At 34.3% G+C, this 576,716-nt stretch overlaps 40 protein-coding genes and 2 long non-coding RNA genes across 65 annotated transcripts; 22 read left to right on the top strand and 20 right to left on the bottom strand.

Annotated features, from left to right (window-relative positions):
• Positions 1–19,843: 19,843 nt before the first annotated feature.
• gsb (gooseberry) lies at positions 19,844–38,793 on the bottom strand. 4 transcript variants are annotated; one of them, XM_053754949.2, is made up of 6 exons: positions 38,538–38,793; positions 28,794–28,966; positions 28,110–28,368; positions 26,353–26,552; positions 25,235–25,845; positions 19,844–21,106 (listed from the first exon to the last, which is right to left on the bottom strand). In XM_053754949.2, the coding sequence occupies exons 1-6, from the start codon at positions 38,590–38,592 to the stop codon at positions 20,986–20,988; spliced, it is 1,419 nt and encodes a 472-aa protein (XP_053610924.1). In that variant the 5' UTR covers positions 38,593–38,793; the 3' UTR covers positions 19,844–20,985. The 4 variants fall into 4 exon arrangements, with proteins under 4 accessions (XP_053610924.1, XP_053610928.1, XP_053610927.1 ...); XM_053754953.2 differs by having other exon boundaries at positions 28,266–28,368; positions 38,538–38,790; XM_053754952.1 differs by lacking the exon at positions 38,538–38,793 and adding an exon at positions 31,781–31,978.
• A 21,954-nt stretch (positions 38,794–60,747) lies between these two features.
• On the top strand, positions 60,748–74,749 carry gsb-n (gooseberry-neuro). 5 transcript variants are annotated; one of them, XM_053754358.1, is made up of 6 exons: positions 60,748–61,241; positions 62,190–62,362; positions 65,455–65,595; positions 66,651–66,759; positions 72,949–73,145; positions 73,496–74,749. In XM_053754358.1, exons 2-6 carry the CDS (start codon positions 62,273–62,275, stop codon positions 74,222–74,224), a joined length of 1,266 nt encoding a protein of 421 aa, XP_053610333.1. In that variant the 5' UTR covers positions 60,748–61,241; positions 62,190–62,272; the 3' UTR covers positions 74,225–74,749. The 5 variants fall into 5 exon arrangements, with proteins under 5 accessions (XP_053610333.1, XP_053610334.1, XP_053610332.1 ...); XM_053754359.1 differs by having other exon boundaries at positions 62,172–62,362; XM_053754357.1 differs by having other exon boundaries at positions 60,748–61,245.
• LOC128675155 (uncharacterized) lies at positions 74,741–77,940 on the bottom strand. Its single transcript, XM_053754354.1, has 2 exons — positions 77,800–77,940; positions 74,741–77,348 (listed from the first exon to the last, which is right to left on the bottom strand). Exons 1-2 carry the CDS (start codon positions 77,824–77,826, stop codon positions 74,901–74,903), a joined length of 2,475 nt encoding a protein of 824 aa, XP_053610329.1. The 5' UTR covers positions 77,827–77,940; the 3' UTR covers positions 74,741–74,900.
• A 1,732-nt stretch (positions 77,941–79,672) lies between these two features.
• Positions 79,673–80,583, top strand: LOC128675158 (uncharacterized). Its single transcript, XM_053754361.1, has 2 exons — positions 79,673–79,829; positions 80,018–80,583. The coding sequence occupies exons 1-2, from the start codon at positions 79,794–79,796 to the stop codon at positions 80,444–80,446; spliced, it is 465 nt and encodes a 154-aa protein (XP_053610336.1). The 5' UTR covers positions 79,673–79,793; the 3' UTR covers positions 80,447–80,583.
• A 2,990-nt stretch (positions 80,584–83,573) lies between these two features.
• LOC128675161 (uncharacterized) lies at positions 83,574–84,713 on the top strand. The gene is made up of 2 exons (XM_053754365.1): positions 83,574–83,729; positions 84,103–84,713. Exons 1-2 carry the CDS (start codon positions 83,694–83,696, stop codon positions 84,355–84,357), a joined length of 291 nt encoding a protein of 96 aa, XP_053610340.1. The 5' UTR covers positions 83,574–83,693; the 3' UTR covers positions 84,358–84,713.
• Positions 84,714–93,020: 8,307 nt separating this feature from the next.
• On the top strand, positions 93,021–98,002 carry LOC128675160 (uncharacterized). Of its 2 annotated transcripts, none has more exons than XM_053754364.1 (3): positions 93,021–93,071; positions 95,365–95,466; positions 97,673–98,002. In XM_053754364.1, exons 1-3 carry the CDS (start codon positions 93,036–93,038, stop codon positions 97,817–97,819), a joined length of 285 nt encoding a protein of 94 aa, XP_053610339.1. In that variant the 5' UTR covers positions 93,021–93,035; the 3' UTR covers positions 97,820–98,002. The 2 variants fall into 2 exon arrangements, with proteins under 2 accessions (XP_053610339.1, XP_053610338.1); XM_053754363.2 differs by lacking the exon at positions 93,021–93,071 and adding an exon at positions 94,624–94,742.
• Positions 98,003–100,078: 2,076 nt separating this feature from the next.
• On the top strand, positions 100,079–101,470 carry LOC128675287 (uncharacterized). Its single transcript, XM_053754592.1, has 3 exons — positions 100,079–100,195; positions 100,559–100,978; positions 101,168–101,470. The coding sequence occupies exons 1-3, from the start codon at positions 100,145–100,147 to the stop codon at positions 101,309–101,311; spliced, it is 615 nt and encodes a 204-aa protein (XP_053610567.1). The 5' UTR covers positions 100,079–100,144; the 3' UTR covers positions 101,312–101,470.
• A 2,413-nt stretch (positions 101,471–103,883) lies between these two features.
• Positions 103,884–111,786, bottom strand: Nplp1 (Neuropeptide-like precursor 1). The gene is made up of 6 exons (XM_053754994.1): positions 111,690–111,786; positions 108,258–108,354; positions 107,391–108,174; positions 107,151–107,301; positions 106,171–106,203; positions 103,884–105,157 (listed from the first exon to the last, which is right to left on the bottom strand). Exons 2-6 carry the CDS (start codon positions 108,351–108,353, stop codon positions 104,785–104,787), a joined length of 1,437 nt encoding a protein of 478 aa, XP_053610969.1. The 5' UTR covers position 108,354; positions 111,690–111,786; the 3' UTR covers positions 103,884–104,784.
• A 2,537-nt stretch (positions 111,787–114,323) lies between these two features.
• LOC128675389 (uncharacterized) lies at positions 114,324–115,432 on the bottom strand. The gene is made up of 3 exons (XM_053754775.1): positions 115,358–115,432; positions 114,981–115,130; positions 114,324–114,568 (listed from the first exon to the last, which is right to left on the bottom strand). Exons 1-3 carry the CDS (start codon positions 115,394–115,396, stop codon positions 114,344–114,346), a joined length of 414 nt encoding a protein of 137 aa, XP_053610750.1. The 5' UTR covers positions 115,397–115,432; the 3' UTR covers positions 114,324–114,343.
• Positions 115,433–116,564: 1,132 nt separating this feature from the next.
• On the bottom strand, positions 116,565–123,280 carry Spt (Spitting Image). Its single transcript, XM_053754978.2, has 9 exons — positions 123,061–123,280; positions 122,584–122,781; positions 121,899–122,138; positions 121,089–121,208; positions 120,330–120,702; positions 119,745–119,926; positions 119,167–119,359; positions 118,056–118,712; positions 116,565–117,353 (listed from the first exon to the last, which is right to left on the bottom strand). Exons 1-9 carry the CDS (start codon positions 123,130–123,132, stop codon positions 117,028–117,030), a joined length of 2,361 nt encoding a protein of 786 aa, XP_053610953.1. The 5' UTR covers positions 123,133–123,280; the 3' UTR covers positions 116,565–117,027.
• A 971-nt stretch (positions 123,281–124,251) lies between these two features.
• LOC128675414 (myotrophin-like) lies at positions 124,252–125,765 on the top strand. The gene is made up of 4 exons (XM_053754816.2): positions 124,252–124,438; positions 124,671–124,781; positions 125,078–125,161; positions 125,279–125,765. The coding sequence occupies exons 1-4, from the start codon at positions 124,370–124,372 to the stop codon at positions 125,363–125,365; spliced, it is 351 nt and encodes a 116-aa protein (XP_053610791.1). The 5' UTR covers positions 124,252–124,369; the 3' UTR covers positions 125,366–125,765.
• Positions 125,753–127,408, bottom strand: GXIVsPLA2. Its single transcript, XM_053754814.1, has 3 exons — positions 126,962–127,408; positions 126,482–126,727; positions 125,753–126,242 (listed from the first exon to the last, which is right to left on the bottom strand). The coding sequence occupies exons 1-3, from the start codon at positions 127,191–127,193 to the stop codon at positions 126,097–126,099; spliced, it is 624 nt and encodes a 207-aa protein (XP_053610789.1). The 5' UTR covers positions 127,194–127,408; the 3' UTR covers positions 125,753–126,096.
• Positions 127,409–128,333: 925 nt separating this feature from the next.
• On the top strand, positions 128,334–131,371 carry RpL13A (Ribosomal protein L13A). Its single transcript, XM_053754815.2, has 6 exons — positions 128,334–128,445; positions 128,792–128,922; positions 129,312–129,421; positions 129,932–130,077; positions 130,670–130,792; positions 131,248–131,371. Exons 1-6 carry the CDS (start codon positions 128,425–128,427, stop codon positions 131,329–131,331), a joined length of 615 nt encoding a protein of 204 aa, XP_053610790.1. The 5' UTR covers positions 128,334–128,424; the 3' UTR covers positions 131,332–131,371.
• A 2,161-nt stretch (positions 131,372–133,532) lies between these two features.
• Positions 133,533–136,438, top strand: LOC128675480 (uncharacterized protein PF3D7_1120000-like). The gene is made up of 2 exons (XM_053754916.1): positions 133,533–135,679; positions 136,269–136,438. Exons 1-2 carry the CDS (start codon positions 133,614–133,616, stop codon positions 136,309–136,311), a joined length of 2,109 nt encoding a protein of 702 aa, XP_053610891.1. The 5' UTR covers positions 133,533–133,613; the 3' UTR covers positions 136,312–136,438.
• A 615-nt stretch (positions 136,439–137,053) lies between these two features.
• On the bottom strand, positions 137,054–139,697 carry LOC128675481 (uncharacterized protein). Its single transcript, XM_053754917.2, has 5 exons — positions 139,491–139,697; positions 139,160–139,379; positions 138,636–138,842; positions 137,730–137,895; positions 137,054–137,399 (listed from the first exon to the last, which is right to left on the bottom strand). The coding sequence occupies exons 1-5, from the start codon at positions 139,512–139,514 to the stop codon at positions 137,306–137,308; spliced, it is 711 nt and encodes a 236-aa protein (XP_053610892.1). The 5' UTR covers positions 139,515–139,697; the 3' UTR covers positions 137,054–137,305.
• An 840-nt stretch (positions 139,698–140,537) lies between these two features.
• Ing3 (Inhibitor of growth family, member 3) lies at positions 140,538–145,809 on the bottom strand. The gene is made up of 11 exons (XM_053754936.2): positions 145,629–145,809; positions 145,418–145,489; positions 145,099–145,296; positions 144,431–144,572; positions 144,000–144,096; positions 143,631–143,720; positions 143,045–143,126; positions 142,595–142,700; positions 141,870–141,956; positions 141,442–141,574; positions 140,538–141,157 (listed from the first exon to the last, which is right to left on the bottom strand). Exons 1-11 carry the CDS (start codon positions 145,654–145,656, stop codon positions 141,041–141,043), a joined length of 1,152 nt encoding a protein of 383 aa, XP_053610911.1. The 5' UTR covers positions 145,657–145,809; the 3' UTR covers positions 140,538–141,040.
• Positions 145,810–147,706: 1,897 nt separating this feature from the next.
• On the bottom strand, positions 147,707–160,182 carry LOC128675313 (uncharacterized). Its single transcript, XM_053754632.2, has 28 exons — positions 160,166–160,182; positions 159,594–159,764; positions 159,237–159,366; positions 158,888–159,009; positions 158,482–158,587; positions 157,884–158,038; positions 157,546–157,657; positions 157,010–157,102; positions 156,791–156,930; positions 156,317–156,447; positions 155,974–156,033; positions 155,542–155,743; positions 154,920–155,093; positions 154,621–154,717; positions 153,059–153,249; positions 152,560–152,745; positions 152,253–152,382; positions 151,852–151,973; positions 151,602–151,707; positions 151,325–151,479; positions 151,099–151,210; positions 150,877–150,969; positions 150,647–150,786; positions 149,583–149,713; positions 149,440–149,499; positions 149,006–149,210; positions 148,457–148,630; positions 147,707–147,984 (listed from the first exon to the last, which is right to left on the bottom strand). Exons 1-28 carry the CDS (start codon positions 160,180–160,182, stop codon positions 147,867–147,869), a joined length of 3,633 nt encoding a protein of 1,210 aa, XP_053610607.2. The 3' UTR covers positions 147,707–147,866.
• A 458-nt stretch (positions 160,183–160,640) lies between these two features.
• LOC128675396 (pickpocket protein 28-like) lies at positions 160,641–167,616 on the top strand. The gene is made up of 14 exons (XM_053754788.1): positions 160,641–160,822; positions 161,506–161,694; positions 161,844–161,973; positions 162,861–162,982; positions 163,539–163,644; positions 163,935–164,089; positions 164,574–164,682; positions 164,962–165,054; positions 165,226–165,365; positions 166,085–166,215; positions 166,354–166,413; positions 166,607–166,817; positions 167,074–167,247; positions 167,504–167,616. Exons 1-14 carry the CDS (start codon positions 160,797–160,799, stop codon positions 167,607–167,609), a joined length of 1,752 nt encoding a protein of 583 aa, XP_053610763.1. The 5' UTR covers positions 160,641–160,796; the 3' UTR covers positions 167,610–167,616.
• On the bottom strand, positions 167,467–183,580 carry LOC128675397 (uncharacterized). Its single transcript, XM_053754789.2, has 27 exons — positions 183,418–183,580; positions 182,971–183,096; positions 182,672–182,801; positions 182,030–182,151; positions 181,656–181,761; positions 180,946–181,100; positions 180,232–180,343; positions 180,060–180,152; positions 179,802–179,941; positions 179,400–179,530; positions 178,905–178,964; positions 178,308–178,479; positions 177,521–177,694; positions 175,494–175,571; positions 174,925–175,050; positions 174,434–174,563; positions 173,554–173,675; positions 172,990–173,095; positions 172,273–172,430; positions 171,540–171,651; positions 170,770–170,865; positions 170,348–170,487; positions 170,056–170,186; positions 169,683–169,742; positions 169,367–169,538; positions 169,034–169,207; positions 167,467–168,048 (listed from the first exon to the last, which is right to left on the bottom strand). The coding sequence occupies exons 1-27, from the start codon at positions 183,435–183,437 to the stop codon at positions 167,967–167,969; spliced, it is 3,228 nt and encodes a 1,075-aa protein (XP_053610764.2). The 5' UTR covers positions 183,438–183,580; the 3' UTR covers positions 167,467–167,966.
• Positions 183,581–186,435: 2,855 nt separating this feature from the next.
• Positions 186,436–199,587, top strand: Swip-1 (Swiprosin-1). The gene is made up of 3 exons (XM_053754866.2): positions 186,436–186,779; positions 198,014–198,178; positions 198,643–199,587. The coding sequence occupies exons 1-3, from the start codon at positions 186,610–186,612 to the stop codon at positions 198,893–198,895; spliced, it is 588 nt and encodes a 195-aa protein (XP_053610841.1). The 5' UTR covers positions 186,436–186,609; the 3' UTR covers positions 198,896–199,587.
• On the bottom strand, positions 199,583–201,663 carry LOC128675442 (uncharacterized). The gene is made up of 3 exons (XM_053754867.2): positions 201,388–201,663; positions 200,274–200,343; positions 199,583–199,913 (listed from the first exon to the last, which is right to left on the bottom strand). The coding sequence occupies exons 1-3, from the start codon at positions 201,474–201,476 to the stop codon at positions 199,752–199,754; spliced, it is 321 nt and encodes a 106-aa protein (XP_053610842.1). The 5' UTR covers positions 201,477–201,663; the 3' UTR covers positions 199,583–199,751.
• Positions 201,664–201,971: 308 nt separating this feature from the next.
• LOC128675185 (uncharacterized protein) lies at positions 201,972–203,956 on the top strand. Its single transcript, XM_053754425.2, has 5 exons — positions 201,972–202,241; positions 202,347–202,539; positions 202,862–202,991; positions 203,317–203,464; positions 203,713–203,956. Exons 1-5 carry the CDS (start codon positions 202,019–202,021, stop codon positions 203,760–203,762), a joined length of 744 nt encoding a protein of 247 aa, XP_053610400.1. The 5' UTR covers positions 201,972–202,018; the 3' UTR covers positions 203,763–203,956.
• Hacl (2-hydroxyacyl-CoA lyase) lies at positions 203,847–215,742 on the bottom strand. 6 transcript variants are annotated; one of them, XM_053754413.1, is made up of 12 exons: positions 215,600–215,742; positions 211,579–211,695; positions 211,217–211,358; positions 210,049–210,206; positions 208,998–209,144; positions 208,459–208,681; positions 208,050–208,210; positions 207,165–207,353; positions 206,340–206,525; positions 205,785–205,966; positions 205,163–205,295; positions 203,847–204,736 (listed from the first exon to the last, which is right to left on the bottom strand). In XM_053754413.1, exons 2-12 carry the CDS (start codon positions 211,693–211,695, stop codon positions 204,488–204,490), a joined length of 1,887 nt encoding a protein of 628 aa, XP_053610388.1. In that variant the 5' UTR covers positions 215,600–215,742; the 3' UTR covers positions 203,847–204,487. The 6 variants fall into 6 exon arrangements, with proteins under 6 accessions (XP_053610388.1, XP_053610387.1, XP_053610384.1 ...); XM_053754412.1 differs by lacking the exon at positions 215,600–215,742 and adding an exon at positions 211,927–212,063; XM_053754409.1 differs by lacking the exon at positions 215,600–215,742 and adding an exon at positions 211,886–212,043.
• Positions 214,322–232,335, top strand: LOC128675181 (sialin-like). 2 transcript variants are annotated; one of them, XM_053754416.2, is made up of 7 exons: positions 214,322–214,779; positions 225,393–225,522; positions 227,180–227,270; positions 228,750–228,992; positions 229,291–229,596; positions 230,036–230,557; positions 230,820–232,335. In XM_053754416.2, exons 1-7 carry the CDS (start codon positions 214,752–214,754, stop codon positions 231,060–231,062), a joined length of 1,563 nt encoding a protein of 520 aa, XP_053610391.1. In that variant the 5' UTR covers positions 214,322–214,751; the 3' UTR covers positions 231,063–232,335. The 2 variants fall into 2 exon arrangements, with proteins under 2 accessions (XP_053610391.1, XP_053610390.1); XM_053754415.1 differs by lacking the exon at positions 214,322–214,779 and adding an exon at positions 224,885–225,041.
• A 151-nt stretch (positions 232,336–232,486) lies between these two features.
• On the top strand, positions 232,487–240,519 carry LOC128675184 (sialin-like). The gene is made up of 13 exons (XM_053754424.2): positions 232,487–232,993; positions 233,079–233,231; positions 234,378–234,487; positions 235,165–235,294; positions 235,708–235,792; positions 236,198–236,415; positions 236,956–237,111; positions 237,505–237,640; positions 237,824–237,951; positions 238,469–238,579; positions 238,978–239,102; positions 239,313–239,486; positions 240,331–240,519. Exons 1-12 carry the CDS (start codon positions 232,967–232,969, stop codon positions 239,389–239,391), a joined length of 1,458 nt encoding a protein of 485 aa, XP_053610399.1. The 5' UTR covers positions 232,487–232,966; the 3' UTR covers positions 239,392–239,486; positions 240,331–240,519.
• Positions 240,331–247,433, top strand: Ate1 (Arginyltransferase 1). Of its 4 annotated transcripts, none has more exons than XM_053754420.1 (9): positions 240,331–240,421; positions 241,072–241,229; positions 241,823–241,949; positions 242,345–242,604; positions 242,990–243,055; positions 243,376–243,557; positions 244,007–244,168; positions 244,594–244,775; positions 245,188–247,433. In XM_053754420.1, the coding sequence occupies exons 2-9, from the start codon at positions 241,142–241,144 to the stop codon at positions 245,588–245,590; spliced, it is 1,470 nt and encodes a 489-aa protein (XP_053610395.1). In that variant the 5' UTR covers positions 240,331–240,421; positions 241,072–241,141; the 3' UTR covers positions 245,591–247,433. The 4 variants fall into 4 exon arrangements, with proteins under 4 accessions (XP_053610395.1, XP_053610397.1, XP_053610396.1 ...); XM_053754421.1 differs by lacking the exon at positions 240,331–240,421 and adding an exon at positions 240,815–240,829; XM_053754419.1 differs by lacking the exon at positions 240,331–240,421 and adding an exon at positions 240,820–240,961.
• Positions 247,434–248,134: 701 nt separating this feature from the next.
• Positions 248,135–271,808, top strand: LOC128675182 (uncharacterized transporter slc-17.2-like). The gene is made up of 9 exons (XM_053754417.1): positions 248,135–248,295; positions 261,891–262,017; positions 265,539–265,626; positions 266,432–266,674; positions 267,070–267,241; positions 268,414–268,559; positions 269,471–269,691; positions 269,866–270,166; positions 270,455–271,808. The coding sequence occupies exons 1-9, from the start codon at positions 248,271–248,273 to the stop codon at positions 270,647–270,649; spliced, it is 1,518 nt and encodes a 505-aa protein (XP_053610392.1). The 5' UTR covers positions 248,135–248,270; the 3' UTR covers positions 270,650–271,808.
• Positions 259,767–264,923, bottom strand: LOC128675186 (uncharacterized). Of its 2 annotated transcripts, none has more exons than XR_008405239.1 (3): positions 264,699–264,923; positions 263,248–263,349; positions 259,767–262,447 (listed from the first exon to the last, which is right to left on the bottom strand). It is a non-coding gene; the product is annotated as an uncharacterized LOC128675186 (long non-coding RNA). The 2 variants fall into 2 exon arrangements; XR_008405238.1 differs by lacking the exon at positions 259,767–262,447 and adding an exon at positions 262,510–263,171.
• A 208-nt stretch (positions 271,809–272,016) lies between the features above and the next one.
• On the bottom strand, positions 272,017–383,093 carry LOC128675179 (uncharacterized). Its single transcript, XM_053754407.2, has 11 exons — positions 382,337–383,093; positions 345,045–345,363; positions 342,846–344,110; positions 277,772–277,936; positions 276,640–276,998; positions 276,442–276,538; positions 276,111–276,338; positions 275,616–275,737; positions 275,167–275,371; positions 274,774–274,924; positions 272,017–274,652 (listed from the first exon to the last, which is right to left on the bottom strand). Exons 1-11 carry the CDS (start codon positions 382,613–382,615, stop codon positions 272,545–272,547), a joined length of 5,298 nt encoding a protein of 1,765 aa, XP_053610382.1. The 5' UTR covers positions 382,616–383,093; the 3' UTR covers positions 272,017–272,544.
• A 2,259-nt stretch (positions 383,094–385,352) lies between these two features.
• Positions 385,353–392,843, top strand: LOC128675274 (uncharacterized). The gene is made up of 8 exons (XM_053754577.1): positions 385,353–385,483; positions 387,795–387,878; positions 389,280–389,468; positions 389,915–390,031; positions 390,878–391,025; positions 391,892–392,033; positions 392,297–392,375; positions 392,563–392,843. Exons 1-8 carry the CDS (start codon positions 385,479–385,481, stop codon positions 392,801–392,803), a joined length of 1,005 nt encoding a protein of 334 aa, XP_053610552.1. The 5' UTR covers positions 385,353–385,478; the 3' UTR covers positions 392,804–392,843.
• A 325-nt stretch (positions 392,844–393,168) lies between these two features.
• Positions 393,169–395,654, top strand: LOC128675312 (enoyl-[acyl-carrier-protein] reductase, mitochondrial-like). Its single transcript, XM_053754630.2, has 3 exons — positions 393,169–393,527; positions 393,715–394,542; positions 394,806–395,654. The coding sequence occupies exons 1-3, from the start codon at positions 393,284–393,286 to the stop codon at positions 395,651–395,653; spliced, it is 1,920 nt and encodes a 639-aa protein (XP_053610605.1). The 5' UTR covers positions 393,169–393,283; the 3' UTR covers position 395,654.
• A 206-nt stretch (positions 395,655–395,860) lies between these two features.
• Positions 395,861–402,633, top strand: LOC128675308 (uncharacterized). The gene is made up of 15 exons (XM_053754625.1): positions 395,861–395,995; positions 396,244–396,387; positions 396,662–396,741; positions 396,916–397,008; positions 397,153–397,276; positions 397,755–397,815; positions 398,038–398,183; positions 398,262–398,480; positions 399,028–399,177; positions 400,195–400,367; positions 400,635–400,773; positions 401,000–401,104; positions 401,385–401,485; positions 402,001–402,111; positions 402,387–402,633. The coding sequence occupies exons 1-15, from the start codon at positions 395,893–395,895 to the stop codon at positions 402,612–402,614; spliced, it is 1,977 nt and encodes a 658-aa protein (XP_053610600.1). The 5' UTR covers positions 395,861–395,892; the 3' UTR covers positions 402,615–402,633.
• On the bottom strand, positions 402,630–404,678 carry LOC128675309 (homologous recombination OB-fold protein-like). Of its 2 annotated transcripts, XM_053754627.1 has the most exons (5): positions 404,408–404,677; positions 403,888–404,280; positions 403,545–403,782; positions 403,105–403,383; positions 402,630–402,951 (listed from the first exon to the last, which is right to left on the bottom strand). In XM_053754627.1, exons 1-5 carry the CDS (start codon positions 404,432–404,434, stop codon positions 402,860–402,862), a joined length of 1,029 nt encoding a protein of 342 aa, XP_053610602.1. In that variant the 5' UTR covers positions 404,435–404,677; the 3' UTR covers positions 402,630–402,859. The 2 variants fall into 2 exon arrangements, with proteins under 2 accessions (XP_053610602.1, XP_053610603.1); XM_053754628.2 differs by lacking the exon at positions 403,105–403,383 and having other exon boundaries at positions 402,649–402,951; positions 404,408–404,678.
• A 183-nt stretch (positions 404,679–404,861) lies between these two features.
• Positions 404,862–407,018, top strand: LOC128675311 (uncharacterized). The gene is made up of 4 exons (XM_053754629.2): positions 404,862–405,154; positions 405,697–405,865; positions 406,238–406,435; positions 406,709–407,018. Exons 1-4 carry the CDS (start codon positions 404,973–404,975, stop codon positions 406,847–406,849), a joined length of 690 nt encoding a protein of 229 aa, XP_053610604.1. The 5' UTR covers positions 404,862–404,972; the 3' UTR covers positions 406,850–407,018.
• Positions 407,019–407,753: 735 nt separating this feature from the next.
• Positions 407,754–414,092, top strand: Faf2 (Fas-associated factor 2). Its single transcript, XM_053754281.2, has 7 exons — positions 407,754–408,090; positions 408,170–408,419; positions 408,678–408,861; positions 409,028–409,297; positions 410,472–410,646; positions 411,176–411,313; positions 411,532–414,092. The coding sequence occupies exons 1-7, from the start codon at positions 407,956–407,958 to the stop codon at positions 411,688–411,690; spliced, it is 1,311 nt and encodes a 436-aa protein (XP_053610256.1). The 5' UTR covers positions 407,754–407,955; the 3' UTR covers positions 411,691–414,092.
• A 480-nt stretch (positions 414,093–414,572) lies between these two features.
• Positions 414,573–470,953, bottom strand: LOC128675121 (uncharacterized protein). 3 transcript variants are annotated; one of them, XM_053754277.1, is made up of 10 exons: positions 470,651–470,953; positions 462,549–462,900; positions 421,854–422,000; positions 420,954–421,022; positions 420,240–420,868; positions 419,686–419,899; positions 418,252–418,439; positions 417,822–417,922; positions 417,012–417,101; positions 414,573–416,653 (listed from the first exon to the last, which is right to left on the bottom strand). In XM_053754277.1, the coding sequence occupies exons 2-10, from the start codon at positions 462,892–462,894 to the stop codon at positions 416,413–416,415; spliced, it is 2,025 nt and encodes a 674-aa protein (XP_053610252.1). In that variant the 5' UTR covers positions 462,895–462,900; positions 470,651–470,953; the 3' UTR covers positions 414,573–416,412. The 3 variants fall into 3 exon arrangements, with proteins under 3 accessions (XP_053610252.1, XP_053610253.1, XP_053610254.1); XM_053754278.2 differs by lacking the exons at positions 462,549–462,900; positions 470,651–470,953 and adding an exon at positions 457,901–458,230; XM_053754279.1 differs by lacking the exons at positions 462,549–462,900; positions 470,651–470,953 and adding an exon at positions 455,037–455,151.
• LOC128675122 (fatty-acid amide hydrolase 2-A-like) lies at positions 463,762–469,595 on the top strand. The gene is made up of 7 exons (XM_053754280.2): positions 463,762–463,891; positions 464,618–465,124; positions 465,962–466,181; positions 466,690–466,822; positions 467,620–467,744; positions 468,325–468,459; positions 468,725–469,595. Exons 2-7 carry the CDS (start codon positions 464,918–464,920, stop codon positions 469,498–469,500), a joined length of 1,596 nt encoding a protein of 531 aa, XP_053610255.1. The 5' UTR covers positions 463,762–463,891; positions 464,618–464,917; the 3' UTR covers positions 469,501–469,595.
• Positions 469,782–470,329, bottom strand: Den1 (Deneddylase 1). Its single transcript, XM_053755143.1, has 2 exons — positions 470,092–470,329; positions 469,782–469,990 (listed from the first exon to the last, which is right to left on the bottom strand). The coding sequence occupies exons 1-2, from the start codon at positions 470,327–470,329 to the stop codon at positions 469,782–469,784; spliced, it is 447 nt and encodes a 148-aa protein (XP_053611118.1).
• A 5,549-nt stretch (positions 470,954–476,502) lies between the features above and the next one.
• Positions 476,503–479,972, bottom strand: LOC128675509 (cytochrome c). Its single transcript, XM_053754961.1, has 4 exons — positions 479,829–479,972; positions 479,290–479,365; positions 478,243–478,351; positions 476,503–477,029 (listed from the first exon to the last, which is right to left on the bottom strand). Exons 2-4 carry the CDS (start codon positions 479,359–479,361, stop codon positions 476,884–476,886), a joined length of 327 nt encoding a protein of 108 aa, XP_053610936.1. The 5' UTR covers positions 479,362–479,365; positions 479,829–479,972; the 3' UTR covers positions 476,503–476,883.
• Positions 479,973–487,631: 7,659 nt separating this feature from the next.
• LOC128675563 (uncharacterized) lies at positions 487,632–489,367 on the bottom strand. The gene is made up of 3 exons (XM_053755045.1): positions 489,207–489,367; positions 488,235–488,966; positions 487,632–488,082 (listed from the first exon to the last, which is right to left on the bottom strand). Exons 1-3 carry the CDS (start codon positions 489,256–489,258, stop codon positions 487,886–487,888), a joined length of 981 nt encoding a protein of 326 aa, XP_053611020.1. The 5' UTR covers positions 489,259–489,367; the 3' UTR covers positions 487,632–487,885.
• A 34,842-nt stretch (positions 489,368–524,209) lies between these two features.
• LOC128675443 (monocarboxylate transporter 4-like) lies at positions 524,210–567,105 on the top strand. 3 transcript variants are annotated; one of them, XM_053754868.1, is made up of 12 exons: positions 524,210–524,441; positions 551,536–551,868; positions 554,138–554,307; positions 556,361–556,511; positions 558,677–558,795; positions 562,035–562,202; positions 563,926–564,085; positions 564,334–564,475; positions 564,886–565,017; positions 565,315–565,492; positions 565,569–565,721; positions 565,806–567,104. In XM_053754868.1, the coding sequence occupies exons 3-12, from the start codon at positions 554,184–554,186 to the stop codon at positions 566,336–566,338; spliced, it is 1,860 nt and encodes a 619-aa protein (XP_053610843.1). In that variant the 5' UTR covers positions 524,210–524,441; positions 551,536–551,868; positions 554,138–554,183; the 3' UTR covers positions 566,339–567,104. The 3 variants fall into 3 exon arrangements, with proteins under 3 accessions (XP_053610843.1, XP_053610844.1, XP_064292433.1); XM_053754869.2 differs by having other exon boundaries at positions 565,318–565,492; positions 565,806–567,103; XM_064436363.1 differs by lacking the exons at positions 524,210–524,441; positions 551,536–551,868 and having other exon boundaries at positions 554,169–554,307; positions 565,318–565,492; positions 565,806–567,105.
• On the bottom strand, positions 535,367–536,738 carry LOC128675444 (uncharacterized). Its single transcript, XR_008405281.2, has 2 exons — positions 535,779–536,738; positions 535,367–535,535 (listed from the first exon to the last, which is right to left on the bottom strand). It is a non-coding gene; the product is annotated as an uncharacterized LOC128675444 (long non-coding RNA).
• Positions 567,106–576,716: the final 9,611 nt, after the last annotated feature.

Genomic DNA, 576,716 nt, shown 5'->3' with positions numbered 1-576,716 from the left:
GATGTGAACAGGACTCGATGATTCATTGTGTCAATAGCATTTATATAATTTGCGACCTATGCTATGTTATCACCTTATTTATCACTACATGCATGCACAACGTCTAATTGCGTCATACAGCGCTGTGTCGCTCACTTAGGACGCCAAATAATGAATGATGTGATACCGTGGTCGGATATTGGCGAAATTTTATAAAATTTTATTTCTACCTTCCGTTATTAAAAAAAGTTTTTTGTAAGACATATAAAATTATCAGTAAAGCCATAGCCATTGTCCAGATTTATCAAAACACATCAAATTATCTGAATACAATATCTACTATATATCCATCGATACAAAATCAACCAAGTTGAATATCTGAGGCTTTTGCCAGATAAATTACTCGTACGGTAAAAAATTATGCAAGGCTCATTGCCTCTCAAAGGGTTTCCAGCCATTTGCATATTTTAACCGCTATAATTTTTAGGTATTGATTTTAGAACATTAAACAGTATCAGAATTGTTTTAGTCTTCGTAAATGAAAAAGAATTATTGCTTAGTAATTCGTTTTAATAATTAGTAGGTAAATTAAAGTACGAAACTGTGAATGTGTACTTTTTACTATTTAATGAAATGATGGCGGCCCAGTTGGCTTGACGTGAAAAGATAATGAATTCATAAGTAAGCCAGTTGCAAAGTCGGTTATTCAGTTCACTTACTGTTGCCGATAGATGGCAGTAGGTAGTATAATTGTTCAATCTTCAACTTCGTTTCGTATTCGAAAAATCTAACACTTTTTCTTATTTCTAACTTACCTACATATTCGAAAAAATATAATAGGTATATATTAATACTTACGTACGTACTTAGCAGGTATGTTAAGAACATATATTTCTTTTATGTATGTTAAGAACCTAAGAACCTTTTTATTGAAACTTTGTTAATGGTTTAATCCCGGCTACATACTATCGTCGTATTCAGATGCCGACACGAATGTACGAACGTTGTGTAGTTCGTATGAGAACTTTTATTTAACGCAAGGCAAAACCAGCAATGTACATCGAAACCACGAAGTTTGGCGAACTGTATGTCGATAGTATGGAGCCGGCATTAAGTTATCGCTATTATTAGCAAATGACGTGGAAAGACTGGAAAAGCGCAAATCATGCAGATATTATGCTCGCCGCATCATTCGTTGATTTTAAACCTACCTACGCATTGTGACTATGTGAATATTTACGCGATTAATTGTAATCTGTTCAAATTAATAAAATCTACATAATTATGTGTATGTTAGTTTTAATTTTACCGTGTAGAAGATAATTGTAAAATTACATATAATTTCTTTGATTTTAAGTTCTAAAAAGGGACGAGCCAATGTTGAAAGTAATAAAATCAATATATACAATACAATTTATATTTTGTTAGTCTATTTTTAGTATTTTAATTTACTAATTAGTAACTACTGGCATTGAGAGATTTTATGGAAGTACAGTTAGAAAATGTGGCTTCAAAAAAATTTAGAAGCACACATGTAAAAAGACCAGCAACTTTACACGGTCAGAAAGCTGACATAACAAACAACGAATTTGCTGTGCAAGAAGACAAATCGTCCAACTTTTGTATTCTGATATCAACTACATCATGTACTAGTCACTGCAGGTTACACTACTAGACGTATCCGTCCCATTCATCACACGAGGAAGCTGCGTGACACAGAATAACAAGAGTAAAAGCAGTCAACAAGTCTGGGACGGACCTCCGTCGTCGTTGCGTCTCCGTTCCCGGAATATTCCCGCAATTAATACCGGCTCAAACTATTTCCTCCCAACCGCGACCAATCATAATTACTACTTCGGGTTTGCTCATACGCACCCCCTTTGATGTTTTTATCCGAGGGCCCCGTTACGACAACTTAAAACAAATAGAACGTCTCTAGCGATTATACGTTTGCGTTAAAACGATTGGCCACGGTGATAGCTTTGAAATTTCGCCCGACTTTGCCCCTGTGTGGTCTTTGCGTTTTAGGAAATTATTGTTTTTGTCTCTGCGTCAATAATGTGACATCTGGTTAATCAGACGGAACCATAGCTATTACTTTAGAAACTGTAGTTGAAAAGCTTCTCTTTATGAAATTGACATTTTAAGATTCATTGATTGAAGTTATTAGTGCGTGGCTTTTATTTAATTAATCGATAAAAGATTCGAAAGTGGGGAACAAAGTGAAAATTAAACAACAGTTAGTGTTAACGGTTAAACAAGTAATTTTTCTATCAAATAACGTTTGTTAACTACTAATTCTTTAACAAAGTCTTTTTTGTAAAGTAATTTAACTTTGGCAACTATAAAATAGATCAGATTTTTCATACAATGCAGCTCGCATCACCGATCGTGTATTTTGGATGCAGACAGGCGGCAGCGGTACAGTCGCGCGCAGATGCGACATCCGTCCGACTCTCACGTGGAAATCGATTTTCCACGCTACGCCAGCTGGCGCGAGCGACAACTATAAATTGCGATGACTGTACCATGATTCCTACAAAGTTGACGCTTTGTAACCTGGAATTAAGGGCGACAATTGATTGTTGACGTATTATTAGGGATGTCATTTACAATTTGTATAGTAGTTTGAAAGTCAAAAGTTCCTTTGTTGATATTTTTAATGTTTCGCACATTGTTCGCTCTGATATGGACCTACCGCGTTTGATCCGATTGCAGTATTATTTATGATCATTAGAATAGCGTGCCGATGGCGAATAATTAATTTTTACGTTCACTTTTATTATGACGACGTATGGTTGCTTAATGTTACATGGTATATGTATTAATATAAAACACATTTTTCACCACGTTATTGGATATAAAAAATATAGCAAACAATTGATCTATATTTGTTACTTACGAGTATAGTTTTCAGTACTGTGTAATTGATAAATGTTGCAAATTATACTTTCATAATTAGATTTTTGATTGATTTGTTTTTTAAAACATGTATATTTACGCATATATTTACTAATAAATGAATTCATAGCAGTCAATTTATCTATTATTAAAACAAACAGCTTAATAACTCTACCGAGTCTTAATTAAATTTTCTGGAACTACGTTCATAAACAGTTTATTAGTGTTACTTATGACATCAACCGCTTTAATAACCTAACTATTTTACGATTCGGCCTCAAACCCGACGGAATTAAACTGTAAAGAATTTTAATTAAATCCCGATAATGTAAGAATAAAAAAGGTATTGACGTCAGTCCGGTCCGCTCACTTGATTGACGACTTCAATACAAAACGTCCGATGCACAAGACTGATTGCAAACACTTTAACATCTCAGAAACGTCAACGTTTGATTGGTGATTCCCATGTGTAATACTAGTAGTCGGTTAACAAAGAGAATCCGTAAAAGTCTCTTTTAAAACAGCAATGGCATGGCGTTATCCATCATTGTCCAGACAAGGTTACCCAACGAAACAATGCAGAGAAATATTCGAAATGAGTTGACGGAAAAAAAAGTGTCGCGTACAATGTAGATGTTTTCCATTCGGCTTAGAGGCGAGACCATCGATTGAGCACACTTAAAATTGGTGCTATAATTAAGCATATGACATGAATTGAACGGGTATCACAATGGAACAAACGAAGCATAGAATTGTGATATGACGGTAGAGCGTGGCCGAGCCGTGTCGACCGTGGTGTATGGATGTGACCGCTCTATCAGCGAAGCCACTAAATACCTGGAGCTAATCAGCATTGCTACACTCATTTTTAACACTTAATTTTACACTTATCTTAGCATTATATATTTGATTTTACGGGCTCAGCTGTATGTGTCGGATTGACGATTCGAGTGGTCCTGGTTAGATATTTTACAACGACAATTACATGACTGTGAGTGTTCACAGTACGTGGATATTTCAATTCAAATTTCACCTTTTTAGGAAATTACTACACCTGATCAAAAAATAGAGTGTATGACACGTTTTGCATGAGGTAGACCGGGAAATTGTATGAAAATGTTCCGTCTCACATAGAGAGAGACGTACGCTACACCGTTGTCTTTGTTTTAAATACTATTTAAACAACGAAGAAAAATCTTGACATTGGCTTTTCTTGAAATAATAAATGTTCGCAATTTTCAAATTTAATATTATGCTAATTACACAATTAATATGTAATGTGTGTCCGTACAAGTTACGTTACGTTAAGTTTAAAATAAATGTATATTTTTATAAAACTATGCAGACAAAGAGGTATGCTGCCCATTTGATGGGAAGGGGTGACCGCAGTCTATAGGAACCTGCAACACCAGGGACACTCGCTTTTCACCGAAACTGAAAGACGTTATTGGCGCCATTTCCAATGATTTACCAAAATGTTCAACTAATCACATAAAAAAATATTTATTTCAAACAAAACAAATCTCCAATCCAAATAAAAAAGAAACTACCACTACCACTAGAAAAACAATGCAGTATACACTCTAACAAACCACTCAACTTGTTCAAGTTGATGAAGCTCAGATACAGCGAAAAGTTCAATTATGAACAGCGATCGGCAATTGTTTCCTACAAACTTCCAATTGGAGTAGACTGCTCGCTATAACTTTGGATACTTGGTTGGTTTTATTAAACCATTCATTATTATGATTTTTTTGTATAGTGGTCAAACAAGCGTGTTTGCTTACCATCTGGCAATCCGCATTCCAGATGCTAAGCAAACACCGCAGCCTATGGACACCAGCAACCCGCAATACTTTTATGATGATAAAATTATGAATGTTTATATTGAACGTTATGAATGTATATGTTTCACCGTTTGCTGATAAAGTATCTGATCGAACAAATAACGTTAAAAATTGTTTCAAAAGTCTTGAATAAGGCAACTGGCCAATTACATCAGGTAAGTTGATCGAACTTGATTAGATGTAAGTTTTAACTGTCAAATTACAATATAATATTTGCATGTTACAGATAAAATAACAGGATATAGAATATTAGTATTGCATATTTTTTTCTCTCTTCTTCATATCAACTTTTCTTAATAGCGTAACGAAATTGTGTATAATAATCACGCTCGAGTGAAGCCGCGGGTAAAAGCTAGTCACGTAAGTACTTCCTTTATATACTTACTCGCTTTATATAACAGTTACATGCCACGTACCCACACAAGACGTAACTACCTAAACACCTAATGTCTTCGATAATTTCACGCGTCGTTAACATATAACATTGTGTTGAATAATCATAGATATATCTATCTATCAGCTAGCTGTCTTCATATTGGTCGAGTACAAAAAATTCAGTGATGTAGACATTGAATTTATACATATGAGCATTATGTGTATTTATAAACAAAAACACTAATTTCCCTTTTCCATTTTTTATTTAAAGTGGTTTGTGTAGTTAGTAATACCAATTACTTAGTATAGATTTATAGGAGACTCTTTAATATGCTGTCTGCATCATCAATTATTTACTTATCCTTACTCCTTACATACAAATTATAAAACAAAATCTTCTGCCATGTCTGTCTGTCTGTTCGCGATAACCTTAAAAACTAGTGCACGGTTTTTCATGTGGTTTTCGCCAATAGATGGTGTGCTCCCTAAGGAAGGTACAGGTGTATAATTTATTATGTTTTTTTACGTGCGAAGCCGGGAAGGACCGCTAGTATAAGATTATGAGGCACAGATTAGGGCTAGTATAAGTACATTGTAATTCTTTTTTTGTTTTGGATTTGTAGTGGATAGCATGCTCCTCTTTATTTAATTATATTTGCATACCTATATTCGGTAAAACGTGTAGGTCTAATTCATTTTGACTATTTGTACTCATGTTTTTGGCAAATAAATGTTTTCTTTCTTTCTTTCAGACAAAAGTTAAAAGAAAAAATTTAGACATCGTGGAACTCGGGAGTCTACTCGATAATCTATTCGACCGAAGTGAATTAAGTTTTAGTCCACACGTCGTTAATGTCAATTTTTATTTTAGTTGCCAAACCGTAGCTAATAGTGCGTGGTTGTGGGAAACAATGTTCGTTACATTTTACTTTACATCTGTTTGATTAATATTACTTGTGGCCGCAATTCATGTGTCGTGAAATACTTTTGCCGACCATCTTCTCCCGGCTTTCTCCCATCTCTGCTTGGGTAAATAAATAGGATATGCGAGCTGCTTCTCTTTCCGCGCAGATTGTAAAAGTCAATTAAGGGTTGCTATAAACTGGACTTCGCATTTCTTGGCTCTGTCTAATCCGTTATGGATAAAACTGAGCCAAGAGCACGGAGTCTCCTAATTATTATTTTTCTGCGGTTTAAATTCCACTAGAAGAAATATTGATCAGTGACCGTGTTTTCTTTAGAATAAATTAAAATAAATTGATTTTCCGTATCTGTGTGAATTATAAAAAACCTACTTGTTTAATAGGTCGAAGTCACATTTAATTCGGAACATTTAATACATTCTATTTTAGTAATAAAAACACTCTAGGAAAAAACCACTCATTTATGTCCTTGCTTAAAAGCTGAAGCTTTTAGAGAGTGGGCATCGTAATCCTCTTTGATGTTTTCCATATTTTATAGAAAGTAGAGGAGTACAAATTCTGAAAGTATAAAGGGGCCATTAGATATTAAAAATATGTCAAATTTGTTTAATTTCCACTTTGTTATCGACTTGAACATCCTTGTTCAGAATTTAATTCCAACCATAATCAACTAAATGTACTATTCAGGTGTAGTTATAGATATTTTATTATGTAACATTTAAGTTCAAAACTAAATTCTTACAGATTCGGGCAGATCAAAAAAATAGCCCCAATTTTAATCATTATGTTTTTTATTTCAGTGCTACAGAGTGGAAGATGTTAGAGATAAAATATATTTTTTTATAAAATTGATTGAACTGACATTGAATAGAAATATGTAGACCCTAGCTATCTCAGTAGAGCAGATTTGGATTTACATAATTAAATACTAGAACAAGGGTCTATTTGATCTTACCCACGCAATTTGTCATTCCCTTGTTATGTGTTAATATACTCCAGTCCAATGGTAATTACTTGAATAATAAAACTAGTAACATCAACTTAGGTATTAAATGCACTGATGGAGTTTCTGGGCAGGTAGTAAAATCTTTAAACAAATAAAATTGAATGCTGGTACTCGTATTAAAGAAGTGAAGTAGTATTCCCTCGATAGGGTTGTTGGCATATTGATGCAGTTTATTAAATACTATTGACTGTAAATAGACTTCTTCTATTGTTTTCGTTATTTTTGAGTTGATGAGTTATTAGATGAGTTGTCACGCATATCATCAAGTCACTTCTGCAGGTTTCCTTAAATAAAGTTAACGTAACCCTGGTACTACTTACAATTCTGCATTCATATTAGAAGGCTCATTCAAATTACTCTGCTTTATTACTACTACTTTATTTGATCTTGTGTTTAGATTGTCTTAGCAAATTTAATTTAGCACCATGACAATGTTTTGGTAAATATTTTTAGTTTACTTTTATTTAATTCTTCAAAATGAGGTCTTTGATGACGTCATAAAAATACTTATTTGTTAGACGGAAGCTCGACTTGATTCACAAAGCCTTACCACAGGCATTTTTCATTTTCACTGTGAAAATTAATTTGATTGCTTTGTAGAGAGAAAGATTTAACGTTAAATGTATGCTTGTTTCTTTACTCGGTTAATAAAAAATATGATCGCATAAATTTCAGTTTTAAATCGTGACATACAGAGATACCTATATTTTTAACAGAACTTATTATTTTTATATGTACACGAGTTAAGTGCTTGAAAATCATTTTCATAATGAAATTTCACATAGTGCCCTTAGAAGCCATTCAAAACCCCTCAACTATAGAAACGACCCTTCCCAACGAGGCATAACTGAACACGTTACCATTACAAAACCCCAGAATAAATTTCACCCCTATAGGGGTGGCGAGCTAAATAAATCGCGAAAAGTAAATAAACGGCTGCCATTACTGCCCTGATTATTTTCACCCCTAAACTGAAACCGCCATTTTGATTTTTATTATTATTTTTTACTGCACAAAGCTTAGTTCTGGATAATGCAATATAGATTTCACAATGCAATTTTTTAAAGTTAAAAATATATACTAATAATCATTTTGATAGGTTGTTACTACAGTGATAAGGTTTAAAAACGTAAAAATAAACTAAACGCAAACTAAACTAACCAGGAAAACGAAAGAGAATGTTAAAAATAAACTAAAATTAGGAAAGGAAAAATTTTAATGCCTTGGAAACAAACTGAAGGCGTTCTAAGTAATAGAAAAGGCATAACAATATCAGCGAATATTATTGTTATTAAAAATGTAATTTTCACCAAAATCACGACGATTTGGCCCATCACTCATTTACCTCGCTGTAAATTCAGATACATATCTATTTCCTACGTTTTAGAAGGAGCGTTTAGGTTCTATACAAAATGCGGTGTGTCATTTACTGTTCCCTAAACCTAATCTGATTTCCATGTTCCTGTTGGAAATGAAATGCTAAAATACTTACCTTCATGTTGTATCTACATTTTACGTCTACGTACAAAAAGACATTTTCACATTTCTAATATTGAATTTCTATAGTATTCTACTATATAATTATGGATTACCTGTTTTTTTAATATTCCTAAACATACTTTTTAAAAATATTCACTTATTCTTTATGAATATTTGTGTTTTTATTGATAAAAAAATTCAATTGAATTTTAAATTAAATATTACATTTTGAATAGAAGGCAATCTTTGGGTCTTGCAATGGCGGCATTCTCCCCCATTTGACATTGACATTGGCACAGACATCAGCTAGGGTAACGATAGACGTCTTACCCCACAGGGCTTTCCTTGTCCACGGGTACGATAAAGACACGATGATTTTGCTGAATCAACGATGCGAATGTTTGTTATATCGAGGGATATTTTGGTTTCTTTGAACATATTTTATTGATGCATGTACCTAGTATAATTTACATAATTATTTAGGCTATTTTACTTTAGACTAGACTAGTGGCTTGTCGGCCGTTGCTCGAGTAATAAATTCCTCATGATCTTTTGACGAAATCCTTATTTAAATACATCCGGTAACATTTGAGTTTATTACGTATTTATTAGATAGATGAAACATGGGGAAACTTCTTTTTATAATATGTAAGTAAATAAGTATGTTTTCATTTCTGTCACACATATCCACGCCTAGGGCCCGAGATTTCCACTTATTACGATCGTGAAAAATCTCACTCCGATTATGGTTGCTCCTAATTTCTATCGTTGTATCTCTTTATTATATTTACGAATCAATGAGTAATCCATTCAATTTGAAGACAGGCAATATTAAATTTAATGTGGTTGGTAATATCGTATGGCTTTGTCAACCGGAATTATTTTTCTCCACACTGAAACGTCGCTGTGACAGTGAATTTCAAGAAATACCAACGTCCCTAGCCCAAATTTTCTTTAATAGTGCTGCGAAGAGTATACACAACGTGATATCGATATTCGTTAAAAGAAATACGGAAATGGATAGGAGGAGAAAATAAAAAATACTATAGTTTTTATAATTCATTATTTATACTTAAATAGGAAAGTCCCGAAATTTAATAAATATTTAATATTGACAATAAAATTCATATTAATTATGCACCCTGATTAGTATCCTTTTATTTTCTATCGCAACGACAATAGCTTAGATACTATGATATAATCGATGAATAATCATTATTATCATCGATGAAGAATAATAATTTTTATACTTGCATTCTAATTAAAATTAACACACGTTCACTTATTTATATATTAGATACATATGATACAAGTGTTATTGTGCCGGACGGAAAAATACAATTATGGCAAAGACAATCCTAATCACTACATAGATAAAACAACGCAACGGATTTTGATGCAGTTTCCACTGTTATTTAGACAATTTATTCCTGAAGACAATTTATTATTCATTTAGTACAATTTATTATTCATACATAAATTATCCCATGCGAAGCCGAGTCACGGTTAAGTTACCTTGTCCAAAATAAATAAACTTTATCAGTAATTATCGATATTTCAAATATGGCGAGTATAGCACTAACAAAAGAAATTGGACACCAGCTATGCTGAGCACTCGTAACAGACGAAGGCGATGCCTCGGGAAGAGCCACGCAGTTACACGAAATACCAGCCGCTTCTTTGTAAGCATTCCACTGTCATTTGTAGGAGGATGTGAGTTTAATAAATCTAGTGGAAAATTAAAAAACAGAATGAGTATTAGAAAATTCCATGATGAACAAAGTACTTTCTTTTTCGTAGAAGAATATGCTTTACGTACTAAATATATCTTTAAACTACATAATTTGAGTAATTTAGTATAGTAGTATATTCCATCTAATTTAGAAAAATTAAGCTTTGAAACAGGTATTTAAGGAGCTCTAAATTCAAAACTAACTCCCAAAGAGAAGCCGATGAAAACTGTGTTCGACCATAATATTAAGGATTGTCTGAAATTCTAAACCTTCAAAAATTATTCTGACGTTCAATTTGTGGTCCGTGGTGCGAAAATTTGCTAATTTTGACTGACAAAATACTGTAAAGGTGATATAAACAAAGTACGATCTTATCAATTCACAATGAACTCCCAAGTTCCGTTTCAACTGTCATTCCTTCCCCGCGTTCCAACCTTACACTATGGCCCATATATTAAATGTCACATGTTCCTATTCGCAGACCTCCTCGACTACATTACCTGTCTTGAAAAACAGACAACAATGAGCGAACACTTCACACCTATTACGTTACACCCAGCTCCCATTCATGCTTGTGACGCCACACACAATGACATCAACATAAACGTCAATAACTATGGCGGCATTTTTTCAAAAATCGAACGGTCTTCATTCTTTCCTGCCAGTATTTGATGCATTAGCGACGAATTAGTCGGCCATTCCTTTCATTCGCAAGACATTATTTTTTTTTTACTTTTTATGTTATCTATAGCATATTCTCAAGGTGACAAAGTAGTTACGCCCATAACTTGTGTGTGGTAGAACCTGGGTGGTGCAGTTTCTGCAGGATATCTGAATGAAACTGATTTAGAAAATTTAAACGTACGAAGACAAAAGTTGTAAGGTTACCAAGGATGATAAATGTAAGAAGTTTACATTAAATAAATTAGATTTTTCTTACTTCAAACGGTCGTTTGTCTGCGTCATGTTATGTAATTATTTTATAACTAATTGATATTCTTTTACTTTTATGATACCACAAAATAACTGTTTCTATAAACTTTGCTTGGGTAATACTTTACCTATACCGGTACCTTAAATTACATTATTGCAATTGTTTTATTTAACTATTTTTGTATTAATTTTCATTATTTCCGAATATCAAAATCTATTAGTATAACTAGTACTACACCTACAAAAGACGAAATGAAACTCATATTCTTGTCATAAAATCCACAAAGAGCTGAGAGTGACAGGCTATATTTATGATGAACACGTTATACACGTACGAGTATTTCTCCGTGCGTGTTGTGAAAAATCTCTGTCTTCTTTTATGCTATTATTATTTTTTGTTTTATGTGAAGTATTTACCTATTTCTTAAATTGAATGTAATATATAGTAATATAAACCAAGCGACATTCACCAAAATTTCAATGTAGTTAATGTCTTTGCTTTAATGTTTATGCAACGCGATAAGTACTTAGAAATTCCTTTCAAAATTACTTCCTAACTGCAACTGCAGAACTGGCAATCCAAATAAATAGTTTTATGAAAACAAAATATCAATTCGTAGAACTTTTGGTCGGAACGCGTCACGGATTTTACCGTGGTATTTATTGACTTCTCAATTGGTCGCACCTGAAAGCGCTAATACACTTGTGACCGCAGAATTTGTGCCTCACATCGACGAAACAAAAGGTAGGCTCCTACTGTTCGGTAGCCAGTCGACCCCCGCGACGCTTACAGCATTCAAATCAAACCACAACAACACTAAGAAAATGGTCGTCGATGCTTTGTTTCCTAAAGGCTTCGTTGCTTATTGTTGCAAACCAAATAATAATGCTACCGGTGGGTGGCTGCCTTTATTCGGTAGCCCATCTGATGACAGACTCGTCGGTTATTGATTGCTTCCTGATGTATCTAAAGGACCATTAATGTGCTGGGAGCAGAAATAAGTTATGCTCTGCTGTAAACTCCTTATTTTCAAATAAAAAAAATCTTTGTTCTAATTTACAACAGCAATTCAATATTATTTGGATTTATAAATGTTTACAAGAGTATAGTTCCATGTATTTATTTAGATAAGTGATATAATTTGAATGGTCTCAAATAATCGAAGATGAGAATTGATTATGATGTCACGAATAATCGAATCATTTTTGATCAAGTTTCAAACGCTTGATACCAATATGAAATAAATAAATTTAAGTAGGTAGGTACTTGAACGAATCAGTTCAGCTCACTATTTTTGAAAATACGGAAAAAAACTAATTTTTAATTATAATGATGCAATTATATGTAATAGTAGAACGAATTTACCCAGACATGGCACCTAGACGATTCCAAATTACAGCGAAATGGTTGAGTCGTTTTCGAAAACGCGAGTATAAATAAACACCTAACCTTGCCACCTAAAATTGCTATTAATATTAATGATACCTACTGAGACATTTACAAATTATATTAGGTATATTTTCCAAATTTATAAAAGCCTTAGCTCAGGTCCTGAAGCTCCCTGAGATTGAGATAGAGCTTAAGGCGAGAAAATAAGGTCATAAAAAGTTATGTTTATTCGGTTTCTGTAAACCATTGTCTGCAGAGCCAATTAGATTTTATTTTGCAGCCGTATATTTCTCTTTTCAGATTTTACTGCCTGTGCCACCCACCTAACTATCCTATGCAATTATGTTTTCCATAGATTGTTAGGTCAATTTATATATTGGGTTACTTTACTTGTAATTCATCAGCAGGTAAAACTAGATAGCATATTAAAAATCATAATGGTTTTACCAGAGCGAAGCCGGGACGAGCCCCTATTATTAAATAAAAATGATTTTTCAAGTTTTTAGTGACGATTGTTTAAAATAATAATAATTTTGTTTTGAGATTTTCATCCATATAGTTAGTAATACCATGTGCCTAGCCTAGTGTTAGTATTGGTACAGTATAAGTAGGTACAGTATTTTACAATATATCTTTGTCTCAAATTCTCAGAATATTTATCAAAATTTCCACTGTAAGGGAATTTATTTACTCTCTTTATTTTTTATATTTATTTTCACTGTATTTTCGTAGTATTAGGAGGTCAAAAAATCTTAACCTTGTTATATTAATTTACACATTTTAATGATCTAAATAACGTTACACACAAAATATGTCTAGACTATATAGGCAGCAATATTTTAGCGCTCAAAGCAAATTGAACCATATGCGGGAATACTCAGCATAAACGGACTTTTGTTCTTGCCTTATTAGATATTTGGTGCGTCCCGTTCAGCACAAATGGAGCTCTAAAAATGAAACGAAGCTATTGGTAGGTACATTTTCTCTCCGTTCTCAGAATATAGGGACGTAGGCAACAGTTGTAAATCTATTTAATTACCCTCAATTTCAGTAAGCGTTTTTTTAAAGAATTTTAGGGTGCTACCTCCTGCGGCTTCGGGAGCTGCGTCGTAAAATAATAAAAGTCCCGTAGTACTGTTACAGGCTTTGTTTCGACGACAATCGATGACATTGGCTATAACTGCCTATTGTCTCGCATTTGACAAATGAAGACGTTGAATATATCATAGCATTTAGTAGGAGATCGATTGTTTAATGTTGCTTATTATATTTGTATTGTACTTACACTAATATTCTATAAAATATTTTACTAGAAACTGGAAAAGATATGGCAAGAGTTAAGTAAAATAAAAACTACAAAAAATATTGCAAAACAGTGGCAATCACAATATTTTTCCAAAAATACATTGTTCATACAAGAACTGATTTTGTACAGTCAACAGCGCATTAACCTACCCAAATTCATTGCAAACTCTATTACCGCGCCATAGAGGTTCACGTTGGCTAACTTGGCATCGTACGCATGTTTCGTGTAAAAAGTTTATGTATGAGTAAGCTTGAACCAAATTGATATCAATGTAATATTTGTCGCCAGCAATTTATGTTATATTACATATCTACATGAAACAGAGGCGTCAAAACTATACAAAACATTTTTTCTCGTAGGCAACAGATACGTACAACAATGTGACCTTATGCTCATTTAGAAATAAAAAATAACTTGTTAACAGGTCCATCAATTTATTTTGTTCCTGTGTTACATAGTCAATCATTGTCATCTAGACAATAAAGTTCACTTCTAAAGAAGCCATTAAAGACAACACCTCAATAAAATGTTTGTAAACAAGCAAAGCTATCCAGCTGAGAGCGCCTAGGAGCTGATTCTCCTAAGGAATTCTGTCTATAAGGGCCTATACACATTTGAGCCACACGACGCGATGTTTTATCGCAAAATTATGCGCACACATATCGTAGTCCCTCTGCACACTATCTGATCGTCACTAAATGCAAACTCTTTAGTTGATTTATAAAATAATGAGTATTGGTTTTAATTTTAATATACTCAAAACATACTTTGTAGTCGCAACGTTGATATTTTGGCGCTTATTTAAACAACAATTTGGTGCAATTTCTGGCGTTTGACATTGGTATCTAAATGTTTGTCATGGAAAAATCTAAATTCGGTAATTGATACTTATCTTCATAATAAAATTTCTAATTCATCTTACTGAGCTTTTCTAGCTCAATGAAACATAATGTTCAAGATTTGGAATACTAATTCCAACATCGAACGACGTCGCCGTGTCGCTAATGTGACGTGGCCCTTAACAGCGTCCGATGACTCACATTCAATAAATCATTGTTTGCATCGATACTTACAGGAATCACGAGCGATTGTTCACTCCTCTATGCTAAACCAGACTAATAATTTGTTCAAAACAAGACGAAACGACACGATCCTCGCTTTCCCTTAAAGGGCGCAGTATGACGTCCGTAGAAAGCCCGTGTCTATTGTTGATTATAAAACAAAACAGCATGTCGACACCCTCGTTTCTTTGTTAATGAATTCCAGAATGTACAGAGACGAAACGAATGTATTGAATTGAAAGGATCGCAGGCAATCATGGAGGCAGTTAGTTTGAAATTATTACTTCCATTTATTGTACTCAAACGGTATCAATAGACATTGTCTAAATTTTAATAGCAATTTTAAAAAACTAAAAAATAAACTAAATGAAATTAGATTTTTTTCTACTGGATATACCTAGTCATACAAATAGCTTAATTTAGAAAAAATACCAAAATTGTCAACAAATCTGACGCAAATTGAATTAGTAGGTATATCACCACGCGTGTTTCAGATTAATATGTATAAAAAAATTATTAAACAGAAATTGATACGTATATGAAACACATAAATTATTTTTTCACATCGGTTTATCAAATTGATAATTCAAATCTTAACTAACCTAAGTAAATCAATACATACTATAAAAAAGTCGCTTCCCGCCGTCTCTATGTTTGTATGCTTAGATCTTTAAAACTACGCATTTGCAACGGATTTTGATGCGGATTTTATTTAATAGATGCAGAGATACCTGAGGAAGGTTTAGGTGTATGATTTATTATGGTTTTTTCCGAGCAAAGTCGGGACAGACCGCTAATATCATACAAAACAAATTGAAATTGCCATTTGTTACTCATGGTCCGGAAAATCTTTAAAATTGTAAAACTTAGTAACAAGTTCTAAATGCCTTTCAAGCCTGGTCAACTTTAAAAAACTTTTGAATTATACATTTTTGGTCCAGTGATCGCCGGATATGCACGACTCAAGCGTTTGATTAGGAATTCGGTGACATTCGAGGAGAGCTTCTGAGTCATTTCTCGTGAGAACGACTCGTCCAACGATCACCAGACTTTTGGGTGATTGTGGATTTTCGCTAAGTAAATGGTTTCGTCACGGCGATAAATGGCTTTCTTGAGAAGCAATTTGACTCTGGCATAAAGTATTTCAGCTAACTGCTGTTACTTCCTGTCGAACTGGCCTCCTGAGAACTATGTCAAGTTATTTGTTATAACTATTTATTCAAAAACCTCATATATACGCTATTGTCAAATTATTAATGTCTTTTACAGCAATATTTGCACTGAGTTTAAGCTACGTTGTACTAAGAATAATACTTTTTTTTTATTTCGCAAGCTTTTTTACGTGAGTTTTTATTAGCCATTCTGTCAAAACCAATACAACGATCAGAGACTAACAGCAAAAAAAACTAAAGCAGAAAACAAATTAATTACATTCAATCGGTGGGACTCAACAAGTTTTTAGCAAACAACCTGTCATAGGCAGTGGTAAAGCAGTCACAGCTTAATCGCGACGAGCGACAGTGTATCGAATCAGCATCGAGTCGGAACTCGACACGTGCGTGCTCTATCCGCTGTGGAAATCGATCAACGATACGATTTTTCCGAAAAACTCGAGCCGACGACCGATTATCGGCGATTTTCGATGGATTCAAATCCGAGAACCACGATCCACCTGCCAACACACTCTCCGTAACTGTCGCTGCCCTCTCGATGTTTAATTGGCAGTCAGTTACTGTTAGACATTCGATTTTGGATGTTTTTTCTCACGCGTTATGCTGTGAGAACAAACGGTTTGAAAATTTCTCGACATTTGATGATAGATTGACGACATTTGAGCATTCTTTCTGTGCTGGATATGTTGTATTACAAAATATGTTGAATTAATTGCAAATATATAACGCCTAGAAAAGTTTATTTATAAGTATAACTTACACGTAGAAGTGTATTTTCCATTATGCAATCTTTGTAAGAAATCCTTGCCTTCGTGTTTAATATTTACCTTTATATCACATATTTTGTTTATTTATATCATCTAAAACAACGTCACATAAATATTTCAGTACTCACTGACATACTATGGAACTCTCTTAATAATTCCAAATACATACACGTAATAATTTCGAAATTGCAAAAGATATTACTTTTTTAAATTTTAAGTAATTATCGTTTCATTTGGTAAAACACAATATTTATCTAGTTCATGATCTAGTTACCCTACACCTTACATTCAGTAATGAAACTGGCACATAATAAAACACATAAAAAAGCAAATGGAACGTGGGTGACTTTTTTCTATATATGAGCCGAAAAATTTCTTGTCATACCTAAGTCACACAAATTATGAGGATTGTATCCCGCGGAGGATGAAATATACAATGGTTTTCACTAGATCTGACCCTCTCGCTTCATCTGTCCACCGCTTACAAATAACGATTGTTTCGAATAAATAAAAAAAAACAATTAAAATGCAGTGGGTTTACAAAAAACGTATGTCCCTACATCCGCCTCCGTAAACAGTCTCCGCCCAAGTTTTCCTACAAACTTGATTCGTCATGTCCAATTAAATGGAGGCACGATTTATCTCATCGACCTTCGAAATATTTCGGATGTCATAAAACTAGAAAAGATTTTGATACTATAAGTACTTAGTATACAATAAGTTGTATAAAATTTGGAGGACAAAATTCATATAAGTAATATTGCAATTCTTTCTACAAATGAATTAACACCAAAAATGATAAAAAATATAAATCAAAAGCAACAACAAACTTCCGTGACAAATTTTTCAAAAATCAATAAAGGTTTTTGATGACCTGATCACATCAGGCTCACGGACTTAAGGAAAACATAAACTACTCTTGGAATAACATCACTACTGGTATTTGTCAATAACAAGCTTTTTGAGTAAAATCGCTACAGATACAATCTGAAACAAGCATAATCTGTCTGAAATAAAAACACAATTATAATAATAATGTCATATCCATCAATCAGCTATCTCCTGGACTAGTCACCGTCCGCTAGCAACCAGCGCGTTCCCACGCGTGTGCCTTACCGATAACTTTTTGCTCAAATCCGTTTTTATGGACAAAAATAAACCCCAATCACGTTTTCCATTCAATCGAGTACCTACGCCTACCTCGATGGCCGACTCGCTGTAATGGCATCCGATTCATAGTTATTATGTAACTAAATGCTACACGAACATAAGAGTTTATGTAATAAACTTTATTTCGACAATGCGTTATTTATTCTGTTTTTTTTCTTTTTTTTCAGCAGGCTAAATAAAAATCGCAAGTAAATACTGCGCCCTGAGAAATTTCATAACAATCCGTCCAGTACATTTTGCGTGAAAAAGTAACAAACATATATACATCCTCTAAAACTTTCGCATTTCTAATATTAGTAGGATTCGACTGTATCTCTGTCTACCTAATTACGCTTCACGCCCCCTACTGTGTCGCTAATGTTTGCATTATCAAAACATTGTATCCATTGCTATGAATGCATTTGATACCTAAATTCTCGAAATATGTATTAATTTTCCTGGAGTTTAATTTCGATCTAATTTTAAATAAATATGAAATCTTAGAGTAAAATTGATTAATAGTAACAAGTAATTATGTTGAGTATTATTCAATACATGACTGACAAACGCTACGAACCAATCGAAATAAGTTAGGTTACTCATAGATTTAGACGAAATTTATTTTAGAATTGTTCTGCACGACTTCCTCACTTCACTCGTACAATCAACAAGTTAATTGTCAATTCATATTGCCCATATGAAATGAAAGATTTAACTGCTTAAAACTAATTGAAAAATCAACAACGTATGGCCATGGTTGCTTTACGATTGCATATCGCTCGGGAACCTATTCACAACCAAAGTGGTAGTAAAATCCACTTATGAATGAGAATAGTCATTATTCATTCACACGTCGCTTTCTTTATGACAAAGACGTGTTCGACTTGGAAATAGAAATAGTAATGTTGAGCATTTTCGAATCTACCCAACTATGACCATTTTGCTTTTCTTAAATAGCTACATTTTATAACTATCATTGGACATATAGATACTAAATTTTATAATTATCATTGGACATATGGCTTTTCTACATTATATAAACCATTTATCATAAATTCTTATATATATGTTCATGAATTATATTGCAAATGGGATGCTTATGATAGTCTTAATCTATTTGGTAGATGACATAACACCAGGCGGAATAGAGGAGGTCCCTAAATGTTGAAATTAAAACTATTAGTTATTATTATTTTCTAATACTTATGTTTCGTTGTTCGTAGTATAGGTTTGCTGTCAGATTTTTCAGTTCTGTTTTATTAATTCTGAGAACGTCGGCCTTATAGCTTAATGGAATCGTTTTATTCGTTAAATAAGAATATATTTTTATTCAAATAAACAATTGCAAAGAACTAACATAAATAGTAAGTTCTTGCTTTTTAACTTTCTATCTGAAATTATTATTTTTTAACTTGCTTCGATACTTTGCGTAGCAGTGTGACTGAGGTTAATTAAAAATTAGTGGTAAATGACACTAACATTAACAAGAAAACATATTACATGTTAGACGAAATATGGGCAAGCCTGCCGTCGACACATCTCTACAGTATCCTACGTCGTCCTATAAGAGCATTCAAATTACATTTAGTTATTTATAATGTACTAATAGGTGTTTTAGACATAATAACTGTGCTGAGTAAGCAAAGTTCAAATGCTTAAAAACATTCAAAACGAGTTCATTTATAAAAATGTTGAATATTTTTCCAATTAAACTTTATATTTGATATTCGTTTCATTTATGCACTATTTAAAAACGTTTCAAACTAAACTTAAACTTTTTTTTACTAATTTCTTTTTTCAAAGAGTAAATAAAAACAAGACATTTTTAATATAAGTCATTTATTATGGGAACGTAAACTGTTATTTTACAAAGGTGCTTAATATTATTCTGCTATTCTAGGTTACAATATAGAACCTATTAAATAAATACTTATAATTATATATAACATCACATTTCTATACAAGGCATTTCAAGGCTTTATTGAATGAATTTGGAATTGAGAAGTGTTCTGACAAAAATATGAGGCATCTGAATATATAATTATTTTTAAACATCTTAATAAGGCGTTTCGTTTTAAGGCTTTGTACAACTTTAAAATATTTTCACTAAATTTAGATTAATTCTCAACAAGTTATAAAACTAAACATAACAACATTTGTAACCTAATTATATCTAATGCATATAATAAACGTACATTATAAACAAGTGCATAATATCAGGAACTATAAACGTTAATTTACTTTCAGTTGAATATACCTCTAAATATAATACACAAACTTATATAGATACACAATATTGAACTATAAATTCAAGGTGCATTGCTTTGAATATTTACAAAAGAATTTTACATTCTAGAAACATTATTACAATTGAATAATATTATTTAAAGATACCATACTGCGATACAGTGTTACCAGGAAATTCTGTAATTGGTATTTCCAATTTTTTGTTGTTTAAAATCGAAGTTAAAATAATATGATAAATGTCATAAGTAGATATCATGCATGTGCATGTAACGTGTTTACGTACTGGGTAATTTTTATTCACTTCAATAATTGACATTATGCTCAATACATGGAATAAAACTTCCAAAAGAAGATTTCTCTGAAAGAAGAAGAATAAAATGTTGACTTTTCATACTAAGTCCGATCAGCCAATTTGTATTGGAGAACAATCTTTGTAATTTTTTCAAGAGTCCTTTGGAAACTAACTCAGTTTTATCATCCGAATCCGTTCACTAAAATTGTACAGTAAAAAACGTGTTGTATTATGCTAATTTTGTACTATTAGTTTCTTCACATAATATTATTTTTGCAAGGCACTTGTCATGTGATAGTTGAAACACCTATCCTGAACACACACATATACTTATATAATATTCTATACAACTGTAATCAAAATACATAATTAATTTACAAAGCTGAATCACATCTTATTTGAAAAACTATTGCCACATTAATTTCCTAATGTACTCTCCCCATGTCCATACCCCCTAGTTGACCTAAATAGGGGTATCCTGACTTTGCTTCAGTGGGGGAGTGCGCGTGCGACGCGTAGTGAGAGGGGTTGGTGCCGAAAAACGAACTGAAACAATATAAAAATAATTACTAAATCAATTTATAATTTTGTAATTTTCATTCGGTGAATGAAATATGTTTTTTTACAGAATCATTTTTGATAGAAACTTTAACTTCTATAAAATAAATCGACAAGAAAAATTTCAACTCAATAATATGATGGTTATTTATAACAGACAACTAAACGAAGGTTAAACTAAATAAATTAGCAATAATTATAATATAATGCCATATGTAATAATACATATAATTTGAAAATGAGTAATCTCATGACCGATCATTGTATCACTTAGTTATCAATAAATAATGATCGTATAATTTTAAGGTCATTTATAGCTCCAAGATATATTACCTGCCTATAGACCTAAGCAATATTTTGCATACACAGTCATTGTTACAATCATAACTGCTAATAGATTACAACCTCATTGTCAATGATTCATTGAAGGCAGATGTTATTTATTGATCATCTTTATAGTTGCTATTTGTTAAGGAATTGGCGAATTATTATGTTTTCTATTACGTTGTTCTGGGGAGCTACCATGAAACATAAAACACGTAGTACGTCAATGTCCACACGTTCTCTCTTTTTTACACGATGCCTACACAAAAAAGTGACAGTATGTTGACGTTAGTAAATGTATGTTTCGTAGTAGGCCCTCTCTGCCATTTAGTTGTAGTAAGTAATACAATGTTTAACGTTTAAAATCAAATATTGAGTTCATGAAACTAGCCATGTTATCATTAAAAAAGCCTAAGAAAAGCTTAGCACATGGACGGAAGGTGATTTTTATTCTTTTCATTGTATCCCAATTTTTAACTCTTACTTAAAGTCAGTATTAGGCGAAATCACCATTGTAGAGATATGTACATACAATTAATGTAATGGTTAGTTGACCGTGGGAATCTGCATAACAGCAAAGGAATGTACAGAAGTCCCGACCGATGTAGATGAGAAGCTATCGGCCGCACTAATACCGAGTAATCACAGAGCTGCTGCACTAATGCTCGGTGTAATTACTACTTACTTTTAGACTACCGATTTCGTATTCGTGTATCGTCAACAAAAAAATTCGTCATAATTGTTTTTCATTTATAATGACTACATGTCTTTAGATGAACGCTTCTCCTATTATGAAAATTAGGACTCAAATTTAAAAATATTTCAAATTGTATAATTACTTTCTATGAAATATTAAATTTGATTTTTAATTTATAATGTAGGCATTTTTACTTCATTTTGTCCAAAATTTGTTATTGTCGTAATGCAGTTTTATAGACGGCAAACAAAATATTGTGGAGAAATCGTGACTGGGTGGGCAATAAAGTTTAATTTGATTTTAATTCAGTAGCGCATACAACCTAAATCTGTGTTTATAAGCCGCATTGAGTAAAACAAGGTCGTATGATGAAATTTTGTTTAGAATAGAGAATGCTAATATAGTCCAGATTGATTCTATGTAAGTAGGTAATATCTAAATAACTTTTGTTATTGAATAAAACTTGCCGAAACATTTTCAACATAACCAATGATGAAGTAATGTTTGACAAAAAATTTAGCATTTTTTCTTCTGTGTGAAGTAAGGAAAGTCTCAAAATTGAGTAGAATATTTAAACAAAAGTGAGCGTAATTTTAGATCAAAATTATGATTCGCACACAAGCAACGTCTTAATGCGTCGTTTACATAATAACAAACCATGAGTAATGGTTGTTGGACGATAACAATCTTGCGATCCGATTCCTGACAAACGGGGGGGAAACAACCTAATCGAGCTCTTGTAAAACTTCAAACGATGATAACATCTACTTGGTGCAAAAGAGGACTTCATTAGGAACAAGTTTCTGACAGAAAGTGTAATGATGACGACAAGTTAACATAAAAATACTGATATAATTAACATCAGTTATTACTTAATCCAAAAAAGACATTTGAAATATCAATGTGTTTTTAATTATTGCCTACAGTTTAGAAAATTCATGGCCGTCACAAAAATGATCGGTAGTCGACCTCTTTATTAAACTGAAATTTAAAACAATGAGGCAATGTGCAATCGACGAAACAGTCAATTATCCGCCCATTTAAAATAATTACATTTCGAATCCCTAATAACTCGATTATTGCACGAACTTCCCCGTAATCATTAAACAGCTGTTTACAATCTCTAAGATAGACGGTTGCGAATTGCAGGAGAAAATGTAGATATGTATGACCCCAAACCGAGGCGAGTGTGTGCGAAATAATGTGAATGTGCCTTGTGTTTAGGAAGTTACCCGGTGTCCTGATTGAACGACAAAAGTGGAAAACAGTGCGACTCGGCGCGAAATGTCAATAGTATATGTGTTGTGTATTTACTTGTGGCCTATGTTGGCAATCTCTTATACACGCACAGCGTTTCATCATTTTATTCCGCTTTCCGTTGCTTATCTAGGACATGCCGGGTTATGCTGCAGATAAGTTTTAATAGCACGCTTGTGTAGCTAATGCCTAGTTCGCTGCTCTAATGTCACGTCCGAGCACACATTGATTGCAACTGGCTACAGAACAATATATAGCTATATGTTTATCCCTCGCCAAGGTATTGTTCTCTTAATGTATGCACACGCAGTAAATTCTTGGTGTTAGTCGAGCTAACTGCTAAATGTGACCTAACCAAATATATTTAATTTGTTTGTTCTACATTTGTGTAGACAAATTATGTTTGGTGAATTTGCTGCCTAATATGATGGCGCTAATATGGTTTAGAGCTTAGTTAGGTCAACCGTGAGTTAAGAGATTTTAACCTATAATTAAAGCTGGTTTATTTACCATTGCCTAAGTTGGATTGCATGTTTTAAAAAACATAACTGCTAGTCAAAATTATTTCTCCAATACACAACAGGCGTTAAGACGATTCGCACATTTGCTACACCTTTAGATTTCAAACGAACAAAGCTCATAATATTAAAGTAGCAATTATTTATGATTGCGTTTATATTGAAAATAAAAGAAAGAAATTATAGTACTGAATCGAAGTTGAACACTCACTCAAAGAATAAGTTCTGTTTAAAATAATAAGTACTAACAGAAATAATATAAAGAAATATCAAATGCCTTTGCATTTGATATTTTGATATTTTTTGCACTTTACATGCAGATTTACTTTTGACATTACTCATATTTTCCGCTTTACACTTTCGGCACAAAAAGAAATAAACGACGGTTCACAAGAGTTACGTCAATCAAGAGGACCAGATAAGACAGACCGCCAAATAAACGTGGCTAACCCATATATTATTAGTTTGTCTGTCATTGTGCAACAAGAGATATTGTGTGTGGTCCAATGTGTGGTTTATAGACATGCTTTGTCTCGATAACACAGATAAATGTTGTCGCCGTATAGAGTACAATACAAATGTATTTCACACATTCTCTTTCGACAAATTCACTTTGGGAGTTACATATCTGTCAACGACGACACCGCGAGAAAGATGTCCTTATGACGTTTTTTTTTCGTAACAATAGGCGATCTTACACTGCGTGAGAATTGAAAATAAAATAAAGGAAAATTAATTAAAATCGATTTTAAACCTCTATTAAATTCGCAGCCCTATTGCATTCACGATCAGATCGGCGTATTACGAAGCCCAGGTAATAACCACCCGCGCGGCGTATAATGGCCGACTTCTTACACTCTTAATTGATTAGCGGCCGCTCCGGCTAATGATAAAGGAAGGTGAAAAGAAATAAGACGAACGCGCCCCGATTTGCGATCAAAACCTACGCCTGAAGATAGCCACTGGTTGTGCGGAGCAGAAGCAACTCCACAAAATATCACAATCGATTTCCACTTCTCTAGACTACCGTACTTACAGGACACAGTGATATAGATGATGTCATTTCAAATTACAAACCTTAAACATACTATTACAAAAATAACTACTATGTGAGCTAATAAATACCTACGCATTTAAAGCGTTAGCAACAAAGGTCAAGTTATTTTATAATTGCATATTCATCCGTACATTCAAGTACATCAATAATTCATAAAGCTACTTGAATGCCGCCGTCAGAAATTATTGAGATATTCAGACAATATATTTATTTTAATATCAATTTGTCATTGTCTCATATCATAAATTACATTGTTGACTCACCTATAATTTTCCGGCCAAGCACTGACTTCTGCCAGTTTATTCTGAGGATGACCACTCAGTTGTCTCGAGGTCCAGTGATTGTGTGCAGACATGGCATGTTCTTGCTTGGAGTAGTCGCCATAACCATACGAGTGGGAGACAGCTTCACTGGGATTCGGGTAGGAAGAGTGCTGGTAAGTGATTGCACTGCTTTGGTTCGCTGAAGGACTGGCTGCAATGGGACTGGAGCTGGGTGGAGTGTCAGCGGTTGGTTGAATGGGAGTTGCTAATTCCGAAGAATGAGACAGAGGCGTCAAGTTGCCAGTTGCGAATGAGCTTGATGTAGGTGGATGTAATGACGAGGCTGCCAGAGCCGATTGGCAGACTGAAGGAGCTGTTAGTGCAGATTGGTGGAGAGAAGGAGCTAAAGCAGAATTCAAGACGGAACTTGTACCAAGGGCTGACGAATAAGATTGTTGCCAAGAAGCGCATTGAGCGTTGAAAGTAGATGGCGGCTCATATTGCTGATGGACGGATGGGAACGCTGATTGTAAAGACATGGTATTGAAGGCACTTAGTTGTTGGGAATTAAGTTGTTTTCTTAGCCGAGCTCTTCGGTTTGAGAACCAGACCTGTAAAGAATTTCAATGTTAGTAATGTACTTATGAGAATAGTTCAATACCAGAGGACTATTCTTAAAATAAATCCACTTAACTAATTGTTTGAATAAATTCTTGCGACGTAATCCTTGGAGCACAACTCGAGAGAAATCTAAATAATTAATTTGCTTCGACATTGAGTTCATGACTGACACTGAAATGCTTTATTTAATTAAACTCTTGAGAATCGATATAAATTACAATGTAAGGGTGTGGGCAATTATGATTCACACTGAAACCTACAATTACAAAGGCGATTATAGTTCGAAAAAAAAAACTAGTAGAGAAACGGTAGCGACGCACAGCATATGGTAGCTGGTATACAAATGTTCTCCATAATTAATAATAAAGGTGATTACGTTATTTTTTTGACACGATATTGTAGGGGCGGGTAGTAAGTGATATAACAATGAAATTGTTTGATTACGTCCATCCATCACTGACGATACTCTATTAAAATAAAAATTACGACTTCCTTACCTGAACCCTTGCTTCTGTTAGCTTGGTCTTTTGTGCCAGCTCTTCTCTGGTGTAAACATCAGGGTATTGAGTTCTGGTGAATGCGCGTTCTAAAGCCTCCAATTGATCTCCGGAGAAGGTAGTCCTAGACCTTCGCTGTTTTCTCTTCAGCGTTATCCCTGGCTCAGATTCAGTGTCTGAATCTTCACAAGATGATGGACCTATAGAAATTAGAACGTGTTACAATTTCACTTACGTAGCTGAAAATACTAAAGTAAATGATGAAGGTGCTACAAATTTTATGATGATTATTTTTTCCAATACTAACAAATTATTACAAGTGATGAGTGCTCGTATTATTAATATTACTTACATTAAAAAGTGTCGTTATTATAGATGTTGACTTTCTATCTACAAATATTTCATTTTGTTTCTCGTCGATTACTGTCCGCTACCGCGCGGACCACACGCGTTCAGATTAAATTAAATGTAACCACATCATATTACATTAGGAGAAGCCTCCAATGAGTTTTGTGCCGACCTTAATAAATATTACTTTAGGCTATTTGATGATAAAACAGATTTAAATTACTTTGAGTTTGATGGTATAGCTGGGTACTCTTTAATGTTATTTATGTAACCACAACGCGTTATTCTATTGCGTATTTGGAAACAATGTTATTTGCCATTGTAGGCATAAATATTAATATTATAGGTCGAAACTGTTATACCTATGTGTCATTAATTTTAATAAATAAGTATCATGTCTCGAGATTCCGTATGCAAAATTAAATATTTCCGCGAAAAACTGAGAGCGAATGTACCGTTAACCGCCGTCACAGGACAAGCACGAACCGCACATTTCCAATACTGTGCGAGTGGTAAAGGGGCCGCTTTTCCAGTGTAGATATTACTTTAGCTGCGCACAACTTAATATGCATAATCTTATCGCGGCGCAAAATCTCGCCGGCAACAGCGCACTCCGTCGCTCAACCGGGATATTAGGAGCGCCATTTTATATTGGATAGCTATACGGCACAAGACGTGCAGTACGGACAGATTGTCGTAATGCAAGCCCTGCGGCCAAACGCGATGGGATAATAACACCTTTGGATACTAATTTCATTTTTATAACCTACAATTTCGATGCCGACACAAGGGGCGCTGCTGTGGCGTGCGCTCGCGCCGTCCGCTTCACTTTTACGTGGATTATTAACTTTATACGCCGTTTTCTGAAGTTTGCAAACGTTCCGACAGTCTCATTATAGGAATAAATTTATAATAATAGTGTACTTTGAACTAAATTAAGTGATTATGGTCTCGAATCGGCGTTAAGGACTACGATGACATGGCGAGTTATTTACGCGTCATTACTGCGAAGGTCTCCTCGACTTTTTAAATGATTGAAATTTTGTAGTGAAGGATATCTAGGCGTTGCTAAATGAATTTTTAATTTTCTCATCCGACACGACCTTATTACAATAATAATGCTAGCTGCATTGTTGCATCGTTATCATAGTTGAAAACTAGTGCAATATAAAGTTTAATGCTTGTAGAGGCATACAGACATATTATTATGGCTCTGAAAACCTCTACAAGTCGAGCGTATGAAGTTGGAAAATGTTAAACTGAGCTAGAGATTTAAACACTTTATAGCACCGACACATTTTTTAATTCCATGCAAGTGTAACTGGGATATCAAATCATAGATAAATCACAAGATCAATTAATGTTTTTAATATCGATTGTAAATTGAGCCCGAGGTAAGACTGACTTACCTAATATACCATCGATGCTGTGATTTCTTCTAGGATCTGATTCATCCCTTTTGCCTCCTCTTATTAATCTCGAAATGGAACTGACTGACGGGGCTGTGTTTTTATCACAGATGCCTTCTTTTATTAGTTTATCTCTAATTTCCCAGGAAAATATACCTGGGTTTTGTCTCTTCAGTTCTTCGATCCTGTTTTCTACTTCGGGCGTCGCAACTCTGGGTTTGGATCCTCCGATTACTCCAGGCCGGATAGAACCGGTTTCCTATTGAAACAAAACATAAATCTTAGTTATAATAAACCTTGAAAACTTTAACACTTAAACAAATTAGTTGAAGACAGATACTAGGCTGTTATGCATATTATTGGCCATTTATCATTGCGCAGTGATGTAACTGTTTTATTGAATAGAGATAGTTTGTCGAATTCACGTATAGTTCAATATTTAATTTCAGTCGCCTTTTGTTTTTCAAATTCAAATTTATTGCATGAGTGATCATTAAACGCAAACAGGTGATTTTGATATTACTCCTTTCATCATATGAATATTTTGAATTGATTTCAGATGGCTATTTATTAGCTGAAATATCGTATTATTATTAGTTACTTATTTTCACATATGGATATGATACGGTAGCAGCGGACCATTGTTAATCAACCCCCCTAATTAGTTATGACGTAGAGTCTCACCTGGTATCTGTTGAGGATCTTGGAGACGCAACCGTGGGAGACGCGGAGCTGGCGCGAGATGACGCAAGGACGCACTCCCGCCGCGGCCATCTCCACTATCTTCAGTCGGATGTGGTTCGGTAACGGCCGACCGTTGATGAAGACTCCCCCGAGCTGGTTCATACGACCTTGCCCTATGGACAATATTATTGGATTAAATTTCAGGAAATGAAATGGTCAATAAACGCTCTTAATATCTCACAAAGAGTTTGCATGAATGAAATTTCTGCATTTAAGTTTTCAATAAGATCAAGAACGAACGAGTTTCTAATATACAAATCTAAAACCAGTAGCAGCATTGAAATCAAATAACGCGTACGGCATCAATAGCAACAATACATTATAGAACACAAAGCGATAGTACGTCATTCGGACGTCGGCTTTGCCGGTCTGCCGTCGACGGTAGGCCTCGATCACCTAGTAATTTTACGATTCATTGCAAGTGTTCTCGACCAAGAGTATCCAATTTCTTTTAACACGAATGCGGTCAAGCTGAAACGATAACACTTAAACTATTTTCGGTCTTGACTTGTTATAATTTAACGAGTATCGACGAATGTTTGTTGAACAAAAAAAGTTACATAGACAACAAATAAAATACTGAGTGTAAAATTGTTTTCGTTCTTTTTGGAGTAAAAAGAAAATCATCAAGATTTTTAATTAGTGTCTTAATGTGATGGGTATCGAAATGTAATTAAGTTTCTTCAATAAAGATTACAAATAAAATGCTGTGAGTTGGCATCGTAATATTCCTGGATTTATTAACGTGGGTAGATAAAATGTCGCTATTATAATCACATCACTCGCGAACAGACCTGGTGGACCACCTATCGTCAAAGGAGACCGCCAATCCTCGATTTTTGCTCGCCTTTGTGCCTGCACGTTAACATCTATTGAAATATGATGGCGTTTCGAAAAAACTGCGGCTTCTATTATACTAATATAGAGCAGATTGAGTTTTGTGATGATATTTCAAAATAAGATTTCAAACAGATTTATTGTATTTATAACGATATAATTATATTTATTATTGTTAATTCAGAAGTAAATAGAAAATACCTGTAGGATTTTCCAGTTTAGATAGGATTTGTTATCTACTAATAACAAGGTGGGTGTTTTGAAAACGACTAATTATTCTCGTTATTATTACAACCCACTTTATTTTCTGTCATTGTTGTGAAGTATCGAGGTGAAAAATTAGTGTTTATCTAAATTGAGATAGCCACGTATAATTTAAACATAACTTTTAATTATTAAACAAAATGAAATAGCTATTAAGAGTTCCAATTTACAAAAAAAGAAATAACAGTGGCATGTTCCACTTGTGAAAGCACTTATAGTTTATCAATTTTGAATAATTCCACAAAGACACCGCCGCGTGTAGGGCCCTAGACCCCTGCTGTGAAACACCAATCAATTAGATAACATGTCAACAAGTGTGTCCTTTGATAAGGAGAGAAACCGAGATGTAAAATGAAACGCAGTGAAATATAAACCATAACGCGAATATCATAAAGTAAGAGATCGTAGAAAAGTGAAACAAAACTTTTTGAATTAGAAAAATTTGAACGAGCATTTAAATTTGGACCTTACGATATAACCATGAGAAAATATGTTCCCTTGGATTAAATTAAATCTTTTGTAGCAAAGTTGGACCGTGGTGTGGTTCTGCGAGGCATCCAACTTTTTTTTGGACTTGGTAGACGTTGCGGTGCCTCGAAAGCCCATGTTTTTGAGTGTTAATTTTATGTTCCCGAAAATATTTATGACGCATAACGTGTCCATAATAACCCCGCTATACAAATGTGGGTGGCTTAGTAATGTATCACTTCATTATAATGTTTCATTATTGGCAAGTAGGTGTGGAGTTGCATCTTGAGAATAAAAAAAAAAAATTTAACCGCCAATATTTTAATAATATATTAAGCAAATATGTATTATATTTAATAGAAAAACATATCAATAAGTCACTAAATAGACAAATTGAATAAATAGTTGAAAACTCAATAAGTTCATAGAGAAACAGGATCAGCAAATGCACAATCGATGAAAGGCACACAACAAACACAAAGCGGGGCTGGAGTGTACAATGCGTAATAGAATTCGCAAACATTGTAACACTATTAACGCAAAAGGAGGCGAACTTAACAACAAATTCAAACATTCATTGGAAACTAATCGTCCGGAAGTACTTTTGGATCATGCACAAGTTGATCTTTACAATAACAGCTACCAGGGTGGCACAAAAATGTGGAGCATGAGAAATAACAACGGCAAAAAACAGAATAAATTTCTAAGTTATAAACTTACGTGCTTTATTCATAACCACGTTGTCCCGTTGAAACTGAGGCACATACTAAGCAAGCAAAGACATAATAACGCATAAAATTTTCTCACAATCACATAATCGTGTTTCGATTCGTTCGACCGCCGCTTTCGTGTTAGATGAAATTGAAACAGAGTCAATCATTTAATGCTAAAACGCAAGAGGTAAACCGTGACCGCTTAAATGAAGATTTCCAATTCACCATTCGCATTTCTGTGTCAACTTTAATTAACAATCACATTTTCATCAACCTTCGTGGTACTTTTAAGTTATCTGACATTGTTAGTAGAAAATTGAATTTCTTAATCTTCCATCATGGAAGAGATTTGCTGGCACTTGGGCTTGATTTAATTGCCAATTCAAAATTGTTTGTACAATACATTATTTTATCATTTTAAAAATTTGTATTCAACTCTAGAAATTCTATATTATTATGCGAAATTGTTTTTGCATAACAGAAAATTGATATTAAAATAAATATGTTGCATTTAAATCACAATCGTGTAGCTATTATTTATTATTTCTTAGTTTTATAAGTAGGTATAATACAATAAAATATATAGTTATCCATCAAGGCCTAAGTAATAAAAATATCACTAAAGAGTTTATTTTATTGACTTACAAAATATTCGTTCGGTTTGTTGCTATTACTTAGCACACTGTGCACTAGTAAACATCACTAATTAAATTACACGATTTTCTGCCACTCCGCTGAGACAAAAGAACGATTTCCTGGCGAATTTTCCACGTGTACTTGCTAACAACGTAACACTGATAGTTTATAATGTACGAAGTCGATATCGTAATGTGTAAATAAATCGTAAACCCCGTTTTCACAATCATAATATGTTTCTGCCTGCAAATCAATTTCACGTAGCGACATTAATGTGGCCATAGTAAAATTTATATGAGGCTGTACGTCATAGTATGCCGCTTTCCTTCTCGTACGTCGTATGAGTCGATAAAGAACGGCGTTCAGTTGATTTCTTCGAACCCTGGTCATAGTTCATAGTGTTATATCAATTCATTTGTTCACTTTAGCTGCTACGATTCCTTTTATTTTAGAATTTTGCGTTTATTTGTACTGAACTATGGCTAGAGTGTTTAATTGAGAACGCACAATTAAAAGTTATTTATTAAAACTATAGTCAATCATAGTGATTATTTAAATAAATTTGTTCAACATATCCACAAACCAACATGATGTCATCAAGGAAATCTGATCTACTCGTGACTGCAATAACAAAAGATGTTGGAATTCGATTGACACGAGATTTCTTTTCGTAACCTGTTAAAATTCATCTATACACTAATAAAATAACCTATTACTATCCAAAATCAAGCAACAAAGAGGTGAAATGCCATCTGAATAGGCATTAGAATTGGGCGGCGTTTACAAAGGCGATGTCATTCCATTAAGCCTTCTTCAAGCGCGTGGAGGCTGTGTGGCCGTGGTCGCGTGGCCACAAAATGTAGCAATCGAATATCAAATCAATTCTATTATACTTTCATGCGTTACATAGCGGTTTATAATAGTATGAGTAAATATCACTCGGAATGGAACGAATAGATACAGTTAGATATTACAATTTTTAGGGCAACGATTTGAAGTAATTATTTTGGACGGTTGCAGATCAAAAAGGATGATAAGGTTTTGCCACAATGACATGAAAATAAATCTATCATTAAAATTTATGAAATTAGTTCCATGTCAATATGAAAACTATTAATGAAATTAGTTACTCTATACGAAAAAATCCTTATTTGAGCCTATCATTTAGTACAGAAAGATTTATCATTACAATGTTAGAATGTACATAGAAAATAAACAGGACTTGTACAGAAGCGTTCACAAAGCGGCATGGGGACACACAAACCCTTCAACTAATTTGTTTTAAACGCACATGCATCTTCCATGGGTCCCGCGGCCAACTGTTTAAACGCGTCATCGCTTTCGGCGTTCAAGTCCCAAATATACCTAAAAGTAATGAATGGATCTGAATATTTTATTTCAATGGTCTATTTGGAAATGCCTCGTTTGACCTCATTATGTATTCATAGCGCATTATGTACTAATTTGACGGTTTCTTTTCTTTTCTCGCACGAAGGTAACTCTTTAAAGTAGTCGTGTTGCCGCTCCCTGAGAAATTCCATAATGACCTCTAGGAACGACTAGCAATGCAGTTAATATGCAAAAATAATATATTTCCCATAGATTTAAAATGTATGTTCTTAAAATTTCAATTACTAGGATTCCTAGGTAAAGTATCATCTCGTTGAGATTTCAGTTATGATGTCGGAGTAAGATTTTAAATTACTCGATAATTGAAAAAATATATAGAGAACCGTGTTAGGTAGAAAACAACAAGCTATAAAATCAAACGGGTAAGTATAAATCAATGTTCAAACAATTCTTGGGTTACGGTCTTCCGTTGAAATAAAACTTTTATAAGAAACCGCATAAGAACTCATTGTTCTAAATATCGTGAAACGAAAGTACAATATTTAAATACTTCGCCCTTTTTGACAGAGCCCCGTTAATTGTTTATGAGGGCCAGCCCACATGTTTGTGTAGAAATAGTAAATTTTCAATGTAATCTTTCAAAAGAGTGTACCTATTTATCCACTAGATACGATATATTCTACGGCCTGTTTAATATAAAAGCTGAATGTTCTTCAAAATTTATGTCAGACATCCTGGGCATAGGCTAGGATTTTACAACTCGGGGGAAAATTTACTAGATAATAAAATGCCAACCTTATCTATAATAAAAAGAAATAGAATAGAAGAAGAAAAGAACGGTACTTTTTGTAATAAGTAGGTAACCGTTAAATTTTAAAAAAAGTAGATACTAAGTAAAAAGATTGATAAGGTTATTTTACAAAAGTTATAGTGCACACCAAAATACTTAAACACATGGAGTAAGGCACGTAGGCTCTAGACCTTGATAGGGCCGTTTATCGGAGCAAGTTTTCGTGATATCGACAGTAATTGTGGAGAATTTACGCAATTTTAATGGAACAATGATACCCTGATCGATGGAGGACGTGAGCATGGGTCGCTGCCGAAGGATGAAATTTCGATTTTTCCGCAACGAGTGCCTCTAATATTTTCGACTTAGAAGTCCATTAATTTACATCTCTCAATAGACTAGTCATCTAGTCAAAAAAATTAATACAAATATAATATTTGTTCAAAATTAGCAATAATATTCAGAATTTTATTGCAAGCTACTTTCCTCCTTGTCTCTTTTATAATATTGAGTTTGAATACTTGCATAAATAGGTAGCTACTTCCAATGTAGTTATAAAGTTCACATAATAAACTGAAGTACGTTATATACTGTAGTATACTATAACGCTACGCTATTGATTATTTCAAGAGAAAGGTAAGTACAATAGCACGAGTGGTGTAGTGTCGCGAAAGGCGCGTGTCGCTGCGGGCTGTAGATTCCAATCTATCGGCTTCGATTAGTCTGATCGTTATCGTTTCAACGCTTACGATTCCCCGCCTTATCTCGTGCTGTATAATGCCTTTAAAATCTTCATTGTTATTATGAATGGATTGAATTCTTGTCATATTAATTTTTGTTTCTAATATTATATCGTCGAGGCTTGCATTCGGTTTGAGCTGGAACGTTATTACTTTGTGAGTTATATATGTTGAAGACTGGTTTAATCCGGTGTACCTACGATCCACATTTCATTATAGGCAATCTACATAAAAAACAAATTGAAATGATTTTTGAACCTATTTAGGAAAAACAAACAAAAGTGTATATGACGTAAAATACATATATGATGACTAAAAATGAACCCAGAGATGAGATTATCCATATCAATATAATTACATATGTTAATTCCAGTGAGATAAAATATCAACGCTTCACTTTCTAATGAATGAGTGATCGTACTGTTTTCATTTCAATAAAGAACAAGAGCATCGTATAACAAGGCTCGATAAATTTATTCTAAAGATTTAAATTGAATGAAATTGTTGCTGTAACATCCGTTATATCAATTTGTTTATTAATAGATCGACATAAGTAATGGCAAGTAAGCCTGGAGGTGGTTCATTCGGCGAGGCATTTCGCCTGCCGGCAGGGGCGGGGGGCGCGTCATATTATGCGGCTAAAAGAGCCTGTCGGTGCCTTTGATCCGTGCGCCGCGGTGTGCGTGCGCGCAAGATGTGCACCGCTTGTCGGCTTGATATGAATGTGACTAAACCTTGATTATGGTACTGAACTCTTTATGGAGGTCAGAAATATGTTTTGTAATATCTCTCGAGTTAATTTTATTTTTGGATTGATTAAAGATATTACAATTTAGTGCACATGGCAATCAAAAATGTTTGAATTTTTAAATGAATGGGGATTTCTTAAATTTTGGAAAAAGTCTGTTATAGCCAGTAATAAAAAAATTGAAGCAATAAAAAGTACAATCGCGTTAGCAAATAAAATCACATACGAGCAACCAGGAGAAAATGGTTGCAATCTAGTTCGTTCACGAGGAAATTACAAGGCTGGTATCGATGGCGTCGTCACCTAGCCGCGAGCGCATCTGATCGCCGAGCTTCATCGCATATATTATGCGGACTAATACCGACATTAACGTACCCCGGTCATAACTACGATATTTATCTACATCGGTATGCGTTCATTAGTCATTATGGTGATTCAATGACGTAACTTCACTAAAGCCAGCACAACATGTTTTTATATTTAGCAACTCGATCGCGTAAAAAAATATAAATACAAACAAATTGAAGATAAACGAAAACAAAATACAAATAGCATTGTATAAGCCGACTAACAGCTTTGCGTATTAAACAAATGTTTTCGGATATTCTTGGCCAGATGCCTGTGGTCTTTGACACTAAGCCTGACTTACACTCAGTCATATAGTTTGGTGTCGAATTAAAAATTTAAAACATTTTTAATAACCGAAAAGAACCGGCCGCTCGGCTTCGTCTTGTGTCACTCCCAAGTCAGAACCTTTGTAGTCGTGTGACTCATCTGAAAAGGGCGTTAACTTATTTGTGTATACATATATAGGACCACAAGTATTATTATTATTTTTAATAGCCTGTTTAAGTGTCCCACTGCTGGGCAAAGGCATCCCCTTTCTGCCTCCATAGATCTCTATAGGTTGCAATATGATTCCACCCCCGCAGAAAGTATTGATGTAAAATATATCTAGAAGTGCATTCATATAGAGACACAATCTTAAAGAAGTCTAACTTGACAAATTACTTTAACACTATCACTGTTGAAAATGCACCACCTGTCTTCATCATAGAACGTGCTAACTTTTCATGTTTTAATTACTTTATCATATTCATGAGTAAGTTTATAATGTTAAAAAAAACCGTTGAATTAAAAATGTAATTGATTAGTTATATCTGATAATATATAGTAATTCAGACGCGACTTCTTATGCGGTCACCAGTGAAGTCGGCATTTATGAAAGAACTGTATCCCTCTCAACTTTTTATGAATTCCTTCTCTTTCTTTTTAATTTGACTTAGACGAAACAGGCCATAAGTTGGAATGACATTTTTAACAATACCGTCGAAATGTTTTCGTATGTTAATGATTTATGTGTTAAACGCGTCAGTACTGAGAGCTTTTTGGAGCAGCTTTCGTTCCTGTTGTTATTTATATTATACGGCAAGCCTTTGAAATTATTACAAAGATCGGCCGCGGGGGAAACAATGAATTCCATTTAAATTGTATTAAAGTTATTAAGAACATTTCCAGCATCTTCGATATATGATTGTATTTCTTTTAGAATTGCAAAATCTACTGCTGGTAACTACAATGGTAAGTTTCATTATAATTTACGTTTAATAATATTTTGCATTTATATACATTTTGAAATTAATAAAATTATCATTACCTAGAAACTATTATACTATAACCACCAGTCACTTCTGACCAATCGTAAAACATTTTTCATACAATTTAGTTGTCTTGCATGTAGGCACAAAGATAGCAAGTAATGCAAGTATATATTTTTAAACAGTAAATCTAGACTGGGTCTATACCTACAACGTTATTAGTTGAAGCAAGAGAAATGTCGCCAACAATAAAATTGGGCGACCGGAGAGCAACAATTAAGACACAATAGTTATTCATTCCGTTTATGGCAGTAATAACTTCTTGTAAACGCAAACTCCAAACAATGCCTGTTCTTGTTATTTATTCCATAAGTTTATCATTTTATATAAGCAAATTTAATTGATAAAAAATATTCAAATTATAGGATTATGAAGCATAAATATTATAAAAATGTGATTGGGTTTTAACACATGTAAATATATAAACAAATGTCTTAATTTAAATGCTAAAGATGTTAAATTTGAAAGGTATTCATCAAATCGTCGATAAATATACGATCAATCATCAACAATATTCTTCTATAATTAAGATCAAGATCATTTAAGAAACGATCGAAGCTAGACAATAGAGGAATCGTGACAAAAATTCTGTATAGAAACAGGAGACAATCGCTTTCTATAGCTTATTGCCTTGACCATTCTGAAAAGTTTAAAACAATGTCAGCGTTTCTTTACAAAAATGTTGTTAGAAATATTTTTTCTCAGCCCCTGTTCCCAATGCGAGAGGATGAAATATTGTTATATTGAGTGTAATAAAATCCACTTTTAACTTTATAATTTCCTCATGATTTTATAGTTTTATGATCGTTTCGGGACTTTCGGTCTAAAACAGGACCGTTCATCTTTATTATGTCATTTCGGAATCATCGCATTCATGTAATCTATCACTAACTGGCTGTTAGTGGATCCTAAAGATCTTTTTTTGTATCTTTTAATTGATTTATTGCTTATTCGCTACATGTTTCTGGAAAGAATATCAATCATCACATCATCACTAGTTTTAGACTAAAAATTTTGTTTGACATCTACATCCACAAAATTTGTTATTAACCATTAAAATAACAGTAGGTTCACAAGGTTGCTGAAAATTTAAGTAGGTAGGAAATAAAAGTAAATAGTTCCAATATTTTAAAAAGTAATCATTAAATATTACATACTACTACAACTACAAAATAATTCAAGAAATTTTAAGAAACATATTAATGGGGTCTTCCTATTAATTTTTTAATTTGCTTAATGGTGAAAATAATATAATTATGTAAGTTGTAGTTTTAAAGATAGATGACCACTGTAGCAAACAAATTTGGAAAGCTAATTCTAAGTAGGTAATGAAAAGTTAAGCAAATGGTAAGTTATAAAAATAGTAGTTAAAACTTCAAAAGATGATGCATTAGTATTGAAATAATATACTAGTATAAAAAAAGTGCAAATAATAAACATAGAGCCAAGCAAAATCTTCATAATATAGCTATAAATTTACCTTGAAAAGAGTATCCTGTGAAGTACGGAGTCATATTCAGTGTCGATACCGCCATTTATTTCAAAAACTGCTCTGAACACCAAATTAGTCCAAACGCGTACTAAAATCCTAGCCAAGTCACTATATCAGTCTTTCACCATCACAGGTTACACGCAGACATAATTGCGTAAAAGGAAACTGCGTGTGTCTAATCCGTGTTACTTTGAAGACAGCCCAGTGCCCACTGACGTGTGATGTAAAGATGTATTTCGACTCTCAAGTGTAATCTTTCACAATCAACGGTCCAACAAAAAATGGTCAAACTGGCCGCCTCCGCAGCCTTCGAGACTGCACCACCTGATCTTTTGTCTCCTTTGCACAGACGAGCATTGACAGTCAAAACCGCACAACCAATCTCAAAATCACTTAGGAAACCTTCAAAATTAAGGCTTGATTTTCAAAATTCACCTATTTTTTTTAGTTCTTCACTAACAAAATTTGACGGAATTGCTAATACAAGTATTTTGTTGTAACATTTACAGTATTCTGACATCTGTAAGTTGGACCGGTGTATGAACGAGATAGCAATAGGGCCTGAATCCGGTATCTTCAAAGCGAAGAGCGTTTGCATTAACAATGTGTGAGTCGCGCCTGAGTCGCTGTGCCGTGACGAAAAACATGAGGCGTGTTGCCACCACGATCTATGCCAGCGCTGGCGGCGATTGGTCAAAATTTGTTTGGGGCGGAGTCACCAGCACACCACGGAAAACGAAATGGTGTGCTTGTGAGAGTTAGGTAATTGCAATGTCGGTCTGTTGCTACACAATACAAATTTTATTTCGTGTGTTGTATATTCTTCAGCATACCATTATTTTATGACATTGAGCTGATGTGTAAATGTCAAAATGTGTTTTGAAATCATTTATGCTACTGAATAAACCTACTCAAATAATACAAAAATGTTTTGAAAGAAGTTACTAGATTACATATGATTTGCATAAAATATTTTTTAAAACATAGTTCAAAGCATTATGATTATAAATATATCTGTGTGTTTTTTGAAATAATTTTAAATATTTTTAGTGATCATGAAAATTAAATCATCACACACAACACATCCCTTCTCACAATCGAGTCTTTACAATAATCGAAAAGACATTTATATATAGTAACTTTAATGAGTACCTTAAAGTAACTTGGTAAAGTAACGAATATTTACATGATAGAACAACACAATTTCATTTTTGCAAAAAAATACTTAAGTGGATTATTTTTCCGTTTCACTGGTACTGTTTCAATAACAGGCGTGTAAGAGAATACAAGAGAATAAACAAAAAAAATGTTTTAAGATTTTATATTACCATTTTATCATCGCAATTCATGTGTCACCTACTCTTAATAAATGTACCGCTGAATACTGAATTGTCGAAATAGTTCTTTCTGGCTCTTGAATCATGAAAATTGATAGAGTATTGAGTAATGCCAACTTAGCGGTACAGTCGCGGTAAAAAGTGAGAGCAGGCAATTAATTGGCTTGTTTTAGTCAGGTTGTCTCTAATTAAGTGAACGTGTCAATGGTAGGTCCACTACTTGACTAGCAAGGACGGATTGCATAAGACAGATTTAGAATAAAGCTTCTTTTACACTAAAGTTATAAAAATAAAGCGAGAAAGGAGTCTTAATCTTTTAAAGTAGATTTGATATTATTTGAATGTATAATAATAGGTACTTCAATATATTTTATTTACTAGCACATACCTAATGCATTTTGCATTTTATGTATAAAACATGATACGTATTACTTATAGACAAAAATATTTTAATTGCAGCGTATTAACGATTCCAATTAGAATATTTAAGTCCAACTTCAACAAAATATAGAAAACGTTTGCAAAATTGTCAAAATCATTATCATCAAGAGTTAGAAAGATTAAAGCGAGAAGAGGTAACAAACAAACTAATATTCGCATTTATAATATTAGTTAGAGATAGTTTAGATATAGGCTCAATATATACTCAGTCCTTAATTGTCCATCAACAAAGGTATCGAAATAATAAGAAATCGATTTATTGACCTTGTCAGTTGAGGTTCTAATTAAAAATCAGCCAACGCCTCAGTGGGCCGGTTTACAATTACAAAACCCTTCATTTTGCCGACCTATTTGCTTAAACAAATAACATCGATTTCGTAATAACTTTATCTTATCTAAATGTAATCAAAGCTTTGAATTGTACTTATCACTTGCTTAGAAACCCTTGAAGAAGGCCTGGTACAGTCAACTGCACTTCAAGTTACTCTACAAAGAACTCTATGCAATAGAAATGGCGGCCAATTCGCAATGATTTTGGATAAGTTCATGTGCTGTTGCGACTGTACATAAAATCAGTAGTTTTATTGCAATAAAGTCTTTTAACTAAGTAAAAACACTATTATTGCACCAAAAACAAAATACATGATACAATTTTGAGCAAGACAACTAGAAAAATGTACAATGCCCGCCTCATATCACCAGGAGAATAGTAAGAAGTTAAATGAAGAAAATAGTAAGAAATAATACATATAATTTAAATTTAGTAATTACACTTTTTATCTAATTGAAAAAGTCAAACCAGCCGCATTGTGATCAATATTTTTTTTGTTTTTATATATATTTATTGAACTATACACATTTCAACTAATTATCTGTCTGTTAGAGCTGTTAAATAATAAGTTATCACAAATCGTTTTGTTATCCATCAATAAATCGATAGATAAGAACATTTTTGATAAATGAAAGAAGATTGCTCACTTGCTTGCTAGAAGAATGAGTGAGACAAATTATTCAAATCTCAAATTTACATGTACACATTTTATTAAAAAAATACATATATTTTTAACCCATGTTTAAGTTGTACTTTACAAAAATGCAATAAAAAGTTGTTTGCTTATCTCAGCAATTAAGTCTACAGTTGACACTTCACGCGCAATTAGTGGCGACATACGTGGTACAAAAAGGCGTGAAAATCATGCGCCGGCTTCAGACTTCAGGCCTCATTGCCCTGCAAAGACACCGCCCTCTGAAACTATGCGATGATGGGCCGCACACGTCGTCAACGTTTTTACTCGTTCTTTTTTAAAATATTTGTGTGCTTGTCAAACTTTCGTAAATAATTGTATGCTTCTGCTGTTCCCCGCAGCTTAGCCTAACCTATTGTATGACCTCAAGTGGATTATTTCTATTCCATATTTCATTAAAATCCGCCCAGCGGTTTCGTGTGAAACTTTTATATTTATAATATTAGTATGGAAGGATTATTATTTTTTCCATTATCATACTTACAAATTTTGCTTATTTGAACAATTTATTTCAACGAAAAGTCGAAATTGTCAACAGGTAATAAAATACACAATTGATACGACGTAGTTTATGTAGATTAGAGACTCCGGTGATGGAAAGCACCATGAGGAAACCTGCACACTGGTAGGTTATTAACTTGTGCGTGAAATGGAGAAGGCAATAGAAAACAACTCCATACATAGTGCCAGGAAAGCGCTTCGGTGTGTTTCATTCCACGTAAAGACCCCGAATCTCAGCCATGAGGAAATACGACTATGAAGAGTATATGTTTTGTTCATATTTTGATACATAAGTCCAGATCCATTAAATATAAAATACAAAAATCATTTCCTACGCCTACACATATTTCGTGGGAAACAAATTAGGTATCTCACCGATTCCATAAAACCATAAACTCTTAACTTCCAAAGAGCACGTGTATCGTTTGTCTATTGTTTCCGATATCGAACACACCATCAACACGGACCATCAAACTCCAATTAAGTGACTCATAGGTCGTATTCGATTTTATACGCTGAGAAACAAAATTTTGAGGCTGTGGTACAATTAATAACAATTGGTAATCGCTAAAGACGCTGAGGAAGTAGAATATAATTTCTTTTTAAACAAATTAATACTTTCCTTTGTCAAATATCTTCAAGCCTCGTTTCTAGAAATATTTGCAAGTGAAATGGAGATTCTTTTTCCATAGCCTCCAAAAATAGAAACTGAAAACAAGGAGAGACAAAATTGGTAAAAAGTTAAACTATGACGAGCTAATTAATGGTCAGTGTATCCAAACTATTTGAGCGGAGTATTTATTAAAACAGGAATTACTTATTTTCAGACGATACCAAACAGTATAATTTATTACATGTTATTGTAATATCAATTATGTACAGGCAAAATCTCTCCGCAAAAACAAGTCGATCGAGTCGAGAGCCTTCGAAGCTCGTATTTGCATCGAGGGGAATATTCTATTCGCATTGAGATTTAATTGGTTCTTCAACCACATTGAAACTTAATTGGTCTTTCGTCTAGAACGTCTAAATCATCTGACGAAATACAGACCGTATATTGTGATTTTGTATCACTGACTCGAGGACTAACCATTATTACAGGCTGGAGAACAGTTTGTAGATGGCGGGATTTGGTTTTGCTGTATTCTAATTATAAATTCTTAAATTCTTCTTCTTATTTAAATTCTTTTTATATAAATTCTTCTGCGTTCTACAATTAAATATGTGTAACAAATCGAGCAAGCAAGTCAAAAAATAATAGGCTCTTGGACTTGCTTCGTCTATCCATACTAATCCATACTGATATTATAAAGAGAAAAAAATTGTTTTATTTTTGTTTGTAATGAATAAACTCAAAAACTACTGGGCCGATTTTGATAAAATTTGGCACAGAAATAGGGGAAACCTTCGGGAGTGACATAGGCTATTTTATATTATGATTTGACCCGAGCCAAGCCGCGGCGAGCGGCTAGTCTAGTATAATATAATAGTATAGATACTATCTTTGATGATATAGAAATAAATGGTGAGATGAAACTGAAGCCTTTGGTCGGATTGGTCTCAAAGGAACAAAAGGTAATGGAATACTTACAAGTACTAATGGACCATTTGCTCTGTTACTTTTATTAACTTTACATGCACTACAAATCTTTTACGATCTTTACGATATTAAATATAGCAAATAGGTTACTGATAAATCGTTGTTTTTCTATGGTGTTATATAATACAATCAAATATTCGAAGTATAAATTTTCTTAGTTACATTTTGCAAGATTACATAAATACAAAATACATGCCTACCTGAGTTTGTTTTATTTAGAAGTAAAGCTATAGTTTCAATTAACTTGTCATAAAATTGACAGCAACAAGTAAAATAAATAGTAGCTTAGATGAGCTTAAAACTACAAATACGCTAAAAATATGATCCAATTGTATCAAATGATCAAAACATGATCACAACAAGCCAAATCATGATCATTAATTTCGGCCGGTTGAAAATAAAACATTAAGTTTTTGTCCATTCGGCCTAATGAGGTGGACGGCGACTGTCACAAAGATGCGATAAATTTTCTTCGCGGATGCGTCGACTGACGACACGCGACTATCTGCTAATTACTGATTTGCGCAACGTGTTGATGCGCCTTTATGATTCAGAGCGTCTGACATAAATGTTGATGGGCTTAATAGACTATGTTTTTTTAGGATAAATAACGTAATGATGACTAAATTATCAAATTATTTTCTCTCTCTCATCGCCGCATGTTCCCGATTGCGTTCGAGCTGTGACGCCGTCGCCAGCGTAAAAATAACCTTATATTTATTTTATTCGGCTACAATTTTACCACCTGCCTGACATCTCTTTAACTATATGCATACAAAATTTCATCAAAATCGATCCAGCGGTTTAGCTGTGAGAGCAGTTCGCATTTATAATATTAGTGTGGGTGGATATGGATACTATAGATAAACAATAGTATTCTGCCACGGTTCAGTAACATAAGATTATTTGTATTCGTGTTGTTATTAGGTAAAGAATTTCGTCTTATATTTTTATTTTTAGATTTGTATTACATTTTTATCAAAATATCTCAATAAACATCAAAATACGTATTTATTAATGGTGAAATGAACATTAAAAGTTTGAATACTCATGCACTTCGATTGTTCTGTTCTCTTGTACACAACTATGTCAATTTTGAAATGAATGAAGATCTTTGAATTTTCATACTCTTATAGTTCTGAGCTCTAAATGAACCTTCTCTGAATTCTAAATTTAATATGACATAGTTCTGTAACCTTTCACCCTTTTAATTAACACCGAGAAATAAAGCCAAAGTTTTTTCGCTTAAGTTGATGTTCAGATTAGCCCAGTAATATTAGCTAAGTAGTTGAAATATTCACGAGTTAATGAGCTCAAAATATATGCCTGATGAAATAGGCTACAAATTAGTGAGCAGTTGTAGATTCGTAAAGGAAATTTGAAAGTGAAAAATATACAATAAGTAGTTTAGTGGAGTGTATTGTAATTGTCAGCAACTAGAAAAAGTTCTAACGATGTTTATTAGGCAGGCTGATATGGTAATTATTAAAAATCAATGGTATAATACTAACCTTAGCTTTCTAAAGGTTCACGGATTAGGCGAAAGTCACTCGACTCTGCAAAGTTTACCTTACGAAGAGACTTTTTGGGAAGATACCTGTAGGTAGATATTCCTACTTAGCAGAGCGTTCCGAAATGCTAGTGGTTTCTAGCATTTTAAGAAAAAATATAAGTTTTTTAAATAATATTATAGATCTGATGTAAAAAAAAAATATTTCTAATTTCTTGATAAACGCTTTCTTTGACTACATATCAACTACAATCAACGACCTCGGTGGCGTAGTGGTAAAGGGTCTTGCCTCTGAACCGAGAGGTCCCAGGTTCGATCCCCGATCTGGTCATGATGGAAAATGATCTTTTTCTGATTGACCCGAGTCTTGGATGTTTATCTATATATGTAATTGTTATAAAATATAGTATCGTTGAGTTAGTATCCCATAACACAAGTCTCGAACTTACTTTGGGTCTAGCTCAATCTGTGTGATTTGTCCTTACATATTTAAATTGAATTTATTCAACTAGGTAAGTGGCACTGGACTACCAAAGGTAACTCGAACTGTGTGAAGCGTGCTGACTGATGAAGTGTATTGTGGGTAACTGTAGGCCACATGGCGCGGTATGTTCGGTAATTAGTACCCGATTCGTTGCGCGGCCGGTTCCGGTGAGACATGTGACTTTAATATCAAATTAGCTAGCTGCTGCTCTGAGTACGAACAATGTTTCAAATTAAATAATATTCTTACGAAATTTTATTTTCGACTCTTAATGAAAAACAAATAAAGCAAATGAAAATCTATTTATGATTATTGGACACTATGACAAAAGAATGAATAGACCCTAATCGAAACCTAGTCCTTTGAGAACAAATGAACAGTATACATACTTCACATTTCCACAATAAACACAACAACATTTAAAAAAGGCCTAAAAAACTAACAAAAAATATTTAGATCGAAATCAACCGAATAGTAAATGTAGTGAAACATTTGGAGAATGGCAATTTAACGCGGCGTGTGAAAAGGGGCCCGCCCTGTATGAAAAACAAACAGTCGTAAAAATATGTCCAAATGACATGTAAAATTTTTCTATGTCACGATGAGATATTGTAATGATCCGTTACGAAGATCGTAATGTGGTGCATGCTAGGGCCGAATTAGACCGCCCTTGAAGACATGTGGCTTCGGCTTAGAGGCCATTATACTTAGTAGAGAAAATCCGATTCACTCAGTGTGAATTGAATAAGTTAATGGGCTGTGGCTAGTGATGTTAGAAGTTATGGAAACGGTAAACTTTAAAGGATATCATAGCATCATAGATTAATAGAAAAAATATCTATAAAGGAATATATTATTTAATTTAGAAAAGACAGAAGACAACAAAGAAAAGTAAAAAAAAACATCATAAGCTGTTTGTTAAATAATAAATAATATTTATGGATAAATGACACAGTTATGTTATTTGCTCCTTTTAAATGATTTCTCTATTAGAAAAAGGTGTTCCCTTTCATAGATTGGAAATAGATACTTTCATCAATCAAAATTGCTAGAAATATTTTTTTCTTATTTGGATTTCCAGCATTTTTGATACGGTTCAAAGGGTTCAAGAACAACTTTTAAAACGACATGTAAACGTCGATAAAAATTGTTGTAAACCCTTAACTGTGTCATATTTACTGTCACTTTTAGTTTTTAAATATCCGATTCGGCGTTTGTTATTTAACACATTTGACTTGTTTCCACAAACATGGCGGGAACGCTCGGCGCGAGCGCAGGCGGCGCGAACACACACTTATTTTTTCTTTTTTTTTCCGTCGGCATCCTCTCAACTCAAATCTTAGCTAATGACTCAAATTAACGTTCACCATATTTTATTAATTTTCTTTTGACATACGGTTGGGTTAGGTCGTGGCCCTAAATTGTTTAGACATTTAAGAACGTAATTTACCAGGCGGTTTAATCACGATTGGTACTTCATTAAGAGGGGAATTATCACAGATTATATAGCGGCTGAGCACAAGCCATTCAATAAAAATCAATAATCGAAGCGCATGATTATTATGAGTCTGCTAGATTATAAAGAAATTAAATATCTGATCGTATATATCGATCGTTAAAATATTCATATAACTTATTCATATCTCATAAAACATCTGTGTTATACAGTTAATGCATTCGTATATCACTGAGCTATTTGTATGACAAGGATTTATAAAGAAATTTAACTATTTCAACGATCTCTTATCATCTTAAGAAACACAACACCTTCTCACACGTCTACTTCTAGAATCCAATTTATATTTAGTATAATTTTATTTGTATTCATTCACCTTCTCCTTACTATCATGGTTGAAAAAAGTTCGCAAGCAAAAGATATTCTAAAATCAAACATGTTTATTTTCGGTTATCGACATCTATCAAATGTATTTATACGTTCATCAAAGACATTTCTGTTCCCCATTGGAATGCAAATACACGACCTCTGACATCCTCCAAAACGAGTGCCTATTGACACTGCTAAAGGTGTGAACACATCATACAGTTTAAATATAAAGTAAATTCTTTCACATTAAGGTGTTCCGAACTTTCCCTTACCTGATTGCGCTAGTGGAACATCAGGTCTAGACAACCGGGCGTCTCTCTCCCAAAGCCGTCAGACTGCCCATTGTAAAATCTCAGCCGAATCTTCAAAATTTTAATGATCTATTTTATTGGCAACGTCACTGAGGCTAATCTAACTGGGAACAAGTTGAGAGAGTGATTTGGTCCAAGTCGCTATAATAATAATAAATAATAACTCGCTATAATTAGCGACATTAAATTTATATTTGACAAGAAAATTTAAGTTTCAAAGTGACCTTTTAAAGTTTTCGTATCAAAATCAAACTTTATCTAGGCCAGTTTAATTCACTCATTTAATTATATCATTCATAAACAACTTTTTTAGTATCTCATCTCATCATACAACGTACTAGCCCTAAGTGTATCCTTTACGTTAACGTAAAAGGCTGTACCAACAACGAGAGTACAACCGAAAGCGGTCTTTCGAGATCAGCAAGCACTACATGAGAGGAAACAATGGAACCGGTTCTTTACGATCAGAGCTGTTTGCTATCAAACCTTCCGCGACTAGAAACTTGTTCACTAGTCTTCTTTTGTTTCACTGGATTTGTTCATGTATAAATTCAGACATTTATCTTTATGCTAGTGGCCCGTCCCTGCTTCGCTTGGGTAAAACCTGGTAACAAATTATACATTTAATCCTTCCTCGGGAATCACACTATCTATTGGTGAAAACCGTACAAGAATCCGTAGTTTTTGAATTTATCACGTACAGACTGACAGACGCAACTGGGATTCTTTTTATTATATGTAATTATTAATTGTACATAAGGATTACAATAAGGAACGATAACTTTAATTTGTTTTTTAGAGACATCAGTTTAATAACTTGGATAAATTATTAACTTTGCTAGGGAATGAGACACACATTAAATCTATAATCTACGTAGGTATAGCAGTAACAAATTTAAAACTAAAATTACAGTATATTACAATACAAAAGTTATAATACAAAATCAAATCTTTCAAAAAGGAAACCCACGTCACTCCCAAATTTTAAATAACACTTTCGTATCAAGCAAACAAAAACAGGTTGAAGTATGCACTTCTGAGTTATTGTGATACCCAGTAGGTGATTTTCAAGTGGAAGTGATTGTGCCGATTATCGACTAATCCCAAGACGCCACTCGATTTTGTTTTGACACACGAGAACGTGTCACAAATCGATCCTGCCACTGGACATGGATCGAGTATCCATTCAGCGTGTTCTTTTTTCAAATCAAACTATGAATGAAAGATACAATAAAATAATGAGTCAGCAGATTTAAAATATTGAGGAATGTTATTATAATTACAGCTGGATGATTGAGCGAGGTTCAGATACTATATGGTTTTACCAGCCATACCTATATTTAAGAATGCAATTTTATTTTGGATAGACAAAATAGAGGAAATAATAATTGTTCTACAACGACATAACCTGGTTTTTGAAGATTATCCACAAGCGCGCAAGTGGATCATAGTGCTCTAGTATTCATACTATATCTTTACTTGATAACCAGAAATAGTACGAGAAACAATTGAACTTTAAGTAGGTTTCTCAGCCTTTTAAATAAAAAAATATAACTATTATATTAATGCACAAAAGCGCAAATCTAGTGATTAGTAAAATCACTAGACCTACATCACGAACAGCTGCCCTCTTTGAATTTTTGTTGTAAATACCAAAAAACGAGCGCGAATCGAATTGCGCCGTATACGTGGCAGGACATCGCTGCATTCGGAAGGCTCGATACAATGCATCGATACAATAGTCGATAATTTGCATGACGGTTTTTTATCGATATCATTGTCGCCAGCCCGCCTAGCAGCTGCTGCGCTGATGACATCGAACTATGATTAAATATTTGGGAAACGAAAAGTGATAACATTTATAAGTTAGATATATCTATGCCACGTTTTAGGTAAACCAGTTGAAGTGGTCCAATGGCAGACCTAGGCCTATGAAAAAAAAACTGGTAGGTTCGATTTCTACTCGTGCTACCAATTTGCATACCAATCTCACTCATGGGTTGGGTAGTATAATTGTAGTTTTCGTAGGCAAGCTGCACGCTGGAAACTTACAACTATATGGCGGTGGGTAGTTGTAAAAGTCATGTCTTTGAACAGAATCTGAGACCAGTATAATACTTTCAATAAGAAAGGTTAAGCCAGTAAATTATGTAACTAGGGGAAAATTGTCTGGCTATGACTCCTATCGATACCTGAAGATGAAAACACACATATTCAAACATCTCGTTGTTCGAATATTTATATTTTATTACCTTGATAAGAAAGAAATTTAAGATGAAAAATTTGTAACAAAAAATTTCCTCCATAAATTCACACCCTTTTATCCCTGATCATTCATACGTAGTTACTGCAACACATACGTGTCAGTTCCCTGTGATTTACTATTATTACCAGTAAATAAAAAGTAGTAGGGGAGCGAAGAGGTGGAGCAAACGAGCATTGTAATAAACCAGAGTGGGGTCCAAAAATAATGTAGCGGGCGATGGGACTTTATAATTGATACTGTTATGTCGCATACATACATGTGACTTTACCGGTTCCAAATTCAAAAATATTTAATATCCACCATCTTGAATTGAATCCTAAATCGTCTGTTCTAAATTAGTGCAATTATTTTTTGCAAGTGAAGTGTTACATAGATAAATGGTTTAATTGTGATTCTGAAGTGATACATAGTAATTAAGAAAATGGATTACACAGGAACTTCTTCGATGAACAATATGAGACCAATTTTCGGCGCGTACGCCTTTCAAGGTGAGTCTTAAATTGTTATTGACCATAGACACGAAAGGATCAAGAGAGATGAGAAAAAAGACCCGATATGGTTAATTACAATATTCCCAGGTACCAATAAAACAAGCAATAATACGTCGGTATCAAAGACCCGAAATCAATATCGGCTATTGCCTAAACAATAAAAAATTGGGCACAGGGCATTACATTTACATCCCATCATCGGTTCCGTAAAGAATTATTTATAACATAACAAACGCTAATGGTGCATATATTTAATATATTTTACCACGCAACTAATTATACAAAAAGTTTCATACGTGACTCATACATTGCGAAAAATGAGCGTGAAGCACAGATTATCAAAAAGCATATTAAAACTGTAGTAGTTGAAGCTATTTCGGCATTTATTATGTCAAATAAAGTTAATAAGCTATTGCTTAATATTATCATTATAAAAACGCTAATCATAATAAAATCGATGCCAGTTATAATCACAGTCATATTTCTATTTATTACCGCGGATCTCTAAAAACTGAGATACCTTTCAAAGTGCCGCTTATTAACCTCTCATCGACTGGACCGTAAAATGTAAACTCGATAAAGCCACCAATTAAAACTAAATATGAGAATCTCGACAATCAAAGCTCGAGCCGCTACATCTGACACCGAACAACATTTCTCCAAAAAATAAATCGCGTTTTTTGTTGCGGCGCAAGGTCGCAGGCGCAGCATGATTTTCGCCTTTCGACAACCACGATTACTTGCGCGAACATCGTGCAGGTACCAAACTTAAATCTGAACCTTAACACAAGGAAAAAGGAAAGACTTAAAAAGTCTCGAACGAATTAATCGAATTTTGTCGATACACAAGACGGGGTAGGTGGTGATAATAACAATGCTTTATGAAAAGGTTTAGCCAACTAATTTGTTTTTTCTCGGCTACTGTCGATCTCGGTAGCGATGCAACCTTTTTTTGTTGGCTGAGATCAATCAGTCAAAATAACAGTGTGATACCGCCTTTGATGAGATCCGACCGAGCTGTTTTAATCTCGACTGATACATGATTAGATCACCAATGATGCAGCAAACAGTAACTGATCCAAAATTGGACGGACATCATTACATTTGTAGATTCAATGATGAAATCCTGTTACAAAGTTTTCACGGTGATCGGGTGTAGAGAAGTTGTGGAAGTAGAATGGACAGGCTGTAGAAATATAACTTAATATTGTTTTTATATATTTATGTATAGATTTCGTAGACCAACATTTGCACTTGCCACACGTAAAGGTAGTCGTAAAAGTCATGTCAAATGCCTTTAGACGACTTGAATATAATCTGTCACCAGTATTAGCATTTAGCACACTCTAAAAGAAACAGAGACTTAATTTTGACATTACATTTTAAAATAATTAGACAAGCATTTTTTTCGTGTTTTCAATAATGAAATCGTTTGTGCAGGCCTGTCATAAAATTATGACGATCATCTTCAATAAAAATGCGCAAACTTATAAAAATGAAATAACTTCCCATTCAATGTATGTATTTTTTTATACATTAAAGAAATACTTCTTTAATGTATAAAAAAAATACATACTCGTACTTATTATAACGACCATCTGCAATGAAGGGTTAAACGAATCCTTTTAGACAGTAGCTCAACAATAGTCAGCAATATACTATACTCGCACCGTAATACGAAAGACCGCCAAAGTCCCATGCACATTACATCTTTCAATAACTAACAACAGTAGCCGACCACAGCACAGCCACTGTGGTTCCCTAAAGCTATCTCGAAGAGAAACGAGGAGGGTAAAACAAATGATGTCAATGACACCGTAATGACCCCGCACGGTCCATCATCTCACGACGCCCGTCAAAACTGTCTCAACGCCAATACCGCATCTACCACTTTTTCAACACTTTTTTGTCGTACCTTATTTTGGCACTGATGGAGCGATGAGTTTTGGAATTATGGTCTCTGGTATCAATACTTAGTAGTAGAAAATTTTTTCAATTAAGATATGTTATATTAAATAATGTGCAAGATACTGCATAGAATCAATAAATCACGAATTCCAAAGTTATCTAATCGTCAACTCAATAGGAAAACGCAAAAATTTGCCAACCTATTAGGTTGAGTAGAGTAGCCTATAACATAACAACCTATTAGTTAGAGTAGGTATTAAAATTTAAAATAGAATCTCCAATTTTCTATTGGATTCAGAATTTCCAATTTCGATTGCTGATGGAGATACTTTTAACTTTTCACCAAAACCACAATTCTCATTAAAACTAATAATTCATATTAATGCTTTATAAAAAGGTTTAGCTATTGGCAAGTATATAATCAAGAAACAAGCTCCTAAATCTAAAGATTCTAAGAAACCGAAGATCATTCCTGTTAAATTGTGTACAAAAACTACATCGTTTCCTTGGCTGACTTCCATTAAACTAAAACAGTCATTAAATTAGTAATAAGAGTAATAATGCAACAAGGGCAAGAACTCATCATTGTGAATCGAAATTAAAGCGGAGTCCTCATCACACCTCCATTGAGAGAAATACTGTAATCAAAGGGAAGAAATGCAGAAGGAGTATGATTAATTATAGCCGAGAATGATGGCTTTGCATGCGTGCAGCTTCTGTACTTATTTGATATATACCTTTACTACTACATATGTCGCGGTAGTATATTTTTTAACGCGTATGTTTAGTTTCCCATGCAAATGTGGATCAGAATTAGAAATTCTTATACCTCTTTGAGTGTCGGTGACAACGAGGACAAGTCGAATTCTTATTGGACCTATTGGAATTTTTGTTTTTAACACCCAATATTATTTTAGCGCCAGTATTGGCGTTGTACGTCTACTTTCATCACATTTGAATATTACATTTTCACGAGACTTTAATTATGGTGGAGTGTATGTACGCTTTACTAAACATTAATTAGTAAATTTTTGTTTTTTTTATTTTGTATAGGTTGTTGATTGGAAATCTATTTAAATGATTACTGCCAATAAATAAAAAAAAATTTTAGAATAACCTTTTTTTATCAGAAGTCTTGGTAAATTATCATCTCCATTGTTATTTCTGTGTACTTTGTAGAAATATAACGTATATATATTTAAAAAGATTTAAACTGTTTATGATCTGATTTTGACATTTTACATTAATACTTGTTTACTTTGCGCTGATAAGTGCTTAAAACGTGACTCTCGATGTATGTATTTAGATTATAATAATTATCATATTTTTCTTCTTCAAAAATGGAGGAAACTATAATTAGAAAACAGTGTTTTCCTTGTACAAAAATAAATCAGCTGCGAATGCGAATGAAATGCCTGGAATTTTTCATTACGTTTTATTTCTCTACTTCTAAAGCAGCTGTCGCGCTTAGGATCGAAGCTTTTTGATGGCTGACATTGTCTCAGTGGAATGCAGATAATGGTTGAAAAAGTGTAAAATTCCTATCGAGCCAGCGCCCGTAGGACACTACTGATTGAGTTATAAGCTATAATGGCAATTCCATTTTGTTTTTGCACTGTTTCCCACTTGAATGCCATGTCGCGTTCACTCATATTTAATATACATTAGGTGCCCGTCGATCTTTGATTTCTGTTTTCTTGCTTTATTCTCGAGAATGCGTGTCTTGTTTATTTTGATTTGTCACCTTTGATATATGAATCCTTTTTGTTATTATAGCGAATACGCCTCTGTGATGGCACTATGATTACTTTTCCTCCGCAAGACCTGATTTAGTTAAGTTTCTGAAGGAGTTCTCGGATTTATTTCAAAATGTTTTGCGAAATGTGTAATCAAGTGCTCCAAATATGAGCGATGTAAACATATGCATTGACTTAATGTTCGTATACAAAAACGATATCAAAGGCGAGACATCGAGTCGCCGATCCTCATCAAGCCCGAGAGTCATTGACCTTATCACCTGACAATAAAATCTATTTTCGCTTGATTATAATATGAAAATCTGGTAGGTAGACAGCGAGGGACAAAGCCGAGTAGCCGCGTCTTATAATCGAGAGTGCCTCCGGTTTGATAGTTAATTAAAGAAGTGAATAACACGCGGCATTGCAAGTCAGCTGCAATCTTCGACATTTTGTAAGAAGTTTGTGGAGTAGATAATACCTAAAAGCGCAACCACGCGTTATAGAAGATGAATTGAAACACGTTTAGCTGAAGAACGCGAGAGAATAATAATTTATAGATATTTAAAAATCTTAAAAACCACGTACAATGTTTTGTTATCGAGATCAAAAAACATACATATAACATGTTGGTTATACCTACTACCATAGAAATTGTTTTAAGGTCCAGTTTAAAATAAAATTAACCTTGGAATACATACCTAAATTTCGTTGCTCTTATATTTAATCAAAGATTTATAATATAATTTATAAATAGACTATGAACGGAAATAAATATTGTCAAATAAATTTTAACGAACACTTATTTAATAAGTCAATTTATGAGCGTCTTGTAACAAAAACTTTGATGATAGGGGTACTAGACCACTCTGTATTGATCCCTGTTTGCACTAAGACTACCATACTTGGTGCAATCTATGTGGACGGACATAGAGTCATCACGAAGTTTGCTCTACTTCAACTTTACTGCCGGTGAGGAATTCACGTATCTTCGTAAAAATAGAAAAACTTTTGAATAGTTACACATAGTACATTATTTTCTGTAAATAACTTAAATAATAAGAAATACTTAATCAAACTTTGCGCCCGACATTTTTATGTTTATTTCAAGGAGTAGAATATATATAAAATACAATGGATCTAGAAAGCAATAAAGATAAAGAAAACATAAATGTTCTAGATTATTCTATTGTCACTCTCACAGATTTAAAACAAAATGTTCAAGATACATGTATAGGTTATAAACCGCGTGAAACAATAAGCGTGCGCACGGCAGGAAAATGAACTAATGCTTAGGCTGTTATTTTTTATTTCTAAAAACGCGAGTGGTGCCCTCATTGAAAAGTCAATTTAAGTTTGACATACTATAGGTAATATTTGAAGCAATAAAACCGTTATCGGTAAAGTTATCGCTGCGCAACGGAGCGCATTCTGCACGCTTCTAATGAACGCCTTATGAAACAGGCAATTTATCACATGCTGCCTTATCATGAAATGCACTGATAAATTTTATATGAGAACAAACTTAATAAACAATAGCTATTATGTTAAAAGCACCTGGATAACCTATAGCGATTTAATTTTACAACTGAAATGAAACTCTTACTGCACTCATACAAAAATCATCCGAAAGTTGCGAGCTCAATAAAGAGCGCAATAAAGTTTTAATACACTTTTACAACTCTGTTTCAAGACAATTGTTTTATTTTCCATGTTTAATCCAAAATGTTCTGTGATCTAAACTCTTATGTGTTCTGTGATCTATATATTAATGATGTCGCTTCGGTACACATCTGATCACTCACTGCAATACGTGTATTTTATTTGGATTATGGCTATTTTCGAAATCTCGCATACTAAAGATAGATTCTAAAGCAATACTCTCAAAATGTAGATGTGATGCTTGTACAAATATCTCACTGACATGTTAGAATGCTGTTATTCTTCGTAAGGATAGAGTATTCAAAATCTGCTATTTGTTTTCCAAATTTTCCAATCCCTTCAAACAATAGTCTCACTTTAGGTAGTCGTACGTGACTTATGTGGTAACGTCTCACACAATCTCATTACCAATTCAGAACAGTCGGTATTTCAAAAGGGGCATAGTCGTCGGCGCCTTCAGCCTTCAGTCTGACCATGAATAAATCAATGAAAACAAATACTATTCGGCTACTAGTGTTCCCAAAAACTTTTTAAATGAAGTATCATCCTCTTTTGTTTCAACTCCCGTATTGTTCGCATCCTCATATATGTTAATATATGCATGTAGAAATAATAGGTAGAGCATATTTTCGTGCCAAGATCGCTTGTGCTATACATATAGATAGGTTCGAGGCGTAATTTGGTAGACACCGAAACTAATTTATTTAACAAAGGACCGGCCGACCGATAGAGCACTTTTTATACGTACACAAATATATTACGTCTTATATTATATAGATAGCTCTTTGTAATTACTTATTTTGTTTACGTGTTACCCAGCGGAGATTATGAATGTGATTCGACCTCCAACTCGGATTGGTTTTTTAGCTACTGTTAGAGTAAAAAATAAAGAATACCTACCCGCTGTTCCCTGAACTATTATAATTGGAGTCCGAACGGAAATTAAACATTCCTGAGGCTTCCACTAGCTCTAATATATATTTGTCACCAAAACGTTGTTTGATAAATATTCAATTTTCAAAATTATTACCATCTAAAATATTAAATCAAAAGAATCAAAAGAATTATTCATTTTTCGCTGAACATTTATTTATATATTTTGATTTATGTACATGTGTGATTTATATATGCGTTTTAGACGTAATTCATCTTTGAGAATATCATACAAATTTACCTACTATCACATCCATTTAGATTCAGTTGCTCAATCCAAGTAAATTAATATAAAAACAATGAACTTAAAAAGTCAGATCTGTTTTGCCTCAAAAACTGTGAGAAACTTTATTAACCGTAAATGAGATTTAACATTCCTGGAAAAAAGTGAGGAAATGAGTCAGGAGTGAGCCGGGCTCGCTCGGCTGGGCAGCTCGGCCTTCCGGTGCTGCCTGTGAAAACTGACGGTTGGACAAACTTGCACCTGTTGTAATTGCTTCATTTGTAGTATAATTTTGTCGTCGAAAGTCAAAAGCTTATTATATATGCTATTTTGCTTATTACAAGAAAGATGTGCGTTTTAGAAATAAATACCTACATGAGAAGAATCGAGACAGAGCGCTGACAGTTCATAAATTTCATTCAGGTCAGGGCACTCTCTGCCAGTTAATAAATTTCTACACATTTCATTTGCCTTCGAAATATTCAATTAATAAAAACACAACTAGATAATACTGAAAGAGTAACACCTTACTTTTATAGAAAAATTCCCGATGATTTTGCGATGATGTGCTGTTGACTGTACATTACTTATATGAGAAAAAATAAGAATAATAAAAAGAAACATGACTAACAGTCAGGAAGCCAGTACCTAAACGGACGTCTAGGAATGCGCACTAAAAAATAATTTAAAACCGGACGATTTATTTTTGATTCCCGATCCCGACGTCCCAGAAAGTAATAAAAAATTCGACGATAAAAAGAATAACTTAGAGTCTATTACTTGTACAGCATGTCATCGACGGTTCATTAAAATACGATGACTTTACACAAACACTATAGTGGACTTCATTGATAGCCACTGACGTAGGTTTAAATACATAAAAAACGTATTAAAGCGAGTAGAAAATAAACCTTAAAGCACCGAGATAAGGATTACGTTTTTCATCAAATATAGAATTCTCTGGTTCATTTTGGAATGAAAGATCGTTAACAATAGCATTTCATTCCGTGGAATCCATTGATAAGTTGGTAGCTACCAGTGTTACCGGGGTCTCACTCTCACGAGATCCGTCGATTACTCTTGTCGTCTGTAACAAAACTGAAAGTTTGTCAAATCTGCTGACAACTATAAAAAGAAAATACAACGTACCAGACGTCGGTCTATTTAACTAACCGAACTTACTGTAGGTAAATTCTTGACTTGTATCGCCGGTATATTAGATTAATTTTGTCATATTGATGAAGAACGTAGAACATTACTTATATGATAGTTATTTATGCTAAGTGGCGTTATTAAGTAACTATTTCCCTTCATTTGTAAAATTAAATATTGATGGAAAGATTGAGCGTAAATTAAATAGCACAAAAAATGCGCAAAATTACAAAATTATGTAGTGGACTTAACGCCATATGGCATTCTCTAACAGTCAATCAACTTTTGTTAAGAATGAAAAAAAAATGAGACTCTCTATTATTAATACCCTTTTACTTCAAGTTTATTAAGCTTGAAAGTCCACAATCAAAATCTTGAATAAGTAGGTAATACTTTCAAATCAAATATCTATTTGGTTGATTTCTAAAAGTATTGAGTTTACTGTATTGAGGGCATTCTAAAGAAATAGAAAATAAAAATCTTTACAATCAAATACTTTGTCATTTATTTTTACTTAATTCCCTAATCAGAAAAATAACAAATATTATCAAAAGTAACCCGCCGGAGCGGAAAACTAAAATAAACAAGTTTGATTTGCCTTATGTAAGCGGATCAGATATTTCCAAGTATTAAAAAAGAAAGCTAAATAACTATTTGCTTTCCAAAACCGTGAGAAAACGATCTCTTCCAAACTAGTCGTAGAATTTAATGGAGTGTAAGGGGCAAAAAACTGTAAACCAAAATGATACAGTTACAAATTATTGTGCCGTGGAAATGAGCAATTCAATGCAAAATTGGATGCTTTGAAGACAGCCTGTGGGCCGATTCTGTTTGGAATAAATTAATTAAGGCGATTTAAGGCAATTTTCCATCGTCGCTCAGTCGACACCACCGTTCAAATTACGATTTAGTGGCGGCCAGTTATTGTCTAGCCATGAACTGTATTATTTCTAGGAAGTTATTTTAGGTATTACACAGTGATTCCAGCTACACTAAATAACTGGTCGGAGGAATCATACTTTACTACCTAGCTTTTGCCCGCAACTTCGCTCGCATGAACTTTCACCGCCCCCTATTATAGTTATTTAAAAAAAAAAAATTAGCCTTAAAGATATTAATGCTTTTTGGAAGCGGTCCATGATATCCAATGCTTGCTGGGGAAGTATCCAGGAAAATGCTAATATTTTTTTGGTTAATTTCTTTTGACATAAGTAATCATAAACTTTACCCAGACCGTACACTATGGCTACAATACATTTGAATAAAATGTATAATGGAAATTTTCACAATGTTTAATTTAAAACATATTAAAAATGGAATGGAAAAAGAAAAAAATGTTTCAACCAACCAACACGTTGTATCAGAATGTCGGTTGGCACGCCACTTGCTGTTGCTGGGAGAGTTTTCTCAATGAAAATAGTTTGGTACGGCTTTTCAAGTCAGTTCTGTAATAACTCAGTAAGCAGCTTCATCAACTAGCATATTATTTTTGTTGATCACACAGACAGATACTGGTGATACTTCAAAATTAATAATCAAATATAAATTACTACTATATCTAATAATACATTTAAAAAATAATTATAAAGTATATCTATTAAAATTTTCATCAAAAGCGGCCAGTTTTGCGTGATAGCATAATACACAAAAAGATAGACTTTCTTATCTTTGTATGGATAGTTTGGACATGTATTGAAGCAGCTTAATAATTAATGATTGTTCTTTACATCTGCCTCACAAATATAAGTGTAGTGTTTCCAAAAGGGACAATAAAAGAAATGGACAGTGTTTTTTCGGACCCTAAAGTACAGTTAACCGGATGTCAAATTATACAGTATAGACCTCTATGTATAGGTCATAGAGGCGAATTTTCTCTGAATTTGGATACATTTTCATCATGTTATGAATAAGAAAATTTGAATAGAAATAATCTACCAATTTATATAGTTATCAATATTATTGATATATGTATATATATATATATATATATGTATATATATATATATATATATATATATATATATATATATATATTAATGTTGAGAACTTAAGAAATCGGATATACATAAACAAACACAAACTGCAAATTTTGACATCACGAGTTCATCAATTTAGATATATAATAGGCATATATTTAATAGGCAGATAGAACTTGATTAAAAGATGATAAAATAAAAAAGATCAAGACATCTTACATTCCTAGCATACTTTGTTTGAAAGAGACGAGTATATTTCTGTGAGAGCGTTTCGAAAGAGTGGGCAGACCGTGCCCCCTCTACGAATCTTGCGCTTGTTTTGGTACTACACTCGGGTGACAAAGTTTATATTTTTTTTCTTAAATTAAGAACGTGATTTAAAAATATATAACTATTTATTAAAAGTCATTACTTATCTCTATGAAAATTGAGAAATATCTGGGATATTAAATATTTTAAAATATTATTTAAGTAGGTTTTTTTTTATTTTTCATTGTACAATATTTAACCTTAACATTATGAAAATTTTAAGAAAACTAACTTATCTAAGTAGTAAGTACATTACAAACAAGACACGAGAAGGTTTTGTACAGAAAGATTTAATTAAAGGAATTTTTATACCTTTCAAACCCAAAAGTAAGCAACAAAAGTCTCATAGGACAGTTGGATCCACTACTTTTTCACACTTACACAGTGGGAGTGTTCCATGCACTCACTCACACATCGGCCTCGGCCCTCATCACAGAGCCTCCTTGGTAGAGCCCACGCACACCACCACACCACACCCTGTCCATACAAACACACCGGCACTCTCAGTTCACTATACAACCTCCTCTACTGCACTCACGCGCAGAAAAAAAGATAACGCGATCTATCGATCTTTTTTCAAATCAAAAAAATAAGTCCGTTTGTTAGGCTTACTAGCTATAGTTTGATACACTTGACGTCTACAATCGAACGTGTTGACCGGACATTTTTGATCACAATTTATGGCTACGTTATTAATTGGACATGTTTTAATTATGTAAATAAGGATGGGTGATAATCAATTTAAATTATGTGTTTCGATCTCGTTCGTTTAATTTAATGTAAACAGATATTTATCATTCATTTGTGACGTTTTCACGGTGTTGATTCGAGCTTTATGTTATGGTTTTTATTGAAAGTTAGTAGGTTGTGTGCGCCGGGAAAGCCAGATATTCTGGTTCACTGGAATTCGCATCAGTTTTGTGAATATTTTGTGGTAAATGGAACTGTAGTACTGATTTACATACCATTATGGAACGACACCAAAATGGTATGGATGTGTGGGTAGGTAAGGGTATATAAGTACATTTTACTTATTTTAATTTGTTTTATTTAACTTGCAACTTGATTAATTTTGTATAAATTTATACTCTGTTCTAAAGTTATTAATTGAATATAAATAACAATTACACTAAACTTCATATTGATTTTATTTTACTTACATTCATTTACTTCTGTATTAAATTAATCAAATTTGTAATACATTTTGCATGAATATTATGTAGCTCATTTGATTATATAAAATCTCTATAAATGTCGGAATATAAATTACTTAAATATATATGTAGAGTCCAAAAATGCTAAATAGTTATACCGACGGATCTCTTTTGCATTCAAATTATTTGACCATGTTACATCCGCAGTCTATCTATCAAAATCGATTTACTAGTTCTTGTATTTATTCGTTACAAACAAGAATACAAACAAGGCGATTATCATTTGTTTCATTGAAAAGTGCAACCCTAAACCTAATGTATAGGGATTTTTCTCGTTCAGTACTCTTAACTTATTTCATTGTTCCATCCGACTGTTTTTGTAATTCAATGTAGAATCGGAATTTGGTTGTTAAAAGACATCGTCTCTTCTATCTACCCTGATGTTCAAACCTTATTCTGAGATCTGAAACTAAAAGTGTGAAAATTGCATTACCTTAGGCTGCATAAAATAAGGTAGTTGCCACAAAATATAAGCAGAAACGTTATCCAACTGTCAACAGTTTAAAAGCAAAATTTTATTTGAGTTTTGTATGCTAGTGAGGAGAAGTGACATCACATTTTTTGGAGTCAATAAATTTCAAAACTTGAATAAGAAATTAAATACTAAATCATACAATAAACATAAAATTATCTACACTCACTTTGATCAATAATTTACTATCTTTCTTAGAATTTCAGCTATCAATTCAGTGAATTACTTCAATAATTTTCTTCAAAGATTTCCATTCTTTGCCAGGGCAAGGTCGAGTCAACCAACTAGGGGGGTTGTTCATCAACGGTCGACCGTTACCGAACCACATTCGGCTGAAGATCGTGGAGATGGCAGCGGCGGGAGTGCGGCCCTGCGTCATCTCGCGCCAGCTCCGCGTCTCCCACGGTTGCGTCTCCAAGATCCTCAACAGATACCAGGTGAGTACCACTCTACGTCACAAGCAACTAGGAGGTTGTTCATCACCAAATCCGTCACCGACGTAACAATCAACTGCCTCAATCAGGCCAGCATTTATGATTACAGAAATACATTTCGACGCGATCAGCGTAAAACGTAACTTTAAAATTTAAAAAATTCAACCTTCGTTGGGAATGTTTTTGCTGCCTATTAGCTGCCTAGACCATGTGATCATGTTCTAGGTCGGAACTATACACCATATTTATCTATCTCGTCTCACTTACAAAATCGAATGTAGCTGGAAGACAAAAGTAACTCTAGACGTTAAAAGCATTTATCGATTTTCTTCCAACAAAACCTTTTGGCATTAGATATTCTCATTGACGTTTCATATCACATATTCAGACGAAACTAGAGCAAGACTAAACGTTGTCGGTCGCATAATGCATTCACCAACTGTTAACTGTCAAAGCAAGAAAATTAAATTGTACAACAATATCTGAAAATGAGATGACATTTCAGGCGTTACATTGAGCGGCACTCCATGACCCAACATACAATGCAAATACATAAAAACCATCTCGATTTTATTTGGATTTTCTTTCCTCAAACGAGATAATTGTGGAAAGAGTTTCAGTTCAAATGTATTCAACTAAAAGCAACTAGGCACAGACAATTTTGGACCAAATTTTTTGCTCCAAATGATGTTTAAGCGTTGCGAAACTATTTGTATTTTTTATTACTCGTAAATATACATTTATACAACTGTCCAATTTCAATTGTATAATTTTTTTTTCGTCTGTAACTGAATACAACTTCCTAAGCTTGTATTAACACATTTTGCAATTGCCATTCTATTTATTCCATAACAATAACCAACAAAAATTATTTAATTTATTCTTAACTAGCTTTTGCTCGCGGCTTCGCCCGTTTGAATTTTTCATCATTTTCATACTAAGTTTCACCCTGAAAAAACATATTTGAACGGGGTTTTTTAACTATATACAATGCATACCAAATTTCATATTTTTCACGGCTAAACCGCTGAACTGACAGACAAACAGACTTTCGCATTTATACTTAATATTAGTATGGATGTTCCAGTTTTTTTATCTCTATTTGGCATATACTTTTGTATATAGATAAACTCTTAACTCTTAAAGCTTAACTCCAGTGATAAAAACACATCCAATATCGTCATGGTATAGGTAGACATGAGCAGGAATATATTTAAATTAGATTAGATGCCTACATCGAGTTTCATTTCTGAGCCACAAAAGGAGGATTACCTGTAATACTGCCTTTGAGCTGGACAAATCAGCGACTTAATTCTAAAGCTCACCCACGTAAATATATATTCATGTTGTTATTTTCAATATCCCACTAATATTATAAAAGCGAAAGATTGTATATATGTTTGTTTCTTCTTCACGCTCAAAAGGCTGGACCTATTTATATGTAATTTGTTATTGCGGTAGCTGATACCTTGGATTAACACATAGGTTACTTAAAAAAGTACGCGATTAATTCCCATAGGATTTGGTAAAAAAAAATCTGAAAATCATTGGCTGTTTATAAAGTAGATGGCGCTACTGTGCAAACAAAAGTATTTTTTAAATAATTACGCGAATAACACCGCGGTGTGCAGCTAGTGTGGATATTAACATGGAATTGATAGGCGACCCACGCGTGCGCCAGGTTGGTCAATTGAACAATCACCATTGATCTGGGCCCAGCGAAGCCTGAAGGCCCGTTTTCACCACACCCAGAGCCACAATAAACAATTGTTTTCCCCAGGAAGTGTTTCTCTACGCTTGTGGCGTAGGGTACGACCTCTACCTGATTGTGGGCTATTGTAAGAGAAAATTACTGTTGGTTAAGACAACAACAAAATGTTATAAAGAAGTATAATCTATTTTTTCTAATCATTTTGACACCACATAATGTTATAACAAAACCTCAGACAACGGAAAGCTAATAGTTGGAAAATGCGTGTCACGTTTTCTCACGGCACGCGGCGCCGCCATATATACTTGTTGAATTTCAATCATCTACAAAGACGAAAATATGTAATTCAATACTGCCAGGACAAAACTTTCATTTCATAGTATGTGACTAATGTGCCCTCGGTCTAAAATTGTCTTTTTACATAAAATAGTACTGACTGTGTTTCCCAAGCAAACAGAAACACGTTGAGGACACAAGTAGGACACCTACATTTCATAGTTTATTTAGGAATAACATTCGAGTATACATTTTTGCTTAGGTTCGTCTTTTAAAAGAGGAAGCTACAATGTTAGCCAGTAAAAATATTCTGGTCTCGTTGACCTTATTTTAAATGTATCTGTATATGGAATACCAATGAGGCGGAATAAAGAGAGAAACCAGAACCTAAAAATATCCTCAAAATAATTACATTCAACCGTTTCGTTTAAATTATATTTTTGGAATTATATTTCATCGCCTAATTCCGATTTCGAAATGCAATATTAAATTATATTTTAGCAGTTTATTTTCTAAAAAACTAGTTTATACGTAACGTTACATTAAATGCTTACAAAACCAACAAGAAATATAATTTCACCACTGAGATTTCATAAAAACGTATTTTCTAATAAAATATACAATTGTGAAAAGGCTGGCTTCGACATCAATGTACTCATTCATTTTTAATATAATTGGATCAATTTACAGATCAATTCAATATTTTTTTGACAATATTGATATATAAACTTTTGAAACTCAGGAACTAATAAATGGTCTTATCGATAATATTGACAAAAAGAAACTATAACGAGTTCTTCCACAAATCATAATTCTATTAGAACGAGATTAAAATCGGTTCGGTTGCATCAGTTAATCGGTTTGGCTAAAGGACATAGCGATGCAGGTTAAGTTAACCTCAAAGTTGGCTGCAACTCACTCTTAATGAATTGATGTACCTATATAAAGTCACAAAAAATTAAAATTATTTCAAAAATTATTTATTCTCTAAGATGGTATATTGTTAACACAAATTCTTTGTTAGAGTCTACTTTTAAACATAAGAATGCTGCCATGTGTGTGGTACAAAAGATGTTGACTTCATAATAAAACAATTTATTTCGCCTAGGAGACTGGGTCCATTAGACCAGGTGTGATTGGTGGCTCCAAGCCTAGGGTAGCCACTCCGGAGGTGGAAGCAAGGATAGAAGAACTGAAGAGGCAAAATCCTGGCATATTTTCTTGGGAGATTCGAGAGAAGCTTTTAAAGGTACGTATAGCTTGTGCCCACGGCTTCGTCCGCGTTTATTTCGTGTGTCCGCTCATAAGTTATTATTGTCACCTATCGCCCACAACATCGGGCGCCGTCTTTTCCAAATTTCAGTAAAATCAGCCAAGCGGTTTTGCCATGGTACCTATACAAACAGACAGACTTTCGCATTTATAATATTAGTGTATGGATAATTGGGGTTTTAAGCGACGTATCGCAATGAAATCTATACCACTTTTTAAGTTAGCCCATCTGGTATACAACTGTGAACCGCATCAAATTCCATACAGTAATTTTTGCGTAATGCACGAACAAACATACAGACAGACAAAAAAAAAAATTGACTTCTATTAGTCCTATTATTTTGACTTCTATTAGTCCTATAAAGAGCCCCTTAATGATTATATGTATAGACAAATAGTTAATGTATATCATGCAAATTGTTACTATTTAAATAATACTTATTTTCACTAAAGATGTTTTTGTCGCAGTTAGGCTAAAAGGTTTAGCAACGTACTTAGTTCTTTGATTGATATTTAGCAACATCAGTGTAGCTTAAAATGCTTTTTGCTGCAGCCATTGTTTTAAGCAACAGATGAGCGAAAAAAGTCGACAATATTTCACAATCAGGTAATTCACTGTTGTCAAGCGATAAAAAGTTGGTTGCCAATGTTCACGGTTGACGAAGGCTTGACGCAAGTTTTTATATTCTATAGTAATTTCTAGATGCAATTCATATCAATATTAATCGATAATATAAATCTAAAAGTTTTCTTCTATCACGTCAAAACCCAGCAGTGGATTCAGGTGGTTTTTAGTGTGAAGAGAGTTCGAGAGATGAAGTTAGACATAGATTACTTAGATAAAGATAAGTGAGGTACCTTTTGATTCTTTACATAATATAGGATCTTTAGTGGCGATTGCCTGGTCATCGGCTATGCAAGTTCATTGTTGCAGTTTGGACCTACAATGTCGGATAACAGAAGCTATAGCAAATGTTAGCAGTAATATTACTTTTGAAATTACTTGGTAAAGTTAAATCAAATGTATTACAGGAGGGCGTGGCTGATCCTCCCAGTATTTCGTCGATCTCCAGACTCCTCCGGGGAGGTGCGAGGGACCCGGACGGCAAGAAGGACTATAGTATAGACGGCATTCTAGGTGGTAAGATTACAGTTAATTCACATGTAAGAGCCTTCGACCTGCCTTTGTAGGGTATTTTAAATAAAATGGCTTTATGAATCTATATGAATTAATTTTTGTATAAATTTCTCTGAGTAGATTTTTTTGTTGAGTTGAATGTTCAGTTTTTTCACTGATATCAATTTAGCGTCCAATACTAATAATTTTGTAAATAAGTTTAAGAAGGCAATATGCAAGTGACAATGAATGTACTTACTCGTATATGTACCTTACCTAGACAAAATCTACGTGCGATTTCGATGAAATTTGGCACAAGTACAAAATATAACCTAGAGTAGCGCATAGGGTATTTATTAACCCTACGTATATCTAAGCTAGTTTTATTTAATGCTAGTGTAATTAATAAATTACACACAAAAATCGAAATGTAGATATCAATAACATTTTGCTGTCCCATTTTAATATTTCATTAAGTCTTGAGCACGTCTTCCAGCTTTGAAGGATAGACGAGTAATATATTTAATGGATACGATATAAATACATTTGGATTTACAGGAAAAATGTCTAATAACATTCCAAGGAATTTCCTACCTACCTATAAAATTATTTAAATCAAAATACAAAAAGCCTTACAACCTAAATCTCTTCAATTGCAATTCCAATAGATACCTGCAAATTCAAAACATCCGTCCGAAGTTAATATGCGAGTCGATAAAATGAAATACACTTCCGCGGCAGAAGTATCATCTACCGAAATTGCACAATAACTTCCCGGCTATTCCCTTTCGCAATGTAATAGCCGCAACCTGTCAAAGCTTTCTCACGAGGTTCAAAAAATCAATTTCCGTACACAAATATCACCTAGTCATTGTTGCGTTGAAAATATTGGGGTTTGTTCTCGAGGCGTCAAAGGGCGGGAGGCTTTGGCGGGTAGGGTACAGAGGCCGACAAAGTTTCGCCGCAGTCGCCCGCAGCGCCTACGATAGTGCTGAAAACGCGAACAATCGGCGTAACATGTTTTGGTGTTTGTATCATTGTTGTCCTTGTATTGGTCTACATTGTCGCAAACCTAATTGTCCTTTGAGGTTCGCCGTGTACCTGTCGTTCCAACGTTTGACCGATCAAGCCGCCGCTTTTTATAGCAATTCTTTTTCCGCGATTCTTTTTTATTTGACGTTCGAATGCTCAAGTAATTTCGGTTCGTGTATTTATAGAGCCCTGGGCCTTGTAATGAAACAGACCTCATAAAACAGGGTGTTTCATTTCGTGTGATACACGTGCGTTCACAATTTATTTATCTATAGAGATCCGCTTTTATGTTCGATTACTTTTTATATATTACTTTTATTTCTTAATAAAAGTTATAAAACAAGAATGCTTGTTTATAAGATCTTTTGAAATAAGAATATTGAAAAAACTAACTCGTACAATTTCTAGATCATAATTAAATTAGACTAAGTTAAGGAATCTAATAACTCGCATAAGAGAAAATGTTGCAAATTAAACTACCAGCTGAGGAAACTCTTGTTTGTCATAAAAGTTTCACCTATATCCATTATTTAAACGACTTGTCATAATGATATAATTTGTACCACATCAATGTGGAACATTGTGATTTGTTTTTTACGTTGCATTCATACTTGTTTCTCATGATAAAAATAATATACTTATAAACAGTGATAGTTACGAGCAAGAGTTTCATTTACGAATTGTAAATGAAACTCTTTCTCGTAATTATCGTAGTATTTTGTTTATTTCACAAACCTTTATTTAACATTTAATTTACTTTCATTTCGTTTAACATCTTTGAGTTTTTTTTTAATTCTATGCTAAAGTACTTGACAAAGTGCCACTTCTGTTTTCTCTATATCTTGTTATGACATTTACTAGTGCAAAACAAAAGAGCATTCGATAAAATCTAGCATTTGTTTAATAACATGCGTCGTTAGAATCAAGAGTGTGAGGAGGCGGCGGTCGATTGCGGCGAACCTCCACGACGACGACGCACACGCAAATCACTCAATGACGACAATCATGTGCTTGGCTCACATGAAGCAAGACTCTTTTTTGATAAACCACGTAATAAATCTTTTGTATTTTTTTTAAATAAATAGCGCCTTATTTTCATTTATGTAATAAAAGTATCCTAAAACAATTTTCGTCAAATCCGTTTAGCAGCAGCAGTTTGAAGCGTAATTGAGCTACTAATTCTCTCTCTCTAATTCTCTCAAATAATCATGCTTTCCTAAAGCATCACCATGCTTTAGGAAAGAAATAGGTGTACAAAAATTAGTTTTATATAAATCATGTTTTACCGAATTTTTATTTTTCGAATCATTAATAAGCAGTATCGAATCTGTTTAATTAAAACAAATTTAATTGATCAGGATAACATATATTTTGCGAAGCCATACTAAAAATCTTAAATGCAATACAGGTAGCTCACTAAACATGTAATAATAATATTTTTGACCAAAATCACGCCATTTCTACTTTCACTTTGCCGCCATGTGAGCCGAGCACAACGCACACAGTGTTAAGTACATTCACAGTATTAAGAGGGCATTTATTACCTCGTGTTGTGCTCACGACAATTTTGTCTCATCACATTAGTCTGAGAGCCCGCCCATAACGACACGAGCTGGCTGGATTTGTATGTGGAAAATGAGAAAGAACATATTCTGTCGTTCACAATAATTGTTTATATTGACATGTTTTGAAAATTATATTCAACTGGCGGTCGCGTATAAAACTCTTGAATCACTCTATCTATTGAAAAAAACCGCATAAAAATCAATTGCCTAATTTTTAATAGACCTAAGCATACATAGTAGGCAGATAGACAACGGGAAACGACTTTGTTTTATACTATGTAATGATTTGTAGTGTCCTTATAAGTATCCGGTATTTCTTTAAGTAATAGAGGTATAGTGCTGAGAGGTAATAGCTAGTACATAATAATACTTTACAAATACGTAATAAAAATAGGTATAATGACCTTAAATGACAAGAAGCTACCATATGGCTGTCTTCGATCCAATTTGTAACCACTTTAACTTTTCTAACTATTAAAAACGACTCAAAGTCACCAATAACATTGGAAAGCGACAAAATATAAACACATTTTATTACTAAATGCGCAGGAACACGTAGGAAAGGAGTGTCAGTACGAAGTATTGTTTCTTTTCAAAACAAAAGTCAACTGACCTAGTTCGATCCATGTCCTCAAGACCGTCGTATAATAAAAACGTCACGTTTTCTTCTTTACTTAAAACGCGACCCCATTGCTCAGCTGTGCTCCGTTGTTTTGACGTCCATCTTCTGATAACGCAGAAATTGTATGGAGATTCAACGCACGTCAATGCACGTCAATGTCAAAACCTATGGGAAACAACGGAGCTGCAAAACGTACTACGTCGACGTAACGTAGCATTGTGACATGGCTCTTAGTTGATAGAATGGCCACTTCTATCATTTAAAAATCATGAATCTGAATGTATCTGAATGCATCTGAATGTATACTTAAATATAAACTTGAGTAGACTTTGTTCAGCAGTACGACCTGGGGCCCGATTCTCACGCTATCGAAGTTCATATTAATCAATTTTCTAGAATTTATTTCTAAGGTTTTAAGCAAATTTGCAATGGGAAAAATCCATCGACTGATGCGCTGAAATATACTCTTTCAATTGTGATTTTTCGTATTTTTTAGAAGGTCTAAAAAATTGGAGAAAATTGATGAAATGGACTTCGAATGCATGAGAATCGAGCCCCTGGTCCTACAAAATCTTTCATTAAAATGGCCCTGTAACCAAAAAGTTAAATTAAACTTAAGTAACACTTCGGACTAAATTCCATAAATTCTAAATCAGTCTAAATAGAGAACGAAAATGTATAAAAACTTCGGGATTATTCTATATTCGAATCAACAAACAAACCGCGTTCCCAATACTTGAACTAATTAAAGATTAATACAAAATGAAAGCCGCATCAAACAAAGCCCATCCAAAATTCGTATCTGTTTATATTCGAGTATTATTGGAGAATGGGGAGGGTGTTATCGATTCGCTTGATTTATTTCATTACAAACAATTCTCTGAATAGAATCCTTGATATTTGCTCTTAGACTAGCTTAAAGGAATTTTTTCAACAACTACAAACAAACGTCAGACATAACATCTATCTTATAAAGTATTAATTAAAGTTTCTAAGCTTTTTGAAGGAAAAATTAGCTTCATTTTATACTAAAATCGATGTCATGAACAACAGACATTTTCATTCTTCAAATTTTCAAACCTGAATTTGATAAACTCATTTATAAACTATTTATATCATGACTATTCTTATATATTCATTTTCTTTTCAACAGTGCCTTCGTCTATTTCATACTAGCGGCAAAATTTATTTAATCTGTAGATTGAACGAATGGAATAAATAGATATACGCAATCAATTTTAATTATTAGATTTTGTTACTCTACAACTAGAGTTCCAATAACAGATGTTGAAAATCATTAATTCGCGGCAAATAAGCGTCAACGCCCACAGCGCTCTGCAGACGCTAATCCGGCCATCTGTTAGCTGCAGAACAACCCGCTGAAACAAAGCCGACCCGCCGCTTAATGAACCCAGATTATGAAGGTGTTAAAACGGCGCGGCTCTTTCAACTTCCAAATTATGAGGCGACCGGGCCTGCGGTCTTCACGGGGTCACATTTCGGCAATCGCTAAAAGTTTCTCCGCCTCTTTTCAACCCGTAAAAACACCATAAACTTCTCTCCTTTCTTCCAACGTAAAATCCAACACAACCTATGTACAAATAAAAACACGAAATGAACTTTATGAATTCGTTTTAAAGTCTCCCTCGAATGCTTTGTATTTTCGATACAGGAGAGTCATTTAGTCTCATACGTTACGATCAGGCGCGGGAACAAAAAAGGCCAAATAAATCTGTCCCTGTCTTGAGGGCCAGGAGAATTTGAGCAATGTAAATCATTTTATTACAATACGATGTTTTTTATTCGGTATCGCGGCCTTTGCGGTGGATTTGATGCCTGGTTTAATGATCTTTCGGGCATCCCACCCGACGGGGATAATCGTTTATTTCCGTTTAGCTTGTATTTAAATCTGCCAAAATTTTGCATTAATTAACTATGTCTTCTATTTTATGAGACAAAGCATTATTTCAACTTATAGCTACAGTGTAATATAACAAAAAATCTTAGAATTTACGTCTTCTTCTTATTCTTCTATCGAGTATTTGTAATTGCTAAAACTGTTACAGATATGTTATTATCCAAATTCAAATTGCTATGGCCTACGTATTATTTCGTATAGCCTTCCATTACCTAACATTATTAATGAAAACGAAACAAACCAGCTACAAAATAAAACAAATGAAACTAAAACAATGAAAGCGAATGAAGAATCGCGTATCAAGAGTTCACAATCCCGAATATTAAATTCGCATATTCGTTTACATGTCATAAATCCGGGATCGTAACACCAAAATATTGAATGGTGCCAAAATGTCACCCGAACCAAAAGGGCCGACAAAGAAGCCGCCGCGCCGCACTGGGTGTTCCTTATTCCGCGCCGCACTGAGCCCCTATTTTTTCATCTCATTCAATTTTGACTTCTTTCAAAAGGCTATTAATATAAGCCGCATTTTTTAAAATCAGTTTTGAAGCAAAGCCTCGTATTGTTGAGGCAGTTTTTTAATATGTTTCCGTAGGATACCGCTACCGATTTATAAATGAGACGACCCGCGATCCCGACGACCCTTTATTTAGCCGAATTAAAACATGATGTGGGTTTTTACAAAAAACAGTCCGCTAATAAATAACGCGTGTCTCAAAAAAACAGATGAAGACAAATTGCAGAGATATAATGTCAAATAAATTATAACTCGCCTCGAGGAAGACAACTCAAAAATATGTTGCAGATTAGTTTTTAAATTGATAGTTTTTATATTTCCTATGATTGATTTTGTCTGTCATTTATATAAACCTTTGAACCAGATGTTTGATCCTAAATCAAATTTTCTCATTGGGCTTAGATACCGCTACTGGGATAGGTAAACGATTTACATTCAGTTTCAAAAAGTAGCCAGTTCTTAGAAGTTAAATTGCAATCCCAAATTCCAAGTTTCTAGAAAAGTATTACCAAAAATAAATTATCTAATTATATTAAAATAAATTATGTTATTACAGGTCGTGGATCAGATTCCTCAGACATCGAGTCGGAGCCAGGCCTCACATTGAAGAGGAAGCAGCGTCGTTCCCGCACCACCTTCACGGGCGAGCAACTGGATGCCTTGGAGAGGGCTTTTCACCGCACTCAGTATCCTGACGTGTACACCAGGGAAGAACTAGCTTTGCAGACCGGCCTCACGGAAGCCAGAATACAGGTACGTTAATTTTATTTTTTGCTACCTTGCTAAATGTATACCTATTCAATCTGGCTTCTGATTTAGCTGTGTTCACGGGTATTTGAGTAATCTCATATCTGTTCATAATCGTATTCCTCATGGCTGAGGGTCGTTGTCAGTACGTGGAATGAAACACGCACAACAATTTTCTTGGCACTATTAATGGAGTGGCTTGCCATTACCTTCTCCATTTTGCACGCATGTTAATAATCAAACAGTGTGCAGGTTTCCTCACGGTGTATTCCTTCACCGAAATACTCGTAATAATCTCATATATATGCTTACACTAAATACTTTGATTTTAATCGTATTTTATTTTTCTATTTCAGGTGTGGTTCTCTAATCGTCGCGCACGCCTCCGAAAACACACAGGATCAAACTCTACTCCTAGTCTCGCTGGCTATTCTACTTTACCAATGCCGCAGATACCATGTCCTTACCCTGCAGGAGAAATACCATCTCTTACTCAACACCACCCGCAGCATCCCGAACCTTGGCATCACCAAAAATACGCAAATTATAACCAATTAATGGCTCAATCACAACATCTAAATCAAGCCTTCCAAAGTGCCGCTTTTCCTAGTACATCAGGATCAACATTTAGCCATCTGGTTAGCGGCAGCAATGGATCTACACATAGTCAATTATTAGACGCTGCCGTCCCAAGAAATGACTACGCAAGATATCCTGCCAACGATATATATAACAAGCCTATTAACTACTTGCCAAAAGAAGCTGATGATGATGAAAAAGTACCTAATGAAGAAGTAATAGGTCCTAGAGAAGATGCATTTGTGAAGACAGGAGAAGATTTCAATAAGCCGTTACCAAATAATGACTATCCTAAAGTTCCTACAGATTACTCTAAAGTATCAGTAGACCCTACTCCATCTGCCAATTGGAGTCCTTCACACAACTCTTTAAATATGAGCTTAGCTGGCATATCCAGTGAATATAAATATATGAATGATCCGTATTCATTTCCTAATATTCCTGACCCCCTCAGTCAGCATAATTATCCAGCTCCACCAAATGCGGCTAATAAATATTGGATATGACAGTTTGCAAACAACAAATACAAAATCAAAATATATTGTTGGGGTGTAAAGAAATTACTTTTAATTTTACTGTATTTCAATTGTTAACACACTAAACTAGCAAAAAATAAATAGTATTGTAATATACTGATCTCTTGATGAGAATGAATTTTAAAATAGGGGATGAACGCTATGTAAATTATAAGTTAAATCATTTAAATGTGTCCTAAGATAGATGTAAATATACTTTAATTTTGATAAAGTAGAAAAATGACCTCTATTTTGCATTCCAATTAAGATAAATAACTATATTTAAACCAAATTATTGTACATATTTAGATATTTAATGAGTCATTAGTAAATAGAAAGACTAATATTTAAAATGTGTTTTCTTTTTATTATTCTGTGATCTTAATCCATCGAATTGATTTCACTTGACTATTTACATGAATTAATGAATGAGTTATTTGAATGAGACATTTCATTCAAATCATTTTTAAGTCGCGACATTATCAAGGTTAATAAAGAAACGCTATCTAGAAATCATTGTTTATATTTATTTCATTAACTAGTTTTATATACACCATGCATTGCATGAATGTCTTCAACAAGCTAAAATATTCTCAAAAACTTTGCTAGAACTTATCACGTTCATAGAGACTTTACTTTCATTCGAACAGTTTTCAATTGATAATTCTTAAATGATATTTGAAGCGTTGTCTATAGTTGGTGCAACAACTTCAGTCACAGTAGAGTCTGCAGCATCGACGCTGGGTGCAGCAACCTCTGTTACTACAGAGTCGGCGGCATCGACGCTGGGTGCAGCAACCTCAGTCACTGCAGATTCGGCGGCATCGACGCTGGATGCAGCAACTTCAGTCACATCAGAGTCGCCGAGATCGACGCTGGGTGCAGCAACCTCAGTCACTGCAGAGTCGGCGGTATTAACGCTGAGTGCAGCAACCCCAATCACAGCAGAGTTGGCGGCATCGACGCTGGGTGCAGCAACCTCAGTCACATCAGAGTTGGCGGTATCGACGATGGGTGTAGCAACCTCAGTCACTGCAGAGTCGGCGGCGTTGACGCTGGGTGCAGCAACCTCAGTCACTGCAGAGTCGGCGGCATCGACGCTGGATGCAGCAACCTCAGTCACAGCAGAGTCACCGACATCGTCGCTGGGTGCAGCAACCTCAGTCACTGCAGAGTCGGCGGTATTAACGCTGAGTACAGCAACCTCAGTCACTGCAGAGTCAGCGGCATCGACGCTGGGTGCAGCAACCTCAGTTACTGCAGAGTCGGCGGCATCGACGCTGGGTGCAGAAACCTCAGTCACTGCAGAGTCGGCGGTAACGACGCTGGGTGCAGCAACCTCAGTCACAGCAGAGTCGGCGGCATCGACGCTAGGTGCAGCAACCTCAGTCACAGCAGAGTCGGCGGCATCGACGCTAGGTGCAGCAACCTCAGTCACAGCAGAGTCGGCGGCATCGACGCTGGATGCAGCAACCTCAGTCACAGCAGAGTCGCCGACATCGTCGCTGGGTGCAGCAACCTCAGTCACTGCAGAGTCGGCGGTATTAACGCTGAGTACAGCAACCTCAGTCACTGCAGAGTCAGCGGCATCGACGCTGGGTGCAGCAACCTCAGTTACTGCAGAGTCGGCGGCATCGACGCTGGGTGCAGCAACCTCAGTCACTGCAGAGTCGGCGGCATCGACGCTGGATGCAGCAACCTCAGTCACTGCAGAGTCGGCGGCATCGACGCTGGGTGAAGCAACCTCAGTCACTGCAGAGTCGGCGGCAACGACGCTGGGTGCAGCAACCTCAGTCACAGCAGAGTCGGCGGCATCGACGCTAGGTACAGCAACCTCAGTCACAGCAGAGTCGGCGGCATCGACGCTGGATGCAGCAACCTCAGTCACTGCCGAGTCGGCGGTATTAACGCTGGGTGCAGCAACCCCAATCACAGCAGAGTTGGCGGCATCGACGCTGGGTACAGCAACCTCAGTCACAGCAGAGTCGGCGAGATCGACGCTGGGTGCAGCAACCTCAGTCACAGCAGAGTCGGCGAGATCGACGCTGGGTGCAGCAACTTCTGTCACTGCAGAGTCGGTGGCATCGACGCTGGGTGCAGCAACCTCAGTCACAGAGTCTGTAGTATCGACTAAGGCGTCGGCGTCAGAAAGTACATCTGAATCAGCGGCTACAGAACTGGAGGCATCAGCTGAAGAGGCAGCTGAATCAGTAACTATAGAGGTGGAGGCATCGGCAGAGAGCGCAGCTGCGTCAGTGGGTGCAGGGCTTGATGCATCAGCAGAGGGTGCAGCTGCTTTAGCGGATGTAGAGCTAGAAGCATCCGAAGATGATACAGCTGGTACAGAGCTTGATACAACAGCAGAGGATGCTCTTGTATCAGTGGATATAGAACCGGGTACATTGGCAGAGGGCACAACTGCATCAGCGGGTATATAGCTAGGTACATGGGCAGAAGGTGCAACAACATTCACAGCTACAGAGCTGGCTCCATTTATCCAAGCTGGTAATGAATTAGAAACGGACTTCAATTGAATTTTTCTCGCCTCAACGTTGTGCTGAGCGATGGCTGCCCATGGGAAATGTATATAACTTAACCATTGCGAAGCTTGATCCATTCTTTTAATTTCTTCATCAAGCTGGGCCTGCAATACTTGAATATATACTGAATTTACTTCATGTTCAACTGCCTTATTTTGTTTCAGTTGTCTTAAACTGACTTCTTGTTGGTTTCGTATTTTTCTTTTTTCTTCTTCTAATATCCTTCGGCTTTTCTTTTGTTTAATTTCGAAATTCCTTTGGAGGACTCGTAATTTTTCTACTGCATTTCTTATTTCTTCTTCTTTTTCTGATGATTCACCAGAATCGTCGTCGATATCATAAATGTTGTTGAATTTTAATCTTAATTCCTTTATTTTTGATTGAAGCTTTTTCCTTTCTTTTTCCAATTCTTTTCTTTCTTTCTTTTGGTTATCTTTATATTTCCTGACTACGTCTCTTATTGCTGCTTCAAAATCATATGTATTATAATTAATAGGTTGAACGGATATACTCGTTTCATCCCGCCGTGTTGGATTTGTAGGCAAACATTTTACACTCGCTACAGCGATACAAACCTGGAAAATTCAAATATATTTGTAATAACACATAAATTAAACTTAAACGCAACTTAAAAGTACGGCAATTAAAATGATATGAATTGTTGCTTAAAGAACCACTTTCTGGGCTTATCACTTATATAGTTGAAAATATGTATTTATCTTATAAATTCACTTTGATTATAAAGTAATAAACCAAATTCCTAGTCTGGAGATATGCCCCATTACTCCGTCACGTGTACATCCGTTGACGGAACAACGTAGAAATTGTATGAAGTTTTTCAACACACGCCAGTGTCAAACCTATAGAAAACAAACGTAGCTGCAACGCCTGCGTCACCGCAATGGAGTAAGAGTGACCGATATTGTAGAGAATTCACAATTTTCTCGAGGCGCTCATCAAAACACAAAATTTATTTCATAATACATAATTATAAGCACAATAGAAATTTATAGAAACAATACTTACAAAAAGTAAACAATACAGCACTCTCATTTTAACTTATTTAAAAACATGAATAGCTAAAAAAAATCGTTTAATAGCACTTTTAAGCTATTTTCATTCGAGCTCGTTCGTTAATTTGGTTCCAAATTCATTCCAAACACCTTTTTATACCACAAATTACCTAAGATAACGTAAGATTTTACTCAAGATAGGCAAAGAGTGTAATCTTCTTCAAACACAATGTTTTTATGCTGAGTCAATATAAACATCAATTAGTTTTCAACAATATTATGGAACGCTAATCAAACATGAGCTGCATATTTACATCCGGCGTAAAAGTCTGAAATACAGCCAGGTATAATCGAAAACTATACATTATACTTAAAATTCCAGTTTGATCTCTGAACAAAACTTTGTCGCGTTTTTTCTCTTCACTGTTTAGATTAAAAGAGAATAAATAATATTCATACACATAACTAACTAGCGACCCGACCCAGCTGACATCCTTTAAAAACATTATACACATACACTTGAATCTTCCACAGGAATCCTGAAAACTGTATAAAAATCCTTCTCCATTTGACACATAAATTAATAATCAACCAGTGTGCAAACAAATACAAACAACTAAAGTACAAACTAGGATTTCAACCTGGGACCTTTCGATCACAGGCGGATGGTCTTAACCACTGGACCACCAATAAATATATATTTTCCAAATTTAGGCATGAGAAAAGTCCTGTAATCTATAACTACAATATAATTGACATAATCTTGTGGCAGACATACCACTTGAGAAACAGACAATATTGATGTACTTTACGAAAAATTATACCTATACTATAGGAGTCTTATACTAATGTGAAAAACTTCATATACGAGTACAATCGAGCGCCTTGAACAATTAATGAGCAATTCGTTTCATACAATTTTGCTGAATTTACAAATCGTGTCTGGTAATGACATATTTGTCGTACTTTTAATACTAATTACAACACAATCTTAAATTATTTATTTATCACTTTATTATTTTTTGTCAAATACTATTTTAATTAATGTAGTTTTCATGATCGATGCAGACATTTCATAACAACAAGAAAATCGGTATGCCCCCTGCGAAAATTCCGCGTCAACAACTAGCTAAGTAAACATTTGATTAAAATTTCCTCACTATACGATCATCAAACAAAAACAGTGAGATAATTACGTACGTACTGTTAGCTACTACTTATTTGTCTCGCATATAGTTTTTACATAAAGCGTGTGTAAGAAATATACCACGAAGTATGGGTTTTTACTATACCTATTCTGTATCATGAAAGATATAGAGATTTGGAAATTTTCTTAAAAGTCTGGGATAGCGCTTTTAGCCTGTCTAGATTTATGTTTAAAACAGCAATATTCAGTCTGTAACTAATCACCACTTCAAACGAGGTTGACGAGGTGAGACATCAGCGAGATATAACACCTTGGAAAGTCATACTAACCAAAGAAAATTAATCATCCATGGATCCTAAACTTTCAGATTTGTTGGAGTCCTATCAACTAATATAAATGCGAATGAATCAATGAAAATCAATGAATCTTACTCTACTCAGTCTCGCAAATTTTACTGAACGAATTCCAATGCATATTACTACATTTCCATTTCAAAGAATATAACCCGGAATATCATAAAGGCTATTTTCTTACTAAATTTCCATTCGACTCGGCTACAAAAACTAAATATCGACAACAAATCTGAACAAGCTAAATACGCACTTAAGTCAAAACATCATAACTGTTTGACATACAAATAAATAGGCGCAATTTGCAGAAACAGTAGTTGCTATCTGTATTGTGTTATCTGATAAGGATTTCATATAAGAAAATGGTAATTACCAAATGGGAAAACCTATCTTCAAACTAATCTCTAGTTCAAACAACATTACTACATATAAGAGCAAAGTTGACTGATTATTACTTTAAAATAAAAGTGTTTTACGGAGCTCCTCGAACGAACTATACGAAACTTTAAAATGAACTCAAAAGTTCTACTAACCCTGTGCCTTTTGGTAAGTTTTGTTTTAAAAGATTTTACAACGAAATTTTTGGCTATATAAGATAATGGACCTATCTTTGTGTATTGTGTAGAACTCTGAAAATCGGAGCAAACCATGTCTGCCAAATTAAAGAATCTACTTGATATTCTGATACTACATCGCAATATATCAAACTAATATCCATTTTAATTATTTTCTAGGTGGTAGCAGCATCAGCGATACCACAACCACAACCCGGAGCTGCGTGGGGTGCCAATCCCTGGGCATCAGTATTTGGCGGCGGCGGTTGGGCCGGGGCCAATCCCTGGGTAGGTGGCCCTTGGGGTGGCGGGGCCATTGGCGGCGGCGTCGGCTGGGGCCAGCCAGCGTTGCCCGCGGCCGGTGCTGGGGCCAACCCCTTCATTCCCCCATGGATCGCGTCCGCTCCGTGGATTCCCCAATGGTCTCCTTGCACAACGGTAGGGGCCACCTGCTCAGACTGCACCACCAAGTCTGTCTGCACGCCCATCGGAGGAATCACCAAGGCGTGCAGTGACCCCACCCTGCCATACTGCAACCTCGGAGAATGCTCGGCCACACCCTCAGCTGAATGTGCCCCCAGTACCGAAGCGGCCACCACTGCTGCTTAAATCTTTATGAAGCTGATTTCCATGAGTCTCATTAGAACATCAAGGGATTTACTCCAGCTTACTTTATTTGTGCTCGTAACTGTGAAGTTTCTAAACAAAATATTTAAATCAACAATAAATCAATTTTAATTAAATAATGTTTGTTTCAACTCGGCATCTATCTCTATTTTCTTTCAATAGGGTTCTTCATTTTTAATTGTTTGATTAAATGACATCCTTTGGAAGTATAAATTGGATACAGTAGTATGCTAAATCTTGATTTGTGGAGTGTGATTCCGTAGAATAGAACCACCGCATATCCTTCCATTGACATCGTGCTAGGCGACTAAGGGATACTCTGACAGTTAATATAAGCAACAATCGCATAACCAAGGAGTATGGACATCAAACAGGCGGTGAAATCTTCAGTTTTAATTTTTCTTTTTTACGTTGACCCTGAGTTTCACGGCGTCATAAATACTCCCTAGCATCAGGATACTCGCGCATATAAGAAAGATGGTAAATGGTGATTTGTTTTATTTTCATTGCGATGTTTGTCAATTCAATTTTGCGATAACAAATTAATTAGCTAAATGTATAGGATTTATCTCTATTGAATGATCGGCGAATCGCAAGTATTTTGTATAAAACAAAGATACTTTTTTGTTATTTATTGTCTACTTCCATCCAATTGAATTTACTGTCCAAAAATATATTGAAATGAAAAAAATTAATACAATAGAAATAAATGCCTTTTGAAAGGACCCTTATCTCCAAATTTTTCCCAAGAAGAAATCGATAGAAAAGGAAAAAAACAATAAAAAAAACCTTATAGTTAAAAATTGGCTAAAATATACACAAAAGACAATACTCGTAGTTGCATCTAGGTTACGAATACTAACCTTATCCTTTCTTCCCACTTTCTTCCTTATGTTTACATATTATAAAACAAAATCCTTTGTCGTGTCTGTCTGTTCGAGAAAAAATCAAAAACTTCTGAATTGACTTTCATGCGATTTCACCAGTAAATAGTTTGATTCCTGAGGAAGGTTTAGTGTATATTATGTTTTTACCCAAACGAAGCTGAAGCTGAGACGGGTTGCTAGTAGTTTGTAATTAAAAGAGGAATTCAAGTCAAGATGAAAAATTATATTTTTCAGATTGACCTGGGTCTTAGATGTTTATCTATATATGTATGTATATGTTATAAAATATAGTATCGTTGAGTTAGTATCCCATCTTTAAGTTATTTTGGGGCTAACCCAATCTGTGTGATTTGTCCATATATATATTATTAGTGATTTTATTTATCCTAACGTGATAACAAAATATTAGTGAGTTATATTATGTGACTTGCTTGCGTGCACAAAGTGATCAAAACTGACCAAGAATGCACGACATTCATATTATTCATACTAATATTATAAATGTGAAAGTATGTTTGTTTATCTTTCTGTCACGTCAAAACGGAGCATCGGATTGAGATGATTTTTGGTGTGAAGATAGTTGGAGAGTCAATTGTCCCTATATATTTATTTATTTACTGGACGAACCTAACATTATTATTATTGTGAATTGTTGTGATGATAACTTAATAACTTAATGCTGAATGCAAATAAAACCCAATGCATTAAATTTACACTTCCCAATGTTAGGCAGGCTCACGTCGACGTGACTCTGAATGGAGAAAGCTTAGATTTTGTACTAAACACCAAATTCTTAGGAATTACCTTTGTTTCCAAATTGCAGGGGGACGCTCATTATTAATGAGCTATCTAAAAAGCTAAGTTCCGCGGCATTCGCAGTTAGGAGAATCAAACAACTGACGGACCTAGCGACTGCTAGATTTGTTTACTTTAGTTTTATTCATAGCTTAATGTCTTATGGGATTACTACTTTGGGGGAGTGCTAGCACCATTAACACTATTTTCATTTTACAAAAAAGAGCAATCAGCAAGGTTTGAGGAGATAGAATTCTCTTAGAGATTTTTTTTAAATATATTAATATTTTAACTTTACCCTCTCAATACATATTTGACAACATTATGCATGTCCGGAAAAAATTAAACTTATTTTAAAAACTTGTTGATTACACTGATAGAGCCTTACCTTACCTTGTCCCCGGGCATCGGTTGGCCTGTATCTGTATCCGTTTTTACAATAAATTGCCTAAATGGATTTTTGATTTGGCGGACAAAAAATTTAGAAATTATATAAAAGAAGTACTTTGTAAAAAGGTGATGATTATGCGAACGACAATATTGTTTGGCCCAAGCGTGGTGCAGTATCCTCATAACATATGTAATTGATTTATGATATTATTACATACGTTTTGTACATTTAGCTTTATATATATATATATATATATATATATTTATATATATATATATATATATATATTTATTTATTTATTTATTTATTTATTTATTTATTTATTTGTTTTCAATAATTTTATTGGAAATAAAACTATTTTTTTAATTTTATTTATTCATTCAAATTGTGACATTTTTAATAATGATGTAAATTCGTCCTTTTAATTTTTAATATATGTATAAGACCTATATTTGTTAATTGACGTCCTTGGATAAAAGACTGCGGTGAAGTTTGTTGCGCCGCTTCTTCTTCACCTGCGCTTTGGAAGCCGGCAGTAGACTTAGTTTAAGTAATTTTTTGACGTCAATAAGGGATGTATATCATCCTAAATTGAATAAAGAGTTTTGAATTTCAATTTGAATTTGTGACTGTGTGTTTTGTTCCCAAATATATATATTTATATTTGGGTATAGTGGAGTTTGGAGTTTGGTACTTTTGCGCGCAAAGAAACTTGCGCTCAAGAACTTGCGCGCATATGGCTTTCGCGCATGAGTCTTAGCGCGCAAATGTCTTTGCGCGCAAATGTCTTTGCGCGCAAATGTCTTTGCGCGCAAGTGTCTTTGCGCGCAAGTGTCTTTGAGCGCAAGTGTCTTTCGCGCAATTTTTTTAGCGCAAGTGTCCTGATACGTGTATGAGTGTACCACGCCTAATAGTAAAGATAAATGTTTACTCCCTGTGGTTTACACATATGACTGTACTATGTTATCTGTTGGAAAGATGATAAGAAGAAGCAACTTCTCACCAAATTGGAAAACAAACCGATCTGAAAATTAATCTTTAGTTCAAACAACTTTGCCCATATAAGACCAACTCTCAACTAGTGGAAAAATCATTGTTTTTTGTGTTTCTAAAGAGCTCCACGAATCTACTATAACTATCAATTCCAGTTTTAAACATGAACTCCAAGGTTTTATTTACTCTTTGCTTTTTGGTAAGTTGTAAATTAATACTTTTAATTCTAGTTTAAAATATTTTTTACTCTCTTACATTATAATAAGCTGCAATTTAAACAACACCATTTTACATTTATAAATATTTAAGTACAATAAAACACATCAATTTCTAATCTTCCATGAATAGAATTCTGAGGTTAGTTTTAAGAGAAACCTAACAAAATTATTTCATATTGCATAGTAGCCTTCTTCATGTCAAACTTTTTCAAAACGAGCTTATTTAAATAAAACTAAAAGTGTATAAAAAAGTGTATCTACATAAAATAAAGAAAAACACTTCACTAGAACTACTGTACAAAGTAGTCAATAAATACTTATTAATAAATTATAATCATACTTGATATCTTCCAGGTAGTGGCAGCATCAGCCATACCTCAGCCAATCGTTCCGGGCTGGACTAACCCCTGGATCCCTCAATGGCAGCCTTGCACCACGGTCGGCTCCGCTTGCTCAGACTGCACCACCAAGTCTATCTGCACGCCCATCGGAGGAATCACCAAGGCGTGCAGTGACCCCACCCTGCCATACTGCAACCTCGGAGAATGCTCGGCCACCCCCACAGCTGGGTGCGCCTCTGGGCCCCAAGCCCCAGCGGTCATCGCCTAACTCAGCCTGTACATAAATCCGTATTATCATTAGAACATGGTCCTTAGTTCAAAATCTTTTACAAGATAATACACTCATGTTTAGTGGTGTGACTAACATATTTATACGAACACAAGGATGTTAATCTACTATTGTATAAAGAAGTAATAAATAAAGATGAGTACATACTAAATTAAATTTTATTAATTGTATGGTAACGTAGCAGTAGGCAATATGCCACAGCCACACCTAACGAAAACAAAAATAATTTGACTCCTTAAATGTAGTCTGTTACATCGATTAACTAAACATGTGTTTTGATAACCATTTCCTCATTGTGACATGTTTACAGAAATAAACACATTAATTTATTCAAAGCACGCCATTTTATATAAACGACGGCTTCCGCTTACTGTAAGTAACAGCAAGTAGGTAAAATCCCAGATCCATTCCAAAGCTGGAATAGTATAGGTATGTACCTACATTCATTCTTCATTATGTAATGAAGCCTAATTCAAAACTAAGGAATCGCTACAGAAGGAGTAGAAGGAAAGCATTACTTATTTGGACGACATGATTAGATAGATTTGATAGATTATAAATATATATTTTTTTATAAAAGTAATTCTACAGAGAATATTTATATTAAGATAGAACATTTATACAAATAAATCATTATACAACATTTAAATGTTCATAAATACAAACTCGTAGGCGTATAAATCAACGTAATATGAGTGCAAAACATGATTCCTTTCTAATATGACATATGAGAACTATCCGTGCATGCAGTTTCCTCTCGAATGATTTATTTAATCAGCTCGTTATCGGTTGCCGCGCAACGATTCTCATGTGAGTTGGAAGATCTGCGTGCTCCATCCAGATAATCTTACATGCTTACTTTTATGAAACGGCTTGTGTCTGTTTATTTATAATCCCAAAATCAAATCATTTATTCAGAAATTAGACCTTACCAGGCACTTTCTGTCGTCATATTCTAAATTAAATTATATTTACCACAGCTACAAACTACTATCATTTCGGAACAACCACTGCTGAAAAGAAATGCCGAAAGAAACTCATTCAAACAGTGTTGGTCCCTATCATGCCAGAAGGGCTTACCATTTTTAAATATAAATCCCCGGCGACAAAAGGTTATAAGAAAGTTACAATTTTGACGAGTCTGTGTATCTGTCCCATCATAGCAATCAAACGGCTTTTTGTTTAGAAAATGTGTATTCAGCCGTTTGGAAATCGTCAGCTCTTTTTAGATGATGAGAAGAAGCCAGCAATTTCGGTTTCTTACATTTTTAATTTAGTTATTATATACCTTTGATTATATTATTATACTAGCTTTTGCCCGCGGCTTCTCCGCGTGAATTTCATAGTAAAATCTCTAGTAAACTTTGTAAGACTGGTAAACATATACAATTCAAATTCGCATTTTTTCTCATCTTTAATTCAATTTCCTGTTTCCCGCTGCGTGTCTCGTCCCGCAAACTTGTCCAATCCCGCTTCCTGCTATGTAATGTAAAGTAGATAACCCGTACCGTTTCCTACATATTGTGCCATCATGTTTTTTGCAATGTGTCCCGTCCCGTTTCCCACTTAGTGTCTCCTTCCCATTTCAGGCTCCGACTCCCACTCCTGCTTTCTGCAACGCGTGCCGCGTCCCATTTTCCATGACGTTTTACGTCCCGGTTTTTTATTAACGACAAACTTAAGTTATTATTTTTTTGTATTTACTATTACTGTTATTTACTACAAAAAGTAAGTGTGGCAATTTTCTTTTTATCTTTAAAATTGTATTAAGTCCCATACAATCTTTCACCCCCCTTTTGAAGGGGTTGAGGGTTAATTTTCAGAAAAATCTGAAACACGTATTCATACTTTGTTGTAAACAACCAAAATGCATTTTTTCAAGTCACTAACTTCAACGGTGTAGAACTTTCATATTTACAGTTTTTCACCTCTTTCACCCCCTTCGGAGTAGAATTTCCAAAAAACCCTCTCTTAGTGCTCACCTACACTCACCTACATGCCAAATTTCAGCTTCCCGCCCAGCAGTTTCGGGTGTACTTTGTCTGTTAGTCAGTCAGTTAGTCAGTCAGTCTGTCAGTCAGTCACTCAGTAACGGAAGAATTTTATACTGATATATTATTGATACATACTGCACCCACCCTCTTTTGTTATCCTCTCTCACTACCCAAAGGCTGGCTGGAAGAGATTGCTTAGCAATAGGCCCACCATTGGTTCATATGTATGCACAATTGTATTATTTTGTACTAATATTGTTTTTATGGGCAATCAATATATTTTGTATTTATCAGTAATTTATATTTTAAGTGTAGTGCATTCGATGGCCAGTATCTGAACATCAAAAGTGGAGACATAAGTATTTACACATCCCAATAGCCCCACTATTATAATGCAGTGGGTCCAGGAGTATTTGAAAATTCTGCTAAACCTAAGCTAAAGCTAAGTGGAAATTAGCAGTGAAACTACAGTCCGGAACGTGTAAATTTAGTTTTAATAAAGAAAGAAAGTAGACAGAGAAAGTCGTTCTGACAACTGATAACAATTTTTGTATGAATACAACGAAAATAAATAAAATTACTTTGTGCACATAAGTATCAAGTAAAAATCTTACGATTTCGTTGCGGGCTATGACCGTTTTTCAATTATCCTACGGGAACCTGACCATTTACTGGGATTACTTTTCCTACAGGACCTCCCTCATTTTCCGGGATGAAATGTATATAAGATGTTAACCCGGGATTCTGAGGCGTTTTTTATTCATAATTCGTTTTTCAATTATCTTACGGGAACCTGACCATTTACCGGGATGAAATGTATCTAAGATGTTAACCCGGTATATAAGGTACCTACATACCAAATTTCAAGCAAATAGGTCCAGTAGATTTCGAGTAATGCGCATTCATACAGACAGACAAAAAATTCCAAAACTATATTTTCGTCATCTATATCAGTAACTAAGTATATTCCATGAAGAATTTAAAAAAATATCCAATGTACAAATTTGGCCTTTCTTCAATTTTAAGACACATTTTGTAACTCAGGGTACAAAATAAATTATTTACTAATACATAATTATCTACCACTTGTACTCGTCATCAAACAGTCTATTCAATCTTGTTAAGACTTTTTAATAACAACTCGCATTTATGTTTCAAGCATCTGATTCATTCGGAGACTATCGTCATTATCAATATGTTATCATACCACTTAAATACCGGATGAGAACCTAAGATTGGGACTCTGAATATAACGTATAGACGTACGTCTCCGGTTTTCTAATCTTATTATACTATATAATATATACTATATACATATATATATATTAAAAAAGGATTTGTATTTTTGTCACAAATCAAATTAAAATGTAACATAGAATAAGTACATTTTTTATGAAGGATGCACTACTGTAAACTTTTATTTATTAGTGCATTTCATAATAAAAATAGATATCTAAAAGTAGTTAATTTATATTTATACCATAAATATAATTGTTGGATGGCACAAGCCTTTGGATAAGGTAAATAATGTTCTCGATGTCAATTCCTATTCTGCCCGGACCACGGACCCACATCATCATATATATCTGTGTCAAATGGAATAATACTCTTTAGTAAATTTTCAGAACGCCCAATCTTATACCATGGGATGATTTAACAAAAAACACATTTTGTATTAGTCGACTCAGACCCATCATACATTATGTACGAACAAAAGTGTTGATATTATATTTCCGAAAACAGCAATGCTACCACAAATGATTCCTACTATTTTATTTGTTTAATATATTTCAAGTACATCAACCTACACACTATCACCACGCCAAAGAAGTAAAAAATAATAAATTCAATCACATGGGATGAATTCATTTCATAGCGGCCTAAATCGACTAAAGAGCAAATACGGTGTTCAAATATTACCTAGGTTTTAAGTCCACGTTGCAGGGAAATTTTCTCTGTCTAACAATAAATAACTTGCAGTATTTACTCTCTGGAAAACCCTACGTAGACGATTGTTTCCTTATTTGTACGATATTCTTGCCACACGTAACTGATAACTGCATATGAAAGTATATAAGGATTTGACGATATTTATCTGAATAATAAGAGAAAAGTGAGTGGCTACAATGGCTTACTCGAACTATATCGTTGCTCTGCTAGCTTTGGTAAGTATTTTTCCACATGTTTTTTTGCAGTAATCGTTTCGCACGGGTGCAATATGCATGTTATACTAACCTTCCTCTTGAATCACTCTATCTACTACGAGTAAAAAACCCGCATCAAAATCCATTGCGTAGTTTTTAACATCTAAGCATACATAGCGGCTTTGTATACGAGACTAGACATACGGAAGTGACTTTGTATTATACTATTTTAGTATAGGACCACAGCAGGAATGCTCATAGATACAGTCGTAATAGTATTTAATTTCAAGTACCTATCTGTATATGTTTTTAATATTCAGATTCTTTAATAAAATGTTAAGGGCGATCTCTAATATTCCATGTAGCCCGTAGTTTGGTGGGAAAATGTAAGCACAAACAAATATTTTTCGAAACTTTACTACGGTAATAAAGTTTCCTCCCCATAATGAGTTTAACAATGCAGCCGCACCGTGCTCGCCCAGTGCATTACGGATAATGCGTTTATCATTTCCATGAAAAAGATTTTATTTATAACACGTGTGCGATGCAGCAAGAACTTGTTTATATTGAAAAATATAATCGGGCAATAAATATTCATTCGTAACTCGTTATATAACCAATCTTAATCTAAATAACATTGATCTAGAAAGTAACAGACTGTAGTATAGTACTAAGTAGTATAATTAGGGTAAAACTAACTAAAACTTTAAACTAAATCCGAAATCTACGCCAAAGTGGTTGGAATAATGCCTCACGGGTTTTATTTCGATTTTAAACTTATTTTTTTACATTTATTTTAGTTTTATGGTATATGATTGTATTTTTTAAATAAAAAATGTTTTTCCTAATAAGTAAAAAAGTTAAAATTTGAATAGAAAACAATACAATAAGTAAATTATACATTAAATTAGTGTAAAAATTTATATACAATGTAATGAATAGTTCATTAAAGGAGTTTAAAATGAACTGTTGCCTGATTCACCCGTCGTCGCATCGTAACATGCCATGCAATGATTATTTGGTATAATCATTATAATAATACTTTTAAAAACACCACACAATAATATCCTATCTGCGCATCCGTACTCGACAAGTGATACTAAGTAACTCCACCAAATAACGCAACAAAGAATAACCACAATTTTCTTTACAGCTCGTAATTGGCACAGTATGCAGCCAAGTTAGCCAAGGTGGTCCCCACGAGTCCCAAGGCAGGTCCCGTCGCCAAGCCACACAAGATGATCCTGAAAGTCCTGACAGCCGTATAATAGCATCCTGTGAGAACAACACAATAACAAGCCTATCGTGCTACGATTGCACCACCCGGCTGATTTGCAAACCCAACAACATTGTCCTGGTGAAGTGCAGAGGCGCTGTCAAGCCTTACTGTAATAATGGGATATGCTCTTCTGTGGCAAGCCCTGATTGCGAATAAATAACGACCTTGAGATAACCTGTTTAGTACAAAAGTTGGCTTGTTTAGTACAAATGAACAATAAAAAATTTAATGTTCTTCGTTGAGTGCTCTATTTACGATATATATTCCATTTTCAAACTCTAAATAGGTACTATTGATTTCCTTGTAAAATAATGTTAGATTAGAATATTTCTATTAACTTGTCTATTTATCTTTTGATGTATTTTTTATTTATTATACAAAAATAAATAAATAAGAAATTCATAACATCATTTAATTCATTTTGATACTTACCTAATACCATCTAAGTTTGTAACGAAATTCCAGCCTGGAATACCGTTAAAAAAAAATTAACGTCCACCACCTACCATTGTCCACTACCACCTGTCAGATGGAGTTAACCGAGATAACGTTATCCAAAGGTAATACACTACTACTAGTAACGATACAAATTATCGTTAAAACTACTTTAACTACGATAATTATAACGTTATTTATATTCATACCACTAGCTGTTTTAACTTTATATAAATTACATTACTCATTGTGTGAATTTGGTATTATTAACAAGCCCTGTGTCAAAAGTCAAGTCGCATAACATCGTGGTTAGAGTTCCATGGAAAGTTCAATTGTTGCCTATGCAAGAAGACATACAATTCATCTCTATAGATACAACGGCAATTGAGGCGAATTCGCAATTATTCTTGACAGTTTTATGTACTGACTGTACTTTTCTTAGATAAGTTGATGTACTATACCTAGCTGTTGTTTTACAGGAAACATTTTGTTAAATACATTGCAGACAACACGTAAAGTCGTGGTCCGTGGTCGTGGCTTGTCACCCTTTGTCCACAATTAATTGTTTATGCCCGTTTTGTTATCTTTTGTTCCTGGTCTCAAGTAATTAGTATATAATCTGCGAACTGTCTCTTCTTGCACATTGCCTTTCTGATATTGATTTTAAGTTTTACAACAAAACTTTAAAAATGGCGAATAAAACCATATTCTACTGTGCAGTCATCTTGGTATGATTTTAATAGTTTAATTATTACTGTTCATTTCATTAAATAATAGTTATTAGGACTAATAGACTAAAAAGTCCATTAGTCCTTATAATTATGCAGAGCACTTTTTAATATTAAAAACAGCTAATTCAAAAAATATAATATGTATTCCCACGAGAGCGAAGCCGCTGGGAGCAGCTACCATTAGTCTTAGTAACATTTATAGGTTTTACTCGTGTTTTTGATACAAATTAAGTGTCAAATGTTTTAGGCTACATTGTATATCACAACTATAGCAGGAGAAGAAACTGAAGGTCAAGGAGAATCCCTAAATCAATATCCTGGTCTCCTTGGCTGTAACTTTACTGAAGAGGTGAGTATGACATTTTTTTGTCATTATATGAGCAATATTTTTTTAATGACTTGAAGTTGGTTTAATGTTTGCCAGATTTTTGACGTTTTATATTAATTAGTGAAAATAGGTTTTTAGTTCTCTGTAGTTACGGTTTTTTTTATATCTTCCTCTTCTCAATTCTTCTTTTATATTCCTCATTATGTGTTATATGACGATAGTGGACGTTAATGTAATTTAATGTACACAAGACTTCCTGAGTAATATCATTAGAGTACTATAACATCTCCATTCCACACACTAGCTCTTTCATTTTCCTCTAATACATTATTTTATTAATCTATTCCAACATAGGTAAATGTCTGCCTTCACATCTGTCGGCCTTCGATTAGGAATGGCAACAAATGGCGAGGAATACAAGTGATTCAAAACAGAATAGGAACTCTTTTGCCCAGCAGCGGTACTTAATGGCTAAATAAAAAAAGTAATTTATAAACTTTGTAATTATAGGTGTTAAGAGAACACTGCCCTGGTTTCGTGTCAACCACAGGAACCCCAGGTCTAGGAAGGAAATGGAGCGTAGGTCTTACTTTTAATCATGGCGGCTAGCGCGTTTTCGGCCCATAGTTTTCCTGCATTTTTAGCACAAAAAGATGCAATAAATTAATGTTTCTTATGTTTAATCTTCTAATTAAAGGCAATTTTACCAATATATATATTTTATTTATTTTCTATTTACTCTCTTCTGCTTCTCAATCCTTCTTCAACTTCATGAACCTCGATGTCAACATAATAATTTAAAATCTTTAGGCTAACATCTAATAGTATGGCGTGGTCTACATCAACAATTTTATAGGCACGTAACATTATTGAAAACATCAGAAATATATTATAAAGATTAGGTACCTTCAAGATCGTTTTCACGTTATACAATTTTCCAATATACAAGGTGAATTGAGTGAGGGTGACAGAGGACAAGTCATAACATGAAATCTCCTGGCTTACGTGTACGATAAGAAAAGTTGGTATCCATAGTAATGTGGATAATTTTAATAACTTAGTAATTTTTTTTTTATTAGTGTACTGAAGCAATACAGCTGAAATCAAACTTATCGTTTATAAATAAAAATTAAACTTAAAATTAAAAACTCTTTGCATCCCGAAATCTGACAGTTCCTATAATGCTAAACACATATTCCAAACATACTCATAGCTAAGAATACTTTCAATTAAATTATATAACCGATTTTGATACAATAAAAAACTGTATCAAAATCGGTCCAGCTGCTTTTGCTGCGATGCCACGGACAGATATATATACAGACACGTTAAACTTATTAAAAAGGCTTGTAAAGACTCGGAACATTTTTTAAAAGATTTAAAAAATGCTATTAAATAAAATTACAACATTCTGCTTTGTTCTGCGATGCTCCGTAGACGGATGGCAGTCAACAAAATGGAGTACGACGAAGCAATGGGTCCGGGCCCTATACCGTAATTCTATATCTTCATGCGCAAAGTGGCGAAATATAAACAAGTAATTATGTCTCTGTCAATTGTGATATCGAGATTCAGCTTGCTATTTATTGACAAATGTGTACTATTGTTAGAATGACAGTATTTACTTTTGGTGTGTTCGTGTATCTAGGTGATGCACATAATATGTGGATATTGATAACAACTTTGTATTACTAATGTATAAAAGCAAGACAAAAACCAATAGTACTACTATATACATTAAATACAATGGGTTTCTGTAAGGCTATCATAGTGTTGGCTTTGGTAAGTAATTTAAAATGATTTTCATTAAAATTTAAAATTCAAATTCTTATGTTTGTACCTATTGTATGCAATTAAAGGAACAGTTTTCCTGGAAACTAAATTTTGACCCGGGATTTAATAAAGTGATTATCATACTTAACTTAGTAGGTAAAATATAAATTATGCACTACTAGCGGACTGCCCCTGCTTCGCTCGGGTAAATACATAATGAATCACACTATCTATGGTGAAAACCGCTTGAAAACCCGTGCAATAATTTCCGAGTTTACAGACAGACAGACGCGGCAGACGACTTTGTTTTATAATATAATAAGGATATAATATAATATGCAGCCTCAGTCGGCATCACAGGCATCTGCATTTACTCGTATTTATTTCTTTGCATATTCATTATGCAAAAAAGATTTCAATTTTAAATTAGAATTGCAAACAAGAAAATGCACATGAACCATTAATTTTAACTATAAATGTAATTAGATTCATAACAAATGCACGCTATACCCTACCAAGATGGTAGACAAAGCCACACAACATGTCCTGAATAAGAAATAAGTCGAGCATGAAACATGTAAACGTTTCCATTTAGATTCCACGAAGAAAATGTAAAATGTATGGTATAATAATTTGATAAATGTAATAGGCTTATCCAAAGTAATGCAGGATAATCTAGCAAATATTTTTCCGTATATCGTTCCATTACTCGTATTTTAGACAGTATGATACACATGTTTTCCATATAGGACTGGACTATATTAGCTACACACATTTATGTAGAATACACTGTAGGATTATGTGGATGTATCCGTTTCAGGAATAGAAGAGGATATTCCCTATTTCCGCCGTTGATTATCCGAATGATTTCATTTATTTTGTGATATTGATTTTGTAAGTATATTCCACCACTACCTTATTTAATTTAAGAGTGTGTTATATTGTTTTTCTATAATAGGGTATTATACCCTTTTTTAAAACTATTTTAAATCAATCCTTATATCATAATGAACCTTTAGAATGTATATTTCAATTTTACTAAACCGAATAATGGCTTAAAATCCATTTTAATTTATCAGTATAAATTTGCGCGCAGAAGCGCAAGTCGCCATGCAATTCGACTCGTGACGTCACTTCGTTAGTAATTTCAGACGATTTATTCCGTGAAAAATTACTAACGAAATGACATCACCTTGAAACCTATGGCGTAGGGCGTTTTTGACATTTGAACAACACATTAAAAAAATATCATTTTTAAAGTGGAAATATAAAATCAACATTTCATTTTTACAGATAGACATTTCCCGTTTAAACATGCATTTTTGTATATTTTCTTAGATGATGGAAAATAACCTATTATGATATTCATTTGGATTACTAACACTGTTATTTAATAAACATTGTCGAGAGATTACTAAACAATTCTCACACGTTTCCTTTCTATAACTAATCTATTCTGCGGCCCAGCTTTTGAAAATGAAACAAGAAAATCGTGGCTTCCTTCACTTATTCTTATCTCTTTATCATGTGATTCATAGCAATCTTTTGTACACGATAAGTATAAATTGTATGTCAACATGTCCTGTCTATTAGTCCATTTTGATAGTTACTCAGGAAGGTACTCAGTAAAGTTTCACAATGGTTTTCACCAAAGTTTTTTTGTACTGTGTCGTTGTTTTGGTAAAAGTTATTTTTATTTTTTAAATTAATATATATATATTAATAAATTGATTACATCAATATTTTATATTTTCCGTCAGCTGTGCCTTGATAGGTACTGCACTCATATCACATGGCAATAGTGGCATGAATCATTAATATACATTTTACTAATGTACGGAATCATACGACTATAAAACATTATAATATTTTTTAACAAAAGATTACACACAAACAATGTACTAAATGTCGTTAAATTTCTTTGAGAAAATAAAGATTGATATTTGACCTAAAAGGTAACAAAGTGACGTCAATCCCATCGAGTGAGCGTCTGATTAACCGCCAACAAAAGTTTTACGACATCTAATTACTTTTCCGTTTCAGAAATGTATCTTGAAGGTGTGAAAAAATACCACCCTGCGTATTTTGTGTTTTCCTGCCTTCTACTTACGAACCTACCTACCTTACAAACCGGTGCAAATGCGCCGGTCAAACAATTTATCTTTATTTAACAAAATAGTGCGTCGACATAAACAGGAAGGCATTTATGTGTAAAATATTTTGGTTGAATAAATTGAATAAAAATATCTATTGTGTCTCGATTCTCCTCAATCGACGGAATTTGACAGCTATATTGTTTCAGGCTACGGTATATCTGACGGTGACTGCTGAGGAGGAGGCGCACGAAGACCGAGGATTCTTCAGCCTGTTCCCATCGATCGTGCCCTGTAACTACACTGAACAGGTTTGAGAAACAGTTTGACTTTGTTTACTATATCCATATTCATTCCATACTAATATTACAAATGGAAAAAGTTTGTCTGTCTGTAACAATTTCACGCTGGGCCGATTCTGATGAAATTTGGGAATATTTTATAGTTATAACGCGAGGTCAAACATCAATAGGTTACCACGGGAGATGCGCAGGAAAAAGCTAGTTTCAAACAAAAAGTGAAAATGTACATTTGTAGCTGTTTATTGTAATCGGGGAGCTAAATTTCCCGATTCCTAAAAACTTTGAAAATTAACAACAATTGTCACAAAAGATACGCTCTAAAAGGTGCTGCCGTAATGCAACGAAAGCCATGTACAAAATTCGCGCGCACTTTGCGGTTAGAGCGTGTCCGCTCAGTTGCACTGCGACATCCTACGTCATATTATCATCCATCGATGAATCAACGCAAGTTTCGACTTAAATCAACGCATATCAGAGCTAAATCCTATATTTATTTATTTAAATTCTTTATTCAGTACAATCTACAATATCCAACAACATTATAAAACCGCACCACAAAAACCTCGCAGGGTTTATCTGGGCATCGGCGAGTCGCTGTTGTATATTTAGGCAGGTAAAAAGTTTTCAACTTATTTTGTTTCTAATCAGTTTGTACAGAATCTGTAGTTCAACCGGTAGGTTATTTAACAACTTTGGTATTAAGTAATTATTAGTTCTTTTTCCATACAGGTTACTGCATCTAGGTCGAATATATTTGTTCAAATTACATTTTCTTTTATACAATCTGGAATTATATTTTCAGTCAGAAATTGATGTTTAATTTTGTCATGTACATTAATATTTTTCGTTATCTTTTATTGACGTGACAACGTCTTAAATTAGGTTGCGGCTGGGAGTCACTTATGAAAAAGTGTAACGCCCGGTAACGTTACGATGAGTCACCGAACGAGAGAGAGGCCCGCCGAATGCCTTGCGTCTCTCTCCCACTCAACTATGATCGGTCTGCCGCGCGCGTAAAAAGACGTCACGTAAAATCTTCGCCCGTAAAACCGACTTTACAGGCAACCATTTTTTTATTTAAAATATAATTTGGAGTGATAATTTTTAACATTTTTACTTGTAGTTTATATATAGAATCAATAAATGTTTTGTATGTTCTGCCATACGAGCTGAGTCCATATCCAATAACCGATTAATTTATTTAATAGTTGCATGGTATTTTGCATTTTTGGAACCCGTACTGATTTTTACTAATTATATTATTAGTATGTAAGAATTTACCTGATTGATCCCCGAGAAACCGTTCAATGATTTTATCTAGGCATGATAATATTGTAATAGGACGATAATTACCTATTCATTGTGTTTATCTTTTTTAAATATGGGTCTAATTACACCTATTTTGAGGAGATCGGGGTAAATTGATGTATCAATGCAACGATTAATAAGGTGTGTTATTAAAGAAATCATATATTTTCAAATTAACTTTATATCTTTAACACGAATTGCAAAACCAATAGAAAACAACGGAGCACGACCGAGCTTCAACGTACTGCGTCGTCGCAACAGAGCGCGACTGAGCAATGGCAACTTGGCAACACGCTCTTCCACGTAGTGAACCGTAGTGTGTCAACTTTAGTAACTAACTACTTATCTACATGACAACTTGTCTCGCTTGAGAGGAAATTATTCCGGCATGTTCTTGGCGGCCGGCTGAAAGAGTGGAAACTTTTTAATTGTTAATATTTTGTATACCCAAATACGAAGAACTAATGATTCTTTCAATCTATATATAATATAATAGACTGCTGGTTTGGAATATTAACGCAAGAACTAAATTACTGAACAAATTTCATATTTTATAGTCACTATGTTTAGATAGCACCACATTGGGTAAAATTGATGAGAGCGAATTTGATAGCCAAAGCTGTTTCGTACTAATTTGGTATTGGCATAGATACAATTGAAATTGAGAGATAAGATGACGTGACTACTAGAACAATTTCAGCGCAATTGCCAAATATAGGAAACTATTGAAGACGAAAGGGGAGCCCTTTACCCAGCAAAGTAACATTTTAAACTGGCTATTTATATATTACACTTAGGTATAACGACACTTATAAATTATAGATGTTTTCTTTAAACCTAAGTCAATGGAAAGGGGCGCAGATGTTTAGAAAATAAATAATTGTAATGAGATATTATACAATTACAGAGAGGCAGCTCCTGCATCAGCTGCAACCAATCCCTGCTCTGCTTCAGCAACAACGTCGGCCTGCTCTGGAACTGCGGAGGTTTGCTCCCGAATTGCAACCAAGGTCATTGCTCCACAGTCAGACCTGACAACTGCACCAGCGCTTAAACAACGCGTTCTGAAATATTATGGCAGGCGTGAATTGTACAAAATTTAAATAATATGTTAAATGTCGTTTATTGATTTGATTGTGTTCAGAAGATCTATGTTATCCGATGTAATTTTTTTTAAATTTCTTTTTGTTCTGTTTTTTTAAGTCATTTCTAAATTAAATGCATTAAATGAAATTAACTAGGATTATTTCATTGAAGTAGGTACCTAATAAATGCTTTTTTACATTTTCAATTTTGAAAAAGTAAGTAGTTCCATTATAATAACTGGTTAATATATAATAACAATATAATCAAAAAATGGCTTTGCTTAATATAAAACATAACACCATTCCATTTTAGAATAGCTCTATAAAATCCTAGTCCTATCCCTACCTACCTTTTCATGCTTATTATTTTTCATTCATGTAGTTATACGAGTACGAAAAAGTTAGTGGTTCCCGTGTAAAATGTACACGGACAAAGCCAAGAGCAAAAGCTTAAAAGTGTTGTAGCTACCAGAGAACCATACCACTTTCTTCTTCTATAATCTTGTATAGTCAAGGCCACAGAAAGGAATCTAGATTGTTTGTGCATTGGTGCTCTCAAGCCCAAAGGACGCATGATCCTGACCAGCGATGCCTTTTTTTCCATTGCACACACATAACTTCATAAATGATATTTTGTTTAGTCTTGAAGATGCGAAGGTATAGGTCTCATCTTGCCCCAGGATCCATACAACTACAGAGTCTATAAATCTTCAATTTTATGTTCGCTCCACGTAGCCCTCATGAGCCATCTAGATAGTAAGAAAATACTAGTTTTTAAAAAGATAAGGCAAGAGAAGAAGGTGGTTATTGCAACGGACAACAGCAAGTATTTTAGCCTTTCTTTAACGGATAAATACATAAGTGTTTATATTTACTTACTGAGGTTGATTTTAATTACATCTTATACGACTGACTACACTACAATTTAATATAATTAAAAAAGTGAGAGTGAGTAGGTTCATCAACGCTAATATTTCTCAAAATGTCATCAAAAATGGATTCAGCAGTTATCGTAGCTGATATATATTACGATATTCCACAATTTATAGAAATTGACTTAAATGCTTTTGATTGTAGAAGTGCTCCCTAACCTGTAGTTACGTTCCCATATTTCCCTTGAAGTGGAAATTTGAGGAGAGGTTTGGTATGCACAATGAATGAGAACGAAGACTGAACTGTTGGAAATATTTTGCTCGAAAGTAGATAGTATAGTAGTAAAAAATTCGGAATATCCTAGATTGGACCGGGATAGCGAGCGCGGCTGAACTCGCTTCGCTAGTAGGAGCACCCTGAAAAGAAAGTAGGTATGCTGACAATCTGTCACTGTCACTCTTACAAGTATTGCGATTGCGACTAGAAGCCGGTACGAGTCCACCCAGCCTTTCAAGTATACCAGTTTAAAATACATACGTAATTATTTACTTACGAGTATTAAGTCGAGGGTACGAATTTGCGATGCAGTTCAGTTTAGGTCGTAAAGTGGATGGTGAGCCCCCAGGTCTTATGTTCAAGTTTTGAAATTCAGCTGGGCTCGTGCCTGACGTTACGCCTTTTAGAAATAATGTTGTTGATAGGTCTTTCAAAGTTGTCAAGGCTTGTCGACAGAGTTGTTCTATTCTAGGACAAGAATCACGCCACGCATATCTCAGTAGTTATATTCTCTAGCTAGGTAGTTCAATTTTTACCAGTTCCTGCTATAATTAACAATTTCTTCAATATAATTCTGGTATCTATAAAATTTAACATAGAATTGACCTATTAATAAAATCTTCATAATTAAGATCTATGCTCTTGGTGGAGTATGCTTTAATCGCGGTGCACACAATCGATAATAATTGTTTTTGATACTTCATTGAGAATATGCAGTTCTAAATAGCTATTCTCAATGAAGAGCAAATATCGTGTTTACGGAAAGTGAAAGAACATTGTTCAGAGGATGCTATTCGCGGACATAGTTCTATGGCGGATATCGATAGGGCTGTTACCAATAAAATTATGCCATTTCAAATGCAGAATAACAAATGCATAAGCTTGCAAAGGACGATGATTTTTTTATTCAGAAAAAATGTATCAGACAAATCACTAATAATGAATTTTGTGAAAATTAGTTAATATGAAAGTACAGACAGAGATTCATTATACAAAAGTAATCCTTTTGTGGGCAACCCTAATTATATAGATTTGCATTAACATATTTCTATTATGATGAATAGTATAAATTGTTGTAGTCAGGACAGAGACATTATAGTTTGATCGAAATCAGCGGAAGAAGCTAGTGAGAAAGCAAATCTGAAATGTTAAAGATGGCTGACGTCAGAGCGCTCATCTTCTGCTGTGTCGCATTGGTAAGCATTTCAACATAGGTATTTAGGTAGGTATTTTAGGTATTTCATAAAAAAAAACCTCACATGGAAAAAGAGGTTCCTATAGATCCCAAACACAGCGGACTACTATAGATCTATTAAAAACCTACGAATCAGCTTTAATAGTTCCATGAGTACATCAGAAGCCTGTGTTCTGCGACTGTAATGTATTATTAACCTAATTGATTCACAAATCAAAATTTGCTAGACGCTATGCTGTATAACATATGCATTCCATGCTTGGAAATGGTTTGTCCAGTGGTCCTGTAAATATAAATTATTTCCTTCTTATTTTTTACGATTTTTTCAGTCCACTTTACAGAACGATTTGATATTTTGTTTCAGACTACACTTGACCTTTCATCCAGTTTTGAAATACCCAACTTTAACCTGTCCGATCTCCCTCACTTACCCGGCTTAGGTTCTGATCTAGAATTACCCCACTTAAACCGATCAGAATTCGGATTTCCTCATTTGCCCTTCTTTGGATCTGGTTTCAATTTGCCAAGTTTTCCTTCATTCTTTGGTGTTGGTAGAAAACGGAGAGACACCGACTTCCAGTTTCCCCATCTAAATATGTCAGGTTTTGGGTTGCCCAACTTTTGGTCTAGTTTCCCTCAGTTGCCCAGTTTTCCCTCACTCTTGGAAAGCGACCGAACTCGAAGAGATACTGAAGCAACGGCTGACAATCAAGAAGAAAATCATCAAGACAGATTTTTCTTCTCTAGGTTTCCTACCATAACGAGTTGCAATACGACTTCACAGGTAAATAACATTTTTTTTTCTACTACTACGACATCGTTTGAATTTAGTGATTTCATTTATTTAGTAAATCAATCTTGATGTTTTGTAAATTGAAATAACAGCTTACAATTCCCCAATTTGGACCTCGTTTGAACCTTATACATTTGTTTACCTATTTCCCAAACATAATGGTAATATTCTCAAATTCAGGGCGGGCGCTCCTGCCTAAACTGCAGACAAGCGCTGAACTGTTTGGCCAATAACCTGGGTCTGCTGACCACGTGCCGTGGCCTCTTGCAGTACTGCGACCAGGGCCGGTGCGTGTACAACCGACCTTCCAACTGCACTAGTTAAAAGTTAGGACTCGAAGATGTGATACTGTGTTTGTATTACAAATATCATTAATTAGAAAAAAAAAAGTTTGCCATCAAGATTATTGTTATGCCGACAATAACTAACTCCCCTCTGAATATCAGCGAAAGTGTTAATAATAAATATAAACAATGCTTCAATCGTGTTTGTTTATTTTTACGGCCACCATAAATAAAAAAAAATAAAAATATCACAACTTTGATATTCAAAACCGAAATGAGCGAGAAGATCAAAAGATCTTACTTGAAAAAATATGTTTTAGATCTAATAATATAGGTAGTTATGTGAGTATGTTTCATTTTGTTTCTTGCGTATATCAGACGACAGGAAGTTGATAAGAATATAAATAAACACACAATTGGCTCCTTAGAAATGTGGAAATAGCCACCCCTGGCCAAGAGACTCACTTAACAGAACAACCTCATCAGAATTCCTCTTCAGTAGGTATATAAACTCTATGGCATTTCGTATTATTACAATTTTCTTGTTACAACAAGCATGGCTCACTTGACCACGGTGATATTTTTCTTTTGTTGGTATGTATCTGATTATTTCATTTTTAAACTGTGAATTTCTCGTACAAACTCTCAAATAGGTATACATAAGGTAACTTCTTAAAATACGTAAAAAGGGACCTAAGCTAAGCAACGTTATCAACTGTGAACCCCATCCAATTCCATCCAGTAATTTTTGCGCGATGTGCAAATAAACATACCGACCGTCAAAAATTAAAAACATATTTCGGCTTCTATTAGTGTCTTAGAGACCTCGGAAAATATTTTTCTTTAATATCTCCCGTGTACAGACATAGCCAGCTTAGGGTTTCATTATATATATATATATATTAGAATAATCTAGCACAGCGATTTAATGTAACATAGACAATTTTAGTATAAGTTTAATTATTATTCGTTTTCATTTTATTTATTTAGTTTTGTATACATATATATATATATATATATATATATATATATATATATATATATATATATATATATATATATATATGTATACAAAACTAAATAAATAAAATGAAAACGAATATATATATATATATATATATACATATATATATATATACATATATATATATATATATATATATATATATATATATATATATATATATATATATATATATATATACATATATATATATATATATATATATATATATATATATATATATATATGTATATGTATACAAAACTAAATAAATAAAATGAAAACGAATAATAATTAAACTTATACTAAAATTGTCTATGTTACATTAAATCGCTGTGCTAGATTATTCTAATACTTACGTTGTGTTTCAGATAACTTTAAGCAAAGCATCAGGGTTTGATATTCCTCAACCTAACTTCAACATTTTAGAATTAGGATTACCTGAAACTCCAAGAGCTGGGTTTCCTTTAAATCCTCTTAGTTTCTTTAGTTCTCTTCCATTTTTGATGCATTCAGTCGATTGAAATGACAAAATGAACCGGCAACTGATGGTACGGATGAAGAGGAAACCCAAGACGATATACCTAAAAATAAACACCCTGTCTTTATAAATTGCAATTCGACACAGTTAAGAAAACTATATGAACAATTACTAGCATTATGCCCCTATAGTTATATAGATATAACATATCTAATAGTATTAAAATTAATAGGCACCAAGATGTTTGTTATTTAGAGTTTATAAAATGCTTAGAAAGCTTATCAAAATATTCACGAAAAAGGATTTATACTTGAATGAATGAATGATTTGAATGAAAAAAATATTTATTTGAAGAACTCAACGTACACAAGCTTATTATACTTATGTGTTATAAGTAACAAAAATAAAATAAAACTTAAAACTAATATATTAAACAGGTGTGCGTCGCAGCCATTCAAAAAATTTTTTACCCACGACTGAGATGAGCAAAGCACTGGTTTTCTGCTTATTACTGGTTTTATACTTATTACTCAAACAATGATACCCACTTGTCCAACTTTCAGGTACCTAAAATAAAATACTTTTCTTGCAAAATTTTGCAGAAATTGCAGATGAGTTATTCTTGCCTAAATTGTCGCCAAGTGTTGGTCTGTTCGAGAAAATTTGGTGTACTGAGAAGCTGCTTCGGTCCCCGCCGCTTCTGTAACGGTCGCTGCTCCAACCAACAGCCCACTGGTTGCCCTAATGTTTAACTTATCTTTATAAGAAAAGTACGAAGTACGGATTTGCATTTCACTTCTGACTATCGAGTCGATTCGAAGTGAGACGTAGCGAACCAATCAAATTGTTTGTCACATGTTGTCGTTGCCGTTGTCGTCACAATGGCGTAAGCTGCGTCACACTTTGAATCGACTCGATGGTGAAATGTAAATAACAAAGTCGCACTACACACACACAGGTCTGATTATGTTCGAGTACTGCTGATAAAATCTAGTCATAGCGAGTCATAGTCATCGATTCAGAATTGAGAATTTTTAGTTTGATAAGTGTTAGTGTTTACCTATAAGTATTTATTTTTGTTCTCCTTTTGGATCGATGAGATGAGATTACAAATAAATAAAACATTCGTTGGACCAAAACCTTTTATTTACAACCAACACCATACTAAGTTTAAACATGGTATCTGGTATATTTTATATCTATAGGAAAGAGATTAGAACTACAGTATAATGTTTAAAAATATTATTATCTGGTGCCGTGGTCGCATTTTTATTGTCCATTTTAATAAATGACAATATATATTGGAAAGGTTTTTGACTTTGACCGGTTAAAGCTTAGTGTATGTTTTTGAAATATTTAATATTCATTTATTTGTCAAACACAGCTAATTCTAGTCAAATAAGAGACATGGATATGTTTTTCAAAACTCAGAGAAAATTTCTCTACATATCACATCATATCTTGTATATACCCTTTACTGGAAGCTTGATGATTAAACAGTTCTTTTCCATCAGTCAAAAAATCCAACTGAAGAGATATAAATATACTATATTGTATATAGTTTAATATAGAGCTTAATATATCAAATATTTAACTACTTAATATATATATATCTCTACTATAAGAAGAGTGACCTAATATTTGCGATTGACATCCTAAAAATTTATCTACAGTTATTTTCTTAGACGATATCTGTCATAAGCTGGCCAAGTCGTTTACAAAATTGAGATCTCTTATACACTAGAATTTACTAATTAATCATCAGAATATTCATAGTAGTCACAACATATAACATCAATTGTTTAAGAATAATTATCATTTGAATGATTATTGTCTACATTAATTTCATTCGTCCCGTATAGCAAGAGAACTTGCAAAATGTATGAAATGCTTAAAGAAACATGTGTAAGCTCCGAAATAGAAAATGTCTCAAAATAAAGTAGCGGAATGTCGTCCCTCGGTACATTAGTTTATCACTTCACAGTCCATTGCCGAGTAACCGGGCGTCATCCAGCGGACACTGACATAGCTACTGGTTCTTACGACGACTCGGCAGACTGCTGTTGCGGTAAGTCTTCCTCAGGAGAATGTTATCCACAGCCGGCAACAGAAGATATCTCTTCCCTGACGTGTGATACGGAATTTTCAAAGACCTAAAATTGTAGAATTTGGGAACTTCCTTGTTGGATTGCCAGCTGTTCTTTGTTAGGGCGTCGACGAAGTTGGGTCGCGGGTACGGCGGTGGGGGGAAAGGTAGCGGGACATTGGACACGTTCGGGAGGTCGTTGTTTAGTGGTCGGTGGAGGAGCCTTCCTGTCGGGTGCGAGTGAGGAGATACTGCCGGCGGCGGTAAGTCGGCGTCGTCTGGATCGACGTCAGTTTCGGCACCAGAGAGATATTCCCTAAGAACAATTATTAAATTAGAATTTGTGTTCATAATTACACTGCCATGTCTCTCTTTATCATATCATCTGAGCGTATTCCTGGTTCCTTCCGCCCTTTAGAGCGTTGGAGCCCAGAATCCACTTTCCTACATTTTCTCCTCCACTTCGCTCGGTCTTCGGCATCCTTAATTGTCAAACCGAGATATGAAGCCTACCTATGAAACCAACACTTCTTAGGTTTGCCTCATCTACCAGGGCAAGCCGGAAGCGGCAATTACTCTATCATGTATACGTATTTACGAATTGTCTTTCCTAAATAGTTTCTTTCAGGCTATTTGTATAAAGTTGGTTAATTTTTTTTTCATCATTACTCATTTTTATCAACCTAATTCATTCCACTGCTGAGCAAATACTCATTATTCCAATGGCCAAATATCTAAATTAAAAAATTCCAGTTCAGTTATAGTGTAAAGATGAATGAAGAAGAGATAGAAAAACTACTTTTATCGACAAACATGAACAAGTTATGAGACAAAGGGTTGTCCTATTCGTATCGGACCGGAGCGGCGTATTTCCGCTCCAGCAATACAATGTGTGGCAAACGTTACCGGAAAATAAGCTTATGTAGCGACTACTTTTGCCTCAGATTTATTTATACTGGTCATCACTACACCCAAGTTGTCAAATTTTACTGATATTGACATAAATGAAAGTAATGTGTTTGTAATTTTTGTTGTTGTAACCCTTGGGTTACAAATTGAAATATATTTATTTATATATAGAATAGTAGACTTCGAAATCTACTATTATATTTCAATTTCCTGTGATATTTTGTACACAAAAGGTTTATCGCCTAAATAGTATTGTCATAAATAAACAATGTTATTATAGCGAATTTAAGTAAGAAATGAAAGCTAGGAAAGCCTTTATCAACATACAAAATACACTCAACACAACAATAGTATAAGCGCCTTAAATAAATAAGCGCCTTTTAAGTTTAAGACTCTGTGCTACGTTCTTCGAATACTCACCTAATTCCGAAATTCTCGTCAGAGGAATGCTTCCTAGAAAACAAAGAATCATAACATTATTTATTACACTATGAAAGACAAAGACTTGAACGGGTACAAATATTTCAGTATTTTCATTTTTAAAATTTTCTTTTAAAACTGGAAAATAATGATAACAACTATCATCTATTTCCACAATTTATCCGTGACCCGTTGAATTTAGTATTATTTGCAATTTGTCACTGATGCAGCAAAAAGTGAAGATTAGATGGCAGACTACTAATCTATTTCTATTGTGTTGTTTAATATGATTCCTAACGCATAATATTTGGAAAATAATAAATTAATTAATTAATAAGCCTTTTATTTTACGTACTGGCATTTCACAAGTCAAGTCTTCACAATACACCTACAACTTTTAAAATCAAAAGAAATAACCCGAAATAATTACAATGCAAAACACAGTTACCAAAATCATCTTGACTCTGAAAAGTATTTTTATATTCATTATGTTTTTAGTAGGTAAATTAAAATTGATCACAACGCTTTCTAGTGTTGAGTTCAATTTCAACGAATAACTAACTTACTTAACTAATTTGAAATTAATTTCTACCACGGCTAATTTATTCATCTAAGTACCTATGAGTCCAAACCTAGATAATACGAGTACATTCTCATCTACAAGTTATCACATCCTACTGAGCGTCTAAATGATACATAGGTACATTAGCATCCAAAGCGCGCTAATACTGACCACTTAATAATCCTCAGACCACTAACAATATTCAACAAAATCCGTAATCCCATCCTACTTACATTGACACATTTAAATACCTATTCTAACATCAAGTTTTAACACGAAGATGCACTAAACATTTACCATGCCTCTATAGATTCCGATCAACACTAGGCGTTCTCCGAACCAGAAACACTAAAGCACAGTACTTATTCTACTGAACATTAAACACACTAACACAAGGTATACCGCAGTTTTACAAGACCTGTATAACTCTTGGCTGGGCAAGAGCAGTCTGGCTCTACCAGACCTGCTATAACGCCCTCCTGAGAACCTAAATGACGGAAGCAAACCTAACCGAGCCAATGAACCGATATGACGCTTTTCAAATGTTTCACGGACATCGTTATCTTCATCTGTAACAGGCGTAATAAATGCAAGATATGTTTACTTTTAAGTTCATAAAACAAATTATTAAAATTAAAGTAAAAATCAATTGACTCACCAACGGAACGCTTGTCATCGTCATTTGTATTCTCATTATTCTCTGGGACATTAACATCATTGTGATCCAAAACATCCGGCAAAGATAAGATGTATCGCTTGTTCCTCACACTTCCTTCGTTTGGTTCCATGATTGCTGGTCTGTACAGTCCATGAACAGGCATTCCCATAACACCCCTTTTATAATTAATGTTGTTTTCTACTTCGAATTCAGCGGGATCTGTTTGTGGTAGCCATAAGGGATTAGTTCTCTTAAAAACCTGAGATAGGGGTGGGAGCATATCAGGGTTTATAGACTGTTGGAAATCGTACATTTCGTTTAAATCATATGGTCCATCAATTTCTGATAGAGGGGGAATAGGGTTTTGATAAAAGGGGAAATAATATTCATCGCCACTCATCTCGTTCTTCTTATGAATCATGCCATTGCGAGCCAAAGAAGCTAGATTACGTTTGTCATTAGGTTGATTGTACTGTCCTCTGCCAGCACGATATCCATCTCTGGCCAGGGCTTGGATATTCCTCTTCATCGCAGCATAGCTACGAAGACGTGCAATCGAAGCTATATTTCTCTTTTCATGGGATTCATCGTCATCTTGTTCCTGTTTATCAGTTTCATCATATGGAGACCTGAAGGTTGGTAATTGGCCATTCTTTGCTAGAGTTGAGATGCTTCTCTTGTAGCTCGGCAAGGAATGCTTCAGATAACCATCACGTGCTAATGCCGCGATGTTCCTTCTAGGGAACGTAGGCCACTGGTTTAAATCAGTGGGCAAACTCATCACCTTTACGTAAAAATAAGGGAAAAGGTTATTACATGTTAACTATATAAAAAAAAATAAAAAGCAGAGTTACTTTTAGAACTCACTTGTCCAAAGTAACTGGATAACGTAACTGCCAGAGCCCCGAGTAACATTAAATAACCATGATGTCTCCCACAACTTAACCTTGTATTGTTTCTCATCCTAAAAAATAAAATTATTTCCATTACTTCCGTGATAAAAGCAGATCTTGATTTTTCAATTTCCTGTGTGTGAAAGATTTTTACTATTTGTCGTAGATAATCACGATGAAACTTTCATTATTTTATCGTCCCCAAGGATACCTATTACCCATTATTATTATTTTATCTATGCTATATAAATATATAATAATATATAAATATTTCCTCCCAAAAACAATTACCTGCTTCATTTCATTTAGAACGTGTAAACCCAATATTTTTATTAGAATCAATCCATGTAGTTGACTGAATGGCACAAAAGCAAATTGTTCACAGATGCAAGAAGTAACGGATTTTATTCAACAAGGGTGAGAGTAAACGTAATGGGCGTTAATCACCTTAGTGATAATCGTACTTTCTTCCGAATGATACATAGAATTTTATAAAACAGCCTACAAGAATATTTAAATAAGATTTTTCCTGCTAAAGGTTATCTATTACAGCTTTTGCACTTTCGTTAAAATATCTTTAATGCTGTCACTAGACGATGACATGTCGATATATTATCATTAACGCAGAGAGTATTATTAGTATACAATGTATCATTAAAACAAAATTCAATATAAGTATTTTTTTAAAGAATTGTCATGGCGTATCCAGCGAGATTCATATTTATTTCAGCATTTTTCTTCTCAAAGTAATTATGGATTTTCATACAATATTTACTCCCGCATTTTTCTTATTTTCACGATTTCTACTATCCCACTTAAAACACGTACTTTAACATCTAAGTTTAAACATGGAATATGGTTCTTTGTGAGCACGTGTCGTATAAAGATTATTTTTCTGGAATATCCATTGACGCGTCGAATAATAGTCTTATACTGAACCTTACACAGGATGGCATGTCCAATTATTTCAGGCGCGTGACTAGCTCGTAAAAGCAACTAGAGGCCGTATCGATATTTTGCGCTATATATGCTAAAGGTTAACTTTGAGATAAATCTATTAATTTACCTACATCTACCACGGTACTTATTTCTAACCGTCAATCTAGATAATTTGTATATTCGGGTTATGTATTCCACTGCAGACAAAGGTATCCCTAAGTAATCCCTATATTTACAATAATTAAAAGAAAGAATTTGGTTTAATAAATAGCTTGTAGTAATAGTTTGTCACTTGGAATATGACCGTATAATTTTATCAATGCCTAAGTGGGGAAATATAAAGTAAGATATAATTAACCTTGTATAAAAATGAAACCCGAAAAACTCTTCGAAAAAAAAATGTCAGTGATTGTTAAATCACACAATAAGGTTCGCGACACGCAATCTCCTAGGCTGGCAAGGGAAATGAGAGCGTAAACAACCAAAGGCCTGATTGACAACGACGGAAACTAACCAGACAAAGTGTCGAGTCTTTTGTGCGCTTACACGTGCTGATATGTTATGAAAATTTCGACAATCGAGTTTAAAAACCTATTTCGAAGCTTATTTCCACAATACTGAATATACGAGTATAATACTGAAATGAAATTTAGAAAAAATTAAGAAATCACTGATATCCGTAGAATACCAGCGCCCTGGTATTCTCATATTTAGGTACATCAAAGCGAATGGTGAGCGGAGGCCTAGTCCGCCCATTGTTTTATATTTTAAGTATTTATTAAGATAAGAAAACATTTTATTTTATTAATCGTAATTAGTGTGACAAACGATACAATATTTAATTGGGTATGTGATTGTTTAAAAAATGAAATGCGTAACGGTATTTAAATAATCAAACGCAATACTTAAATGTCACTTTCAGGTTTTCTAATCACTTTAAAACAAATATTTACCTAATTTTATTATTTACGCAATTCATTTTTTTTGTTCTGATTAAAGTATATAATATCTGATATAGATATACTTTTTAAAAGTATGATTTGTCCTAATATATACTTATATATTTATTTATATTTATATTAGGAATGCATTTGACAAAATTGTGACGTCACAAAATCACTGTCAAACTTGATCCATCATATTATTCATGCAATTAGTAGGTAGGTACTTCGTACAACGAAGTACTTATTAAATCCATGATATTATTTTATTTCAAATTTTAATTATGGAACACCCTCATCAGTGCAGGCCGTCTTAGTAAGATTTTTTTCAATAATTCACACTGGCTGGTGCCACATTTATTTATTTGAGTGTCGAGGCTGACTAATTTTCTTGGTTTTTGCCGACAACAATTGAATTATATTAAGTATTTTAATTTTTGGTTTTTCTCAACCGTGGATTTCACATAGGTAGGTATCCCATCCGATATTCTGTTCAAATATACACTTCTTTCAAATAGTATATTGCCCGCAGTGAAATAATACGGTATGCTTCCTGCCTATTTAAAATTTCGTTGGACTGGGTACCTACTCAAAGTTTCCTACACTTTAAACTCGTATCACAGAAATAGCTTGAATAAAACTTTGGATTGCGTATATTCCATTCAGAAAGGTCTTTAGGACGAAATTAGGGGCTTGGGTAGTTTCGCATTGCGGTGCTCGAAAAGTCGAGAGCATCATGCTAATTTATTTAACAATTTTAGAAAGGCCGTGTAAAGTTAGCTCCTCGATTATTACTTTATTTTATAAAGGCTGGTTTACACGTAGTTCATAACGTGTTAACAAATTTGTAAGTGATTTTATACGTGTTTAGTTACCGGTTAGCCACTAGTAATAGTATTTACACATATTTATTAACTTAAGAAATTACTAAAAAAAATTGCATTAGCAATACTAGACGACCGCCGCTGTATAGGTAACATAGCATTATTGGTCTCAATAAATGTTTATATAGATAAAATCGTCAGTGAAATAAAAATAATTTAATATTGCCTAAATTACAGAGAAAATGTCAGGATTAATTAATTACAGTTAAAAAAGACCTACACGCTAGCGGCTGCACTTCATAAACATAATTTATTTCCGAAAATTCATGAAATTCGTTCCATTGCGAGCATCACACACTCAAGATATATTATAATTTATAATATAATTATTCTAGCAAATAACTTTTGCACAATATTCAGATAAAAACAATTTTTAAGAACTTCTCATCATAATGTTTCACACAGTTTCCAAGCTACTAGTTAAAATAATATTTCAGTATCATACCATGGTCATGGTAATTTTCATACATAAAATTTAGCTCTTAATACTTACTTAGAAACTAAATAAGTACTGGATAGTTTTCTTCAAGTCTTAAAAGCTGTATGTACCTATTCGTCAAAAAAAATATAGTTGACCAAATCCGACCCACAGAAACGCAGTCCATCCTGTAAGTTAAACCCAACTTAAACCAAACTACTTACTTTGAAGATCCAGCAACGCGCACTAAGAAAGTTAACTAAGTTATGTTCTCAACTTTGCGAGTCTCCTGTTCGGAGACTGTCCTAACTTGGTGGGAATGAAACTTTAAACATCGACTCCTGCTTATATACTGCCTTAATGTCTGCACGCATGCGCTATGGCGTAGGGAGGAACTTACCATGTACATACATGCACTTTAAATGACATACCTAAGGTCATTATATTTTTCATACATCGAGTTATTAAATTTTGTAAAATAAAACTTAACTAAACAAAAAGTATAATGTATAAAAGTAATCAATGCGATGTTTAACTTCCATACTTAAATGGAAGTTAAACATCGCATTGATTAGTTTTATAAAAAACAAACTTATTTGAGTATATTTTTTTAAATTACTTGGCGAATGCCTAAAATTATTTTATGAATATTTGCATTTTAACCGCATAAAATGTTATAAGCCTTAAAGAAAATTCATTTATTTAGCCTTAAAGATGTCGTATCTAAAGACGTAGGTAGATAATAGTTATACTGAAAACTCAACTTTAAAATCTCGAGGACGTCGTTCGTTCGTAGGCACTGAAAGGTTAAAGGGCAACGAGGCGTTTGGGGGACATCGCACGCTGATTGGTTGCCGAGGGACGCTCCAGTGTCTGTCACTTCATGATTTAACGAGGAAAGTTCTAAGGTTACACGCGAAGATGATTGAAAATTCCTGGGTAGGTACCTATATTTCAATAACTTCGTAATGATCTCTTGGACGTGGAGATTAAATGTAACTGATATATTTTTAATGTTAGTTTATATATGAAATTTATCATTTTAAAAACACGACTTGCATTATACGAAACATGTACTAAGATTTTAGTTGTTGTTGTTATGTCTTCATCCCAACACCTGCAGATTAGTGCAGACTGCAGTAGAACCACTTCGCCAAGCATGCAGTGTATTGCTTCCAACGCAAATGCATGCATGATTACCTTAGGAACCGGGAATCATACGTGAGTGTCAGTAACACTCAGTGTTCCTATAGTAGCACATCAAGGCACGGCTCAGGGCTCGGTGCTAGGTCCCTTACACTTCCTCTCCTATGTTAACGATATGCACAAGGTTATCAAACACAGTACATGCTATCAGTTTGCGGATGACACCTGTTTGGTTGTTGGCGGTAGGAGTTTGAGCGCGATTCTCGAGCAGTTACAGACGGATTTTGATAATCTTGCAAAGTGGTGTCATGACGCGGGGCTCGTTTTGAATGCTAACAAGACAAAACTTATAAATATCAAATCACCTTACCTCAAACAACAGCATATGAATGACCTCATAGCGCACGATCATAACTGCTTGCATGACTCGTCCTTGGATAACTGTTGCTGTCCAGCCATTGAAATGGTATCAAGCCACACTTATCTAGGCGTAGTGATAGACAATAAGTTAAACTGGAGCTGTCATGTTGAACGAGTTTGTAATAAACTCCGTCAATTCTTAGCAAATCTTAGAATCATCAGGGATCGTATACCAAGTTAAATTAATGCTGTACAACTCTCTTGCACATTCGTATATTCAATATGGTCTCAGTAGTTATGGTCGTACATTTAAAAATTATCTCGATAAAATTTATAAATTGCAATTGAAGATTCTAAAACATGTGGTAAATAAAAAAACAAGACATCAGTTCACTCAAAATGAAATTGGCTTATTCAAACACTGCAAAATACTGCCAGTGCATTCTCAAATGACATGTAACTTTCTAAAAGAACATTTTTTTAATAACACAGTTTGTCACAAAGTAAATCATCCTATATATACTCGAGCTGTTGCCAGAGAGAAACTGTGCACGTATATAGCCAACAATACGTACGGGCAGAGGACAGCGCGATATCTCCTTCCGAGATTAGTTAACGCACTACCCATCTCTGTAAAAAATGACTTAACTCCTAAAAATATTAACTTAAGTCCTACTTTATCGAACAATTGTGTTAGATTGCAACTTACTACTAGGTACTTGTTTTGTTTAAAATGGTCTACGTACGTGGTTCCTATATTACTGTTAAGTGATTAATACAAAATATTTTATACTACTGCTGACGTTGATGCTCACTGTGGACAAACCTCTGTGGTTTTTGTCAGTGTTCTTATATTATGTACTATATATATTTGTTCTTTATATGTGAAATAAAATAAATAAAAAAAAAAAATGCATGTTTTTAATTTTCATACTCGGAAATTAGTATGTTTAATCCGACTATCGATTTACACTACGTATTGAAAAAACCTCGTAATAACTACTCCCAAACTCCCAACTCCCAAAGCGAAGGTCAATTTTAAATATAGAATTCTTTTAGGTAGGTAAATCACGGTTAAATAGTCAGCTGCCGTTTTGTACATTTCTAAACAGCTAAGTCTAAATAAAAAACATCTGCAAGACATCCTGCACAAATCACTCGCTTTTCCATATTAAAAATTTTAAAAGACTAGGTAGGTAGTAGGATCAAATAGAAGTAACTATATACTATCTGAAGCCTTACTATAAAAAAAATGGATGGATGGATATGGATTTTTTTTTTTAGAAATTTTACCCATTGTTGGGTAAAAACCCAACAATGGGTAAAATTTCTAAAAAATGAGACTAGAATCGTTAATTTGAAATTATTTTATTTACATATCGCTAAGTTGAGCCTGGATGACGGGTGGCGCTGTGTATGTCGATTGCGTGGAGTTAAGCAGGTGTTGCTCGTATTCCGCCTTGCACTTCTGACTGGGGATGTCGGAGCACACGCCATTGTTGCAGTACGGACGCCGGCCGTAGCAGAGCGCCAGCAGACCCACGTTGCCAAGCATGCAGTGCATGGCTTCACCGCAGGAATAGCAGGTGTAGCCTCGCTGGAATAAAGCACATTATACAGAAAATTATGTTTTATCATTTAGCATGTTTATATGTCGACGAATATTTTATCATAGGTATTATTAGGTACTAAAATTTTTATGGACATCAGATTTACACTTACCTAAAATCCCAACTAATATTATAAATGCTAAAGGAAGTTTGTTTGTTACCTTTTTACGCATTATATACTGTACCGATTGTTATGAAATTTGGTACACGGGTAGAAAATAACCTGGGATAACACATAGGGTGCTTTTTATCGCGAAATTACCACGAAAGCCCCGGTACGCAACTATTTATGTATAAGTATTTTATGTACTCAATATTGTGCATCTTGTAATAATTAAGTAGGTAGGTAAACCAAAAATCAATCAATAAACACATAATAGAATGATCTGATTTATATACCTCGAACATGGAATCGCACTGCGTAGGGATCCAGTAAACCACGCGTGATTCAGGATCTGTCGACTTTTCTTCTGATTCAGACCGCGCTACTCGGAATCGTGACGGCACCCTCCGATCATACTCCTCCTTTGCTAAAATTGTGGTGAGACCCTAGAATTAAATGAATTAAAAACAAGTTAAAATAATGCTAAGTATCTTTGTACACTTGAAACTTTAATTTTCGTAATAGGGAATTCATTATACAAGAGCGACACCGTGACCCAAACAATGCTGTCTGACCAGCGGGATGATGATTTAGGTACCACCCGATCTCTGTTCCTGTCTTAACCACCACTCCGTCACTATACGTATGTTAAGTATATAAATAATATACTTACCACAAATATGAGGAAAATCGTCCACGTGGTGTGATGCATTTTCAGGTGTTACCAACTAGCACATCGCGTGTGATTGAATCGCGATTGTGTGCTGCCTATTTATATAGGACGGAAAATATGTTAATCAACGTGCCCGGAAAGTTGATGTTACGAGTTGACACTACTAGGCGACATATAGAGGGATAGAGAACCAGATTTTGGAAATACATTTTGGTATTCAACATTTTGCAAAAAAATTAAACATGTACCTAGGCTGGAAGGGATGTATTTCTTAACTTATCTACCACTCAAAAATAGCTTTGTGCAAATCAATTAACTTTTTAAAGGTACATACTCCGTTTTACTTTTTGAGATAGTGATGTATACTCCCCACAATCTGAAAGTACATCACAGATGCAAGTGCAATGAAACGTCAATCACACAAAAAAAAACAAAAGAAAAATTATTAATTAGTAATTTTGAATATGTTAATTTCAATCGTTTTTCCTGGCTTAGGTATTCCATTTCTTCATTGCCTTTTAATCTTACAAAATCAGTACGATGGCACATAAGTAAATTCATATAGGTACATAAAACTGCACTTTCTTCTATTTCCGCATCCGATGTAATTGAAGATAGCGTCACATTTGCATACTTAATCAAAAACAAAGTAACAAAAACATACCTAGTTAATTAAGTGATAAACCCACACTGCATGAAATTTTATGCGTAAGTAATGAAGCGAATCATATTATTCCCGCAATGTATTGTTAGACATTGTATTTAATTGAAGATATATAATAGATGCACAAGAATACCGACTGCCTTTTTTCGCCGAGTTCCCATTTTAATCTTTCTCGGCTTCGCGTATTTTCAATTGTTTATGAGGTATATCACACTAGCGCAACCATCAAATATTCGTGATTTTTTATTAGCTATGTAAATAATGTTACACTTGATAAATTATTTTCTTATTACAGTTTTCCAATATACAATGAAGTCACAATTTACTAGACGAATTCTGGTGGCTACTAATATCAGTTTAGTTAATTTGGGCCAATAAAAAACAATATTACGCGAACTTTATTTAGTGTAGCATAATTTGTATAGATTATTTCTTCTAGTTTTCGCTAATAAATAAAATAAATTGATAAAAATGTGATCGTGACGCTAGAATGTGGGTATACGCCACACAGCTTTAATATATAATCAATAAATAAAACTGATGTTTAAAATGTAAATATAAGTATATTGTAAGTAAAGTCAAAAGATCTTAGTCTAACATTGTACAGGACGGATTTCATTGATTTATCACTTTTAAAATTATTTTTCCTTATAACTAAGGTCTTTATTGTAAATATATAAAAAATGGAATGTTATAATCACATGATCGATTATCAAGTAACGCGCACCAGATTGAACCAATCTTACGTTTTAAATTACTTGCCAAAGAGCCATCTCTTTGGCACGTAATTTAAATCAGTAACCACTTGGTACCTACCATAGAAATATAGGCAAGTGCAGGCCTAATACATATGCAGTACATATATATACATATATGTACTGCATATGTATACATAAAGGTGCGCGTTCATGGAATTGTGGCTGGCTGCGTTGCGTATGCATTCGTTCTGCAGCGGCCTTATTAATGTGGCTATGTAGCTAGCCCTCCTGGGGCATATGGTATGTTATTACAGACTGGTTTCAAACTGCATAGACCTTAGGCTACTAAGTCTACTGTCCACCCGATTCAAATCCTCAATCCTTTCCAACGTAGTCACACTGGAAGGTTGGGACACATCAGATGAATTCGTACATTCACTGTCATTCAAAGGCTGTTCCACCACACTGGAATTGACCGGAATATTCCAGATTTGTTTGGATATCGTCGTATTCTCATTGTTTATGCTCAGTGTCAGAATATTTTTCTTTTCTGCAGTTTGCTTCTCTGGTTTGCGTGTCAACGATTTTGTTGGAGATAGTACTTGCGTCAGGTTGTCGATTTCGTTTAGTACATCTGAAATTAAAAAAAAGGTATATAGTTACTGAACTGATTATTCAAATAAATCAACACAATAAGGTACAAAATGTAATTTTGCAACAAGCTTTTATTGTAATCAGATCTTATTGCAATATACATGACAAAAATATAATGTTCGTGCAGTATAGTACTACCACGTTTATAAGTAACCTCGGCATTGTTCGACGGCGCAGAATAGTACAACCGACCGCCGACTCTGGCCGAATAAAAACATTAGTGAAATAACGAACTTATTGCTACTACATAAGATTTTAAATCCAAAAACAATAGGAGTCGTGCTATCTCGCTCATAATAATTGTACAATATTACACTTCAACTCCAGACTTGGCGCGTACGCATTAGCCAACAGCGATTGGCGCAAATGCAAAAAATTGATTTCTGCGCAGGTACATCGGTGTAACTTATAAAAGTGATAGTATTGAACCATTGAGAAGTATCATCGTCGGGAGCCAATCCTAGGTTCAACATCAAGTCATTCGTATCATAATGCATTTATTATGTCATCCAAACGTGTATTGAATTCTAGACATTTTCAAGAGAATCTGTTTCACAATTGAATTGCAATATTCCTCCCGTTCAAACATAATACATTTCATACAGAAATTACAATTAAGGAAAAGCTTGTAAAAAATCTTGATTTTTTTATATTTTCTACTGAAACCTAAATATTTTCTTACCTGTAATTTGTAAACTCATAGTATCGTCTATAAGGCTCTCTTTCTCAGTACATGTATCTTCAATACGTCCTTTATCTAATTTCTTGGCATAAGTTAATTTGCTACTCAACACTGTTCTTCTCAATGAAGACCTGGTCTTCGTTGGTGAAAACGCATACAAAATCGATACTTCCCGAACTCTTGTCAAATTAGTGCTGACATAAGGAACATTTTGTGTCGGATTTTTATCAAATGCATCTACCAACTCATCCAATTTAAAAGAGAAGCTCAAATCTTCACATTTTGCTTTAAAATGCTTGGTCAATTTTGATAGCGGGAAATTGTTAGTTGACGATCTCACATTTGAGGTCCTAGCGAATATACTTCTTGACACATCATTCACAGGTTTCCTCGGAGTGTTTATGTATGTATTTGGGTTTATAATGTGAACTGTATGTGTTGCGTTTATAGGAGACTCGTCATCGCATAATTCGAACAGGTCTTCGTTGTCTTTAGGGTGATGTAGATCGCGGATTCTGCGGACTAGCGTGTACAGGAGTTTCAGACGTTTGAGAAGCTGGTCTATTGAAGGATTATTGTTCTTTACTCTCTTAACATCGTAAACGAAGTCATCTCCACTGGCGAGTAGGTTGCTGACGATTTTACATTCCATTTGAACTGAAAAAAATAAATTGTAGTTTTAAGTAAAAGATAGAAAAAGTACACAATACAACATATTATACTCAAGATTGTATGTAACTTCAGATAAATTAAACTTTGTATGTTTTCTAATTATCATTTTAGTTATTATAATAACACACTTGACTAAATTACAAATCGACTAGCTGTTGCCCGCGGCTCCGTTCACGACAGAAACCGTGTTTATTTACAAACATTACTACAACTATTTACTCTTTTTCAAACAAGCCTATATATTGACCTTGGGTCTTTCTGTACCGATACCTATTCCAAATTTCATCAAAAACCAGTTCAGCAGTTTAGGGTTAGCTTGACAGACAGACAGAATTACGCATATATAACAGTATGTTATGTATTTCAATAATTTAATACTTTCATCACAGCAATATTAGAAATCCTTACATCACAACACTACATCTTGACATCTGCTCACCTTTGTCTAAATCCGCTAATAGAGGCATCAGCGTGTCTTGTTGTATCAAAGCGTCTGGTTCATTCTTGTTGTAAACACCGAAGAAGTTATGTACTATACAGCCAATATTTATTACAGCACATACATTTTTGTTTATATAGCGTTTGTCATTGAGAAGCTCCAGTAGTATCGGGTGCATCATAGTCTTAGCTTTCTGTGAATATAAATTAGTATGTTTTAGATTATGTATACTATTATTATAAAGAGGTAAGCGTTTGTGAGTTTGTATGTTTGAGGCGGGTAATCTCCGAAACTACCGAACCGATTTCAAAAATTCTCTCATCATTAGAAAGTTACATCATCCAAGATTGCTATAGGCTATATTTTATCTTAAAATTCCCACGGCAGCGAAGCCCCGGGCAACATCTAGATGTTGAATATGTAACATTTCAAATTTATAGAAGGAAATGGTAAACCAGTCCATTAATAGTGCCAAGAAAGTTGTTGTGTGTGTGTTTCATTTCACGTAATGACCACGATCCTCTGCCATGAGGAAATACGTTTATGAAGAGAGAACTAATACATAAAAAAATATTTACTTCTGCAAATGCGGCTGGGTCCACAATCAAAAACACATTGTCCTTGATTTCTTGGACCTCCTGGTTCCAAGTGTTCATCAACAGAGACGCGTGGTGGCTGGTGGGTGACGTCATCACCGCTGGCACCAGGTGAGGGTCCAACGCCTCCAGACTGGAGAGTCCACTTCGTAATGATAATATTCCTGGAAATAATCACATTTGAAACATAAAATATTTGCAGAATTATTAGTAAATACGCCTTACAGAAAAGGAAAATGCGTATCTTCTCTCTCATTTGTTTTATTATTGGATTCCCATGTTCTTATTTGATTTTACCTATCTCAACCAGCGTGGGCGTCAAATAAAAATTTCACGCGCTCCATGTAGGTCACTAAGCCAGTACGGTATCTGGAAATTCTGGGATCAATTCGCAGCATATATGTACCTATACTTATGAACACAAATATTTGTTTGTGGTTCTGAGTGTGTTGCTTAATGCTTTGTATGCGCCGTGAGTGTAGTCAAAAAATGTTGGGTTATTCAAAATACATCCAAATTTACTTGGGCTAGTGAAATACTAAACAAACATAACAAGAATAACCTCACTTGTCTGATCAGAAGAACATGAAACGGCAAATGATCCAATCTGAAGAAGTCTCTCGTTGTACAAATCAAACTCCTTAACCACAGGACATTCTTCCACATCATCAGCACACTGGGCGCATGTCTTTGTCACAAAATGCTCCTTTAAAACATCCACTGGCGACTGACTACAGCTAAAACAGTGTACTAACAACGCTAGTAATGCAGTATTGGTATTAGTCTCTAGTACATAAAGCACGTCTTTCAGTACATCAATCAGTATGTTCACATTTGAAGGCATGATGGGCAGTTTCAGAGTGTCTTGTGTCACTTTGAAGATTGAGTTTGTGTTTTCAACAATCAACTCGCTTATTAACGCTTTTGTTTCTCTTAAAACCTGAAATTTGAGAAAAATAATTATAATCAGTGAAATACAAAAATTGCATACTGGCCATAATACTACCTACAAATTTCAAATTTAGCATTGATTAGGAGGAGTCAGTAATAAAATCGTGGCGAAACTTTACACTTTCAAATACGGGTTTACATTCAAGCATAAACTAAAGTACGCAAACTTAACCGGCCGTAAACCATACCAGACCTAAACTGGGCAAACACGATTTTGGCCAGCAAGAAACCATCTGTAAGCACTCCAATTTTAATCTTTTTAATTATAGAAGAAAAATTAGGAAAATACTGTAATGAGAGAGTGTAATAATTTGATAATTATAAAGCTATGATTTTAAATAGGAGGAAGAATTAGAAGTTGAATGAAAAACTTACTACTTGGCACCTTGCTTTAACAATATGTTGGTCGCACGGCAAACAGTATTTGCACAGTGTCATGGCAGACACTAACAGCTCGTCCACACATGTGTGAAGGCCAGTAACACACTCTATTATCTGGAAAAATCATAAAGATATATTCTAATCATGTATTTCATAACTCAAATGAGCATGGAAGAGCTTAAGCTCCAATGGTCAGTGATGAAAAATGCATGAATTAAATATTAAAGCTTTACTTTGATGACACAGTCATCATCTAGGTTGAGAGGGATTTATTCAACTTTTATTTCTTTTATTGGATAACTTCAAATATAATACCAATTTGTGTTACAGCATATTAACTCTCTTTTTACATTAGCTTTTTTTATATTATACTTATTTGATTGAACACTACTCATTAATTAAATCTACTCATTATACTCATGCAATTTACATATCTTGTGACTAGATATTGCCCGGGGCTTCGCTCATGGGAATTTTGAGATAAAATAATAGCAATCTTGGATAATCAACCTTCCTAATGGTGAAAGAATTTTTGAAATCAGTTTAGTAGTTTCGGAGATTACCCGCCTCAAATATATAAACTCACAAAGTCACAAACTCACAAACGCTTACCTCTTTATAATAATAGTATAGATTATATTTTGCATCTTAATTATTTCTCTTACTGACCATATAGCACCAAATTTTTTGCTCCAAAAAATTGGTTTGAAAGTTTAGCAGGCAGGAAATTTCCTATGATATTTATTTTACTAACTGTTAGCTTTAAGTGCAATATAGTTTCAATAAAAAAAAAACAACACCAACATCATCTGTCCACTGTTGATACAGCTCGTCATTATCTTTATAATCTGTTCTGTAAATAACTTCAGAAAGTTTTGCTAGGACCTCAAAAGTATGGTCAATCCAATTAACAAAGTATATTGGTGTTGTAAATGTGGATTCCCCTCCTTCACTTGACTTGGGTGACTGATCCAAGTGGTTGTCAATGGTTAGCAACCTGTTGATACACCATGTCATCCTTTCAAGTGCAAACTGACGAGTTTCCTGAAAATTTTGATAATAACAATATGTTGGTACTATTCATAATATTAAACCTTTCCTTTTGGCAATTAGAGTGAAAAAGTCAGTAGTCTATAACAACTGCTGTCTGTCATCTGAGCATGTTGAAATTTTTTTAAAGAAGAAGATTCAGTTAAATAATAAACCTCAAAAATTTGATGTGTTGTTACGATCCTGCCTGACGTCAACCCTCATTAGGAATGCTGTTGTTGCTTCTCAGCTTTCAAGGCTTTATATCTGTAAGTAGCCTCATACAAAGTCCAGGAAATGATATGTAGTAGTACTATTCTAGGGCAAAAACAGTGCAATTGCATGGAACATAAAAATATATCAATTATAAATATGACTGAATATGACTCTATAGTTTCTTTAATCATAGCTGAACTTGAAATATATGAGAAAGTTAGCATTGTATTGTCTCTTTGCTTACCTGAAGAAGCAAACAATAATCACTTTCAATTTTAAAAATGTCAATTATATTCAATATAATTTTCTTTATTTGATGACAGCACAAAGAATATATATCTTTAAATTTTTCATTCTCTTCCCTATCGCCATCTTCCATATAAGATTTCAATTTACATCGAATTTTTCTTGATATTGGATAAATCTCAGATATCAATATATTCTGCAAAAAAGGATGAATGATTAAAATTAGTGTAGCTAACCATGAAACATTAAGCAAGTATGGACTTATTAACATGGATTGGACTACACACAATAAGTAGGTACTGTACCTATGTATTGTGTGCAATGTTCACTAAGTTTTCGACACAAATATTTTAATATCAGATTTCCTTAAAATAAGTCTAAGATTTAGCCTTCACTGCCTTAGCATAAAAGACAGAACGACTTTCGCACATTACTTCAGCATTTATAATATTATAATGAGGACAGGCAAACTTACAACTATAAACTGCAAGGCTTCCCGAGGTTCATCTGGCACTTGAGACAAATTTATACGAAAAATATTGTTCATTGTGGTTCGTAAAATATATTTTATATTATTTTCTCCAATATAGCCAGAGAATCTAACAAACAACCAAATTTTACCAAATAAAAATAAATAAACAACAAAGAAAACCTAATTCACTACAATACACAGTAGGTACCAATTCAAACATTGGAATTCGTTGGTTATTTTCCCTAAATAAAAGTCAGTTGACTTGACTTTGACCATACTTTGACATCTTATCCGCAAAATTACGCAAAGCTCAGCGCAGATGGCGCTACTGGTACAAGTAAGTTGCCAATGGAGGCAAAAAGCGCCAAATTAAATATTATTGCAGATTTACGACCAAAAGAACCTTCTACGCAATCATGGTGCGAGTTTAAGGGAAAAAGGAAGCATTTAGTGGATTATCCTGCTGAAAATAATAATACTATTTTAGGTTATGTTCTACATTATTTGGTGAACTGTGAACATCAACTGATATAACCTTGATTTTGACTGAAGATCTTACCTGTATGAAGTCCATATTTTAAAAGTCTTCACTTGTGAACTAAGCTTCTTTTCGACCGTTTACTGGCTCGAAAATTTTACAGCGTAAGGCATATCCCATAGTTTTTGAAGTTTTTTATCTTATAGAAAACGATTTTTCCCAATATTTCGGCACCCGAATATGCTACATTGTTATATATTTTCACAAACGAATACACTTACATAATGAAAGGATTAATAAAGTACTCCAAAATAAAAGTCTTAATCGATATAACAAAAGCCGGCAATGCTTTTGTGTACCTAACATACAGTGCTGTACTCTGGCGGAATAAATGTGCAGTAATACTCCCTATTAGTAGGTACTCAGTACAAAGTACATATTAATTCCATGGCGAATTTTCTGATATTTATGGGCGAATTGAGGAGCGCGAAGTAGCTTCGGATTTGCCACTTTTGAGACCATTCGGAATGAGACGCAGCGAATCAATCACATTGCCTGCGGTGTGGTTGTCGTTGTGTTGCTTCTCACTGCGAATCGACACGATGCGCGATGCAAATCGCAAAACGCGCACTCACCCGTACGATAGTGTGTAGCCGGCATAACTTGCTTGCTTTGTTTTGCTCAGTTTGCTCGCTAAAAACTGTTAATGTCTTATTCCAACCAAATGCCAAAAAAACCAAACGCCATCATTCCTTTAGAATCAGAATATCATTCCGTTCTAATACCTAGTATTCTAATTATTTATTCAGAATTTAGAAAGTACAACAAAACAAAATGAGTGAATTGGTTTGGGGTATTAAAAATGGAGACATCGATCAAGTAAAAGACATAATAGAGAGCAAGGTAACGTACTTACATAGGTATTTACGTTTTCTTTTACATTCATTGTTTTGTCTTGCGATTTTGCTAACTGCTGTTGTTGGCAATGGAAAGCTATATTTTGAAGAAAGACGTAGGCACAAAACAGTCTTTCTGTAAACTTTCTTCTGACATTTTTTAATTTACATTCTCTTATAGAAAAACAAGGGACATATTGAAAACCCAACTACTAATAAAATATTATTATTGTTTTCAGAAAATCGACGTTAACGCACAAATAGATGGAAGAGTACCTCTCCATTACGCCGCTGACTATGGCCAAACTGCTGTACTGAATTATTTACTGGACAAGGGAGCAGATCCAAATGTTAGTATTAAACAGATTTGGAACAAAACAATTTTCATTACTACAAATGCCCTTTTGTCATTCTATAGGTATTAAAATAATGTTATAAAAGCCATCATAAATTTATTTTTCATTAAAATCTTGTAAAATGATGATACTTTGCTGTAGTACGTACCTGCAGATGTATCCACAATGGAGTTCTAAAAGGTTGTCTGACACATTTAACAATGTCAAAAATATGGGGTTTAAGGTCAAGAATATGTGGTCATATATGAATTTATAAGTTAAAAATATTATCCATCAAATTTTTATTTCAGATGATAGATAAACATGGCATATCTGTAATTCTGGCTGCCATTTGGGAAGGACACACAGACTGTGTGAAAACATTACTCAAGAATGTAAGTTTAATAATAAATAATTACAATAATCAATAATCAGAACTGGAATTTCGATTTTAATTCTTGTATTTAATGATTGTTCTTGAATATGAATTAGCCTAATTTTATTTATTTCAGGGTGCATCTAAAAATGGAAATACCCCGGATGGCACTCCATACATTGAAGCTGCTGAAAAAGATGAAATCAAAGAACTTCTGACATAGAAACTATCCTTGGAGAAATAAAAAATAAGATCACATCATTAAAAGCTTACAAGTAACTTTATATAAAATGTTTTACATGCATTTATTTACAAGTTAATGAATTATTTTTATATGCAGCATATGAAATATAAGACTCATATGATTTTGATTGTGCGTCCATTTAGTATTAATTCATGTAATTAAGGCCTAAATCATTTCTGGGAAATCTTGCACCAATTATCTAATTTCAAAATCATGCATCTATAATATGTATTAATTATCTGCTGGTGTAAGTTTTCTAAGAGGCCTTGTAATCTAAATTTTAAGCAGATAAAATATTTAATATTAAGATTGATTCCAAGTGGACAAGTAGGATGTAATTTTTATTGCTAAAATAAAAGAAAATCATACTCCCAAACTATGTAGTATTTTTACTTTAATATAAAAATTCAACAAAGAAAATACCAACACACCACCAACCGCCTTGACCAAAACAACATTGTATGTTTTGTTTTATAATCATTATGATACCTTTATCTCACTATTAAAGACTAGAGTAGAGACCACATACAGACATATGAAATACAGTTACTAAAATAATGTTCCTTTTTATTAAATAATGACCTTATTTGTAAAAAGAAACAAAGGCAAAAGGAAAAATATGTTACCCCACTTCATAAACCCAAGACAATTTTGTAAATTAAAACAATTTCTAAATAATTATTACTGGACACAAACTGTAACAATAACACTTATAATTCTCCAGCGCCAGAATATTTTTTATACTTATTATTCTTAGGTGGAGAACAATAACATGCATTCTTCTGGGCATCCAAATAAGATTTACAACCAAGTGTGAGTGTGCCAGTGAATAGTAGTTTGGCTGCTGCTTTGCATCCTGTAATTTAAATAAGAGACAGTAAAGTGCAGAGACAATATTTTAAAATTTATTAGAATAAAGTGTTTTATTGTGGCATAGGACATGTGAAGGCTAGATGTGTCAGTGACTTAACATCTGCTTTACGAACCTGTTCGATTCTGAGTAATCAACAGGTTAAGAAAAGTCAAAGTCATTTCAAAAAGCAGGGGAAAGAGGTGAATGGCTGATTTGTATTGCACAATAAAAAATATCCTTACCTTTTGATAATGTTTCACCAGCAACATTAACAGATTTATAAGTATCACAATAGTTATATAGACATCTCTTAAACTCTAGATCACAAATTTCCTTCCCACTGTTACAAGTATCATAACATATATCATGTGTGTTACAACAGTTTGTCATCAGATCCAATGGAAGGTATTCGGGCGATATGTTCAACCCTAAAGAACCACAGCCATCAGCCTTTGGCACATGATTTTTGTTACGAGTTGGTTTAACACCTGGAACAAAGCATTGCTAAATTCACTTAAGTGGACTCGCATCTGTGGCTCTGATGCTGGCCCAGAAATTGTTTTGTCCCCAGTATAAAAAGTTGAGCGCAAACCCAACTAGTAGTTTGCGCTAGGACTGGGAAAACTAGTGAATCTATCTGCCTGGCTGTAGTTGTGACTATATGGAGGTTATAATGTAAAAATAAATACCCAAAATACTGGGCAATTTTGGACGTAACTTACCTTCTGGACATGTATAAATGCATTCTTCCTCAACTGCCGCATCAAATACTTCATGTAATGATCTGAATTTCTCAGCCACCTTTATTACATTTCCTAGCATATCCCCAAATACAGATTCTGCTGATAATACAGCATCCTTTAAATTTCTTAACATATTCGAACCTACACCTGTGTAGGCGTAGGCTACGAAGGTTAAAACATAAATAAAAATTTTCCTGTAAGGTATCTCCATTGTTATGCACTGTAGTTGTAGCCTTCAAATTTGATGCATAACATATTTTATTCAGCGAACTGAAACCAATATCACGTGGACACGTAATTTAAGCATTAATTATTTTTAGCTCATTTCTCTTAGATAATTTCCAGGTAATAGGTAGGTACTTAGTAGGCATAGTTATTATTAGGTGGTAGTGGTATCTACCCTCAATAAGCAGTCAAGTCAAAGTCAAATATGCATGATAAAATGTGACATTGACTTAAATTGTGCTCAATAAACATTTTAGTTGATAAAGTACCTACTTTGGTGTAGGTAAAGCACCTGTGAATAAAATAGGAAAAGTAATGTGTGAAGGTAAGCATACCGATTATCATTAGATGAATCAAGCAGGATGATCTATCCATATTCATCCATAAATATAAGGCTTCTACGGGTGAGGCTGGATAACGAGTTTTAATAGGGAGTATTAATGTACATTTATTCCGCCAGAGTACAACACTGTATGTTAGGTACACAAAAGATTTGCCAATTTTTGTTATGTCGATTAAAACGTTTATTTTAGAGTACTTTATTAATCCTTTCATTATGTTAGCATTCGTTTGTGAAAATATACAACAATGTAACATATTCGGGTGCCGAAATATTGGGAAAAATCGTTTTCCATTAAATAAAAAAACTTCGAAAACTATGGAATACGCCTCACGCTGTAAAATTTTCGAGCCAGTAAACGATTGAAATACGGACGGTATTAAAATACGGACTTCACACAGGTAAGATCTTCAGTCAAAATCAAGTTTATATCAGTTTATGACCACAGTTGACCAAATAATGCAGAACGTAACCTAAAATAGTGTTATTATTTTCAGGATAATCCACTAAATCCTCCCTATATACTCGTACCACGATTGCGTAGAAGATGTTTTTGGTCGTAAATCTGTAACAATATTGAAAATTGGCGCTTTTTACCTTCGCTGGCAATGTTTGTGTACCTTAATTGTACCATTAGCGCCATCTGCGCTGAGCTTTGCGTAATATGCCCTATTATTCAAATTTCTTAGTACTTTCTTGATAATTTTCAATCTGTTATTTCAACAGCATTTCGTTTTGCAAATATATTTAACTAGGTATTTCATTTTTATGTGCTTGTAGTTTAATAATGCTACTAATCAACTGGCAATACTAACATCTATATCCGGTAGCCATATTGATTAAAAAAGTCATCCTTTTCCGTTTTGTTGTCGTGAAAATGACGGGCTTTAGCAATAAGGTGAGAAGAAAAAATGTTAAATTTGTATTACCAGGGCGAAAACAGTGATATTTGATAAATACAATGAGTTGTTCTGAATTTGATATAACTGTTTTAATTGTGAAAGTGGCAATATCTTGGTATCATGCACTTGTTTCCACGTGCTTGTGTTTCACTTGCTTTTGCAGTTATTTTCGCATTTCTTAAAAATTACCAAAGTTTAGGCTTGGTGCAGTGATTTTACATTATAATTTTGCGCAAGACAGTGTACGGACTGCATTTACTACTATAAAATATTATCATGTTTGAGGTTATGCGGTAAGTACGTCAACGAAATTTTGCTACTAATCTTGGTATTGTGTTTCAGGCCATAGTTATCGATGGTCGTGGGCACCTACTGGGTCGCCTGGCCGCAGTCATCGCTAAAGTCCTGCTGGAGGGGAACAAAGTTGTGGTCGTACGATGTGAACAACTAAACATCTCCGGCAACTTCTTCAGGTATGTTTAAGTCTATATATGTACATACTACATAGGTTACTAATAGAGTACAGATCAAGATACTATTATGATTTTAATTATTGTTATATTATAATTATTAATTACTATTTTATTTGCAAATATTCGAATTTTTTGTGAAGTCGACACTGTCAGTTTAACACTAGAAATATCTAATCCAGTTTGTTTTTTTGATGTCAAACGATGAGCCTTTCCACATTGTTTATAATCAAAATCGACATATTATTTTTCAAAATGATGTTTACATTTTGGGTAATTTGCGACTGAATGTCAAAACTCATGTTGCTAATTTTATGTTCTGATTTTCTTGCGTCCATGCCTACAATTCCATATAAGCTAAGGCATATCCTAATAAATGGTTACAATTTTAGGAACAAACTAAAGTTTATGTCATTCCTGCGCAAGAGGTGCAATGTGAACCCAGCCCGTGGACCATTCCACTTCAGAGCCCCCTCAAAGATCCTCTGGAAGACAGTCCGAGGTAAGTTAGTATTTCTTGCAATAAACATAAAAGATGTTTAGCATACTCCCAAGTTAGTCTCTTGCATGAAAGTTTGAATAGATGTTTATATAAATAAATGTAAATCCATATTTTAGATTTCCTTACAAATATTTTAGATGCAATAGTTTGTTTGTTACAATCACAGTTTAACTTCATAAATTCCTATACATATAGTTGAGTTTATTTTTGCTCTGTGAGAAACAACAAGTTCTTTAAAATTTGAGGTTCACCCATTTCACTTTCATGTGCTAAGCCGTCACTTAAAAAAGCAAGTGGTTGATTGTTAATCAAGTTTGAAAGATGGAGAAAATAAACCAATCAATCATGTAATTACTGAATGTTTTTTTGTCTTTTTTGTAATGATTATTAACACACATACCTACATTATTTGATATCTCTGTGATAAACACAAAATTATGAAACTATTGAACATCTGAAAAACAATATTTTTCTTAAATTTAGAATGATGACTTATGAAAAATTTGTCAGGCATGATCCCACACAAGACTGAGCGTGGAAAGGACGCTCTCAGAAGGCTCCGCGCATACGACGGCTGCCCTCCACCGTACGACAATCGCCGCAGGGTGGTCGTACCTGCTGCTCTTCGGGTATTCTGCTTGAAGCCCGGCCGTAAGGTACATTATTTATTGTTACTTCAAAAAACTGCAACAAGTTTGAAAAAATCCAGATAAGACGTTTTTTACCAGTCTGTTCAGTGTGAAAAGATAAAAGTCTGTCAAACTGTTGAGTTTTGTAACTTTTAAACTTTTTTGTGATTAAAAAATGCTGTTTGCACTGGTTATAAACAGCAGTGGATGAAACCCAACAGTGTTGTCCATTAATGGTGGTAGAAAAATTATATTATTTATGCGGTATTTTATCCATTGGCTGATTAACTAGATGATTCAATAGATAAAACTTTTGTTACTTCCAATACAACCCCCTGTTCTCTAAAATTTTTATGGTCCCATACCCCAAAAGTTAAATGAATGTGTATAGAAGTAATTTTTAAATATATTTTCTAGCCCATAATTGCCCTACTGACAGTCACCAAATAATTTTATTTGACATGTGAAAATTATTATTGCAACATTGATCAGTGATGTTATATTTGGGTAATTTGCGACTGAAAATCCATGTTGTTACTTTAAAACTAATACTGAGATTGCTTATCCTTATGCAGTAAATAGTTGATCAACAACAAATTGTTGTTACATATTTTTTTAGTACTGCCACGTCGGCCGTCTATCCCACGAAGTCGGCTGGAAGTACCGCGACGTCGTCAGGAAGCTGGAGGACAAGAGAAAGTTCAAGGCTGTCCACAAAGTCGCTTACGAGAGGAAACTCAAGGTTTGTGATTACCAATGGACCACTAACTGTTTGCAATGTAAAGTCAGCCAGACTTTCATGCTGACCACCAAAAAAATGTAATGCACCAGCTGCTCCATCTATGGATTGTAAAAGTCAAATCAAGGCAAAGGGGATTCTTTTCACCGGCGATAAGCGTGCTCTAGACAGCTTAAAGTGGTCTTTGAGATTCATAATAACTCTTGACTCTGTCCACCCCATAAAGGGACATGTAATACAATATTTATATAAATAAAGGTAAACATAGCTCTCAGTGTAGGAAGTGCATGAAGAAAAAATTAATCTATAGCTGCATTTACTGACCTTATGATGATTAATCTTCTTACCTACATTATTTGATGCTTTATGAAAATAATGTTTCACTGATGCCCTAATTTTAATATCCCCCACAACTTGTTACTAAAAGCACGCTTGACATTTTAATATCTTTGTTGCAGAAAATCACCAAGGATGCCGGCGAAAAGGTAGCAAAGGCGACGGCGCCCTTCTCTGCCGTCATCAAATCCTATGGATACAACTAGGACTAAGAATATTTTACAAAAATAAACCTTTGGTTGCCCAGTCTGTAATTTTATTTACATCTCTCATATTCGATAAGTAGGTCCTTTTTACCCCCAAAAGGGGCTTGTAGGTGACCAATAAGCGCTCTAGGGTAATAATGTAGCTAGAAAAGCCCTAGGGCGTTAAGTAATTAAAAAAAAAACACTTCACTCTTTCAAAAAGTTCACGCACCTACAATATATAACAGCTTCTTATATCTAACCATCATACTGGCAATAGACAAGCATTAAGCCCAATGACCAAAGAGGTCGCACTATTTTTTAACTAATAAAATGTTCTTGTAATTACGGTTTTTTTCTACTTGCCTCACTATCAAGAGTAGTTCTTCGGGTGTAAGCATCAATTGCAACCTCGAACTATAGTCGCCTAATTTACTATTAAAAAGATAGAATCCCAATTAAAAAGTAATGTTTTGGATTATTTTATATTCCGAGGGACAAATCTCCATGATCAATTACATTTTATTATAATTTTAATGTGTCTGAGCCACAGGAGTAAGCATTAGGAACAGAGGCTATTCAGAAAAGGAGCGTCCGTAAGATGACGTGACGCCCCTAACATTAGTGTAATTTAATTCTTTAAAGTTTTGTCATATCTTTGAAAGTATTGTCACAGTATTTTAACTGGTGTTTCTAATAAATACTTCGATTAGTCACCAAAATAAAAATTTGTCATCTACTCGACGATTTGATTATTTTATTTACGAATTCTATCCGTGTACCTACCAAATTATGTTCAATAGGGAACTAAGTAAGACTTTACTACTTTGTCATAAAATTTATTAACTTACTATCTGTGGAAAACGAAGTATAGGGAAAGGCCGAAAAAGGATGGAGTGCGTAAGACAGGATATGGCTAAAAGACGAAGTAACTGATAGGCTCAGATTATATAATTCTATCCTGATTAGGTTACTAGTTTATAGGAGCATCATGGAATTAGTAGGTACTACGGAGTACAGACCTACTAATTCCATGGTTAACATCATAATATACTGACAAGTCGAGGACACTGACATGTTGTTCCGGCCCCACATAAAGTGGGATGAGGGTAAGCGGATGATGATGATCTCATGGAATTATTACTAAATCCATGAATGATCTAGTGTAGCATGATTATAGATAGTATCACTTTTTTAGATTTCACTGATAATTAAATTAATAAAAATGTGATGATGGCGCTCTATCGTAAAGAATATATATTTCAAGTTTCTCAAAATATAAACCCTATAAGCTGATATATCACACAATATTAACTTTTTTAAATCTTCAAATTTAACTGCCAAAATAAAAACTCAAGTAACTTTTCTGCCTTTGTATCACAGACTTCCATATCATGTGTCGTTGGATCGGATCATTTACCCTTTTCATGAACGGAATTTTATTTTATGAACGGAAATATTAAGCATCAGAAATCCCAAAAATAGCTAAGTAGTTAGGTACTTATATTGCATTGACGTCATAGGAATTCAATTTATGGGTCCCATTTGCAGCTTCAGCGGGTCCGATCTGATAAATTATTTTACGCGCGGAGGACAAATCTGCCGGGGCAGCTGTGCCCGGCGATAACGAACGAATTAAAGCAAAATGTACACGTTCTTGATACTTGTTCTATAATCTTGAAACTAGAGCAAGGCACGTCTTCCAGTTCCAGCATCGTAAGATTTATGCGCGCATTTATTCCCCTGAACGCGTCTATTGTTACTATTTCATACTTAGGTTTTGATTTACCACGTTTTTGGGGTCGCCCTTCCGGAATCGACGTCCTGAGTTAGATTTCTAGCCGCGGCATTTGTAATAGCTTTTTATTGATCCGTATTAATAGTTATGGTAGTTTTCATTACTTTTAACTGAACTAAAAATACTCCTACTTATGCTTTATTATATACCTTCCCGTTCCAGCAAAATAGTTTTTAGTTAAAATACGTAATAACCATGAATTTAGGGATTCATAATTAATTTTTTACCACTTCACATACACAACACACACATTTCGTTTTCATAAACGGTTAAGTATTAAGATTGGTTAGCCGGCGTTCATAAACGTTGTAGCGTGTCCCAGCGTAGGTTGTTTCAAATTGAATGCGTTCTAGCGCATAATAGATATTCAATGAAAGTAGCTGCTGAGGCAGTATAAAAAGATATGTCTTCGGTCTAGATCCTCAGTACGGAAGCATCCTTAGCAGGTCTACGTATAGCTCTGAAATCGCAAAAAGAATACTCACAATAAGGCCAGACGGTGACTATGTATAAGTGGAGTTTACTGCTACTTGCGTCTGCCGCGGTGTTCCAGCCTATTGCGTCCTTCACCGAGCGCAACCTCGTTGATGGAAGGCAACAGTGTTGTGATCACCAACCGCATTTACTCCACCGAGACACTAGGCTCGACTTTTATGGAAATTACCGTTTTAACAAAGTTGCATCCGATGACCGTAGAGTAAATGGCCAACGTGTAGCAGAAACTCGAAGATATGAAGTAAGAAGCGTCGAAACTGCACCATTTCGAGACACGGAAAGTCCGAATTCCCGCAGAGACATCTCAGGCCCCAGTGCTAGATCATCTCGATTAGATCGCCGGGCTGTTGAAATAAACTCCCGCATTCAAAGAACCAGATATGTCACACGAGAACGTTTTAATTGGGTGTCCGGCCAGAGGGAACGTGACTATTCTGACACAGCGCGAGTTGGCAACGATCAACGATCCCGTCTATCCATGGATAGCCGCCGAGAACAACGTCTGCTTACTAGAGAAACTACTAACATGCGAAATGTTAGAGCGTTCAGTGAGGGAAGAGACTTACTCCAAAGAACGAGAAATGACGTAGTCCAGGCTAACATTCGAAACAGGCGTGTTTCAAGGGAGACAGAATTTTTAAATCGTCGCAGTAATGTTGATCTCCGAGACTCCAGGCGTCAGAATGTGAATAACATTAATAAGGAAGATCGTTCTTTAGAGAGAGTTCGCGATGTCAGCGAATCTAGACTTTCCTCAGTCAGGTCTAGACTGGTAGACAACAATAGGCGAATAACAAGGGAAAATATGATGCGCGAAATTAATTTAAACCAGCGGGTAGCTAGAGAGTCATTAGATGAAAGGAGAGTTCGTGAAACTCCTGAATCCAGACTTGTGAATCATCGCCGCGCCCTAAATGAAAGACACCAAATCCGTGAGGATTTTAGACAGGAGCGATTTGCCGGCGCTAATCGGAGATTTGCGAACGTCGCCGAAAGAGATGTTCTAATGAGGACAAGACCAGAGTCGACAGAGAGGAGTGAAGAACGTCAGTCACGTAAGATTCGTGAAAATATAAGGGAAAATAATGCTAAAAGGGATGCTCAACGAAGCGCTATTGAAGTTAATCGACGACTTGTCAGGTCTGTTGACCGTTCATTTACTAGAGATGCAGACATAGAACGACGTCAGGTGACTAGGTCTCTGGATCGTCGATCAAATATAGCTTTTAGATCATTAGAAACTAGAAGATCTTCACTTTCTCGCCATGAAAGCAGGAACATGATCAGAAATGATGTCAGGCGTATCCAAAATACTCGTGATGATGCGAGAGATACGCACAATACTGAACGGCGATCCCTAGATCATCAGACGAGGAAAGATGGGCGCTATAGTACAACAAATAATGCAATTCGAAGCCCTAGCGAAGATAGGACTATGTCACACCTAATCAGGCGCCACACAGACGTTCGATCTAGAATTATGGAGCAACGCATAGACAGCCCAACTGAAAATAATCGGGGATTCAGAGATCAGAGCTCCAGAACCGAAGCGCGAAGGAATTTACAAAATCGTGAACAAGAACGTCACGAAAATCGCAGGATTTCTGATCGACGAATGGAAAGAAGCCGTTTCGAAGCGCGGGCGATTGAAAATGTAAGAACAGAACGGCACGACGAAAGATTTGACAATAGAGCTGATACGAGGAACCAGATGAGGTCTAACCGTGTCAACGAAATACCTGAGGTTTTAGTGCGACGATCCAGGGAGCTAGAAAGAGATGCGATTCGCACTCGTGATGCTCGAGTTGACCATGAGCGAATGCAGAATATGAGGGAAACACGTAACAAAGAAGTCAGGAATACACGTAATGCTGATACGCGTGATAGAAGCGAGACTCGATCTCGACTTGCACTGACAGAAGCAGCAAGATTCCGCCGTGAATACTCGACCAAGTCCTTGGAACAAGAATCATTTGCCTTGAATTGGCAATACTTGTTCTACACTCTGCAGGGCATATACCTGTGTGGCATCATCGCAACAATGATGAAAGAGAAACCCGAGAATCACAAGTCAAGGTACATAATCTATTTATATATATATCTTTTTATATATTTTTAGAAAAAAAAAAATTGTAAGAAACAATAATGGTAAGCCGATCTGGCATGATAGGGACCAACACTGTTCAAATGAGTTTCTTTCGGCATTTCTTCTCAGCAGTGGTCGTTCCGAAATGCCAGTAGTTTGTAGCTTGTGAGAAATAACTATAAATATAAAGATTGACAAGAAAAAGTGCCTGTGAAGGTCTAATTTCTGAATAAATGATTTGAATTTTGAATTTGAATTTATTGAAAGTTAGACTGAAATTAGTTTATATGGTATCTGGAAATGAAATTAAAAAAGAAATTTATATTTCTACCTATAGTTAGCACGACTTATATTTGTAAGGGTATAAAGTTATATGTAAAATGAACAGACAGAAACCTCTATAGTCTCCGTTTTACAAATAAATTTTAAATGTTATTGACAGGATTACGTACTCGCAAATTCGCAAGCTAACCCCACTGAATTCGAAAATTACAGTTAGTGAACGCCCTGACTGATCTCATTTTAACCTTGAATAGAGCTCAACTCAAGTATATTAAATTATTTTTAATTTTGTTCCAGATCCTGGTGGGGAATTTACACAAAAGCCGTCAAAGCTGATTAATTTCTTATGAAGTCTCTACTGAATGTTCGCTTACAAAAAATGTATTTCAATGTTATGCATCAATGTTAGAACTGCTACTGTAATGTAGATTTAGAAAATAAATGTGGTATTTATAAAATATACAAAATGTCTCCTTATTTTGCAAGAAATCATTGTTCATATGAAAGAAAGTCTAACAAAAAACTGCTTACAGTATTTTTCCACTCACCATGTTTTAAACTTTCATTCGACATAGGATTCCCATGCTGCATCTTGGTATTATAAATAATATAATACACTATGTAATCAATACATATCATAAAACAGTAGAAAAAAAATCCTGTACATTGTTGAATATATATTAGGAAATACAGAAATTACGCCTTAATGAATTGTTGTTCAGCCTGATGAGCATTTTCTGTTGAGGTATAAAAATCGAAGATCTAGAATCTAGTCTTTTTTTATTGGCGACAGAAGGAATAAAGAAGCGGGAGTAGGACACGCAGCGGGAAATGGGATGGGGCACGTTACGGGAAAATATGTTTCGGAACGAGACACGTAGCGGATATTGTAGCGGGAAACGGGGAATTGAACTAAAGATGACAAAATGACAAAAATACGAATCATAGTAATAAATAAATTTTACCAGTCTTAGAATACGCGATAAAAGAATAACTGCAATTTTACTTCGATTCCTTTTAAGAACTGAAATACACGCGTACGAAGCCGCGGGCAAAAGCTAGTATACTAATAAAAACAGATGTACTTACATATTTCACTTTATTTAAGGGAAGTTACAATAAATTTAGACAATTCAGGGTAGCACAATTCACAGGTATTATGAATGGAAACTATAAAGAAGATTCCACAAAAACTAAACTAGATATATAATTTAAAATATACCATACTATTTAAAATAAATGCAAACATATAAAAGTACTTATGATTACACTTACAACGTAAACATTACTTAAAAGCAAATAAATTTAATACCAGGAAATAATCCAGCTTTAGTTTAGAAATCTATTGTATCTGTCTTCTTTTTGTGTTGGCCTTCATACCATGCCTTGGATATCATTCTTTTCATTTCATCATCACCAGTTTCATACCTGAAGAGAAAAAAACAAATCCTATTTAAAAACTGATGATAACTGTCAAAGTTTGTGAAAACATTTCAATTCACAGCTTGCTGATATAATACTCTGTCTATATGTAACATATCAAACAGTTGGTGTTAAAAACCAATCACATCAGGCAGATTTATCTAGCAGTTCAGAAAGTGGTGACACATGCCCTATAAGTGATACCTGTTTCAGCTTGCTGATAAAGTATCTAATATATGTAATAGCAGATAGAGGGAATGTGGTGCACAATTTTTTTTTTAATTTGTAAACATCATAGGCACATATTTAGTTATATATCCAAAACAAAAGACTTACATATTCTTCATGAGACTCATAATGGACTCCTGTGGATCCTTATTCTTATCCATGTCATCAGCTTTGAATCGGTTGTTGCGCTGATCCTCAAACTTCTTCTCTATCTCTGTCATGTGTGACCATTTTACATTTTGCTGTTTCTTCGCCAAGAAAACAACAACTCTGTCTGTAATTTGATAAAAACATTGGTTTGAGTGATTTAACTTGTATAGTATTAAGTATAACTGCTATAGCATTTGTGTGTCTGCAAACATGTCCCCATATTAAAAATCAACAACTATAACAACTTCATTTTTTAGACACATAGATAAATAAATAAATAAATATATTAGGACAAATCACACAGATTGAGCTAGCCCCAAAGTAAGTTCGAGACTTGTGTTATGGGATACTAACTCAACGATACCATATTTTATAACATATACATATCTAGATAAACATCCAAGACCCGGGCCAATCAGATAAATGTGTATACTAAAAATTTATGGTTTAACCCAAATGAAGTCCCAACATGTAAATAAGTTTTGAAGTCAGTTGAACTATCAAATACAATAATATGAAAATCAACGCATATCATAATTTCTAGTCTTATTTTTTTATACCACTAAGCAGGTAAACAGGCATGGGTGATGGAGCCCACATGTATTGATTTATGATTCTATGTGGTCACCACAGCCTATCAATATCTGCCATACCAGGATTGTCTCAAGCTTGTTGCCTACTTTGTTGCCTAGGTCCCGTCAAATCAGAACACAACAATGCAAGCACTGCTTTTTGGCTTAATTAAATAATTTAAATTATTTCTGCTTGTGTAGTGCAGTGCTTAGTACATGCAGAAGACCTTTGTACCAAGGTCTACCTCTGATGTTTTAGCTTAGCTAGCTATTGGTGAATATTTTAGCTTACCAGTTTTTTGTTTCCAATGGCATTCAGCAACATTAATGGGCTCTAGCAGATTATTGATGACTAAAAGGTAGTCCTTATTGTCCAAGCTGTCTACATGGAGTTCCATGGAGCGCTCTGTCAGTTTGCAGTACACTTGCTCTTTTGGCACTGTTTGGACGTCTTTCAAGGTGACAAACACTTGGATGAACTTGTCAGACTGATCCCAACCTGAAAATTACAATATTTTTGGAAATTACAAGATGTGTTATTTTTATGGACGATTTATGAGTATAAATAAATGATTTGCTTATTTCAATTAACAAGACCTACAAACTAATAGATAAAATACACGTCAGATGAATAAAGTAGTCAAATAGGTACTTAATTTTTTTTTACTGTCTAAATGGATTTCCCGAGACTGGAAATTGATACAGATTGTTGTTAAGTCAGTGTATTATTGTTATCGAACTAAACATTTGAAAGAAGAAATTTAAATTAAATTGAAAATTAAATCATAATTTGAATGAGTTTCGACAGATACTCACCATATCCATTAAGCTTTATCTGGTATCTCTTGCTTTGTGTTGGAGCTGAAGTAGTTGGAACAGGTGACACTTCCATAGGACTGGCTGGAACATCCTCTTTTTCTTTAATCGTAATCCATTCTGTTTCCAATTTACGGACTTCGAGAGACAAAATGTCTTGGACCTTCTTGCGTTTTGCTTGCTTCAGTAATGCATTCAATTCGTCAATATCACTTCGCAACTAAAAGTAAAAATATAGTAAACATCTCCGGATCAACAATACAATATATATTTTAGATAGTATTATAGGTTTTCAAAAAATAATTGTCACTTCTATTTGAGAACAGCTTACCTCTTTCAATTTTCCTTCAGACATTTTTAGCTGAACAAAGTATAGGTTTGCTTCACAGGAAATGTGTTTTTAGTTAATTCTGAGCTAAAATCACCACACAAGCACAGCACAGTAGGTAATTATAAAACATGAAACAAACACCTTGCCGTTGATTCGATCTAGAAAATACTGGAAAATATTGAGGTTATAGCTTAGATATTTATACTCATTGGCAGGTGACATCTGACAGTGACAGTTTGGAAAAGGTTGTTTTGTTGTTTTACTATTTTATTGTTAGTCGTTAGGATTGGATATAAAGAAAGAAGAGCCAAACCAAAAATATGCGTTGCATGCATGCATGAGCATGACCACAATGACCACCAGCCACAACTTACATATTAACCTCATCACCAACATTGAGGAATTGAGGGCATAGCTAGGCTAGAATGTAGAGGGCTTTGCTAGGCTTACCTCTTCGCCAAATAACGGATTCCTAGCTAGACTGAGTCGTCCACGCAAGTGAATGATTGCAGCTGTCTTGGTGCCATAGTTTTAGAAGGGTTCCGCGCGCGGTTAGCAAAAAGGAATCCGGCACATCAAACCAAATTGATGGTGTACATTTGAATAAATTATTATCATATTACTTCTATTTCTAACATTTTACATATTATTTTACTAAAAATTCATTTCTACATTTGTTTACTAACGTCTCCTCCGTGGTGTTTATAATATCTATTAATGGAAGACTCGAATCGAGACTATTTCTAGGTCGTATACCTAATAACCCTAATAAACAAATATAAGAAATACATGTATCAGAACAATATATAAAGCAATACATGTAATGTTCTTATATCTGTGGTGTGGTTGTATATCATGACGGGGAGTGCGCCTATAGTATGCATGCACGTGAGGTAGTGACTCACCATCAAGGTCAAATGGTAGGTAGGTAAAAAGTACCTACAATGATCTACGAGTTCAGTGGACCTTGGAGATTGTAGGTACTTTTTATTTGATACAGTTCAGTAACCTTGATTGGACAGGATAGAAAAAATCAAACCAACAACATGAACATCATTTGTGTAATCATAATATCCAATTACAATATTTTATGAGATCTTTGTGATGTAATGTCTACAATCGACATTATTCATTTTAGAATTTAGTCTAACTTTAATTAATACTTATAGCTATTGTATCAAGTGGAATGAAGCGATATAAGTACGACGAATTACATATTTGTCATCTCGCTTGCCACGTACGTTCAATTGAAAAACGGTTTCTGTATCATATGTATGCAGTTACGAGTACTCAGTCAATCGTGCACACGATAGAAATGGCACCATGAAGCTAGTTGTTTGTAGCTTTGATAATACTAATTGACCGCTTGCTACTAGATGGTGGTAGGTAATTGATAATATTATTGAAATAGAAATATATGTATACGGGAATATGCCACTGAAGATCTAATTTGTGAATAAATGTTTTTGGCTTGAAGCGAAGTTGACGCATGGAAGATTCGGTCAAATATGCGTCGTAAGTACGCGTCTCCTTATGGCACTGAGAATAGTTCAGTTCTTGCGGTGCGCGCGGTTGCGGCGACTGGCCTGGCAGGGCGGGCAGTACCACTTGCCCTTGGGCGGGGCCGTGATGCCCACGCACGGGTAGTGGAACCACTCGTACGGACACTGGAACAAACAATCAATGTATATAATAAAACACTAAAAAAGTTGTGTGCGTACTATTACTATATTTCCTAAACATACATCGCCCTATATATAATACTATCTTTATAAATGCGAAATAAGTTTGTTACCTCTTCACGTTTTATCTGCTTACAGAATCTTCGTGAAATTTTGCATACATGTAGTTTGAACTATGGACAAGGACATATAAACGCGGGCGAAGACGTGGGCAAAAGCTAGATTATTTATATTTAGGCACAGTGGCCAGGTAGTGGTAGTATACTAACGTCTTGGTTGTCGCAGGCCACCATGTCGCCGTAGGAGACCTGGTTGCAGACGCAGTAGCGCGGCTCGTTGGGGTCGTAGGCCCACTCCTCCTCCAGCGGCTCCGGCAGCGACACCGCGTGGCCCAGGTTGCCGCTGCAATCATTGTACGTACATTGATATAGTATATAAATAATTACCATCGTCGTTAAAAACATTATTTTTTGAGAAATTAAAAATACATCAAATTATTATATTCAAAATTATAAATAATAAAATATAATATACGTATTTTTTTTTCTTTCTATTTCTTATGTATCTGTGTTCTTTATGCTATAAAATTATTTCAAACAAACTAAATGATTGGGCGGCATTTCTTCCACCAGGAATTTTCCAAACAAAGGATTTGAAATAAAGAATCGAATGAAATAAAGAAAAAGAATATACATACACAACAGTAGGCGACGAAGAGCGGCTGGCCGCCGTCGCTTGCTGCGTGTGAGAAGACATGCTTGACGACGAACCATATGCATTTTTCCTGAAATAAATAATTATAGAAAAAGGTTATTTTAGAAACCGTGAATAGTTTATTTGCTAGGTTTAGGGGCTAGGTTAGTTATATGATTTTTTTTCAAACACGTAAAAAGGAAGTTTATTTTATTACTTCCCAGTGTTGGACACCAGAGGAGTGATTGGTTCTTCCGTTCCGTTCGATTCTGGGACCATTTCACACAGTTTCCCCAAACACCTTTTTTGGGGTGTGGGTGCGGGTAACCTACTAATATTATAATGACGAAAGTTCAATTAATTATTTATTTATTGGTGCACACAACAGTTTACAACTTTCAAATTCTTATGGTAAAAAAAAAAAGATCAACAGTGTACAATTGCTGGTTGTAAGACCAAAAGTGAGTATACACAGCATGATAAAGATTATTCAACAAGAAAACATGTAATAACAATGTAGCTACATATACATGTAGCAATGAAAATAAAGCGTCAAGTGTGAAAAGTAAATGCAATAAATACTCAAATAGTGTGTTTGTTACTCAAATACACAAATTTTACTTATACGGGGTATTATACAATCTGGAATAGGACTCGTACATAAGGTACATTTTATCCGGAACTTTTGGAAGCCAGCGAGAACATAATAAATAATAAAAATTATCTTACTTTTGTTTCTGTTTCTTGTGAGATGAAGAGTTGCTGTGGCCATGTGAAGTTGTATGGTGTCCGTGGACACTGGTGGTTTGACTGTGACCAGAACTCAGGCCATGACCTGTTCCACAATTTATATTTGTTAATGATCAAATTGTAATTTTTTTATGTTTTATTTCGGCTATATGATAGTTTGTTAGGAGATCTTGTGTATTACAACTTAATACACAAGATTTAATGAGGCCATGCATGCCATCGAATAAGTTTGACGTTGTGATTATCGGGAAAACAATAGTAAAAAAACAGTTTTCAATAATAAATATGACATGGGCTTACAACAATTTTAAATTGAATTTTTCAATTTATCCCCAAAAAGTCGGGCCCAAACTCACATTGTTTTGCACTTGACTTTTTAGAAAAAAAACTAGTGATAATATTGGGCAATATCCCATCCAACGCACTGACCGTGGTCGTGGTGAGAGTGAAGGTCGCCCGCCACCGCCTCGTACGAGGCCTTCAGCGACGCCGTGCGCCGCCCCTGCTGCATCTGGAACATACAATTAAATATTATTTCACTAAATAACTAACATGAGTACACACATCACCATGTTTGTACTCATGTTAAAAATAAGCTTGGTGACAATTTTACCATATCCATCATGAACAGTTGTGGTGTCAAGAATAAGCTTGCCGACACGTATTACCATTTACTATTCGCAACTCAAAACATCGGGAACGCGAAAGCAACGTTTAGCTGTATGATCTGACTGAGGCTGATTGAATTTATTTAAAAAGCAGCTGATAAATGTTATTATACCATGATTTATTAGACAAATATTGACGTAGCAGGCTTTTTCCATGGTGGTATGCAAAAATAAATGAGATCGCAATAGGAAAAAGGAAAAGACAAGAAACTCGTAAGGGATAAAAACGAGATATGATGCGTTTGTCCCACAATTTAATCTTAGTACATAGCGAGCTTAATATAGTTTTGTTTATTGAAATGTTGATAAAGACAATAATAATATTTAAAAATTGTGTACATAAATACCTGTTGAGTAGCAGCAATGGCCTGGCTTGCGGCAGCCGCTATTGCGCTGCCAGCATGTCCCAAACTGTAGGAATCACGTCCTAAAGCAGCCTGAAATATTTTTAAAGATGAAATTTATATAAGTTTTATCACAAAAATGTTATTTGACACAGCTTTTCATGTAGTGAAACTGTTTTGTGTGAAGCTACTTCTCTCTACTGGCTCAACGACCTAAAGAGGATCTTGGCCTCTGACACTAGAATTTTCCACTCCTACACTACTTCTTGCCCGGTGGCTATTTGGAGGACATCCAGGTTTCTCAGTACTTGTTTACTCAAGTGATACCTGGGACGAGCGATAAGACCCAAAGAAAGGAAAAAAGAATAATACCTGGATAGCTGAATCTGTTCTCGACAGGTTCCCAGAAGTAGCATGGGTGCGAGACTCCCTGGTGCCCCAACTGTGGCGTTTCTCTCTAATCCTATATCTGAAAATAAGATGTGCACAATGTAATAAACAATTGGAGAATAAAAATAAGTTTATTTACTCCACAATAAAATAGCTGTAAACAGAACATCTCATCAACAACAGTTAGATAGAAAATCTACCAGATGATTTTTGTATGGTTTTATTCAATTGTGACCAAAGAATATATCAGCAGACATTGTTGTCTGCATAGTCGAGATGTGTTTCCTGCACTAGGTGTCAAAAATAATGTGTTGCAGGTCATCAGGTCCCTCTGCCCACACATAATATGCAGTATTATATATGATATTGTGTTTCGATTTTTTTTTTCATTAAAACTTTTTAAAACAACAAACCTGTTTTCCTTATAATGGTTATTGTTTGGTGTTGGTGTGTGATTTGTGTTGATATCTAACTCCAATGATCTCTTTTCTAGCAGTTCTGTTATTCCTTTGTTGTCCGCTTCCAATTCACACTTGAATTTATGAAGCTCAGTATCTGAAGAAAATGTTGTTTAAAAATAATTGAAACTGTCTATGGTAAGTGAAAATATATATATCATATAGATTTCACTTTATATTCTTTAATCCATATAGTATCAAAAATAAAATACTTGCATAAAAGCCTGAAAATCATAATATCAGATAAATGTTGACGGAAACTTTGTAAGAGAGATTTTATATAAGACAGAAGTATTATATACTTAAGATGTAAGTAAGTAACAACTGTTTAGCAATAGTGCAAAGTCATCACAAAGAGTAAGGGCAAATAAAAGCCTCCATGGCCTAATGGCCATCATGCTGGAATGGTACACTAGAGGTCCTGAGTTCGATCCCTGCTCAGCTTAAAATGAAAAATGATATTTTTCAGATTAACCTGAGTCTTGGATGTTTATCTATACATACATTACATGTACACATATGTTATAAATTATAGTATCGTTGAGTTAGTATCCCTTAAGACAAGCTTCGAACTAACATTGGGGCTAACTCTATTGGTGTAACTATTAAAAAAAAATACGAACCCAGTCTTCGCAAATAACGATCAACCAAGTCCCTCATTTGATTGGCTAATGCAACTTTTTCATCAGCTTCCTCCAATGTCTTGTTATAACCTTGTTTGATATCAGCAAACTCTGTGTTGGCTTGATCTGTATTCATTTCACCACGGCGACAACCAGCAAATAATGTTCTTACTCTTTTCTCCAGAGTGTCCATGTTATCTATGACACAATGAATTAGTTATTGCTGAGAATAAACATATTGATATAACTTGGGATTGGGGAGGATAAAATTTTAAGAAAATAATAATTAATTAGCAAAAATGTTCACTTGTTTACTCACTTTGTACTGATAAATCCATCTCACGCATTTCTGTGAACCTATCTCTTAATTCTTGCGGTAGATGTTCAATCACTGAAAAGAAGTTTAAAATATTTTATAATTTTTAATTTGCGCGCTAGTGTATATGACAATACAAGCGTGAAGGTTAGGCAGGACTGCCAACCGAGTGGATTATATATTGCGTCATCGTATCGAACAAAGGACAGCTTACTTTCCAAATAATCCTCAAGATATAACATTTTTGTAAGTATTCTTTATATTTATTTACACACAATAAGTTCAACTTATGAATGCTATACAGCAGAGCTATAAAAATGAGAAAATTTCACAAAAATAAATTGTTGCCGTGCTTCGCAATCAACAAACGACGCACAACGAACGCTAGTGGTGTAGCATGATTCGATAAGAATGATAACATTTAATATCGATAAAATTATATACAAAAAATGCAATGTATATTTTGTAAAGTGTCATCAATGAAGAATTTAATTAATTACAAAGAAAAGTTCTATAAAAATATAAAAAAAGTTTAGGCATTGATTTCATTAGAACGTTAAGAGTATATTTTGTAGTTGTACTTGAGTGTAGTTTGATAAAAAAATTGATAAAGATTTAACATAGCATTCTTTTATTTATATTATTCCAATGCCGGGTAAAGGTCTCCCCCATTTGAAGTAAGTTAGTAGGTAGTTAATACAAAAAAATATTATGGTGTAGTGTAGTAAAAAAATCTTAAAACTATCGATATTAAGCGTAAGTACACTGGTAACTAGTACGCAAGTACTGGCACAAGTACCAACATAACAACAGTAATTATAGACGCGTTCTTTAGGAAATAATTTTACTTTTCGTTGCGTTTTATTTATTGATTCCTTTTTTCAGTTTCATCATGATAAGGAGACCATTGACCGAGATCACCTTAAAATTAGACGACATCCAAGAATATGAATCTCTTCGCCGGGATAACGGGTCGGATTCTTCTTTAGCAGGGGAAATACAGGAGGAAACACCGAAGTCTATGGGCACAGGGCAGAAGACCACCGAAGAAATACATAACCGCATTGGTTATGCTCCAAAGAAAAAACCCAGTGGTCCTAGCACTGTTTAGGTATATTTTGATTTAAATTGCTATTTGATATGTTTAGGCACTATGATGAGTAATACGTAACTAAAGTTATTTTATAAAATAAATATTACTATATACCTACCTTGGTAGATAATTTATTTGTGAAACCCACGATAACATTTTGGCATGACTCGCAAGCCAGACGCAAGTTTATCGTAGACAGGGAACTTCATCAGGAAACTTCGACTTCGTCATATATATTTTGTTTTGATCATACAAGAATTATTAAAAAGGTATTAGAAACACGAGAAAATATGGGACAGAGCTAATAAATTTGTCACACTAGCTCGACGTTTTTAGTTTTCTTTGTCTACGTTTTCTACCTATTTGTTTCAAAAAATGTTAACGAGATAACCGTGGATTTAGTCACGGAATTAGTAGATAGAATAGAATTCATGGATTTAGTAGAGAATTTATTTTATTTAATATGATAAAAGTAAGTACTCCGAAGTACTTTCTAAATCCATGGTCTATAGCAAGAAAAGTAGAATTTTTTGATCGATCGATTTTTAGATGCCATGGCTATATGGAATAAGTAAAAAGGTAGGTACATGTAGTACCTACTAAATCTATAGCCATTGCGACTTCAGCGGGCGGCGGGCAGAAGCGGTGGAAGTACGAGCTAAATATATTCTTACTCTTTCTTTGTCTTACACATACTTACCTACTCAATGAATGAATGTTTTATCATTTCATTCATAGATCGGCGCCCCGATTTAAGGAAGGACAGAAGGGATGCAGGTATTTTAAAGAAAGAGATGTAGGACGACCTTCCTTTTCTATTAAATACGTACATTTCTTTCTTGAGACCCTAGATTGCCCCTGCTACAGGTGTGTGAGTAGTCATATTCATGTTTCATAATGGTTCATTGATTTTATCTTTTTTTATTTTCTCTTTCTGTTTGATGAGTTTCACACGTAGGTACGCGTTGACTGCGTGTAAAGAATGATCTTTTTTCTCCTATCTCCTCCTAGGCTGCGTAAGCACGTAAATGAGTGAGAGGTTGTTCTAGATAGAGAATGATCTTGTCGTACTAGGTAACCTCTTGTTTGTTGGAGTCACAGACTGGTCTGTGGATGGAGTAAAATTTTGTTCGGTTAATTTTAAATTGTTATCTAATAAAACAGTGTGAGTGATATAAGAATTCGAGTATTTATTCCGACATTCTCATTATCCACGGAACTTATAAAATACTCAAACGTCAATAACGTATATTAAGACTTCATGTTGTTTCAGATAATGTCGTTGATTACATGTACATACTTACTTAATGGAAGTAGGTATCATTTAGGGAGCAAAGGTAATTAGAATTTAAAATATGATTAATCTATATAAAGTTGTTTTAGTTTGTCTTCTTGCACACATGTATTATCGTTACATTTTGGAAAGTCATTTTCATGTTTCTTCATTACTTTTCGACGCCACAGGACACATAATAATCTGAAACATCAAAACAGTAATCATTAAAAAAATGAATTAAATATCTTACTAATGCTGTACTTAACCAAATGGTTATTGATAAGTAGCATAGTAGGAAAACGACCATGCAAGTTGCCTGGTGGTAAGCAAACGCCGCTGGTGTCCGTGGACTCCAGAAACCCGATCAGTAATTTACACGTTGACGACGAGTACCCACGACTCCGCTAGCATATAGCATAGCGCATAGTTTGTCGAGAGACGGTGCAGTCAGGATTGTCACATGATGACATGCAGTTTGCACTTTGTTGAATTCTTAATTTTATTTCTTAAAAGCTATAGCCCTTGAGTTAGCTCACAACGCGCAACAAATTCTAATATGGAGCGACCCAATCTCCCCTCACCTCTCGAACCAGTACGTAATTCTAAAGTACGTAGCAAAAAATAATGTGTGACTGTGCTTGTACTCTGTGATTAGTTATCCTGAATGATATACCTCAGGGTTAGGAAGTAGATAATCTCTGCCAAGCTGAGCAGAGAGAAGCCCATGAAGAGTCCGAGCAGACCGCCGCAGTTGGCGAGGAAGTCGGTCTGTCCGTACAGCTCCGAGCGGCGCGAAGTGATGAACTGTGGCTCCTTGAAGAACACTGCCACGCGGGAACACTGAGAGCTAAAGTATAAATATAAATAAATACATATATACATATAGATATAAATAAAAACGAAACAATTTACACATAGGACTTAGCGCGCTCTGCACGAGTGTCTCTCGATCATCTGTTATTTAACCGGAATCCGAAAAAGTAAGTACTTCGCATCCATACAGTGCAATTTTGAAAAAAAAAATTACTTACGATAATACGACGTTGGCATATTTTCCAATTTGTTACGGTGTTACCCATTTCTTTCTAAAAATATTAATTTATTATTTTTATAATGAGATGTCCGATTGACAGAACAACAGGGCCAAAAATTGCCTGGATAGATCAGTAGAACCCGGCGATCGGACTACGCGCAACGAAGAAAAAATCTATATAGTACTTACTCCTCGTCCATCTCAGTATAATCCAACTTGAGGACTCTAAAAATAGCCTTCCAGTCATAGTCCGCCTGTGAAGTCTCAGACTCGTACTCAATGGAGGTGCAGGCCGGCAGACACTTGCAGTTGTGAGCGATCATGCGCGCCTCGTTGGACGCCTCCGACTTCTGACCTTCCAAACTCGACTCCACTTCCACCACTACTAGTTCCACTACATACAAACGATAGAAAATTACGCTTTTAATTATAAAAGGGAAATAATGTATAAATAAAGACAAGTTTAATCGGAATTTTATTAAATAAATATGATGTTTATTCAAACACTGGTTTCTGATGGAGCGCTGTGATGCCCAGGCGCATTATTTGCCGTCTTGCCTTTTCCCTTTATGATATTATAAGGGACTTTATGATATTAAAATGTATTTTGAAATGAAACTTACTTTGTACTTTCTTTATACATTCCATACTTCCCGTATTGCAGACCTGCATTTCAGGACCATCTAAAAGATAGAAAAGTATATTCATATATTCATCATTATTTTATCATATACAAAATAGATTCACATAATTAAAATGTACTGACGTGGCATTCCTATGTGAACACAATTACATCTAGCATAAGTGTAATTAGTTAAACACTCAAATTCGCAGTTCGTTTGGGTATATACTTTAAAGTACCGGAGATATCTCTCAGTCGGGAAATAGCATTGGCGTCTGAAAAAAAATGCCGAAATAAAGTAATGGAATAATGTAATAATAATGAAATCAAATACTTTTTTCTAAATATTCTATAATATTATATCTATCATACGGGACTCTAGTCAAATTACATACTTTTTACTAGAGTCAAAAACAAAATGTTAATTGAGCTTCACAGACATATAAGTATTGTGCGTCACAATTGTGACCTCACGGGTTTTGAAGTCAAAAAACATTTTTAATATACTTAATGAATCCGAATAAATTAGTAAGTCGCGTAATTAATACGTTTAAATCAATAAAGTCATTTATTCATTCATTCAATAAAACTGATCAATTAAAGTGACTTTTCATTGTTGTGTTTTGGTTATTCGAATACCTACATGCATTTTATTTTATACCCAGTCAAGTAGCCAATTGTGGAAATACGTCGATGATTTAAGTGAGTCAAAACGTAACCCATAAAAGTGTAGTTTACGATGATAAATAATCTAAAATAAATTATAGTGTCACATTTTTTATTTATTACCAAGGCCCAGTTCTATTTTTTTATATATGAATTGATATAAATTAAAAAGTACAGTGAAAGTGTTCGAAAATTTGAAACTAGACATCGCGGCGCGCTGTCTCGCGTCAAATATTTTAACTTTTTAGTAGACTACGTAAATATTTTATTTGCTATTGAAAAACGAAAGTTTAATTAGGTCCCATAGGTAATTGCTTCGCGGTTTCGCCTTGGAGTTACGGTTTATATGTCTAATCCCTAGTCATCATCGTGTCTATTGTGTTGTGATGAATGGGTGGTGATATTCAAAATAAAATCTATCTGTGTACAGGTACAAGTACAATTAGGTACAGAGAATAAAATACTGATATGGTAAAAAAAAAATATTAAATTTACTTTATAAATTGTATTATACTATATGTAGGTAATACTTAAGAAATTACCTGTCAGGGTCATAAGGTTTTAATCCTTCAGACGTCGTCATCATTTTAGGTTTTACCGCAACAACTACTTCCTGATTCAGAGGTGATCGGAAATAGTTTTGTGTGAGCCTGGGAAGCTCTGCCGGGTTATGAAGCAAAATCTAAAAATTAATTACAATAGATAATTTTTGTCAAAAAAATATCCAGACATTTATCAATCATATAGATAATAAAAAAAGGTTTGAATTCACCTTGAATCCTTGAACAGGACCACGACAAAGGTAATCTAAATCACTCTCCCTTGTTCGCATCAGAAAGACTAATCCGGATTTAGCACCATATCCCTGAAATAAAATAGTAGAACAATTTGAGATAGATGAAATTCATGTAGACTAAGTAAATCAGTACGTCTGTGGATGAGGACAATATCCGTTGTTGTACGTAGGTACATACATGGTAAAATATCTACTCACCGAACCTCTATGAGGGTAAGTTTCTATGGGCGTATTTGGACTATAACCAAATTCTAAATTCCAAGATTCTGCATTGTTTTCATGCTCCAAGTACTTATAATCTTCATGTAAACTGAGAAAAAAGAACAAATGAATAAGCGTTTTTGAAAGGATTTTTGAAATTCTAAGATTTTTTAAGGTTCAAAAAGGAATAAAGGAAGGAATAGGTACAGTAAGCGCCACTAACTTTTCCATTCTGAATATTTCTTCAGCTCGTAACGTGTTGAAAGTGTAACATATGCCTTCTTCAGTCAATATAGGCGAGAAGAGATCTTCACATGTTTGCTTCGGTATATCTTTCCATTTGCAAGCAAAGAAAGCTTCAGATAAGTTCTGTGACACCTTAAACAGAGATTTAACCTTTGATAACAAAATAATGTAGAAATTAATTTTAATTGTACAATAGAATATGTTCTTACTTACTTATGAGTAGATATTTTATTACTAAAGAACAATAAACTCACTTTCTTCAGATTGGACACTGAAACAGTGCCGTTGCCAAATTTTCTCCCGCCCGGGAAAGCGAGATGGTCATCGCAAACGAGGGTGAGATCTTCAAAATATTCTTTACTGAAAAAAAAAACAGGTTTTCTACTTTCTGATATCATAAATGAACTTAAATTTACAGGAGTTACTTAGACGCACCGAATTTTGGGTTACGTTTTTGTAATTTTGGATGTATTGCTAAACTATATCATTCATTATTATACTTACTCTTGCTCTGTCATATTACTTCCTACGCCACTTCTATTGTATTTATGATAATTATCCGTAAAATTGAACACTGACGCCTTTGCTTTAGTTTCCAAACAGACAGTGACGGCTGGATATGGAATCTGAAGAAAGAGAAAGGGTTACATTATAGAAAAAAAATACATACATGATAATAAATTAAATGGCAATTTATTAACTTATATTCATACTATGTACAATAGGTAGGTTGTCATTATAAAACAGAGTTGCCGTTTTAGCAAACCTTGACTGACAAATTGAATTACCTAAGTATTTCGACAATACTCACATCACTCCTCGAAACAAGATTAAATGATTTTTTTATTAATTATAGTGACCGCAATAAACGCTGAGTTCGAACCTGTGTAATAGTTGTTACCAACCTGCCACACCGGTGTGGTATTTTCTGCGAAGCTCACAATGACGGGACTGTCGTTCCATTTCCTCCACAAATTTCTGATTAGTCCCGCGCAAAGCACCACGCAACATATAAAAGCGAACAGCCAGAATATTCTGAAATATTTATGTATCAAAATATGAGGCATTCGAACAAAATTAAAGTGGCTAATATATACATTATTTTAATAAATACAATCAAAATTCAGCCCGAAACATTCAAATGTAGGTAGGTACAGCGGTTAACGGATTGAAATGAATTCAATCGAAGAGAATAAAATAATAGTCTCATACTTCTCTATTCGAGTTCGCTCATTCTCCCCTATGTATTTGAGGCCGTGGAGATTGGAATTGGCCGTGTAATCAATTATGTACTGCTTAAAGAAGCTAGGTTTTTTGTTTCTTTTAGCCAAACCATCTGCATACAATTTGTTTTGTTTCTCTTCCAAAGTTTCTGGGATTTTCCCTACACTTTCAGATCTGAAAATGATGTATGATATTGTTTAATGTACAAGCTTACTTATACTGAACTAGCGGCTCGCCCGCCTTCGCTCTGGTAAAACTATATTATAAAAGTAGCCTATGTTTCACCTGAAGGTTTCGTTGATTTCTATGCGAAATTTCATCAAAATCGGCCCAGTATTTTTGAATGTTTTCATTACAAACAAAAATATAAATATTTTATCTTTATAATAATTGGTATGGATGAATATAAAATAATAGTACAAAATAATTAATTACTCTTACTAGCTAGAACTTTGAACTACTTTATCAAGTAATATTTATTACTTACCTAGAGTGACGCTTCATAACGTCTATATTTGTCGACGACTGATGTAATTCAAAAATTTTACTAATTTGGGCTTGGTTTAAATACGAATGTGAAAGGCCATAACGATTCCCTGAGGAGGCGCTGCCAATTATGAAATTAAAACTAAGTATGACATGTTTATATGACTGGCAAACTATTAGTAACTTGAAGATCTATTTATATTATATTCAAATCAGTGAATAAAAAATCGCTTTAGGTGAATTTATATTTTTTATGTGCAGCTTATACAACATTTACCTATAAAAATATGGTGAGACAAACAAAGTGTAAACTTAAGACATTATATTACAAATTGGTTAAAATTAATGGCTACAATACACATGTGTATATTTATACTCTATCTATATACGATGTTTTTGTCATCTACCTATTCCATCATTGTTTTTAACCCTCTACCCACATATAATTCTCTAGAGTATTCTTCAATACAATAAAAGACAGGAGGGTGCGCCTCACTTTAATCAATATTTTTTTAATTAGTGATGTTTATGTCATTCCCAATTAGATCATTTCATGACAAGTTTAATTATATTTATGAAATCAACCTTATGTAAGTTGATATCTACTTATCGTCCATAGTCGTCATCATATCGCATAGTATACTACTATATAGTATAAAATAAAGTCGCTTCCCTCTGTCTGTCTGTCCATATATACATATGCTTAGAATTATTCAAAAGAAAGGCTTAGGTGTATAATTTATTATGGTTATAACCGAGCGAACCCGGGACGAGCCGCTAGTAGTAACTAAGTAATTGTGAATTTAATAATAAAATATTAATTAGGGATGAAAATAATATTATTACTGTTACGTAGAAAATTATTTCTTCACTAAGTACAAGCTTTTAGTAATATTTGATGAAAATTCAGTTCTATATGGGTAAGTATACTACCGAGAAGAGGTATATTGCCTGTCATGTCTCTCCGATGCTATAAGGCAGATTAAGTAATCTGGAAAGTGCCCGCATAAGAGAGAGAGAGAGAGTGTGTGGACTAAGTAGGTTTTGGCCAGTAACTCTACTTCTAACGGGCATTTCAGGACAGTTTATTGAAAAATTAACAAAAAATTGGCTCTGCATTTTTATTTTCAACATCGGCATTTTGTATAGTACCTACCTAGATTTTACATCATTTTAACAAATTAAATAAAATAGTTTTTTACAAAAATGCCATTTTAGACACAAGCTTTTATTGATGTCAGAGAGATCTTATTACATCAATGTGTGTCAAAAAACATGTCCGTTCAGTAAACCGTTGAGGAGTTCACACACGGAGCCGTTCCTGGGTGCAACATCAGGTCATGTTTATCATAATAATGCATTGTCACCCAAACTAAACGTGTGTACAAAATTTCAACCTAATCGGTTGAAGATATTTACTTCAAAATTGAGATATATGATTCCACCCGAGACATTGAAAGTGAAATAAAAGCCTGTAAAATACAAAAGTTATTGAAGAATTTATTTTCAAATAAGTACAGGCATTATGATTAATAGACAATTTAATTAATTGAGTTCTTTGACTTCGTATGCGTTGGCTTCGTTGCATGCTAGGTCGTCGATTGGGTCTTGGCATGTCACTTTCGTAGCTCTTCGACGACGCCACAACACACATACCAATCTGTAACAATAACATAAATTGAATATGACATATATTTCAAATTGCTATTGTACGTACGGTATGTACCTACATCGAGAATATGAACAGCCAATCATTGCAATCATGCAAATGATTATATTTTTTTTAGTAATTTTACTTTTTCATTTCATCGCGCAAATTGCGGCTTTTAAGAATAATTACTGTTCTAACTTTAAATCAATACCTCAATGTTAGGAAGTAGATAATCTCTGCCAAGCTGAGCAGAGAGAAGCCCATGAAGAGTCCGAGCAGACCGCCGCAATTGGCGAGGAAGTCGGTCTGTCCGTACAGCTCCGAGCGCTGCATCGTTATGAACTGTGGCTCTTTGAGGAATACAGACACGCGCGAGCATTGAGAACTGAAACATATCAATTATGATTTTAGGCCAACTACTCTATAAAAGGACAACTCCTTTAAAACAATTCTTATTTTGCGTGTTCCGTCTCTACGGAACACGCAAAATAAGAATTGTTATATCTCTATATAAACCCAACAGTTTATATCTCTACGGATAACTGAGACCACGGTTTTCGCGGTAGCCAAAGGACGTTGGAGCCCAGGGTCCGCTTTCCCATTTTTCTTCTCCGTATCGTAAATAGAACTGTGTAGTTGACCTAAAACCATAAATGCCCGCAGACATTTTTTTCAAACAGCTCAAACCTACCTACGATTGATTTCAGATTGTTGTCTGCTACAAATCCCTTTTTTTCTTCGATGAGCATATTCTATGCATATTTATTTTGACAAAGAGAGAGCAGACTTTAAAATTAATGAGGCCCTATCTATTTACGACATTGCATACTTACTCAGCATCCATGCCAACATAATCAGACTTAAAGACCTGATCCTGCCAGTTGTAGTTGGCCTTGGATATCTCGGCTTTGTACTCGATGGAGGTGCAGGACGGTAGGCACTCGCATTTCTGAGCGATCCTGCGCGCTTCACTGGTCAGATTCGACTCGACCTGCTTGTTCATGTACGATTCTACTTCCAGTTCTATCAACTCCACTAAAATTAAAGTAACAAATGATTTTTTAATAAAAAAAGATAACACACCAAATAAATGTAAGTGAATTTTGAATTTCGTATTTTAGAGCATAGTATCTTCAGAATACATGATATCATGTCAACACTTATTATTCGAGATACATCTGGGTAGGTCTAGTCTATGAATAGAACGTAGAATGTCACGACTTTGCATTTTCTATTCAGGGCAACGTTTTATGACCGGTACTTACTTTGTACGTGCTTTATGCACTTCATTTTCCCAGTACTGCAAACTTTCATATCGGGATCATCTGAAATACATATTATTTATAATAATATAATTACTTACCTACGACAAAGCAAAATAAGAATTGTTTTTTTTAAAGTAGTCTTAATTTTTTTCATTGATATGTCTTTTTTAAATCTGTACAATTTTAAGCTTATAATAAGTACTATTGTTTATTTAGGTACTCTAACTTATCTTATCACCACTCTCCAAGATAACACACTATCTGAGAACGTGGTGTTACGCCACAGATTCTTAGACAGATTCTTAGATAGAGGCATAGAAAATATGACAAATAGAATATTTACGGGGCATCGCGATGTGGACGCAGCCACACCTTGAGTTTGTATAATTGGTGAAACATTCGAACTCGCAGTTGGATTGAGTGTACACCTTATAGAAACGAAGATAGCGCTCAGTAGGAAAATAGCATTGACGTCTGTAACACAATTGATCAATTAATAACCAGTGAATATTAGGTTTCATCATAAAAAGTGCCCAATATTTAGACCTCATTTTGGTATGTCCAATACGTAAGTTTTCCTAAAAAAAATTATCTATTCAATGCACCCATTGGACAACAGGACATCTTCTTTTTGTAATTCTGCTTAACCTTCAAGATTGGATCTTCCATTTAAATCATTAATCATCTGTGAGTTGAGTGGATCTGGCTATGATAGCCCGTAGTACCACTTTTTAAATGAGAGGTCGAAAGGGTCGTTAGGTAGGAGAAGTTATGAGGATCCAGAATGTATGCGAGACCCATATTTTTAAACAGGCACCTTTCAGGATCATAAGGTCTAAGGCCTGGCGACGTTGTCATCATCTGGGGTTTCACAGCAACAACTAATTCTTGATTCAAGGCTGAACGGAAATAGTTTTGTGAGAGTCTTGGTAGTTCCGCGGGATTATGAAGTAGTACCTAAAATAAATAAGGTACGAAAATTATCTTGTATTTTAAAACAACATAAAAAAGTAAATTTGATATAAGAAAAAAACACCTTAAATCCCTGAACAGGTCCACGGCAAAGGTAATCCAAATCACTCTTTCTTTGTTTCATTAAAAATACTAATCCAGATTTAACACCACTTCCCTGAAATATTACGAAGAAACTTTATGAATATTGAAAAAGCCGAGGGATCCCGTAACATGAGGGATCCCGTAGTAGCAAGCTTAGATTAGGGGTAATTATAATGAGAGTAGGATATCAACTTTCGCCAGCAAAGATTGAATGTAAAACAAATCCTTTAAACTACAATGACGAATCTATAAAGGTATATATATAAAAGTTGTTATTCGTCTAGGAGCCGTAAAACAAGTAAGTTTATAGCCGCTGGGCTTGATCACATTTTTCTCGGTGTTCGAAAAAATTAAATTTCCTAGTAATTCCCGTAATTCCCCATAGATACGCTTTGCATATTTAATTAACCTGGCAGATGCCTAAGATATAAAAATATCTTCAGAACAGTTCAAAATGTCTGATTTGTCCTATATAACACTGGAAAGACTTGAATTAGGTAATACTGTAATACTCACCGAGCCCCTATGAGGATAAGTTTCTACGGGAGTATCTTTCGCATATCCATCCTCTAAATTCCAAGATATTGATTTATTATGGTGTTCCATATATTTGTAGTCTTGATTCACACTGAATAAAAACAAATGAAACATTTGTAAAAAGTATTAAGTACTTAATCTGGGAGGGAAAAACAAACATAGAATGTGGCAGGTAATTCTCGTCCCGCGCAGATTGCAAAAGTCTATCAAGGAAAAGAAATGAACAATGGATTTAGGTGACTTAAGTTATAGCAGAGAAATCGTAGAAGGATGATCTTACATGTAATTCTTACTCTTAACCTTCGAATCAAACTTACTGTTCCATTCTCAATAGTTCATCAGCTCGCAAGGTATTGAATGTAAAACAAATCCCTTCTTCAGTAATAACAGGCGAAAATAGATTTTCACACGATTTCAATGGCACATCTTTCCATTGGCAACCAAAGAATGCTTCTGTTAAATTTGGCGCTATCTAAAATATTGTTTTACAATTTTATTACATTGAGAGTAGTGGAAATCATAATTATCTTGTTTAAAAATGGTAAATATGTCATCCGTCTCCTGTGCCCTACCTAATACTGTAATTTATTTCTCAGATGTAACGCCTCGAACCAAAAACCAAGGTTTAGAGAGATTGTACGATCGAACTGAGGAGGGTTAACATATCTTTGGGAGTGTTGTTATTGCCTGTCAACGCTACTTATCCCTTACTTGGCCCGTACTAAGTATGTACTTATACAGAAGTATATGGACTATGGACCTATTCTAAGGCGAGGAGGTATTCTAAACATTTGCACTCTGAAAGGCCACCGGCCACCGATACAGCTATGGCTGTGGCGTAACATTTATCCAAGAAAATTAAATTTCAATTGTTATAGACCATTGATATTCAAAGTAGAATGAATGTTAGCTTACTCTCTTCAAATTAGCTACAGTAACACTTCCATTTCCATATTTCCTGCCCTCGGAATCAAAAAGGTGATCATCGCATACGAGTGTGAGATCTTCAAAGTACTGGATTCTGTAACAAGGCAACTCAAAATAAAAAATAAGCAATCAAAGAACAAGGTCACCTCTTTGTGTGAAACATTTATGTTCATCCATAGATGAACATTGCTTATCTAGCTGCACGCTATGCTCGTTGATGGTGGATCTTCTGGATATCTGTTGGATAACGTCGCTCGTTCGAACTAGGTAAATCGACGTGGAAAATTTCAACTCTTTAGGACAAACGGAAGTAGGTGAAATTTCACTTGCAAGGTGCAAGGGACAGGTGAAACTAAATAAAAGCTTGTAAAAATATTCATAAGTAGGTACTCACTCCTGGTCTGTCATATCTTCCCTCTCAGAAGATATGTTGTAACGGTGATAATTATAAGTGAAATTATAAGTTGTCATTTTAGATTTAGTTTCCAAGCAAACTGTAACAGCTGGATACGGAATCTGAAGCCATGTGAAAACCATGTGAAAATCAGACGTAAACGTTTCTTGTTCAAAGAAAGAAAGATAAAAAGTTTATTTAAGTACTAAATTCAAAATTCAAAGTTAGATTTGGATATAGGATTTAGCTGTTTAATAGTCCAAAAATAAACAAAAGATTGTAACTAAATCTGGCCAGATACTCAGAATGCAATTGACTATGTGGATTTGGATTAAAGAAAGTTTCTCACGTCATAAATTGGAGTGGATTTTTCTGCAAAGCTTACGATAACTGGACTATCATTCCATTTCCTCCATACATTTTTTATTAGAAAAGAACAAAGAACAACCGAACACATAAACGCTAGGAACCAGAATATTCTGAAATAAAATTAATGTTTCAATATAAAAATATACTTAGTAATAAAAATCACTTCCACAGATTCCACCATGGATTCTCTTACTTTGTAGGATTTTGTTCGTAACTGTTACCAAAAATGTCTCTTATCTGATCGTCGATGACTTATTAAATATTATTTTTTTATGATGGTTGTGAAAGATAAATGAATTATGTAATAGTAATATTTTTACTAAATATTTCGTCTTACTTCTCTATTCTGGGTCGTTCCTTCTCTCCAATATACTTTAGACCGTGAAGATTGGAATTTGCAGTGTAATCAACTAAATATTCTTTAAAGAAACTATATTTCTTCTTCTGAACACTGTCATCATAACAGCCTTCGTTCACGTCTTCAGGTATCTTCTGGATGCTTCCAAATCTGAAATATGAAGAAAATCGATACTTTTAGTTCTTAATATTTGCAATATTTGCTGTTGTGGCCTATCAATATCAAAGTCGCCTCTTACGATATGCATGAATGGACTGGTCAATTCTAGGGCGGGAGCTACACGTCATAGATTACTCAATTTTTATAGTCGTATTTCTCATGGTCGTGTCCGTTATGTGACTAAACCATAGGGACTAATCTAACGGACTAATATAAAAGAGTTAGATTTGTATAAAAATTCATGTGGCACGAGTAGGATCCAAACCTTTCGGTTCACAGAAGCGTCTTAACTCCAGTGGTTACCTCTCCACCGGTTTCATCAAGAAGCTTTATGTAGGTAGGTAAGGATATTATAAAGGATATTATAAGGATATATTATATCAAGTTCTTACCTAGATTGCGGCTTCATTGCGTCTAGCAAAACAAAGTTATGAAAGTAGGCATTTTTGGGCTTGGTTTAAATATTAAAGGTCATAGACTTTTACGATTCCGTAGAGACTGCGTGAACATTGAGGTAATATGTTGACCTTAAATATGGTCACTTTGGAACCTGTTCAAATACTAACTATATTTTTTCGAGTTTATCTGCATTTATTTTATTTTAGTGACTCAAAGTGTTCATTCTTGATAAGATTTTGTACAATATCACATCTTTAGACCATTTAGACCAGACAAAGACCACTATGGCTCACTTATTAACGTAGATAAAAAGATATCTGACGGATGTGTTGAAATAAATATATAAATAAAAAGATATAAAAACAAAAGTTTACTTCTCATGCTCATAAATTATAAAGTTAGTAATCCTTTTGGTGTCGAATGGACGTACCTACACTTTTCAATGTAGCAAATTAGTTATAGGCATTTTAATGTCCTTAGCTATTACCTAATTTCAATTAGATAAGTGATCCGGACAGGGATATCCAGTCCCAATTGTCCAGTTTTATTTTATATGTAATATGAACCATTTGAAATATGGACTTGAAAAATTTGAAAGTACCTATTCATTCGCTGAAGTAACTCATGGGCAACATGTCGCTACATTCAAGGTAAGTTAGTAGAAAAAGTTGTTTTTATTTTATTATTGTACGGGATCCCTTTTCTTTGTTATGATAGAGAAAAATGATAAAATATATTGTCCGAAAAACTTGTATGATGAGAACGTACGATGCGCTTGATGATCGATTACTAACTAATTGAAAAATACTAATTTACAAGAATGCATCGAATTTAGCTGACGCGGCGCAACGCACTAAAGTAATGGCGCGTACAATTATTGTATTTATTTATACTTTATTTACCGACATGTACATAGGACAGATAATATTCTCTATAGTCAACCTTCGGGAAAAGCAGAATGATAATTCTTTTTAATTACCGAGCTGGTTGTTCGGTAATGAAGAAGAATACTTAAAAATAATTACTAATTACGAAGGTTTTAGACATGGAATATCGTATTTTTTACACTGTTAGTAGTGAAGTCCTATAATTGGCTCTAAAATGTTTATTTTGTCAACTGAAATGTTTATTAAGCTGTTAGTGATACAAATTTAAAAAATAAAAATAAAATGAACTCAACAATTTCATATTCAAGACCTAGGTCAATCTGAAAAAGATCATTTGATATCAAAACCATTCCCAGCATGATACTCACTAGGCCACAGCGGCTGATAATAATAAGTAATAGTAACTTATGTTTGAATGTAATATTTATTGTAATATTTTTCTTTAGATCCAGTAGTATCAGTAAATGTTCGAACACAGAAAATGATGATAACAAAGAAGAAAAAGACCATCCAAATAAGAAAAGTGATAAAAAGAATCACAATTTTCTGGAAGAGTACTTTATAGCGTACACGAATAATTCCAATCTTCATGGTCTAAAATATATTGGTGAAAACGAGCGGGCTTATATAGAAAGGTACCTATATTTTTTATTTTACCTTAAAAATATTTTTGATCATTTGCTACAATTTTTAACAAGTTAGCTAAATTGAGATGAAACTATAGGATTGCGTGTCGTTTGTAATAATGTTGTAGTTTAATAAAAATAATAATGTGTTTACTTAGAATATTCTGGCTGTTTGCATTCATATGTGGATGTGTGCTATGTGCTGGATTGATTGTCAAGACTTACAACAAGTGGTCCACCTCTCCAGTGATCGTGACTTTTGCTGAAAAAACTACTCCAACCTGGCAGGTACATACATACAATATAAGTATGTGGAAATGTATTAATTATTTTATGTAAATAAAATCATTCTGATATGTATTATATCCGAAGCATTTTTATTAATTTGTAGAACTAACATTACCATACCAACTAACAAGAAACTTGGTTTGGCATTTAGGATAAGAGTTATATCAATCGAAATAAGTCGTAAATAAAAGCAGTCCTGCGGTCCTACGCCTGGATAACGCTTCATATTAATTAACTCTTTGGGGATAACGCTCAAATAGACATAGATTAATTCAATATTCTGCTTCAAAATTTCCTTACTAAAATAAATGTAAAAGAGTTGTGACTATCGTAGCACCGTAGCGCTATACGTAGCAGCGTAGCATCGCAGGGTGCTACGCTGCTACGTGGCAATACGTAGAGGGTCTACAAGACAAAAAGCGATTTAGCAGAATATAGATAAGCCAAAGATATTTAAAATAATATTCTTCCCTCAAATTTTTAGCAATTTTTCCCTCAAAACAGAACTAGTTACTTTAACTACGGCAACAGCAAAGAATGTTTTTCACAACTCAAATATAATGCTTTCGCATATTGCTATCCCGGACTGTAGAGTAGACTGTGTAATTTGAAATGGAATTGGATGGGACACGTCATCAGAATGCCTCCAGGATCATGGGCTAATCAAGTGACCGATTGGGTTCCTCCAAATGGTAAAAGGTGGCCGGGTCATCCACGGATGCGCTGGAGTGACGAACTCAGTAACTTTAACAAAAGTCGGAGCGATATAGCTCTGGACCGAGATTCGTGGAAAAGAGACAGAGAGATAAATGGCAACTAAATAAATAATAATAAATATATTACTAATCTTAGATTGCTTAAGTTTGTTAATTTACTGTTTTCCACAGATTCCTTATCCTGCGATAACAATCTGTCTAGAGTCAAAATCCAGGGCGACTGTTTTCAACTTTACAGAAAACTATAATCGCTACAACGATTCTGTCGATCGTCACAACATGAGAATAGAAGAGTATGTTTTTTGATAACTTTCTGTTAACTTATCAAGTTGTATTGCGTGGTGGTAATTAATTATCCGTCCATACCGTCACGTTATATACACATTCGGTATGTGGTTCCTGCTTTACAACAGGACCACTCCATATTCTTCCGTGGATATCGAATAAGGAACTAAGGGTTAGGGGGCCTTGACGACTGACTTGCAACGACAGCAATGCAAAAGAGCGGTTCGTAAAATCACAGCAGATTCTCCGGAATTTGAAGATGCGAATCTCGGCTTAATTTAGTTGTCATGACGTCCCGCGTCATGTAATTTATCCTCTTACTGTTATCCTTTTATTGAGCCGCTAAATAAAAATCCAAATAATTTAGGCAATCAATCAAATTGGGGTTTTGAAAGCACGCAGCTATTAAAGAGTCTGTCTACACCGCTGTACATGCGAAACGGCCATTTCATACACCACTGTTGTGCTGAGTGAAAAATTTTATCTCGCTATTGAGCCATGAAATTATTTTTTTTTTAATAAGATGACACAAAAATATTTGCAATCAACAACTATTTTCTACAGGTTGAATATGACTGAAGACTTGACACTAGTTTGCGACGACAAGTTAGCCTCTCTGACTGGCAGAGAATACAGCGATGGCGGTCAAACTGTCGACAATCTTCTAAGTGTAAGTGTTTTCTTGCTAACGCTAACGTGTGTAACTAAATGCTTTGTTTGTCCATTTTTCACATCCAAAACTGAGTATTGGATTGGAGTAGGCTACTTTTTGCCACGGGAAAGCAGTAATAGGTCTATATGATATCCAGTATTACCAGCAGGATGCAAATTGTTTCTGTATAATATAGGGTATGTAATTTTATTCCGATAAACGTGAAATAATTATATTAGGTTTATTTATTTTAACATTACTTATTAGTTTTTATGTATTAGGTATTTAATTATTATGTTGTAAATTAGGTAACAACGAATGCGACATCAACATTCTTCATGTGTAAGTTCAAGGACCGTTCCACGCCCGAATGCGGTTCTCTGAACGCGCGAGTGGTCACCGACGAAGGGATATGTTTCACTTTCAATAGCTTGAGGCCTGACGACATGTTTAAAACGGAGAAGTAAGCAATTGATTATTATTTACTAATTTAAATTATTGGAAAGCGCAGCGACATCCACCAAAGTCGCAAGGAAATGCTGCATGCAGGTGGTTTCCAAGAAGTCATCTTGGAAATCCTTGGGGGAGGCCTTTGTCCAGCAGTGGACATTCTAGGGCTGAAATGATGATAAAGATTCAATGGTGATCGAAAATTGTAGATATTATTAAATGTACTTCACAGTCCGGACTGTGAAGTACATTTAATAATATCCCCAACTACTCCGTCCAGTTGGACGGAAACGGTTGCGCCTAGTAAACCCATGGTCCAACTAGTTAGTTGGACCATGGGTTTACTAGGCGCAGTTGTCCATCTTTAAAAATAGTTGGACCACAGCACCTTTTGAGAGTTCCGTGGTTCAATTTGTCATTTTGCGTGCAACTTTTCGTCAAACGTCTAATAGTTAATAGAGCAAGCGTGTATGTTAATAATGATATTTTTGTTTCAGCTTACATACAGATTATAGTTATATAGACCATAATAATAAATCTTACTGGACTTTGGAAGACGGTTATTCTCCAGACGCGCCGTTAGACACGTATCCATATCGAGGGGCTGTATGTGCAAACAAAATATTTTATTTTACAAACTATAATTGTAGTTTTTGTTTTACTTAAAATTAATTTAAATCGAAAGTTTGTTTGTATTGTTTGTAATAACTTTATTGCACGAAAATATGTACATTAATCAAAATTAATACAAAAAAAATACATTGTACAAGTACAAAGTTTATTCAGAAATTAGACTTACACAGAACTTTTTCATGTCAAATTTCGTAAATATTTATTAGTATGGCTCTTAAAGTTACAAACTACTAACATTGGATTTATTTTCAGGGAAGTACTGCTAAAGCTGGCGTGGCTTTTTTGATGCAAACGAATGCTACAGATTTGGATTACCTCTGCAAGGAATCTATGCAAGGCTTCAAGGTAAGTAACTGAGATTTTTTTAATAATCATATCATTCTCAAATATCGTATGCTATGAACATTTAAAATAATAATTTTAGTTTTGCGTTCAAAGTGCGACGGTTTTGAATACAAAAGTTTTATAATTATATATATGTGAAATTATATTTCTTAATAATTATGTTGTTCGTAGATCTTGGTGCATAATCCAGCAGAAATGCCAAGGTTGAATGACATTTATTTCCGCGTGTCTCTGAATCAAGAGTTGGTTATTGCTGTCACTCCGAAGATGATAACTACTGCTGAGGGGCTGCGGGAGTATGACTCTGAGAGGTCGATATACCTAATTTTTATTTATCTTCGCATTTGAAATGCCCCTATTTGAACGCGGCGTGTAGCATTTCATGTAGCATTTCATAAAATTAACATTGTACCAGTACTTTACTTAATTATAAAATATGATAATTAAATTGATTACTATGTATGGTACAATTTAATAAACAATAATGACAACTCACATCGGCGTTCAAAACGCTCGTGAAATTCACCCCCTATTCCTTCTGCCCGTATGAAAGTGATAAACTCAAAACTACCAAAATGATTTTCGTACGTTTTTAATCAATAGATGGTGATTTCTGAGGGAAGTTATGGTATATCATTTGTAATGGTTTTACCTGAGTGAAGCCGAGTAAAATCATATAGCATTTGTATTTGATCTGCTGTAAACGTGATTGAAATAAAAAAGTCTTAAAATAACAACTTCTCCACCAGGGTAAATTGGAGATGCTCTCTCTGAGGTATATGCTCCTTGTATTCTGGAGAGATACAGAAGATCTTTTTTAACCAAAATGAATGTGCTCCTGCATTCATTTTGGTTAAAGAATATCTTAAAACTTCTGTTCCTCTCTGAATTTGTAAACAAATAGCCTACACAAATGCTACATACATAGGAGATTGTGTAAAGAGAATTGTGGAAAAAATCCGTACATCCTCTATCAGAGACGCTACCGTGATTTGTAAATAATTACGTACAATTTAAGATATTTTTTTAGGCGACGGTGCTATTTTTCGGATGAAAGGTATCTCCACTACTTCAAAGTGTACACGCAAACAAATTGTGAGCTGGAATGTCTCACGAATTATACATATTCTCGTTGTGGATGTGTGCACTTCGGAATGCCGCGTAAGAATACATGTATTTTCACAACATAAAGATAATTTATGAAATTTACTTTTGTTTTCCATGACGCTCATATATCCCCAACATTGTCAATAGAGTTCTAAATGTAAATGTTTATTTTTAACTTAATATATTTTACAGATAACTCTAGTATGCGTGTATGCAATACAGCCAAGGTGGCTTGCATGAAACAAGCAAGAGGTTAGTAATTTCTATAAAGTTATTTCAAAGATATATATTAGAAACTTAAACTTGGTAGGTTCCTTCGGTAGTCTAGAATGTCCCAACATTTCCACAGGAACAAGCAAAACAGTCGCAAGCAAACGTAAGTTTTTTGAAAAGCTAATAATTCATTGTAATAAGTATCACCATATAGCAATTATTATTCTTTTAGCGGAGTTTTCGGTAGTAGAATTAAAGAAAGGTTTCGAGAAAAATGTGCTAGAAGAAAACATATCAGAAGCAGTGAGATCGGCTGCCAGCTGCAGCTGCCTGCCTGGCTGCAGCACCTTGTCGTACGAGGCTGAGACATCTCAGGCGGACTACGACTTCAAGCAGCTGTGCAGGGCCTACAATGTCACGCTTGCGGACGATGTTAACGAAAAGTAATTAATAATTTGTTTATACACATACCCTCTTATATTTAAAAAAGTTAAAGCATTAAGCTAAAGTATGCTTTGTCTGGTTCTCGCTACCTACTGCAGGACTTTTTTTTCATGTTTGTATAGCACCCGAAATTTTAAATCAATATTCAATAAAAAGTTTCAATTTAAATATGTTTAAAAAGCGCCTCAAGTCTTTATTAACTGATATATGATTATATACTGTTTTATTTTTGTAAAAACCTCGTACACTGGCTAGTTGGCTGATGACGCGTCTATCGGTGTTCTTCAAAGCGCCGCAGTTCATCCAGTACCAGCGCTCGGAGCTGTACTCGCTGACCGACTTCCTCGCCAACTGCGGGGGGCTGCTCGGGCTCTTCATGGGCTTCTCCTTCCTCAGCTTAGCCGAGATTGTGTACTTTATCAGTTTGAGGTAATACACCTAATTTATATGAACTCGGGCGTTCTCGGCTCACTAGCGCCACCATCAACATTTTTATCAATTTCTAGACCTGGCTGAAACGTGGGAACGGGAAGGTATTCCCGTTTCACCACGGAGCGTAATATCTCGTCAGTCCCTTTCACCTCGCGTATTTACAATACAAAATTCTGTTTTGCACCAAAGCTTACAAATATATTTAAAAAATAAAAATAAAAATCATTATTTTATTTTACAAATTTGGTTACAGATTGTGTTGCGTGGTATATCAACAAAATCGTATAAACAACAACGCAGAAACAGATGCCTCACCGACTCGCAAGATACAAGACACCGTCGCATCAAAAAACAATTAAGATACTAATTAAGTAATATAATTTTTTATAGTTTTCTACATATCTATCTCCAGCATATTGACAATATGTTTCATAGATTCCTTCATAGAAAACAATTGAAAAAATATTTAAAATTTAAATAACTATAGATATGGTATAGATGAACATTAATGGACTTGAAAAGGAATTGAACCACACAGTAAAAGTTTAGTTCAAAAGCATGTGTGAAATATGCAAAAATATGATTTTCATTCAAAATGAACTCAATTTTTTGAACTTTTCTCGCTTTGTCATTATTCATCATAGGTAATCATATTATTATAATGTAACCTTGTCCATTGAGAAGATTATGTAATACTTCATTAAATGTAGTGTTTTCTAAGATTCATTTATTGCGGAACTGCTATTTGCTCCCACTAGCTCCATCTTTTTATTTTGTTCTCGATAAAAATTGTATGATCTGTAACAATACATCTACATTAATAATATCGAAATGCCAATCAGTAGGCCCTATCTAAACTGCAAAATTAAATTAACTGTATTCATGAAAGTTAAAATGAAAATTAAAGTCCAGTAACTATGCGTATGCATAGACAATACAAAGAACTATTAAACTAGTTGTTCGCCGCGAACGTAGACCTCGCGAATACAAAAAAAATACAAAATTGTGAATATTTCGAAAACGACTTAACCGATTTTGATGCCCCACGAACTAAAAAAATCTATTGACCGATCCTACATACCTTTTAAATTTCATCAAAATCGGACCAACGTTTCAAAAGTTATCGTGTTACAAACAAACATACATACCAACAATAAATGTATTTTTACCCCAAGTAGAATGTAAGAAAAAAATTTGTAAAATAAACTTCGAAATGGCGTTCGTAAAAATAAAACTAAATACCTATATGAACTAAAAAGAGGTGCCTTCTAGCAGGATTCGAACTCTAAACGCTCAAGTCAATCAGTCATTGTTTCTTTGTAAACGAACTGGACTATTCATCTTTTGACAACGCTGATGAAAATATCCGTCTATTATATCTATGTGTATGTAATAATAGAAAATGAAATTCCTTTGTTATTTCGTTGTCACTACAAACACGAAATAGTCGTAAGAGCCATCAATTCCAAAGGCGCTTAGCCCAATTTGTGCTAACTCCGCCATTTTCAAAAAATTCCAAAAAATGGCTCGACAATCGATTTTCATATGTTTTTCGAACCTGCTCCCAAAATTTCACGGGAGTGCAATGGAGCAATGCGACCTCTAGAGGAGAACACACAGACATACGAAAGCACTTTTGGCCAAGCTGAAACGGAGCAATAATGTAAGTAACCATTCCTTCTATAAAGATAATTGATTGTTAAACCCCAACTCCTGATTATCATAATCACAGAAAAAAGAAAGAAATACGAGTAAGTACGTACGTTAAACATATTTTAATTACCTTGACGCAATTATATAGAAAAACTTGATCGTTCCCAGACAAGAAATTCCTAAAAATAAAGCGACGATTCCTCCACAGTCGGCGATGAAATCTGTTGCTCCATACAACTCCATCCTCTGCGATGCCATGAAGTGTGTGGATTTGAAGAATAGCTTCACGCGGGACATGAGAACACTGAAAATTATGAAATAGTTTGCCTTAAATCTGTTTTAAATGATTGCAAATTACATTACAGAATTAAAAATAAAACAAACGTAAAAACACAATAAATTGGCAGTAAGATAGTCGATGGTGTTTTAGACAAAGGCATTATAAGCACTTAACGATTCTCACTTTGGATTTACGCCGTCATGGGGACCTATTCTGTGCGCTTCGCAAAATGCCTTGAAATCATAATCAGCCTGGGAGATCTCTGCCTCATAACTGATAGAAGTGCAGGGCGGCAGACAATTACAATGTTTTCCTTGTTTCAGGATCGCATCTAACTCTTGCTCCATGAACTCATCTTAAAAGGAGAAATACTGATTATTACAACGCCTTAAAAATTCGGTCGTTAATGTTGAGGTACTAATAAATATCTCGTCTCAACGCCATTTGTATGTCGCATACCAATTCGCTAGCAATGACAATAATATAAATAAATACTTACTACGTGCATCATTCATACATTCAACTTTGCCGGTATTGCAAATTTTCATTTCAGGTCCACCTGAAAGCAAGTAATTAAATATAATTGTCATTGAAACATAATTAAATATATTCAAATATTCTGTTTCTTCAAATTATAATGCAATGGTTTTGGATGATAAAAAAATATTTACGATATTTTACAACACCGCCCCACCGGGCACCGGGCCCCACAAGATAAGAGAACTTTTTTCTAGCATGCTTAATAAAAGTAACTGTTGGGTTGAGGCTTCTGATTTTTTTTGTTTGCAATAGGGCCAGCTCAGCGCCACACGCACAGCTGAGAGAGAGAACTATATAGATATACCTAGATTAATTAATTAACATGGACTCACGTGGCATTCCAATATGTACGCATCCACATTTCTCGTATGTGTGATTTGTCAGACATTCAAATTCACAGTTCGACTGCGTGTATAGTTTAAAATAATGAAGATATCGTTCTTCTGCGAAATAACACTGTCGCCTAGAACAAAATTACAAGTAAGTAAAAGTGTATCTGATTGAGGTATTTTGAACTAGCAAAAATTGCTGCAAATTCTTCAATCATATTTAGATGCACATATATATAATTCTAAGGCAACATGACTTGTAAGGTATATGTATATAATAGGTATATGAAACTACCTTTCAGGAGAATAAGATCGTAAGGCTTCGGCTGTCGTCAACATTTGCGCTTTGATGCTCACCACTGACTCTTGGTCCACAGCAGTTCGAAAATAATGACTTGACATCCTTGGGAATTCCGCTGGATTATGTACATGAATCTAAATGATAATTACTTATTAAATTTTAGGTTTTGCTGTCTTAAACTTCGTACTTCAGTGTTGACCAACAAAACTGTATTATTTTGTGTTTTACTGTAAAATTAAAGTAATAAGTTTTGAAGCCGAAGAGCTATTTGTGTTTCTGTTTGAACAGTCTAATTATCTCTGGAATAACCAGTGCGATTAGAATAAATATTTATGTGCATGCCACGTTCAAGAGGAATCTACAAGAAATCACGAATATTAAAATTTTATGGATTAAAAAACATGATTTGAAAATACCTTTGATCCTTGTACTGGACCCCTGCAGAGGTAGTCTAAGTCTTCCTTATTTTGTTTTAACAGGAACGCTAGGCCCATGTCTGCGCCGCCATATCCCTGTTTCAATGAAAGATATAAGTTGTTTCTTTACCGCATAACATAAATATCAATCAATATTTTTTTAAGGTTCTGAAGTTAACAAGGGTGAATTTCACGAGTGTTTGAACGCGGTATGTGGCGTTTCATTAGTGTCTTGACATTTTTTTAAAATATATTTTTATAAAATTTAATTTTATAAAAATAAATTTTAAAAAAATGTCATTTATAAAATTAACATGGTAGCAGTACTTTATTTATTTATAAAATAGGGTAATTAAATTGATTACTGTCTATGGTAAAATTTAATAAACACTATTGACAGCCTGCGGCAAAGTTCAAAACGCTCGTGAAATTCACCCACGAGGACCTCTTTTACTAGATATAGGTAACTAACCCGTATATAGGTAACTGTAGAATAGTAATTACGAAAAAAAGCCTGTTTGAGTACATATAATCATAGAATAAAATTTACTGAATTTTAAGGTAAGGTCCTAGTTAGTAAAGTAAAGTAGTAGTAATAATTACATGGGATAAGTCCGCCATTGTACATGTATCTTGTATACTTATTTTCGTGCAATAAAGTTATTACAAACAAATTACATATATTATTGTGCAAACTTTAGGAACGGAACCCCTAACTCTGCCTGGCTAGACACGCACCTGACCTATTGTTATATTCAAATAGAACTTACCGATACTCTTCGCGGATATGTATCTTTTTTTGTAACAGAGTATCCAGATTCCAAGTTCCAAGTTGATCTTTTTACAGTATTGTGTATTGTGTAGCCATAGTCCTGGTGTAAACTGAAAAATATATTGATTAGAAATCGGAAAGTTGTCAGGCAGTGTCGACCTGTAAATGTTCATAATATATAATATACTAGCGACCTGCCCCGGCTTCGCTCGTGTAAAACCATTATTGAACTATTTGTCTATATGTTACTCCTGAAGGTTTCGTCTGTCTTTGTGCCAAATTTCATCAAAATCGGCCCAGTATTTCTGTTTATTCATTATAAACAAAGACACGAAAAAACCAACTATTTTCTTTTTTATAATATTTGGTAGAAGGGTTACACTTCATGCTTTTTTTTTAAATAGCTATAATATGTCCCACTGCTGGACAAAAGCCTCCCCTCTCTCTTTCCACGTGTCCCTTTCTTTGGCCTTCTCCATCCAATGTCTGTTGAATACCCTAAATATTACAAATGTAAATATCTATATGTAAGTTACAATTTCATGGCTAAACTGTTTTTTTTATCACACCCTTAAGGTTTGTATATAAAGTCGAATTAATCCAAGATGGCAAAGGTGTGATTTTTAATTTATATGAGTAAGGCATTGTTAATTTTTTATTTTGGGTGCCATTGTTAATTAGCAGACATATAATCCAAATCAGGTTAAAATCATATCTGAATATTTTCATACTTTTCTTGTCGGAAGATATCATCGTCTCCTAACATATTGAAGGTGAAACAAAGACCTTCCTCAGTCAAAGCTTGTGAAAATAAATCGCTACAGTGGTCAATGTAATGTTTGTGTTTCCATTTGCACATGAACATAGCTTCCGATATTGAAGGTGCTCCCTGCAATTGTAAATTTTAACAAAAAAAGGCAGAATAGATTTTTAGTTAGTTAAAAGTGTTTGTTTTTATATATTAAACGACAGGTATTAAATATACCTTTTTTATTTTCTAGATGTTAGATATTTTTAATACCTGTCGTTTAATATATGATTAGGCAACGCAAAAGTTTTAAAATGTTTATTAGGGTGACGCCTAGACCGAACTAGTGGTAGTGAGTTGGTCTAAAAATACCTATACCTAGGTCATATTTTGTTTGATTCTCATGCAATCGAAGTTCATTTCACCCATTTTCTTAACTTTTTTAAAGCGGGGTTTCTGCATTAAGAGAACATTTCAATCGATCGCTACAGTCGAAATTTTCATCCAGCGCATCAATCGATCGAATGTTTTCGTTTGTAAATACATTCGAAAAATTTTTTTTGAAAATTATATACATATATACATAACACGCGTCACGCCCAGACGCCAAAATTATTTGGCCAAAATAAACATAAATTGGCAAGAAATCTTGTTTCGCCAGTAACATAGGTACCCTAATTTAAGTGTTTATGTTACTTACCACCATAAGGTTTACCAAAGTATCATCTGGCTTACTGAAATTTCTACCAATAGCTGAATTCAGGTGGCTATCACATACTAATGTTAGATCCTCGAACATTTCGCGGCTGAAAATAACAATATTAAATCGCTTCTTGAAATGGAGCAAATTCGAATTCAATTTTCTTTATCTGGACTAGATACGCCCCGCCCCGAGACTTCGCTCCCTTGGGAATTTAGGGATAATAAGTACCCTACGTAGACGACATACATAGGGTACTTATTCCAGGTTACCACCTGTGTACCCTACCGAATTTCATAACAATCGGTTCAGTAGATGTATGAAAGAGTAACACTTATTGACGGCAAAAAAATACTTAAACCTAAATTTACAAAATTCAAACAACTCAAGAGTAAATAAAAACCTACTTATACACGAATTAGTTATAAGAAGTTTATTTACAAAAATGATTGATTGATGATTAATGATCTTGTCGCATTCAACACATGACAAACATTTTCCTTGGAAGCTATGTTTGTACTTATGTATGTATATGTAACTACATAATAAAGATATTACACTTACTCCAAATTGCTCATTCTGGCGCGAGTTTCAGAATTATTATAGAGATGATAATTTTCAGTAAAATTGTATTTATATGGTAATGATTTGCTTTCCAAACACACTGTTACCGCCGGAAACGGAATCTGAATCGAGAAAAACGGGTTGCACTCCGAGAGTGTCGGCAGAAGTGAAAACTTGAATATTAAAGTTGTGCATTATTGACGTCTTACGAATTTTTGATCTGGTCACGTGTCCTGACGCAAGTTTAACATTTTTACTCATCACAAAAATTGCACAACGCCGCTAAGGAAGTTTTCACTTCAAAATATACTTAAATATTGAGATATCTTAAATTTTTATTAAAAAAATATGTGACTATAGGTACGTATATGTGAGCGCTCTAGTGAATGAACAAGTTAACATACATAAATCCAATGATACAAACATATGAAACAAATCTCAATAAATCACCGTTGATTTAGTGAAAGAAAAAATGCACACTAAAAAAATCTCACTAGATCCGTATCTAGTGAGATTTTGAAATTTTGTATCTAGTGAGTCACATTATTGAGAGCCATGCCAGATTACTGATTTCTAGGATCAATATTTTTCTGTGATAGTCAATTAAGACGTCTTTGGTCGTCTTTTCAACACAATTTTCATACAAAGTTTGATTTGACCCATTATAGTCTTTTGGGGGTTGAGTTTGGAAAAGTAGCCTAGATGTTTTAACTTTAATCAAAATCGGTCAGTGGTTTATATATAAAGCGCATTTTTTTTTCTTCTAATATTATTCATATATTTCATTATAAATCCATTCATTATAAACCCCCTTGATCAGTCTGACACTGTTAGTATTTTGGACAATGTGAGTAAATTAGTAGACAGGGTGATTACCTACCTCATGTACAGGAACAAGTTTGTCGGCATTAATAATTACGAGACCACTTTGCGTCCATTTAGTCCACAGTGAAATTATTAAAATTAAACTTAATAGTGCGCCGAATAAAAATATTATAACACCGAGATATCTGAAATCATAAATGACGTTATTATTAGACGTAATAACTAGGTTCTTATAATAGGTATCTTCGTCACCCAAAATCCATAAACAAGCAATCTTCGCAACAAGATTGTTTATGTGTGGATTCTGAGTGTAGTTTTACTTAATCACAAATCTATAAGACGGATTTTGAAGTTTCATGTAACCAATTCCAGCAATAGCAAATTTTTTCTTTTTAACCCTTTACAGAACACTCTTCGTTACAACAATTGAACTTATTTTGTGTCTCGCTCGTGTAGTGTTCGTGGAAGGGTTAAATCAATTGTAGATAATAGAATTATAAAGTCTAGAAAAGAAATATTATAAAGTCTAGAATATTCAGCACTCACCTCAATTTTCCATGATTCTTACGTCTTTTGAACTTGGGATCATCAAAACTAATATAATCTATGAGCAGATTTCTTATAATGTGGAATCTCGAATCAGGAGTTCTGATGTTGTTTTCATTTTGAAATCTAAATCGCAAAGATGTAAGTTAATGATTAATTATTATTTTTAAAAAGGAGAAAATAGTAAAAAGTATTTACGTAAGTACTTTAATGTAATAGTAATACCAGTAGTTGGATACATAATAGTACATTGTAAAATATCACTCGAGTCCTATAACAGCAGGATGAACATATACATTCGAAATGAGAGCGACAGATACGAGACGTATTATTTTCATACTGTTTGACATCTGTCATACTTATTTATTGTTCCGTGGTCATGGGACTCAAGTTATATTTTACACAGTATAATGTACAAAACCAAAATTATAAAGTAATTATTAAAGTTAAAGTAAAATTAATTAAAGTTTTTGAGATTGTTTTTAAAAGTTTCAGTTCTAGGCATTTTAAAACAAAATAAAAGTATAAATAAAATTTACTAATAAAGGAGAAAACAATCAAACACTTACCTATCATCCAAAATCAATGACATTGTTGATGATTGTGGTGACTGTACTTTAATTAAACTAAAATAAGTATCATCTGCACTTGTATATTATCTTAACAAGAGACGCGTCTCTCGTCTCCCAGCGCAATAAAATGGTTTGCGTATATTTTTTTACGGAATATGCACATTCTATCTGTTCGTCTGCACAAGGTCGTGTGATAACTCTTATTTAAAACTAACTTATGCCCGTGACCTGCCCCAGTTTTTATATTAGATCTTCAGAATTATAAATGTGAAAATTTTATCAAATATAATTATTTTTGATAAAATTTTCACATTTATAATAGCTTTTACATTCAAACACAAAGGGCTTTTTTAGTCCTGTAATAAACTAAAACATTTTTTTCTTATATATCCTATCCGCTGTCCGTCCATCTGTCACCAGTCGGTATCTTATGAACCGTGATTGTTAGACAGTTGAATTGAAACGTTCACAGATTATGTATTTCTGTTGCAGCTATAACAACAAATACAAAAACAAGAGTAAAATATTTAAGGGGGCTCCCATACATACAATGAACGTGATATTTTAGCTATTTTTTAGGTAACGTTAAGGTTCTCTTTGGGCGCGAGTCCTGCTCGCACTTGGCCGGTTTTATTATGTTACACCCTGAATAGTTATCAGCAAGTTGTTAGATATTATTTAGCAGACTCGTATTATTATACTCGTATGGTTTAATCAGGAAGTCTATTTCCGTTGGAGTAAGTACTTTATCATTCGAAAAGACGATAATAGAACAGTTTTAATCGTAAATTAAATGTTATGAGTAAGAGACCAATGTTTTATAGCTATACCAGTAGTCACGTAACTTAACACCCCTTTAACATCATGGATGGGTTTAACATCATAGGTATGGGTAACCTTTAGGTTGTAAACCGAATTCAGTGTGATTTTTTTCATTTAGTCCGGGAGGGCCAAGATTCTATTTGACCGAACATCACTCATGCCCAACCTTTTATGATTTAGGAAATATTCACATGAGAGAGTCATTATTAGTGTTCCCGGTTTCCTTCGGAGCTCAGCGTAAAAGAAACCTTAAAATTTTGACGATTTGGCTATGATTAGTAGCCCAGTACTACTTACAACGGAAGATATGGAGTTGTCCTATTTTAAGCCACATAGTAAGCTTGGGTAATTATACCTAACCTACCCATAAATTTATTTTGGACATTAGAATACCTGTTGTTGAACTATAATAGACCAGTTTAACTATTAGCAAAAGTGGATCGCAGGTTGTTGAGAATTTTATTTCTCTCATCTCGTCTTCAGCCGTTGAGCGTCGGAGCCCTTCGTCGGGTCCCTTTTCCTAGTTTTTCATCTCCACTTCGCACAGTCGTCGGCATCCCTAGTTATCAGAACTTGACATGCATATCATCCTTGACGACATCAAGCCTACATTTTTTGGGATTGTCCCCCTTCTGCCACAGAGCCAGGTGGGAGCAGCATAGTCAGACATTTGGTTTTTACGTAATTTACCGATCTATGCAAGACGTGGCCGTACTAGCGCGAATTACATGAGGATAAAGGAGTAGTTAATTGGGCAATAAATAAAGTGTTGACATGCATTTATAGATATTTCGTTGTGACATTCAATAATCAATTAACTTTTTAACTTCATGATTGTGACCTCACTATCATTAACACTTCAATGTCATAAAAGTAGTTACTTTGTAAATTTAAAGGAATTTCCTTTAAAGATTCGTTTATTACTGTGTTGTACAGTGCCGATTAACTTGTATTGACAAAGTTTCTTCTCATTGTTTTGAACCGTGGTTGATTCTGTAACAATATATTTTTATGAACTGTATAAGCAATAAAGAGACGTAAGTACACAAAAGTTAAAAAAAATGTTCTTTCTATATTTTTTTTTTCTATATCTCACTTTATGTTTACGCTGTCAAGCTGCCATTCCATTTCAAGAGGTACCTATTTTTATTTCATCCCTACAGTATTTTAAAAATAACCCAAGTCCACCTGTTTCGAATTACCTTGATGCAAGTATATAGACAACTTTGATCGTTCCCAGACAAGAAATTCCCAAAAATAATGCGATGATTCCTCCACAGTCAGCCAGGAAATATATTGTCCCATATAGTTCCCTCCTCTCCGATGATATGAAGTGTGAGGATTTGAAGAACAGCTTCACGCGGGACATGAGAACGCTGTAAAATTATTAGTCTGTATAATGACCTCACGAGATTGCTAATTATACTTCTAAAATCATCACCAAAATAAGTATAGTTAATAAATTAATTTATTTACTAAGTTCGCATTAAAACAAATTTAAAAGTACTAAACCTTATAAAAATCATCGATTTAGGACGAGTGAAAGTAATGCATAAATGCATTTTATTTTCGAGAAATTACATCAATATTGCTTTGATAAAAGTGAAAATATTAGACTTATCTCAGTGTTAGTAAAATGTTAATCTAAAATTAAAATAATAAAAACCTTCGAAAATGTTTTAAGGCAGCGGTTTTCAAACTGGGAACCCTTTTGGAAAACTATTAATGTGACTGCGATGGGTCTTCACTAAAATTAATATTTTAGAGTCATAAATAATGAGTTGTTTGTTATTTAATTGAATCATGAAATAGGTATATTTTCTCCGTGTTTCAGGTTACAAGACGTAAGTAGGTCGATAGTAAGTAGGTAAGTACTTTTATTTTCAATATAACCAATTTTTCAGAGCCCTATAGGTCTTCGCAGAACGTATTATGGAAATCGCTGTTTTAAGCGTATATTAAATTAAGAAATATGAACACAATTCTCACTTTGTGTTTACGCCGTCATCGAGACCTACTTGGTACGCTTCGCACAGAGCCTTGAAATTAAAATCAGCCTGGGATACCTCTGCCTCATAACTGATAGAAGTGCAGGGCGGCAGACAATTGCAATGCTTTTCTTGTTTCAGGATCGCGTCTAACTCTTGCTCCATGAACTCAACTTTAAAAGGAGAAATTAAACTAAATTTTATAACTAAATAATGTAGGGATGATAGCACAGTGTAATTTCAGAACGAATTAACAAGAAAATTCGGTGGTCTGAATTGAGATATTAATAATTACATTACCTCAACGACAATTTAAAGGTTTTACGTGAACTCTCTGGGTTTCAGAGCGACACGGATGCAACAGGAAACATGCGAGGATGAAAAAGAGAGGCCCTGTCTCAACGGCATTTGAAAGTCCCAGCCTTCCATTTTATTTATTTAAAAATTCAATTGCACAAAATTACAAAAAATATGCTAGTAGACATAATGCATTGGCATTCTCTAAGAGTCAATTATTAGGCCAAACAGAGATAGCAAGGTGGTGCCATAAAGTGCATCGAAAAAAGAAAAAATGAATGACAATAACATAAATACTTACAACGTGCGTTACTCACATATCTAGCTTTGCCGATATTGCAAACCTTCATTTCAGGTCCTCCTGAAACCAGATAAATAAAATTACTTTTTTCTTCATCTTATGTTTCAGTGGTGATAACGACCTTTGTTCATCATAGAAAATCAGCAGTAAAGCTGCAGTGCCTATCTATTTTCGTTTAAATACCTAATTAAAATTAGTTTTTTCTTACAAGTCTCATTATGTAATCAATATTATCATTTCTTTTTATAGCAATATAAATTAAATAAACTTTATACGAAATTTATTCTAGAGGTTAATAAACCTTTTACTTTAATATGTAAAGGTTTAAATAATATTTGATTTATTTTCAACAAAATTCAATGATAAGTTCTGTGAATATTGCTTACATATTGCTCTTAGTTGTAAGAAAAAACGGTCTAAAAATATGATCAAAATCCGTTGATTTTGATCATATTTTTAGACCGTTTTTTTCGTAAGTAAATAGCAAGGACTCACGTGGCATCCCAATATGTACGCATCCACATTTCGCGTATGTATAATTTGTCAGACATTCAAATTCACAGTTTGACTGCGTGTATAGTTTAAAATAATGAAGATATCGCTCCTGTGCGAAATAACACTGACGCCTAGAATACAATTTTAAAGTAAGTAATACCTATATGTTTACATTTCTCACTTAACTCGTAAAAAAATACCAAGTTTAAATACAACATCAACCAATTGGAAAGTTTTGTTGTTAATGAGACTAAAATAAATTTTTGGACCACCCTGTTTCCATACAACCTATACCCACTGATACTCGCAAAGATTGAACAAAGCTATACTATAGATACACTGGTGATACATACAACCCTACTAAGGGAATCTTATCTATTGGTCATGAAATTATAAAACTACCTTTCAGGAGGATAAGACCGTAAGGCTTCGGCTGTCGTCAACATATGCGCTTTGATGCTGACCAATAATTCTTGGTCGACAGCAGATCGAAAATAATTACTTGACATCTTCGGTAAGTCCGCGGGATGGTGTAGATATACCTAAAATATAATTGAGCCTCGGGCTTATCTGTCTAAATAAAACTTACTAAAGGAAAGTCTTTAGTGGTGTCCAAAAATTAAAAACTGTTTTTTTTAAATATATAGATTTACGAAATACCTTTGATCCTTGTACTGCACCTTTGCAAAGATAGTCCAAGTCGAATTTATTTTGATTTACCAGAAACACAAGGCCCATACTTGCGCCGTAACCCTGCAATTTCAATAATAGATAAATTTGAAGCAATCATATACCTAACATGATATAAGCCAATCGCTTTTAAAGAACTTACCGATCCTCTTCGTGGATATGTATCTTTATCTGTTACAGAGTATCCAGATTCCAAATTCCAAGTTGATATATTTCTAGTATTATGCATTGTATAGCCACAGTCCTTGTGTAAACTAAAAAACAATGTTTGTCATGAACTACAATATATACTAGCGTAGGTACCTAATCACATTTATGTCCTGATTAATATTGTAGTGATCGAGATTCTATTTTTTTAAAGAAAATCGCTTCCGACTTTGTGCCATTCCCAAAAGCGCTGATGTGTGAACAGCAACACAGTTACTCAAATACAATACAAAGCATTTTGACGCGCGTTGAAAAAGCGCTTGTGCGACCACAGCCTAAGAAGCTGGTCTAAAAAAGACAAAGTATCAATTTAATGCAAGTCTGTAGTTTTTTCGGACAGTCTATAATGTCGTAATTCAAAATCGACAAAGACATTTTTGCCGCTCTGTGATAATTTGGATGTGATTTTTTGTGTCTGGTTTAGCAATGTGCACACACCATTCACCTGATTTTAAATAAAATGTATAATTTATTTAACTGCGCCATGTATCAATTTAATAATTTATCGATTCCTCAATTTACATTATTATATCGGGTAGGAGCGGTGCGGTCGTAAGGTAGGTATAACGATGTAAGAATTTGAAATAATTACTTATAGATCTACTACTTAATTGAGATCGACCTATTAATTGAGATTGTAATCGCTTACTTTTCTATTCTATAAACATCTTTATCTTCTAACATATTGAATGTGAAACATACACCTTCTTCAGTTAAAATCTGTGAAAATAGATTCGCGCATTTGTCGATAACGTTGTATTTCCATTTGCACATGAACATAGCTTCGTAGATTGAAGGTGCCACCTGCAATTGTAAATTATCATAATACATAAAACTTAATGCAATGAAGACACTTAACAAATGTAATTAAGACACTTTTTAGAGTAGGTACACCTATGCACATACGAACTGAGTAGTATTAATAAACGAGAAGCATACTTATTATAACTAGAAATTCGTACAAATCGGTCCAACAGTTATAAAAATGCAATTAAAATATCTGAATAATGGAATAAGAACTAAAGTAATAGAAAACCAAAATTAATCTGTTTAACTATTTTTGAAATAACGTTCAAAAGGATATAGACGCGTTTCGGTCGACTTCGTCACTTCATCACAATCTGTAAATTCACCTGTGATTTTCCAACCGGTCGCTTGTCTGATATCAAACCTCCTTAGGAATGCTGTTGTTGCCCATCAGTTGTTGACCATGTGTCCCTACTATACTAGTGTGGAGTATAGCACAACACTATATACTCCTGTGGATGTCATAATAGACGACTAAGGGACCATAAAAACAATATTATGTACCGATTTCAACTGCAGGTAAATATTCAAGTACCTATTTTTATGACTTACCGCCACTAGGTTTACCATAGAATTTTCTGACTCACTAAAATTCCTACCATTTTTTTCGCTGATAGTGTTATCACATATAGTGTACAAATCCTCGAACATTTGGCGGCTGAAAAAATTAAGTAAAACTTAGTATGATCTTTATGAATTCCATTTGAAATTACACCTCTGCTTTAAAAAAACTCTATAAGGTTCAGATTATTTAATAAAATCTTATGCTAAGCTTAACAATAAACAAAATTAAAAATACATATGTATAGTACATGTATACACACATACATTACAAATTATGTGTCTATATTGCCAGTTACCAGGGCTGGGTAAAACTGACTGGGTATATGTGTAAAATAATACATAGATTAAACATATATACTTACTCCTGAATGGACATCTCCTCACGAGTTTCGTGATTCTTATAGAGGTGATAATTTTTGGTATAATTGTATTTAGACGGCATCGCTTTGGTTTCCAAGCAAACTGTTACTGCCGGAAACGGAATCTGAAAAGAGGGCTTAAGTTTACTTAAGTATGTATAGCAGCGATTGTAACTATATTTGCACACAATTCTATGGCATGTCTTAAGATTTTATGTATAAACTTACACGTGTTTTTGCAAATAAAATATATTTTACCTTTTTCTAGGACATAAAAATATCCTGAACCTTATCAGACCCCCTCCTAACTTCAGTTACATCACAATAGAAACGCTTACGTTCGATTCCAGTAGTTATTTACCATTTCAGTTATAAGATTATCTTTGAAATGTAATATTTTAACAACGACAGCCTAAGTTTTGATCGATGAAAATTAAATTGTGATCCAGCGAAAATGATTAAGGGATACTTTATGTTTTAACAACGTATTTATGCTCATTTAATGCGAAAGAAATAATTTCATTAAAAATCTTAAAATTTGACGCTATTTTGACTTAACTTCTTTTAGTATTTATTTATACATACCTTGATCAGACATGGTTAATATTTTGGACTATGTGAGTAAATTAGTAGACAGATGATTACCTCATGTACAGGAACAAGTGTGTCAGCATTAACAATTACGAGGTCATTTTGTTTCCATTTAGTCCACAGTGAAATTATTAATAATAAACAAAATAGCGCACATAATAAAAATATTATAAGACTGAGATATCTGAAATCATAAATTATTATTATTTAACTATCTACTGCACTAAGTTTGGTTGTGTTGCCCCCAATATTCAAATCTACGAACTGATTTAAATGTTTCGTCCAATACCACGAAACTGACAGCTTTTGCTAATCAGTATGAGTAGAAATGAAAAAAAAAATCCGGCACTCACCTTTCAAATTTTCCATGATTTTTAGGCTTTTTGAACTTAGGGTCATCAAAGCTAATATAATCATTGAACAAATCCCTTATATTGTGAAATCTCGAATCAAGACTACTGGTATTTATCCCATCTGAACTAAATTGAAATAAAAATGTTTAAAATATAAATATATAACTATTTTTAATTATTAACAATGTATATGTGATGAGAGAAATAGAAAAAGTACCTCTATAATTTTTTGTTTACCTCTCTTTCTATCTATTGCGTCTCGACACACATTAAATATTTATACCTACAAATTAATATTAGTACCTACAAATGGCACCAACAAAACCATCATAAAGGCTACACTAAATTTGGAATAGGTCAAACATAAGTTCTAAGCCTGTTCAAGCAGAATAACTAAATATCTACATTTTCCCTAAAAAGGGAGCAAAAACTCAATTTTCCACTTACCTATCATCCATAATTGACATTATTTTGTGCTTAAAGTCTCTAAACTTTAATCAAATTATCAAACTATAATGTATTAATATCATTTGCATTAAATATAATTTAACAGAGGCACGTCTGTCTTCCCACCACAATATAAATGATTTGTCTATATTTTTTTATAGAATATGCTATCTATCTACACAAGGTCGTGTGATAACTCTTATTTAAAACTAACTATTTGCCCGAGACCCGTGCGGCTTCTGTGAAAATTGCATTAAATTGCACATACTCGTATATACACACGCGCTAGGACAAAATGTCTTCTTATTTGCCCCGAAAAAATAATTTAATTAACTCCACACCAAAAATCACTTAAGTCCAATTAAAATTATTTTTTGTGTGGAATGCATTGAGTTGTTACGTGAAAGATGGACTAACAAACATACGATGGTCAATCAACATACATATTTAATGGGAATTAATTCAAATTACTTACATTTTTGAATACTAGGTACATATTAACAACAAAAAATTATCAAATCCAATGTTTGATAGTTCTACCACAAAAAATCACCAAAGTAGTCCGGCTAGCCACATGTTTTTTTTTTTATTTTTAATACTTTTCACTTACGATTGATTTAGGGATTTAATTAGATAGCAATTTAAAAATATCCGATACTATCTTAAAAAATGAAAATTAAATTTGTTATTATATGATACAATCGATTTGATTTTAATACTTAGCGCTATCAGTTAGTAATTTACTTTAAACAAATAAGTATCAGTTTATTTACTTATAACTTCTGAACCACTGTATTATACATGTATACCTATTAGTTACTATTATTACCAATTTATTGTATGTTTATTGTTAAGCAGATCTCGTCTATTTTTAACACGGAAGTCTATTTCCGTTGAGTTAAAGTAGACTTCATTATCAAATGATAATAAATGGAACAGTTGGGCGAGTTAATGTTAATCGTTATGTATAGATAAAAAGACATTCGTTTTTCATCTTCGGATTTTTTTAAAAGTTTTATTAGAGCCTGTTTCACCGCTTGTTGATAAGTATCTGATAGCTTATACGTAACATATCGAACAGATAGCGTTAAAAATTGATTCACAAGTTTTAGGCCAGCTGGCAATATGATATTTAAGTGATAAAACAGGACTTTAGTTGGGCAAATAACTTTAGGCAGATTTATCTAGTTATCGGTTTATATGATATTTAAGTGATGAAACAGGACTTTATTGTCTGAGATATTATAGATTTTTCCAATCGAATTCGAATTACTAAAATTTTTGATGACGGTGCAGCTCTACGTCAGGGTGGGTCGCATTGCACCGCCAATTTTGACGGTATCTTTAATGAGGGTAGAAAAACGCAAAGTACGCTATTCAGTCTAATTGTCAGTGACGCGCCAGTTAAAATCAACGTCAAATTTGTCGGTGCAACTCACACTTAGGGAGAATAGAAAAAAATTGAAAATTGTGTTTTTTTTTTCTTAATTTGCGCCCGAGCCGAGTGTGGTCGTCGAGCTGTCATCCGCCGATATGCATGACAATTAGGTACAATCTTGCGTAGTTACGTGTAAAATTATTACGTGATTGCGTGATCTTCGAGCAATAACATCGTACAACACAAACAAACAGGTAGACTTTGTCACACGCAATCTCTTATAGAAATCCGAGAACAAGAACATCGCGTGATTAGTGTTTTCCTAATAATAGCACTCGTAAATATAAGTACCTACTTAAGAAGCACTTTAGTATCTAAATGTGACTGTTGTGTTGACCACAACAAAAAATTTTACATGGTTCCTATACAGGAGAACTTTTCAAATACCTACCAGCCGATATTTTGCAGCACAACACGATATCAAAGCCGTTACTTAAAATTTATAGGAAAACTTTTTTGCTTTCCCATTCACAAATTGATTAGTCAAAGTTGAAAAATTATGAACACAATTCTTATTATCGGAATTAAAACGTTGATCTAGAAACATTAATTTGGCAAGAAGTAAAATCTTACCATTGGGCCTTTTAAACCAGTTAAAAAAAAATCCGAAAATCTTAAGTACAGCTGGAATTATGTCGGATTTTTTTTCAATAAGTATTACAATCAAACCTAGCAAAAACACAGTTCTACGCTTTGCGTTACTTTGCGCATAGGCAAAACAATGTTAGTTACGGAGGTTACAAGTCTATACTATTTGTTCCCCAAATTTTTGGTATTCCTAATTTGGATAGATTCACCAACTTTTAGTATAATTATTTTTTGAATATTTTTATTAATTTTAGTATATCACCTTTTGACTTTCCAAAATTTTTACGCCGATTCAATTACAATTCTCAAATAAGTAATTTAAATTACTAATTATAAATGTTAAGTTATTAATTATTGTGTCAATTGACACAAGAATTAATAACTTAACGTTTATTAATACAAATTTATTATTATGCACAAAATGAAGCATAAAAGCGTATTGCTTAATGTTACAAACAAACAATAAATTCATATTTATTTCATTTAAGATGTCAGTAAGTAGTTCCTCTTGTAACTAATACCTAGTTTAAATTTAAAATCTAATTATTATCCCAACTTTTGATGACACAGTTATGTGGTCACTGCTTTAGTTGATCATTCCATGTCAAGTATTAGTGGGATTGAAGGGAAGAGATATTTCTTGGATGAGTTTGATGAATTGGAAGCATTAAATGTGAAAGTTTACCCAAACTTTTCTCTAAGTATTTTTCATTAGATAAATAGATATTTTCTTTTATGTACTTAATTATAAAATAAAATTACTGCAGGGAGCATTTCGCCACATAAAAGTAGAAGAATATAAGATGGTCGGATTCCTTCAGATTTTTAAGCCGATTACCTCATTAATTTTTTGTCCGAATTATTTGGTACTTATTTACAACTACCTTCTATGTACAGACAGGCATAGGCCACTTCCAGTGTTATGTATAGATTTAGGTAGGTACCTTATGTGCGCATATGCGCGGCTGACAGGTCGCGTCCATACCGCGTCGCATCTCGCCGCATGACCCCCGCGCGCTGATTGCCGCGAGGGAGCGCACGCTCGAGGCTTGAGACCGGCCGACACCAGTCTCGCGAAGGTCGCCGTCAAGAACACAGTTTCTCGCGTCTTCTTCTACGAAAATACTGTCTTACCGTCGTCTTTTTTTCGCGCGCAAATTACCACCATGGCCGCTACTGAGGAGCTCAGCTGCATTCTTTCGAGGAGACAAGAAATCAACGACAAACTGGAAGAGGGGCAAGAAATCAAGCCGAAATATAAATTTGTTAACGTTTACACGGAGTTCCATGAGTTCTCGAGAAAAGAAATAAAACAATACGAGGTCACATTTAACAAGTGAGTACGGAACATTCATTTTATTTTTAACAAAATACGCAATAACTTGGTAGAAATTACATTCTCTAGCAACATAATATGATGCACCTTTCTCTATCTAACTTAACATAAAATCTAAGCCGCATTAGGCCCTTCCAATAATCATTTAGCAATATTTACTAGTGTATAAAATTTGAGTTCGGTAGGTACCTATACTAAGCAGTCTAAACAGCTGCAATCTATTTTTTATCTCCCTTATTATTTGTACAAACTAAATAAGTCTGTAGGTAGCATGTAGATAGGTAGGTACTTACAAAGATAAACAAGTACATAAGTAGGTACCTATAACATGAAACAGTAAATATCGTAGGTTTGAGGTTAATGACAAAATAATACCTACCTACCTACAGGAAAATATAATATAGGGAATGGTATTTCGGAGCAAATAGCAAAAAAACCGGTCAAGGTTTTCAGATTATATAATTTTTTTGAGTGATTGTGAGCCCTTACTTCTTCTTGCCAAATTATGATGTTTAAATCGCTGGGAATTACCAAAAATATTAGTACGGAACCCTATAAACATAATAGGTAATTTAATAAATACTTAGGTAGAAATATGACCGTCCATTTCGAATTAACATAAACGAATAAACACAGATAAACATATAACTAGTGAAAGTGTGTTTGACAAATTACCCAATAAACTTAGTCGAAAACGTAATGTAACGCATCATAACATACTATAATTAATTAGGTGAAAAGACAACGCGCGGCGTCGTGGGAGACCACATGAATAGAAAATTGGAGACATGATATTCTGACGGGAATTCCATTGCTTCATTGCCACTTTCATTTAAATATTGCGTATTTCAATTCTCAGGGCAATAAACGAAGTCGGAAATGAGTTTATTTTCATGTAAGAACTAGCTTTTGCCCGCGGTTTCACTGATATTTCCAACGGGAACAGTTTTACTAACTTTTCTCTTAGCTAGTACCTAGGTAGGTACTTAGATGTTTTGCATATTATTAATTATAATAATAATAAAATTACTAGAAATTGTACAGAGAAGAGATAATTTCTTAGTAGTTAATGAAGGAAACGTTCTTGTGACTTGTTTATAAAAAGATTATTTAATTTTTTAGCATAGGTAATATATTTAATTAGTTTAGTAGAGATGGATTACCCTAAATAAAGCTAGAATAGATTTTACTCTCGTGTAATTAAGCCAGAGAATCTACTTGCCTTTTTATACTTATGTTTTTTTATTTATGACAACTAGTGGTCTGTCGCTCTGGCATAACCATCATAAATTATTTACCAAAAGCTTCCTCGGAAATCACACTATCTATCAGTGAAAACTGTACAAAAATCCGTCCGGTAGTTTTTGAGTTTATCGTGTTCATACAGACAGATGGGACTTCTTTTTATAATAATGTAAGGATTAAACAAAATATTGCTTACGAAATTCAATTTCCAGTTCAATTAAGGCTGTAACCTTACGTCTACCTAACTCAATATTCCTTATGAAATTAAACAAAAACATGTTTTGTTTTTTCTAACAATGACCGACAAGGTAAACAATATATAACTGTTGTTTGTTGCCCGAAGATATTAATAAACATTTTTTTTTCAACAACAATTTCCTAAAATAATAACATAATGATATAATATTGGTATTGTTGGTAATGCATTTCTAAAGTCTGATTCAGCAAAAATGTAAACTTACAGGGCGTTGATTCTGTTAAATAATACCATACCCTTTCTCATATGGTGAATGTGATTCAGTTCTTGACTCTTTTCTCTTTGTCTTTTTGTAAATTAAATATCATACCGTTTATATCTTGTACTTGCTTCCTTCTCCCATTGCAGCGCCCGTCAGGGTCCTTAATTGTTACTATTTATTGTAAACAAGACCTGTATGATACATTAAGGAAGCAATAAATGATTTGATTTGCTAGTAATACATGAGTAATAATGTATTTTTTATTAACCTACCAATAAAAATCTAGATACAGATATTCCTTCCTGGTATAGGTAGACCCGGAAGAAACATAGGTAATTACTTCGACCTTTTCTCAGTCCATCAGGGAACAGCGAGGGATTCCCATGTATTGATGATGTTATGTATTGATTACTTACATTAAAATACTGTCTGCCTGATAAAATAAAGCCCATAAAACAGATGTTAATCATCGATAAGTCATAAAGTCGGTCATTGTATGAAAATTAAATGAAATGAGTCACGACAGTTACTCACAGTTAGTTTCCTTGGATATGTTAAAAGTTTCTCGTAGTGAGTGACTCAGTAGTAACCCTTCTATTCTACCTTCCAATTTTAACCCAGGTGTTAATTTGTATTCAGATATGTGCGTGGGCAAACAGACAAAATAAATATGGGGGACCATTTTGGTGGGCACAGGCAGAAGTCCACTTTACTACTACAGTTTTGGGTGTATTGTGATAATACCCATCACAGAAATGTATACGGGAATGGATTTTAAGTACATTTTTCACTTTTACTACTTTCAGGTTGATATGTTGCAAATTGATATGATTGAGATATGAGTAACGATAAAAATTATTATATAACTTTTACCGATAAAAGAACTTAATTCTTTATTTATAGAGATGTGTAGTAGTAGAAGTACTTACTTATAATGTAGGCATCCGTTTTTGATACGCCAATGAGCGTGTGATAAAGCAGAGTGACATGGCCAGTTCGGAGGAAGTGCAGCTGACACGCGACAATCGATGAGTGAGGGAGATGACTCAGACCCACGATTATTGAGGAAGACCAGCGACGCAACAGAATTTATCCTATTAAGATTCAGTCGTAAAATTATTTGTCGCGGTCGCTTTCGTGAATCTCGCATAATGCTTCCAATATCCTTTTTCACTTAATCAAAGTTTATATATACATTCAAAATATTGATATGGTTTAAGTCCACATTTGAGCACCCTGAAAATGGACATATTCATGTTGGAAGTAATAGAATTTAATTGCTTTACAATTTCTGAAACAGCAGAATATCTTAATCAGATAAAATATACCTAACTAATCAAAATACAACGGAACTACCTACCTACTGTGGTTATAAAATCTACCAAATAATTCCTTCACATCTCAAGTAAATATCAAAAAGTTACTTTAAAGTACCTACTTTCCAGTAATGATGTTACGTGTACGGTATCAAGAAGATAAGGTGACTATCTGAATGTTACGAGCAGTTACGCTCGCTGTATTATCGTTCTTAATGTCCATTTCCTTGCCTTATTCAAGGTCTAGTTCATGTATCAACTGTACCGTAATATACGACTGTCAGTTGTTTAGCAATATTCTTAACTATGTGTATATTTTCGCGCTACTTATGTCTCAAATTAATTTTCTTTCGTGTCGATTTTGCTCTAAGTTATTTAAATTTTCCCTGAATTCTTCTGCCATTATACAACCTCATCGGCTGCTATCAGGTCGTCTTGGTTGCAAATATAGGACACTCACTCACTGCACTAAGTTGACTTTTACAAAATAAATACACACATCTAACTTAACTCCTTATGTTTTAGAGATCTACGAAAATTATTTTTAACATTGTATAAATTCAAACGGAAGAAAAAAGAAAATATGTTTTATTTATTTTATTAGGTACAACTAAACTGCACACCAAGTTACCTGTTTTAGTTTTTATAAGAATTCAACAATATACCCTCAATTAGGGCCAGCGAAGCGAACACGCCAAAACTGTTTTTGGATCGCATCCAAGTCGTAAATTTTAACCGCCAGGCCTTATATAACTCTTACTTCAGCAGATATGCAAGAATTCTCAGTTTAATGTTTAATTAACTGACATAAGTAATTAACAGTGACAAGCTTGTTTTCTTTACATTCCATTTTTATTAAATTGAAATTCTATATTTATTTATATTCTATATTTTTTAGATAGACACTATTGATACAACTTCATTAAATAATAAATTTTACGGGCTGTAGGCGTTTGCGCTTATTTATAGTACCACAATATTATCACGAAGGGCCAACTTAAACAAAACCATCCTTTTTTGGTGAGCATTTAGTTTTCAATACTCTTGTAAACAGTGCTAATTTATTTCAAACGTTTAACATGTAAATGTTTGTAACAGTTTACGAGTACAACATTTTTGGTTTATAACTATAAGTTTGCGTTCTATACCTGTTTTCGTGTCCTTAAATTTAAGACGTAAGTTTTTTTATACTGTTATCGTGTTCTTAAATTGTAATAACAGTTATTGCAATGAACATGTTTGAGTTTGAGACTTTATTTAGTATTTCATACTGTTGTCGCATTTTTAAATTCGAGACCTATGATCAAATTTGTTTATAATTTAGTGCTGAATACAATAGAAGTAAACTGTTTTCTATTCTATTTTAAGTAGTAGTGTCTCTACGGTCTAACTATTTATAACAGAAATGTAATTGTCATAATACACCGTCGCGCGTCTTCGTCCGCTGCACCTTGTCGTTCCGGGTTGCATTTCAACGTGTTCATATCGTGCTTGTGCTCATGCTCATAGGTATAATGCGCACAAAATAAAGCGGTAACTGGATTATTGTGACACCAGACGTACCAGTGTCATGAAAGCCTCTTACCATTATCATATTTATTGTAAAATACTGTCTTGCGTATAATTTGCATACTTGTTTATGTCAATGTATGTGTTGTGTTAGTTAAGTTATGGATATGAAATATTTCTCTAAAATAGGTACATATATAGACACTTACGAACTACTCAACTAAAGTATTGTCTAATATCTCAATAAAAACTTTTTAAGTACACGTTTACGTTAGGCGCAGGTGATGGTGAGCCTAGGATCGGCTCCCAACGAATGGCTCTTGAACGGTTTACTGCACGGACTGAATTGTTTTCTCCCTTGACGACAATAAAAAAATGTCCTTTTTTATATTAATACGTATTGCCAATCGTGACCGTACTTGCCCTTGCCCATTGGAGATATAAAGTAACTTCTTAACATTTTTATTTTTTGCCAGTGATTAGGAATTCACAGGATGAGGATGTACCTAGTCCACTAGAAACACGGCAGATTGGCAATAGTCCACGATATCATAACCGTAATGATGAAATTGCTACACACAGTTCAACACCTAATTAATTCTATTTCACAACTGTGCATGTATTTTATTCAAACAATTTTGCGAAACTTGAAAACGAACGTACTTTTAATACATTCATACCGGACTTTTTTTAGAGCAACATTTTGCAACTTTTAAATTAGGCAAGCAAACACTTATTTAGGACTTTTTAAAAGATATCTTGTTCATGTAGATTTAGATTTTTGTATTGGTTGCCGTATTAGTAGGTGGGTAGCGGTGGTGGTGTGGTAGTAGGTATTGTTTTAGCTTTGAACGAGATTTTTAGTATTCCGGAATAGTTACAATGAAGTGTATTGTTAGGAAAGCCGTTGTTTCGCAGCCAATTCACAATGTACATACTTACCTATTAATGTTGCAAGATTAGTACATTCAACTACAAAACTTAGCTGAAATTGAAACCTTATTGCACAGGAGGAAGCTAGTGAGTTTATTTTTGTCCTTCGCTGTTCACTGCGGTTGCAATCACTGTTTTGCAGCGAACTCTAAAGCAGCATCTCTGAACTCTGCAGACCATTATAGGGCTCGCATCTGTTGGAGTTTCACGAATTTATTGGACAGATAAAATCCATTAACAGTGTCAGCTGTTACCTATGTTAAAATATATAAAATACCTACAAGTTTTACTTCAATACCTTCGAGTTTTAATCTGCTACTCCGTCAATAAGCGTCAGTCATCATCAACAATATTCAAAATAGTTTGAGAAGCGCTTCTCTAAAGTACTAATTCGCAAGAAAAGTTATTGAGAAACTGTCGCCACCGTGTGTGTGGGATTGAGCGCATTGTACAGTCAACCTTGATTAGCTTATGGCATGCGAAGAAGGTATGTTATTGTTAAAATTTTATGGGAATTCTCCTAGATATACAACTATAAATGTATAAGTAATACTAGGTAGGTACTTAATTAGTATTTCAGTTTATCTCCGAATAACTTACATGTATAGGACTAAGGTGGAGGATAATAATAAAATATCTAGATAGGTAATATTACCAGTTATAAAAAGTGTTAAAATGCAAATTTATGCATGTAAGTGGGTATCTACCTAATGGTGATATGCTCGATGCCCATTACCTTATTGATATTTGACTTCGAAATAAGATAATTACGTAATAAATAATATAATGTAAATATAAGTAGCTAATGAGCTAGTTCAGTAACTTAATAGGTATGTCCGTAATAGAGAAATCACGGCTAAAAACAAAAAAGAAACCAATATGGTTGATTAATTTGTTTGGAAAGTAAGTACAAGTAAGTAGGTACCTATCAAGAAACCAAAGACTAAGAACAAGAAATGGACAAAAAATTGAATGTACGAAAAATAATATATTTACCTATCCGAAACATACAAAATGTTTTATGTATGACATAAGTTAAGAATATGTAGAAGTAGGTATCACGTGAAATATTACTGTGAAAGTAAGGTAGATTAGGTAATCCTAATGTACTGTCTGGTAATATTTGTTGATATCTATGCATGGTATAAACAGATAAATACGCTGTTCTTCAACTCCTTACGACTGTTCTAAATTTAAATAGACGTAAGTACCTACGCAAAAACGTGCATTTATTTTTAAATATGTTGTTAATGTTGTTGATAATCAGAATAGATAGTGGCCAGTGTACTCTTGATTACAAAATTCGTTGTACCTAGTAGGCAAGGCATAGATAATCATAAATCGATTTCTAAATTTATGTCAGTATCCGCAGTATTTATGTAGGTCATCCTTCTGTACTTCATTCTAAATGTATGTATCTCAACATATTTTAGAGTAGTGTACAAATGGCATTGTTCACACAACAACGGCATCATGCGGTGTTTCTATCTAGGAACTATATGATGACGCATTTAATCGGTCCCAACTGGCCAAAGAATGGGGAGGTGAAAGGTGGCGGAGTTCGTTATATTGGCGAGGCCCAATGGCGTAATACCGGGAGGCAAGAGGATGCTGGTTCACCAGGCCGCCAAAAAAGGGCATTATCCAACCCTGAGCTATTTTCTTAATACCACACACATAATATCAATAATAAAAATTGGTCCTAAGTATTCTAGTTATAATCCAGTCATCATTTAAATAAAAAAAACTGTAGGTACATTACATATTACATAGATCTTTAAAATCTTAGTTGATCTTAGGATGGAGCTACAGATCTTTTTTCGCATCAGGGCTGGCTAGATAGCCAGCCCTGATGCGAAAAAAGATCTGTAGCTCTTGCACTAGCGAAACCCAAAATATTAGTAGGTACATACAAATAGCTACCGTTTATATCAATGGCCTCATTTTCAAGGGTGTGTGTGTACTGTTGATTGGAGATATCGATTTCGGTTACGTCACTTGTTGAAACTCCGTTTTATTGGAGTAGTTCAAGGAAAGGTATTATTTTCCTTCTTAGATGAATTAACATGAATTAAGAAAATTGGCAATAATGTCTGATTCTTAGAACTACTTATATTTGTCCATCCAATTATCTATAAATTATAAGAAATTGTAGATAGGTACCTGTTCAACGAATTCAATCTGGATTAAGGATGATAAAAAATATGTACCTATTTATGATAAACATAGTTAAACAAAGTCTATTTACCCTAAATATATGCATATATAAGGTAATGCCATCATCTCTTGTATGTTGTAATGTGCATATGATGAACAATGAAAGAGTTCAGATAAACCTAAGAAATGCTAACAAATAAGGTTCCTATTTTCTGTTAAAAATAGTTGGCAAAATAAATTTCATAGGGATAATATGTAATGTGGCCGTTTATTTTTTAATTGGAACCTCAAATTAGACGGTCCCGGTATCGGGACGTCTGGTCTCGTTAATTATGAATACCATCACTTAAAGACTTACATTTAAATATATTTCCATAGCTAGAAGATCTACGAATAAAGCACAGTCGAAGATTCCATCAAATCAGCGACAGCTTCTAATTTTTGTTAGAAACAACTATTCTTTAGGAAGTGTATCTACCTACTATACTAATAGTAAAGTAGATACCTATATATAGTATAAGATACCTATCTACTATTTTTATGCAGAATCGATATATAGGACCGTACGATCTACGGCGACGCACGAAATTATTTTTTATTTAGAGCCGTTTTAGGTACATTTCAAACTACTTACATACTATTTACTACTAACATTTCAAACGTGTTAGGTTTTATACTGATATATATTGTATCGAGTGAGATGAGATCATCACTTGAAAACAAAGAAATGATTTGCCATTATCACTTCATGACGTTCTTGAAAAGTCAGTCATTGGTATTATTTTTGTTATTGGGTAGAACACACGCTATGGTTTAAAAAAATATAGACAGATCTATGAAATAAAGTAATTTTAAAGTGCCTTTCTAGATGTCATTAAGCTTGTGTGGCTTGTAACTAAGTACTTTCGGAATTCCAGACTAGGCACTAAGCTCCTCCCACCGAAATAAAATTGCAACTCACTTTTGCTTATGCAGCACATTTCTTCCGTGCCGTTCACTAGGGTCACTTCCACTCTTGTCATATTTTGTGACATAACGTATGAAAGGTGCGGCTGGTAATACAAGAACGTGCAACCTATACTTACACAAAAAGTTGCTAGAATTTAGTTACTATATATGGGACCTAAACAGATGTGCATGGCGAATTCGTGTCATCAAGTAGATATTTTTTTTATTTTCAGTCTCCTAAGTTTTTGTCTAAAACTTGTTTGGTGCAATAAAGTGTTTTTACTTACTTAGTGTCAGAGATGGGTTTACGCCCAATAATATCCCAGTTTCTTCGTAAACAGTGCGGCGCAATTTTTAAGAAGAAACTACTAGGAGTATGTTGGCGGCTGGCGATTAATTTCCTAAATCGAATTGCGCTGTATTTGAATCGTTCCATAAAAAGTTGTACCTAGATTTTAAAAAATGTATTGCTTTACTTTCATCAGAGGTTGAACTAGAATTTTTATATTGAAGTAAATTGCATATGCATAGACTATATGTAGATGTTTATGATTTTGAGATAAACTTTTATATTTTTTATAATATTTACCCACATGGCATAAGCACGCGGTAGCCTTTTTATAGCTCGAAACCCCACGCGAAACAGTGCACGTATTTTGGTAAACATTCTCGGAAGCTAATAATATCCCAGCTCCTTGCCACGCGCCATATTGGTGCTGTGTGGAATGTCAAATGGGGGAATGACGCATAATCCTCATAATATTAGTATTATCTGCTAGATGTGAACTTGGTAGATAAAAACTTCATCTAGTAATTCTTTATTACCTAGAAAAAGATTTAATATTCAATGAAAAAAAGGTATCTGTACAAAGTTTGTAAAATAAATTTATTATTATCCATAACATTATAATGCGCATTGACGGCTTAATCGCTAAACCGAATATGATCAAATTTGGCATGCATTTAAATGGTTAAAAGGGTGTTTAATCCAATATAGTCTAGAAATTTTCAAATTTCTACCTCCAGAGACCAGAAACGGGAGATAAATATATGTAACCCAATATGAACCCAATAAATTGAGCTTGGCGCGAGCAAAACTGCGGGAAACAGCATAATAATAAATTATATAAACTTAGTCGGATACTAAGAAAACTAAAATATTAGAACGTCTAGTTATTACTTAAACCTAGATACTGGTTTACCTTTACCTCACCTTGGCTCGGCGTGTCTGAGCGTGGCATAATGCGATTGTTTCTCTAATTGCCGGCTTTTGTAAAATGTGATTATACTATTATTTTAAAAAATCATGTACACTTCGCCTTTGTTGTTGGTTTTCTGTGAGAAACTCTTGCGGTGAATAATCAACAACATCTTCAGACCCATCTGGTTATGACGTACCTACCTATGACTACCTGTCCCTGTCTCTTTCATTTATCTGCTGTAAAACTTCTAGCATGTAGATTATTCTTAACTCTTAAACTGTACGTATACTGTGGTTATAATATTGTGGCACTTATGCTGATAATGTACCTATTATCAGTGTTGAAGCGTAAGTGCCACTATTAGCTTTACCTATTTTAAAAAAATACAAACTTTGTGTTAGCTGCTACATACAAGGTAGAAATCTTATCTTTGATATTCTTCCCAAAATTACAACACGCGAAGTCTCCTTCCTGTTTAAGCCGCAATTAGGCTAGACGAGTTATTATGCAATATGCAACTCACAAACACTGCAGTTCTAAGGCAAAGTAGGTAAGTAGGTGGCCAATATCCATCTACATAGAATACAAATATATATAGGTATACAGAAAGAGTCATTCTTTGAATACAAATGAGCAATAGTTTAGAAATTACTTTAGTTACGGTACTTTAAATACTTAGTAATGTTACAAAAGAAAAAAATAACGCATTGAAAGGTTAAAACAGTTGTAACTTTTACAAAATTATCAGGACAATTAGCAAATTAAATGCTTCTTGATTATGAATTTCAATAAACTCTTATGACAATTTGAGTAGGTATTAATCTATCGCGAACCTAACCGTTCGCGAGATCAATGCCGTTCGCAGTCTACCGTTTATTTTTCTTTTGTTGGACATAGAAACAGTTTGACACACCCGTTAACAATATGGCACTGTAGAATATAATTTGAATTCAACGTTCATACTGTAACGGTCCTTCATACTAAGTATAGCAACGACGGTATCGGTATTGCATAGTGGACTAAGTAGATTACGGCTTGGAAGCCCACATTGGAAAGACGTAGTTGTTTTGTTATATCTTTGTCGTAGATATTATGGGGTAGAAGATCCACAAAACTATATTTTATATAATATGTGCTGTTATAATATTAACATTCTACATTCAAGATATCTTCGCTTCGTCTTAGGGGAATATCCTTTACCTAAATAAATGAAATACCTAGAACTTAATTAATTCCATATAATATATCTATTGACATAAAGATTTATTGGATGGGATTAGCTGTTCAAATATATGTTTGATACCTTACTTTTATCAAGTATGTAAAAAAGATTAGGTAGATGTGGCGGATACGAGATTAAATATTTACATGATCACGAGAACCCCGCGGGATATGAATTTGAGACGCGTTTTATTAGGCGTCTAACCTAAATTGATATATTAATAGACTTGTTCTTTTCGTTGCAGATTCGACGAAGGTCGAGACGGGTTCCTGGACTTGAATGAGGTCAAACGTATGATGGAACGCTTGGGGGCTCCACAGACACACCTCGGGCTGAAAGCTATGATTGCGGAAGTAGATGAAGACGGCGACAACAAGATCAGCTTCAGGGAATTTTTGCTCATTTACAGGTATTTTTAATATTTCTTAAGTTTTGAAAGTAGGGTGTATGAAGATATACCTAACAAAGAATCACGAAGCATACTAGAAATTTATATTGATCTGTGTGTGTGATGAAGTGGCATTCATGTAGGTCTATTCCAAATGAATCTTCGTGGTCATTCTGTGAAAACAGCATTTGGGCTTCATATTATTCTTTATTTGGTGTAGCATGTAATAATATTTATATTTCGACTTGAACATCCTCATTGTAATATACATATAACTTAACTCGGTTTTATTGTGAACACATACATTAAATTGCATTGTATTAGTCATGGACGTCATGGATAACAATATAATTTATCCTTCGCTATTTAGTCAGTTAGTCGCTCAACTGATTCACTATGTATGTAGGTATTCTGAAATGACGTAAGTAGAAATTCCTAAAGAATCAAAATTTTTTAAATTACATGGCACACATTTTAATTTTTAGAAAAGCGCGTGCCGGAGAGTTAGAATCAGACTCTGGGCTGGACGCCTTTGCCCGACTCACCGAGATCAACGTAGAAGAGGTCGGCGTCAATGGCGCCAAAAACTTCTTCGAAGCCAAGATCGAGGAACTCTCAAAGTCGAACAAATTCCACGACGAAATCATCCAAGAACAAGAAGAGAAACGTCGACAAGCCGAAGAGAAGGCCCTCCGGCGGCAACAGTTCAAAGAAAAAGCCGCATTGTTTCAATCATAGTCTGTATATCGTCTTGTTGATCAAATTGTATCTAGTCTGTAAGCTGTTACCATGGCTTAAGTTAAGGTAGTCTTAAGATACGATCTAAGACATATCTATATAAGTTAGATGGCGTACAAATTAATAAATCCCAAGTAGAATGTATATCTAACTATATGCCTAATAGTTATTTCTTAGGTCGCATCTCATACAAGATGAATCTGTACAGTAGGACATTAAGAAAAAATGAGATTGTACAGTTGCAGTTAAATTCTGTAAAATACCTATATTTTATGTGTGGATTCATCTCAAGGGTTGGCACCCATTATGAATTAGTAAATAAGATATTATGTAACAAGTTCTTAATTCTCTAATTGAAAAAATAGGAATTTTGTGAAAAAATAATAATTTTACTATATATATATTAATTTTAAGATATTTTTCATTCATACAAAATAAAATTTAATCTACTCATTATATCATAAACATTTTACATGTACATAAGAAACCTTAAAAGGAACAAATCATGGCCTAAGATTTTACTACTGCCACTTGGTCTAATAATTAGATATATACTTAAATAAAATAAAAAACTAATTTCGCTTGTTGACTTCAACAAGTATAAATTCATGTTGCCTTCTATTATATTTACATAAGTTAAAGATGTGATGTTGAAAAAATGAAGTTAATTAAATAAAACTTGTGTAAAAATATTGATTTGGTTTATTTTCATGCATAATCTAAGAGTTTACCAATTTGAACATGCATCATCATTTTTGTGGTAACTTATTTATATCTGGTTACGTTTTAAATGGTGTTTATATGGTTATCAATGACATTACCAAAATCTTCAGTGTACTGTCTATTATAAATATTATCAATTGTCTATCCCAGAACTGTTTCTAAAAGTTTCATGTTGTTGATATGATACATTGTTATTTGAATGGTTACTCATGTCTATTTGCTTTCTTGCCATTGGAGGTATATTTTCTAGGTCAATTTGCTGCAGGCTTCCCAGAGTTGTGAGTAAAGATGCATTCTGAAAAAAAGTTAATGTTTTCCTAATAAGTACAGCAAGAAACTAGACTCATGGGAGTCTTAACATACTATTCAGAATGTTTTTCCCCGACAAGTAGCATCATCATTGAAGTGGCAAAATTCAATTTTGATTGCAGGAACTAGGAAAGCTTGCTAGTATGCTACTCTAATATAGCATTCTTAAAAGAGAATGGAAAACCATTCTGATAGAATCTAATACACTATAATACACTTAAAATTAAAATGTTATAGCTACGAGAAATCTCTTTAAAGGCAACCTCTAATCATCATTGGAAATCATTTGATAAAAGAGTGTGCAACTTAATAAAATAATTGGTTTATATTATTTCTGTTTACAAACCTCTTTTATATTAGCCTCAAATTCTCCATTGCTTCTGGTGAAATGCTTGATTTGCTGTAGTTCTAGGGATCTGTTTAACAGAGTTATTATGCTTATAATTTCATATCTGACAAATTTCTTGAGGTCCGCCAAAGTTTTATTTTTAAGATACAGTAAAACTAATTTAACTAGAACACTTTGAAAAAAGAAAGAGGCAGTTTCCCAGTATTAGGACATAAATTGCTATTAAATATTAAAGGTCCATTAGAGAGAGATTGGCTTTTAAAAGCATATAAATTATTATATGCTATATATATAATATTTCCATTAGGAAAACATACATATTTAAAACTCTTCTATAGCTCTCTGCCAGACAAGACACAGCTAAAACTACTATACATTATATTATTTCCTGGTTGGGGACACCAATGAATATATCAGAAGGGTGCCATTACACCAAATACCCTGAGAACTATTGGATTCATAGAAAGCTGAAAGGTACTTATATAGGTTTTTTGGATAGTTTAGGGTAGCATGAAAGGAGTCACTAGGATTACGACTTCAACGCACTACGCCATTCGGAACGACGGACTAATAGAGCATCGGAGCACGCTTTCCTACACTGTTGTTCCACCACTTCACACGGCGCGGCGTTCATCTTACAAGGGAATACCCATTACATAGATCTGTTTTCACATAGACCGGTAGAAAGTGGTAAAGAAAGAAATCATTTATTCGGCAAACACATCAAATCCAAACATACAAAAGAGTAACAAATATAGATCGAATAAAATATGTAAGCCGAAATGGCGACCAGCTCAGCATGGTGCCAAGGTATCAAGCCAAGGTGCTGATTTTCAGCTGGAACCAAGTACAAAAGTAGGTATGGTGGCAAAATAAACAAGTTAATATGTACGGAAACAGAAACAAACAACAGCAAACAATAGGATTAAACATATGACTTAGGAAAAAATGTAAAAAAAGGAATAAAGATAAATTACAAGGAAGCTATGGAAAAAATATATATAAATAATAAAGCCTTTTCCTGTAATTTTGTAATTCTTTAAATTCACGTAACTGGTATAGTACGCCCAGTTGGAAATATACTGTGTAAATATGTACAGTAAAAACTTACATTAATCGTAAGAGTTGGTTAGCTGTTGTAAGTTCATTTTGAAGATCTTGTTGCAATTGTTGGGCTAGTTGTCCTCCTGCTACAGACATTTTTATTTGATAGGCGGGTTATTTATTATATTACTAGGTACCTATTTAAATAATAAACCAAAATACATAAACCAAGGAACAAATAATTCAAAACATTATACTTAGTACCTAACCTTCATAAACGATTTGTTTGTTTTGAAACAAACGAACAAACTTCAACTTCAACGAAACCAACGAATAACGAAGAAGAAAAAAGCTTAGAGGAAAAAAGTCAAGCAAACATTGACTGGAGTACCTACCATGACATTGACATATCTAGAGATTGTTCCGGTCATGAATTAATAAATAAACAACAAAAATTATTTGATTCATAAGTAGAAATCGAGAAATCTTATCATAATCAAATATAGAAAATAATATGGCTGCAATGAATGGGCTCATGGTTTTTCGGTGGTTTTGTGTATTGCATGGCTGCATGGGCTTAGATCTCTTTGCCTTTTCACATGGATGGAATAAACCAAGAAAAGGTCTGTGTATTGGCTGTCACTTCTGTATTATGACATCTTTTGTCTGTCAATTTTATTTCGCGTTAGACCCGAAAAATGGAAGAAGCTGTTGCTGTGAAACACGAAGGGAAAAATATTGATATAAAGCAAGAAAATTTAGATAGTTATAAGTACGAGTTTGACTCTGGAAGCCAAGACAGTAGCAAAAGTGGTAGTGGTGGTTACCAGAGATGGGCGCCCAATTTAAATGGCGTGAGAAAAAGCGCTTTTACGCCGTACAAATCTGTCCAGTGCACAGCTTTGACGAATTTACAAAGAGGTAAATATATTTCCAGAGATTTTTGTTGATAGTTCAGACAATCGATTTCTAGTGGGATGTTCAGCGGGTTTAGTGAAGTAGATCATTCAAGGTCGCTGTTTTCAGGCAACACGCAGGCGCGAGTTCCAGAATTGCCCCAGCCAGACAGTAGCTTACATGCTAAAGCTGGCCGCGGAGAAATAACGCGCGACGACCTGAAACTGGAGCAATATGCCGATATTACGGACGAACACGGACTCACGGCTCTGCATTGGGCTGCTAGTTATGGCCAGTTAAACAGTTGTCAAGACCTTGTATGGTGAGTGCTAAACACATTCCTTTGTTCTTGAGAATACTTGATGTACTTGCTTGGAAACATAGACTGAATTTTTGTGTCATTGAAGTATATAATGTAACCTATTTGTTTTTATTGTTAATACTATCAAGTCAGATGTGGAAATTCTTTATAAGAATTTTTGTCAAAAGCATAAGCTTAAGTTTTTTACCATTTTATATGTGTCCAGTACAATAGACAATTTACTAAACAGACATGTTTATGATCTGCCACTTGTAGGAAATTATTAGTTTTCTTTTTCATTATTTTAAAGTAAGGTGTGTTTGATGAGACAAGTTTAATTTAGGAGTGGTGCCAACGTCAACATGAGAGGGCCTGAAGGAGAGACCGCTCTTCACCTGGCTGCAGCCGGCGGACATCATGAGGTTGTGAAATTTCTGTTGACTGAAGGTGCTGATGCAGACATACAAGATGATGTAAGCTTTTTATTTTTTTGGGATTCAATTAATCAAGATTTATATGTTATAGGATGTTTTTATTTGGTTCATTTTGTGATCATGTACAGTGATAGTGATTTATCTGAACATTTTTTTTGATGTTAATGCACTTTTTGTTAATACTACAATACTCCTGCTTGATATCAAGATAGAAATAGATTTAGTACTAAAGCAATCCAGTAATACAGAGATAGTCCTTTATCTTACACATTTCACAAATTACATGTTGCTATCAAAATAATGATTTCAAATGTGCTTTCATTAAAATATTAATGAACACAATCTTGTTTAATTTTTATTTCAGTCTGGCAGTACTGCACTAATGTATGCAGCTGCCGCTGACTTCCCCTATACCTGTAATGAGCTTCTTGTCCGAGGAGCTGATCTCACTCTCACCAATGATTATGACCAAGATGCTTACACACTCACCACAACTAATAATTGTAAATTGGGTGAGTAAATACAATTTTTTTATTTTACTTTTTCTTGATCTTTTCCCATTTAGGAGCAAAGTTGGTACTTAAGTTCCTTTTCATGGCTTTCCTTATATAAAAATTGACCTTGTTTTTGATATAAGCAAAATATTATTTACACAGATAAATTTTGTGATTTACTTGATGAGTTTCAGAATAAGACATGTCCTGATATAATTATTACTCATTATATGCAGAATGTAACCATGCACCTTATCTGTTTGCAGCACAAACTGTGATAGAGAACTTCTTGATTGGCTGCCTCAGTAAGATGTGAAGGAACTTGGAGTGGATTCATTATGTTGCTTTGGACAACCAAGGAGTTTCAGTTGCATCCATAGTGTTAAATGAAATACAGGGATTTAGTTTTTAATGTAAATGTATTAAATATATATTTTTAAGTTCATTATATACAAACAATGTGATGTGACCATTTAAGTATAACTCAATTACAGACAATATCAGATGTAATGTTGTGTTATTTATTTTTGGTCCAAAAATATCCTTAAAGATAGAATTCTCGCTTATAGCTAGTTAGATATACATATTGCACACTGAAGATTAATTAATAAACAGTCCAAATTATTAAAAAATTTGAAAAATAAAAGTATTGCAGTCTTTCTTTCATAATTTTAAATGCATTTTATGTGTTGTCAAATATAGACGGCTAAACATGCTGGGCATAATACGTTTTCCCAAAAATCATTGGTAATTAATATTTATAGTTCCATTGACTTGTTTGCAAACTTATTTTAATAAAAAGGTATTAATTAACAAGTTACCTTTATAGTATAAAAATATACCATTACCAAATTTTCAACAATGAGACTAGATCTCTAAGGAGCAGCGATTAAGGTGACCTGTATCTATACATACATTATCACGTCTTTATCCCTTACAGTGTAGACAGAGCCAATAGTCGCTCTCTCTCTCTGCTCTCTTGTTTAGCTAGATAGATTGGATCTGTCGTGAAAAAATATTCCAACTAGATCCATTATGGATCTAGTGAGAATGATCGAGTGACATACATTTTATAATTTGGATTCTGTCAGCCAGTTGAAAGTCTGTGGTTTCCTGTTGGCCTGTGGGTTGATGGCTATGTTGATGATACTGGGTTTGTCTGTGACGGCGAGCGCCTTCTTCAGCGCCACTTCTATCTCTTCGGTGGTGCGGCAGAAGTGGCCCGTCTCTCCGAATAACTCCATCATCTTCTCGTAGCGGACCTCCGCGGACAGAGAAGTTGGTGGTGTACTGAATAATATAATAAAATACTAATATTGATCATCGTTGAAAGACTGTTCATTTATTAATTCACAATCGTTTACATATACAGTATATAAATAGACTAGATGTTGCCCGGGGTTTCGCTCCCGTAGTAATTTTATATAGATAAAACATAGGCTATAGTAATCTTGGATAATATACCTTTCTATTGGTGCAAGAATTTTTGAAATCGGTTCAGTACTTCAGGAGATTACCCGCCTCAAACATACAAACTCACAAATGCTTACCTCTTTATAATAATAGTATAGATGTTTACAAAATTTAAGTCAGGTATTGCGAAAGCAATGTTATAGACAATTATATCAGCTGTGCTGCTAGATAGGTACTAGCCCCGACAGAAGCCGAAGAAGTAGAAAGTAGGATAGTGACGTCTGAATCAAATTTTGATCGTACCACTGCGTGGGGTCGCCGCCGGCCTGCATGTCTCTCATGGTCTCCTTGTCGAAGCCGCTGTAGATGCCGTTGTTGTTCACGATCACGATCACCACCGGCAGTTTGTATCGGAACATCGTCTCGATCTCCATTCCTGAACAATACCATTATAATTATTACTAAAAAATACAATTCCTCGAATAATTCTAGATCATGGTTATGTATATATGTAAATGCAGGACGAATTATTGTTTTTACAGATAATTCAATAATTATAAACTACATATTTTCGTTTAATTAGGAGATTGATTGAAGCGGTGGTAGTATAATGGTTAAGACGTCTGCCTGTGGATCGAAATGTCCCATGTTCGAACATGTACTCGTGCCACATGAGTTTGTATACCAATCTGACTCATGTATAGTAGTTTTCATCGACTACCACTTGCTTCCGGTGAAGGAAAACATCGTGAGGAAACCTGCACACTGGTTGATTCTTATTAACTTGTGTGTGAAATGGAGAAGGCAATGGCAAACCACTCCATTACTAATGCCAAGAAAGTTGTTGTGTGCCATGAGGAATACGACTATGAAGAAGGAGATGAGATTGATTGTCATAAGAAGTAAATATTGGGTAAGTATGTACCTGAGAAGCCGAAGGCGGAGTCTCCCTCGACGCAGATGACCCTCGGCGCGGCCGCGGCCGCGGACGCGCGGCTCCACAGCGCCGCCGCCACCGCGAACCCCGGGCCCACCTGCGCGCGCGCATGTCTCACATAACTCCGTCCACAGAGATAGGCACATTGACATATCTTTCGTTTCGCTCATCTATACATTTAATCTATATCTATAGTATATATATGTATAATAAAACTTTAAGTGGGCTATGTCTGTACAAAGGAGATATTAAAGACATATAAATTCTGGGGTCTTTATGGGACTAATACTAATAAATTATGAACTTATGAGCTGATAGTGCTGAAATCAGCCATTAATCTGGACTAGAGTTTGTCACTCGTTGAAAACCTCTCCACTCAGTTACATGCGGATCATCTGCCCTCAGAATGCTGTTATCACTTGACTTCGTATTATAGCCAGGAGTAGTTTGGTTTAGCTTAAAGTATGCCTTATCTTTTTTTATAAAAAAAATCATTGGTGACATGACTTTTACACACAAAAAAGTGTTAAAATGTGCACTAACCCCCATAGTGCCGAAAGTGCCAGCGTCGAGGCGATGTCTGGGCTTGTTGTTGAGCAGCATCCCCCGCCCTATGTCCATGGTGTTGGCGCCCTCGCTCACGATGATGGAGTCTTTGGGGATGTTGTTCTGTACTGTCTTGAACACCGCGTAGTAGTTTAGCGGCACTGATTTGTCGTTCGCTTGCGCCTGAATTTTTTAAAGAAAAAAGTCTGATAAAAAACCCTTAAATACATAACTTTTTTTTCCGAAATTATCCATGGTAAATTTTAGTAAAAATTTGCAAGTTAATCTGGGTGTAAAGTTATATTTTACAACTGTTTATTTTAATTGTAGTGGAATTAGCTTTCTGCTCATTTCGTTTTAAAAATTCTAAAATCGACTTATAGTAAAGCGTTTTTATAAATAAATTTTAACTTGAAAGTAACTTTCTCCCGCGTATTCTGATTTGTGGAATGAGCCCTGTCGAGGTTTTTCCCAGAGACTGGAGACATGGAGTTCTTCGAAAAGGGCGTCAATAGATTGATTATTTAGGGCCGGCAACGCGCGTGTATTATTCCCCTGGTGTTGTAGGCGTACGTAAGTTGCGCTGACCAATACCCATCTGTTGGGACGTATGCCTGTTTCTTCGTCAGTAGTTATTTAAAAAAAAACAGCAATCCACACGCGAACGATTTTGCGGGCACAGCTAGTATTTAAATATAATTTTCTTGTTAAATGTATTAGACGGCAGCGACTATGTTACCGAGCCAGATATCCTTGTGAATTTGTAACCCCTATTTATAGTAGAATCATTCATTAATTTAGGAAAAACAATACAATTCTTACCTCAACAAAAGCAGTATTAGCCTGTTGCTTCTTCTGCAGCTCCTGCCACCAGCCATTACTGGCGGGTTGTAGCGAATACTTTTTCTCGGAGAGTTGCCTGGTCAGAGCTTCGGCGAACGGCTTGATGTCTGCGTGGATCGCCAGCTCCGACTGCACGCTGTTGTGGAACTCCTCGGGGGAAATGTCCACCTGGAATATAAATAGACATAATACATAATTTTACTATTTTTTAAAATATTCTGTTTATTATCAAGAAATATACACGAAAAATCGAATAATAAAAAGGGCAGAAAAAAGCCGCGCATCCAGTTAAAAAGTTACCATAATAATAGCGTATCATTATGAGAATTCTTTTATATGAAAAATAATATTTGTCATGAATATTTTAAGTTATAAAATGTAGAATAAAGGGTGAAAATTTTAGTTATCCAAATACCATGCAAAATCGTCCTTATTACCGCCCCATAGAGATTCATGAGATTCATATATATAACTTAGCGTGCACTAACAAGCTGTTCCCATATATCCTCTATAAGAAAGAAAGAAAACGTATATTGTAACTATATACAGTTTTAACTTATATTAGTTCTAACTATATATATATTATATTAGTTCAAACACGCTTCATAAAAGCTAGTCAATAATAAAATAGACAAGAAAAATGGCGCAGTGGTTGGGCGCCCGGCTTGTGATAGCGGCGGTTAAGACACTCCCACATTGGTCCGTCATTGGATGGGTGAACAAAAATGTATTATCTTCAGCTCCTCCGCCGTTGGTCCCGGTTGTATTTAGTCCCATATTTAGTGCCATAAGGAAAGCCTGCCTGCCCCAGCAGTGGGAACGTAAACTGTGTGTTAATGATGATGAATAATATAGAAACCAAACCTGTATAAACTTGACATCGGGCGCGAATCTAGGCGGCTGTCCGAAGTGCAGCATCCAGTTGAGCCGCGCCCCCAACAACAATATGACGTCTGCTTTCAGCAGCGCCTGCGTACGCGCAGCGGAAACACACAACGACGACTCGTCCGGCACCACGCCTTTGCCTGGAATAATGTATGTTTGAAATAATTTTATTGCACAAAATAAAATAATAAAAAAAAATAAAATTAAATAGTAACTTAAAGCCAACGCGAACTTATCCTACGAAAGGTTCTCATCCAGTCAACCGATAAACGAAACCAATGCAGAGTCAGAGAGGAACTACCACAGTTCCAAATGAAACATCTGACAGACAAGATTTCAGTTACGTCAGATTTTGAAAAATCTGCAGGAATAACTATTAAACACTTACCCATAGGTGTGGGCAAGAACGGTAGTTTCGTGTTATTCACAAGTTTAGTGATAGCTTCCTCAGCCCTGGCGTGTGCGGCGCCTTTCCCCACGATCACTAGAGGGCGCTCCGCCTTGGACAGTAATTCTGCAGCCCGAGACACTAACGCGGGGTCTGGGTGTCCCAGCTTGACTGGCTCGGCGCTGTAGAAGTCTAGAGGTACCTTTTCTTCCTCTACTTCAGCCTAGAAAGATCATAACTATGGATTAGTATTAGTCCATAATCCACTATTATTTTCCCACACATTACAAAACCTAAATTAAAAATTTAAGAAATCCCTATCCGAAGACTTTTTCAACCCAGAAACTTAAAGTGTGTGTACATATTATAAAACAAAGTCCTCCGCCGCGACCGTCAATGTTCGCGATAAACTAAAAACGTATACTGCACGTATTTTCAAACAGTTTTCAACAATAGATAGTGTGGTATCTGAGGGAAGTTTAGGTGTAATTTGTTATGTCTTTTTGAGCAAAGAATATACATAATACATATAAATATACCATGAGCAATGTGCCCGGCATGTCGAGGTAGGACACGCCGGGGCGGCCCACGGACGCGAGTCTCACTGCGCGCTCCACGTGCAGCGGGATCAGGCGTGGCGACGGCGGCCGCGCAGTGTACTTGCAATAGATGCGGCTCGAGTCTACCTGCGAACGAATGTTGTCCGGTTTTATACTGAGTCGTAGGTATATATTAAAGAAGAAAGTAATAATTTATTTGTTTACATTATTATTTTTCTTCTTCATAGTCGTATTTCCTCACGGCTTAGGGTCGTGTTCATGAAACACACAAAACATTCGCGGCACTATTCTATATCTATTGCACACATAAGTTAATAATTTATCAGTGTCCAGGTTTCAAGTGGTAGGTAGCAAGTGGTGGTCGATGACAACTACTATATGAACTTGGGATCTTTCGATCCACAGACGAGCGCTATCACCGCAATGTTGAATTGTTTGTTTGTCAGGAAAAATGGGGCAAGATGTGTTGGACCCCATTCTCCTAGTAAGTTTCTGCCATGTAGGACAAATTTCCTCATAATGGACGCATGTTATCAGTTTGCAACACCTAGATTTACGCCAGGAAAGCATTGTTCTATTGTCAGTTGATATCGCCAAACTGTTATCAGCTGCTTTAAGTCGGTAGAATATGCGTAGAAAAGGTTATTTGTCGTACGAATTCATTTATCGTAATCTGTTAGGATCGAAGGTCGATTTATGCCACAACTGAGTTTTATCTAATCTTATCATTATCATATTATGAAATTTTAAAAACATTTTTCGATTCACGTGTTAACAAGATTATGTTGTTAGGTAACGTAACGAAAAAAAAATAATAAAATTATTTAGTCCATTTTCATAAGTATTAATTTTTAGCTAATTCAAAATGGTAGAAATCAAACACAGCAACTCTGGTTTAAAGGCTGGAGGCCGTATTCAATCCAGATTATATAGACATAAAGTAGTAGTTACTTATAGAATGAATATTAAATCGAAAATTGGTCTAAATAACAATGTTACCTATGAAAACATAGCTCAAATGAGTGCTAACCTGGGGCCATTCCTGGAAACCACCAATTCCCTCATGGTCCTCAGGACAAGATCCAGCTATCACCAACAATGGCCAGCAGTTGACCTGTGCATTGGCCATACCACCCATACAGTGTAACAGACCAGGCCCTGACACAACAAGGCATACACCTGGCTTACCTAGAATGTAAATAATTTATATAGTTAATCATAATCATGAGAACTACATAGTTTATTGCTTAGATACTCATCATCAGATCTAGTCCATGTTCTAGTCTACCTAATTTTATTGAAATGTTACCCAACAACCGACTATGTTTTCTTTCACCAGAAGCAAATGATGGTAGATGAACACATTCTTACAGTGATTGTGTAAACACATGTAACATGAGAAGGATTAAAACCGGGGATCATACAATTCAGTGGTTTTGTAGCAAAATTAAGTAATTAAATTAACTGTAAACTGTAAAATTCAATAATTGTACTGTACAATGCCATATTTGCATAAAAATAAATCTTTAGATTTAAGTGATTTTCCTGGCCAGGTGTTTACCAAATTATAACAAGTATTAAGATTATTATTCACTTATGGATGATGTGGAATTTGTACAATTTATTAAACAGATAAGGGTGATTAAAATTATCTTTTTACAAGACCAAAGACAAAGTCAATAAAGTACCTAGATTAAGTTATGTATACCTATCACTTGTAAAAAAAAAAACTAAAAATAAAGTAAAAATAAAAACTAAAATGAATACTTTTGGTTGTTTGTTTCAATCATTTTTTTTATATATATATTAAAATGCTTATGGCATATCTGTCTCAGAGACATATCCTCCTAAGTGATTGGTTACAATATGATGAGTGAATAAGAGTACACACAGTGTAATATATCTTTACTGTAAACTGGATGAACTGGTTCCAGATTGGTAGAAAGTCTGGAGCTTACGCTGGCTTCGCCAACAATGAATTGTAATAATAAAACATTTAAAACCTACATAACATCAATAGCAAAAGACCAGACTATGTGCAGTTGCAGTGCATACATTCGCAAGGAGATAACATAACAAAAATAAATTAATAAAGTACCTATGATGTAGGTATGTGTCTAACATATGTGTATGTACTTTAAAATGTATTCTATTTACAATAAAGACATTACAAAGTATACAATTAAGGATTTACAAACCAGTCAAGTATCCAATAGCCTGAGCAGCGTAGCATGCAGCCTGCTCATTGCGCATGCCAATGTATTTGAGCCCGGCTGCTTGGAATGCCATTGAGGTCTCTATTACAGGAATACCAACTATGCCAAACACATATTCTATTCCCTGAAACAATTTTAACACTGGATAGAATTGAATTTTACATGTGAAATTATAATTTTCAGAATCTGTCAGTCTACTAATAAAGAAGTACCTACCTAATTTCTTCTCTGAGGTGTTTTAAAAATAAACTTGACAGCAAATAAATGCAACAAATCTTAAAGCAAGAAAGAAATAGGTATATTCATTGGATATAAGAATCATTAAAACATAATGTAATACTCACTTGTTTCTTCAGGCTCTCCGCCAATATTGTATTTCCGTCTATAGTCATGCTTTGTGTTAATTTTGCTGAGACGTGAATTGATCTCCTAATTGTTAATTGGGCCAGGCGCGGGAACATCTTTAAATAAAACACTTTATAAATAATAAATAGCAACACAGTCACCTCCCTAGCTAACAAAAACAAAACTTATGGCAGTCCCAAACAAATAAGTCGAAAGTAAACTTTGGCTAAACACAAGATAAACAGATAAAGAATACAAAGTCCAACCAAATAAATAAATAAGCAATAAAAATTATGATGTACCTACACAAAAGTTACAGCATTTCAGCAGTCAAAAATCACACTTACATATCAAGAAGACGAATTTATTATAATAAATGCTAAAATATGAATTTGCCGACTGATAAAGATACTGTTATCAAAATCAAATCACAGCTGTTGCTGTACAATTAGTTAGAAATCTAATCATATACCTTATTTCCAAAAGAAAAAGTTTCTGAACGAGAAGATTATTATGATGTTGCCATATATTGATAAATATTCTCCAAGCAATTTTTCTCTCCAAAATTAAATTATCCGATTTTTTACTTTGTCCGATCGATGCAAATTAAATTTATTTCAATTTGTCGTTTTGTTCAGTTTAACGTAAAACATTCCTAAATAATAAATTTTTGAAGTTCGCGGCGAACGACTCGTTTGTTGTTCGCCGCGAACTTAAGCCTCGCGAACAATACATTTTTACAAAATTGTGAATAGGTATTTCAATAAAATTTAATCGACTTTGACGCCCCACTAACTTAAAATTCTATTGGCAGATCCTACATACCGTAATAATTCATTCCATAATTGTATTGGCACATCCGTATTTTAAAATTTATCAAAATCGAAAGTTATCGCGTTACAAACATATATACAAAAAAATTATTTTTGCCCCAAGTAGAATTGACACAGAATTGACTTTATTGATAATTGAATGTGTTTACTACACATTATATTTTCTTAGAATACTATGGTGTTTTCTGAGCTCATTGAGTTCATTAAAGTAGTTCATTAAACAAATAACGATTGATTCAAGCATATTGAAAAAACTATAAAGTTCGCAATCTTGATTTCATACCAAGATTGCGAACTTTATAGTTTGGCTAAATATTATATTCGGTTTTTTTTTTCTAATAAGTAGGTAGGTACTCAAGAAAATTACCTAAGTAAAAACAATGGGCAAAAATCTTTAGTTGGCAATAAATTAATGCTTACGTCAAACATTTATTTATCTGTCACGTTGTCACACTGTTGGCAGTTATTTGAAAAAATAGCGGGGCGGTCTCCAATCAAAGTTCAAAGTGCTCTAAATTAAAAAAATCGCCTATTAAATACGTGGTTTAAATTAAATGTTATTATTCATAACCTTTAAATATTTTAATTATTAATTTAGTTTAGTTTTATTTTAGTAATAATCTGCTGGTTGTTTTTCTTTCTTTTTGTATGTTTGTAATAAATAGTACCTACCTACGTTATAAAATAACTTAAGTATAAATTAAAAATATCTAGAGTTGTCCTCTCACGCAAGGTTCCTATCACACAGGCAGCATTCCCGCGCACTGGCAGCAATGGAAAATCGCTGTGCGAGAAAGCTAACCGCGCGAGGGTCACCTGTTGCCTCCCTCAGTCGTACAACCCTGTGCGCATCTGCCCCACGATCCTAAAGTCTCGACGCCAAAAGCCATAAATTCGTATTTGGCATATCTTTGAGTCTTGAAGCGTTCCTGGGTATCTGGCGCCATTGCCGCTTGTCTGCTCGTTGCAGGAGGTAGAACGCCGCTATGGTATTCACACAAGTGGTGTCCCAAACCAGCGCACGTCCAACGTCCATCCCCCATGGTATCAATGACACGTACCCCATCTGGGCGCTAACCATCATCCCGCACTATGCGAGTGCTACGGGGATGATGGCACTAACGAACGCCTTTCTGATGAAATTTAGACGTAATTTGTCATGTCTGGTACTTTTATATTTACTTGCAGATGTGTAAAAGCAATCTAAACAGATGTTAGTAGGTTTACTCTTTCTCAGATCTAAGTATTTTCTATGTTAATCTTCAACTGTTTTGTGCCCAAGGTCCGCTTCTCTACTTGTTTCTTTTCCACTCTCTTTCATCTGAGCGTTTTCCCAGTTTCTTCCTCAGCCGTGAAGCGTTGGAGCCCAGGATCCGCTATGGCTTACGACCGGCTACTTACCTGACGTCATCCTTGGGAATGTATCATTGCCGAGCCGACGAGGCATTCATGTCCCTTAGTTGCCTCATACGACATCACAGAAATATATGGAGTGGTCAAATAAATAAAGGAATCAGTGGTAACAAACAAAATTTAGACTAGCTGCTATTTTTGAAGTCCTGCAAGAAATAGTTACCTACCTACTTTCCATAATACGAAGTGGCGTTCGACACGACTATAGATTTAGTATTTCAATTATCATGAGCCTTTCATACTTATATTGTTTTAGATATTGGTTCCACCGTTTTCGAATTTCAGTTACTTAGTCGCTAATCCGAGTGAAGGTCGCTTTTTTTTATAGCAAAATCAAGTTTCTGTGAAATACATAATATAATAAAATTGAATACAAAAGTGCGAAGTAATACCTACTTATTAGTACCTATTATTCAGTGATGTGTAATAGTAAATAATAGGAAACACTATTTTCTTCTTTCTTATTCTAAATTATTTTCTGCCTAGGTACTCGAATAGTGCTGGAAAATAGTGTTTGCTTTGTTTTAGAAGCAGCTAACACGTGAAGTTGTAGATAGTTTTGTTTTCCAGCCGGAAGTGTATCGATACGGTTGTACTTAGTTACTTTTCACACAGTTGCGTGCAACAAAAGTCACGGCGCGAATGGTGTGTATCAAAGATACCTGCACGGTCACAGCCCGGTCAGTTGCCCGGTCTACCAAGTATTTGATGTGAAACTCGTTGTAAACGAACCAACGTTGGCCTGCCATCATATACGCACGCGCTTTGCGAATTCATTCCGCATTTGAACGTTTGAACGTCGAACGCGACCATCCGCGCTTCAACTTGCCAGTATGAAGATGACAGAAATATAGTGACATCTAAAAACTATTGTGAATTAAATAAGGACTGAACTTTTTAAAGGATCTTATAAGAACTATTTAAAAATGGCAGTAGTGGCAATCAAGTATTTTAGTAAGTATAATTTGTTTTGTTAATCTTAGTTGCGGGTAAGTTACTAGAATGCTACCTCATAAAAAAATATGTGTATTTAACTGTTAAGTTACATTATATAATTGTGCTGAGAAAGGTTAAAAAGTTAAATGGATAAATATTTGTATTTTCCCTTATCGTTTTCTTATGCTTTTATATTCCAATGCTATCGCTATTGTATTTAATTGAAATGTATGCAATGGAAAAGTAAATCTATAAAAATGTGTAGGTAATATCGATAAGTTATACGTAAGTATCTACGCGTACTTATCGCATTACCTAATTAAATCGTAATGTTAATTGTGTTGTATGACACATTTCTATTTAATATCAATTAAGTAAATAGAAAATATGACCATTAATTTACAACTTATAAAAAATATTTCTACAATGAATTCTACATTAAAACAACTTTTCTAAACAGATATATTTATGATTAAATCTATTTTTATTTGTACTAAGAAACCGCCTTTATTTCTGTTAGGAAATAAAGTATGTCTCTTAAAAATTGTGGTGTTTATCAGAACATAACAATTACAGCCAATTCATTGGTTTTATTCGTGTTAGCGATTTGTGATAGCGTAGCGCGATTAGACGAAATAATTTTTACATTATTACGTAGTAAGTTAGAAAATACAACTTTTGTAAAAATTCCGATGAAATAAAAGCTAAATCTAATGCGGTATCGAAATGCTAGTAAGTAGGCAACAATAAATTAAAAATGTAAAAGTGATTGTCGATCAAATTTCTTAATATACGTTAAAAACAAGAAAAATCTCAAAAAACACCGAGCAAAACTCACCCAAGTCAGACATTATGTGCACATTTTGTACTTTTCCTACCACGTTACTGTTATAAAATCCACTGGCTTTGTTATGCCAAACCTCTTCCGATTGAGTTGAATCGTACATACCTAAATGTTCAACAATAACTTCACTAACTCACTGCGCCCATTGTGTGGAAAAAATACCTATATCATGATGACAATTTTCCTAAACATACATGAATTGAAAAAAGTATGTGTCTGTGCACCTACCTAGGTTAGGTATATTTAGTCGGATAGGAGAATTTTACACGTGTAGGTACGCTTAGGTATTTATACGTTTTTTTTGTAAGTTATTATTGCTATATGAATAAATAATATCATAGCGCGATGCTCTAAGATATTTAATAAAAGTTATCAATTTTATTTTGTTGACAATTTTTGACCTTAGAAAAGACATCAACGGGCGCAATTGACGTCTCCTATGATATAATTTGTGTTCATTTATGACTGGCCCGTCCGGCCCGTCCTGGCTTTTCTCGGTTAAAACCATCATAAAAAAGAAATAGCTCGTGTTACTCTTTAACACATTTACAAACAAAGAAATAGAAATACAAATATTTTCTCATAATAATATTATTAATATGGAAGTACAGAATATTGTTATGTATATTTATAATATATTTAGAAAGGAAATTTAAATATAAGGAGAGCACAATGACACTTTAATAATACTTTGTTATTTATTGAAATAATTGAAGTATTTATTTATTGCCTCAGTTTAGCATAAAGAATTTCCTAAATAAAAGCTGTGTTAGATTATATTACGTCTTTGCAAAGACGTATACCAAATTGACTGAGGCTAGAATTATTAAATATATCAATCTCAATGGGCTAGATAGATCGAAGAATTTTGGTACCTTACATAGTCTGTCGATTTTGCGTCATTGAGTATTATGCATCCTCGCACACATCCAAACTTTGGAATTATTTATTACAGGATTTACTATTAAATTTTAGACGTATATATATATATATAGATATTGAATTTATTTTAACTTTACGTCATAGATTCGAAACGGGTCAATCAACACTTTGCTAATAAAAAAATGGATTACCTACTTGTTAGACTAATATATTATGTAGTCTAGTCATGTCTACTCTGTGGAAAAATATTCACTTCTCATGTTCGTAAAGTTTGACATTATGATTGGACTCTAGATTAGCTTATAATACAAGTTTATTTGTTAGACAAATTAAAGAAACCCCCGACTTTCAATATTTATTTCTCTACAACTTTTGAACGGCTGAAACGATTCGTTCAAACATGTATAAGAACCACGCATAAAAATTAGCTAAATAAAAAAACCGCATCCAAATCGGTTCACCCGTTGATGAGCTACGGTGCCACGTACACAGACAGTCAGACACACTTAGCGGTTCAATATAACATCCCTCTTTTTGCGTCACCTTATATAAATGACCAGCAATTTAATAGCATACTTGCTATATGCTATAAATGAATGCTTATTTATAAAATTGTTGTCAACTTCCTCGCAATCAAAGTGAAAAGCAAAGTGTACCTATGTACACGTTGACCGTAAAGCCTTGAAATAACTACCACCGAAACTATCCACCCTGGCGGGTAGTTACGCCTCGTCTAAAATGTCTTGGGTACAATCTGTGTCAAAATAAAAGGTTAATAATTGCTTCGAGAAATTTTTAAATAAAGAAAACAACACAAACATGAAAAAAAAAAGCGGTCAAGTGCGAGTCTCACCCATGAAGGGTTTCGTAGCAGCAAGTAACATAACATAAAAGTTATTGTCGATCGATTTTTGTATATTTTTATATAAAAACCGATCAACGAGAACTTTTTGCGTTGACTGAATGAAAGGTAAATTGTGGTTTACGATTTATGACATATAAAAAAGTTACTTACGTACTAGATCTCGTTCAAACCAATTTTCTGTGGAAGTTTACATACTAATGTACATGTGTACATCATATATTTTTTTGAGTTTTATCATTCTCTTATTTTAGAAGTTACAGGGGGGGAGGGCACATTTTACCACTTTGGAAGTGTCTCTCGTGCAAACTATTCAGTTTAGAAAAAATATATATAAACCTCAATATTATTTTTGAATACTTATCTATCTTACTTATCAAACCTGGTCTGGGGTATCTATATACCCCAGACCAGGTTTGATAAAAAAAACATTTGAGTTTCAGTTCTTAGTATGGGGACCCCTAAAATTTATTGTGTTTTTTTTTCAATTTTTGTGTAAGATCTTAATGCGGTTCATAGAATACATCTACTTACCAAGTTTCAACAGTATAGTTCTTATAGTTTCGAAAAAATGTGGCTGTCACGGACGGACGGACGGACAGACAGACAGATCTATAAGGGTTCCGTTTTCGCCATTTGGCTACAGAACCCCAAAAATGGATGTCCCATCACAAAGAAAACACTTGTGTAAATGATAATATAAAGTTATATACCATTTACACAAGTAAATAGAATAAAAACTTAAAAATAAAAACTTTAGACATGCGCTATTACTAATAACTCGATCTATCGAGTACTAGGCGCATATCTAAACTTTTTATTATAGTAGTGCTTAAAAATATCGCGGTTTGTTTTTCATTGTGTTTTAATAAGTAGACAAATTGATATATAGTGTGTGTTTATAGTTGGCCATTGAGAAAAATATGGTGTTGGAAAAAATAAATAGTTAAGTAAATCCTTTCTCTTTTTTTCGAGTGTATTATAACTTCCACTGGTGTCAGATTTTATTCAAGCTGCCTTAAGGCATCTGACATGACTTGTTACGACTACTACTGGCATCTAATGGCAAGTAGTCCAATACCATACAGACTAGTGAACTTAAATTATCAACCACTGTATAGGTTTTCTCACGATGTTTTCCTTCCACGGAAGCAATGAAAATAGTTAAATTAATTCTTTGTTACGAAACTCCTATACGGAACTTAGCTAATGAAAAATAATATATGAAAAATAAAACTATGAACGAACAATAAAAAAATATGATGGTGATAACTACTACTATTTGGGCGTGTGGTTCCGCCCTAGAAAAGTATCACTCCATATCCTCCCGTGGATATCGTACCAGGCGAAAAAGGGATAAAAAGCCTACCAGCCTAACAGCTTATAGGCAACGACAGCATTCCCAAGGAGGGTTGACGTCAGGCTGGTTGTAACATCACAGCCAAATCTTATAAATTTAATGCCATTTTTTACGCCAGCCCTGGACTTTGGGCATCACAACTCCGAATGAATCCAGGAACACGCGAAGATGAGAGAGAGAGGTAATTACTATTTGCTGATGGCGGAAAGTTACCGGTGTAAGGACGGACGGGCCTACTCCACTAAAATACAAAACAACATTGAGTAGGTACGTAGCTAGCTTTCACACTTCTGGTAACTTCTGCGAGTACGCCGATACTAGAATTCTCGGTCAATGAAATGTAATCTCAACATAACACTTTTAAACGAACGTAGAATAAGTATTACTTAAAGTTTTGCTCAAAAAGAAGAGTATATTTAGAAATAAGTATAAGGTTACGTATTATTCTCACCATTAGTTAGCTATTCGACATTGAAACAGAAAAAAATTTCATTGACAAGAATTTTGGTTTTAATATTCACGCGATATTAAACCAAACATGTTATATTTATTATTTGATCTTACATTTAAAGATCCAAAAATACGTCTTGCTGTTACTTCCTTTTTAGTTTCATTAAGACTTCTTGTTGGGAACTGGAAATAGTAAGCCCTTACGTAAATTGTCCATGTTTAGAGTTAGAGTGCATACAAGATGTTAGTATAGTTATTAGAAATATTATATAATCTGTGTTGTAGTTTTTCTTTCACATACAGTTACTAACTTGTGACAGATCTTCAATGCAATTTGTATAACAAATCTAAATATGGCGATAGTCATTCTGATATTTGTAACAATATAGATTAATATTCTATTAGGTACTTTAATTATTTTACAAACTTTTATTTAACTTGTAATTGCAATATATATATACTACCTACCTATGTTTGTTTCAAGTGGAATCTTGCAACTTAATTTTGAAGCAGAAGTCTTTAACTGTTTGATCTGAAATTTTGTACAACCTCTTAGTTTGGATGACAATGCATTATTAAGATATGCATAACCTGATGGCGTACCTAAGAATGATTCAGCCAACGAGGAAATTTCTCAATGTTTTAATGCACGGATGATTTTTAAAACACGTGTTGAATGAAATAAGATCTTTGGATCTAAATGAATGTGTCACAAATGACATTTTTGTAAAAAATATTGTTCCGTAAAATAATTGACGTTAGTTTTATAATGTGCCTTATTCTATTTCTGAGAAACTTTTCTTTATATGGAATAGGCCATTGAGTGGAATGTTTATAAGTAACCGAGCCGACTCATTACTGTGGACATACATTATGTCAACAGTAAGTTTTGTTGGTCGTTCCAAGCGTTTGTTTTCAAACACTGTTCACGTTGGCTCTAGAACGCTGACGATAAAAATTAAGCATTTGCAACTGTGCGAGAAATAAACGTGATTTTATTGGATTTTTATCTCAGTTGGAATCGGCCATTTTGGTGTACTTCAACTCTTGCACGTACCTTTATTTACTTGCATTATGTTATGTTTTTTTCTGTAACATATCGACGCAATAACTACTCGCTTTTCCCGTTTTTTGGGGTTCCGTACCCAAAAACATAACAGACAAAGGAAATAAATAAAAAACCGAATAATGTACTTACATTATTACCGTAAAATTACGATTAACGAAGAGGTTCTTTCCGATTAACTCCAAAATCGTATTTTGGTCCTAAATAAATAGATTATTACATCGAATTCGGGAAAGAAATTTTATTGCTTTCAAAATGTAAGTAATTTCAGGAACACAGAAATATACTTACCAACTTATCGAAGAGCGATAATTAATTGTACATACTAGCGTAACTGACCAATTTGAAAATAGCGACGCATTTATTTTAGAAATACATAATGAGTACAAAGTAACCCTGTAATATTCAAATAAATATCCACGTAAATCAAAGCAATCAAAATGGCAGAAATGTATTCGTATTATCGAGTTTTAGTAAAACAAAAAAAATCAAACCGCTTCTAGTCTAGATAAAATAAAAGAGCAACATTTTCAAACTTGTTTGAGCCTCTACTTGCCAAGGAAGTTATTTTATTTATTTTTTAGCCAGCCGTATTCTTAAACATTAATTCTGGTTATTTTTTGTGGCTTATTAGAGATGAGGGCTATCAAATAGGTATTAATGTGTTAAATTATTGTTGCTGTGTTGTTATGGCTTCGTTGTGTCGAATTGATTAGTGTCTCTGATTTGATTAAAAAGAATGGACTTTTTGACAACAGAAGTAAATTCTAAGTTGATTTTATGTTAATTAGTTTCTGTGGTTCGGCAGGCGGCATATACCCACTTAAATAGTACCGTTGTTAGCACAGATGTGCATTAAGAATATCGTCATTTTAATTGTTATGCAAAAAATACATACAACAAATCAACTAAATAAAAAAGAAATGTCGACTAAATAAGAAAGGAAGGAGGGAAGACTCCATATTATATTATACTTACCTCATTAGTAACAACCTTTTTTAGTACTGCAAAATGGTAAGTATTGCAATAATAAAAAAGATTTACCATACCAACAAGTAATTTGCAACTGGTCTGATAAATATGGTTAGCTATAGTGATGAAAAGAGTCCAGGCTAAAGCTTTATATTAAGGACAAGCCTTGATTTTGAAGACTGGACTAAAAATTCAACTTGATGGTTGAGGCGTGTTGCTAATGTGACAGGACTCGACATTCAATTAAAATATTACCTACCTTTTAATCGCGAGTCTTGACGTCGTGTAACAAATAGGCCATAATAAGGTAAACTTCATTGTATGATTATATTATATAGTTATTACTACCTAGTTAATAATGGTAAATTTTTAATGATATACATGGTCACTCAAAGACTAACGTCTCACGATTTGCGACTCACGAATTGACTTGATTTCAAAAGGTGAGCGTTTCGTCCCATGGGACCAAATACGAGAGGAAAGAGGAGAGCCTTTTTTGAAACGGCAGTCTTAATAGGCTACCGGACTAAATTTTGGTTTGATGCCTCTTTGAAGAATCACAGAATCATAGAATCATCAATAAACAAAGTATTTTTCAAAATTTAACATACATTTGTGAATGATATTTGGACTTGTCAAAACGACTCATACTAATCGACGTCATTGGTAGGAAATAAAATTTGAGAATTATTTATTCGATATGCCATTTTAAATTTGGGAAGGGAAATAAAGTCGGCCTAATAATCATTTGGCTAGCAAATAAAAATTTGTTTGGTTAATAAAATACAGGTAACAATTCTTGTTCCGCAAGCAAGAGCATTGTCGTTCATGATCGTGACGTAACTCGAAGATTCTTTATAGGGATTTCTGCTGGTTTTGGGATTCGACTGCAATCGTTATAATATGACTGAATAGAATTCTTATCAAAGACATAACCATGGGTCCTTCCATCATTAATTAGCAGCGTCATGTACGCATATTATTATTCATAAAAGTATGTAAAAATTATTACTTTTAATTTTCTATAATTATACCCAGTAAGTACATCTTATATTATCAGAAATTTTATTATGTATTAAAAACCGGAATGAGGATGTTAGTAAAATGCGCATATTAGGTGAATTGAAGAGCAGTTTATGTACGAGTAAATAATGATGCAGTACTCAAACATACAATGAGTATGTTTGAAGGTCACAGTAAAATGTTCATGACATTGAACCATCGCGATTTACAATAGTTTTATAAAACAGTGTCATGCTTTTTAAAAGTGCAAATTAGATTGTAGAGCATATTAGGACAAAAGCATCCCCATGTAATTTATTGCATGCATGCATCAAAAACAAAGACAATATTCTTTTCTGTGGAGTCAAAAAAAACTTACTGGCTTTAAGCCACATAGTAAGTATGTATATATTTTTGGATTCATACAAACATATTCATATTATCACGCGTGTTTCCAATTAATGGAGATAGGCAGAGACTAGGGATTTCCATTTGCCACGATCCTGATAAAGATTCAGCAGAAAAAATATTATTTTAGTGTAAGTCAGCGTGCATTTTACAGTCTGCGTACTGCAGGTTTCCGCACGATACTTTCTTTTACCGTAATATTAATATTTAATGTAAAGAAAAGTGCCTCTGCTGGCCACTACCTGCAGGCTGCATTTTATCGGAATATCTACTAGAATATAATTGTATATGGTGATTTCAAGAAATAATAATGCATCTTAGAAGAGAGTTTATTCAATAATTGCTAAGGTAATATAGATATGCAACCTGTGTATGCAACCGACCCGAGCCGCAGGTGGCTATCATAATGAATATTGTAATTGCCTATTAATTAATCATTTGTTCCAAGGAATTTGTCGCTAAACTATCTCCTATTGTGTCAAGTCACATGCCAATTATATATGATGATATATTGGTTGGTTGGACCATGTAATGTTATGTAACTTATCCACGTCATTAATGAGAGTAGGCACGATAACTGCATTTATAAATCTAGCGGCCCGTCCCGGCTTCGCTTGGGTTAAACCATAATAAACCTTTCACAGGAATCACATTATCTATTGGTGGTAACTGTACAAAAATCCATCCGGTAGTTTTTGAGTTAGATAGTCCAAGGGTAACCTTAGGGTCCAAGGGTAGTCCTTTTAACCCCCGACGCAAAAAGAGGGGTGTTATAAGTTTGAGCGCTAAATGTGTCTGTCTGTCTGTATACGTGGCACCATAGCTCATCAACGAGTGAACCGATTAGGATGCGTTTTTTTTATTTGATAGAAATTTTTTGTATTCGGTGGTTCATGTTTGATTAAAATCGGTTCAGCCGTTCAAAAGTTGTAGCGAAATGAATATTGAAAGTCGGAGTTTTTAAAAATTGTCTAACAAATAAACTTGCAATTATTATTATTATTAAAAGGATTCCAGTTTTTTATTGCATAGCTATGAAGGTTAATAAGTTATGGAAACAGCCAGGCCACATATTATTTTATTAATTCGCTCATATAAAACCATCATATAATTATGATTAGGTCTATAATTATACACCTAAATCGTGGAAACACACTATCTAATATCTAAAAACCCGCATCATAATCAGTTGCGTAGTTTTAAAGATCTAAGCATACCAACATAGGGACAGACAGATAGCGGGAAGCGACTATTTTATACAATGTAGTGATGTGATCAAGCCATGATCATGATCAGGCAATATTTTTGCCATAAATTTTCTTTTAATAGCTTGAAGCTTGAGCTATTGGTTTTCCTTGTTCTGAAATGAGAGGATTACATCCTCATATATATCAAATAATATTTATGTACGACCCTTCCTGCAAGGATGCGTACTTGTAACTTAAACAAGGTTAAAAGTTTATTAAAGAAAGATGTAATTAAGCGTAATTACTTGATTAACATTAATATGCTTTTTACATTTTTTTTAAACTATCACTGTATGTATTTTTGGGTGGAATCCAGAAATTCAACTTTAAAGATATCCTGGGGTTGATTACGTCAGTACGCGCGGATGGGATCCTCGCGAGGGAACTCTTTAACGGTTAACTGCACGGACATGAGATTTTTGTCACGTGTTGCAATAAAATCTCCCTTGACTGACGTCAATAAATGTGTACTCGTATTACGAAATCCTAAATCGTTGGTCCTAAATTGGTTGGACCGAGAATTGAGTAGTTTAGGTATGAATGAACATGAATCGTAGTTAGGATTCACGCGGAAATTTAAATCATATTATACCTACATAATATATATTGTAATGCTAAAAGGATTTCCGTATTTCCATAATTTTAACTGGCTTTAAAATGTCTTCCTAATTTTAAGAAATAATAAATAAATAAAAATACGGCATGAAAATAATGTTTGGTCTGTAGAGATAGAAAGTGTCTATATCTGATAACTTTTAACAAGCCAGTTTTTCCAATTTTCTTTCGCGAGTTTACTGGAAGAAATGTCTATAGAAATAAATAGTACCTTTATACTTAGTTTCCTATTTATACTATTATGTACTGTACACATTGTACCGTAACATGAGTAGTGAAATCGGATTTTTTAGATAGATTAACTTGATTTAAAAAAAAAAAAAAACTAGTGTTATGATAAAATAAAACCTGTTTGCATTTTCCCTATTTGTTGCGTTGACGTTTTTTTGTCAATGTCAAATAACCTTAAGAGGTGTTTTATAGATTTTACAACTTTTTAGATTTAATGGCTTTTATTGCGATATTTTAAAAACTCATTATTGTTTTGCTATTCCCAAAATATATGGTCTTCATCTATTTTTAAATAAAGATGACTGATGTACCAATTGAAGTAGTCCAAAAACGAAGTCTTTGTATGTACTTCCTTACATATAATAAAACAAAGTCCTCTGCTGTGTCTGTCTATCTTGTTTGTCCGCGATAAACTCAGAAACTACTTGTCGTGCGTTTTTAACCAATAGATCATGTGATTCCTGAGGAAGGTTTACATGTATATTATGTTATGTTTTTGTCCGAGTGAAGCTGGGGCGAGCTACTAGTTTTACGTAAATTATTCAGTCGAGTGCAAATTGATTTCGCTTTGTTTCGAGTTTAACTTGATTTTGGTGTATTTTGTATGTTGTATAAGCCACGTGACAAAACATTTTGATATACTTAATTGGGTTACGCAGTACCGTTTCATAAATGTGAACTTTGCCTTTCAGATGTGATCCCAGTAAGGTTCAACCTTTGGGTGATGCTGTTCACAAGCTGCTGGGTGATATACATGCTTCGAGTCAATATGAGCCTTAACATTATCGCCATGGTGCCGCAGACGAGTCATGGAAATTCCTCGTAAGTCTCATTATCTATCAAAATTCAAGCATATATACATATTGGTATATACATACGTAATATTTTTTATTATAAAAACTAGATAATAACCAGTTTTCCATGCAAAAACAAAGGATGGGACAAGCCTTAGTTTCTTATATAGTCGCTGCAAAAAGTTTATTTTTTGTTATAGGAAATCAAGTAGTTAAGTGTTTAGGTAGGCAAGTCGGAAATCGGTTAAAGATGTGATTATAACAAAACGTGGAGGTAATGTTGCTTTATTGTCTTTCACAAAAGTTACTTTTATACAAAATATGTATAAATTATCTAAACTATATTTAACACTTACTCGTACTTAAATATTCGAATACCTAATAAAGTACATACTTTGAAATAAAAAATAACATTCATAGCTTAATAGCTGAACTGATTTGGATGAATTTGGTGGTATGCATAGCTTTAAAGAATTTAGTTCTTACCAGTAGAAATGAGGGGTGAACATTTTTGATAAATTCACCCGATACATTTTGCTGCGAGTGGAGCAGCGGGGGACAGCTAGATTTGAATATGTATAATTATATTAAATCTAGCTATAATAATATAATAATTTTTTTACTAATCAAATAAATCGTGCATTACCTACTGGAAGTCCTTCGAATCTAAATCAATCTCGTTTCTTGAATATTGATCAATTGCCAATTAACTACGTGGAAAAGAAAAAATGCCTAGTTGGTTAGGATTGAATATTATGATTAAAATTCTTGGCATATTTTTCGACAAAGGAATTAAAATAATATTTATTAAATTATTCTTACAGTGATTTCAACTAGTGAACGGGGGAACTGGTCAGCTAAATTTCTTAACAAAAGTATTTTGTTTGGTCAATTATATTTATAAATAACTATTTTTTTCATTACCACTTAAACAGAATGATAATATGTATATGAATGATTATATACCTTTTGACCACGTACTTTATACTTACATTGTTATATTACTCGAAAAAAATGACATATAAAAAAATTATAATCCCTCCTGGCTATCAATGTAGGTAAATGAGTTTATTTTCGGAATTTCTTCTCGGCAGTGTTAATTCCAATAGTAGTTTGTAGCATTGGTGAATATTTATTTATTTAAAATATGAGGTGAAAAAGTGCCTGTGAAGGTCTAATTTCTGCATAAATGTTTTGACTTTATGACTTTAATCCATTCTATGTTATAGAAGTAAGTTATTTATAAAAAAACTATTTCGTTGTGAAAATTAAGCAATTATTTTTAAACTGGCAGTATTCTTCCTCAAATAGTATGATTAGGAATTGTCACGCTATGGTCTGTGGGGGTTAGTCCACTGTTTTCATTTTGTTGTGACAAAATATGATCGCAAGAGACATTAACGTTTCGTTAAAAAGATAAAAGTCGATGAATATTTTACTAATAGCTACTATACATTTTTTACTTTTTAGAAAATACAACATTGTGATGATTGTTTTACAGATATAGATAACAGTATTTAGGAATGTCTATATCATTTAGGAAGAAAAAAATAACTTCTATAAGGTTTTTTTTACAGATTAGTCTTATTTTTTGTAGGAAGCAAATGCTAGTAAATTGCATAAAGTAATAATCGAGTGGACAAACCCGTATGTAGCGTATCTAATATGTTGTTGTTGTTCATCAGGATGCGATCGCAATGCGGCCTGAAAGACAATGTGACCAACGAGACACTTAGACACGAGGACATTACCGATGTCAGGCAAGCGCCGCGACAGGTGGGTCACAAACTCGCAGGTTTTAGGGTTCTACAAAAGATTTTGTAGCTCGATGTCTACTATTCCCCTTCGTTCACTGTATTGCACCAAAGAAAAGTACCGAAATAAATATCAAATAAAAAAATAAAGGGTACAGTGGCAGACGTGTCGCTGAAGCGATCTCTTCCAGTCTAAGGGTGGAAGAAACAAATATAATAAAAAAACAATTACAAACCAGGACAGGAGTCGCGGAACTCATGGGTACACATTTGTATGGATGGCGGTTTTATTGGTGGAAGGGATGTTTAGAAATAGTAGTCTTTTTCTTAGTGTTCCCTTTACCCGCCGGGCATTACTCTTGTGGCTGGGGACATTTAAATCGTAATTCATTTAAACAATTTGCATTTGTATTATCGTTCCGGTTACAACAAACGTCGGAGCCTAAGGTTCGCTTTCCTAATTTTTCTTCACCATTTCTTACGGTTCTCGGTAGCATTAGTTGTCAAACCATTAGCACACACACACAGTCATATTCTCAAGATATTCGAAGGATATTCTATAGCTACTCATATACTTTTTTTACTAGCAGGCGTGAGTAGAATTAATTTCTAAAGTTCTGGTTGGGAATAAGATTCCATTCACAAAATAGTTAGTTTTTCCACACATCGCATCGGAACAAAATGTAATACAATATTTCATTAACATTCATAAAGTTTTTGTAAGAATAATATATTCCGAAACAAATACAGAGCAAACGAAGGATTCTATGTAAGTAAAATAGAATACATACTTTACACCTACACTTCAGTAGTCTTTGATGTGTTTATTTTTTTATTATCACAGTAGTGCTGCTTACTTGAATTTCGGATTTCCCCCGTTGATATTCTATAATAAATTAAATTTTATATAATAGAACGTCGTTCGACGAAGACAATCATTAGCTCACACTGTATGAACAAATAATTACCACAGAACGTGTCATATGGGCGCGACTTCTATCATGTCTTCAAGATGGTTCTGAACCGAGATGTTACTATGTAACATTATGATTTATTTATTGTTTACAGCCATCCAACTAAGTGTATATTGGTATTGTTTTTGCAGATTCTTATAAACTTAATTTTATTATTAGCCTTAGATTTGTTACAACAGCACGTTACAGAAATGACATTAGGACGTCCATTGGATTGATCATTTTATACGTCCGATTATGGTTTATATAATATGAGGAAGTAGGTATTCAGTTATCTATACCGAAACTTACTGTATCAAGCAAATGTGTGATTTCAATTCACATTTTAAAATACATATATCAAGAATAAAATGAAGCTAGAATGAAGAAGTAAAATTTTACATTTATAAATTCTGAAATTACACGGTTGCAAGTGCAAGTCACTAAGGAAAGCTAGAATAGCTAAACGCAAACTCAGGGGGCAAGATGTTTAATCCAAATCATATGAAATTTCAATAAGTCATTGAGAAAATTAAACATTGTTACAGGTACCTGGTGGAGCATCCTTTGACTGGTCCACAGATCAACAAGCATTAATTCTTGGGTCATATTTTTGGTCATATCCTGTGACGTCATTGATTGGTGGAATGGCATCAGAACGATATGGACCTCGATATGTGGTTCTTATAGCCACTGCAGCCAGTGCCGTTCTGACTGGACTCAGTCCTGTAGCAGCTAGAATCAATCATGTAGCCCTGGTGGTTATACGGTTTGGCCTTGGACTTGCAGGGGTGAGTAACATTGTATGTAGGTTGTTATCAATGTTATATTTGTTATTAGATCACATTATACTAATATTGTGAATGGTGTGTTTGATGTCAGCTTGTTCCGTCTTGAGAACGAGTTTACAAGAACAATACAAAAAGAAATTATCAAGTCAATTAGACTTGATAATGAGTGTTTTTATCTTTTGGACCTTCATTTTTTATTACCTTTACACTCATGTGTTTGGTCATGTTTAGATATTTTTAGTAAATGTTTACGTTTACCTAACGATGAAATCGACTAATAAAATTAATAAAATTTTAGGGCTTCGTGTATCCAGCTCTACATGTTCTAGTGGCAAGATGGGCTCCGCCAGCGGAAAAAGGAAAATTTGTGAGTGCCATGATGGGCGGAACCTTAGGCACCGTTGTAACTTGGTCTTTAGCTGGACCTCTGATAGAAAAGTTCGGTTGGGCCTCTGCATTCTACGTTCCAGCTGCTATGTCACTAATTTGGTGCTTCTTTTGGTGGTATCTTGTAGCAGACACTCCTGTAGAACATCCTAGAATCTCTGAAAAAGAAAAGAAATATATATTAGACGCACTCGGTGACAAGGTCAAGAAATCTAAGGTAATTGAATATTTGCTTGATCTATCTTGTGCAATTTATTGGAATCGATCTAGTGTCACTTTTTAACTTTTGAAATTTTTTTACTTGACTTTACATAAAAAAGAGCATGATTAATCTAGCTCCATAATAGTCGAAAGAATAATTGAGTAACCGTACATTTAATTCTTGCAAAAACAGCTTCGCAATAATTCGTGGTTTCTAGATAATGAAATTTAATTTCGATTCCGGAATAAATTGTAATTTCACATTTATTGTGAATATAATTTGCTGTTGCTAGCCCATGCGTCTTAAATATCTGATAGATATCTAATAGATAACATTAATTGAGTGACTATTTTTAACATAATCTGAATCCAAACTCTGTCTATCAGATCATAGATCGTTTCAAATCAGCAAGTGGAAACAAACATGCCCGATTAACAAATATTTTTCTTTTTAGGGCTTACCACCTTTCAGGAGCATATTCACATCGGTACCCTTCTTTGCTATGGTGTGCATCCACTACGGAAATTTATGGGGGCTGTACTTTATTATGACAGTTGGGCCAAAATTCGTATCAAGTGTACTTGGTTTTGAATTATCTGCTGCTGGTGTAATTTCAGCATTGCCATACTTAGCTAGAATGTTCTTCGCGACTATTTTCGGTGTCATTGGAGATTGCATATTGGCAAAAAAAGTAATGACTACCACAACCATTAGAAAATTCTTCTGTCTCTTTTCGCATATAATACCTGGAATTCTGTTGGTTTTATTGGTATATGCTGGATGTTCAACGGCATTATCAGTAACTCTGATTACATTGTCTATGGGTTTCAACGGAGCGGCAACCTTAACTAATTTGCAAAACCATCAAGATTTAGCGCCCAACTATGCCGGAACTTTATATGGAATTGCCAACTTTTTAGGCAGTACTGCTGGATTTTTCACTCCTATGATCACTGCATACTTTACTAGAGATGGGGTAAGTAAAAATTACATATTTATATACCTATAGTTACTTATTCCATTCATCTAAAACCCTCTATTACTAAACTCTAGGGCTATCTATTACTAAATCCCATAATGAAGGAGTTAATTAAGGAGTTATCCCAAAATGGACCATCCATGGAACGAAAGCGCCAGAGTTTTTGTTTGGCATGGTTATTCGCCTTTAAAAAATAAAATACCTTTAAAAAATATTGTCTATATACCTATAGCTATATTTTTATTCCATTGATTTACAGAATAGTTTCGAGCAGTGGCGCCCTGTCTTCTTCGTTGGTGCTTCAGTGTATATTGTTACTGCTATATTCTTCGTGCTATTTGGAACCGGCGAAATACAACCTTGGAATTTTAGCAATAATGATTCAAAGGCAGCAAAAGATGACAAAGAAAAAAACGGAGACATGAAAGTAATTAAAAGTAGTTCGGTGAAAAATGTAGATGCCAAAGATATAAAGGAAACTTCATTGACTGTTGGCAAATAAGTAAGTAAGTACTTGAAAAACTATGGTAAAAATAAATCGTGAAGAATTGGTACTAGGTGCTTATGCATATCAGAAATGAATAGAAATATTATGCAATGTTATATATATGTAAACATGCATTAATTGTTTAAAAAAAAGCTGAGATAACATCTAAAAAGTATTTACTGTTAATTAACTTGTTCAGAAATATTTTTTATTGATTCAAAATGTTCTATTTTTACTCAAATTACTCAAAATAACTAGTTATCTAAAGGAATATTTATTGTCTGAGTAAACATGAAAACAGTAAACATGTGGATCATGCATTTATTTATATTTAGTATTTAGATATTTTAGTGTTACTGTTGATTGAGAGTATTATTGTAGCAATTAATTAATCTACTTAACAATTTTTACTAAAGGACATTTAATTTATATGAAAAACATCGTGACATTATAGATTTTTTGCTGTGATCTTTAGTACCAAATTATATGATTATGTATAACAAATATTTAACTAGATATTAATGTAGAAATATTATAGGTAGTTGGTAGAAGTGCTTAAATTTATAATATACAGACATTAATATAATATACACACAGATATTTGTGACAATTTAAAAGTTAATGTACTTATCTGTTACGAATATAATTATGTTAACAGTATAAGCAGCTATAAGCAGTACCTAGATCTGGTCTGAAATACAAATATTATAACTAAAGTTCCTAAAAATAATATAAACATCACTTTCGAATCGAATATGTAATTCTAATTAATATTTACGTGAAAAAAAACTTGAATGCTTAGGCTGCTATCTGCTAGACTTGTCTGCTGTGCAGGTGTTATTAGGTATTAATTTGTTAATACATTTGATTAAAGGATTTCTTGTAAGTGACAAAATTGTAGTTTCGGCGAACGATGGAGCCATAACGCAAGAAAAGAAGAAGTGATCTGTACCCGTTCATAAATTATATAAGAGCGATAAAAATCACGATATCGGTGATTAGATGTGGCACTATGAGCTCCATTGGTAAACCACAAATGATAATTTAAAATTATGACAAATTGGGATTAATGACTTCTACTTATAAGGTACTTTTCAAGAAATGTGTCATACCTATAACATTATCTGCGGCATGTATGTTATCGTGTGATGTAAGATTATTATGAAGTTAAGGAACTTAATATAAATTATGAAACTATTAATTGACATTTGATGTATTGTCCAATTTATTCGATCCTTATTATAATTTGAAGAGTGATATTAAAGATGAAATATAAATGAAATTAAAACGTTGTTTCTAATTTGCCCCACAATAAGTAAGATATCACGGAAAGTCCACAAAATAACAATAATTTTGTCAATAATTATGTGCACTATATGATAGAAAACAAACTTATACAATAGGAGAATGCTATGTCGGTATTTAAGGGGACTAAACTTAAGGTGTTGTATAATTACACAAAGAGGAGTGTCCTATAGTGTACTAGCTGCGCCTCGGAGCTTCGCTCTCGTAGGAATTTCGGGATAAAATATACCCTATGTGTTATGCCAGGTACCGTTCTATCCGTGTACCAAATTTCATAACAATCAGTTTTATAGATTTTGTGTGAAAAAGAACAAACATACACACATACATCCTCATAAATTTTCGCCCTTACAATATTAGTAGGAAGTAGGATTATACGAAAAGAAGTGTAGAGTAAGATTAACCGTGATGATGAAGTTTGATAGCAATTTACAGTAATATAATTATAATATTACTGTAAATTGCTATCAAATATCATTACTATAATACCTACTAGTCATTTTTTATAAACCAATACAAATCTCGATGGCTTCGTTCGTATTAATACTTATATATAAATAAATACAATATGTATTGATAATTTACACATTTTTATTTATATGTTTTTCACTTAAATGTTGAAAATTAGGGTTCGGGTCATTGTAAGTCAAATGCGCAGATATTGCACATAATATATTTTACACAAATTCCAATAAGTATTTTCACTATGTATTGCATTATTTTTAGATTGGGGTTATGATTTTTCTAGGATACTTTCTCATATACAACGCACGATATAATCTAAGTGTTCATATTGTGGATTTAGTCCAGTTGACAAAAAGAGAGGAAGATGGTGTTTATAATGACTCTAATATCCTAAGAACAGCGGAGAAAAATGCTGTAAGTTGTAACAATTTAGTTCCTTTTGTTTTAGATAAAATTTAATGATATGATAAAAATAGTAGATCCATTAGCCAGTTTATATTGTAATATAAGTATAAAGTAGATGACTAAGCTGAGTGATTTATAGCTGAATTGCATTTTGAATAGAAAAAACATTTCAATGCACTACCTATTGTATTGTATGTAAAACATACCTAAGCACAAATAAAACATTTACAAAATGATATCGAAAACTACTGATAATCATCAGTAGATATGGCGGTATAATAGAGTAATTAGGTTATATTGTATTTATAATACCTTCATAGGTAAATAAATATTTAAGAGTTCGCAGTTCATATTGGTGATGACTATTTGCTACGAATGTTTAGGAATAAACTTAAAAAAAATTCTGAAATATTGACAGTTTTGAGAACGACTTCGCAACTTCTTTCTTTCTTTTCGACTGTGTTATTGCCAACACTGGTGTTAGATTTAATTCAAATCGCCTAAAGGCATTTCACGTGACTTTTCCGACTATGTACCGAGATCTAGTAGTAAGTAGTCACATACACACAAGTGAACTTTAACAATTTACGAATACGAGTAAGATCATTCAAAATTCACAAAACAAAAATACACGTTTGTGTCAACAACCTCGTGGGCCAGTGACCGAAATGATAATTTACACCCTTAATGTAGGATTAACGGGCAGAAAATGCAGTTAATGCATAAAAGCGGTTGCATATAGTTTTAACTTGCTTCATAATGTTATATTATGGGGTGGGTATTTTGAGTGGTTGACTACTTAAAATCTACAAGATGATTATGATGGAATTTGGTACACCAGTAGAATAGCAAACAGGGTAGGAGTAGGTAAGACGCTTTCTCCCAAAATTTCCACGAGAACGTGGCTTACGTTCCCGTGGAAATTTTGGGAGAAAGCGGCGCAGTTAGTTTACTATATTTATTTTGTAATAATATTATGTATCTATGTTTATTTTGTAATAATATTATGTACTTAGACATTAACTTGATATATCAATAAAGTGTGGTTATCTAGGTACTTACTTATCTCAATATTATAGAAACAGAAATCCCCTCAGATATTTACATGGTTTAATTGGCATATGGGTAGACCTAAGTCAATACATTATTTTCTAGCACGTCATGGAATTGCTGTACTGGAGTGACATGAAAGTGGCAAAGTTGTTTTCCGCTTACCACATCGGATATTTTATTTGCTTTCCTATATTTCATAACTGGGGAGACAGGTATGTCCGCTATGAATGTAATAATTGTAGTCTAAATGCATTCAATACTATAATTTGACATCTAAGCTTATATTTACCCTCAATGTGGTTGAAAGGTATGGCTACTATATACCATGTTTTCAAGTAAATTAGTTCGCTTGTGGTAAGTATTTGAGAGATACTAAGGTATTAATTTAAAACTAATGATTCAGAAGCATTCTAATAAGTACCTAAGTACTTGGTGTTCTGTTCCTATGCCGTTAGTACCTAATTAAGCATATCGATTGAGGCTTCAAAAGGACTTCTTGAATCAGGATATAAAATTTTGAAATAATATGAAATGAAACCATGATTTAGCATGTTTCTAATCAATAATAAAAATGGAAACACAATACCACCCACAATTATGTTATCAATTGACAATTTGTAAGAGGTCACTTATTTTTAGCTGCATTCGCAAATTTTATGAATCAGAAACTGATACACCGTTAGTACATTCGACAGCACATTAACCTACCCAAATAAATTCCAAACTCGCCGCTATTACCGCGCCATGGATGGTTCATGCGAAGTAAATTGATGTGCTGTTGATTGTCCCAAAAAATGTTTATTACCTGGGTTTGAGAATACAGAAAATATATTTTTAGTTAAGGCCAAAAGAAGACTTGCCAGAATAAAACCTGTTTCACGTTTCGCAGGATTGGACCCACGTGGGTGGTAGGGATCGCCGGCATGACATCAGGGACCATGACCTGCCTCACTCCTATGGCAGCATATTTCAGTTTTTGGTCCGTATTTTTTCTGCGAATAATAACTGGATTTTGCGCGGTTAGTAGATGATTGCGTCAAAAAACGTTTTGTTTATATATACATACATACAACATATTTACTTTTCATTCTTTCTTTGCTTTCAAATATAAATAAAATCATTTGTGTAGGACTACATAATACTTCCAGTAGGTTTTTCATAAGGCTATGAATCTTCTAGGATATAGCCAGATTTCCGAAATTTTTACAGAGGTTTCTGGATAAACCTAACTGGTCCTACTAATCGTACTAATATTATACATGGGAAAGTTTGAAAGCAAATTTTAAAGAAATTTAGCATAGATACTTATTGACCAAGGATCAAATACAATGTAAGTGTATCATCAAAAAAAATTAAATCTATGTCTTGGCATTGAAGATGATTGAAGGGATGATGAGTATGATTAAAAAATAAAAGGATACTATTTCTCTAGGGTGCCATGCAGCCCAGCATGGTGCAGGTATTAAGAGACTGGGTCCCTCCAATAGAAAGGAACCATTTCATGTGGGCTTATTGCGGTAAGAGAAACTCATTTTGCATCATGACATGCGACCGAACACGTGCAGCATCGGTTACGTGGCTACATCACGTGTTTAACATCAATAAGAAAGTTCTGTTTTAAATTCGGTCTAGGTGACGACATTGATAATGTCAATACTGATTTGATTTAACTAAATTATTATTTAGTATTGGAGTTAATAAAGTTAACTTTGTAAACTTTGGACATTTGGCTTGTGAAGTAAAGAGATGACATTTCAAAGGTCTTTACTGAAATAAAGTTTCGCAGTATACCAACGAGACTAGATGCAATAAATGCAAGTTAGTTAAAATTAACTCCGTGATTGTTTAGTTATAAGAACTTTTGTTTATAACTTATCGTCACTTCAAAATACTTTTGAAGGACGTTACACATGTTTATATAGGAATTACAATGGGCACCTTTTGCACCTTTCTGATCTGTGCCGGCGTGCACTACTACTCTCACTGGCCTGTGGGTTTCTACATCATCGGCGGCATGCAGCTCACTTGGTCTGCAGTCTGGATCAGCATCGTCGCGGACTGCCCACAAAGACATCCTTTTATCTCGAAAGAAGAGCTGACATACTTAAGAAGCACTATTGGATGTATTTTTCCTATAAAAGTTAGGTTTTTCTGTTACTTATTAAAATACAGGTTGATTTTTTATAAATTGGCATTCTTGTTTACAAAAATGCTCAGTACCATAATCAGTATCATGACAACAATTTTTCGTTTGGAAACAAGCCCGAATGTGTAATAAAAAAGCAATTCAACGATTCTATAAAAAATGACTATACATGTGGACAAAAGAATGGAAACCAAAGACAAAACCCTGTATTTTTAATACCACAAGAAGATTCTTATTAAGGCTCTCTTTCTCACTATTTCTTATCCTCATGTGTTCAGCTAGACGATATGTGTTTAGGTACCGCGATGATGAGCGTAAAAACCTAAAAATGTTGAAGATTTGGTTTTGATTTGATACACACGCCATTGATATTAAATTGTATCAAGTAGGGATAGCAATTTAGCTTTGAAGACACCACTTTATACATAGCAAAGATATACCTGGATAGGTACACAAATAAGTTAACGGAGGCCTTTTTATTTCTCAGACGACAGGAAAAATCGATTATATTTTACTTTACAGTTAATTTTTTAGTTGGCTAACGCTCACACGCCTTGGAAGTCGATTGTAAGATCTGTGCCGTTCTGGGCTCTGTGCACGTTGAATTTCGGATATGCTTGGATCATTATAGCGCTTTGTCTTCACGGACCATTCTACTACTCGAAAGTTGTTGGCTACAACATTTATCAGGTAAGGAATTAAAAACAAGACTAGTTAAATAAGTTTTAAAGTTACTCTTGATGGAAGGTAACACTATAATTATTCAGTATTTGCTTAATGCATTGCCTTCTTGAAACACACATACATAGGTAAAAATTATTATCAGTTGTACCACTACCAATTGTAAGTAATTCGTGCTTCACAATATTATCGAGTAATTCCTTAGGTGGAGATCCTTGGCACAGATAAATAATACTTAGTCGCAGGTTTGTGAAGCATAAGTCGTACTCTTATTTTGGTATCTCAGATCTATCTTCTTAAATGCAACAAGTTCTTTAGTATATAACTGAAGAATCTGAAGTATTGGTCCTACTATCTACACCAGGGCTGCATATTTCAGTCGTTCAAAAATTTTATTTTCAGGCTGCAGTTTTAACGGCCCTACCATTTCTCTTGCGTTTTATTCTGGGGACTATCGTTATACAGGTTTACCACTGGTACAAGTACAATACAGAAATAAAGAGAATAAAACATATGAGAAAATATTTCGTAATCGTGTGTAAGTTACATTCTTCACTTAAGGAACTATTCTTCTTAGCGTGTCGACTCGGTGAATCATTCAGTGAAGACTAACGAGGCTCCCAACCCAATATTACATTATTCCATCCATAAATAATAATTTATCTGTTAATATCACATGATAACTTTAGTTATTTATGTTGATGATTTTATCTTTACCCAGCGCATGTGATACCAGGGATAATAATAGCCATTTGTTGGTTGCTACCCGTGGTGCCTGGACCCGTGTTGTTAACTATAGCAATAGCTTTAACTGCAGCTGGCATGGACATCACCCTAGACCTTTGTTATGTAAGTATAAGTTGGCCTAGAACATAGGTTAACTAGAGTAATAATGTAATTTTTATCCTTAAATATAGTGCGTTCCACATAAAAGTCAAGTCAAAGCATTTTTAAGAAATTAGACACTTGAAAAATTTTTTTCTCAAAAAGTACTGGCACTTCGGAACGACCACTGCTGAGAGAGCAGAAATGCCGAAAGAAACTCATTTAAACAGTGTATTGTATATACAAGTAGATTATTTGGAAGCGGCCGTATATATTTAAAATTTGTTTTAAAAATAGGTGACTGTTAGTTACGTCTAAAAAATTGTATTTCTTCGGTGACGCTTGCTGTAATTGTGCATTGCTGTACATTGGCTTTTTTAGATATTTAATAAGTCAATATTCTTATTCTTCTTCTTGACCTTTTTCCCATTAATGTAAGGTCCGCACAGCATGTTAACTTCTTCCATTTAACTCTGTCACTTGCCGTTTATCCTAAGGTAATTTATCTGTAAGTATACATAATCTGTAAGTATAATTTCAGGACCTAACTCCTACGTTTGTCAATTCTATCAACACGGTTATTAAAATAATTGGCAACACATCTGGAATTATTGTTTCTCTAGGTGTCGGGGACATCATCAACAAATATAAAGTAATTACTTTTTTATGTTAGCTTGAATTTATTTATTGTTTTGAGTGTAAATTTAGATAAATATCTAAATTTATACTCAAAACCTTTGTAATTGTTATGTAGATAGATCAATTATATGAACTTAATTCGAAAATAATATATACAATGGTCGGTTCAGTTGGTCGGAGTAATAGCCGAGTAGATTACCAGCAAATTCTAAACATAGAAGCAAGTACAGCAATATCCAATCAGATTTAATCATCTATATACATATATCAGATTTACATAGCAATTCCATAAAAAAATCCTAGATATATTTGCTTCCTTTGTCCAATTGAATTTCCATTGTCAATGAAACAGGAAAATTTTCTGAATTTAGTATATAATTCAGAAAATTTTCCTGTTTTCTCATCTTCTAGAACACACTTAAAACGTGGAAGGACATTTGGTGCTTTCATGCCATGGTTTTGCTTGCAAGTGGAGTAGTGTTCCTGATATGGGGAAATACTCATGTTCAGCCTTGGAATTCTTTAAGAGTGAGACGGTAAGTAAATGTTTTTCAACATAGATTTTCTGAGCAACATGGGCTTAAGATATCTTAATTTGTTTAAAGCGGTGGTGGCCTAGTGGTCTAGACCTTCAGCCTGTGATCGAAAGCTCCCCGGTTCAACAGTTTCACCTTCCAAATCTGTTTTTAAAAATTTAAATGTGCTTAGGTATTTAATTGAAAAAAATGTCTGTATTTTTTGAGCAGGCCTGTACTCCAACGAGTCCAACCAAAGGTTTCTATCATGTCGAATATTATAGAGGTCGAAGAGGAGGAATCTGCGTAAGCATGTTTAACATAACTTTGAGTTTCGCAACACTTTGTTTGTAGGTAGGTACCTATTAGACAAAAGCGTGATCCCGGCACACTGGGCATATTTAAGTAAGTACCTAGGATTTGATTCTCCTAGCACCAAGTTAAATAGTTTCTCCATCTCGTCTATATGGATTTCAGTAGTAACTAAGTACCTACCTAGGTATATCCACACAATAAGAGATTTGATGATTGATGAATCGTACCTAGGTACGATTCAAAAACCATGGCAACACGATTATTAGATACATAAACAGAATGAATTGATCCTTAGAACCTGAATATCGAGTCTACTATGTAATGTTAAATCATATAATAAGTAATAGCTATATATCTCAACGGATAGGTATAGCGTTGTACTTATTTATATGCAATGTAAACTAAACTACTTACATATTAAAAACATTGAGTCTTTTAGTTTGTTAGTTCTTCGATACCAAAAGGATACTTACATGTGAAAACATACCTACCTATCGCACTATTTAAACACCATTGAATGAATGTTCTAAATTTCTAAGCCATCCGAAAGCCTATGTGGCTAATGTAGACTATACGACCTAAGTACGTCTCAGACTCGAGAGACACAAGTACAATACAACAAGTAAATATACAATAGGTAAGTATGTTTTCGAGGTTTTTATGTTTAGTAGGAGCTTACTAATATTATAAATGCAAAAAATGGATGCGCATGAGATACATACTTACAGAATGCCACCTGTTGTGTTGTTAATCATGCAAATTCAGGTAGAATTTTCATGATGGACGGATTTCGATAAAATTTGGACTGGTAGAATTAATATCTTGGAATTGTTATTCCAGAGTTTAATCCCAATGATCCTAAGTTTGAATTAGGATTAAGACCCAAAAACAAATTTCATTTATTTGTCTGATTATATATTTTTTTTATTTACAGAAATCGGTTGCATTCGGCTCAGCCCAAAATAAAATACAAAACACCCCTGAAATGATGGGTTTCTTCTCTTGAACTTTTAATTATTAACTAGGTAAATAAATTTAGTGAAAAATAAGTAATACACCTATCTATAACATGCTTACATAACGAATGGTATACTATTAGTAATTAAAAGATATTTTTGGTTCATGGTTTTATTTTTTTTGTCACCCTATCACATCATCACATGGTCTGAAAATATTTTCAAGCAAGCATTCTCTGATTTGAGACGGATTAATGTAATTTTTTGCCTATCATATTCCCATACTAAATAGCGATAGCAAGTCTATCGATATTTCAAAAGTCTGAAAAGTAAAAGTATCGCTTGCCCTCCTAGTATACCTATGTGACGTTTTATCTTTGCTTTAAGATTATCGAGACAGAAGTATGCTTGCTTATGTCAAATTCGTGTCAATGTCATCGTCAAACTAAAGAAAAATGTCCGAGCGAATGTTTTAAGGCAAGGCAGTCGAGACCGAGAGATATTTTTTTTGTTGTTTTTTGCTGAAAAGCTGACTGATAAAATGCCCAGTTTTGTTCTGTATTCAAATGAATTGGAGATCTAATTTCGAGAAAAATTTTTTAATGTTAGGTAGTGAAGAAGTTTTCTTTTGTGTTTAGTACTGAGCTGTTGCGCATTGGACTTAGATAATTCTGTGGCATTGGATTAGTCAACTGAGTTTTTTATTTTTCATTTTACAGTATTGTAGACTAGGAGGAATGACAAACAACCGTTTTTCATTTATAATTGAACTCTAAAATTTCCGTGACTATGTTTCGTAGCATTGTTGAATATTATCCTGAACATGGAGGCTATAAATGTGGATATTGTAAAAGCCCGGATACAAATTTTAGCCATGGTATGTTTCATAATTTCTATTTGTAATTTTAAAGTTTAGGTAAGTACCTATTTTTTATATACCTATATATTTTCCTTACGAAATCAATGCATACAAAAGAAGGTCTGTACGAATGCAAAAAGATAAATTTCAATGTCTATGATAATTTCATCTGTTAATTCCAAAGTTGATTATTCACCAGTTTCTGATAAAATATATTGTAATAAAATATATTGGTGGTATCTGACGCATAAATTGAGTGTTAGGTAAATCTGCCTGATGCTGGCCAGTTAGCTCTATCTAACACCTCTGAAACACAATTTGTAACATACTACCTATCAAATGTTACATTTAGGCTATCTCATATTTTTATCTGATGATAGATATGAGAGATAATAGAGGTGAAACAGGCCCTAAAAAGTTGTCTCTTAAACTGTAATTACATGGTTCTATGAATAAACCTAAGTAGACAGTAGTAAATATTTTATTTGCCTGACATCCATACAATTATTTGATAAAAAATCTTAACCTTTGTGGATCAATCATCTTCAGTAGGTACTGACAACACTTGCTGGTTGATTGAGGGATTAAGATATTTTTGTTTTGCTATGCAGGTATGTGGGCTCATACCCTCACTGTAGGTGACTACCAAGACCTCATAGACCGTGGCTGGCGAAGATCTGGACAGTATTGTTACAAGCCCACTATGGATATGACATGTTGTCCTTTGTATACAATAAGGTACTTTCTATGTTCTTGATGATTCAAGTAGACTAACATGACCAAATTGTTTTTAAATTTTTTTTAAATAGCATCCTTAAATACAGGCATAAATATAATCATACTAAATGCCACATCTTACTACACCCTCTTACCCACCCCCCTCCCCTTAAACATCAAACTTGTTACATTTTGAAGCTAATAATCTTTACTTTCATAGCATAACATGAATTCAGGTAATTTAACACACTAGATTCATTTGTTTCCGAGTTCATATGCTAATTCAAAAATATTTTTTGTGAAAAAAAAAATATGAACACATTTTTTACAAAGTAGAAAGGAAAGAAAAATTTTTTTAATGTGCAGATGATTTACTCATATTGTAATTATTATTAATAATTTTATGTTTTTTACAGGTGTCGAGTACTTGAGTTTAAAGCTACGAAATCCCAAAAAAAGGTTTTGAAAAAATTCAACAGATATTTATCTGGTCAAACTGATGATGGGGTAGAAGGAAATGGTGAGAGAAAAATGTCTACATGTAGCAGTGGTGGGGATGCCGAGGAAGGGGGAGAAGGGAGGGAACATTTTGTGGAAAGTCATAAAGAACACCAGGACATTGATTTAAGTAATATAAAAATGCTTACAGAGAATGAATCTGGAGATGTAGCAAAAGGTAAAAGAAAGTATTATTTACTAAATTTTCGTGGATTTTTTTGTAATTCTTAGTAGTAATCTTGCTGAACCATAAAAGACCTAAATGAGGTAGACAAAGAAGACAAACAACAAAAGTTGTGTGGCGATACGCGGGGCTGAGGCAGACAGGTGGGGTAAGGGTTTCCGCTATGCCCCAGCCCCCACCCCTTTTACATGGCATCTGTGCACCATTCAATGCAGATTTTTCTCTTAACATATGGACAGATAGACACATAACAAAGTGATCCTACCTTTAAGGTATGGAACTCTAAAAACATGTAGCTACCTATTAACACCTGTTAAAGTATTCTTAAATGTAAATTTGTTTCCATAATTTACATACACACATTTTTTTAAAATTTCAGGTGGAGCCTCAGTGTCTGATGATCTGAATGCATGCCCAAAATTGAAACAAAAAGAAAGAAAGGAAAGTGAGTATAAAAAAGCTTCACCCAAAATTCGATTTGAAGGTCTAGAGCATGAAGTAAAATCTCATGAAATGAATTTCTTGTTTGTCCCTGAGTGTAAAATAAAATCCTGTATAAAAGTACCTAAAATGCAATAAAGTAAAATATTCGTGAAATCAACTTATAAGTGGCCAGTAATTTATGAGTAAAGTTTTTTACGTGTCTGTGAAAATGCACTCATGATTTTTAATTATTCTTCGGAACTTCCCTTAATTTTAATATGAATATTAAATTAATTTTGATTAAGAAAAAGAAACTTGTAAGTATAAGTATCTACCTCCCAGGTACCGGTCCTGACCCGACAAAAGGACCGTGCAAAAAAGCCAAGCAAATGAGACGCGAGAGGAAGTTGGAAAAACTCAAAGAAAAAGGAATTGACGTCACTACACTGAGTAGCAAAAACAAGGAAAAACAACTTGAGGACTTTATCAATGAACTGCCTGATGATTTTAAGCAAAAATTAGAGGTGAGGATTGCTTTTTGTTCTTTATGCCAGGATTTCTTTTTCTTTTTCACTTTTTTACATTGTGATTGTTATTTGTCATACAAATGGTTTTGACTGTTTTACCAGACACCGAATTATTTTAATTGTAAATTAGGTTTTTTTGAATAAAAATACTATTTTTGAGACATGCTTTTGTAGTCACAGTTCTAGTTGCATTGATTTTTGTCACACGTTGTGTTCAACGCAAAATAAATTATGCCCATACAGTAAACGGTTCCCTCAACAGGAGTCGAACCTGGGTGTACTATCAGGTTATGTATATCACAATAATGCAATGATATGAGGAGAATTATATGTAAGAATGAGATTATATATGTATGTACTTGATTACACAATAGTAAAAAAAATCATCTTTTTGTTTTTGAAATTGGAATTTTGATGAATGGCAATTTATAAAACCTTATTTTTAGGTAAAATTAGTTAGAACGACACCGCCTAGCCCTGAATGGCTGGCGTCCGCGAAGGAAACCCACGAGGTTTATGTAAAATATCAAACTGTGATACACAATGATAAACCAGACAAATGTACAAGGTCTAAATTCCACAGCTTCTTAGTCAAAAGTCCTTTATTGGTGAGTATCCTAATCTTAGCTAAGTTTAATTGTTTGTTACCCATTCACATGTAAAGTTAGTTTTTTCTTACTACTATATGTAAAACCAGGACTTTTTGTGAACAGCAATATACATTTAAATAGACTTTAGGAAATTGTTTTCCTCTTACTAATATTATAAATGCGAAAGTTTGTGAGGATATATGTATGTTACACTTTCTGCTACGCCCCGGGGCTTCGCTCTCTTGGAAATTTTGGTATAAAAGTACTCTATGTGTTATTCCAGGATATATTCTAGCAGTAATCATCATAACAATCCCTCCAGTAGATTTTGCGTGAAAGACTAACAAACTACTATTAGTATTACTTGGACGTATAGACATACTTACTATATGTATATTATCATATGTATTGATATATAAATGTATAGATTGTATTGTTTCCAGGAGGAGCACTCAGAGGGTGGTCCCCCATGCGGCTACGGGTCGTTCCACCAGCAGTACTGGCTGGGCGGGCGGCTGCTGGCCGTCGGCGTCGTCGACATACTGCCCAAGTGTGTCTCCTCTGTCTACTTCTTCTATGACCCCGATTACATGAACCTCACGCCTGGCACCTATGGAGCACTTAGGTATGAATATCATTTTATAACTAGCGACCTATCCCAGCTTTGCATGTTGTCATTTCTGCATTAATCTGCGGGAATAGATTGTCTACTTTGCAGTGTAAACTGTATCAAAATTGGTTGCGTGGTTTAAAAAAAGAGCTTAGAAAAAAATTACAGGGAGGGCGAATTTGTTGTATTCTATTTAGTTATATACTAGCTTATGCCCGCGGCTCACCGCAACCTATGTTTTACCTCATATCATTCACTATATTTATTCCAAATTTCATCGAAATCTTTCAAATAATTTTTCGCCTACATTTTTTCTATTTTGCACTGTGAAATATAAATTAAATTTCACAGTTTTGTAATTCGAGTAGTTTTTTAATCAAATGGTATATTCAATTTGAATGAACTATCATTAAAAATATTGTTACAGAGAAATAGAATTCACAAGAAAATTGCACTCTGTGGCGCCACAGCTGAAATATTACTACATGGGATATTATATTCATTCCTGTCGCAAAATGAGGTACAAGGGTAACTTCTACCCTTCAGACCTGCTCTGCCCCGAAACCTACGACTGGTTTCCTTTGAAGGACTGCATACCAAAGTTGGAGGCTTCGCCATATTCTAGACTAAATCCAGATATAGATAGTATCGATACAAATCACCCCACCGATAGTGATTTAAACTACATACCAATTTTAGTCGATGGTAATGTTATGCTGTATGAAGCGTTTCGACGGAAAAATAAGAAGAACGACGATAAGAGCGAAGTTATGGAGTACGTAGGGTTTGTCGGCTCTAAAACTGCTAAATCTATGATTTTAGTTAGATGAATTTATTTATAGAATGATTCATCATTAGTGATTTGTTATTGGATTATGTTTTTGTGAGTTTTTAAGGTTTCAGAGATTTTAAGGCTTTTGTAGTCTGAATCGATTAAATATACTTACTAAATAATATCCAATGATAAATGGCGTACACATAGTATTTTTAAATTCTATTTTCATTTCGTTCTAAAGATACAATACAAGTTACATAATCAGCATTAAACATTCAGTAATTTTCTATTTGTAATTCGCTTCTTAAGATTTTATTAACACACCGATTAGCATTAAAGGAAAAGTTATTAACAATATCTAAAACTCACGTGTGCAGATTCGATACAGCGTGCTTTAAGTTGGCCGAATCTAATCGATTTTTTGTTATTGAACACTCGTGTGAAATTCCGCGTAGATTATCATTTCATATCTCGCTGTGCATTTATCTAACAGTTGCTAGTATGTTTTTTGTCACAACCTACCTTCTATAAAAGAACATACATTAATCTAGTGCCTATTTCGAATTTAGGAAGGGCTCTCGCTCATCTTTGCATGTTGTCAATTGCGTTCGGGGCTGTGACGCCGTGAAACCCGGAGTCAGCATAAGTAATAACCTTAAAACTGTGAAGGTTGTGAGTGCTTTGAAGATTTTACAACCGGTCGCCTGTCTGACGTAAACCCTCCTTGGGAATCGTCATTGTTGCTTATCATCTGCCTAGGCTATGTGCCCCTTAGTCGCCTTGCACGACATCCACGGGAGGATATTGAATGGTTCGATACTAGGGCAGAACCACACCCCACATTTTAACAATATTAAAATCCGATCTAGCTACAGTTGCGTAGCCGAAATGTTAAATAATACAATGTTTTGATGAAACTTGGTTCTAAGATAAGTGTGGTTAAACTGGAAGCGTCCACATTACACTCTATTATACTACATCTGAAAATATAGTCACAATTCGCTATTATGATTCCTTTTAACGCCATTTTCCGTTTTACGTCACTACGTACTTATTGCAGTAAAGGTCGACCGGTCGTGCGTACTGAAAAGTATAATTGCGGTTTTATACATATGTGTAATTATAACTTGCATGATGTATAAAATAAAAATATTGTTTTTGTTATCATGCCGATGTGTCCGTTATTTAGAATAAAACGAGAACTGGTTCAGTATTTTTTGGAAAATTGTTTCTGATACATTCATGAATTCTATCATCTGATTGCTTTTGCTGTGATTGCATAATTATTAGTACATGGCAAATAAAACATGTATCCAATATGGAGCTGTATATGAAGCGCAAATACTAGGGGTTGGCGATATAAAATGAAATCACATCTTAAGACGCCATTTTTCACTTATAAAATGCAATGTTCCATATCATTGCTATCTCTATAATATTAAGTAACATGAAAGAGATAGCAATTATATTGGACAATTAATTTGATAAATGGAATGAGGCCCTCATATTTCGTTATATGCCATGTTTTTCGAGCTTCATCCATATAATGTTAAGCCTGTACTGTCCTGTTAATACAAAAGTATAGATTTTATTTCATTAAACCATATATATGCAACGTACACTACGTACCCATATTACATTCATTATATTATATGATGAAATTAGATTTGTTATTGTATTTAATTCACTCTGTTGATGCTTTGTTTTCTTCCTTTAAATAAATTCATACAATTACATAAATACATTCAATAAATTTACATATAGTCATGCTATGTTTATTTCCTTTATGTGTTATTTTTATTTAAGTATGGTGTGAACTCCATGAAAAATACTATTGTTCAGTTTATCTTGAAATATAATAAGTATTATATGTTATTAAAAGCGTGCTTTAATTTAAATGCTTTTCGTTTTATTTCTTCAACACTAGATTTTCCCCGCGGCTTCGCTCACGTCTATTTTCAACTCCCTTTATAGTCTACAGTATAGATTACAAAAAAGTTACCTAAGTTTGGATAGGGATGTTTAACATGCATACCATATTTCATCAAAATCGGTCCATCGGTTTAGCCGTGAAAGCGAAACAGGCAGGCAGACTTGCATTTATAATATTATTAGTCTGGATTATATTGTTGAGGTATTATCGTATGAACCATTATGACATGAATAAAAAAAAAGTGTAAACTCTTTGGTTTTCATGAAAAATTTTCAATTTTTATTTGCACAAATGTTACAGAGTTATACTTATATTCATATTTTTGCATGAACAGGATGTGTGTAGTTTGGAACTAACTTAGCGAAAATTGTAATAGGTTAAGAACTAAATAAGTACCTAAATTCAATTCCGAAATGACGTATGTAGGTACCTGTTGTTGGTGCTTGCTACTTGTTTAACTAATTAGTTGATTGCCTACAGAAAAGTATTAGCCAGTGCAAGAAACTAGGTTAATGGGTTTCATAGATAATCGCCATGGCTTTTTGCATTCAAAGATTTATGAGTTGTTTTGATGGTTAGCCATCGATGTATCAGGAGAAAGGCCGAGGCGCGTGGCTCACGCTATCTTTGCCGATGTTTGTTGACGATGTGATGTTTGCAAGCGAGTTGAGGCCTTCACAGTGCACTTACACAGGCCGGAGCAGTCGCAGAACGACGGGCGCCCGCGCAACCGTCTAAACCTGCGCGTACGCATACAAATTGCTCGGATATTCGTGTGTTAGTGTTTCGTGATTACTGCAACATGAAGTTCCACATAAAGATTTTTGGTGAGTTTATGTTATTTATTTAATTATTTTATGTTTCAATTAAGAAAATACTTACCTAATTATAAGTACTTATACGACTAATTATATATTTTTTTCTTTCTATCTTGATAATTATCAATAAATCAAGAAACCTTGATTCTGAACAGAAAATGAAAAGTTAATTAAGCATCCAATTGTTCACATAATCCAGAATTTTCGTTTTGGAAAATATATTATATAACTGAGCTATATTTATCTATAAACTTAGTTCGATATGTTATTTTTAAATTAAGGTACCAAGTAGGAAGTAAACGTCAAAACTGTTTTAAGACTTAACTAAATAGGTACTCGTTGATAACCACATTAATACCTACACATAGGCACTGCTCAAATACAGTCTCAAAATACAGTAATAATCAAATACAGTTTCAATTTCTCACTACTGAAATTTGCTTTCGGTTATTAAACCTGGGTATCCAGGTAAGAACCTATAGACAACCATTATGAAAAAGTTTTCTTATCCATTCAGTGGTTGGTCATGAGCCAACTTTATGTAAATACACATGGTGGTCTACATCACCTTAGGTTTAGGTACTTTTGCTCCACTTATTTTCAAGTAGGTATGGAGAAAAACTGACATGAAAATTCTAATAGGTAGCATCTTACTTGAAAACTTATCTTTCGTTGTTAGCAGACATTTTTAATTTCCATGTTCGCAAAAATATTTTTTGTAGTTATTTTGCTGTTTGAAGACAGAGATACCTGGTATAGTATACTAGGTATCTCTGTCTTAGTACAATCTTCTATCTTGTCTATCTTGGTATCTTCTCTCTAGGTCGTCATAGTGGTATTCCTCATGGCTGAGGGTCGTGGTTGTTACGTGGAATGAAACACACACAACTTTCTTGGCATTAGTAATGGAGTGGTTTGCCATTGCCTTCTCCATTTCACACACAAGTTAAAAATAATCAACCAGGTGCAGGTGTGCAGGTTTCCTCACGATGTTTTCCTTCACCGGAAGCAAGTGGTGGACGATGAAAACTGCTATACATGAGTCAGATTGGTATACAAACTCATGTGGCACGAGTAGGATTCGAACCTGGGACCTTTCGATTCACAGGCACCATTACACCACCACCGCTTCGGAATGGTACTTCTCTCTAGGTACAAACTACGGGTATATAAGTAAATCAGGTATAATCACACAACTCCGATTTTTTTTCAATATTTTGTATATACATATATACGTACTCAATGATTATTCAACTGAATTACATCCAAACAGAAGACTCGAAGGCACGCCTTTATCGTATTGCAGGTTTTTTTGCGCACACGTTTTTTACCAAATTAGGTAGTGATGTAATCTTGCCATGTCATATATTTAAAGGGACTGAGAATATTAATATTAGAATTTGCATTTAAATATTATATTTACACGAATCTTCGTCAGGTATCCACCTAACTAATTTATTCATCTTTTTGGGAATTGATCCCACCCTATTCCTGGGAATACAGTAAACCTAGATATCAGGAATAAACACAACATTGCTTCAAATTGAAAATATCATGCAAATAAAAGAAAACGAATTGAACAACCCAGTTGGCCTTTAAATGGATATTTTTTAAAGGACATTAAATAGCCTTAAATATTTATCAGTCTATCAGGTTGTTACAATACGATCCATGAAATAAGCATGATATGCCTGTGCTATCGTTCACTGAGTAACTATAGCACTTCTATATTCATCAAACCCAGGTCATATTATGATTTAGGCTCAGTATTTTCGGTGTAAACACTTACATTAGTTGACTTTCTGGGAAGAAATTGGGAAAATACCAGGTGCACCTACACCCATCTTTCAGCCTAGGTCTACTAAATGGTCTGTGTCATGAACCTAATCCTTAAATTGATTCGTATAAAAAATGTACCTAGCGTACAGTATAAAAAAGATCGGGTAAACACCACCGAAGTTACGTAAAAATACTCCAATGGAGTAGGTACTTTTACGTAGCTTTTAGGTGTACCTAATTATCATTTTCATTCATATAGAGATTATTGTATAGGTATGTTCTGACTTTTGTATAATAGTAGTAAATGTGTAAGCACAAATGACATTACTTAATCAATGCGGAAACCATGGAATTAGTAGGTACTACGAAGTACCTACTAATTCCATAGCGGAAGCTTATATCACTTACAGCTATGAAGTTAAGCCGTATGTAGTTCTTTATATCTACTTCGATTTTGTTTCTTTATTCTGTCCTTTTTTTATGTCATACTAGTTGCGCTTCCGCCCTTCGCTTTTGGACTTCCATTCCTGCAATGTCACATAGATTTTTACAAAATTGGACCAATTCCCGTTATCAACACGTTTAATCAAACTTTCAGCTTTATACTTTAGAAAATCTAATAATCTATTTTTTATTATTGACGTCATTCATATATGTCATAGATACTTAATTGCAACAGCTTCATACAATGTCAACAAATAACAGAGTTTCTGTTTCTGAAGAATGAAAACGTCTATGATAACCAGCGTCATTTTGTATTGGTACCTTTCAAGATTGAGGTGCGGGCTGAGATAATTATCAATTCTATTGTGTAGTGAGGAGATACTCAGTTGCGATAATTCCTGTATTTAGGACAAACTGACGTTTAGCAAATGAAGCAAGCTTGAGACTAGTCTTCATTGCCTAGACGATGGAGCTATAAAATTAAAAAGTAGATGTTTTCTTCTTCTTTTTCACTGAGAAGACATCAACTGATCATTATTTTAGATTTTATTTTTCTTTTAGACTCTTATTGGGCACTTTCATCTGAGCATATTCTTTCTCGGCTAGGAAGCACTCAAATTTGTGGTTGTAATTTTACGACCGGCCGTCAACCGTTTTTGGGAGTGTTTTTGTTGACTATCATCTGTCAAGGCTTCGTTGTACGACATCTAAGGGAGGATATGGAGTGGTCCTGTTCTAGGACGGAACCACACTTTTTAACTAGGTAGTAAAATTGTACATGTAGCTAATATATGTCGATGTAAGTATACTTGGTGAAGTGGGAGATATTCTAAAACATACTTTGCTACTGTATGTGTAATTAAGGTGTTTATAAACAAGATATGAAGTCTCACAAGCATTCAAATACTACCTAAGTATTTGTTGCCAAATGATAACGCATATTGAGAAAATAAAAATCTTCCTAGGTGGCTCTTGATCTTGTAATCTTATTTTTTCCGCTTGTCGTGTCATGAATTTGATATAATATATTTTTGTATTACTCAGTACATTAACTACTTACTAGACGATCACGTGCCTGCGTGATGCCAGAAATCATCTTGACTTATACATATAAATAAACTATTTGTTTAAAATAAAATAAAAACGGATAAATACCTACTTATCTAGAAATAGTCTTAACACGTTTACACCAAGCGAGCGAATACTCATTCTTTATAAATAAATTTATATGGACAAATTGCACAGATTGAGTTCGCCCCAAAGTTGGTTCGAAACTTGTATGATAGGGGCTATTAAGTTATAACATATACATATATATAGATAAACATCTAACGCCCACGTCAAACTAAAAAATAACATATTGACCTCTCCCACATTCTATCCCTACTCTGGCCGTACCTCATTGGCTGTGCTGGCCTTGACCTGTGGCCAGCCCGGGTCACTGTTGGTTGGACCGCCAAATTGTTATAGAATGCAAATTCGCTCGTTTGGTGTAAATACACACTTAGCTGCCTCGGCTACATTAAAGACTCAATCTAAAAATAGCATTCAAATTTTTTCTCACCTATTTAATACCTAAATTGAAAACTAATTAAAGCCTGTAGCTAGCTGGTGGGCTTGGCTTGTCCACTCGTTTATTGATGTGCGGTGGGTAACTGTCCACTCCCGGTTTTAGCCATGCAAGAACCATGGATGCGATTTTTACGGCGCCCTATCTGTAATTATGTGACGGTTCGTGTTGTGCACCTTAAAAATAGCTCACTCATCAAAAACATGCTGTAAAAAACACCAAGTTTTTCTACCGTAAAAAGTTGTGAGATCCACGTAATACCAAGTCATTTAATTTATTAAGGGACCTTCTGTCTTATGTATAATACATAAGTTATTAACATCTCAAAAAGGACGGTCGGAGGCAGCTGTAACTCCTCTGTATCCAGTCTAGGATGTAATTACTGTTATTCTAGGATGGACGTGCAGGTATTTGTGCGACTTAAAAAAATTGGTCGCAAACCTGCGGCACCCCCTTGTTTCCAAAACCCTGGGCGATTGCCCAACCGCGTCCTACCTTAACACCCGTCGGTACTGTGACCGTCCTTGGCTGATAAATGCATAGTTCCGATGTGATCTAACATTGTAGTTGTACTGCTGCCGTAAATAATCGACTGTGTGTGGCCTTTTATGATGCTTTGGTGAAACTACTTAGGTACTTGTGGTAAAGTAATACCTGCTGAGCCACGATAATACAGATAGATACTTCATACGTTCCTCCTCATTAATCTAGCTTACAAATAGTGACTTTTAAAAAGTTCAAGAAACACACAAATGAAGATTTTTATTTTTCATTAGTTGATGTCCACTTCAACTGACGACTCTTTATAAGAAATACAAAAATCCATTTTTGTATTTCTTATGAAGATTAGTCGTGTCATCCAAGAAATCATATAAACTATAACTTCAAAAATTGAGCTCCTATTGGTAAATATGAAAAAGTTTCAAGTCGTAAGGTGTCTGTCCATCATCAGCAACGTCAGCCAAATATCATCATATATGTAGATATACCTCTAACCTATACTAAAATATTTAACCATTTTAAGAAAACTTCGCAACTGTTTAAATTTAGCAGAAGATTTGATCAAAGACTTGGTAATTTAAATAATTCACTTTAACACTCCTGGCATTTGTTAGAATTGTCCATAGAAATTCAAATTGGATGTAAACATGCAAGGTTTCGTCACACTTTAATTTATCCTAAGTGGGTTGCACCGTTAGATGCCCAAGTACTATGTACACTACGTGCCTCCACTCAATCATATTCTGCAGATCCTTTCGAGTTCACTGATCGCCTTCTTGCAGTTGTCTCTTTTTTATGCTGTAGCCATCTCGGTCATGGTTGGTCGCCTGACACACGGCGAAAATTAAACTTTTTGTTGTGCTTGATTTTATATTAAGTACTTATAGGTATTTCGCTTATGGAAATATCGAGATGACTGCACTCCTGAATTATAATAAAGACTATGCATTAAGTAATGTATGGGAAATATGAGATATAGTTAGTATGTAACTATGTTGAAGAACGATTCCCGTTGACGGTACAGTCCCAAGATTCAGGCATACAGAAATAATTGATTTAGATGTTTTCCAGGTGTGTTGCTAGAGTTATATTGTAGTTTGCTTTGAAATACTTAATGGAAGTTAATTATCTCTCATCTCAGTGTGTTTCCAGTTACGCGTCGCAACTGTGATCCAGCCTAGGCTTCGCTTTCCTACATTATCTTCAACTGCCCCTCTATATCCCATAACATGATATAGATAAATTGAAGCTACCTAATGTATCTTAGTGTCTCTAATGTACCTACTTATATTATACCTATATATATTAATTGTTTTTTTATTTACATAAAAGGATTATTAGTTAAAAATTAAGCATTTCAAAGTTTTGATTAATCAAATTATTATAAAATAATAACAAATAATCAAAAAATCTTATAGAAAACTAGGTTTCCATCATAATGTTGACACTAACTAGAATCGAATGGAAATTTCGAGAACAAAAGACGAAACATGCTAGCTGCTAAGATGTGGAAATTAATAGCATTTAATTATTTTGCAATGGACGTAGTTTTGTGCGAAGGCATCAATGGCGCGACCAGCGGGTTGTGACTAAGTATTTTTTTCCAAGTCACATTAAAAATATGAACCTAGTTCGCACATTAATATCAAGAACCACTTTTTTATTAAGCACATTTTTGACAATTTTCCTTACTCGAACTACTTAATTAGCGGGGATTTTTTGAGACGCACAAGGCTTCTGTTATTATACTTGTTAATAAGTAATATTATACGTGATTATAAGAAACATAGTAAAAGGTAGATATCGCTTTGTAACTGAAATGTCGCTAATTTTATAAGTAGATGTACCAAACCAAATACTGGCATTCTTAACTGCTAGACACTTACTGCTTACAAAAGGATAACCAATTCCAATACTTAAACAAAATTACACCATAAAAATAATTTAATATCAAGATCTTACATAATCAGTGAACTAAATATATCTCTAAACGTCTCATTAAAATACTCTCACTTGAAACCGCAAAGCTGCATATTGCAAAGGAATGTTGCGCTATAAATGAGCAGACATTACCGGCGACTGTGAGAGATCACGCGATTAAAATAAAATGTTTAATGGCTTGGATAATGTGGCGGTAAATGAATGTTTCAGTGGAACAGGATGGGGCGGCATTGTGGGGGGGGGGCGGCGCCGGCGGGTGGCGCCAGTAGCCGGTCCCTGGGCGGCCGGCGCTGGCGCCGCCACCGCGAAGCCTGCATTCTTGCACTTTCACCGCTACACGGGGACATGCGGAATCTTCTAGAGTCCCTAGCACCCCGTTATGTTACGTTCATTAGACATATTTGATGATTCATGATACATATTTGGTGCACGTTGAATGTCTGTTCGGTTTCAGAAGGGTGAGTACCTACTGTGGCAAAAGACGCTAAGCCAGAAAACAGGATATGCGCACCCTTGGTGTTGCAGGCGTCCACAGGCATTTACCATCAGATGGCGGTCCATCTGATGGTAAATGGTCACCACATACCTGTTTGCCAGCTTAATAGTATAAACTAATGTTGTTCGTCCGATACGAATCCTTTGAGGGGAAGGGAGGTGAGGTTAGCGGTCAAAAAGGCTCGAGCCTTTTAGCCCTAAATTTAAAGTTGCGAGTCTTTTTTAAAGGCGGACTCACAATTGTAGCGGTCGAAAAGGCTCGAGCCTTTTAGCCCTATTAAAAGCTTGCGAGTCTTTTTTAAAGGCGGACTCACGAAACAGTAGTTCTAAAATTGCTCACTAAAAAAGAGCTTAAGGCTTTTTTAGGCCTAGGCTTTTTTTAAAGCCTTTTTACAAGACTGGCGTCGTAATTAGAGTTTTATCATTTTAGCGGTCAAAAAGGCTCCTTATAGCCTTTTTTTAAGACTCACCGTTTTATAGCGATGGCTACAATATTAATTATAATAATAAATCGTCGTCTCAGCCGATGGACGTCCACTGCTGGACATTGGCTAATAATAATAAATATGTCACTACATTCATATAACGCCATGGGTAGTAAAAACAATTAATAAATATAAATTTCTAAATACATACATATTATAGATAAAACACCCAGACACAGAATAAATTATCATGTTCATCGCACAAACAATTGTTCTGGGTGGGAATCGAACCCACGACCTCCGGATTATCTGTCAGTGTCACTAACCACTACGCCACGAGGCCAGTCAAATTTAGACTTATTTTAAAAATAAGACTGTATTTTATTAATTTTGTACTTACGTGAATATTATTTTTTTACAATTTTCAAAATAACATCGATTCCTATTTCGCCATTATTATCTTGGAAATGACAAAGAAAAATACTTATTTCCGTGGTGTTTAATATTTTAATGTGAGGGTAGGTAGGTATATTTGTTCTTATGCGTTGCTGGATGCCCGGTTTAATTTACGTCATTCATTCGTTTTAATATCGTTCTATTCGAATTGTTGTTCGTATCATGACCAGGAAATGTGTTAAGTTAAATATCTGTTAGTATATTGTGTTGCGGTTAATATCGTAAATAAATACTGGTTCATCAATTGAACTGAAACATTGGGTTGGAATTATATTTTAGCGCGTTGGTTACTATTACTCGTTATCTTTGCGCCAAAATGGAAAATGATGGATTTGATGGTGATTTGGATGTGTCTACTGATGTCACATTTACGAGTTCTAGAGAAAATGTGAGTATTGAGTCTTCTCCGAATCCTAAAAAAAAATATAAAAAGCTGAGGAATACATATTACACGAAGAATGACAGTGGGCTTAAATGTAAAATATGTAAAAAACCATTTTCGATAAAATCGTCACATTCTACGCTAAAAAATCATTTGCTAAGTCATGAAGGCATTGAAGGCCCCTCAACCTCAACCAGCAATACTTCTGCATTGACATTGAGCAAACATAAAAAGGCACTGTATGACCGACTAGTGCTTAATTTTATCGTTCACGGCAACCATCCGTTTAAACTTGTAGAAGAAGAACATTTTAAAAAATTAATGGCTGAGATAAATCCTAAATACTCGCCATTAAGTTCAACGTCACTTAAATCAAACATTCACAAACTATTTAAACAGAAACAACCTGAAGTTATAGAGAAAATCAAAATGATTACAAATAAAATTTCTTTGACTTTTGACTTTTGGACCTCCGTCACGAACAAACCATACGTAGTTGTTACTGCGCACTTAATAGATAATGGTGCATTACAGTCATTTATCCTGGACTTCGATTTAATACCGTATCCACATAAAGCTGAACAGATATTACATAAAATTGTAGAAATCTTCAATTTATATGCTTTACATAAAAGAATTATGTCCATTACTACAGATAACGAGAAAGTAAATGTGAAATGTTTACAATTACTGACTTTATGTAATGATGATTATGATGATGTGATTCACACTAGATGTTTGGCACACATTTTAAATTTGGTAGTAAAGAAAGGTCTAAAAGAAGTTGAAGAGCCTATTTCAGCTGTGAGTAAACTTGTTAACTTAATAAATTTTTCCACTAAAAAAAAGCAGACCTATTTTGAAAAGTGTGCAGAATTAGATATTCCGCAATTAGCTTTACTAAAAGAAATTAACATAAGGTGGAATTCGACCTACCTTATGCTTGAGCGTGCATATAAAATGAAAGCAGTTCTCAATGATCTTTGTCAGAATGATAGGGAATTTCGAAATTCCAATATTGAAGAAATCATGTGGGCTGATGTTAAATTATTGATTGACTTGCTAAAGCCGTTTTACGATGCCACACTTTTACTATCTAAGTCAAAATACCCAAGTATTTACTATGTAGTACCTATAGTAGACGTCCTAATGAATCGACTTTCTAATGCCGAGGAGATGGATAATGATCTTAAGAAAAAAATTTCTGGAGCCATGCTCAACAAATTGCAAGAATATTTTCCCTTGCTACGCACTGAGTATGCTATGTTTTCTATTATACTCGATCCAAGATTAAAAAATGATTATTACTCCGAAAATTACAATGGTACTGAAGATCCCCTCACTTCTATGACATTACTTTTTAATACCAGATACAATCTTGGAAATCAAGCAGCTGAACAGCAATCCGATCTATCGGAATCTTCCGGTGCATCTGGAGTCAATAACAATATTTTTTCTTCAATTTATAAAAAAAGAAGACTTGATAATAATGAGCTGGAAAAATATTTATCCCTACCGATTGAACCCGAAGACACTGATGTAATAGACTGGTGGAAAAACCAACAATTAAACTTACCACGCTTACAAAAGATGGCTTTTGATATTTTATGTATACCAGCTACAAGCGTTCCCAGTGAACAGTCATTTTCCAAAGCTGGAAATTTAATCAATAAGAAAAGGAATCGTTTGAGTAATAAAAGCATACAATCCTCAATGTGCCTTTCATCCTGGCTAAACTTGGATATGTTATGCGCAGTGGTTAAAGATCCAATATATTATATTGTAACTTGAAGTTTAAAAAAAATATCCAAAATATCAAAAAAGTTGTGGGTAGGTCAACATTTCACCTACCCACAACTTTTTGGATATTTTTACTATTTTGTAATCTGTTAATCATTAGCAATTGTGATTTCTTGGCTCGTTAAGATAATACATTTCATTTTTATTATATAATAAAAATGTCTAGTGATGACGGGTCTCCTCCGTGTTCTCCGAGTATTTTACCTGGTTTATCTCGCGAGAAGAAGAGGAAGTTATCTTTAAATGAAGAAAAGTTAAAACCAGAATCATCATCAAAAAAACAATTGGACAAAGGAGTACAGGTACGACAAGAAGATATTATGGATTGTGCCATATATAAAAGAAATCGATGGGACTCATCCGATGTGCGAGCACAATTGAATGTGGTAGTGGTAGACGATATCCACCTGTGCTCAGAGCAGCAACCAAATGATCAAAGAAACAAAGAGTTTGCAAAATTATTAGCTTTTGAGCTCGACCGTGTTCCTCCAGAAAAACGCACGATGACGTATTCAAAGATTCTGGATTTCATTAGAAAAATACGCCAAGAAGACAGTTTGGCTAATATCAGTTTGCCAAGTTTTGATGATTCCGACAATGAAAATGAGTAGATATCCAAGTTGTGTCATTGGTTATATTTATTACGTTTAATTTCATTTTTATATTTTTTAAATATGATACTGTATTTTTATTAACACATCCTTTATTTATTTACAATTTCATTTCATTGCCATACCTAATGAAAATCGGCTGTTTTTCTTTTTGGAACAATGACTATTTTAAGTTGGCCTCTTATGACTTAGTAAATCTTTATAACCAAGTGTCAACGTATACTGGTTTTATATTTTATTATTAAATGTACCAAAAATTATGTAATTGTTTATGTTTTTGCTATATTTAAACCAATCATCGATACCACCTTTAGACCTAATTAGTACCTAATAGTGTCAAATAATATTATATCTAAAAAGACTTTAAAAAAGCCTATGCCTAAAAAGCCTCAAGCCTTTTTTAGTGAACAATTTTAGAAAAAAAGCCCGCCTTTAAAAAAGACTCGCAAGCTTTAAATTTATAAGGCTCGAGCCTTCAAAAGCCATAAATACAATTAGCCTCGAGGGCTTAAGAGCTATTTAGCCTTTTAGCCTTCTAGCCCTCGCTATAAAGCGGCGAGTCTTAAAAAAGGGCTAAAAGGCTCGACCTTTTTCGATCGCTAGGTGAGGTCGACAGGTAATAAAGGGTGGAGAATGTGTCACGGTTATGACTCGATGCAGGAAACTCTCGTTCATTCAATATCATTGAATATTGTAATTAATTATTTACTAACTACTATTTTATTAAACACTATATTGGTATTTTTTGTTTGAAACGTTTACTGTTTTCCCTACTAGAGTACACACTCCTAACTTTAACTTAAGTGTTTATGTCTTTAATTGCATTTAATTTTCAAGTAATAAGGAAAGAGATATGATCTTAAATTTTCCTCCTTCTCCTTGTCAAGCTTACTTGCACATGTCGTAAGTATTGTCTTTCAAATTAAGTTTAATTTTGTTGTTAGATATACGAAAGATAAAAAAATCGTGACTATAACAACGTGACGAAGATACAGATAAATATAAGTAATAGGTAGATCAAAATTGATCACCAAAACGTCATCAAAGTAGTAGTCATAAAAAATAGAAAGAAGAAAAAAGAAAAAAATGTTTATTTGATATAGGTAACCATTTTACATAGAACACAAGACATATTGTTTCAGTCTAATAGGCTTGAATATTCGCGTGTGAGTGACTAACTGAAAATCTAAGTAAATGTACGATGTAAATTTCCTTAGATTGTTGTAACACTATGAAAAACATTATCGTTCGAAAATGTTCGGTGTTTTGTTACAAGTAAATGCTCAAATCTTTAGAATTCAGACGTGATGAAGCTGTCACTAATGTTAAAATCCAATTCATAAAATATGCAAATTCATACATATGAACGTATTTCTTATAAATTATGTAAGACAAGGAAAATTTGAACTTGAACCTTAAGGAAAATGCAACTGAAATCCTTCAGCAGATTGATCTCATACCTACCTGTCTGAAAACGTAATATATTTTGATAGAAATCGTTACGTGTTTCTATACGAATCTAATAATATGGAAAGGTAGGAAATAAATCCAAATAAGCTAATATGTTATTATTTACCTACCAGTATACCCATAGTGTAAACCTTAACCAGAATAATGTGAAAGTCTAAATTTATTAAAAACAAGACCTACAACGTAGTAATCCTATAAGAATTTCGTTTACCTACTGCGGTACGGAACCAAAAATACACGAATTCATTACCAGTTCAATGCCTGCTACATACAACAAAAGAAAAACAATCTTTGCATTAAACACCTGAAGTGAACGCGTAAACAGCAACAGAATGGAGACCTCGTCACACTGGTCGTTTTTATTACAAGTTTAGATTGCTTTGAGGTCGTCTGCAACCTTCGACGACGCTTCTGAGAAATGACTCGATTGGCATTGATTTCGTATCAACTTGACAGGTTGCGAAGGAAGTGTCGCTCTGAGCATCCGCGGAACAAAAAAGAAAACAAGTTTTTTAATCTTAGATTTACATAAATGGAGACTATTTTCAATCCAAAAACTTATCACTCACCTCTTCGATCGAGGTCATCGTAAGGCCTGTTACATTTTTATTAGTGTACTAAAAATACGTACTATGTATACCTAATTCCTACTAGCAAGGTCCAAATAAATTACCATAGATTTCAGGAAAGTTAAAGTGATAGATTCTAGTTGCGACAAAGTCCAACCAATGTTAGTTCATCGTAAAGATCTTTAATTAAAGATCACGCTAATTCGTTTCATTCAGTATCTCAAGAGGAGAAATAATGCAAATGAAATTAATAGAACCGGCTTTGATAAATATCACTTGCATCATGCTTATAATTTTTTTGTTGTTTGTCATGACGTTGTCAGCGTGAACTAGTTCAAACTTTCACTGGTCAAAATCCTTTTTATTTTAATTACAGCTTGTCTACGATGTTTGTCCAAACGAAATCATATGTGAGACCAATATTTGTCAAACTCTGACTGATATTGACATAGTGCTGGAAAGTAATCTTCCGTGAATATCTTACGGTTTCTGTGAGGTCGCGCGCTCTTGACCGCAACTTCTTGTTTGCTAGAACAACACTATTTGCAATGTCAAGACAAGCATTGATTCGTCCAAAATTTGTTTTTAAATATCCAAAGTAATAATTTCAGTGAGATCATTTTTAAACTCGATTAAAACCGTTAGCCTCAGGGTATTGAAAAACTCCAGTTGTTGTATGGTTTTAGCCTGAACGTTACAAGCTCTTATTTGCAATTATGCAAATTATGCATGGATAAAAAAATACTAACAAGTATTTCGTTCTTGACCGTGTATTTAATGTTATGATCAATGATAGTTTTTTGGCAAGGTCGTTTACTAATTTGCATCAGCAAATAACCTATAAGGAAGTTTTTAACTAACGCCTCACTGATAAAACGAGAGTATTTAATAATTCTTTAGGACCAAAAGTATGAAATAATTTCAGATAAAGTACTCTAGAATGGATAAATGAAGTTATATTTTCAACATACCTATCATCGTTTCTGTTTTGTAATAGAATTTTGTAAGTGAGGCCGTTGACACTATATATTACATGTATATTCAGTGTCTATAAAAGCAAGATAGTTGATACTGCAGAAAATGTGTTTGTAAGATTTTTGTAACTTGAAATCGATTCACTTCCTTTTGTAAATTTGACAATATTAACATTATTATTTTCAGACGCGATCCCGGCGCGATTCAACGTGGCTGTGATGATGTTCTTCGCATGTTGGGTGAACTACATGATGAGGGTGAACATGAGCGTCAACATCATCGCCATGGTGCCTGACAACGCCAACAGCACCTCGTTAGTATCCATTCTTAAGTAATAAATTAACGACATCCTTATTATAGTGAAACTGGTGAACTACATCACGAGGGTGAACATGAGTGTCAACATTATCGCCACGTAATTAAAATATCAGGGGCCTTACCATCATCTCTTAACATGATCTACTTTGCGACTATAAATTGATCTGCATCAATTTTTAGTATTAATTCGATTAATTTTTGGTCCTAAATTGAACTGAGTTACATTGAAATCGTTCCTTATAAGTTGATGGTAGGCCTGCAGTAGACTAGAAATAACCAGCAACCCAGTATCTCCCGCGACCTTCCCTTTTTTCCTTCGACCTCTCAAGCGAATATTGATCGTGCACCTTCGATCGTAAATAAGATGCATCAAAAATCGGCACTCGTCTCATTCTTGGCTTATTTTCGGTGACCATGAATACAACCTTTTTGGGACAAGTAAACAATACGTACATTACATACAAATATATTAAAGTCTGTGATAAAAATATTTTATTGATAAAAGTTGAATAAATTATATAAATTTTCTTAATACCTATCTCTTATTGTCGATCAAAGTGGGTAAGTCTTGACTGGTGGTGATAACACGAATGTATAACAAAACTGTTTTTGAATCTCTGAGTTCAACATAATATTACGTAATAAATATATATAAATAAACCATAAATCTGTATATATGCGATCCTACTAATACTATAAATGCGAAAGTTTGTGAGGATGTATGTTACTCTTTCACGCAAAATCTACCTGACCGATTGTTACGAAATTTGGTATACGGATATAATATAACCTGGAATAACACAGTTATCAAGTTATTCCATAAGAACTGATCCTTTAACAATCGCTCCAATAGACAATGCGTGAAGAGGTAACAAACAAACTTACTTTCGCATTTATAATATTAGTTGGGATTGGGATTGTAACATAAAATAATTCGTTATGAGGATGCTGCACCACGCTTGGACCAAACATTCAGGAGATATAATGTATAACGAGTTACTATAATATATATATAATTATTTATCAAGATCATCTATCATGGTTCATATCATTCGTCACCAGAAGGGTTCACCATTATTGTTTTCATGATGCACATGAAGTTACTCATCTCTATGGCGCGGTATTAGCGGCGTGTTTACTGTACATGGTCTAAAAGCAAACAAAAATATGCTATGGTTATTTATGGTCGAGTGCTGATACAAAACTATAAAACATAATAACTTACCTCTCTGACTAAACTTGGATTATTATGGTGGTACTGGAAGGCGGTTGATGTTATAGCTTCCACGCCCCACTCCTTTATCCGTATGTGCGGGTGTTGACACACCTAAAAATAACGTTAACAATATACCAATTATGGTTTTACATAAGAAATCTGGGTCAATACCGAGATGTACGCAGATGCAGGCCCAATTAATAAATATCACATAATTCCTGGTATTTTTTATCATTTTTAATTAAGTTGTCTACGCGACTCTTAATTTTCCTCTTGTGTATTCTACGTTATTTATCTGTTTGTAACTTCTCATGAATGTTCGTAGGGTTACACTTGTTTACAACTAGCGTTTACACGGTGATGATGAGAAAAAGTACCTAGGTAGTGAGGAGTGGTTCGATACCTACCTAATCAACATAATTCCATACAAAAATGCGATGGTCACTAGTTAGTAGAAAATAAATAAGTATTATTTATGTACACAACTTATCAGTGTAATAAAACTTTCAAATAGGTACTCGTAACTTAATACAAAGATACTACTCATTTTTAAAGACATTTCTTCCAGTAGACTCGCTAAAAATGTAGAAAAGAGGCATTTTATGTGTTGGGTGATATTTCAAAATGTTCGTTATTTTTTATTTTGTGTGAGGCGGAGGTATAATAAATAAACGAGCAACGTCGTCATGAATATGCGCTCGGTGTGCATACATAACTTATTTTAAATTTCTTTGAGGAAAACACATCCGACATACTTATTATCGAGCCTTCGTAATAAATTGAAACAACAATAAGATTCCAGAAATCAGTTTCTTAGTATTTCACAAGGAAAATAAAATGCTCATATGGTGGCTATAATTATGGTTGGAGCCTGAAATGGTATTTATAATTATATTAATAAGTACGTATAAGTATGTCGCAAAATTTTCCAGTCGAAATTTTTTTCAGAGCCAGTAGGCGAGGAAATCGTGTACAGTTTTATATATGATGATGTTAAAATAGATGTTAGATGTTAAAATAACTGAGAAGACAATTTAAGGCATCTATAATTTTTTACAAGAAATTAAGTAGATAGAAGAAAAATATTATATTGGTATATGTAGGTATGTCACATGTTTTATTGTTACTTCGAGCCATGAATATTTTCATCTTAATATTTAATTTTCTAAGAAACATCTACCAAACAAAGTATGACGTCATACTATGTTCATACATCATTAGTATGGTATAACTACATATTTAGATTTTAGTTTACCCAACTGATATTTAAGTATACATTGGACATTATTATGGTACTGATGCGTGTTAACTGGGTAATTGTGTCACCGCCACGTGACTTTCTGTTTTGAATCTCATTAATTTTGCCCATATTGAATAACTACAACAAAATTAAATAGCTAACTTGTTTCAAGTATTTTACTAATAAAATCTAATTAAAACTAAATATGAAATATCGTTACTGGTTATTTTCGTGACGCTGAGAAGTACTATATTATTACACACACACATACTACATTATACACGTGACACCACACAGCACAATAATCCATTCAAATCACATAATTCGTCGCGCGTATCGTTCCGCAAGCTGCAATGTATACGCAATCGTGACGAACTCTGACTCTTTAGTTTTTTTACGACATAACTAAGTTGAACCAAAAACATGGCTGAAACCACAGCTGAAACCATAGACAAATTGAAACTGCTAAAACCGATGGTTTATGCAATTATTAGCAAGCGGACAATAAGGTTCCTCTTTGGATGTTCACTATTTTGTGTTTTTGCTGGCTGGCTGATCCTTGTTAGAATTGTTTTTATTTATTTATTTAAACTTTATTGCAGAACATAAAGTTGACAATAGTTTTTAAAGGTTTTCTTTTAATAAAAAAAAATTGCGGTTATTCTTATAGATAATTGAATTCTTTATTTCATTCTTCAAAATAATGCTACTGTTATCTAAAGTTTAGCTTAAATTATGGTGATTTTCGCCGATAAAGGAAAAATAAGAGGATTTTTTTATTTAATATATGTTTAGCATTTTATCTTTACGAGATATTTCTCCTGCTCCAGTACTTCTAACCTATGGTTAAACCGCTATTTGATGTTGAATCCCAAGAAGTGATGACGAGATGTTGTTAAGATCGATAAGGACGATGAAGTTCGGGAAAAAAATGGAGGAGAATAAGTAAGAAATGGGACCCTGGCTCCAAGGTTTGGGTGGGAAAATCATATTGGTTCAGTTGTTTATATTAGTTAAGGTGTTGATAAAAAATTCACTAATTTCCTTGTCGTATCCGCAGGGTGAAAAGTGAATGTGAGGCGATCACGACAGACGAGAGTGCGCTGAACGCGACAATGAGTGCGGTGACGCAACGGGCTCTGCGACAGGTGAGATTCAAGGACTTTCCCTAGATTCTTTCCTTGATTGACGATCTTATGATTTTACGATCTGTTTTGAAAGAAAATTACGTGATGTTCTTTGCCAATTTGCTATGATTGTTAAATATCAGCCCGGTAATAGTTTTTAACTTTATCGCAAACAAACAACAGACATGGCAACAAATAAAATCCTCTACTTTATTTTATATATTATAAAATATACCTAGTCTAGTAGTTACGTATTTTTGCGTATTATTAATTTTGTAGACAATATATACTTCTAAATGTTTCGGTTGGGATTTCCGATTAATTTATAATTATCATATTATTTAAATTTTTGTAGAATTTGCCGTACGTATGTAAGAATGAAAAATTACAGAAAAATTACCACTGCATGTGCATTGAATAATGAAGCTGGTCATTAGTGAAACTACAATAGGTTGTGTGTTTGTTATTACGTTGAGTGAATAGGAAACTACGGTGTAGGGATTAGATAGGTTGGTATTTTCTAGTAACCAGCATGCTATGTTGCTACATTGTTGCCATATTTTTGATAATGTTTACTGTTTAAGTTAACCCTATTTTTGTTATTTGGCTTATTTAAGTACATCAGGATTTAATAAAATTTGTAACAAGTAAGCAAATAAAAAAATATAACTTTTAAAATCTCTATAAGTAAGTAGTTTATTCAGGTAAAGTTATTCATTTATAATTACATAGTTCTAGTTATGTAATTGTTTGTGACATCTGTAGGTAAACAACAGAGGAGAAATATCGAAGGAAACACCACGTAAATTATTTTTCTTTTTTTCAGCCAGACGGCAAAGTGACATTCGATTGGACGGCCCAGCAGCAGGCCTACGTGTTGTCGGGGTACTTCTGGGGGTACACCATCACGTGCCTGGTGGGCGGCACGGTGGCCGAGCTGTGGGGCCCTCGGAGGATCGTCTTCATCACCATGTTGTTGAGTGCTATCCTGACCATCTTCTCGCCGCAGGCCGCTAGATGGCACTACATGGTGCTCGTGGCAGTGCGGTTCGTCATAGGACTTGCTGCGGTGAGTTTACAGTTGCAACATTTGTTCATTTGAATAAATGTCAAAAAACCGACCAACTCCTAAAATGCACACATACAACAGTTTACATTTACATCAAAATACGATTAGACGACACGTTAGGTTTGTACTAAAACATAAGTATGCATTAAGTTGTAACGATAAAATAATGTTTCTTTTTTATAAGAAATAGATAGCGCACATAAAATATGTTTTACTTTGTATTGTCGTACAAAATATAATAGGTATGATAAAAAAGTTTGAATTATTTGCTATATTATTCATGTTAACGTACCTGTTTAGGCACGAAGCAAGTTCTTTGTTATATTATGGTTTACAGAATAGAACCTAATATAGCTTCAAATAATATAAATTTAAGCTTATTTTTATTTTTTCAGGGCGTTTTGTTTCCGGCTCTACACGCGCTAGTGGCTCACTGGGCGCCCCCTGCGGAAAAGGGAAAGTTCGTCAGTTCCCTGCTTGGGGGCGCTATTGGGACTGTAGTCACGTGGTCACTCACCGGCCCCCTCATTGAGAACTTTGGTTGGGATTCCGCATTCTACGTACCAGGTAAATCTTTCTTTCTTATCAATCTTATTGCTAACAGTGATGTCAGATTTTGTTCACCTTGCTTAAAGATAAAAGTCATGTCAAATGACATAGTCATGTCATCTGACATTTCTTTACGACTGCTTATCGACATTATGTGGCATATTGTGGCATAGAGTCGCGTACACGTATTGAACTATCAACCAATGTGCAGGTTTCCTCAAGATGTTTTTGTTCGTAGAGTTTTGAAGCAGTAGTGAGTTACTTTTTGTCGGACATAAAGTTATACCGAAGTATAACTTTATAACTATATCTTACTGAGGAAAAATGCTAGAAATACTGATACTATTTACTTGGTTTGGTGTATCACAACATTTTGTATACATGATTATGTCATATCAAGATCTAATATCTCGCGTGATAGACGCAATCTCTCTGTTTTACATAGATATTGGCAGATTGGGACAAGTTTTCCATATCTTATCGCCGACGACGTATTGCTGTCAATTATATTAGAACTTCTGTTTTATATAATATCATAGATTATCATATCATAGATTGTCGTCAAATAAGACATTGAGATGAAAAGCGATATCATAATTGTCAGTTTCGTATTCAAAATTAGCTGACAAAATTGAAACTATATACCGACATGTAATTTTTCATTTAAGTATATTTAATATTTGTGAAAATTGTATTATTATTAGAATACCTAAACTTTAATATGAGGATATATCAATTTTTGAATTTCTCATAATAGTCCTAAGATAATGTACGTATTAGATCTAAATATCGGGTGGAATATGTGAAATCCCACTAGCCGCGATTAGGACTTATAAAAAGAAGTTAGGTCTTGGGAATTTCTAAACAGCCAGTGTACTTTAAAAAAATAATTAACAAGACTGCCTGCACTGACTCGCGTATTCCATACAAATTTTATTGCCTCCGAAATCTCGGTTTTGTATATAAAATATATTTTTTGTAAAATTCTACAATTTTTTTATCGAATCTAGCTTTTGTCTTCGGCTTCATCCATATGCTTTTCGCTTCCAAAAAAGTAATTCTTTTAGCGCGAATTCTCTAAGATTGATTTATTTCGTATCGTTTCCCATGCCGGACTTTGAAATAATTCATACAAACAATTTAGTCATAGCACAATTATGAATATTATTACGTATATTTTATTATGATAGGAACAATAGCAGTGTTCTGGTGTTTCCTGTGGTGGTTCCTGGTGTACGACTCGCCGCTACAGCACCCTCGAATCCTGGAAAGCGAGAGGAAGTATATCCTTGAGGCCATCGGAGACAAGGTGCACCAGAGTTCGAAGGATACTAAGGTAACATTTTGAATGATTGAATGAATGATTTATTTATAAACTTGCATGTATACAAAAATAATTTATCAGTTGGCTCCACACTAGGCTGCAAGCCTGTCCTGTGGCAGCCAAAAACAGGTTAACAATATTGATTTAAAAAGCCAATGACAATAAGGTTTATTACACATAATCTATTAAATATACATATTTGTGTACTACAAAAATTAAATGAGAAGATAGGGATAGACAAAGTATAAAGTCACTTCAAAGTCGTCAACAACAACTCAGTTTGAACCATTAGTAGTGCTCTAACCAAGTGTTTACATTTTTCTGGGCTCACATTTTTAATGTTACACAAACGTATCATTTTGTTATAAATTAAATTTGAAACAAAAAACAGAAATCAAAGGTTCAAACCGGTGTGCAAACCCGGTATTAACGAGCGGTAACTCTACTCTAAAATTCGCCTTCGGAGCAAGTCATTGTAATTCGCCAGTTTTTGTACTTGTTTATGTTTATCCAATATTAACTTTAGGATGTAAAGTTTGCGTACACTCAGGACTTGTGCCTCTTTATGTAGCTCAGAAGTAGGGTGTCTGAAAGGCTTACGCAACATTACCTTCAGTACAGCTCTTTGTGCACGCTCCAGTTTGATGAGCTATGTCATTGATGCACTTTAGAAGGATACACTAGAAAAAAAAACACAACAATGATAGTAAGTCCATCTGAGGCATGGTACCAATGAGTTATTTTAGCATTACTCCTCAACAGTGGTTGTTCCGAAATACCAGTGTAGCTTTTTTTAAAGCATTATACTTTGAAAAACGTACTTTAAATTTAAAAAAAAGAAAAATATATTTATTTCCTCTATTAATTTAATTTAATTTAAAAACAATCTTCAATCGTAACTTCAGTACCTAACTATATTTCAGATCGTACCGCCGTTCCGTAGCATTGCGACGTCATTCCCCTTCCTAGCCATGGTGGTTCTGCACTACGGCAGCAACTGGGGTTTATACTTCATCATGACGGCAGCTCCCAAGTTCGTGTCAAGCGCGCTGGGCTTCAACCTAACCTCGACCGGCACGCTGTCCTCGCTGCCCTATCTCGCCAGGATGATTTTCTCGCTTATATTCGGAGCTGTTGGAGACAGGTAATACTATATTTTACAACTAGGCTTATTCTTCATCATGACAGCAGTTCCCAAGTTCATATAGATCCTGCATATTTTGCTAACATGGCGCATCAGCGGAGATATATGTTGTTGAGATATATGCGTATCATAAGATTTAAGATATACCTATTTATATCTTTCTTTTTGTTTCAGATTAATGAAACAAAACGTAGTATCAACGACATTCATGCGGAAGTTCTTCTGTCTGTTCTCCCACATCGTTCCGGGCCTGCTCCTCATAGCCCTGGGATACACCGGTTGCGCTCCAATCCTCTCCGTAGCTCTCATCACCTTCTCCATGGGATCCAACGGTGCTGCCACTCTCACCAACCTCGTGAACCATCAGGACTTAGCCCCTAACTTCGCGGGGACATTGTACGGTATCGCCAACGGGATTGGCAATACTGCTGGATTTGTTACGCCGCTGGTCACTGCGCATTTCACTAAGAATGGGGTGAGTTTTTTTTTCTGGGTCATCATAATGTTAGAACATTTCCTGTTCAATTTTTTTATCTATTGAGTTATACTCGTATATTGTGTAAATTACATTGTGGGTATTTTTTGTAAAAAAAAACAAGATTGGGATTAATTTTAAATTCGTATAATTTTATACGGTTCCGAATCTATTTTAAATGTTCAAAAAGTGCTTATCATATCAAGAACTCTCATTGTTTTTGCAGCTAATTCTTGTTGTGATAATTGTACCACTTCAGTATTATTTACTGGTCAACTGGTTTTACAGAACGGCTTTGCAGAGTGGAGGCCGGTGTTCTTCACTGGGGCTTGTCTGTACATAGCTTCAGCAGTTTACTTCATCCTTTTCGGTACAGCCGAAACGCAGTCTTGGAATTACGTCACTCCCGAGGAAGAAGAGGAAGACAAGAGGCCAAGCAGTTCTTCGAACGATACCACGGTTACAATTCCAGTGAAAACTTAAACGACTTAGATCTTTTTTATTTATACGTCTAGGTAATATCTGTTCCCAAATCTGATAATTATTTTGATGGAATTGAATAAAAATACTGACTGTGATATCCATCATTTGTTCAATTAAACCATCACTAAATATAGTGATCTTTTTTTTATTTCTTGAATTATAAAAGACTTGGGAATAAATTATAAACGCCAGTGTTTTAGGTTTACTTATTTAATAATGCACTGATAGAGCGGCAATTTTAACTAAGTATTTTTTTTGTATTGTAGTTTTTGTCATTTTATGGCACCTAAAAACAACAGTGAAACAATATTTTTATATAAGTATTATAATATTTTATACAAGTATCATAAGGTTTACTTACAAAGTAAGCTCACATGATCGTCGTAAGTATGACGTATTTGCTTTTTTATAGTTACAAAGTTAGTAGGTACTTAACATCATAACACGACAGATTTCGCCAGTATATTATAATAGATGTATTAGGTATTCCACCCTAGGACAATCCATGAAAATGACTATTGGGTTCTATTATTATATATATTTAACCTGTAAATAGATGAAACAAATACAAACATATACATCTTGGCGAATAATGCAAAATACAAATAGTATACCAAGTTTTATAAACAATGTACTTACCTATGTATGAAAGAAATGGCAGCATATTTTTATTTAAAAATTGTTAAAAACGGCTATTAAAACTACAAACACTGATATTAAACGAATTTCTACGGGATATGTACACGAATATTATGTGATTCACACATAATGAAATGTGTAATATAAATAATCTTAGATAGTTTAATTTAGTTCATTATAATAAATATATTTAGAAAAGAAGTAGGTACTTATAAACTAAACTTTTTGTAATTTAATCATTTTAGTAAGCTATCAGAATAGAATATATGAATTATTGACCGTGTTGATTTTCTCTCAATAGTTCTTTCTCTTCTTTCAATTTCATTTTAAGAATTCCTGTATTCAGTTGTCGTGAAAATGTACATAAATTCAATATTTGTCTTAAAAAATTAATTGAATCCAGAATCTTGGATTTCGTTGTGATGTATTTTTTTATATTAATACATAACTTAGTTATAAATTGTGATGTACTGTGATGTGATGAATAAAATATGCACATGAATAAATTTAATTCTATTGCTATTCCTGTTTTTTTTTGTTGTCTATGAGGCGAGAATAGCTCTTTCCAGCTCAAGTTCTACGTTTTGTTATACACATAAGATACATCGCAGGAACAGGTAATTTTTGTCCATGCGATGTTGATGATATTTATTTCATGATTTTTATCTAACAATTGTGATTTCAAGCCAGGGTTAAAATAGCAGAATAATCATAAAAAAAGGACGACGTCATTAAAGATATTTAATATATTTTTATTATAGCATTTACTTACTAAGGTAGACATTTTATCGTACATTATATACACACGCATACATTCCAGTTAATAATATTTAATTAATCTTAAATCAAATAAATGACACATACAGTGAGACACAAATTGAAGTAGGTAGTTTTATTACACAAGTAAATATTACTAAGTATTCAAAATTATTACTGCAGATAATTACATTAATCGATCATTGACATTCTAATCGATACATATAACTTCATTAAAAAGTTGAAACTATTCTTACGTCTTTGGAATTACATCACCAAAACAACTACGGTTATGGTCACATATTAAAATTTTCAGGCGGGATTCGCATGACATCACTAATAACATTAATATATATTCTAATTCTCACAAGAATTCATAAAATCAAGTGATCAATAATAATTCATTCAAGTGTAACTATAATATCAATACAAACATTCTTTTTTCATATCACTTGCAAACATAAACAGAACAATTACTTACTTGTGCTTCAATAACATACCTATACGTATGATTCAGACTCCGTATCGGATTCAGAACAATCCAACGCTAAAACGTTTTGGTCGTTTTTGTCAGCACCGTTGTACAGTCGGGGCACTGACTTGGATCTGGACTTGTCATCCTTGTTCACGTGAACTGGCTGGAACTTCTTCAGCACCCGCTGGTAGACCATCTTCCTCGGCGGCACTGGCGGCGGGATGTGCGGTGGTTTCTTGTTGTTATTCTGCTCCTTCTCCGTGTGATACTCTGGCTGCACGGCTGTAGGAGTAGCTTTATATATGTCTGATGAAAACATATTCGATTTATCTTCGTGGAAAATATCCCTTCTGCGGTTATACACGGACGTGTATAAGGGCTCTATGTACTGGGTCGTGTAACAGTTTTCGAAGGAGTTTTCACTGGCAGGTGACTCCGTCGATCGGCTGTTGTAGGAATTTTGAGGCTGGTATAATGTATCGCTGCTGCTAGAATCACTGTGTAATATGATGTTGGCAAGGGATTTGGATTGATTCAATTTATTGATGTTATTATAATTACGGTGTCTCGATTTTTTACTCTCTTCGGAGTTATTGTAAATTCCATCGATATATGAATACGAGTTCTGTAGTGGGTTTCTGACTTGTTTTTCTGGTTCTCTGTGATTCGACATCGATTGTCCATTTGTACAACTCTTAGTACACATATGTGCGGGATCAAATCTTCGTTTACGACAACAATTAACGTTTACGTTGAGTTCGTAGTTACCATTACGAATTTTCTCATTATTATTGGGATGTCCTTCCTCATTAACTTCCAAACTCTTCGTCCTCGCTGCTTGACGAGACCAGTCATTTCTTGTAAAAATGGTGGCTGCCGGTGTTACACTTCCATCTTTATTCTGCGAGGGCTCACCTTGAGTCTTCATCATCTGTTCATAAATGTTTTCCGATGTGTGAGTATTATTGTAATTTGCGCTTTTTTGCTCCCATCCAGTATACACTCTAGAATAGTTTGAATTTGAATTTGACATAATTTCTGCGTGGGATTGGTACTGATTCTGTCGTTGAATATTTTCGGTGAACATGGCAAGATCATGTATGTTACTATAAACAATATTTTCTTGACTAGAAACCAGGTCCCGTTTGATATCAATCGATTCTTGTTTAGGTTCCAACAAGTTGTCAGAACTTTTAGCCCTATTAAAATTTTTGTTTGAAACATTGTTATCGATATCTTGCGTTTCTGCAAACATGCTGTATACTTTAGAAGTTCGCGCTGCTTTTGAGATACTTCTTGGTGGCTTTTGGGGCTCCAAACCAGTGATATATTTCGCTGGACTTTGACCGTAAATATCTGCTGTTGATCGTTGAAGTGCGGTTTTGGAGATATAATTTCTTTCATCTATGCCATTCGAGATTCCTATATTTATCGAGTTGTGTACATATCTTTCTCCCGTGTATGGCGTAGTATACAACTCCTCATTAACAGTGCTGTACATATCGGCTTTGTTTGAATAATTACTTTGTCGTTGGGCTATTCGTGGAAGACCGTTAACATTATGGTGTTCATTATGGTATCTAGTTACCAATTTAGATTCTTGTTGCATATTGCACATGGGAGCTGAGAGGCTGTGTAAAATATTTCTAGGTGCAGGACTGTTTCCACCATTACTATTCGAGTCATCCTCAGACAGAGTTAGTCCTGAATCTCTGCTCAATGACAGTTTCTCTTTACGCGGCGTTGATAGTTCCATAGAATCTAAAGATATGCCGACAGAGTGTAGGCTGTCGCTTTCTTCTGCACCTGAATCCAGTAACGCATTGGAAGTCTCGGGGTTACCATTGCCCAATAGGCAAGAAATCTGTGACCCGAATAAATCGTCGGCTTTAACGATAAGTAATTCTACAACCATTGGCACTGCTTTGGGAGCTTTGTCACAGGGAGTATTGGGCCAGAGGAGACTAGGACCAACACAAACTCCGAGGTTCATTGGACACATGAGGTTGATGTTCGATTTCTTGGCGATGGCTTGAAGCAAACACACAAAGTACGTCAGCATATTGTAGTGTGACTTTGGCAGTTTTAGTAGTAAGGATCGGACTGCCGTTACTTTTTCTGCTTGGGATAATCCTGGAATAAAAAGAAGTTTATATAAGTAAATGTCTAAAACTAGGTAGTCTTCAAAATCAGTTTATGTTATAAATGTGAAAGTAGAGTTTTACAAATTGTAAGTAGTAATTAAATTACTTACCAAGTACTTGCAGCCAAGAGGGATACAGTTCGGCGATGAGCAGCGGTTGCGGCAACGCGCGGAAGAATTCCTTGACCAGTGCGGCCAGTAGCAATACCGGCGCGCGGTCCAGCTCGGGACAGCTTTCCGCCCACGGGCCCAGAGCGTCCAACTGGAAAACGAAGAAAAGTACATTGAGTGACAAGGTAATATTTGTGAGTTCTTTTGTAGATTCTTTTGTAGATTTTAATCATTGATGAAACGATTTCTTTATTCATTTTTCATTTTAAAAAAACTTGCAGTCTTTTTGTCAAATTCTATTAAAATAGAAGGAAGTATGTAGTTCGATGAGCTCATCACCATGCTATCTTTGTTTACATGCTTTAACGTAGAGAAAAGTATATGTATGTTTACCTTATCTCTGAGCAGTCTCAGCGCTTTAGCATTAGCGCTCCTACGGAAGACGCCATGGGTTAGCGGTGCAACCGTCCTTAGTCGCCGCATGGCCTGCAGCAGCGCGGGGGGCGGGGTCCCGTTGCAGAGTCGTGTGAGTGCGACGCCGAACAGCCGCCCTCCACGGCGCAGGAGACGCAAACCGCGAGCCGGAGTTGTGCTGCCGCTAGAAATAAATTCAATTAATTGAAACCTAGAAATATTGCATATTGCTTGTTTATTACTGAACTTTGAAGAGAGCAAACCACGTGCAATCCTCAATAAACGTCGCGCCCCAACAATAGCATTAAATTTATATTGATTCCGTGGAATACATTTATTGTAGGTACTTATGGCATTTACAATTTATTTCTTAATTGCAATGCAATATCACAATGGCTAACAGATATCACATAATCAAGTCTACTTACTTTTTTAGCGCCTGATTCTTCTTCCTCAATTCGAAGACCAGCCCACAAGGATTGTTCTTAGCGTTGACATGTTCTAAATCAAAGCCGTCTTCGTTCGATAATGTTTGTCTTATGCGCGACATCTGCAATAATATGCAAGATATAGGTATGAATAACAGGAAATAACTCTAAATTTGGATTTGACCTACGCAGTTCTTATTATTGAATTAGTGTACCTATTAGTGTCTTTATGACCTTGTTTTTCCTTTTTTTATAGATTCTGCGATAGAACCATAGAACTATATATAAGAAGCAAACCTAATTATGCTAATCTCATAAATTTCAGCTACGTTGACTATTGGTTTTGAGTACAGTGATTAAAATATAACCTGCTACTATTGTAATAATAACTTAACCTACATAAATTGCTACATATATAAATTGTTTAACCGCCAAGTCGGTAATGGGCCATCATTTAAATAAGACTAAAGAAAAGATTAGGTTCAAGATCTCTACCTGAATTGCGTGAGGTCTTTCAATGCCATGCAACGGTGTGGGGGGCGCATCCCTCGCCATCTTGACACATAGCGTGAACTCATTGGCTGCCCCCCATCTTCCCTCTCCCTCATTATCGCCCTCTCCGTCTCCTTCACCCTCTCCTTCGTGACCAGTCTGAAGCACGTGCAGGGCTTGTCGGACTACACAGCGCGCGCTCATCTCTGGTCCTACTGATACCGTCTTACACTGAAAATTAAAATTTTTCAAAATTATATTTATTATTACATTAATTAGGAGTAAATCAAGCATTAATCAATTTTAGATTAGATTGTTTTTTAGTAGTACTTACAAATTCTATTGCGCTTGATGCGTCTTTGTAGAAAATCTGTATATTAGTTGATTTTGGCTCTGTATCCAGCTGCGCATTCAATGCATTTTGGATTTTCCTGAAAATCAATGTGATTTGTTAGATTCAATTATTGTAAATGTACCTATAATTTTGTATAACTTTTCCATAATTTATTTGATTTTTGTATAAATATCTCACCTATAAGAATTGTCTCTAGCAGCCTGCGTGGGATAGGTCGCTAAATAATTAGCAACTCCAGTGATGGTGGGCCAGCCAATGAGGAAACCGGTATCATCACCATCAGGCAACGACACCCACACCTCAGCCAACCTCACACTCTCCTTCAGCTTGAAGCAGTGCATCCCTCTCGACTTGCCGATGAGTAGTAAGTCGCTGAAGAGGAACAAGTTGCGGTCCAGTGGTGGAGAGGTTGAGCCCAGAGGAGCTAGTTGGACGGGAGCTTCCATGATGAAAGTACGTGGTGACAGTGAAGCACTACTCGAACTGACTGTACCACCGATGTCCAGGCTTGGGCGTTTGCGGAGACTCTTCGATTTCTGAAAAAAGAAATTAAAATAATATATACTAAATGCGTAGAAATTTGTTTATATAACCTAAGAAAACCAAACACATTAGTGCGAAATCTTCATATGTTGATTGAGGTGACGCAGGCTATCATATATAAGTACCACTTAATTTGTACAACATAACGTAATGCTAATAGTTATGTCAACCATACATATTCATGTAACAATAATGGCATAAATTACTACTAACTACTATGTCTTATGTTAAAGCAACTTTCATTTAGTGTCATATTGTTGTATTTATATAGCAGCCAACATTCATCAGTTAGCTGACAGTCTACTGATGTTGAATACATAAGTCACTAGCATATGCAATCGCAAACATGAGATATTAGTTCAGATTATAGTTATATGAACATAAAGTTCCACTGAATATGAAACGCATATGTACATTATCAGTTTGGAGCATTCAAAATGTGGTGGTGATGACGGAGATTAGAAAGAATTAGCTGGACAAAAATAATAAGTAACGAAGAGGTTCTAAACAGAATAGGAGACATTCTTGAACAGAAAAAGGACATTCTTAAACATGTTTAAAATTGAAGAGGGAAAATGTTAGGATACTTGATATAATATCATGGCTTAGAGATAAGACGCCTCGCTCTTAAGACGCTTCCTTTGTAATGGTGGCACGCCATCTTGGCAAACAATAGATAAGAATAGCAGCATCTCATCTGCATGCTTTTTGAGTCGGCGTGATCTGATTGATGATTAGAGACTTCATAAGTACGAAATTAATTTACCTGAGCATGATGCGAGGCAAGCGCGGAAGGCGCGTCTGCATCGTGGAGTGCCAAGTAGTCATGCGGGAACAGATCCTGCACGCGCTCCAAGTCCGACAACTTGGCTGCACGCCGCCGTGCACAGCCGCCCCCTACCAGGCGCTCATATTGCGCCAGACGCTCGATCTGCAAACAATATTCTAGTTTTATACTGATGGCATTATAGATTCACTCTGTTTCATAAAGCCGGCTCCAAGTTTGGTTTAAGTGTTACAACTTTGAAAATATGTACTAAATACCTATTAGAAAATTATAAGGCAAGGTTAGTCTACTAGTCTAGTCTAAGATCAAAGACATCGTGAACAAAAGATGAATGATGAGAAGACAATGACCGACGTAGGTAATATCCCTATTACAGATGGTAGAACGGTAGGAATATATCACGTAAATCATTTGTCAAACAAACGATGATGATTCCAGAAGACCAAGGAAACAATGGACTATATACGAGCACGCATTATGCTCCATTAGAGACATTATCAGTTAATCATTCTAATCAAAATTCTCGTCGTATCATAGGCGAGTCTTGAGGGTGACTTCCCGAGCCACTCACGACTCCCTCAAGCGTGTCCTACGACAATGCTCTTTTAATAACCGGACGAAGGACAGGGACCGTGAGAATGACTACTGCATGTAAAATATTGACTGCTCTTGCTCCTCGAACATATAACTTTACAAATGCCCAAGAAAAGTGTATATTATGCAAGTGTACATGTACAAGTGTGTAATGAATAATGACCGAGGAGTCACGTACGCGATTGCAACGGAGAATATGCAGAACACATACGAATGGCATTCTTGTTTATCTGCGATTTTCTGCAGAACCCGGACCAATACGATGTTTTAATAGCGATTTAGCATAAATGTAACGATTACATTCCTATTAAAATGTTGAAAGGCCACAATCTTCACCACAATCGAATTGAACTCGAGCGAAGCCGTGTGCAGTGGAACGTAAAATTATGCGTTTGACTCACGACCGCGGCGGCGGCGTCAGCTCTACGAGTTACGTGCTACGATACTTCTATTATGTTTTTAACTTATAATTTTGATTACTATCTTACATCCTGCCTTTTATGTAAGTAATATAATAATTTATTAGTTAAAAGTCGTACTTTTATTCAGCAGTCACTGATATTGTCAAACATTTATTAAGTGCTATTAATTTTAGTAAAGAATTCAATTCTTGAGTTACATGATTTTTTCTGATTCGGAGATTAAGCAAAAGCCATTGCGAAAAATACAGCTTACACTTACCTAGATATAATTTATTCATGTGATTTTGTTCTGACACGTAGCCCGTTACAAGATCAAATTGTGTAGCGATTATGGCGACAGATGTGATGAGTCCGTTGGCAGATAACAGTAAATGCTCCATAATTACAGACATTAATGAGCGAGTATATTAGATGTTCTAAAAAGTGACGAAATAGCTACCAAGAAATAAAGAATTACACGTTACACTTAATAAACCACTCTTGACATATGCAAAGACATCTATGATGACAGTACAATTTTATTACCGTTAGTCATCTTCATCACAAGTGGACATACAAGCAACAAAAAGAGCGCGAAGAATTTTATCCAGCATTGACATGGCACGAGTATGCCTAGCATTGTTAGTAGCTACTATTGTGCTAGGAAATGAATGATGTAAGAAACAAAAAGAATTAGTCCTACATTGTGATATTGTTACAACCTGTGGTTACAACATGAAAAGTCACATTCTCATCTATTATAAAATATAAGTATTTCCGTCGATTTACATGTGATTTAGTTAGATCATCATAAATTTGAGGCAAACTAATACCTATAGTCGAACCAAAGAAAAGAATACACTTTTCTTCAGAATGATCTGAACTGGGGGCTTACCATCACTTAACGCGATCCACTTTGCCACCTAAACTGATCTGGAAAAATGAATGCGATTCATTTTAGGTTTCCAACTGAGTTGCATTGGAATCGTTCCGTAAAAGTGATTGTAGGCCTACTAATTGAAATAGTTGACGTTCACCGTCGACAATCAATGGAGATAATTAATTGAGTGACCTGAGTATTTCTAATTATAATTTTCAAACCTAAAACAGTCAAATCTAGGTAGCAAGTTACATCGAAATGCTTATGGGGATTTCTTATCAGTTCACTGTGTGCTAACCTGATTTTTTAAATTTCTAGTGCATTGTTTGCTACCCAATCAACACCTGCTCGCTTGGCGTCAGTACTGCCCGAGTACTCGGAAATCGGAGCATAACAAATAAGCACGTTAATGTTATCTGTGAACGTGTTACACGGAACTGCACTTTCTAAGTCAAATGTTTGCTCTGGAGTAAGTGGGCACGGCGAAGTAAGTTTTTAGATAAGAGTCAACTGTCCTAAAACTTGAGATAAGACGAGCGTGTCTCGCGGAGGTTATGGCACTTTTACACTTCTATGACTCGGACTAAAAGGTTTGAAGCTAATAATAATAAGCTTTCATATACAATTTAAAGCCGTTATCCCCACGATTTGGTTTACTCCATGTCTTAAAGTTCACTTAGCTTAACATCTCTTGTCATAAAAATGTAATGATATTTTCCCAACATTATATTTAAAAGATAAAAGCGTGCTCCGATGAGTTTCTTTTAATATTCATATAATACCTCTAATATATATAGAGTTTGAGAAAAAAATTAACCGGTTTAACTTTTTAATAACGAAACTAAACACGTCAAAGAGCTCAAAGAGTGTATAAATCAAGTCACGTGTCATATTCCACATTGCTCTAATTATCTGGTAGACGATAACATCGACGCTTGCGCATGTAAGTAGGTAGGATATCGTATTACATTCCAGCAATCGATGCAGCCTGCCATTGCCGGACAGTGTGCGGTCTCTGTATGTACTAATATTGTTATTGTTGTAAGTAGGTACACTTCTATACATATGATGGTGTTAGATTATTGACCTTTAATTATAAATATTTGTAGTGGTGGTCGATTTTGACTTCCAGAAATTTTCACGAAACGTTTCAAACCGAAATAAAGGTGGTATGTTGCGAGGTAGTAGAAAAAAACATATTACATTACAACATTAATTAATGGAGTTGAAAGTGCATTAAATATGCCTTAATGGAGTTGTCAACAGCCTCGTTTGTATATAATAGGCCATAAGCTCAAATGGTTGAGTGGGCTACCATGCTAATAGCAAGTGGAGATTAGTATTCTAGATAGTAGGCTAATTGTATTATAATTGTATTAGCCTACTTCGTAGATAAAGCCTTTCATACGAACGAATTATACAACATTATAATAAGTATTGAATTTAGCTAGTGCTATAAGTAGTTGAAATTTTTCAATCAATTTTATTGGAATTCTAAGAATGAGAGAATGATTCAAATAATTTATACAAAATTCTGGTAAAGAATTATATTAAAATTGTATAATACAAGCTTGCCATTATTATAAAGTTCATTTATGCAATCGCCGCATTATGTGGTATTGTCATCGTAGATCATTTAAAATTTGATTGATTGTCTAGTGCTGGTACACAAACACTACCGCACTCACATAATAATGACCCCATATTACTGCAATTTACTTTTATTATGTCAGTATGTCTTATCATATCAATTGATAAACGACTGAACGAAGGTTTCAATCTAATGACTTTTTAATAGATGCCTCATTGAGGGCATTCTTATAGTAATTTGGATAAATCAGCGATAATAATTGAATGAGGTAATAAGGGCAGAAAAATTCATTTCATTGTCACTTAATGCACATTAAGTGTAAAAATGCAGACATAATTATCAAATGAGCACAGTTCGCTTCCAATAAAATTCGAAGGCGCCGCAATTGCTCAGCAATGAATACTTCACATTGGTTTTAAGTTAAAGGTAAATTTTAACAGGATATTAACGGTACGTAATGTGGTATTGAGTACACTTACACAGTCGGGGAATGCAATCACGACATGATTCATCACATGCGGGAGATTGGGACGAGGATATCGCCGGCACGTCTGCTGGCTGCATTGTGAGGGAACAAATAGATAAACCTACTTCGGAATTATCTGCTGTTCTACCTGGCCTTTTATACCAACATTAGTTTCAATTTAGCAGTAGCTGCTCATAAATCAGATGGACGATACAGACGGTCAAAGGCGGTATTAGATAAGACTGGCTAATGATGGCATAAATGCGATTGTACTTTCAAGAAATAGATGAAAATTTTGCACTTGATAAATTAACTGAAGTATAAGCGATGTTATGTACAGAAACATCGTTAGTTTTAGCATCGCACAAACACAACGGATGACGGATCGTATGGCGACTCCACAAAGATAATTAAAACCGATACCTCAGTTGGTATCAAGTTCAAAGAATTTCAACATGATCTATATAAAGCTCTGTTTCACATAGGATGATATGATGCATAGAACATCCGATGTCACAACCTCGCCGTTGAATTAAATGCGCGTGTTAAGACTTTTTTTTGCGGTCATCTAAATTTAAAAACGATTTAGCGCATAAAATTACAGGTTAAAGGACGTTAGTTAACTATTGATTACATATTTAATTTACATCCAAATCGGTTTTGATGAAGAGGTAAGCGGAACTTCAAAAACAGCACATGGACCGATTGCAATCATGACATCCCCAAAGGTCAGGTCACACAGCGGGCAGTCGACACAAATACCTCTCGCCATTGTAAATGATACTCGACGAATCATCCTTGGAGAAAACAACGCGATCGCGATTACCGATAATGCCTCACATTTGGATAAACCGCGAGTAAAAGTGGTCCATGCAATGGAGAAATTGATGAAAAGACAATAAAATGAAGGGCAAATTTTGGCTCCATGTATTTTTTCCTTTATTTGATTAAGTATACTTTAAACCAAATCCACTATGAATTATAGAACTTAGATAATAGCTTAATTTGACTGCTTTATTATTTTATATACAAAATTAATTACTTAACGTCATTTTATTTATAATAATTAAAATAAAAGATCGGCTATGTAAATTAAAAGATATACTTAGAATAAATACAATCTAGTTCATGGGAAGCTGTCTATTAGATTCTGCATTATTGGCTAATAGTAATGTAGCACATGCAGGTAGCAGCAATACAATGGGCTACTTTTTGTCGAAAACAGCGCTCCGTTGATGTTACTAATTATGATGTGTTTACTCTCATTATCACTTGTTTGCGAGTCTAGTTTCTATTACATACGAACTAATAAGTTAAATAAAAAGTCAATATGCTGTTTTTAGATGAACTAAGACTAAAACTAAAGTGAAACAAAAAGCATCGAAAGAAGAATACAAAGTAAAAATCAACATTAACCAGGCCCATAATTACTCGATTCTCATAAATCATAAGGAAAGTAGGACCACAGAAGTCAAAGAAGACGTCATATGATTGGGAATGATGCAGCAGGACTACATCGAATTGGAATAAATGCATTCTGGGCCGAATCTCGGCGCGATCGAGGTCATCGGCCTTGCACACCCCGCGACCCCGCTACAACATTCATTTTTAAATTACGATCAGAAAAACTCTGAAAGTAAACAATGTTTCAAACGAGCTGCCAAGTTGTAATGCATATAAAAGAGGCAGACAATTAATGAAGAGAAAAAAGAAATTTAAGCTTTGTCTGCAAAACGAATGATTGTCGCTGTTACTTTATTTAAAGTGGCCACTTCTTGGGAGTAAGTTATAATATTCAAATTAACAAGTGGTCTCGTCGAAAATGCTTCAAATAATGAATAACTATTGAATAATCGTTTTACGGGTGTTGGGTGTATTCTATTTTAACCAACTTAACAACCTCTATAATAACGAATATCGTTTTAACTTTTAAATGAATCCTCGGAAGATTAGTTTACAGTTTTAGGTTCTCAATAAGTTATTTTCCTTCTATTTCGCAACTTATAAAAGTATTTTAATGCCACTAAGTAACTTCGATTGACAGTTATAATAATATATTAAACCTTTCGACGAAGCGTTTAATTCAACTCGCATCTTTAGTAATGTAATGATTGGTACATAGGTTAAACGGACATATCTATTGCTTAACAATTAAATGGCAAGCACAAAGAATACGCATCATTACACATTAACAAAACCATCTCTTTTGAAAATATTCGTTTGAGTGACGGCACATCAAATCGGGTTACATAACTATAGGCAACAATAGATCTGGCGTCAATCACGCATGGGGACGTTTTTAAATAAGTCCACAGGAGAAAGTTCATGCCCTAAGAGCGGTAAGCAACTCCGCCCTAAGAGTTGCATGCAGTTCTCAATACTATAGTGTTTATTGGCTTCTCTCTGGCATCGTAATTTACCTTTAGGCTGGTTTAAATTGAAGCGAGTTCGCGGCGACCCGAGGGTCACTCTGACACATTGAGATCTTGCAATTGCTTGATTGAATCAAATGACATACCTCGCGCGGTTGCAGCATCACTCCTGTATTCTATAACGTCGAATTAACACCATTCATCACATTTGATTGACATTATATTTCGAAAGCAGATTTTCTACACACTAAAGTCGTAAAATTACAGCGGCATTTTACTGCTTTCCTCGATACACTAACGCATAATATTTCGAAATGCTTTATGTTATTTTTTATGATCATAAAAGTTGAAGACGGTAAGTTACTTAATAATCGCATTAGATGGGCATATATAAGATATATCTCAAGAAATCCGATAAATACTTTCCGAAGCATAAAATCTCACTACCGTTAAATATTTGATCGGATTTGTGTCAAACTATGATACATAGGATCCGATGGGACTGCGGCAGGCGGGTTGATGCAGGTAGGTCGCGGTCGGTAGTTACCTGACCAGACCATTGTTGGGGTTTCTTAAATTGGACTATAATTATTCATGTGAGCTGCGTAAATTGACCTAATTATGTAACGTTTCTGAACATAATGCTGACTGGAACGGAGAAGTGTGGTTGTAAAAACGCAGTAAACTATCGACAGTTCGCTAGTTTTCCGCTTTCGTCTTGCGTAATGTACAGCACTGTTTTTCAATTTACATCATCGAGTGCAACACATCGGTCGAGCTGGTGAGTCCACAATTGTTACGATAACTGCCCGATAGCCAATAGATGACCTGTTACGAACTGGTGTTACCTGAATTAAGGTCACAGTACACTAAAAGAAGATATAAATTGTTTGCATGATTATCAGCACTCGTAATCTTATTATGTACAGTGAAATATGTTGATATATTGAAATCTTGATGATGTAAAACTTTTTTTCAAACCTAAATTTACATCTAAGTTTTTTAAAGTAACTGCATCTTAAATTGGTCATGGGTAAATCAGACAAAAGTTCTTACTTGTATAAACAATAAAATGTTAGAAGTGCATTTGAAAATTACATTAAAACTCGTGAAAGTCAACATCCCCGGTAAGGAAAGAGCGCATTTCATGTGCTGTGTATGGTGCGTCAAGCGATGTCCTACTTTTCATCGTTACGTAAGCTATCGTAAACGTCGAAGCCAAATTCAGTTTAGTTTTTGATAAATGGAGACATCAAGTAGGTGCTACAATAGACAACGCTCCACACTTTCGAAACAATGCTTGTTAAGCGAGATCTTCATTCACAATTCGTTATTTAAATTGGCTAATGTCAATGATAAAAGTATAAACTTGGCATATAATTTAGCCCATCATGAGTTTCCTTGTATATTCTAATCAAATGAACTATATAATAATTATGTGGCGTTATTCGAGTTGATGAGAATTTATCTCGTATATCGAACGAAATTAAAGTTAGGTACAGAATACATCTAAAGTGTTGTTGTTTTGCTCATATTTTTACGGAACAAAACAGTTCAAATTCAAACACACACACACAACTTCCTAAAAACTTAATTATTTCCTCCCAAAGGTTGTCCCCAAGGACTTACTGAGGCGAAACATGTGCACAATGGCATGGTTCCCGGAATCGCATAAAAACCCTGCGCGTACGCAGCGCAGTGCAACACGCCCGAACAATCAACATTATGTTCTCTTCTCGTACTTACACCAAATTGTTTTCTGTTATTCTCCACTCGGAAACATAATTACAACTTGGCGAGTTAAACGTGTAGTTTTTATTGCACCATATTGAAATTAATAAATTTAAGTTTGACGTCTCCGTGCAAATGAAAAAATATTCCAATACATTTATTTTTAATTAATAGTACAACAAATTGATAAAAAAACTGACGCGTTGATGTTTTTTATCCGACAGTTTCGAAGAATGTAAAAATCTTGACGTACATATATTTAAATTTACGTCAAGCCATTAGTTACTATAAAAACTTTTCTAAAGATACAAAACTGTGATGGAATGTCATTTTTTAGGATTTTAAAGTACCATTTGTTAAACTCTATACGTCAAAAATGTCAAAGCCGTTGATAACTCGGAATGCCACGCTTCCTAAGATAACAAATAAAAAAGCAAGCCATGTTCCAAACATTTTCATTAAAGTATGACTACAGAACATTCACACGACATGTCTAGATGTCCCGCGGCTTTTCAAAAAGGAAATCTCATGAAAATATAATTATTATCTAATGAGATATTTAGCTAATTATAAGCTAACCGTTTAACGCTAGCCGGTTTAGATCTGTGATTATTAATTGACATTTCCAATTTTAAAATTGATGGTTTCTCATTTAAAAGGGAAGTTAATTCTCAGTCACGTAATCCCTCGGCCGGGGGCGGGATAGACATAACGAGTAGGGTTCGGTAACAAAATAACTTAAATACGGGTGTATTTTGACTAAAATAGTATTTGTAACAAAAATGTGTACAAATAAAAATAGATTATATATGTACATAGTTATAATAAGGAAATCGGTGAAACAATTTCATGTGGGAAAGTTTTACGAAAGTACTTACTCTGATTTTTACATTACACTAGGTTTCACTATACATACTACTCTAGAATATAAATTAACCTGTACATTGCAGTAAAAGTTACAAAACATGCAAAGATTCGGTTCGAAGAGTTCCCATGTATTATGGAATTTACAAAGACTATTTTTGGTTTCTTTCACTTTCGCGGACATTCGATGAACAAGTGCATACTTTAGCATTATCGATGAGTTGTAAGTGTTATGTGTATCTATTCTGTATTTTCCTAACATTGTCACTGACCATCTAGTTTCAAAAAGTCCGGACGGTCACGGCGGAAACACCTGACCAACCCAAGGCGTGATCGTGAGTTAAGGAGAACCATTTAATCAACGGCAGTAAAAAATAAAAAGAAGAATTAAGGAAAAAATCAACATTTAAAAACGATTAAAATTTTGAGTATCTACGATATTATTGTAAAAGAATCTGATGTATGTTTGTAGTAACGCCCACTTAATTGATACGACGCAATAGGTATACCTACTTAGTATAATACTTGGGTACTTGATGAAAATAATCCTTAGTACAGAAACAAAATGTATTAAATAAGTGCAGATCTCATGAGAAATCACAAAGAATCATGTTATGATTTTAGGGTTCATTTAGACTGTTTCATTAAGCAATATTGAAATCAGAAAGTATTGTAAATAAGTTACCGTCTGAACCGATGAATTGATTAGTGACGCCCAAACATTTCTATACTTGTTAAAATACAATTAAGTCATTTTGTAAATATTTCGTGTTGGGTAAGTAACAAATTGAATGATCTCTGTTCTAAGCCAAAGCCGTAACGTGCACCAGACAGTTGCAGACTATTGTCAATAAATGTACAGTGTACAACATCGCCGCAGGACGTCTTTAAAGATTGCAGTGAGTGACGTCAAAGGGTCAGTAAACTCCTGTTTCACCACGTGCTTCAGCGATTTATAGCTATAGTATGAAACATGTTGCCGCAACATTTTTCTGTCTTCCTCCTCACCCTTTAAAATTTGTATAAAAACTTCTTTGTTTTTTTTCCGTTCTGTAAAACGTGACATAGTTATTGTTTAATGTTAGTTAACCAACGAAATAATGTCGTTTGTCAAGATATCCGACCTACGTGCAAATCTGTGGGAATCTGATTTTACTCTTAACATCGACAGAGGTTTGCTGTGTGTGGTGTAGTTCTGCGAAGACAGAACAATGGTGGGTAAATTTGTAATGTCTTCTTACTATGCATGATGCAATGATTCGTATTGGAAAATATTTGGTCCTCCGTTTTGCTATTATTTCTCTCACTGTTTTACTCTCAATCGCTGAGACTAGGAAGACGTTTGTATGAGAGATATGATAATACTAAATACTAGATATAGCGTTTCATTTTTAAAAACTGCATAGCACATTCAAGAAAAATTGAGGCTTCCCATATAGAATAGATGGATAGATCAGGGTCAAGGAAATAGACAAATATTACTACTTTTTATACTCAGGAACAAAAAAAATTATAGCGAAATAATTGAATTACTAGTAATTGAGATCTATTAAGGTCCCATTTGTCAGAGTTTTGAGCAAACGAAATCCAATTAAACGTGGTGTACCAATGGGCTGCACTTGCGTGTGATCACTCGGTGAGTGACTCAGTACAAGATGAACATTTATATAGGCTGTCTTTAAATATCAACCAAATTTATCTGCAAGGATAGATGATAATATTTTTGCTTTCTCATATAAATTGACCGATCAACTGACAATACAGCATAAGTACAAATGTCGTAGGAACTCTTTTATAATATTCCATATGCCATACATAATGGTAAAGATTTTGCCGGCGTTTAAATCAAACAGCCTGTATACAAAATGCTCTTCGTGTTATTGTCTCATTTCCTTATAACTGAGATTTTATGCTCCAAGCTATGCCGCTATTACGTCTATTTACTATAACTAATGTATTATGTAAAGGAAAATTACTTAGTAAGAGTATGCTCGGTGGTAATGAGGGAATATTTTGAATATCTTTGGGTTCATTTGTTAATGCTCAATACAAAATTTCAATTCTTTTCACTGCTTGAGATTGGATTGCTGTGATATGATTATAGACTACTAGATTACAAAATTAAAGTTTAACTCACATTATTAAGAAACTAAATTATACCAATATTAAACTTTTCAAAAACTTATGATTTAGGATTGACTACACCATTATTTACGATATGATAGTTGAAGTACATCACAATATCTCATAAAATATGTAATAAATGCGTGCTCGCTCATCCTATAGGAGGCAGCGATTAGACGCGCTTTCGCTTAAATTGGGGACCAGTTTGATGGAGACCACAATAACAATGAATTATTCATAAGCCATGTTTACTAAGCTCTCGTATTAGTTAAGCCCTTTATGTAAGTCGTAGTTAAGAAACCGCAAGTTTAAAAAATATTTATAATAACACAAGTAAACTTATACACAAATAAAATATTACCACGATAGGAAATGAATTCGATCGCCTATAGGTATCAAGAGGAAATGTATCTATACATAACATATCCCATCGATTAGAAGTACTAAAACATTTACTGAATGCTCTTGACAAATTATAAACATTGTCGAAGGATAGGTACATTCGATCAGATGCATCGTGAAACAATAAAATGTTATAAAGTTCATAAACTACGTGACCGACCATAGATAAAAGAAATATTGTGACCGACCTTATGATAAATCATAGTTATAGAATAGAAATGTATACAAATTACATGTTTGGAAGCTCGTCCAAAGAGCCGACGACTCGCACATGTTCTTTTGGGCTACAAACCTATAAATCTAGTTCAAACTAGATAGAACAATTACGAAATGCCGTTCAATCTATCGCGTCTACTAATAATCATCGTTCAAATTATGTAATGCGAGTCTGGTGAGGCAGCGGCAGACGACGCCAAGACAAAACGCAACGGTGATAATTTGCCCCCAGCTAAGAGAAGCCTATTCATTAAGTAATTAAGCTACATTTTTACGGCACTCAGGTAAAATGGTTTGTTTAAAATTTGAATGGGCTTTGTTACTATGCAGTACGGAAGGTTTAAGTATCAATGGTTGTTATTTTTTTCTTTGAAGTTCTTTGAAGATTTTAAGCTAAATTGCAATAAACCGGAGCTGTAAAAGAGTAACCATAAAGAGCTAAATACGATTTAACGGAGTTAATCTCAGGCTATCCATTGTTACTAACTTTTTAAAGGATATTCAATGTTTTATAGCAACCAAATATATATTTTTAATACCTTGTTAAAACTTGATGGAAAAGTACAATAATGTGGTTTTACCAAATTCCCTGTATATGAAATTAGATTGATTGTGACAGACATTCAGTCATAGGTCGCGGTCAGGATTTTTCAGTGTAATGAACTTCAACAATAGAGAGTGCGGGTTCAAAACATATGGCCATTAGAAGCGAATCTCACTCAATACATTTTATGACTACCCACACTTAGTTATCCGTTATCTTCTGGAAATTGCAATTATTAAAAATTAATATATTTTTGTGATTATTTACTTACATATAAGAAAAGTCATTGTAATTCTATAAAAACATCGAAATTTTCATCTATATCACGGCTAAAGTAAATTTATTTTATTGTTAATACTTTTAACAAATATACTTTTATGATTAAGTAATTTACGTAGAAATTCAAATAACCATATAAAATCACAAAAAGTATCTTTTTTTTACCAATTATTTTAATACCACCAATAAAGGGACACTTGCGTTCTTTAAGCATTTTTTATTAATCAATAAATCAACAGAAGAAATATACTAAACTTGGAGGCAGCATTGTAAAAGATTACAAAAGCAGGAAGCATCAAGAATCAATCACATTGGAGCTGAAATAGAATAAAATCAATTGTGATTTGTGAATCGGCCTTGTGTCAGAATAATAGTTTTCATTAGATCCACTGTCGGCAATGCCAAGGTTAAATTTTACATAATGAGAAATAATAACTAATTTCCTTTCATTTATTATCTGACAAAGATCCATTCATTATAAATTAAACTTAATCCACGGTGGCTAAAAAAGGAGCACTCACATGCATCATAAGTCCTTTGTACGTGATATAATGAGTGGTGGACACTAGCACGGGAACATCACTAGTCCTGGGGTCACGTAGACCCTTGTTTACAAGTCCAAGCCGGCCTCTGTCGGAGCGTGGCGGTGACGTGCGTCAAGTTGCGCGGCGCGGAGTAAACTGCGGCGTAGCGTGCGCGTGCGCAGTCCGGCGGCTGCTGGGCGGGCGTGCTACGCAACTTGTCCGCCCGCCCAAACTTTAACTAAGCTATCTTTATATACGGCTGCAGTACACTTTCGTAATACGAAGTAACTATATACAAACTAAGATATGAATTGTATTTTTATTGACCCAATAATATTAATATACAGTGTCTTCGTAAATTTTGTATTATATAATAAATGCAATTTATCTTTGAGAAATAATAAATACAATTTATATTCATCTTTATTTAGTTTTGAGATCCCGTTTGTGTTGTTTTATAAAAAAATATCATTTTTTTAAAAAACAACATACGTATTATTTATAGCGATAGACGTAAAATACATCGAAAAGGTTTTTGTTGTATATTTACATGTAAACTGAATAAATGTGTAAGTATAGTTTAAAGTATGTACGTATAACCGATGTACCTATGTACGTATAATCATAATGTTACTTCGCAGCTTTTCATTGAGACTCATCATAAAATAACAATCAACTCCATGATAGATCTCATTGAACGAGATCGCATAAAATTTATGTTGAACATAAAAATAAAAATAGGCCATAGAAACTGATTTTAATGAGAAAAAGTAAAAGCTAATAAATGATTTTTTATAACAATACCATAATTTACAAAGGCAATAAACCACACAGTCAAGATACAAGCTACAAACGAGTTATTGCAATGCGTTGTAGCTTGTTTCCATCCTACAGTTAAATAAAACTATAAGAGATAAGATCGCTGTTGCTATAGTAGGTCAGCGTTCGTGGCGAATAACAAAACCTATATAAATCATCTAGGCAACGTATCAATGGAGTAATAAATGTAAGAGCTGTGCAATAATAAAAGAGTGTCGTGATCGTCGGGTGGCGGGTGGCACGCGCGGGCGCAACTCTCAAAGTGTCGAGAATACAGAACTTGGATATTCAATACTCAGTCTTAAAATTTTTCCCGAATTTTAATCTGTAAACATTGTGTAAAATAATATTTCAAGGTACGGGAAATATCTAATAAATAAATATAGTCAAGGATTCTGGATGTTATATCATACAATATAAAGTCCGATTGAGGAATCTCGTGTAGTGCCATTTATAAGAACAGTAAGTACTATTATTTAGCTAAGTACTAATGTTGCGCATTAAAAAAGTGAAATAAATGCATGAGATTTGTGCTCTCATTACTTTACGAAGTGTACTTCGGCGGAGAAGTGGAGTGTGTCACACAACATAACTTATCAATCATGGCTCCGTTGCAGCATGAACAGATCGCTTTTAGATAACTCCTTGCCTGTCAGCTACAACTTTAATATATATAAAGTTAAGCAAAAATATTTAATACTAGAAATAAACATGAGCCTAAAACTAGTATGGATGTATTGAGTCCTTTTTTAAACTATCAAAAGATGTCTGTGGTACAGAGGCTCCGCTCTTCTATTATAGTAGCAGCCGATTTACAATTATAAACATATGTTAAATTCATATAAAAATACCACATTACAAGATTAAATATAGAAATTTACACAACGTGTATTATTTTTACCTACTAATCAAGAGGTGTCGAAACTTCCGACAGTTTGAGATTGCACATGTATGGCGTGCTATTTGGTTGACAAGTGTGTTGACCAATGCTTCTTATATAATGCCTAATAATATACTTAATTAAATCATACTCATAAAAGTTGACAGTTTTATAGATAAACAACTCGTAACTGTTACATTCCTATACTGAAGTATAAAAGTCACTATCTGACATTAATGCTAACTTAACACAGATACTAAATTAAAATTAAATAACCTAATAGTGGTACATATACCGCAACAACAATTTTGCGTTGGTTTACAAAAAAAAACATGTCAATTTCATGAAATGTATTACAAATTTTTCATCTTCAGATTCTGAACTTAGCTAATTTAATAAAAAACTTTCGATGATTTACAAAAAGAAGATGTCAATTTTATGAAATGTGATAAAAAAAATTCGTTTTGAGATTCTGACCTTACCTAAATTAATAAAAATTTGTTGAACAATGTAACCTAAATTCGTCGACCCCGACTGTGTCCGATCGAGTTAGACGAATTAAATTATATCATTGGTAAGTCTGAAGCCCGTAATTCGATTAGTCGGTTCTCTGTCGCGACACGGTCCTAGACCACGACTCTTCTCTTTGTCACTCCTGACAATGCCTTCCAAAATTACAAAAGAAAATGTCACATTTTCATTATTAAACTCGAAATGTATTTTGTAAGTACTTACTACACGAATTAACTCTGTGATAGTTATGAAACAAGATTATATAGAAAACAAATTATTTGCTATTTCTATTAAATAATTTCGATTATATCAAACCTTTCACCCTATATCAAGTTTTTAGTTACTTAATTACTTCACAAAGCAGGCGTGATAATATGTATTTGCTTTTGAACTTAGTAGCCTGTCTTCTTTTATTTTATACTAGCTGCGCCCCGGGGCTTCTCTACCGTGGAAATTTCGGGATAAAAAGTACCCTATGTGTTGTTCCAGATTATAATCTACCCGAGTAGCATATTTCATAACAATCCATCCAGTAGATTTTGCGTGAACATACAAACATCATCATAAAATTTCGCATTTATAATTTTATCAGGATACTAAGTTCAAAAATAAGTAACATGCATGTGTACTTAATATGTAACATGAAAACTCGTATGCAATTGAGTCTCATACTCGTCATACATAGCCATAACGACACAAATCTTCATTTCCGCTTTACAATTGGTCTGATGGAAGATTAGATACGACAAATACCTATGTTGATTAATCGTGACCCACAGTTAACGATATTACATAAGTTGCATTATCAAATTACCCAGATACTCAGACGAGCGTTATTAAATTTAAGTTCACGTTTATATTTTATGTAATATGAAGGCACCATGTTACATCTTAATTTATTGAAACGCTCAAGAACTGAATCATATGTTTTTTTTAATTTTGTGAGGAAAATAATTAATAATGTTTACCGACACTGTCTCTTTTTAGTATCTCTGTGAAAAAAACTGTAAAATAATATATAAATAACACGGCTTACAGGTCCATGCAGGGTAACTTGACATGCAGTTGTCCTTCCATTGTCGTTAGGATTTCATATGTTAAAATACAAATATATTTTTTTAATAATATTTCTCTCTTATGTACACACATAATGTTCAAAATTCAAATGCTGGGTATAAACCTATTCTGAACAGTTATCAGCAATTATATTTGAGTCTACGTATTAAGGAAGTGTCTTAAAATTTTCAGTTTAAGCCAATTATGTTACTGCTTGTAACTAAAAAGTAATTACTACAATTAAATTTAGTCTTATATGGTAGCAGTAGCATTAAATATTTGCCGCCTATATTTTGAAATTACAAATCAACTCACGTTCCTACGGCATAACTATCATGGACTCGAACATGTGTCATATCCAAACACGTCAGGTGGACTGCTGCTCAAGCTGAATCGCTAACATACAATTAATGCAAATATGTACAAATATCCAGTGGCGTAACTAGATAGCCACAAGCCCTGATGCAAAAGAAATCTGGGAGGCCCCCACCATATTTCTAATTTTCGTGTGTTTCCAGTATTCGAGGCTAAGTTGCCACGAATCTAAATCAAAGTCAGAGAAAAAAATAAAACCTTAACGTTTTTAAAGTTCCGGTGTGACTTTACAGCCGGTACTGCCTGATGTCAACCCTCTTTGGAAATGCGAGTATTATCTATTTGCTGCCAAAGGTATCTGTTCCTTTGTCGCCTCGATATCGTAATATCCACAGGAGGATATGGAGTAACCCTATTTTAGAACTATGAATTTCCGCCTTAGGAAACCACACTTTGCACCCTAAATATACAGTTTCAGTATGTATGAAATGTTTTTTGCACCAAAACCTACCCGTCTTGGTGCGAAAAGATGGAGCCCCGATTTGTTTAAGTTTTATTATATTACAAGAAAAGATGAAAACGGGATGAAGAAAAAGGTCGGTTTGGTTAGTTTAGAGGGCCTTTTGAGCTAGTGGGCCCCTGTGCACGTCTTAGACTTTACATTAGTTATGTACGCCAATGCAAATAGCAGCTGACACAAAACGGCTAACACATACATAATTCCATTATGCTTACTCAGTCGAACGATTTTGCGTTATTTTTGGGTCACGGTAACATCTCTTTACTTGTATACAGTAGCCACTTACATCGAATATAAAAGTAAGGAGAAACGGAATCTGACGTGGTTGCAGTCTAATTGTGAAACAACTCGTCACAGACTATTTATTTCTCATAAGCTGATAATTGGATAAGGATTAAATTTTCCTCTGATCCGATTCTAGTTAATATTTTCATACCATTGTTATAAATATGAATTTGTTTTTAATGTCCTTCTTTCAGGACGAGCATTGGTTTGAGTTGATATTTGGTATGGAGATAGTCGAATATACGCATATTTCCGCCTATTTTTGTATCGAATCAACTTAAACTTTAAAGAAAGTGCTTAAATATGGGAAATTCAATAAAACCAACGCGGTTGTAATATTTTACAGTTTCATCATAAAGTAGCTATAATGCAACTGTGAAATATTATGATTGTCACGATCGTTGGGAAACTTCACAACTTTGCACGAAAATGTTGGCAAAATTATTGTTATTAATACCAGATCATATTAAATCGGTATCAAGCCAGACTAATGAGAAGGATCAAGAAAATAGGTTGGTCAATTTAATAAAATTCCTAGAGTTATTTGTTGTGTATTATCCAATTTTCTATTCTACGTATAATGGAATATGAATGGCGCAGCATGCGTGATCAGATGTGCAGGCGCATCACGCGATGCACTATTCAAAGCCCTATCTTTTGTTATATTATCACAATCCTATTGTTTTTATAACATTGTACAGTTCAGGGTTACATATTAGTTAGGTATTTGTTTATTATATGTAGCTAATTTATAAACATTTAAACTCACTTTATAGAATCTATCTTCAAGTATCATATTATTTTTGCGTTGGTCTAGTAACCTCATCTTAAATTTTGCAATGTTCTTTTTTTACGATCGAACAATGTCTTCGTTTTTTTCCGTCACGTTGCCTACTTTTTAATGCTACGATGATATTCCATAGAAATTTCACAATAATGTGGGCGTGGTACGATATTCTGTATTAGTAGAAGATTATAGGCATATAGTTGTGCCTTTGTTTATGCAAAAGCCCCGTTTCATCGGCCCACTGTCCTCGAGCAGGCTTTTGTTTACGGTTTGTTCTATATTCGAGAGGCTCCGCTGTAATTGAATGGAAAGGTATTATTTTAGTAAAGATGAGAGGGCATTAGAATTCCTTAACAATTGCGGTATTAAGTTCGGAGAAATTATACATTTTATAAATATCAGGTACCTAACAATTCATAAAGCTAGATAAGGAATTATTCTTTAACAGAAATCTACTTAGATCATTCAAGTAATACTTTGAAAAATATAAAGTTAGTTTTAAATAGACAAACCATTTAATTATAAAAATCCATTCAAGTTTTTACGATATTGAATAATGAACGCAGGAGTCGTATTAATGTATGGCATTAAACGTTAAGTTTATGGTTTGTGCATCTCATCTGGGGTTTCATCGTTGAAACGATTGAATATAGATTAGATATTAAACACCGCGACTAATAAAATGTGATGGAGTTGGGATTAAGGCTTGGAGTCCACCCTCATCGTCATTCAGCATGGCTGCGCGCGCGCATTAGCCATGCGCGGTGGGTTGTCTTGTCCGTGGCGGTACTATCGATTGTTTACACACTTACGTGCATATATCACACTGTCAAGGCCAATCTACAAACGAATTTATGCTCTATTACTATAAAGCTAAGGATTCGTAGATGGAGTGATGGCATGCAAGCGGGCCACACAGATATAAGCATTTCAGGAGTTCGGTCACGATCAGGCATACTCCGGCCGCTACCACGCTACTTTAGTAGGAGATATCGACGTTGACCGATGGTTATGACGTTAGAATAACTTTGAATACTATAATTAGCTTATGAATACACGAGGCGAATAATATAGTAAAGAGATATATAATGGCCATTTCTATTGTCCCCGACAGAGGAGCCGTGAACACTTATTGTTTATTGTATTATAATGTATTAAACAAACTGAATAAATTAATAAAATTTGATCATAATCTCTTAACATTGGAGTATAAAGAAAAACCACTGTTTGACGTAAAAATAACACCATGTCTCAACACTACGTAAGTTTTAGAAGCAGACTTAGTTGTATGTATTACTTTGACAATCAAGTACATATTACTAATAAAATTTTGGTAGTGATTCATTTATATTCAAACTGCCTACATAATTAGTAGTTTGATTGCAATTGTAAGGTATATGAGCATTTAAATCCAATGTTGTAAATGCATCCAAGTAGCTATAACATTAAATGCCTTCCTTAATTGCATTCTGAAGCATCTTGGATAGCGAATGCGTAATATTTAATAACAATTATGTTATCTCTGTTAAATAAACGAGGTGTCTCGAGTCACGAGCGGCTGTGGGCCATTAGAAGATCACTTTCTAGATACGGTGGCGTTATCCTGACCATCTCGCGCGTAATTGGCTGAAGTTTTAGCTAATGTGCCGCACTATGTCAACTGAGATATGCTTTCGTAATATTTATGCCGCACTAATGACGTAGAAAGTGCACATACTTGCGTTACGTATATGCAAATGGTGTTTTAATGAGCAAATGACATTTCTTAATTATTTATTTTACTCATTAAAGCTCTTTATATAAGAATACAACATACCTATGTTAGTAACTTGTATACATTTCAAATAGGACTTTATATGAAATCTTACCTATAAATTACATAACTACATCCGAATATAATTTTATTGCTTAAACTTTTTCCAAGCAGATTTTTCATCCTCAGTAAGACAACATACTTTCTACAATTTATGATGAAAATAAATTAACTTGCATATTTTATTGTTAATTGTAATGATCGTCATAACTTGCCGTTGGACATTAATTTTGCAATTAAATATATAAATGTAATCTAAAGGGAGAAATTATCTTGGTAACATTACAATTAAAAATGTGAAAGAAAATACATAAAGTTTTTTAATAAGTCATAATGATATGGTAGTAAAAATAAAGCTGTAAAAATATTCAAAATACGGGTCATTTTTTGTCGAACAAATCTCAATTTCTCATAGGCTAAAACCAACAATATTAAAACAATAGTCTACTTTATATTGTAATCTAGTTACGCTAGTTAACCCACGTACAAGTTATGGTGCATTATTTTAGAAATTACAATGTGGCAACACTAAAACCACAATATTTCATCCATAATCAAGCAGATAACGATGGTGATTGCTATAATTTATAATTTGGTATCGTAATGCCCATTGCGTCACTGGATGTTACTCCAGAAATACATGTCTTGGCCGAAGGTAAAAGAAATATTCATCTTTACAGAAGATAACTCATAAATACTCTTATACCTTAAAACGTTCCTAATTTAATTTATTTTATATATATCAAGTTACGGCTAAGTGTTTTTAAATCCGCGATGTAAAAATTTAAACTAGTTTTTTTTAAATATATTTACTTACAATACTAGTGTGTTGATGCCGTGAACTCGTGAGAAACATGCATTGTAAATTTGACTAGCAAGTGTCTCTTCTACACCATATATATTTTGTGCCTGAAGCATGTATTCGAAGTTTGACGTCATTCGTTCCGACCCATCTCTCAAAGAGATAATTCGTGCTGGTGAACGAGACACATAAATCTCCCATGGGATCACTTTCACTTTGACGAAATTAGAAATAAGAAACAAAAGTTAAGCATTCCATTGAAATGGTTCAGCAATTTATTTAAGCCCTAATTTGAATTTTGAATAATAAAATTAATCATATTCGCTGGATAGACTTTTTAAGTCGAATATTTACATTCGACTTGGCGGTTTTGTTTTCTTCTACAGTATTTCTTTTCATCTAGAAGTTTTTATAATAAGCTAAAGATCCACAAGCATTCCTATGATCTATATCAACAATCTAAATTAGCATATAACATGCTGTTGACAATAAAACCATTACTTTTACCATTATAAGTATAGTAGGCGACCTTTGATCTCAACTTTTTCGAAACTACGAGTTACTTATAAATTAATCTGCGCGCATGGCAAAAGAATTATCAACTAAAGGTCTTACATAACCAATTTGGTTAAACCAAAATGGCAGCTGATGGTATCTCCGAAATCCACGGAGTCCTTAATTAAAAACCCGCCGGTAATGATTTATGTAGGTGAACTTTAGTTATGTAACAAATTCTACATTGATCTTATATACACAGACACTGATGTTGAAATGATCGATTTCTATAATTGTAATTTTTGCCAGTTCATTAAGTTTTTTTTTGAGATGAAAAAATAATGCAAACTTTAATTTATTTTTATTACTAACTACCTGGTATTAAATTAGATCTGAAGACTTAATTAACTGATAAATTTTATTATACCTTAAAATTTCTTTAATTTATATAAAAACTAAAAGTTTTGTAATTTGAATAGATAAAGTAAATTATTTGTTATTTAATTTATTTTTGCATACCCATAATTGGTGTAGATTTAAGATTTTAAATACCAATTTGTTGTATTTATTAATTTTTTTTGAGAATATTTTTTTTATTTAAGTTTTAACCTGGCTTTCACTGGGTCTCTTAAAAATCCTTATAAGTAGAAAAATAAGTGCACAACCACAACTAGTTGCAAGTGTAAGTTGAGTGGAGGCTGCACCTCATTATATAATGTTTTAATGATATTTCATCACAAGGGCAGTTGGCTGATAATTTGAGTAACTAACTACTGCAACAGTCTACCATGTTTACGTTACATATGAGCGTAGTTAATTTGTGTTTAATAGGTTTTAAGGCTGACTGACACGGTAACGCGTATGCGTTCGCTTTTTGTCTGGAATTGTGGCTGGCGAGTAGACGCATGTGTTACAATTCCACAGGTACAAAAAAACGAGATGTATACGCGTAACGCAGCCGGTGTGCACTGTGTTTTACACACTCTTTGATATGATCTTTCTTGTCAAATAATTTTAAAGTACTTTAAACCCTCTATTTCAGTGAGTGAATTAGATACATTTCAAAAGCTAATATTGCTGTTATCGAGAATTCCTTTAAGAGAACTTTCTCTGATAAAGCTCAGAAACCCGCCTCGGAAACTATTACACGACGCGGTATCTATTCGACCCGAGGTATCGAAATAATAACCTCTCTCCATATTAATTACCTCCTAGACTTTCTACCATAGAGATAAATACTATGATGTAATAGCCATAGAGTGATAATGAGGTCGAGATGGGCATTTTCTCGGATGGATGAGTGCAGCCGTCATTACAGAGCGCACTGTAGGCGTTACCATTAGAGCGATGCGACAGCGAGATGCATTCATTTCTACAAAAGAAATTTTGATTTGAATGTTTTCATTGGGTCTCTATCTATAAGCATAAAAATTTAAGTCTTAATATAATATAGCATACTGTATTATGGCATAATGATTTTTAAGCATAACGTTTTTATTCATAACGGTTGATGCATAACTACTTATTTGAAGCATAACTAACCTAACCTTAATTTAAAGTGCATGTTAAGCCATATTTACACTTATGCCAAAAATGAATGATGTCTTAGACCTATTATGCCAAAATCGTTATGCCATAGAAAAATAGAACAAAATAAATCATGCTAAAAAAGGAAACCCGTATTGATATGGTATTTTTTGTAGTTCTGGGGAGGAAGAAACTCATAAAAATAAAGCTAGGAAGAAATAATCCTTTGTATATACGCCCCATATTTTCCTAATGTGTGTGGGAGAAAACAGGTACAATAACAATATTAGCACATACCTAAAGTGCTTCGGTTCTATATCCGTCCAGGGACGTAGATAGTCCAAAGACTACATAATAAAATACTGACTGACATATAGAAGAGTTAGACGAGTAATTTACATATTAATTAAAAAAATTATAAACAACATATTAGGTAACGTTGTCTATTCCAATATTTAGTGCTAATCATTACTTTAAATAGCTATGTAATGTACTACTTACTGAGTAAAATATTATTAGCATTTAATAACGATGTGAAATGATCATCATTCACCGAAACTCAAATTTACATAACGTTCTAAAAAAGTTTAAACGTCAATGCAGAAGCATTAATTAATTATGCAATCAATTTATTGTCATTTGATGAACGCAGCTTCTTAAATTTATTATGACATAATGCCTTTTCTTTCGTAGTATTTTTTTTGTTTTATGAATAATAGGCAAAACTTTCACTTTAATCTAATACAGTTTTATATTCTATTTATTGTGCAAAATACGAGTAGTAAAAGCTAAATGTATACATCTTACCGTAAACCTTTGAGTTATACAGAGGTTTATGAGCAAGTATTGGTTTAAAAAAACCGACTTGAGATTAGGACAATTTTTCGCATCTAACAAAAATTTTGGCAACCGAGAAAACGCTCAGATGAGAGTTATCTGCAATATTTATTTTAAAATATTTGAAGCAACGATTGTTTCAATGTTACATGTTGTCTGTATGTTCGTGGCTGGGCATCGCCTAACTACACGATATTTTTCAATCACACGGATGTTATTGATGGCCGCTTCCCCGTCATTACCTTATCGATCATATTGCCTCGATCATCGTCGTCTATTGTCTCTGGTTTGTATGGTAATAATTAACGTGGAACTAAATTGAATAATTTTACTGCTTTAAAAACACAAAATCACAGTTCAGTAACTATATTTTTTAGAACCAAAATATTCTATTCTCATTTAATTTAACATTAAAATGATGCGATTGATTAAAATATATGCCAATACTAACTACATAATTAAAACTATTGGTTTAATTTCTCACCCTCTGAATAATCTTCCAACAAACTCATGCTTACCTGAAAAAAATGAAAATAAAATTAATTCCAGAAAAAAATACAACAGAGACACAATTAAGAGACTAAAAGCAACTAGGTACTAATCAACATGAATGATGTCATGCTATGACCGGTGCATGTTCTTACGGGAGATTTATCGAATCCAAAACGTGGAAACAAACTGTACGCGGAACACAACCCTATTTTGGTACTCTCATTCATCAATATTTCGCAAGATGGCGGCATGTCGCCATAACCACAACATCGCGGGGTATCGCGTGCGGGGTGCCACGTGACCTGTATGCACATGTTCTATAATTGCACGTGCAAAAACATCCTCACCATTTGCATCACCTCTACACTCATTTATTACTAATCACAGGAAGAGCCAGCTGGCTCACTTCATTTGCATTTTTACGACACTTGATCTGAGCTTAGATAGAGATTATGGTGACTTACTTTTTCGGAATTTTCGGTTAAACTGGTTTGGCCACGTGCAGGAGTTATTGAGAAGACAAGAATAAAAATATGACTGCTAAATATGTTTAGTTTAGTAAAATGACTTCATGATGTAAAAGAAAAATAATAAATATTATAGGAACATTCGTAAAAATCTTTTTTTGTTTTTTTACACTCGTACATATAAAAAACTACAAAAAAGATATTTAATTTAAATTGCAAGCATCGACTCCACAGTTTGACAAAGAATTCTATCATAAACGTAGTTTCCTTCATCTACATGTCATATAATACCTTACAAACAAGATTCACAGGTTCAATTTCATTTTATGGCGTTATAAATATATTTTAGTCGGCTTGAACAACTGTTAAAATTAGGGAAAGCATGAAAGCTCAGCTGATGTAATAAAACTTTTACGTGTTTGAACTGAATGGTGAACAAAAGCTTACTGTTTAACATCTGGGCGCCAGTAATGACGATGTAAAAAGACGATAATATAAATTACGATTGAGCGATTACGATTTTAAGTTAAAAAAAAGACTTTATGAGTTTCTTAATAAACTCAAATGATCGGACGTTGTTGCATATTTTCGCCGGCCCGACTTAATTTTTACAAAATTATCTACATGAAATAGTTCTTTCATAATAATCTAAATTCAAAACAAGGCTCTAATATAGATACATTAAATTAACAATTAAAATAATAGTCGTGCTAAAATTAACAAATATATCCACTTAATGCGGTCCCCTTAAAAGATTTCTTGCAATAAACATCGCAATAACTTTATATAAAAAGGCGGACTATTATGTTATTTAATAGTTACCAACATATCTGATATGAACACCAAATATGGCGAATAGAAACCACGAGTCAAGAGTCGGGTTTTTATCTACAAAAGTCGCAATTAGAAAAGTAATTTATGGCCACTTTGAAAACTGGCTCCGGTTATTATTTCACACATTAACCAGTAGACACACGCTTTCCTGATGTAGCAGCTCGTACCGGGAGCTCACTCTCACTGGTCAGCGAAAGTAAACATCTAGTGTGAACACGCATAATCTTGCATCCATTTTAGGAGAAAAAGTGTCCAAATATGCAATATAATGAGTGAATTTAAAATGCAATTTACGCTACGTCACGCAGGGCAAAGGTTAGTAAAATGTTTGGAACTCTTACTATGGTATGATCAAAGATTTGATAGAGAAGGTGACAGCATATTTTTTATGCTTCATTGGGATGGTTCACAAATATACTAAATACTGTAATAGCATATAGCTTTAGATAAATAAATAAAACAATGAAATTACTATTACGTAGTACATATTTTGATTTCAGTCAAAAGCAACTCGAAAAAGGTTGAAAAGATTTTGTGTAACTTAACCCACATCGTATGTTTATGGCACCCCAGTCTTAAAATAAACGCAGTAGGTCCTATATTCGTAGCAAGAACCTCTAATTTGTGACTATGCCTTTTGAAATTTACATTGAAAGCTGTTTGTGAATGAATAACGTAACAAGCTAACGCCTCGAGGGTGTTAACAATGGATGATCTTAATTCAAATGCGTCTGTGAACCAGTTCTTCTGGTACTTACATTACCGAGCAGCAAAAATTTCATGTCAATGTTCCTATTACTCGCACAGCGCATTACAATATAATTTTCTTCAGAAATAAACGTCAACTTTACTACGCTATTTCTACAGAGTTATGGAGCGTCTATTTACGACTAGGTACTGTGGCCGGAGTTTAACGCGACTCCTAAGGCGGTTTAGAATACCACTCAATAGTATTTGTATTACCCGGGGAAAACTAGAAAATTAGTTCGGTGTAAATAAACCTCCCCGTTTTCACAAACCGTTGAATGTAGAAATTGCAAACGCCTAGTTCTGAAGGAAATTATTACTGTTTATTACAGCTGTTGCAGAGATAATCGCAGCCCGTGTGTTATTACTAGATCTACTTTCCATCTCGTACCGATACGTTACGGGATTCCTGTGGAAATTATATAAATGAATTGGTTGATCGGTACTGATTTTATGCTATAATAATTATTGAAGCATGACTTTTTCGATGTGAGCGTTATATGACTACTCGATTCGATTTAACGTTGTTATACAACAGCACGGAAACATCGCTTAATTGCTTTCCGAACATATTCGCATGAACGCTAAGTGAATATAAAACGAAATAGAATAAAAACATATCTAAACGTGTGAAAAAGGAACAGATACGATAGTTAAGTGGCCCTCAACATTATGTCATTAAAATTAAATTACACAGCAGTTATCATGAAGGCAAAAATAAGGTAACATATATCTCGGTTAATCTTAATTGCGAGAGCCATTCAAGATACGGAAAGCAAAACCCGACGTAGCCCAAGGGAAGTATCGGCTATTTGACTTGTGTACATAAACCGGACGCTTCTAATGCAGTTTCTCTTTGGTAGGTAGCTGCGGCGGTCAGTTACACCGGGTTAAAGATAGAGAAATTAGCTGTGCACTTCTAGAGTGAATGCACTCGGCGCGCCGCCGCCGCCCCGCCCATGCCATATATGAGCAAGCGCGAATCTCTACATCGATTAGCTCTAATTACGAGCTAGCATCTTCCACTAAAATATCATTACTTACATTAGGTGATACATGAATTGTATTCCATTAGATATAACCAATAGATTTCGATATCCAAGATTGAAATATGCACTTACACGCACAATCGCTGGAGCTTACCCCACGGCTGACCAGTAAAAGATGAAGTACCATTTGTTCACACAGCTCCACCTAGATCATCAATCATTGCTTGCACATCCATTATCCTTAGGGAACCTGGTACTAGGATATTAGCAATGAGAAATGTAGGCGATCTTTTAATGCTCTCCATCCTGTTCCGATAATGTTGCGTGATTATGATATAATGCATTTTTCTCTTAGGAAATCTGTTTATAAGCTTAGTTGCTATGATAACACACTGCCTGCAATAATTGGATATAAAATGAGTTTCTATTTTAACAGTAAAGTAATAGCCCCGGCAGTAATGACTAAAATCACAAAACAACTTCTTGTCAACGGAAAGCCGCAGTAGAAGCCAATTATAGCGTTCGGTTTTGAGACACCGGCAACTTTCCACGTCTTTTACAGCTAAAACGACCAGATTCCGCAACTATTTTCTGTTAGTTATATTATATCCTCTAGGTCATAAAGATTCTAAAGAAACTGTGCAATAACATTTACATTACACATAAAATATGAAGCTCTGTAAAAAGTTTCCGCAGATGCAAATAAAGAGTACACCTAAGTACTACACATATGACAACTAGAAGATTACGATGGTATGATATTTCTAAATTGTAAAATAGTTTTCCCGGACAATTTTAATGAAACCAAAGATCTGTTTTCTAGTAATTTCAAAATCAATAATGATCATGACAAGTTGTAAATACAGTAAAAGTTATAGTTAGTTTACCCTAGGTTTAAGTTTCTTAGATATTTCACACCAATTTGTGCAATTTATACGACAAAGGAAGCAAGAAATAATTGCAAGCAATTTACCGCGAACATGATACCAGAAATTATACAACGCTGCCTTATCGAGTCCTGTAATTTTCCCTACGCCTTATCTGAGATGGTAGGAAATCAGGTAGTCTTGTAAGATAACTGATTAGCTTCTTGCACTAAGTAGTTTACAGACAATGTGTAATGTGTTTGTGTACTGAGTTCAGTTTGCTTCCCATGGCGGTGAATACATCTTATAACAAGAACTATTAGTTACTATAGAAACGCACGTTGCACACGAACGCACAAGAACAAACGCACGCAGAAATGCACATTATTTTTACAAAAATATATTAATCATTCAAATGTCACCTAAATTAAAATTGATAGTGCGGTTGTTCTGTACGAATTCTGGAAATATTTAGCACAGATTCTCCACATTTGTTTTATTAGGTTTTTGCCGAGCAGATAAAATACGTGTTATAAACACATGTTGGTTAGTCTTGCTCTAATGAGATTACGATGTTCTTATTAAGAGTGAATTATATGTTACTTGTTAATTAATGAGTAGGCTTTATAAATTGTTCAAACTCAATAGTGTGATTCTTGAACGATTACGATTATTATAGTACTTTATATTCATATTACTTTATTTTTTTACCAAATCCATGATAAATAAAAAATACGTAATTAATTACAATTGTAAGGTGTAGTTAATTTTTAGCCGTGGCACTTTAATAAGTAATGTAATAAAAAGTATATACAATTTATTGTATACGTTACAGGAAATATATGATATCCGGCGTCTTACACAATTCCTAGGAAATATGGGCATTTCCTAAGCGAATAGGAAAATAAAAAATTTAATTCTTAATCTATATTTACCCAACAACTATAATATTTACCCAACAGCAAATATGAAGTTTTATGTTAATAGTATGTCCGATCATTGGACATGTTGAAATATTTAAATAAGTATACCACATAAATAAAACGCAATCAAAATCACTAAAACATAACGTATTTTGTAGCCCAAAAAATAATATAGTTGCCATTACATCCCATCAATAAACGTGCGTGTTAGTTATTAGTCGTAGTTACTTTTGTTACACGGCTTTTCCAATTTAGTGTACTTGCGTGTATTTGAAATACACTGTACATACGGTAGCGTCATTGTACAAAATGAACTATCTGATGTTTTATAGCTCACACAATCTTAAGTACAGTTAATGGAAGGGGCGATGGGAATTGTACGAACTTGGGAAAATAACACGTTCGGATGGAACTAAGTGTATATAATTAATGTTCACAAATTCATCAATTTGATTCGAAATTTAAAGAAAATAATTTAAATTAAAACATTTCTATATCAAATGGACCAAACGACCGTTAAATGCAAAGTAAATTTAAAACAACTTTCGTTAATTTGTTTATTGATTATCGATCAGTATATCGATGATCCAATTTGCTTTCGATAGATATTTTAATTGATGTTGTTTACCGATATTCGAATGGGGCATACATTTTATGTAGCTAATAATGAAAATTAAATTATTTTCTTTTTATTTTCTCGTAAGTTTTCTATGTTCTATTATTCTTAATCATTTTCTGATTAAATAACTCTTTTTTAATATGCAATATGCAATAAATAATAAAGATGCAATTTTCTTTCAAGTTAACCATTATTCCATTTAACTATAAATAAACAAATTTTTTTTTGCTACAGAGCCTTTAGTTTTCTAGCCCCTACTGTTATGGCAAGTACAGTCAACACAATAACGTGCATATCGTACTCAAAATCATGGCATACAAGTAGCTATTACCGCGGCTTAAAGGAGAGGGTAATCGGTGCCCATGCAGGGTACTGTACCGCAAAGATTGGTTAACTCCTAGTATTTTCAAAGTTTCTTGTCAAAAAGTCGGGCGCAAATTCCACTAGTGGATGGGTTTACGCCGGACTGTTTGGGAAGAAACTGGCAAAATACAGGTCTTCCATCTCTGTACCGCACTCTCGCGTGAACTATAATTTCCCGACCCGTTATGCTCACCGCATTCACCCGCGACAGTTTTCCGTGTCGCGGGCGCAGCCCTAATGACAGATCGCTGCTAATGAAACACAGGTAATGATAAGCTTTCTGCGCCATGACACAACAAGCACGAAGTTTAAGCGGTTATTCACTGTTCAATGAACGAATGTTTAGGTTAAGCAAAAAGAAAAAAAAACGCTTTTTCCTGCTACTAATATAGGAAAAGAATATTGTGATATTCATTATTATTTTAGGAGCTGTGCATTACATTTTATCTGCTTTACTTTCATATATAGTTTCCGACCTCGAACATTTTAAAATCTAAAAAAACAATAATTTAGTCTATATAAGTATATTTTTTTAATTCTATAGTAACACATGTTTTTTATTACAAAATAATGGCTCTATTATCACAATCGTTGTTTATCTCTTAGTACATGAGAAATAACAGATACTAGGACACTAGTAATGTAAAGACTATCATTAGACCTGTGCATTATTACAAGGCTTCAACAGTACACAAAATAATGACGTTTGTAACTACTGGGCTATTTACTATTTGTTGGGGATTTCAACAATCATTCTGCCATCAGGTATATCTTTTCGCGATTTAAATTTAAATTCTCTTGTACTTATTAGGTACATGACTTAGGTATCATTATAGAAAATTATAAAAAAAAATATAATATGTATAATATAATTATATAAAAAATTATGAAAATTATAGAAAAATAATTTTCATTTATTATATATTGTTCGGAAATGGTAATTATCATCAGTGAAATTAAATAACTTTAAATTATTCATTACATAATAGACAAATAATACATCTATGTCAGTAATAAATATACCAGTTAACACGTAAAAGTTTCCGCGTACATACTACATGTTTTAGTATTTAAAGCTATTTGAAGACCATCATAAATGGTAATAAGGATTACCATACAAAGGATCCACCATCTAAAGTCATTATGTGTACGCTGGAATCCGCAGAGCATATTTTAACAGCATTCTAGAACTGTGCGTTGTACGCGAATACGTGATTGCTGTTCTTATGTCTTTCTTATAACACCTTTTGTTTATGCTTTATGAATTAATAAGGAACTTGGACCTACAATGGTAGACTTACGTTTCCATTTAACGAATAAGTATCCATTTACAAGTAGGTATTGTCGTCGGCGTGGGATAAATTCACATTCGATTCTAGAATTTTTTCATCTCATTATGATTTTCTTAATTAAGTTAAATGCATGTGTGACATGTATAACAAATCCTTTTAAAAAAGTAGGTAAATATAGTAAATATTTATATATATGGTTTCTTAAAACTTCGCAATACTTGCAAATTTACTCGGAATAAATGCATGTTAAAAATAACAACAATTTACAATGAACCATTAGATGCGCGTACGCAACGCACCTTAGTCCCTTCCGCAATGAACAATTTGCTATTCAGCTGCAGACAATGCTTATAGACGAACTAATGTTATTGCACTGCCATGACCGCATAACGGGTGACTTGTGGCCATTGCTAAGATGCACCTGCGATGCGAGGATGCGCCTTTCACTTGCATCGAAAGTGCAGTTGATGTAACTCCGACCTAAGACCCCAACTGCGCAACTTCTATAGTTTCATGAGCAGGCGTTTCGTCCCTCAACATTTTCGTCCCAAAGGAAGAAACGCTTACTGAAATAAATATATTTGATTTGCCTCTCGTCTCATATGTATTTTTTGTATAATCAAAGTGAATAGTACAGTTAGCAATTTTAATCTAAATTTATATATCCTATTAATATTGTTTGTTTGTAATAACTTTATACAAAAAAGCTACAACGGCGGGCTTATACCATATAGGGATCGGCGAAAGGTATTGTGATAATTACAAGATATTTCCTAAGTATCTGTACTGTAATAAATCACATCACCTATAAAAATACATTTGGGACGAATTAAAATCATACCAATTATTTAATCATCTTATGGGACGAAAATGTTGAGGGACGAACAGACAACCTACTCAATAATTTCATTAGATACTCGGTTGTCAAAAGTAGACGGGTTTTGGCCTAAGGGACTTCTAATTATTACGTAAATAGTTACACAACCGATGATGCATTGTCTGGCGTTAACACTCAACCAATCGCTGGATTCTTTAGATGGATGTATTTACGGTCATGGAATATGAAATGATTATATAACTCTATCTAATCCATACATAAGGAAGGCCTGTGTCCCAGCAGTGGAGACGTTTAAATGGCTGATGTTGATGATATAACTCTAAGAAAGTATGTATCTATTAAAGTATATTAAATTAACAATTTTATATTTTCTCATAATAAATTACACATTAAAAGTATCCATCTTAAGCAAGGGTTCCAAATAGTAGACGATTACGGCAAGATTATTTATTTTTCCGTAATAATTAATGTTTGTTATTTTATCCTGTTCCGACTAATAATATACAATCGTTTGGTACTCATTTATTCAAAATCTCCTGAAGAGATTTTGATAAAATTTGGTTAGATAATGTAACCAGGAATACTCATACTCATAGATTAGGAGATGAGAGAGATGAGATGATTAAGATCAAAAAGAGGAGATCAAAGCAACGAGAAGCAGCTCGTTGTATGTATAAGTACTAATTTGTAGTTAGCAGTAAAATAATTTTACGTGCAAATAAATTATACTTTTTTAATTTAAAACATTACAAACCTTATAATTTTAAAACGTTAATTATTTTGTACATACATCACTACCAACCCGCCGTTTATATACCGTATAGGACAACACAGTCTAGATAACTTAGTGCAGTTGATCTGTTATGGAAGATCGATATTTGCCCTTGCCATCGTCATTGTCGAGCTGAGCCATTAATATCCTTGGGCAATAAAATATCCCTACTATACTATTATATTCCTGGGGTCGATAGGGAAAGATAACTCAGGGCTGACTACCCAGCATGAAATGTTTGCCAGGGGTCTACCATGAAACATAAAACACGTAGGACGTCATTACGTCACGTTGTCTTTTTTCTACACGATGCGGACATGAGAAAAAGAGACATCATGTGGTCGTTAGTAACGTGTTACGTGTTTACATGTTTCGTGGTAGGCATCCAGGATTCTGCTGCTTTCTAAGATATGCACTTTCTATTTGGTAAATGAAATAAAGAGAAAATAATGTATTTTTATTTTGCTTTATAACTTTTACATACAAAACCTGCTGTATAAAAAATAAATAAATATAACGTATTTTTAATACGTATAAATAAATCTGAAAATACAAATATGTGTTTTGGCGTCACAACAATCGCGACACATCCTTTAAAACACGACTTGAATATATCTTGCTGCGTTTTGTTAATGGCGTTTGGTTGAACACCTGTCCAGTGACCATTCCTGGACAAATCGCCCGGACCACCTACAGGGAACAGCCGTAAACATGCAAAATCATAACTCTGAGGTTCCCGCGAGGGGGCGTGACAAACAACCTCGGATGCCCTCGAAAAATGCCTGTATCTAATCTTGATGAATTAAGCCGGTTACGTGTGTTACGTACTTTTACAAATATTTGCAGTGTAACGCGGAACATTCGAAATTTAAAAATAGTGACAAAGTCTTGGCAGATAGTCAGCTTATTCATTATTAAATATGTTTACGCACACTAAATGATTTAATGAATCTAGATGTCGGTAGGTACTCTTAGATACTTTTAGACGATTCCAAACCTGACACCAGTGTTAAGACACATCCGATAAGAAAGAAAGCACGCTAAATTGTATCTAGTCTATCTAACGGCAAAAATTCACTAACGAGCCCAACATTTCTATAACAATAGACAGACATATCAAAAGTAATATAACAGCAATAAATTCCTGGAATGTGGTCCCGGTCCCGGTTTTGCGGAAGCCACGCCCCGCAATCTCGCGATCCCGATCCTGCAATCAGTGGGATTACCCGATCATCGGGATTATGTCCGAGCCGCTACACTACTAAGTAATTCGAATTAGCCGGCTGTAATACGGTTCGGTTTACGATATAAAGGCAGTTAATATTGCTATGCGGAAAGCGGGTATTCTATTAATGTTTAATAGGAAATTTAATGTACATCGCAGATAGAATGGCGGCTATAATTCTGCAACAACTCCACAACCGGACCTTCAGTACATAATTTTCTGATATTTATATTCAATATTCAGGTTGTTACAGATTGTCCACAAGCGTTCAGTTAGATGAGTGAGCAGAGCATAATAATTTAAGATCATTTGTTTTTATTGCGGAAAATTTCGTAGTGATATAATATATCTAGATCATTATTTGGGATTTTAATATCATATAGTTATCAAAACATATAAATGCAATGTAGATCGTCTAGAAATCAGACACTAACAAGCACGCTCGTAAAAAATTACCGTAACTCTATTACCGTACGCCTCTGCATTATTAAAGTACAGTATTTAATAACACACGTAACATATCACTGCCAAAATACGATTTCACCGTGACAACACTAAGTACAATAACAGTAAAAATAATTACATATTTACAGATGTCACGATAAACGCCGTATGTTTGACGTGAGATAAACTAGTATAAATACTTTCTCTGCGTAAGAGGTGTCTATAGCAACTTCGTGATGTAAATCGGGTCGGTAATGAGGTTTATATGGAAAAGTAAACCATAAAGCAAAAACTGTATATGCAGTAGTTATGTACGGAAAACGCGGGAAAACTTGTGGCTGGAGATTTTCTCATTATACCTATTGGTGGCATTGTGTATTTTCTGAGCCTTTGTTGGAAATGTATTGTTAAAGGTAGTTATAATCACTATTATAGAAAATTATAGATGAAATATGTATTAATATGATTAATAACTAAAATAATATTGTACATCATTAATAAGTATTTACAATGAATAATGAAGAAATAAGTTATGGTACATACATTATAACTCCCATGCAATAACTTATATAATTCATAATAATAAACTTGTATTGTAAAACAGCTTTTAAAACTTATAAAAAACAAAATTACTTTCTTCAAATAAGTGACTTTATGTTGATGTCTAAATCGTAATTACAATCTTACACGGGTGTTTCGTAAAATTAATTGGTCTCTTGCCGGAATACTGGGCACTTCCTTCGCCGCGCAATCAATAACTCGTAAAATTAAATTAAATGTTTATGTATATGATACGGCTTAACCTCGAAGTGCGGGTACACCTAAATGTTGACCTATGTACACGATGTATATAGGTCAACATTTATAACTAATCTTGGACTTGTGAAAAAACTACTTGCTAACTTATTTAATAGTTAATTATAAATATTCGCGGCATGCCGAATAATTCTTAGATTTTATATATGTACGAGTATATAACGGAAGTAAAGCGTATAAACAATGTATTTTTATAAACAACCAAATTGAAATTACTAAAATTCAAGCTCTCTTGTACTTTAGCTAATATTATAGCAGTTTATTACTTACTCCTGAGGCTAATAACTACGTTATTTAAAAATTAAACAACGTTCCTTCAACTAGAACAGTGATGTAATTTCACTATAGCACAATAATGATATATTGTCCGCACGATTACAGAGGTGTGGTCTAAGAATCGTTCATAGGAAAACTTTGCGAAACTCCAGTGTGAAATCTCATTTACTGTTCTGCTACAAATCGTGACCCGAAAGAGAAGATAATACCTATGGAAACCGCTACCGTTGCGCCCGCTCGGTGGGAATGGGAACCAATAATGTGTAGATCAGTAATGCCGTCTGCGCCTGAGTAAGGGTTGCTACCTTAATTTAGAGAGAAAATTGTATTTTTTGTGAATACTGAAAAAAATAACGCGTAATGGACAATTGAAGAAAATTTTTTACAGATTTTTCTGCCATATAAATTTGCATTAGTTTCGATTCTCCTTCCATCTTAAAACTATGTTTTGTTAGGACAAGTATAACTTGGCATTTTAATGCCATATACATTCTAGACATAAGTTCTATATTATTTCTCGCTCGATCTATATTAGTTTTATGTATGGCAGCCCTATCAGAGGTGTAATATGAGTAATACAATAAGGCCGATGTAATTATGGAATTTGGATATTGTACTAAATTCGTTACTTATATTTTAAATTAAATTTATTGGTTAATATATTATTGTTTATACAAAGGTAGACATATGTATACGATAACTGTTGATTCTTCACTATAATAAATGCAGTTCAGTATTTAATGTACGAATACGATAGATCAAGCAGATATATTTTGAATAGAACTAACTACTTATACATATGAAAATATATAAGAAAGAAAATACATCAACAAGATAGCATAATTTATGTCTGAAAAAAGTCAATTAAAATAACTATCGTGCAAACATTTATTTTAGTGGAATGTGCCTGCGACTTAACTAAAGATATGCTCGAGAGTTATGCCAGCCATAGGAACCTTTATTTATCACTTGCTTGCTATATCCTGTACCTGTGTGGTCACTTGGAGAGCTAAGACATGCTTGTAAGTACTTGTACTTATTATCCACTTAGGATTAGAAATTGCATATGAAAAACAACTCCGCAACACTAGGTCCTGTTGTTGCTCATCTAATAAATGATGATAAAATATCTATTGTTATACCTATAAATAAAAACATAAACGACTTTGTTTACAAATATAGTTGGTTCGATTACATTGATGACTCAATTCGCCAAAGGACTCTAAGGTTGAATGTTCACCACAATGAAAACCAATTTGACAAAGACGAAATAAAGTATTTATTTTTTGTAACATTTAACGTCTTAAAACTAAAGTAAATTTGAATCGTGGGTTCGGTGGAATGGACAAAAATACAGAAACAGAACCGTAGACAAATATCAATGAAAACAAATGTAAATATTTGCCCACACTGGGAATCGAACTCACGTCTTCCAATGGCAGACGGTAGCGGCAGTGTACACTGCCACGGATCAACTGTCAAGTCTAGCTGGTAACTGGAAAACCTGGTTAAATTGCCAGTAGCTGTTCGAAGGCGTCTATTATTGGAAAAAACGGAATGATATTGTTGACATTGTTGATTTGATTACGTGATGACGTTACGCGGGGTCCAATATAACCACACCCAGTGGGTGTAATGCCTTGTTTACACAGTCACTTCCGAACGTGTCGCAACGAAACGCACGTGGCTCGCCCACGTCACAGGTCAATTTATACATAACATATAATTTTTTTCTACAAAGTTTGTAAAACTTATTCAAATTGGAAAAAAAACCTAGGGGATGGGAGAGGTAGGACAATAGCAATAATTATTGAATTCAAATCAAGATTTATAAAACAAATAAAGAGGTCATGCACAGTTAAGGTAAAATTGTTTATACTTTAATCAAAATGTGCCCCCTAAAATAACTATCTGTCTATCATTTATATCGTAAAAGGAAATCTGTTATTCAGTATGGAGATCAATGATTATATACATTAACAACATTATTTCTGCAATAAATAATTAATACGGCTGAAGTGACTGATAACAAATTGCATAAAGAATAAAGTGTTTAGTTTGCAACCTAGGAACGTGGCAAACAACCATTCTTAGGCGCTTTTGTGAAAGCTTTTAGGAAGAACTTAAATGTTTTAGTCATATGAGCTTTAATAGATAGTCCTGAAATAAAATCGTGTCGCTTGCCAACTCGTCTTAAACACGATTGTACAGAATACCTATCGTAAATTGAGAAATAACAGATAAATAATTTTGACGGGTTAACCGAATAACTTTTTCAATGGATTGAAAATAGGTCAGAATGGTCTTAAAATTAAAATCGTCATGGTATAAAGCAGTGTTTTCAAAAATTCGATTTTGTTTAAATATTGTGCAAAAATATGAAGCGCAATATATGGATTGCGTTTTCTCCCCTAATTCTAGAAAGAATCTAGAAAAGTCTCCATTATCAAATAATTATATTAAAAAATAACATTGAAGAAATATCTGGTTATCTAAAAGGCTCAAAGAAAGAAGAATGTGTCACATTCTAAACTGTAATTTCACTCAGATCATCAATATTTACAACGTAACAATTACAGCGAAATTAGGCGATAGTAATAATGGTGGGTGTACTGTTTACATAATCTACTTCCGAGCTGTTGCAACGCTATGTTTGTTTCAATGAGACACGTGTCCCGCCCACTTTTTGCCATAGTAATATCGATCTTTGCATTATAATCATAACATAATATAAATCATAACATTTGAACTCGCGATGAGTGATCATTTATTGCTCTATTGGTACAAAACTTTCATAAATTATGCATTTAAATTAATTACACAAAACGTCTGGACATAAAGCAATTTTGTAGGCATTTTTATTAATCATCATGTCAAATCGTTTATTCAAAACTTCACTCAACTTTGCATATTTGGCTTAACCAACTACGCCTTTTGTATTTATTTGATATTAACCATGTAAGTATTTAATATGAAGCAGGCAAAAGCTCGTTGATCAATTTGGAGTGTATATTTAACTACTAGATCTCGTGCCCTCCATAATTAATTACAGCCAATGCCAATCTATATTTGCCATCGAGACTAAACTAAGCCACTAGTTCACGAGCGATTGCTATCTTGACGTGACAGCGCAATTATACAGGATACCACTGATTTGACCTGCACTCACACGCACCTAGCATTTTCAATAACAGTAAGTATTGGTTATGGAGAACTAGATAGGTACACGTTTATCTTAATCAGACGTGAACAAGCCGCTTATAACTTCAGTTATAATTATGTAGCGGCCCGGCCCGACTTCACTCGGGTAAAAACAGAATAAATTATACCCCTAAACTTTCCTCAGAAATCACACTATCTAAACACATACAAAAAGTCGTCTGGTACCTATATGAGTTTATCGTTCATACAGACGCAAATGGGGAAAATATTTTATTTAATTTGTAAGGATAAGTAAATATAAACGGTAGTAACGATAAAAGAATAGTGATATTAAATCAGATCAGATCTATCGATATGTCAGTCATGTATTAAAACAGTAACGATAAAAATGGAAAACTGATTATGATTATCGGAATAACACAAAAGCAGTAATATACATTGAATTATTTATAATAAGTATCACCAAAAACTGGTAGCCCTAGATGTGCCTAGTTCGAACAAACTGATAGAAAAGGAAAACACAGTCGAGTCACGTCACGAAGCCGTCACATAACTCGAAAGGAGAAAATCCCTTTTCTTCTAATGAGGCTTAAGCAATTATTGTTGTGGACATAAAAACCGCCAGAAAGCTCCGAGCTTCCGAGAAGCTATGCTAATGAAATGCCAGTTTCAATAAAATTTATGTTACGGAAAAAACGCCGCTTTAAATGAGCCAACGCTTTGAAGCCAGAATTATAATATGTTTAACGCTCATTTAATGTTTGTGTTATACTGAATGTAATAAAATAAATAGGGATCGAAAGAGTTAGTCACGAAGTTAAAGGTCTCAATAAAAATATTAGTTGTTGGCAAAATTTAAATTATAGCTTTTAATTAACATGCGTATTAAAAATAATATATCTTGAACGCGCAAAATCATGAACCGTTTGTAATATTGTTCTTCATTGGGAATCAAAATAGCAGATAACACTCGACAATAAGTTGCAACAGCAATCGACTTGTTATTAGTCTTATTGAGATCCTTTACTGTGTAAATGGTAAAATATGAGCTATGGTAAACACAGCTCCACAGCCACATACATTATTATCCTACTAAAAATAAAAGTTAGGTAATAGAACACTAAACGTGTAAATAGCAATAATATTTTTTGCTACCAGATACTGTAGCATTAAATACATTACAATATTTAAAACGTTGTACACATATTGAAGGTTATTGACGCCTGTCTTCTAACGAGCGATACCATCTTATCATAAACTTTTTGCCCCCTGTACTTAGTACTTAGAACGTAACACAATACTCGTAATACTATCTAACACATCAAATAACTGTTACCAATAATTCGGAGGACGTTGAACTTTTAAAATCGCTAATGATGGTTACGCTTAATTATTTCACTAAGTGATTTGAAAGTTGGTCATGCATACTGATCGATGAATGTTAGAAGAGTACTGTAAGTAACCCGTGCCTGTCCATTTTTGTAACTTGATAATTTTTGTAACCATAATATATATATTGTATAACCATAGTATAAATATTGTGGAGATGATATAAAAATCATATAGTTTAAATTCGCTCACTTAATATTTAATTTAACTAATAAATAAACACATAGATTATAATGATCTGTGACATATAGTAGTGTATGTACACTTGGTGTACCAGTGTTAAGACGGGGAAATAAATTATCCAACCTCTCTTAAAGAAACAAATAAATAATTCGGATAACATTCAAGTGAGAGCCAAAAGTTCCGGTCATTAAACCCAAAGACAAAGTTACTTTCAGACCATAACTTACATTATCTGAAATAAATAAAAATAAATTAAAGATTACCCAACACATTATGTCTGGGCGTGTCACTGGTCACTGGTGGTATTGGTATATCGTTTGGGCTAACACCCATTCATTGTTGCATCAACCATTCACTATAAGTGCAATTTATCTTGTGTCCATTTCCGAAGCCCCTTATTATTTAATTACGTGACATAAGTTATCCAACTGTTGCGACTGAAAAGTCAGAGAAACTCGCTCTGTTTAATATCACCAATTTTGGGTCGATACATTTTGTGGATGAGGTAACAGTACTAAATGATTATATGTATGAAATATGTTTATTAATTAAGTATATAAAAATATGAACATAATACCAAAACATTAATATACTAATAATAATTTGTATGAATGGGTACATATTTACATATATTTATATGTAAAAAAAAGTTTTGATTATTTTTAGAAACGCCAGCTGTATTTCTCAGCTGAGGTATAAACTTAGACTATAGAAGGGTTTAGAATGCTTTTCAGATGGTCAAAGCAATAGTATGCCAAAGATCGTAAAATATACAGCTACAGTATATGGCGTATAAATAAGCTATTACCACAGGAATGAATGTCTATCTGTATAAGGAAAAAACGTTACAATGTAATTTTGCGTATTAGGTGTCATATAGGTGATAGACTGAATGCTACACCACGCGAGACGACACTGTGCCTTTGTGAGTGATTACGGTGACAACATTAATCTATAAGTAATGCGTGGAGCTGCCTCGCCAAGTTTGTCGCTCACCCAGGACGTCGGGTCACATTGGAGTTGTGGCCGAGTAAACGCTAACTGAATCATAGTCGTGACCTGCGTCAGCTGATGCATTTAGTTCGGTGAATATACATAATATACGTTAGCTCATCTCTTTTGTAGTGTCAATAATAATTATAGTTATGTGACCAGCTTTCAACTGACAGGCCACCTATTGAAACGCATTGCAAAATTACCGCTATTTCAGGACAACTTGACTTGATTTGCATACACTGTCCTTTCCTCCTGGCCATTTTTACACATTAACAGTTCGCTATGTAAAGGCATAAAATAAATAAAATGCTATCGTTCTCTTATCCTGGCATGTTTCCAGTGTTAGTCTGATTGGTGTAAAAACTCATGTGACACGAGTACGATTCGAACCCGAGACCTTTCGGGACCAGCCGTCCACCTGTAAACACAGGCGGACCTAACCACTGGCCACCACCGCTTCATGTGTATAATTAAATATGTACTATGATATCAGCTGTAGAATACAAGAGAAATAAATGCAGTTATTTCTGTCCTCAACAGCATAGATGAGTGAACACATGTGTAGACAAGCACATCCGTAATAAACAAAAAGATCTTCCCATAGCCGTGGGAAGAACAAAACAATATTACTCATGTACAAATACCTATAAATTAATACACCAAGACAACGACATTATAATAAATTAAACTGGTTAAGACACCGGAAAATTGTTTCCTATATACTTAATGCTTTCTGCTTCTAACAACAGTTTGATAAAAATGTTTGTGGCTTGATTTTGCATATAAAACCAGATACTTCGTAACTCATATTTAAAAGTCAACATGTGAATCATGTAAGTCAGTAAGTACATGCTGAATGAATTTTGAATCAAATTCATAATTAAATGTTGCTTATTTCGAATAGCACGAGGAAGTTGCAGGCACAGCTAGCAGTTAATACATTTTGAATCAAATTGGAACAATTGAACATTAGAAATTTCATTTCCTATGGAATAAACTGAGAGCTAATTTATTAATTTATTTATTACTAACTATACTAACACACTATGGACAAATGAATAAAATCATTTATTACTATAAAGATTACCTATAATTTAATAAATTATTACGAATAAGAAATAACAAACCATAATATTTGCAATAATGTTACGTAGCTTAACGAGGTCGGAGTCAAAACTAACATGTAAATAAAATAACAACGGTTTGGACGAGACAGTTCTCCGAAATTTTGTTTTTTTTCGCTCGGATCGCACTCTTGCACAGTCAACAGCACATCAACTTACCTACTGCGGTATAGAAGTACATGCAAGGTAACGCTGTTGACTGTACACACCTACCAAACTACCAGACAGATTTTTGTACGATTTTCACCAATGGATAGTGTGAATCCTGAGGTTTAGGTATAATTTATGACGATTTTACCTGAATAAAGCCGGTGATCACTGGATATCATTATCACTCGTCGACGACAGTGATATTTTCTGATGGATCCCTTTAGTCTTTAATGATTTACACAAAACGTAGTTCTCTTGGAATTTTTTAAAGTCTTTTTATTTTATACGAACTGGTTTTCATTAACAGCCTAAAAAAAAGCAAAACGATGTTTCGCAGGCGATAACTTCAATATTCTTGACTGATAATTTTAAATGTAATTCCAACAAGATTTTATTATTCGCTTATATACCTATAATTTGTTTTCTAAATTATAATATGAAATTTCTAAGTCATTATGGCAATAACTTAGATGAATTAATGACACAAGTATGCACTTTTATAAAATGAACAAGCTTTTGCCCGTGACTTAGCCCGCGTTAATTTCGTGTTTTTATTATTGTCCATAGGTATCTCAGGTTCTAAGCAACGTAGTGCGATGAAACTTATGCCTGATTTTAAGTAACACCATCCGCTATATAACTGTGGAAATCGCATCAAATTCCATCGTGATGCACGAACAATACAAACAGACAAAAATTATTTTGACTTAGTCCCATAAAGATCTACCATAATTATTTTCCTTTAAAATCTTCTATGTACAGACATAGCCTACTTACAGTTTTATTAAATGTATTTATAGCATAACTATTTGAACGTTATCATATCATCATCGTATCATCTTTTACATATCATTTTGAACGGATTAAATAATTACACATATAATCCCTACACTTAATATTAACATTTAGATTGGAATCTACAGAATCAAGGTTCAATAAGTTTAGTACGTGTCGAACTTCCAAGGGTATGCGATGGCAAACGCGATAGGCGATTGTTAATAGCTCCAATCAATAATCATACTGCGTTTGTTGTAAAACATTCACAACAAATATTTTACTGTACAAAGTTGCATCAAAATTACGTTCGACATAGTAGTAGGCGTAGTCGACACTGAAAACTGAATAGGTAAATCAATAGAGTCATGACAGATATCAAATAGTATGAAAATAATACATCACAAATATATCACAAATATATCGCTGTCGCACCCAAATGGGTGCGATAGTGATATAATATCTAATGTATCTAGAATATATGTAGAATAGATAGATCGAATGTATCAGTATAACCATAATTTAAGCAAAGCTTAGCTTAAGCTTAAGATATGGTTTTTTTTTTAATAACAGGGTCAAATTCTAAAACCATTTCAATTTGAATTAAGAAGAACGTGAAACGTAAATGTAAAGCAACGCAATGTAATGAAACTCCTACAAGTTAAGGAGATGGCGATGACAAACTCACTTTGACACTTCTGTCTTATTCAGAGCTCTGTGGTCAAGATTGTGGAATAGAAACTGGTGTGACTAGCTACTCGTATAAGTAATAACTAACCTAAGCCTGTCGCATAAGTGGGACGGTGTTATAAGTACATAATTAATTAAATATCGATACAACGGATAACGGGTTTTTGTCTTCAATGAAAACAAACGCAGACTAATGTCTTGGGCTCGCTTCAAACGAGTTCTCAATAGATCGTTATTAGGGTGCAAAAAATCAATTCTTCAATTTTGTATGATCACAGACAATAAAGGTTTGTTTGGGTCCGATTGATGAAACTTCTTGTTATGGTCGATTTTTGGTTGAAGAATAAAGGTCACCTTTGTAATTTTGTTCATATGTAGCTGTGACTCGACATTTCCAAATCAAAATGTTGTCATACAATTTAATGTGTTGTTGTCATGTTATATGGACATTTACTACTAAAATCACTAAACACTTTATTAAATTGAAGAGTAATAAATTTAATAAAGAATTTGATCGGAAAGCCGATTGGCCGATTAGTTTACGAGTTTTGGAGTTCAGTGGGCGGTTATATGTTATATGGCCTTTAATTAATAGCCGTGTTGAATTCCCTTACTGATGTTTTGAGAACGTGAGTTTAAATTTCGAAGGCTTTCTCGGCCAACTCCATCAGATTAATATAGTCTATAACTTCTTTAGCCATTTACGGAGATATAGTGAATGTTCCTCTTGGCCGGACTGCCAATCTATTGGTTATCGTATTACAATCAGTTAATTGATCTATATGATAGATGGCGAGTTACTTTCTATTAGCTTTGATACAGTATTCAAGGAATTCTATAAGAAATGTTAACCTATATTTTAAAATAAACATTTATCCTTAAATACATTTCAGAAGCAAATCTTTTGATACGATTTTGGACCTAAATTTTGTCCATAGACACAACCAGTGTCTATGGACAAAGTAAATCATATGAATTTACGAATTTAATTTACCATAGGATAGAGCAGAGATGAAATAAACATACTAAATGTGCCAATATGACACACAATTCAGTTGTTAAGCCCGAAAATAAATGACAATTACTTATAATAAAATTATATCAAGACGATTCCATGAACACTTCGCAATCGCACGCGACGTTGACCGATTTTTTGAGGATTTAGCATTTATTCTGTTTACTTCGCATATACGTGACGGTTTCATGTACAGCTGACACAATTCGAGTTTAAAATTTACTCAAAATCACGAAACTAAAACAAAAGAAAACTAACGATAGGCTATTATTTCAACTAGAACAAAACCTCGTCCGAGCAGAGAACTAAACAAGAGAGATACGAGCATTTTATGAAAAGAACGATATTCATCAGAACACAAACAAAGCAATCAAAACATCTAGCGAGGCATCTGCGTTTGTGTGCCGTAATTACTCGATCCAGGTACATGTAAAAATTTAATAAGAGCTTTTTACGGCGCAGATGTTCCTATTCGGAAGACAGACAAAAGGCGTTAACGCGATAGAGATGCCCCAACAAAGCGAACAGATGCGCGACTCGACGTAGCATTTGTCTGTAAATCAGATGGGCAAACAGCGCGCACACAATCCACTAGCTTGTGCGACGGGCTTGGCGTTTGGATGTATGTGTGGACCCGCCAAGGCTGCGCAGGCGCAAAGCATACCTGCCTCTACCTGCCTATCTTGCATTCTTGCACTATCTGCGAACTATCGGAAGGTTTGCAGCGCGTGTGTCGTAACGGTGCCCGCATACTTGCATCCAAATCTGAACTTTGCTGAGAGACTTCTCTTCATCGACAAATTGCTCCTATCTATTAAATCTTTCCCGTGATTGACAAAGCAATTACAGATACAGTAAGACCTATAAAGCCTACTGGTAGCGGTTCATTTACGAGGTGTGTTATAGTAATTTCTGAATTCAAAACATCAGCACGAGAATAGTTTTATTATGTGGTGAAACAACAATACTATAAAACGTAGACCACTGAGAGAATCTGTAAACCACAACTTAATTTTGTTGCTGAAATACATATACGAGTACGCTACAACTTGGTAATATTTATTACAATTTGGCTTCGCAAGTACTAAAAAGTATGTGTTTCTGAACAGAATACAAAATATTTTAGGATAATATTTTGTAATATTTCCTTGCAATAGCTCCAAATATTTTCTTCGTTGATATTGTTTCTTGATCATTGATTATTTTTTGTTGAAACTTACTAAGTACAATATGTCACATGGAAATGTTGATTATCTTCAAATCACCTTTTATGAAAACAACTATATTTATATATTTTAACAAATATAGTTCAATATTTATTATCTATATTATAGTACAATATATATATATTTGGTCACACGCGAACTTATGAAGGATGCTTTCCAAAAACTGTGTTGATTGATGAGCTCTTTGCACTTGCCCTCGATCTTGGCCACCTGCAATCCGTGATCTAACCTCGAAACCTTCATAAGGAAATGCAGATTGAACTGCTAAAATTAAAATTGCTAATCGCATCTGACGTTTTCTCTGTGATCCTAAGGTAAGTAAATCTTGATTACCATATTATTAAAATGAGATGTTTTTCTTTGCTATAGTATCCCCAGTCTTAGTTTGAAAAACATCTCTTTTCTGTGAAAATATACATATAAATTCCCAGAATTATTATACCATAACATGAATTTGTTTACTTCATACACTGGCTGTGAGAGGAAGTTTTATGAGAAATGTTTAATATGCTACAAAACATAGGTCACCTTGAAATGTAGGTATAATTTATGTATGGTAATATCAATTTACCAGTTTATGTATTGATCTATAATTAGTATTTTAGCAAGATACACTTGAAAAGTATGCACCTTGAATCTCATGTTGCATTATCTATGATTCATGTCAAAGATCCAGCGAGTCATGCCGGCAAATGTCGAATCCCTTGTATTGTGTTCATTGTCTTATCCAAACTGATATGATGTCATAGTTCATAGGAACTCGGTTTTGCAATCAGATGAACAGGTACAGAACTTAGTACGTCAATCAGAACGGGTTCCTTTTCGTGTTTGTACTGATACGTTTTGGTTTTGAAATGATTACACGCATTGATAAAAACAAGACTCACAAAATAAGCAATGGATAATACGAATACTATACGAGTACCATAGACCCAATTCCCATGAGCAACAAACATCTCATTAATTTTAATTATAAACCCTTTCATGAAAAATCACTAAAATGTTACATACTGTTAACGAATGTTCCATATCAACAAGTTATTACCTACTAGATATTTCGTTATATCTATAGATCGGTCACTAGGTATTTTGCGGAATCTATCAACTAGTAGGTGGTAGTTGTGTAACGAGAGGCTCGGCTAATGTAGAGAGAGGCGCCGCGCGCCGCAACAGGTGCGCGAGGCCGGCGCATGCTCATGGGAGCGACGCGAAGGCCGCCGCGAGTGACGTTCTCTGGTGTCGCAAGTCACCTGTTCGACAGCTATAACCCCATCACTATCGATATTGAATGAGTGAGTCGTAGTTGCTTTATAACATTCGAATAAAAATTTAAAAATAACTCACCTCTTTGAGACCGTCGAGTCTTCCCAGAGATTTTGACTGTCGCAATGGCAAGAAGGCTTTCAGTGCATCCATACGGGATGATTTCTCTGGCTCCGCATTGGTGGCTGCAGTAAGGTCGGCACAGGACAGTCGAGCCTTGCGCCGCTTGTCCAGCAGCTGCTTCGCGGTCCGAGAACGGCGCTGTACTGGAGCGGCGTCCTCCTCCGGCTCGCTACATACTTCTCGCTCCCGGGAAGAGTGCACGGTGTGCCGCCGCCGGGACACGGGCGGCGACGTTAGCCGGGACACCAAACTCTCGAACATCCTACTTGCTATCCGCTGCGGTATTTTGATGACCAGTCTCGCGTGACGCTCACTCCACTCTCACACGAACACATATTGCGAAGTCTCTTGACTTTATCCACGTTGATGAATGCCTATAACCAAATATTATTCTGTCACGAGAGTCTCCATGGAGATCCCGCCGCGAGTGACTCTGAGGCTCATTTTCCTATTCATAAACACGACATCCGATCACAGTTCCACGGGCATAGTCGGGACCGCTGACCGATTGACTCTGGTATTGTCACAGGACTGATAGTGAACACACTCGAAATTGCTTTGTTTGAGATTTATTCACACAGTGTGCCGTACCGTGACGGACGGAAATGGCAAAACACGTCCACATTAGCATGAAACTATCGTTGTACAAAAGTGAAACATCCAAGTGATGAATTCATTGCTCAAATAAATATAAACAATAGATGTGGAAACAGCTTAGTGGTTCTTTTCACACGTTCTATGGATTATGCTGTAGGTTCGTTAACCCAGTTACCGCCTTAATATTGTAATTAAGTGAAGCTGAGTCTAAATCTCATAAGGCGGTCGCGCAGTCAAACAAAAGTGTGCCATCAAACACCCAAAACACTGTCGTGGCACGGTGCCATCACTTGTCGAAATAGAATTCACGCAAGGCCAATAATAACGGTGAAAATAGAAACAATCCCCAAGGAAATGCCTGCTGTTTCTGTTTTGAAGATAACATCTGATGTCATGAGTTTCTATTATTTAAGTCGATTACATTACACTTTCTATATATACTTTTTTAATACACTATTAACAAATTTAATGAACAGCAATATTTGCATCAATCTGTGCATACTCTATTAGAAAACTTTTATTATTATCATTATCTCTAGTTTTATTACAATATGTAAGACATCATATAATAATATATTTGTTGAAAGTGAACAAGTAAACATATGCTCACACTGACATGATGTTTTTATCTAGGTTAACACCATGGCTACTAATGCTCATAACATTACCCCGAAAAGGGCTACAATTGTAGCTGTAGACAAACAATTGCAAAATAAAACTAACCGATTTCACACAAGCAAGTCATAAACGTGGCTGAGAATATTTTCACTTTTACACACCTGTGTCAAGCGAAACGATTGTTTACTTCTTTTACAATGGTGGTATACCAAGTTTTATTGAAAAACAATATTTTGCGTACCAGTGCAGCGTTTCCAATGAAAAAACTCTGCGTCACTTGCTCTGGACCGGGATCGCAACCAGATAAATGTATTATAATTGGCTTTAACTGCTACGTTAGAGATCATTGCGGCTCCTTGGGCAAGGTGCTGTTAATGGGCGCGGCGCCCGGGGCTGGGCTGCCAACTCCGGTCGGGGCGGTCGTTTGTGGAGCATGGCTCAGCTAATAAAACGGTTAGTCCTAAGCCGGCGACGTTGACGCAAACCGGTACGCGGACCGGTCCCGCAGCCCCCTCGTACACTCGCCGCACCCCCGTGCACTTCTAAAATACACGCATCGACATCACCTTATCAAGAGCCATTGCGGCTAAGCTTCTTGTCAGTCCGCTCTCCTATTTCACGAGCCGGAGCCAAGGAGATAATTCGTATCGGATTCGATGGTAGCCAACTCCGGATAAACTGGCAACTTAATACCTGCGCAGTGATCTGTCTAACCGTCTAACCGCAGCTTAGATCAAACGTTGTATCTCAAGTCTTATTTCAGGCTCAATGTAAGATGACGATAGTAATACAAATGTGTCGTGTTTGCTAGGTATCTATAATAGCATTAACTGAGCGTCATGATTATGATTATGATGCAACCGTTAAAAACTGTGAATGTTTAAAGGCAAGAAGACCGTAAACAAAGTAATATAGCGTGAAAACAATTGGCGAAAGTCTAGTATAATAATAAGTTAGCCAATAGCGAGCTCAGTGACAAAGGCATAGATTAGAAAGTGTGTTGTACTGTGTATCAGAAAGCCAGTGATACGCTGCGCGCACGCTCTGATTGGCGTCCTATCTTCAAATCTGTCGCTCAGCCGCCGCACGCACGACCGACAGAATAATAAATCTTGCTACTTATACTACTATTACCCTAAGACCATTATAATTCACAACGCAACCAGCCAATACTTTTCACGCAATGAGTTGCAATCAAACCACTGAGATTGTATAACTATAACTACAATGATCAATCATTCGTTAATACACTTCAGTCAAATACAATGCGAGTCTATAACAAATAATAAAAACAATATCTTCACCTGACGCAGACCAATTGGAGCCTTTGTATTATGAATTCATGATCGATGACGTTTGCAAAGAGATTAATAAATCATGTAACTGTGCTGGGAACATTAATAAAAATTTGATTTCATCTTAAGGAAATCCTTTAGGCCACAGGGTTGAAAAGAAGTTATTTATCCAGTTAACCGAACGAATTAGAAATGGCCCGCCATATAAAGTTACATAATTTTACAACAAACCATTTCAAAGTGTAGGTTACAGAAATGTTACAAAGATTAGGAGGTCAAGCAGTGACCTTGGGCTTAAGTGGGTCGTTCGTGAGATGGGCTATCGGGTGGCAGACGTCACGCTCCAGCCAGCATCACGGCTGAGCCCGCGCCGCGCCACCGAGCTCCCGGACAACGGTTTTATCACAAATCTCATCAAAAAGGAATTCTTTTTAGGATCACGACATTGTTACAAAAAGCCAAACTCTTTTCATATTTCAATGTCACACTTTTCCGAGAAAACATCCTCGTCAAAGTTTCTAACCATTACCGTAAATACTTTAAGTACTTTTTGTGTGTTACTAGTTATATTCATAGTTATAGTCATAGCCGAGGCACATACTTAACTGGTCCATTAGCTAGCACTTATTAAAGTTGCAATCAAAGTTCCTTGCGGTTTTCTTATTGTAAAATAAAACGAACCAATGTATAAAATTCTAGAAAAAAGCCAGCACCAACATTTTAAAACGTAAATGACAAACTACTAAGAATAGTTTGGTCTAATGACGAGACGTGAGTGAAAGCAGTAGCCTCACTGTCCATTTTAGTTACTTTGTATTAAAATATTCCGGATAAACATAATAAGTAAACGTAGTATTCTGACAATAAGTACTCGTATTAAACACGCCTACACGTTCAGCGCCGTAGTCGTGAGTCGAGTTATCTCTAGAAAGATTTAGTATTATCACCAATTCATGTTATTGTTATCTATGCCCAGTAGTGTAAGCTTCCGCTGTGTAGAAGTTATGACTATTGATGTATAACTTCAAAAACAGTCTGAATTCTATATCAAAACCATTTATTTAAAACTGTTAAAAAATACATGTTCATTCGATGGCCTTTCATTTGTGTAAGTAACCTTTTATATTTACAAACGGAGAGACGAAAATTTGTGTCGATGAATGCGGAGTCTTCGTGCATTTCAGATGTTAGGAAGGGCGCGGGCCCGTTAGCTGCTTCGTACATTTATACATTAGTTGCAGCGTGACAGACTTATTTAAATGTTTCTAACTGTTGCTTGAGAGCTATAACCCGGTCGCTGCCTCGTGAGCCACTCGACCACCACAGCAGCAGCTGTTTAAGCTTTAGATTTCATATTTTCCATATCTTTCATTTGTTTATTATTTTGATATATACCTACCACTATTCAATTAAATATAAATACATATACTACACTCATTCATGAAAATAAGGTTACAACGTACTTCGACATTGTAATTATCATGTCTATCGTAAAACAATGCTTGTCGTCACTAGAACCTGCGACCTCTGCATCTACGGTACATAACAGTGGGTCAAGGTGTACTATTATAATATAAAATGTCAACTGAATGATTTTGCCGTCCGACAGTTACTGACAAATAATGTTATTATCGTTTTCTCTGGGTGCCCTTTATATGTGTATTTAACGGGATGTTGTGGTCAAATAAATAACTTGTAGGTCGGTGTTAGTGAGCTAAATTGACGACAAAATGAATAGTAATGTTAAAATATTTGCTCTCTGGTTGTAGACATTATTTACAGAGCCTAAACAAAGAAAATTAGCTCATGTCATGGTTAATATTTGACATGGCTCATGTCAAATATTAATTACATAATACAAAATTTTAGTTCTAATAAGGGTCCTCTCTATCATATAGTTAGGCTACTAACGAATTTTAATAATTACAAAATTCCCCAAGAATCTTTTCGGGGTATATTTTTATTTTACCTTGTTTCTGATAAAATAATTATTCAAAACAATATAAACAAGTCCTCTAATGTAGTTAATTATCGTGTCCCTCCACACAAAAATAATAAAATTTTATGTTTCTCTTTTGAGAGCAATAAAAATTCTTTCTGGCCGCTTTTAACTGCGTTCTAATGCAACAAAGTCAAAAGATGTTAATCCATTGAACAAAATAGAGAAATACAAACTGAAGCATGACATCCTTTTAAAGAAGACGTTAATTTACACGTTCTCGTAAAATGGGACAATATTACTACGCGTACCACGAATGTGTTATGTAAAACTGTATGTCGTAATGTAAACGCTAAATTCAGGTAACCAATGTTTGTTTTTAGATAAAAGAGAGCCTCGTGAAATTTGATAATTACTTACAATCTTAGGCCAATTATCTTATCTCAAATATTCCACGTTCTTTAACTTTTACAGATTTTGTTATTTAACTTTTATGAAAAATTGAATTAAAGTCAACGAATTAGTAAAGTAATAAAGAAACTTACATAGTGGTGGCGACCTATCCTAGTCACTACATCATTTAGGATGCTAACTGATACTGTCGAGCTTCGAGTAACGTTGATACATTACCTCGAAAGTATCATTAATTATAATCATATATCAGCCACACTTGTATTGAACTTCTGTAATAAATTAAACCACAGACGAGTGTTAAATCAACTGTCAAAAACATTTTACATCTATATAGGCATGTTACTACTTACCATATTTTTTTATACCGTAAGCAGTGACTTAGTCATATAAATTATTCTAACATTACGTTAGAGTTTGCATTATTGTAGCTCAAACTAAACAAACAGTAGATGACAATTACGTTGAAGGGCAGCGCTGTAACGACATTTAACTAACTGTTGCTGATTCATCAGATTTTGGATCAAGACGTCTATTTAAAAGTAATTTAGATGCTTCTCAATGTGGAAATAATGGCATTTAACAACTTAAGTTCTTTTAAAATTCAAACCGTTTCTGAACCTGCAAAGTAAAAGGATAATGCAAATCGAGTCAATGACACGGTTGTTTTGAACGAATTGCTAATGCAACGGACCCGGAGTAAGCGGTCATGATGAACACAGGTGTCCACACTAAGTCTTCGTTTATAACCGATTAATTTAAATTGTCTCTGTGTTAATTAGAGAAATCGCAGTGGGTCAATGACGAGAATTATACAAAAACTCTGATCTGAATCACTACGCTCAATGAAAAAAAAGTTTAGTGATCTGGTTATTTTGTAACATTGTTGTTACAAACCAGACGAGGATGTATGCTTTGTTTTAAACAATTAAAATGCTAAACAATTAAACAATTAATTTTTAATTGTTCAATAGCGTCCATACTTCGTCATTAGCTATTAGAATTACTTTCTCAGTTGATATTATATACGTAATATAAACAGATAATGAAATCATGTATGAATAAGTAATGATTTCATTGATCGCTTTGCTTTTCAAGAAGAAATATTGTATCTATGTAATTACTTATGAAGTACCTATAACGAAGTTGTTGTCCAAGAGGACCAGAATAGTATTAATTCACAAAGACTTTTTGAAAAAGAAATATTAAATATGGATGAGATGAAGAAACCTATAAGAAAATAAAATAATGACAATGTAAAGTAACAAACCTTTTCTATGGAAGTATTGCAGATTATGTGACAACCATTGATATGAATTTAATTGGTTCAAGCGACCAGCTTTTGTTATTATATAACTCTCTCATTTGCTTCGTCTAACAACATTCTAACTGCAAGACTCGTATTAAATAAACATTTATTTTGCCTTTTGTTTATTTTAAAAAAAGGTTATATTATCAACATATTTTCAAGATTCTTTTGACGCAAATGATATACGACAACTCGTTAGAAACTCTTACTCGCATCGTATAGTCCATGTTTACGCGTGAGTAGCCATGAGTATGACGTTGAAGGGAGCACAAGCGCCAAGGTATCCGCACCCACACACGTGCGACCACGAAGCCCTACCTCTCTAACCCTATTTACTAAACGATACTACTAGACCTAGACACATCCTATACATATAGTTAACTTCCATTCAGCAGACTACCAACAGATAACATATTCACAGTCAGGATTTATGAGAAATCATCGTAATAAGTGTGACTAGCACACGGCACAAGTACAATGCAACTATTGAGAGATATTAGAAACGTGAATTATGGATTTCCAACACTACAAAGTGTTCGGGTAGCATAAATGCGTCATCCATAAAAGTTTATTGAAACAGAAAGTTGCTTCACACTAGCAGCAAGGTGTGGAGATGCAATGAGGTTATAATCAGATCTTCCGGCATCATATCCGTTCATAATCCGGGACTAGAAAGCAAGTAAAGCCGAGCCGAAACGAGCCCTGCAACTCGTCACGGATGTTTATGCTAGGGATAGAAATCAGATGTAACGACTAGTTATAACCATAGCGTCAGTATATTAACAATCTATTAACGCTAACAACACTCTTTACAATGATATCTCATCTTTAATACAGGCACTCCGAGAAAGGAAACTGTAATGAAACTATAGAGTTCTTTTATCCTAATTCTCATAACTTTTACAGTCAAAGAGATAAATTGAGCATGACTGGAGTAAATTTAAGCCTGGATGTCGAAATATTGATATTTGCTTAATAACCTTTTACCTTTACGTCAGTACCGGTTTCATCTCGAGCCTGATCTTGTATGATGGGATTGAAATTTCCGTTGGAGATCTTTTTATTTTTGCTTGGCTAAATACCTGTTTTGCTCGGTTGACTAAGTTTGTAGGTTTGAATTAAAATTTTGTTTTGGCCAAGAATATTAGATGCAATGGAATTAAGGAATAAATAAATATAAATAAATATATCAGGACAAATCATACAGATTGAGCTAGCCCCAAAGTAAGTTCGAGACTTGTGTTATGGGATACTAACTCAACGATACTATATTTTATAACAAATACATATATAGATAAACATCCAAGACTCGGGCCAATCAGAAAAAGATCATTTTCCATCATGACCCGACCGGGGATCGAACCCAGGACCTCTCGGTTCAGTGGCAAGAACTTTACCACTGCGCCACCGAGGTCGTCGAGGAATTTGACTAACTTGTTTTATATAGAGAACTTAGCTAGAACAACGTCTCCAGTTTCTCTGGCGTTTCAAGTCACTTAAGGTATAGATGACTCATCATTAAGAATTAGAACCTTTCGAAGGAATAGCGAAGTCCATCCTATTGTTAATAGAAATATTGTAAGTCTGGCAAATATTGACGGAACAATGTGCTAAAAGCATTCACTAAAAAATAACTAGAAACGTTTTTGTATTTAAAGCCCTTACTTACTAACACTATTAGAGAACGGTCTGATGAGTTTAAATATTTTTCTTGGGGATAATGGGATTTGACACTTATTTGATGTCCTAATTTGTCAAATATTTATATCAATTATCCGCAATTGATACAGGATTCTAATATTATACCTATATAACGTGCCTTTTAGCAGTAAATTTTTGGCACAAGCAAAAACTTTTTAATCGTTTTATCTCCCTTCCCGTTGGTTACTCGTTGCGTGAAAATACATGTGTTTGAATTAGGTTCTGCTATAATTGTGATCATAGCTACAAGTTACTTTAGCTATTTTTAGATTTCTTTTCTATCGTCGCCATGTCTTTTTCAGTTGGTTGCTCTTTTTAATGTCCTTATTCTTCTCCAATATCTTTTATATAATTGGTTACTACCAAAGTTTTCAGTATAGTTCACATACTGTAAAATACAATATAACTATAATCTAAAATTCGAGATGTAGTCAGGTCCATTGTGAAATTGTGATCGAACGTTGCAATTTAAGAAATACATAATATTTTTAGTTAGTTATTCCCATATAGTTTACATAGTTATGCCCATTTCTGCGACATTTTGGCGAAACATTGTCATGGTAATTCTAGTATTACAAATAAATATATTTAATTTAAATCTTTTACAAATGTACGTAATGCAAATTTAATCACTATTGATTAAAGTCATATAAAGACATCTAAATGGGAAAGTTTTGAGGCCACAGAGTCACCAGAGGGAGTTCTATTTAACGATTACTCTTCCAAAAAAATTTATTTACCGTAAATTCTGAAACATCACCAAAGCAAATGGATCAGAATGGTGTCCCAGCTTCATCTAAGTCTGCTTTCCATACAGGTAGTCGGAACAGTCACTCACACACGTCCGTAACTCCAACTCACCGAGCCTCGCACGCGATCCAAAACAAAAAATAACACGGTTCCTTCACTGAGTCAATGTCGAACTAATAATTCGAGTTCTCTGGGAGATCTCTCACAACACAATAACCAGTCAATATTGGAAAGGATCACTTGAAAGTTGAGCTGTCAGCTATTTTCGACGCGGAGAAGTTTGTTGACAGATAGTGTGTGTAGACGAGACGTTCTCACCGCGCTCGCGCATACACCAGTGTGAAGTCGGCCGCGGGCAGGCCTCCACTCGGCCACCTTCGGAGAAGCTCGGCAACGCTCACTTGGAATGCGCGGCACGCAGCCCCAGAGGCTATGGCAACGGCTTCGGTTGCTCCGTTCCGATCTACGTAACGCCTGTTTCGTTTCACATACACTAAATATAATTAAATTGCAACAGCCGATCGCCATCTCAGCGCTATAATGTACACTTGCCTAAGATCAGGTTCTGTCCAAAGTCGGTATTAAGTCAACGGGAAAGTACAGTTAGGTGCAGGCGCGGGAATGCGTGAGCGAGGTCACGGAACTAGTTGTAAATGACAAGTCTTCCGACGAAGAACCCTGCTTTGCTCGAATTATACCTACACTAAATTAGCGCCAAGATTGATAAGCAACAAGAATTCAAGCCAGGAGGAGTTAACTTTAAATGAGATATAAACTCAAAGTTTGAAGAACCCTATAGAATGTTGCACTTAATACCTAATGAATCGATGAAACAATATTGCAAACAATAGGTGGACAACATTGTAAGTGGAAGAGTTAGCAGTTTTCCTACCTGCTGAATGCGGATCCACAAGTTTTGCGGGTCATTGACGCATCAGCCGCCTACGCTACGATTGCTGCTCAAAAAACTGACTCTGAAGTTTCTCTCAAATATTTGTAAATTTGTTTTTATTGATCAAGGTCCTCACGAGGACAAGCTAGCAACAAAAAAGGCAAATGTCGGGAAACTCCAAAGCCCTTAGTTGGGTTATGTTTGCACAAAAGTTTTGTACAAATAGAACCCAAAATGCAGACACATGTGCCGTCGTCCTTTATGATTCTTTAAAAATTCCGCTCGATCTTGAAACATAATTAAGAATAAATAAGTTCATATTTATAGTCAATAGTAGTGTCATTATTTTTCAGCCAAATGTTACCAAGGTGTTGTCTATGTTCAGCATTCTACAAACCATGCCACATACAACGCAATTTGACCACGATTCTCGTGACGTGACTCATTGGCACAACCTGTTCCGAGACCTTCAAGCTAGGTTCGCTCTTCTAGGGGAATGGATTTTTACGTTATGGTTAATTAAATGTTTTTTAATATAGGTAACTCTAATCAATCAACGATTCAGAAAATAATTTAATATCATGAACAAAGTATATTTACTAAAAGTACGCTAATAACTTTTAACACTTTAAGAGAAGACTTTATTTGTGACATAGATTACTAAATGGCAATGTTACCAAATACAGGGTTAGTCATATGATCTAAACTCTGAGTCAGGATATGAGTCACAAGGCGGCAAAGAAAGTCTTGACAAGAATCTCGATCACTGATAGTGTAAGCTCTAGCGCAACCAATACTTTAAGAATTCTATTGTACAGGCGCCACGTAATTTATAACCTTATCTAGCACGCCGGGAGCAGTAGCTAAAGAACACAACCTCTCCAGTTTTCTGATGAATTGAAAGCTAAATCATTAAAAATGTATTGTTTTATGTAATTCTTATGTTTTATTTATATTCTATAGCATACAACACTATGGACATAATAGATGCTAAAACAACAGGTATTTGTGAAAAATCGCTTGGTACAAAAAGCGGCTTGGGCGCCGTCAGTGAAATCGCGCGTGTAGAAAGCAGAACTGGGAGGGGCGACGACGACGACCGGCGCACACGCACCGCTGCTAATGCAGTCACTACATCGCAAGAGCTAGTAATTGCATTCTTAATGCTGATACTACATGCAATTAATGTCATCGCAATAAATGTATCTGAATCAAAAAGCAATAATGTCAATAGGCAAAAAATACCCAATAATCAAATAATCATTACAAAAACAATTGGGTCAGGTCATAATGACCAAAAAAATCCTATTGTATACAACGGTGAAAAAGTAAAGGTAAACTATGGTAGTTATCAGATTTGTGTATACACAAAATCAGAAATATTTGTTTACCGTTAAGCCTACAGGCACTGGAATAGTTCTGGCTCAATCAACTAATTGATCACCGGCGCAGACAGCATCATATACTTGTACCTAATAAAACTTTTCGGTAAATATCTCTGGTTGATTATCATTCCCGTTATGATTCCCTTCTATACGCTTTTAAGGGTCCACTTAAAATTCTCCAGCCTTGTCTTAGCTTTCGATAAAATAACTGTTCCTACCAATTTCAAGGCTATATAAATAAAAGTTGGTAAGAGTCAATTTTGGTTTATCATTTGACATTTTATTACGTGGGAACTGTGGAAAGGATATAATGCTTGTAACATTCTGGAAATTGAATTTCAATACAGGTCAGAACTTGTTTGATTTAAGTAACTACTAGATAAGAATAAAACGTACCTGCATGTACAAAATCGTACATGAATGGTAGTCCATGCATGTAACTATTTACTATCACAGCTTTATATAGGCACGTTATATTTAATTTGTTAAAAGTACCTAATGGCATGGCTAAGTTTTTATCTGTCAGCATATCGCATTCACAGCTAATTTGTTATATAAGCAATTTCGGACTCTGATAAAATAAATAAGGTAAGTATATCAGAAAAAATGTATTATACAAATATCTATTTGATAACGTCATTGACTAGTTTTAAGACTTACAATCTGAATTGCCAAATATCAAGATAAGATGGACTGCTGAATGAAGGCTTCTTGTCTACTCGCCCTACAATCTTTGTCAAGGATATTTTATAAGCTAAAAACAAAAGCTGGTCATATGACAGGTGATTTAAAGAACTAGTTAGAGACACTTAACATTTCAAAGAGATTCATTACTAACGGGTGTGTCCTATTACGAAAAGCTTTTGTTAAAATGGGTTCGTTTCGAAACGGCGTATCGACTGCGGATTAATATTAGCATATTTTAGGCGTCACTTCGCCAACTTGCCCAAGTCTTCAAAAGGTAAGCCACCTTGGGTTAAATTCAATATTAACTCCTTAATCGAAATACAAGAAAAATGCCAACTATTCAAATGCTGAAATCAAGTCTGTTTCAGAATCTACGAATCATAATATTTTTCCGTTTTTAATAGATTTCGCAATAGTAGGAATATGAAAGTCTATTTTAAAACACAATTTGTGAATTTTCTTACGTAAATAATAATTCAAATGATGATTTGTTTTGTAAAGAAAAAAATCATCATTTGAATTATTAATACATCTTATTCAATAAATCATCTTATACAATAATAATGAAGAAAAAATACCATCATGTACAATAAATTGTATAAGATGTTTTTTTTTTTCATTAAGTATCAAATACTTAATTACATGTTAATTGTTTAAAACAAACTTAAATGCTGGAACAGGTTCAATTACAGTGAATATATTTTTGTAACTTTTGACTCGTCGTTTTATTCGTGCTAACTTCAGGGATTTGTAAAAATTGTAATTCTGATCAAACACAGAAACTACGAGTATATGTATAAAAACAATCTAGTTTAGATGAAGTTAATTGCAAATGTCAGAAATCAACATCGTACACGCAAAAACAAAAGAAATACACTATTTCCAGAATAATATAAAAAATATCCTACATAACCATTTTATACTACATAATTATGTGGAGAAGGAAAACCAGAAACCAGAAGCTTGATTCGTAAGAAATTCCTTGTGACGGCGCGGCACGGCGCAGCCTGAGGGCCGAGAACCTGAGTCATGGCACTTATTACGCCCAACACCGCAATTATACGACAAAAGTGGGTGCTCTGGATGACGCTCGAGACTCACGATCATCGCCATCATTTGTGGACACCAAAAATATTGTCTTTCATGCTGAAAAAATAACATAGAATATGCCAGCTGCTTCTGTTTATATTTAAATTTTCCTGGATTGCGTGGGAGCTAAAGTGTCTTTGTTTATTATAATTAATAAACTGTCTTTAGCATTTACATAATAATTAAAATAAAAAGACTATATAACGGTAAAGTTTAATTAAAAATCAAACTCAACAATATGAATTAAATATTTCTTGAGAATGCGAAGTTATTATCACATCTAATCGCTTACTATAATCCCATAAAATCAAATCGAAGTACTTAAATATTCAGCAAGAAAATGTACGAAGCAACAGCGAATAGATACATCCTGGATTGTAGCTGATATTTCAATGAGTGCAATGCTTTAGTATGCGAGGAACGTCCGTTCCGACGCAGCGCAAGCGCAAGCAAAATCAATTTAAGAGAACGTACTCGCGATCAAATTTATCTTAGCTATTTACACTGTGTATTAGAATCGGATATTGATTTTGATAGAGAAATGTTAAATGAAGAGGAAGATAAAGGATTTAACGATTATGGTGCAAAGTCAAGTACAATTGGGATAGCCATTTGGATAATAATTTAACTTAAAATAGAACAGTGTATTCAAATGCGCCGACGCATTTTCGATACGATTTGGTAAGGAACAAGAAGTTTTTGTACTTTAATGGTACAATAATAAATATTTAATTTTTTATTTGACCTATGGTTAGTTAAAACTCGTACGCATGTTTATATAACAATTTTTATACACAACGCAATATATGGACATAATTTTAGAATGCCCAAACCACTTATACCACAGCCGCAGCATTAACTGCTAATAAAACTCAAGTAGGTCCAAAATTTCTCGTATTCAATTACGGTTCCTTAGATTTTATTTACAATAATATCTTGAATATAGACACTATCATTACCAAAATATTAGTATTTTGACATTGACAAGACTGTTGCATAGATAACTGTGGGAAAATCCGGCGATTACAAGTTTGACGGACATCCGTCGACGTTCAAGGTGGTCTATACTGGTCAAAGGTTGTTACGAATATAAATAAAGTATTTAATATTTGGCAGCATTGTCCTAGACATAAACATAAAGTTGTGGTCACTTGATGAAGCAGCAGAGCTTCATTGTTATCCAAGAAATCAATTTTTAAAAGATGTTACACTTCTATGGGGTAGAAAATTTATTTGGACCGGATGGTTTAGGTTTAAGTATAATTTGATATTTTATTAATGTACACTAACTGTACTAGATATAGTTACTTTGATTTATTATGGAGTATTTAGGCAATATACCTGCATCAGTATCAATTCTAGGAATAATACAATTTATACTTATGCGATATACTTTATGAAATCATTTTTCGTAATTAGGTCAATTTCAATGGTTAGCTAAGTTGAAAGAAAGGTTGGAATAAACTAGAAAGTAAGTTTATTTATTTGTTCCACTTTCTTTCCTATTCAATTGATCACCATGAAATCTGATATGACATGCGTTTAGCATTGACTTTGGCGGTAAACAAATATGAAAGCATTTTCCTCCATATCATCAGTAGAGGCCTCTCAGGTAATCATTAAAATGAAAGTACAAATCATTAATTTTGTTATTTAATGTTATCATAATGTAATGAGAAGTTTTAGTCTTACCGTCAGCGGTTGAGCCGTGCCGTGACTCATCTTTTCTACTGTGTTATTGCTAACACTATTGTAAGATTTTATTAAAGTCGCTTAAAGGCATCTGACATGATTTTAAGACCTACCGACAACGTAAACGTGACAAATAGTCGTATACACCCTAGTGAATATATAAACTGTCAACCAGTGTGCAGTATGAGGCGTGAATGAGTAACATTCACACATACATACAAACTATACCATTTATAAGTAATAATTTGTATGATTCCCAAGAGAGTCGTCATAGTCAAATGCATTTGATTGGAGCTGCGAGCATTCCACAGGGCATCTCAGCACTTACGTTAGCTCTTTGGCTTACGTCGGGTAATCAAGGCGATCTAAGAGGCGTTTAGGGTTAAGGTACGAGGTAAGATGGCCTGTTGGAATGTCGGCGTCTTTGCGACCTGACACTCGTTGGTCGCTTAGCATTCCTACCGCGACGCGAATATCCACTATCACACGGCACAATGGCGGATCGTACAATAAAATTGATGGGACACGACACGATTTGTTAAATACTGTTTTAAAAGCATTTTGGGAAATGACGTTTAAGTTAAAATGCTAAATACTAGCTTTTGCCAACGGCTTTGCCCGCGTGATATTCCACGGGAGCAGTTATTTTCCGGGATAAAAGGTATCCTATATCCTTCTCCGACACTTCAAACTACATATATGCAAAATTTCAAAATGTTTGGTTGAGTAGATTAAGCGTGAAGAAGGAACAAACTTAATATCGCATTTATAATATTAGTTAGGATAAGATGTAGTTTTTTAAACATCAGTTTCTGTTTTGTTAGACGAGCTTTTAATGCAACATGTTTAAATAATTGCTCATAAACTTATTACAATACAACAGACACATGCTAAAAGCAATTCATGTAAGAATATTTAGTTTTATTCTTGTTTTCTTGAAAACAATATTTAACATACCAACAAAGGATTTATCTTCGCTAACATCTCCCTTTAATTACTTCGTGTAATTAGCATTAAAACGCACCACTGGGCATTAAAACAGAAAATCTATCGGCTAGTTTGTATGGGAATCGCGAGAACCGAAGTCAAACGTATGCATATCCCATCATCTGCAAATATAATTATGCACTTGCTCACTGGAAACAAACATACCTGGAATTCCCACTGGATTGGGAGTAGTATGTTTCCGAATTAAATTTGCATTTGAAATTACGATTTGTACAATTTAATTGTAAGTTGTGAGCAACACGAATGGCACTAAAAGAACCAGCGAAGCGCCCCAGGCGAATTTTCTACACCCCTAGATTCATGTTTGTGTTGAATTCATATGTGACCTAATAAATAGGTTTTTTTTGTCGTCTGAGAGATTTAGTTTCTAGTGACATTGAACGCGCAACAAAAATATCGTGCCCGTACAATAACCGTAGAGAAGATCGTACCCTCGTTGGAAGCTGATCTTAGGTGCAGCATCTGGTCATGCATACCATAATAATTAATTATCATAGTATGTAGAAAGACTTGCTGCTGGGAAAAATCCATAGAATATCCGTAGATTAATTTTATTTTTTTCTTCTCAATTCGACATCTTTAAGTCTTTCAGTTAGAACGATTCAAACTCAAAGGTAACATTATGAATATATTAAAGTAGTGTGTAATGCCTTAAACTTTGATGTAATTCATATAATACGATCTGTTTCCGGCTCTTAGGCAGTTTCAAATTTCTTTAGTTTCAGCAGTGAGAAATTTCAATTAAGCATAAAATCAATATTAGCTGAACATAGAACCTGTTAGAAACAAAATAACTTAAATAAGTGTTTTTAAATCATCATTCTAACTAATAGATAAATCTCATACGCTAAAACAAAATCTTTACTAGGAAACATTCGTTTCTACTTCGTGATTATCTTCCATCTCTCCTTTAACAAAAATAGTACTGTAAAGCGGTACTAAAGTTAAACAGAAATCACTTTAGCACGTGTATGCCGACACATTAGTGCTGACTATCAGATCGTTTTGCCTACGAGCAGGCAATCGTACGATCACGCTTTACTAAATAGCTTACATATATATAAAGATTGCTCGCTCATGTTATAATGTGCAAGTATATTAATTAAGTGGTATTATTATTTTCAGAATTTGTATCATAAACGACGAACAGAAGTACTAATAACTCAAAGACAAAATTCTCTAAATTGTTTAGAGAATGTGAAAACATTATCATTTTAAATTAATATATGTGTCACAATTTGTATTGCATTGGGCAACTACGTCACTAACAACATGCAATTTTGACAGCCCTATTAAAATAAAATTTTATGTTTGGTCACGTGATACTGAATAGGTACTAGCGTCATTGATATATAGAATCAAGATCACGATTCGCCGTCTCAACCTAAAGCAACATTAGAAACAAAGTACTTTTAAATATTCTATTACTTTAATAAACCGTTTTTAATAAACCCAAATTCTGACATAAAATAAATTTTTAGGCAGAAAAATAAAACTCAGATGCTGAATGTGAATGTTCATTACCATATTTGTAAGTAAAAAAATTTGGTCAGTTATAATTTACTGTTAAAATTTCATGCACCGCAATGAAACCTGAAATTGGAGGACTGAACTGAGGAATACAATGTCGGTAATCATGAAGAGAGAGCAGAGACTCATGTACCCTCTTCCGTCCCATTAGCATTGAATGGCGCCGGCGCGTGTCGCAGGGATCATTGTCGCCCGCGATTAAACCGATCTCGATCTAAATCAATCCCGGCCGACGCTCTCCGCCTCATTGTTCTCTTTTCTCTGCCGATTAAATGTAATGACCACATTTGACACGTTCGTTACACTCTATACGACACATCGACGGCGCTCTAAGGTCAAGAGCATTGAAAATACAGTTATCCTTTCGTAACGTTTGCACGATTTTGACACCTCGGTAACAATATAAAAAGCACACAATTCATGCAAAATCAGACTAGCTAAGATTTCTAACTTACCGGTAGCTCCAGGTAGTCCGTGATGGTGTGTTTGGCTGCTCCCCTTCTGATGTCAGCAAGAGCGGTGAAGTGTTCATCTCGACGTATCTTCCGCCTCAATAGGGCGCGAGCAAAGGGATATGCGGATAAATATTCTCCATACGCGTCTAATAATTCCCCCATAAACAATTGCTTCAACAGGATGGCGCTTTCACCCTCGCATCCATCAGAGGGTGTAGGCGGTAACTCCCGGCGCTTTAGTGACTCCGGGATGCTTTTAGAAGCAAAAGTACTGATCCCGCTGGTCGACTCGCACGATGTAAATGCTCCTGTTGAATCACTTGAGCCACATTTCGAAAATGGAAACGCGGAGGATGTGCCACTTTTATCGCTGCTCGCGGAACTTTGGCGAGTAGTGCTAGATTTTTCATAGTAATCTGGATACTGCGGTTCAGATTGGCTTTCAGTAGACGGTGATGACTCTACAGCAGCGGCACTTAAATACTGTGAATTCTTTATACAATCATACAAATCTTCTATTGACTCATATGGAGTTACACTACCACAAGATTCACCGTCCTCTGTATTTGGTAATGTTTCGTAAATGTCTTCGTTTTTTCGTCTAGCGATAGGAGTTAACGCCGAATCGGAGCGACTTCGTTTTACACTGCGAATTTGATCATATCCGAAATCTGTAGGATTGAGAAAATCCCATCTCACGTTAGCCCAAACGTTATCACTTACATCTGCTGAAATTCTATGGTCAGCGCAACATTGTCCACTACTTCTAATGGTAACTGTGGTCACATTATCGCTAGATTCTATAATAGAACTGTCGGCTAGAGATTCATCGCAATTTATTGGTATATCGACAATAACTTTACGAAGACTAGTACTAATCGAAGAAATACTAGACCTATTATCATCATCAGATTTTCTATTATGTGACGACTCATTAAATTCTGATCTCGTGATCACAGAAGAACCATCTACGTCTTGTTGAGATAGCACTCCTTCTTGAACCAATTCTGTCAATAAACTCTTTTCTTCTTCTTCTATCACAGATTTCTTTGAGGTAATTGAATGTGTATCGTTGTCATCTTTTTTACACTCATTTATTAGTAATCCAGAATCAATGTATTTTCTCATACGTTCAGTAAGTGCTTCGCTTGCTTCAGAGACAGACTGCAAATAGTAAAATAGTAGATGGTACTCCTCCTTGGTAATGACAGCAGCTCGTAACAGCGGTTTTCCATACAGTTCCACAGCAGAAAACAGTGTAGAGGCTGCAAAGAAGAAAGAAATAATTGTTAAATTGTCTTCATATCATGGGTTACTTACAGTAAAATGTTCATATCATAGTAACCTAAGGGTTATTGTTAATCGTGGGCGTTAGAAAGGACAGATTACACACCTATTGAATTATTCACCTTGCACTAAAGTTCATCAGTTGTTAGAACATGACCCAGACCTTTTACGATCCTTGCCTTACTGGACGTGAACTATTCATGACTTGTATATCTAAAGAAGTGCTTACTTATTAAATCAAATTACTTTAAATATAACCCTGCCAAAAAAAATCTAACCTATACTAAGTACATACGAGGAAATTTCATAGTTAAATGATCTTTGATAGTCACTATTGCGATCAGAATAAAGCTCAAAAAAATAATAATTGGCATTTCTAAAACGTTACGTCAAATCAGTATGATGGTCACGGTTGCTGCAAGCCTAATGCATACATGTAGGTTCTGCGAAAGATTACCGGACAATAGCATGCAATAGCGTGCGTACCCGTCTTATTATTATTGCCAAACCGCTTTCTACAAACATCACTAGGCTGCTTGAAGAATACGCAATATGAACAACTTTTAAATATTTTTTTGCAAAATAAACAAATGTATTTTCGTCGAAAAAAAATAAGATGCTCATATAATCATGATATTCATATTTTTTAGCCAACACGATGGCGTATGAATGTATACCGGACTCAGCTTGTTATTGATTTTAGTAGTCTGATTCACAATGGCTTATCATAGCTACGCTACCTTATTTTTCTGCTAGCTAGAAGTACTATCAATAAAGTCACAAATAAGCTTCTTAATATTTTACACTTCTATAATCTCTATGCCATGCCTGCTGTGGTGTCATAAAATGTTCGTTTATGTTACTTACTTATGTACGGAATTAAAAGGTTAAGAATGTGTTTACAGTACTAACCGTAAATCTTCTCCCAGGCTATAAACGTCTCCAGATCTTTGCCGTCCCACTGCGGTGGCTGGAATTCCACCACTAATACTTCGCCTTCCAAGGCACTAGCAGGGGCTCTGGGTTCCACAGGAGCTTTGGAGCCTCCGAGGAAGAGCAGAGCCGTTGGTGGAACCTCCGGAAGTGACACGGGCAAAGGTAGGTGGCCTTCCAACGGTACGGCCTGAGGTGCTGATATAGGCCCCGAAGGAAGACCAGCGACTGTGACTCCTACCTCTCGAAGTGGCTCGCATACCACTTCTGCAACTGTATTATTGCCGTACACCGTCACCTGAAATAGAACGAAAAATATCTGTTAATTTTCGAATCATTTTTATAATCGAACCGAACGAATCGAATTTAGATCGTTTGTAATCATAAATACACATTACGTTTAAATGGATTTGTTATAAATGTAACACATGCTTATTAACTTATTTTTGAATATAATAATGAGATAAAAAAATCTGGAATCGAGCGGAATTTGAACCCGCGCCCCTGTCTATCCGGTACAGTGCTTTTGACCACTATTACGTATTTTATCCTCGTATATATCAACGTGGTTTCCGAGAAGTATTTAATTATGGTTGTGGATAATGACGACGTTTATATAAATCGTGCGGTTGCATTTAAAAAAAATAAATTATGGATAATCCATTTCACAATGTGCCGGATATATACCTACGTTAAGACTACATCAGTGTGGCACCTAGCTTATTGGATCTAATCTATACAAATTATTCAGTTGATTGACAAACGACAAGTTTCCGATACATATCTTCATTACATTACTACTGCCTCTAATTACGTCCTAGTCCTACATCCAACACAACCTTCCATCAGGCCTATCTCATAGCAATATCTAATGTTCTAACATTTATCTGGGTCTTCTAACTGTGCTCCAAGGGACTAGATCAGACGACGGCAGAGGCACCGATCATATTTTCCTCTAAAATAACAGTTAAAATTTATTTATGCCGTCGTTATATCACCCAACGCCGTGTAAAATAGGTTGTTTCGGTATCTATAATTAACCAAGCACCAGAAACGACAGATTTAATACCACTAGTGTTTACAAGAATATGAAGACGATGACATGATTAATTTATAGTTTTATTATTAGTTGAATTAGAATGGATTCCACAGATACTATGACGTCAATGCACTGAGGAATGCCCTTCAAGAACTTAGCAAAACATGTGTGTGTGAGATGCATTAACATGTAAGTAGATATAGTAAGATGTAATTGCAAGAGTCTCTTAGACCTTGACTGCTCGGGTTCATGGCGTTTTTTACCGGGCCCTCGTGACGTCACGCTCGAGATATGCGCAGGCGCAGGCTTCGTGCGCCCCCCGCGGCCCTCTCACCCGCCGCGCCCAAAACATAGCCTCCTCCAGGATAATGCGTCTGATACATCTTCAACGAGGAAAAAAAAAAATGAAACAAGATCCATCCAGCGAACGAGGGCCAGTCGATTTTATACGCCGTCGTTTAGTTTTAACAGAACCAGAAAGATGAGAGCTGGCTATAGTCGGCTATACTTGCATACCAAGTTTCTTGTACTTTATATTTACGTGCGATTTACTGTCATCGTTTTATACTTACACAGCCGCTTGTATGTGGATAAGCGAGTTCCGAGATGATAGTGTCAAACCAGTTTTGAATTATCTCGGTTTCTATTTCTAATATGGAGAATAACAACCTTGATGTCGGATAGGGATTTGAGCCTTCGCCTATCTAGTCTCGATTCTTTCTTAGTATCAGAGTCATCGAAATCTTGCGTGATTTTTTACCATAAAATTTAAGTTGTACCTAAACCAACTTAATAATTTTAGGTTAACAAAAATAATCGTAATCGTCATATTGAATATTTGTCCGCAAACAATTTGTTTCAATACTTGATTCTTATATGGATACTTAACATGTAGGTACATATTTTTTTAATGCTTTTGTATATAGATCATTCAATATCGTATACCCTCGTATGCAAAATTGATTACATAGGAGTGTCAAAATGAAAATATTGCTTAGCATTTGCTTAAATGTATATCTGAAGCCCCATATATCGATCACCTCCCATGACCATATCTCCACCAACATTATTTTAAATTTTAATCCGGACTCTATCTTACGTAATCGACGACGCTCCCATCGTGACAGTTTATTTTTTATTTCGCTGTTAGGCTGTTACTAATGCAATTCTAATGACAGGTTGAGCAGGTTTGTCAAATTTTTTATGTGGATTCTGTTTTTATGTAAAATAATCTTTCCCATTTGTTAAAGAATTTTGTATAAGTTAGGCATCATCATTTTTCCTTAAGGTCCAACTGGATCCCTGACCCCAATTAGACTACCAGACCGGTTGTACCTACGGCACCCGCACGAATCCTAACCTTTTTGTATGATTTTCATGTAATAATTTAATAGGCCATTTTTTTTGTTAGCTTATTACGTTTTCAGGTTTCACTTCAAAATTCTATTATTATATCCAACTAGCAGCAGCGTCTGCGGCAGCCTATACGTAGATAGTAGGAAGACCTCGTAACTATACCTATTCCAAAATTCATTAAAGTTTGCCCAGCGGTTTAATCGTGAAAGGTGACAAAATTGCGTATTTATTGGATTGATGTTCTTTCATTTACAGTATCACTAATCTATTCTATTAATATTAGTTATTCTATTTATATTTATTCTATTATTATCTGTATTAAGTTGTTGAAAAAAATCATTTATGGTTGTTTCATTGATACCTAATACTCGATTTAAAGTTATTTGAGGCAAAAATCAATAGCCATTGTACAAACGGGTTTACCCAAACATTTTTGGGTATCAAAATAAAATGTACGTGACTGACGAGACGTGGCACATATATTTGAACTGACAGGTTGGACGCAGGTAAAAAGCTTTAATAATCATTCAAATAAGCTTTAACCATATTTAGATTTTTATAAGCAGGCAACGATTTATTTTGTATTTTTTTTTTTTTGGTAATTTTATTTGTTTGATGATATTTTGTTTTTAATCTCAGTTACTTGTAATAAATACTTAGAAAATGAGTAAAATTTAAAATATATACTTATGTAAATTACTGGAAGAGAGGAAGGCCTAGGTCGAGATGGTCGGATGAGTAAAAAAAAAAAAGAGAACACCAAGGACAAGAATGCGTGGAAGAAGTTGGGGAGGAGGCTTTTACCCAGCAGTGGGATTTAAATAGCTAGAAAAAATAATTATATGTAAATTATGTTAATGGCGCCTAATATATTTTTTATCTAAAAAAACGTAATCTTCGAACGTAAACCTTCTTCACATAATTTAGCAAATTAAAAATTACTATTTCAATAGTACCAAATACCAGTGAGATTATGGTTATTATTATAGTGAATATTACAGTACATTGTAAAACAATATAACAGTCAGACTGTCTCGTACCATGCTATAGCAGTCACTACTGCCACTTTATGAAACTGTCACAACTTGTGTTGTGACATTGTTTTATTTAATGTCGGTTACACACTACTTATAGTCGAATATAGACAGATGCCGATGCGAATGATCATTGAGTATTTTGTATGAGAGCAACTATTAACCGCAATGAAAATCCAGCAATGTATGCCCAATCCGCCGTGTATAGCCGCCATCAGACATACATTGCTTGTAAGTGCAGTGACCTGGGGTGTATTGAGGTAACAAAGGCAATAATCTCTCTTAATATGGGTAGGTTGATGTGCATTCGACCGTACTGATTCTTAAGAGATCCAGTTACCTATTGCAGATTCAATACTATTACGATGGTACAGAGAGCACAGTATATTGATAATATGCGGTTGACTGTATATAAAGAATACTCAGGATATCTTTACTAAACACGATGGATATTTGCTTGTAATTGTATTTTTTGTTATAATTCCTCATATATATATATATATATATATATATATATATATATATATATATATATATATATATATATATATATATATATATATATATATATATATCCTTATATATATATATATATTCAAGTGTGAGTTTGGTAACTTTGGAAATTGTAAAATACTTATTATTTTTTTACTTATTTATCTTTTTTATAGCCTGTATTATGTGTCCTGGGCAAAGGCCTCCTATTTTGTCAAAGTTTCAGCGTGGTTGGCAACAAAATGCTCAAGACAGAGACCTTTGGAAGACTTATCTACATATTTTAAAACACGGGGTACGGTATGGGTAACATATCCCGCCAAAATTACATACCGTACAAAACTAATCAAAACTCCATGAAACTGTTCTGTTTCTTTCTCAAAAAGTAATGAAAGTTTTAGACTTGACTTAGCTATAAGCCAAGTCTAAAGCCGGCTCCACACTATCCGCGAACAGTTTTCGATTTTTTACTTCCTAATAACTTTAACTACTAACGTTCTCACACAGAACAAAGAGACATCAATGATTAAGGTCTGTTCCCAAAGCTCAAAAGCGCTGCGTCGTCATCCTTCATATTGACATCCGTCAACGGATCAACGCAGAACCGCAGAACCACGTTGCGTCGTGACGAAACGTTGTGCTCCGTTGTTTTGACACTGACGTGCGTTGACGTACCTACATCGAAACTTCATACAATTTAAAGCGACAGTATGGAGCTGGCATTAAAATTAGTATTTTTTGACATTTCTTCTGAGCAGTGGTAATTCCAAAATGCCAGTAGTTTGTAGCTTTTTGAGATAACTATAACATTTAAAAATTGACGAACGCAACGCCATCTAGAAGGATGAATAGTAATCTTTACAGTGCCATCTAGGTGGTGTTATAGTAATATGAACAGCTCCATCTAGGTGAGATCATGAGAAATTCAACAGCGCCATCTAGCGAAAAGAATATATAAAAATATATAAAAGCAGACTACACAATCCGCTTCCACATAGAAGCAGACTAAAAAGTATACATTTCTAGTAAATTTTGTAAACATTATTTGTATAGATGGCGTTCAAACTCAAATATGATAACATGGTCAGGGTCGTGGTGAATCAAAATGCATTGCTTAGATTAGGATACATACGTCCTACATTGCGTTTTTCTTGCGTGTTTATTCAAAGCTCATGCTGGCGAAAGAATATCGCCGCACTCAGAAAAATGTCGACGCGAGTGCGTGAACATTGCATAGTTAGTATGGGTGAGTATTTATATATCGCAATGAAAAAACAAAAATGTATATATATGTTTGGAAAACTGTTCGACGATTCCAGTTCCAATATTTCCTTTCGAGTTGCGGAATCCAAAAAATACCCAAGCGGTCAAAAACTTGCTTAGATCACTACTAAATCGAATAGAATATTCATCAGGCTACCAAATGCCTGTATCAATGTTTGAAAGCGGATGACCTCTAAATCAGGAACCGAATCCGCATGCTCCGGTCGTATTCTAGTCACAGAATTTATAATGCAGGCTCCACACTATCGCCGAACTCGGACAGATGGCGACGCGAATGCGTGAACATGAGTGCTTTTATTTACCACAAGGAAAAAACAGAGCAATGTACGTCAAAACCGCAAAATTTGGCGTATTTAACTGCCGGTAGTGTGGAGCCGGTATAAATATTGAGTCTAGATAGACTGTGGTGGTGAGGTTTGGTGCATTTTACGATGAAATGTTTTATTTTTATCGGCTTTCTAGAAGTCTTTGTCATCAAAAGTACCACGACTTGCGTAAACCCGACAAATTACATAGGGAATACAGACTTGCCGCTCCCCCTGTTTCTGGCAGAAGCGAAAAACCCAAGGAATGCTGGTTTGATGTCGTAGGGATGATACGCGTGCCAATTGGTCTGATAACTAGGGCTGCCGACCATCGTGCGAAAGTGGAAAGTGGACCCTGCGCTCCTACGCTCAATGGCTGTGGAAGAAACTGGGCAAACGCTCAGATGACAAAGATTTCATCAAAAAGGGCAATGCCTATGCCAACAAAAAATATTACGAAACGGAAACGATTTAGTCGTTGTCGGCTGATTGAGTCGCAAATATGCCAATGAATCGTGGACTTTTCTTTCCGTTTCCTTAGTGCCCCCATTGTCTTGAGTCTTGACCGGGACACTACAACACAAACAGGCCGACAACAATACTCCCTTTCTGTCACGATCTAGTGCCTGATACTTTCCATTGAGTACGATTTTTAAAAATTGCCATAGAGTACATTTTTGTGCAAATGTAAGAAAATAAAGAATAATATTTTTCTGTTGGCATTTCTTTTCAGCAAAACGAGAGAGAAACGTTTCGTGAAAAAAATTTTGTTAAACTTTTGCTTACTATTTTCCAAATTTAATTATTTTTGGTCAATGGAAAGTACCCTATACTTCGTGTGGGAAGATTTAAGAATATTGATTGCGTAGATAAATCTTAAGAAGATACAAACTGATTTTAATTGAATTTTATTCAAATTAATGTCCCTTAGTATTAACCTAAGTAAGTACTTAGTTATTTTATTACAACTAATTATTATTTGCTTTCTATTATAATGAGTGATAACTTGAAAAGTCAACACGCATCTTTATATTATCAAAGTGTGTCAATGCGGCTAAAAAGTGAAACCGTATGCTAATATAAATTATTTTATGAAAATTCGTATGCGTACCACATGTGTTTTCGTATTGATAAAATGTAATTATAACATCGAGGAAAGTGTGTCAGTCGGCGACCTGCGACTCTTCAGGCGGCTTTCCACTGTACCACACGACACGACACGACACGATACCATTATTTTACACCTAACTATTACCCGTGAATTCGCCAGCGTGAATTTCCCGCGGGAATAGTAAACTTTTTAGGATAAAAGGCAAAGTTTATCCTTCTCTGCAGTCCTAAATATATGTACCTATGCAAAATTTATTAAGAAGATTGGTTGAGTTAGATAAAGCGTGAAGAGGAAACAAACAAACATACTTTCGCATTTATAATGTGTCAACCGGCAACCGGTTTTTTTTAACTTAAGAGACTTAGAACATGCTCTCTCTCTTAACTCGCGTTTTCCCGCTTCTTCACGCCATACAGCGTCGGCGCCCAGGGTCCACTTTTCTACATTTCCTCAAAAGTGTGCATCCTCAGTCCGGCATGGCGACACGCATATCCTCCTTTACAACATCAAGCCAGTAGTTTTGGGACATACTATTGTTTCAGTATCTATGGGAGTAATCAATGTCTGTGATCTATGCATACGCAAGTAATCACGCAATAGGCATACACTACGCTTACGAGTATAATGAAAACTCGCGTTTTCTACAAATGAATCTGCTGAAAGACAGTGCGCCGCGCCGACTAAGTATATGAAAATCGGGCGTTCACCCACTGCTCCGCTTCCATGACATGCACGTAATATTACAATAATGTTTTCATTTAAAACTACACCGATATATTTTGCACAAGCTGAAGTAAAATAGTGTATCGAGAATACACATAATTAAATATAATTTCATCATACCTATAGCAGCCATTATCACTAGACAGTTAGTGTGTTTACAAAACACATTTTCACTCAACTGTTAGGTACTTATAGGCATAATTGTTAGTAACTTTATTACCTTTACTAGACATGACTATTTTCTATTTCCATTCTATCTAAGCAGTTAGGTACGTGACGTGACCTATGACTAGGTACTATGTCTTATTTTTATATCGGTATGTATAAAATATTACAAAACCAACTCGGAAAAGCCGAATTACACTAGATTTAAGAATGTTGCGTACTTTCTAAGCATACATAAAGGGACAGACAGACAGCGACAAGCGACTTCGTTTTATACTATGTAGTGATATGTAAAAAAAGCGAATGTACCTAAATGACTAAGGAAAATTCATATAACTTTTCCAACGTTACATGAATTTTCCGTACTCCATAATTTCGCGATGAATTTCATGTCCTATTGTAACATTGTGAATAATATACCAACTTAATCAGGTAAAGTATATAATAATAGTACAAAACAAAACCAATGTCGCCTATCTATTTACATCAACATCTGTAATCGACATCCATCTACCTCATTGATTTTTGTAATTCCTATCTCATAAAGATTACACTGTATGACAAATCTACCACTATTTTTTATAATAAATAACATGAAAATAAGAAAGCAATATAACTAAGAGCATTGCCCCATTGCTCACATTCTCCGTCGTCGCTTTGATGCCCGTCGACAGACAACGCAGAAATTATATGGAGTTTCGACGTACGTCAAAGTACGTTAGTGTCAAATCGTATGTAACACACCGTTGTTTAAACAACGGTGTGTTACATAGGATTTGAATTATTGTGAACAATTTGACGAGAAAAAGAACAATTTGCAGCTCCGTAGCTGCAATGTATTGCGTCGTCGCAACGGAGCGCAAAGAAGCAATGGGGCATGGCTCTAATAAGACAATAAATGATTGGGAAACAGAGAAATTTTGAAAAAGGCTGCAATCGGAATTAGAAGTCGTTAGTTTCGCCGGGCGTCGTCAGGGGCCGCTACACGTGGCCGCGGGAAATCGCTTCCGAAGTTCCGACCTTTGTCAACCAACATTAGGTCACTTTCTAAGGCAATGATTCTAAACTCTAAATAGAAATCGCTCGCATTGCTGGTAACTCAAATTGTTCTGATGCTGGTAAATAATGGCAAAACAATTTTTAACCCAAAACGTACGTACAGTATTATTATATCTATATGTAGTAGGTACAGTCTGTAAGATGTAAATGAAGTCTGTCTAATATACGAGTACAAAACGATTTTTTAAAGAACTTTAGGTAGGTAGGTATATGAACTGTAGTCAGACAAGAAAATAATTCCTAAAGATTTAGATTGGACGCATAATTTAAATATATCATGAATTAAGTTAATACAGTTATTAATTGTGTATGTACGATCATAAATTATTTAAGTTTCCTCAATAAATGTAGTACAATCATTTTATCCTATCGCAATCAACGATCATGAATATGTATTTTATAATCTATTTAATCGCAGTTTGAGGACCACTGTAAGACGGTGTTGTACATACATAATGAGCAACATTTTGTCTACGATTTCGTTATATCACTGTTTCTAACCTGTATGTGCTTCGGGAGGTCTCGGTCTACTTTTTTCTGATGGTGTTTTAATAAGACCATTTTATTACATAAACATATGAAAGTGACTCACTAGAACAGTAAAAAAACTCACTAGAACCGAGAGGTCCCGGGTTCGAACCCCGGTCGGGTCATGATGGAAAATGATCTTTTTCTGATTGGCCCGGGTCTTGGATGTTTATCTATATATGTATTTATTATAAAATATAGTATCGTTGAGTTAGTATCCCATAACACAAGTCTCGAACTTACTTTGGGGCTAACTCAATCTGTGTGATTTGTCCTAATATATTTATTTATATTTATAGATGCGAAAGTCAGTATAAGTACTTCTCACAATTTACTTACTCGACCAATCTGCTTGGAATTTTACGTACCTACCTACATATAATTAGGATAGGTACTGGAACTATTATTTCATCTGTGGTTAGGTGTGCGAACAAATATATAGTGCCTCTCATCAATCCCGGAAAACGTACGTGTTCTTATGGGAAATTCACGCGGCGACGTCGCAGGCAAAAGCTGCTGTATACCAATCAACCATTGGCTTACCATTGTGACATCACCATCACGATGTGAGATTAAATATATCACGTGACGTCATATAACGTTCTCAAAAACTAGTTTGGCAAGGATTCATCAAAATATAAGATCAACAGGATTCAAAGAAAACGTTTTATAATTTTTGTTGTGTGTATTGACGCTTAGTCACACGAGGTAGTGGCTCATCAAATGGCATTAATTGCAAAATGTCAAAACTAACGTTACATACTAGGAAGCCAAAGTCGATTGGCTCTGCGTCATCGAGTCGGAACAAACTTTATGCTTGATTGCTCCATCAGTGTATTGTATTTGCTGTGTGTATGTAATGTACAGACATACTCGCCAAGTATATATAGACTTCACTTTTGCAATTTGATTATAAACTTAAACAATTATAACGAGATTGCATTTTATTCTTCATAATGCCTGCAATGCAAATCCTTTACCTTACAGATTATAAAACAAAAACCTCTGCTGAGTTTGTCTGACTGTTCGCAATAAACTCAAAAACTACACCAATTTCACCAATAGTGAAATCCCGGCGCTGAGCTACCTAACCAGTAAAAAAAAAACAAACATATAACTGGTCTTCGTACATGCAAAGAATAAGATCGATACAGATTTGGCAAAAATAATAGTTTAATAATATTGATAGTAAGCGGAGGGCAGGTAAGTCCGCTGGAATGTGAGGTATTGCCGGTATCGCTGCGCTCAGACCAGATTCATACAGGTCTAGTTCTTATTTGTGAACTTTTTTCTTTATACAAGGTAGGTAGATTCATACTTGTATACTAATCGCATTATGAAAATACAAGGGAAACAAACGTCTGTCACTTTCGCTTGGTCCTGACACAAGAGGCAAATCCAAGAAGTGCTAGCGTAATGTTAGATATGCTAAATGGTCTGACAACTAAGCAAGACGAAGATCGTACGAAATGGAGGAAAAAGTATGATTGACCGGGGGTCGTTAACTACATGCACACCAAATTCATCAAAATCGGTCCAGCGGTTTAGTTGTGAAAGGAATAAACAGACAGATCGTCGCATTTATAATATTAGTATTGGATTCGACTTCTAAAGTTGAAATTTCTAGTCTTTGCGATCGTACAACTCGACCCATGGAGCATTCATTGCACAAAACTTTATACCTATCAGTGATTGTCGTCCGTCACTCGAACCGTATGAATCTCGCTCTAGCTATATCGCTTGTATCTCGCTTCTTCACTAAGATCTATCACGTTTTATTTTGATTCTATCACGAATGGCAAATATGAATAAGTTGTGTAGTGGTGAGCAGCCATGTACCATCGATCATTTTATTTAATCGTTATTTGCAAAAAACTTCGGTGTTATCGGCTCTAAAAAAACAATAAATTTATTAAATGGCCTATCTACTCGTATATATAGTAGGTTCAGTCTGAGTCAATTAGCAAAAGTAGCTATTTCAGTATTCCCAAAAAAAATGTTTATGTGTCCGTATCCGTGTCCGTTTATGTGACCATATCGCATGAACTTATAATCACACAAACAAGGACAATGCTCCTGCCGAGAATTGCATGCTTTTGTCAGCAGGTGGGATATCCCCTTGAGATGTAATTATGTTTGTCCTACGAACGTAATTAAAACATTGATATATAATATCATTATTGCCATAACATAACCATATCAGAAAATATAATTGATAATTATTTTCCTTGGTATATACCTCATGCTGAGTGTCATGACCTCAATATGTCACGTGCAGTGAGAAATACAAAAATACTCCCTTGGTGATGTTGACTTATTGTTGATAACTAATATCCCAACTATATTATGAACTAGCGGTCCGTCCCGGCTCCGCTCGGGTAAAAAAATAATAAAAAGTTGGTAACCTATGTTTCGCCTATCTCTATGCCAAATTATATCAAAATCCGTCCAGTAGTTTTTGAGTTTATTCATTAAAAACAAAGAAACAAAAATACAAATCGTTTCTTTTTATAATAAATACTTGTAGCACCCTTGCTTTATTTTTACTTTTTTGAGGCCTATTTTGTGAGTTAATTTTAGATAAAATATTATTGTAATATCTATTGAACAAAGAACATGTGCAAAAAGTACCTAGGTAAATTTACAATGGCACACTTATTCCACGAAGGGATCTTTTCAAGTTAACCAGCGATAGTTTACTACAGTTTATCCTGACTTTTATATTTTGACCTGCGTCTATTATCATAATCGTAAATGCATAAATATTAATGCGCCGAACGCAAACTAGTCAAGTGTGTCCACGAAACCAGTTTACCGGTCCTCGGGGCTCGTCTGATAACTTTTAAATTATACTTTCGATACGATTTGTAGGTAACTATATACATGCGAATGTCAATCGTTAGCAGTCAAGTTTTAGAACATTTTAATATGAGACTATCTTCATATAGAGGTAGAATCAATATGAGGAAAGGCTTGTGGTAAAGTGTTAACTATCTACTCATTTTCCTTCTTTCGTAGGAAAGTAAAAATATTTTGAAATAGTCGTCTAATATGGCGAAAACAGAGCTATCGAAAGTATTTAGTAACTTTATATCGTACCAAAATATCATAAGTAAGTTAATTTATAATTCACTAGCAGTAAGTTAATTGATAATTTATAATTCACTTCGTCGTCGCTCTGGTAAAATCATAATAAAATGTACACCTAAATCTTCCTCAGGAAACTCACTCACACGACATATTGGTAAAGTCCAAATCCAGTCGTTATTTATTTTATAAATAGAATAGTTATCTATGTACATAAATGCGTATATTGGCTTTTACACTGCGGACGTTACGGCGTATTTATAAGGTTTCTGTAAACGCCTTAACAAAATGAAATAAATTCATGTAGGTATATAGATTTTTATAGTTTAAGTTCAAAGTTTAGTTGGATTTCATCTTTAATCCGAATACGACCTATTTGTTCTAAATTAAGACAATTTGATTCCTTCTCTGAAATTAAATTAATCACTATTTCCATAAAAAAACTAAACAGGATATATTTATCTGTAACTACCTAACTACACTATAAAAATTACTTTTACTTTATACAAATGATTAAACATACCTACCTATTATTTATCAATTACAAAAAAAGTTAATACTAGCCGCTCGCCCCGGCTTCGCTCGGGAAAAATCATAATAAAAATTAGCCTATGTCATTCCTGAAAGTTTCGCTTATATCTGTACCAAATAACATCATAATCGGCCTAGTAGTTTAGTTTTTAAGTTTCTTCATTACAAACAAAAATTCAAATCTTTCCTCTTCATAATATTAGTATGGATTTAAAGTTGTCTATTTTTTGTTAATGAATGACAAATTATGTTCTAAAGTATTTTTAAATGAAGATACGTAGAAATGTAAGGAATAGTCCTCATACTCTACACTATCCTATTATGCACATAGACGAATTCGAACGAGTTGATAGCTACTTACGAGTACTATATTTCGTAACGCCGCCGCCCTATATAAACAGTCACACATCAAATTACATCAATTGACAATTGATATGATTTGGAAATGTGCAGCGGGAAGCGATGTTCCAGATTGAATTTTGAGTAACCCACAGTAAATATTTGTTGATGAATTTAACAATAAATTAATAATGTGTTGTAAGACATTATATAACTTACTTAGACTAGAGACACCATAACACTAAAGGTATTATTTTTAAACAAACCTAATAATTGAAAGGCGGTTAAAACGAAACTAAATTAAATAACATAAATTTAGTAGTAAATTTCATAAACTAATTTAAACAACAAAACTTATTGAAGGAGCAGGGTTGGCTCGACTAAGCAGCAGTGCAAACTTCTCTGCAGAAAGGTCTAAGTGTGGAATATAAGGAGAGAAGTAAGGCCCTAACAAACTTTCGCACTCACTAACATGGGCCAACATTGTTATCGAATTAATATCAGTAAGACATATTGCGGGCGCGCATTGCGTAACACATCTAACACCAAATCCCAATTACAAATGGCAGAGGCAGAAGCCAACTGGACCTGTTTTTCTTGTCGTCAATATATGTAATTTCATCATTCATCTATATGCTAAGATGTTAAGCAAATTGATATCTATGTATCATACTTGGTATTGTGAAATGTCACACACAACTAGATTGGTAGAAGGTAGAATAATGATTCTTAGATAGTAAGTTTTCGAAAGGTGTCTGAAAACACTATTAAATCAATACATATAATAAAATTGAAGAAAGGCCAAATTTGTACATTGGATATTTTTTTAAATTCTTCATGGAATAATATACTTAGTTACTGATATAGATAACGAAAATATAGTTTTGAAAATTTTTGTCTGTCTGTCTGAACGCGCATCACTCGAAATCTACTAGACCGATTTGCTTGAAATTTAGTATGTAGGTACCTTATATACCGGGTTAACATCTTAGATACATTTCATCCCGGTAAATGGTCAGGTTCCCGTAGGATAATTGAAAAACTAATTATGAATCAAAAATGCCTAAGAATGGTTAACATCTTATAGACATTTCATCCCGGAAAATATTATTATTTATTATTTTAATTTTCCTACAGGACCCCCTCGGTCCTGTAGGAAAATTAAAATAACAACCCACGGAGCCGATTTATTTTAAAATTTTGTAGAAAAGTGTAAACAGAATATAAACAAATTGTTTTTATCGATTAAAGTCTGATATAGATATAATGGGCGCAGTATGTATCAATATATCAGTATAAAACTCTTCCGTTACTGAGTGACTTCCCGAGACTTCCCTTCCTGAGGTTCCCGCCCAGCAGTTTTACTGACAGACAACATACACCCGAAAAACTGCTGGGCGGGAAACTGAAATTTGTGATGTAGGTGAGTGTAGGTGAGCACCAAGAGATGATTTTTGGAAATTCTACTCAGAAGGGGGTGAAAGGGGTGAAAAACTGTAAATATGAAAGTTCTACACCGTTGAAGTTAGTGACTTGAAAATTTGGATTTTGGTTGTATACAACAAAGTAATGGATTCGTGTTTCAGATTTTTCTGAAAATTGACCCCCAACCCCTTCATAAGGGGGGTGAAAGATTGTATGGGACTTAATACAATTTTCAAGATAAAAAGCTGAAATTTGGCACACTTACTTTTTGTAGCAAATAACAGTAATAGTAAATACAAAAATGTTTAATTTACGTTTGTGGTTAATAAAAAATCGGGACGTAAAACGTCATGGAAAATGGGACGGCACGCGTTGCAGAAAGCGGGAGTGAGAGTAGGAGCGGGAAATGGGAAGGAGACACGTAGTGGGAAAAAGGACGGGGCACATTGCAAAAAACATGATGGCACAATATGGAGGAAACGGTACGGGATATCTACTTTACATTACATAGCAGGAAGCGGACAAGACAAAGAAGGACAAGTTTGCGGGACGAGACACGCAGCGGGAAACAGAACAAAAGAAAACAGAAAATTGAACTAAAGATGAGAAAAAACGCGAATTTAAATCATATATGTTTCAATAATCTCTTTCAGTAATTTCAAATATAGATTACAACTTAAATATAATTACACTCTTAAATAAATTGAGTAAATTTAGCTAATTATGCTAATGAAACTAACCATTGTAGGTATGCATTTTGTCTCAAAACCATTGAAACACGTGCAATTGTTGTATTATTGTATAACAATTGTTGTAGCCTTGTAAAATGATAGATTTAACCAATAATACAATAAATAAAGAAGGCTTTTCCGAGAGAGATGAGAATCTAACGATTTATTACAACAATAAACCTAGTTCTGCAGCGAAAGCGCTTCTTTACAGGAAGGACAGTGTACATTACAATATGAACTACTTATTTGAGAATTTCAAATTACGTTAATGAAGTATTTCTCGCAAAAAAAGTTGCGTGTCGCTTCGATCGATATCGGGCGTAACAGTTAGTACGGTAACTGGATTCGATTGCGTGCTCCAAATTGACCGAATCATCGAGATACACGAATACATACTAAAGCCATATAAAGCTAAGACAAATCTGTTTCCGCGTTGCACAATTCAGTTACAGCATTTTGGGTGCGCTGGTTGACCTTGCGGTCTACAGTTAGAAAATAGAATACATTTGTTGACGTTGTTATAGAAGAAACGTAGAGCCCACAAAATGGGGTATGTTCAGATAATGTACATTTTGATTTCAAATGTATTTCAATTTTAGTTTATGCTATGAACTAATAAACAAACAAGTAAACAATACTGTTATAGACACCATCACTACTCATCCGTAGGACTGACCCTGACCCCAGCATTGGAGATATTCTAAGGTATTAATTATGATGATGAAGCACCTACAAGAAAGAAGTAATTTTGCAAGTTTGTCTTGTGTTAACTGGAACATATTTATAAATTCAATTCAGTGAAATTAATATTAAGCTCTCTATCTCAATCTCTACTCGACAAAAAAACGTGCCTCTTTGAATTGAAACTTATAAAATTTTAATTCGGGTTCTCCATTATTTTTTCTAATATATGCTTTTTTCACTTTTTTAACTTGGTATGTAAGATCTCCCAACTTAGAAGCAAGTATGAAGTATAAATAGGCTTAAAAGTATTTTAGTGAAGAATAAAACCTAACAATAGAAACTGGATAAGTGACGCGCACCGTCTGACTGACAGCGATACATACATTTAACACCGTTTAATAACACCGCTACTCGTTTTACATTGACGCCTGCGCATCCAAGTTTCTAAGAAAATAGGTATTTTCTTAGAAACTTGGATGCACAAAAAGCCTGTTCTAAAAAACAAACTTTTAGTGGCGTCAGTGTCAATATATCTTTGTCTTTTTTGAAATTGTCTCGATCTAACTTGCAAGATCTAACTAATGACACGACTACTTTCTCTATGTTAACATAGACTTATGGCTACATAGAGTATATATAGAGGCTATGACGCTATGACCAAAAATACACTAATGACACAAAGAATTGAGAGAAAGATTGCTGAGAAAAAAAAATCAAATTTAGCAATTCTGAGCCTCAAACAAAACGCCTCTAAAGGTGAACTTAGAACAGTAGATATGTAGACCTAGATGCTAATTCCGACAAGTGGGATATAAGTCTGTCTCACGATTTGAAAAAAATGACAAAAGTCTTTTAAATTATGAAATCAATAATAAAAGTCAAGTAAAAGAGACTACTTAAATGTAATTTTTTAGATTTGCAGATATACCTACATAAATACGTTTAATCACAATAAAATGTACCCTGTTGTTGTTGATATTTCACACATCAAACTTGGTAAGTACAAGAAAAATAATTTACATACAAACACTGGAAAAAACAATGCTCTTTTTTTGGGCGAAGTTGTTACAAGCAACGTAGATATGTACTATAGGATAATTGAAGAAGTCAAACAAAAAACGCAATTACCTAGGTACATACGAGTACAAAGCACTGAAAACTTAGATCGGCTCTACACCTCTCGACCAGGCGACGATGTTGACTGAATATTAGGTAAATAGTACTGGAATAGAACTTTAACTTAGCAATCGGTAGATGCAATGCGATTTAATGATAGTCGCTTTAAAGATCATCCGTGATAAAACTGCGCAGACGACGGCGTGGGCAGTCGGCAAGTGGGCCCAACAATCATGATTCTCCTAATTGATTTACATTCGGCGGACACACACGGACAATGATCTCGATTTACATGCAAATAATGCGCTTTTTTATCAAGTCAATGCATGATTACCAATCTTGCAGGAGAAATTAGTTAAGCATTAATTTTGATGAATGTTACCTATGCAATAAAGGAAAAATGAAAGTAGATAAGGAAGCACTCACCACATCAGGTTCTGAAATGCAGGTAATTTTATTGGAGGGTAGATATACCTAGTATGCTTTTTGAATGCAATGTGAGAAAAAAATTAGCAAAAATTGCAAACAAAATAACAAATATAATGTGCAGAAAATATATGCAAAAAGGTAATTGTTTCTTTTGCCTACACAGCGCCATTTGTCGCACACCTACACTTGGCCACCTGAATATTAATGTCAAGTCTCCTTTACCGGCAGCAGAAAGTAGACATACGCATGTAGGTGTATAATGTCCTTAATATAAAAGTCCTCACATATTACTAATGCTTAGTATTTAGAGAGGATGTTAGATTCTACTCGTACTACGTATACTTCTATTTCGACGAATAAGAATTGTAATTATGAAGTCATGGGAATCGAGTGTGTCATGCTCACTCAAATGGTCAATCTGGTGGTGGCGTCGTGGGCCGGGTCGTGAGGTTCCCTCTATTATGGTTGAGCTGTCCCATGCGTCAACTCGTGAACGGGTGCTGCCAGAGGGAACTGGTCATCTCGTTTCTCATATATTTTCATGTAAGTTAATTGTGTTTCACATCGATATATATATATATATATATATATATTATAATCAGCACTCGGATCACAATCATAACCTGTTTTGATATACCTTTTGACTATGTACATTATGTACTTTTATATATTATTAGAAAGAAAAAAAAAAACATTGTAAGAAACAATAATGGTAAGCCGATCTGGCATGATAGGGACCAACACTGTTCAAATGAGTTTCTTTCGGCATTTCTTCTCAGCAGTGGTCGTTCCGAAATGCCAGTAGTTTCTAGCTTGTGAGAAATAACTATAAATTTAAAGATTGACGAGAAAAAGTGCCTGTGAAGGTCTAATTTCTGAATAAATGATTTGAATTTGAATTTGAAAAGATTATTAATTAGGAAAATAACTTGTAAATTCAATTTAACACAATTATTTATCAGAAGGTCCGGGACGGGGATACATGTACAAAAATCCAAGCAATTACTTTAGATCTCATCATCAGTTGATATGCTTCGCTTTTTTTAAATGTAGCAGGCAAGTTAGAAGATCCACTTTTATATTAGGATCTCTATAAAAAATAAAGTAGACATTACTTACTAGACTGAAATATTTTTTGCACGTTCTGTAAATATATGGCATCTCTATGACGAGATGCAAATAGTGGGGGTTCCACAATGTCATTAATTGGAATCAAACATGGGTGGCGTAGCAAAACCTGTGGCGGAACAATAGTGTTTGGGCGAGCCAATATTAAATAATGATCCTTACTATCTATTATTTTACTTTACTATTTCTATTAAACAATGCAATGATTACAAAAACACTTGTGGTTATTCACATGGATCTAATGTGATGTCCAGCCTAGCAGAGGATTTTTTTCTTAGTAGTTAAAAAAGTTTGCTGGGTATTAAACTTCCTAATTTTGCCTCTAGGTTATTTCCTTGTAAACTGAAATTAGAAAATGGAATATAAACCGCTTTGGATCAGGAATTTTGGAAGCAGAAATTTGCTTATCAAAAAATACAAACAAACTGATATTATCAAACATACAGACGGACCCTAAGCTTTGGCAGCCGGGAAACGCTAACTGTAAGACTAAAATCTGTGGATGACACATTATTTTAGAGTTCATTAATATTCCATATGGTAACGGGATATATTTTGCCTATATACTTATCTGACCCACATACACTCAAAGAACCTTGATACCTATATGTAGATACGAAGAGGCAATGAGCTACCGTTATGCCGCAATTAGTAAAAATGTATTTCTTAGCGGATGTGTTTGTGTTATGGTCTGCTTTACAAGGAATATTGGAAACTCGGTCATTACCATACAAGCAATTTGTTTTCTGTCACTTCTAACAATGAATTCTACAGTGAAAATTGGATGGATTCCGAAGTTTTCTTTTTTGTTAATATTGCTACCACTAAGGAAAAATACGGAACACTTAATATGATCATTTTGTTGTCTGTCGGTCCGTATGCCGTTTATAAAATCAAGACCCTTTTACTCTAGAACTCCCTTACTGTTTACATATCGTCGGTTTACGGTATTTTACAGCTGTGAATAATAAAACAAAACTTAACACGACGATGTAGCGAACTAAACATGTCTCAAATTTAGCAATTTCTCAATGTAGGTAACCAAACTTCACCGTTGACTTAGGAACTAATAATACAATTCCCGCTCGATTCCAGAATTTTTCATCTCATTATTATTTTCAAAAACTAGTAGTACAGTTTAAGATAAAAACCAAAACACATCTAATTGTAAGGTGACGAATATTTTTTGATATGCGGAACATTTGAGTGACGAAAGAGTGACGAAATTAATATATCGAGTGAAAGTACATGCCGAGAGAAACCGGGGCAAATGTTATTTCTGATCCCCAGCTGATGTTAATAACAAAACTAGCACTGGTAAATGAACAATTTTTATAAGAAAAAATAGATGCGTGTTTACCTTTTATCTGTCATTCAATAGAGAGCTAACCTATCTGTCATTCATGGGTCTCTCTATTTAACTGATTTTGTCGGTTTGAAATAAATAAAAAATATCTTTGTTTGATTAATAAATATTGCTGTTCTTATCACTTCCTTATCAACAGACTTCTAAATATGAGGTTACATAATTCACAATAATGTCTAACCAAAATACAAGAGTTTTGTTGTTGCCAAACAATGTAACTAGGATTCCAGAAGCGGAGATTAAGATGCAAATGTTATTTTTTGAAGTACTCGTAAAGAAGTAAAACCAGTTGCCAAAAATGCCGATGGTAAATACTAATCAATCAAAGGTTCATTACCTTGGGTCGTTGTGGATCGGAAATTTAATAAATTACTTACGGGGAACCTAAGTCATATTAATTAAATAAATTATTCCAATTATATCCATATGAGATGTTCTAAACATTTAAACTTCCACGCTAGTTAAAAATAAAAAGTGATTCTAATTAAAAAAACCTAATTATATTTTGAAACAATACATACGTGTACCTATTCTGTGTCCATTATTACAGACAATAAGTAATGAGTAATAATATTTATTACGCATAAATCGTAACCTTATTGGAATTCGCTAGTCTGTGGCACAGGCTGTGGGAGTAGGTCAACTGATGTTAGTAACCAGTAACACTTACACGGTACATACCATTCTGTTTGAACTTAAACAAACCATGTTTGTTTTGATGAAATATCCATTATACGAAATACAAGTCTATTATTGTTTATCTGTTTTATAGAGTAACTATTTTATCCAATTCGCCAATCAATATACGAGTACTGTGTAATTAATGTTCAATTTGTTTTACCTCGTGTTTACTTTCTTGCACCAAATTTCTACTAATTTTTTTTTAACTCGCATTGAATCCTAGGAGCGAAGAGTAAATTATTCTATCTTGTCATTTATTATTAGGTGTATTAAATAGTGTCCCAGTATCAAATAGTAATTAAAAATTCAATTCGAAGATAAATGGCAAATTACCATACCTACAACCTTCTAGCAAAAATTATGTAAATACTCAAATGTGAAACTCATGATGAATTTGGACTGCTTTTCCTTTTTATAGATCCCGGGTCAAGTTCACATCATGAATATTATTGAATTTATAATTTTTCGATGCCAAAACTAACTTTATTGACAATGTATATGAGATACTTGTGTTGTGATTGGTCTTTCTTATCGGAGTCTATACCTATTACCGTAAAAAGTAATTTACAGATTTTTTTTGTATTTTACACTATATACAGTTAGTTATTACGTACATAGGTAGACCTCATAATATGAAATATATGATAGGTAGACCTCATAACATGTCTTCCAGAAATTCAAACACCTTCTTCTTTCTTCAATTGAAGAGAGGGATTAGGGATTTCATGTAAAATAAAATGTTACTTATTTCGAACCGCGCATGCAAAGCACAGCTAGTATAAAAATATAAAGTTCATAAGCAGGTAAATACTGCTGAAGATCGATTCAACTAGGTACACGAACGCAGCCATGAGCCTGGTCATCTGGTTATAGGTAATGACGCTATTGTGCCGTGCTACCACAGCATGCCACCAGTAATCATAGCGACTTTGACCTTGCCGGTAATGATGCAGAAATTACAACCATTGAGCTCGATCTCAGTTTTATTATGTAAGTATATCAGATTCCATGTCTGTCACCTCCACCACCTGTCACTAAAAACTTCAATTTAAGCCTTAATTGGATTAATTATAGGTTAGCTTCTAGAACGAATTAAAGACTTTTATTTTTCTGGGATCTGGGACATTGGAATCTGGGTCTAAGTAGTACTCAAAAATGCCATTACTATGATGTTGTTTTCATCTTAATTTCTATGCTTTAATACCCAATAACACCTATCTAGGGATAGTATCCGAATGTTGGTAGATTCAGCTTTACTGGTGTTAAGTTGCATATCATGATGTTAACAAAAACCCGCAATCATTGTATTTTTTGCTGGAAAATAGTCGAGCGTAAATCTGTTGGCTCTATTATTTTACAACAGACTATTCTAGAAATGATGATCGCAGACCAACCACAAATTTCCGACACCTGTTTCCTAACCAACTTCATATGTGAACGATTGTAAACATTGAGGTTTATCTCCTACAATAGAAGCTAGGAAAGGTGTTACATTATTATTAGCATTCTGTAAGTATAATTGTAAAGAATGTGTTCGCAGTGACATTTCTTCAAAACATTCATTTGTTATCATACATCTACAGGAATTTAGTATAATATCAATAACATCCACGAGCAATCGTGAATCCGCATACTATATTCAATTAATGTAAATATATATGTTGCAAATATTATAAAATATCAATAGAAATAATATTGAAATTTGGTATAGCGAAAGTTTAATATATTCAAGTCCGTAAATGCATACTTTATATCTTATACATACTTTCACTTGATGAGCCAATGCTGCGTTCTAGCTTAACTTTCAAACACTATTTTATTAATTTAAACAAAAGAAACTTCTCGAGCCACCTTGCCACCAACCATTTTCATTAATGAATACGAATGAAACGAATGAATGAACGTCAATGGTGAACTTTAAAATAGCGTCATTTACACTCAATTCTGAACATATTCAAATGTCAGAATTTTCATCAAATATTCCAATAAAATTGTAATGTTTTATTGTTTGCTTTACGGTTTATTATGTACATGTATAAGTTAACAAAATATCAACAGGTAACAAAGTATGTATATATTATTTAACACATGTAATGTGAAAACTTACCAATAAGAAAGAAAATATTACGTTTACATATGTACCTGAAAAAGAAAAAAAAACATTTTAAAATTATGCTAGAATATAATTTAATGTAACAACAAAAGATGAATATTATAAAATACAACCCATTCTTGCAGATTCTGAAAAAGTAATTATCTAGAAAAAAATCATTGAAATATACATTATTACTAAAAATGCACAATCGATTGTGGAATCTTATGCTTATGCTTACACTTTTATCTTCGGGGCCTTAAACTGTTAAAGTTAAATGTAAGCAATAAGTAAATGTGGAAAAACATATATGAAGGTAATTTACCTCATAACACAGTGCAAAAGGAAAGTTACCAAGGAGTTGGCACCACTGGCACCATTGTTCGCTTTGGGCGAGCATGTAACCTACCGTGTCATTGTCGAGGTAGGGCTACCAAATGTCAAAAAAAACAGTCCTGGCCAAATCGGATTAATACTTTTACATTTTTCTTATAAACATGGTGTGACCTACGTTGGATTCAAAAGAGCAACTAATATTCTGCATATTCTACAGATTTCATAAGACAACTGTTTTTTAAATTAACTTCTGTAGAATTAGTAAATACAAAAACAGCTATTATTCCTAAAATATAGCCTGATACAGTAACCCTAATTCCTGACATTGAAGGACATGAAATCAATTCAACCTTATGGTAACCCTAAAATTCTATAAAAAAGGAAACAATGAAGTAATTTACGTGTGTAGTAAGATGACGACTGTGAGAATAAGGGACAATAGAGATTTAGGCTTAGGAAACTGTTAGCTGTGCGAATCGCAAAGCATGCTATTAAAAATTACATGGTTGCGAAATCTATTTGTGGACATGTATTGTTGACAGCTACAATGAAGTAGTAACTTTCATACATCATACTTATTCTATTTTTTTTTCAATTAATTGTCATACCAGCGACTGCGTACAAGAATAGTGCATCGTTCTATCAATGGGATATCCATGGAACTACGGAAAATAATGGGATGCAAATCCATTTAACTTGTATACCATTAGTCTTTTAGTTTTAGCATACTTTTAATTTACGAAACTTTGTATTTATTCGTAAACAAACAAACTAGAATATGTTTTACGAAATAGCAAAGACAGTAAATGGGTAAAGAAATCGTTATATCATAGAATGTTAGTCCAAATATGAAGAATATAAGTAGGAAGGTATAGAACATAGATAAAAGAAAAAGTATAGAAGCTTGCACGACTCAATATGCTGTCATTCCACAAGATTCCAAGTCACCAACGAAAGTGGAAGTAAATGTATGAGAACTGTGTAAGCGATGACGTCTTTGTTATGATATGATAATTAGGTTACGCTCCCACCCGAACAATAAGATATAACATAACTATTATGACGATGCTCCTCTAGTAGGCGCACGTGAGAAGTACCTTCTATGTCACCTACAGCTATTGTTGATGAAATTTACTGGTGTTATATTGATTAAAAATTATATACATGAGTTACCATCATAAAGGGTACATCATGTAATTTATTCAAATATCTAAAACCCTTTCTACGCATACAGTTTACATTAGGTCAATATAGAAACATGTTCAAAAGGAACAGCCAAACTTTGTCAGTTAAATTTTTTATTAATAGAAAAGTGTACTAGCTTTTCAGAGGCTTGTCTTTCTATCTGAAACATTCTATTCTATGACAATATTAATTCAAGAAGATCAAGTGGATGTTTATTTTGCGAAATATAAACTAGATGAACCAAGCACTTTAAGGTTCGCAATATCGAAAAACTTTTTCAGAAGGAACCTTTCATTCAAACAGTAATTTAGTCCAAACAATCCATCAGCTCGCTATTCAGATGACATTGTTTGGGTCGCTGTAAAGCGATGGATGAAACATGAGATTGGCAAAAGACCGTAGGATTTGGCGCAAAAAAGGAGAGCCTATACCCAATAGACGGTTAATGTATTCTGATAATAATAAATAAATAGGTATATAGCCCATAAAACACTGGCATCGCTGTGGTATCTATCACCTCAACCCATCGGCAAATCGGATATGGCGTCAAATGCAATAGTGCCACTGACATTTTCTATCATAGCTATAAAAAGGCGTGTTACTTTTTTTCTATGGACATCATCTGTGAAATAAGATTGACATTAGATACTCGTGCGCATACATTAACCCTTCGCGGAAGTCTCAACCGGAACTTCATATGAACTTCTATTGTGATAGGTATGCTGATTGTAGAAAAAATATACGACCTGATTTCAATAGTTTCGGGACCGTCATTAGAGTTCTTCATATACACACCATGATTTTAGATTAAATACACTATAGCTTGCCGAAAATATTACTGCGCTAACAGGTTAACAGTATAAATAAGTAAATTGAGTACCTAATTGAATCTCAAGAAGAGCCTTTACTAAACTAAATTGAAACTACGAGAAGAAAAACGCCATAACATAACAACAATAAGTATACATAGTATAACTACATGCTATTATCTGTGGTATTTATCGCACAGTCGCAATTAATTAGCAAACTTCAAAATAACAAAAAAAAGATCGGCTGAAAAATAACGACAATTCGTAAGAATTGTAAAGTAATATCATGGCTCAACGTGCCTTCATCGTATTCCAGTTTTTGTGCCATCAATTGTTTTTTTTTCAGAACCATTTGACGCCTGAAGTGCCAGCCAGTACTTAATTACATCCGATGATATCACAAGTAAATTAGACTAAATTTTGAATACAAACGATGGATTAAAGCATAATATATTTCTTCCGTGAGAGACTATACACACGTAACCATAACTGCATCATTCTTTGCTGGTTATTTCATAGCAGATATAAGTTATATACCAATATATGCTATACAATAGTTTATATATAAATATATTTTTCACAGTGCTGACATTTTCTGTGGCCAAATCTTATCAGGGACGTAAAATGGAACAATTCCATTTTGAAAATACAACATTCTACATCTTTAAAAGGCTGTAGAACATATTAATATTTTGCATGACACTATATGTGCATCTAATGTACTGAATCTTTTCTCAAATTCACACCAATTAATATCATGTAAGAAGATTATTTAACTGCCGTAGAAAAAAATATCATCAAAATATCATCTCAACAAAATGAAAAAACAACCTTAATGCATCTCGTTTCAAATTTAATAAGTATCACAACTTTCCATTGAACTGTATTACTAGCTAGTGCTGTACGTAATAATCACGATTCAATTTTCTAATTTATGATGACTAATTCTCACCCAAGATACTTTAATTCATTAACGACGCATTTCTACTGATACTGGCTCATAAGTTTTACCTGCAAATATTTAACCAATATGAAGCTGATGAGTCACAAAGACAGAAACAGCAGATTGCAGTGAAGAGTGCAGTCGCATGGTGGTAGATAAAGGTCCATTACCTAACAGTGACGCGCCGACCTCGAGGTTACATCAACAATTATCTCGGCTATTATACTCTATACAATACGATATAACCATTTTCTATCTATCCATTCATCAGATATTTTCAAATTACTAATTAAAATAATCATTATCTCCACAAGAAGTGAACTGCTGGCTAGAACATATATACCTCTATAAATATCCTCTTTTAAAGGATACGTCCTGTCCAAAATAAGCTAAAGTTATGAAAAGGGCTCAGAGAAATGTTTTAGTTAACTCTTATTTATTTTAAAACTAGCTTTTGCCCGCGGCTTCGCCCGCGTGTTTATCTCTGCGGTAGAAAACGAAACTAACACGATTTTCGTACAAATTTTCCTGGGGGGGCATTATAGTCATTTGGGTGTTGATTTTTAAGTCTTTAACTACATGAATACTAAATTTCATCAAAATTGGTCAAGCGGCTTAGCCGTGCAAGCGGAACAGACAGACTTTCGTGTTTATGAATATTGAGTTTTTCCTAATATTAACTCTAACATCAATTGTAGCCTGGGATTTAGAGTTGAATGCGTCATTGTGTTCTAAAGTCTAGTCTCCAATGTCACTTAGTTTATGACTCACATCACCTTATAGATGTTGTTTTTATTTTCAATAAGTTTCTTCATATTTTTTTAATATGATAGATATTACATTTGTTACTCTATCTACTACAAGATACTAAGTAAACTAAAACAACTTTGACTTTAATTACAATTTTACAGTATCTGTCTTAATATTTATTTCATTTTCAAAGTGCAATATTCCAGAATTATCTTATCATAATGCACAAGTAAGTAGGTATATACTACTAACCGTACTTATCGATCACGTTTGAGTTTAAACTTAGTTCATAAATCAGCCAACGGTTTTCTCACGTACTCCCCACGTGTTCATCATCACATTACATAAACTCAGGGTTATTATTCAAGATACGACCCAAAAGAAAACTGTACCCAATAAGCCTTCCTTTTTTTGAATCAGTACATAGTGGACCACTTTTTTGGAATTTGTCTGGAACTTATTTTTGACTTTGATTTGTCTGGTAACCACTGCCATCAAAGTAAATAAACTACATTTTCTAAGTTCCACCTTAAAACATGTCGGTATTACGAGGGGAAAACATTTTTTATGGGAGATTGAATAGTATCGTATTAAAGAGATCCAGTGGGTACTAGACCACACTCAGATGCCTGTCTTTTGCGACATAGTTCCGAGCAATTACAAATAGTACACAGAGTATATTATTACATAATCTTCTTTACATCTACATAATCTACTTTAATAGAATATTATCTCAACGACTCGCCCATTTCCTTTAGCGGATACCGTAAAATATAGAGGGAATGGATTTCCAACCATAGAAACAGAATCTTTAGTTCGACGTAACTTATTTACTTTGGCAATAATTTTCATTATATTAGGCATTTCATAAGTAATTCGATTACTAAGAGAAGAATTCAAATAATTTAGTTAACTGCCTTTTATAATAAGCGTGTAAAGAGCAGAAGAAAAAACAAAAAAAAACAAATCGTTTTTTCTTCCAAACCCAATCCAGCATTGTCGCTCATACAAAAAATATTAATTAGATACATATATTCTGTTCTCTCCACTCCATAGTATCCTCGGATAGTATTTGCGACAGTGCGCGTGCGCGCCTTTGCCAAACAAAGTAATTCGAGGAATTAAAAAACAAAGGAAAATGTTTGTGGAATGTTTACGAATGCATAATATTACACTAGTCACAAAACATTTTTATTTTTTCCAGTAGGTATATATGGGAACATAGATAAAAGAAAAATATTAATTTAACCTGTGTATGGGACATGTATAGGACAATACATATGATCATACTTAGTTCATTACACCATTGTTTTCAAAAAGCTTTTTATCGACAGATAACGTAACATCAGTATAGCTACATTAGCTACTAAGAAAGGATTGTATGACCGTAATTCAATTTTAAGATTAACATAGATTATTCTAAAATTTATTAGGCTTAGTTGAATAGCGTGGAAAAAGAGACCTTGACTTAACAACTGAAGAACTCTTACTTAAAGCCTATCCAATTAGCGGGTACTTGTCAGAACGTTCGTGCAATTAAAAAAGTGGGGATCTTTTGTCAAGGAGAAAGAATAGAGTGTGAGAATATTTGTTACAATTCTTATGTACAAAATTACATATATTTGACTAACTAAAGTATAAACCTAACGTCTTTAATAAGTACTTCCTACTGGATATAGATTTTCAAAGACGGGTAAGTAGGCTTCAGGTTACAACAAATATATGGACAAATTGATGACTTCTCAAATAGGTATATATGAAAAACTTATATCTAAAAGTCAGTCATGTTATCCTAGGAGATTTGTCATAAACTTTAGTTAGAACTTTATTTTCTATAATTTATGGTCCCAGACTATAAATTATTGGAAATAAGCTGAACATTTCATAGTTAAGTGCTTAATATTTATAATTCAGTTAACACATTACATGAACTCTAGCAAGTATACAAAAAGAAAGAAAAAGTAGAATTTCAATTACACAACGGAGCGCATACAATAGCTACTGCAATATACCACACTAATTGTCTACAATATCACACCAAATGGCCATGGGAATGATCTACAGTCTCGCATTTCACTTTCCTTCACTGCCTTTTGCGAAGTTGGCTAATGATTAATAAGGTTTCTTTTTGTTGAGCAGTTATAGGCTAAAAGAGTTTCAGATAATTTGATAATTTTGTGAACGTTTTGCGTTTGTTGACGTCACCAATGAAATAAAATAAAATCTCAATCAAATGTAGAATTACATGTTTAATTTGTATACACAGAGTGGCTTACTATGTGTGCAAATTCAATAAAATATCCGAAAAACGCATTCTAATTTTGAATCTAACATAAAAAAAACCGATCATCAAATCCCAGCTATGAAACCCAACATATTGAGGTTACGAGACAGACAGCCTGACGACATCGAGCTCTTTATTAATATTTAATGATCAAAATGGACGATGAGTTGCATTCGATGGAAATGAAAATGTCTTTCAAATGACACACATGTATCAACACAATGTGCACAAAGTCATATTTTTCACACTGAAACGTTTCAAACTGTGGTTTCAATGTGTCCAAGAGAAACATTAGAAAATGTGTTATTCTTTTTAAAACGTGATATATTGTTTGGAATTCGGGACTATTACAAGTTGACCCAAAAATGCCGCGTTGAGTTTTCAACATGTCAAAATGAGAGTAACTGGCGCGCGTGTCAGCTTTCTTCGCTCTATTTTCGACGACATAATTATTTAATCATCAGGGTAACCCAGTGGATAGCGTTGTTCCATACAATGCTCTGACGTCATAGCCTAAAATAAATAGGGGATTTTCTCCATGACGCGCTATTTTTATTGGACAGTCGCATCGTTTTCACAAAAGTTAATGATCCAATAAAATACGACCACGTTCAGCTCTTATGATGTCATTAGGCTTTCAATTGAAGGTTTATCTGCTACCTCTCTGAAGAAACTAGAATAGAATGTTTATTACAAGAGCAAAATAATTTTAGTTATAAGAAAAACTGAAACAGAGACTTAATCATGGCTCTGACCTCCAGTGTCAAAAATGTGCAATGTGTAAAGACAACAAACTGCGTCCATGTGTAAGTGATATCTATTGGTATCTATAATATCGATATTATGTAGCCACCGGCGTCATGCCGGCGTAGTGCCCCTGAAAACCAGCGAGTCGTCCACAACAGCGATTCCACGCTTCATTACACATCAAAGAGTTTCCTCTCGATTAGTTTCGTCGATGACTACCCCAAAGTGATATTTTAAATTTTTGCGTCATCTAATTTTTTCCACAGATCCAAGGTATGGTGGTAAAAAGGTATGGGGGTTACGATTAATTGTATCTGTCAAAGTTGTAGCGTTCTATTACCAATACCAGCGGCTAGATGGATTCATCAACATCATATCTTTTGCCATACCCTGGATCCATAGTCAAACCTGGAGCTCCACAATCGCATTCTGGGGATTTTTTGGTCAAAAACATTCTCAAAACCTCTCCTCCGATTTCATGGCCGAATGGAACGATGATGTTATATAAATATCACAAATCGTTTCGTTAGTTACTATTGTCAATTTGCCTTTCTCATGTTAATTCTGCGCTCATGAAAAGAACTGTCAAAACAATATAAAGAAAATATTTGTTTCCAGATCTCGCGGAATTTTACGTTATTTACAAACATCTCATTTCCCGTACCTACTATTATAATATCCTAAACAATTAGTAACAGAAAAGATATTTCTGCACCTATCTACCTCTTCTATAATTTGCATTTTCATTTTCTCATATGATCAAATAAATGTATGTAAATCTAACATGATCAAGCGAAACCGTACGGGGACCAATTTTCTTCATATATATATTGCACTATTGTAATAGTTAATTATTATGTAGCGAACACTTGTCTTATCACTGAGATAACATATTTAACAATAATTTGGTAATGATTACTGTGTTGGATATGTCCAGATATGTCAGTTATCTATGTAAATAGATTATATTTATCAATTGACTTTTATTTTCAAGTAATATATTTTAGTCTGTGCTTTTACACATTTTATATGTAGGTGCGTAAATAAATCCCTATTATAAACTGTAAATTAAAAACATACTCGTATTATCCCCTAATTATACATAGCTAGATAAACACACATACAGGTTTTGTATTCAAAAATTCACCTTAAAGGGGCAAAATTTGTCGTAACATACGAAACTAGTTTTATTACCCGCTGCCTCGCCCGCGTGAATTTCTCTGCGAAAGCGGAACAGAAACGATTTTCATACAAACTTTCACCCCCCAATATAATCATTTGGGGGTGAAAGCCTATGTTTGAACAGGCGTCTTTACACATGCATACCAAATTTCATAAAAATTGGTCCAGCGATTAGCCACGAAAGCGAAACAGACAGACAGACAGACTTTCGCATTTATAATATTAGTATGTATATGGATAAACACTCTACCAATGTTAATTTCGTACCTTGTTTATTTCACACCAAGGATTATACAGGAAATGTTATATACTGTCAATGTTAATTCCGCTAGTGTATTTTACTACTTGAAACAATTTGGGTGGAAGCCAAGAACATCAATAATAATAGTAATAAACAGAGCCGAGATGCATCTGCATCTGCTGCATGCACAACATTAGTTACTACTTACACTATGAAATTTCTAAAATTAGATACCAACGCTGTGGATGTGTTTTTATTTACATACGGTAAGGTTGTTTAATTTATAATTTTAACTCTTTTGTAGAATTTATTTTTATAGCTATCATCTGACTCTTAAATCAATTGATGTATAAAGAAATAAAACTGTTTTTTGTATTATTGTTATTGTCATGCTTGTTACCATCCAGCTATCAATTCTTTGTTGATGAAACCAGATGAAAGGAGGGTTTTATCTAACTAGTTATAGTCAAAACTATTACTAGATAAAGCTCTCTTAGTTCATATGTGTTTAAAATGAAATATGTTCTTTAACTTCAGTTTGTAAATGAAATAAACATAATAAATGTTTATTCACTTGCGTACGTATGTTTATTTTCTAAAAACATAAATGTCCGACCAAATAGGACTTCCTTACTGAAGCGCCACGTGCCACTTTCACACGTTGAACGCAAAAAAGTAATCATCTATGTCCTTTCACTGGTATTTGCATAAACAATAGAACTAGAGCTACGAACAATTATTTCTACTGATTATTTACATTATTAACATTTTATTGTGCTTTTACAAATCGTATTTTGGTGTAATAAAGGTTAAATAAATAAACAAATCAACTTTACTGAAATGGGAGATGACTAACTTTAATGAGCCAACGTTTTTTGAACAACATATGAATACCAAAAAACACTTTAAAGCGCATGCTCTCGGCTATCCATCTTGTTATAGTTTTATTTGCGCCCACATAATAAGTGTTCTCCTGATTACTACTAACGATTCCAACCACCAAACAAGAATAAGACGAGCCTATTCCACATAATAGTGTTGTAAAAATAAGTAACTTTAGCGCATATCTCCTGTAGATCATAGTGATGCTGGACGTGTAGCTATATTGGTGCCCGCGAGACGATGCATTCAGCTCAGGACCGGTTACTGTTAGGCTTCTTGGTCACATTGGTTTTTGCCACACGAAGCGTTTCAGACGCGATGAAAGAGCAAATAGTTTGTTGTCTATCTTCTTCGGATCTTATTCCACGTTTATATGAACTCAATTACAATTATTATTTTAAATTAACATTTCTTATCCATTAAGAGTTAAATTTATTCTATCTGACATAGATAGATTAGTCTTCCCTTTTTCTAAGTCATAAAAGGTATTTCTAAATTAACATTGATAATTACTATTTTTTTATTATATTATATTTTTTATTTTTTTTAATGGTAAATAAAATCATTCGTCACTTTTATTGTAGGCAATAGAAACTAATGATAATTTCACAGTATTTGCATTCAATAAAGAGATTCCTCAGCGAAGTTTTATATCTTGTTGTTTGAACTTCAATAAAGCAATTTTAGATTCAGTTCATATTGACAATCTTATATAATACCTTTTGAAGACAAAAATCACCAGCAAAGGAATTTTAAAATATAGATTCTTACACATACATAATAATAGATTCTTAGACATAAATAGTAATCAAACAAGTACGTTTTTAAAACGCGTCAGGGTAGCAAAAAATCGCCGCGTACAAACAGCTTTATAGAAAAGTGATAGTCATCTCTCATACAAGACCTTGCTGCTGAGGGATTGGTTTTCCTCATTATACTTGAGCTTATTTACACATCCTTTAGGATTTATGAAGTCTAGAAAAGCGGTGATATAAAACAACCGGTACTTCATCAAAGGAAAGACTATTGAGACCTCGTTTGGTGAAACGTTCCTTTCATGGGTGAAATTTCTACAACGCAAATAAGTTTCCAGTAAGTACTGTACTTATTTATATATAGGTTTAGTAGTTTAAGCATGATTTCCACTATTAGTATTCAGTAGTAGGTAATACTACCAGGTATTATTGACATCACGAGGAATTTTCTTACCATATTAAATTTTCATAGTATTTAACGTCAGAATTATTATTTCTTGGCAAATGGCTTAAGCATTATTTGTAAGTAATTAACTTCACTTTAAATATTACTATCTATGATAAATCGTCATTGATTTACTTAATACATGTGCTAACTACGCTAACTTCGACGTCCATCCACATATGTCAAAACAAGCGATTACCACTTATACTCAATGTTCTATTAATCTAATCGCTATAAATAACATTATTAATCATTCATTATAATAAATGACATCGAGTAGATTGGAGACTCCGTTAAGTTCTTACACAAAATGATTATCGAGAAAATTTTGTGTTAAGCCGGCATTAATCAGAATGTAAAATCATTCGTTATTTCTTGTTACAAAAATGTGTTAAGAACTCTTAGAAAGTCATTAATTTTAATGTGTTCGGTGCAAGTAGCGGTCAAGCAGTTACATAACTCAGCGTCCTTCCAACCAACTTGCCATTGCGAAATTACGGTCCGCTACATGACTACACTTGAACGGGATCTAATTGGTTCATTTTGAAGACTTCTACTGAGGTCCAATTATAATTTCGGACGTTTTTGTCGAAAAATGTATTGAAGGAGCAGTACTTTCCTATTTTTTACAACTTAAACTAAAAGTTGATAATATTCTTCATTACTATAATGTAAGTGGAAATGTTAACGCAGATTCGTTGTTACCTAATTATTTACTATTCGTTGGGCACTATTACAATCTCTAACAATTAATGTATGGCATCATTCCAGCTGCTGTTTACAAACATACGACCTGCAATAATCTTTCAGCGGAAGTGTTTGAAAAGCGTTTAGAGTAAATAATATTTTCTTATGAACAAAATATTGCGAGGATTCTTCACTGTCATAGGAATTAATTCGAAAAAAATTGTAATCATAATACTAAACAGTGAAAAAGTAGGGAAGAGCACATTGAAGTAGGAATAAGTAGATACGGTAACTACTAAGTGCTATACTTATTTAGACACAATAGCATAAACTGGTGAAAGACATAATTAATTTCTTGGCATAGTACACCGTCTTTACTTGAATATAAAACTAAAAAAATATTATGAAAATATTATATGTATTGATAGAAAACCAAGAACCATGGTCGACATATTATTCTAAATTTACCACTGCCATTGATACATAGTTTCTGCCAAATCATTTGTCGATCTCAAATCAAAACGTGACCAACTAATAGTCACACGTGACTGATCATGATCGCAATTCAGATCATTTTCTATACAATGCATAACCAGGTACAATATACATGCGAATTGAGTAGTCTAGTTTTATTTGTACTTTGTCGAGTTGTCGACCTATCGTCGAATCGTCTATTTACGAATGAAAAATTTAATTTTCGTGAATCTATTTAGATTCATTATGTGTTCTTGAGATTCTATTATATGTTGATTTAGTCTAGTTCAGTAAAAATACCTTATTTAATTAAAACCTCACAAGCATACCTAACTACTTACGACTTTTTTTATTGCAACATCACTTTCTCTTGCGAGTCTCTAGCATATACTAGTTACTTAACATTGCTAATGTATCTTTAAATTCTTCGTTGCATCATTTATTTTAATTTACCTAGGAATCTAAAATTATAAACTTCACAATTTATGACGTGTTGTTGATCGAAGTTACCGCGACAAGTGACTGAACTATAAATTAACTAACATCTATTTTATTATCCTTCCTTAGTTGTGAGGACACGCACATTTAGAAATTTTATTTTTATCAATTCAATAAAACGTTGCTACATTTTGAGCTGAAATCGTCACTTGAATAACAATTTAACAGCACTCCCAATAATCGAGTGCATCAGATTGCAAACTGGTGCAACACGTAGGAGTTCTTCCTCATTATCTCCGAATGGCATAAACTGCTGTCATACCATTATCTTATTAAAATTAAGTGGATAAATGTACTGCGCTGTTTAGTGAAAAATTGCAGTTTGTTTACAAACATATTATTGTAGAAAAATTTAGATTTATTTCTTCAGTTGAACAAATATTGAAACTCGGAAATATCGTAACCGTAATTTTCAATGCATATTCATAGAACTCTTAGTTATAAAAGCATTTAAAACTATTATATATTTTTTAAACCAAGCCAAATCTTGGTTAATTATCAATAATAATATCACTACTTGTTTTGAAATGTTATTGCCAATAACGAATTTTAATTTATAAACTTAAGAAATAAATTGCTTGTAATATTAAGTAACTATTTTTTATGAAATCATTGTATATATTTACCATAATAAAGTAAGAAGGATAAAATTCGTTATAATTAGTTTTGAGGGCAAAATAATTTTGTAACTACGAAATTGCAAAAATCTTCCGTCTCTCTCGTAGTCTGTTATTAGTGTATTGCTGCAGTACAGTGCACTCGACTGCGACATACTTTCTAGATCTCTTCAGAGTTTCTTGGAATATAGGAGTTAAATGCTTACAAGATCGTGACAGTCATGGAGTCACTCGTTTTCTTTGTGAAACGTAAATAAATGAAACCCCAACTTAGTGTTTTTAGTAGATTCAAGTGAAAATTCTAAGAAAGTCCAACGTTCCGTTATGTCACCGTGAGCATTGTTTTGCGTCGTGATCTAGGTGACTTCAAATATCTTCCACGTAGACTTGTATCCTTTGTGTTATTTTATGACAAACTAATCAGAATTCGATAAAAAGAGGTGAAGGTTCAGTCCATTTTAACCTGCATCTTTTGTGTTGTAAAAACGTCAACCTTCAGTGTTCAAATGACGTAACGTAGTAATAAGTAACGTACGTTAACTACATAGCAACGTTTACAGCAATCTCGATAATTGTAAAAATAAACAGATAAACCATTATCGCAAAGTCGGCAAAATGGAAGGGTAAAATTAAGCTTATACGTCATCATTGCACAATTGCAGTGTTGACGAACAAGCTTGAGTCGGACCAATTTAACCTCTGGACACATCGATAAGGAAGTAGGAGTAGTTTTTGTAAAAATCACATCATTATAGTATTTGTATTTTTATGCTACTATTTAATTAGTAGATACACTACTATTTCAATATGTCCTATTTCTCTTTAATGTTAACATAAATAATCTTCAGATGATACAAAACCTTTTAGCAAAATGATCGTGAAATAGTAGCAGGTAATTACAATCATAATAACTATATTCCGTGATAAAAATAAATATTCCAGTTCAATGACAAATGCAAACAAAGCCTGGCAACAAAAGCGAAGGCAACTCATTACTATATCAATGGAGAAATCCAAAGTGTGGGCGACACTGCGGTGGCGAAACACACCACCGACGAAATTGCAATGAGCCTAACAACAAATTTAAATGCACAACGCACACTATTGATATTCCTTAGGCTTACACACATAACACAACTTCTTTTGGAATTCAATTACAGTCATAAAATGACAAAACAACAGTACATAACAATGCTGATCGTTTTGATTATACGTTTTGTGCGGTCATTTGCATTGGGAGTCCGAACCGCTTACGTCTTTCCTAGTTTACCTTGTTTCAGACATTTTAGAAATTACGAAATCTGCATTAGTCTAATGCTTCTAAGGTAATTTGCAATGATAGTTCATCGGTGGACCAAATTCACTTATCCGATCATTTTTAATGAGTAATTAATACCGTTAATGTCCCCTTACAAATAATTTCGATAATTCTAATGTAGACTAGAACAGAAGATCTAAATGTCTCAAAATTTAGAACTTCTGTTCTAATCTACATTATATCAAAATTATCTATCAGATCTTTAAATTGCTTTATCATCTTTGATATGTCTCATTTGAAATTAGTTGCCAATGTAATAATAATTACTGCAATTCCAATCTCATTAGTACTCATACCTAACTGTTATTAAATATATAACTGTGATAAGTTTAAAAACTAACTAATAATACTCGTATCTTCAAGAATTACTATAAAATCTTATTTATATCTAAATGTTAAGTATTTATTATTACCTGTTTCTGAGATTTATCCGGAAGTATTATAGAGAGTTCGAAAGTGCGATTTTTCTTATCACGATTACTAGACTTCATCAACTTGGATGAAGTTCGTGTAATACTATGCGCCTTCTCTGGCAGCTTCAGGGCCACTATTGACATGCTGCGCGAGAGTCTTCGGCCCAATTTCTTGGTGCGTAAAGACATGGAACTGCTGAGTCCACGCTTACGGCTCTCCGCCGCGGCGGGCGGAGGAACCTCTTCCACACCGCCACCATCTTCACTAGCACCAGCCATTGCTTCTATCCTTACAACACCAGCAGTTAAGGATACTAAAACGTCAACATTCACATCTCCAACATAATCGTGTCACATATCTAATCACTGCACTTCGTGAAAGTCTTCTGTCACTGAGTCATCTTAACACGGATGTCTAGACAAAGACACACTGCACTTTTCAACTGTTGATCCACATCGTGACTGCGTACCGATATCGGAGATCAGGGCCGTGCAGTTCGGACGAGTACAATGCGGATCATATGGTCACAGAGCCGGTTTGGGATAGCGCGGGTTAATCGCGTAATTTGGGCTGTTTGGTGTATTGTAATGATCCGCAACGTAGCGTCGATATTATGAATGAGTCGGTTGTGTAGCTAAATGGAGTGTTGCGTTCAAATGGGGCGCGTTATCAGCAGCGTGCCGTCGAGCGGTGCGGCGCGGCGTCGCGACGTGTGCGCGGGTGATCGCTGTCGGAGCGACTAGTTCGAGAGACAGGCCGCCAGCCGTCGGGCCACGCCGCCCCCGCCCGGCTCTGACAGCACCACAACAATCCAAAATCACATTACTTATCCAGCGTTGCAGCTCATAAACACTGACAATCAAATGGCTTTCTGACAATGAGTCAAACAGCGCTCCCACGAGATGTTTGACACTGAATCAGGACGCTAACCACGAATTGTTTGCAAAACCTTGTTTCAGTTTCAGCTAACGGTATTTTATGTCGTTATGTTTAATGCCTATTGTGGTTCCAATCCAATAGATACTTTTAACAGAATTTAGTTACATATTCTCAGACTGCATAGTAATAACTTAACATAGAGTCATCATGTCCGTGAGTAACCAATAAACACAAATATTCACTCTATATTTTTCTAATATTACATGAACTGTACTGGTCAACTCTAGTTAATTATCAGAATCCGATCTAGCCTGCGAGTACACAAACCCGACATGGGTCAACAGATTTCAAGGTGATCATGTTTCTATTCGACACAGATGACTTATTTGCAGCTCACTTACGTTATTACCTAACACCCAGGTATCTATGTCAACTACAGGGAAAAGTATGACAGATAGATAGCATAGTTAGATAGGTTACTTTTGGTATACCCCAACTCTACTTCAGTAAAGAAAAACCGGAAATATGATTTTTTCTTCGTGGTCTGATGGTCCGCCCGCACGTCCGTCCCCTATCTAGATCTGTAACCTGGGTTCGATTCCCAGTGTGGGCAAATATGTGTAGGCAGATATGATCACAGATATTTGTCTGCAGTTCGGGGTGTGTTATATTTGTATCGGTTTCTGTGTTTATGTCCATCGGAACCGCGATACAAGCTTAAAAGCTTTAGTTAAATTTAATGGCTGTTGTGCGTTGCCCATTTATATATTAAACTCACAGATATAAAAACGATTAAACTTATATATGAATTAATAACATTCATTATCATTACATTATTTTAATTGCTAACTCTAATAAAACTTATCTTTCTCAATCTCCTGTGAAAACCCATATGTATCAGCATCTTTTCACACGCTCAATACGAAAATATACCTAGTAATAGGATCATTTCAGACAGAACATCTATTTGGGTCTTTCTGAGGAATATAGTTACCTACATAAAAAACATACGCTATAGGACAAAGTAAATAATAAATAGCAGAAGGTGTAGCAATACAACAAGTAGTATAATTTTCACTTATTTTCAGTAATCGTAGTCGTAAATTACGTTTTAGAGTCGGTTTCACTAGGTACGTCAGGTCAGCTTTTACTAGGTTAACGAGAAACGCTATGGATCTCACTGACTTGCCAATTGCCAGAATCATAGCAAAATTAATTATTTAAGCAATGAATTAATTTACCTTCGTTATATCATCAAAACGATGCGACACTCCAATTATCTCATGCGAGGTGACTAAGGAACATAGCCTTAACAGCTGATAGACAATAATAGCATTCTCAGAGAGGGTGAATATCAGACAGTCGGCCAGTTGTAAAAGCCATCAATATTTTAAATTTCGTTGTTTTTTATCTGAACCCTGGACTTCGGGGCGTCATAACCCTGAATATGACTGGGAACACAGAAAAACTAAAGTGAGTATTATCAGAACGATGTGATAGGCGATTAAAGTTTGTAATTTTTCATAATGATATATGATTAATGGATGGCATAGGACGGAGAAGGATGGCGTACGTGAAGAGAGTACGCATGAGCTTAGGCTCAGCAGTGGGCGGAAAAGGGCTAAAATGATGATGATGTGACTTTCTACGGGTAAAGGTAACACTTTGCCTTATCCATAAGGTGCCTTTACCTTTCGAACGTCACATGTTTGAACTTTCTGTATTTGATATAGAGGAAATTTAGAGTTACAAATAAATACTTATGCAGACCGCGATGAATAAAACAAAGCACTTAAAACATGAAATATATCGGTCATTCAAATAACATAGGCAGCTAACTCGTTAGTAATATGTGGTAATATATTTATATTTATATTTCTGATAAAAATGTACCTAAGTCCCTATTTTTTCTTAGTAATACTTTAAAAGCATTCATATTGTGCACCGTTGTATTTAGCTAAATAAATAAATATTGTTAAAGAAAAAATAATAGAAATGTAAAAAATAAATTATCAAAATCTAATGTGTATATCCAATCCAATTTTACAATCAATCAAAACTTTTTTACTAACAAAGTACAACCTATGTGGTCGTTGCTCCATGGTTTATGGTGCCGCCATTATGACAATGTTACTTTAGTGACATGTTTCTTTGCAGTTTACCATCAGCTGTCGCTGACACCGAGACCACGATGAGGATTATTGCAGTATTTTCTATTAATTAAATATTTTTTAAATAATATAACTCTCATAGGTAAACCCAATGCAGTGAGTAGCTCATTTTATTTTGTAATTCTAAATGAGGCGAAGCCAATGGTCTGACAACTAGGGATGCCGACGACCGTGCGAAGTGGAGACGAAAAAGTAGGAAAGCGGACCCTGTGCTCCGACGCTCAACAGCGGGAAGAAACCGAGTCTAGAGCTTAACACACTTTTGTCTTCTTTCTAATCAATAATTTCACACTCTCTAGATTGGAGCTAAGAGTTTCTGAACCGCTTCACATCCTCTTGTTGGATTGAATCCTTGACAATAGCTGCCAATGGACCTATCTGTAGAGCGGCCTATAGATTTTAATAGGACGAAAAATCGTTTTCACTAGGTGTGCACCTAGTGAAAACGATTGTAGGTGTGTAAAAAACTTTACAAAGTGTTTCAAATAATTCCAAAGCAAAATATCTCGAAGTTGAGTTAGAGTTTTCGACTCTACCTTTCAATAAACCGGGATTATGATGACTGAAATTACTTCTTTAAAAACCCTATTTCATTTTTATTGTTAACTAGCTGTTGCGTAGCGAGACTCATGAACGATATCTAAGTATTCCAAATTTCATCAAAATCGACCCTGCGATATAGCCGTGAAAGCGTAACAGACAGACTATCGCATTCATAATATCAATATGCATAAATATATATAGAGCTAGTCTATATATTATACTCAATTTATATGGTGTTCGTCCATTTGAAGCCATGAAGTATAACTTATTATTCTGTGTATGAGTCACGTAACTTATTCACTTATTCTCAGACGTCAAAATGTGAATAGCCTCTACATTTTGAGGCCTGTAGTAAAACCACACATAAATCTTCTTGCATCAATTCATTCCATTCCATCTTTAAATATTTTTGAATCTTACTTAATTCGAAAAAAACATTTTATTTTCGTGAATTCTCATTGTCCAGATATTGGTCGACCTTTGGTTTTTACTCTCGTTTCGCGATGATTCCAAATTTAAATCGAGGTTGTATGTTCAACACCTCACCACACCGCACCACTCCTACCAAATCCAAGCCGCTATTGCCACCGCATAAAAGTCCATGCAGGGTTACTTGACACGCGGTTTAATGTACATGACGCACCTTTTACTTCCTATAGAAGTAACTACTTAGTGCAAAGGTTATTCTTAAAAGCGTCTGTCTGTAATTTGTTACTGTTCAACGTCGTTAAATAATTCATTTATAAGCAGATAAGTACGTAATTGGGTACTAATACAAGTTTATTGATATTTTAGTGATTTACGAGCATTTTTGAAGTTGTTGTTTTATTTATCCATATCATCTGCGATTGCACTGAGTATTATTTGAAAATAGAAATCTGAATGGATATTTACTTGCATTGTTTGAGAATGTGCGATGAAATTTAGGGCATCAGAATTGATAAGTAGAGATTAGATCGACTCTCCTGTTAAGTCATCCAAGAAAATCGTTTCTATTTGTAACTTTTTTTTTACATTTTGGTAAAAAATATTCAGATACCTAATGGAAGACTTTGTGACAAATCGTATAACCTAGTTACTGAAGTAAAATTATATAAAATATTAAATAATAATAATAAAAAGTATTTTTTTTAATTTAAAACATTTAAGGAACAAGCCATCGATCCAATCACAGAAAATATCATAATGATTCAAAATTATCTGCTCTATCACATTCAACACTCACATAATGCACATTGTAGCCAATAATGAATTTAGCGAGGAAATTATGTAAGAAATTCTCTTGACGTTGTCGTATTAAAATCCTAAATATATACTTACAATTAATGTCGGTACGGCTACCTATTGAATGCGACACTCTGTGATTAAAATTCATCAGAATAGTAAAGTACTTATTACAACTAGTCACGCATTTACTTGGAATCTATTTTATTTATTGGGCTCTGCACCGGCCGGTGGGCATCCTTCTGTAATGGAATTTGCCATTTGATGCCTATTAAGTACATACATCATCATCATTTTCAGTCTACATTAATCCACTGCTAGGTATACCTAGGCACAGATCGTTGTCTAGTATTACTTTTTTCGCGCCACTTTTTTTGGTCCTGTGCCAGTTTCATCCATCGTTTTTTCGTGAAGCAAATATTGTCATCTGACCAACAGGCTGGTAGTTTACCAACTGGTCTCTGTCTGTCTGTTTTCTCTTCTAATACATTTATAATAAATACTATACTATTTGTTCTAGTAACTCCAGCTAGTAGCCTGATTGATTTTTTTATATTGACTCAACATATTTTTACATTAATGATTTATGTATTCATTGATTTTATATCGTTCTCTTTACAATGTGCTGTTACTTTTTTAGGAAAGTCGAAACTGCTTGGAAAAAAGATGGCGACTGGAAAGCCAGATACTCAAGATTATATTCTTGTCATCGCACATCATCCACGTAAGAAATTGTTTATTGCTTCTTAAAACATATAAAGTTGGTATTCGTGGGTAAGTTTAGGTCCTGACCGCACCGATGCGATATTTCATCGCGTGGTATTTATTCTCCCAAATAATATTCCGTAATCGTAGTACCTACTTGCTAGCGGATTTTTTTATCGCCCTATCTACTCTAGTGAGATTCTGTATGTCACAGAATTGCGAGAAATTAACCACGCGGTGAAATATCGCAGTGTCGGCGAACCGTTCATAGACGAGTCGACAATGTTAATATTGTTCAAATTAGAAAAGAAAAACAAAACAGAAATCAAATATGTAATAAACAATATTAATCACATATTGGTCTCGAATCGACAAGAAGAATGTGTAATGTGTAAAGAAATTGTAAAGAAGATGTAGGTAGGTATTTACTTGAACACCGTGGATTCCATCGCTTCGCGTGTCAAGGCACAACAGAAATATCCAAAGACACAGCTGTATAATAAATGGTAGGTACTAGCATATCAAGGTCTGATATAGCAACGAGAAGCTGATTATATAAAACTACACCGCGTAGTTACGGTAAAACATGAATTCTTTATAACTTTAATACTAATTGCACAAATTTATCTTTAAATAGCAATTATATATTCTAATCATAGAATTCTGAGATACACAAAAGCAATAAATACCTACCTAACTAATATAACTTAAATTGCGATAACATTTTTCGATTTTTCAATAGAAATAAGGCATTATCTACGGAGTTTTGATTTTTTCATATTAGGTAGGTACCTAACCCAAGACGTACCTACATGACGACCGTATCCTTAGAACACCTAGAAATTATTATTGTTGTCTTTCTTCGCTAGTGACTAGCCTATCGAACTTGTCTTCACAGAATTCAGACTTTAATCCAAGTTGTCTCGTACAACTTCAGTGGCTCATATAATCTAACACTATTACTTATAACGCATCATATTAGCTACCTATATGAATGGAGTAACCTGACCGTAAGTAGTTCAATCTCTATCCAATTGAAAGTAATTTTTTTCATGTCTTTCAATTAGAACCGAGCTTGAGTGGATGCCATAAATCCATGTTATTAAATCAAGAAAAGACTGCTCTAAGGTCAAAAGTTCGTAACGGCAACGATTTTAAATGGTCCGGTTTATTGTCTGAAAATGTTCGTGCTGATTGTTCAGAACAGTTATTGATCAGCCATTTCGACTCAAAAATGAGTATTGAGGTTGGACACGTAACATTTATTGGTAGATCGTTAAAAATCACATTGTCTCGTTTGAAACAAATTACTTCAATTTAGACAAGTTAGACACAAAATTAGTTATACTCTTGTAAATAGTTGTCTTATTCGAAGCACTAATATTTTGAAATGGGACTAATACATTCATTCATATCACAGACAGAGAGAGCAAGAGCCTCGCATATCGTTCATGACGAACGACGCGATGCCATTCTCCTCGCTTTCAAAGGTGCGCACGAGCCAACAGGATAGCTCAGGTTCCGGAAACTCCAGTCCTCGGTACCTCACATCACTCCTGTCACAGAGGAGTGAACTGTACAGTAGCAGTGCCGGATCACAGTATTTGCAGTAAGAAACTCATTATAGATAGCTGTAGTTATTTTCGTCAGGACAGCCCATCTCCGATATTTATCCTTGGCGAGAGGAACGGATAACCACTCTTGGTCAAAATTATGTCTACTGCAGACTTAAAGCGCAGATGAAGAACAAGCGGCGCAACAAACTTAACGCTGAATTTTCTCCAAAGACGTCAATTAAGAAATGTAGGTTTTAAACTGCTTTTATATTCCAGGTTTTCTATCGTTTTGATAAAAGTGGTGGACAATGGGCAAAATATTGCCTGTGGTCAAGATTCCCGGGGGCGTACCTACTCACGCGGTCATAAGTTTGTAAACGAATGCACCTATTTCCTTGTCAAGGAAATAACAGCGTGTATTGTATGTCTCATAATAATAAGACCCTTAAAATAAAAAAGAGGGTAGTACATTTATAATCAAACTCTCTCTCATGCACAGGAATGACAACTTAGGCGGCCACGAAACATTGTTACTGGACATGGTGCGCGCGCGCAGTCGGGAGATACAGGAAGCCCAAGACCAAACTCTGGACTTGCCACAAGACGTCTCTGACGAGTAAGGGATTTTGTTTTTATTTTAATAGCTATTTGTGTCCCACAGTGCTAACCAAAATATCCACAAACTCCAGATAATCCACATTTAAAAAACAAAAGCTTTTAAGTAGACGTAATTATTATGCTAAATATTCTAATTAAAAGTTTAATACAGACACAAACGCCTATTAAATCTGCCTTAATGAATGTAATATGTCCAATAAAGTAATTAGTGTAATAAGTATTAGGATGACAAAGCGACATTAGCAAAAAATGAACATTTCCCAGCCGACTTTCACTCTCAATTCAATTACGTGTATTAACTAAAACTTTCTCACAGTTTTCTTACACTGTGTCCCATTGAAACAGTAGGAGCTCATTTTGAGACCCAATTAATGTATGTCATGTTCTCTCACTTCCGATGTCTGCAAAACCTTTTTATATTGTCTGTAAAATTAATTTTTAACGGCCCTCGTACAGATAAATTACGTAATAAGTGCGTACTGCGTCATGTTTATTTTTCTAGTTTGAATAAGCATTACTTGGGCTTGCATCTTAGACCTCGTCTCTGCTTCCCATCAGTAGATATGGGTCAGACTCACTGAAATTTGTAATAAAAATAAAAAATAGTTTCCCTCTAATCATAAATCTATTCTTATAATTCCCAATAAACAAATAACTATGTACTCTAAGAAAACCTTGCCTTCGTTTTATCGGAATTTTAATCTATTTTATATTTAAACTAAATTTTAAAAAGGCAGGGGCGTGGGTTTTATTCCCGTTCGAGACCTATTTTTTCATCTCATGATTTAATCCATGTTTAAACGGGTGTGCTGACGTGGGTAAATTATTATATGATATGTTGCAGTCAATCAAGCGAAGTATGCATGCATGGGCTGACGATGCGTATGACTGAGCGCAGCATCTCCCGCTCCCGCGTGTCCAGAATATCCACCCGTCGTGACATGGACATCCCATCCATCCTGGCATTCACCACGAACGTAGACCCACCTCTGGTTAGCTTGCGCAATGCTTCTTTCTTTCATTCGAAATCTTAGGGCCCCGAAGCCTTGCTCTGTAACGTCGACGTAACGCGTTGCCGCTCCATTGATTTCCATAGGACACGACGGACATCAAATCAACAGAAGACAACAGAGCAATCGGACCAGAGTATAACCTTAGTGTAATCTCACAAAGATTTTCAAGCCCTATTATAGACATCAGTTTGCAGACTTGAAGTCGATCTAAGATGAAACGTAATACCTACGTTTATTCAGATATCTGATCAGGTGCCTTCCAGAATAAATTTATGGCATTTCGAAATACTACAACCACTGCTCGAAAATTTCGAAAGAAAAATTATAAACCAATTTCCTGAAGAATATGGTTTAATTGAAAAACATTCTACTCATCGGTCTTCAGCGTACCTACTTATGTTCATATTTTTTTCTTTTAAACCTATGTATTAATGTTAAAATATCAGAATATACCGCAATTGTAAAAAGCTCACCTATTTTTTTATGAAGACATGGTTTATCTGGAAGCTATAAACACGGAATTTAGTCACTTGACCGTTGATTTTATCAATCAGCTTATTTGCGACTAGTTTTTGCCCGGGGCTTCGATCCCGTGGGAATAAAATATATTTGACATAAAATATAGCTTATAACAATCTTGGATAATATACATTTCTGAATTTTTCAGAATTTTTGAAATTGGTTCGGTAGTTTCGGAGATTACCCGCCTCAAACATATAAACTCACAAACTCACAAACGCTTACCTCTTTTTGATAATCAGCTTATTTGCGATTATTAATATTCCTCTGCCCACATGATGTATGTTCAGCACTAATGAATTTATAATGTTGTATGTCGTTTTTAGCCATCCCGGGAAATCCCTGCTTTTCAAAGATTAAACGCGAAGCAAGAAGACAAACCGCGTTGGTCAATCCGTCGATCTGTCTGTCCTGTTTGTTCTCAAAAATGGAAAGACCGAAGTTCCATAAATATAGTTAAAAATTCAGGTAGGCAACTACCTAGAGTACCTAGATTATTTAAACACCCATAACTAAATTTGTAGGTAGTCGTAATGTTTATTTTTTTTAGTTTTAGAATTAATTATACTTATTTTAATATATTTTATTTATCTAATAAGACCATTTAATTTCAATCCCTTCTGTTTTTTTCTTCACTAGACGACTCTGTATAATTCAACGAAAAATTGATAGATTTTGTATTATATAAGTATATTTATCCCAAAAACAAAAAAAAAGGCTATTTATTTCAGGCTTAAAAAGAAATTCTTCAATGGAATTGCCTTCTGTCATTGCACCAGCAAGACTACGGTCATCTATAACAATAGGATAGTAAGTATATATTTTGCTCATTAAACAAATTGTTAGCATAACATAACGCATGTAACTATATTCTGCCAAAATTATTACTGATCAAATAGGTAAGTGGGGCAACTTAAATCATCTATCAAACTCTGTCCTAATATTCTGTAGGTAACGCTCTATTCATCAAAATGCTAAATTTGTTTCATTTTTACAGTGTCCCGCGCCCTGCTCTAGTAGCAGTTGACGAAGAATTAGGCATAAACCGTAGAGTTTTTCGAAATTCTAGTGCTTCGTGGCAACTGATCCGAGCTCGTCGCTTCAGGGCACCGAAACCTATCATGCCCTCTCCAGAAGCTAGCCGACCACCCATCGTAACAGAACCTTTGGCACAAAAAGATTTGGACACGCGTGTCTATCGATTCCTAACGGATGAAGATGTTAAGTTGATATGGTGAAGACCTGATAATTGTAAATAAAAATAAATATATTAAAACATTCCTATCTTATTTATTGCTGACCACCAGCTAAGATGACATAATAATAAAATGCATAAGTCTATGAAAGTATGTACCTAAGTAAATTAAGTGCCTCTAACGTAAATATGACCGATTCAAATGCCGGCTCCACACTATGGTCGAACGCCGCGTCTCGGGCCTCAATCAATACAAAAGTTAGAATCCATAACATCAAAAAGTAACACTCCCCTTTCCTTTGCAGTCGGGTAAAAAGTTATGTAGGTAAGAATACGAAACAAACTTTTGCTTAAAACTGGCGCCAACAAAAAAAGGGAAATGTCAATGTCAGCTAACTGTCTAATAATTATTTATTTATTCGTGTTTGATTCGTGTTTTTGTTTGACGTTGACGAAAACATGATAAAATCAGGCTAAAAATTTTAATGCTCTTGTTCTAATTTAAAAGCCATAAAAAGTAAGCATGGCTCTTCTTCCCTATTCCAAATCAGTGTTCAGGAAAGCACAATGTTACATGGCACAGTGCTCGAATGTAAAATCTTTTGTCAGAAACCTAATGTCCAAACAACTGGTTTACACTGAGTTCGGAGATCCGCTGCAAGTTGTAAAATTAAGAGAGAGTGCTGTACCCCCATTGGGCAGCCAAGATGTGTTAGTGAGGATGTTAGCTGCCCCAGTCAATCCTGCTGATATTAATACCATACAAGGTACAATAACTTAACCTCTTAGTTCACCTTTGCAGATAGTTACAAAGTTAGTTTAACAATAAAATTGTGTAAAAAGAAGTCAAGACTTGAAAGCATTAAAAGGTATATTTTTATTTTTATTCCACTTTAGTTTATGAAAGTCTATTGCATCCATAACTATTTTCTACAATTGTTACAATTGTTTTAGGCAAGTATCCAGTTAAGGTCAAATTACCAAGTATTCCTGGTAATGAAGGTGTTGGAATTGTGGAAGAGGTTGGAGACAAGGTTGATAGTATCACATGTGGAAACAAAGTCATTGTGACTAAGCCATTACAGGGTACTTGGCGAAACTATGGAGTTTTTAATAAAAATGCACTTAGAGTAGTTCCAGAAGAACTGGGGCTAGTAGAGGCAGCTACACTGACTGTCAACCCTTGCACTGCTTACAGAATGCTACTGGATTTTGTGAATATTCAAGACAAAGCAGTAGTGATTCAGAATGGAGCGAATGGGGCTTGTGGTCAAAATGTTATCCAATTATGTAAAGCATGGGGTGTCAAAAATATAAACATTGTTAGAAGCAGGCCTGATATAGACAGTCTCAAATCATATTTGATGAATTTGGGTGCTTCATTAGTTTTAACAGAAGAAGAGCTGCGAAACACTACAATTTTCAAGGATAAGCAATATGAGAAACCTAAGTTAGCTCTTAACTGTGTTGGAGGAAAAAATGCACTTGAGTTAGTAAGACATATGCACCATTCTGGAAAAATGATCACCTATGGTGGAATGTCAAGAGATCCTGTCACTATTCCTACTTCAGCATTTATTTTCAAAAATATATCTTTTCATGGCTTTTGGATGACAGCTTGGAATGAGAAAGCTTGCCAAGTAGAAAAAGATGCAATGGTGCTTGATATTGTGAAACTCATGTGTGAGAATCGTTTGAAGGGACCAGTACACAAAATGGTGAAATTCGAAGAATATGAAGGAGCTTTGGGAAATGCCCTCAATAGGCAGGGATTTACAGGATGCAAATATTTGTTACAGTTCTGAATGTCATACTATTATCATATATTTACATAGTTTTATGCTGTAATGAGAATTTTGTAGTTTATTTGTGTTTTAATTGTAATGTAAATAAAAATGAAGCAATTTTTTTTTGTTCTTTTTTTACTCTCCATATTTCACAACTTAGCAATAATTATTTTATTAGTTATGTTATATTTTTGTCTGCAGCTCCTGTGGTTTCACTTTATTCTTAATTTAAATCTATTAATCTTTTTTTATTTTCAGGTAAAAATGTGTGCTTGCCAAGATTACCCACTGTTGCAGGAGATGAAGGTATTGGAGAAGTTGTTGAAATTGGTGGACTAGTTTGCACATGTGTACCTGGACAAAGAGTGGTTCTCAGCACTAGAATGCTTGGATCCTGGCGCTATTATGGTATATACCACGAAAGGGAAGTTCATGTGGTTTCTCCAAACCTAAGTCTTCCGGAAGGAGCCATGCTTACTTCAGCTCCAAGTACAGCATATAGATTATTAAAAGATTTCAGGCATGTTAAATCAGGAGAAACGGTTGCGCAAACTGCAGCCAATGGCCCTTGTGGACAATGTGTCATACAGCTCTGTAAAGCATGTGGAATAAATACTTTTAACATAGTACCTAACCGATGCGACCATTATCTAATAGATCATCTATATCGCATAGGAGCTACTTCTGTTGTCACCCTTGAAGAAGCTGAAAACTTATCAAATTTTAGTACATCCCTTACGCGACCTGTCTTAGCATTGAACTGTTTGGGTGGTAGATTTGAAGATGTGATGCTTAAACTTCTAGACCGTAACGGCACTATAATTTATTATGGCGATGCTTTCTGTTTGCCTTTAGTGAAACAATTTCTTCGCTATGATGTAACGTTTGCTAAATTTCATTTAAAGGACTGGGACAATAAAGCAACGCCGGTTGAGAAAGACATAATGTTTAAAGAAATAATACAACTCATGATAACAGGAAATTTTGAAGCTCCGTTATACCAATCTCTGGAATTGAAGAATTATGTGTACGCACTACGAGGCACATCTCAATACGAATCAGACAGAACGTACAGTTATATTTTCGATTTAACTTTGCCTTGTTGACTACACAAAATTACAATTTTTGAAATGAAGCCCATAAAATATTTCAAAATGGAATGCATCGTCTCTGTATAAGTACATTGTCATGTTGACATTGATAGTTTTGTTTTATTTGCATTCTATGAATACCTACGATTTCCAGATTATTTTGTTAATAAACCCTAAGTAATAAAAATAAATAATGCAATTATTTAAAAACTGAATTACTTTCATATCATACACGGGTTTTCAAATGCCATATCATGGATAAGTCTACTCTCGAAACCTATGAATTTGTACCAGTAAATGCTGAATCTGCTGGTTCCAACCAGTTCTTCGTTGTCCAAGATGATGGCACATACCTAAGTAAGTAAACAAATATGTATTTTATATGTTCTATTAGGTCCATAACGTCAATATAGGTAGGTACTTAAAACAATGAAAGTTTCTTTGTATTTTTGTTATACATTTTCATTGCCATGCACTTATTTCATTACTACGTTAATACATTTAAAAAGGGGGATATTTTCGAATAAACACTGCTTTTCTCATGTGTAATTAAAAATCTACTTACATTATTCTACTTATAAACTGTTAATGTAATTATTTTTTAGTCAACAGGCAAGTACAGTATGTGACAGAAGTGCAGGATGTAAAAACAGTGTTAGATGGAGTGCAATCTTGCACAGTATATGATGTTTCTGAACAACCATTTTATGTTGATGTAGACAATTCTTCAGAGCTTATGTCTGTTTCTGGTAAGTGTGATATTTTTAGATTTCCTTTCTCCTTTAGATTATAAACTCCTCTTTTATGTTTTTATAAAAGCAGTAAAGCAGTATAATTTCAATAAAATATAGCTTTTATCTGAGACTTCATACGAGACTGTAGCTTTTATTTCCTATGTGAACAAAACTTTCTACCAGAATGAAAGATATGTAACAAATTCATACTCACAATAAAATGTTATTATATTGTTTATATATTTGTGCTAATAAATTAAGCTTACTGTTATGTGCAAAATGTTTTCAGATCAGTTCGTGTTACCAGATGCATCCAGCAATTTATATGCAAACAGTTACCTTCTTCAAGCTGGTACAAGTTCAAATCAGGTATTATTATAATTTCTTTCCTTTTTACTTTAATTTACTTAGTGTGAAATTTGTTCGAATTGTATTTAGTTAAATTTCTATAAAACTTGAAACATAATGTTTACATACCATTATTATCATTTTAACTTTTGTTGAACATTGATATCATAATACACTTATAATTATTAATTACAGATAGAAGACGTAACAGAATCACAGTTCAAACCAAATCCATCAATAGGCCTTGATTTAGGAGTCAATACTAAGCCTGTCAACAACTGCACTGAGGTATATAATATACTATATTTTTCCTTTCACCTCAACTGATCATATTTAAGAAAAAATATATATTAGAGGGTCTTATAGAGCCAATAAACCATATTGAGCTCTGTATTTTCTTTGGTTTAAAAATTATAAATTGCTATATTTCAGATAACTTTGAATGATGAACAATATCGCAAGTTGGAGCAAAAGGGATGGCTTCTTATAGAATTGAATGACAAAGTATTTGTATTAGACACATTAGGAGGGCTACGAGACGTAACTTCAAACACTCGTAATTTATCTTCATACTTTATTAATATGTTATACATCCAATCATGGGCATAGAATGGTATAGCCAGGGTAGTAAAGCCGTAATTCGCGGTCGTCGCGGGTAAACTGTAATTCTAACAAGCTTCTTAGCTTGCGACATCTCTTATAAGATCTAAGGAACTAACAGGATCACTAATTTTTTTAAAATAATTATTTGTTCTGTTTAAAAATGACACTTGTACTTAACGACGTGGTTGAGTTTTTTTTTTTATTGATAAAACAATATAATCTAGAATTTTCTTCGTCTGAAGAAGTATACCTCTGTCTGCTTAGGTCATGGTTGTTGACCTAAAAAGTAGTCTCAGGCTTCAAAGTAACTTCATCAAAAACAGTTAGGTAGCTAAATAAATAAGGCAAACAGAATTAATTTCCCGTATTTGATAAATATAGAATCTTTCTGATCGAATATTACATCAATAAAAAGAATATTTCTTTTTCAGAATTAATACAAAAATTGAAAAGTGAAGATCAAGCTGACTTTAATTGGAATAAAGATTTACAGTGAGTATATACCATTTATATTAACAAAAGCTGTTGTACATAGCTGCCCCCGCAGTAGCTTTTAGATCAGACTTGGCCTCAGCTGTACTGATTACATAAAATGGAAAACATTGCATTGTTTGGACAGGTTAAAGTCAAAGTTGACTGGTGCAACTGAGTCTTAAGAAATAATAATAAACTCAAGGGAAATATTTCAGTCATTCTAATTCTTACTTTGTACAGATGTATCAAAATAGAAAATCAATCGAGCCCTATGGAAGTTGAACCAAACTCATCGCCGCAGCCAAATTTGATGGAGTTTGCTGTAGCCACTACACATAATGCAAACATTGGACAGTTACCATTGGTTATTAATGATCCCAGTAGAGGTAATTTAATGTAGCATTTCAGTTTGCATTTTACCGCAGTACCTATGTCACTTATCAAATTACATATATATGTTACAGGGAATTTACGTCAGGAAACACTAGTAAATAGAAGAATAGACACAGTAAACAACCTAGAATGCACTATACAAAGTGCGAATGAAACTACGAATAGTCTGCCACAAAGCGCAGATCCTTGCAGAGATGTCAATGTATTTTTTGTAAAAAGTGAAAAGAGCGACGAAAATACAGCAAAAGAGAAAAGCATTATTAGAATAAAAACTAAATTATCACTTAAAGGTAAAGACAAGTGGCTAAAAATGTGCATTTATTAAATGTTTATGTCATATTTTATGGAACACATTTTTTTATCACATCGATTTTTTCGATAAAAATTTATTAAAGACATGATAATTGGTGCTATTGAAATCAGTGCTATTCTGATAAATGTTTTGAAATTAATATCTGTACGTCACAAACATTATGTCAATGTACTTTTTAAAATAAAATAATTATTAAGTATAACCGCGTTATTCATAAAAAAGTAGCATAGTTGCTAAAGTTCCTGGCGGCGAACTTGCTTGCGTTACCTCTCATTGTATTGCCGGCTATACGTTATCACAATACATTTACATTGCTGGTTTTTCATTGCGGTAAATAAAAGCTCTCATACAAACTACTCAATGTTATTAAATTGTACGTCGCCATCTATCTGTATTGCGTAGCCGGCATAAAATACCGGCCAATGAGAGTCTGTTTCGCATCCTGGGTGTTAATATAATAGTGTGGTAATATAATAGTGTGTATAATGTAACATTATAACTGTAAAAACTATATTTATTTGCAGACATTCCAGACAAAATAGTATTAGGTAAAACCCCCAAAGGGAAAACTTTGGTTGCGAGAGTGAAAAGGACTAAAGCCCCTAGTGAAGAAAGCACGATAGAAACTTACCTTGATCCAGAACAGAACGGGCAGCCAATAGATACTTCGTTTGGTAAGGAACTATTTGGATTTTTGGAATGTGCCAAAAAAAAGCTCTAGTTTTATGTGTATGTGCGAGTATCATTAAAATATACTATACTTAATGTTTCTAAATTACCCAACAACCCGTCGAGAAATGAGCGAATTTTGGTAAATATCTTAAAATTCCCATAGGAGCGTTATGTACTAGTAATATCCGGATATATTTTTAACAAATAGTATATTTTAAATTATCTATTAGTACTAGCTTTTGCCCGCGGCTTCGCCCGGGTGAATTTCTGTGTACACTATCCACACTGCACCTAACTATATGAGATTTTTTTATCGAAAGATTGTATAAATTAAGCATGCAGAGCAGTGATGCCAGATGGGGGGATTCCCACCAAAGGGGTATTTTCAGCCCTCGGGGGAATTTTAGGGGGACAAATCCTTTGGGGGGTTAAGCGGAGGGAATACAATGGGCATGGGGATTATTTGGGGTTTTTGAAAAAGATTAATAAAAGATAAAATTATGACTGAACGGAATTTAATTGCTTAACGATCTAAAATCTGAACGCTACTACTACTATACTGCTACTATACTAGTATTAGTACAACACTGGTACGACGGTATACAGTCACCAGCACATTAACCTACCAAAATTCATTGCAAACTCGTCGCTATTACCGCGCCATAGAGTTTCATGCAGGGTAACTTGATGTGCTGTTGACTGTATGTTGTCAGCCGATTGGCGCCGAAGTTGTCGATCAGTCAGCTAATCTTCCAATCAGCCGGACAGACAGGTTTAATAGCACCAACTGATGTGCGAGATTGCCGTTTTTCATGTCATTATAAATTAAATCCTACTTCCTTCCTAATAAATATGACTTTCAAACAGTGGGGGCTTTTTCTTAAAATAAGTTTTGGGTGATTCCGGGAAGGATTTGGGGAAAATTCATAATTGTTATCTGGCAACACTGTGCAGAGGTTATATTTGCTGGGATTACTCCACCGTCAGCTGTGTATTAAAAATAACACTTGTTTTTTCAGATCCAGAAGAGATGCAATTCTCAGATCTCATAAAACAGGCTATAAGATGCACGGAGAAACAAATCACGGCCAAAGACTTGCAAACAATAGAAATGATCATAGAGCAGCTAACGCAAGGAGTCGCTCCGTTTGACGCGTCTATTCAAGTCAATGATTGCTTGTTTATTACTAAGGTCAATTTTTATGCATCATTGCTTGTTTTTTCATTTTCTTTTTCGCCAGGATTAAACTTGAAATTCATACATATATTTTACTTCAGCAGTCATTTTACGAATCGCCTGCTGTCTGATTTCAATCCTCTTTGCGAAAGATGTTGACGCCTATCACCTAAAAAGGCTATATTTTATGAAAAAATATGGGAATCCTTTACTCAAAAACACACAGTATTAGCATTGAACATTACAAGGTACATACGTTCTAATAAGAAATCATTTCCACAGATAATAAAAAAAACAGATAACCAAGGAAATGTAATTTTCAAATCGAGGCCGATGATTTGGACGGGATGCGTGCAAGCGGAGAACAATCAATTTAAATTCATACATTATCCCAACATCTTACAAACTCTTCTATTTTCTGGTACGTACTTAATAAAATAAAACTGAATCTTAAAATCGTAATTACAAATCATGAAATCATCGATAAAACAAAAGTACATGTCGTTTTTTATTATGGTCGAAAAAATCGAAGCAGGTATTGACGAGCTGACGCACCAAATAATTCCAATTTCTATTGATAAAAGTCTAGATTTGATAAACATCTTGTATTCATTACGAGTACAAGTAAAAATAACATTTATTTCCAGAGGACCACTCCATGATTTCCAGTACAGTGGTGCACATCCAGATATTGGAAGAGATCCGCCGAGGTACAAACGTTGTTAAGACGTCGGTCACTGTTCACAAAAAACGTAAGTTTTCTCTTCTCATCCAAAGATCAAAAAAGTGCAAAACTAAAATTGGGCCATAGATTATACATAGATTTCTGCAGTCTGTGCGCGCATAGTGACCGTGCCACGAAAGTAAGCCCATGACAATATCAGGAACTATAAATAATATCTGTTATTCGGTCACATTGTTGTCTGCAGCGACAGTAGCGCCACGACTGTGTGACTACTTTCATAGTACGGACTCTACTTTCTGTTGTAAATCTTTGGTCATAAATAATAATATTTTTCTTAATATTTTCAGAATTAACACCAGGTAGACCCAAGAAAATGGACATGGTATATGCTTGCAGCGCTTGTGCAACTGTCTTTGATTCTGAGGAAGAGCTGCTGTTACATCGCGAGGTATACATACGTTTATTTATATTCAGGATTCTCAGTATTAAGCAAATCTCAATGAAGTCATTTTTCTGATCTAAACATCATAACAATGTTATAAATGCGAAAGTAAGTTTGTTTATTTGTATTATATAAAACAAAGTCCTCTGCCGTTTGCCTGTCTGTTCGTAATGAACTACTGCACGGATTTAAGTTAGTTAATAATATATTAACCTTACTCTTATTTTCGTACCCTTTTCACAACAATGAGTTTTGAGCAGATAGATCATCATCATTGGCAACCCTTTACATCCCACTGTTGTGTATAGGTCTCTCTCAATATATGACATTCACCCTTTCATGCTGTTTGAAATCACTTTCGACTATCCAAACCTCCCATCCAGCCTCCCGAGTATCTAACGCTGGCTTATCGTCAATATTCTACCACTCTATCGTCACCTCCCCTTGCCAGGTGTCCCGTCTAGATAGACACAGCAAATTTCAGCACTTTACTACTTTAGCATTTATATTGTTATTTTCAGAGATGCTTGGAATCTGTGGATACCAACGAGTTTTTGAAAATAGATAAGACGAAATCAATACGATGTATTATGTCTGGTAAAGAAAAACATTATGAGTGCATGCAATGTAATGTAAGTAATGTGAACATAATATATACAATTAAAACTAATGCTTTTTTTCCCATAGATTTTCGTATATGCATGTATTAGCTTGATTTATAGAATGATGAACTTACAAATAAATAGTTGATAGAATTTATGAAGGTGTTTATGCATATCAATAAAATTTGGCTGAAGTAAGAAACATTGTATAGTCCAATGTTTCTTATTTCAGCCAAATTTTATTCATATGAGACGCAATATCGATTCAATATTAGCAGAATATACACCCTGTTTTAATTTTTCAGCATAAGTTCAACAGATTGAGTACCTGCAAAAAGCATATGAGGACACACTACCACTTATCAATGAAACCATCAATAAATAATGTTGAAGTCAAGAACGATACAGAAAATACGCCAACTAGTAAAGTATATAAATGCAATATGTGCCCTAGTGTATATCTCCATTCCTCAACACTGTCCAAACATATTTTATCAAGTCATATTAAAATGGCAACACAGAATGGCAACTAATTAAAACAAGTGGCAAATATTTAAATATCTTTTATTTTACTCTTAGAATATATATCATCATAGGCAACACTATTACATAAATCACAGACTAATTAAAATTTAGGCTATTTTAATTAATGTACACATGGTACTTAAAGGTCAAATTATACAATCATGACTGGATCAAAATTCAGAACAAAATAACTGACTATTATATCAAATTGTTTTTAAATTGCAATAAACAAAAATGTGGATAATGTGATTCATCAAAATATATCATCAGAAAATATATTTTCTAAGTCATCTAATAAATTTTGTTCATTATTTAGTGTGTCACTGTTGTTTGCTATATTTATACCTGTAACAAAAGAATTAATATGACATAAACAAATAGAAGTACTCTACCTATCAAACCATTCTAATCTGAGGAAATTATACATAAAATACATACATGGATAACAGAGGGCGGAAATGGGTTGAAATGATTGATGGATTGATTGACTATACTTACTTAAATCTTTTGGACTTTCCCTTATTCTTATAATCATAAAATCATTTCCACTGTCTATTGCATATTGTTCAGGTACATTTCTTTCTGAATCATCTAGTGATGTTGTAGAGCTGAAGATAGCATAAATATTACTTAGAGTAATGTTTAAATAATGTTTTTTGAAGGCACTGCCTGTTGTGAGAATTGTTGGTTTCCATAAAACTAAGGCACATTGCTCTGCTATGAGGTAGGAGGAAAATAGACACCATGCATCTCTGTGAAGTGTACATTTGATATTACCTGAAAAAGAACTAAACTTTTAATAAGGCTCAGATCTACATTAGTCAAGGTCATTTTCAGGAGCTTCAAAAGGTAAAATTTGGATTAAGATGACTTCATTGTCCATCTGTAAAGATAATTAGATGACCTGTTAGGTTCAGTCAGAAAATAATGTTTTGTACCTGTAGTGTCTCTCAACACAATAAGAGGATCTGTTGCCGATCTATCTATTGTTTCTACAAATGCTGTGACTGTCTGTGCTTTTCTTCTGCGGAGGTTTCCAGCAAGTGCTTTCTGTTTTATGCTTTTAATTGTATCTACTTCACTAAGGTTCCATTGAACAATGTCTTGCTGGAGCTTAATCCACATTGGCAAATCAAACAGTCCCCGTTTCAAGCTGTTTTGTGAAAATTCTATGTCCTGTAAAAATAATATAAAATTGTGTAAAAAACATGGTTGATACCTACTCAAGACATAAAGGTTGAATTGCACATAAAATTGATAAATTTATATTGGTATAGGTACCTGAGAAAAAAGTTCTAGTTGACAGATAGACTCATCTTTACTTTCTTGGAGGCTGCCTGTGAGAAGGCCTGCCGGTCCTGGAAACTTCCTCTTGGTATTGTAATCAAAATGTGAATCAATTATTTTACGTTTTGAATGCTTTGGAGACACTTCTTTCTTTGATTCACAATTTTTTGAATGTGGTATGGATGGTGAATTATTCCTTGGTTGTGGATTTAAATTGTTTATAAATACAGTTTGTGAATCCGTAGTGTTACTTGAATTTGTTTCATGGTCATTTTTCTCTTTTACATTTTGAGTTTGAGACTTTTCTATTAAAACAGAATTTACTTGTTCAGGTTTCTTCGATTCACTCTGTCTAGGCAAATTAGGAAAGTCTAACTGGGACAAAATCTGCAACCAACAAACATTTGGAAACAACGTCAAATTGGACATCCATCCTGCACGGCGAGAGTGAAGTAGGATGTAACTTCCTCAAGCAGAAGCACCTGAATGCCGGTGGTAAATAAATAATAGGTACCTGATCATAATCGTCAGATTCAAACATTTCTTCAAGCTTTACAATGCAAAATGGAAGACAAAATAATAAATAGGACGGGGTCTTTGCATCAATTAAGAGAATTACGAAGATCTATACAATATATATATTTCCTAGATAATGGTTTCAATTATAAAAATAAAAAGAGGAGTAAACTAGAGTTTGGAGCGTAGGTTCAGCAATAAAATTTATTTACAATTATAAACCTACAATCAAGTAGGTCAGGTGCCTACTAGGTTTGACAGTGACAGACACTCAATGGTGCCATAAACGATATTTTTGTCTTTTTTTGATAAAGGAATTTTACCCATGGAATTAGTAGGTACTCCGATTATACTACCCATGGATTTAATAAGTACTTCAAATAATCATTCGCTTCGGACATCATAAAAAAACTGACTGGAAAAAGGAAAAACATATTCGTTACGAAAAAAAAACATTGTCAATTTTACCTAATGTCGAATTTATAATGATTATGTGAATGAAATCATTAAAGTAATTATTTTAAATTAAATTTCGGATTTTTGTTTATTTCGGTTTATTGAAAATGGCAGTGTTTGACGTATTTAATCCGTTACAAAATATTACCCCTCGATTTACAGAAGAGCAACTAAATGAAATTGTTGAATTTTTCGATACTAATGCGAAACCTCTACTTGTGATAAATGATGGAGAACCAATAAATGTAATAAGCATTGAACAAGTAATAGATTTTTTGAATCTGAAGAAGTATAGTATTGTTTCTTTTATGTCTATACATATATACAAAATAATATCCTTAGTACGAATTTCACTCTGAAATTAAATCCTATAACATGTGTTTTGTAATACTGCTTAAGTACATTAAGTAGAAAAAATCTATATAATATATAACAGTGTTACTAAATGGCACCTGTATTCCCTTTGAGTAATAATACTGTTACTAATTAGGATTGCTTATTGCAAAAAAGTTTGTTCCCATTGAGTCACACCGCGATTTGTAACACTGCTACACATCGGGAAGTAAATTCCGAAAAACTTCTCAATGAGAACAAACAAACACAAAAAAACTTAGTTGCAACAAATATTTTTCAAATCGAAGGTGATTCAACGGGAGAACAAGCAGGAATTAGCATTAAAGACAAAATGTTGTCTTTTATTTTTTCTTCGTTTATTTTTATTACAACATATTGATATTTGAAACCATAAGTACAATATTTGAAATATATATCATAATAAATAAATTGAATAGCCCATAGATACCTATGTCATAAAAGTAAACATTTTTATAGATTTCATAGAAGATCGTTTCATTACCCAACTTATGGCGAAATAATGACTGAGGCGGATAATCTCAAAGCAGGATACCTACGAATAGTGACCAAAGAACAGTTTATATATATGTTGAATAAATGGGTACTCGAAACTACATTGAAACATGAATTGACTCTAGCTTTCAAGGTAAGACTTCTGAAGTCATGTAGGTCCTAGTTTATAATTTATTATATTACTTACTATTTTTTATCAGCAAGTGACTACACTTAACTATTTCCAACAAGTCATATCAAGACATATCTTATTAAGACAGTTCAGTTTTTTTTTCTAGTTTTCTTGCAATCCGTCCGTGGTATTGATTACATAGCTGGAAATAAACTTATAATTGATACCTGGCAGGGAATTGTTATAGTACTATTTTAGTGAATTACTTGTATTGTGTAGCGTCTTATACCTATCTACAGTTTGTTAATTTACAAATTATGATATACAATATAATATCCAAGGTTAAAAATCAGTAAAGGTTTTTATATATTAATAAGTGGTTTTGATACACAGATTTTCGACACAGAGAAACGGGATTTCCTCGAAATAGAAGATATCCAAAGTATCGTTCAAGGTTATGGGGATATATACACTGACGAAGAAACAAGAGAAATGTTACGGGATGCCAATGTTAGGGGAGACGGAAATGTCTTCTACGAGGATTTCATCGAAAGTTTGTTTAGTGTTGCTCCTCAGATGAATAATGCTAAGGTAGTAAAATTTTCTTTTTTCCATTTTTTTCTCTTAATCCGTATTCAATACATACGAGTATCATTAACAAACAAAAGTCTACAATATAGTAAATCCTATTATTCTACTTCCTACTAACATTCTAATTTTTCATTATGTAGAAGACTACAATCTATAAATTTAAGTATTATATTATAGGTACTTAAGTACATAAATCATACTTGTTATACACGTATACAAATAATAAGAACCAAAATTTGCTTCTAAACTTTCTGATAAAAGGCAATTTTTCAGATTAATTACCTATATGAAGATCCAGATGAAGACCCATCAGTTCCACCCGAGCCTATTATAGAAGAGCCACCTGAAGAACCACCACCGCCGCCGCCTCCTCCTCCTCCTAAAAAAAAAGAAGCGAAAAAGAAAAATAAATAAACATCACTCAACACTACTTTCACAACTTTTTTATTATGCCTTATAATGTTGTTTTGTTTTCGTATAAGGTCATCGTAATGTTCGTTGTAAACATTGGTTCTTACATGTCAAAATGTTATTGTACCTACCTAAATTTTAAATTTACTAATACAATCGATTTTTTTAATGATTTTACGTATGTACTTATTTTTTTGTAGCTGAGTAATATAATTAGATCTTAATAGCTTACATAATACCAAGACTCCATTTTCGAACATAGATGTCAAAGGGAGGTACTTACCTATGTGATCGGAATGAGGATATGCTGATGAGCGGTTGGTTCTAAAATAAAGTTAGAGCTGGGCGTATCGCTCGCGTAGGCGCTTAGTTTGACAAAAAATTATCATTAGTACGAATTTCACCCTGAAATTAAATCCTTTAACATTTGTTTTGTACACATATATAAGAATATATGTAATGTTCTTAAATTTGTGGTTTTGTAATACCTCTTACATTCATACCTACATTAGTATAATGTGTAACAGTGTTATACTAAATTCAACCAATGTTAATCAGCGCATGCGGGGCCCTTTCTAATCTATGGTAATATTGCTGTCTAATCAGGATATTGTATTCCACTGCTGCTGTTTGACAAACTGCTGATTGCAAAAAAGGTTTGTTCCCATTGCGTCACACACATGAATTTAGTAAGTACTTCGATGGAGTACCTACTAACTCCATGTTCACACCCTCGGAACAATCATAGATATATGAACATTACATTGAAGTATTCTTATATCTGTGGATACAAACAATACGCTTTAGTTATTGTTCCTGCCTTCTGTCGTCGGATAATCTTGCATTCTATCTACATGGCTGTTTGATCTTAGATCCCTTTGCCTTTCCATATGAATTAAATGAAACAAAAAAGGTCTCTGGTCAGAATGGATGACATGTCATTCGGATCGTAAATTGATGCAAAATATTTGTAGTTTTGCGTTGGTTGACTGTGTTTTTGTTAAATATGTTCAAATAAGTATATTAATGTAGGCTTACTTGATTTACACAATTTTACCTACCATTTATTATTAATTTTATAACAAAACTGTTATTGTATATTTGGAGTCATGGATCTCGAAGATAATGCAATGGGTTTAACCCACGAACAAACAGACAAAATACTACAGTTCCAGGATTTAACGGGTATAGAAGACATGTCTATATGCAGAGACGTGTTACAGAGACATCAATGGGATTTGGAGGTAGGATATTTATTGTTTGGACTTGTGAATAAAGTACATATTACTTTAGGTCAGTATGTAATGTATTTTTGTCTTTCAGGTGGCTATACAAGAACAGTTAAATATCAGGGAAGGTCGACCGTCTGTATTCGCGACTGAGGCTCGGGCGCCCCCTGTAGTTCATGACCACATAGCACAGCAAGTGTTTACAGACGATGCCCCAGAAGGGCCAGGGGGCGTGAGAGGATTGTTTCGATATGTCGTCAATTTAGTAGTATCTATGTGCTACAGTACTATAACATCGATTTTAAATTTACTCCTGAGTTTTGTACGACATGATGATAGAAGATGTAAGTTTAATATAATGCTCAGTAATATTACTAAAAAGCCTCATTTATTACGTGCTTTTGAAACAAGGCACTAATTGGAAAAAAATGAGTAGCCTGAAATAATAAAGTTAAAAATTTCTGAAAATCTTTTTACATATTTAATCTCATGAGGCATAGTGTAGTGTTAGGGGAAGATTTTAAGCAAACTATAACTCACAAAGTAGGAACATGTGACAACCTCCATATGTGATATACCTATAATAAAATTATATTTGGCAGTGGTGACTGACCCTCTGGGCGATGTGATGGGATTCATCAACACATACACAGCACGCTACAATCCTCACCCTGTGTTCTACCAGGGCACATATGCTCAGGCCCTTAATGATGCCAAGAATGAGCTGCGATTCCTCATTGTGTACTTACATTCTGATGCAGCAGCAGAGACACAGAACTTCTGCAGGTGACTATCACTTTGTATTATACATAAATGAAAACTAACACAGAAACGTACAACATGATTGCAGACAAATAATTGTCCAATCTCTAATCAATTCAGAGAATTTATAGCATTTTAAGTTGTTGTTACATTGTGTCTTGGGTTCCCACTATTTTATATATATTTTTAGGACTACACTAGCTGACCCAGAAGTTATACAGTATATAAACACCCACGCGCTTTTCTGGGGGTGTTCTATAGACACCGCGGAGGGGTGGAGGGTAGCCCAGTCGGTTGGGGGAAGACGGTATCCCCTGCTGTGCGTGGTCTGTGTACGAGAGCACCGCATGACCGTGGTGGCACGCAGTGAGGGCTCCTGTTCTGCCTTGCAGCTGCTCCAGAGGCTGCGGAGAGTTGTCTCAGATAATGAGGCTCATTTGGCTGCAGCTAGGGCAGCGAGGTATGTATATGCATTGTAATTTTTAGCCATTTTTTTTATAATACTAAATATTTAAATTCAGTAAAAAAAGGTAAACACTATTTTTATTTAACCTTAGGAGGTTAAATAAAAATAGTCTACACTATCATCACACTACTTAAAGAACTTCTTAACTATTTAAGGATAATTTTAAAACATCAAAATAATCCTTACTAATAATATAAATGTGAAAACAAGTTAGTTTTTTACCTCTTCACACGTTTTCTACTGGACCAATTATTATAAAATTTGGTACATGGGTAGAAAATAACCTGGAAAACATACAACACACAGGATACTTTTTATCCCGAAACTTCCATGGGAGCGAAGCTAGTAGCTATATAAAAGAATTGACCAAGGTGAAACAAACCACGAAAGTATCCAGCAAATGCAAGAGGGATTTGAAGGAGGTTGATGAAACTGCTAGCCACATTTGCAGTGAAATCCAGGAACCTTGAGTGAAGGCACTATCTGTGCTGATGTGCTTCTTGAAGGAGCTGGATTGGCTCGACTAATTAATGAATTCTATATTGTGCAATAAATAGGAAATATTAATAAGTATAATTATAATGCAGATATCCCAATTCCTCCCACAGAAATGACCCAGTCTAGAGGCGTAACTGCCGTAGCGCCTATCGCTGATAGGCAATAATAGTTTCCCAAAGAGGGTAGACATCACACAGGTGGCCAGTTGTAAAATCTTAGCCAAATCTTTTTTACGCAAACCATGGGCTTTTGGGCGTCATTGCTGACGCGAAGTAGAGAGAGAGAAGAGGTCTAACTGCGAAAAACCAGTTCTCAAGAGAAGAAACGGAATTTGACATGAAGATTTTTCAAATTACGTTTTCTAAAATTACGTTTTTTGCCACAATCTTTTATTGTCGTAAGAAAGATCTTGTTGCATTCAATGCGTGACATTAAACTGTCCGTGCCGTAAATTCCCTCATTAGAAGCCAGGTTAGCATGACTCGATGGTGTCCCTGTGTGCACCATCAGGTCATGCTTATTATAATAATTAATTGTGATGGAATCTGAAGCGACATGGGAAATTTCAACTGTAAGACCAGTGGAAGGAGGTGAAATGTAATTTGCAAGATTACAGACCCCTGAACAGGTGAAAAATAAAAGCTTATAAAAATGGATGATGCTTTAACAGAGTGGAGCGGGAAGTGACGGCCAGGCTTCGCGCGGCGCAGGACGAGGCGTACGCGGAGTCCCTGGCCGCGGACCAGGAGAAGGAGCGCCGCCGCGCCGCCGACCGCGCCGCCAAGGAGGAGCGGGAGAACGAGGACCTGCGGCGGCGACAGCAGATCGAGCGGCAAAAACAGGAGGTACTTACGAGTATATTCAGTGAGGTTTATCTAACCACACATTGGCGTAACCATCACATTTTCATCAATAAAAAAGAATTAAAGTTTAATTACATGGATTTTGGTGGCCACAGTTTTCGGTTTAGTAAATTGTGACTATGTTATGTAATGTAAAACTCTACCTAATACTGTCTAATAAAATTCTTTATGTTGCATAATTAGGACAAATTATACGATACGATAACTTTTTTATTCACTATAAAATAAAAAAAAATTGACAAAATATGATGGTGTGTGTGGCCAGATAGGGCCTAAAGCCAAATTCGCATAACGATAACAAACAAGTGCACGAAAATGGTTTCGTCATACATTTGTGACATGACAAGCTTCGTCGTACAGTTGATGTATGCAATGTAAAATTTTACACTTACATTATGAATTTTTTTAAAACTATTTTAATGTGACTAGTATTGTAATGACAATTTGGTGGACATCAGATAAATATATTGTAATCAATAAAGATTGACGAAAATTGCTACATATTGTTTAGCTGGTGGAAGCGCGCGTGGCGATGGCGTCCAAGCTGCCTCCGGAGCCGGCGCCGGGCGCGGGCACGGTGGCGCTGCTCATCCGGCTGCCGGGCGGCGAGCGCCTCACTCGGCGGTTCACGCTGCTGCACACCACGCAGGTATCTAACGGATTACACCCACTTTTTAGCATAGATGATAAAAATTGAATATTTTTATTTGTGGATTGATTGTGTTCCTTGAAATGAGCTCCGTAAAAATGTCCCTCGGCTAAAAAAGGTACCTTTACCTAAAATGTTTTTGTCACTATAAAATGTCAGTATGTTCACTTGTTATAGCATGAAGCATTTATATCCCGATATCCCGTGTTTCGTTTCAGGATTTATACGACTTCGTGTTCAGTCACCCGCAGTCTCCCGAAGAATTCGAGATCACCACGAATTTCCCGAAGCGAGTAGTGACTCGCGGGCCCATCAACCTGAGTGAAGTGGGGCTCAAGGACCGCGACGTACTATTTGTCAATGACATGAACGCATAAACTTGCTTTCAATAATCTGTTGTTTTTATTCAACATAACGAGCAAACAAGTGACATATTAAATTGAATCATTTATGCACGAAAATAGTCTTTTTAGGTACATAAAAGATATAAATTATGGCATCTTGTTTCTCCGCTTCAACTCGCTCTTTTGACTTCAAGCTGATCTATTTCTAACACAAATTAATGAGTTGAAGATATCAACGATGAAACAAAGATCGGATCAGCTAACAATGGGGCTGTATTTTTTATAATATGTTCAGTTCATGAAACATAAAGTATATTTAGAGAAGGGAAAGGTTGTAGAAATAGATGGAATAATGTTAAAGTGCTCATTACAAATGTTTATGTGTAAATTTTTAGTCAAGTTTGATTGAAACGCTCCCATTATTTCATGCCACTGCCGACTTCGCATTTATGAGTACCAGGGTAGAGTATTCAGGTAATAATTAAACAATTCACATGTAGTAGTACTGTCTATAAGTATGAAAGTTCAGTAGTAAGCAATATGGCAAGTATGACATGGCCAAACTTGCTGATTCATTGGAATAATGTAAAAATTAACTTAGTTTAGATAATGCCGTTTACCTTGTCGTGGTAAACCAAACACGATGTGATTTTCAGCTATTTTCATTACCACGCACGAAAATTTTAAGTATTTTATTTTGGAGAACTCTACATTCAAATATATGATGGTACAAAATCTGAATTGCTATACACCAGTTTTTCAATATTCAAAACACTAATTTCTCATATAATTTGAATGGTGTCAATATAGGTATATAGGTGTCAATTTTGTTGCATTAATTTTGGAGTACATTTTCGAAATAACGTTTGTAAAACTATGTGAGAGACGGATGTTGAGCAAATTAACCTATATGAATATCTGTATAAATAATTAAATTCATATGTTGATCATATGATATCCTTATGATACTGAGAAATATCCCATTTTGTTATGTTAAGAGCTATGGTAATGGCTTTTCTTTCTCTCATTTTCTTATTGTGTAAAAAAGGTAGTTACATAAAAAACCAATTATATTTTAGAGTGAACCGCACCTTAAGTTATCCTGCATAAAACTATGCACCGGCCAATTTTGGAAAAGGGTGCTACTTTCGTACTTAAAGCTACCTAAATAAATATAAAGGAGTTATGGAATTAGTATGTCATTCTTCAGTTATTTTTTAAATTTTTCTTCCGACCACAAATGATTGCTCCTTTCTTTGCATAATTTGTTTATACGAAATTCCTGCTCATGACTTTATTATGCATTTATTTTATTGCCTAATAATATGTATTTTCTCGTTCACATATATTTGCAAATAACTCGCAATCAATATTATATTGTAAATTTTTCTTGTATAGATATGTATATGTAATTATGCATAATCCAAATTTGCCTATCTAAATCATATGTGTAAAACTCGGTGTACATTGTGAACTTTGTATATAGTGCTAATTGTACTAGTGATAGTGGTATAAAATTTTGTCATTTCCCTAACATAATCTAAAGTGTTACGTTTTTAAATGCCCAGAATTATATTTTTTGTATAAGGAGTGGCGTGTCGCCTATCATTTTAAAATTATCTTATTTTAACAGCTCTGAAATTGCGTTTTATTTTGAAGATAAACCTATGAAAAGGGCCGTGATGTATATTAGTAATTAATTTCGTAATAAGATATTATTTGCGCAAACAAAGACAAAATTCTATGCTTTCCCTATATATCGTAAGTTGTGATCAATATTTGTAAGTTAGCAAAACCCAAATTCATAAAAAACTTAAAACTCACTTTAAGCTAATATATGTTTTGTCTCTTTCTGTTAATGTCAAATATTATGAAGTGCGATAGTGACAAAACATGTTGTTTTATTTTTTTTATGAATAACTGGGAAAGTAATGTTATTTGTTTAGTTCACTGTAGGTGCAGATGGTTTGAAAATAATGTGCGTTTTCTTATTATTAATTTTATGCATTTTAAATTAGTTTTTGCTTGAGTCTGTTGAAGCTTTTTTTCGTTGTGATTATTTAAATTACTCTTGACGAGTATAGAGCAAATGTATCGAAAAAATACGATTGATTGTATAAAAAAGTATTACAAAATTATTATTATAATCTACATCTCAAAACCAAAGATGCAAATTATAATTTTCTGTGTTAGCTTCCACACCCACTTTCCCTTGCAATCTATTCGAAATTCCTAATACGTAAATAGAATTTTATTTCGCTGCCAATCTAGACTAAGCAATAATAATTCACGCCGACCATCGCTACTTACAATCCGGTCGTATTTTTTTAAATAGTCTGTAGTGAAATGGGTATTTTGTTTGAGTATTTGATTCGCAGACGAACTGTACATTATATTTTTTTGTTTTGTTGTAAAATAATAATGTTCCTTCCTTACAGTTTTTTTTTATTTCTAACAACTTATTAGCTTTGTTTCCCTTTTCCTAGTTTCCCTTCCTATTCTATTTTTCTAGTTTTGACTTCTTAGATAACTTTTATCTAGTCCTATAATCACTGGACGAAGGGCGATAGTAGGCATCCTGCTGCTAACTCAAATGATTTATACATACAATCATGACTTTAGATCTATTCAAAAACTTATGAAACAATATCACGAAGCTCACTATGGTAAGGTTCTGAATAAAAATATTCAAATTACATTAAAAGTATATCATTATGTTTAGACCTTATCTCTGCATAGAATAGCATCCCGGTTACGTACAACCGGCCGCCTGCCTAACGTCGACCTTCCTTGGAAATACTATTGTTGCCAATCAGCCTAGGCAGTGTCCCTTAGTCGCCTCGTACGTCATCCACATGGAGTGGCCCTATTCTTCGAAACCTGGAAAATAGACCCAAAAAGTAAATAATAGAATTTTTGTGTTTATCTATTTATTAAAAACCATAAGTCAACAACACACCAAAAGAGCTATAACAAAAACATTTCACCTGGAATGTAGGCACTTTTTATAATAACTTCAATATTTACAGCATTATTTAATCTATACGAATTTTAAATAATTGCTCTAATGTAAGTATCTGTATATGTTTTCGTAATATACGTAATCTTGAAAAAATAATCTACATTTGGTAGCAATTTAGAAAAATTGGTTATAACTTTACTGATATGTCGAGATACCGTGGTATTCGTCTGAAATTAAAATATAAATATATAAACCGTAGGTATTGGCTTTACAATACACACTTAAATCTATTTAATAAGTTTTCATGAAAAGTTTTTAGCCATAATTCAAAAATTTCGGTATTATTTTGAAATATTGCATGCATAAGTATAAACATTTCATACAGTTTTAAATTAATTCATACTCGGAAAAATAGATTGCGATTTTTTTACTTACAACAAAATAAACACAATACCTACCAAAAATAGATACTCTTTTTATTCTTTGTTAACTACATTTTATAAAATTGGACTTTTCTTGTGCAAATAGGTACCTACTTAGTTTTATTTAGGTTAAATTTGTTTTTTTTTTTTTTGTTAGGAGGTAAATTGAATCGTTATAATAGTTTCGACATATAGTTGTAATATATGGATCTATTCTATAAGTATAATTTATTAAAAAAACAACAACATGTTTATTTACAGTAGATAAGTAGAATCGGATGGATTTCTAGTCTCGAAAAAGACAAAAGTTAAATATGTAATATATGTTCTAATTTATTTACCTATTTCAATATTTATAAATTTAAACTCCATTTGTTGTCTTTATTTCATTCCGAATCACAACATTTGGATAATTTGAAATTTTATTGTTACATTACTATCATGTTATCACACTTTTATAAAGACTATAATGACGGTAACCTATTTATTTAATTATAGAAATTTAATTTCTAATGTCTTGGTGCTTCTAAATTTGGCCGTAGTTCTTATTAGCTACTTACATTGGAAGGTGAGTACGTACCTACAAAAAATGTTTTTTGATCTGTTTACGTGGGATATTTTTTCTCCATTCTCCTTCATAATTATGTATTCTTTACTTATTAATGACACGTAGAAATTCTAACCCAGCACATAGGTACTATTACGAAGACTAAATCTCACTCTTAGGACTTCTACTCCCTCCCTATAATATTTACCCTAACTCTTTTCTTGGCAGATTTCAACTCCAAATTTTTACATAGATCAACAAAAAAGAATAAAATATTTTTTCAGTAAGTTTTTTCATAAGTATATTATCAGAAGAAACAAAAACATGAACGGAACGACTGCACGCTAAGAAATACATCTATGTACAAAAAACAATATACTGGTTACTGCAAAACTAATGGCAGCAATAATTAAAAATAAATACAGTTCTAAATAAAAACGTAGATGGTATTGTATAGATACGTATTTTAAAACATTGTAACATTATTTTTATGAACAGAGAGAACGCGACCGGCGCCTTTTCGTAAAAATCTCATGCTGATTGAAGCATCTGGGGGACCTACAGTAAATTTATACATAAGTAATTATTGCCCGCAACTCCACCCACGACTATGCCTCTGCTCTTCATCTATCAAACTATCTCCATTCCAAAAATCACCACAATTACATTGATGGCGTATTAAGAACAAACACACTTTCACATTATAATGTCGAATTGTAGTATGGATTCCAGTTAAAAAAACAAAAACTTTATAAGTTTAAAGCTTGCAGCCGCCGTATTTCATAACAGTATCTTTCTATACAGTATATTACATTTTTTACAAGTTATCCCATAAAAGCGTGCATGCAGTTTTCGCTCATATCCAAATTCTTGAGTAAGTTTAGGCCGGCGTGCGTGAACTCTGTAGGCCCGCAGAGGCAGGCGAAGTGGCTGCATTGCATCTCCTCTGCTCTGCACATGACACTGTCTCTCTCTAGCAGCCCAGAGAGGAGCTCTTCAGTGATGCGACCGCGGGGGCCTGGCCAGCTGGAACCCGCGTCCGATAATATGTGTGTGACTGTCAATCTGTAGAAAAAATACATTATGTGTGACGACGTTTCACGAAAATAGGTATCTTATGGAGATTTGTCGCTTAAAACGTTTCACTTGCTTATTTTAAATATAGATGTGCATGATATGTCGTAAGCTTCTTATTGCTTTGATGGCTATTATGCGCATATCGCATGGAATATCACAATAATATAGGTACAATAAAATCACATATAGGATCTATTTGGGATGATTCATGATTCATGTTCGTCTCTCGTCGCATATTTTACCTTTTAATTAACCTGATGTTTAAATATTTTAGGGATAAGTAAAAAAAAAAACAAAAAAAAATAATTACTTCATCACTCAGAAAATAAATATTTTAAAATATTACCTTATATCTTCATTTGCTATATCTTCTAAAATATTTTGAAACAAAATGTCATTTTCTGTTTTGTTGAAGAATAATAGATGCACTCGTTCACTGTAACAATTATTAATTAATTACGAATCCATGTATAAATTAAGAACCAATATTGGAACTCCATTAAAGTCAATTTAGTTCAATTACACGACTGTACAAGCAAGGTCGGATCAGACCAATCAATAAATATCTTATATAGTTCAGGCTTTATTGAAGTTAGTATTTTGTTTCTAGTATTTAACAATATATAAATTTTGCTAAACTGACTAACACTAATAAAAACTACAGAGGTTTATCTACAGCGGTGCTTCTCAAAGTTATATGGACTACGACACATCTTATTTGAGATGATATTTTATTTTATTTTATTTATCTATTTAATGCAAGTCCCCAAACTTGGAACCCATTCTCTAGCCTGTCTTAGAGAAAAGGAGGCATAAAGTTCGTAAATCTAGGGCATCTGAGATTTACGAACTTTATGCCTCCTTTTCTCTGACGAGTTCCAAAATTATTTAAGAAATATGAAAATAAACGAAATTGAACTATGACCAATGCGAATAAATGGACATTTCAAATATTCAACTAAGTTTTGTTCGTGGCCCATTTGAAGTTCGCTCACAGCCCGCCAGTGGGACGCGACCCATATTTTGGGAAACTCTGTCTACAGTGTATAATGATGAATGAATTTATTAGCTCATTGCTCTATGCCTGCAAGATACTGATCAAAATGGTAGTAGTAGTAGACAGTATTGTACACACCAAGGATAAATGAAACCTTACCATCTGGGATTGGACCTAAGCAGCATGAACTTTAGTAGACCTAACATGGGAGTAATTCCAGTGCCGGCAGCTAGTAAATAGATCGTCTTCACGGACTTGAGCTGAAAAAGGGTTAATATAAAAAAATCTAAGTATTTTAGTAAATATAGGAAATTCGATAGGATGATTCACTGATCGACATAAAAAAAACAATCTACGAAAAGTCAACAAGACGATCGAAGGACTGAAGTATTTAGAACCGTTCTATTTTAAATTCAAACTGCCTGTTACTGTGTCCGGTAGAAGGTATACAACAATAGCCCGTTGGCGATTAGTTCCTAGTTCTTAATTTTCCACGCGTCGAATTTTGTAAATCATCATTGGGACGAATTCTTTTTATTTATAAAATAATTTTACCAAGAAAACAGGCTGTTTAAGAAGTGGTACTAACCTTTAGCAGCTGGAAGTTACCGTAAGGTCCCGACAACGTGACAGTGTCTCCTTCTCTGAGGTCAGAGAGGTGCGGCGTGAGGGCGCCGTTGGCGTACCGCTTCACTGCCAGTCGAAGTGGGGACTGCCCCTCAATTGGGGGACTCCAGCCTTCTCCCACTGGCGTGTATGAACGGACGCACTCTGATCCTAAAATCGTAAACGATATCTGGTCAACAGGTGTCTACTTACTTAAAATTAAATTCAATATTAGTGTTATTTAATATTTCGACTATATAAGAACTACATAGCTACAGATATATATAAGTCCGTATACAGGTCAATCTTAGGTTTTTTCAGAAAATCTTAGGGTTTACCGGTATGGGCTGGTAAATGTAAGGATTTTTAAATAATTGACGATTTTTTCGGGCTTTTGCCATTGGAATTTAGTATATGCTAGGTTTTGCTACTGACGACTGGTAAATGTTGGTTTCAATAAAACAATGATTAATTCTTATTAATCATTTATTTTTCAGTCAAGGTCAGTCAATGAAAAAGGTTCATGATATTTCCCCTTTAATATATAATGTACCTAGTAAAGTTTAACATTCTTTATTTAACTTAGGTTGATAAAAGTGCATCACTTATTGACACTTATTGACGTCAAAAAATTACTTTACAACTAAATCTACTGTCGACTTCTAAAGCGCAGGTGAAGAAGTGGTGCAACAAACTTTACCGCAGCCTTTCCTTCAGAGACGTCGATTAAGCAATGTAGGTCTTATATGGTTAGAATAGAGACCCTATCAACTAAAGAATCTTATTCCTTCATATAGTCAGATAGTTATGTAACGGTAACATTTGTTATCATGAAGTGATATAAACTGTATTTGTTACTTTTGCCAATTCATAAATCAAGGCAGTTGACTTTAATTCATAATAATAAAAAAGTTATCCATTAAAAAAATAATTGGTGTAGTGTAGACACAGCTGTATTTAATTAATTGACCTAATTTTACTAAGTGGAGCGGATGAGGTAGGGTTAAAATCATTTTTAATTCCATAAATGGATATTCGCTGCGCTTCTTAAATTTGAGTAGTCATCTTAGGGATGCCGAAATAGTACTAATATAACACGATTAAATGATAATTATCTCTTTACTTAACTTTTTAATGGGATATTTGTTTTATTTTTACAAACCATCAAAACATCCTTATCTGGTCGAAAAAGGCTAGAGACAGCGTAAGGAGAAAGATGAAGGAGGCCTATATCCGGAGAGCTGCAATGATGAATGATGTAACATCCTTACAAAGTTAAACCTACATTATAGGTACTCTACAACTTATGCACTATGGATACCATATCACTATGGGCTCATAACACGGCTGCACTGAAAATAGGACAGTGAAGTGACCAGATCCACTTCCACTACTAAATAGGATTTCTATTACACACCTGAGATCCGTTTGTGCACCCTGACGTGGTGTCCCAAAGGCACGATCACGGGTCCGGAGCGCGGTTGTAGCGAAAGCAGGACAGTGTCGTGGGTCACCGACCCCACGTCCACCACTCTGCACGACAGTGTCCGCGGGGAAGACACACGCGTCGCGGCGCCAGCTGATATCTCGCAGGATTTCCACACACTCACCTCTGCTTTCTGGGCGATTATCTGGAAATATTAATTAGTGTTTTCAACTGGGAATGCATAAAGCGTGGAAAATAAACTGTAGCTGGTTGCTGTTAGCTGGTAGCTAGCTGCTGGTTTGGCAGAACGACTATTAGATCGACAACGACGATACGATTCCACTGTTTCAGATGTTCCGATAACCCTAATGAGTTTTGTTTATGAATACATCCGCAACCACAGGAGTAGAGAATTCCCTACTCCTGTGCTGCGACTATATCTATATCAAATATTGTATTCTGTCATGAGAGTATTATTAGTAATAATAATTTATTACACATATCGGTCGATGTAAGGCTAGTAATATAGAATAATGTCAACTTACATCTATTTTCCCGCTCTCCGCGTACACTTTTAGCTGTAATGGCTCTTGTAACCTCGCCTCGGGAACTACCTTGAGTGTTCTCAACCATCCATTCGTGGCCACTTCCACTAACAAGATTCCCTCAGTAAGTCTAGCGCAACCGCCAGGGTTCGCCAGCGGACCCGTGTACACGGATATCGTCAGTTTTCTTGACGTCTGAATCCAATCATATCGTAACGGCGGAACTTCTGGTTTTTCTATTGATTTCACAGGACTCGATGCAGCTCTCCTGCTTATCGATACTGGTAAATCGCTCGATTGTATCAGACTCTGCATTATTTTACTAGGCGGACTACCCTTCACGTTTTCGTCGCTTTTTGAAGTTATTTTCTTTCTAACTGGCGTGATACAATTTGCTAAATTTTCCATGGATTTTCTAACTAACTCTTGGGCTTTGGATGGTTCTCTTAGACGGTCGGATTTTATTGAAGGGCTGGAGGATTCGAAGAGTTCTTCGGCACTAGGCAGGTCGACTCTAAGGGGTCCCACTAAACATTTCGCTAAAAGGGAATCATAATTAACCCATGGGTGAACTTTGTCGAATAGCTGTGTTGCATCGATACCGGCACCGCGCATCAGTTCTTCAGGACCTGCGATGAAATAAAGAACAGTAATAGCAGCTCCACAGTAATGAAATGTTATTTATAACTTCATGTTCCAATTTTAAGTTCTTACCTCCAGGATGGTATGGAAGATAGTGTGTGATATTATATACGCGACCCCGAATGGCTAACCATGCGTCTTCTGCAAAAAAGACACTTAGCTGTATTGAAGTTGACGGTTATGAACAAAGTTACATTTCATATTCATATTATTTATTCGTCAACCAAGTGTTACATCTCAATGTCGAACTTCTGCTTGAGAATAACGTGTAAAACTTATGTAAACTTGACTTGAAAAGTCAGATTGTATGAAATATTTTGAGCCTGTTTCATCACTTTCTGATAAAATATCATATTGTAATCTGACAGATAAACTAACCACTATATAGATTTGCCTTATATTATTCGTCAGTTGGTGCTACTAACAGTTGTGAAACACAATTTTAAACGGTATATGTTCGCTATCGAATATTATATCAGTAAGCGGTGGAGCAGGCCATTAGTAGATAAGCCAAGGTTCGATAGAAATCAATTCTCATTACGGCGTTATCCGAGTTTATATTTAGTAAGTATAGTATATATTATGTATCATGATCACTTACACGATAAATTAAGAAAACCATGTTGTAGCACGGCCTGAGAGCTTAAACAATAAATTGCTATAGACTATTTAATTTTAATTTAAATTTGAAATAAATATGGAAGGCACGAGTCATAGCGGAGGCCGATTAAAGAATAAATAAAATTAACTCTGGCTGTTTAGAAACTCACATGACCGCAGCGTTTATTTTTTTATTCATGTTTTTTTTTCTTAGCTAACCAATAAATCCTATTTTTTAAATTAAATTTATACAATATTATAAAACTCTATACCTACATTAAGTTTTACGCGATTGCGTCTGTGGGATATGGGTGAGAGTTTGCATCTGAACATAAAATGAAAATGGGTATATTTAGAAAATAATATACAAACTTGGCGTATTGTGCGAAGCGAGTTCCGCCGGCGAAACGGGTCGCACACGGCCGCCCACGCCCGTCAGATCTCTTCCGGAGTTCCCTAATCGGATCCAGTCCATGAGACTGTGCCCCGGCTGCAGCGCGCATTTGTTCCGAGGATTCCCTGTAACAATAATGATCGTATTAGTATTTGAAAGACAAGTCAAAGCATTTATTTAGAAATTAGACCTTCACTGGCACTTTTTCAAGTCAAATTTCATATTTAGTATTTTTTCAAAAGCTACAAACGACAGTAACGCATTTCATAATGCATAAGTACCTACATACCTAATAGTAAAGTGGACTCATGGTGCATGACTGAGACACTAAGGAACAGAAAACGTCCAATAGAAAGACCACGATGGAAAGAAAACAACAAAAAAGTACAGGAGCAATTGGATCTTATCTGCCTGGAACAGGAAAAAATGGCGGGAACGGAACTTGAGCAAAACCAATAAGAAATATTTTTGGTGTTGTACTCCAAATACTGTCAAAACATTTTTGGGAAATTGTGTCGCTTGTGAATAAATTAGTTACAAAAAAGAAACAGAATATTTTAGATAAAGTATTCATTATGTATGCCGAATTTAATAGGGTAAATGCATATTTGATTCTGTTCTGGCTTTGTGATGTTGCTGTGGTGACGGTCATGTGGTCGACCGCAGATACCGTGGGTCCGTGTACGGACAGTCAACAGCACATCAAGCTATCCAAAATTATTGCTTATTTGCCGCTATTGCCATTACATAGAGATATATGCAGAGTAATTTTAGTTGCGGTTGACTGCACTGTACAGAGCAAGTTATACATATACTGCATGATGGTCTGAAAATCATTGACCATAAAATGGTTGGTTATTGGGAAAGGAAGGCCTGAAAAGACTTGCATGGATTTTGGAATTTTGTTAGGGAAGACGGGATATGACGATTTTGGGGGTTGATATTATGTAAGTACAATATATGGATGTATGGAAAGAACATACATTTTTATATGACAGAGCATGATAACGGTCTGAATCGAATCAGTTGTCTTATCATTGCCGTTTGAAGATAACAAATGATATTGTTATCTTGCCGTTTGAAGTATGAAGTTAAATCTGTAAAGTCAGGATAAAATACAGGTCAAAGAATAACATACTGGAATAATTTTAAAAATAAATTATGAATGAATATTTAGTGGTATTGACTATAATTTAAGTAAGTCATTAAATATCTTGCATGCGAATGTACAGTAATGCTTATATATAATATATTATGCTTATATATAATAACTTGTACTCGAAATTTTCTGAGAAATGAAATACCAAAAAATTTAGGTTAATCCCCGAGCTGAACCAGAAAATATATCTTCTCCGAGAGGTAGATTTTTATTTCGCCGGCTTTCATTTGGCCTCGGTCATGCGAACAGAATTCCTACTTATTGCTCTATATTTGCTTAAGTTACTTTGGGGATAGGTATAAAAAAGGTTAGGGTGAGCACAATGAAATATTTTCTTTGCGATAGAATTGTTAGCTAGAAAATCCTACAAGTAAATGTTCCAACTTTTAGCTGTTTTCCTTCAGGAACATTTGTATTTACTCTATATTAAAGTTTAATTTGTTTTGCGAAGTTGGATTTCAAGGGATCTACCTAGTGTGTGTTTCCCTTTCGGAAATACCACGTGTGTGGTAGACAAATATTAATAAATTGTATAGAATAGGATTTAAAGTATACCCACTAGAGTAAAACAACTATATGTCATCCTGTGAATGTTGTAGTAGGCGACTAAGGGATAAGAAGTCTTGTTAGCAGCTAGGCAACTACAGTATTCCCAATGAGGGTTGGGTAGTCGTGATTGTTTGAAAGGGATCTATAAACCTATGATCTTCAATAAAATACCATCATCGTCATTAGCACCATAGTTTAGAAATAAAGGAGTCATTTGAGAAGAGAATTAGTTAAATTCTAATCTAACAAGTAGACAAGCCAACATATTAAGTACCGTGTAACCACCATCATTCATGAATTTGATATAGTTTGAACAATAAATCGATAGCGCCGCTAAGTCCCGCCGACATTGTTAATCAACTATGCAAACAAAAGGTATTCTGTGTGGATATATATCTTATGTGGATGCTGTGATGTGGATTGTAATTAATACAACTGTGGGTAAATTGTGGGTATTTATAAAAATATGTCTGTGCAGAAACTACTTTTTTATCGCGCCAAAATGCGCCCGTGCGTTCAAGGCCTTTTTTTTCGTGTGGATAAACGCTCGTCCCGTCCATCCGGCCACGGGAAGGCGGACAGGTGTGTGGGACTTTAACTCACTAAAACCACACGGTGTCAACGCCTACCGCATTTGTGCCGGGACCATGTGCTAATCTCGCTCCACAGCACCGGCGCGGTGGCCGCTACCTCCGCGCGGTCTTCCGCCCAGGCTGGGCAGACCTCCAGTGTGTGCTGGGCGTCCTTGTCCTCGCATCCGTCGCAGTGGTGGCAGATAGCAGACGGCTCACGCCCCGCTATTCGATACAGATACGCCCCGAAGCAACCATGCCCTGAAAGTATCTGCGTCAAGCGGTACGAAAGCGAACCGTGCTGCTTCGCCAACCACTGGGCCAAAATTGGACGGATTGCCTCGACGGTTCTACGCCCAGCAGAGGGCTGCCCCAGCCTGTGGCTCCACTCCTGAATGCAATCTACAACCTGATTCTTTAAATCGACAGAAATACTTCCAGAAAAGAAAGTCCAAGAACAAGAACAAACAATACACCGTATAACTGTTAGGCAAACAAAGAAAATGTCGCTACAGAATAGATCAATAAATCAAAGCTTACTAACTTCGCGAAGCTTTGGAAGTTTCCCACTTTCCGCGCGGCTTCTCAAATAACACTTACGATCGGGGGCTTAATTAATTTTCTATTTCTAATCGTCATAACGAGCTTAACCTTAAAACTTTTGCTGTAGACAGCAAATAGCCGATGTAAATTCTTTGGATAACATTAATTGACTTGCTAAAGGCGATCGTATTTCTTTTTCGGAGATATTTTTAGTTTATCAGAAAATTAAAAGAGTTATATACTCTTTTATAGGTATATTCTGTTATTATAAACGTACAATTTGTTGTAAGTAAATTATGTAATGTATGTTTTAAGTGCATAACGTTTTATTGCACACTAGCATTGGCACTAACATTGGCTAACGTCTTCGAATCATTTCTGATTTTCTCGTTGCCGTAAGAATTACAGGAAAACCTCGCATGACACTCCAAGCTCTAAGGATCAAATTACAACTTTCCACGCACGCAGATTCTGGATGAAATAAGTAACGATTGACCTGATTTACAAGTATAGATCCTCGATTCTACAGATGTGCAGCACTACGTACACCTACCTACGCTGACCCAAGAGGCTTTTAAGGAAGTAAATAATGGTTTTGATTAATGGATATTGAAAGAAATCAAACGAAAATTGATTAGTAACGTACAACTATGACCATATATAGCTATAGAATCTGACAAAATTTTCAAATTTTAAGTCATTATTTTGTCAAGACTTTTTTGTTTATTATATGGATCAATGATGTCCTAAATGCATGCAATTAGGACATCACTGATTCATAGAATACAAATTAATGATAAAAATTGGGTTCATAATAAATAACAGTAGTTTGTAGCTAGTGAGAATTACTATTTAATATAAAAATTGACGTAAAAAAGTGCCTATGAAGGTCTAGTTCCTGAATAAATTATTTGAATTTTGAATTTAATAAAAAAGGTGTTAGTAAATTTCTATTCTATTACCTAATATTTAGGTAAGTAATAACTACAAGATAGCTTTTAATAAATTTATGTTGTCATGATGGCAAGGAAAATTTAATGTCACCTTTTTTGAACTGGGAATCGAATAATTATATATTTATCTGTAAAGACGTGTAATAAACATATTTGTATATACCTAAGTACGTGCTTCATTTCCTTGATCACCATGTTATGGCTGCATGGACGGACACTAGGTGTATATTTTTGACAAAGGAGACAAAGGGGCCTTTGTGAATATCAGAAACGAGACTTAAGGCCCGAGTTCCTTTGATGCAGTCATTCAAAGATGCTGCATTCATCTCTTGGCTAAAATAGTAAACCCAGTAAAATATGTTTTTTATGTCTATGACAATGTAAAACTATTGCTAATCATCGAGAATTATCTGAAATTTGAATATAGAACATAAAAGAGATGCAAATTCAATTCAAAAATATACCTAAAAGAATTCTATTGGGAAATCAAACTTGACGCAGACTTTGATGATGAGCCTAATATATTCAAACCGTAGATAGATTCAAGCAACAAATTGCCTTGAACGATGTTTGAACATAAATTTGACTAAGACTGTAGATTTGTAAAAAAAATATTTTATTAATATCTTGTGATTCTGATAGAACATACAAAAATTAAAAGAAAAGATATCGAAATGAATTAAGGCACTGATTTTTTTACAATTTTAATAACACATAAATTAATGTTTAAAAAATATTTTCAAAATAAAATTATGCTGATGAAAATGTATGAAAATACTTTGTCGCTTGTAAAATATTTAATAAAAACTCATTATCATAGAAAGTCGATGCTAACTGGATAGAAAGTTAGAGGGTTCTATTGGAAAATGTATACTAATTTGCCAAAAGAGTTTTAGCCTGATCATGATGGTTCCGTAGTTACGATAGTGCTTAGAGTATTAGTAGGTAGGAATTTAGAAATAAATATCTATTCCGCGGATTATTGTAGCTTTATTCCGAGTACATCAGAAAATTGTTCCTAGTTTGTTGTTGAGGATAGCTATAAGGAGGACTCATTTTGAAGTTTCATGTAGCTACTATCCACACGAATATCCGGGTCTTGGATGTTTATCTATATATGTATTTGTTATTAAATATAGTATCGTTGAGTTAGTATCCCATAACACATGTCTCGAACTTACTTTAGGGCTAGCTCAATCTGTGTTATTTGTCCTAATATATTTATTTAATACGTTACGTCACTGTCTCCCAGAGGAGTAATAGCCTTATTTCACTTATTTACTGCCGTATTTTGTGTCTGCGGTCGTAGGAGAGGGGTCCTCTAATTAATTGCTTACTTCAGGGAATAACGTCCGGACCTTGAAGCTTTCCAAATGAATTTCATTCTAAATTCGGACAAATTTATTATTTTTTACTTAACTAATTTATTTTTGTGGCATTGACGAATTGCAAACTTTTATTTAGTTTCACCTGTCCATGCGGTCTGTAACCAAACTTGCAAGTAAAATTTCACCTATTTCCGCATGATCTAACATAGTTGCAATTTTCCAGGTCGCTACAATATCAATATATATTTTTATTTTATATTTAACTAGCTACACCCGCTGTGTCACCCGCGGTTTTTCATTCGTTGTATTTTTTTTTAAACTTACGTTTTTAATTTTATGTACAGTATACCAGTATCTACTTTATAAAGCGCCGTTGACTATCAGACTCTTTGACCAAATCCTACGGGAATCGCGTACTTTTGGGATGACAAGTACCGTATGTGTTAATCCAAGGTATCAGTTGTCACATCAAAAAAATTGGCTTGCAGGCGTTTGAGCATGAAGAAGTAAAAAACCTAGTCACTTTTGCCTTTATAATATTAGTGTTTGCAATCATCTACACCGTAGAGAAGCATGGACAACTTACCGAACCTGTTACTAAGATAAACCTTAAAAGGCGTTGAGAACAAAGAACCAGATAATATTTACCAAGAGAACGTTAATTGTGCCGTTTATTTGTCAAGTTTCTGTGATAATTACATTTCTCTAAACCCACATATATAACTTATCTTACTCTCATGTAATGGGTGCTCTGTTTGTGTACATGTATATGTCTGAAATATTGTATGTTTACCACAAAATCTTTTTAAAGAAGTACTAAATAATAGCTATTTTTATTTCAACTTCGCGTGTTTGCTGTTCTCGACTGTAAGGCTCCAATCCCGTGGTCTACATAAGATATAAACCTTAAAGTTTTGAAGATTGCCGGCCGGATTGATCGGCCGTCTGCCCGCCTATAATCGAGAGATAACAACATACCCTGATTTGGAATGCTGTTGTTGCCTACCAGACATGTCAAGGCTTAATAGTGGTAGCGGGAAGCACAAGCTTTATCTTTTGTGAAATGTGTGACATGATTTCTACTTAGGCAAGCAATAAACTTTAGGTTTAAAATATATATATCAAACGTCTTTAACGAGGGTATCATCCAACTTTGTCACATTTAATAATCTCGCAAATCATTCACACCTTCTCCACGAGTATATTATAGGCTCCATACGCGAATCAATATTTTACTTAATTCGACATAGTTACATGTTCACTCTCGTATGTCGGCTCCCAACAGAGGGAAATGATCAAAGACTTTGTGCGATGTGTGAGGAGGAACTTAATTTATGTGATCCGCGGTACAGTTGTTTTTGGTTACCCAATTGAATTAATTCAAACAAACATAAGGACATGTAGTTAGTAGTTTTCCCGAAAGAGCTCAGGTAAGTACTTATAATCATTTTATCAATCTACAATATAAACGTCTGACCGTTTGAGTCTGAGTCTATGGTTTTCATAATTATTATTGTACTTAACTGTAATCCTTTTGGCAAATATACATTTTTTTAATCTTCGTTAAAAATAATATATTCTCTAATTGTGCATAACTAAGATAAATTTCACAATGCAACCAATTCAAAACAGATTTAAAATGTTTTCTTTTTATATCGAAATCATTATTACAGAGTGATATATAAGACTAGCTGCGCATCGGGGTTTCGCTGCCGAGGGAATTTCGGGATAAAAAGTAAGTTGGATAATAAGTCTGTGTTATTCCAGGTTATATTCTATCCGTGTAATAAATTTCGTAACAATCAATCCAGTAGATTTTGCGTGAAAAAGCGTGAAAAGGTAACAAACATACAGTCACACATAAATCCTCACAAACTCGAATGTGCCACGTTGGTACATGAACCGTTAAATTGCATGCATTTGAGCGAAATAAGCGAAATCATTAAACCTTGCAATGCTTGTTCAATTTCAGTGTTCATTTCAAAGATAAATTCACTTTTAAATGGCTCGATTAAAAATATTATAATTTCGATGCCATCGCAAAGTATAGTAATAGGCCAGTATCTAAAGTAATCTAAGGGTGAGTTGCACCAGTCAACTTGACGTTGACTTTAAACTGCGCGCCGCTGACGATTAAACAAAATGGTGTACTTAACGTTTTTCTGTGCAGGTTTTAACATCAATGTTGACGGTGCAACCTACTGTAAGTTACAAAACATTAGCTTACTTGACACTAGTTAGCTTAACAAAATTATTCAAGTGCTATATTAGATAAAAATAACAAGGGAAAAAGTGGATATAGCAATAATAAGACGACTTTTGCCTCGTTGCCGAGGTAAATTGCATTACGTTGATTCCATCCCAAATGAAATCATCTTTGATCGAAGAACGTTATTACGTACCTAACCAATTATTGCGTCAAACATTATTTAATTAATAAGAGAGGTGCCGTCAGACATCTTCTCGGGAAATATCAAGACAAAGTCCAATCTTATAACTCGATTGACTGATATATCACCGGAGTTTCACTCCAAATATTTGGGCATTTGTGCTTATGTATCGTACATTATTAAGTATTTTTGCCACAAAAAATAGTAATTCATTTTTTCGGCTAAATAAACATGATTCATATTTATACGTTTTGCCGTTAAATTCAGTCATTATCGACGTAAATTCTGTATCTGAATTTTCGTGTATCTGAAGTAAATTCAGGCGATGATATCAGATTGCCTAGAACGCTTGCAGCTACGTCTAGAATCCAATCACTTAACAAGGTAGATAATGAAGGTGAAGGATAAAACGAACCCCGAGCAGAGATTAAATAATCAAAGAGATTTCTTGCGGCCGCTAAGCTACTTTTATTCGAGTAAACATCTCAACGAAAATTACGGGACTGTCTACTTTGAATTTAATTTCAAAGCAAACGCTCGTGATCCCTCTAACGAGTTCTTGAAAAATGTGTCAATTATTGCAACTTTGAGATGGAAGGATGTCGCGTAATAAATATGTTTTTGATGAAATTCATCTGCATTATTTTACATTATAATGTCTCCATATGATCTCTTTTTGTGACTCAACTCCAATCACCAACGGAGTAATGATCAAAAGGCTTACCAGAAAACATACAAATACGTAGCACGTTATTAACGACCACGTGCTATCTCATTTTCCAGCATAGACGCAGCGTTTAAAAAAAATAAATGAAGGTGTCGATACAACGGGTAAATACTATTTAAATAGTACTTATCTTCTCTTCCTATGTAGAGGACGAGCTGACAGTTTCTGAAAATTCGTAAAAAGCACAGCAATAAGGAAGTAAGATAGTTCCTGACATAAAAGCATGAAAATGGCACAAGAGTGATATGCCCCAAAGTAAAATGTTATGTAAGCGCTGCCTTCGCATACAAAGTACCTACTCAATTTACGTGGCCCATAGTCTGCTTTTATTCTTCCGTAACAGATGGCGTGATTATCGCCGCCTACACAAGGTGAAGTGTATCATTTGCTATCTTTTTCTTTAAAGCTGTGTTGTTCCAAGTAAAAGTTCCATATTTATAAACAAATGGTTAAATACTAAAGTATTACCTCTCAGCTAATCATTAGGAAACTAACTAGTCTTGGCAACAGATTTTTATCGGTGAGTAGGTACCTACTCCACAAAAGGATGTATTTAATGACAGATTATTATGAAACTATAATGTAAATTGCTAGATGTATTCAAAGGCCGACAAGTTAGGTTATTAACATCTAATTTTATGTTGGCGGTCGAAGGAAGCGAACATACATACCATAACCTCCTCCCTTTTTGGAAGTGAGTTAAAATTGTAAAGATTGGTTGAAACGCAACATCGTAACAATGTATTTGTATTCAATCTATACTTTGACATTACCACATTACATAATATTTATTTTAATGGTAAATGAAATTCTTGTCTTAAACGAGTCAGTAATTTTTTCTATCGTTATAGAAACCAATATCTTTTATAAGAAAATTGGCAATCTTTATTGGCGACGATGAAATTGCTTACTTTTGGCAACGATAATCTTGTCGTACGAATTTTATATGGGAGAAACAATAAAATTTAATTTATCTGTAGCAGGGTTAATGTTTACAATAAATAAATTGCTTCATTGACTATGATCATAATACAATATTATATTCTGGATAATTATTTGTTATGTATAAATATTATTTGATGCGCTTGTAAGTTACCAATTTTTATCAAATTTGGTATCCATGTAGTTAAAGAACCCCGTTCAACCTACAGTAACTTTTTTAAATCAACCCCAAAATTGACTAAGTATATTAGTGGGTGAAAGTTTGTATGAAAATCATGTCAATAATAATTTATGCGAGCGAAGCTGCGGGCCAAAGCTTAAATATACAAATATAATAGGTTTGACGATTAAAACAATAGTGGCTTTAAACATTCATGAATATTAGGCAAAACGGAGATGGGTTTATGTCCGGTAGGATTTCAATTTATTTCCAAAAAATGCGCGGTGTTGGTTGCCCTTTGAAGTTAACATTTTTTATAATACTTGAAATGATTAAAATTTTATGACTATCGGCCACTTTTCCACATCAATCTTTTATTTGCCTATCAGCTATCAACACCCACTGGAAGATATGGAGATAGAAATAACATATTTTAACATTACTTGCAATAACATCAGTTATATTCCTACCAAAGTTTCTCTCGACAGATATCTCAAGACGCTAACAATTTCGTGGGACGCAGTCGTGCGAAGACTGGAGATGTCACATGTAAATGAGGAGCGTGACAAATGTGTTGCTTCCAGACACGTGTCACCTGTACACACCACGGTTAGGACTCCTTTTATGCTAATTCTTATGGCTTAATTATACAACAAATAACTATATATATATTTAATAATAAAGAGCCGCGAGATCTCAATTTCTGTGTGAATTTTAGGGTAAAAATGTATTCTATGTGCTATTTCCCTTTCAGACTTCATGTAGCCAAACGTGTCGGTGTATCAAATTTCGTCAAAATCTATCTAGTGGTATTTTTGAGTGGAAAATTAACATACATCTATCAATTTTCAGAAATTTTCACGTATATAAAATTGATAGGAAGTGATCATCAAACTCCTTCTACTGACCATAGGCCTCTATTTTCGTACGCCATCCTTCTGTAATGAAATTAATTCTGTAATGGAATGATCAAATCAAATTTGAGGTTAAAAACAACACGTTCCGGTCACGTGTTACAGGAAGTTCAAGAGGAAACGACTCCAAAAAGTACGACAGGCTTCGTTTATTTACGGTCAAGTGTGAGTGCTTTCGCGCGATAATAAAACAAAGGCTTTATCGTAGTGAAAAATGCGGCACGGGTAAATTACGCAGTCTGGAAGGGTCTCTTTATTAGGGTCTAACCGAGTGTTTTTATAAGAGTTATAATAAATGAAACCGTTTATAGAAAATCATCTTTACCTTGGGATCCGAAAATATGGTTGACTGATGTTGTAAAGAGGATTCACTTGGACTGCCTGTGTAGATTTATGCTTTCAACTTTTTAAGTTACTATTGAACTGAAATCCTACTAGTATTATAAATGAGCAAAATCTACACGACGGATTGTTATGAAATTACACGGTACACGGGTAGAATATTTACGAGTAGAATACTGAATTTGTATAGGTACCGATATCAAAAACATATTACACTTTTCTACTTGCTGGGTCAAAGATCCATTAAAGATTGAGTTGTGAAAATTCAGGACGTAAAAAACGTGGTTTAAATAAAAAATGAGGAATTGTTTTCTCAAGTAAAAAATAGCAAGCATCTTCAATATTCATAGGGACTTTAAGGTTCGGTGTCTTAATAAAATAAACATTTATTATATTTAGGTGAGTGGTCGGTTTATTTTACTTAACAGGAGCAAAGAGACTAAAGGATCTGAACGGGCTAGTAAAATGAGTTACGGTTGAATGCGTCCCTTTCCTTCGGGTTGTTTCGAGATTCAGATAAAAGGGTTTCGTAATTTTGAAATGATAAAAAATAAAAGCTTTCGTATGTTACAGTTAAATACGTACTTATAATTTATAATGCTTATTAGAAACGTAATCCAGTGAAATTAAGTCATATGGTCTGGGTAATTTTCATTTCAGAATTATGAATAAAGTATACGTTATCTCGGAATAAGTTTTTCACATTTTCCTTTAGTGGTGGTGGCGTTGTAAGTAATAAATAAATTTTGATCGTATAACTTGAATCACGAGCCAAAATGACGTGGATATTAAATAAATAATTTATCAATTTTGTCATGTAGTCGATTTAGTCTCATATGTGTATATAAATCGTCCTTAGTAAGGAAAAGATAAAAGAAATATCTTCATATCCAAAGTTAAAAGTGCTTCCATTTGAAATGGGAACAAAGGAATTCTTCACAAAAGCCGGAGTCAAACTAGCAACTCAAGTTACAGAGCATTCTATTCAGAACTATCTCAAGGGTTTTAAGTCAACTCTTTAAAGCACCAATCCATTGCTACACTTAATCAAATTTATGTGGTTCCCGTACTAGAATAGTACCACTTTGCAACCTCCCGTAGTCGTACGGGGAGACATGGACGTAAAACCTTGACAGTTGGCAAGCAATAACAGAATTTTCAAAGGTTTCCGTTTTTAACAATTTCATCGCAATTTCACTGCTATCACTATAACACATAAAAATCGATCGAGTATCTTGGCACTATGCAATTTATATTCCCACCGGATTCTGCGACATCACATATAAAATCTAATAAAATCTAAATATAATAATCTAATTTATGTAAATGAAATCTAATTTTACAATGTTATATTATGTAAAACGCTCAGATAAAAGAGAGAGTTATTTTCCATCTGAGCGTTTTCTTTGTTGTTTCTTCAGCCGTAAAGCATCGGAGCCCACTTTCCGTGGACGGGCCAGCGCAGTCGACATTCCTAGAGTTCTGCTATATCATATATTTATTTTTACATATGTTTGAATTAAACTACCTATCTATATGCATAACGGATCTGAGCCTTACTTTTTATATGGCTGGACAAAGAGGGTCAACGTGAGATCGTGATAAATGTGGACGGACAGAACAGTGCGACTTTGAGTGGTTGACAATTAATAAAGAGACCCTGAGCTGATTGTATTGTGAACCTTAGTAGGTTAACACTATACATTAAAGAAGTTTAATTTTACAAGCTTTTATTTAACGTAACTATGTATGTCCCTATGTGCCAATGTATCTTGCAATTTTGAAGTAGATAATCGATTTCGAATTCGATTAGATGACAATGCATTATTATGATAAACATGATCTAATGGTGCACCCAGCAACGGCTCCAAACGTGAGAACTCCTTAACGGTTTACTGCACGGACATGATTTTTTTGTTATGCATTGAATGCAATAAGATCTTAGTTAGCTCTGACAACAATAAAAGCTTGTGTCAAAAATAACATTATATAACTGCTATAGCAGTATACTGTCCAGCAAGTTTAATATAGGTATACCTCCCTAAAGTTTGTTAGTCGGCCATCTAGCTTATTCACAATAGAGGGAAACTCCAAAAGCTCCACTCCACAGTATTTTGTCTTATACAAAAACAGTTATCAGATTTTTACTAACATTCGGCGTCCACTAAAGGTATCCACACAAGCCGGGCTATTAACACCCAGGAAATCCTACATAAGATAAAGCAAGAAAGTTTAGATAAGTACATGTTCACACGTTTTTATCCCTAATGCTCAACCGCAAACACACTTTTACCATTTAACGTTACACACAAATAAATAGACGTCGCAATAATTTTTTGCCAAGGATATTACGTCGATGGAACTCCCTTTATGATCAAAGGAATAAAACTACAAAACTTTCTACGGATTGAAGCATTCACGCGAGAATTTCCTTTTCTGAGGAGATTTTGATAAGCGGAGGTACAGTCAATCGCATATCAAGTTACTATCCATTGAACTCTATTCACGTTATCTTTAGGCAAGCTCATGTACTGTTATCACACTTTGTGGGTTTCTGCAATTACATATAATATTGTATTTCCTTTGAGCATTTCCTATAGAATTTGAAATATCCTAATATTATAAATGGGAAATTAAGTTTGTTTGTTATATCTCTAGAAAGTTTTATATTATCTTTACAAATTAAAGTTCTCTGTCGCATCTGTCTGTTCGCGATAAACTCAAAAACTACTGCACGGATTTTCTGAGAAAGGTTTAGGTACAATCTATTTGACGACCTCGGTGGCGCAGTGGTACAGTGCTTGATTGGGTTCGATCCCCGGTTGGGTCATTATGGAAAATGATCTTTTTCTGATTGGCCCGGGTCTTGGATGTTTATTTATATACGTATTTGTTATAAAATATAGTATCGTTGAGTTAGTATCCCCACAAGTCTCGAACTTACTTTAAGCTAGCTCAATCATGTGATTTGTCCTAATCATCATCATAATCATCAATTAATTTAAGAACTTTGTATATATAAATTATTAATATATATTTATTTATTTATAATCTATTATATTTTTTACAGCCGTTGTTTGGCCGCTAGTTATTATATATCTATGCTTTTAGGTAGGTATATTATTGTAAAATCCAATACCTCCAGTAGCTGTGGGCCTTATCTTATAAATGATCCTACTTCTGCGTTCAACGAATTGGACCTGAGCATTTGTAAATAAATGATGAGTTTGCAAATGTGGAAACGGAATATTTATACCTACCGGTCGGTCGCCACAAAATGGAAAATGGAATGATAAAAGTCTATTGGTTCAAATCAAGATTTTTTTCTAGAACGACTAATATTATTTTGATTGCATTGAAACGAATATACTAAAAAATATATGCATTATAAAAACAGATATATATTTACTTTCGGTATTTATTAAACAAAAAAGGTGATACAAGATAATCTCAAGGCGTAACCCAATATTCCTATAATAATTGATGTATGCAATGATTGTACATTCACTATTACATAAATGTAGCGTTATTTAACAATTATTGTTTGACATATTAACGCAATATTTATACAATAGTGAATGTTTGCAATAAAATAGCGAACGTGTATTAGTGAGATAAACTTCTATTATTTTTTGTTTTGCATACAGTCGCTGACCCGGATACACGTGATAAATCCGATGAAACAAGCCCGAAATAAAAGTTCTCCCAGCGAAATTCGGTATAAAAAGCAATCGCGCTATTGTCGCAAAATAATTATTTGTTTTGTAGTATATTCGCGTAATAGTACCACTGAATTGTGTCCTATTTGATTTGCTGCAACGCAACACACTTTTATGTTCATTGTCTATGTTCTTTTTATAACATCTGTCTCTTGTCGTTGTTCTGTATCTTCAATTTGTTTGTATTGTGTGTACAAAACGATTCAGAAAAAAATTGGTTTACGGGTAGAATTTAACTTGGAATTCAATATACCTAGATATAGTTTTATTAGTATCAATTCTAGTATCATTAAACAAAATTAAATACACATTAGCCAAAAGCACCATCAGCAAAGTTTTAAGAAATTTACCCTGAAGTAAGTTCTGAAAGTTCCGTATCAAATTTAAATTGTTGAGGATCCACCAACAAGTTACAAGGAATGCCAATTATACTGCATGAATTTTATTTTTGAGTTTAAAATTTATGCACTTTTGAAACAAAACCGAAATGAAAACTAGACTTTTGGGAGTTTAGAATCTGGATGAAATTTATATACGTATATTGTAGTATATACGTAATCTGTAATGCTAACAATCTGCTAAAATATCACATAATATATAGTAGAATTTACACTGCTGTAGCGCTCCGTAGTGAGAAGCTGCGTTGGCGTAGCACTCGTAGCAGTGCTACGACATAAGCTCTTTGTGAAGCTTCAGCGAAGTGTGCTTCTTTAGTGTTAGAACATCGTGATTAGTATACTCGTATGTTTAGAAATTTGCATATTATGTCTATTCAACGTACAACATGATAAAATTAAGAGAATTTGTTTGTTAGATGAAAAATGCATTTCTTTCTAGAAATTAAAATTATTATAATCTTACTAACATTATAAATGCGAAAGTTTGTGAGGGATGTATCTGTTTATGTTTGTTATTCTTTTAAGTAAAATCTACTGGACGGATTGTTATTAAATTTGGTTGGTACACGGGTAGAATATAACCTGTAATAACACACAGGGTACTTTATATGTCAAATTGAAATTCCCATGGGAGAGAATCCCCGGGGCACAGCTAGTTATTTATATAATATTGTATACGTACAATTTCTTTTATTTTTTGTATTGATTTAAATTTTAATTGTTTTTTTTTTAAGTTTCTCAATACAATATGGTATATTGTTTAACTACGCGAGATTCAGAGGTTGAAAATACGAGCAATTATCATAAAAAGGCAATAAAGTCTTATTAATGTTCGGGAAGGATTCTGGACGCTGATTAATTTCGTTTATGCTTCTTTTATTGTGATGAAGACGTAATTTTTTTTGCCCTCAGTTGTATCAAATTACACGTATATGTCTTTTTTTTCACCATAAATTAACTGACCAAAAATTTATAATACATTTAACATTGATGCTTTCTACAGAAATAATCTATTCAGGAATTGAATATTTGATATTTCAAAAGGATAAAAGATTCGATATTTAAAAATGTATAGGTACGATTCTTGAAAGGTTAGCGTAACATGGATCAATGGAATAGTTTCAGAGTGCCTTGCTTTGTTCACATATTTTATTCGAAACAAATTGGATTTTCCTTTGGGTATTACAAAAATATCGCATGAAAAGTTTTATCTTACAGACAAGAATTCATTGTTGTTGAATTATTTATATTTCTAAGGAAAAGCAGACGCCGAACTTCCGATGCTTTATTCATTTAGTATTCGATTATAAGAACCTTTTCACCCTTGTACTATTGAAACCGTCATTCACGCTCTCTTTCATCTGAGCGTTTTCCTGGTTTCTTCCTCAGCCGTTGAGCTCCAGAGCCCAAGGTCCTTTAAAATCATGCAATTCGATCGATTTCTGAATAAAGATTAAACAGACAGCAATTTACTACCAAAGTAGTGGCGCATCGAAGTAGGCCAAGTGGATTAAAGTTTTCTAGTTAAAATGTCTTCAAGTAGTTTGCATTCATGTTATTTATAGCTAAACTAGTTCTTGGGATCAAGACTGGGTGGTGTTTTCTTAGGATAATCTGATTACTTAAGCAGTTCAGTTTCATTCTCGTATTTATTACAATAAAATAACGGACGTGTAGGAATGTCATTGTACTTCCAACATTCTTAAATGAAGTCAATAATTATTTATCACATTTTTTCGTATCGATTTGTTAGATTTCGACTTTCTTTATGCGTGGAATTATCTCAATCTCAAGGAAGCGACAAATATTTCGAATTGGCCATTTACACATATGTACATGTATTAAGATGAGAGTTGCTGCGACCCTCAAGGAAATTACTTTTAGGATTTAAGGCTTTGACTGTCCAGGGGCCGCCCCGAAGGGTCCCGTCACGCCTGGGCGCCCACACCACGACTCAGTAGACAAAAAAGTCCTTACTGGCTAATACGATCGAATCCTTCGATCAAATTAAGGACATAAGTACGAGATGGATAAATACTTTATACGATTCACTCATCTGATTAGCGTTAAATCACAGATCAACAAAAAGAAAAAAAAATACTAGGGAGATTGGGCCTTGACATTCTTTTCTATTCAAATCTTTCTCGAAATTACAGCAACAGAATTAAGGCAACCCGGCGAGGTATTTGTAAACAATGGATGTTGTAAAATATAAATAATATGATACAAATTAACTTAAATGTGAAATGTAACACCATCTTTTTGTAATAAATGTACTAACCTTTTTGCAGCAGAAAACTATTTCAATATGACAGTTGCTAACCAACCATTCACGCGGTCAACTCGGTCCATCTAACAGGCATTTAATTTATATAGAGGAGTATTGGATACCTGTGGTCCAGCTATAGGAATCCGAGCAGACCTAGATTTATCTCCGGTTTAGCCTGAAGATTATAAGTATTTCGCTTTTTTTTTGGTCGAGGGGTAAGCCTAGTTATAACCCCTCCATTCCAGCAGTACTTAATGCGTTGCATGGGCATTAGGAAAATACGTAGTGAATTATTACTTAAAAAAAAATATTTTTTTGAATTCCAATGTTTTTCATTTGAATTAATAAATCGATATTTCATGAGACAGATAGTTTTGTTTTATCTTTGTGATTTAAAAGAATTACTTAAAGTTCCCAATCTGATTTAAATTATCAATATTACAGGGCATGGGATAAAAATAATGATTCCCAAAATAGCATCATAAAACCTATGAGAAACAAATTGTAAAAGGAAATGTTTATATTGCGCCGCGATAAGAGAAAATTAAATGTTCACTTTTACGGAAACATTTCTAACGTAAAATTATAATTTATGATAAACGCTTCAAACAGAAATGAGGAAATTATTAACTTCAAGGCATTTTGATGAAACTCGTTTCACAGTAACAATGGCGTAAAATATTTAGTTACAAGTTTAAATAATAGGGAAGAATTAGGTCTATTTTATGAAGCGGTGGTGGTGAGGTTAATTTATGGATTTATTATTGTTATAAATTAGGTCGATCCGTTTTTGTTATTTGTAGCAATTATTATAATATTAAATGGTCCCAGTGAACCAGTGGCTTAAAATTCGTACCAAATAAGAATAAATCTTTGTTTCAGAAATTAGTAGTTATAGAACGACAATTTATAATTGAGTAGGATACCTACTATTACACATAACATTACAATATGTGCTGCTTATTCAGACTTATTGTCATTCAATTGATAAAATTATATGATTAATGATAGCAAAACCTTTGGTCTGTGTCAAAGATCGCAGAATATCCGAGTTTGCCGTTACAAACAAATTGCTTCTTTTGTCGCCGCGAAAAGTGGATCATGGACAAAAAGAGAACATAGTAATGGACGAATACAGATTTCAGATTGAATCTGACAGGTGACGACAAAATATTTGACCAAATTAATGTTTTACTTACATTGAACCCACAAAAATAAATGTTCCCTAGTACGATAGGCTGCTATTTATGTATCCGGAACTGGCCAATAATTCTAGAATATTTAAAAAGTAATTACAACATTTGAAAATGGAACTCTTCGGCTAGAGAATAAATATTTTTCATGTCTCTGTCATTTGTTTTTTTCAATTGGCGCCAATTTTGAAAATAGCTTGTCTTCATTGCCATGGATTTAACTCGTGAACATTTTCGCGCGATGATTTATTATGATTTTCGGCGTGGATTAACTCAAAAACAGTGCATCGAACAACTGATTTTAACTTTTGGAGATGAAGCACCATCGAAAACCACTGTGTATTATTGGTTTAAGGAATTTCAACGTGGACGGTCTATGCTCACGGATGAAATTAAGGAGGGTCGTCCTAAATTGGTAGTGGTACAACAAAATATTGATGCTGTGCGACAATTAGTAATGCAAGATCGTCATGTTACATACCGCGAGATAGAGGCGTCTCTGGGCATTAGTATGACGAGTATACACGCGATATTATACGAACATTTAATTGTTAAAAAAATTTGTTCGCGTTGGATTCCGCACAACTTGAGCGTAGATCAAAAACAGGCTCGTGTCGACTGGTGTAAGAAAATGATAAAAAAATACAACCGTGGCACGTCAAAAGCTGTTTATAATATCTACACAGGTGACGAAACCTGGATCTATGCTTATGACCTTGAAACTAAACAGCAGTCAACGGTGTGGGTCTTTCAAGATGAACCGAATCCAACAAAAGTTGTTCGTGCGAGAAGCACTTTAAAGCAAATGGTCGCTTGTTTTTTTGGTATCAACGGACATGTAGCTACAGTGCCACTAGAGAATAGTAGGACGGTTAATTCTGAATGGTACACCACCATTTGTTTGCCAGAAGTCTTTGAAAAAATACGAAAGAACAACCCACAACGCAGAATCATACTTCATCACGACAATGCTAGCTGCCACAAGTCGGCTGAAACAAATAATTTTTTGGAGGGTCAAAAGATTGAATTGACGGGTCATCCGCCGTACAGCCCCGACCTGGCACCCAATGATTTTTATTTATTTCCAAACATTAAAAATAAATTACGTGGTCAACGTTTTTCGAGCCGCGAAGAGGCCGTTGATGCGTTCAAAACACACGTTTTGGACATACCTCAATCAGAATGGAAAAAGTGCTTTGAAAATTGGTTTCATCGTATGCAGAAGTGCATAGATCATCGCGGAGAATACTTCGAGAAACAATAAAACCATATGTAATAATATATGTTTGTTTAATTTTGTTATTCCGGATACATAAATAGCAGCCCTCGTATTATCATCCTTGTATATTTGTGTAAGAACGCCAAAGGTGAGTATTTAGTTTTGTTATAGTTCCGATGTTTGTACTTACTAAATTTTGAGTTCTTGCGGAAAGGTAACTATGGTAAAATTCTTTTATTTTTTTCCATTTCCAACGAATAAATCGAAAATTCTGTTCCGTAATTTTAAAAATTAACATAAAAATGCCTACGCAAAAAAATGACGACTCGATGTTTAATTAAGACAAAACGAAAACAGATTTATGAATTGAAAAATTGGATATTCGAACGAAATACATCGTATTTCGAGCCAGCCCATGAATAAACACGAGCCAAAATTAAAAGTCAAAAGTTTGATGAAATCGTGTATTTCAGTATTGAAAATTTATTAAATTAATCGCAAACAATGTGAACTCATTTATATGCAAATTGGTCAGAAGGTTCCGTAATTTAAGTTAACAATATACATGACCTGAATCACAACAAAACATGGAGGCTGCAAAGAATAAGACAATTTGATAACTAGGTAAGATAACTATCAAGTTATCTTCCTATTCTAGGGCGGAAACATCAGTTTCCGCCCTAGAATAGGACCACTCCCTATGCTCCCGCGTATGTCGTACTAAATGTACGTGCATTACAATTCCCAATGAGGGTTGAACTAGGACAGCCGGCTGTCGTAAAGTCACAGCCGTGAACCGAACGTTTAAAATTTTAAAGTGATTTTTTACGCTGACCTCGGGCTACGCGGCGCGGGCGAGCCGTTCCATTTCACATCCAATATAAATAATCACCTGGTTCAAACAGCGATAAAACTATAGCTACACATTCAATCTATGAACAAAACATACATATTTTTCGTCAGCTATTTCTCAACGTTTTTAAAGTTGGACGACATTAAATGTAAGCAAAAGATGGTAATCCCAATTTTATGATATTAGACTTGAGAGTTTTTAGAAGACATCGGATTTAAGCCAAATAATGAAATATAAAAATATAAGCTGCCACATAAGCATTCTTCTCAAATTTTTTTATAAGACAACGAACTCAATGCTAGTGGAACTCGGGCCCGTAGGAGGAACAAATTATTAGTAGGTACCATGAGTCAAAATCCTATTTCAGTTCAAATCATAATTAAATATAAAATATAGGACTACTACGAAGTTCAGAAAAGCTATTACATTTCATTTATTATTATTACGTACAGCTATTTTATTTTTATTTAATTTACAAACGTTTTTTACCAGTTTACGGGCGGTCGGAAGTAAGCTCATAACTGATTGCAAGTATATAACTTAGAATGTAAGGATCCGTATAAATAAATCATTAGAATATACATAAGTATGAATCTACTTTATATACAACTGTACAAAACAACGCAAAACTTCTGGGTCAAAGAAGACGTGCGTACTCATATTTTATCGTTACGTTCGTATTCTCGAGGGATGTAAATGCTCATCACATTACAGAACAAACACCAAAATAATGTTCATATATACAATGTTTAGGGCTTCATCGATCAATAAGACAAAGCGGATGATATCAGCCAAAGTAATTACAACAATATGTTTAGTTAAGCAACTGATGTTCCGCAACATTTCATTAGCAAAGTTGTATCAAACACATGTATCTATCTTGATTTGTCTTACACTCTCAGAGATAATAATTATCTAGTGGAGTTGTCCTCTAGTAACATATACTTAAGAGCTTACAATTTGATTAGTAAATGATATAAATGCTAGAAGCGTTAGGAACGGATATATATAAGTTAACCGGTGCTTGCCTTCCGTAGGATTTTTTCCCTCAAAAACCAAGCCGGCGATATAACACAGAGGTTAAACCGTGTAAAATAAATAATAAAATCATAATGGACAGCTCTAACGAGTGGGGATGACGCAATTTTCACCCATCAGTTTACGAATGACGCGCGGGGCGAGGCATAGAGCTTTTAATTAATTTTTAATTTAGCTACAAATGTGGCTTCCCTTTTTATTCTTTTTTTGTCTGACATCGTATCTTTGCCGGATGATTCATTTAAATCCTGATACATCAAGATCGATAGAGATTTTAATAATGCATTCGTTTGTTATTAAGCGGATAGATGGCGATTCACTCAAGGTATTCTGAATTTCAGACATGGCGTGCCTTGACCGCTCACGCACAAAGCTAATTCAAAATTGGAATTGGCCCTCAATAGTTGGCCGGATTACTAGCAGAAATTTCAAATTGTTCGTTGTAATTGGTTCGGTCGCTTGAAGGCAACCCAATGTCCTTACTGACTGGCGTGACATATCGCCGGACAATGCGGTGCGACGCTAGAAAGAATACGGGGTGGCGACACACATTGATATTGTTGTAACTTATTGCGTCGCGTCGCGTTGCCTTTTTGCATTTGTAGCTCAGCAAGGACACTGGTAAGTTTACGGTCAACAGTAATTCCAACGAGCTAATCAACCTGGCCCTTCCCGGAAGTCATTAAACTGACAAATGGGTTGGGCTAGTTCTGAGCAGCGGGTGTTATAATTTTGATGTGTCAGTTTTGCTGTACACACATTTTATTTCGTTTGGTACAGTATACCACTGCGGTGTAAACCTTTTTCTTACTAAAGAATGCGGATGTAAATTATATTGGATACAGATCTTTGTAAGTAAAAGTCCAAAGGGAAAAGGAAAAAGATTATTTGTAAGGAAAAGTCCGTATCTTACCCCGCAGTCGGTACAGTAAACAATATTATTAGGTATCCGGGTCGCGAATTTAAAATTTATTCTGCAACAAACACATTGTGTTGATGAATGTCATGGTATTGGACATGATAAGAACTTAAACGATATTCTGCTACAATGCTACACAGTATGTCTTCACGATAACTTTAAAAATCAATCTGTGCGAACCTAGATACCTAATTGTGTTGTTTATTGCCCTCTTTCGTGTTTCCTGTTGTATTCGACACTGTGACGCCACGAGGCGCGGGTCAGTGTAAAAAATAAACCTTAAAATTTCAAAGATTCTGACTGACGTTAAACCTCCTGCGGTGTGCAATTGTTGCCTAATCTATGTGTACCTTAGTCACCTTGTACGCGATCCATGGGAGGATGTGGAGTGGTCTTATTCTAGGACGATACATATGTACGATACGACTTCTAGATTATTAAATGAACAAAATGTATTTTGAAATGCTAAAAGGAATTATAAAACTTTGTGAAGAAACTTGCTAAAGGTCAGAGAAAAGATTAAAGTCGCTCTGAATTTAAAGGAGGGCTTATGCCTGGTTAGTTTGAAACTTCTAATATCAGAGATACAACACAGTTTTATTCGGAAATAAATTGCAAACATTGCGTGTTTTCCCATCTCTACATAGAACAGCAATCTAGGCGCACTCTAAAGCAGAAAACAGATGCTGTATTTACTCTTTGCCGGCCATGCATATTTATTGTTTGCAAATTTTGTATAAGCAATAACGTCACAACAAAGAATGTTGTCTGTCTTGCTTGCGTTCTAAATAAGCGTTACAAAGAAATTAAAATCGAGTGTAAATAATAACTAAATAATTTGTAATGGAGCCGATGTTTAGTTCTAGGAATAGGAAGATGTCGACAATAGTTATGTATCTCTGAAACCGATATCTGACCAATCACTTCGGAGATTCGGAGATCGGAGAGTGAAATTAAATTGATGTGATAGCCATCAGAGTGTAGTGTATTTGACATAGAATACTCGGGAAATATGACGATTTTGACATTATGTTCGTTATTAAATAATGGAAAGTAAAGTTATATACAACAGAAAATAATGGAATCATTTATACATTATAATAGAATTGTTAAATGCAGATGCCGTGTGCTGCTTGCGTATTGACATTAAATTAATAGGCTAGTTTAATTGTATGCTAATATCACAAACGAGAAAATAATAGGGCTGATTGATGACATTGTTGTCAGCGTAACTGACCTATCTCATAAAAATGTGTATTGTCGTGTATTCCTGGATTCAATCGCAACTGTGATGACGAATTGATAACTCTCTCCTTTTTTAAAACTCTGAGATGAAAGAGCACTTACTAGTGGATCAAAATAATTGTAATTCTTTGGCATTCAATGTGCTATCATTTATTTTATAGCAGGGAAAATACCATTCTAACAAACCATATAACATTTTCTAAAATATATATTTCTCGTGTTCACGCGTGTGCAAATTCCTTTTATGAAAATATACCATTTTATGCATGTTTGAAAACACATTAAGTTCAACAGAAAATGAAATGGAACAGCGGGCTTGTTCTGAACTGAAGTAATTATACACTAAAGCATTTGTTTAATTAAGTTGTTGTTTAGTTAGTTTTAGTAAAGATTCCGTTTTAACGGCAGCTGAAAAAGGCATATGTGTATATTGCCAATGAATTGTAGACAAAAACAGACGTAAACATAAATAGATCAAAGAATAGCAATCGTAAGTGTGAAAACCAATCGCTTTGTTCTCTTATACTCGGACAGGAAAAGATTTTAAATTCCGCCACAATATTTGTTTAGTTAACTTTCATAATCGCAATAGCGGCATTCATTCCTCTTGACAAATCATGAACACTAGTTAAATAATTTTATTAGAAAGTACTATAGTTTTCTATTATACAATGTGGTCACAGTTGTAAACGTGGATTTTTTTGGCCAGCGTTTTCAGGGTTTTTGCGAATTGATGAAAATGTAACATAGGGCGTTAAGATACTACGCATATTTTTTTTCATTTGGTACCTGTCCTATAACAACTTGGTAGTCGATCTATTTCGACAGTAAGTCAATAAGAAACGAACCTCAATATTCGTTTCCTTGGGGAGATCTTGAAGAGACCTCAAGCGCCATTACGTTGAAAGTTAGAGCGCTTCAAGTCCATTAAGGTCTGTCTACGAATCTAAAGTGACAGGAAGACAAATAACATGACTGAAATAAACAACTCTTTTCTACGTAAGTACAGTAAATGTCTCTCAAAAATAGTTTTTATATGATTCTATAAACGGTTGTTGAATATTTTCGAAAAAAAAAAAACTAAGTCAAGTGATAAAATACTATTCTTTGGCACTACATGAACTATACTGTGACAACAAGCGGAAGTGGAAAATTTTCTATATTCGGTGTATCAATTACGTTACAAAATTATTTTTTTTAAAGTCCAAATGAAATGTCGTGTATAATAAGCTCAGCTTGTTTTGAATATCATTTACAAAAATCCGCAGGGTCTATTAATATTCAGGACATGCGCAGTATTTTATTTCATCCGATAGTCAAAGAGTATTTCCAGAACTACTACCTCATCGACTAAACCACAGGACTAAACCAAGGTTTGAAATATAAGAATTTAAAAGACCTGCTAATATATACCTTCTAATATATTCTGACCAGTCTATACTGGCCAGGATATCAAATGCTAGCCGTAATTTAGCCTGATCAACTGTAGGGACGTATATTATTATAAAACAATATTGTAGTACAAAATGCTGCGTAATGTGAAACCAATGAAATTTTAAACGCAAAGTTCTTCGCGTTCTGATAATGTTATCCTATATAAGACGAGAAAACTTGAATTCAACATAAAGTTAGAGAATACAGAACGACCCAGTTCGCGGTGCAAAGTTGCAACTTCAATGAATCGATACGTTAATGATACCGGTGTAAATGAGGTAAAAAAAATGGATAAAGTCGAAAGCAGTAAGAAAAATATTTCTACTTCTTTAATAAATATTTAGCTATTGATTGGGTATGGCTAAAACATAATCTGTTACTGTGTGTGTTACACAGTATATTAGCAATTATATTTAAATCATCAAACCAAATAATTTCATGAAGGCACTGATTCATGTCGCACTCTAATTTAAGTTTTATGTTGGTACTTTGATCAATGTCTTGATTATTAGTCTCTTTGAGATTGTATTGTAATTTTATTAATTAACAAGCTTTTTCCCGCGGCTTCGACCGCGTGAATTTCATAGTAAAATCTCGGTCATTCTTTAAGAAAAATAATGAAGAGTATGTTTACCAATTTTTAGATTTTTATTTTGAAATTTGTATCAAGTTATTAGTTATTATATAGTATTTTGAAATTTGTTCAAGTTCCATACAGTCCGTAAAGTCAGTCAGTCAGTCAGTCACTCAGTCAGTCAGTCAGTCAGTCAGTCAGTCAGTCAGTCAGTCAGACAGGTCAGTCAGTAACAGAAGAATTATATATATATATATATATATATATATATACATATAGATAACAACAAACTAGAAATAACAAAAAGTAGAACACATTCGATAAGTAATGCAACCATGCAATTTAATCAAAGGGTTCTATACAAATGAATATTTGATTTAATTTCGAGAAGAGTCAAAAAATAATCAATTACAATACGAAGAATCGGATAACGAACGAGTTATGCAAAGAACATCGATGACCTATTTCGTGAGACATCAAATGGCAACTAATCGATAAAGTGGATGATTCATGCCATAGCCGTAGACGATTTATAAGGCGGCTTACAATGTGATTCGTTTTGCCAATACTGCCATATCTATCTTTCAAGGAAATATATAACAATATAGGTAGGGAGAGAATTTGGGTAGTGTGTGGGACAAATGCTTGACATTACTACAAACACTACTGTGGATTGTATACAATATTCAATTAGGTAAGATTCAGGAACTGATTCAATTGTGAAATACTTAGTGAAAGCAGCTTTAATTTGATTTGTGTTGTTGTATATTGATTTGTCTTAATATATTTATTTAATTATGAGCCCAAAAAGACAATTTTTTGTCAACCAACCAACCAACCCCGCATTGTTCTTTCCTTTATTTTAGTCTAATTCCACATCGCACGTGCAATATTGCGACCCAAAATGACTAATAATAAACTGAAGAATAACATTACACAGTACATAATATTCAAGCAAAATAGCAGTCGTTTTAAATTGAGGACGTTTTGCTTTCAGAGTATTATATATTGTAGTGCAAGGACGTTTAGCTTCCAAAACCTCCTGATCCGTAAAGTTAAATTTCAAGACCCATGTCCCAAAAATAATCATTCATTTGATAAGCAACGGTCACAGTAAAGTTTTTAACAAATTTTCAAAACTTGATTTCTATATAAATAAAAAGAAACTAACGTAAATATTACAAAATACGTTGTACTTCTTCGTTTGCTATATTATAATATGTTAAAAACTACATTAATTTTGTAAATTATCGAATAAGAAGGCAATGAAAGCATAAAATGAAAATCGCACCCACAATACTTATATTTTTCAATCCAACTGCCAGTTCCAGAGATTTTAATTAAAAGCAAATAAAAAAACTCAGCCTCAGAATAAGAAAATTTCTTCATATCATAGTATCTCTATACATAACAATACCTATTTCATTTTTTAAACGTATAAAATTTATCCGTGTGTTGAAATTAATTCAAAATACGATGTAATTTGTTTTTCTATAATTTCATCTACGTAGAAACTGTTGGCATAGAAATAAATAAAAACACAACATCTTCAACTAATGAGATATGAAAGAATAAAACTTGACAAAATCTAAATTTTTCCTCTCATAGGAAGTGGGTTCTCATGAAACGCAAATTGTCAAAGTGGCAGCGTCTTTGATGTCGGAAACTGTAGGCAGATTGCATGTCGACAAGATTTAAATTTTTATTAGCTTTACGTTTGTAGTTACCAAGCATTTAAATAATAACCTTCACATTCGTTTTAGCGGAAAAGTTCGCCGAACTTTGACAAATTCAACATACATACTTAGCTGATTTTTCATCTTATCATCATATTTTTCATCATTTTTCATGGTAAATAAAATAACTCATCTACGCAATGTTCATTCATTCGGGTCGGCATTCGACGATAGTGTGGAGCTGGAAAGTATTGCGACATAAAATAAATTCAAGAAAATGTGTATCATATATTTTAAAGTCCTTTGTTAGCGCTATCTTATTTCCATCCATATTAGTACTAACGAGGTATTTTGTACTAAATAGGATCAAGTGAAGTATTTTATTTTAAATTATGATCACGGTAATTAAGTCCAAAAATTGATACTATAATGCCTTTTAAGCGCAATTATTCAAATTTTCCATAAGGGATAACGGAAAAGTAAGCTGATCATTACCGATTGTGTTTTTACAGATTGTTTTTATACGAACAAATCACGGTAATAGGACAAACAAATTGGATTTTTGTGTAGGTTAGGTACAGTAAAAAGCTTTCTCTATTCATGTCACCCCTATTTCTTCTAGGACTCGTGTCTTCTATAACAATATAAGTACAGTCATAATCTATCTATCTATATAAAACTCTTGCGTTACTGAGTGACTGAGTGACTGACTGACTGACTGGCTGACTGACTGACTCACAACGTACAGCCGAAACTACTGGGCGTAGCAAGATGAAATTTCGCATGTAGGTTTCCTGGGGAGTGAGGTATGAGAGCACTAAGAGAGGATTTTTGGGAATTCCACCCCGAAGGGGGTGTAAGGGGTGAAAAACTTTTATATGAAAGTTCTACAACGTTGAAGTTATGGACGTGAAAATTTGGATTTTAGTTGTTTACAATAATAAATATTAAAAAAGTAATAAATATAAAATAAATAAATATAAAAATTATAATAAAAATACTGACATTTTGCTATGAAAATCACGCGGGCGAAGCCTAAAGCCAAAAGCTAGTTTAAAATAAAAGGTTTTGGTGAAACTAGAGAGAGATAAAATCGATTAGAATAAAAAATACGTCCAGTGTACAATAAAAGCAATATAATAAAATACTTACATGAGAATAAAAAACATGAAATCTAATAAAGATGGAATGCGTGATAGAACAGCAAACAATTTTGTAGACGAAATATTTGTAATCTGTGACTGAAAACGATTATGTATATGAGTCGGTAAAAGATAATCGGGATCTCCTGGGTTTGGTATTACAACACCCACCCACATAAACAGTATAGGCATTAGGTAGTACAAGTTAAGTCAAGCCACTCAACTCACGAAATGTTATCGCGAAGCAGTTCGCCGTTCTACGGCAGATTCGGTATACATTTCTGGTTTTTCATTGCGCTAAATAAAATTTCTCATAAAAAGTACGTAATTAAGTACTACGTAACATTTGCGTCAGCATCTGTCTCTGTCTGAGTTCAGCGATAGCATAAATAATAAGCACTTCGCTGCAACAACTGTTTACCTACTCCTCTCTAGTTTGGTGTCAGTCAAATTTACCTAAAATGTTCTGTGTTGGCTTTCTGTACTAAAGATACGGAACTAGATTGGCTTAAATAATACGAGGAAAATATATAGGACGCATGAAAAGTACGATCTGACTTCGTATTAAGAAACTTGGTACCTATGGATAAACTCCAGGTGTTTTGTATAGATTTTTACGATCAACTTTCTTTAATCTCACGCAGTTCTATGTTTATAATAATTCAGCTTGTTATTCGGAGGTTTATTTCATTTAAACTCTATAGCATAAAAATCAAGATAAGTTTTAAGCTATAGAGTAGCTCTTTCCTGCACCTGTTGTTTAATTATACAAAGCCATCAGGGAATGAATAATAAAACATGATGGATAATAGAACAACCTTGTTCGTTTATGTACAAAACAAATCATAATATATTTTAAATGTAGTATACGTAAGAGAATTCGGTTATGTTACGCACGTATTAAGTCCATTAATAATCGAAATAAAAATCTCTCAAAATACTTGATCTGATTTAAATATTCTATCACTATTATGATGTTATACGGCTAAAAGCAAGACATCGTTTTCAATCCACTTTGCAGTCTGAAATGTATTTATGGACGGACCATAAACGTGAGAGTACAAATATATTGTATAAATATTACCGATATTTTACGTCTCATTATGATGTAAAAGAGAATAGGTAAAATGACGGGAAAATATAATTCGGCTTATGGGTCGTTTGGATTAAAATGACAATCTGTTGGAAATATGGAAGTGTGGAAACTCATAAACGTTAACTGCTGCGGTGTCATACCAAGGAAAGTTTTGTTTTATGGGGAGTTTTAACGGATTGTTACTCTGGGGAAGATTTTATGGTTGATATAAATCATAGGTGTGGCTAACAAGAAAATGAAAGGTATTGTCAGAAAACAAAAATGGTTTGGGTCTATTTTAAAACTTACTTCGCATTATGTTAGTTGCAACTATAGATAAAATTTTATATAGGTATATTTCTTTTATCTATGGTTGCAACGGTATGACTTGATGCGAAAATGAATAATATTCTGATGTCAAGCAAGAGACTGTGACTGTCCATGGCACTGTGAATTTGTTTTTCTGTGAAAATTGTTTTGGCGAACATCATATTTATAAGCAGAAAGCAATAATCAATAATCTGAACATACAAATGATAGGCTTGCGACGTCAAGTTTTTATCCCTATAGTTCCAAAAGGGCTAAGTACCATATACTAAATGGCGAACTGACGAAATATAAATTACTGTCTCGGAAATGGCGTCCTGCGAGATATGGCTTGTTTATCTTCGCCCCCAAGAAATTTGGCGCCTCCGTCGTCTATCACAGTTTGTTTACTAAGATTGACCTACTTTTTTAACTCATTTATATTTATAAAATATCCTCGAGGTATGCGTAAATGTTTTAAATAAAAAAATCATGAACTTTTTCGTGAAGTTTCAGTTAATTTCTTGTCAGTGATGATAAATATAAAGTTTAAAATAAGAATGACTTTGAATCTTTTCACTTTTCATTTTTATACATGTATGAATAGCACATGAGTACATGCCACTAGAATCGAGCACAATTGAGAAACGGCAATAGAAATAGGAAGTGAGGAACAAAAATAGTCGTCGAGTAGGCAAAGCTCTTCAGACCGAGCCGAATACGGAACTAACGAGCAATTTCCACGACCGACATCGAGTGCTGAAACAGTTAAACACACAAGTCGAGTTTTGTAGGAATTCGGTATTGCTGCCTTTAATATCCGCTTACTAAGTCTTTAATTTTCGTCCCATCTATTAGAGTATAGAGATAAAGTAAAACTCTATTTCTCAATTATCACATCGATGCATAGATATCTACAGTCTACTAGCTGATGCCTGCGACTTCGTTCGCGTGGCCGAACAATTTTTGGTAAGGAGTCAAAAACTATTAGAGAAATTTAATTATACAGACAAATGAACGATACCTATACATACAAAAGATGCTAATCAGACTGAAAAGTAAACTTTCTATAGTTTAGCTGAACTATTATGACTCTTCTTCAGGTGATCCAGATCTTCGATTTTTATACCTCTACAGAAAATGCTCATCAGACTGAATAACTTTTGTCAAGGCGTCATTTCAATATTTCTTATAGTTTAGCTGTACCATCATTGTTCTCCATCAGATGTTCCAGTTTTCAAAATAATTTATACCCTATGTGTTGCCCAGGCTTAATAGCTATATAACAAGAAAAGTTTCATTCAAATCCGTCCAGTAGTTCCGAAGTAGCGTATACAAACAGACACATACAGACAGACAGATTTTTTTTTCAAATTCTTACTCTATCGCCTAATTTAATTTTTACGTAAATTTAATCAATGTACAGGATTTATTTTCTACTGTTTTATTATATATATTGATAAAACACTACGGCACAGTCTTCTTTAATTTTTTCCCAGAATTGTTATCTTAGCTTAGTACGTTTCAATGGTTCTTTTATAGGTTCCGTTCGTAAATGCTTATTTTTATATTACTTAATACAAGTAAATACATTTTCTCAATATCTGGATGGTTTAGCATCAATGTCTGCAATTGTAGTCCACAAAATATTGCCTCCACACTTTAGAGACGGCTAAAATGTCGATTTACATTAAAAAATCCTAAAAAGTTTTGACAAAACATCGGTCGCAGTAGGAATACAGTCGCTGATCCCATGGGTCCCGCTCTATATATCATACAGTTGGCAAACATGATCTAACCGCAGTGACATAGCCGACGGCAATAGTTTGTCTTTGCTTGTTCAACAAACTCCCAAAATGATTTCCGTTATCCAACGCGACATGAATTGTGGGATTGTAGATACGAGTTTTCGATATTTATCCGTATAATCAAGACAAAATTAGTTCTAGTATTAAGTTTATATACTCGGAACATTTAATTTTTAAGATAACGTTGTTACCGCTTCATGTTACATCCAATTACTACCTACAAAAAAAAACAATAGTAAGCAACAATTAACAGCAAACTCACGTTATACAGTTTAAAATCGAAAAAAAAGCAAATAGATGCGCCTTACATATGATACATACTTCAGTCTCTATCTTTCTTTTTCTGTCTTTCAGTAGTATTGAATACTTACAACTATTACGGAATCTTTTTCTGTATAAAATGTATGTTTTCGCCAAAATTTGATACACAGTACTCATGTCAGTCGTTTGTAATAAAAACATAAAATCCATTAAGTACAATTAGACTCGCATTTCTTTAGAAGGCTCATTTCTTTTGAACAATTTTGGATCTTGGTCTATAAATAAATGGGAGTTAAGGATGAAATAAGTGGAAAATGGAATTAAGAATCATCCCACGCTGGCTTTTGAGAATTGCTCAAAGGGAAGAGGTCGTCTTACGAATTCGATGTGAAGGCTTTCTTTTGACACGTTTGGTTGGTTGTTTGACACGTAGGTATTAAGGGTGGGTTGCACAGTCAACTTTGACGATAAGTTTAATGTGCGCCATTTTATCTAAATGTCAGCGGCACGCCGGTTGAAATCAACGTCAAATTTGACGGTGCAACTCACCCGAAGGCTCTGCTTATTTAGACATTAAATCCCAAAATAGTACATAACATAACCACAAAGTTCTGAAAATTCAATTCCTTACATATTATAAACAAAGACCTCTGTCGCGTCTGTCTGTTCGCGATAAACTCAAAAACTATTGCACGTATTTGTGGTTGCGGATGCGGTTTTCACCAATAGACAGCGTGATTCCTGAGGAAGGTTTAAACCTATAATTTATTAAGTATTCACCCGAGCGAAGTCGAGACGGGCCGCTAGTGTGAAAATAAATTATGAAACTAAACAATAAAATGTTAAAGTTTTGTAGAATTAATGTAGAAAGCACTTACCTAATTGAAAGAGTTTTGCAACTTTACATAAAATACAACAGAATAGACTTAAATCATGAATTTCCATTTATCTTAAGCAATAGAGTTGTTTTTGGTAATTTTGTTTCCGTCGTCACTTTTCGCTTCGAGATTGAATTTAATTTTGTACACATTGGAGAAGATAAAAGTTTTCATTTTTTAGTAGAGCACCTGCGACGTGACTTTATTTAATTTCCTCCAACGGGTTCTACGAAGGACATTTCCCGCGTTCTTTCGATATCTTCGCGATCTCATGTTCGTTTGATATTTCGTTTATTTATTTGATAGGGATCAATTCGGCGATTCTTTTCAACAGTGGTTACTTAAGTTCTAGTAGTTTGCAGCGTTTGAAGAATCATAACATCAAATATTAAACTTTTATGCGAAATAGTGCTTTATTTGTGTTAATAAAATATTGATATTAAAAAAAAATAGTCATTTGATGATAAAAAGTGTATATTCATTAGAAGGGTATAATTAATAAACACTCTGAAGCAATAGCAAAACTTAAAATACTTATAGAAAAAGTGAATCATGGAAATGTATAGAACACTCACCTGAAGTCATATTAATTTTTAATCATCTGGCAGTATTTAGGATCAGACAACGTATCAGAGACAGTAAATTGGCACTTACTAAGACTTAACAGACTGACGACTAGCTCTCCCTGAGCAGTCTGGTCTACTAATGGAGGTGTAATCAAAATCTAAAGGGTAATTATGATGCACAGCGGCACTACGTACCTTTAATGGCACCAACGTCACATATTGATGACATTGTCCTGCATCTGGTAGTCCAAATTGGTTAGACAACTCATCACTACACATTATAAAACAATGTCGCTGTATACTTAGGTCTTTAAAACTGCGCAATCTATATAATATATACCTACCTACCATACCTACCATAATATTGCACCAGTGCGAAGAAGGTGCGAGTCCCTAGTCATTGATAAAATAAGTACTTACTCTTTATTCTCAATTCATTTGGCGTAACAAAATTTGCTTTTCAACGGCAACGTGAAACAACTAGCTAAACGTTTTATCCTATCTCTAAACTCGGAATTGTTCAATTGTGTGTGATGCGATGTATTTTTCCCGTCACGCTAACTTCGATCATTTTCCTGTTAAGTATCACACTATTGTGGTTTGTATGTTTCATGTAAGTATTATTGATACTTGCTATTAATCCAGCTCATGGTTAATCATAGTCGTGTATACTATACACTCTGTTTATTCCCAAATATATCTGATTTTGCTTTAAATCAATTCTAACAACTGATTGAAGATAAATTAGAAATAAGTGGTAGTTATGATAAGTTGCTTATTACTATTGGACACGCAATACAAGCTGTACCAAAGCTTAGGTAAGTATTTAAATACATTAACACAAGCGTTAATTTAATAGTCGATATCTTTACACATTACAAATTAATTACTTTATAAATTACGACATTAATTCGTAACAACGACCTAAGGCTGAGTGATCTGTGCAGAGTAAAAAGTTTACCGTAGAGCACCTAGGTGAACCATTTCGTTGTTCCACTGGTCAGAAAGATGTTGATTTTTAGAGTGCATATTTTTCATTAAAATGACATATCAAGATTGTTTATCTTTTTGACCAATGGCATATATGATATACCTATGGTTTAAAAATATTAGGTAGGATTTTTTCCTTCCCGAAAGATAAATCCCTGATATAGCGCTACGCACAGACTTCCTGAGATGAAGTTGCTGAACTTATAACAAAAGCAGATTACAATAAATAACTGTTGTTTTGTTATCTTTGCTGATACGAGAAACATTTTGTTATTATGGGCGTCAGCTGCCGTTGCGGCGTTATACGGACGACGGCCTTCATCGTAAATATTATATTTTGCCGTATTTTTATTTTCCTAGAACTGGAGTTGCGAATAATAACTATATTTTTGGTTGTTATCTTGATTATCATATACTTCTCATTTAGTAGTCTGAATTTGTGTGTATATTTGTATTTATACTTCAATTACATTAACCTACGAGGTATTTTGTTGTTTTTTATGGTTTAAGAAAATTTAAATAGTAATTAAGGTATAATTTAGAGATTTCGGTTCATTCGCTGCATTCTAACACTGCGGTGCGAATGGACCCATAAACTTGGCGATTCGCACCGCATCTCTATGGTTCACGGTGTTCATAGCATGGGTCTTTACCGACCTTCATTCTAGGACGTTTGGAACGGTTCAACGGTTCAGTTCGTGATTTTGTGATATATCACAAAATCACGAACTGAACTTCCACGTTAACTTGTATATGTTGTTTATTATATTAGAAATTAATTAGCATAAAACCTACTTATAATTTTGTCATCAAATTATAATGTAAAACTAGATGTAGACGGTTCATCATCGTTGTACAACTTTGTTATAAATTAGGAACTTTTAAAGTCTGATTACGGGACTTTGGCGAACTTTCAGCAAGTATGTGAAATGATCGAGCGAGCTTCCTACCAATGTAACACATAAGTTCTAAAATGGCATTTGACAACACAATAGATTAAAATTAATTATGTTTATTCAAAAACTTTATTGCTTAATATTACAAATATATATACATACAAAAGGTGGTCAGTCTCTACTAGTAAACCATGAGAACAATAATATATGTATAAAACTTTTGAGGCAGGCTATTTTTTATTTGACTCAAAAAGAATCTGTACATACAATTTTTTTTCTAAATCTACTTCTACTTTTATACGTAAAAACCGCAGAAATAATGTAATTTCCGTATAAAAATACATTTTCTGTTTTTTTTTCGTGTCCTAACGTTTCAGGTTTCAGTTGAAAAGGGTAGTACGGAAACGGAAGTCAGTAAAGTAATTTGGGTTTTGGATAATTGTAGATCGGAAAACTTTTGATATGAATCCACTTTAGAATTCAGTTAATTGAGTTTAAGCATAGAGTTTGTGCGGGTCCAAATTAAGAATATTTTTATAATTCAATTTAAATTGATCTAAAGGAAATCAAAGCCAAGCTCTACCAATTGTATTACAATTAAAATATTTTTTTAAACTAGGAGTTGATCTATTTATGCGAAAGTTTGCAACTAGCTGTGCACTACGGCTTCGTAATTAATTCAACACTGTATGTAAACAATGGAACCCAGATAAGAAATCATCGGCAAACAATAGAATATTATTTGCGGATGATTTCAAACACTTGCCTTGAAAATTTTCCACAGTTAAATTTTCATTACTCATTCCAACTCAATGGTCTCTAAATTATCTGACAGATCGACGAGGTTCTTGAGTTATATACGATTCACATAAATATATTTTACATAGCGCGGTGCTAAGGTAGCTTGCTACACGATCTCGCAACAAAGTGCATACGTGAATCCGTTAAATAATTCTACATACGTAAGTAGATAAATGAGATAGCAACCTGCGGTCTCGGGAGGTCGATGCCTCTGTCTGCCGTTCCACCAGCATCCACAGCACGGCATCTCAACAATTTTCCACCACCACTCTCATAGCTTGCACATTACAATTGCAAGTTTGGTCAACTTGTGATCAAACATTTTGAATATTGTGTTAAAGTTAATTATACTTTTTGTGAGACCTGATGACTATGAACATTATATTTACTGACATCATCACGTAATCGTAATCTTATTTTGTTGTACGTATTTTACAAAGGTGGCATGGCAAGGAATAGCAGGGCGCACGCCCGCCGCGAACCACGAGCCGCGCCTGACTGCCATCGAAACTAAATAAAAAAGGGCTGCTCGAATTCTATGCCCTCTGCTGAAATTCTGTTCGACTCTATTGTCTTTGCTGTCTTTCTTTTAATGCAAAATGACATGTTAATATAAAATTCGTGGCCAATTTATAAAGCCTCTGACTAGTTTAGATACACTTAAGGTTTTTTTACGACAGTGGTGACCCCTTAAGAGATGGTGTTCAAATCGCGGGGGGGGTCAGATTTATCTGTGGCACATGTACATTACTTAGGGTGAGTTGCAGAATTTAACCGGCAAGCCCTAAAAGTTTAGACAAAATGACATACTTTGCGTTTTCTGCGCAAATTAAAGTTAAAAACAAAGTTGACCCATACTTACATTTTATGTCAGTTTTGTATCAACGCAACGCGCAAATTTGACAGCAAATAGTCCGCCGCCTATTGTTGCACTTTTACTGCTTGTATTTTATACAATAAAAATTAAATAAATAAATTTTAGTATACAAAACGGTGCCGAAAAGGCCACTGCACACAGAAATTTATGCAGCAATTGTTAGCACAGATTGTATGGCTGGATGGATGTGCAGCCACAATATCATATAAAAATTGCTGCATACCTACGCATGAGGTGTGCCCGGATTTTTGTTCTATTATTGAAGCTGTCAAATGCAAAAATGATTTCGCATAACGAATATCCTGACAGCTAGGCTAGCGCATTAATAAACAAACTCAATTTTCATTTTAGTTTTCTGTAGAATGCGCTCTGTTTGGTAGATATAGATTTTATATCACGTTCTCATTTAATTTATATATGGTAGTAAAACAGATATTGGAAACATAAAATTTTATGACACAAAACAATTAACTGCTGATTGGTTTCAATTGTTTCATCAGTCTATTTTTTGCAATATACCTATATAATACCTATGTACATTTGTGTGAGAAAGAAAAAAATTGTATGTCATGGACACCTGCGCTATTTCTTTTCCGCCTTTGCACTTATTTATGTTAGAATATCTAGTGTTAACTTAAGTTTCTTCTGTAAATTGTGTAACACATCTATTTATTTTGCCATTCAAACCGGCTGTGACAATTTGTGTTTTAAAACTATAGTATAGTTTTAGATGTAGTACCCAGAATTTACAAATAATTTTGACATCAAAAAGGGGAAATTTCGTGACAAAGCCATTCAAAATTAATATTACTTACATTTACATTATTGCTAGTACCGCGAAATATCTGTTAAGAATAAATAAAATGCATAACAAATGGAACCAAGGACCAAATCAAGTAGAGAAGGACCGGTGTATCAAATCAACTTGTGCACAATTAAAGGAACACAAATGGCATGTAAATAGGCGGGGCTTATTTCATTGGTTGTTCGGAAAGAGGCAGTGCCAAACCGGAATCCCGGCTTTCTCACTCATCTGCTTCAGCCCCGCTTATCGTCACACAACTTTTGTTAGAAAAATGGAAATAAGACGTCCTCCTTGTTTTTGCTTCATGAGTGGAATCCAGGGCTAAAAAAAAACACGTGATTTTTTCAAATATATACCTGCAATTCCAATTATTTAAAAATCTCAAATTAAATGCTAAAATTAGAATAACGAAGTTGGCATATCAGTGGCGTGGGTGAACCACGTTTCAGTCTTTTATGTCTAAAAATAGGCTGTATATTTATTATGCAAACTTTGGTTTGCGTAACTAAAATATTCCAAATTATTTTAAGTAATGAATTATTGAAGTGGCTGCCAAAATAATGAATAAGTCGTATTAGGGTGCTTACTGTGTATGCGTGGTAAAATGGTTTGGTTTGTGATTGGTTCTGAACCAATCTTCTCATAAAATCAGAGCCTCATGTTCAAAATTTAAAGGTTTATTTTTAACGGGAATCCAGGAAAACGATGGAACACATAAATATGACGTTAATATATTCATTATTCGATTACGTTACCAGTATCAATGCTATTAAAATCAGTATAGCATGCATAATTTTGTAAGGTTTTGTTCGAAGAAGAAGGCAACTCGCTATTAGCAGCCTATCAACCTATCACACCAGGGGTGTTGCAGGCGTTGGCGTGTGTTGTCCACTCACTATCAGGAGGCCGCATGCTTATGTTTGCCACCTCGGTAGAATAAAAATCAATTAAAAAAAACAATTAATAAATGTAACTTGGTCATGAGTACATTTTTGCTGTCTCATTTAATATTCAACCTCGGCTTTGTAGAGCAGCCAAATTGCCTGAGTTTTAAAGCCAGGTCGCCAACTTGGCTTGGGACAATGATTGCGATGTATGTATGCGAATTAGCGTTAAAAGGCACTAACAGCTACAGAGTAGTTATTGCCTCAATTCAAGTTTAAATGAAGTCATAAGGATTTGACTAAGATTCCAAATTTCTTAAATAACACAACAAATTATGAATATAGGATTAATTTCTACAACGAAACACAAAAACCACATGAAAGCTGGTTAAATGAAATTTATCCAAAGATTTTTAAACAGAAAGATCAAATCCTAAATATAATCATCTAAATAGACACGGAGATGGTTAGAAAAGGAGCTACAATAGATAATAGAGACAATAAATATCTAGAGTTGAGTACTTTAACACACTACCAAGTTACAATAGTTAGTAGAAAGAGTTGTAACATAAGGTCTTAAAATCAGTAGACTATCAATAACAAAAATACACATAAATATATAAATTAAGTAAGATTTTAAGGTCAAACTTGGGTGATATATGACAATAGAATCGTGTGAAGTCGTTATTTGTTCATATCGCTCTATTTGTGTGATTTGAAAATTTATATGTTTATCTTTATTAGTTTTCAAGCTACTCAAAAGCTCGAATGGAACATGTCTTACAATAAAAGTAGACGGAATTAGGGAATAGAGTCCAAAAAAGAGGCGGATAGAGCGTATCAAGGATGATATGAATTGTGTGATCGAAATGGCAAATGACAGAACGAAATGGAGGGATCTTACATAACGTGCCGACCCTACTACATAAACGGCAAGTCAATAAAAAATATTATATAAAAAAATCGATACCAAAAAAATTGCTGTCGGTTGACTGGATCTTTCCATGGGACAAGCCAACGTTGCTTTTTCTATTTCTTGTGTATATGTGTTTTCTTATGCAATCGTTATTTGAAACACACAAAAAATAATAATTGACTCGGTCGGATCAAAGTTGGAAACTTGATCATGAAAATTGGTAACAATGTTATTATCATATGTATAAAACAATCAATTATAAAAAACCGAGGACTTCGTATACATCTGAAACCGAAGTGGACACAATCGCAACGAAATTAACTAAAAATATCTACGTACCCTTTTACCCTATTCAACATGGACTTGTAGGTCAAACAAACATCCGACACGGGCATCGAACCTATTTCTGCGGCTATTCTTGCCACTCAGCCAGCCCTATGAATAATAAATTGTCCTTCGTTTTATATTCCAACAACGTTTGCCCGATACTCGAATTAAATACGATCGTCCTTTGTTTACTGAGTTTCTGAATCATGTTGGACTGATGCGTTTATTATAGGCTTGTTGCGTCTCGTCCCGTGCCTCGAACAGAATGGGATATTTATCAAGTTTTTGTAGTAAGGATAAAAAATACTTATAAGTACCTAAGTAAAAACTTTTTATTGCACTTATAACAAGACACAGGACACAATTTGAATAATATGAGTAGGTACTATAGGCAGCGTTATCGCTAGTGTAAACTCTTAGTAATGAAAATTATATAAAAGATGAACTTTTTGTATTAATAAGTACTTATATACCAGTGAAAGGTATATATGGTGAGACATTTTCGCCAAAAGAAAGATCAAGTCAATTTGAAAATATATGAACGGCAAGACAGTTCAAGAACAACCAAGATGTGTAAAGGCTCTGGGTATACTAAGATTATTATTTTCGAATAATGTACTTGACTCGTTGTAAGTACAGACTTTATCATCACACCGTCATACAGAATGATATGGATATTTTTTTACATTTTCACATAAAATGACCCGTTGTCCATCCATCTTTTGAAATGAAATATATATTGAATACCACTGCAATCGCTGCATATACGCATACTATAATACTGTAAATTAATTAATCTTCCGGGAAATATGTCCAATAAAATATTAAAAACAAGGGAAGTTTTACATCTTCATCATCTCGATTGTTGAGGAAAACACAATCCGAGACACCCATTTGCCTATTTTATATTTGTGACTGCGATTGCATAGCAATATAGCTAATAACCCTCAGAACTTTTTTAAAAACATGGCATTATTATTTATATATTTATAATATTCATAAATTTATTTATTATTATCACTTACCCGTAGCAGATCCTGAGTTTTCGAGCGGTTTCTTGACATCTTGATTTGGGTTTAAGGAAATAATCTGCTGGGAATTTTGTAACGATTTACTAGGAATAGACTGCGTGGATGTAATGAAAGGCGCAGGTGATGTAGGTAGCGATAACGGAGACGACAATCGCAAAGGCGATGTAGGAGTTCCTAAATTAGAAGGCAGAGACAATTTTGATTCAGATGTTATAAAACTATTCTTAGGGCTAATGTCATCTTTCTCTGATGAGTCAGGAGTACAAAGGACTGTGGGTAAGGATATTTTTAATGGGTTATTCCTTGGTTGTGTCTGGTCAGCTTCAAGTGGATCAGCCATTTTGATCTGCAAAAAAGAGAAAAAATAAAAACTTTTTGCACTTTCTTAATTTTAGCCATGGATTTAGTAAGTACTTATTAATTCCATAATTTTAGCATATAGAACATAATAATTCTAGACTTTCTTAGAAAGTCTAGAATTATTAGGTACTCGAAGTACCTACTAATTCCATCCTTCAATGTTATGTTCTAATATCTGTGGTCCGTTTGGAATTACAACAAATGCGACAGAAATGGTCATATATTTTGATCGCTATGACTATTTGATACTTTCACAACTAAAAGCAACTGATATAAATTCCAACTTGATGCCTCTGTGTACTTGAGAAATGGGTCTTGGTAAATAGACGGACAACAAAGCCATCTTTTATCAGTTTTGTAAAATGAAATAATCTGTGGAGTATAAGGGGAGAACAGAAACCCTGGACTATGTTTTCTACTTCAATGTAATGTTTTTATATGTTTTCTACATGAAATTAGTACGTTAGGTACTCCAACGAAGTACTTACTCCATGGTTTTCTGTTTAATATAGTCATAGAGTACTTTCTAGGCCTCTAGTAAATCTTGTCGAGAACTCCCGTATTTTGAAAGCTAGATGCATGGATTTAGTAAGTAGTACCTACTAATTCCATGGCTAGATGACTTATTTTATAATTATCATTCATCCTAATGTTTTCATTACTACAAACGGTGATACAAAAAGCAATATGAAATAACTTGTACAGTTTTGTAATAATTATTTTAAATACTTTTTGAACATAAACATCCTTCGCATATTTTGAGGTTATAAGTATTATTATGACATTCAGTTGTATACGTCCTGTTGAGTTTATTTTGTTACTACTTCCATTCATGAGTATTCCATGAGTATAACATAAAATTATATAGTTAGGACACGGGTAATAAAAAAGCTGATGACAAATTTTTGATTTGAGAAATTGTATATGGTGTTATTAGGTATGAATTTATGATGCCGAAGAACCACATTTGTAGGACGGTAATTATGGATATTAAATAACCAAATAATTAATTATATTAAAAAGTATCACTTATACCAAGTACCTATGTGTCAGGACGGCCGTACTGCGCCTCGGGGCTTCGCTCCCGTGAGAATTTCGGGATAAAAAATACCCTGTGTTATTCCAGGTTATATTCTAACCGTGTACCAAATTTCATAACAATTGGTCCAGTAGATTTTGCGTGAAAGAGTACCTAATAAACATAAATACATGCACACATCCTCACAAAATTTTGCATTTATAATATTAGTAGGAAGTAGGACTTATGTATCGTATAAGGAGATACCATCAACATCGTTCAAATAGATTTAAAACATCTTTAGATATAAAAGAATCACACGTGTCATAAAAAATACCTCATGGTATTGCATAAACGTTACGTTTCGTAGTCATGATTCCAAATTATGACGTAATTTTTTCCTACTCTCATGAGTTCGCAGCAGAACCAGTTCCGTCCGGTACTATGGCCTGGTAGCTATTATTTTGTTTAAATGTCGTTTTGGAGTTACATTCTTTAGACGAAATACTCCTATTTACTTAATTTTCTACATACTGAAAATAAACACGAATGTATGTTTTCATGCTTCACAGTATGCCTTCCAACCGCCAGTCGTTGCAAAGGTCTAAAATTAATGCATTATTAGGATGTCACAACCCTCTATAATTCTCACAATTGTCATAGTTTATCAACAGCCTATTTACAGGACCTTGGGACTGGTGTTGTCGGTTGCGTCATACCAGTCGGCTCGGTCAGCGTGGTGGATAACACTAGCCGTTTCTTTTCGACGTTTGCCTACACGAGCAGTTGCTAGCTGCCTCGAGACTTGAGAGCGAGACGCCCGATAGCATGACGCGCAAAGCCCGCCGATTATACTCACACACTCATTGAGTAAATAGTCCACAGTGGAGGCGGCATCGAGCACTCGTCGCAAGTTCGCTCCAAAAAAACATTTTCATAAATATTTAAAACACATGCCGCGCTAAACACCAGTGTTTCAATCAACATGACTACTAAGGAAATACGGAATACGCAGCTCGGATTGAAATTCAAAGTGTTACATGCAGTGAAATTAGTTATTGTTTCCATTGGAAGATTCTTTTTTAGTTTGTACTATGGCACGGAAAGTGCTAAAATACCAACAATACCTGATAAAGATGGTATTCTGAAGGAACCAGCCGTCGTGGTCGCAAAGAAAATCCGACAAAAAGAGGTTAGTAGAAGCAAATTATACACTGAAAAAGTCAACCACAATCACTTTTATCTGTCTCATAAATATGTTATCATAGACGATTATATTTTTAAATGTAGCTCGGTCCGTGTACAAAATAATGAGTCATCTGTTCTAGGTAGTTCTAATGTTTTGGCCAAAATTTTCCAAATAAATCCTTTATTCAATACGAGTACCCACCAAAGATCTCTGTACCCATCGACAGTATAGTCAAATCATGTTCCATCCCAAAGTAAAATTAATAAAAAAGCATATTATTTTTGTGATGCAATATGCAGTTGTTACGCCAGCAGCAGTTATACGTTTTTTATTCGACAGAGAGTTACACAATTTGATTATGTACCTATTCGCAAAGAAACTAACTTACGATAAATAACACAATATAAAATGCTCCACTTGAAATATTCAGACCATCATGGAAAATCGAGATTCTCTGTACATTTTTAAAGTAAGCAAATACTTATTAAATTAGCCAGGCGAAGCATAAAGGGGATGACCAACAGTACAAATTTGATAAGAATTCAGCTAAATAGTTTGATTTTAATTACACTTTACTTAGCATAGTAACACCCGGCTTCCCTTGGGATCTAGGGAGATTAAAAAAAGCCTGTTAATCCAGGCCGAAATTAAGGTTTTTCACATGTTTCACTTCATGTAATAAAAAAAATATTCTTTCAAATTTAGTAACATTTAACTTAAAATAAACTTTTTCTCCAATTTGCGGAGCGCAGATATGCGAAATCTTCAAATAACAATTTTTACACGTAGATAAAAATATAAAAGGACACCTTTTATAACAATAACATTGGCATTTTCCAGATCACGAGCGTAGAGGTAATAGAAGCTTGCATCAGGCGGATTAAAGATGTCAACTCAGCATTGAACTGCTTCGTGGAAGACAGGTTCGAGCTGGCCCTCAAGGAAGCCCGCGAGGCTGACGCCCTCGTCCGGAGCGGCACCCTCTCCGAACAGCAGTTGGAGAAACAAAAACCTTTCCTCGGCGTTCCCTTTACTACAAAAGACTGCATAGCCGTAAAAGGTAAATCAAATCACATCATCGATATCTTTATTATCACATTCCGTTTTTGGCACCAAATAATAAGCTATTTAATAAGTTCTGGTTATTATAAGTTTATAGCTTATGTTTAGATTATTTGAAGCAGGTTTAATAAGTTTCCAAGACGACAATCAATTCAAGGTAAACTGCTAACTTCTCGTATAAATTAATTCGTTGGTGCAAACAATTTTTTATATTGTACTTTGAACTCACTTCATTTCTTACTTTCAGTAGGTAAATAAGTAGATGTTTTTTATTGGTCTTATAAAGTTACTTATTTATCTATACTTAGGTATTAAACTTAAGTAAGAAATGTGTAGTATTATTATTAAAACACATTTTCAGGCGTGTGGTACAAAGGATATTTATCGCAACCATAGCATGACGTGAGAACAATAACTTTATACTCTGAATCGTCTTCTTCGATGTGAATATTTTTAATATTCAACTAAATAAACAGTTAATAAATGGAAGTTTTGGTTTTTGGCAGGGTTGCATCATACTTCGGGTGTGGTTTTGCGCAAAGATGTCATAGCTGATAAAGACTCGGAGGCCGTGCGGCTGCTAAGAGAAAGTGGCGCCATTATCTTGGGTCTTACCAATGTTCCTGAACTTTGTATGTGGTACGTTATTATTTTTCTTTTAGAATATTCTAGAACTGAAAAGGTATTGGTATGCCTTCCTTCACTCCAAACAAGAAATAGTAAAGAGCCACATACAAAAGAACACGCGTTTCATTTACCGGACTTTCTGTTTTTGTGTTATCTAATACGTCTGAACCTAGTACAGCACAACACAATATCGACACAAAATACAAACTACATAAATATTACATAATACGAGTAGGTATATCGATGATTTTGGTCAAATATAATAACGATAACAGGTCTCTTTAAAAAAGCAGTAGTTTAAAAGATTTTTTTACCTATACTACACATATTTCTTTATTGAATCAATTTGGGCTAAATATTGGTTGGTATAATATGTTGTACTTAATAGCTTATATTTGTTGTAGATATTTTCTGTGCATTGCCTTTATCGTGGCTTCGATGGAACTATTAATTCGTTCAAGCAATAAGCGCTTAGCGACAATTATGTTCCCATTACGTTGTTATTTTACCGTATCACGAGGTCACCCTTATTGTAATTTGTAATGACACCAATAAGAATGTACTTATAAAATTTTTGCTTGTCTCCTCAGACTTATTTCTTTATTTATGTTTCAGTGATATATTTGGTATCTAGAGTAAAACCTGGAATGAGATAGCACTTTACATAGATATTCCCACTCTAATCTAAAAGACATCCCGACGGGATCAACATTACTAGGCTCAGTTAGTAAATATTATCTACAAAGACAGATTGAATAAGACGCACAGGTATCTCTAGGGCCGCAATACAATATTTTTACTTTTGGCAGGTGGGAGTCCCACAACCATATCTTTGGAAGAACCAAGAACCCATACAACACGACTAGGATAGTTGGCGGTTCGTCTGGTGGCGAAGGATGTCTGCAAGCTGCGGCGGGCAGCATTTTTGGAATTGGTAAGTTCTCATAGGTACTTATGTTGCAAACTTATTTTATTTCCATAACAAATTTAGGCGTTGATAAAATTATTTTGTCAGCAGACAGATCAATCTACAGACAGAAATTTATTTGGTCATGTACTTATGTCATACATACTTATGTTCTTTAAGTTTTATTTTTGTCGTAAAAATTGATAATTTTGCCGGACTTGGTAGAAGGGACAAACCCAAAATGCTGGCTTGATGTTGTCTAGGAGGATAAGCGTGCCAATAGCATCACGAATGTGTCTCGTCGTTGAGTTACGGGACTGATGAGGTGTAACAATGCTGCACAATTTTCCTTTATCATAACCAAAACAATAAAAAAACATTCGGATCATAAATCCTTATATCTTTTAAAACTTGAAATGAACAATTAAGATCAGGTCTTCTTGCCAGCCAGAGTCTGATTCAAGGTTATTCTTTTTTTATATTTCATGATTTACAATATCGATAAGCTTCCAGAGCTTAAGTGGTAAGAGTATTGATAGTGGTAAAAAAAATATATATTTAAGTAGTTGTTTTAATAGTAGTAAACAAGATTTTTTTTCTATTCCAGGTTCTGACATTGGTGGTTCCATTCGTATGCCTGCATTCTTTAATGGAATATTTGGGCATAAACCGTCACGACACACGGTTTCAAATGAAGGACAGTACCCCGTTCCTGAATCCGAGCTCACCGATTCATTTTTAGGTATTCTTCGTGTCCTACTTTATTAACATTTTGTCAATACATTTGGCTATAAAGTACCTACCTATTTAAGAGTTTTTATCGAGCAACGGCAGTACGAGTATTCGTTATTTCGACGTAGAAGTTGTGCATGAAATCTTTGATTCGACTATTTAGTGTCGGTATCTTCTACAAAAAGCTATAGCCAAACAATACTAGCCAAACACAATGTTAATACCCAAACGCGGACAATTTGTTTTCCTTATTAATGCAATAAATATATTTTTAGGTGTAGGACCTATGACTCGGCATGCAGTTGACCTAAAACCTCTTTTAAAAGTAATGGCGGGGGACAAAAGCAGCAAATTGAGACTGGATGAACCGGTTGACGTGAAAAAAGTGAAAGTATATTACCAGCTGAGCAATAATGCACCATTGGTAGACCCGGTGGACCCCGAAATCACAATGGCTATGGAGAAAGTCATCAAGTTTCTTAAGGAACAACACGATTTAAAAGCTGAAGAAAAGAATATTGAACGTCTTCAAAAATCAGTACCCCTATGGTTTGCTACAATGAAAACTGTAAATAAATTTGAAAGACTTATAATGAAAAGTGGAGGCGTTGGCGCGATTCTGTTGGAAATGTTTAAAAATATGATTGGTTGTTCGGGTAACACTTTCATAGGACTGTTCACTGCTTTGACAGACTATGGTGGAGTGCCACATGGCAGTGAAAAGTACAAACACTACTTGAGAGTGCGTGAAGATTTGGAAGAGAAATTTAAAATTATGCTGGGTGAAAATGGAGTTTTCTTGTATCCGACTCATCCAACTCCTGCACCATACCACAATGAACCTCTGTTAAGAGCTTTTAATTTTAGTTACACTTGCGTAATCAATTGCTTGGGAATGCCTGCTACTGCTGTACCTCTAGGCCTCAACCGTGAAGGTTTGCCAATTGGCATCCAAGTGGTGGCTAACCATAACAATGACCGCCTGTGTCTTGCAGTAGCAGAAGAGTTGGGCAGAGCATTTGGAGGCTGGGTTGAGCCACAAAAATCTTAAGTTTAAGTTAATTATTAAATTTTATTAAATAAAATTTATATTTAAAAATGTAAACATCACTAATAATTCATTTTGTAATAAAATATATGTTTTGATTTGTGTTCATTATTAATTTCCAAACTTAAGAATGAATTGAAGGTAGGTGTGGCTATATAAGGACTTTGATTGAAGGTAAGCTAGATAGATAGAATATTTTTAATATTAGATTAGGTACAGAACCATAAAGTGTGTAAATAAATTATATAGTATTTTACAGTCATGATATCAAATTATGCAAAATTTTAATCTGATACAGTCAAACTTCTAATTATATTTAATATCTCTTTCCTCTTAACTGCTGGGTTCACTTTAACTAGCATGTTACATGATCCGATGTGCCCATCGGCCTCAGCACATTCAGCTAGCCTCTCAGTGTTGCAAATCACATGGATTCCACAATCATATCCATTGCTTTGTTGAAGACATTCTTTATCTACAAAATTGATAGAAGCTGTGGAAAAAATGACACATTAGTAATTACACATCATCAGTCTACTAGTTATTAATCAATAATAAATTTTTCATTCCCAAAAATTACCATAACACACTCACCTCTAGAAAAATATGTTATTAAATGGCTAGCAAATTCCCAAGCCACATTGTGGTTGGTGCCTGCTGACGAGTCAAGATGGTAGAAACAACTTTCTGGTTTAGAATACACAAGAAGGCTCCAATGTGATCCTCCTGCTCTGTCCGGGGAGTCATTGTCATTGAGAGCAAAGAAAATAAAGTTCTTTCGATGTATATGAAGAGGCTCAAGAAACATTTTAATTTCTTCAGTTTGCACCATTTTTATGCACTGTGTCACTTCTGGTGATACAAATAACAAATCTGTGGCCCGGTTGAATCGTACTCGTTCAAGGTATTCAAAGTAAAACGATATGATAGTGTCATTTAACCAGTGGGGGCCATCCAAAAGTGCAATATCTGACTGACGCAGAAGTATCTCATGAAAGCTCAAAACAACTGAAGCTTTTGCCATTTTGTTACACAATTCCTTGACATGAACTCTTTTGATCTTCATACATCTGATAAGTAAGATAAAATATTCAAAATCAAAAAGGAAAGCAAAACAGAAGTTAGAAGACTACTATAGGTACTAGAAACTTACCGAAGTTTGTTTATCCTAATTCATAATTTTCACTCACAAAATCGTACAGTCAGCAGTCACTATATTGAGCAGACACAATTTCAGTCCATTCATATGTTTGCTTGGAGTCAACAGTAAACACATCAGATTTATTTATTATTCACGAAATTATATTTCGTTTCGGGTAAATATAGCTAGCCAGCCCGTAGCTAGCATCAAGAAAGCGAAATTTTGCGAAAGTCTGTTCAATCGAGTAAAAATATGCAGCGCAGCGCACAGCAGCGCAGCAAGCAAAATATAACTTTTCATTTCAGAATGCTGACACTGTCAATGTCAAGGACTATTCAGACTTTTTTTTTCTAATCATTTTGAGGTAAAGACATTCACACCATGAAACCAGCTTTTGGCCTCATTCAAACCAGTGGTTTTTCAACGCGAGTTTAAAAGAAACAATGTGTATTTCGTGCCTGTGGAATCTATCAATAGCAGATCAACAAAAAATAAAGTTGTATGAAAATAAAGCTGATAAGATCGCAATCCGATCGGGGTGCGCGGGACGTGAACTAAACTAACTAAATACATGGTTAGTAGGTAATTAGGAACAAGTTCAAACCATTTTTAAGAAGCACACACAAAATAACGAATACGGCCCACGTATGTTACGTAGCATACATATAACCACATAGAATATTTTTATTCCCGCGCGCCCCCTTTCTAAATCTATGGTTTATTCTACAAAATATTAATTTTACATAGTTATACTAATAGGATAAGTTTTTGTCGTTTGTTGCTGTGTATATGAAAAGGCATTTTAAACATTATGGAGTCCCAATCCCGAGAATTCGAAAAAAATAATACTATATTAAAAGGCATTCAACAAACTAATTCGAATATTGAGAGCTCAGTGGCATTTTTAACGTCACAAAATGAAGAATTGAAAAGAAAAATAGAAGCCCTGGAGAAAAAGTCTAATGAGGACCAGAAATACATTTCGATCTTAGAAGAAAAGCTGGAAATTACCCAGCAAGATATGAGGAAATCCAATATAGAGATAAAGAATGTGCCTAAGAAGCCAAATGAATCTAAAGAAGATCTTGTTGAAATGACCCTAAGTTTGTCTAAGTCCATTGGTTGCTCATTGGATAAAGCAGCCATCCGGGATATCTACAGAGTAAGAGGGAAGAGAGATTCTAACTCCAATCCACCAATAATAGTGGAGACGAATTCTACATTTGTGAAAAACGATATCCTTCGTTCTTGTAAAGCCTTTAATATTAAACAAAAGGCGAAACTATGCGCCAAACACCTGGGTTTCCGAACATACGAGGATACCCCTATTTATATTTCGGAACACCTGACCCCTAAGGCAGCTCGTCTATTCTTCCTTGCCCGTGACCTGGTCAAGTCAAAGGTTTATAAATATTGTTGGACAGCATATGGGAGGGTATACCTCAGAAGAGAAGATAATTCACCAATCATCTTAATAAAGAGTGAAGCCCAGGTTCAACAGCTCGTCACAGAAAAATGACTAGTTTTATTTTGTTTTTCTTTTGTATTTTTTACTTTTTTCTTATATAAGAGTAACATAACATTTATCTTCGATTTATGTAATTACTTACTAAACTGTATTTTACATAACACATTTTCATTCATAACTATATACACTCATCTCCAAATTATAGATCCATCACTGTATTTACAAACAGTCGTTATTTTTAGACTCCCAAGCCAACACATACACGTTAAAAATATCATTTATGTAATTATTATATTATTATATTACTCAATTATTAACTATATATACCTAAACCGTATAAGCATAACATTGACAAAACTATACATCAACAATTATCGAACTAAAACTAATAATCATTACTATATAAAACTCACACCAGTAAACTTTAAATATATAAGCCAACAAGCATACCGCCTACAATCAGCAACATTTAAATTATTCAACCTACACATAGCCTTTAGAAATAACTATACCTACATTCTCTTCACGTATTTGTTAAACCCATTATACTATATTCTACAAAACCCCTTGGCACTAAAGAATTCGTTTCCTATTCTGCTCCTATATGGCTGACATATCACAAACTATATCCGATATGGATGAAACCAACATAATAAAATCTGTGGCGTGTGACCTGACTGAATTAAAAAATCATTATCATTGTAATAAAACTGACCTTACTGTGATTGCTCAAAACATCTGTAGCGTCTATAATTGTAATTTTGATGACTTAATGACAAATTTATCATCACTCTCTTTTGACACGGACATTATTATCCTTACTGAATGTCGCCTCGAACCACATAAACCTATCCCACAGTTAAATGATTACATGGCTTCTAGCTCAACGGCATATATAAACCAAAACGATGGTGTAGTAGTATACGTAAAAAAAACATTAAAACCAAAAATATCTGAAGTTAAACTCACTCACGCCTCATGCCTACAAATCGATGTACATAATCATACAATATTGGGTATATATCGTTCTCCATCGTTCTCCAATCCAGAGAAGTTCATAAATTCACTGTCCAATTACTTAACTAAGATTAGTAGTTCACAGAATATTATTGTAGCAGGTGATATTAACATTAATCTCGCACCCAAACTAAACGAGCGACTTGAGTACTTAAACAATAGAATGTCCTACCTGAATACACTCTCCTCCCACGGTATTCTACCAGGTCACACGCTACCTACCAGGAAAAACAGCTGTCTTGATCACTTTATGTTAAAAATTAATAATAAAAAACATTCAGCCTTTACAGCAATACTTAATACAACAATTACAGACCACAAAACAACTTTTTTGTGTATAAGTAAGGTAAAAAATAAAATAATTCCCCAAAAAACATTAAATAAAATCGACTTTGAAAACGCACTAAAATATTTACAAAACAAAAATTTATCTAACCTATTATTCTGCTCAGACCCCAATATCATTGCCTTTAACCTCACACAAAATATAATAGAATCGATAAAGGAGAACTCTAAAACTACCAGGATCGCAAAAAATCAACGCACAATAAAACCATGGATGACGAAAGGAATCTTAAGATGTATTCATAATAGAAATAAATTGCAAAAACAATCAAATATCGATCCTGAAAATATAACAAAGAAAATAACATTCACTAGGTACAGAAATTTTTTGAATAATTTAATTAAAAAAACGAAAAGAAATTATGAGAGAAATTTGATAAATAATTCACTTAAAAATAACAAACAACTCTGGCAAAACATTAAAAAACTAACTTATACTGCAAAAAATAAAAGCTCTTTTACAGAATTATCAAATATAAAACCCACCCCGCTTGAATCTGCCAATTATGTAAATGACTTTTTTACTAATATTGGTAAAAATTTGGCTAATGATATACTTAGTTCTCACACTACCTCAGCAGAAATAGATAATTACATCCGAACTCTACCTGGTCAACCCCAATCTTTTACCCTATTAGAAACAGACATAGCGGAAGTAGTCGCTATCATAAGAAATTTAAAGCCAGATAGTGCGCCAGGCTGGGATAATATCTCCACAAGATTCATCCAATATACGTGTAATTATATCTCGCCTATAATTGTGCATCTGGTCAATGTATGTTTTGAAACCAGTACCTTCCCAACAGTTCTTAAAACGTCTATTGTCACCCCTATCCATAAAGGTGGAGATGTTGATGACGTTAATAACTATAGGCCGATCTCAGTAATTACGGTTTTAGCAAAAATTTTAGAAAAAATATTAAACGGTAGACTTATAAATTATTTGAACAAATACAAAATTTTATCTAATTCACAATTCGGATTTAGGAATGGAGTCTCAACTGAAGACGCTGTCTCATCTCTCACCTCGACCGTTACCAAGAATTTAGATAATGGTGTCAAAAGCATATCTTGCTTTTTGGATTTAAAAAAAGCGTTTGATACAGTATCTGTATCAATTCTTCTGCAAAAGTTAGAAAAGATCGGTATAAGAGGGAAACAGCAGTCTTTATTTAGGGATTACCTGTCTGGAAGAACCCAAAGAGTGAAACTCGGTGGTGGTATCATCAGTGACAGCACAGAGGTAACTTGCGGCGTACCACAGGGAAGTGTATTAGGTCCTACACTTTTCCTTGTTTACATAAATGACCTGTGTAATATGTCACTTAAAGATGGTACAATCTTTACATACGCCGATGATACCGCTATCGTGTTTACTGGCTCAACGTGGAATGATGCCCTAGTAAATGCGGAGGAGGGTCTGACTAAGGTAGCCGTTTGGTTAAAACTTAATCTACTTACTCTGAATACTAGTAAAACTAATTACCTTTGCCACTTTATTAGTAGTAAAACGCGACCACCTGTTAACTTTAGTTTAAAAATCCACACATGTGATAATTTAGTAAACACAAACTGTATCTGCCCTACTATAACTAGAGTTACACAAACAAAATATTTAGGTATCATTGTAGATGAACGTCTGTCTTGGTATCCTCAAATTGAACAAGTGACTGCTAGGATCCGAAAGTTTGTTTGGATATTCAAGACACTTCGGCATATTGCATCAAAATTAATTTTGAATAACATTTATGTGGCACTTGTTCAATCTGTGATAACATACTGTATTCGAGTCTGGGGTGGTGCACTAAAGACACGTTTTCTTGAAGCTGAAAGGGCACAAAGAACATTACTAAAAGTCATGTATTTTAAAAAACGTCTTTGTCCAACAACTGATTTGTACGTATATAGTGATCTCCTCTCGGTTCGAAAGTTATATATATTAAAACTAATATTAAATAAACACAAAACCCTACCCTTTACTAGTGATGTTGCTGGGAGAGGAAGAAGAAGGAAAACAGCAGTCGCTACCATCCTCCCAGTGAATACTCAATTCGCTGCGTCGCAGTTAGAGTCTCGAGCTGCTATTATTTACAATAAAATAAATAAAAATATCTACATTTACAACAAATCATTCGTTGAGTGTAAGTCAATGTTATTATCATGGCTAAAAGATAAAACTTATGACGAACTTGAGGCGTTTATCAGCACCTCCTCTATATAGCATTATATACTTTTTATATTTATTACACCTTAATATTATTATCTATTATTATAATCTATCTTATCTGTTTGTATTTATTTACGTTGTTAATATTTGATTTATATGTAATTATTTATTTATTATATTTTTAGAATACTTTACACCCTTCTTTTATTGTAAATTCGTGTACTTAGGTTCACTAATTATAAAATACTTAGATATTAGAGAGCGGTGTCGCCTGGCACAAGCATATCTTGCTTAAAAGGTGGCACCCACAACTAGCAAAATTGTGAACATTGAGTTACCCAATAAACATTTTTATTTTTTTATTTTATTTATTTTAAAGGCTGAGACGTCTGTCTCATGGTTTTGCGGGAGTATTGTAATTGGCATTTTACTCCAATCACACGAGAGAGAAGAGTCCATCCGTAAGCCTCATAGATGCGGCGCTACAGTTGCTAACAACAACGTGGCAGAGCTTTTATGCCAATGTCGAGAATACACATACACGCTGTGGCGGTGGCCGCATTTGAATTATCGCGGCTTCGCCCGTGTAATTTTTTCAACAAGGTATAACATCCATCGTAACTTTTAACTAGGTTAGGTATTGCAAATCCAAAATTTCTCAAGATTGGACATTGTACCTAGAGCATATAAGTCTATGATTATATAAGTCTATGACTTAGAGCGTGAAGAGCATCGAATTATATGGGGTAGAGATATACTTTTGTAATTAAAACTTGGGATGCCGAGGCGGATTTCCCATGAGTTCTTATCTTCTTCTACATATACAAGTTTAATATAAGTTAAACAGCATTAAAAAAGAAAAAAGTATTGAACTTAAAATTTCTTTATTAAAATTATAATTTAAATAACATTAACTAATTGGTAACATGGACAACATCTTCGACATTTTCAAGTTCATTATATGTAATGAAGGACCTTCATTAAATGAAAAGAAGTGTGGTGTTTATTATTAATTTAATACATTTCCATTCACAACATTGCTAATTGAGTAGGCGATTAAAGATAGTCCACACATAACTTGTACTCACAGCATCTACTTAATTGGTTAAGTAATAAATTAATATTTCCTATATGTTGTGCAATTTTAACATTGCAGATACTGATTGGGCTAAAAATAAGAAGTGATTTCCATATTTATAGAGAGCACTTCCTACTTTATTTTCTTCTATAAGATGATTGTGAGGATTTTTACTTTGTCGCTTCTTTTAGGTAAGCAATGAGGTCTGCACGTTCATTGGCCTTCTTTAGGCCAGCAAACACCATTTTGGTTCCGGGGATGTATTTTTTGGGGTTCTCCAAATATTCAAATAGTGTGTCTTCATTCCAGGAGATCCCTGTAAAAGAAAAATTTAATCTATCAAGCAAGAAAATTAAGCAGTAAAATAAGCTCAAATCCTTATCTAATTATATATAAATGGATCTAATCTTAATCACATTATCAGTGATTGATAACCATTACAGAATGTACCTACTTAAATTTATCTCCTATAGATACAAATTTGATTGACAATGTTATAATACAAATATTTGTTCACATGGAGGATATTTTCATGTATCTATAAAAGATTACGTTAAGTGTGACATATATAATTCTGATGGGGAAAAAGTGGTTTGATTTTAAATTGTGTTGAGACTATTTTTGGCTAAAACATTTTCATCAAACATTCAACAACAATATTTATAATTGTTGTTGCAATAATTGGATTATTTAGTAGTCTAATACTATACAACATGTCTGCTTCATCTTGTATTGCCGCAGTTATAGTGCAGTTTTGAAGTTAGAACATAGGTTTTCAATATTTGTAGAAAATAGTTTTATTTCACAGGTATATTCCACATAAGTAGCTGAGATTTGTTACCATTGTGTGTTATGTAATGAATGTAAAAGCAATATATAATTTTTATTTGTAACAAAGTGGAATGGGTAGTTTACGTAGTGTGAAATGACAAACACCATTGTTCTGAAGTCTGTGACTGTTAATCATGCCATACAATCTTATTATAACATCCTATAGAGAAATGGGTACTATATTAAAAACATTCTCATAATTTAGTTTTCAAAAAACGGTACTTAGTTTAAACAGCTTTTATTGGAATTTAGTTTTAATTGTGACTTCAGACACGTAAATATTGTTTTCGCATTTATTCAAATAGCAGCAATTAGGTAGTCTAGTTGTATTCAGACACATATAAATTAATTATGTATAGGAAAATAACATTACAAGGTGAATCAAAGATCAAAGGGTGTAGTTTATCTAATCAACATTGTAATTACATCATAATTTCAATAAAAAACAAATGTAATACCTGTTTGCAGATTTTCTTTTAAAATATCATAATTAAATTATTGGCAAGAGTATTTTTGTGAATGCCATCTCAGATTTTGTTCAACTCGAATGAAGGAATCAACATGAAATTTACGAGCATCTAGTGGCAAGTAGTCACATACACAAGTGAAGTAAATGTCAAGCTTGTGTAGTGGATTCCACCAGATGTTTTTTTTCATCGGAAGCTAGTGGTGATCTATGATAAGTTCTATACACTTACCCTTGGCTTTGTTGGCGTCTGAGTAAGAGAATCCGGCCGCTTGACCAGTTTTACGGCCAAAGAAGCCATTCAGATTTGGGCCCACTTTGTGTTTGCCACCAGCTTCGACCTGAAGTATTAAAGACAAAACATATATGGTGTTCCAAGTTAAGGGGTACCATTGGGCAGATTCTAGTTTCAAAGATATTCCAAATTTGTAAAAAAATTGGCATTTCAATGCAAATGGCTATGTTGTCATACAATAAATCTCTAAATCATGTACACAACATGAGAAAAATGACCATTTACCAACACTTTATAAATTGTAGGATTGGAATTGAATCATATGTATTGCTTTTACTCAAAATAAAAAAATATTTGATAGCTTTGCCATAATAATAGTAGATTTTATAATAAACATATTGCTCTATTATAATATTATAATAAATAATAATCTATGTAACTGACAGCTAGATCTTTAGCTATTAAAGTTTAAACTTTCAGTTCAGTTATTAAGTATGAACATTGTAAATTTTGTTTTCCAATAAATGTGAATAAAGTTGTTTGTTTTTTTATTCCATATGATCAACTAACTATTTTATTATCTGAAAACAGCCTTAACTTAATACCACCCGAGTGATACCTAAATACTTAAAAACACATATAAATAAATATGCCAAGAATATAATGTGACTACCTTGAGTGAATTATAAGATTAGTTGAATAGCACTTAAATATACATAAATAACTATTATATAATAAAATTACTATACTAGCTGTGCACCAATTCTTTGCTCCCATGAGCACATTAAATAACTACACACCTATGTTCTTTTATGTTAATCAGATTTCATCACAATATCAACCCAATATGACAATGCACTTGAGTGACTACATACATACATACAAACTTTATTATTTATAAAATTTCCAGAATTTAAAATCTCATTCATTTGAGAACTTTTCTGTGGTAGGAAATAGGATATTAAAAATTAATGCATGTAACATATGTGTCACACCTATTAAAAGACATAATATTCTTTTAAATTTAAATACATGCTCACTTACAGTGTGACATTGAGCACATCGTTGCACAAAGATCTTCTTTCCATTCTCAGAATTGCCAGGGGGTACTCCCATGTTGCTGAAATGAGACAATGAGTTATTAAAAATTATTTAGGTTCTGTGGAGATGAGTGAAATGGTAAGTTCTAATAATAACATTGCACTACGGATATAATATGATATGATTACACAATAGATTTGTACCATAAATAGGTCAAAATCAATGTCAGTAGGGAATTCCAAGACAAGGTGTCGTAATGACATCATTACGTAAGTGAGTGAATACATAGTGGTCTGTAAAACTAGCTCTAAATTAATAGCAAAATAAGTCACATATGATTTTAAATAACATAAACATATCATATCAACTAAAATAATAAAATAGTATGGATATTGCTTTAATTATTTTTAGGTTATTTTGACAATGAAGGTTGTGTGCGAGGGAGTCTGAAGGTCACCATAATTTTATACCTATCACATGAAGTTTAACTCCGCAATATGGTGGAACAGAAATAATATACTGTTTCTTAATATTACTTACTTTTTTTGTTAGATGAAAATCAAAAACCAATTTAGATTGAAGTTCAATAGAAGAACTTCGATTTTCTCAAAATGACACTACTCGCGAAGCTGTCTGTCACACGACTGGAAAAAAACGAGGACAGCACGAGCTTTGCCGATTGAACGATGTTGGCATGTCAAAGTCAGTGTTGCCAGTTTTGCTAGTTCTTTACACAATAATTTATCCAATAATTGTTTATTATTATTAGTTGAATGGAAACATTCAATTAATCATAATATTTTTATTTATTTACGAAATTACAATACAATTTCTCCCTGTTATTCATAAAAATTTAAAGCATACTTATAGCTACGGTATGTTTTGTTTCTTTCTGTCAATTTCAAATATTATAAAGTGCAATAGTGACAAAACATATATTAACTTTTTTATGAATTGGGGCGGGGTAAAAAATAGCACATTTGTAGACACTAATGGCAAAGGAAATGTTGGAATATGTTATAATTTCTACAGTTGAAATATTTTATGAAATTGATGAAAGTGCATAATCATCAAATAAATAAAGGCCAGTCAAGTGCACGTGTTTATTTGCTAGTTGGTTCCCTTATCACGGAACATGATAACGGAACGAATGGTTTAATTATCACGGAACAGTCCGCTGAACTTTGGCAGATTCGGTACCTATACATTGCGCGTGTTTCATTGTGTTAAATGAAATGCACAATGTTCATTCATTAACGCTGAACTCAGACAGATGCCTACGCGAATACATGTACATTGCGTAGTTTATATGAGTGCTTTTATTTACCGTTATGAAAAACCAGCAATATAATGATTATGCCGAATCCACCAAGTTCGGCGAACGGTCCGCGAAAGTGTGGAGCCGGCATAATATATTGGAGTCATAAAAACAAGTTTTTTATGACTCCTACACACTATTATCAATTCAGACAGTTGGCAACGTCAATGTACGTAGGTACATTGGGTAGTCATTATGTCTTGGACCAATAATTATATAATCTCTACCGCAATGAAAAACCAGTTGTAACCAGTATGTCTAAAACGCCAAAGTTCGGCCAACTGTTTGCCGATAGTGTAGCCGTAGTAATGTCAATGACATTGTCGGTTACTAAATGATCTAAGTTGTCGGTAGTGATCGCCTCTATAGAAGTACCTAGGTAATTTTTTTTGTATCGTTGCGAGAAAACCAATGTACATTGTACTTTGTACGTAGGTATTACCTACGTGGTACAATGTAGGTATCATTCAAACAAAAGTGTGTGTACGTTTCTTGTCGACCATGCGCCTGTGTCATGCGCCTGTGTCATGCGCTAAGTACTCTTTGGGAAAGCGTTTTAAATTTCTTAACTGTCGGAAGATGGCGTAATAATCTGGTATCTATTATTTTCACAAGCTATGCTAGAAGCTAGAAAATACTCTATCGGCGAACTCAGACTAACCCACAAGTCATTAGAATATAAACATAGCATAAGACGACTGATTAGAATGAATTATTGTAATATAACTGTGATCCTTAGTACCTACTATATTCACATTCGGATTCGGAATCGTTCTTGATGCCGCGCTAATTAAGACGAATTTGCACTGAATTTCAGTAGTATAATGTGCTGTTGACTGTACATGATAAAACACGATTTTTATAGCAGGGTCAAATGATCATAACTTTATATTCAATATTATCCCCAAAGACCCCGAACTGAAATAGTTTTCGGTTCTTGATTAGGGTCGAACGATAGACGTGCAATTGATTCGGTAGTCTAATCAAATCCGAAGTGTGCTTAACTACATACCAAGTTTTCCTGTAACTTCATGCGAGATCGATAGCTCGATGTGAAGTCGTTCCTATATATTCAGAGTAGGCATCGACTTTTTCCTCTTATGTAGATTTAAGTTTTTTCACAATTAAAATACAAGTAAACATTCTTAGTAAAATATGTACGTGTTAGAAGAAAATAATAAAATTCGTAGAAAATTTGCTATGATAATCAAACTACATAATGTAATATAACTCAAAGGTTAGTAAATAAATCGTTACCTATATCTTATTTCCGAAGTCATATTGTTTATGGGCCAAGGGTCTCGAAAACTTCTAAACTGTTTTGATTTTCCCAAGGGGCATGCTATTGCGGCTTATTTTATATTGGGAAGATTTTCTTCTTAAAATTTGTTTCAATGTGCCGTATTCATACTGATAAATTAGAGCTAGTTACCTATTGGGAATCAGCAGTTCTTGAAATACTTGATTATTTTAATGTCATTGTTGTTGGTTAGGTTGAATAAATTCATGGTTTATTCTTGAAATACATATAATATTTTTGGTAAAGTCTGGTCTCTTGTAGCTGTCACATTGTAGCTACATAGTAGCGTAGACACATTTCGACCTGGGTCGTAGCACGATCGTAGCGAAATCGTAGCCAAGCCCGGCGTAGCTCGAACTTTCATCATAGCGTGGTCGTAGCACAATCGTAGAGGAGTCGTAGCAAGACAGCAATAATTTGAATTTTTTTTATTTAAATGAGGAGACGTGGATGTCTTACATTCCATGCATTGACACTAAATGAGTTTATATAGATTTTATATACTAATTATTATGCTAAGTGTCTTTTTTCCTGTGGGCGTAGGCTAAATTAATATTATGAATTTATTTCGTTTTAAAATACTAAATAGCCATATGATTTTATATTCCAATCGTTCAGTTTCCAAAGCTTCAGTCGAATCTGCTGGACTGTCTGTCACATGGATCTCAGCAACCCAGTTTTGGCAGCATTATATTAGATTGAATGTATTTTCATACAATGGAATGAGCACAATACCTGGCATCCAATTTCAATATGGAATTCATGAAATACACAACAAGCGGAAGATTTTTGTGTTTTCGAATGTAATGTACTTAACTATTATTTTTGGGATAAATGAAAAATAATAAAGCTATTCGATCGTGTGTTTCTAACACGATCAAATAGCTTGGTCTTTCGCGCTTGGATCACATAACTAATTTTGGGCCCAAATCTTAAGTATTAACGACTGAAATATCTGCAAATATTATATTCGGAATCAACGTCTTCATGTGCCTTACAAAGCATGGAGGAGTTCGAAATATATCATTTTTTATTCGGTCGTAGGTCGATTAACCCAACCGGCTTTTAATCTATGTGTGTCTATCTATGTATTTCGTTTCGTGTAGGTATATCTTCTTTCTTGTGAGAAGCTATGATTCTTCATTGCCCGCCCATTTGCCTTCAAATTAAATATACAGGCCGTGATCGGATTTATAAAAATTTATTGTTTTCCCTCGTTAGCCCAAAATATAAATGGGCTATAAATACCAGTGAAAGCTATTTTCACTTGGACCCCTTAGCAATTACGAGTTACCTTCTTGCAGCATAAAAGTCACAGCTGGCCATTAGAATAGGTAATAATGATTATATTAAACCATCCTTGTACATTATCGTATACCAATTGACCATATACTATATGTACGTTGTTGTACTTTAAAAATGTATGTAAGAAATAATAATGGTAAGCCCTTCTGGCATGATATATACCTACAACACTGTGTAAATGATTTTTTTAGCATTTTTTCTCAGCAGTGCAGCAATGGTCGTTTCGAAATGTCAATACTTTGTAGCTTTTTGTGAAATTACTATATCATATATGACTTCAAAAAGTGCCTTTGTAGATCTAATTTTGGGAATAAATGCCCTAACTTTGACTTTAATTACCTTTCAACAAACAAATTCCACGACAATTTCAAAATTATATCAAATATTATACAGTCATAACTGTTTTGTAAAACGATTTATAAACTTATGACATTCGTTTGCCGAGTAACATAAAAATAACTGAATTTACAGTGCTCAGTGTTTGTTGCTCACATTCGATACAATGAGACTTTTGTAACTTAACACTAATATTTTTTTACAATTTTAAATATGGTACCTACCGATATTAGATTTGATATTTGGTATTAGTTACGGAGGGTACGGAGGGTGCGGGGCCCCAACAGCATCCTGAGAATGTTGGCCAGCAGACTAGACTGCATATATATTAACCACTGTTGTGCTATCTCACATGGGATGGTACATCAGTGATTAAATATTATTTTGTATTGTATTTGTTTTAAAATATGTTACTAACAATAGGTTAAGGTTAATGTACTACTAATAAAAATGGACAAAAGTCTGAATAAAAAATTATTATTATTATTACTACCTTAGTAACAACTCAATTTAATAAGTAATAATCGTAATGGCTCGACTTGCTCTGCGCTCGAATTGCTTGATGTGGGGGCACTGCCATGCTTCCAGCTAAGGTTGGAACTGAATTAAAGTAAGTTTTACTTAGCAGAGCTACGTGATTTGTCTCTAAGGCCTAAGGACCTAGACCTAAACAGAGTGGTGTGCAAAAAACATCCGCAAAAGTGACGTTTTTTGACGTTGTAGCTATACAGAATGCACTCTGTACTTACTAGGGTAGCAGTAACTGTAGTTTTCCTTACGAATGTACCTTATCGAATAACCAAGAATTCGTATAAATGGTTGCAAACGCAGCTATTAAGAGGTTTAACCTGGGTTGGCGATGTGAATTTTTGATAATGGCTCCTCGTAAATTCGCTTTGGAAATCCCCTTAATCTTTGGCTTTCCTTAATTGATTCTCCTAACGTATATCCGATCCGCATTAATGAGATTTCCGTATTTATAGAAACTATTCTAAGTAATAAGCACAACGAACTTTACAATGAAACTGATGCATACAATAAATTACGAACATTTTTATTTTACTCATTCAAAAGCTTGAATCGAAATAAATTTACGGGACAGTCGATCGCATATCAAGTACCCTGCATGGATCTTTATGCCGAAGTAATAACGGCGAATTTGCAATGTGATGAACTGTATTTGGGTAGCTTGATATTCTTTATTAAATGAAAACATTGATTTTGAAATTATTATACTAAAAATAATAGTGTTTCCCGCAAAGCAAAAGCAAAACAAAAGGAATATTGATAAAAATAACCCAGAAGTTATGGCGCGCAAACAGATAAAAGATAAAACCAGTATTTTGCATGAGAATGATGCCTGTTGTATGCAAATGTGGTTAAGTTTGTAAAACCGTTGGCGGCTCTAGAGACAGATCCCGCAATGAGCAGCGATTGAAGTGCTTCCCAATGTTTCCTTACAGAGATGGATTTACGCCAAGTATTTTCCCAATTTCTTCCCAAAAAGTCCGGCACAAATCCGACTATTAGATGAGTGTGCGTTGGACTTTATATAAATAAACTTGGCGTTTACCCATTTATGTCCCGCACTGAATAAAACAAACGTATCCCAGAGCTATTGATATTTTGTTGCGTCGCTCAAATTTTATTGATAATCGCATTATTGCGGTCAACACTGTTCATTATCTCCTGAATTTCCCTGTCAGTTTTTGGAATATGTAACTACAGAAATGGCTAGGATGGATAATTATTTATGTCTATAGGTATCTACCGCCATCTAGTGGCAAGTAGTAACACACACACTAATGAACTACGGAGTCAACTGTTTGGCAGTTTCCTTACGATGTTTCCATGTTTCCTTCACTGGTAGCAAGTGGTGGTCTATGAAAACTACTTTACATGTGTCAGATTTTTACTATACAATTTTTATATAATATTTTATACTATACAAATTTAGGATTCGAACCTGTCCTCATATTACGTTATACTTGTTAACCTTGACAAGTTAGAGAGGCATTCTTAGGAAAAAAAATCTTTTCTTTTCTATTTTACGAAATGTAAAGTTGTTTCAAAAATATTTTGCTAATATCAAATAAAACTAAAATTCCACGTTTCGTCAATCACGAAGATTGATTGCCAGTTGTTTGTCAGTAAATTGATAAAACTTCGCAGAATTAATAGCGGGAGTTTAGCACCATCATATATAATGAGTCACAGCGTTAAACAAGATTCACTATACAAACAACCCCATAAGTATGGGATAAATTGGCTTTACTTCTAAGAGAGTATGAAAGTCCCTCCACAATCTGCGCCTTGGACTTTAATCTATCGCTGTCATAACTCATGCCCTATAAATTAAAGAACGAACAAAAATAAATCACGGTTTAGGTTTGTAAAAAAATTGTCAATTGCGAGTTCCATACTACGTAGTAGATATTAGCAATACAATGACACACTCGATAATAAATATTAATAGTTAGTAATAATTTCCCTTTTTCGTCTCCTCGTCGACGGTTGTCGACTTCTTCTTCTGCCAGGCCCTAAACTATTAGTATAGGTACTTGCCTAACGATTTATTACATACAAGTCATAATATTTTTCTGTGTCCTCTTTATATTATATCCTGTATTCTCCTTTCCGACGTCTACTTTGATCCTTAAATCCTGTGATAGTAATCTTGCGGGATTCTAAGTTTCTGGTAATGTTGTAATGTAACCTTTCGTTAGGTAGTTTTTATCTTCTACTTCAGGAAAGAAAAAATAGTAGAAATGACATGAACACTGAAACTAGCTCATATCTAAATCTCGCGGTTAGCTCTAACAACCGTACAGTTTTAAATTGAATTTGTCAATGTGTATTCGCAATCTAAAATTTAAATGCTTAAATGCACCAGTCAACTTTGACTTTAACTTTAATCTGCGCAGAAAAAAGCAAAGTACGCCATTTAGTCTAAACGTCAGCGGCGCGTAGGTTTAAGTCAATACCAAAGGTGACTGATACAAGTACATTTACGCACTTATACGTACTAAATTACTCGTCTTTAATATTTGCCAGTGGCCACCGTCTATAATCCCACCTCAATTGGAACCGGCAAGGCGTCCCCGCCATTAACGATACATCATCGGCATTAGCCGACACCTGGCCGGTTCAAACAATGCCAATTATACGTAATGGTGTTCTAGACCAACCTACAATACACTTGGTCGTGTTAGACGAGCCATTCATTGCGTTGCGGGGAAAATATGGAGGTATGTTTAAACCATTAGGCAGCTTTGAAACAATACATTGTTACACTAAGCTAGTAGTCTTCTAATATCTACTTAGAATTATATAAATATACATAGTTCACTTATACGTACTAAAAGTACTACGCATCGAATACAACTTTTTTCAGCCTGATTTCTATAACTCAAATTACATTTTTACTTAAATCTGTGGCGAAAGAAACATTTCCATTTCCTCTGTAATACGATCTTTCAGGGACGAGTTGAATCTTTATTAGAAAAACCCTTTTCAATATTGTATTTTTATTGGGAATTGAGATGAATCAGAGTATAAGTGTCTTCATTTCCGTGGAAACCATTGTGTCGGGGAAATAGGTGCTGCGAACATGAATAGAGCCCTATCTTTTGTCGTTTGCAAGGATTGAGGACCACAACATTATCAGTAGAGAAATAAAGTTTACTCCACCTCAATTATTTTATAAGAACGTGTTGTAAACTGCACAAAAGTGTACGGTACTTTGTTCACTTGGTTCTCCAATTATTCATTTACTTTAAATATATTTTCATAATATTAAATTATAGCGCCTACTTTTGCGTTTAATAGTAATAGTTCATTTAGGTGCATTACTACAGTTATGTTATTAAGGATAATGTAATAATATGTGGATTGGAATATTAGCTTCATTTCTCTTCTTTCGACATTTAGCAAAACAGTCAACAAAATTTCCTGAACTTTAACATTGACATAGAAAATTAGATAGGAGAAGGCCCATATTCCAGTAGTCGAGTATATTAAGTTTTCCATGTATTATTTACGATAAAGGTAAATATTTAGGTTGTCATGATAAATAAAATAACAATGTCAAATCTCGTCACCAAGGGGCGTTCTTTATTGATCTTCGGATAGCAAAATAGAGAAAAAAGTAATAAATCATCACAACGATCGTACCATAATATAATATTTATAAACGAATGAGAACTACAGATTTACATTTGATAATACAAAATTGTCTAATCACATTACAAAAAAGTTTTAGTATAGATACATTTGGCAAAATCAGTGAACAGGGTGCTATGCAAAATCGGTTATAAGATTAGCTTGATTTGTTTAAATATTTAAACCACTCGTTTAACTAAGGCAACGAGAATAAGACCAAGAATAAAACTGTGCAAGTTGATATGTAAGTTGAAGGCGCCATTGGAGTCGTTGCAGAGGTTGGAGTGGCAGACAGAGCAGGAAGTGAACTCTGGATGGACACCGATAACATTTTCTGAGCAGGAGTTACCGCAGTCTCGGATTACAACCTTGTTTTCTGGAAAAAAAGGTTGATAAATGAGCCAACCAGAATATCAGATCTATGGAGCCGTTTTCATGTGACAAACATCAAATAAAAATAGGGTAAAATTATTATATAGCTATCAAATTTTAAAGTATTCTACTTTTTGGTGTAAATGTGATACTCACGCCCAGCATTGTAGGTTTTGGTGACGCAAGCATCATTGGCTCTGTTGCAGTATTTTACGGTGGTTTGGCGATCAGGTGTCCAACAACTTGGGTTGTTAGCGCTGGTACAAGCATAGCAAACTTTCCTATTATTTGCTAATACTAAATTGGAATTAGGATTCGATAAGCGTCTGAGTCCAACAACTTGTGTGGGGTCGGCCAGTGATTCATCTACTTCACTTGGACTATCATTTCTACTCTGAGCTTCAAAACTATCATCATCTAAAGAGGAATCTGAGGGATTACTTCTTCGAGTATTCAAAAGTTCTTGAGAGTCCAATTGGCTACTTGGTCTTGATGATCTACTTTGCTTCGCAAGTCTGCTCGTTAGACACTTTTCAACTAATTTACCGAGCTCTGCTGGATTAGATTCCTTTAGTGGTTGTTTCTTTCCATTTCGACTTTCAACCTCAGAATCTCTGTTGAGAGGTTGCTTTCGACTTTCATCAACTTCATTAGTTTGGTCATTCAAAGGTTTTTTTGGAGTATATACATATTGATTTTGATTTCTGAGTTCACTTTGATCTTTAAGAGATTGAGGTACGAGTCCATTAGTACTCAATGGTGCACCTTGATTTTGATCTAACCTTTGTTCAGGTGAAGCGGGTCTACAATCTAAACCATTATTCAAGTTGCCAGTGCGAGGGTCAGGAATATACGGTAGAACTGGTGCTGTATTTTGTCGAGGTTCAGCTGAAATAATATTTAGAATTGAATTAGCTTTTCCAATGACCATAGGTCAGGACACAATATTTTAATGTATGAACTGACAAAATATCCAAAGCTAATAATGTTGGGAATTATTTAAACAGATTTTATATTATAGCAAAAACAATTTTAGTAAAAAATAGGCAGCAGGTACAAGTAAAATAGTTAACTCTAAATAGGTTAAAGTAAACAATAGGTCATAAACAATCTATTGCAAGTACTTACCTTTACAAAAGATAAAGTGAATTAATAAAATGTAAAATAATTTTACGATCATTTTTTTCTCTTTTTTAGTTTCACTGCTGCCAAAACAACTTTGCACCTCGAAATAACGAAATAAAATGACACAGTCCTAATGAAAATCGTGTTAAAATATACGGAGAATGATATCAAAAAGGAATTTTATCGTTAAAAGCTGTAAACCAATATCAACCTATTGTGTTGTGAGTATGCGCTTGAAAGATATTCAATCAAAACAATAGATGTTCCGCGAAAATGCTTCTCATTGTTCCAAAGAACGGCCCTTTACAAGTCGCTCAAATGCCGAAACCGACATATGCTGGGCAGTCAGTGTTTTGGTACGATATTCCATATGTAGAATATTCACTATAAAATCCTTAAATTATATAGATATTTATAAAACATTTATACTAAATAGGCTAGCTAATGGAAAGACTAGTGTGTATGCGACTACCTGCCACTAGATGGCGGTAAGTAGTTGTAAAAATCATGTCAGATGCCTTTAGGCGACTTGAATAAAATCTGACACCAGTGTTAAGAATAACACACTCGATATGATGATGCTAACGAAAGGAAATAAACCGACTTTATAGTCGATCAAAAACTATGGATGTAAGTACCTAATTGCATTCCGTATACTTTAAAATTGAAAAGATGCTCTTTATACATGAGATGCACATTTTAATATTTATACTCAACCATTCATTTATATTTACATATGTTCACGAAATCACGTTCAAAATCATATTTAATACGCACACATAAACTGTATGCTCAGAAAATTAATCTGTAAATTAGAATCAAGGTAACGATACGAATATGATACTAAGAAAATGATACGATCAAAGTATTAACGAAATCTTGGAAATGTTTAAGCAGAGATTTAATTTCAAGCCGTCGACCCTATTACGGTCAAATCGATACGAGAGGGCAGGAAAAGAGAAATTAGAGTTATTTGTCTTCTCTATTTATTCTCGAGATTGCATTAGGAATGACAATTATTTACCGCTCTTTGTAGGTTCATATCTGAAAGCATGCAGGGAAATGTCGTAAATAATGAAATAAAACTAATGTTAAATTACATCACTATAGCGTAAAACTAAAAAGTGAATAAGTATTTGTTTTTAACAAAATCCTAAAACCCCACCGAATATAAAATATTTGTGGGCAGAAATGAACTGTACCACTAAGAAAAACCTATAGAATTGCAGGGGTGAATTCAGGAGCTACGAGTGGGTATACAGGTCAAGACGAGTGAGTTTCGATGGTGCCATTGACAGTTGGACAAACTTGTTTGGCGAACCGAGGCCACTAAAAGATTGCTTTTTGAGCATAACAATGTAGAATTTTCTGAGTTTCGCCACTCTGTAATATTATATTGAGCCGTTAGTATAGCTAAAAATCTTTGAGGTAGGTTGGATGACATCACAAATCTACTTTTCGTAGAAGCAAAACATAAAGCAGTATCAATGCAATTGTGTAACCATAGGCGCGCTCGGGAAAATAAATAAAGTATTTTTGATGGGTACTTATTCACATATAAATTATTTACTGCTAGCGACCCGCCCCGGATTAGCACGGATGCAATATTATGCTTATTATATTCATATAAACCTTCGTCTTGAATCACTTTGTCTATTAAAAACCCTCATCAAAATCCGTTGCGTAGTTTTAAAGATCTAAACATATTACCTATGCATGCTCAAGGGAGTTTTGGTTACAATTCTAAAACCTTTATTTTTGTTGAGATAGGTAGGTAATAAAAAAACATGTGTGTATTAACAATAAGGGTAGGTAGAGGATTTCCAAAAAGACATGCAAAATGACACAAGGAGTGGGTAAAGGGACATTTCGGGCAATTTGCATTAAATATTAATTTTAACGCGAGGCGTATGCTGATCATACCCGAGCCTGAACGGGAAAATTCCCCTTTTTCCGTTAAAATAAAGGAGTATTGGACGTGTAATGATTCGGTTGGACGTAAGTATTTATATTTGAAAAATATTTTTGTTTTAGCTATGATTGTATTCGTGGTTTTGCATGTATGTTTTGTTATATTGTTTAATAAGATATTTAGCTAAATTTCATAAAATATACGATTTGCATATCTCTTTTTGAAACTTTTGACGAGTGTTTTGCTTATCTGGCATCGATAGCGGATAAAATAAGGTACAGAATTTTGTAAACAGTATGTAGATTAAGCGAGTTACAGTCATTCAGTAGAGCAAGAAGCATCGCAGTGCGTTAGTGTCCGTAACCCGATAAGTTAGTACAGCTCACCGCACTAACGCGGTTACCGGTAGTTTCAGGTGGACCTCGTGTTAGGTACTGTGACATTGATTATGGTTACTTTCATAATGTGGGAATTGTTGAAACTAATATATACATATACCTACGCCATAATGTGTTTGCTACAGTTTCAACTAATATAATAACTTAATAACAAAGTATATACCTGTAGGCTAGGTACTATTAGCGTACGAGTCTTGAAATCGTTTTAGAATAAAGTTTTAGAAAAAAATAAGTTTTGTGTTTTACGCTCATCTATTTAGAATATTAATGTTATTTGAAATTTAAACGGATTTAATGATATCTTGTATTTTTTTTAACAGCCATTAAAATGTACATTTTAATGACTGTTAAAAAAATACAAAAGTAAATTGGTAATATTGATTTCATTTCTGATTGATATAAAAATAAACCGTAATGTAAACATCCACTGAAATATTGTATCAAGTTGTAATTATAAAGGTCAAAGGAAAAGGCAAACAAAATAATAAGTAGATTGAATTTCTCTTTGGACTCTATTGGTGATTCCTTCAATGTTCTGTCCCGTTTTATTGAATCGTAAATTGCGAATAAACAGCAAATTTGATTTTCTTCCGCTCCTAGATACTATAATACCTAACACGTTTTTATCACTTACGCTTTGCTTAATAATGACGGCATCTTAAAAAGGGAATATCTAATTTATATCTACAATTTTCAGGGAATAATAAAAGACAGCGTTGCGCATGCTGTTTTTGAGCCTCAAGTCTCTCCTGATGGTTTTCTCCAAAGTAAATAATCACGATTATTCTAATCTTTCACCTTGTACATAAAGGCTTAGAAATATTGGGCGAAGGTGGGGGCCTAAACTGAAGCTACCACAATAATAAGCTCGCGAGTGACTGCCAGAGCAGTGACAGAAGCTGTGCCTGTTACATAGTACTTCTTTTTTATTTTGTAGTGAAAACATTAATTCACAATATTCATTCATATAAATAAGCATGTAGTATAAATTATATAATAATGCCAAGAAAGTTGTTACGTATGTTTCATTCCATGTAATATTTGAATATTTTAAAATGCAACAAAAATTGTAAAATTTACTAGGTACTCTTGTTTTTATTGAGAAGACGTAGACTGAACTGATGCGAACTTATGGCTGTCGTTTGTTTTCAAGAGTTGTATTTGTCATTTCAACTCCAATCGCATTTTGTTCCACCCACAGAACACGGAATATGAACATAATACGACTAAAAATGTCAAATTTAAAAAATCCTAATATTTGTGAATGAAAAATTATTTATGTTTTGAAAGGAAAAAAACATTATTTCTTGTCATACTTAGGCAAGAACGCACAGTAAAAAGTGAAATTATGTATAGAATGAGCATTGCTAAAATGTTTGATGTGTAAAGTAATCCACAATTGGGTACTTTCCAACAAGTAAAAAAACAAAAAAAAATTGGAGCTTGTAAGGCAGTAAATTAATGCTATGTCGTCACGGGTTTAGGAGTAAAAAGGCATTCCTAAATCAAATTTAGGTTTTGAATCTGTCCTGAGTTCATTTTTAGAAACTCAAGCGCCTTTGACACTTCTTTATTTTTTATCTTGTGGTTCCAACAAATTATGCCTGGGAGCGGTTAAATTTTAAGGAAGTTCTAGGAAGCACGTAATCCCACAGGTGTTGAGTGTTTGCTGGTGTTTGAGGCGAAGGGAAACTTTATAAGCAAGGAATTTTCAAGTTTTCCTTCTTTTTGGATTTTCATTTTGCCGGCCCAATGAACGATCAGTACTTGGGAATTACTAAAGTTGTATTAAAGGTCCAGGGAAATCATTCGAGATGGAAAACGAATTAATTGCGAACTGTCGTTCACAGGTGTTTCATTTAAGGTTCGTTATGTAAAGTAATCATTTAGTAGTTTTTTTTATTTCAAGCTATGATTTAAGTTGTTATATTTAAGTTGTTGTCTTTGTCACTTTTAATTAATATCGTTAACTTTCCGGTACTCAGTTTCGCATAAAGGTACTGGTACAGGAGGAAAAGCGTACCTCTGCATACAAGCTAACTTTATTTACCCCGTCTCATCGCATAATACAAAAATGTATATTATTATTACTAGCAGATCTAGGCAGAGGCATATTATGCAAATTCTAGCAATAATCATTATTTATATGTTCGATCCACGATTGCGTCGCTAAGTATAATTTCTTTCCTTGTGTGATCTACGCAATTAGTTCAATTTGATGACTAAAATCAAGTATCGACCAAAACTCTGATTCTATTTCTTTCACACTCTTTCGCTCTTCAAACACTGCTTTTCAACTAATGAAAGAAATGGGAGGCTATTTAAAAGCAATCTTTGTTCCAAGTAGCTAATTAGTGTTCTCGCGGTAATACTCAAACTGAAACGACCGCATTCACTCATTTAAACTTCAGATCGCAGCGCTAATGTCCTCAAATTAGGATTGCTGACAACATGATCGAATTTTTGAGTTCTTGACATTTGGTTTTGACCAGCGTGAAGAATTGTGATATAATAAAGTATATCTTTATCCATGTTCATCGAATCATAGAATATCGAATATAAAAAAAACGCATATTTGCGTGGCGTGCGTTTTTTTTCTATATGATTTATTAGACCATTGGAGTTTACCTATACAAGAGCACAGCTTTCTTAAACGCGAGCTAATCAAATTCAAATTTATCGTAGTTTCCCCAGGTTTGAAATCTGATTATTCTCACGGGGCAAAATTTCGTTCCAAAGTCCAGTTCACAAAACTCGTCATTTTGATTGGGCTGTACTGGCGAGCGCCGAAAGCCAACTTTAATGAAGTTGGACAACTGCCGTGGCGTGTGGACGACGTGGACGTGCCCCTTTCATTTAACCGGAAACTGTACACCGTCCCTACTTTAATTGTGGCCTTTAAGCCTTAATAAATAGGTTTCTCGACCCGAGCTTTACGTTATAATTACACATTATCACTACTTTGGATTAAATCTGGAACACGATTGAAATACGAAGGGTTAATGTCATATCATAATCGTGACAATGGTTTAACAACTAAAGATGCCGAAGATTGTGTGATGTGTAGGAGAAATATTAGGAAAGCGGACCTTGGGCTCCAACGCTCGCTTTTTATTTTATGACATGGATTGTCATTTCAAAAACTAGGTATTATTTTGAATTTTATCAAATTACATTATTTCGGTCTAAAGCTAGTATATACGAGTAGATAGGTACTTACTTAGTATAAAAATAATTTATTGATGGATTTATCAAATCATATACTTATTCAGCCCTTTCCAATTTTATATTGGCAAGGATCAAGGCCTATCCACCGTATCGTATAACTAAAGCAATATCCTAAAGTTACATATTTATGAAAGAACCCTTCTTTTTATGGGTCCTATGGGCGTAAACATTTTATATTGAGATATGCTTTACATTTTAACGAGAATAGATATATTTTATTAGCTCTTGTAAGAAACTTTCACATGTGTTGACTTATGATAATATCAAATTCTAGAAAATAGTTGACCAAAAAAATTGGTATTTTACAATCGGCTGAAGAGGAGAATTGTATATTCTGCATATTATGTACTGGGCAAACATGTGATTTGAGCTTAGCCTGAGCATTAGACATTTCGGGGAATCCATGTCAAAATTAATTAAATCTGAAACTTGATAAAATAACATATTATCATTTTATTTCCTTACAAGAGCCCCATCCCAGCTTTGCTCGGGTTAAATCAAATAAATTATACACCTACACCTTCCTCAAAACTCACAGTCGTTTTAAAGATGTAAGCAATAGAGATAGATAGACAGCGGGAAGCGACTTTGTTTTATACTATGTAGTGATTTGAAAAACTCTAACCTAATGGAACTTGCTAGTCTCAGTAAAACGCTATACTTTTATAAATAAAACAAACACTGAAATCTCCACGTGAACCGTTAGATGCTAACAAAGTGCATTATACTGAGCATTTTACACAAACACATTAAGGGCGGGCTGCACCGTGAACTTTGACGTTAAATTTAACGTGCGCAGAAAAACGCAAAGTACCTATGTAATTTTTTCTACAGGTCAGCGGCTCGCCGAATTGATCAACATCAAATTTGGCGGTGCAACTCGCCCTAAGTAGTGTTTTCACCCTTTTCTATGTGACTTTGAAACAAAAAGTAAGGTATTTAACATATTTTTCACTTTTACCCGAACCCGAGTCAACTTTGACGTTGAGATTAACATGCGAGCGCGTGCCGCGCACCGCCGGTGACGTTTATAAAATGGTGTACTTTGCGTTTTTCTACATAAGATACGTTAAGATTATGTTAAAGTCAAAGTTGACGGATGCTACCCACCCTATAAAAAAGCTATGTTTTACGCAAAAACATTCGAAATGGTGACTGTACATACGTTTCAAACGTCTGTTCAGTCACCATTCAACTCCAACTTCACACACGATCCACAATTTACATCAAGTGATAAAGTGATTTTGTAAATGAACCAATCTGTAGTGACAGTACAGCATGTCAAGTTACTGCACAGACCGCTATGTGCTGCTTACCGTAGTAACTTTTATGTGGTTGGCTGTACCCAAAATCTTTTATGCACTTTAACAGAGAGCAGTGTTTTGAGCCACATATGAATAGTTCTTGCAAAATAGTGCGCTAACGAACTATGCGCGCTTGTTCATGGATAAACGCAATGTACAGTTGTCAGCACATCAATCTAACCAACCTTATTGCAAACACCGCTATTGCCGCAACATACAGGTTTAACAAGATATGTCTATTACTGTTTACTGTACGATGCCGCCCGGTTTTCAGCGAGACAAAATGAAATAATATTTCATACGCAATCCAATTTGCCATGAAAACGTCGTTTAAAATCGGGTTCCTGTAAATCGGGATTCAATTTTATTATTCTGGTTTACTATTAATATTTGCTGTTGTTAAGGTTACATAAGGTTGTGAATTTAATAATAACAATTTGATTATTTCATTTCTGTTGAAAATGCATTGTATTTGTATGAAATTTATTAAATTTATTTACGAGTAGATATATAACGAACATTCGATATTCTTTCGTATTATAAAACGAAGTCCATGTCTCTGTCTGTCTATTTTGCGATAAACAAAAAATTACTGCACAGATTTTCATGCCGATTTTACTAAATATATAGTGTGATTTTTGAGGAAGGAAGATGTTTAATATAGTTTTTATACGAGTGAAGCCGGAACGGGCCTCTTTCTAGTCCATCCTAAAGCTTTGGTTTGTTAAAGATTTGGTTGAGGCTGACAAATTAAATGAGTTTTTATAATTATTAGGCACGGTAATAACTTGTATTGTAGTAGTTCCTAGAAATGAGAAAACTATAAAATAAGCTGACAAGAGATTCACTAATGAGGGTACTTCAAGTATACGGGCGGACCATCCCGATCCGGACATGCGGTTGCGGCTTACGATTGTAACCGCGAATCCCACTATTATTATAAATGCAAAAGTTTGTGAGGATATATGTGTGTATAATCCCATGCTTTTCACAATTTTAAATATAGAATTTTAAATATATTTAAAATTCTATATTTGAAATAAAATATCACATTGGTGTATTTGATTTTGTCAAAGAATTTTAATTTTACTAGATTTACTTTATCGAAGGTTGAGGATGAAAATATCAAGCTTTGTTAACACTTTGATGACCACATACCTTTTTAGAATTAGAATAGAATATATGATTGGAAAGAATAACGTAATAGAGCCGTTATAGGTCTCACTCTATGTTCTCACTCTCTTATCTGAACGTTTTACCGGTTTCTTCCTTAGCCATTGAGTGTCGAAACCCAGGGTCAGTTACAGGTAATTATGATAAAGTAAGTACAGGGAACTTGTTCTGCTGAATATTAACTTTTTTATAGCATAGTGACCAAACAAGCATGCATTTGCCATCACAATAGTCATAGTTAAGCATTAGGATGTTTTATTCATTTGTTGGCCTGTTTCTGTGGCATAATCCTCTTAATACCGCACGCACGTCGCCATTACTTGCCTTTGTCAGGACACAATGAAGCCTTCCCCGTGATTTATTATGCTCACTTTAGGAATAACTGCTGAATTCTATATTTAAGGAGTATTAAAGAATGTAATTTACATTTGTTAGCGCCTAGGAGACGTAATCGTTTGATTTATTAAAATTTGTCTTCTAGTCGCTAGCTAGCAAATGGTCAGGAATATCAATAGATCTCAAGAACCTAAATAAAAGATTAATTAGATTTTTAAATATAATCTATTTAAAAAGTTTTCTTCTTGTCATTTGTCATGCCTCCTCATTATTGAAGATCCACTTGAAAACTACGTGTGATTCCTGAGGAACGTAGATGTAAAATTATGTTTTCCACTAGCAGTTCGTACTAGCTTACCACTAAGCTGGTACGAGCTGCAGTGTTAAAATAAACTAGGCATTTTTATAACGCACGGGAAATCATTCGCCTCCGCCATCCAGCTGCGAGAAGACAAAGGTATGTGGGACTTTAACCCACTGAAACCACGTGTAAACGAAAATTAAGAGGCATTTAAGTACAAGCTCTAGCTAGCATAGTTTAAGTTATTTGTACCTCTATTTAAAAAATCTATCAATATGTCTTAAAACCCTTTCAAAATAAATGTGCGAGGCAGCAGCATGAAATTTTTCATATTTATTTGTAGTTATTACAAAATACTAAGAAATCCAGCGAGCAAGCACTCTACAACTGTGATCCCACACATGTCTTGGATAAGCGCGAAATCCAAGAGAGACACGAAAGTGCTTTAATATTTTATTGTTCGGTTTTCACCGACGCGATTTACGGAAGTATAAACTTGATCTAAAATGACTATGTATACTAATAATAATCTGTCTTTCTGTATGTCTATCACGGCTGATTTTGAAGAAATTTGGATTAGATATTAATGAACCGTATGTTAGCCGCGAGTAACAGTAAGTACTAAGTCAGTATCACGTGTATAGTATCGCGTTAGTTTCAGTAACAACATTCTAGACTATTCTATTATTTATTATTATTTATATTTATATGAAAAAATTCTGCGTCCGCTAGACAAATTCACGAAGAAAGCTGTAAGCTATACATAATCCCGAAACCGAGCGAGTTATAGTCGAAAAATCAGTAAATCTTTTACTTTCAATTTCTTAAATATCCTATTAAATATTTATCGTCATTCACCATGCAGGGCAAAAATATAGCTTAATATTTGATGGGATAAATAGCTGTAAAAGTGCGGGGTTTACCACAATAGGCGTGGCTTATATCTCATAAAGCGTTATGACGTCATTATCACTAAGGAAAACGTAGTCGACCAACCCCATATTACAATTTCGTCATCATCGACGTGAAAAACTACTGATGTATAACGTCGCAATTTTTAAAAATAATATTTATGAGGATCTTAATATTGTAAGCTATCCATGAAATGCTGGAATTTTTCTTTCATTGATTTTTTTTCTGTACAACACGCTAATGGGACTACAAGTATCTAACTATTTGCAGTTTTTCAGTTTAATTTTTCAACAAAATGTTTTGGTAGATATATGATTAACACAATAATGCGGTTTTTTCATTTGGGCGAAGTCGTGGACTAAAGCTAGTTTAGTTTGTAAGCTATTGTTGAACAAATCATTGCACAAATATGGTCATTACTGATTGCGTAATAATCTTTGTGGCCAGCCCAATTAGAGCCGTGCCACAAATTGCTATGCTATAATTTATCGCTCCGAATTAACGCTTATAGATTTTGTGATTTCACGCGAGTTTGCTTAGTTCATTTAGTGATTGTACAATACAAGCTCGTGTAATTGTACATTGCTAGTTAGTGTTATATGAAAAATTGAAAAAAAAATGAAAAGAAATTGAAAAATCGACATATAAGTTGACGATCGTGAAATAAAATGCACGAGCTACACGCGCGTTGTCTTTTAGAACTTTTAGGGCAACAATCTTTACACGAAATATATAGGTCTATATTGAAAATCTATCCAAGAATATTGTTATTTTACTTCTGTTATTTCAAAACTTGTTACAAAATAATCCAAACAATACCCTTTTTAGTAATTTTCGAAAAAAAAACCTTATACATTGACGAGAGACATACGAGTATACCTACGAACGAGAGACATTTAAACGTTACATATACATTATCATTTTTTATTTAGTTACTTCACCGATAATCTAATTAAACATGAAGATATGTTTGCGAGCTGGCAGCTTTTTTGTTCAGGAAAGAACGCTGAGAAAACGCTGCCAGTATTTTGGGCACGTTGCCTCCCTGTGGCGTGTCAGAAGATTATTTTTATTTATAGTTTGGTTTGCGAGTTGTTTGTATGAAACAAATATTCACATTATGTATAGATAATAGGTAGCTATAAAAGAAAATCATGATATATAATAAGAACGAAAAATAGTGTTATTATAACTGGGACTTTTTTACTTTAACTCGGCGGGAATGACGATCATTTTGTTCCGGGATGAAGCGGAAATACCTAAAGTGGGCCATTAGTAGCGGAAGAGGCGTACTCTCGGCTTCCTCACTAAAACCCCATCTACACAACAATGCTTCAGATTTCATATTTCTATTTCCCTTGAATTTACTTTAAGTCTTGCTTTTTGAATTACAACAAGCAATATTACTTTGACTGAAAGTTAAAGTTATATATCATTTTAATTAAATACCTATTACCTTTCTTGTCTGTCATATTAGTTTTATGTATCTACACGAATTCAATAAGTAGTTCTAAATCTTTTAAGATTTAAGATTAGATGCGTTTGGCCCACGCAGTTTAGTCCCGAATTGAAAATTAATCGACCTAAATTACAATTGGAATTATTTTCTTCTGATATGTTTTTAAAACTTATCAATTTATCTTTTTGAATACATTTATGATTGATGTTAGCTAACATAACTGGTTCCAACTTTGTTTCAAATCAAACAGCTCAATTTCGATTCAAAACTAAATTGGATCTTTCACTAATTTCAGAATGTTCACAAATGAACTAAATGGGTAATTAAAATGTAGGTAATTCAATAGTGGTTCATCATTACTAGAATCGCTTACATTCATTTTACGATGTATAGTATAATATATATTATCTACAATGAAGAAAATGTACTTTTACATATTGAATCAGAATTCTGCGGGAGAAAATTTTGTTCGAGTGTATTTGAAATATTCATGGAGGCAATTGATTGCTGCCCGGGAGGCAAGAGGTGAAAATTTGTATAAGGAAGCGTGGAGAAATTGCCTTCATTCCCGATTCTTGCGGATTAAACTGTGATAAATGACATATTTCCATTTAATCTTGATAAGTTTTATCAATCTTTGTTATGTGAAAATTGTTTTTTTAAGACATACATAATCATAAGTTGCCGTCGATGCGCAGTTCAATAGTAGATGAAAACGGAATTCCAAAGTTAAAAATCGATACATTTTATATTTAATCCTTATGTTACATGGTTTAGATAACATCGCTTGGAGACTACAGTCTGTCACTGCAGTACACTGCACTCTAGTTGATTGTCAACTAAACACAGAAACCAAGGGAATGCGTTGTAACAACTATACAAAATTGATAGTGGTTAGGTAGGAATATAAATATTTAGTGACATTATATTTTTATTTTTTAGGCTGTAAGTATGTATATAAATTTTAAAAAAATGTTTACTTGCAAACCGAACTAATTTGACCAAGTCGCCTTAAAAATGTTAAGACGTATAATAAAAATACAATAAACATTTTTTATACTACTTTTGTTCATAAAGATTAATTATGCATATTTTCAAATACTAGCTTTATTGCCTATATTATCTAAGTGAACCATGATTACCTATCGGTATAGTAAATACTTAAACGTCATGGCTGTTATAGCAAAGAAAAAGTGGGCATGGGCAGGACATATTGCGAGACTGCAAGAGAGTCGGTGGACGAGACGAGTTCTAGAATGGAGACCAAGAGCCGACACCAGAGAATGCGGCAGACCACCGCAGCGTTGGGTGAATGATATCCGACGGCACGGAGGTCGAGACTGGATGAGTCGGGCGAAAGACCGCCAAGAGTGGAAGAGGAGGGTAGAGGCCTATATCCAAGACTGGATCACCGATAGGCCACCATGATGATAGTAAATACTTTATATATTTATCTAATTTTTGTTATAAGTAATAGTAAAACCATTTTATAAGTGGAACGAAAAGCCCAAATACATATATAAGCTATTATCAGGAAATGAAAAAAAAAATAGATTTATTTTTATCAAGGTGGCTTTGCTTCTAGCATAATCATTTAGTTTTCTTCGTGATAAATTACGAAGCATGATGATATTCCAATGCATTGTCAATATAGTAACTACACACTGACTATACTGAGGTAGGCGTTCATACACATAATGTGGCGGCTCCAATCTGACTGGAGTGCTGGCTCTCAGGCAACGCTTTGTGTGTATACGATATGATCATCACCAAGAGAAAAATAACCTCACTTTGTTATAATAAATAGGGAACATGAAGCAAATATAAAAAGTGCACGGTCCTTGCGCGAACCGTGAAGTAATAGTAAAGTTTTTAGAAATTCTCCACATAAAATTGTAGAGGTACTAACTTCTGAGAAACCAAAATACAAACTTTTGTAAAATTAAGAGTAAGAAAAATCGATCATTCGACAAACACATTCATATGTTAAGACAATGTAAAATATTAAATGATATAAGAAATAAAGAAAAAATGTTTGTTCGACCAAATTTCGCTAACCACAATTAAAAAGCTGAAGTATAAAAAAAAATCTTATTAGGAAAGTTAAAAAAATACGATAAGACTTGAAAAACGCGGATTCGCGTCTTCTATAGACCTCGTATGTGCCACATTCACGAGAAATAATTACGCGCATACATAATGTATGACGGGAACACATAGGGGAGGATGTCTTTCTCTATTTGTTTTGTTTTAGTCTCACGTTACCGCGGTAAACACATTACTATTCATAGGAGTCATGTCACGACCTACAAAGCCTTATTCAATGGAAACATTATTTATAACACCTCGGAATATACTGCTAACTTGATTTTAAACAAATAGACTAATCACATTTACCTTTATTTTCTTATGCCTTTATCTCTTATCAGAACTCGTTTTATTTTGAAAATTAAACTAACCAACTAGTTCTTCTTACTATGCCTGCAACCATAATGCAAGTTGCAAATATCCATTCAAATGATAAGCTAACTCTCATAACAATTTTAATATATATAGATCATCATCGGTTTCCTTCCTATTTTTCTTCTCCTCTTCAGCTTTCTTTGTATATTTTTTGAAATGAGAGTATTTAAGCTATATACATTTTTATTCTAAATACTAATTTCTTCAGCTGAATTCTAAATCTGAACGATCACAAAATGGGACTCCCCTACATTTTGTCTTGTGGGTTTCATAATAATCCGATTTTTAAAAATATGCCTAAATCAAATATTTCACGCAGTACAAGTAGCTAAAGTAGAAAAACACAAGGCATGTTTTCTTACAATTTAAGGTAAGATCACTGAAGCGTCGGTATCTAGGACGAGCTTTCTAGCAAGCAGCATTCGCTACAAAAGTTGTGTGTCTAAGAAACGAGTGCGTGTTGCCTTCTTTCATGTACTAATGTAGTTATACATTGTGGCATTAAGTACTGCTGGAATGGAAAGGCCAAAGCTAAGCTTACTTCTCGACCAAAACCAACCAATTAAAGAGGATCCAAAGAATTTTGTTATACTTACTTACCTATAGAAAATACTCGAACATTAGAGTACCATTTAGGCGTAAGGCGAATTTCATGATTCCAAAATCCAAGGAACCTATAGCGATTAAGGTCAACGAAGCGTTTTACCTATCCTACATGAAAAAAATTGCATGAAATAAAGTTCCTCGTCCAGCTTATATAAAAGTACACAAAGCTTCCTCTGTGACTGCACTCCATCCAATTGCAAATTGCGACCGTCTGCACTGACTGCGCTCCGCAAACATGGCACAATCTACTGAACTACACTAAACATGTATAAATATAAAACTTTATTTTGTGTGATCACACATAAACCTTAGAACAATAGAAACATTAAATTCGTTAATGAGCTATAGGAACATTTACCTGTAAAATAAACAATAACCAACATTCACCAATGTTGAATGACATTTAAAAAAAAAACGTATACACTTATAATGCTAAAGTATTTATAAAAAATAAATATTTCCTGAAATTCGACAATGTTGCATTGCAACATTACAATATTATATTCGCTTTCATAATGGCTTCTTGACTTCAAAGTCATATTCTTATGAATACCTAAATATTGGCTAACTTTGTGCCAAGCTCCAATATCACGAGAGTTCATAGATTTTACTTTTATTATTAAGGATTTTATTATTCATAAAAGGTGTATGATGCTGTTGTCTTCTAGGGTGTCTAGAGCACTCGATAGAAAATTTCAACCCGCTATTATTTTACTAGAGTTATAATATTTTCAGACATATATCTTCGTATTTGCGTTATATTGTCGCGATCGATCGTTTCTTTGTTTTTGACATAAACATTTTATTCGAACCTCGTATTTTTGTCAGAGCTTCAAAAACATTTACGGTAGTTGTACCAGTCAATAGTTTAGTTGACTGCACGCCGCTGACGTTAAGATATATTTGCGTTTTTCTGCGCAGGTTAATGTTAACGTCAAAGTTGACGCCCATTACGCAACGTGTGAACGACTGCTTAGGACTGCCCAGCTGGCTAAAAAGACACCTTAGATAAAAAGATAATTTTATTTGCAAAATATATCCCAATAGACTACATTTTTTTTGATTTGACACACCTAGGTAGGATCAACATGCTTCACCATAGTACATTCTATGTTGCGGTCGCTGCCCAAATTTGCGAAACAGAGGCGCAAGCGTGACCGGCTTTCTTGTTAGTTTCTGCGAATAAGCTTTTTTTGGGCATACACATAAGTATAGCCGCCCTAAAATTAGAGGGGGCGCCGTACAAAATTTTGCCCAAGATGCTTGTAGTGCTACATCCGACACTGCTGCTGAACGTTAAGAGAATTCGTGGCGCGTACACACCACCCACATTAATTAGCCTGTTATCAGACGAGCGCTGCCCGTCGCGTTATCAATTATGCAAACAATTACATGTAATCTTGGCTCGCATCATGGCTCCCTTTGTACCCAAAATACTGACTGTTTTCATAAGGCCAGCGTAAACAATGTAACATACTGTAATAACAGACTAGATGAAGTACTTAGCATTATGATGTTACGTATTTTCGCAGTAATTAGTCGAAAAAGGTAGGTGAAGCAAAGTTGTAATATTAATTTATATATTACTAGCTGATGCCCGTGATTTCGTTCGCGTGGCCAACAATTTTTGGTAAGGAGTCAAAATTATTAGAGAGATTAAAAAATCTTTATATACTATATTGGGGGTCTTTCCTTATAAAAAGACATGAAGTGCCAATATAAAAAGACCTGAAGAGTTACTCATCCTCATAAAGTACAGTTTCACCGACACCACTCACACTGAGAATCTCGGGTTCAATTAAATTTTTATACTTCAACAGGAAATGCTCATCAGACTGAACAACTTTTGTTAGGGCGTCATTTCTATAATTTCTATAGTTTAGCTGGATCATTATAGGTCTGCATCAAGTATTCTAGATCTTCGATTTTTATACCTCAACAGAAGATGCTCATCAGGCTGAACAACTTTTGTTAAGGCGCCATTTCTATATTTCCATATATTTCTATATTTCCTGGACCATCATTTTTCTCCATCAGGTGTTCCAGTTTTCAAAATAGTTTAATACCCTATATGTTACCCAGGCTTAATAGCTATATAACAAGAAAATTTTCATTCGAATCCGTCCAGTACTTTTGGAGATTAGCGTAATCATGCATACATACAGACAGATAGACAGACAGACATACAGATAGACAGACAGATTTATTTATTTTTTTTTCAGTAAAAATATTAAAATAAATTCAAAATGTTTTAACTCCGGATGATGTACATACTTATTGACGTCAAAATGTTATATTTAGTTTGCATTGAGACTTTGAGAGAAATTATTACACAGTGAGACAAGTCAAGATATTATCGCCGAAAAAATTATCTTCCCATTCGGGACACTGACGTGCGATCTCATATCGCTCCCAGGGCGCTTATCCTGATAATCTGCGATATTGCCGACCTCAGGTGTGCACACTGCCTAGTTCTCCATTAGTGGGTGTGGGACGGGGACGCTCTGCGTATTAATATGCATATTCATATGCAGCATTCAACTGGGTGATTGTAAGCATACTCGTAGTTGTGTGTGTTCGGGGTTCACAAATATATAGGCACAGCTTCTTACTCATCATCTCAGCCACTCAAGTCCAATGCTGGATATTAGGCCATTCCCAAACACATTTGCCCTTATTTTAAGCTTTAATAACATTCAAAACAAATGTTGGTGTTTTGGAGTAAGTGAATGATCAAGTAGTTATATTTAATTTTAAAAAATCGTGAAAAAGAAGCTTTGCTAAATAAATTTACGTGATGTTTCAAGTGAAAAATATACCGGCAGGAAGTCTATATTGCGTTCTAAAAAAATTAGTTTCGCTATTTAGTTACACACCTAATATATTGTTTCAGAACAACTTTGCAAGGTGTCTAAACTAATGTTAGTTTGCAAATTACTGTAGATAGAAGTTTTAAATAGCAGATAGAGTCCGCTTGCTAATGTCTCGCCTTGGACACGTCAAAGAGGACAACATCATAATTTCAAGATGCTGGACTATTTTGGAAAGTTAATTTATTTAAGCGCTATTTTTCATGAGAGTTCGAATTATCATGGAGGTGACAATTAAATAAATTTACTAACTGCCTAAATACAATTCAATACAATTCATCAACATTTTGGGTAGTATTTTTTTAAATCGATGCAACGTTTTGATTTACGATTTTATTCATCACATCTTTAATTTTGAGTTTAGTGAAATAAAAACATACACAAATGCAAAAGTGACAATTCTATCATCAGCTTCGAACATCCCAAATGCATAACATACTGACCTACCGAGTAGAACGTATTCGACATATTCGTACTAAATGACAGCCAGATAAATTGACATGGGCTGACCCACATCAGTTCAAAAGTTAGCATGCATAGTTTATTTTCTTTTGGTATTGCAATAATGCACGGTTGACAATAATTTGGTATCGTAGTCTAGGTTTTATTTTTTTTACATTATTCACAGCTGCATACTTTCTGAGTGTTTTGAAGTTTAAAAATTATCATATACCTAAGTTTATGAAGTGACGATACTAGCTAGGTTTATTTTACACACAATTTATTTGCTGTATCGGCACTTTGCGCAGTTGTGGCTTTACCTTAGTGCCGTGGTCTCATTATATTGCACCCTTATTCCATATAAATAGTATATCTACTATTCACAACTCGTGTATGCATGTAGTAAGATGTCGTGTACAGTTGATTTTGAGAAATATCTACAATTTGTTTATTGTGTACCAATTTTGCAAAATGAGCAAATTAAATCGCATCAGACGAATGGTATCTACCTTTTAGGAAGAAGTTTTAGAGGTTCCGAAAAAGGTAAACCATTGTAAGACGCTATTTTGAATGTAAAAAATTAACACACAGTCGGAAGCAGATAAACTTTATCTTACTAACATACTAGGCAGGTTTATCTGTTCCCGACTGTAAATGAAAATAATTCATAATATTGACGATTGGGGCACCCCAGGTGATAAAAGAACTTTAAGAAACATTAAATGTCTTGGCGACAGCAGAACTGGTCGCAATTCTTTAGTATGAAGAAGTTTATTATTATTTTATTCAGAAAATACGCTTGTCTTAAAACATTATTCAGGCTTCAACCTTATTATATTATGAAACATCCCCTGAAAAAGTTTTTGTCAAGAGTAATCTCTAGTTACTTTATCAAGAACAGGTTGCGCTGAAAGGACTGTAGGCGATGATGGATAGTTTAGATAATTAAATTAGTCGTATAGTGTAGTGCAGTTAAATTATGAAAAACTGAGTAAGTATATTGGTAATAGGCTTCGCTCCCGAATTGCTGAATTACAAGTATCCAGTTGACTTATCAAATATGTATGCGTTATCATACATTCTCACGAACTCACATTCTCTCAAACTTTCTTATTATAAGTATAAGCCTCGTACATCCTAATTATAAATATGATTATAGTATATATTATAGTATAGTATATAGATAAGTCCACTTGTCAAGAAAAGGCGTGACGAAGTTACTTTACCATTATTAAATGTTTTTATTCAAGCTATAAAACGGGGTACACAAAGTTTGCACTCCAAAAGTTTCCCGAATTCAAGTGGCTAATAGAATTTGCACCCTTACGTCACTTAATAGTGTTCATATATTGCAAACTTTCCGTTAACTTCCCAAGCGAAGCTCAACTTTACCCGAACAGTTAAAATTACTAGACATTGTGTGTGTTTCGTTGCATGTACCGTCTTGTCAGAGTAGTTTACGATTCAGAAACAAACATTTGGTACCAAGAGCATGTAGTTAACATAATATACATGGACGGAGCTTTTTCCTCTTATCGAGTGTGTTAGTTGATTTTATAGCAAGAGTCTTATAATCCCAATTCCAATTAATATTATAAATGCGAAAGTAAGTTTGTTTATTACCTCTTCACGCATTATCTACTGGAACGATCGTTATGAAATTTGGTACACGGGTAGAAAATAACCTTGAATAACACATAGGGCATTTTTTTTCGCCCCGGGGCGCAGCTATTTATATCCTTTATAGTTGATAGTATTATTGTGTCTGGTTTCAGAGTTTTCTACACAAATAATAACAATTAGCGATAAATGCGTTATTATTTTAGTTTGGGTTGTATTTTTGAAACAATAAAAAACTTAGTCATTTATCTCTCTACTAAATTCTGACTACTCATTTGGGGTCAACAGAACATACTTTGTAAAAATTTATGTCATTTTTCAAAAATTTTATTACTTAATCCCACTGGACAACGTTACCCACATTATTTTTCTTGACTTTGTGCAGGGTTATCCTGTCTTCGTAATCGCCATGCTTAGGCCTTTTTATCCTCGACCTCGCATACCCAACTCAGCGGTCTTATCTATTAAGTACAATATAATCATAGATCATATCTACATGGAATCAGCAAAGCGGAAAAAGTAGCATGTTATGTGATTGTTACAGCAAGTTCAAATAGCTTTACCTTATCTGCACTAATCGACACAAATATTATATTGAGGAAGTGTTTGTTACTTTGTATGTATGGGGCGACGGTAAGGGAGTAATTTTCAGAACTACTTAACCGATTTCAAAAATCTTTTACCAACAGTAAAATGGAATGTGAAGTAGTATATGGGCTGTATTTTATTTCGTAAAATTTTAAATTAGGCTAAAAAAACAGTCATATGAAAATTTTCCTTCGGAACGCTGTCGATACATTCATAATTTGATAGAATGAAACAATTTTATTGTAGTTTTACACTATGAAGCCATCTCAGTTATATTTTTTGGCCAGTGGATGAAACAATATAATAATAAACTCCAACTAAATTCAAGAAATGCTTAAGTTTACTCGCATTCTCGGAAAATGGCTTTTTCTCTACGAAAACGATCGCGTTTTCAACTTGGCCCGCCCAGTGTTAATTGAAGGAAATACAAAAAGTATGCCGCGGTTAGTAGAAGAGCCCTTTCTTGTGAAGTTAGCACAAAGGCAGTGCATATGCAGCTCAGCGAATAGTGTTCTATTTATTCCTCATCACCATCTCTGTCCTTTTCGGGTCAGTATTGAGGAATAAAATAATGTCTAGGTAGGTATATATCTCTCATCTCTTTGCCATATTGTAATGGATGGAAATCTAACATCGGCCTCCGGAATAATTCTTCTGTTTCACACTAGTGTGATAAAATTGGATGACAATATCTAGTGGTCATTGTGCTGATTTATTGTCTGGTAATTCAATTCTGTCATAAGATCTAAAATTCGTCTTTGGTTGAGTACCGTATAGTATCTTTCTAGAGTCTTAGTCTAATCCCCTATGAAGAACCCCAGCGGTTCGGATTTGCCTCACGTAGGTCACTAATAGTGGACCTTCACATAATCTAGATCAAAACCATAACACTTAAGGGTCACATCATGCGCTATAAATATGGAAATTGAATTGGACGGCTAATAGCATGAGACGAAACTATAATCCATACCAGTACAGCCAACTACACATCAAAGTATCCAGCATGGACTTCTTAGCAGCGGTTATAGTGATGATTGCAAATGATTTTGAGTAGGTTCAACTGCAGTAGATTGGACACAACATCATTTACATAAACCGTTTGCAATTAACTCATGTGGACCTTTGTCCTTTGTCTGTGATTGATAAACGAATAGCATCAAATCTTGTGGATGATGTTACACTAGCAAATATGCGGATAAATAAATTCATATAAATAAATTCACATATAAATAAATATTAACTTATCAATTCTATGGATTACGATTGATGATTTCTATATATAACAGGTTTCTTGGCAATCAATTAAGAAGATAATTTGAGTCTCAGGACTTCTTATTTCTTAGATATACGACTTGGATTTAGACTTTTCCAACGTCATGTCAATGTCGCGTTTCAATAGAATTCTGCGAAAACTGTTGCGCGTCAATGTATAATGCAAGATAGCAATTGTTATTCTTCAATAACATAATGTTTTCGTTCTATGAAGTAATCAAAATCGAGTAGGTACATAACTTCAAAATTGAGATTGAAAATGATGGGAGTACGACAAAATTATAGTTTAACATCTGTTACCAACACGTTAGCTTATGTGTGACCTCGGGTCATAACTCTATTTATTCCAAATTTTATCAAAATTGGTCTAGCGATTTACTTTAGAAAGTGTGACAAAGATTGGACAAAAATACAATAGGGACCAACACAGTTTGAATGAGTTTCTTTCGGCATTTCTTCTCAGCAGTGGTCGTTCCGAAATGCTAGTAATTTGTAGCTTTGGTAAACATCATTTAATTTAGAATATGACGTGAAAAAGTGCCTGTGAAGGCCTAATTTCTGAATAAATGATTTGATTTTTGATTTTGACTTTCACATAATAAATATCTATCAATATGGATTTTTACTACTCAAATTTGGCTTTAAATAACTCTATTTTAGAATCCCCAAATGAAATTGTTCTCTGTCAATATGAACTAGTGAAACTGCGCTGTCATGTGAGCGGTCAGCACGAGTTTCCTTGTTCGGAATTTGTAGAGCGGCCATAATATAATCAAATTTGTGAGAGTATTCCGATAGTTCTGCGTAATGCTGACATAAAAATATAATTTGATGTGTGATAGGAGTGGATCTAGTTCTCAAAAACGGTTGTGTTGACAGACATAATCGGATATAATTGAAATAAGCATTATAATATTTTTTTCTATATCAAACATAAAAAATTGGATAATTAATACTCACCTTTTTGTCTTTTTAGAATGTGCGCAACAAAATTTTACTTGTAATAATTTTTTATTATTATTTTTAAACTGTTCCAACTAAAAACATATTTATAAACAAAAATTAAAAGCATTCTCTAAAGTAACCATTTGGACAAACAGAATTTGTGCGACGCAAAAAAGTAACACTATATAACTATATATTATACTTAGGTAATACACAAACGTAAATACATGTATATACAGAATATTAATTATCAATATTCTGTGCTAATTTACAACATAACTGATTAACATAACTGAAAATCTTATCAATCTATAAAAGGTTATTATTATGATTCACATAAATGGACAAAACATTACGACGCCACGTTTCCAAGTATCACAAAAACCGGCGATTGAACACCACTTGATCTGATAAATCCATTAATCCTGTGCCGTATCTCGTCGGACACCAATGGGATTTTCTTTCGCTTACAGCACCTGCCAAAGACCACTGAAAGTGTACTTCATTTTAACTCTTAAAACATTTCTGTTAGAAATATATGAAAGACATATATCTAACAGAGATACCTACTGCCTAACACTTGTGTTATTTTACCGTTGCAAAAGATTTTGACATGAAATTTGCTGCGTCTCGACACGGAAATTTCAGTATAAAAATATACTTTTTGGCCTGAAGATTGATATTGAATTTGGTGAAAATAGCACTATTCCAGTCCTATTTTCACCAAATTCAATATCCAAATTTCATTGGAATCCGTTCAGCAGATTTTGCATAATTGTGGTATCTATATCTGAAATTCGTGATTACAATATTAGTATTTGACGACCTCGGTGGCGCGGTGGTAAAGTGCCTTGCCTTGCCTCTGAACCGAGAGGTCCCAGGTTCGATCCCCGCTCGGGTCATAATGGACAATAATCCTATTCTGATTGGCCCGGGTCTTGGATGTTTATCTATATATGTATATGTTATAGAATATAGTATCGTTGAGTTAATATCCCATAACACAAGTCTCGAACTTACTAGCTAGCTAGCTAGCTCAATCTGTGTGATTTGTCCTAATATATTTATTTATTTATTATTTTTATTTTTTTATAATATTAGTAGGATATAGTGGAAAGCGAACCCTGGGTAATAAAACGCTTAGATGAGAAAGAAATAGAAGAACGACAGGATTACTAGAACAGTACACATAAAAACAAATTTGCTACGACATTTCCTACCTAACCTAGAATAATAATAAATGGCACACCCAGCACATTCCGTAAGACACTTAATTTGCACTTTTTATGGTTTTGTGGACAAATAGCAACAAAATATAACTTTGTAATGAAAACAACGGACCATGTCCTGTCGCTGTAAACCATCCATCAAAAAATTATTTTACTTTTAATAATTACCACTGTCAAAGACAGACCAGCAGTGGGACACTTGAGAAGGCTTTTAAAAAAGTAAATACATTTATATGAGAAACATAAGCTTCTTATTTGAAACAGAATTCTGGCTAGCAGCAGCAAGCTTTTAATTCAGAATTCGCATTTAAATTCCAAAGCGTATGACTCCAATTTACAATAAAGTCCCATCGCCGAGCCCTCGTAAACTAGATCAATTGGTAAGTCGTACTGTTGTAAAAGTTATGTTGTTTGACACAGTAATAAAGTACATTTGGCAACGCATAAAGTGTATTTTACTGAAGCACTTTTACGAATACAAAGTAATTAGGACGCGAACATTTTTTCTTAAATAAGTACGATGCAACTGTGGTCTGATATTGAGCATCAAAAACATGACGAAATCTAAGCGACATACGTTTCTACTCTAGACAGTTTTTTAGATTGGTTTGTTTGGAGCTCATTATAAACACCAAACCAAGCAATGCAATCGAAAGCAAACGAATCGATATGTTTTGAACAAACAGTATGTTCTTATTCAAATTTAGTTAAACTATTTGATGTTACAACAGCGATAGCCCTCATCGGCTCCAGAATGCAGATCACTTAAATAAATAGCATTTTGTAATGGCTCCATTAGCTGCATGGTGAACATTTATCAATATCGGCCATCGACATCGCCGTAGATGCGTCTATTTAATTGACACCATTAAGTGGAGTGTGGCTGTGGTCCCTATGCGATAGCAGTGGTTTACATAATTATTAAAGGAAAACTGATTGTTTGGTTGAAAGGGAATTAATACATAGAAAATGATTTGTTGAAAGAACGAGTAAATTTAAATAGAACAGGAAAAAAAAAAGAATAAATCGTACTCATTGTAGTTACATTGAGACCGAGATTAACTAACAGCGAATAAAAAAAAAATAATAAAGTGTCTTGTCTTGTCGTGTAAGGAAGTGACAGAATTAGAAACTGCGAAGAAAATAAAAGGAAATCCACCGACAATATCTTGATGTCAAGGAATTGCTGTTTGTAATAATTGTGTAGCTTTAAAAAAGTATGCTATGCATAACATGTTTATATTAGGTTTTATACTATCAAGCAGATAAATACGCAATTGGTCAATTTGACGGTAAATGGTCATCGCAGCCAGAGGACACCTGCGACACTAGGGGTGAGTTGCACCGCCAATTTTGACGTTGATTTTAAACGGCGCGCCGCTGACGTACAGACAAAATGACGTACTTTGCGTTTATCTACGCACGTTAAAGTTAACGTCAAAGTTGACGGTGCAACCCACCCTAAGGGTGTCACACGTGCGTTCCGACTTTGTGTTCTAGGGTCTTTTGCCACAATACTCTGTAATAACACTGCCTCTCTCACCCTTAAAACCGGAACAAAACGATACGGTACCATACGATACGGAACAACTAGATTAGAGTGAGGTACCCATTTAGATGACCCTTGAAACAAAACCCACGTCGGGTAAAATAAGTAACATGTTATTCCATTCAAACTCGATATAGAAATTAAGTAAAATTCTTCTTAAATTGAATTATAATTCTACGTCTCAGTCAAACTTGATAATAAGCTAAGCGGTGGTGAGCGATCATCTAAACAAAAGCAGTGAAGCGCAGAAAACGACTTAAACCATATTTAATCGAAACAATATATTTAAATTCAAAAGAGATTAAAGCCTTTATTGGCTTTATTTACCATCAGCGAAAGCTTTGGATCGTCAATAGGAAACTTCAACATTGTATTTGGGCGAGAGATTAACTGATATAGCAATTGCTAAATTGGAATTAGTTTATCCTTTTATTATGCCAAATCCATCTATATGTTACTGTAAAAGTCCGTATAAATCTTAGGTTTTTTCAGAAAATCTTAGGATTTACCAGTATAGGTTGATAAGTGTAAGAATTTTTGAATAATTGACGATTTTTTCCGGCTTTTGCCATTGGAATTTAGTATATGCTAGGTTTTGCTACTGACGGCTGGTAAATGTTGGTTTTGGGAATAAAACAATGATTAATTCTTATTAATCATTTATTTTCAGTCAAAACCTTACATATTTTTATGTAGGTATCATAATTAACTAACTAACGTAATTTGTCAAATCCTTACCTATTTTAAAATATTTTCATTTGGTAAGTATTTTTATTCATAAATGTTTTTAACTTTTAAAGTTAATATACTTTAAAGGTAAGGTATAACCTTTAAAATACTTCTTAAATAGTAAAAAATAACAAAAGTAAAATTATTTTCTCAACATTTACTGTGCCTTCGATGTAAATCTTAAGATTTACCAAGGTGGTAAAAGTTCGAATCGCAAAGTTGTTCGGACTTTTACCATTAAGAATGGGCAAATCTTAGGTTTTACTGGAATATCTTAGGATTTACGGTAGTTCGTGCTTTTACTGTAACATATATATAACTTTATTAGCTTTGGAAACATAGGCATTATTTACATTTCAGCAAACATTTACAATAAAACGACTTAGGTACTGTCTACGATGACACAGAAAACGCACTCATAAAAAAATTATACCCAAATTTGTCAATTTAGCAAATCTATAGGAAAACAAAGCATGGATTGGACATTATGTAATAACATAATTAATATTGTCGCATGGGACAAATTTAATTTCATAATGAAAACCCGCCACGTTTCCGTTTCAATTTATGTCCTGTTCAATCGAATCGTCGATACCATAGATAATAGTCGATACACATTACGTTTACTACCTATGGAATGTAATTATTTGGCCTTTATGTACCCTGTATGTAGGATTGTTTGTGAACTCTTAATTGCACAAAGGAAATACATACAAAAATACTTTTAAAAAGAGACGTTTTAAAAAAAGAGGCAGATTAATCCCAGAATGGAATTTTTTCGAATGAACCATGTATTTTAAAGAATACAATTTAAAGCAAAAAGTAAAGTAACGTTTTTGCTTGTTACTTTTTGTAAAAAATATTGTACAAAGAACACATGCTAATAATACATGCACAATAAGAAGATGCACAACGACGAACTTAGGTGTCTCAAAAATTCTCTTCCAGTCAACCAGCCATATCAACTCAACTTTATATTAAACCTTCATTTATATTGTTTTCTACTAGATATAGTAATAATTACCACATTTTTTATTAGTTCTTATTTTACATTCAATGTTTCAATATTAATATATTTTTGATTTCAGGTGTCATCGAGTGTAAAATAATATAGATATTGTTATCTAGGAATTCCAAAATCTTATTCCATAGATACAATAGGCATGTATATGCATGCTTATTGTTATTTTTCAGCGGAAATCTCGGATATCTATCTCCTAAGTGTGTACCTAGTCGAAGACACACACCAAAATTAGAAATAACATATCTTCTCAATGACACGTAAATGACAAAATGGAAAATAAAAAACCCGATCTTGCGCGTTTCGGACCTCGCGTATCGCGACCTCGAGTTTATAGTTAGGTGCCTATATTATATTTTTCACATTATAGCAGCATATCCTTGTATTTTACCTGATCTGATAGTCATGTAAAGACAGATACATAAATATAGATTTAGTTTTAATTTTAGTTTTAATTTGGGTTTAGGATTTTTTTTGTATGATTTTCCATGATGACGTATCAGAGATGTATCCAACAATGAATGACGCAGCGAAATAATAGTGCTTACTGTTAGTAATTGAATGTTTGGTAAGGGAATTCCAAATCGAAGCTACATGCAAACACTAATTTACACTAATAATTCCCCAGGTATTTCAGGACAACATTCATCACACGTAGTTATGAGTACATCTATTATATTAATTTCCAAAACCACCCATTATATCTAGTAACGAGTTTGCAATTAAATTTTGACCAAAATTTTCCTATTTATTTTAAAATAATTTTCAGCATGGTAGTAAATATGCATGCATGGTGTTTTTAATAATTTTAAAACCAAATAACTGGAAACCATTTCATCAACTCAAATTCACATTACATGGCAATAAGAAAACGAAATATAGTATGAAATTAAGTTCAGAACTTTTGGAAAGAAAGCCGCCGTGAAAGCGGAAAAGACAGACAGACTTTTACACGAAAGTCTGCTAAGACGTTTTGGCCACGTATTGAGAGGATCGACCATTCCTGATTCGAAAAGGGTAGAAGACGACCGCCAACACCGTGACCAAAGATTTGGAACGGGCTCACTGATCAGTTCGACAACCCAGGACACCTAGGACAGGACCGACCCCCAAATAAAGGGATGAGGCACAAAAGAAGAGGAGCACTGAAATAAAAAGCATTTCGCGTGTTATCCCTAACTTTACTAGGTATTATAACATTACAGCTTAGCCGACTACTTATTATTTGCAAACTAAGCACCGACCTCGGTGTGTGGGAAGCGAGAACTAACAGACGATTAACAACTTAAACTTTGGATATCGATGCACTTTAGATATTCACCTGGGTACAAAATTACTTGATCCTTCAGTTCATCCTTGTAGTTAACTAAATTTACCTTTTTAATAGGCAATTGGTAGATCTTGGAATACTATTTTGCTTTTTTGTAATGAGGGTTATTCTTTCTTTTTTTCAAGGCCTTTATTTATTTGACTTGAAATGTATTGAAATTTCATAAAGAGAGTGATGATTCAAAAAAATACTTATGGACAACAAAAAGGACATTATGTACAATGTACGAGGGCTGCTATTTATGTATCCGGAACTGGCCAATAATTCTAGAATATTTAAAAAGTAATTACAACATTTGAAAATAGAACTCTTCGGCTAGAGAATAAATATTTTTCATGTCCCTGTCATTTGTTTTTTTCAATTGGCGCCAATTTTGAAAATACGAGTAGCTTGTCTTCATTGCCATGGATTTAACTCGTGAACATTTTCGCGCGATGATTTATTATGATTTTCGGCGTGGATTAACTCAAAAACAGTGCATCGAACAACTGATTTTAACTTTTGGAGATGAAGCACCATCGAAAACCACTGTGTATTATTGGTTTAAGGAATTTCAACGTGGACGGTCTATGCTCACGGATGAAATTAAGGAGGGTCGTCCTAAATCGGTAGTGGTACAACAAAATATTGATGCTGTGCGACAATTAGTAATGCAAGATCGTCATGTTACATACCGCGAGATAGAGGCGTCTCTGGGCATTAGTATGACGAGTATACACGCGATATTACACGAACATTTAATTGTTAAAAAAATTTGTTCGCGTTGGATTCCGCACAACTTGAGCGTAGATCAAAAACAGGCTCGTGTCGACTGGTGTAAGAAAATGATAAAAAAATACAACCGTGGCACGTCAAAAGCTGTTTATAATATCTACACAGGTGACGAAACCTGGATCTATGCTTATGGCCCTGAAACTAAACAGCAGTCAACGGTGTGGGTCTTTCAAGATGAACCAAATCCAACAAAAGTTGTTCGTGCGAGAAGCACTTTAAAGCAAATGGTCGCTTGTTTTTTTGGTATCAACGGACATGTAGCTACAGTGCCACTAGAGAATAGTAGGACGGTTAATTCTGAAAGGTACACCACCATTTGTTTGCCAGAAGTCTTTGAAAAAATACGAAAGAACAACCCACAACGCAGAATCATACTTCATCACGACAATGCTAGCTGCCACAAGTCGGCTGAAACAAATAATTTTTTGGAGGGTCAAAAGATTGAATTGACGGGTCATCCGCCGTACAGCCCCGACCTGGCACCCAATGATTTTTATTTATTTCCAAACATTAAAAATAAATTACGTGGTCAACGTTTTTCGAGCCGCGAAGAGGCCGTTGATGCGTTCAAAACACACGTTTTGGACATACCTCAATCAGAATGGAAAAAGTGCTTTGAAAATTGATTTCATCGTATGCAGAAGTGCATAGATCATCGCGGAGAATACTTCGAGAAACAATAAAACCATATGTAATAATATATGTTTGTTTAATTTTGTTATTCCGGATACATAAATAGCAGCCCTCGTACATACATACTACGTTCATAAGCTTAATATAAATGTTTATTAAGCGGGTCCACCGTTCAACCATCCACCATCAAACTAGGAATAAACCTGTCTCTTGATTGGTAGAAGGCATTACGGAAGATCCGGTAGATGAAATAACTAAAGTTATTTATGTGTATGTATTCCATAATTCCCAAGCTAGACGAATCTGTGTTTTAGGAATTAAATAATGATTATAGAGGAAGCGAGTGAGATTTGTCAGGATATGATATACCTACCCCAACTGGAAACATACGTTATAATATTATATAGTATGTATTGTAATAAGGTATAGTTTATGGATCAGATATAGTTTTTGAGCCGATTGAGTGGAATTTTAGCACGTATATTTTTCTCAAAAATGTAATAAAAATATTTATTTTAATATACAACTTGATAAATATTTGCACCTATGCAAGTTAAACTTATATATATGTTTATAATATTTATGTAATATTGTTGAGGCATTTGTTTAAGCTCAATTATTAATTACAACACTTCCATAAATCCATACTAAAGTTTTAAATACATAAAGACATTGAATATATCTAATATTTGAATATATTTATCAATCACAGTTTTAGATCTCACACACATTGGCAGCTAAGTTTTCAATGTTATCTTGTTGTAAACATAATATGGATTAAGTAAGATAAATCCGAAAAGTGTATGTGCAGATAGGTTAGCCAGTAAATCTTGCTTAGACTGTGTTTACTGGGTAGTTAGTTACATATAGTTAGAGTTCCTTAACCTCTAGACTGCTGGACACTCGAAACCAATATGGCGGCCAGGGCTGGTCTGAAGTGCAATTGTATCATTACTATCATCACTGTTAGGTACTGATCGATGGTACTTCTGACTCTAAAAGTGAGTTGCACCGTTAACTTGGACCTTTAACGTGCGCAGAAAAATACAAATACGCCATTTTGTCTAAACGTGAGTAGGGCGCCGGTTAAAATCAACGTCATATTTGACGGTGCAACTCACCCCAAGGGAAATTATTTTGCCGCCTCCACACTGTCACGGACCACTCTGCCTATGTTGGCAAATTTGGCATATATTGCTAGTTTTTCATTACGATAAATAAAAGCACTCATACAAACTCCGCAATGTTCTTCATGCATGTCGGCATCTGCTGTCCGAGTTCAACAATAGGGTGTGTAGCCAGATTAGCCAGATAGAACTCTCTTTCCGCAAACAGGCTCACGCTTGACTGATGTATTTTCTTTTCTTGTACATTTTGTACCATTAATTCTATTCCTATCAGTTATCCGCTCCATCGGGAATAGGCTCCTTCTCATTAAATCACGCCCGGAACAATAGTTTTCCGTCGACATAAACTCACGTTGTTATTCGCTTAGGAAAAGTACCGCAAAATAGACCCAATTCAAATCACATTCATACTCAGTTACTAAAATCTTTTTAGTTATATATATATAAATCATTTCAATTTAAATTGTTTGCCATAAATAAATGTAAATAGAATACTACAAACTTCAACAGAATATTAAATTTAATCATAATAGTTTTGACCTTGACAAACTATGAATCAAGTCAAAAAATTCAAATACCAATTAATACCTAGCTAAGTTACTTTTTATTTTCGGATAAGCGTCAGTAAGTATGGGATGCGGATGCAAGAACGCTTTACAAATAAATTTTAGCTCGCCTCGTAAATGTCTCTGGGGACCCAAGGGCTGGTGACTATTTTGGCCAACGTTTGAGTTTGGCCATACGAATAGGAAATGTCGTCAGCCTTCTGGGAACCGCACGACGTCGGCGATTTAGTATAATTTTTTTATTTAAATTAATTTAGTATAATTTAGTTTTAATTTTAACTTATAGTACTTTATGTTGTAAATACTTTTATTCTTATCTGTATAAATTCTATCTGTATAAAATGTACAAACTATGGCACAATAAATAAGATTATCCCAATTTATTCTCAACGAATTGCGCCATACATACCTAGCTATATGTTAGCGTCCCGCTTGTTGGAAAAAACTGGGAAAACATCAAAACAGCAATATATCCGAACACACTATAGAATGAAGTTTTTGTTATGCTAAATTTTAAGTAAGTACTTCAAATTTTAAATTATTTGACTAATTTGGGTATTCAGTTATAAAAATGTTTTGTGGTTGTGTGTGGTATATTCTATAGGTGTGTCCAAATTTTATGGCTAACATTATTATTTTGACGACCTCGGTGGCGCAGTGGTAAAGTGCTTGCCTCTGAACCGAGAGGTCCCGGGTTCGATCCCCGGTCGGGTCTGGTCTTAAAGGCTGCTTTGAGTATCAATTCATAGACGTGATGGCGGCAAGCAAAAATAAGAAGTTCTCTGTTGATCTTTTGCTCCAAAAGGACACGAGCTCCGTTGAGTGAGACCAGTGTTTGATGCCGTCGTATCTGCTTTCTTCGAGGTTCCAGTCTACTATTGCGGTCCAGACAGCCTGCGCTTGCTCACTTCCAGTAGAACTCTCCAGACGTGGCACAGATATAAGTTGCTCCTTATCTTCATAAGAAATAACAATTGGAAGAAAAAATAATGCAGTCGCGTATCGTAAGGTTTGCACTCTCGTTTACTTTTAAATTCACTTCGCCGATATTGTAAAACAAAACTGCTAGAACTTGTCCATTAGAGGGAAGTTTTGAACCTGTTATTTGATGTTTTACGTTACCAATTAAATATATTGCACTCTTTTTCGTACTGCGCAATTCGACTGATATGATGACAATTTGAAAACAATGTGATAAATGATGAAATTACTAGAAACACCCGCACTGGCACATGCAGGTTCTTACGCGCTTAGGAGTTCAAGTAGTAACATGTTTCGATTCAAGTCGGCACGGGTTGCTGTTATCCGAAGTACGTGAAATTTGATTTAGAGTCATTTTATCACCAAAGGAAAAAAAGTAGAGGGTATGCGTCGAAAAAAAATCACTTTTTGATTTTTATGGGACACCCTAATGTAGTATCCTATAACACAAGTCTCGAACTTACTTTGGGGCTAGCTTAATCTGTGTGATTTGTCCCAATATATTTATATTTAATATTATGAAAATAGAGAATGAATATAAGACTCCAATTCAGTTGTGATTGTGACTGGTTTTCCCTAATGCCTAATGGCTTGGGAGTTAATTTATGTGTTCAACTGTTCAAGTTTGTGGCATTTCGTTAATTTTGATTTATCACTTGGTTGGTGTGACTTTACAAGTTCGATCCACTGTTAGCTACTTTTTGTCATTTAGTAGATTTTTGTTTTTGCATGTTATATGTTAATCTACATATTATTACATAAATATTTGCATATAATAATACTATGATAAAATTAACTCATTTTAATTTTGGTGAAGAAAATCAGAACTTGGTCAAATAGTATTTCTAAAATTTAAAATATGGAACAGACGTTTATCATGATACTGGCTGTTTATACACAAACTAATATGTTGGCGTTTTTTTATGTGTTCTATTTTTAATGTAAGCAATTTTTCAAAGCGTTTTCCCCAAAATATGGTGGGATTTGTTACGCACTTATTATTACAAAATAAAGCCGCGTCTGTCTGTTCCCGATAAACTAAAAAATAACTGCACGGCTTTTCATGCTGTTTTCACCAATAGATAATGTGATACCTGAGGAAGGTTTGGGTGTATAAAAAGGACTTGTGGATTAAAACAATTTAAAATGGAGGCTTTTTTCGTTCATATTTTAAAAAGTTATAACTATTCTATTATTTACTCGAGTCACGTAGAATGTGTACCAGGTTCAGGTGTCTTGTCTCCTATAATTTGCACTGACAACGTGATATGTAACAATGGTAGACATTTCTATATTAATTCAAATAATTTTGTGAAATAGCTACGATGACCGTCTTTAGATCACCGTGGGTCTATAGAATAGTAAAATTCATGGATTAAAAAAAATATATTAGGACAAATCACACAGATTGATCTAGCCCCAAATTAAGTTCGAGACTTAACTGACTCAACTATACCATATTTTATAACAAATACATATATAGATAAACATCCAAGACCCGGGCCAATCAGAAAAAGATCGTTTTCCATCATGACCCGACCGGGGATCGAACCCGGGGCTCTCGGCTCAGTGGCAAGAACTTAACCACTGCGCCACCGAGGTCGTCATTAGTCTATTATTTAAAAATATTATGTATTCAATAGATCTTTATGATTTTTGTCATCTTTCCAAATTTAATTGGTTTGCATTGAATTAGACCTACAAGTATGACGAGTTTATTTTGACGAGTGATCAGACCTACAAAGATGTCCCTACCTAATAAGTATTTTTTAAATAATCTGACCATATAAGTACTAATGGTCAGATTGTAATAATAAGAAAGTGAAGAAATATTTAGGATCTTCGTAGTGTCAAATTTCGATCATCCATAGATGTATGCAATTTTACGACCGACCGCTTGCCTGAGGTTAACCCTGTTTGTGAAAGCAGTTATTTCATTATTAACTCTCCCAAAGAGGATTTGGATTGGAACTATTCTAGGGCTGAAACCATACTATAATTTAATGCATACAATTATGTTACTAGATTACATCGTAAACTATAGTTTAAAATTTATGTAGCGTTTAAATTTGCAACAAAGACCTTCTCGCAACAAGGTAGGCATTCGTTTATTGCGTTACTTGTTCACATGTCCAGCAGTAATGTATATGAAGACTTTGACTATTCAATAAATAAGAATATATACATAAATACATAAGTTACTACTCTCTCTTGCTCTCTCATCTGAGCTTTTTTCTTGTTAATCCTCAGCCGTTGACCGTTGGAACCCAGGGTCCGCTTTCCTACTTTTTCGTTTCCAGTGCACACTGTCGCTGGCGTCCCTAGTCGTCCCCATTGGCACGAATATCACCCTTGACTATGTAACGATTTCTAAGTTTAAATTTTTGTATGTGAAAATTTTGTTACTTAATCCCGCAAAATAAAATTACTACTATCTCTAGTAGGTCTTTCATCCTAGAAGTTTACGATTTTTTACTTATCGCGGAATAAAATATGATACTTTAGATGAAATGTCCGATATGTATTATGAGCTCTGGGAAAATGCAATAAAGTAGCATCAATAGACATGTCATACGAGTCTCTACTCGTATGACGATATGAATTTAATACTCTTATTAAAGTCATATCGAGATGATCGCATGCAAGACATACATTTTATTGCACGAATTCTCAATAACGTATTGCAGACAATTGCTGAGCATTTTCATCTAGAGCAGCGGCTCTTAAACTTTTGAAGATGCAATTTTTAACAGGCAATTTTATAAATTTTAATTTTAGCTCCATTAAGAAGGGTCTTTACATAGGGTTTTTACATACGATAAGACGCTCATTGTAAGTTGAGAAACAGGTAAGACAATTATTTCTAACTTTTGTTGTCTTGTTGGCGAAGTTATGACGCGAATGATATACACGTACAAGTAAATACACGCAACTTTGTTATTGGTACGGTATGTAAATGGGTGTTTTTGCTATTCCATCTGCTTTCTGAATTTTGTTCATCGTACATGAATTAGAATGAAATACAAACTTGTGAAGCGAGCATTTTAGCACGCATTTAATCATTTGCCGAGTTGTCGTCGAGATCCTAAAAAATACCTGTTCCCACCTCATCCTGAAAGGCGTAACCAACACGCAGATAAGTGAGCGGGTGATTGCGTATTTTTCACCGAGCCGGTATTCGAAATACTTGGCAGGGTTGGCGCAGGTTAGACCGGGAGCCGGGGCTGACGGGGCGGCGGCCCGGGCTACGCGGCAGTCGCGCGCCAGTCGCCGCGCCGCGTGCCGCCTTCGCATTGCAGCATCATGACAACCGCGCAACTTTCCGTACTTTTCCACGCGCGCTTTTTTCCCGCCCTGTTTGTTTTCGCGCGCTAGCCCTCGCCGAGACGGTGTTTTGTGAATGGATCTGTGATTCGGCAGCTTGTGTCGTTTAATTGCTGTTGGTTTAGGTGTTCATGTTTACGAAGCCTTGTGAGTATAATTATTTTTTTAATTACTTTTTAAAAATGTACTTAGATGTTAGTTTAAAAACTTTACTTTTGGTTTAGAAAAAATCTGAAGAGACATCAAATAATATATTAATTCATTTCCAGAGCATTTGTTACACCGTACACAAGTTCAAACATAAAATTTACAAAAAATAATGTATGTGGTACCGTTTCTGAAGCAACCACAAACTAATATAGTAATACACCACGAACTTTGATTTGATAATTTATATTTTACGACGATTACGAAACAATCCCCTAATTCACAAGTACGTGACATCACCCATTCCTACCCATATCAAAAATAAATCCTTATCGCTTCCTTTAGCTAACATTTAAGGAACATGTGCATATAAATTTAACTTCCAGTAATTAAAAATCCAAGTACAGGCTTTTGTTTTCCATAATACGAGTGGGAACGAGCTCACAAAAGATAATGAACCACTCAGTCAACACTTAACGAAGGCAGGCATTACTTTGTTGAATAAAATTCAACATTATTTGACGACACTACCATTTGTTTACTTTTCATTTTGAAGGCGAATTACGAGTACTCGAGAGCTTCATTTCTGAATGAGAATGATTCGAATATGGCGTCGGGAGTAGGGGTCGCCGTTTGCATGCGATGATGCTGAGATCTTTCGTAAAAGGCAATATCCCTCCCTGGGTGGAATTTTCAGCACGTTATCATATAAATTCTTATATTTCCATGGTTAATATGAAAGCTAGCGCAAATAATTAGGAGAATGTCTACAGGCAGGTTGAGTGCTATAATTTTCCGGAGTGCTCCAAAAGGAGGGCAATGGTTTTCGTGAGTAAGAAGATGTTTTTGCAAAGCTCATTAGGGACTAGACTCGACTGTTATGTATAAGTCAATGATTAGCTTTTTGTTCAGTCTTCAGTATAAGTAAAACCTCAACATTTTTTCAGATAAACCATACGTTTGAGGACATCTAGAGTCACGCAAAGCCTTAATACTTATGGCTCTAAATAACATAAAAAAGCCCCTGGTTTCATTTCTGTGGGAATTTCTGTGTAAAGGGTATATTATACCTGGAATTAATTATAATATTATGCAAGATCTCGAATCGGACATTCCATTAAAAACGTTTCTGTAGACAGTAATCAACAGCAATCTGTATTTTTTATAAACCGATTTCCATTATGCTTTTTATGTTGACAAATTTTAATGATACAGGGAATTCCAGCTTATAAATTTGTATGGGTTTTACATGCAATCGAAATAAAATACTTCACTTTATAATACAATATTTATTAGGGCCCGAAACATAACTGTCTTCGTGGAACTGTTATTTCTACCATATATATTCATTTACAAAGAATTAACATCGTGATACAATTTGTATGGAGAAAGTATAATTAGTGCGGTGTGATAAAAATAAACCACCACAAAATAACTGAGTTCAAGTACCTATGTCGCGACATGACTAAATTACAAAATGTTGACGTCATCTTTTTCAATTTAAGTTATTAAAATTCTATTCACGCGATATTTAAAGATTTTGAAGTTTTTTGTATACAAAAAGGTACTTTATAAAGCTACTAACTAAAGTATTAATGCATTAACTATTTGCTACTCATCATTATTATGTATACGAACTAAGAAGTGTGCAAATGCAAACAAAAAATTGTGTACATTTTTATTCAATCCAATAATTCGAAAGTGATTTTGAAAGTTATGTTTATATATTCAGTTTTCGTATCTATTCACGTGAAGCTAATAAAACTGCGTGTTATAAAAATGCTACGTAAAACGTCAAATATTTCTCCAGTCAATAACAGGATATTGGGTAAAAATATTTCACACCGAAATAGATTTCAATTTATTTTAAAATTAGTATTAATATGATAATCAGAGCAACAGAGTTTTAATCTGTGTGTATTGATTGCCTCCACGATGAGGTTTGGAGATATAGGTTTATACCCAGTATTTTATATTTAGTCCAAAAAGTCCGTAGCAAACCCGTTAAAAAGTTGGGTTTATGCAGGACCAGTTAGGAAAAGTCCTAAAAAGACTGTGTAAACCCATCTCTGATTGGAAGTGCTATTTACCACGTCGTGTCGGTGTAATACTTATTTCCTTATCAATTTAACCGATCAGTAATTTATTAGACGTTGTATCGGCATCGGCATGTAATATGAAACCGAGGATCCCGAGCTTGCAGAAATGTTGTACATTAGTGAAAGACTGTTTTCAAATTCAAATTCAAAATTCTTTATTCAATTTAGGATGATATACATCACTTATTGACGTCAAAAAATTACTTAAACTAAGTCTACTGCCGACTTCGTGGTTGTTTGTGGACTGATACCTACTTACCTAATGAAGTATTTTTTTAAATAGTCTAGAGAAATCCATGTAAATGTGCTGTTTTAACTACAATTTGTTGTGTACATACAATATATAAAATAAATCCATTTAGAAGAAAAACTATTAAGTATATTAATTATTTACTCGCGATAATACTTATACCATGTTATTTTTGTGTTTTTTGATATGCCTTTTGTAATATTGCTTCCTTCAAAAATGACCAGAAATACTAACGGGTTTGATATCCTTTTACAACGACAATAAACTTTGTTATTCAGCCAGAGTTTCTACTTGGTATCTTTAAAAGAGCTGAATAAAATATTACGTACGATATCATGCAAGGGTGTTTATCAAAGCTGAATAAGTTTTCACTCCAGTGAACCGGAAGAGTTAGGCCACTAATTCATTAAGAAAGACGAAATAAAATGCGTAAATACTTATTATCACACATTCAAGGTTTTACAAGTGGAGGGTCACATTTGTAACATGGGGTTAGCCGCAACAATCGGCAGATTTATGTACCGCGTAACGTTTCGGAGAAATTCACAATGACTGCCATTTGTTATCGCACAAACCCCTGAGATTGCATGCAGCCTCCAGGACCTGAGCCTGCCGCATTAATAACGGCTGGCTTTTCATGTCACTTTCACAAACGTTTCATAAAAATTACCATGTTGTGAATCAACCTGAAAGAGTTTTGATACTACTAAGCACTTGCTTAGTAGTGAACAGGCATGACGTGTCTCACATGACAGTAATCACTGCAGTCTATATATGGACGAGTAAGGTTCTAATGTTGACAACGTTAAGAGCGATGGATCTTTTAATTTTATTTTATAAGCAAAATAGAAAAAGTACTTGCTCATGTTAGTAACATGGCAGATGTTTTCAGTAAATGGCACATTTATTTGGTACTTAAAATTAAAATACTATTACGAAACAATAATTTGTCAAGGGATGTGATGCTAAAAAGTAAAGTACAATTAATTTCCTTAAAATGCGAACAAAGGGAATATGTGTATAAAATATAGAATACCGAGACATGTTTCGGATTTTCTAACTTGATTTACTTTGTGCAATTGCACATTATAAAGTAGATAGCTACTTTATGAATATAATTTTTGTTATTTATTATTATTTTATGTTGTATAAATATCTCTATGACATATGTAGGTTACAAAATGGAATAGTCAATCAGTATCTACGTCTTACATTATCGCGGAGAATCGAAACACAATAGATAAACAATTATTTGACCGTAGCATTTGCAGCTGTTCGTAGTGTAGACGTAACCATTCTTGTAAAGGCGGAAGCAACCTGAAAACACTCAGTTGACAAAGATAGTCTGGTAAAGTACGGAAGTACTATTTACATCAAAATAAATAATTCTGTAAACTTGTTATTTTGATTGGTGTGGGTCGACCATCTATTATGTGGCATCCACAATATGGCTCGGCCCAGCGAATATTGAAAACTTTTGGAAGGGCCAAATTTATCTCATACATTTTTGTGTCCGACAGGTGCTCAGCGTAGCTTTTAATTTGTCTAAACAACTGGATTCAGAGGCGGCAAAATGGAGGGAAAATAAGCAACGCCTACGCATAATTTGGTGTTTGTTAGCCACCGAAACTCATCAAACAAATAAATTAATTAGAAGAAAGATAAAATAAGTATTCGTAAATAGACACTCGGCACGTATGCCAGTGCCCACCACGCTATTATTATTATTAACTACGTATACAGACAATAATTGTCGGCTCTATGTACCTGCACAAAAAGAAATTAATAAAAATGAGGTGGTGGGTTTAAAATAAATATTTGTATTTCACTCTGGACAAATGGTGGAACAAGTAAGAAGAAAACAGATTGTCGTGTACGATTACCGCCAACAATAAGGATTAGAGGAGAGCAGATGTTGTCACTTATCACCGCTAATTTACGAGGTACTTCCTGATGGCCTGGCCAATAGCCAGTGGCCAGCTCCGGCCAACAAGTTGCCAGGCTTTGTCAGTTGGCAGATTTATTGTATAACATGTCCGTAAATCGTTCAACATACCATGGACATAACACTAATCATACATAAATAGTATAGTTTTTTGTTTAGGTTTTATATTTACGACGACATATTTAAAATGGTAAAGTAATCTGACAACTATAATCTCTAAGACAACTATAATATCTGTATCTTTTTATGCCGATTCCTCAACTTTGGCGAACTCGGACAGGTCTGTGCCTACATGAATTAAAGTAAATTGCGTAGTTTATATGTGTGTTTCATTTCCGCAAGGAAACTAGCAATGTATGTTGGAATCGCGAAGTTTGGGGAAGTTTATACCTATAATAGTGCTTAGCCGGTATTACCTTTGTAGTATCATTTTTCAATCTTTTACATAATAAAAAATCTAACAAAATATATCAGTACTAGTGACTAGAAACAAATACTTTATTTTCTATAAATATATCTCTCTCTTTCCCGGTGCAATGGTATTTCATTGTTTTGATCATGGAATTAGTAGGTACTCTGTACTGTACTCTATGTACTAATTCCTTGGTTTTGCTATACATAATATGACATCCAAGTAGGTAACGATGAAAACGAATGTCACACTGTCCTTTTAGGTTGACGTATTGAATTACCAAGTTGTACAAATTGGTTGCTTTGTTTGAACACCGCCCTATGGCGACGACGAACAAACAAACCAACACGTCTCAACCATTCGTGACAATAGAAAACCTACTCATAACAATAGGAAATTGATACTACATTCGCGTTTCAATGATAAAATGTTACCGAAAGAAATGAAATACTTCCTTAAATGGAATACATAAAACATTACATTGTTTTTGTTATTATTAGGAAATATTATGTGAAACACGAAACATTTCGTAATAAAATATCTTCTTAAAGTGAAATTTGTGAATAATTCACGTTGCGAACAAGATATTGTCTGTCACAATATCTATTTACAAGTTCATCAAAGGAGCATGTTTGTTTTCCTTATTGAAATAATGTCTAAAAGCAACGCGGAAGAAAATTGATTTTATTAATAGCGAGCAGACGACGACGGCCTTTTTCTACCCATGAGACCTCAATCAGCGGTTACAGCTGAATATATAAAACAAGATGAAGTGAGTTATGTGTCGGCACTATCTATCAATAACTTATTTACGAGTACAACATAAAGTACTAGAAGACTATTATACCGTAAATTACAACATTTACAAGTTTTTACTGTTAAACACAGTGAAGATACATTCATGCAAACGTTTTTTCCCTGTGTTTAATGCTATATGTTCTTTAATTTATAGTACAAAGATAATAGAGCAATAGGATAAGGGAAAAATGGCGGTAGCGGGTTGTAGTCTGAATTTTAGACTACCAGCGCAACCTCATTAAGTTTGTCTCTTCAATGAATTAAAGACCGACCATAAATTGCAGAAAATAATATAAAAAAATATATTTTGTAGATAAATAGTACGCAAATCTCACCCCAGTTTCACGAACCCCTAATACCTGTTTTATTAGCGTACGTAAATCCTCGAATTTGCATAAATAGAGACTAGTTACAATACGTTCATAACGAAATGTCGTGGCCGGAGACAGTGTTCCGTGGGGAGAAAGAAATAGAAAAAGCGGAGATATATTAATAAAAAAATGAGCAAACATCTTCAGATTTCCCTATAGATTTGTAATCTACTTACAGGGTTTCAATTTATGCAAATTAATAATATCGTAGGTCGCGTAGCCTTATTAACTGATATAAAAACTGAGATTTTTATGTTAAGATAACAATAAAAAATACCTAATACTGACAAGTCCTCCTTGGAGCAGTCGAGCAAGTCGATCTATTTATTTAAAACCTAAAAGATTGTTAATATTGATATGATAATAACTTGCGTAATAACTTAAGACAGAAGGTCCCTTAAGTAGGGGCTAAATAAATTAATCGACTTGGTAACATGGATCACACAACTTTTTACGGTAGAAAAACTGAGCTGCGAGACTTCGGTTTTTTACAGCATATTTTTGATGGCATTTTCCTTTTTCCGTGAGCTATTGTATGTAAAAGGGAGCGAGCGATCTTTAATTTTTTATTCAGGTCGTATCTATGTAGTCACAGTGCTCGGTAATTGAAATCAGAATTCTATGTTACAAGGGACGAAATACCCCTAGGTATATGAATACGGATAGTTCACAAGTTTTACATGTTCACATAGATATACATGTTCTTATGAGCTAATTAAATGACAAAATACTGCATTGAAACTATTTTGAGTGACACAAAAGTAGATATACCTAATTACCACAAGAGTAAAAGATCTAATATGTGTGTGATCTTAGAGCCTACTTCTTGAAATTCTATGAACATTTTACCGTTGCCACATGGTGGTAGACATGGCTGTTTACGAATTAATACATACATGAATATGTATGTATTAATTCGTAAACAGCCATGAAATTATATCGTAGTTTGAATAAACTACGATATAATTTCATGGTTCTGCGATTGGATTTCTTCCATATTATAAAACAAAGGCCACTGCGGCGTCTGTCTGTCTTTTCGCGATAAACTCAAAAACTACTGCACGGATTTCCTTGCTGTTTTCACCAACGGAAAGTGTGATACCCGAGTAAGGTTTAGGTGTATAATTTATTATGATTTACCCGAGCGAAGCCGGGACGGGCCGCTAGTATAACCTATATTGCATAACCAACCAATCATTTTGTTATTTTCCTTTTTGGCCATTTTCAATTCAATTAGGTATGCGCTCAATTTCTGAAAGCGTTTCTGGAATCAATTTCTACAAAATTTAACAGTAGTCGTTTCAGTATCTGAGTCTGAGTTTTACTCTAAAATATCTACAAACATATGAAATAACTGCTTAAATATTTTTTTTTTTTAAATAGAGACAAGAAGATCACACCAGATCGCCTTGCAGAGATAACGACGGCCTGAAAAACCTATAAAAATGCTAATCCGATGAAGGTGATACTGTTTCAAATAGGCTACGGAACTGTCTGAGGAATTACTGATCGAATAAATGCTATAATTACCGCTATATGACATTTTCAAGCTCATATTTTATAAGATCCAAATATTTTATATTTGCGTTTTATTATTAGATTGTTATTTAATAAACTGGAATTAATAAAATGGAACATACTTACCTATATGAGTATCTCATTGGTTTTTAGATCATTATTAACGACTTCCTGCCTGCACATGTTTACGGATTCCATATACCTGTAGTATCTTTTCTGATTTTGGAATGACCAACTTATCGATACACATTACATTGAATATTAATAAATAATTTTGAACTCGCTCAAATCCTTATATTGGCCAGTATTTATGAATACATTTTATTAGGCTGACTCCTTGGGCAGCAGTAAAAATTGCAAACTCCAATCAAAAATATGGAAATGATCTGACGGGATGCATGGTATGAATGGGTGTTCAGCGTATATTCATCCCAGCGTGGATTCGATTTAGGTAGCCAACTGGAAATGCCAGATAAGGCAAATGCTACACGCATTGCCGACAGCAACTACTTACCTTATATTTTATTATATTTCTTAGGTTGTAACTTGGCACAGTTTCTTGGCAAAATGAATTCGGATCTGTATTGTAAATAGACTTGAAGCGAAAATCATTACCCTAATAGTAATTTCAAACGGTATATATATGTTAAGGCTAAACCCCGAAGTATACACTAAACCTAAACCCCGGCTATACCAAGGTTTAGCCGGCAGGATGTAAGTGCAGCCGGTCTCAGTTGGTTACACCTAGGTGTAGCCTGCTTATGTTCGGCTAGACTTAGTTTTAGCCTATATAATTTCAACTAGACCTAGGTGCAGCCGGCCTTCGATGATTATACCTAACCAACACCAGTGTTTTTTTACAGTTCTCAGATCTGTCAGATTCAGATATCTAAAGGTCGAGAAACTTTCGGCGACATGTTTGTAATGAAGATCTTTAATATTAATAAATAATTCTAGATTTTGATTTCGCTGTGTGAGTAAGACTGTGTAATTACAGGGTACCGTGGCAACCCTAAGCCACAAGGTGGGTAATGCGTGTGACACCCCTGATGTTGTAGGCGTCTATAGGCTGCGGCGATCAATTCCCATCAGGTGGAGCGCCTGCTTAGTGCATATAAAAAATATATTTAAACATCATGTGATTAAATAAATCTTATTTCTATCTACTTATTAATTTACTCGTCACAATTATAAAGTTGAAGTTCAGTAACATCTGTCCAAGGAACCTTCTGAACTTTTATATCAGTTTCATGCAAATATTGCTATAAAACTTTGTTCTACACTGTCACACCTGTGGAGTATATAATTATGTACTTTCTCTGTCGACTGTCTGAAGAAAATGATTATATACTCCAGATTTTCTTTTAAGTTATTTTTTTTTCTAAGACGTAACAAAATATTAAACAAACTTCCTTTTTTTTTGATGAATTGACCAGTTTTCACATGGAACGAGTACGATTTGACCGAGTATCAATATCTCTCCTCACTTGAGCGTTTACCCGTTCCTTCCTTAGCCGATGAGCGTCGGAGCAGGATTCGCTGCAATGTAAGTAGTAAAAAAGACATTGGATGCTTTGAATCAACGCCAAATCTATGAGTTATTACGCGTTTCATTTGCAATTGTTTGGGACAAAAGCAATCCTTCAATTTAGCTACTTGCATGAGAGAGTAATAACGCCATAAACCCTTTTTCAATTAATTGAGCTATTTCTTTATCATATGGTAAGCAAATGAAAAAAATCGAGCCATATTTATTTTTGTATTTCTGATGAAATTGTGAATAGCTCCTTTTTCTTCCTTGCAGATTGTAAAAGTCAATGTATTGAAAAGGCTAGCAATCAATCACTTTTTTAATCCATGAGCCATAAGGGCCATGTCCCACTGCTCCATTGCACTCTATCGTCCTCCTTCACGTTGACATCCGTCGACGAACAACGCAGAAATTGTATGGAGATTCGACTTACGTCAGCGCACGTCAATGTCAAAACCTATAGAATACAACAGAGACGTGACGTGCTGCGTTGTCATCGTAACGGGTTACGACTGAGAAATGAGACATGGCTCTAAGCCGTCATACACAAGTACAGCCTTCGTACATTCGAAGAAGCGACGCAACAAGCTTCACTGCAGCCTTTTCTCCAGAGACGTCAATTAACAAATGTAGGTGTTATACATATATTAAAAATCCTAAATATAAAATACCTAAGAATAGTTTATTGACATAATATAATAATTTAATTGTACTTATTCATTTATTGAATAAAACGAATGCGTCATTCCATGTGATATTTCTTATCTATTTTAATTATATTCACAATAGAGTTAACAAAATAACAATTGTAACTCCAATGTCTACAATACTATACTGTTTTAAAAATATAAGCAGACATAGAGACAGGCAGATATCGCGAAGCGATTTAGTTTTATACTATAATTACACTCGTATCATATATCGTTTCAGAAAGGCTTGTTTCAAAACTTTATTACACTTGAGTTTTTGTTTGTACCTCATAAAATAGTTTATTGGGTACTAGCTGCGCCCCGGGGCTTCGCTCCCGTAGGAATTTCGGAATAAAAAGTACCCTATGTGTTATTCCAAGTTATTTTCTATCAGTCCTCCAAATTTCATAACAATAGGTCCAGTAGATAATGCGTGAAGAGGTAACAAACAAACAAACTTACTTTCGCATTTATAATAATAGTTGGGATGGCTGCGTAGCCATCCACTGCGACTGCTGAATATGCATTCAGCAGTCGCAGTTGACGCCATATCCATTAACTATATCTATTCCTCATCAAAATCACCACCAGTTTTGCCGTGTAAACAGACACGGACAGACAGACAAACAGACTTACAATATAACAGTATGAATATAATACTCATCGGAGAGAAAAAGTGTTTTAGTAGATTATAATTCAAGTCAGAGAATAGGGAAAACGACAAACGGCTACATACAGGATAAGTCCGTACATGTATCATTCTCGTGTTAATTTTAATTTATGTACGAGTAAGTACATAAGTATTGTTCGTACAATAAAAAAGAATACTCACTTATAGCCTAATCCAGGTACGTAATCGTAATTATGTCATCCATTTTAAGATTGTTTACAACGGGCTCCCAGGTCTAATAAGAAAGTTATATGAAGTTCCCAACTGGTGAGTGAAAGTTTTCAAAGGTCTTTATTGTGTTTGTGAATGGGTGGAATTTATTTCATCCACCTTCTTTGTTTTTGTCGGATGGTGAATTCGCTTACGGACATAAGGGGGCAAAGAGTAGTATCTTACAATCAAGATTATTCCAATATTGTACTATTCGATAAGTGTTCAAACCATTCAAAACCTCACCGCAGCAATTGTTAAATTTTGTTCCAAATGAACTGAAATCTTACTTTTTTTTCTGGGAAGATGTAGTGAGATATTGCATAACCGTTTAGATTACGTGTAAGTAATAAGTGCACATCTGATTCTAGCGGAGGACGAATTCATGAACCACGTATATTCATCTAGTGGAAATAGGGAAACAAAACAAAATTACCTATGAATTCACTCTTATATTTCTATAACGTCTAGAGCATGATCTGATGATATCCAATTGAAAACACATTCGCCGTTTTAGATATATTTGTCTCTACTGTTTCACTTTGTAATTAAGCATTATATTTTTTTCACATTTCAAGAATACGTAGGTGGCTTGTCAATCCTGAAAATAATACGAACATGAAATTAAATAAATATCTACAATGCTAAATAAACTAATGCATAAAAGGTAATTCTAAATTAAAACCAATTTTGAAGCTTAGAACTACTTATGTTATTTTTAGGAATGATTTTAATTATCTTCTGAAGATTCTGATGGTAATAAATTTTTTAATCTAGAAACATTTTTTGTAAGCTCTAATTTTAAAGTTTATGTTTTTAAAGTTATTTAATAATATAAACTTACCTACTAGACATAGACAAACGTGAATTAAAGATCACTTATCTACGTTATCATCCACGGAATACATAGAACTATCATCATTATTTTCTATACAAAATCCAGATACTTTTTTCTGATTATTAGGACATTTTCCAACTATGAATCCAGCTCTATCTTCTATCATTTTGTTTGATTCTGTTGATTTTTGATGGTGATTGTGAATTCTCGGCTTGACTCTTTCCAAAGACACTATCAACAAATTCGGTTTTACTGGCGTTTGCATAGTATTTAAGTAAACGTATGCAATAACTCCGAATAAAAGTAAGCACAAACCTACAACCAAGCGAATTGATGACTTCATTGTGTCGCACTTTTGAATGGCACTACGCGAATGACCCGATTATTCCTTATGCCCGTTTATAAGTCTGCAGTTTTAGCAAACATTGTTTTAATTCCCTGTGAATCTATATGACGCAGAAAACTGATTGTGGTACCTACATACATGGAGGCAAACTGCTCTAACTATTATTACATTCTTGGTATGATTATTTATCTACATAGGGGATAAATATTTTCTAAAGAATCCACAAAAAGAACCACGCGACGATCATTGATGAACAAAAACGCCATAGTTGGACTTACTTTCTATTATGATGGATTGATATATCACTGTAACAGCACGTACATCATGTCATATTCATCCAGTTGCCGTTTCAAGCACAACATGGGTGAATGCGAATCCACTCACGATATCACTAACTCACCAAAGCTTAGCTATAAATACTACGAAGCAGCACGACGCAACGCTATGCGATAGGACAATACCAAACGTATGTTTGTGTTTACTTGCGGCCTGGTAATCTTTCAAACATGGATAGCATCGCATCGCGTTATGTGTGCAGCGCAGTTAGCACGAAGTATACAGGGACACAAAATGCATGCGACCTACTTATCAATGCAGGACATTATTTCTGTCTTATTAACTCTTTACAGAAATGGTTTAATGAGCCTATAATAGGTTATTAATAAATTATATAGGTTATTAATTATATTATAGGTTATATATAGGTTATTAATAGGTTAATAATAATAGGTTGTTTACTGTCCTGAATTTTGCTAACAACAGAAAAAAATTCGACTGGGGACAGCCCCAGTCGAATTTTTTACAGCTACTATGTTACTGTCCCTTTTAACTACCACTCCAGGCGAACTACACAACGATAATGTACCAATTTGCCAGTGGCGACATTTAAGGTTTACTGTAGACAAAACCTCGCATCCACAGAGTATAAAGTGGCGGTTACATCTTACTTGGAATACATTTGCTTCGCTAGAGATCTCACAGGTAATACAGCGGTAATACATTTTGTAGCGAGTTGCCATTTCAATATGATAAAATACGAGTATGCATTCAAACATCAAATATTTTAATGTAACATTTTATTGAAAAATGAAAAACGCAAGCTTTTTGTCAATCAGCAATCACAGTACAATATGGGTAAATTGGATAAAACAAAATGGTTTTCGCTCTACATATTTCATAGCCCACGTGAACCACGACACTGGTCATCCGGCCTTAGAAATTACAAAAACAAACATTTTAAAATATAAATAAAAATAACTTGTATAGGACCTCTATTGTACGAACTAAATATAATTCAACTACACGACTAACTAACTAACTACGTTTTTTTCAGGTCACCGTCTTTTGACACTTTGAACTATGTATCAGGGCAAGAAGCTGTATCCGTTACAATAAAAAATTACAGTCGGATATTTTATACTAGGTGCAACGTGTACACTGTACAGCCAACAGCATATCAACCTACCCAAAACCAATGTAAAATCGCCTTCTTGAAAATGTAAAATCCTTCCATTCAGGGTAACATAGCATGTGGTTGACGATGTACATAAAATAAATATCGATATTTTAGGTTTATAGAATTTATTTCTCAAAAGAATATATAAACTTCACTTACAAACTTATTTACACCTCCATCGGCCCCTCTCTAGTCTCGGTGGGTGACGTTGAGATGGGTATACAAAACCCAAGGACACAATCAAGACGGAAGAACCGAGATTATTATAGAAACTTATGAAAGCCACTGTTTCTGTTCATTTTTATAGTAAATAATCATCGGACTGCTGGCGGTAAGCGCAAAAACGACGTTGGACTGTCTAAGGGTAGTATTTTCTTTGAAACTTCATACCTACATGAACACTTCTATTTTGTATTCAATGTAAGAAGGCATCTACTAATACTAAAGATTTTAATAAATAGTTACTTAATAAATTGTATTAGCAATTTACATTTACAAATTTCAACAAAACATGTTTATTTCTTTTTCAAAACTTGGCATAGGTTTTGAAAAACTAATAAACAATCAATCACGAAGTTTCCCTAAACTACACAATGGAATTATTTAAGCAATTGTCTTTTCAAACCATATTGGTACAAGTAAATGGTTTATATAAACTTAAAGTAAACATCACACCACAATATTTCCATTTAATCCTAGTGTTGCTGTCACAATTCTGCCTCATTCATTTAATGTCAAATGAAGTTTATGGGACGTTAGTTGGCCTGTTATTTATTTGCGGGCATCGCATGAGACATTTCGTCTTATTTAAGGTTGAAATGAGAGGCATAGAAGGAGCGTAAAACTATGTGAAAATAACAAAAGTTGAGCTTATTACTAGGCATTGTTGATACTTTTTACTAGGCAATTGTTGTGTCATTAATCTAAACTTGGATTTAGTAGGTACTTCGTAAGTATTGACTAAATCCATGGCAAATTCAAATAGTTTGTTAAATGTTCTTGAAATATTTTATATCATATCCAATAGTCTCTGTATGCAATCTTCTGGCTCTCGGTCATCGCAACGATCGATCGTAGTAGCATTCAGGTATCTCGGATTAAATAAAATGAAATTAAAAGTTCTGTTTATTTTTGTCTTGTGCAAATATTGAATGCTTCCTCAAACAAATGAGTTGGACTATCAATTTTTTATTTCGGGATTCGAATGAGCTGATAAAACAAAAATACTAGAAGAGAGGAGATTTTTAATAAAACAACATTTAAATGTAAGGTATATTCGAAAAGAGAACGAATTAAAAAAACTAATGGTGGTCCGATATTGCGTGGGTGTGTGTTACTGAAAACATGCACTATATATGCGTTTATCAGAACCACGTTTCTATGAGTGGCGCCGTAACCATGTTATGAAAAAATGTATGTAATTAATATTTTGTTGTAAAAATGGAAAATGGACGGTGTTCACTTTGTTAAATAAAAAAAGCAACACGCAAGTCCGTTGAGCGACAGAGGAGTATTTATATTGCAGAGGGATTGCTATTAAAACGATCCTACAAATACAACCACAAAGCGTGTACGATTTAGGATATACAATACACTGGTTGCATTTAATCCAGCTCTGAGTTTTAAATCAGTCTTCATTTCTTGGATAAATTCGGTAGGATTAAAACGTTGTTTTTACCTAATTGTAAATTTTATTTCGCCAAATAATATGGTGGTCTATCTCAAAAAAAAGACATGTTTAACCTTTGGAAGACATTTTTTATTAATACAAAGCGCATGAGGAAAATTAATCTATGAATTATTAACTTCCATCTACAACTTATTTATACGGATTATATAACGAAAACAAATACAAGTATCCAATATCTTCCCTCGTCTCACAGAAGTGGGCGTGGATGGATAAGCAATCGAGGGCTTACACCTTTTGCCCTATACATTCACATTATTGCCAGTTCGCTTTGTAAACGGGGAAAAATTACTAATAAATGTAAAAACGAAAGTTTAGTTCGGAGTGTGGTGAAATTTTTTCGTCGAGTGAGGGGTCGTGAGTTTAGCAGGTTCATTTATTTTTCTTTTAATATGGTGGCTTTTAAATTAAAACATTTATTAACCACTAAAATCATTTTCTAAAACGTCTTTTTTAATTAAATTGCTGTAAACTCTTAAAAAGACATGGTAAGACTGTCCACTTGTAGGAAAAAACGGAGTTTAGGTATATCTTCCGGCAACCCTGTCATGGAAAACTGTCAAGGCTTTTCATCCCTTAGACGCCTTGTACGACGACCATGATGATGAGAGAGTATGGATCGAGTGATATTACCCCATGACAACCCTGACACACTGGTTCCTAAGCGATTTCTCAGCTAAGTACTACTACTATTATGTCTGCTTGGCTTTGTCGCGCCTGTGCTTGGAGCCCTCCATCGACTGTGGAGCGCCTTGACCTGACTCTAACAGACTTATGTACGAATATCTGAATGATATATCTGTAGCTTATTATTTTAGTTACAAATGTATATGTGATTGCGACGCATTTATGTATTAGTCAGAACTTAAAAGTATCGTAACAGTATTATGTATATGGGTTGTGATTCACAACATTACGGTACAAAACGTTATAACATTTGTAACGAACTTGATATTATTGTATATACGAATGAATATATGAGTTAAAAATTAAGTGACAAATGCGAATTGGTGTCATGCACCGAAGGTTCCATGGAACTCCAAAATAGAAGAAAACCAGTCTATTTCATATTATTTTCAGCCGAACAATATCGGCCATTTGTAATTAGGCCAGCCGAGGATAGATAGTGTGAAAATAGACCGCAATTTCAATCCCAATACAGTTTTCCTATCCGCAGTAATCGCACCAACTCCGACTCGTAATAAACATTTGGTTCGGTTCATTTGGAATTTATTAAGTGGAAAGTGGAAACACAGGTTGATGCTTCGAACGCGTTCCGTCTTACCGCAGAATTTGTGCGATTCACTCTAGATATTTTGATGTCCCAGTTCTGCGTACAAATATGCTACGAACTCGTAGTAATAATATATCATGTTTATGATATTATCGTCGTCTAAGTTTAAAGATCGTGGGCGGGTTCGGCTCATGTCGGAACACCCATATTGTTAATTGTTGCTTAGTTTCAGGATTCATCACCTGTGTAGCTATTATTAACAGTTTTTGATCTATTGTCAAGTTGTGCGTTATCCAACGCGAACAATCTTTTTTGCAGCCAGGTGTTCGTGTAAGGTGTTATTTATTCTTGTCATGCTAATTCCCTGATAGACGCCTCTATCTCTCGATATGTAACAACGATGTTTGGTACAACAACTTATTTAGGCCGACCATCTTTAGTTTCGTCTGTGAGCATACGATGTCCACGATTAAACTTATTAAACCGGTGAAACACAGTGGTCTTCAATGACGCTTGATCCCCAAAAGTCGAACTTATTTTTCGATGCTTATTAGTTGCCAGACTATATTGGCACACATACCATCCTTGTCGACATGCAACAATTTCTATTAATCGGTACCATAAGGATTTTGTTACTCAATCACGCAAAATGTACCGAACGGATGTTCATAAACTTCCGCACGCGCGTAGATTCCAAAATTCATACAGGAGCGAAGCCCCGAAGCCCGCCGTATACACTTAAATGAAAACGGTTTCAATGATGGTAGTCCAATACCGATCAATAATGACGTTACCATTAGCGCCATGGAATGAAAACATGTAACCATGAATGTAATATTACAAGAACGCTCATAGCTGGTGACATTTTCACGTTGTATAACGTTAGCAGTAACAATTCGCGGCGGATGGCGAGAGGTCAACATATGTCCATCCGTGTGTTTATTCAGTAAGCGAGCCGGGCACGCTTCCAATCTCTCTACTGAATACATTTTACGCGAGTACTAATACTAACTCCATTATATTTACAATCACGAATGTCGTTACAATTTTCGATACTTATTTCGGTAGTCACTGTTATCTTTTTAGAAAATTGTAACAAGTGTAGTGTTGTAATCCTCTAAAATAGACGCAAATATTTTATTCGTTTCAGGGTAATTTACAATTAAATTTCTTAAGAAATGTATTTCTTCAGTCTCTCTATCAGTTTTATTAGTAAAGTCAACACATGGTAGAATTATAAAAATCTTTCAGCAGTGCATATTTGTGCAGCATATTTGTGAAGAGCAGTCCGCGGAAATCTAATAACATTTATATGATAGAAATCTGATTTAACCTGTAAAACATGTATGAATGGGCAACTGATGTCATATAAATGTGCCTTTCTCTCATCACTGCATGTTCCCGGTTGCGTTTGGGGTTGTGAAGCCACGAAGCCCGTGGATTAGCGTAAAAAAAAAAACCTTAAAATGTTGGAAGATTCGGCTGTGATTCTACAACCGGCGACCTGCCAGCAGTCAACTTTCCTTGGGAATGCTAATATTACCTATCAGCTGCCTAGTTTGTATATCCCTTAGTCGCCTCGTCCAATAACCACAAGAGGATATGGAATGGTCCTATTCTAGGGTGGAACCACACGTCATGAGATAAATATGAGTATTTTTCTCTTAAAAAACAAATTTTAATCTAACTTCGCAGACTCGAGACACGCGGTCTCTCAAAGAATACTTACACAACGATAAATTCTACGACTAACAAATGATGAAATACAATTTCTATTTTAATTTTTCATATAAATCTTGATTGGACCGATAGAAAAAGTTTGACTAGCACCATTTTCATGCGACATAAACAGAGGTACTGAACCTTTAGAACTTCTTAGTGACAAAGGGCTTAATGCCTATTTTCTGCGTTTGAATTTTCTACGCATCTTTGCTTTTCGCATTTTTCGAAAATACTAGTGAATCTCGACATAAGTATTTATATCCATGATTTAGTCAAAACCGATTGTTATTACCAATAATCTAAAAAGACTGACATACCAAGAGAGACATACCATATTCTATAGTAGAATATATAATACCTACTTCCATGACATATTGGCGACCTCATTTAATTATCGTATACAATGGAGTGTGTAACATTAACTGAATCCATTGAAGGCTATTTGTGGCCACAAATTACGTGTAGTCGGAGGAAAATGCTCGTTATACTGAATTGCCGAGAGTATGCTAACGATATAACGCCTACCTTATTGTCTGTTGATAGGAATACTGCTTCACCCACTAGGGCCGAAACTTGTAGAAATCTTATTTAGATTTAGATCTAGTATTTAGTTAATTTCTACGTGCAATGGTCTGACTACTAAGGATGATGACGACGATATCGAGAAGAAAGAATAGGAAAGCTGTCTGGGCTTAGACGCTCAGATAGCGACCGGAAAAACATTCCGAGGAAAAAGATAGTTTTATTTTTATTAATCTTTGTCTATATAGATAAGTATCTATAGGTACTGTATAATAAAACTGTAAGTTGGCTATGTCTATACATAGGAGATATTAAAGAAAAATAATTATGGAGGGTCTTGGGACTAATAGAACCCACAACATTTTTTTATTTATTTTTGCCTGTCCGTATGTTTGTTCGCGCGTCACGCAAAAGCTACTGGATGGAATTTGAGGCGGTGTTATAGTCCGTTATTATAATTGTACAGTGGAAGGTAAAACTGAAAGTCTAGTATAGTTTCCATCGCGATACGTAATTTAGATTCCGAGATTATAATAATAAGTTAGGAGAGAAGCACGAAATAAACGTGGGCGAAGCTGTGGGCAAAAGTTATTCATGAATATTGCACTCGAAGTTTAAAAATTGTCGTGTAACCTATAGGTTATATATCATATATGATATAGGTACTCCTACATATTTAATTAATGTACAAACAGCTATATGAACAGATCGGGGGAAGAGGAAATAACAAGGAAACAATGTGGGATCAGGATCGCGTATTTATTATCACAGTTCGGAAATCAGTATGGCCGCTATCGCATAGTTCCTTCCTATTGACATAACGACCTCTAGTTCATATTCCCAGACACGTCATATGAGAGAACCGCTACCACCTCCTTATGTTTTTCGAGTCCTTTTTATTTCTGTACCTTTTTTGTATTTTCTTATAAAGTAAGAAATTTATTTCAAACAAAATAATCTACATTAACGTTATAAAATTTAATTTACTAAATAATATAATCGGTTGTACTGCCTGCAAAAGCATAACTTTTAATAAAATCTATTAAAAAATCCAAATCGTCTACCGAGAGCGTGTTCCGTCGCTTCCCATTATGTCAGATGACAGTTATAGGAAGTTTTCAACCTTTGGTTCAACAATAGTCTACAGAAAGGGTTTTTATGTCCGTGAAATACCTATCAGATACGAATTATAACAGATACTGTGAAATTTATTGATAGTAATAGTTTCGAAACTTCATGTACTTTTCATATAGAAATGTACTCAGTTGTGTAGACCTAGCTTTGTAATGAGAAGACTTTAAAAGAAGACTTGGAAATCAAAACACGAAGTGTCCCTGCAATACTCGTAAATATATAGATAGTTCTTAGAGCTCTTTCAGGAAGAATCTCGAGATGATTTATCTATTCTTTTAGAATGAAAAGAGTCGGGAGGCGAGCGCATGAGAAGATAGAATGACACTTGCTTCTCTAATTATTCGCAGTCACAGGCCGCCCACATGCTCATGAATCACACAAATACGTCATAAATATGCAAATAATTAAGAAGACTCTCCAATGAGGTATTTATTCCGCCTCGTCATATAAGATAGCGACCGCGGGAGTAGTGGCATGGGTATGTCACTTCACAACGTAAGATGAGTTATTAAATGTTATTAAGGTGATCACGTCACACGTTATAACTTGTTTTGCATACAGTTAATACCCGGCTCTACTCGTGTGTCAGCAAGTCATCCACCATGCTATTTATAGTATACCACACAACGGAAAAGTCTACATTACACTGAGATATATATATTCCACCGGTGGGCGTACTTCAGATTTATTTTACACGTGCGGATAAACGAATGTAATTGGCATTTGAGGAAAAAAGCTAAGAAAAGTTTTGTTAAACATAGCTCAAACAATAAACTCCCGACGAGAAAAAGACAAATTGGCCTATTAGTGTAATGCATAAGTTCCGTTATAAATTCGGTACGAAAGTGGGACTTTTGTATAACAATCCCAAGCGGGAACGCCAAAAACGAACAATACATTACTACATTTATGAACTCTTTTATTTTCAGCTTAACTAAAAATCAATGAAATATATTAACAATATTCTCGCCTATATCCCCTTTACTGCTTGTCAAAACCTTATTAAGTTCGATCTCGATTGTAATTTTTATACATAGTTATGCTGTCAACAAAGTTTTACCCACATCATTCTATAGTCGTATACACATCATTCTATCTATTGATGTATTGTGTTGACATGAGTTCCCTAATAATGAAGATCCAATGAGTCATTATCTTTAACGAGATAAACCATGAAGCAAATTATTTTTTGTCATCGTCCCTAATTATAAGATTTGTACAGTCACGCGATTAAGGAGGAAAATGCTGAGCAAATTACTTGAACACAAGTTGGATGAACGAAAAAAGATTACCTTTGTAAGGTGTTAAGATAGAATAAGATAATCTTCACATAGCTGCCGAGTTGATTGGTAAAAAAAATAAAACTAGATTTTAGTCCATCTAACTTATATCATTATTATACCTAATTACGACAAGGAGGACAAAATAGGATTTATCCGCCAAACTTAAATGTGTATATGTACTCACATATTTACTACACGAGCCCGTAAACATAGTGCAACAAATATACAGTGACATTATTATAATGAAACAGTTCAGTCCCTGTAGAGATTCACCCTCGTTAGAACGGATCTCATAATAACATATTACATTACTATTAGTATTTCATACATTTATTATACAGTAATGAAAAGGTAATTATACATTTTAGAAAGGGTGAATAGTTGGCTAATTCTATTCGAAATGACGACAGTTATAACTAATAGTCAGGGGACGTTTAGATCCTCCAGGATGTAACGACTTTCCTTGTTGTTACTTTTTGCCAAACTTTCCTCTTGGGTCCGAAACTGTCGAGGGAAATGGACTTAGTAATAATATGTGATGTTGATGCTCATTACATGACCACAAATTTGCTTATTGGATATGATAAATTGGTCTCCTACGCGTCGCGCAGCGATAGTTTTTCATAGAAATGCGCGGCGGTTAGAGAAAATCGAAATAAATAACGTAGTTAAGTTATAATTAGTTTTGTCAAGTTAGTAATTGAATTTCATTACGATTTCAAATATTAAGAAATCACTTGAAATTTTGATATTTGGTATTAAATGTAATGTTATTTGGGAAATTGTAGACGGTTTGTCTTCCGGTTTGTGTTCAGTCGTTCGTTCAGTCTTCGATCCCTTGAAAAGATGTAAATTATATTGTCATGGAATTTTGTATTTTAAGAGCTGACATTGTACCTAACTAGAATGACACAAACTGCGTCATAATAGTTATCTTATTTATTTAGTATTGTTGTAACTAGATGTCACCCTAAAAATATATAAATTTAAACTTTCATATTATATTTAAACAAATTATTCAAATCCCTATGAAGAAAGTTACTTAACGACAAGATACAACCCAAGACTTTTGTTTAAAGAAAGTAAAGTTTTAATCGATCCGTCTTCGGAAACTTGAATCGATTACAAAGTATTCGGAATTCAATTAAGAGACGAGTTCCACCGATGTTATTAAACTCGACAGCTAATGTACTGTAAAAGTTAATTATCTATCTAGATGGTCCCGGCAAGATTCTTTTATATACGATATTATACGATTAAACAGACGTAGTAGTAGAAGAAAATAATATTTGTAGACAAAATGCTATTTTATGTTATTACAAAAGGGAATATCAAGAACTTATTGAAATTGAAATGAATTTGTAATTCTATATTCCACATACTAAAAAAATTAACATTCTCTTAACTTTAGAGAAGGAATATTAACAAAAATTAAATTATTTTGGATGATGACGTTAAAATATGATAATGGGTTGTAACCTCGGTACCGCCCTGCCACAGAGATAGTGAAAAAAAATATCCTACTAATACTATAAATGCGAAAGTTGTTGAGGATGTATGTGTGCATGTGTGTATGTACCGTACAGTAGATTTTGCGTAGTAACAAAACTTTGTTACTCTACATGCATAAATACACGGGTAAAATATAACCTGAAATAACACATAGGGTTAGCTTTTCATCCCGAAATTTCCACAGGAACGAAGCTAGTAATTGAAAATAAAAATAAAAATGAAATATTCCTTTGATACAAACATAAAGTGGCAAGTCATCGAATCCATCATTTGTAACAGTAATTATAAATGTCTGTCCGATACGTGGGAGCCTCTCAGCATTGTTCCAGTGGGGCGTGTCCACCACACCCCCTACACTTATTGGAGATATCAAATCATAACCAGTTCTTATAACAGTGGTATAAATTAGCCCACATCATTTTATTCCAGTGTATCTAGTTAACGCAATGGTGGAATGCATACGGTTATTATATCAGTGATTCTGATTCACTATTGTAATAAATTATTATTATATAAAAAAAAACAAAGTGAAAGAAAGTAGTGTCATGTAAAATAATGTAATGCTATAAAGGGCCGTGCACACCTAACACGCACGTATCTTGCACGGGCATAGCAAAATTGTACGGAATTATACGCATGGAATTGTAATTCCATTCCACTGTGCAGCAAAAGTATCGCACAGGAATTCGATGTGTACGGGCCTTAAAATGCTACAAAAGATTTGGCTTTCTGCGATCAACAGGTAATGACGCGACCGATAATTAAGCACTTAGTTATCATGAAAATTAAATGAATAAAATGTCTTTTACGATATCCCTGTAAACTAAAATAATTACGACTTACATTATGTAATCCATACATTAAATTAAAAATGTCGTTGACGCATAAAACATTACTATTATGTGTATAAGCGACAATACGAATTCTTCTAGAGTCAATTTATTATTTACCGATAACTTTTACGTCGCTAAATAAATAATAATGTAGTGACATTATGAGAATTTAATCACCGAAAGTTACAGCCTATCAGCGCCTGCGACAATGTCTTCCGAGTTTAATAATCATAAATCTGACATAACGGCCATAATACAGAGTTGAGTGTTTTCATTAGTTTATTACTCAGAAGCGAAAACATCCTGAGACATGTGTATTCATCATTTATACATTACTGAATTTGTTTTATCTGGCAACTGTCCCGTTTTGTTAAATTATTTTGATGTGATTATTTTAGAGAAATTAGGCTATGACCTTATCTATTACTATCTCATTCATCGGTAGCCCGACCATTCTTTCTTATACATTGCGATTTAGACATACATAGTATAACATATACTAACCGTGTTTCAACGCGCAGGAAAGATAGGTTGGGCTACCGATGAAAGGGATACGAGTATATTTAGGATCAAAAAGTTCTTGGGATCACTGGCTCCAGCCTTACCTTTAGCTTCATGGCTCTCCCGATCTCCACCGGGACTCACTGCGACCCGCGAAGTTTTTACTACACTCGAATTTTGTTTGCGAAGGAAACTTGCAAAAGTATCAGCTCTGGGGAAATATTGCCATGTTGGAAAATATCTCGAGGCCTATCACGTAGTGAATAAAAACTCAGGGATATCTTCCTAAGTCCTCGTACACTCTGAATACATATTCAAAGGGCTAGTTACTAAAAGTAAACTTTTTATAAAATATTTTTGTCTATGTATATTTTTAACGGGTTATTAATTTATTTAAAAACTGTATTTCACCTAATAACTAAAAATTACGGACAAATGGTGGACTTAACGTCATATGTCGCCTAGGTATTTATAACTAGGCTACACTTATGGTTGACTGGTAGCTAATGCCACAGTTGTAGTACTACTATAGTGTTACAATTTTGTGATTTCTAATAAATAAATAATCTAAAATTTACAATCGTTCCATTGAAGGACAGCCCTAAAATATTTCGATAGAATACAAGAATCTAATTCATTTAAGATAAATAGAAAACATTTGTACCCTACAAATTTCGAATATGAAATTTATCACAATGACCAACGCCTACATAATAAATGATTGTTCACAAAAATGAGTACCACAAATCACAGGAAGTATTAAGGTTAACGAGAAGAGAAGTAAGTATCACGCACACAGTTACGGAAATCCAAGTGGTCATTAGCACTATGACGTCACATTGGCGCTGGCGCCGACCCAGTGAATAATAGCCCTAATAAATCAATCTGCAGACCAGATGTCTTGTCCGAAATCTGGATGATAGACATTTGGACGTATTCATTATTTTTAGTGTGCGATGAAATTTTAAGGATTATATTTAAAATCATCTGTGTCTCGGTGAAACCATGAAAATTAAAGCATTGTTTAATTCTCAGCGATAGCGATGCAACTGAACATCACGTTTTACAGTTTTAAAGTCTTCTTTTACTGTATTAGTAAGCATGTTCCCTTAAAGTTTTCAATACCATAAACCGATTGTTTATTTGCTAGTAACGTGACTCATCGTCCATTAAATAATTAAAATAAAAGTATATTTTACGGGTATTCATTTTAATATATATTAACCACAATATTAACCCTGTGAGATCTAAAAGGGTAGTCATAATAATTCTCTTTATATCCTATTTATATTCCTAAACAAACATTTGTTTGTTTAGGACTCAAGTTGTGGAACAGCTTTTTAATAAGGGCTTTTAAAGAAACGTAGTTATAAACGCAGAATAGGATGCATGTAACCAACCTATATAACTTGTGACTGGCAATAAAATCTGAATCTGGATCAGGCAATGAAAATACGTTCTCAAAAGTACAAAAAACAATTCAAATGAAACATGTTAATCACGTAATGTTACGTGAGACCCTTTTTCTAATGTACTTGTAATCTATGTAATTACATAGATTTACAATTGTTTTAATAGCTGAAAGGGGTCATAGACCTGAGTATTTGATATGAATTTCAACTTGATACAACAGCGTACATAAGAAAAATGGGCTTGACAGACGGAACTCTGAAAATAGATAAATATCTCTCTCACTCTCATCTTTGCGTATTCCCGGTTTCATTTGGAGCTGTGTCGCCCCAAAGCCCATGAATGGCGTAAAATACATAACATTTTAAAGCTAAGACATGATTATAATATCTAAAAAGCTAAAAGCTTATCTTTTCATCTCATTCGATATCGAATAGCTATTGCTAGAAGACATCATTTCCTTCTGAAGAAATCTCCCGAGTAAAAGAAATAATTTAATCTGAATGGAAAAAAGTGAATAGTGACCTGGTAATGGAAACTAATCATATTGAAGAGAGAACCTTTACAAGATAAGCTCGCAAGAAGCTAAGTAGGTACGTATATTGCAAGGAGCTAAGTAGGTACGTAGATGAAGCTGCCTATGTGCTTATTAACTAGAGTTTCAATTTCCTGGAAGAGCTGCTTCATTATCTAAAGGAAATAGATATGTTTTATGAAAACTTTGGCTCTCAGTGATATTCTGCTTGTATATTATTAAATTACAATTTCTAAGGCCAGCTACATACTATAGCCGAACTCGGACAGATGTCGACGCGAATGCATGTACGTACATTGCGCATTGTAAATTAGTTCATTTCTTACCGCAATGAAATACCAACAATGAATCGGTCCACAATAGTGTGGAGCTAATACACGCTGATATAAGGATTGTACCTAGTAGGAAAGCCCAATCTCTGCTCATATTCACGGGAAACAGGTGCGATTGTGTCCAAAATGTGAATATGAAATACTTCATATGCTTACTTTATTATTTTAGATTAAATATTTTAATTACTTTTATATTAAACAAGAATAGATATTATGAACGTTCTTTCTACTCTTTAATAAATGAAACTAGTTTGTATATTTTACTTAAAACTGGGTTCTTAAGTTTCAAAATAGTAACATATAATATTTTTAATATATATATTCTATGAAATATTTAACTAGAAAAGTTAGGATGGAGTTGAAACTACCCAAGACGTAATTTAAGTTGCAATACATCAATATAGGCCGGCCATTGAGAAAGTTTCTTAAAGTTGGAGCAAATCCCTGTTATGAAGTTGAATAGTTCGCAAATAGTATCTCATTGAAAACTCTGAAAATTGTGTAATAAGACTTTGTGGGCCATAATGTAATTTATGAAATCAACTTTCAATTCTCTACTGTCTTATTCTCGCGTATTCCCCGTCACAGTCTCCTCGGCTGCGGTAGAGCTACAATAATGCCAAAAAAAATCGCTTAACAATTTGAAGCCTTATATGTATGAGTACTTTGCTGAAATTCGTCAACGCGGGATTCTAAAAATACGTAAAAATTACGTCTATGCACAAAAAGCCTAGGGCTGACATTTCGTGGCCGTCCCCACTAAATGGTTGATACACTAGGTTTTTTGTATTAAAGTATGTAACAAACTTTTCCCCATGTTCTAGTTCTTCTAGTGCCATCATGTCGTACACTAACCAAACCAACAAAAACTTACAATATCCTTGATCACTGTTGAATCATCGGTAACAGTTTTATCCCGAGCGCTCCTCAAAGTAATTCTGGCTTCAGTAATATTTCCGCCCACACTTTGATTCTTGAGATCGTGATGAGTGTACAAAGTGAAAATATTTCTGTATTATACTCGTAAATAGAAAATATACTATAATATGTGGACCAAAAAGAAAGATTCTAGTCTAAATCAGCTTATTATATAGTAGTATGAGCTAAAAGACTATTTTTTATTGGATGTTTTAAAATTCTGATCTTTTATTAACTCATGTCTTCATAAAATTTGTCAATTACTAATTTTCTCATTTTCCCATTTGTATAACAAGAATTTAGCGAAAATGAAAAAAAAATAATTTCTTTGTTTACAGGTAGAAATGGTGACAATTAAAAAATCAATAAATAAAATCCTAGCGATCACCTACGCAATGTTTAATCAGAAATAATGACAGTTGACGACATAGTGCCATAGACAGCGGATGTCGGATGCGAAGGCGGGACGCGTGACAGAGAAGTGACAATGTGTTGCGTGACGTGAGCGCGTGCGCATGGTGACAGAAGTGACAATGTGCGAGTGTGTGACATGAGCGTTGGTGGCGGTCAGAGAGGGATGCTGCTGTGACGTCACGGGCGTACGAGCGGCGGATGCGGCGAGCCAGCGTCTACAGCGTCAGCGAAGGAGTGGAGCGGTGCGCCTGCCTTAGGTACGATACTATTATGGTGGCGCGTGTTCCGCCCTTCTTTCTTCTTCGTTATCGAGCGTGTGTGTGTTGCTACACTGGTTTCAGATTTTATTCAACTACCCTTATGTGACAAATAGTCAATCAGTGTGTAGGTTTCCTCACGATGTTTTCCTTCACCGGAAGCAAGTCGTAGTATATGAAACTATTAAATGGGTTCCGTCCTAGAATAGGACCACTCCATACCCTCCCTTGGATGTCGTACGAGGTCACTAAGGGACACATAGCTTTGACAGGTGAAAAGAAACAATAATCCGAATGCAACCGCAAACACGTAATGCGAAAGAATAACTGAATAGATGGTAACTCCACTTTGATCGAACGAACAATAGTATGTTGTCTTCAAATCATAATGTTCTAAGTTTAAGAGTTAGCTAAGCTAAGCTAAGCCCATTAGGAAACTAAGTTTATACCTGAAAAGTTGCAGAATATCTGGTCATATAGTCAGATTTAAATCATAGGCAAACAACAGAACACTCAGCCTCACGAACACTTTTTCTACATGTAAATGACTCGCTGTTTATATGGTGTTCATTCTCATGCGCATAATAATATTGCAGAAAAATATACTGTACTTACAGTAGTAAGTATAGTGAAAAAGAATTGGACGACCAAAGATAAAAGGTGGGTACGACGATATATACGACTAGCACGGAGACATACAACCTCCTGCTACAGTATGCAGTGTTAGCTACTCCAGACAGAGCGAATCTCACGATTCAATGCCAATTTCATATCATTTATAATTTCATATCTGGTTTACTATATACTATAATATCTGGCTTCTAGTATACAATTTAAGACAAACAAAATCTTGGATAATAAGCTGGCTGTTCGTAATCCATTTTAATGAGATTATTAAACTCTATTTGCTTAATTAAAATAACTCACCCTAGCCATCCTTTTATCCCGTTTTAATCATCTCTCTTCCCTGGGGAAGCGCTAATTATCCGGCGCAAGAGTGTTATGGTATTATCAACAGATGAAGGGACGATTAGAGCCTCGTTATAGTAAAATCTTTGTTATCTCTGTTAGAATTAAGTATTTTATTTCTGGAAACAAAATCCCGATGTCAAAACACGTTTCTGTTGACTAAATGAAATGTTTATTCAATTGAAACATTGTTCCTAGGTTAACATATATAAATAAGAAATACAAATAGATGTTTAAATAGGGAATTGTATATTGTGCTACCTATATCATACAGAATTTATGAATAAGAATAAATGCTGCGTACCTATAACAGGCAACCGATAAGTTAAAAAAGCATAAAGCCTTTTAAACCTCAAACACAATGAAATAGGTACCTATTACACGTTTTTACTGAACTGAACTGCTGCTAAGGCTTGAGAAACTCAATTTTCAGTGCATTCGGCCGTTGAAAAAAATAATATATATGTATATATAACAACAACATACTCGCTTGGGGGAATAGTGCAATCCGTCGCAGTAATAAAACAGTCATCTGTGAAAATGTTGGAAACATTCAGTAAACAACGGCGGAAAGAGGAAACTATGATAAAAGCGACATGTGGCCATCGCATTACATAATATTTGCGAGCGCATATTTTCATGAAGTGTCTCTTTTCGTGAATATGTTTCGGTGTGAATTACATACTCATCTAAGTAGGTAACCAATATCTAAGTGTACAGTACGTGTACCTAAAGAACAGGATATGTGAAAGTTTTAATAACCAGGTATTTGTGATATCTATAGATTAATCCAAAAATGAATAGGGCATTCATAGGTACTTAATGGATGTTGGTAATATGAATTATAATGAAGACAACTGCAAATTATTAATTTTATCAAGGAAACTGGGATGATGTGTCTGAGACGTGTGTCAATGATAAACGTTTCCTAGACATTTATAGCTTGTTATACTATAACATCTTGCATAACTATTTTTTACCAGTATTTCAATGTGCCGGCTATACAGTATCGCGAAATAGTTCGGCGAACTTTGACGGATCCGGCATATCCGCAGTAAATAAAAGCTCTCATACATATAACACAATGTTCGTCCGAGTCCGAGTCCGAGATTAGTGATAGTGTGTAGCCTACATGACGAGTTGAATGGAGGAGCACGACATGGTCGTGGTCACCCATTTTGGTCACCTATCCAATGACCGACCATTGCGGAAGTGATGTCACTCAGTCGTTAAGTAACGGCCACCACCACAAACCAACTGTGGCGGCATCGATCGTCGTCACAATTTGTTGAATGTGCAGGTAGCGAGGGCGCGGGTGCGGGTGCGGGTGCAGCCATGGCCGGCTGATGGACCCGGGTTATTGGTCCCCGTCGCCGTCGGCCTCGCCGCCGCCGCCGCCCCGCGCCCCCCCGCCGCGCTGCCGCTGTCGCCTACCGCTCTCCACCAGCTACAACTGTCTGCCACACTATGGTAATTACACACCAGGCTCTGTTGGTCTCATTTTTAAAGTAGAAATAGTTCGATATGAAATTTTTAACATGTACAATCGTCGGCATATGTATGTGGTTTTATATATATATAGTGTTCCACGCTTCAAGCTACGGAAATCTAATGCAAATTCGGCGCTATTGCCGCGTCGTCATGTCATTGAAATCCATGGAGGGTAACTTTACGTGCTGTTGTCTGTATATCCCTGGGGATTGTTTGTTATGCAATAAATATTCAGCAATTTACAATTGTATTACTAAATCGTTTGCTCCTACGCTATCACGCGAATAATTGTATATCGAAATGTACTATGCTGTAAATATGTTATCAACAATCCGAAGCAATATAGTATATGTACGATAGAAACATAATCATCAATCGAAAGTTTGTGAGGATATATGTGTGTATGCACATACGTGCACGGGTAGAACATAACTTGGAATAACTTCATAAAACGACTAGCGGCCCGTCCCGACTTCGTTCGGGTAAAACCGTAATAAATTGTACACCCAAACATCAGGAATCACACTATTTAAAATGCCTTATCAATCCGTTGCGTAGTTTTAAAGATCTAAGCATACATAGGGACCGACAGACAGCGGGGAGCGACTTTGTTTTATACTATATAGTGATAACGCCTATTGGTTGAGGAAGCGACTGTGATAACTATCTAATATGAAAGAGAGATATATTTCACTTTATTACAAAAAGTAAACTGTGGACTTTAGGTGTGTCAGTCTTTTTTAACTGTTAGTGATGTAACTTATAGTAATGTACTAAATCACAATAAATAACCCACCCAGTTGGGTTTTTTAGCCTTAACATATTGTAAAATATAAACAGCGGCCGTATTGTTTTCTGGATTACTTCATAAAAGCCTGGCAAGCGAGAAAGTCATGGAAAACAAACTTGTGTAATGTTCTTACGAATCAACTGAATTTGTCAGGGTAAGTCAGAGTACAATTCTGTTTAAAATTCCACATATGCGATTTCAAGCACGTCTGCTTCCCTCAGCATTTATTGGAAGCCCAATTTAGCTGACTCAAGATTAAGTTAACCCAACTTGGAATACTCAATTACGATGAAATAAATGTAATCCGGTGATTAATATTTGTTTGGTAAAGTGCTAAATGTATTAGTATTATCTCTCTTATTATCTACCCGTTATAATAAGTACCTAGTTTAGTATGTTTGTAATTTTTTGGTATTGGGTTTCATATAATTTCAATATAAATGGAAATTGTTATCAAATTAAATCCATACATATTAATTTTGAAATAAGAAAGACACTATAAAATTTTCTTATGTATTAGTACGAATCCTCCCTTCGGAATGTTGATTATCCCGTTTGTTTAATCTCTGAAAAGATTTATGCTGAGTCTAATATACGGTCACGGCCACGAAGCCAAATTGCTTAATTTGAGGTAAACAAGTCCCAAGTCCGGCCAGATACTTTTCATGTAAATACAGTGCAACTTTGACCAAATAATGACACAAAGAAGCTCTGATTTGTTGACTGGGTATTAATATCCATTTATGTTATGGAACGAAGCGCAGAGGCGGTACTTATTAATTTTGGGTCAACAGGAATATTAAGTTACGTATACAATCTGCCCTCAAAACATAATAGGTAGTAAACAAAACAATACGATCACAGAACTAGATCGAGAATAAGATAATATGAGGTGTTTGATACCTGACATGATTATAGGATTATATAAATTATGGATCTATTAATCCATGTACTAAAAACTATATAACTATATTTATAGCATAGTGGAAACACGATTATGTGGGTTGCCGGTAAGTGAAAACCGAGTATATAGACGGTTTTTCATTGCGGTAAAAAATCTCACATACAAACTACACAATGCGCGTTAATTTACGTCAGCATCTGCCTGATTGTGCTTCGGCGATACTGTGGAATCGACATTAAATTAAGTGCTAAAAACAGGAATAGGGTTTTTGATTTTCTGCTTACTAAAATTAATGAAAATATACACGCTGGTCAGATAGATACCTTTTTCTGATACAGATGGTTGGGGAGACGGTGAAGAAGAGTCGACGGGCGGTGCTTTACGCGAACGGGAACTTCGCTCACTGCACCGCACCGTGCCGGCCCTGCGTCGCAGAGAGTTGGACACCCGCGCCATCAAGCATCACTTCTATCCTGAGGGAGGTTGGGGGTAAGACAAGACAAATGGTAGAAATATCACAAGAACTTGGCTCCCAACACCCACCGTGCCTACATTGCGCCTGAAAGACATTAGCAAAATACATTGCCATCCATGTAAGGGCAGTCATGCAAAAAGATTGTTCCTTTTATACTAGCTATTCCTTTTTGCCAGTCCATAGCTGACATTATTCTGGTTACGGATCGCATATCTACTATCTAATATGCGTGAGTACATATTTTAGATTTACGACCTCATCTCTCAAGATTTGTAGCATCCCTGTCTAGTGAATTTTAATATGGAAAATGTACAGGGGTGTTATATAAATTTATCTGGCATGGCGTACGTCAGTTGATAAGCGGAATAAAAGCGTAGGGGAGGCAGCTTGTCATGTAGCTGTCAGACATGATTATGTCCGTGTAACAGTTACGGGATATTTACATAAAGAAACGGTTTATCTGTTAGTCTCGTACCTATAACACATGCATCGGTGATGGGCGATTTAAGATTCAACTATTTTGTGACTTTGTCACGCAATAAAAATATGATGAGAGAAATTAGGCTGTGGTTACATATAAAGAGCTCTCCTAACACTGCAGCGTATGTTAGGAGAGTAGATTATGTCAATCAAATACTTTTGTTTCATAAATTTTCCCAGTATTTTAGACTTTTTAAATCGACATAATGCATAATGATTATATCCTGCAATAAAATTTTTGTGTACCTATTGTGAGCTGTTTCATATCTAAAAGTTAATGAGTAATTCATGGATTTGAAACCCAAATAAGAATATAAAAAACTAGCAAAAATACATACTTACTTATATATTTGCCGCTACTACGTACTAACTAAGCTTTAGATGCAAAAACATATTTATTGAGACAAGTCACAATCTAATTTTAGTGGGAGTTGATCCCCGAGCAACCACTAATTATACGTCTGTTGAATCTCCGCATCCGCACACATAAAGCCAAATATCTTGGATTAGGATTAGTTTAAGACCGACTACGATAGCAGATAAATGATGTGACAAGACCGCGCGAATGTAAATGTCATGTTATTATTTCTCCTGACACACTAGGACGTGATATGAGATCATTAAATGAAACCAGTATTCGAGTTATAGGAATTCGAAAGCTATTCTAGAACTATTCAAGTATTTCATCAAAAAATATGTCACAATGTCTTTTATATTCAAAAACTAAGGTTTACTTCGAAACAAAAACGTAACGTAATACAGGTTTATACTATGAAAAATGCTTTACGATAGTAAGTATATAATACATTTATGCTACTGGCCTATAAATGTATAATTTTATTTTTATTTACAATTTTACAGGTAAGTGCAACAGACCTAAGTGCCAGTATAATATTGAACGAAACCGACTGTGGATAACAGGAGCACTTTATTGTGAATATTGATATTAAATTACTTCGAAATTTATCTTTATCGGGTAATGGAGTTTGTTTGAGCAATTATATATTTTTTTATACATTTAAACAGATTTTTTTAAATGCTTAATGGAAATTTCTAAAATATACTTATATAGATTTAATTTAGTTTATTTTTAAGTATAGAATAGTTATTAGTTTTTAGGTACTACATTAAATTTCCAAAAAAATAATAAGCTTAATTTACATATCAGTAAACAGAAAACTGAACTTTACACAAACCGTCCATACCGTACACAATATACCTATATAAGAGACACACACTAATTCCCCAATCGATGGGATTTTCCCATCGATTGGGGAATTTAGAAATGTGATATCTCGCCGATCTTATCTCCCGAACAGTAAACGAATTTATATCTCATATCTCTAAGGCTATTTACTTTTCGCTTTATGTGAAACACCACGCTTTATATCAACCATGAGTTTTATATCCTTTCTACGTTAAAGATATACCAGAGACACTGCGTACACATACTTACTACTCACAACAGTGAGTAGTAAGTACGTAGTAACGCGTAACAAACTAACGTAAAGCAAAAGATCTATATTTTGTCCGACAGATTTACACTGAAAATCATAAAACTCTTTTTAAAGGTTAAAGTTCCCAAAAAACAAAATAATTTCATAACATTTTTACAACCATATTATATAACCTATGTCATCTAAAGTTTTAGAGCATAAGAAATAAATTAAAAGATAATAAAAGAGTCCACATTTTCCAGATGGATCGTGTGCGGCGCGGCTTTCTTAGCACACCTACTGTCCACCGGACTCCAGCTCGCATACGGAGCTCTGCACGTCTACGCGCTTCGACATCTGGGCCCCACCGCCGACCACGCTGGTAACTGAAATACAGGCAGTTGCCTACAATTCTAGATGATGGTGTGCGACGCGGTAGTTGCAGCAAAAGCTTTGCTTTTGCTAGTATCAGCGTAAAACGTGCTCTTAGCAATATACATTTGTAAACGATTTTTTTAATAGCTACAAATTGAATTAGAGTTGTACCAGGCTGATTTGATTACACTTCATCATCCAGGTACCGCATTGTCAAAGACTTGAACATAAAGCATTTTGATTAAATTTATTCAAATTGAAACGTCAAATAAAGCAATTTTGCGTAATACTGTCGCCGCAAAGAAAGATTCATTTAATCGCTTTCCAATTTGGAGTTTTCCACGAAGCTATAAATAAAGTGCGTAAGGAAATAGCAATGGCTGCTATGTGTCGGCTCGTAACGAAAAGAGAGGTCAAAATAATGGTGGTATAGAAAGACTGTTGTCAAAAGTTTGACTTTGATAATAGAAGTTTTGGTTTTAAAATTACTTGAGTTATTGACCCTTTCTACTATTATTTAGACTGTGTTCTTGCACAAACAGTAACTTTATACCATACCATACTAATGAAGTACCTTACCAACCAAAACATTGTCAAAAAATTATTTAATGTTTTGTATACCCTTTACAATATATCTCACAAAATAATTTTCAATACTTGCTCGCACACGCAGCCACTACAGCATCAAGGATTTGAAGATTATCTCGAGCGCTCTATCTGCCAATAACACACGCAAAAGCTTACTTTTGTTATTGAGAAAAATTAAGTTTCAGAATATCCTTCAATATTCTGTAGTCTATATAATTTACGAAAGGATTCAAGAAAACCATTTCAAGCATAGCAAAGGCCGACGGGGAGCTGAGAGACTTGCAAAGCAATCTATCAACAGCTACCCTCCGGAAATACTAAACAACGAGCGACGAACTAAACTTTTTTTACAATACGTGCCAAAATCTTGCCGTTTCAGTCAAAAATGACTTCACCTGAAATTTGTCGCTTCAACATGCTCGAATTTTACATTATCTAATTTGTCAGGATTGCTAGAGACGGGGATTAATCATTTTTAACAAAAACAATACCATTTGAGTGGAAACCGCCGCACCGTGTTTTGACAAGTTAAATTTAAGATTGGATATTAAGTAAATGAAGTTCCCCAGTCACCGGTATTTGCGGATTGGGCTGATTTATAGAATTAATTTTCGAAGGTTCCCGGCTGGCCTGAATATTAACCGGTCGAATAATTTCTGTTATGAGTGGGGTCTTTGTTGTCAGCGCAGAGGGCGGAGCGCTAGAACATAACTCTTTCGTGGCTTGTTAGTGGCGACGACTAAGAAATTTGAATTTAGCTAGACCGATACTTCTGTGCTCAACTTCTCAATTGAATTTCAAACAATCCACTAAATGTAGATGATTGTCGAATTTGCAATTAATCAAAGAATACCGCATACAAAATTTTAGAATTAGAATGCCTAATGCCCTAATACTTAGAGCCATATAGCTTCCATGTTTGGAAAATTATAGGCCAACGTTCAGACGTGCCTAAATAACTAACGGCCGAAAGGCAGACAGCCAGAGACTGACACGTGATATGCTTAAATGGTTACAGCCTTTGCCTGTTGCTATCGCTCGGTAACAAGCGGGTAAGTTATATGTACTACGAATAATAGAGGGTTACAAATCTGACTCAATTGTTTCAAATGAGTAAAAGTTATTTCCTAAGGCTCTTCTGAAACAACCCTCGGCCTGATAATAGGAGAAGTTTATGTAAAAATCAACACGAAACATAAGGTACTTTATTTTCGGGCATAATAGCCCAAAGTGCAACCAGTATCTCACAAGAATGAGAAAGAAAAAATTTCCATAATATGTGACGCCATTTCACCAAATACCATATTAAATATGAAATAAATAAATGTGGAATGTGTAATTTGCAGTGAAATGCTAATGATGAAATGATGCAAATTACACACAGACACAAACGTCTACCTAAATGAAGTGTATCTGATACCAAGGAGAGGGGATCACAGAATGACAAAAGAGAATGAATTACCAGTTTCGCTGCCTTCGCAATCACAATTCAACTGAATGATACTAGATTTGAGACTGTTCAGATTTTACTGTCTCATTTTCTAGAGTGAGACTCCAAACCTTTTGTACCCGCAGAAAATATTTTCAACTCATTATCTACATTCATTGTGAAAATATAAAAACCTCTCTGCCTAAAATAAACATAATTTCGTTAGTCATGTTGATTATTCTTTTCGGACATAGAAATTTCATTTAAACTTAATTGGAACTTTTGAACTCTAAAAACACATCCTTAATAATAACAATCAATGAATAATAACAATGTAACACAGATGATACATTCTATTTATTTATATACATATATTAAACCTTTGTTCTGGTATCCCAAATCTGTATATTACAACGCCAACATAACAAATATTGCAACAAGTCAACACTTTTAGCAAACAGCTACAATTGTGCACTTAAGCTTAACTGTACTCAACATAATCAACTCTCATAGAGTTCAACGGGAATAACTAAAGTAGGTAACTTTGTTGAAATTGCCTTTGCCTCAAAATTGAGTTAATTTTATACATCGGTAGTAGTTGAATACTAATTGAAATTAAAGCCAAGAATTTATCGTGTTTCTATTTGGTTTCTCTCTTCATTTATTTTAAAAACAAACTACTATTTCATTTTGTTTATAGTGTTTTTAACATTCTACACGTCGACCACGTACACTACATAGTAAGTACTGTGAATAAATAAAATAATAATCATTTTCTGAAAGCGAGTAGCCATTATCACCACCCCAATAAAAGGGGAATTCCTTAGACTTTCTGTAGGACAATATTTATAATGCAGAGCGTTCGCACGGTAATGGTGTTAGTGAAACTGGAACGACTACAGCGACCCGAATTGCTGCCAGACTTCGGGTAATGTCTAGGCGGATTTGTTCTGTCTTACACTATCGCCATTACGGAATTTACCTACATAAATGTTGTTGAAAGTTATTCTTATTATCCATATAAAAATAACTTTTAACAAGTATACAGAGTTGAACATTTTAGCATGCGGTATGAATGTAACAAAATACAAATATGAAAAGACCTCTTCTACCTTTACGTTTGCACAACTTTGCCTACACAAGTTTTAGAAGTTTTACCCAATTACGGCAGGTGCGTTTATTGTACTTTAAGGATGTATTGTTTATTTATTACATCCTCGTTTGCACAGTTTGGGCAGGCGCCATCTGCGTGGGAGTGTCTCGTGCGGCGGGCGCGCTGGTGGCAAGTCGCAAGAAATCTCCCAGACTAGCTGCGTTAGTCGGCGGGCTACTTCTCCCCCTTGCTTGCCTGTTCACGTCCTTCGCCACACAGCTACATCAAACCATGCTGAGCTATGGTACGATTCTATGTAATTTGTACATTTTGTTCGCTGATGGCAAGTCTGAAGAAGTCTCCCGGACTAGCTTCCTAGGAATTACACTAATTTTATTACTAAAACGATGTTCTACATTACTTTGCTGAAATTCTCATAAATCGCATATAGGTACCTACATAATTTTCTATTTTGAAGTTCTCGGTAGGTGCCGATACTAAAATAAATAAATTATATGTAATAATTCGTTAAAACATAAGTTTTAGAAGTACACATACAAGTAACATTTTAGAAGTAAACACATGCATTAATAACGGTTTGAAACGGCTTCAAAATATTTCTTTAAATCATAGTTTGACATCGTACCTAACATCAGATAAAACCTAAAACACACTTAGCTTTAGTTCAGATAGATACACTATTTCGTACACGTCTCACCTGGCGGTGAGAAATTGAATAATTCATTTAGTATTCGTAGTTTCGGGCAGAGCACCACATTTAATATACGATGTCTTCGCATGCTTACTGGTAAAATTAAATTGTTAGGAAATGCTACCAAACTCATAAGTACATGTACTATCACGTTCACAGGGTTACATGCTAAACACCAGCACCCACGATAGACTAGAAATCTGCCATTATAAACAAGAAAGTGTGTGAGTTTTGACGTAATGTCACACATATCAGTTTGCAATAGTGTTTTTACACTTTCGCGCTTTGAATTGCAGACAACCGGGTCTTGCTCGCGACGTGTTTTGAATTATCAAAATTAAACGGAAAATTAAACAAATACGTATTTATTTTTGAGCGAAAGTAAACTGAGCGAAAGTAAACTATAACACATTTTATAAGATCTTTATTGTGCAGTGTTTAGGCAAGTGAGCTTATATAAGGTGCAATATTAACTTTAAAAACGTTGCCTAAATTTCTTTCATCAAAACAAGAGTTTAAAATAATTAAATAATTTTATCTGATGAAAAATATTACGTTTGAATTGGTCTTTTTATGATCCTTTGTCATATAAATGAATATAAATTAATACATTGATTGATCATTTCTGTCGATTGTGTAGCTATTCAACAATATGAATTTTTCTACATGGTCGGACATCAATACTGCGGTATTAACAAAACTGATGTTCGGCTGAACATACAATGCAAGAAGTAATCACATAACGATCACCATAATGTTTGCAAATCGAACATACGTACCTAATGAGTTTACATATGTTATATGTATAAGTGGTGTACTATAACGCTATCAGGGAATTAAACTTCGCTTCCCATAATATTCCGGTCCCACTTTACGGCACAACTCAACGGCACAACAGAGTGTATTCTAATTCTGCTAACGTTAAGTCAAAACCGTGTCTCAATGGATTTCCAATAGTAGTGCTTATTGCAATGTTTTCCCAATGGTGTCGAAAGAGAAATCCCAAAGGGATACGATTAGGACTTATTTTTAGCGGAATCACCGCCCTTGTTGTGCCATTGGTGTCATGTATTTTAATTCCCACGATTGATTGTATCGCTTTCAGACGACTTTAATTTCATGATCTATCCTGACATAAATATTATTTATGCAGTTTCATTTGTTAGTACCTATAAATTGTCTATCACCTCTTTTTTCACTACTCACTCTTTTACACACATTTTTTTTTACTATTTTCTAGCACAACAAATACGTTTTTTTTCTAATTACGACGCGATTTTATAATATATACGAGTAACATTTATGTTTTCCTAAGGCGTAGTCCTGGGCATTGGTTGCGGATTAGTCCGAGAGGCAGCAGGTTTGGTGCTCGGCGCCTACTTCAGGAGACGGAGGCAGTTCGTGGAGCTGGTCGCGCATGCGGGGGGAGGGGTGGGGATCGCGCTCTTTAGTGTCGCCTATAAGGAAGCTGTCGGGTAAGTGTTTAAAGATCATAGATATAAATGTTTTAGATGACGCTCAGGCCAGCAGGTTCAATTCAGTAATCGCCACCTTGTATTCCATCCATTGGTTTCAACATCTCACCTCTTTTTCTTATCCTTTTTCTTTCCTACCTGCTAGACGTTTTCTGCCCCAATAGTCTTTAATAAAGTAACCCTGTATAATCAATAATATTAAGGTATAAAACCAACATACAATTCAATGTAATAATGATTTTTTTTAGTAAACTCGGTTGGCGTCTTGGTCTGCAAGCGGTAACGGGCGTGCTCGTGCTAGCGTTCTTCCTGAGCGCGGTGTACCGCAGCGCCTCGCTCTACCACCCGCAGAGACGCGCCATACTCCACCTCAAAAACCAACGTCGCAAGGTCAGCAAATCCCGCTTTAATTATCAAATAAATTAATATCTCTTCCTTTAATTACACGCCAGACTTAAGCAAATAATCTACGGACAAAGGCACCAAGTTAAATTTAATTGGCACATTCAGTTTTCAGAAACCCGCTTCTTTGAGCCCCATCATAAACAGAGACCGTATTGCGAGAATGTAATTTATGAACCAACACAAAATTTCCCACAAATGTCTGCGGCTAATTGAATTGAGGATCTGAAACGACATAATTCTAATAAAACAAAAACATCTCATTAAAAATGAATGTGAAATTAGGTTTGTTTATTTTACTGAATTGCAAAGCAGCTTGTCTATTGAAAGAAAAAAGTATTATTATTGAAATTTTGGTCTTTTATCTTGGTCCTAATTATGGTTTCTTTTTCTGACAGGTAAAAGAAAAGAAAGGCCTGAAAAGACCTCCTCTTATCGACCTAAGCCCTCTCCGCTCTCGGCCTGCCAAAGTTTTGTTGTTAGCAGCTGGATTAGCAGCTTTCGGGATTTACACCCCAGTATTTTTTTTGGTAAGCCTTGTTTCTTGTTATAATTAATCAAGTTTTTCCTAACAACACGAAAATACCTAACATAATAATTAACTCTATCCCAATACATATCACGTCATGGGCAAATAATCCACATAGTATTCTTCGCGAGGATCACGCACAAGTACTTTATTCAATTTTCAAACGAACAGAAAAAACGCAGCTAGCATAATAAGCACTTTTTCACCAGGCACCATTGGGTGAAATTTTTGATAGATTTTATTATATTTATTTGTAGTTTTTGTTAATTATGTATATTTTATAAATTTATTTACCAAGCAGGCTTTGCAAGGTTCCGAAGAGGGTTTAGAGGAGAGTGCGCTGGTGCTGCTCCAGACGTTCCTGGGGTTCGCCGCAGTGCTGGGTTGCGCTGGCTTCGGGCTCGTGCTCGTGCGACCTTCCGCGCAGTGCCTCGTCTCTAAACAGTACCTCTGCCAGACTGCTATGGTCGGAATAGGTAACTTCTCTTTCACTTAACTTTGTATCCTTTCCGTTTTTAATATTTCGATCTAAATATATTTTTTTCTTTTCAGGAATTTCTATGCTAGCCTTAAGTAGTGTTGAAGGCTACCACGGATACGTCCTCTTCGCTTGGTTGTACGGATTATGTTTGGGAGGTTTTCTTTATTCAATCAAAATGCTCACGATGGAGCGCATCCGTGGCAGGCATTTTAGCAAAGTTTGGGGTATGTTATTAACAACATTTCCATTCGTACTTTGTTCAATAGTTTGAATACCAGCAATATGGTAAATTATTTCTACTTTCTCAGGTCTCGTCCAGGGTGCAGAAGCTATCCCTGTGATGGTCGGAGTTCCTGTGACTGGTTACATAAACCAGCAAGTACCAAGAGCGGGGTTCTACTTCTCGACCGCGGCGACGCTGGCCGGTGCCTTATTGCTGTTCTTCGTTGGGTTCTCCAAGAGAGAGGCGGAGCCGCCGCCGCCGGCGCCAGCGCCTACCATATCTGAGACTTGTCCGTGTATGACACCGCCTCGGTGTGAGCCGGCGTGGTGTGCGTGCAGCGCTGGAGGAGCTACGGCGTACTGCGCCTGGCCCGGCACGACTTGTAGCACGCGACTGCCCAAGTCACTGTCCTACGCAGCGCCGCTTAACACTTGCTGCCCGGCGACCACCCACCACTGCCCAGAGTGCCACCGCCGCGCGGCGCCGCTCCGGCCGTCCCGCAGCGTGCCGGAAGGTCTAGCACAACGCGGCAGCACGTGGAGTCGGGGCGGCTCCTGCAGGGCGCCTTGTCGACGTCGAGAACATCAGCTTATCGAACAAATCACCACGTCTGTATGATACCTAAACATCTATAGACCATTTGAATTTTGTACATTGTTTGTATAAACGCTTAAAAGTGATATGAACAGTGAACGTGTATCATAATTATGTAAATACCTAATTCTCTTTTGTAGACGTTATAATTGCAGTTAAAGTGATAGATTACATATAAAAGCAATAAAAGGGATTGATGTCTTTGCTCTTGAAAATATAATCAGTTTATTTCAATAAGATTATTTATAACCGATGATATTCTATTAAATAATATTTTTTCTATGCATTTGCTCTTACAATATTATGTATACCTATTAACTATATCTACTTATTGCGAATAACTTTTACAAATTGAAAGTAGTCAACTATTCATTGTAATTCTAAGATTAGCCAATTTTTTTCTTAAGTCTTTAGTACTTGTGGGACCTTTATCAAAGTAGATCTTACCAATTTTCTTATTTTCTATAGAGTCCAAAAAATGACCCTTATGTCCTATCTCGTCTGAAGTATATAAATAGTATATAAAAGTAACTTATAACTATTTATTGAAAAAAAAATTATTTCATTTCACAAGAGACAAAATAAAATAGGTAAAAGTAATAGATTATTAAACGAAAAATTTTATATATCTTCTACTCTAAAATAATGTCAATTTTAGCCATCTATTTATTAGTTTTATTTCTATTGGTTATTGTTACTTGCATACTTTATTTGTTAGATGTTATATACTTCCGATGTTAAAAACATTTATTGTACCAAAGTGTAATTACAGTTTTGAAAGAAAATTATCTATATTAAAGAATTTAGGAAAAGATTTGGGTTTCTTTTTAATCGTATTCAATCAGGATTCTCAGTATAAATCCTGAGGAAGGTTATAATTCTCTTTCTATCCCTCTGCTATAACTTCCTACATATACTACATTATATTTATATATAAAGTACATACCAACATGACAGAGCCCGAGGCAACCAAACGAAAATAGCATGACACATCTGCAAACGCAGTTATTGCGTGAAATGATCGGATTATCGCTCGCTCGATGGCACATACGAAAAGCGTGCCCGTACGGAAACCTACAGATCCAACCAAGACGAGAATAGCCTCCGGCCAAAGAGAGTGTAGCTATTTCGTTTATAGTAGAGCGCGGGCTTCTTAAAGAATGGTTGGTATATTAACTAGTGTCTGTCGGGATTTTCATTCGGTTTTCACCAATAGATAGTGATTCCTAAGGAAAGGTTTAGGTGTATAATTTATTAGGCTATTATCCGATCGAAACCAGGACGGGCCGCTAGTTCATGCTAGTTAATATAAGTAGTTATGTGACACAGCTATGAAATTTAATGCAATCACACCTTTACATACTACGAACTATTTTGTTACAATGCTCTACGTAGCACTTATACTATAAGCATTCCCATTCATATCGATTCCTTGACCTTCCCGATCACTGAATTTAGACAATACCATCACAGAAATCCGATTCAGCTGCGATTCTATCTCCATTCGGAATAAAGATGAAGCCGGAATAAGCTCCCAGTTTTATTAAGGGCCGGACACATAAAAGCCGTATAGTTTCATTTATTATTTTCTGGGATCCCGATGCTAATAATGTTTCTCACTTCCACGTTGTACGACGTTTTATTCCTTAAGATATAAGGGTTGAAAGGAGCGTAGCTGCATTATTACGCCTTCAAAGGGATCATACCTACACGGACATATTCAGGGTTATCTTTGTTTTTCTTTGAAGTTCCAACATTGTGTTTGTAATTGTAACACACTTTGTTAATTTTGCATACAGATACAGATATTTCATCAATATTCCTTACATTTCAAGCATTTGCTTTTCTACTTGTATCATTTATTATATCAAGCGTTTGTTTTGTGATTAATGGCTAATTTAATCGCTGGCATACAAGCCTTCCTTTATGGATGGATGGTAGGTCTATTGCGTATTTTGTGATTATTGGGAAAGAGATTGATTAATAAAATATTCTTTCTTCATAGAGTCATTATTTGTCTAGTCAGTAGATTCCATTCCATACAATAAGCATGCATTCATATTATCATCATGGAGGTTCACTATCATTATTTTCCCAGTTTATTTATAAAAAGTAGGGGGCAAACCCAACTAGTAGATGGGTCTACACGTCCCTTTAATATTTCGAAGCGGTAGTGGTTCAGTGGTCAAAACTGTTCTCTATGATCGAAAGGTTTCAGGTTCTATTCTACTCGTGCACCGTAAATTTGTATATTAATTTGATTCATGTGTCTTCCGGTGAAGTAAAACATCGTGAGGAAACCTGCACACTTGTTATCTCAGTAGTGTGTATGCGTCTACTTACCAATAGATGTCGGTAAATAGTCGTAAAAGTCATGTCAGATGCCTTAGGCGACTGCAATAAAATGTAACACTAGTGTTGGAAATAGCACGCTCGATAAAAAATAATGTGTCGAAAACAACCGTCTGTTCTGAAGTTAAAACATTTACACAGAACAATTGATGCATTCGAGGATCCCTCGGGAAGAATCGACCGATTGAAACCCGCGCTACATTTTTTATACCATTCGTAACGAAACTCTGTACTCCAAAAAGGAAATGACAACTCAACATGAATAATCAATCTAAATATAGTTTCTGCTAAAGAAATAATAGTGGAAAACATAGAATGAAATCGTAGATAATGTTCTTAGTATAATGACATCGTAGAACCATTTGTTCAAATTCAAATTCAAATTCAAATCATTTATTCAGAAATTAGACCTTCACAGGCACTTTTTCTCGTCAATCTTTAAATTTATAGTTATTTCTCACAAGCTAGAAACTACTGGCATTTCGGAACGACCACTGCTGAGAAGAAATGCCGAAAGAAACTCATTTGAACAGTGTTGGTCCCTATCATGCCAGATCGGCTTACCATTATTGTTTCTTACAAAAAAATTTTTTTTTCTTTTCTTTCTAATAATATATAAAAGTACATAATGTACATAGTCAAAAGGTATATCAAAACAGGTTATGATTGTGATCCGAGTGCTGATTATAATATATATATATATATATATATATATATATATATATATATATATATATATATATATATATATATATATATATATATATATATATTTGAGATTTGATGTGCAGCGTATAAGCTCAGACCATTTATTTTCCTTGCAATTGAATGGAAACTTAAAAGGAGTAAAGAAATTTCTAGAGCTCGCTGTCTATTCATCGGATGCACTGAGTCCGATAATGGTGAAAGACAAAGGAGATTTGGCCCGTTCAATATCTCTGTCACGTACGTGTGGCTACTAACTTTCTCCGATGCATCAACAGAGCACCGGATATCCTAATTGAATATGCACGCAGCCTATTAATTTCATTAAGGAATTTACTTAACTATTACAATAATAATGTATTAAGACGGTTTAAAAGTAGGTTTAGAATATACCGTCCATACCCTTAAGTCACCTTTTAAAAAGCTACTTCAAAATCGCCGCAAATCTTTTTACAGGTACATAAACACGTTAATTAGCAGATGGATTGAAAAATAAGCTTTAAACAAAACACTTTTATTATATGACTAAATAAACAAAATAAACGATTATTATAATCTGTTTACAAATAAAACGGTTAATGATATCATTAGAAGGCACTCGCGACGACGAAGCACTTTACCCAATATTTTTAATTTTCTGCGAAGAAAATGTCCAATTGAGTTCGTTATTTTTATTGTAATGAGACGGAACGAAAAATGTAAAAGTTGGCGTAAATTATCAGCTTCCGTAATTATCTATAAATTATTGCAGTACTATTTAGGTGCAAAATATTCAGACGGCTGTAAAAAAGACGATATAAGTATAGTATATCATGATTAATATTCTACTCATAGATATATTTCTTTATCTATGATTCTACTACTTTACTTTTAATAAAATACATTAATGAATGCATGGATGTTTTATACGTATTACTAATAAGCAGTAGTTATGGGCATTTTCTTAATAAACAATTTGAAAAAAAATCGTAAATTGGCTTGAAAATATAGATCCATCTTAATTGGTGTAAAGCAGGTTCGCAAACGAGGAGAATGCGCTCACGTCGTTCCCTCTAATGTACCACTCTACATGCCCCCATTTAGTGCCTAATGTAATCGAAGCAATGTTGGACAATTTATCACGTATTTTCCCCGGGCTAATCCAATTTTTACGAATTAATAAACCATATACTTTTTCTTTTTAGCTGAAGACAGTGAATATGTAATTATCTTTCCAAGTATTTGTAGTAAGCGTAAAAGTAACTTAATCGCTTTTACAATTTATTTTCGAGTAAGTAAGTGTAAAGTTATTTATTTTTTCCAATAATGTTACATGAGAAACGCAAATTATGGTACAGATTAGATAATGTATTATAGGACACCGTATATAGACCTAATCAAAGTCTTTATTAGGGGCGCTAGTTGCCGGCAGGGCCTGTGTAATCCAGTGCACATCGTTTATAGATTAGGAACATATTGTAGTTAAGATATGTGTTCATACACATAATAAAAATAAATGCTTTTAGGCGACTTGAATAAAATCTGACACCACCAATAACACACTGGATTTAAAAAAAAATAACGTAAGAAACCCCTGTCTCCGAATTTGCCAGCATCCTCTCATCCGCTAGTAAAGAATTGATGGTTCCCAAACGTCCGAACTTTGACTATCTCGTCTGAACTGAACATACATTTTGCAAACATAGCTAAGAACGCTCTCGATTAAATTCTCTTTCAAATTTACATACAGATACATAGACACGTTAAACTTATAACTCGCATACTTAACTCTAACGTAGTTCGAGGTTAAAAAGAGTGCACATGCACTCTTTTTAACCTACATAGGCTCATATGCATAAAAATACAGCATTTTTACAAAAGGTAATGAATTTTATTGAACTTTTTGCATTGGGTAATGTTGCCCGTAACAGTGTATTCGTAATTGAGTTTGTGATTAATGAGCAGTAATTAAATCCAGTGGCGAACAATGCGCTCGCAGAGAATCTATGTGACGACTGACAGCCTCCTGAAATACGCTGAAATCAACTGTGATAATAGAATTCCTGACGCATCGTATTTTCGCTACATTTATCTTTCTCCGCGCTTGCGTTTGTGTTGTGTGCCTGTCACTATTTTAGAATTATTTTTCACGTTAGGTATGGCTTCTGGACTTACTTTGAAGTTGTGTCTACATATTGATCATGTTGATATTTAATTATTGTAAGTAGGTAGTCCTTTGATACACAATACATATTACACACAATACATATAATCACGCTAGCGGATATTTTGTTTACAAAACAAAAGAAAAATATTATATGGCGTTTAATTATTACTTGTTTAAATTCATTTTGTAGCACTGTATATTTCAAAGCACATAATTTTAATTTAAACAATATGTAAATTTATTATTAGGCTCATAGCACCTGGAGCTACATATTAAGCAGGAAGATATAGATCGGACTGGCCGGGAAGGTCCCGAAAGGCATATCCCCACAGCCCACAGCAAAACTTCAAAATGTATAAAAATGAATAAAACACAGGTATTTACCTCTACTCTCCGATTTTAAAATCGGAGAGGAGAGGTAAATACCTGTTGTAAATAACCTGTGGTAAATAATATAATATTTAAATATTATATTAGAATGAACAACTTGGAGCGGTGGTGGTGTAATGGTTAAGACGGGCGTCTTAACCCGCCCGTGGTACATTGCTACGGACAGACACGTCAAACTTTTATCTCCCCTGCTTCTCTCTGTCTTCTGTCTGTTTTTAAAACCATAAATGTCAGTTCTATTACAAATATTTATTGAACATAGAAGAATCATAGAGAAATAAGACTTTATTCTTCTTGCAAAATAAGACAAGCTTTTATGTATTTAATAGCAGTCAAAGATGTAATGCTGTGCAATCCACAATTTGGGTACAACACGGAATCAAACTGAATTCCAGCTTGTTGAATATCTTGCATTTGCTTACGTATACGCGAAGCTTGGTAAAGTTTGTGCGCCATCATACATTTATATAACATAATGCTATTGAAATAGCATAACACACTTTTAAAATATTGTGTATGATGTTACAAACCAAAGTTTAAATAGCCTATAATGATTTTATAACATAAAAAATAAGACTTCGAGTAACACTTGTAATTTTTCAATATAAAACTGTTACGTATCGTCGAATCTGTATATAACATGAAACTGTATCACCTAACCGAATATCATCCGAAGATTCAATTGGATAACATCATCAAATATGACGTCAATTATACCTATGTAAAAAATACTTATAACTGTAAATAAAATAAATAATACTATTTATGCGTTTCGACTTAAGAGAAATGATAAAATGGCGACAGTTATTACATTTATTATTAGAAATTGGCAAAGATCGAGCATTTAATAGACTAGTTTAAGACGTTATTATTATTTGACATAGATATAAAAACTATTTCAGGTAGACATATGCTAAAGGAGAAATTATTTCAGTCTTTTTCCTAATAGTTAAACATATTTTAAGACATATTCAAGATTGTTATAATTACCCATCTGTGCCCTAAGCATCCGTAAGTACTCTTACTATTTCGTTGGACATATTACACATATTTCTAAATACTAATTCTACAAATATTATAAATACGAAAATTTGTGAGAAAAATGTGTGTATGTTTGTTACTCTTTGTGAAAAATGTATCATTTTTCACTATGTATTATTTAATAAATATATGTATTACTTTAATCTAAAGTAATGTACCAAAAGCGTCTTTCAAATTTTCAAGTGAAATTATCTCTCAAACACTAGGTTAGGTAAAGCCTTGTGTCTCCTAAAGGAAAGAATGACGTCATAAATTTAAGATAAAATTTGAATACTCACGTCTGATATCGGATCTCGTAAGCTAACTGTCGTAAAATTTTTATTACTGTAAGGATAACTCTGTCTTAATTTTACAGTCAAACACAATCGAGTTCTGGCATTGTTAAATGGAAATCATACAGCGAATGTAGAGAGATCTAAAGAACTTTTGTATTCTAAGTAATTTTTTTTAACTCAAACCGGAGATGTCTTGTCTCGTCTTATTTTACTGTATTTTAGAGATTAATTTTTTATTTCGTTTATAGCCTTAAATAAAAACTTGATAGATAGCCTCATATCATCATAGCCCTTCAACTCTTTACCATATTATGAAAATTTCCGATAAAATAGACTCTTTGAGGCGGCGAGATTTTGCCAATAATATAAACGATTCCGGACATCAAAGAGTAGTGGGAAAGGGAAAAATAAAATAGAACGTTCGTTATAAGCGAGAGGCGAGGGCAGATGTACCTGAAATGAACCCAGGTGTTTAGAACCGAACGGAGTTCTGTTTATTTAAATTGTGACAGTTTGTCTATAAAAAGTAGAAAATTAATGAGGGCGTTGTGTTCTCTTGTTGGTCAACACTGGGTATTTGTCAACCAATCTCTACTATAAAGAGTACGTTAAAAATTATTTCGTTCGTTAAAGGTTTCTACTGATAAACAGACTGTACTAATCGCAAGAGTGCAAAGAGAGAAGAAGATGCAACCAAACGTGCACATGTCACCGTATGAATGCCGTCTGTTTGCGAATAATATAGCATTTTTTTAAGTTTCTACTTACTCCATTATATTCTAAGCGCTCTGCAGGCTGATCGGTCCATCCAGCCGGCCGTGACCTACAGCCATACTTTGTATTTTTATCATCTAGTTTTACGATGAAGGTATTGACCAATTGTCTAAGAGTGAAGGAAGGAAAAAATATGTATATACATAGAATGTTGAAGCTGTTTCTCTTTCTGCATAGATTCTAAAAGTCAATAAAAATATGTGCTGTTTTTAAACTGATTCTTCTCGAGATTCTTCTCTGGAGATCGTAGATAATCTATTTGTTTTGACTGTCACTGTTTCTAAATTATAAAAATTTACAAATTTTAACAATTTCTTAAATTCACAAACAAGCTCGATATCCAGGATATCGTATGCGGTCGAGTCAGATAAGTTATTTTTCATTTATAGCAATATAAATATCCAATATGACGTATTCCACCACCACCCACACAAATGCCACATGAGAAAATGACATCGTTTTTCATTCATTAAAAGATTATTCTGAAGATAAAGATAGATGGATAGAACATCAACGCCACCAAAAGAACAATGTTTTTAAATGTTGAATGACACCTTAGTTAACGTAAAAACGGGATTTATTCAATTGTTTTAATAGAACTGCACAAACGGGTGTCCTCAATTTGAGAACTATAGCCTCTGTCTGAGACAATGAGATCTTCCACGCCGCAGAAAACATTGCCCGCGATGACTGTAGTATTGGGACCTCGTTTAAACCTTTTATCTACAAGCCGAGGGGTCGTGAGAAAATATTGGGTTTCGATATACGACACAGTGAACACGATGTTTTGCCCGGTGTTGCCACAGTACATCCTGTACTCGTACTCGTGTCTCGATATCATGTATTTTGAGTGATTAATATAATAATTTTTCTATAGTTAATCATTTTAAAATACTATCGGTAAAACTTAGCCGACATATATTCAAGGCGTGTTTCATTTATCAAACCTTACTTCATGCATTCCAATGAAATAAAAAAATCAAAGCTTATTTGAGTTAAAGAGAAAAAAGAAAGAAAGAAAAGAAAGTTAAAAAGAAATTCGTACATTTAATCCGGTCGTATTCGCTGTGGAATGGAAATTTGTTACCATTCTCTAGAGCACAACAAACAACACCACATCGCCCGGGGTTAAACAATCGATCATCAAGCAACAGTGTCAAAACCGAAATCATATAACCATGTGTTGAGCGGGAAAAACGTGCCTTAATAGCTTATCGTATCTCGCATAGCAGTTTAAACCATAATACATAGTTTAACGATCTAAAATTGAATGAATAGTGAAGAAAATTTTACAAGTAGAGCGCTTCGTATTGCATATTGCATACGTAATTTTCTTCATCACAAGAGTAGAGCGTGCATGCATGAATTAAAAATTTATTACATTTAAATGGAAGTATCTATTTTTAACACAAAATAAACACATTTTTCAGTGGCTATGGAATTTTTTTTAGATATTTTAACAACTAATTTTAACATAGCTACAAATTGACATGAGTATTAAAAATATTATAACAACATAGCCGAATTGGAAGGGTGACCGGAATACATTAGCCGCTTTTGGTCGAGTTGGCTAAAATGCGCCTGGATTATTATTACGTAACGAATTTAAAATCTTTTTCATAAAGAGAACATTAAATATGTATATGTGCAGCACACGTCAATGAACTCGGGCAAGAAAAAGCTGCTCATACACAGTAAGTCGCTAACCGAAGATTGGGAAGTTTTTCGATTCAAAATTGTATTGTTTGTTATTTATTGTGGATATTAAACTTCTCTATCTTCGTGAGTTTTAGGAGTGGAGACTCAGGTGCAGTACGAACCTTAGAAAGTCTATTTAAAATATTATGTCTAAAGGGTCTGGCGAACGAGGTAGACGTATAAATTTTGTTTTCAGTTACCATAATTTTTTAGATTTGTCAGTCTTATATTTACACACTGATGTCAGTGCAAATATTAAACTTGTACAAAAATAAAAGAAATAATCACGATAAATTACTCATAGGTACAAAATATGTTTTACAAACAGAAAATTAACATATTTATTGAAGAATTTGTTGAAAAAAAGTTATGTCGTGTGGGAAAAAACAATCCTTAGTTGGTAGACCACATAAGATGAATCCATATTCGCGTCACGTTTTTGTTGACTTTGTATAAGTTGGGTTTTGGGCCGGATATGACAGGGATAAACCAATTGTTGGGATCCCTCGCTAAATTGACATATATGCGCAGTCCAAACACGTGTGCTTGCCTATTGGACCAATTAATATTTTAATATATAATTCATGTAACAATATAATTTTGTTTGAGATTTCAGCGCGTCTCCGTGAGGTAACGGGCGATCCAAAGGCGGGCAGTTACTTTGCACAGAGAATTGCCATAGCGGTTCAGAGGGGTAATGCTGCCAGCCTTCTTGGAATCCTTCCAAGCGGCGACGAGCTGGAATTTCTGTATTATTTATAATTATAATTTTTGTAAAAAAATAAACAATGTCATTCAAAAACATGTAAATCCAGTTCAGCCTCTAGCGACAAAACAAAACTTTTGTCAAAACAAAACATATTTTGGAATTTGTTTGTAGAAAGTCTTGGCAAAATACATGCATAGATAGATACGGATCGTCGAGAAATAAGATTTATACTCAGCATAGACAGCATTCATCGAAATGGAAGGACTTGCACCTTGCACTTGCGATGCAAACTGCGTTGCATACAAACCATTT

This window comes from Plodia interpunctella, chromosome 14 (assembly GCF_027563975.2).
Source record: "Plodia interpunctella isolate USDA-ARS_2022_Savannah chromosome 14, ilPloInte3.2, whole genome shotgun sequence".
Taxonomy (NCBI): Eukaryota; Metazoa; Arthropoda; class Insecta; order Lepidoptera; family Pyralidae; genus Plodia; species Plodia interpunctella.
This window is presented reverse-complemented; position numbering and strand designations above follow the sequence as displayed.

Bases quoted from the DNA above. Each gene is read 5' to 3' on its own strand.
- gsb (XM_053754949.2), bottom strand. From the start codon at position 38,592: ATGGCGGTATCGACACTGAATATGACTCCGTACTTCACAGGATACTCT. The intron at 26,553-28,109 runs GTAAGTCAGTCT...TAATTTCTATAG, and splicing joins CAGCATCGATGGTATATTAG to GTCCATCATCTTGTGAAGAT. The intron at 21,107-25,234 runs GTGAGTCAACAA...ATATTGTTTCAG, and splicing joins GCTTGGCCGGAAAATTATAG to TTCGTTTTTCGGCACCAACC.
- gsb-n (XM_053754355.1), top strand. From the start codon at position 61,209: ATGGAACGACACCAAAATGGTATGGATGTGTGGGTAG. The intron at 65,596-66,650 runs GTACGTATAGCT...AATGTATTACAG, and splicing joins TTCGAGAGAAGCTTTTAAAG to GAGGGCGTGGCTGATCCTCC. The intron at 66,760-72,948 runs GTAAGATTACAG...ATGTTATTACAG, and splicing joins TATAGACGGCATTCTAGGTG to GTCGTGGATCAGATTCCTCA.
- LOC128675155 (XM_053754354.1), bottom strand. From the start codon at position 77,826: ATGAGAGTGCTGTATTGTTTACTTTTT. The intron at 77,349-77,799 runs GTAAGTATTGTT...TGAATTTTCCAG, and splicing joins TGCTGTATTGTTTACTTTTT to GTTTGTATCGCTGTAGCGAG.
- LOC128675158 (XM_053754361.1), top strand. From the start codon at position 79,794: ATGAACTCAAAAGTTCTACTAACCCTGTGCCTTTTG. The intron at 79,830-80,017 runs GTAAGTTTTGTT...ATTATTTTCTAG, and splicing joins TACTAACCCTGTGCCTTTTG to GTGGTAGCAGCATCAGCGAT.
- LOC128675161 (XM_053754365.1), top strand. From the start codon at position 83,694: ATGAACTCCAAGGTTTTATTTACTCTTTGCTTTTTG. The intron at 83,730-84,102 runs GTAAGTTGTAAA...GATATCTTCCAG, and splicing joins TATTTACTCTTTGCTTTTTG to GTAGTGGCAGCATCAGCCAT.
- LOC128675160 (XM_053754363.2), top strand. From the start codon at position 94,701: ATGGTTTTCACCAAAGTTTTTTTGTACTGTGTCGTTGTTTTG. The intron at 94,743-95,364 runs GTAAAAGTTATT...ATATTGTTTCAG, and splicing joins TGTACTGTGTCGTTGTTTTG to GCTACGGTATATCTGACGGT. The intron at 95,467-97,672 runs GTTTGAGAAACA...ATACAATTACAG, and splicing joins CCTGTAACTACACTGAACAG to AGAGGCAGCTCCTGCATCAG.
- LOC128675287 (XM_053754592.1), top strand. From the start codon at position 100,145: ATGTTAAAGATGGCTGACGTCAGAGCGCTCATCTTCTGCTGTGTCGCA. The intron at 100,196-100,558 runs GTAAGCATTTCA...ATTTTGTTTCAG, and splicing joins TCTTCTGCTGTGTCGCATTG to ACTACACTTGACCTTTCATC. The intron at 100,979-101,167 runs GTAAATAACATT...TCTCAAATTCAG, and splicing joins GTTGCAATACGACTTCACAG to GGCGGGCGCTCCTGCCTAAA.
- Nplp1 (XM_053754994.1), bottom strand. From the start codon at position 108,353: ATGAGAAACAATACAAGGTTAAGTTGTGGGAGACATCATGGTTATTTA. The intron at 107,302-107,390 runs GTGAGTCAATTG...CGCCTGTTACAG, and splicing joins CGATGACAAGCGTTCCGTTG to ATGAAGATAACGATGTCCGT. The intron at 105,158-106,170 runs GTGAGTATTCGA...AATTGTTCTTAG, and splicing joins GACGAGAATTTCGGAATTAG to GGAATATCTCTCTGGTGCCG.
- LOC128675389 (XM_053754775.1), bottom strand. From the start codon at position 115,396: ATGCATCACACCACGTGGACGATTTTCCTCATATTTGTG. The intron at 115,131-115,357 runs GTAAGTATATTA...ATTTAATTCTAG, and splicing joins CGATTTTCCTCATATTTGTG to GGTCTCACCACAATTTTAGC. The intron at 114,569-114,980 runs GTATATAAATCA...GCTTTATTCCAG, and splicing joins AGTGCGATTCCATGTTCGAG to CGAGGCTACACCTGCTATTC.
- Spt (XM_053754978.2), bottom strand. From the start codon at position 123,132: ATGAACAATATTTTTCGTATAAATTTGTCTCAAGTGCCAGATGAACCT. The intron at 119,360-119,744 runs GTAAATATTTTT...TTATATTCACAG, and splicing joins ACCCAGCCGCATTTGCAGAA to AAAGCTAAGACTATGATGCA. The intron at 118,713-119,166 runs GTGAGCAGATGT...TATTTTTTTCAG, and splicing joins ATTAGCGGATTTAGACAAAG to TTCAAATGGAATGTAAAATC.
- LOC128675414 (XM_053754816.2), top strand. From the start codon at position 124,370: ATGAGTGAATTGGTTTGGGGTATTAAAAATGGAGACATCGATCAAGTA. The intron at 124,439-124,670 runs GTAACGTACTTA...TATTGTTTTCAG, and splicing joins AAGACATAATAGAGAGCAAG to AAAATCGACGTTAACGCACA. The intron at 124,782-125,077 runs GTTAGTATTAAA...TTTTTATTTCAG, and splicing joins ACAAGGGAGCAGATCCAAAT to ATGATAGATAAACATGGCAT.
- GXIVsPLA2 (XM_053754814.1), bottom strand. From the start codon at position 127,193: ATGGAGATACCTTACAGGAAAATTTTTATTTATGTTTTAACCTTCGTA. The intron at 126,728-126,961 runs GTAAGTTACGTC...GCTTTGTTCCAG, and splicing joins CATTTATACATGTCCAGAAG to GTGTTAAACCAACTCGTAAC. The intron at 126,243-126,481 runs GTAAGGATATTT...TTTAAATTACAG, and splicing joins TGGTGAAACATTATCAAAAG to GATGCAAAGCAGCAGCCAAA.
- RpL13A (XM_053754815.2), top strand. From the start codon at position 128,425: ATGACGGGCTTTAGCAATAAG. The intron at 128,923-129,311 runs GTATGTTTAAGT...TTACAATTTTAG, and splicing joins ATCTCCGGCAACTTCTTCAG to GAACAAACTAAAGTTTATGT. The intron at 130,078-130,669 runs GTACATTATTTA...ATATTTTTTTAG, and splicing joins GCTTGAAGCCCGGCCGTAAG to TACTGCCACGTCGGCCGTCT.
- LOC128675480 (XM_053754916.1), top strand. From the start codon at position 133,614: ATGTATAAGTGGAGTTTACTGCTACTTGCGTCTGCCGCGGTGTTCCAG. The intron at 135,680-136,268 runs GTACATAATCTA...ATTTTGTTCCAG, and splicing joins CCCGAGAATCACAAGTCAAG to ATCCTGGTGGGGAATTTACA.
- LOC128675481 (XM_053754917.2), bottom strand. From the start codon at position 139,514: ATGTCTGAAGGAAAATTGAAAGAG. The intron at 139,380-139,490 runs GTAAGCTGTTCT...TTTTACTTTTAG, and splicing joins CTGAAGGAAAATTGAAAGAG to TTGCGAAGTGATATTGACGA. The intron at 137,896-138,635 runs GTAAGCTAAAAT...ATCAAATTACAG, and splicing joins CCATTGGAAACAAAAAACTG to ACAGAGTTGTTGTTTTCTTG.
- Ing3 (XM_053754936.2), bottom strand. From the start codon at position 145,656: ATGTTATATCTTGAGGATTATTTGGAAA. The intron at 142,701-143,044 runs GTCAGTGCGTTG...ATTGTGGAACAG, and splicing joins TCACTCTCACCACGACCACG to GTCATGGCCTGAGTTCTGGT. The intron at 141,575-141,869 runs GTATGTATATTC...CAATGATTGCAG, and splicing joins TCTTCGTCGCCTACTGTTGT to CGGCAACCTGGGCCACGCGG.
- LOC128675313 (XM_053754632.2), bottom strand. The intron at 157,658-157,883 runs GTAAGTTTGATT...GTTTTTATTCAG, and splicing joins GAACTATTGAGAATGGAACA to TGTGAATCAAGACTACAAAT. The intron at 157,103-157,545 runs GTGAGTATTACA...GTAATATTTCAG, and splicing joins CTTATCCTCATAGGGGCTCG to GGAAGTGGTGTTAAATCTGG.
- LOC128675396 (XM_053754788.1), top strand. From the start codon at position 160,797: ATGGGCAACATGTCGCTACATTCAAG. The intron at 162,983-163,538 runs GTATGTTTTTTG...TATTTTCTACAG, and splicing joins CACAACATGAGAATAGAAGA to GTTGAATATGACTGAAGACT. The intron at 166,414-166,606 runs GTTAGTAATTTC...TTATTCTTTTAG, and splicing joins TTGCATGAAACAAGCAAGAG to CGGAGTTTTCGGTAGTAGAA.
- LOC128675397 (XM_053754789.2), bottom strand. From the start codon at position 183,437: ATGTCAATTATGGATGATAG. The intron at 183,097-183,417 runs GTAAGTGGAAAA...ATTTCAATTTAG, and splicing joins ATGTCAATTATGGATGATAG to TTCAGATGGGATAAATACCA. The intron at 170,488-170,769 runs GTATTTTCAAAT...ATTATCATTTAG, and splicing joins GTCCAGTACAAGGATCAAAG to ATTCATGTACATAATCCAGC.
- Swip-1 (XM_053754866.2), top strand. From the start codon at position 186,610: ATGGCCGCTACTGAGGAGCTCAGCTGCATTCTTTCGAGGAGACAAGAA. The intron at 186,780-198,013 runs GTGAGTACGGAA...TTTTCGTTGCAG, and splicing joins TACGAGGTCACATTTAACAA to ATTCGACGAAGGTCGAGACG. The intron at 198,179-198,642 runs GTATTTTTAATA...TTTAATTTTTAG, and splicing joins GAATTTTTGCTCATTTACAG to AAAAGCGCGTGCCGGAGAGT.
- LOC128675442 (XM_053754867.2), bottom strand. From the start codon at position 201,476: ATGTCTGTAGCAGGAGGACAACTAGCCCAACAATTGCAACAAGATCTT. The intron at 200,344-201,387 runs GTAAGTTTTTAC...TCTGTTAAACAG, and splicing joins AACCAACTCTTACGATTAAT to ATCCCTAGAACTACAGCAAA. The intron at 199,914-200,273 runs GTTTGTAAACAG...ACTTTTTTTCAG, and splicing joins TTGAGGCTAATATAAAAGAG to AATGCATCTTTACTCACAAC.
- LOC128675185 (XM_053754425.2), top strand. From the start codon at position 202,019: ATGGAAGAAGCTGTTGCTGTGAAACACGAAGGGAAAAATATTGATATA. The intron at 202,540-202,861 runs GTGAGTGCTAAA...AGTTTAATTTAG, and splicing joins AGTTGTCAAGACCTTGTATG to GAGTGGTGCCAACGTCAACA. The intron at 202,992-203,316 runs GTAAGCTTTTTA...TTTTTATTTCAG, and splicing joins ATGCAGACATACAAGATGAT to TCTGGCAGTACTGCACTAAT.
- Hacl (XM_053754413.1), bottom strand. From the start codon at position 211,695: ATGTTCCCGCGCCTGGCCCAATTAACAATTAGGAGATCAATTCACGTC. The intron at 208,211-208,458 runs GTAAGTGTTTAA...ACATTATTCCAG, and splicing joins GTTCTTGCCCACACCTATGG to GCAAAGGCGTGGTGCCGGAC. The intron at 205,296-205,784 runs GTACATACTTAC...GGTATTGTTCAG, and splicing joins CTCCGCCTTCGGCTTCTCAG to GAATGGAGATCGAGACGATG.
- LOC128675181 (XM_053754415.1), top strand. From the start codon at position 224,999: ATGACTGATGTACCAATTGAAGTAGTCCAAAAACGAAGTCTTT. The intron at 228,993-229,290 runs GTGAGTAACATT...ATAAAATTTTAG, and splicing joins TTGGCCTTGGACTTGCAGGG to GGCTTCGTGTATCCAGCTCT. The intron at 230,558-230,819 runs GTAAGTAAAAAT...ATTGATTTACAG, and splicing joins CATACTTTACTAGAGATGGG to AATAGTTTCGAGCAGTGGCG.
- LOC128675184 (XM_053754424.2), top strand. From the start codon at position 232,967: ATGTTGAAAATTAGGGTTCGGGTCATT. The intron at 233,232-234,377 runs GTAAGTTGTAAC...ATTATTTTCTAG, and splicing joins GAACAGCGGAGAAAAATGCT to CACGTCATGGAATTGCTGTA. The intron at 238,580-238,977 runs GTAATTACTTTT...CTCATCTTCTAG, and splicing joins ACATCATCAACAAATATAAA to AACACACTTAAAACGTGGAA.
- Ate1 (XM_053754420.1), top strand. From the start codon at position 241,142: ATGTTTCGTAGCATTGTTGAATATTATCCTGAACATGGAGGCTATAAA. The intron at 242,605-242,989 runs GTAAAAGAAAGT...TTAAAATTTCAG, and splicing joins ATCTGGAGATGTAGCAAAAG to GTGGAGCCTCAGTGTCTGAT. The intron at 243,558-244,006 runs GTGAGGATTGCT...CCTTATTTTTAG, and splicing joins ATTTTAAGCAAAAATTAGAG to GTAAAATTAGTTAGAACGAC.
- LOC128675182 (XM_053754417.1), top strand. From the start codon at position 248,271: ATGAAGTTCCACATAAAGATTTTTG. The intron at 265,627-266,431 runs GTGAGATTCAAG...TCTTTTTTTCAG, and splicing joins CGCAACGGGCTCTGCGACAG to CCAGACGGCAAAGTGACATT. The intron at 268,560-269,470 runs GTAACATTTTGA...ACTATATTTCAG, and splicing joins AGAGTTCGAAGGATACTAAG to ATCGTACCGCCGTTCCGTAG.
- LOC128675179 (XM_053754407.2), bottom strand. From the start codon at position 382,615: ATGGCTGGTGCTAGTGAAGATGGTGGCGGTGTGGAAGAGGTTCCTCCG. The intron at 277,937-342,845 runs GTAAGTTAGAAA...TATTGTTTGCAG, and splicing joins CGGACTACCTGGAGCTACCG to ATCGAGCGTCTGGCGCAATA. The intron at 275,372-275,615 runs GTAAGTAGACTT...ATTTATTTCTAG, and splicing joins AAGAATCAGGCGCTAAAAAA to CGGCAGCACAACTCCGGCTC.
- LOC128675274 (XM_053754577.1), top strand. The intron at 389,469-389,914 runs GTAAGAAACTCA...TCTCATGCACAG, and splicing joins GCCGGATCACAGTATTTGCA to GAATGACAACTTAGGCGGCC. The intron at 392,034-392,296 runs GTAGGCAACTAC...TATTTATTTCAG, and splicing joins AAATATAGTTAAAAATTCAG to GCTTAAAAAGAAATTCTTCA.
- LOC128675312 (XM_053754630.2), top strand. From the start codon at position 393,284: ATGGCTCTTCTTCCCTATTCCAAATCAGTGTTCAGGAAAGCACAATGT. The intron at 393,528-393,714 runs GTACAATAACTT...CAATTGTTTTAG, and splicing joins TGATATTAATACCATACAAG to GCAAGTATCCAGTTAAGGTC. The intron at 394,543-394,805 runs GCAAATATTTGT...TTTTATTTTCAG, and splicing joins TAGGCAGGGATTTACAGGAT to GTAAAAATGTGTGCTTGCCA.
- LOC128675308 (XM_053754625.1), top strand. From the start codon at position 395,893: ATGGATAAGTCTACTCTCGAAACCTATGAATTTGTACCAGTAAATGCT. The intron at 395,996-396,243 runs GTAAGTAAACAA...ATTATTTTTTAG, and splicing joins AGATGATGGCACATACCTAA to TCAACAGGCAAGTACAGTAT. The intron at 397,009-397,152 runs GTATATAATATA...GCTATATTTCAG, and splicing joins CTGTCAACAACTGCACTGAG to ATAACTTTGAATGATGAACA.
- LOC128675309 (XM_053754627.1), bottom strand. From the start codon at position 404,434: ATGTTTGAATCTGACGATTATGATCAG. The intron at 404,281-404,407 runs GTACCTATTATT...TGTTGGTTGCAG, and splicing joins AATCTGACGATTATGATCAG to ATTTTGTCCCAGTTAGACTT. The intron at 402,952-403,104 runs GTAAGTATAGTC...CTTTTGTTACAG, and splicing joins GGAAAGTCCAAAAGATTTAA to GTATAAATATAGCAAACAAC.
- LOC128675311 (XM_053754629.2), top strand. From the start codon at position 404,973: ATGGCAGTGTTTGACGTATTTAATCCGTTACAAAATATTACCCCTCGA. The intron at 405,155-405,696 runs GTATAGTATTGT...ACATTTTTATAG, and splicing joins GATTTTTTGAATCTGAAGAA to ATTTCATAGAAGATCGTTTC. The intron at 406,436-406,708 runs GTAGTAAAATTT...GCAATTTTTCAG, and splicing joins CTCAGATGAATAATGCTAAG to ATTAATTACCTATATGAAGA.
- Faf2 (XM_053754281.2), top strand. From the start codon at position 407,956: ATGGATCTCGAAGATAATGCAATGGGTTTAACCCACGAACAAACAGAC. The intron at 408,862-409,027 runs GTGACTATCACT...ATATATTTTTAG, and splicing joins GAGACACAGAACTTCTGCAG to GACTACACTAGCTGACCCAG. The intron at 411,314-411,531 runs GTATCTAACGGA...GTTTCGTTTCAG, and splicing joins CGCTGCTGCACACCACGCAG to GATTTATACGACTTCGTGTT.
- LOC128675121 (XM_053754277.1), bottom strand. From the start codon at position 462,894: ATGGCTGATCCACTTGAAGCTGACCAGACACAACCAAGGAATAACCCA. The intron at 422,001-462,548 runs GTAAGTGATAAT...TTATTGTTACAG, and splicing joins AAACTCAGGATCTGCTACGG to GGAATCCTCGGAACAAATGC. The intron at 420,869-420,953 runs GTAAGAACTTAA...ATTTCATCGCAG, and splicing joins TCTTCCATACCATCCTGGAG to GTCCTGAAGAACTGATGCGC.
- LOC128675122 (XM_053754280.2), top strand. From the start codon at position 464,918: ATGACTACTAAGGAAATACGGAATACGCAGCTCGGATTGAAATTCAAA. The intron at 466,823-467,619 runs GTACGTTATTAT...TACTTTTGGCAG, and splicing joins GTTCCTGAACTTTGTATGTG to GTGGGAGTCCCACAACCATA. The intron at 468,460-468,724 runs GTATTCTTCGTG...ATATATTTTTAG, and splicing joins GCTCACCGATTCATTTTTAG to GTGTAGGACCTATGACTCGG.
- Den1 (XM_053755143.1), bottom strand. From the start codon at position 470,329: ATGGTGCAAACTGAAGAAATTAAAATGTTTCTTGAGCCTCTTCATATA. The intron at 469,991-470,091 runs GTGAGTGTGTTA...TTTTTTCCACAG, and splicing joins AATAACATATTTTTCTAGAG to CTTCTATCAATTTTGTAGAT.
- LOC128675509 (XM_053754961.1), bottom strand. From the start codon at position 479,361: ATGGGAGTACCCCCTGGCAATTCTGAGAATGGAAAGAAGATCTTTGTG. The intron at 478,352-479,289 runs GTAAGTGAGCAT...TTAATACTTCAG, and splicing joins GATGTGCTCAATGTCACACT to GTCGAAGCTGGTGGCAAACA. The intron at 477,030-478,242 runs GTAAGTGTATAG...TTTCTTTTACAG, and splicing joins AGACGCCAACAAAGCCAAGG to GGATCTCCTGGAATGAAGAC.
- LOC128675563 (XM_053755045.1), bottom strand. From the start codon at position 489,258: ATGATCGTAAAATTATTTTACATTTTATTAATTCACTTTATCTTTTGT. The intron at 488,967-489,206 runs GTAAGTACTTGC...ATATTATTTCAG, and splicing joins TCACTTTATCTTTTGTAAAG to CTGAACCTCGACAAAATACA. The intron at 488,083-488,234 runs GTGAGTATCACA...CTTTTTTTCCAG, and splicing joins CAAAACCTACAATGCTGGGC to AAAACAAGGTTGTAATCCGA.
- LOC128675443 (XM_053754868.1), top strand. From the start codon at position 554,184: ATGGACCCGGGTTATTGGTCCCCGTCGCCGTCGGCCTCGCCGCCGCCG. The intron at 565,018-565,314 runs GTAAGCCTTGTT...TTATTTACCAAG, and splicing joins ACACCCCAGTATTTTTTTTG to CAGGCTTTGCAAGGTTCCGA. The intron at 565,493-565,568 runs GTAACTTCTCTT...TTTTCTTTTCAG, and splicing joins GACTGCTATGGTCGGAATAG to GAATTTCTATGCTAGCCTTA.